The 544,203-nt window shown below is 32.0% G+C and overlaps 3 protein-coding genes, 5 long non-coding RNA genes and 1 pseudogene across 14 annotated transcripts; 4 read left to right on the forward strand and 5 right to left on the reverse strand.

Annotated features, from left to right (window-relative positions):
* The first annotated feature begins 30,924 nt into the window (after positions 1-30,924).
* LOC126735249 (uncharacterized) lies at positions 30,925-35,799 on the forward strand (annotated as a pseudogene).
* Positions 35,800-60,331: 24,532 nt separating this feature from the next.
* Positions 60,332-461,860, forward strand: LOC126734915 (uncharacterized). Of its 4 annotated transcripts, none has more exons than XM_050438755.1 (7): positions 60,332-60,502; positions 231,412-231,466; positions 280,519-280,725; positions 390,433-390,509; positions 421,772-421,876; positions 430,430-430,696; positions 461,353-461,860. In XM_050438755.1, the coding sequence occupies exons 3-7, from the start codon at positions 280,656-280,658 to the stop codon at positions 461,455-461,457; spliced, it is 624 nt and encodes a 207-aa protein (XP_050294712.1). In that variant the 5' UTR covers positions 60,332-60,502; positions 231,412-231,466; positions 280,519-280,655; the 3' UTR covers positions 461,458-461,860. The 4 variants fall into 4 exon arrangements, with proteins under 4 accessions (XP_050294712.1, XP_050294711.1, XP_050294710.1 ...); XM_050438754.1 differs by having other exon boundaries at positions 280,531-280,725; XM_050438753.1 differs by lacking the exons at positions 60,332-60,502; positions 231,412-231,466 and adding an exon at positions 262,963-263,194 and having other exon boundaries at positions 280,531-280,725.
* On the reverse strand, positions 258,454-269,717 carry LOC126734920 (uncharacterized). Its single transcript, XR_007660207.1, has 4 exons — positions 269,561-269,717; positions 259,016-259,097; positions 258,890-258,961; positions 258,454-258,586 (listed from the first exon to the last, which is right to left on the reverse strand). It is a non-coding gene; the product is annotated as an uncharacterized LOC126734920 (long non-coding RNA).
* Positions 265,548-268,564, reverse strand: LOC126734917 (uncharacterized). The gene is made up of 5 exons (XR_007660203.1): positions 268,306-268,564; positions 267,953-268,039; positions 267,751-267,867; positions 267,535-267,618; positions 265,548-267,462 (listed from the first exon to the last, which is right to left on the reverse strand). It is a non-coding gene; the product is annotated as an uncharacterized LOC126734917 (long non-coding RNA).
* Positions 271,863-272,687, forward strand: LOC126734918 (uncharacterized). The gene is made up of 2 exons (XR_007660204.1): positions 271,863-272,178; positions 272,253-272,687. It is a non-coding gene; the product is annotated as an uncharacterized LOC126734918 (long non-coding RNA).
* On the reverse strand, positions 402,388-406,879 carry LOC126734919 (uncharacterized). Its single transcript, XR_007660206.1, has 4 exons — positions 406,707-406,879; positions 406,279-406,408; positions 404,205-404,414; positions 402,388-404,137 (listed from the first exon to the last, which is right to left on the reverse strand). It is a non-coding gene; the product is annotated as an uncharacterized LOC126734919 (long non-coding RNA).
* Positions 404,735-406,041, forward strand: LOC126734921 (uncharacterized). Its single transcript, XR_007660208.1, has 2 exons — positions 404,735-405,219; positions 405,279-406,041. It is a non-coding gene; the product is annotated as an uncharacterized LOC126734921 (long non-coding RNA).
* Positions 461,861-481,645: 19,785 nt separating the features above from the next.
* LOC126735150 (uncharacterized) lies at positions 481,646-508,244 on the reverse strand. Of its 3 annotated transcripts, none has more exons than XM_050439088.1 (6): positions 508,112-508,244; positions 499,385-499,498; positions 499,251-499,327; positions 491,302-491,423; positions 490,960-491,054; positions 481,646-482,745 (listed from the first exon to the last, which is right to left on the reverse strand). In XM_050439088.1, the coding sequence occupies exons 2-6, from the start codon at positions 499,411-499,413 to the stop codon at positions 482,556-482,558; spliced, it is 513 nt and encodes a 170-aa protein (XP_050295045.1). In that variant the 5' UTR covers positions 499,414-499,498; positions 508,112-508,244; the 3' UTR covers positions 481,646-482,555. The 3 variants fall into 3 exon arrangements, with proteins under 3 accessions (XP_050295045.1, XP_050295043.1, XP_050295044.1); XM_050439086.1 differs by having other exon boundaries at positions 491,254-491,423; XM_050439087.1 differs by having other exon boundaries at positions 491,254-491,423; positions 508,115-508,213.
* An 18,605-nt stretch (positions 508,245-526,849) lies between these two features.
* LOC126735336 (SAP30-binding protein) lies at positions 526,850-539,444 on the reverse strand. Of its 2 annotated transcripts, XM_050439294.1 has the most exons (4): positions 538,982-539,443; positions 527,367-527,565; positions 527,033-527,308; positions 526,850-526,963 (listed from the first exon to the last, which is right to left on the reverse strand). In XM_050439294.1, the coding sequence occupies exons 1-4, from the start codon at positions 539,306-539,308 to the stop codon at positions 526,944-526,946; spliced, it is 822 nt and encodes a 273-aa protein (XP_050295251.1). In that variant the 5' UTR covers positions 539,309-539,443; the 3' UTR covers positions 526,850-526,943. The 2 variants fall into 2 exon arrangements, with proteins under 2 accessions (XP_050295251.1, XP_050295250.1); XM_050439293.1 differs by having other exon boundaries at positions 526,850-527,308; positions 538,982-539,444.
* Positions 539,445-544,203: the final 4,759 nt, after the last annotated feature.

The following is a 544,203-nucleotide window of genomic DNA, read 5'->3' on the forward strand; positions in this document are numbered from 1 at the left end:
CTTTAAGAGTTATTTCTAGAGAGTTAGATCAAAGTTCAGTTAGAATGGCGTATTTTGCCCTAATTGAGAGTAATTTGAGATATGGTCTTCCCTTTTGGGGTAGCTGCAGTGGTTATCTCTTTAAGTCTTTGTTTGTATTACAAAAGAGGGCAGTTCGAATTATGTACCATGTTGGATTAAGGGAATCATGTAGGCCTGTCTTTTTAAATAAAAAACTTATGACCTTGCTGTCTGTTTATTCTTAACAGTGTACGTTTAGTTTATATAAAATGTAGGCATTATTACACAAAGGCAATATAATACTCGTCAAGAACAACATGTACCTTTACCCATAGCAACAAATGCCCTTGTAAAGAAATCATTTATCTATGATGCAAAAAAAATTTATAACCATTTGCCCTCACAACTTAAAAGGATGTCAGTTTAAAAAACTTTTAATTAGTAGGGCTTATTACACCTTAGATGAATTTTTTAATGATCGACTCGCATGAGTAATGTTAAGATTTATGTACCCACCTTATCTTATTTTGTTTTGTTTTATTTTTTGTTTGTGTCAAGTGCTATATTTATATGTCAATTTTATGTTCATTTTTATTTCTACTCCAAATTTTGACCTATCTATATTATTTAATCATTTAATTTTAGCTTTGTTAATGAGATGTTAATCTTTCGATAACAAAGCATGTTTCGACTTTTGACTTTGACATCCAACGAGAAAATTTAAGACACCTAGAGGAATCTCGTGGTAATAAGGCCTGGACTCGTACGTGATATGGATATAATAACTGATCCTTTAAAATAGTCCATACCGTCATATAATTGACTTGTAGCTGCAGACCAATTTTTCTAGTACTGGTGTCAGGTTGTTCAACAGTTAAATTAAGTACTGCTTCTTCCAATTCTGGTGTTTAAATATTGCGCTAGTGACCACAATCATGCTTTCTTTGTTGAAAAGTTCCAGTTTTTCGTAGTCTTTGATGAAGGCAGGCAAATAATGAATGATGAGGCTTGCAATGAATTTCCGTTAGCAGGACCATAAACAAAATGCATATCGGTCATTTCTGCATTTGAATAATTTGCCATTTTGATGAAATGGAGCAAAATTGGACAAAAAAGCCAACCAACAATCATCACCAGACATTTAACAGGTTAATACAGATTAATAGGTTAATACATTATTTGAAAGGTTAAGTAAAAAACAAAAAAGGTTAAAAGGTAAAGTAAACAGTGGTGTACCATATTTTTCAATAAAAATATGTACTTTGAACCTTAAACGAACGTCACTGTACAAATAAAAAAAATTAATGAGCCTCAGAAAATGCCTGCTTGATGCCACTGCTTTCTTAAAAGCAACAGACAATAATTTACAGTCGGCTGATGGCAATGAGTTGATTATCCTGGCCCATCGAAATTATTTCAAGATTTTTGATAAATAAAGTCACCATCTATTACTGACAATACTGAATTTTCTATGTTTTGCATAGAAAATTCGTTGGTCTCGCTCGGTCTTTAAGCAGAGAATAATTGACAGACCGCACTTAGTCGATGAAGCTTTATGAAATGAATGTCCCTTCTACTGTGTACCATAAGGATCTATTTTTTTCCCACTTTCCTTTATCTTTATAAGTAAAAATCTGAAATACTCTTCAGTTCATCTATGTCTTACCACCCCAACCCACTTGCAAAGGCTTTAAGTGACCACTGTTTAAGTTTAAATGGTCAACTGATCAAATATAGTACTTGTACTTCATACCAAATACATTTCCAAATAGATGACGTATATATGTATTTGAGTAGGCACAATTGACATTTATTAATATATGTTTCACTAAGTAAACTGGCTTTCTTCTTGACAATTGTGTCCTATAACGGCAAAGCAATTCTTCTTAGGAAATTTTATTCACTGAATTTATTTTTCTCTAAAAATTCTGGATTATTCATTGCTGAGATACTGTCCCTCGCCATCTATTATAATAAACTATACTATACCCCCTAAACAATATGTTATGAAGCATGGACATTAATTTATCCTATTACTTATAAATACTTTTGTATACAAACTTTAAAATAAATTAATTAAACTGAAATTATTCACGCAGGCCTCGACGTTATGTTACGGTAAAATAACAAATTTAATTAATGAAATATAGCACCAATGAAATTTGAAAACAAAAAAAAGGTTAGTGTATTGTGAAAGCCGAGTGAAATATTGAATTTTCCGGCGGACAAAATATCGTATCGTATGCGTGTTTTGCTTAAATATATATTTTCCTTTGATGTATTTATTTGATTTTTTTTTATAATTTATGTGTTTGTGGTCGATAGTACAAAATATAAAATTGTTTTTGTCAGACAAATTTAATGTTGATGGTTAATTGCAAAGAAATAAATTAAAATGTTAATAAAATATTTTTATATGTACATATAAATTGAAATGTTTTCAGAAAAAACATAGCATAGCAAATTATTAATTGAATACCTAAAAATACGTTGTATTAAATAATTTTTTTAGTAAATATAAAAAATCAAGGTCTTAATTAGTTTTTGCCCAAATATAATGGAACTGTTGTTTGGAATATATTAACATATTTAATACTACCAATAATAATAATAATAATAATAATAAAAACTAATAAATATAAAGTAAGGCAAATGCAACAGGAGAAAGGAAACTGACAGACGGTGGCTTGATAGAGTTCATGCTAGAAGAAGATGCCTTCAAGTAACTAGGGTACCAACAGGCGAAGACAATCGATCACACAAGTATCAAAGAGAACCTCTTGAAGAAATATCGCTCCAGAATGAACAAAATCTACAAAACTGAACTTAATAGTAAACACCTTTTAAAAGCAATAAACAACTTGGCGATACCGGTTGTAATATACACATCCAATAACCGCATGGACAGACACGGATCTAGACAATGTCATCAGAAAAACAACTCTAAATAAAAATAGAAAGCACCATTCTAAGGCAAGTACGCTAAGGAAGATAATACCAGGAGGAGAAAGAAAAAGAGGCCTTAGTGACATCAAAAACTCACACAAAGGGCAAGTTAAACTCTTGAACGGGTACTTCCATAAAAGAAAACTAACCCCGCTCTTACTTAACAAGTAAACGAGTCGAAAATCAGGTATGAGGGAAAAGCAGCAGGAATTGCGAAGCAAAACCCTCTATGGAAGGCACTCTTATGACCTCTACCAACCACATGTCGACAAGATACCATCGAGCGCCTGATTAAGGAGTGGGGTAGAACTCTTTCTATAAACCTTACCGGAAATCATAGTTCGAGACAAAAGGAAGAAGGAGGCGGTTATTATAAATTTGGTAATACCAAACACTTATAACTGAATACGACTGCAGAGAAAAAGAAGAAATCCACCGATCTGGCAGATGAAATCAAGAGAGTATGGGGATTTGTTAAAAGTAACAATTCTGCCTTTTGCATCATTAATAACAGGAATCATACCCAAAGAACAGAACAGAAGCCTTGAGATTTTTGGACTACATAGTAACCTCTTTCATCTGCTCTAGAAAGTCGTGATTTTAAACATCACACGAATAATCAGAAGATACTTGAGTCAAGAATAGGCTTCGTCTTGCACCCGCACCTCGCTTTAAACACCAGAAAAACCTGAAAGTAACTGGAAATAATAATAAAAAAAATAATAATAACCCCCGTCTGGCGTGCGGGGCATAGAATACCCCCAGGTTATCTCCCACCTGTCGTAAAAGGTGACTTTGTGTAGCAGCTATCCGCCGTCCTAAACCTATATCCTGTCATTCACTATCATTCTCCACTTTCCCCTATACCTATCATCCTACCCATTCTCGAGGAGTAAACCTGGTATTTAAGAATCACCTGGCAGTAGGTCTAAAATGCAACTCTCTATGATGGTACAATCTTCGGAATAAACGGGTGAATCCGCATTGGACCATTAAAACCTCTTGTCGCGTTCAGGCTTCTGGCAGCGGGACCTGTTCGAAAAATGAACTACCGTCTCCCTCGGCTAGCGGCAGGCGCAGCGTGACGCCGAGTAGGGCTACTGCGAACCCCACCACTCCAGAGGAACACAGCAACAATTCTCTTTCACCAGATTTTAATGTTTCTGCGGCGACGAAAGTCAATTTGCCGTTGACCACAAAAGCTGAACTGCCTAGGAAGCGCATGAAATGGACTACAGAGATGAATTTTTTCATAATGCGCTCCTACTTTAAAATCACCAAAATGGAAACAGATCTGAACATCTATAGATTCGGTCTTTATCGTGCTTTTGTTGACAAGTACCCCGAACTACAACATCTTACGGAACAGCGCGTTGAATTGCGGTAGATTCGAGCGGAAGTGCTCCTTAAACTCCAGAACAATAAAAAACTTTCCCCGTAAACAGTAAATGCACTCGATGAGGACCACACTTGCGTACAGGAAAACAAATTCGAATATGACATCAACCCCATTAGAGACAATAACACCCAGATCGATATTATTCGAAACTACCAAAACTCAGAACAAGTAAGAACATTAATGATAATATTACAGCTGTAAATGCTCTTTTACGGGATGGAACACCAGGGACTGTCACAATCTAGAACGACTCCATTCACTTATGTACTGCGGAGCAGTGGCAGTGCTTCGCATTCATAATCAACCAGTTTACCCGTCTAAGAATAAGTGCAGTGGTAATAATAATAACAAAAGTTTAAAACCTTGGTGGCAGCGACGACTCGAGGGCGCGATTGATAATATTCGGGGAGAACTAGGTCGACTCACCGAGTTCCATAAGAGCACCCAGAATATCAACAGCATGTGCGTGAGTATATTGATCTGCTTAAGCAATAACTAAAGGTTAAAGCTAAGCGGTTATCCAGATACGTAAAATGCACCAAAAGAAAACAACAAAACGCCCTGTTTAACAACAATCAAAAAGTGTTCTATAGGAAATTAGGATCTCAAACTAACAACAACAGTCAAGCCATGCCAAGTAGAGAAAACCTTATGAACTATTGGTCATCATTGTAGTCAAATCCAAAAGAACACAAGAATGTTCCATGTATTGTATCAGAAATGGACAAGGTAAATACCCCACCGATGATGTTTGAGGAACTAACAGCCGAAGAAATTTCGCAGTAATTAAAATTACCAACAACTGGAAAGCACCAGGAGTTGGTAATATCCAGAATTTTTGGTACAAAAAATTTACCAGCATACATAATTGTCTGGCGCTTCAGTTCACACACATTCTTTACCATCCGGAAGACTCGCCAAGGTCTCTTACACTGGGTATGACAAATATGCTGCCTAAGAGTGAACAAACAGAAGATCCCACTCAATATAGACCAATTACATGCCTACCAACATTATATAAAATACTAACATCATGTTTAACTAACCGCATTTACAGGCATGTCGAACTTAGAAACATTTTAGCCAAAGACCAAAAGGGATGTAAGCGAGAGCACCGCGGGTGTAAAGAACAACTTATTGATTGATTCTGTAATTCTCAAGCAGGCTCAGACCAACCAAAGAAATATATGCACTGCCTTCGTAGATTACAAGAAGGGCTTTGACAGCGTGCCGCATTCTTGGCTTATTAAAATTTTAGAGATCTACAAAATTCACCCCACGATAGTTAAATTTCTTTCCACCATAATGAAAACCTGGCGGACAAACGTACACCTCAACTTGAATGGTAAGTATTTAACAACGGACGCAATATCTATTCGTAGAGAAATTTACCAGTGTGACTCTTTAAGTCCATTGTGGTTTTGCCTCGCAATGAACCCACTATCTACCATGTTAAATGACACCAAATATGGTTTTAAAATCACAGCTAAAAGAAACACCAATTGTGTTGTCTCGCATCTCCTCTACATGGATGATATAAAGCTTCACGCAGCAGAGCAACATTAAATGCGACAGCTGCTGGACATTACGCAAAAACTCTCCAGTGATATCCATATGGAATTTGGTTTTAATAAGTGCAAAACCTTAAACATCAAGAAGGGTGTCATTGTGGATGGAGACGTTAAGCTCCCAAACGGTAACATAATTCACGCAAGGTAATCTGATTCAGGTAATTAACACCTATGCAATGCCTGTATTGACTTCTTCATTTGGCATTCTCAAATGGACTAAAACGGATTTGGAAGAAATCCAAAGGCTCACACGCACCCTTATAACTAAACATAGCTGTCACCTCCAAAGTCGTCAATCCTCCAAATGTCGTTGATGAGAAGAGAGGGAGGTCAAGGTCAAGTCGATGTTCGCAATTTACATTCCCGACAAGTAAGTAATTTACGGGAGTTTTTCTACACCAAAGCTCGAACCTCCATAATACTGTTGCGAAGGCAGACAAGAACTATATGCCTCTTAACCTCGCCTCACCTGAACTAACATCTGAAGTAAAATTGGACACTACAAAGATGGAGGAATGGGCTCAAAAGAGAGAGTCAGATATACTATAAGTATCAACCCCAGAAGGTACTTGAGAAGGACAACTTTAAACTCTACTACGACAGGCCCATTATCACCGACAGACAGGTGATGAATAACAGGCCTGATATAGTGGTAGTGGATAAAGGAGTCAACTCGGTACTTCTAATAGACATCGCCATACCAAATAAAAACAACGTATTGAGTAAGTATCAGGAGAAGGTAAGTAAATATGCAGATCTAGCTTTTGAGATCCGACAAATGTGGCATGCAAACAAGGTTGAAATCGTTCCAGTAATATTATCATCTACAGGGATTTTGGGGTAATTAATTGGAGTAGGACAGACATAGAAAGGCTGCAAAGAAAAGTGAGGACCCTACTTACTAAAACGCACAACCACCACCCTCGAAGTGCCACTGAAAGAACAATGCTTCCCCGCCACCTTGGAGGGAGAGGATTAATAGATCTGGGTAAACAACTTAAAAAACAAATCACTAACTTAAGATCCTATTTTTACAGGCAAGGAGAAAATTCCACGCTGCATCGCACAATAAATCAAATAGACAATTTCACTCCTCTACAATTTAAGAGCGAGGAAGCGCATAGCTACCATCATACGGACCAGGAAAAACTCCGCATCTGAATGGAGAAGCCCCTTCATGGGCGGCATCCTAATGAGATCAGCCAAAATCATGTCGACACTGCTTCGTCGAACTATTGGTTGGTATCAGGCAAGATGTTTCCAGAAACCGAGGGCTTTCTACTCGCCATCCAAGATCAGGTTATACCAACAAGAAATTATCTCAAGCACATCGTCAGAGATCCGTCCGTACAAAACGACAAATGCCGGTATGGATGCCAAACATCAGAGAAAATCCAACACATAACAGGAGGATGTCAGGCCTTTGCATCGACAGAATACAAAGAACGGCACGACTTAGCTGGGAAAATTTTACATCAAGAGCTGGCAATAAAGTTGGAACTTATTACAACAGAGAAGGTTCCGTATAATAAATATACTCCAGAACCTGTAGTGGAAAATGACCGATATAAGTTATATTGGGACCGCAGTGTACTTACCGATCAACATGTAAGGCATAATAGACCAGATCTTATTTTAATAGATAAAATTTCCAAGAAAACAACTCTAATTGACGTAGCCATACCGAACAACAATCATCTCCAAGAAAAAAACACTGAGAAAATCGCCAAATACAGAGATCTAGAAATTCAAATCGGAAGGCAATGGAGAATGGATAATGTTCAGACCATCCCAATTGTTATATCGACAACGGATGTAATACCAAAGAGTCTACTCGAATACCTTAAACAACTAGGAACTGGCGAACATCTATATAAGCACATGCAAAAGGCAGTACTACTGGCAACTGCTCGCAGCACCAGAAAATTCCTAGGAGATAACTCTACATTTCAGGTCATAATAATAATAATAATAATAATATGAAATAAAGAATAAGATAAAAGATAAAAAATAAAGCAATTTTAATATTCAATTGAATAGCAAAAACCTCTCGAAGGATATTAGCATTTATATGCCTGCTCAGTACTGGAGGCAAAGCGATCATAACTGCCTCCAAAGGAAAACTAATATACTGCTTACTAAAATAAAGCACAAAAATCAGCACCCAAAGAGTGCTGTCTAAAGGACTTTGCTTCCATGATATGAGGATAAAAGGAGGTTCGCAGACTATGGGAAACAACTAGACCAACAAGTTACTAAGCTGAGAAATTATTTTTTATGAACAATCTGCTGAGTCACCTCTATATGCAGTCATATATCAAGTTAATACTCAATTTAAAAGAAAATGACATTTAAGTACATCACCTCTACACCAAGGAGGCATATTAACGATATCATGCAAGAAGATTTTGACAATGCCACGTCGAGCTATTGGCAGGTCTTAGGTTAAATGTTTCCTGAAAGCGAGGGTTCACTATTAGCTTTACAAGATCAAGTCATTCCTTCTCATATATAGCAAAAGATGCAAGTGTTAATAATAAAAGATATAGACATGGATGCCAAAGCTCTTAAACCATCCAGCATGTAATAGGAAGATGTAAAATATGTGCACCTACTGATTAGAAAGAGAGATATGAAGCTGTAGCGAAAATTATATACCATGAGCTGGCTTTAAAACCTTTTATCTTTCTCACCTGTATTCTTATCCTTTACATCCAACACTATCATTTATATCCAACATAGTGTTGGATATAAAGGATAAGAAGACCACGTTGATAGAAGTAGCTATCCCAAATACAAACAGTATGCTTTAAAAACATGCATAGATAATTTCTAAATAACTTTTCGATTTCAATAACTTCGAAGTTCATCTACAGCGACAATGGCAAATGTCGAGAGTTAAATCTGTACCAATCATATTGTCAACCACATGTTGTACTAAAGAATCCGATAAGTTAAATTTAAAAGCTAGGACTCAGCCAGCAGATGTATAGCTACAGGAACTGGTAATACTTTCAGCTAGGATTGTTTAAAAATGTTTGTGACCCAATACCGTACATTGTTCCTACAGCTAAGATAGTTTATGCAATTGAGTGGGAAGGTCTAGCTTAAAGCTACTCATATCTAAGCACGTATTGAAAAATAAAGAAAAAGAATAATAAGAATATAAACCTAGAAATATAATTAAATTTAAATAAGTTAAATATTACAAAACAGTAAATCTAAAGATAGCTAAGTGAAATTATGTCAGAAGATAAATCTTAAAAAAACAAAATAAATACCTAAAAAAAACATATAAAATATTGATTTTCGAAGTAAATAAAATATTTACGATCCTATTGATATGAGCAGTATCATAAAGTTTTGTTTAAGTCTGTTGACTAATGAGTATTGTTTTAAATGACTAGGACAATTTTATTTCAAATTTTAACCACCTAGAGTGAATATCTCTCTGAGACGCATAGTAAAATTTTTTAGGCGAAAGAAGAATCTAAGATAACTATTGTGGAACCGTTGTAAACTAACGCTGTTTTCGTATAGAAGAACAGGCCAGTAAAAAACAATACAGTAACTGATATAGGTTAAGGCAAGTCAATCACAAAGATCTTATTAGATCTGGGTGAAAAGAGTCCTTAATCTGCAAAAACTTTTTTCATTAATCTTTAAAACTTATTTTTAAAATACTAAATCCCTATTAAAAACACCACCCAGATTCATCCAGGACTCTGTGGCCAAAATTCTGCTACAACCAACGTTAACAATAAGAGAACGTGAGAGTCTAGCCGCAAACTTTCCAAAAATCAAAAGTTGTGATTTTATGGGATTTAATATTAAGCAGAGATATGAGGATATTTAGATATAATATCAAAAATTCTAATTAATGTGAATTTCCGCTAAATGAGTGTTCTGATATAAAAAACTGTAATAAAGCTGGAAATAGTCATCTGTATATTGGTGCAAACACATATGTTTTAGATAACTAGACAAATAAGCGGTATAAATGGAAAACAGTAAAGGGTCAAGAATGCTTCCCTGAGGAACGCCCCGTTCAATCTCGAGCGTATTAAGAGCGTTCTTGTGTGTTTTTAAAAGGAAATGGAAAAATACTAATAGGCCTGAAATTATACAAATCAGAAAGATTATTTATTTCAGAGATTGGCAAAATATTTGCAATTTTCCACGGTCCGAAAGACTTTTGCCAAGATACAGGTTAGTTAATGACAAAAGTTTATATTAGACTTAAGCTTTCAATAGTTTAATTTAATTATTTTAGTATTACATTCGAGAAATTTAATAATAATTATATACTAAGGCATTTCACTATATTTTTTAAATTTCCTATTTTAGTAACTCTATATTTATTAGCTTGTTGCAAACTAAATAAAATCCAGATTTCTAGTGAAATTTTAATAGGAATTCTCAGTTCCATTTCCACGCTCTGAAGTTACTAAACGTCCATGACAACGTTCATAGTAGTTTGGTAACTTCCTTAACTTTATTGCACCGTCCTGGAGAAAATACACGTTTCTAATGAAAGAGGAAGTAGGGGATTTAGCAACTATAATAAAATTAAAAGTAATTTAAACTATAAATGGATTTTAATGCTACTTTATTTTTTAGCTTTTAATTTAAATATATTATCTTATTTACCAAAATTCTTTACCTAATTGTACCTGAAAACTAAAGTTTGAATAATTAGTTTGAACGTCGGGCAAATTTCGGAAAATATTTTAAATATAAAATAGATTATACTTAGACACTTATATTACATCTAGGTAAATATATTTGATATTCTCTTTAAGTGTTTTGAATAACCAATCTTTATTTTTTCGTACTACACACAGCGTAAAATAACTTACATCCCCTGTATAACACCAAATCTAAAACCCTTATCAAAATTTTGTTTCTCTAGAAAAAAATTCTCATAAATTCTTGTCTGTTATCATAAACAAAAATTACCACAGAATTTTGTCACTTTCTTGAACTACACCATTTGAGGAAAATTATCAGTTTCATATAAATCTCAAAAATTATAATTCGTTTCCAATTGTTGAAAAATGCCTGGCCATCAAATTTCAGATTTTGAGAGAGCTAGAATAATAGCTCTAGAGCAACAGAACTAGTTCAAGTCATAGGATTTCAGCAAGGCTTGGCATTCCTAGGTTATCTGTTATCAGAATATTGAAACAACCTGGTGATCACATAAAGCTGGCCGCTTGACATGGGGCCGTATTCACAGGAACTGGTTTTTACTTTAATGGAAAAATGTCCTTTTTTCAGATGAGTCTCGATTTGTATTGACAAGTGCCAAGTTGACAAGCCGTTGTGTAAGGGTGGAAAGAGAGAGAATCAGGGCATGCAGCACGTTAGGCCCTTCCTCAAGAAGTGGTTCTTTACCTAAAAGGGACACTTATGTTTTGGGTAAGCATTATGCATAGTTATCGCACTCCACTTACTCATATATGAGAAACGCTGACGGGAAACACCTACCTAAAAAACCTTCGAGAGAAGAATTTGTAACCAATTTTATTTTAATGGATGACAACGCCCGTCCACATTGCACTAAAAGGTTCCAAAATGTGTTAGCTGAAGCCAATTTCCAGCGAATGACCAGCACAATTTCCAGACTTAAATCCGATTCAGCACCTGTGGGATATGCTATATGCTATACAAATTTCGGTGGGCGATTCTACATAAAAAAATAATGCAACAAACTTCTATACAAGTTTTTCGAAAACTCAAAATTAAGGAAGATACAGGGTGTTAAAAAAAATATACTTTTAGAATTATTGTTTTTTAGTGTACTGATTTTTGCCAAATTTTGCATGCATGTCACTAGTATTTCTTTGTATTCACCCTATTAATTTGACGATAGTCGTCAATGACAAAAGGCTTAAGCTGTCCTTTACCTTACAAAAATGACTAACTTTTTTGTTTTAATCTTTTTATAAATTTGGATGTCAAATTATAAAGTGCATCAAAATATATTTTAAAAAGATGTCTTGTTGCATTATCATAGAATTACCGGTTTCCGAGAAAATCGCCTTTAAACATTTACGTACGTTTAATTGGAAATTTTTATTTTCAAAATTAGCAAAGCAAGCCTTGAAACGAAATGCTTTAATTTTCATGGAAATAAGTTATGACATTGTATTATAAATTTTGACACATAATATTATCTGCAATTTTGATAAAATTAAAAAATCATTAAGATTGAAAATATGAACAATAATAATAATATTAATAATTTCTATTCCAACGCAGAACTACGCGACATGCATTATTATTATGGTGCACCTGGTGGAAATGCGGTACGAGCACAACGTTTGTACAGAGAACCATTTCCGAAAAGAAGAATACCACAATCGCAAATGTTTAGCACTATTCATCAGAGACTAGGAGAAGTTGAAGCATTTCAAATAAGTCGACATGATTTTATTAATTTGTCCATGAAAAACTCGAACTCAAAAAATGGAATTCCATGTTTTGAATGAGATTGGGGATAAACCTACTCTTATTTACTTCAAATTTGTTTTTTGTTTAAGAAAAAATAACCAAACAAATTTTAGGGAAAGATTTTAGAGAAGACAAAATTAACTTTATACATAGATATCAATATCTAAATAAATTTATCAATATATAAAAAAATAGTAATTTCATCTATCTACCTAATGTCTATATTTAAAAAACATAACTACATAGGTATTATACCTTTTTTCTGCCAAAACAAAAAAAAACATAAAATCCTGTTAATAAAACCATGGACAAAACTAGTTTTATATTTTTTATAGTCTATTAATAGATGAATATTTTCAGAAAAATATTTAGATTTAAAAATATAAAGATTTTTGTATTTCACGCATACTTTCACATTCAAGTTTTTATTGGGTTTATTTCTGTAAGATCCCTTATTCTACGTTTATGATGATGGTAGCCCCACGATGTGATGTTATGAAAGAATCGGTACTTACTTGTGACTTGTGAAAAGAATCACCTTTTTTCCATGATGCGGCAAAAACACACAAGTTTTTGCCATCCTAGCAATTAAAAAAAACACTAAAATGTGAACTTTTTCCTTTTTAAACCAAACATGAAAGAAAATACACAAATCCCGAATATAAACAAAAAGCTGTTTGACAGATAACACTACGCGTATTGCTCTGGGCGCTTAAGCTTCCGGTGTTGTCGCTTTAAATTTTTTAGAAGCAGTTTTTGGGAATGGGAATAATAATAATTTTGCTTTTTTTTTAAAGATCAATTCTATTTATAATTTTTATTTCAAATTTTTCTGTAAAAAACAACACAAAAAAAATTAACGTTAAAATGGTTAACGTCATAATGATTGTTAATACACTGAAAAAATAGATAATTTATTTGAATTGAATAAGAACTTTTATTAAGAACTTCGCGGCATTGGATAGGTCCAAGTGAATATTCTCTTAAAAAAATGTCGGTATTTTCTTCACAAAGGAACTTAAGATTACCTTAGATAAAAAAAATAATACCTTTATATGAAAATATTCTCTTAAAAAATTGACTGGCAAATTCCTAAATTCAGACCAACGTACTAGTAGTAACTAGAACTAAGTTCCTGTTCTTCATTTATCTAAAGAACTGATACTTTTACGTCAAGATAAAAGATTCTTAAACTGATTTATATTGTCTCTTCACCCAAGAACTTTTTTTCTTGGGGTAAGAATAGTTTTTTTGGCCTACAGCCAGGAGGTTCTTAAGCAGTCTGGTTAATTTTCTTGTATCAACTTCATGTGGAATTGGGCGACGCATTTGTGATCTTACTTGAGTTAAATAAGGTTTTTGGTTCAAGAGCGTAATTATTTTAGCTCATGAGTATATTCCATTGAAAAAAGCTTTTATTTTAAAATTCTTACACCCGTCGATTTTATTGTAGTTTAAAGTTGTCACATAAAATTTTGTATACAGGGTGCTCCGAAGATAGCTATTTCAGAATTAAATTATTTTTTGTTAATAAAACATCCTGTATGTGTTACATTTTTGGATTACAAATTCCTAAAGATAATTTTGTGTAAAATCCAAAAAGATAGCAACATATAGAATGTTGAAAAAAAATAAGGTGGTTCTGAAATACCTCTTCTTTGACCTCTCTGTATGAAAATGTCAATAGAAAAACTTTCAACAAAAAAAACAAAATGGGCAAGAGTTTCATTTAATTAATATTAAATTTATCCATTACCTCTAGAGAGCACAGCATATTAGATATTTAATGTTAAATAAATTCATAAATAAAATAGGTAAATTGTTTTATTGAACACGTAATTTATTTATAGATATTTCAAACGAAACAAAAACTTAATAAACAACTTAATAATTTTACTTTGCTTTTCATGTCCACAGCCTCAATAAACAGTAAATAATGTTGCACTTATTAATACACAAATAACATATAACATAAAAAATAAATACCTATTAAATATACATTTTAGGACGCTGCAGTACCTACTTAAAAAAAAACATATTTTCTATGTAATAAAAAAAAAAACAGCCATACCTTTTACTTAATCGGGGAAATGAAAATGCCACCGTTCCCAAAACTATGAGTATTATAAATATTTTTATCTTCAAAGGAGTATAAGTGTTTGATAAAAAGGTGGTCCCCTATAATTTTACTAACCTCTCAAGCTTGTACATGATGAGAAAACCCCACAGTATTTAGGTTTTCTAGTATAAAAAATATTTGCTTATTTTCATTTAATATTATATTCTTAATTTGAGCAAATTCACATTCAGCACACATTATTCAATTTCAAAATAACCCACTGATACTAAACTAAACTAATGGCTGATGGCGACACCGGCCGGAGGAGGATCAGGTTGATGCACCCCACGCGCTACTGATGGATCTCATTGGTCCGCTGAGAATTAAGTTTGTTGAGAAACTAAGGTCTTACTTCAAGACCCGATGACTTTTCGGCTGATTTTTTATGCAAGCGCGCAGATCTTGTATTTAATTTTAATACTCTTCTCTGGAAATACTTATATTTGGAGGCTATTCTTAAGAAACTCGATCTTTCACCAAGCTTTAAATAGATGAAGAGAATGGTCGACTAATGACAAGATCAACGATTTTCTTTTTGCAAGCTTAATGATTCTAGTTCAAGTAAATTACACTGGTTAGAAAAGATTATCTATCAAGTTCAACAAAGTTCTTGGTTGAAGGGAGCCACTTTTTTCTGTGTATATAGCTAAAAATTTTCTAGCATTGGAAATTTGTGTAGACTTGACAACAGAGAATCGGCAAATATGTATATATGTAAACAAAACACCCCTCTTGCCCCTGTGCACATGTTGGACTCAAACAAAGTTGTTACTCGTAGCGTCCAATCGCCATTTTTAATTTTACACTCTAATTTTCACGTTAAAAGATGAAACGATAAATTTATCAAAAGCAAGTTAAAATATAGAAGTAAGAGATGAACTGATCTCGAAAATAGCTTAATAATTCAATAAAGCTTATCCGTTTATACTTAATCTTAATTTGTCGCTAAAAAAAGCTAAAACCTAGATTTGGCTTTTCTAATTTTCACGTAATAACTATGCGATTGTGAAGTAAAAACGATGCGAGATCCTCCACAGTATAATCGGATTATCTTTATATCCGTAATATGAGCGGCTTCTGAATCTGGAATATAAATGGTCTCTTAATAACATTTTGTTTACATTTGGTATTGGATTACTGCTGCAGTGAAAAGCGGATTTATTTACCACCAAATTTTAAACATTATTATGCTTCTGCTTTACATCTATATTAATGTTAAATTCATAGTGACTAGATTTATTTAAATCTTTGTTGTTTTTGATTAACAATAACGAGAAAACCTTAGTAATAAGAGTAAGAATCTATTTATTTTTGTAGTGAATAAGTAATTATTCAATATTCAGTGTAGCTTACACACATTTTTACTTAGTAATTTCATATTCGTCTCAGACAAAAGGGCATATTTTAAGATTTTGAAACCAAACTCGTTTGCAATAAGTCCATAATAGTGTATAGCCAGGTGCAGAACTTGGGTTTCTTCAAGTTTATAACAAGCTTGAGAATGCTGACTGGTATTTGCAGTGAATGCTGAACTTTGTTGCAAATCTACTAATTCTGTGAAGAACTTTACTATTAAAATATTTGTGAACTAATCCATTCCTTTAAAATCAAAGTTGCCTTCTAGGAAAGGTTCACACAGAACAATCTATCAAATAATTAAATATTAATGTCCATAATAAGCGTTATCAGCTGGCTGCTCTTGTAGCAATAAATTGAGATGATCCAAATTTTATTTTAATTATATGATTAGAAATTATAAGAACTAATCTAGATTAAAAATGATTATGTCCCTATCCGCAAGAAGCAATTTGGAAGGTTTTTTTTGAATCTCCTTTTGAAACTTCCAAATTCTTTAAATGCAAATTCCCTTACTGATTGTTTTTTTACCGGAGACTACTGAAGAAGTTATATAACTTTTATATATCTTTCTCATAAAGTTTGTAGTTGATAGTTCTAAGACATTCCATACAGTGGAAATATTTATATGAATAAAAAATCTAAGAATTTTTTTTGTTAAAAATATTTTTTTTAAATATGTTTAAAACCACAAGAGACAGAAAAAACAAAAATGTAAACTAAAAGGTATTTATTAGCAAATCTAGATGCCTAAAGCTAATTTTAATAGATTTTTTTATTGTAATAGCTGTTGGTTGATCCCAACCATTTTAAAGAGTGAACTACAGGAACGAATCAAAAAAGGGTATATATAGCCCTATATATCAATAGTGCGTATTTTCTTCAAAATTTTTAAGGAAATACCTAACTAATCAATCAAGAAATATTTTAACTCAAATAATTTATTTTTGCAAAACCAGTTTGGTTTTTGTATTTTTTGGCGGGTTCCCATATTTTAGGAAGAATTGTGAATAGCGGTAACACTTCTTCTTCATTTTTGCCTTAATAGAAGCATTAATTGCAATTCGCACTATACTATTTCAGGAAAACCTAACTTCTACTCCTTTTACAGCATCAAAAGATATGCGTGGTATGTGAATGACAGAGCCCAAAATACACCTTTTAAATAAATCAAACGGACTTAGATAAAGATAGATGACATAACGATTTACTTTGTATATAGAAGAACGTTGATGATGCTATGGGCGATATGTATAATAGAGTGAAACCCTGATTTGTAATTGATAAATTATTGAAAAAGCACTGCACAAACACATACTACAAACTTTTCCTTATTACAGATATTTACGATGTTCTTGATTTCAAAATTGATTTTCAAAAATTCCAGAAATTGAAAACTTTTAGAGGTGCATATTATATAGTTTTCCTATAACTATCGTGCAAAATTAAAATTTGGCATTTTTAATAATTTTTTTACAGTAGAATTGATCTTCGAAAAACCTAGGAAATTGGCACCATTTTCCGGCCTATCTCACTGCATTTAGAAATCGAGGATATGCTAAATCCGTCAGAATGATCGAGAAACAACCTATAGCTCTCTCGCAATCGATTTCTCTTGATTGTTGTGACGTCATAAGTTAGTTCGAAACATTCGGCTTCAAGAATAATGCACGGAAACCACATTGTTGGAGTATTTCAGAAGGGTGTTATTTAGTTTTTTTTTTATAATTTATTTAACTAGATTTATTCTAAGGCAAAGCATGTTTCTAAAATAATTTTGGTAGTCACTCTCTTGGCAGTCCTAGGTGGAATCTTAGGTTCATATCCCAGCTATGACATGGTCGTTGGTGTATAAATTCTATTGTCTCTTTATGGCTAAAAATATTTAGACCAATCTATCTAATGAATGTTTTTTAATTCTCTCTTTCTTTTTGTAAGCGTTTTAATTTATATATTCTTTGTGTTTATAGGCCACCTACGGGAGGTATTGCTATGTTTCTGGACAAACTTGATTCTCTTTTATCCCAGTTGTCCCTACACTCTAAGGTTATATTGGCTAGTGACTTTAGTATCAACTACACTGATGAAACCTTGCCACGTACTTCTCTTTTAAGTATTTTAAATTCTTACGACTTGAAAATGCACGTTCTTTCTCCCACACGAATAACTTCTTCATCTGCAATGAGGCTTAAAACTAAGAAACGAAAACCATGGGTTACAAGAGGCCTTAGAATTTCAGCTAAAAACCTCCGTTTTTTGACTAAATTGTGCAAATATACCACAAATGAAAATATCCTTGTATATCATCAGAAATACCGTAGTCTGTACAGAAAGACAATTAAAGGAGCAAAATCTAATTATTATAGGGATCGCTTAAATATGTCATCAAATAGGCAAAGAGAGTGTTGGTCGATTATTAATGATTTTAGACATTGCCATAGAAAAGTATCTGAACCGGAGTTAAGACCTGACATTTTAAACGACTATTATTGTAATATACCTAATATCTTGCTCAAGGGCGTTCGTAGTAACATTTATCCCTTACACTATCTTCAACAAGTGTCAGTTGAGCATTCATTTTTCTTTCATCCTGTCGATCTTACCGAAGTAAAAAACGAAATCAAACGCCTAAAAAACCATAAATCATCTGGAGCTGATGGGATATCTTCGAGGTTGTTACTCTTTTTGCCTGATTCAGCCTTAAATGCTTTAGTTTCTGCCATAAACAATTCTTTACATATTGGCATTTTTCCTTCATGTTTTAAAGAGGCAGTGGTTATCCCTCTTCATAAGGGTGGAGATTTGGATCAGCCTTGTAATTTCCGTCCCATTTCTATTTTGTCGACCCTCTCTAAGATAGTTGAAAAACTTGCAAAAAGCAGAATTTTGTCCTGTTTACATCATAATGGCATTTTGTCTGCAAATCAGTTTGGATTTTAAGCCGGCAAAGGGACTCATGATGCTGTTTTTAGCTTTTTGGAGAGCGTCTATGTGTCCTTGAATTCTGGGGAGTCATGAAGTTCAGATCATGAAATACTGTTATCTAAGCTCAATAAATAAGGTTTTAGGGAGTCCTATCTATCAAATCGTACTCAGAAGGTTACAGTGTCTGGGCGTTTGTCTACTTCTAGATCCCTAAAATGCGGCGTTTCCCAGGGTTCAGTGTTGGGACCACTGTTATTTTTACTGTATGTGGATGACTTGAGTTCATTGAAACTGCAGGGCAAGGTGGTTCAGTTTGCTGATGATACCACCATACTATGGAGCTATGAAAATTCTGATTATATTAAGACTTGTATCCTTGAAGACCTTCAGATTTTATCAGGGTGGTGTACTTCCAACATGCTCGTGTTTAATGTAAGAAAGACGTCTATTATGGGGTTTAAGTGCGATGTTCAGGGTCTGATGTTTGACGAAAATTCCCTCTTGCAGAATAAAGAGTGCTGCAAGTTCCTAGGAATTACCATTGATGGTCGCCTTCGGTTTGAAGATCATATTTTACATTTAGCTGGAAAATTATCTTCTGGATGTTTTGCAGTAAGAATGGCAAAACAAGAGCTGGGAGGCACGTTCAGTGTACTTTTCACTTATTGAATCTCATATTCGGTATGGCTTGCCTTTTTGGGGTTTAACCAATAAGGGGCTACTTAACATTGTCTTTGGTATTCAAAAAAAAGCAGTTAGATACCTGTGTTCTGCTAAGTTAAGAGATTCTTGCAAACCCCTCTTCATTTCTGAAAAAATCCTAACTATTTTTTCACTCTTTATCTTAGAAACAACTGCTTTTATTCACAAAATTCTCAAACTACCCTCTGACACTGGCCATTTGACTCGTCGTGTAAATAATGTTCCCCTACCTATTCCTACGTCTTCCCTTACCAAAAACTTATTAATTTACATAAGTAAAAAAATTTACAATCATGTTCCTCTACGTGTTAGACATATATCGGATGTTAAGAAATTTAAAAGAGAATTAAAGTCGCTTTTATTGGCTAAGCCATATTATAACATGGATAACTTTTTTAATGATAGGTTTTAACCTTGGACATTTTTTATTTAGTTATCTTCAATTCAAGTATGTTTAAAAAGTTTTGTCTTCTTGTGTTTAAATTTGTTCATTGTTTTGTCAATTTTTGAAATTGTATTTTTGTTTTGTTTTTTTAGCTTGTAGGATGCTTATACACAAGATTATTCTTACGTAATATAGCACATTTTTTTCTTTCTTTCTTTCCTAATGTATCACACCATGGGGTAGCCATTTGACATACCAAAGTTTGGCGTAAATAAATAAAATATTCATTATTTCTAGACATTTTCGCTAACTATTTGCTTACACATTTACCGATTTTATTTTTTTTTTTGGTACCGTTGAATAGAGAATTTTACGCTCTTAAATTTACTATGATGTATCACACGATGGGGATTCCCATTTGACATATTAAAGTGAGGTGTGAGTAGGTGATTGACAGAACTTCAGTTAATGCATAATTAAACGTCTTCCTGTATATCTAATTTGACCTTTTTTTTTTTTTTTTTTTTTTTTTTTTTTTTTTTTTTTTTAGAAAGTTATTAAGGGTGGGTCGTTTTAAAATGACACTATATATTTTTTTTCTTTCTAGGTCTCGTTCACGTTTCACTTCAGAGTTTACATCAACCTGTTGATTGACTTATTGTGAATAGTGTGTGGTAGACTCATGTTGACTATTATAACTATCCACCTTAATACTTTGCTGCTCTGCACTTACCTATACAGGTATTTGGCTACTCTAGTATCTAAATCATCTAAATCTAGTCTATCCTTGCCAAATATTCGTTGCCTTCTGCAACAGAGTAGTTTACAAGCGCAGCTTATGTACTAGTGCAAGTAAGCATCATTTCTGGTTCTTTTTTAATAAAGACGACAGGTCAGATCTTTGTTGTCCATACCAATTCTATAAAAGTGTCCTTTAGACAATATAGATAATAGACAATAGAATTTTATTTCTTCTAAAGTAATACAATATAAACTTATAGCAATAGAGTATAGGCATTACAAAAAAAAATATCTCTAAACAAAAACAAAATAAAAAAATCTGCTGAATCATAAAGCACCGTTCACAAAAATTACAGTTATAAAATAAGTAGCGAGGCAGAATTATTTAATATAAAAAACTAATAACCTAAAACAGTAAATTAAAAAATTGGCTATAGTTATACCCTATATAAACTAATCACTAACCTAATTTTACAACATTCAATAATTACATAAACCAAAACCATATTATGCGTGTTATAAGAAAAATAAAATACTAATTATTGATTATAGAACCTTTAGTTAGGAGAAAAATAATACAACTTACGGACTAGCCCCAATAATCAGTTCCTAATACAAGAAAAAAGAACAAAATTACTCATTAATTATGAAGCTTCTAAGTCGGAGAATATTTAAAAAATATTGTACAACGGGTTTAACTTTTTAAGGTATTATATTGTTTAAAAAGCATATAAAGTTGTGCACACTAAATACACCCTCATCAGAAGAAATTAGACCCTGACGAAGAGGGGCGCAGGTTCAAAAAATATGTGCTAAAGTCTGTTTTACATTTGCGTTACATATCGTCAAGATCTATAGAGTAAGAGAATCCGTCAAAAGTAGCCTTAAAAAAACGGCAATTGGCAGTCTGGACTTGGCAAAGAAACTTTAAATACTTAAAAGAAATTCTCTTAAATTGTAAATAGGCTTTCGGACGTTTAAAAAACAGCTATAAAAGAGAGGAAATGCTGAAGCAGATGCAAGTTCAGGGTCTTTTTGAACGCAAACCTCTTCAAATGTATCCAACAACAAGACTTTATTCTTCTTTAGGTAGGTACTCGTTAATGACATAAATGGCATGCCAAAATCATTTTTTGAAAAAAATAAATTCTTTACTTGCTGAATCCAATTATAGGAAAGAGGAGGGTTTTCAAATTCCAGCGGTCTCTTATAGCAGATTTGTGGGTATCTGGAGGGTTTCATAGATAAAAGTTTGATTAGTCAATTAATAGCTAATTTAAAAATAGTTAAAGAAATGGGTGTTACGCCAAATTCTAGGCACACAATGCTGTCAGGTGTATTAGTAGGCAGATAAAACAACTTTTTGAAAAAACTGACCTGTACACGTTCCAAAACTTCAATGTGATGCAAACTCCAAATTGCAGCATTATTAAGTAAAACACTCAGAACAAGTGAATTATAGAGTGTCATCTTTGTCACCCAACTGGTATGGGTGGACTTGGCCATAATACCGCGAACAACTCCAATAGCTTGTTTACCTTTAAGTGCGGTGTCCTTCGCCATAACATTAAACAATGATGAAGAAGTAAAAGATGCCCCCAAGTAAACATACTTCTTTGTTATCTCCACTTTTTCGCCCTCATATTTAAAATCTTGATTAGCTCGACGGCCACCTCCCTTAGCAAAGATCATAATTATGGTTTTATTTAAATTGACAATAAGTCCGTTTTGATATGTGTATTCTTCAAGAGCCAGCAATTTTCGCTTTATATCGACTTCAGAGTAGGACAGGATAACTGCATTATCGCAGTACAGTAAAGCAAGGATATCAGAAATACTGTCAATATCAATACCATTGAGTCCCCGACCCCGAAAAATTAGTTCAAAGTCACTTAAAAATAGTGAAAATAAAAAACAAAAGGTCGTTTTAAGTGAGTCGTTTTAAGGCTATTTTAAAATCAATAAAAAGTGCATAAACTTTTCACCCTCTAAGACGCACCACCCTCTGGACTTTCGAAAGCCACTTTAATACTCAGGGATACAATTGTTCTCGTCTGACCATACCTCCAGTCTCCTTAAAATTATCGTTGTGAAAAGTTTCACAATACAATTGACAAGAGCGATAATTGTTGGGATCATTAGCGGGACCATTTTTATGGAGCATTGTCAAGTTAATGCCACCCCAATAATGCGGAACGGCGCGGTATTCCATTATTTTGTTAAAAAAGAAAATTAAATAAGTTATCCAGATGAAAGGTAAAGCCTTAAAAAAATCTTATGGAACACTGTCTTTGCCCGGAATTTTGCCATTCTTGCAACAGTTTAAAGCTTCGTGTACTTCATAAACTGAATTTTCTAGAAGTAGATGTGTAGCATCACATCAAAAAAGTTATACTATAATTCAATTATAGTATAACTTTTATTATCCCGGGGAGGGCCGGGGTGGAATAGCCCTCCGGTACGCTCTGCTTGTCGTAAAAGGCGAACGACGTCATAAAGAGCAACCCCTTTGGTGGTAGATGTTGTCTACTTGCATCGCCCGGTTCAATACGTAGCCGATCGATAGTTCTAGCTGGACACTTATCCCCGCTTCCTACCTCACAACAGAAGCCGAAATCATGCGAGGCGACGACCGCATCGCGATGGCAAAAATTCCGCTAACTACCAAACTATTTTGATACTCGCTTTGAGTTTTAAAAAGAATACAAATTCGGTATTTAAATTAGGTAGGTAAATTAACAATTTTATTTTAAACTTACTTTTTACAATCTTAATTTTATTTAGAATAATGCCTACCTCTTACTGCATTCCTGTTTAAGCTCAGAAAAAATTAAAATGGATTTACAATTTTTTTTTTGTTTTTTTTGATTATCTTCGGAATCATTAAAATTTTCGATTTTTTAAATAAGCAACAAAAATTTGGCGTAGATACCTACCTAATTTTGTTTTCGGCATTAACATTTTTACGAAAAAGTAATACAGCAATGCAAAAACTTTCCCATAGCAACCAAGATAACCCACAAAAGTGTCAAGAATAAGTTTTTGAAAATTTGTTTTTTTTTCAATAATCTTCAAAACCACATAAAATAATATTTTTTTATATGGCATATTCTTTTACAAGTAAATAATGTGCAACTTTGGGGTAAATTATCCATTTTCGTATTTTGAGGGTAGACGAATTTGAAACACCGTTTATGTATATTTTTCCAATAAAATAAATAATAAAAAAAAATATATTAACTTGTTAAATGTAAAATATTAGGTCCCGCGGTATCTCCACTTAGTCGTTCCACTACGTACGGCGTGCGCCACCAAATCTCGGCTTCAATTTTGACGTCACGAAACCAGTGTCACGGCTAGAACTCTCGATCGGCTACGTTCAATACCACTACATAGGACTTGGGCGGCGTGAAGTGGTTCCATGGAACTCACGTTTCGCCGCCATGTCGATGTGTCCGGTTTCCAAAGGGGAAATGGAGAAGAAAAATAAATGCATCTTGGCGCCCTCACAACCAAAACTTTCCGGAGGTAAACTCGCCTCCCATTCGGATTTCCGGGCGGAGGCTGGTCGGGGGGTTTATCAGGCGGATCTAAAAGCCTAAAAATCAATTTCTGCAACATCAGAGGCCTAAACACCAATATTAATGCAGTACACCAACACCTGCAATCAAGTAAGCCTCACATTCTGGCATTGGCAGAAACAAAGGTGAAACCTTCAACAACAAATGTTCACCTCATTTATCCTGGATACGATCTACACACTCGATTTCGACTAAACTTTGGATTGGCAGTATTTGTCAAGAACGATTTGAGTTGCCAGCGGGAGGAAACGCTTGAACCTGCGGACTTCGACGTCATGTGGTTCAAAATAATAGCCAGTGGTGCCACGAAATTTATCTGCTGTATCTACAGACCACCAAGCAACACCCAATATAGATGGCTCTTTTTGAACCTGGTTGATTGCATTAACCATCTGCAAATTGACTACCCAAGCGCACAAATCATCGCCATGGGTGATTTTACCGTTCACAATATCAACTGGCTGCGCTTCTGCAACAAGAACGACGATGAAGGACGAGAAGCTGAGCTATTTGCCACCATATGCGGGCTTACGCAGCTTGTGGAGGAACCTACCAGAATCCCCGATCGAGACGGCGAGTTCGCGAGTCTCTTAGATCTGGTCTTGGCTTCAGACCCTGACTCGTACACTGTATCAGTACATGCCCCCCTAGGAACATCGGATCACAAATTGATATTGTCTCTTGCCAGTTGGAGGTTAAAACGCAGGATCCTCCGATGCCGCGGAAGGTATGGCACTATAAATCAGCAGAGTGGAACCATCTTCGGGAATTTTATCGCTCATTCCCTTGGAAAGAGGTCTGCTTTAGAACAAATAACATCTCAGAATTTGCAAACCAAATTACAGAGACGATCTTGGCAGGAATGGAAGCTTATATCCCTTTTTCTACTAAATGCGGATCAAACAACAAGCAATGGTTCAACCTGAATTGCATAAAGGCAGTAAACACTAAAAACGCAGCATATCGCAAATGGCGTCAACATCCTTCCATCGAAGATTGGAGGAACTTTTTAGTCTCCAGAAATAGCTGCAAGCGAATTATTGATGAATGCAAAGAGAGTCACAACAACAGGATCAAAAACAAACTGCTAAACTGCCCAAATGGAACAAGATCTTTCTGGTCGGTATCGAAAACAGTTAGTCAAGGATTTGCTAAGTCGGCCTTGCCACCCCTAACAGCAGATGATGGTTCACGGTAACAGCAAGGGAAAAAGCCAACTTACTGGGTAAACTCTTCGCGTCCAATTCTACTCTGCACTCGCAAGACAAAACACCGCCATATTTGCCAAGGGTGAATTCATCGATGGGAGAAATTTCGTTTCCCCAACGAATTATAAAAAAAATTCTTAAAAGCGTAGACACCAACAAAGCTTCTGGACCCGATGGAATTACAGCCCTAATACTAAAACGTTGTGCAGACGAATTGACTCCTCCCTTATGTAGACTGTTCACGGCATCGTATAAACAGGGCCAATTTCCAACAAGCTGGAAAACTGCTCGAGTGCAAGCTGTACCCAAAAAGGGTAAGAAGACGATGCCCTTCAATTACCGCCCGATTGCACGAGTTCCAGTAATATCGAAGATTATAGAGAAAGCAGTCAACCAACAACTGTTAAGATATCTGGAATCATCTGGACTAATCAGCGATCATCAATACGGCTTCCGAAAGCTTAGATCCACTGGCGATCTTCTGGCTTACGTCACACACTTGTGGACGGAGGCCATGGAGAAGCACGGCGAGTCCCGCTCAGTCGCTCTTGACATTTCCAAGGCATTTAACAGAGTGTGGCATGAGGGACTACTAACCAAGCTCTCCTCAATCGGCATACAAAACTCATTATTGAATTGGATCAAAAGTTTTCTTGAACAACGAACAATCCAAGTAGCCGTCGATGGATACGATACCTCTCCGACAAATTTAACATTAGTGCTGGAGTCCCTTAAGGATGCATTCTATCCCCCACCCTATTCTTGATATATATCAACAATTTGCTAGGAACCACTGTCACTCCAATATACAGCTTTGCGGACGATAGCACACTTATTTTCACATTTAAGTCCGCCAAACCAACGACAGCCGCAAGTTCTCAGAATATTAGGCAGCAACAAGTAGCTTCAATCAACAACGATATTAGAGCAATCTTGGAGTGGGGCGGTAACAATCTGGTCAATTTTAACGCTAAAAAAACGCAGGCTGCAGTATTTACGATGAAGACTAACATTGGTGGCCCGGAGCTGGTTATGGCAAGGAAAACATTGCTAATGAAATCATCTTTACATCTTCTAGGAGTCGAGTTCACCAACAGTGTGTCCTGGCATGACCACGTTGCCGAGGTCGCCAGGGCGGCTTCCAAAAAACTCGGAGTGCTTTTCAAAACGAAAAAATTGTATACACCAGAACAGCTGATGACTCTTGATAAAGGTCATATACGCCCTTCCCTCGAGTATTGCTCGCATGTCTGGAGCTCTGCACCCAAGCATAGTTTAAACCTGCTGGATTCTATACAGAAGAGAGCTATTCGTCTTATCGACAAACCAGAACTGACAAAGAGTCTGGATAGTCTGGAGCACAGGTGGCTGATCTCTCTTTATTCTACCATTATTATCACAGTAAGTGCTCCTCTAAGCTGGCAGACCTGATTCCACCCAGGGCTGTTCCGGCAAGAAGGACGCGTCTAGCAGTTGCGGCTCATCAACATCGAGTCCACCTGCCTACCCCAAGGACGTCGCTGTATCGGGACTTATTCATCTGGAGAACATCTTCTTTGTGGAACGGGCTTCCACCTCACATATTTCCCGACGCATACAACCTACAGCGATTCAAGATAAACGCCCACAAATATCTTCGCGCAAGCACCACTCCAAGAGTGACATAGGACTTTCCTCTTGTGCTTGTGTTTACCATAAAAAAAAAAAATTGGGGCTTTTAACTGATAAATAGAAGATTTCTCATGTGCTAGTTGGTAGGTCGCAAAAGTTTTTATTTTGTTTAAACTGCCTGACTGCTTGCCAAAATTCATTGAAAGATTTTGTATTAGAAAGCATAGTAAATACTACTTTCATATTCCTATTTTTTCCTCTTAGTTCCGTATTTATAGTTTTTTTAGCCTCTGCGAACTGTGACCGAAAAGGCTCCGAAAAATTATTTGCTTTGCATAGTTTTAAAGCATTTTTAATTTTTTTTTTCTAGAGAAAAACAATCGTTGTCAAACCAAGGTTTAGCATTATGGTTTTTATTTAATTTGCTCGCACAATTAAGATTAGGTTGACTTACCATTCCGCATGTTTCTGCAGTCTCCCAAATTGCAGCTAAAAGGTTTTTATATGAAAGAGTTAGGTTAGGATTAAAAATTAGCCCTATTGGAACATCGCATTAAATTTTTATTATTACTTATAGCTTGGGAATCCTGCTTTAAAACGGGTGTAATTCTTGGGTTGGCAGCTACAGAATGTAGATTACTATTTATTTTAGTGTTAGGGGCGAAAAGTTTGATTAAAATTGTAAAGTGATCAGAGCACCTTAATTGCCATGCGTCCCGTTCGAAGCATAATTAATCTCAGTTTCTCCCTTCTTAACATTAGAAAAAGTTTTTCGGTTCAACTATCGCATTTTAGTTAACTAAATTTAGTATTGTTTCTTAACTGCTTACGCTTACGTACGCTTAACCCGCAATACAGGCTCTGAGCGAATAAAGGAACAAGGAGAATCTCTTTAAGTAAATTAATTTGCTTTATCATTTCCTGGTAAACCACTGTTTCAGTACTCTCATATGTTTTACATTTACAAGTAGGCAGTTTCTATACCCACTTAGCTTAAATGCCTTCAGAACTGCCTGGCTATCAGACATTAGTAGGTTCTACTTGTTATTGTAGACTCTCTTATTATTTTCTATCACACATTCGAATATTGCAAAGATTGATATAAGATTTCCTAATTGATTGAATTTTCTTCAAAAACTCTATCTTCCACGGCTTCATTTGATCCTTTTGTGTACCAGATCAGATTTACTATTATCTTCTTGGATACGCAACTTGGAAAAGTGAATCAATTTAAAAGTCATATCTGGAAATCATATGATCTGACATCATTTATGTTGTTTTGTCTTCACATATTGCGGGCTTTCTTTGATGTCCTGTCAAATCGGACTGACTATTGTTACATTTAATTCGCTGTTGTGTCAGTCTAGCTTCGACTTTAATAATTAAAAATGGCGGCACGTCAAGTAGGGCCTCCATAGATACCGTAGGCATAGTTTTCATAGCCTCTATTTTATTTAAACAAGCTAGTCTTTGTATTTTATTCAGCTTTTTATTTGCAGCAATTTGTGGAATCTTTCATTACCACATAATTGTAGTACTTACCTAGTGTAGTTCTAGCATACTATATAGAGTTTTAAACCCCATATTTGTCCATTATTGATCTATCCTGAGAATGATTTTCGAACTTAACTTGAACTTAACTTGAACTGAGAGCCCAGAGTTACTTCCAAGTATTTAATTTCTCACAGAAATTTCTATAGCTTGCAGTAAGACATCCTTAGCCATCTAATTTCTTTGGTAATAATCTCTTTGGTAAGTGGCACAATTGAAAATTTAAGAGAACTGAGTTGTAAATTTAAGTAAACTTGCCTTGGACTATTATAAGTAAGTTATCTGCCTATCCTATAGTACTGTATTTGACATCCTTTAGTTCTAAAAGCAACCCGTTTATTAAGATGTTCTACAGAAGAAAGCACAACACCTTGGGTGCATTCACGTTTTGCTTGGGCTTTTATTTTTTTCTTTAAGCAATACACTGCCTTTTAACCTGCTTTTGAATATTAAGTGAATCTACATGCTTATCTTTGTATGAACTTGTGTAGTTCTGGTTATAGTTTCTAAAGATGTTTTATCAATCACGCTCTCTATATCCAGAAAGAACTTCTGCAACACTGCAAGCTCATTGGCTTCTGAATAAAGAACAATCAATAATTGGTCCGAAGGATTTTGCCTGATCATTGTCTATTTTCCTAGGTTTGGACAGAGAGTGTTTTCATGGTTTTCTTAACGAATTAAGTTAATAATGCAGCTTTGTTTTTTAGCTAAATTCTAGCGCACTCTGGGATATTTGAAATGTTCTTATCTCTACTAAATTAAAAACCCACAAGGACGCACTAATTTGCATATGTTTTTTAAATGTAAAATTTTTTAATCTTTGTTACTCTCTTTTACGACTCCTGAAGGAAATAAAAAATTATCCCGTCGCTGCACCTCAACGCTGTGAATTTAAAACCAAATTACCCAGTTCAAATTGAAGGTTTTTTGCCATTTAAAGTCGGAAATGGAAATGTGAATACCTAATAAACTTTTACTAGAAAAGTGGGTTTTATATAGGGTATCATAGAGATATTATTAAAATTTGGTTTTTTTCAAAATAAAAAGTAACTATAAATAGTAAAACTTCAGTCCAGTTTTACATACAAATGAAATAATAAGGCTGGGAAACCATTTACAATTTAGTGTAAATTAGTTGAATAGAGCTAAAATTAAAAAAAAATAAAAGAAAGTTCTTTTAGCGTTCACGTTTTGCTCTATGTATAAAAACCAATTATAAATTGGAAATATAGATTTCAATTTATGACTACATTTTTTTGATTTATAAATATAAAATATTATTCTAACCTTAAAGTTAGAAGTCTTTAACAAACTTTTTAATATAAGTCGCCCTACTTTAAATATTTTCTTTTAACAGTGTTCGCTAATAGCCTATTCTGAAAATAGATTTTCTGGCTGTAAAATTGCATAATTTGAGTAGCTATGCTCCCCAATCGATCGGATATTGCAAGGCGTTTCCTTTAACAAATTACTCCTTGTAACTGTTTTCTAATTGATTCTCCTCCTTACCCTATATCTGTCTTCTAATCGAACAAGGGTGAGATTTTCGTCGTATAAATATCCAAAATTAATTTTCTTGGGTTTCAGGTTGTTTATGTCTTCGGTTCGTGACGTTTATGTCTGCACAACAATGATGGAGCTGCTGAGTTATTATCGTAGAGGGTTTAGTTGATCAACAATATTAGTTATGTAAATATTTTAAATATCTTAGGCTCAAGATGTAATAGGTCTCAGGATGAAATAACTATTTATTTCCAATTTTGGTCTTTTTTTGGTAATTATTCAGGTGTATCTTACTACATTTCTTAATAAAAAATGAGTAGGAAATGGGAAATCTAATGTCATCACTCAGGCGTTATAAATTTGTATTTGAATTTTGGTTGAAAGTTATTAATTATTTTATATAAAAGCACTATTCGAACTCCAATACAGTTCTAGCTTTGTTATATTTTATTCTTAATATAACAATATTTGAAGCGTATAGAAGCAAAACCAGACATTTGACATTTTCCAAAAAAAAATTTTAAAGATGGATTTTATATAGAAAAGTTGTTGACAATATGATTTTATCACCATCAGGTGCATAAGTAGACATTTTAAATCCTTTATTTATGATTTAAATCTAGCATTAGATGCAAAAGCAGACATTTATGTGAGCCCTCTAGGTGCAAAAGCAGACATTTGCTTTTTAGCCAATCAAAGCGTGACTTTGTCTAGTCACGTGAAGAACCTGCAAGCAGCGTGGCGCCATTATTTTTCTGAATTAATCAGTTTGAGGTAAAAGGTGGTACGACAAAGAGTATAATAAAATAATTTTGTAAGATTTTTCAAGCGAAAAAAAATTATTTAGTAAAAAAAGTACATGATGACATGGATAGTGACATTACTATTGAGCCTAGTCTAGCAGGCAAGGGCCGAAAAAGACTGGTTAATAAGCAGGAATGGAAAAGAGAAAAAACCCAAAATAAAAAGGTATGTTTACTTAAGAATTTTTTATTAGTGCATTCTATAGCGACAATTTTCGTTTTTAGATATTCACGAAAGCGCCTTCCTGAATTTCCGGCATGTGGTCATAAAACAAAAAAGCTTCTATGTTTGTCGCTTACTATGACCGAAATAAGAACATTTAATGAAAAGTTTTATCATGAGGCATCCAAATCATATCAAGATCTGTTTATATTGAAACACTGCGTAACGAATAAACCAAAAAGACCGGGTACCAAAATTAAAGAAAATGTTCGAAACAAACCAAGGACAGTCAGTGTGCAGTACAAAATTATCACTCCAAAAGGACAAATTTCTGTTTGTAAGACATTTGTGGCTATACTGTGTGTTGAAAAAAATCGAATTGAAAGAATACTGAAAGAATATCACGAGACAGGTGTTTTGCCAGTTGAAAGAAGGAGAGGAGACCGTGTTTCCAACAAATCAGCCCATAAAAAACAGGCCGTATATCATTTTATTGAATCCATAACTTGTTGTGAGACTCATTACGCGAGGAATAAAACAGTTATTAGAAGATGAACTGAACATAGTGAAATTGTGGAAGATGTGTAATTAAAAAGTGAACGAACAGTTAAAAGTCAAACAGTATTTTTTTAGACATATTTTTGTAAGAAAGTACAACGACGCTGCCAAGCCAGAACGGCATAAACGCCAAAATGTTCAGTTTTGAGTTAGATACACAATTGAATAGGATTTTTAATTCCGTATCGAACAGTTCAGTAGGCATAACCGCAAACAAACCTCAGTTGCCACAAATCCGGTTAAAAATTTTCACAACCGCCATTTGATCACGTCCCTTAGCAACCGATCGTCATAATCGCCAAGCGCCCGTAAGAATAACATGGTGTGAAGTTCGGACCAGTATTGATAGAAAGGTATGTATTTTTTAATATTTCTTTTTATATGTAACGTGATATCACTTACCAATGCGATATTTTAAATCTGTATAGACTTTTACAGCGTAAAAACAGAGTATTTCTTAAAAAACTAATGAGGTGTTTGTGCCAAAATCAACTATTTGAAATCTGTTTGGCACAAACGCCATCGCTCTATGTCATTCTTATGCAGATTTCTTTTTTAAAAATTACATTTATTTACAGCATTTTTAAATTTTTTTTATGGTAGCTTAGTACTTGTGCTCTTAACAATTATTTTTATATTAATGAACGTTTTAAATTATATTTTTAGTAGCTAAAAATGGCGATCGATTTTTGGCGTTTATGCCATTTTTTTTGTTACAGATGAGTACCAGAAGTAAAAAAATAATGCTGCTACTACAGAATAATAAAAGTAATATTAAGAGTATTACAGAAAATAATAAGACTGATGGTAATATTTGTGATAAAAATCCAGATGCTAATGATATAAATAGTATAATAGAGACTGAATATAATAAAGTGGTCGAGGCTGATACTGGTTTTGACTATACTCCTATGATCCCCTTGGAAGCTCATAGTATTTATGATGCTAATATTACAGAAGCTTTTAGCAATGATGTTATTTTTGAGGAACAGGCAAACGTTATAGTGGAAGAAGTACCCTTTTGTAACGATTCGTTTTTAAACTTTACATCCGCTAATTTTTTGTCTACAAGTCCCATTTATCACGATATGAAAAATATGACCGAGGAGCCCGATGAGAATACAAATCCAAATATTGAATGGGCAGATCAACCTAAAACTCAATCTGCCGATATGAGTGAAGATGAATCGAATACCGATAATGACTATGAATTAGATTCAGCCGATTCAAAGAGCGATGAATCTGAAGGTGGTAATGATAACGAAGATGGTGGAAGTACAGAAAAAAAAGGTGCCATGGGTAATGACGCTAAAATCGGTAAAAAGAAAAAACGGAAACTGATGAAAGACTCTGGAAAGGAATATATTAATATAAGCGGAGAAATAGTTGCTGCAAAAAAAATTAAGCCCAATCCATGTCTAAACAAGCAATGTGGAAATAACTGCAAATTATTCTCAGATGAGAACGTCAGGGAATATTTGATTTTTTTTGGGGCTTAAAAGACAGCAATAAGCAAAAATTGTATTTAAGTGAATGTGTGGTTGTTGGCGAAATAAAACGTAGGCGAAAATCAAAAAATCTGAAGCATCGTAAATTTACAAATGAATATTTTTTGAAAAAAAATGGGATCAGAAAGAAAGTTTGCAAGCAATTTTTAATGAATATAATAGCGATAACTGTTAGGCTATTAAGGACTGTTCTGGCAAATAAAAAGGAAACTAAATTTCCGGTTTCAGATAACAGAGGTCATCATAGATCATATAATAAAGTTTCTGATGAACAAATAGAAAAATTTAAGGAATTTATAAACTTCTTACCACTTGTTCCATCACATTACTGTAGAAGTTCAACTTCAAGAAAATATTTACCAGCCGATGTTTAAAGTTTTAACAATGTCTACAGAATGTATCAAAATACTGTTAAACATCAAAATAATAATTCACTTATATTAAAAAAAAAAACAAATTTATGCAACTTTTGAAAAAACATTTTAATATCGGCATACATGTACCCAAAAAAGACAAATGCTCAAAATGTGAAAAATACAAGAATTTACCTGACTAATTAAGAACAAGAAAATTATGACCAGCATTTGGCGGAAAAAGAAGCAGTTAAAAAAATATTTTTGCAGGAACAAATGCACGCTAATTAAGGTGAAGCGAACAATACTCTGGTGGCTAGTTTTGACCTTCAAAAAGTCTTGTCGACTCCCCATGGAGACAATTGGCTTTTCCAGAAAGTATGCTGTATACAACTTTACCGTCTATGAAACAGGTTCAAAAAAAGGTTATTGTTATTTATGGGGCGAAAAAGATGGTAAGCGCGGTAGTAATGAAATTTGCTCCAATTTATTACAATATTTAAAAGATGTTGATCAGACCAAAAAGTACAATAAAATTTCTTTATTTTGTGATAATTGCGCGGGACAAAATAAAAACAAAAGGACAAATTTATTTACCATGCTTCGGTACTTTTTAGACAGCGCAAATTGCATAAATGAGATTAATATTACTTACCTTGTTGTTGGGCATACGTACATGCCGGTTGACTCTATGCATGGTATTATTGAAAAAAGCATAAAAAATAAAATAGTTCAATCTTTCTCGGAATGGCCAACTATATTAAGAAATGCTAGGATAAACCCTGAGCCGTATATTGTCAAGCAGTTACATTTTTCAGATTTTTTTAGATTTCCGAACTTTAACCACAGAAAAAGGTATTAAAATTAAAATAAATTCTATAAAACGTGCTACGTTATTCAAAAATGATACAAGTATAAAAATTCAAACGTCTTTTTTGGATATACAAAGATAGAAACTGTAGATTTTAAACTTAAACATGACTCTACACCGCGACCAGCATATTCAGGTGAACAGTCAATTACTAAATTTAAATATGAAAATTTAAAAACTCTATGCCAAAAGTTTATTATTAAACCAGAGTACCACGCAGAGTATTTAACAGTAAAAGTACATAATACTCTTCCAGATAGGTTGGACCAAACAGATGTGGAGGATGAACTATTAATGATTTTGTTAAAAAAAAAAATTTTCTCATTTTTTTGAAATATTTTTCAAGTTTGTAGTTTCCTAAATTTTTTGTGTACTTTTTGGCTGTTTTTGTTAAAGCGCTAGGCTCAAGACATAATGTAAATGCGTATGTAGAAAATAAGTTTTATTGTTTGTTTAAGGATATTCTTGTTAAAGAAATTTGTTTTTTGTTTTAAAAATGTAGGTATATAGGTATAACTACACCTGTGATTTATTTTGTGTTTTGTTTTTAAGATTTTTTTAAAGAATTTTTAGAATTTATTTTTTTCTTTAGTTGTAAGGAATTAAATGTACTTTTATGACCTTTTTGTATTATTTTTTGAATAAAGGCTGTAAGAAAAATCAGTTCCAATTTTCCTTTATGTTGGCATAAGCGACTATATTTAAAATCATTATATTTTTCATTAATGGCATATCTCCATTTTAAGCGCCAGTTTAACTAACATTATTAGATTTGATTGTCATAAACGCCCGAGGTAAATTTGGCATATTCACCATTGTTTAAAGTCGATTAGGCATAAGCGCCATTTTTTTAGTCTTTTATCTATTTTAAATAATAATATGATAAGCTGACATTATAACATTGTTAAAACTAATAAAAAAAATCACTAATTATTTTGAGCTACTCAACATCTAAAAAGAACTGCTAGTAACCAAACTAATCAATTTTTGTTTTCTGAAAAACAAAGTAAATGTCGTTTATGCCATTCTGGCTTGGCAGCGTCGACAACATTGGCTTTAGATCACCAAAAGTTGATGTTTATTCCAAATGTCTACAATTTACGGAGAAAATTTAAAAAAATCACCGATCCACACGAAAAGGTAAAGGCAATAACAGAGCAGCGCGTACACAAACTACGCAGTAAAGCATTTTATGACTTGCTAAGAGATACAAATCCCAGAATTACAATATTTTCGTTTGACTGCCAGAAAAATTTACCGCTGCCGAAAATTCCAGACCAAGGTTGTTATTTTAGCATGCAGATAAACCTCTATAATTTTACTAAAGTAAGTGGACATTCAAAGTCCAGTCTTAACCCTCAAACAGTAAAATCATTCATATGGACAGAGAATGATCGTCAAAGAAGCTCCAATGAGATAGTTTCCGCCATTTTTAACACTCTTAAATATTTCAGTTTTAATCAAGAGATCGAGCAAGTACGTTTAGTAGCCGATGGTTGTGGGGGGCAAAATAAGAATACCACAATGGTTGCAATGCTGTTCTCCCCCCAATGTGAAATGTGTACAACTTATATTTCCCATTGTTGGTGATTCTTTTCTCCCCCCTGACCGAGTATTTGCTCAAATTTAAAGAAAGGTGAAAAATTTTTCCACTATTATTGATCCAGAAACCTACATCAATATTATAAAAGAATAGTCCACAGTATTAAAGATTACTCAGTTTTTGATTGGAAGACTAAAGTACAAAAAGTGGTTAAAACTCCTGCAATCTGGCATTTTCGGTTTCAACCATCGAAAAGACTAATATTTTTAAAAAATTAATTCGTTAATCTCTCAAATTAATTTGCAACAATTAAGGGTAGACAGAAGCTTAAATCCTGATAAAATCAAAAGCATATCTGCTTTATTAGCTAAGCACTATGAGGAAGATTGGGCGATTGACGAACACCTTAATTTTTTCAAACAGGCATTTGATTTTGAAAACCTTCATGATGTAGATCATCTAGAGGACCCTGAAGAGGAGATTATCTCTGATAATGAGGATGAAGATTTAAGAATTTATTTTTTGTTATTTTGTTTAATAAAAGCATTACCTTTAAAGTTCGTTTTTCTTTTATTGCAAAGGCTTATTATTTTTTGACACCATATATTTTTTTTTTAATTATAAATTTTATAATAAAAGTTTCTTTATTATTATATACCAATAAAGAAACTCTTTTTTTAAATTTTATTCTCTAGTCTCATTAAGAAAATAATCACAACAGTTATAAAAAATAAGATATAAAAGCAGATATTTGCTGGTCTAAGGTGCAAAACCAAATTTTTTATTAAGATATCTTTTTACTGATAAGCTATATTTTTATAAATGATACAATATGATTAGCTATCAAAATTCCAAATATTTTATTCAAAACCGAAAGTTAATTAGATAAAAATTATGATTTTGGCAGGTTTTCAACAAAATCGTTGTGCCTAAATATCGGATTTTAGAGTTGCTAGAGAAAATCTCTGCCGGTGTGTCAGGAGAACACCTTGGAGGAACAAAGGCCCTGGAAAAAGTGAAGGAAAGATTTAACTGGGTTGAAGGCAGATGTAAGGGATAGGTGCAGGAAATGCGTTACAAGTGCAGCAAGTAATAAGCCGCAGAGAAAGCATAATGCTTTGATGCATCAGTACAACGTGAAAAGTTCCTTTGAATATTGATGTTGCTGGTGCGTTTTCCAAATCAGAAGCAGGAAATAACTTCATCGTGGTCGTCATGGATCACTTCAGCAAATGGGTTCAGGCATATCTTGTACCAAACCAGAAATCCTCTACTATCGCCTTAATAAAAGAATAGATCTGCCGATTTGGTAGGCCTTTGGATAAACATTTAGACCAAGGACGAAATTTCGTCGCTAATTTAGTTGGCGAATATCAATCCAGGATACCTCAAGTAGTTGTTGGTCCTGCAACTCAGCTCCAGCATGAGTTACGTGCAGCACGAAATGTTCGGATATCATTAGAAGCTATAAGACACATCCTAAGGCAATCTAGAATAAGAGCCAGAGTAGCTGTCACTGCTTCCCGTCTCGCTAGGCAGCATCGGGTAGCATGGTTAGCTGTCGCAAGAGATCACCTAAATTGGAATATAAATTATTGGGTAATTTCTTTTTGAATAAGTCGAGATTTTGTTTAATCTCCTCATATCGACAAATACCTGTGTAGGTTTTGTCATATCGTTGTCTAGGGTCTGATAATTGGAGTTGGATTTCAAAAAGGCATTCGGATTACTGTTAAAGATTATTTAATGTAAATGTAAAATAAATTGATAACAAACTAGCGTCAGGAAAGAAAAATGTTTGACAACCTTTGGATTTACACTTCCACGACAAACAACCAAAATCTTACGACCGCAACAGCTAACACACGAAGATAGGTTTAATCCACGTCTTAAATATAAATAATTAAGGTCCCGCCTTGGCCTAAACTAAACGTAATTATAACAATAAAGCTCGCCTGACTTTGTTATATTACTCGTCGTTTAATACGCGATAAACCGTCTTTTATCTGTATTTTTTTAATTAGGCAGGTCTTGCCAAAAATGATTAATAGTCACCTCTTTCGTCGTCTGCTAGGCCAATACAATCAACTTAACTCGACTAACTTGACTCTTTCTTAAGTAAATTAGCTTAAAAATTAAAACTGATTCTACACCTGTTTAGAAACGAGATGACGAGCCTTATTTTCAGTCAACATCAATTCTTCAACGAATTTCGAAGCAGGATCTATTAGGCTTTGGGGAGGAATATCTTTAGGCGCCACACAAAATTAGTACTGCTTAAGAAAGGTTTGTTAACTGAGAATATACATTGAAAATTCTTCGAAACAACATGTTGTACCTTATTAGTAACGATTTTTTTCCTAAGACATAATAATGCACGCCGTCATGTAGCTAGAGTAATTACTAAAGAACTCAGGAGGCCGACATCAGAGTTTTCGGCTCGCCTGCATGTAGATTCGAATAAAATCTGTTAGAGTATGTTTGGGACCTGCCTTACAGAAGGATGAGATCTAGAAACGTCAATCCAGAAAATCTTAAAGACCTGCTAGGGTTAGTAACTGTAAATCGGAAAATTTTGGACTAACATTACTTGGGGACATTGATTATGAGGGGATGCCACAACGTTGTCATGATATGATACGTGCCAAAGCAGGTAACATACTTTACTAGATTTTTTTTAAACTCAAAAATAGTTTTCATATGATATTGTTATTTTCGATTTATACCCCAATTTATAAAGTTTAATAAATAGAAGCACTGTTTATGTGGTATCTTGTATTTTTTACTTAACAAACCAATATAAATTTATTAAACTACTGTCATCCGGTGTGGATGAAAAATATGACAAATTTTGAAATAACTTCTAAGCCTTTTGAACAATTCAACTGAAATTTGAAATTTGGATTTCTTCTTATCTCGTTGATCAAATGTCCTTTTTTTGGTTCTTATGCTAAATTGTTACATGATTTATTTTTAGTGTTTTTTATAAAGCATGATCCACAATATATAAGGTGAAGTCGATCCAAACAGGTAAAGAAATAAAAATAAATTCTTTCGTAAATCGTTATCGTTAGATTTACCAAAAACTGTTTATACAACAGTCTTATTGTATTTTTTTTCCCACTTCTCAAATAAAACGAATAGCGACCTCTCTCTTCCTTTGTGAGATTCGCTTTTCTTTAGATTTGGCCGTGTTCAATGACAGATAAATCGGGATTTGGGGAGAATATAAAGGCAGTATCCTTTTTTAAAGGAACTTGACGCATGGTGTTGATATTTGTCTCGTTTTTTAAAATTTCCTTGATCTTGGCCACATACAGGCGATCGCGCTTATTTATTTTAAATTTCAATAACAAAGTCACCCACGTTCAGACCATCAGCGGAGTGATCTGGCTCGCTTGTGCTGCACTTGCCGACTTTCTCGCAAATTTCTTCTTCCTCTAATCTCAAAGAGCCTGGATCTGAATCCTCGACATCATCAACTTCACGACCACTCTTGCTTTTTAACTTGTCAGATAACATAATTGGAGCCGATGTGACATTATTAGTGGTAATGCTTTTACCAGCCATGATATTAACGTTCTTGCCCCATTTTGGTGCTTGACTGGGTCCGCTTTTAAGTTCGTCAAGCCTTTCTATCAATATATCCCTCCATGCGCTTTTTATCGCCTTTGTATCTTTAGTTCTACATTTTATCTTATCCAAGACTGCGTTGGGATTAAAGGGTACTATACCACACGCCTTGAATCCCGCCATAGCGTTAATTGTACATCTATCTCATCATCTATATCATCTATGTCAGAAAGGACACTCCTGTTTGTCCGCAGTTTCTATATTTCTAAATTTTTCTTCCAACATGCTTTCAACAAGCGAAAATAAGTCACATCTAAGGGCTGTAGCATGTGCATGGAATTTGGTGAAAGGAGGATAAAACGAATATTATTCTTTGCGCACTCTTGAATCATACTTATTGTTATATGGTTTTCAAAATTATCACCAATAACAATTTTATCACCTTCCAACTGTTGGAAAGAAGGCAATACAACTAAGTAGAACCAGTTTTCGAAAAGAGTAGAATCAAACCAGCCGCTCTGGGATCGATTATACATGGCTCCTTCTATTCCACCCTCTTTCCAACCTTCGTAAACGTGTTTGGCTCTATACACTACGTAGGATGGAAAACGAGGTCTTTGACGGCACCGGGATCATCAACGAAGATGGTTTCGTCATAATTTATTACTAGACGGTTTATTATAGATTATTATTAGACGGTGGAATGATTTTAGAGATTCTCATAAATAATTGAAATACTCCGCAACCGATTCATAGCTTACTGCAACTCTTACACTCTCTTCGTGTTCTCCGCAAATGTTGTAAGTTCCGATGCCGATTCATGAAACAAAGGAACCATTCATGACCAGGCAAGTTATTATAGAACTGCTTCTTGTTTATTCCGCGCTTGTTCAAATGTTGCTGGACCACATGTCGAACATCTATGGATTTTAGCGAAAAACTTTACTCTGCACATAGCTAAAGACTATCAACAAGCACTCTTTCTACTTCATTTGTTAATGCTGGGTGTCCTTCATAGGTTCCAGAATCTTTATTACTTACGCGATAGTTCAAGTTGCAATTCAAGCAACGTGATAGTTCGTTGTATAGGGAATTTCAAATTCTTCAGACGCTTGTCTCACCGACATTATTTCGCCTTCACGGCTGCTACAGCTCTCTTTATATAAACGAGGCTATAATTTGTCTTTCCATAGGCTCCTCATTTTTGAGTATATGGGTGAGGCATCTGAAAGAAATAGTAAACATAATCTATCATACCTAACCTATAACCTTAAAATGTGCAAATCAACCTATAAAAGCATTGATCCATTTCTCTCAAAATGTGTTATCGACACGTAAAATTTTATTTTTAAATAAACAACTGGACAAATGTTTTTTATTTATACAGCCTATTCTTAAAAAATCATTACAGCGATCTAGATGGCGAGCAAAGTGTTTACTTTAAATCCTAAAGCTATGCACACAAACCAATATACTTATTTGGCAATAGCAGATTTATGGCGTTATTATATTTTATTTCTTCTTTCATTAAGTACTCACTTTCTATACTGGCACTTACTAAACGCAGCGTCTCGTTAGCAATGGAAATCGTAAGTCGAAAACACCTGTTTGACAATTGGTTTGAGGATGCGCGCATGATAAGAAACCTGTACTGGGATTCTAAAATTACGATTCGCCACGATTACTCGATATGACTGATTCTAAATAAAATTTTCAATCCTGAGTGTCTTGCGGATTGCCTAGTTTTTAACAATTTGTCGACGATACGCTTAGGTATATCGAATGCACCAGCCGATATAGCTTCTTCCTTATTTAATACGTGCATAATGTGTTAGCATCCCTTTTTAAACGTACTTGTTTCAATAATTGTTTACTAATAGTCATATCAGGCTTTCATTAGTATATCAAGAAGCTTTTTTAAACACAACAACTAATAGATCTAATTCGACCCTATTTTCCACAACCTTTTGATAATAATAGAGGCAGAGGAAGTAGCGTTACCCATAAATAGCCAGTTTTAGAATGTCAAGATTTTATGCCACAGATTGTTACCAAAAAAGTAATGGATAAGATTTTAAATTTGGAATTAGCGAAAATACTGCAAGTCGTTGGATCCATAAAATTACTGAAATTATTGACTATAATATAGGCATATATATAAATAAAAAAACACGGAGGCGAAAAAAATTTACAAAATAAATAAAAATTCTTAGTATTTATTAAATAGATAAGACAATTGACGCTTCCGTCTGTCAAGTATTAGGGAAAATAACGAATATATACCAAGAAATCTAAATCAAATCGAATAAAACGAGTTTAGCCGACGATTGAAATTTAGAATCACCCTTCTCGTCACGACACCGTATCGAGATCGAGTCGTGATTTTAGGATCCCATCTCTCTTTGATCCACTTCACGACGACTGATCCATTTCACCCCGGATGACAGTACCTTGAGACATGAAAGGCAATACGTAATTTTTTTTTCAATAGAGTTAAAAATCATAACCATGTAATACTTTCTGGGCGGAGTTCATCTGCAAAAAAATAAGTTTGGTCTCGAACTTATATTAAGATTGAGAATAGGTTACACGTATTTCGCCCCTTAAGACATCATCAGACCTGATTAACAGCTTCTAAAATTTACATTCCTAAAAAACAGCTTTAAGACGTGCACACTACGGATAGATTACTCTGGAGTTTATTTTAATATTTTCGGAGATAGAAACCAATAGCAACGAAAATGAGATATAGTGAATAAAATGACGAGTTTCATCCTTATCCCTTACTAATATAAATGAAGTACTAGCTTTAACTATACCACAAAATTTAATAAACATTATTTCAACTTCTCTAACAATACAAATATATCATTACAAATATATCATGCATCAAGAAAGACCCCTACACTAATGGGTTTCATCATCATATTTCAAATAAACCCTCCGACAACCGTTTAGAATTAAGGCTGAAACTTCTTGCTAAACTGCACTCTGCATATATAATAATGTAGACATCAGGCCATAAATTCATTTACAAAGTCAAAGATTGAAGTGGGAATTTTGAAACTAAAGCGCGCCGGGGGCGGATTTGCAGCAACGCATTGTTCCAAAGTGCGACAAGTAAGCCCATCTGTAACCATAGAGTTGCACTTTCCCTGTATATGTGTGTGTTAAACGTGATTACCTGCTATTCATCGAAGCCATTTTGGATTAACTTGCGGGACGAAACTGAAGCTGCGGTTTCCTCGATGGATTAGGCCCTTAACGGAACTAGTTTTTGTGATTAGAGGGATGCCTAGTTTAGTCATTCGTTTAAGTGTCCGGGTCGTTAAGTCTTACTTAGCTTGTTACATTATTTCCTTGCCAGGGTTAACTGGTAAATAGTGAATATTAAATGATAACATTAATATATCAGAATAATGGTTTTCCAGCAATGAATAAATGAGGTATGTAGAAAAAGGCGAAGAGATGGTATATTTGTATTTTTGGTAGTAATTTAGGCATCACGCTCTTAACACACAGAATCATGTTAAGGGTAAATAAGCGCCATTTCTCCATAATAATTAATAATCCTTAACTTAAAGAACTTTAGCTTTATAATTGTGTGCTTAAATATCTTATGAGACTTATAGCATAGAATAAAATATGGACCAAACACCCAAGGCCTACTCAAGATATAGTTAAACAAGAACACAGTAAAGGAACTTTAGGAGTTATTGTCCTACAATATCTTTAAAGGCGGATAATATTTCTAAAGTTTGGTGATTTCTTTTTTTCCTTATTTATTTTCATCTTGGCATAACCCTACAAGTACGAATCCTTTCATATTCTACATACAAGTATTACTTAAAAGCTAAATTTGGAAATAAGCAAAAGGATCCGGAGAATTCTGAAGACTTATCGGACTAATTAAAATATAATTTTTGTATTTTTGTTCGAACTGTTCTTTGTTTTTAATCAATATTTTTCATCTCTGGTGGATATAAGTACAAGGGAAAAAAGATTAATTTCAAAATATCACCAACAAAGTAAACAACAACACTTTGGTATAAAGTTCAGCCGATAGAGGGCATTTCTGTACTGCTATTAAAAGCCGTATGACAACGACCGCCTGTTTTTCAGTCGTGATTTAATCTTGAAACCGATAGGTGGATTTTGATGTAATAACATTGTCTTGAATGAATGAATGAAAGGGATAGTTAATAATAATGCTTGCATCTAATAAATTATAGTATAATATTAAAAACTTGAATATGTATATTAAATATAAAGGTCAATTAAATCAAGTTTAGGTTAATTAGAGAAACAGGTTAATAAGAGAAAAATAAAAATTTAACATAAAATAAAAATATGAATTTAAACAAACAAGAGCTGGCTGTTTAAAATCGTAAGTTCCAGGTATGAAGAACTGTATGCTTTTGAAAGAAAAGCTGCATGTAATAATAAGGAGTCTTTTCCAACAGGCAAGAAAAAATTGTAAAAAAAAATTAAGGTTTTTAATCTAGTATAACTAATTACCCGACACTTACCTGCATTTAGTCCTAGTTGCTTTTCAGCACACATACCTCTTAGGAAATAAGCAGTAAGCAGTCAATTCTACATATATTATAATAAGGCTTTAATCATCAGCAAAAGCCAGTCTATGTCACTTAAGTGAGATAATCACGTAATAATAAATAATGGTGGACATAATAATAATTAGATTTAAAGCCTTCATACGAAAAAAGTTGAGATCCTAACTGACTTAGTTTAATCAATAATACATAATGGTCTATCCAATCAAAGGGTTTTTGAAAGTCACTATGAATGATACAGGTTGGGCAACAAGAGAATTGGTATAGTGTGTTAGGCCAATGATGCACCAATTATTGCCGAATCAGAAAACGACTTACAGAGGCAGAGACAACAGTTCCAGTTCTTTCAAGTAGGCCTATATTGAGATTATATAATATCTTAGATAATTATATAATATCTTAGAATCCGCTCAGATGAAAGCTATATGTAAGCTTGTCGAAATAACAACACTGAGAAAAATAGTGGAAAACATAAGAGACGAGAGAGTAAGAAATACAGTTATCGAAGAACAATGCGAAAGACAGGATAATGTGAGTATCTACCAACTATAGTATAAAAGATACTTGGCAATCTATCTTTTAGGGAAATATGCAGAGGCACCTTCAGAATTAACACATCGACAGGACTCCAAGAAGTAGAAGAAGACAAAATATAATTGATATCAACCTGAGTATGAGCATCAATTTAGTCAAAATCACCTAATAAAGAATCCTTGCTTGACAATAGAGATGATACATTTGCCATAGTTAAATAGAGAATAATACAAAATATTTTTTTTTTAAATATTGCGAACTATTGAGACTGGCCTCTGATGTTAAAAATGGAGGTCAAGGTATCACCCAGAACACAAATACAATCCCGAACTTAAACACTAGCTCAGGATCTTCTAGTAGCTAAAATCACTTGGGAGGCGTTAATTCTGGCAATATCAAGATGAGGTAAATTACCGGAGGTTGGGGGTTATTTGACGTCAATAGACGCTATAAATGTTCCGCTAAAGAATTACGCAAAAGCGCTTATTTTTTTTACTTACTTTTTCAAATATTTTATGCATATTCTTAAATATCTGCACAAATGCCAGAGAATATTTAAAGAAATGTCTATATTGGAACATTATTTATTGCATGTATATTGTCTCTTGTTTTTATCATTAAGAAAGTTAAAATATTTGAGTAATGTGTTTGAATTTAAATAAGTAATTCCTAAGTTATGTCTAATTATGTATGCTGTAACTTAGAAGCTTTAAATTGCGTAGCTTTTCGGTTTCAAAGATCTTAAAATTTGCCTGTAATTTAGACCTTTTGAGAAATAAGGATCGCTCTAATAATAAATCATTGGTTAAGAAATGTGAAATAATCAATTCTACAGTTGTAGAGACGTTTGTTGATTAACCCACTCTCCGCGAGGGAAGCAGCTCTACAAGTGAGGAGCCTAGTATCAAAGATGGCAATCTTCATCATTTTGACTTTTGAGCAAAGCACAAAATTTTGCTATACTTTTATTCTTCCTGATATTAAAGCAAAAGGGCTTCATATAACAGAAAATGGCAAACTACGGCAAATTATAAAGAAAATTTAGCTAAATTCCTAACCATTTTAAGAAAAAATAGGAAAAACTGATGGAGAATGCCGTTTTTGATACCAAAACTAGTTGAAATGAAATGCTAAATCTTGTATAATATTTTGAAGAGATTTTACAAATAATTTAATTTAATTATAATTAAAGAAATCATATTATTATCAAAACGATGTAACTAGAAAACATTTTGAAACATGAATGAATGAATTATATCAAAATAGAAGGAACTTCTTCAATAAATTCACAGGCGGCTTCTTCACTTTCTTCATCAACTGTTAACGTAATATTATCTTCTCCTTCTTTAACTACTAGCTCCTCTTGTTCGATATCATTAGAGAGAACATCTTTATAAAATCTAAGCTTTTCCAGGGACCTCCAATTATTACCAAAGTGCTTAGTAAGTAGTTTATCGACATCTTTTAGTTTCAGCGAATTAACTTTTTGCAGACCACTTTCTATAATAACAGGGTCAATCATATTGTGCAGACATCCTTTCTTTAAAACACTTTTAAATGTTTGCAAATTATTTTTGTAATGTAATTCTCCTCTGATGGTAAAATTTTCAGTTTTACATTTTCGTAGGATGAACCGCTTGGTTTTTTTGAAAGAAAAATACCATGTACCGGTTGATCTTCAAATACTCGAGATTGTTTCTTTCCAATTGAAAACCTTACAATTTTGACCTAAGTGTGTGCGTTTTATGAAAACAATTCCAAATAGGTTGTTGGCTGTGTTAAAACTTCCAACTTTTCTACCTCTTTTCAATATTGCCAAAGACCCTATCAGCTGGCAAGAAGGAATGATCAACTACCGGAAAAATTACTTCTATGGTCTCAACATGTTTTGGCCCTTATGACGAAAGCCATTTGCAACACATACCGATAAGAGTAGTATTCTTGTTTTGGCCACTACAACCATCTGCTATTAATCTAACGGTGGTGACCTCAGGTTTAAAATCAATTTTTTTAAGCCTATCGAATACTGCTGAAGAAATTTCGTTGAAACCTTTGCTAAACTCGTTCTCCGTCCAATAATACGAAAAGACTTTTTTTGAGTTAGCTTCGATTTAGATGTCCCCTGGACTATTATAAAATTATACAAATAGAGTTGCCTAGAATAATACGCACTTTGATCAGGCACGTTTGGAAGCAGGTTTTTTTGGCAATAGAAAGATAGTGTTATTAAATCATCCCGTGACTCCTTAAGCAATTCAAAAAAGGCGTTAGCTTTTAGCTTGTGAATTTTTTCTCAGTAGCTATTTTTTTCCTCTTCGTCTATAGATCTTTTAATCTTTTCTGTTAGCTCAATACATACCGAGCAGACATCAGTGCACGGTGTAGTAAAGCTAAGGTTATACCTAGTATTAAAAATCATTCTGAAGTATGAGGGTTTTACTCTCTCGTCTGGAGAGCACTGAATATTATACATTAGGTACATTTTATGTATTGACAAATCGGATGAAAGATAGCGCCTACAAGAGGAAGAGCGGCAATAATGCGATTCAATGCTTCTAAAAGTATTAATAAATTTTTGGACGGATTCTTGTTTTCCTTTAAAATTTGCTGTTTTTCGGTCATCTCCTCTTTTTTCCGAAGAAGCTTCTTCTGTTTTTAGAAAAGACTTCATAGAAAAGATTTCACGTAGGTTAGTCGACGTTTCGTAATATTTAATATGTTTAAGAATGTTTTTTGGCACACTGGAATATCTTGTTTTGATATGTGACTACAAGGAAAATGTTAAACGATACTTAGTTAAAATAAATTGTTGAAAATTAAATTAGGTTGAAAAGTAAACACGTCATTCACACACACGAGAACAGGACTCTTTTTGGCTTTTGTAATTTCCATTTTCTCCAGAAGGTCAAGCTTCTTACCTTTAGGGCATTCATGAAGCATTTCAGCTCCCACCCCCGGAGAAAAATTATGAGTAGAGGCCAGCAAATGATTTGCAAACGCTGATTTGGTATCACTGACATTGGTATTTTTAAAATTTTTCAAAAAGCGCTACGTGTTCTTTAATGCGTGTAGAGATTTTTCTTCCAGACTGGCCAATGTATACTGCGTTGCAATCGTCACATTTTAAAGAGTAAACTCCCTATTTAGAAAGGATTGCTGCCTTATCCACTCTACTGACCAATTGGTTCTTTAAATTATTGACTGTCTTAAACGCGATTTTTACATTTAGAGATTTAAAGAATCTTACTAAATTTACGGAGATCTAAAGGTCAAATGATCTAAAGGATAAAAGGTCAAGGATCTAAAGGAACTTATTGAGTCGTTATTATGAGTAGAGAACGTGTAGCCCGTTAAGTTACATGTTGTGAGACCGTGACTTTGTGTTTTTCTTTGTTTTTCGTCAATTTAGTTTTGATACACCGTTCCTTACAAAGCATTTTACAGAAGTTGTTTTGGCTTCATGGTTAAAGTTTTTTGGACGGTGACGTTTAGGTAATTGAACTGTACAAAACTTTAAAATAAAAGCATCTTGGCAAATTTTGTCCTTAACGACATAAAAGGCGTCATAGAAACTCTTAATATTTTTCATTGTTAGAGATGTGTATTGATAGGCCTTCGTTTTGTGTCCGCAAGTCGGAAATTGTGGTAACTGTGATGAGGAGTATCTAAAAAGAAAAATTTTGAGAAAATTATTGCTTTTCAAATAAATAGACCTTATGAGATGAACGGTAAGCTTAAAACAACTATTTTTTTTTATATTTTTGATTTTGTTTCAATTTAATGGCGAAAACATGAACTGAATTAGTAGTTTTCCAACTCCTATTCAAATTTTGACAAGTCACATAACGTTATTCAAAAATTTTATACTGTCAAACAGCATTTAGAACAGATTATAATAAAAAATAATATGGACAGAGGAGTTCAAGAACATGCATAGTTTTAAGACAAGTTGTAACAAAACACATTTAGCTTCTTTAACTACATAAAAAAAATGCTCACCTTATTTTTTTCCTTTCAATTTGCTTCCAAGTGGACGGATTCCGAATTCGTTTACGAGCCTTCTTGTTTTCAACGGGAGCTGTATCCTTTTTCATTTTAAAATATAAACAATAAAACGTATAACACTTTAGAAAATTATCAAAACAAACTTCTAAGCACGGAAGTTCTAATTAAACTAAACAAAATTTAACGTCAAATGATATATCACAATATGGCCGCTACGAGGCCTCTTTTTATTGGTCAAAGTGGAGATAGCCGGCTTTGATACTTAACGACTTATGGAGATTGCCGCGTTTAATTCTTATGCCATAATTGCATGCTATTTTATATGCGGATAAAGCCGCTTTTGTTTCTCATGACCACCTTTTTTGTAGAGAGCTTTAAAAAACGAAGAGTTTGATGTAACTAACTAATTTTTGTTAAAAAGTGGAGATTGCCGAGTTTGATACTAGACCCCTCAAGTGTCGAATTTTAAATACCGTACACGTTACAGAACATATGCTTTTTATAAGAAACTAAATTGGTCTGTTTTGCTTCAATTAGTTTTTTTTAATTTATATTTGTTTTAATAGTTTTAGTAGTAGTAGATAGAGTAGATAGTAGTAGTAGAGTTTTAATAGTAGTAGAAGCAACTTTAATTAATAGTTTAAGTAAAGACTGTTATATGGCGCCACGGTAAAAATATAAAATGGGCATATATTAGTTGTTTGAAGGGTACCTTTTCAGATCTAGTGTTCTCAACTCATATTTTAAAAAATAAGTTTCAAATACAGCTACGGGTACTCATGAAGCAATGATAATTATACACTTTCTTTTTGTACGACTGTAGCATGTGATAATACTCGTACGAAAAGTATATCCTTAAATTTTGTGAACATATTTTCAATAATAATGCAAATTTTCTAGACATAAAAGGCAAATGAGTGCTTAATCCCGTAAGATCAATGTGATCAAGTTTTTCGTTTGAAGTGAAATATTCTTGGTCTATTTAAAGAAAATCATTAACTTAATTTCCAATAATCAGTTAAATTCTAAAAATGGTAAACGATAAACTAATAGAACAGCACAGAATTTGCGCCTACATTTTCCGCTACGAAATGCCGACAAAAATGCCTTCAAGATATGGATTTTCATCAACTACTTTATAGGTCGTTTGCTTTTAAGGACGCCATTATCCATTATGCTCTCGATTTCTTAGTGATAACGGCTCTGAATTACGACCTTGTTGAACTGCTTGTTTGCTCGGCTTTTATTTTACTTTAAGTGCGAATGGTTCCCGGTTAAGGCAATTTCAAAAATTATTTTGAAGTTATATAAAAAGGCCGCTGAAAAGGCCGTAGGTGTCGGAAAGTGGAAATGAGTTTCCCCAGGGCTTGTTCAATAAGCTGACTTGATTAGCAGCCTTTGATCCTGCTTAATAGTTAATTATCTCAACAACAACCTTAATCCACGTCACACGCCAACACAAAATTACATTTAAATCACTTGTCACTATGCGACCGCGGATTGAAACTTGTCTCGGCGTTTTTGAGTGTCTCCACTTCTTTTGTGTAAATGTCTTTTTGTTAAAGGTTAATTGGAATTTGGCTCGTGGGAGAAGCTATTTCGGGCTTTTCCCTTTATTGTTTTCTAATGTTTTAATGTATAATAATAGGGGACACTAGATACATTGAACAATTTTTATTAATTAATATTTAATTTTCTTTGTGTGAGCATAACAATTTAACTCAATGTATTCAAATTTAAAAGATTTTAATATAATTTCATAAAGCTTCTTTCATTTATCAAAGTCTTAGATTAGTAGTTATAAAAGTGGAAAGCAAACATGGTTTGGGCTTATAAGAAAGGGTAATCTCCATAGAAAAATCAACCATAACTATATAGGTTTCAATAATTATAAAATTTTGATCAGTTTAGAAAATAACCAATTTATTGCAAATGTATTTCAATGGCAAATATATGTATGAATATATCAGAACAGAATATAGACATTAATGGATAGATATATATATTTTGTTTTATAGCAGTAACTACTTATTAGAAATCAAGTTCATATTAAAGCATAATCTTGACTAGGTTGATATTGTTGGTACCTTGATATTGCATTGTGAGGTTGTATATAATAGAGATGTCTGATTTCTTTCGGTTGCCTTGGCCAATGTCGATCTGAAAATTAGAATGAGACTTTATTATGTGTGATGTCTGCAATAGTCAGTCGAGCAGAATTTGCTGCTCTTTCTTTTCACATAATTTTATTGTAGGAAAAGTGTAGTGAATCTTCAATTCAATAAAATAGTAAACAAAGTATCTGTCAAACCCAAATATTGATTTTCTTCTCAAGACCTTCTTAAGTTTTATTGTGGCTGGTACATACTTACAGTTCTGCCTATTTCATGCAGGAATTGTCTATATTTTCAGTAAGATTCCAAGGTTGACAGATGACTTAAACATGGTAAAATCTGGAGGGGATCCATTTCGACAGATTTGAGTTAATGGGTCATTTTTCAGCTGAGAGTTGAAGACTTCAGCTGGTCTCGCTTTGAGCGGATTTACAAAGGAAATACCTTATCTAGGTCTGATTTTTTTTTGTGAGTTAAATTAAAGTTTTGCCGAGGGCAGTTTTAAAGAAACAGAATAAAGAGTTTTTAAGGTTTCCTGTGTTATTTTGTCATAAAAATTCTAAAGAAAGGCCACATTCCAACCTAGGTAAGTTGCACATGGTACATGGTCAACTAATTCTTATAATTTTTCTTATAACCCATTTAATATTTGCATTTATTTTATTTTAATTTAAAGTTTATAAAGGCATCCAACTTTTTAAGCGAAACTTTAATAAAAAAAAATCATTTAGCACACCTCAACAGAAATTCCTCAGTTCAGTTTCTCACATGTAGTTTGTTTTTAGGCCTTTTTCTCTTTCTTCTTCTTTTGCTATTTGTCCCCTTATAACTACCATTTGGACTTTCTCATCTATTTGTTCAATTCATCACTGATAGTATGAATGATTTGATGGAATTTGATGGTCTGAGCCCCATCGAACACACTTGAGCTTCTTCTGGATATCCTGAAATCCATCACGGAGTATACTACTGGCTGAATCACTTTGTCCAACTACCACAGCAGACACTGTCCTTCCTGAGACACACCAGATGAGCCCCATGGCCGTCTAGTCATCAACCAGGGCGAGAACAAGGACCACAGGTATCACAGAATAATATAACCATTTAGAAGTGTAAAACAAAGGCCACACACATTATTTTCGCCATAGTTAGTACTAATTATAATAGTTAGTACTAGTAATAATAATTTATCGCATATATATTTACTAGTTTACTTTAATTTTTGAGACACCTTGTTGCTATAATTTTAGTTGGGAACTGAGTATATACGTATATGCGAGGTATAGTATAAGTTGTAGCATATTTATTTAACCATAAACCGCTGGTTGTTATTATTTAATTTATCTTTTATAAATTGCTTTTATAAACCTGAGTGAACATTAAAACTTATAAATATTTAGTAAGGTTTACCCACACCACTCTCGTGGGCTAGCTGAAGGTAATTTTAAACCCCGGATACCCACATTTTCCCAGAAGCCATCCTTAACTTAAACAAATAATTTAATAATAAACATCAACAATCATTCTAAAATTTTTTTTTCTGTAATAATTTGTTTATTCACAAGATTTTGTTAAAGTCCAGTTCAGAGATCATTTTAAATATGCGTAAAACCCCATGGTTCATACTATTTTTTATTTTTCTTTCGAAAATGTAAATTTTTAGAAAGAAAATAATATCACACGAAAATAATATCACAAGAAAATAATATAAAAAAATTGACCGCGGACTAAAATCCAAACATCTTAACAAAATATATTAAACAGTTCCAGCACTCACAGACTTGTCACCTCTTTTTAGCCAGTCTATTAAACAAAGATAAAATACCTACGTTCTGGCGATTCCTACTTTAGGCTGTGCAAGTGATTGCGTTTCTCTCTCTATCCCACGATTTTGAGAATTACGGGGCCGTACATAATAATTTTTTGGGCTGTTTTTATATTACTTTTGACGTGTTTTTAAAGAGATCTTTAAGGATGGGTCTATCGCTTTTAATAGTTGGGAGGGGGGTCATGTGAGGTTATTATTTGATGGGTTTTGCCGGTTTTGCTTTTTATACGTTTATGAATGTGGAGAATTTAGAATTTGGCCTGTATTCGTCTAAATTTTTTGCAGTTTTTACTGTAAGGAAGTGTGTTTTATTATTTGTGTTTGTGCATTTGTTTTGGTACTATACCTAAAGGCCTTAAAATGTTTCAACCCTAGGAAAATAGGCAGGAAAATTTGGCAAATGAAGAGGAAAGTGTTTGTGCGGGTTTATGGAGACCGTGGGTGCACAAGAAAGACAATAACATTTGTGATGAAAACAATAAGAGTGATCTGGACAGTGATTTAGACTTACATAGTTCTGATAGTTCATTTTCTAGTGTTGAGGAAGCACAATAAAGCAAGGGAAGTAGAAGCTGCAGGGGAAAATGAGGCAGTTTTAAAACGTAATTAAGTACAGACGCCAAACAAATTTATCTAAATATCTATAACAATCTAAGGAATGATCCTCAGTTCACAAATGATTGTAGTGCTTTGCAAAAAGCTGCGTTTTTAACAGGGGTTCTCTATAGTACAATAAGCCTGTAAAAAAAAGGGATTAAAACAGAATAAAAAGGAAAGATTATTTAAAAGAATTTTAAGGCCAGACCTGTGCAACTTTTCATGCTTGAGTGGCTGTGACTGAGGTCAGACGTCTAACAAAATAGTACGTGGGCGCATGTAGTCAAATTTTACGAATCAAATGTATAAATTCGTAAAAAAATGCTTAAAACATTTACTTATTTAATGGAATGATTAAATATCACTTAGAATATTACTTTATGACTCTTTTCACATAAAATTTTGTGATTTAAACATGCATGTCATGTGACAATATAAGCAACACTGGCATACGGACTATTCGCGGCACATTAAAGATTCTAATAGATCTCTGAACTGAACTATATTTCTATATTGCAGTATCGAAATAAATTATAATCTTTATCAAATGTAATATTTTAGTTTTGCAATAATTATTTACTTGATAAATAAAAATGTTAAATACTTTATTAATTTAAACTAAATTTTGCAACGGGGACATAATATGTCTTCAAAAGATTTTAAAATCAACAGCTCTTTGAATATTACAAACAAAACAAGATTCTTTTATAGTTTTAAGGCGATTTACTAAAATCACTCTTTAAAAAATCGACCCTTAAATCTTAATAAAAACTTCTTTCTCTCAAAACTGTGACAAAAACTTCAGCAAATGACTATAATGTTCAAAACAATTTTTGTACTAAATAGTAAATGGACTTCATTTTAAACATTTGTTAGAGAACAAAACAGATTTTATAATTTATGTCAAATAAAAAAAATATTTTAATTATTTTGAAAACGGTTAATCACATAAACTTGAAAGTTTGCAGATGTGTATAATTTAATATGTTTTATGCTTTTTAAAAATATGCAATAAAAATTGGCGATACTTGTTAAAAAAATCACCGTTGAGGTCATATCTTATCTTTGGAATATACTGTAAAACTTTGTTCTTAAAAAAAAAAGAGGGCAACTCAAAATACTAATCGACGGATCCAAGAATTTTTTTGAGATAAAAAAATTAGATATTTGAGATATAAAGACTCATACTGTATTTAAATTTACCGTAAGATAATCAACTCTCTACTCGCTATTTTAAAAACTATAGTTGCAGTAAATTGACAGTTAATCAAGAGTACAAGCAAAAGAGCAATGAAATAATTGATTTTTTTCGTAAAAAATAAATCGAATTTTTTAAACTTGTCCGAAACTATGGTTCAAATTTTGTTTACCTGAAATTAAAGAGAAAATTACATTTTTAGCTTCAAATAGCCCCTATGATTATAGAATGACAAAGAATTTCCTACGAAAATGCGTCCTGTCAATTTCCGGACTTTCGAATAACTGAAATCAGTTAAATTAAAAAATATGGCTTATTTAATTATTTAGAAGTGTCAATTAAGCAAAAACTACTAAAATTTGTCTACGGAAATGCAGCGATCATTAACAATTTTCCGACTTTAGAATAACTGAAATCAGTTACATGAATAGATGTTTTTGATTTATTTTTTAGATAGATATTTTTTAAAATATAAATATGTTAAAAACACTGCGGAAATGCATACATAAATCATTTGGTTGGGTTTTATATAATATTTATTTTCACTTAAATACAACCCAACCCAAAGTGTCTTCACATGTCTCACTCCCACCCAACTTAACTAAACCAAACCAACCCAACACTATCCAACCCAATCCAAAGTGGCTTCAGTATGTCCCACTCTCACTCAACCAAACCGAACCCACAAAAAAAGACTATACTAATAACAAAATTTAGGATTTTATTAACAAATTTTAGAAAAAACATAAAAACTAATTGACCTTCAATTATAAAAATACTAGCTGAATGCTCGCGTGAAAATAAAAGAAAAGTCGAAGAAGGCCTCCAATAATAGTAAATGCAACCCACAATACACAAAAATAAAATCCTAAGCCACGGCTCAATGATTGTACATGCAACCCACGATTGCCACGCCGTTTTTCTTGCGGTTAAGAAGCGCGATTAATATAATATAATTATTATAAAACCAAGACACAAATAATCTTAAAAATGATTCGTTAGATGCAGAGCGAGCAGTAAGACTCAGTCGAGTCACCTCTCGGGTATCAGTCTCGCATGGACCCGCCTTGTTGTTATGTCTACCAAAATATAAATAATATAGAGGCACTTTTTCAATCGTATTTATTAATCAGTTTTATACTGCTATGCGATATTTATCATATCGCTAACACCCCTTATCGGTGGAATTTCAAAAAGTTCGTTCGTATCCGGGGCCTACATTATAAAAAAACATTGTTGCAGTTATTTTTTTTTTCTTAAGTTAATGCCTGCGACTCGTTGGTGCGGGGAGTCTCCGTTCAAACTCCAAAGCCACGTCCCCTTAGTTCTCGAGGTCACGGGTAACCATTTTCCCATTTTTTACCCCTTATCGGTGGAATTTCGAAAAATCCGTTCTTATCCGGTGCCTACATTATAAAAGGAACCCGTTGACAAAATTTCACGTTTCTAGCTATTGTAGCTTGGGGTCTGCGATGATGAGTCAGTCAGTCAGGACAAACTCTTTTATATATATAGATTAATTATAAAGTAAACAGTCAAATTCTCATAAAAAAACTGAAACATATTAAGCGAAAAAAATAAACATCCAATAAACCAATTAAGTATTGTGTATATAATATTTTACCCTACTCTAAAATCTCCCTATTCCATCCTTATGACACTAAGGACTTCAACCATAGGATCTAAATTATTTTTTATAATACCTTCTCCAAAGATACTCGCATAATTTATCAACAAACTCATTTTCTGGTATATGTACCCCTCGTAAAAACTTTTTTGCTACACTCCGCTTGGACTCTATTCTTTGAGTATAAACATTACCTTCAGTTACAAACACCACACTATAATTTACTGAGTAATGTTGATAACCATAGTCCTTTAAAGGATTATAAGCCCTCCACTCATCAGTGTGAATAATAGACTCTACATTTACATGCACCAAAATAATTGAGGTAAATGTAGTGGTATCCCGTTTGTTATCAGGACATACAACTAGTCTTAGGTCGGCATCTAATTCTACATCTAAGTCAATAAAACATACATTAAAAACCCAAGCCTCATTAAAATAACTCCAGGACAATTATAATAATAATTCCAGGACCTCCAATGTTACTTAAACCAGCTTGCATTTGAGTAAATGAATTGGAGATTATTTCTCAGCAATATCTTATTCTTGCAGCAATTGTTGCAGTTGAAATTTTTTCTTGCAAATCCGATGCACCTACAGTAATTTTGGCGTAAGACTCCCCATGCGCAAATCCAAATAATACTCTAAAAATAAAATAATTAATAAAATTATCATTTTCAAATTACAAGAAATAAATTTGTTACCTAAATTCCTTTTCGGAAGATAGACGGCTCTCTTCAAACCATGTATTTTTTGCCACTGTGATTTTAGGTCGACAGGGAGTACTTTTAGTACATGCAAAGATTCCAAGTTCGGTATTGAGAAAATAACAATGAGAAAAATACCTCTAAAATTGTATGACCTTTTGTTTTTGTCCTACAATATGGAGAACGAGGTATCAAACCTCCATATTATCTCAAAATTATAGGCTTCTTATCTAGTTCTGGGTAATATACTTACATTTGCTTATTTGAATTTTAGGCATTGTATAATAATAATATTATAGTTAAATGGACTAAAGTAAAAATGGACAAGAGACTGAATAAAATTGACTGCACATTCCAAATTCAGTTTAAAATGCTATACGCAAAAAATGTATTTTAACACGTTCATGGACATTTTTGATTCTGGGTGGTTGCCGCAGGGACACTTATTTATTGTTTAGTTTTCTGCGGGATTAATGAATTTTAAGTTATAGGGCTAATATGTTGGAATAATTTTGAAATGAAAACACATATTTTTGTCAAAATTTTTAATGACGGTTATAACCGTAGACGAAAATAGAACAAAAACATAAAATATTCTTACATAAAAAATATTAAAAAAACTTAATAATACCTAAATAACAACGAAAAAAAAATAAAAAAAATTAAGTATTATTATGATAGCTTTCAAAGCACGTGGGACATAGAGCTGGTTTGTCAGTACATCCCTTACACCTGACAGAAGTTTCTTTTCGAATATTATTTTTCGAACATAGTCTACAACGTAGAAAATAGGTTTTTCTTTTAAATCCATCTGGTGCAGGGATTTTTTTGGGAAAATGTTGAAACATTTGTTGATTATTTAGTTGTTGTGATGGACCAGGTTCAGCAGTTTGAGCTCCACCAGTCCTCGGCCTTCCAACTCTAATAGTTTTAACTACATCAGAACCAGTATTAACGCCTGCAGGAAGTTGAAGTAGGGTAAATATTATATTATCCCGAAAAGTTAAGAAAGTTGCCTTAGGATGTATTTTTTTATACATGAAATAGGAATTCCAAACACACAGATCCAACAAATGGAATATAACTTTCTTGTACCATCGCACAGTCTTACGAGGTGAAGAATAATAGTGCACCATTTGATCACAACAGTCTATACCTGACATGTTGGCATTGTAATCGGCAATAGCTTTTGGTTTTACTTTTAATTGGCCGAATTTATTAGGAACCTTTGCTAGCTCAGGATTGTTGGCAGTCGATATAAATAGCACCTCCCTCTTATCCTTCCATTTTGAGACATACAGCTCTCCAGATCTTCTCCATATATGGTCTCCCTTTTTAAGTTTACAATCAATGACTTCTTTAGGATTGCCTTTCCTTGTTTTGCGAAGGGTTCCAGTGGTATGCGTCTGATGACGTAATAACTCTTGGGATAGCTCTACAGAATTATAATAATTATCCATGTAAACATGATGTCCAAGATCTAAATAAGGTTTCATTAATCTTTTAACAAGAAGGTGCGTTTTTTCCTCCAACCAGAGTCAGATTTGCCCTGATAAATCTCTAGATTTAATACGTAACCGTTGGAAGTCGTAAGTTCAAAAAATTTTATTCCATAGCGTGCTTTTTTGTTCGGAATGTATTGCAGAAAACTTAACCGGCCTCTAAATAATATGAGTGACTCATCTAAAGAAAGTTTTTCATGAGGTCTGTAGGATTTCTGGAATTTTTTTACTACCAAATCAACCATACCAGAAACTTTTTGCAACTTTTTTTTTCTAAATTCTTATCTGCATTTGGTCTTTTATAGCAACTAATATAAATCTAATATACATATAATACATCGTAGTAACTGCTCAAAGCGACGGCCAGACATACAATATGGAATTATTGGATGGTAGTATAAACAGTTGTTGCTGAATACATGTCTTACACTTGGTTCCTTTACTTGTGCCTGAAGTAAACATATTCCCAAAAACTTGTTAATTTCCGCCTTATCAGTTTCCCGAAATTTAAGCATACGTCTATTTCTAAGTGAAGGTCTATTAGATTTGCACAACTTATTTCCATAAATGTTGGTAGACGTTACTAACATATCAAAAATTTCATCAGAAAAAATGTCTTTGAAAATATCAAAAGGGGATGAATTTTCGTTTACGTTAACTGGGCCTGAGTTAGTACTATCAAAGCCAAACACACGAATAGGTTTAACATTTTCATACCACATACCTGTTGAATCAGCATCGTCTTCGCATTCTTCGACATTTAAATTTTCTTCAGCCTCGACTCCTCTCACTTCGTTTTTACTATCACTATCCTCTTCAGAACTTGGCATGTAGTTAGGGTCATTACTGAACTCCCCATCATCCCAAAAGTCCTCCGGTTCCGAATTTGACTCTTCAAGTAATTGCATGTTTCCGTTTTCATCATTACTTTCATCGGAGATCTCGTCATACAACCTTCCCAGATACTCCTGTTTTTTTTCCCAAGACATGACCTAAAATTAAAATTTATAACTCACTTAACCCATGATTAGCCTATCTTAAATAAAACAATCAAAAAATAATTAATAATATTCACCAAATATTTTTTTTAACACCAACACACAAATAATTAATTATGGAGATGCTTGCACAACGACAGTTTTTCGACGACTAACACAAATCAAATGCAATTTCGGACGGTCATGACCGTCACTACCATACAGGAACAGACGCGCAAAAAATTATACACGTGTTTAAATATACGCCTTCTATGGGACGTTTTTAATGTTTTGGCGGTATATGATAGGACACTTTCTCTAAGGACCCATAATACCACATGCACACTGTGACGGGTTAGGCCGTCATTTACTTATTAACAAGAATATGCATGACTGTTATAACCGTCATGTCCAAAACAAGGGCCAATAATATGACGGCTATAGCCGCATTGTCCACGAACGTGTAATACCTACATCACATTTATTAGAGTAAACTTTCGTTTAGCTGAAATCAGCTATTAACCAAAAATTGATGCATTTCAGCAAAGTGTTTTTGGCATATTTATATTGATGAAACTTATATGTATTTAATAAACATCTATTCATCTAACTGATTTCAGTTATTCTAATGTCGGAAAATTGTAAATGATCGATGCACTTCCGCAGAAAAAAATTGATATTTTTTGTTTAATGGACACTTTCAAATACTAAATAAACCACATTTCCATATGTAACTGATTTCAGTTATTCTAAAGTCGGAAAATAGAAAACGAATTTCCGCAGAAATTTTTTTTTAAAATTTTGTTTAAGGGACACTTCTAAATACTAAATAAACCAAAATTTCTTACATAACTGAATATAGCTAAACGAAAGTGAGCCGAAACTATCTTCTAGACTTCTAAAGGCTAAATAGTTTTTTTTAACTCTTTGAACGAAATTACACTACCTGTCAGGGATCGAGTTAAGATACTTTAAAAACTATTAACTTACATTATCTATGGGATGCTCTAAATATATAACAATATTCATTAATAAACGTTGAACCAATACCACAACAATTAGGCATACACCCTGCCCATCATCATCAGACCTCAACATATCCATCCAGACATCAAAATATCCAAACAATGCCGAGGCGGTGGCCGAACTTTCCCGACCGCAGCCGACATCAGCATCCAGGAGCCGGATTCTGAAATCCGCCAACGTCCGACGCCTGAAAGATGCAGTTTCAGTTGAAATTCCAGCGGCGTCAGAGGGGCTTTCCAGCATTCTGGATAAACAGCACGTGATTTCCAGTTCTTATATACGATACGTGATGAACTTTTATCGGTGTGGTGGGTTTTAATATTTTTGGCGAGTCTGTAGGTGAGGTCGGTCAGGAAGAATTGAATTTGTTTGAGATAGAGTGGGGTAAGTTTGAAAATTATATTTCGTATAATATTTAAGAATATTAGAATTAAGATATTATAAAACTACTTGACTAATAATAATAATAATAATAATAATAGTTTATTAATGGTGATAAGATACAACTATTTTTTTGTAGAAATATTTAACCATTGACAATATAAAAAAAGACTTGATGACATATATTCACATTTGTCAGAAATACTTAAAATAAAAAAATAAATAATGCAGACTCAAAGTTCTAATAATAAAAATTAAAAACATTACAAAGGTTGACTATGTAAAAATATTTTGATTTTATTTAAAAATTAATTTAAGGAAATGCTTTCCGGCAGTAAATTCACTTCCCTACACATTCTGGCCAGTGGCGAATTAAATGCATAGTTGGTTCTGAAATGTGACTCATGAAAAAGACAGTGAACGCAAAGCACCCTTTGAGGTACAGAGAATCCAACAACATCTAAAAGCTCTGGCGTGTCAGTCAAGGACCTTACAATTTTATAGAACAGAACGAGATCTAAATAAATACACCTAATTTTTAATGTTAATAACTTTATCTGCTCATTTATAAAATTTAATGGAAAATCAAGCGTTGAGGCAACAAAACGTTAAAAATATGTTTGAACCCAATTTTGCATTTGTATACCTCATAGCTTGAAGACCAGACCGAAGACGCATAGTCCAACACCGATCGTACAATGGAACAGTATACAGATTTCAAGCATTGTACACTATTAAAATCTGCAAAAATGCGTTGAACAAAACCAAGAAGCTTTATAGCACGGCCCGATATGTGATCAATGTGCAAGTCAAAACGAAGTCTTTGGTCAAAAATAGCACCAAGGTCTTTTATATAGTCCAAGTGGTTAAGTGTTGTATCAAAATTTGTAATCATACATAAGATTAGTTTTCTTTTTTGAAAAGCTAATTATAAAACATTTAGCAAGATTAAGTTGCATACAATTCAGATTACACCACCCAGCAAAATCATCCAGATCCCTCTGCAAAGCCACGCAGCTAGTGTAGTTTCAAAAACTTTAAAAATCTTTAAGCCATCGGCAAATAAAAGTAACTGGCTTGCAAATATACAATTCTTTATGTCATTTACAAAACCATTAAAAAGGTAAGGTGACAAATGAGCGCCTTGGAACACTGCAGAGGCAACATATATGTTAGAAGACTCGAACTCCCAAATATTCACCTTTTGAACACGATCGGAAAGATAACTACCAATCCATTGCAGAAGAGGTCCATGATCTCCCAAGCCCCCAAGTTTACCCAAAAGCAATTGATGATTCATCCTGTCAAAAGCCTTGGAGGAGTCCGTATATACGGCATCTACCTGACATCGTCTCTCCAAGGCCCCTAACAAGATCTGCTTATATTTATTTATTTCTTTATTTAAGTACAAGGCTCTCCTACAGATAGACTAAGCAATTCAATAACAGGAAAGCACAAAATATCTTATGAATTTAAATACAAGTAAGCGCTTTGCCAAATATTACATTTTCACCAAACCTAACAAACATACCAAGTAACATAAACCTAACTACCTTATTGAATAATATCTCTTATAAACAATAAAGAAGTATCTATACACATGAATAATGACAATAGGAAAAATAGGACAATATTTATCGTTCCTTGCGAAATTAGGTGGAATTTCTTAAGTATCGCTTAAATGAAGCCATAATGGAGAAAAATATATCATTATTCAAGTTAGTTTCTTGAAAATTATTAAAACTACGGCCGCATCTAAACAATGGAGAGTTAGAAAAATAGTTTGAAGAATATCTTGAGATGCTAAAGATCGATCTATTACGCAAAATATAAGAATTAACGTTAATACGAGTATATAAATTTTCCAGACAGAAAGAGCAGTCTATTAAATAATTTTATAAATCAAAATTGTTTTTACGACTCTCTAAGGGCTTCATACCATAAAACTTTAAGTTATTATAGTAAGTAAAAAAAATCTTTGTCTATTAAAGCGGAAATTTACTATATTTACAAACTTGCGTTGTACCCTTTCAATTTGGACAATATATTTGTGGTACATCGGATTCTAAGCTACTGTTGCATATTCTATAGTAGGTTTAACGAATGCATTGTATAATAATATTAATGATGTTTGATTACTAAAACTCTTTGTAATTCGAGATATAAAACCGAGAATTTGTAGAGCTTTATGAACAATGTTTTCTATATGAACGTCGAAGAGCAGTCTGGAATCCAACGTCACACCTAAATCGTTAATAAACTCTACATACTTCAAGATAGTGCCCCTGAGATAGACATCACATTTGTTTTGTATCTGAGATGGTTTTCACAATGATTTTCAATGACATTTTTCTGAATTAATAAATAATTTATTTAAGGTACGAAAATCTGGTAGCCTCTTAATTGTTGTAAAAATTTTTAGGTCATCTGCATATGCAAGATATTTACAGATAGAAAAACATTTACCAATGTCATTTAAAAAGATTGAGAACAAAATCGGTCCCAAATGAGAACCTTGCGGTACTCCTGAAGTTACGGTTGTACAAGAAGACTTTACTCAATTTACGACAACGTACTAACAGCGATTCGTTAGATAACTTTTAATAAGTTTTAGTAGGGCCCCGTGCATACAGAAATTCTCCAACTTTATATGAAAAGTGTAGGATGATGTACCTTATCAAAAGCCTTGAAAAAGTCGGTGTACATGGCACAAGTTTGAAAACCCCTCTCCATACTTTTGCTTGTACTCTGAATAAATGGTATTGAGTTGGTCATTACTCATCTTTTTTTGGAAAAAGCCTTATTGGTTAACATCAATAGCTTCTTTGACCTTAAAGAATAATTATTTTAACAGCAAAGATTCAAATAGTTTACCAAAGTGATTGAGTAGGGAAATAGGCCTGTAATCCCGTACGCGTAATTACTATCTATACTATTGTGCAGAGCCAGTTAGCTCTGTAAAAGAGTAGACTTAGTAATAGAGAAGAACGCAGTTTTAAGTATTTCTAACCATACTAGAGTGCAGCGCGAGGTAGATAGGTAGTAATTATTATACGCTTAGTGTGTGTACCCCTAAGTATACTCGACTACAGATCACGATTTATTTTTTGACGCGCGAAGACTTGCTGTGATTAATATTATTCTTTAGGTGCATATTTGGTGCCAGGATTGTACACATGTTTATCGGGGAATTTTTGTTTTTTGTCAAGGAGCCTTACCACTAGGCCAGACGGACTTGTGATAACATTTGCCGAAGCGCGTTTCAAATCATAAACGTAATCGTGACGTAATGAGTGACGTATTTGCGTACCTGGACCAAATTAGAATGCGGCACGCTAGCGTGCCTTTAGTCACTTCGTATTATAAACGTAAACATAACCTCTTATTAATCTAATTTTTTTTATACCGACTAGTGCAGCTGTGAGTGCTCTTGTTTATTTGTGTTGATGAATCAAGTTATTAGAATGGATAAATATCCAAATAATATTCAAAAAATCATAGACTGTGAGGATGTGGTTCTTAATAACAGTTATGAAAATGAAAATAATTATTCCTTAACTATACGAAGCAAAAAAAAAGTGATGAAGAGGAATTATCTGACAGTGAGTGGTGTAATAACAGGATTAATAAATTTAGTACCATAACCAGCACGAACTGGATTGTGAGATATACATTTCCTACCCTTCAAAAATACCAGTATAAGAAGGTATTTAAATGTCACCATAGCAGTTTCAATAAGGTGAACTGCAATAAAAGAAGTGAGAGCAGAGTTAGAAATAGAAACTCTAAGGCAACTATTTCATTTTTATTTAAAAAAATTAACAAAAATATCATAAAAAATGACGATTTGCGTAATTTTCATTGGAAGGGATTAAATATTGTTATAAGTGTAAGTGTTTTTTATTTTTTTTTTTCTACCGGGCATAAAATATTCACTTTACGCACGCTTTTTATTTCATAAAGTTGACCTTTTTAAATACAGTGCATAAATCTGACGTATTTTTGACAACAAGTAAAATAATAAGTTAAGTTTCTTCCTAATTTTAAACAATAAATTAACAACCATAGGCCCTGGAATAAAATATTTTTCTTTGTTGCCATAGAAACAAGGCATTTTCAATAGTAATTTTTGACGTGACGTCATATAATTTTTTTTTCAAATATTTCTTTAACAAAATTGCAGCATTAAAAATTCCGAAACCGTGCTTCCGAAAACTTTTTATTGATAAGTAAGATGAATTAATTATTATTTCAGATCAAATATAAACACACTCATCAGATACAAGTTGCTGAGGCATTTAGTTATTTGCGCCTAACAAATAAAATAAAACAAATATTCTGGACATATTTCAACGAAGGCATGACACCATCTTGTGCAAAATCCTACCATGAATTAACACTTCAAGAAACTGAAAATGAAGAAAAACTTGTGAAGGTTATTTCAAACCCTCAAATTAATCCTAATGAACGGCAAATTTATAACTTGCATGAAGAATAGCGGTAAGTTGCTTCCTATATTATGTATACTGGGTGTCCCACAATTATTAACATCACAGGCTATAACGTTTTTATTTTTGTAAAGATAAAAATTTAAAAAAAATGGGTTTTTAATAGTCATAGGACTACTACCCAAAATTATTTTTAAAAAACTAGTCCTGACAAATTCATTCCCTAAAAACCACTCCAACTTTTTTCAAATTGTTTGTAAATAATGGACATGTAAAAAGTGAGATTTAAAAAGCAGAAAGTGAAAGAAAAAACATAATATTTGTATTTGTATATACAGTTGCTTTTTTTCAATATGTTTCATTTTAGGAAAACAAATTTTGGTGGACGAGATAACCAAAGTATATTGACAATTATTAAAAAAAAAATTAGAAGCCTATGAAGATTTGGGAATAAAAGTCTATATAAATGAAGAACCATTGATAATTGTGTTACTCACCCCTATAATGGCCAGAGCTCATGAGAGAGAATTTACAAGTGAAATGGTTTTTATTGATAGTAGCGGTTCTTGCGATCAAATGAATTCCTGCGTGACCTTTGTCTTCGCTTCACATAAAATTGGGTCCATACCTATAATACTATTCCAAAACAACTATCATCAGATGACCGGAAAGACTTAGCTAAATTGGCTATGGGAGAGGACATTGATACAACTTTTTTTGAGAACATGATGGAAACCTCTTTTACTGACAATGAAATATCATGTTTCACTCAAGGTAACAGTTTACAACATGAAATAGAGGACCTTCCATCAAGTGCTATTGCTTTACAAATATCTTCAGTGATTGAATCTTAGAGTATCGATATGAAACGTGAAATTGCTATGCAAACGTTGAGTGATAATCTCCTGAATATTGTTCAAATAATGAAAAGCGAAAATACCTTGAAGCAACAAATATGATAATACGTTTGAACAAGTCATTGGAGAGGATTAAAACACCTGCAGAGGTAATGACTTTATTTTCAAAAATGAAGAACATTCGTCGACCAAAAACAATTAAAGTGCAACCTACTTCAATAAGTCGAAGGACTCAAAGACCAGGACTGACATCTGGATCTAGAAGAATACAAGATGAGAGGCCTGCTAAAAATGAAATTACTGTAAGAAAACGCAAACATGTTCGATCATTAAAGGATGTTATATCTGAAAATAGACAAAACGCAAAATCTTAATTACTTTTTTTAGTAAACATATTAAATACTTAATATGTTTACTAAAAAGCTTTAATTTCTTCCAACACCCATTCATTATTCAGAACTAGTGTCTGACATAAATATCATGCAATAAGAGTTAAATGTAAAGGCACCTTTAAAGTTTGTCGGTATGTTTTCGAGACACCCTGTACTTATATATTATACATATGATGTAAAAATGTAAATAAAGATTTTAAAATGTTTTAAGAATTGTGATTAAGTACATACACACAAAGACATACCTATTATAAAAAATATTTAAGTTTTTTATACATTATATGTTTAAATTTTTTTATATACTTTTTATAATTATGTCTTTAAGTACACATGCCGCGTCTTGTCGCCTTGCAATAATTGAAAAATAATCGGGATCTGTGGTCGAGTATATTTAGGAGTATGAAAATAATACATAATGCCAATTACACATTTACTATCTGTACTACGGCCCAGAGCTGGCTCGCGCTGCACTCTAGTATGGTTAGAAATCCTTAAAACTGCGTTCTTTGCTATTATTAAGTCAACTTTTTTACAGAGCTGACAGGCTCTGCACAATAGTAATTACGCATCCCGTACAGAAGTTTCTTCTCCAGACTTAAATACTGGCACAATTTGAGCTGTTTCCTAAATATTGGGAAAAATGCCGCTGGATAAAGATTGATTATACAAAATATGCAAAGGCTTCAAAAAAAATGAAGGAAATCTGATCCATAGATATAAATGCGGATTTAATGTCATTTTTGTCAATATTGTTAACTACAAAACATTCTTGACATTGAGTAGGCTTAATTAAAGTTGGTGTATCGGAAGGTTCAAATACTCCACTAAAATACTTAGAAAAAAGTTCACTAATGTCAACACAATTCGAAACTTCCTGATCATTAAATGTCATTTCTATTGGAAAGCTTTTAGTGTTTTTTTTTGGTGTGAAAAAATTACCAGAAATATTTAAGAATATTTAAGTCTTTGAGAATCTTTATTTCTGTTTTATAAATATAATCTTTATAATCATTGCGCATATTAATCTTTACTGTTTTGCGTAATTGTGAAAAGTTGTCGTAATCAGATTGTCTTCGGTACAGTTTCCACATTTTATGTGCCTTTAATTTATTTTTAATTATGTTGATTATGTGTTTAGAAAACCATAGAGGGTATTGTCCCTTATTGATCTTAATTCTAGGGATGTGGTTAATAACAATGTTATCTAAAACTGTATAAAAATATGCAAGGTTAATATTTACATCTTTAGATGAAAATTATTTGTCCCAATGGGTAGAAATAATAATTTCATAGTTTATATGCCAGCAAGTTGATAACATTAGAGGGACCAGGAATAAATCCATGTTGGGCTGTAAAAAATATTCTTAAAAGCCGGATAAATTTTCTAGTGAACAATATGTTCAAAAATTTTTCCAGATAAGATAGAGAACTTAGAAATACCCCTATAATTTTCCACATTTGTTTTGTCTCCACTCTTATGTATAGGAGTAATATGAGTTACCTTCCAGATATCAGGAAATACGTGTGGATAAAGATATATTAAATATTTTATATAAAATAGGACAATATTAGCATACATAGCAAACTAGATAAAATACACTAGCAATTAAAAAAAAATAGGTGAAATGCCATTCAGTCCAGCCCCCAACTTATTGTTCATATGCGATATTGCATTAAACACATCTATAGGGGTAATATGTAATGAGTCCGGATTAGTGGTTTTTAGCTACTTATAGGACCGCGCAGTACTGGGTGTATTGCAATAGACAGAGAAAAAATATATCCAAAAAGCTCTACAATATCTGAAGGATTTCTGGCAGATGAATCACCATAAAGTGAAGACTATTAAATGTAAAGATTTTTTTAATACTAGTAAATCTAACCATTTTGGCTTATTATTTTTTCTATAGGATTTTTAGCATTTTTTTTCACAAAAGTAGCATTGCCAAGTTGTGAGAGGTAATTGAAATATTTGGAAATACAGCAAATATATAAGATGCAAATAGAAAGGCTCATAGACCTACTGTTTAAAAAATTAATAAATGAACAAACATTAAAAATAAAAATAAAAAAATAGAGAAAAAACCTAAAAGAAAAAAAGAACAGGTTAATTGAAAATCCAGAATTAACAACATTTAGATGAATTTACCGAATTAATAAAATTCCTAATAAAACTATTAAAGAATTTGGAATCTATTCTAAAAAAATATTTTTGACTCTTAACAGAAAGCAGCTGGTAATAAAAATACTTATTAAATCATACTGAAAATAATTATGTTGAATGTGTGAAGAATGCCGTTTGATTCATAGAATAGAACACCAAAGGATGATTACTTCAGTCCAAAGGATGATTACTTAAAATTTCTGATTAAGTCTATGGAAACCTACTTGAAGAAGAAAAATGAATATCTGATGAAGACTATGATTAAAAGCTAAAGCAGACCTTAAAAAAAAACAAAAAAGAAGAAACATAAAAGTTCTTAAGAAAAAACTAGAATAATTTTCAAATAGTTAAATAAAAATTAAAACTAACTAGGTTAAAAGACATTGTAATTTATTAATTTAGTTATTTATTTGTATATTGTTCAACAGTAAAAACGAATTACAAAACAATATTTAATTTACGAGAGTAAAACTAATAAGAACTAAAATAACAAGAAAAGAGAAAAAATAAATATAAAATGCAAAATCAACATTATGCCTAAGCCAAAAATTGCCTAACAATAACACTCAGTTGCTTAAGAGTAGAGAAATGCACATCACACAAGTGAAAAATATTTTTAAAATTTGTGGTCTAAAAGCTCCGTTATAGAAAGTTATAAAGAGTCGCGAATGCATGCATGATATTCAAAGGTCTAACATCAATAATAAATAAAAAGAATCAATTTCGTTATGAAGGAGTCTGTAAATAAAATTAAGAGATATAAGTGATCTTTTGAAGTCCTGTGAATTAATGTTAAATTATCGTGACAAAATGGTATTATCAATTTCGCGGATAAACACCACTCTCTGTAAAATGCAAAAACTTGAGGAATCTTCTTTGGACACCTTCTGGGGCATCAATATGGAGCTGGTAGATAGAATAACATAACATCAGCAATACTCAAGCCTTGACCGGACCAATGAGTAAACCATTATTTTAAGGGATTTGATATTTGTAAATAATCTGCAATTTCTCATTACGCATCCTAAAACTTTATTTGCCAAAGATACACTGTGTGGAATAAAAATTGAGTATCAAAGATGACACGTAAGTCCCCTATACTTTTGCAACGCCCTAGATTTTCATGATCAATATTATAATTGTAAAACAGTGGTTCACTCTTTCGAGTAAATGTCATGACTTTAAAATTAAAATTCATAATTACACATCACTTTACTCATAAGTATTTAATTCTAGTTTGTTGGTTATACACTATTCATGCAGAATATTTAAATGTTCTTAGAGAAAAATATTATCACCATGATTGTTAGTTCTTTTGTACAAACTTAAGTTATCAGCAGAAAGCAAATATTACATGCCAAAACATGGCAAAGATCATTAGTGAAAGGCAAGAGCAACAGTGGTTCTATGTTTGACCCTTGGGGTACCCCACACGACGCCACATACAGGTTGGATTTAAAACCATTGTATGTCACAAATTATATCCGTGATGGATACTTAAATAATAGGATAAGAGATTTATTTTAGGCACAACCAAATGATCAATCCGATCAAAAGCTTTTGAGAAGTCCGTATACACCACATCAATCTATCCGGCATCATCAATTCTATCACTCAAAAACTGGGTCAGTTGAAGCAGATTTGACATTAAAGAACGCTGAGACGTAAAGCCATGCTACTGTGTAGCAATAAGTCGGTGAACCGGGAAAGATGAGGTTGTATAGGACACTGACAAATGTCCTTGCAAAGCTGCAAAAACAGAAATTGGCCTGTAGTTGGCAATGTCAGCAATCCTTCTCTTTTTAAATATTGTGCATACCTTAGTCAGCTTCCAACAGGAAGGAAAAGTGCAGGTCTTCAGAGACAAATTGAAGAAAAATCTAAGAAATTTATAGAAAATGGCGCTACAATCTCTAAGCAAGAAGCCGAGTATTTGATCATGGCTTGAGCTACACTTGTCCTTCAGTTTCTTAAGAGCATCCTCAATATCCAACTCAGAGAACTCTACAATATGTAAGGCGGAATTAGTTATTGTATAAACATCTTGATTAAATGACAGAAAATCATTATTATTGATAGCATATACACTTTGGAAATACGATGCAAACCCATTAACTATCTGCTCTGGGCTTTTATACCTTCCCGCACTGGCATGCATTTTACCCTATTCTTGAACAACCCTTTTTTTGTACATAGTAAAATAATGTGGTGATTGGTAGATATGGTGGCTTGAACATCAGTTGTGTAGGATTTGTCGCAAGTATCTATCTGAAATTTAACAAGCTTTCTGCACCTTTTAAATTTAGTAAGATGATAATTACTACTTGATCTTTTATAAGCCCGATAGTATTTTTCTTTAAGTTTAAGGTCGGAGGAATACCAGGATGGAAATTTCTTCTTCCAGGAAGTCATAAAGGCAGGTACTATGGCCAATCTACATAAAGGAAGCGAAAATTAGCTCTCCTAAATTTATAGGATTTGCATGAACTACTTTTTGCCAAATTATTGAGCTTCACCATGCTCAAATCAAAAACCGTTGACAGTGCAGAATGATGATTATCCTCAACCAATAGGGGCGTATTTTCATGAATTACTTGTCCTTGTATGTTAGAAAAGATAAGATCCAACCTATGTTTGTTAGCATTCAATACAGCGTTGAATTGTTTTAGGTCAGTAAAGTTTTCAAATGATTTAAACCTTTGAGCCCTGTTATCAGGTTAATCAGTATCAAAAGAGAGCATATTAAACACACCCATTACAGGAACATTTCTGTAACCATTAGGCATATGGGAAAACAAATCTATATATTTTTAAAAAATTAAGGTAGGAGTTTGGGATGGAATGTAAATAACAAAAATGTAAACTATAAAATGATCATTAAGGTAACACTTACAATTAATTAAGTTAGATATGGAAGAAAGGCTACTAACATCAATAATCTCGGTTCCAATAATGCACCACCACCTCTCAATAGACCATTTTCATCAAATTTTCGGTCACACCTGTATGTATTATAACTGTCAGGGAAAAGTTCACTGCTACTTACATCATCAGACAACAATGTTTCTACTAAACCGATGACATAAAACTCAGCAAGGCAAGCTTGAGGCTATAGGTAGTGTTACCAAGTTTGCTTCGGAGTCTACTAACCCCTACATACTTTGGCCAAAAAGAACTAGCGTACAAGATATCCTTTTTATCCATTGGAGCTACTACCAAAAAGTTTTTCAACCTATAATCTTTCGTAGGTATCTCCTTTACAAAGATGTCACTGCTTTCTAAATCCTGCTATTAATATTAAGCCAAATCTACCTATCGTCACCTTCAAAATATTTACCCTTGTCCCCTGTTCCCAAATTTTTCCTTTTCCTATTCCGCCCCTGGAATAATGTGAAGTTATTTTCCTTCTGGTTGTTACTTTTTGTTTTTTTTATTTTTTTTTGCAGAATTGCGTTTGCACCTCGTTGCTTTTGCCTCCCCTGTTTTAGCTACTGTAATAATGGTTAGGCATGCTCCTTTTTCTAAACTAATTATGTCAGCATAACTAAAATGGTTCTAGTTAAAGAAATTAATGATAACACTGTGAGTAATGAAAGAATTATTTTAATTCAAATAAGAAAAATAAGAGTTGAGAAACTGGCTTATAGTATCAAAATTGGATCTGCATAGATAATAGTAAGAAAAAAATATCATATGTTCCATATAAAAGACCAGAAACTTAACCAAAGGAGGATTAATAAAGATTTCTGATTAAGTTTATAAAGTCAAAGGTGAAGGGCCTGGAGCAATCAAGAGATGAGGGTTTTTAAGGGAATCTTAATAGTAAAAGAAGATAGTGTATACATTCACCTTTAAGCATTAGACAGCAAAGCATGTGAAAAGGTCAGCAGCAAAAATACAAGAAAGAAAATATGTCACTGATGAAAAAACGACAAAAAAAAAATTTATTACAAAATAAGAACTGAAAAACATTAAGAGGATAAAGGTTTATTGCTCTGAGATCATCTTAAGAAGAAACGAAGAGAATTAATGATTAATTTTAAAACAGAAATTATGATCAAGTAAATTAAAATAATTAGAAATGGAAGGTAGGAATGTTGCTTCCTATTTTAATTTAGAAATGTTAGCAGTAAGTGGAATTATTGCACTTTCAATCAATGAGGAAAACAAAAACTCTCAGTAAAGAAAAAGTTATTTTATTTTGAAAGAAAGGTTTTTTTACAAAAATGATTATAATATAAAAACTGAACCTGCAGCTCTAATCTATCCAAAATGAGAACTTATACATTTTTATATAAGAGAACAGAAAAAGATAAAATATTTATTTATATTAGATAAAGAAGTTCGTACAAATTATCAGTCGGAAATAAAGCAACAAGAAAAAATGTCATATGCTCGAAATAAAAGACCAGAAACTAAAGAAGGATTAATCAAGTTTTCTAACTAAGTTTATTAAGTTATTAATAAACTTAGTTATTAAGCCTGAAACTCGTTATTTTAAGCCTGATACATGGTTTAAAAAATTAAAAAGTTCTAAAGAAATCCTATCATTAAAAGAAAATGAAGGATTAATATCCATTTACACATTAGATAGAGAAAATCGTGAAAAGGAAAACGTAGTAAAAATATAAAAAACAAAAAAAATATTTTAAGCCCTTCATGAAAATTACCAAAAACTAGGATTAAAGGAAAATTGTTGAAGGTCTTTGAGTTTATGGAAGATAACCTGTAGAAAAAAAAAGAGGCAGAAAGTAAGAACACCTGATTAAGCCTTCATAGCCTTGGTTGATATATGGTTGATAAACTTAAAATCCAGTAATGTCATGGGGCATATGACTTATAAGAAAGGCTTATAAGTAGGACTAAAGGAAAAGTAATAAAAACCTTTAATTAAAGTCACAAAACACAAAAGATCTAAAAAAAAGAAAAAGAATTAATGACGACCTCTAAAACAGTTAAATAAAACTTAGTTTAACCAAATTTAAAGACGTAGAAATAGAATATTAGCATGCTTCAGTACAAGAAGATCGTTTTTATATTTGAAATGATTTATATTAAAGGATTTCTTTTTAATTGTTACAGAAGCATATGAAAAGGAAATAATAAAGTAGTTAGAAACATAATAGCAAAAAAATAAGATAAAAAGTGTCTATTTTTTACAACAACGGGCAAAAAATTCAAGAAATATTTAACACTAAAATCGAATAAAATTTTTGTTGCGGTTACAGTTGAAGGAATTGCGATACAAAACCAAAAAAGCATATATGTCATATATTGATCATTGATGAAAGAAAATGAATCGACTAATGAAAGAAAATATTATATAAATGAAATAACCACAAAAGTAGTATAAATATGAACGAAGAACCTAATAAAACCTAATAAATCAAATGAAAAAAAAATTAATGGACTAAAATACATAAAAAAGTCAATTTTTTATGTATTTAACACAATAGATATTTAGTTACATATATATGGTACCTAATATATACATGTATTATTGATCAGAATTAGTTAAGACAGTTATGCAAATAGACTTCAATGATATACGATAATTATGCTAATCTGTGTGCGGATATACTCAACGTCGAATTGCATATCACAATATAAATTATTCTTTTTTGCTTTAATTAATTTTAAAACTTACAGTGACTTACACAGTATAGTTAAAAAATATTTTAAAAACAATTTTTTCTTATTTCTTATAAATTTTTGTAAATATTTCCTATAAATTGCAGTATTATGTATTTTTATAAAATATAAAGGATGTCTTTGGAACTTTGTCATGAAAATATACATTCTCAGATAGCCCTACATCAATGTCCAGATATGTCCAGAATATCTCCTATATCGTTTAGACTTCTTTAAAAATAAACTACATGATAAAGTTTAGAGTGTAAACTTTATTAAAAAAAGTACTATAAAATTATAAACATAGATATTTCATTCTTAACTACAAAAAATAAATAAATTATAAAAAATAAATTCTGTTAATTATTTTTAAATTCGATTATTAATTAGCAATTCGAAACTGATTTTTTTTTAAACTTGTGATATAAATAGTGTGATGTGTATAATTATTTTTTTTTAAATATTTACAATTAAGATGACTTATTCCAAAATTCACATTTTGTTAATTTTTTTTTCTAAAACATTTAACTAATTTATTTTAATATTTTTATTTCAATTATTTTTTTTATATTTTAGTGAAGAATGTTTTAAAATTTATTAGTTTAAAACAGTTAAAAAAAATATTTTTCTAAATATTTTTGTAAGCTTAAATCACTTTTGGATATTTGAATTTATTAATTTTTAGCACATAATTTTATTCAATTTGGTTGTTTGACTTCTAAATTTTTACTTAAATCACCAAAGCCTTTGGTTTTTAATTGCCTATATAATTTACTAATTTTCAAATTTTATTTTCAAACCACTAACAAGAGAATAAGGAAGAAATATAGATAATAAAACAAAATTATTTTTAACTAAAAAACATAAATTTTTTATCTTCATATAAAGGATTCTAGAATAAAATAAAAAATTATAAAAAACAAACATTATTTCTCGGTTTTATATTAAAATTATTATTTAAATATAGTGACAAATATTAAATTTACTAATATAAAACTAATTAGTATATAAATACCTCAATAACGAATATATTATACCCACCTAATCCCCTTAGCGAATCTAATAAATCAATTTAAAGGCGCTTCCCTCAGTAAGTATTAGGTAAGTAATCCTTTGTACGCTGGAGCAGAATAAGCCACAACAGCTCTTATTAAGGTTTAATTAAAACTTAAATTCATTGAACAGTCGTTAGAGCTTACTCTTATTTGAATAAAAAAATTAAAATTATAAGTCAATTATTTTAAAAATATTTAAATTAAATATTAATATAAATACATATATCTTATTTTATATTTTAGTCTTGATAATATACAAGTAAAAGTAAATTTTAATACGGATTTAATTTCCTTGGGCCAAAAAAATAACTAGGAGGAAAAAAAAATAAAGACCCTTTAACATAACTAATTTTATTCTGCATGGGATCATTTTGACCTACCTTTATCCTTAATTAATAAGTAATTTAAAAAAAAATATTTAAAACAATTAAACCAAATAAAACGGCTAAGAGCTGACACAATAAGCATAATACATAACTCGTTAGATTTTTTGGGCTCTTAGATACATGATCTAATAAAATGAGATAAATAAGAGTAAATTAAGGGGCAAAACTCATCGCACAGTTCAGTAGAGTCATTAAGTCATATGTGAGTTGAATAATGTTCAAAGTATAAAAATGCTGACGAATTATCGCTATTCGCTTTTTTTCTTCTTATACTACAGCTTTGAATAGTTAAACATTGCTACAATTAAATCATTTACTTCTTAAGCCAGGTTACCCGGTGTCTGCCAATGTTCCGCTTTCCCCTGATCTTTACCTAGAATATTAGATAGAGAAGTGTGTATAACCTTTCACTATATGAGCCAGATACTGAAGATTTCTGTTTTTATAGTCTAATGATTTCATGTGTTTTTATAATGTTTCACGTGCACTAGTAATTTTACCGGTCCAGAGAATACGAGACATTCTACAATAACAACATATTTTAAGCGCTTGTAGTTTGTTCATGTGGGTTTTAGTGAGGGTCAACTCCATATAAAAATAATTTCTTAATTTTTATAAATATTGATCTGATTGTCTCTATCTTTGTCCTTACTTTTTATGTCGGCACGTTCCCACAAACTCAATCTCTAGATTTCCTTAAAAATAGTTTCGCAAAAGAGGTTAAAATATAGCAGCGGTGATAGGATCCAATCTTGTCTTACATCACGACGAACTTCCATTTCTTCTCTTGAATGATTGTCTGACATTCTATTAGCTCTTTGTCCCCAAAATAGATAAGTAATTATTTTGACATTCTTTAAGTCAACATTTTTACTAATGTTAACAAGCAGCTAATGTAACTTTATCAAAAGCTTTCTCGAGAGAACCCTTTTGGTTTAATATAATTTGTATATATTGGTATAATATAATCTCTTGGTTTGTATCGATACAGTACTGGAAAAGTATAGAACCCTGTTTGGTTAGCTGGATAGAGGCCATGCTCTCGAAACGTCGTGTATTTGCCCAGCTCAACAACGAGATTGTCGAAACGTTGCCGGCTAGGGGCTGTCCGCAGGGAGGAGTATTATCCCCTACCTTGTAGTGCCTTGTGGTCGACAGCCTGATAAATCTTTTAAACAAAGCTGGCCTATACACACAGGCCTACGCTGATGATCTGGTAATCCTTTGCCCAGAGAAAGACGCCGTCTGAATGCGGGGCCTTATGGATAAATGGTGCCTCTCGGGGGGTCTCAGGATTAACCCCAAAAAAGCAGAGCTCTTACTATTCACGAGGAGACGTAACTTCGGCACGCCCCCTGTTATATCTCTAGGTGGCGTGCAGCTGCATTACTCCAGGACAGTTCGATTCTGGGAATCAAGTTAGATCCCAAACTCTCCTGGCACGATCATGCAGACACGAGAATGAAGAAGGCCACCTGCGCGCTATGGGCCTGCAGGCGGGCTTTCGGCAATACCTGGGGTCTGTTTCCTAAGATCCTCCACTAAATCTACTCGCGCATTGTGAGACCTCTTCTCACATACGGGGCTATCGTTTGGTGGCCATGTACGGAGAAAGCTAAAATTCGTGCTCAATTGGACAGAGTCCAATGTCTTGCATGTCTTAGCATAATGGGTTTCATGCGGACAGCGCCAACTAGAGCGCTTGAGACTCTGCTGAGCCTTCCGCCTCTGGACCTCGTCGTGCAATTCGAGGCAATGAGGACTGCGTACAGGCTATACGTCCTCGGCGAACTACGTGCTGGCGAGACCGGTCACGCAAAAATTTGGTCACGGGCCATACAGGAATGTCCTCTCCTTCTGATGGGCAGTGACTGCATGGCTCCAGTGACTGTGGACTGCGAGGGATTTGTGACGCACATTGCAGGCAGAGAGGAGTGGCAGCATTCCAACAGACTCATTGCTAAATAGGGGAACCAGGTACACAGATGGCTCCTGAATGAATAATAGAGCTGGATCAGGGCTTTGTGGTGGGATCTCACATACTAGTAGGGCATACTCGCTGGGGGAGCACGCCACTGTCTTCCAGGCCGAAATATTCGCTGTATTAAAATGCGGACAGAAAATCCTAAGCTGCGGACACCGCAATACAGTCGTATCAATATGCTCGGACAGCAGAGCTGCCATTAAGGCTATCACGGCCGCAAAGGTAAGCTCCAAGCTTGTACTAGAGTGCATAAAAGTCCTGAAAAAACTGGTACAGGTTGGATGCAGGGTCCAGCCCGTCTGGAATCATGCAGTTAATAAGGAAGGTTAAGTAAGAAGGTTAATGGGGCCATGCAGGTAATAAGGAAGCGGACTCTCTTGCCAGACTGGGATCCGCGGATGTGCCGATGGGGCCGGAACCCATAGTTGGTATCGCCAAATGCGTTGCGGTCGCGTTAATGAAGGGTCTGCTGTACAAGTGGACCCACCGAAGATGGAGTCCCCTGGTATGAGACAGGCCAAAGCGCACATAGCTGGGCCCTCTGCCTGTCTCACCAAAAATCTACTACGCCTAAAAAGACGCGAAATTCGGCTAGTGACAGGTCTTTTAACGGGTCACTGGCACTTAAGAAGCCATCTCCATACTATCGGTATTGCAGACATCCCGGAATGCCGATGGTGCTGTGAGGAGGATGAAACCGTTGACCATGTAGTCGGGGAGTGCCCAGCACTCATGCGCGCCAGATTCAAATACTTGGGTAACACTTTCAGTGTACCGAGTGACTTTAAATCCTTCAGACCAGAGAGCCTTATCGGTTTCTCTAAGGCCGTTGGGCTCTGGTAACCCCCGGTGGGGCATGACGGGTCCATCAGGAGACCTACATGCACAACTGCTTTGGCAGCCCATTGTTTCGACAATTCAATTCAAGTATAAAAAAGAACACATCTTAAAACCTAAGATGAAATGAAAAAAACCAAGTCGTAGGCGCGGTTGAAGTGAGAAGTTGTTCACGAATCTTCCCTATTCCCTATAGATACACCCTAAGATAAGTATACACACCCTAAGATACGTGTCTCTCTTTTAGACGATGACTCTCACTCATAGCGACAATTTTATTTTAGGTCCAATTTAAGAGTCGAAATATTTAAGAGTTTCAAAATCAAATTTTAAACGAGGTCGGCGAAGTGAGAAGTTGCTCACTGCGCTGGTTAAATTATTTGTTGAGAATTCTTGACCAGCATCCGTCCGCATATAAAATATTGTTATCTTAATTTCACTTTTTTTGATTAACGAGAGATATACACTGGCCTGCAAAATTAACTGGACAACGAAAATTTGGTTCAAATTCAATCCTTTATAACTTTTTCAGTATTGCATTGATTTTGATATTTATTTTGCCGAATTATAGGCTGTTTTATTGTCATAATTTTTTCATATCGAAGATACAAAAATTTCCAACGGAATTGTTATTATACAGGGTTTAATAAAAATTCGAAACTTTTTAACACTCTGTGGAAAAAAATCACAACCGAATACTGATTCTTTTTGCTGCATTTTCAAGCCCAATTTTTTCGTAACAACTTGTTTTTTTATTCATTCCGATATCTGTATTCCTAAAGAAAAAACACTGGCCTTAAGGAAACTGCAATAAGGCTTTATTGGCAACAACATTTAAAAAAAAATATGGTTAACGGTGGTACTCTCATTCCTTCTGGGCTCGTCATATTAAATGGTATCGCTTACGCAGCAGCTCCTAAACACACTTTTAAAAATAACTTAAAAAACCCTTCAAAAAACTAAAAAATGTATAGCAAAATTAAATTTGCAATTTGTTGACAACAATCTTTTTACCATTTCATGGTCTCATGGAAACTTCTACATACTTCTTTTGTCATAACAGCCAGCTTTGCAAATTTTTTCAGAAACAAATTCTTGCTACCAAAGCATTATTATATTGTTTCTTTTTGAGCCAGTGCTTTCTCTTTAAAGATACAGATATCAGAATGAATCAAAAAACATGTTGTTAAGAAAAGATGGAGTATAAAAATGGAGTAAAAGGAATTGAATTTGAATCAAATTTTCGTTGTCCGGTTAATTTTGCGGGTAAATGTATGTAATAGTTTCAATAAAACCTTCTATTCTTTGCCACTTTCTTACATTTTTATTTGAATTAAAGCTTTTTTTTATCTAAAATTATAATTTTAACTAAATTTATCTAAAATAAATTAATTAAAAAAGTTTCTTTTCTAACATAAATAATGCCCTTACATATGAGCCTTTTAATGAGCTAAATTAAAAAAATATATATTTTATCCATTGCTTTTGTTTGTCTCCACCAAATAATAATAATTATTATTCCGCACCGCAGATACACAAAACCCGGCAATTTTCGAACTTTAAATAAATACGCACATACTGTTTTTTAAAATTCAATTCGGTTCTATTTATTATTGTTCATTGGTACACAAATTGCATTTAACCGCAGAATCATTATGACATAACGAGGGGTTGCAACTGGGTAGGCAAATAAACGTAAAATCCCCATATAAATATAGTTTGTTGTACGGGGGGCCAATTTATTTATTTTCAAACTGGTCCAGCCGATACGAAATTCAATTCAGCCGAATCGAAAATGAATTCGTCCAGATTTCGAAAGCGACGCGTTTGCGGTATACTGTAAATATTTGCCTAAAGTGTTTTTGCATCGATTCGGGTAAATATTTGTTGGTGAATTTTTTATACTTTTGAATCTGTATGGATGCTCTATTGGAATAATTGTGAATATGATAACAGAAAAACTATTTATATGCGTTTTTCAAGGCATAACATTTATTTAATATCAAAAGAAAAATAAGGGACGGGCTTTTTAAAAGCTTAAGTTATTTTCTTTAAAAGTTTGATGATTGTAACATACATTTTAGTTATTTTAAAGTTGTTATAATATAATTGTATCTGTATAATTAAAAACATTTAACTTACTTTATTTATTTATTTATTTTCATAATATTCCTATAAAAAAAAAATACAGCAATATTAAACGTATCCTAACCATAAAAAAATATAACAATTAATGTTAGTAAGTCAAGATTAGATAACTAATTTGTAACACGGTTATTCGAAAATAAAGAAGAAAATATATATATTAAATATACTTTGGTTCAAGTATTTATACCCATTTTTATAAATTTGAACTTAAATGCAAGCCATGTAAGTAAAATAGGCCAATTAAGTGAGTTTAAATTCTCTTAAAGCTTTAGACAGTCGATTTAATTTGAGATTCTGAAATAAAATTTTAAATATATATAATGAATTGCCAGAACTTTATGATTTTATAAATATAATTTATGAATAACATGAAAAAGGAAAAAGGTCCACATGTTAACCTTGTGGGACTTCCAATGTCACTAAATTTGTAAACTGAACCTTTCACTAAGGTAACTACTCTGATATAAACAAACTGAACCCTTTTACTTAGTAAGATAAACTCGAAGGCCTTGATAATATAATGAGTGATATAAAGTAAAATTTGTAGAAAAAGATTTACAATATTTGAATCCGTGGTGCTCGTCTCAAGCTCATCAAAAGTTTTTTTGCACTGGCAAGTTAAGTATTCATTTAATATTTTACGGATAGCGGACAACATAACCATCGGTCTATAATTGTTTACATTATCTCTGTCACCACTTTTATATACGGGAGTTATGTAGCTGTCCCACCATTTATCAGAAAAAGTTTGCAACCTCAAAGATAAATTAAATAGGGTTTGCAGAGATTTAGATAAACTGTATATACATATTTTTAGGACTGATGTAGGAACATTATCAGGTCCATAACTCAATTTATCTTTAAGACTGTTTATGGAATCAAATATTTCAGAAAGTTGAAATTGAAACAATGGATTATCAACAGTGTTTTTTACAGAAAAGTTGAAGTTATTGCAGTCAATTTTATCAGAACGATTTACACTTGAGAAGTGGCTCACAAACAAGTTGGCTATTGGCATGATTTTTGTTGAAAGAGTTTACATGGGTCCAAAACTATTTAGAATCAGTTTGAATCGCTTTATCCTTAAAAGAAATAATAGAGCATATAGATGATGGAATAAAAGCTTGCGCTGCATCCAAATGTTAGAGAACAAAGTATAATCAGCAGCTGAGTGACTATATTTGAACTTAGCATGAGTAGCTTTGTTTGACAAAACAAGTTTTTTGAATTCTGTTTACCAAGATGCCTTCATCAGGTGAGTAATCCCAAGTAGCCAATACATTGAAGTAAATTGAAGTATATGGAACCAAATACATGAAAGATTTTAGGCAAATAAAATTACTGGTACCTCTAGGTGGCTGTTTTGAGTGGGCGCCACGGCTAAATAGTGAACAAGTCCTCCGAGGAATTTGGTAGAATGTATGCCCCACCCGAAACACATGAGCCAGTACCATGGTCCACCTGGACAAAGAGATGCTTAATATTTAAGACTTCAGATTTGATTAGCTTAACTTTAAAATGGTTTCGCACTAGCATCAGGATTCCACCTCCACGAAGCTAAGAAGTTGTTCTTAGATTACGATTAAGTCCAAAAACATTGTAGGCAGAACTTGCTAATTGTTTATCAGAATAGTCGTGATGATGACCAGGAGTCTTCCAGAGTGATCACATTATAAGCGCATTGTAATATTGCGCTACGAAGTTGAACCAGGCATGCCACCCCAGTTCTGATCGGACGTCTCCGAACACTCTTATTTTATCACAGATATATGTGGGTAGTTTTAATTTAAAAATAAATACATACACACTAAACATAATCCTTTGCCTCACAGACATCATATCTAGCACACTTAACATATTAATAACAGGAGTGTATCGATTGTATTTTAGGATTAGTCTCATTGCTCTATTTTGAATTACTTCAAACTATTTCACTTTGTATTTAGGCAGGTTAAACAATAATGTGGAGCAAAACTGCAAATGGGGAACAGCAATGGCATTATATAGCAGGAGCTTTGTATGCATTGATAAGTTTTTTAAAACTCTATTAATAAACCCAACTTTCTTGGAAAATTTTCTCATGGCGTAATCTGCATGTCCGATAAATTTCAAATTTGCATCCAAAATTGTACCCAAATACTTTATTTCTTTTTCATAAAAAATACTCTCCCCACTTACACTGATATTCACATATTTATTTGATTATTTTTCGATTTTTTTGTATAAAGGCAAAATTTAGATTTACTTGTATTTAAACATAATTTGTTGACACAAAGCCAGCTGAAAATTTTGGTTGTCACTATTTATATCAGTTACCATCTGATCAATATTGTTTCCTATTATATAAATCATTGTGTCATCTTTAAATAACACAGTTTTGCATTTTTGTATAACTTTTACCATATCATTTATATATAATAAGAACAATAATGGACCCAAAAATGTTCCCTGCGGAACACCAAATACAACATTAACAACCTGAGAGAGACTATTCTCATAATTTTCACGTTGGATTATGCAAATAAGATTCAAACCAGTTCAAGACATCACCTCTAATTCCCTATTGATTTAATTTATATAGCAGAATTTCTCTGTCTATCGTTTCGAATGCTCGTTTAAAATCTAAGAATACCGCTAAAACATATTTATTATTATCAATGGCTCTGAGAAAATTATCACATATATTAACGACAACAGACTCACATGAGTGACACTCACGAAAACCAGACTGATTTTTAATAATTATCGAGTTTTTATTACAGTAATTTAGGAGTTGGTCTTTCATACATACCTCAAGGAGCTTTTCATAGACAGGTACCGTAATTATTGGTCAGAACTCATTATGGTTGATGGTATTTGGTACTTTGGGAACAGCAACAACAGTAGACAGTTTCCATGATTCCGGGAAGACTCCCATGATTCCGGGAAGACTCCATTTTTTAAAAAAGTGTATAATAGTAACAACATCCAAGACACGATCACCGACAGCACAAGATACATCACACAAGACTTGCTTAGATATACCATTTTCTCCACCTCCAACATTTTTTAATTTAAGAATTTCTTTAATTTTTTTCATTAATACTTAACCAAACTTGTTTACTAGGCTAAATAAATAGTTTACTAGGTTCAGGGGCTCTGATACCATTATTTATTACATTTGGTGACTGTGGGATGTTGGTGAAAATAATGTGTATACTTTCTATAAAATATTTATTAAATTCTTGTGCAATGCTTGCTTCACCGTTTGCTAACTAACTTCCCATTGAAATTGATTTGTTTGGTCAAAATATGCTTTTTACCTGGTAGTAGAGTTTTAAGATTTTTCCATAATTCTTTAGGATTATTGTTTTTGTTTTCGTCTATGCATTCTGCATAAAATGTTTCTTTTTCTACTCTAATTTTGTTTACAATAATATTTCTTTTACTTTTATACTCTTTCCAGGCACCCTTATTTCTGTCTAAAACGGCCCTTTTATATAAAGTATCTCTTTCTCGCATCGTCTGTTTAATGTCAGACGTTATCCATTTTTTATCCGCATATTTTTGATTCTGTATAATCTGAACCTTAGGGCACATTTGGTCTACAATAATCTCAATATCAATGAGTCAGCTAGTATATTTATGTCGGAGCTATTCTTGTTTCTATCAATAGCAAGAAGTTTTTCTTATAGTAGATGCGAGTCGTAGTTTCTAAACAATCTTTGATGTTTAACGGTTTTGATAGTCTGCTTGTTTTCCTGATTAAGAGATATAGACAAAATTGAGTGGTCACTAATTTTAGGTGTTAGATATACCCTGTGCGCCAGATTGGTGACTATAAAATCGATTAATGTCTGGTTCATAGGAGCTATTCTGGTAGGTGTTTCCACAATTTGTGTAAATTATATTTTTTATTTTGTTACTATAAAACGTATTTTTAAGAAGATCAAAGTTAAAATTCCCAACAATGATATTAATTCCACTGAAATTAATAGCTTCATCCAAATACTCGAAAAATCTAAAAAAATGGCTTCTTCTTTTTTAGGTGAATGATATAGCAGAGAATACAAATATTTCACGCCACACACAAAAAACTCCAAAGACATTAACCAGACAAAACTATTAACAGACAAAACATTTTTAATTTTATAACGTACATCAGATCTTACCAATGCCATCATTTCCCTTGTTCTACTTTTGTTACTAATAGATTGTTCCATTCTGTACCCATCAATGTCCAGCTCACATGGTTCAATTTCAGCTATAACGTGGGTCTCAATTAAAAGCAGGATCTTAGGTTTCCAGTCATTGACTAATAGGGTAATGTTATCCTTATTATTTAGACATCCCTGACAATTAAAGTAGACAGTGGTCGTGTTAAGGACAATATTTGAATTCAATTGCTACTTTATGTAATTATTTCTCTCAATATCTTCAATTTTTTTATATGACTCGAATTTACTAACATCCCAAGAGACATGGTTAATATTTAAACTAAGACCATACTTTTCATTAGACAACACACAATTAGCACATTTGATAATATTTGCCTTACATTTCTTTACATCATGATTACCGCAACACCTAGCACACACTATATTTTCTTTACAATCCTTAATAATATGAGCGTAGCGACAACATCTGAAGCACCTACGTATCCTATACTCATTAGACTGAACAACAGTTCCACCCAATATTCATCCTCTCCCTTTCTATAAATAGCCCGTAAGAACTGGCATCAACTTCAAAGATTATATTAAATTTTTTATTTACAATTTTTGACCTTCATACAATTTTAATTTTCCTGTTTGCAGACTCAGAAAAGTTGTTTTGACTTTCAATTTTTTTAATTAGCTCATTTTCTGAGAGGGGATATTCAACACCTTGGGTACCTCAACGCTAAATGAATCTCCTATCTTTTTCTGATTCTGATTCTGAATATTGGATATATCTTTCTCGCTACCACACTTCAAAATAATTCCTCCATTCCTTGTTGGTTTACCTAAAGATAAACCTACTCCAATATCTGTAGGGTTTACTTTTTTCGTAAGTCTTCCTTAATGTGCTGAACATTTTTTTGGGGAGCCTTCTGCTTGATGACCAATACCTTGTTATCGTTTTTGTTCTGTAAAATTGTAGCATATGATGTTGAATTACTCCCTGCTACTACAGTTTTTGATTTTTTTGTTTCTTTTAAACTGGCAATTTTTGATTTTAAATTACAATTTTCCACCAATCACAAGTCTACCTTTTCATTTAACTCCTTCGTTTTTTGAACTAAAAACCTCTTGTTCCCCTATATCATCTAAACCTTTTAAACTCTTTTAAACTGGCAATTTCTGATTTTAAATTACAATTTTCCACCAATAACAAGTCTACCTTTTCATTTAACTCCTTCGTTTTTTGAACTAAAAACCTCGTGTTCCCCTATATCATCTAAACGGCTTCTTTTTCTCGTTTTCTCAGTACTCTTGGCTATACCAAGTATACCATAACACCTTCAAATGGCAATTTACATTTCACACAGAAATCCATAGGATCGCCATCAAACACCGAACTACTACTCGCCATATTAATTTAATTTAATTTAAAAATCGATAATGAACTTACCATGTTTGGTTTTTTGATTGTATTTTTTTGGCAATAGTAGATATCCCTCTATCAAATTTCATAATTAAATCTGACTACCCTTTCTATTCACCTTCGGATACCTGCCTCACTTTTTATTTTCTGCTATATACTAGTACTTCTCGATTCCGGAAAAATATATACCATCAAATTATTGGCCTTTTTAGCTCAATCTTTAATTTCAAGCATTATTTTACATGCCACCTAAAAACTGTTGTAATTGTTGTTGCTTAATTGTATTAATTTCGTCCTTTAACGACTCGATTTCTTCTTCGAGCTGTGAGAATTTGTTGGTTAGTACAGGTTTTTTTTTTAACCAAAGTACACATTCAAAAAACAGTATGGTCCATTTCAGAGCAACTATAGATCTCTGTTTACTGTCACACAGACCTGGACATTTTTCTTCTAGGTGAAAAAATAGACGATAACTATCGCATATAGGAACCTTTTCAATCTGGTCATCATTAAAATGTTTTCCTCATTTGTTACAAGCCTTTAAACAACTCATTCAAAAAAAAAACAAAATATTCGTTGTGCTTAGCACAAAAAACTATTAGATTTTGACTACTTAGAAAAATAATTGTTCCTATTGTATTAAAAATTTACAAAAATAATTATAACAAAAATAAACATGTATTTTGAGGTTAGGTACAATTCTTCAATCTTTATTTTACACACACATAATGCTGGAAATTTTACTTGGACTTTCCTAACAGAGTTTAGCGAAACAAAGTGTTTTCCAGAACATGTGTTGACTCCTTGAATATCAAAATAGGTTACTATATCAGTTTTTTACATGCATTTACTAGTTTTACATTGTTAAATAGATTTTTAATTAATTAGAAAAAAACAAAAAAATTTACGATATATTTTCAAACATCCCACATTAAATACAACATAAACTAAGTAAATAGCTTAAGGTTAAAATAAGAAAACTCTCAGTCAAGTAATTAAAATATTCACCTAGTCAGGAACATCTGGGTCCATACGTAGTTTCTTTATAGTCTGAAGTTTTGAACTTTCTCAAGTTATATAAAAGAGCAACGTATTAGTTCTCAGATAATTCCAGGAGAACTAATAAGATAAAAAGATTTCAGCAGATAATTTTGAGGTGTATTGCTCCAACCCACTTTATTAGATTAGATTAAGAAAGAAGGTTGTAGTTGGTTAATAGGCAAAATTCGTAAACGAATTCTCTTATATAATAATATGTCATTATAACCTCTTCATTTTCTTGTATTTTCCAGCTCATAGCTTTTATTTGCCACTGGGGCTTTGGTCTTTGAGTCCGTGTTAAATTGACTTTATATCTGCTTCTATAAAGATGTTGCTTGGATCTAGTATGACCTCCATCGCCGGTATACGAGTAATTTATGTTAATTGTTTTAAAAAAACAAAAGACTTAAAAACTAAGATAATATAGTGTTAAAATACGATACTCTATAAATATTGGACGTCAGAATCTTGAAGTTTCGCCACAAATGAGTCGCTAATTTTTACAATACAAAATCTGAGTTAGAAAAAATAATGACAGGAATCCCAATAGCAAATCGGGGTCAATAATAGCAAAATGCATACGTAACTGGTATAAATATAATGCTAAATTCTATTTATAATAAAAAATTTAATAAAATAATATAAAATTAAAAGAATCAGCTAAATATCCATGTAGTAATTAAAATGCTTGGGTGACTATTAACATTAATAACTATCATGCAATAATAACCATCAAGACATAGCAACCAGATAAAGTTTTGCTGCCTTTATTTATTTACTAAATGGTTCTTAAATTTGAGGGATGGAAAGGAACAATGTTAATAATGAAAATTATTTTTTTTTTAAATAAACGTAATAACTTTTAATTTCAAAACATTTCTTGAGATATTTGGTACTAATTAAGTGTATATGTATACGTGAAGTGCGTTAAATACTTAAAAAAAATGCTTTTGTTTACTTTAAAAACTAGCCTTCAACGACACGTTTCGGTCCTGTTATGTCTCTTTATGCTAATTATAGCATTTCATTCTGGGGTTCCAAGTTGTAACAAATGCCCTTTCAAGTAATTAAAGGCAAGAGACTGAAGCATTTGCTGTTAAAATACAGTAGGATATACATAAATTTCTAAATCTAGCAATAAGTTCACGATATCCTGCTAAATTCTAACTACAAATACAGTTTAAGTATCTGTAGTCAGTCTGATTCAGCCTGAAGAGGCCGTAGCGCATTGCAAAAGAGTCCATGTAGTGGAGTAGGGTTTTCCATTCCAGACGTTTTATAGTTAACGTTTAATTTTTTAAAAGTTTTATTGTCGTAAGCTAACACAAAAATTGATAATTTGCCTGTTATGTTTATTATTTACAGTGAATATTATGCATAACTAAAATGGGTATGAATGAGACTTTTTGTATATGGCAACTTACACTATTTTACATTGTTTCTTCAGCTAAATTATTAACAGGTAAAAATACCAATGCTCTGTAAATGGGTATAAATACTACCATCTAAATCTTTATTTTAAGTGATTTATTAACTCATTCGTATGAGTATAAATAAATAAACCTTTATATAAAGTAATATGTATATTGTAAAAAAAATATGTTATTATATTTAAAGTATTATATACTCTTCAAAATTATACACAGTGTGTCCACCCTTCAGTGTCCTCACCCTTATAAAATGTTTGTTTTTTACCAGATTTTCAAAATAGTTATTAATTTAAGAAGTGGGTAAAATGATCCTTTTTTTATGAGTGGAAAACTTGCATGAGCCTTAGGCAAATGCGACAATTCTCATGAGTAAAAAAATGGTATTTTACATACGTGTAACATACAAAATTTTTTCTACTATCAAAGAAAACATAAAAATAAATCAAAAATATCAAATTACTTTACGCACTTAAACGCCTTTACGGAATCCAATTATTTAATAGAATGATAAATTATTAGTTAAGACATGTAAAATCTAGATTGCTAATTAACAAGGAAGTTTGACGAGTGCAGACTAAATTTTTAATGATATTTATTATTTTTAAGCTTATGCGCATTTATTGAACATTTATATGTAGGTTATTGTTGTAAGCTACCAAGCGCATAAAAGTGGCAAATCCATAAATTATGAAAACAATCAAAATTCTTTAATTAAGGTTACTTTGAGGGTGCCAACTAAGGTAATAGCTATACACCTAAATATCTTATTTTAAAGGCCCCAATAGCTAATACGACGAAACAATATTCACAAAAGCGGAGGGTATTAATTCAGTAAGTTTCTAGAACTTTTGATGTTTTGTGGAATCTTATTAAAGGATAGATGACTTGTCCCTTCATTTTCAATCAAGTCTCTTCAATTCTTCATCTATTGCATTTCTACACTGGCCAATATTATAAACTGCCAATAAAGTTAAAATGGTTGAATTTCTTCTTATGATGGACTTAATATGTTCTTAGCAGTTTGGTTTTTGAGAGTCATCGGTTTCAAATCGTTTCGCTATTATTTAACGAAGTGCGTTCAGGCTACTAAATTCAATGGTCATACTTAAGACAATCAATTGCTAAATGCACATTCATTGACTATTATTAATAACTATCATGCAATAATAAATTTCTAGACACATAAAACAAGTAAAATTTTGCTGCCTTCATTTACTTACTAAATGATTCTTAAATTAGAATTCTTGAATAATAAGCCATGAAACCAATTAAAAGTAAGCATACTGATAAGTCTATTACTTAGATAAATATTAATATTCTACAATACATTTAAAATTAGAAAAATTATCTTAAAAACATTGAACGTTAGAAGATTTGAGTTACACCAGTCTTTTATTGTTATTAAGTTAGCCCTCATATTGTCGTCTGGTTAAATGATATCTGAGTGATACCAGAGGATGGCAGTATCAGCTGCAAATAACGTAAATTTATCCGCAATTTGGAGTTGTGCCAGATTAATTATACAGATAAGTTACCGCAGTGTACCGAGTACAAAGCCCCAAGGGATACAAACATGCATGTTTAACTCTTTAAAAGTATTACCATTGAATTTAACAGCCTGAACGTATTTTGTTAAATAAAACCGAAACGACTGAAGAACAGTTCCCATGAAACCATACACGTCAAGTTTTTGAGTAACAGTGCCTTGTAACTCACTTACCCTAATACATTTGATAAATTAAAAAACACCGCTGCAGCAATTTTGCCAAAGTTTAGCTCATTATATAGGTATTCGGTAAAATTAAATATTGTATCCTTCAGAGTCACTGATTTTAGAAAAAAAACACTCCTGATAACTTAATAAGTAGTAAACCAACATAAAAGTGCAATAGATTTAAAATTAAAAGGATATTTAAAAAGTAGAACTTTTACTATTCTCAACATGGTAATATGTTAGGCAACATTAGAAGACATAAAGGCACAAATGACATGTTCATCGCCCCAACAATAATCCGTAAGGACATTCCAACTAGAAGAACTTTATTCTTCATATTCCCGAGTATGCATTTAAGCTCATCAAAAACAGCAAGGAATAAGTTTTGCGCCTAAGTGTTACAATGTGTTAAGTTCATTTTCCTTCTGAACATTTTTTCATGAAAATTGTTTTTGAAATTGTTGTTTTTTTAAATACTCATTTAGAGAATAGGAAATTTTATTTTTTACAACATTTATACGAAAGAGAGATTTAGAAGCGCATGTTTTTTCTTATTTTAATTACAAATTTTGTAAGAATCATTCGCAACGTATCTATTCTATTATATTCTACATAATTTGTGATTAATCTATGATATAAAGTATCTTAGAAAAATAGTGATTAAAATAGTACATTATCCCTAATAAAACATATTACACTTTTTGTTTTGTTTTGTTGTATTTCTTTTATTCATTTGCCATGAGTCAAATGAAAAAGTCATTTAATCGCATGTATGGATTAAGCAACCCACCGAAAAAAATTTATTGACTTTAAGTACCACTAAACTAGCCACCAAACCATAGTAGTGAGGTATTTACAAATTATTGTGTCGTATTTTTTCTGGATTTGCTAAGAAGCAATTGAAAGCAGAAAAAAAAAGAGATATCGACACTAAAAACTTATCTATCTTAAGAAAATATTACTTTATGCTGACTTTTAAAATAAGATATTTAGGTTAATTAAAGAAATTTAATTGCCTATAAAAGACGCGGATTTGTAAGTAGTTCATGGTCACAAAAAGAATAACGAACCCATTTAAGTTATGCATTTAAATGATAAATGATAATTAGATAATAATATGTTAATGCTAGATGTTTTATTAGACAAAGCTCAAAACCGTTTAGTCAATGCACATTCTAGGTTAAATTTCCTTTTAAAGCCAGTTTTATGGTAGCTTATAGCAATAACCAAAATATAAATTTTCAATGAACGCAAATCTATAAATTATAGATTGATATTTTGTATGCACATAAGCTTAAAATGAATAATTACCGTGACAAATTTAGTATTTACTCGTTAAACTTTCTTGTTAATTAGCACTCAGGGTTTTATATGGCTTAACATAAAGCTTTCATAAGTAGTATTATCATTTTATTAAATGATTGGTTGATGGTGGTGCTAATTCGTTCATAAACAATTTTATTATTTCACTAAAAATTGACGAATAATTCTATGTATGTTATAAGTCTCTAAGAACTTAATGTTTTTCAACTAATCGCCTTAAATTTAAAATTGAGGTTTATTTATATTATTATTATTTTCACCTGTTCACCTACACACCACACCTGAACAAATCCGTACCCGTTTTGGTTATGGTTATTAAAGAAATAATAAATATTTTGTCTTCGGTTACGATAATAAAAGTAAAAAAAAATTAAATATTACCTATAAAATGTCTAGAAAAAGAAACCGCAGAATTGCTTCTTCAGCAATGCGTTACGACTTCCTTAGGCCTCATCTAAATACCAAGACTTAAACTGAATTTATAGTAAGAATTCAACAGGTTATCGCGGATTGATAGCAGTATTTATAAAATTATTTTCAACCTGCTGCATTCTAGCAGGCGATGCTTCAGCTTCTGACTTCGAGTGGAACCCATTAAAGTTTTAGAGTTTCTTTCGAGTAAAATGCTGTAATGTAACTGAAGAGGCATAAGAGAGTCGAAACGCGTCGGCAAAGGCTGCTCATTGGAGTACTTAAAAGCAATTTTTTCTCTCTTTATATTTAACGCATTTCACGTATATACACATTATATTTAACGCATTTTACGTATATGCACTTTCCCTAATTGGTTAACCCATTATCTTAAGAAATGTTTCCAAACTAAAAGTAATTACTTTTGTCTCAAAAAAACTATAATTTTCATTCTTAACATTAGTAGAGGCTCAATTTAAAAGGCTTTAATAAACTCTTCAAAACAACTTAACTTAATTATAGGCTTAAAAGCTACTTTCTTACCTTTGATTATACTTGATTTCTGTATTTTATGTTTTGTATTTTTTGACTTGTAAAATTTTTTTATACACACCACTAATTTAATAAATACTGATTAAACTTGGTAATTAGCACTTTGGATTCTATGCAGCCTAGCATAAACCTTTAGTAATAAAATTATATGACTCTATTATATGATTGCTTTATAATGACACTAACCCATTTAATAAAACAAGTTTATTGTTTCACCAACAAATAATAACTGAATGATTATTCTTAGTAGTATTTTACAGTTAATTTGTGTTTCGTTTTTTGTTAATTTTTTGTTCAGACTAAAACTCAGATTTAATTTTCTACCGAAGATGCTAACATCGCATCGTTAGGAAAACACGTGTCGAGAGTGAAATAAATAGTTTTGTTTTATGGTAAAACTGTCTCGTGATTTGAGTATTTCACTTGACTTTGATAGGACTATTAAATGGCATATCCAGTATCCTCAGAAAATTATTATTTTGGCTCGTATATCAGATAGTATTATCGGCCAAATATTTATACCAGAAAATTTAAATGGCAAAATATATAGTAAAATGCTACAGAAGTCTATCGAACCACTAATACTGCGGGAATCAGAAAATCAGAGGGAGATATACAGAACTTTATTTTTAGAAGAACGCTTACTATAATTCCAACAGGATGAAACACCTCCTCATTATGTAGTTTCCGTTAAGCAATGGTTGCTACCAGTGGATTCTGCTGAATGGTCACCTAGATCCCCGGACTTAACACCTCTTGACTTCTTTTTGTGGGGCCAAATCATCTGTGGGTTTTAAAACGCAACCTGAGCCACTAGAGCAACTCCAGCATGGAATAGTTCAAGAATGCTGTGCTATATTTAGAGAAATATTTGTAAATGTACCTGAAGAATTTGAATGAAGGCATTATTATTGTCTTCAAAATAACGAAAATAATTTTGAATATTTAATTAAATATTATTAAAAATATAAAAATAGTGTTTTTGTTAATTGTTTTCCTTAATAAACATAGAAAATTTTTCTAAAATATGACTTATTATGGTATCAATGGAAACCGTTTTTCAAGGTGATGTATCAGTTGCCCCCTTTCCATTTAAGATTTTAATATTTGTTTTTGTTCCCCTTTTCTTTTTTAGAAATTGTTTTCAGCGTTTTTTATTCAGTTGTTCATTCCTCATATATGACCATTTTAAATTTTTAAATTTTTACCCTGTATAAGGCCTAAATACCAAAGAGGCTACACGGTGTATCTTCGTTGACCTTAAAAAGGCCAATTGATACTGTTTGCAGTGCAATTTAATAAAAAAAGCTTGAGCGTAATAGATAGATAGATAGATATAATAAGCAGTAAAGATAAGAAAGCTCACAAGTTCTATGCAAAAAGTTAGGAAAGCATTACGATTCTCTTCTTCTCGGACAATTATTTATTATTTACATAGATGGCACATATAAAAGGAAAGACCTGTAGGACTGCAAACGTAAAAATTTCTTAAACCTTAAAGCATGGTTTTACTTTATTATACTTACACATAACCTTACAAAAAACCGCTATCAAAATAGACATTCTTGAAAGGTTCTGCCTTATGTCCCCAATAATTCTTCTTATTTTAATGAAAACAATATTTTACGGTATATAGCTTAAAGGGATATATTTAATGTATGTATTTAAAATAAAAAAAATATATTTTTATTTATGAGTCACATAATTTTCTCTAAAAATACTATTTAAAACATCATTAATTTTTGTTAATTGATTAAACCAGTAAAAGGATCGGATTCTGAATACTTCTTTTGTTGCTACTCTTCAGAATTGGACAAACACAATATATTTTCCAATAGTCAGAAAATTATAGAGGACACTTGAGTTGGCTTGCATGCAGTTTTCTTTATCGTAAGGTTTAAAGTTTTTGGGAGTAATAATGAGGTCGTGTTTAAAAAAAAGTAAAAAATGCAATACTCATACCTACTTTTACCTCCATCTTAGTCTTAGATATTTTAAGAAATGGCAAAGAAATTATGTTTTTCTTGCGTAATTGTGCAAACTTTAGGAAAAAAATTAAATTTCCAAACCCCTATTTTTTCTCACACGCAGGAGTGAAAACTATGTCGTTACTTTTAATTTTAAAACTCTCGGGGGGCTGGGATCCAAACAACAGAGAGTACAGATCTAGAACTATTAGGAACACATTTTTGAGCCTTAAATACTTCTGCAGGTATTAAAACATCAAAGTTAATAAACGCTTGATACACGAGTTAATTACATCTAAACCAGAAAATAAGAAATAAATTTCAATATTATTCGCATATTGAATGACAATTTATTAATTAACTGTTAAAATCAATCTTTCAATCAATATTATATAAGGAAAATACAAGTGATGCTAAGGTTGACCTGGAAACTCTTTTCTGAACATGCAACCCAGGTAGCAAGGTGACGTCTAATGACGTTAAGCGACGTCATTTTTAGGTGGCATTTGAACCACAAACTTTTTGTAACTTACAATGACGCCTGGACCACGTCATTTAGTTTAAATAAATATGGACAGGAAATTTTTTTTTTTAATTTGTCAACAACATATTTTTTTTTAATTTTTATAATTTGTCCATAAATGTTTTGACTTTTTTTTACCGTAAAGTCGTTTAAGTGCGTAAAGTAATTTAATACTTTCCATTTTTTTATGTTTTCTTTGGTAGTAGAAAAAATTACGTATGTTACACATGTGTATAATCCTCTTTTTTTATTCATGGGAATCGTCGACAAGTTTCGCATTAAGCAAAAAAGGATCATTTTACATAATCTACTATTTTTTTAATATTCGAGAACTCTTCAAAGATCATTTTAAATTACCTAAAATAGTCCTAAAATGTTATTCAAACCACTTTTTCCATTCCGTTTAAGACGTCTTTTAGCCTTTTTAACACGTCTCTTCAGACGTCATTTTGGATGTCACATTTGTACGTCACTTTAAAGTCATAAAGACGTCAAAATAACTCATCATATAGACCAAAAAGTACGAAAAACAACACCTTCAAGACGTCATTTTGCTACCTGGGAAATAGTAAGAAACTTGTGAAACAATCCAGGAAATCCAGTACAAGGTAGTTTTGTTGTTAAATAGCATTGAATATCAAATACCTTGGAAAAGAAGTTTCAATACTGTTGGACGACATTCATTTATAAAAATACGGTCGCATATGTACAAAAGATCAGTAGTAGTGCTATGAGCAATTCGGAACCTGACTGCGTAAGTGGTCATATCTTAGTTAAAGATAAATTCAAAAAATTATAATAAAATTATGTTTTTGGTATGCAGCTATGCAAAATTACCAGAAATACACAATTTTTCATAAATATTCCAATAAATAGTGATAAAATCTCAGAACATTAAATTACTAAAATCAGTAAACAGCAACTTTGTTTAAGTTCAACATATCCGTAGGGGCAAGGGAGTCTTTTGTTTACACACATATTTACCGATTCTCTGTGGTCAAGTTTACACATATTTCCAAAAGTAACCTATTCTAATATATAACTTATTCTTAGAGTAAATTTAATTTTTAATTTTAAATGTTAAACCAAAAAAAATGTATTATTATTCTTCCAAAGACTCTTAAAAAACATGCCATGACAACACTGCAAGCATAAGCGAAATGTCATCTTGTCAAAGTTAAACAGCCTTGCGTTTACATTAGGCATTTGTGAGATTCTGTGTTTTTTAATTAGTTTGAACTGTTACGATAGTAAAAAACTTATGCTGTTTTTGCTGAAGCCTAGAACAGAGGCAATTAGAGCCGATCTTTTCACATGTAAATACCGTCATTTTTATAAGATCACATCATGGGGGAAACGTCTTCATAAACGTAGAATAGGGGATCTTCTTAGAAATACGCCTAAATTAAAATTTGAACGTGAATGTGTCTGTGAAATATAAAATACGAATAAGTAAATTAAGAATATAATTTTAAGTCTAAATATTTTTTTGAAAATACTTAAATATTCTATAATAAGTCCACAAAAAAAGAAAACTAGAGTTTTGTTTATTGTTTTACTAAGAGGACTTATTTCATGTTTTGTTGTTGTCTTGACAGAAAAATGGTGTAATACGTGTGTACCCCTATCCTAAGTTATTATGTATTTTGAATAAAGACGTTAGATTAATTTCCGATGTAGCAATACTGTCCCTTAACTAATCAAAAACAGTCCAGCAAGGCTTCAGGCTCTTTTTTAAAAAATTTAAAAAAAAGCTCGCACCCGTCAATTCTTGATTTTAGAAAAATTTTCATGCAGATATTCAGGTACATTATGGTTACAGTCTAGAGTTAGTAGCAAAACTGGTTCGGTGGCAAATTAAAAACGGAATGTTGAAAATGCAGTGAGAAATGAGGCAGTAGAAGTCGGTGTTCCGGTGAAGTTAGTACGAAGCCTACATTAAGGACCAGAAAACTTTCTCATGTAACGGGAGTCTCGCGGATCACTGTACAGCGAATTTTAAAACATAATAAATCGCATCCATCAATATAATAAAATTTAACTTCTTCAAGAATTAATTGAAGATGATAACAACCCCCGTTTACAGTCTTGCGAAATAATGTCCAAACTAATTTTAAATAATCCCAACTATCTTTGAAATGCTTGCTTCTCAGACAAATGTTAATTTTTTCTCAATAGCACTCTCAATCGTCATAATTGTTGGTCCGACACGAATCCAAGGATCTACCATGAGGTTTATACTCAACGCCCTCAAAAATTGAACGGTTGGGTTGGTATCTTTGGTAGTCACATAATTGGACCATTTTTTTTACCAGGAAATTTAAATGGAGATACGTACTTAAACCTTTTGGAGAATGTCGTTAACGCAGCACTGAATGAAATTATGGAAAACGACAAACGCTACCATGAAGAAAATGCAATATTTCAGCAAGACGGGGCTCTTCCCCATTATGCATTATCAATATGGCAGTTTCTGGATGAAACGTTTCCTGGTAGATGGATTGGGAGAAGGAGTGCTATCGAATGACCCGCGAGATGACCCGACAACACACCCCTTCCCAGTTAAAAAATAAGGGTAGATATCACCCCTGCTAAGGAGTTGAAGTTGTGGGGTTAAAAATTTAAACAAAAAATCGTTTTTCTAAATTTAGAAATTGCTGGGTGCCAGCGCTTTTGTTTTGTAAATCAAGAACCTCTAAAAACTAGCGCTAAAAGTATTAAACAAGGGTATTATTTCAAAATCTTTGACAAGCTGTCATACTGCCAAAACTCAAGTTAGTAATTTCAAACTTAGCAGTTGTGACTAGAATAAAAAGACCTTTAAAATAAGCTTGACCCTCACTCGTATTTAAGATTTTAAGGGTGGTTGCAACCCCCGCAAAGGGGTTGATGTTAAGGGGTTGAAACTATTAAAAAAAATTGTCCTCCTAAAATCAAAAATGGAGCATTTTTTAAAATTTTTTAAAAAAGGGCCCCAAACCTTGTTGGAGTGTTTTTGATGAGCCCTGTATGTTATCTGATGTGATATAAAATAAGTGATGTAAAACTCATATTTGTTTATCACAATAAACATATATAACATGTTAAAAATGTATATCTTAAAACATGAATTATTAAGAAATTTATTTGAGATTTAATTTTATATAAAAGAGCTTCTTATTAGGTAGGTACCTTTATTCAAATAAGGTGCATTAAAAAACACATAAATAGTTCATAAATGGTAATAATAGTAATATAATGGTATATATTACTTATATTTAAAACATATCCTGTTATCAAAAAATATTGTGAAAATTTTTTGACGTTGCTGGAAGTGATTTCTTGCGTCAAATTCCTTGCATCAACAATGGGCTTGAGCAGCGTTGCCATGTCATTATCTTTTTTTTTAAAATATAACATTTGCATTTATTTAACGTCTAATATCGACTTCGTTAAAGAATATCTTATCGAAGTTTATTTAAAAAAACAATATTTTATTGAGAAAGTACAATAGTATTATTTTGTGTCTGTCAAATTAAGTGACAAATTTTTATGATATAATAAAGTGTTTTTTCGCAATTTCTATACAAGCATGTGGCATCATTGCATCAGAGATGTTGCAAGCAAACAAAATGCCCTTAGTTCCACGGCTTGCTACTTCTAGGCTTTCAAAGTTCTAAGGATGAAATTAAACTTTTGAATTTTTATTTCTATATTTCCATCCCAGTGTCAGGGACCGTAAAGAATGTAATAAAGTATTCCGCATAAAATTGTACGAATGAGAAAAATATAATTTCCAGACGACTCAGACATTATTAGAGAAATAAAAGGGTGTTATAGGAAAAGGCGAAAAAAGTTTAATTTTAATTTTTCGTTCCAATCTCAGGTCTTAGTCTTTTTTGTCAGGTATTGTTATTTAACAGGTGCTTCTCGGCCTGTTAAAGTAGGATTGATAAATTATTTTATTTCTTGGCATATCCTAGATTGATATGATCTTTTCACTCTAATCAATTTACCAGGATCCAGCCATTTCTTCTTTGTCTATATGACTGTCACTCTATTTTAGCTTACATTGGGCAAACTCTTAATTTTATTATGCTTGCATCAAGACCTAGGAGTACCTCCTTTGCAGCATTAGCAAATATTTTTATTATGTTGTTTTCAAATAAACTTTAATAAGAAAATACATAAGAAATTCCGTATTCAAAGTCTTAATTTCAAATAAAAATCATTAAAATACATATAAACATTAGTGCTTTCATTAGAACATTGAAAGGCTAGAAATAGTATGTTGTGAAACTATGGGCAGGTTTGTTTGCTTGCAACATCTCTGATGCAATGATGCCAAATGCTTATATAGAAATGGAAAAAATTTTAAATTAAAAAACTTTATAGTATCATAAAAAATTTTAGTTATTTCCGAAGGCACAAAACAATACTACTGCTTTAATAGAATATCAAGCATTTTTTTAAATAAAATGATAAGATGCTCTATATCAAGGTCAAAAGTCAACTTTAAAAAAATGTAAATAAAGTATATTAGAGAAAACGGTAATGGCATCGCAACGCCGCTCGATTGCATTGTTGATGCCACCGATACTAGCACTCTCTACCAGTGACGTCGTTAACAAATATTTATTAATTATTATAGAGTTTGAGTATAAGTAATATTACCATTTGTGCGCTATTTATGTATTTTTTTAACGGACTTCATTAGAGGAAGGTCCTAATAAAAAGCATTTCGATGGAAATTAAATATTTTACTAATATTACAAATCTCTTAATAAATCATGTTTTAAGATACAAAGTTTTAACATTTTGCAAAATTTTATTGTAATGAACAAAACTCAGTTTTACATCACTTATTTTATATCAAATAATATATACTTCTATGGTGCTGACTTTTTCAAAGGGACAGTATTGCTTCAGCGAAAAGAGTTAGTAAACTACAAGGATGTTGAAATTGTGAAGAAGTTGCAGGTTTTTTACAAGTTATAAGATTTTTATTATGGGTATTTAGCCTGTACAATCGTTTTGAGACATTTAACACTGACCTATATACCTAATACCAATTATATCATATTAATTTATAATAAAAAACAAAGCTTATTTAAGAATAAAGACTATGTACAATAGATTAGATTAGATAGTTTATTAGTAGTAATATACAAACAAGTACTTTTAGAAGTCAAATAAAATATGTAGTGAAACTTATAAATTAGGGATTAAATATTAAAAAAAAATAAAGTTGCTATATAGTTGGTACATATACATATAAAAATATAAAATAGAAATATCAAAAGTTTAAAATTCAAATTGGCTATCATTAGAGGTAAAATTCAATTAAAATACACTTTCAAAACACATTAAAAGAACTAAGACAAATTAAAATTAGATTCAAAGTAAATAAATAAAAAAAAGCTTTTTCTAAAAGAAAACATTAATTTCGGTTTTATATTGGTTCAAATTTAAAACCTTTGCTCTAGCTGGTACACAGTTATAGAACTTTACACATAGGTAGGTATCTGGAGGTCCTTCTGTATCTCTCAATTCGGCAGAAATCAGGTACAAGATTGGTGTTGTTCCTTGTAGGATAATTATGGATGATTTCATGAGAATTATGTAGGTTCAAACTTTTATATTTTAGATCCCCAGGATATCGTTTTGATTTTACCCTAGAATAATATACAGGGTGGTGCGATTTTGACTGTTTTAACAGAAAACTCGTATTTTCCGAACATATAGAAAAAAATTGACTTATATGTCATGAGCTTAAATTTTGTAAAAAAAAACACTTTCTTAAAGTACTTTTTAATGATAAATATTCTTGTGTTATATATTTTTATACAGGATGTTTCATAAAGTTGATATTCCAAAAATTTTTTTTCTTATGAAACACCTTATTTTTTTATAAATACTTAAAGCCCTTGAAATCCTCTTTTCAAAAATTTATTACACCATATATCTCATTTTAGCTGTTTCCGATATTTCCGATATTACATTGTCATTTTTCCATTTTCCAAGTCTTTTAATTTTTCTAGAAGTAGGTTTTGGTAAGAAACAGCACATGTCATATGTGACAGCCAGATAGAAAATTGTTTATTTCTCCTGTCAGTAAAATATTTGAATTTGCTGTATTTAGAGCTATATAGTGCTCAAATATTTAGAGAATAATTAAAAAAAAAATGTATGAAAATTACGAAAAAGTTGACATGTTAAAGTGCTATTTTCTGTCTAATGAAAATTCCGAGGCAGCCAGTGAATTATATTCAAATACCTTTCCTGAACATCAACCAGATAAAAGAATATTTCCAGTGTTAAAATTAAATCTTGTGAAGCACGGAAGTTTTAAAAAGCCAAGGCCCAAAACTTATGCTGTTGATGTTGAAGTTGAAATTCAGGAACTTAATATAATAGGTGAGGTTTTAGATCATCCTAACAAGTCTGTTTTTGAAGGTGGTAGACAATGGTACAGTGAAAACATCTTGTCGAACTTGCATTGTCTTATTTATTTAATGTAACACGACGTTTCGGTTGGTAAGTATCTCCAACCGTTATCAAGTGTAAACTGAAACGTCGTGTTACATTAAACAAATAAGACAATGCAAGTTCGACAAGATGTTTTCATCCTAACAAGTCTCATCGAGCAGTAGCAGAGGAAATAGGTGTTGAGAATACCAGAGTTTTAAAAACTCTTAAAAAGCACAAATTTCAACCTCACAGGGTTAGAAAAGTTCATCACCTTCAGGATGGCGACTTTCAGAGAAGAATTGCATTTTGTGATTGGTATGTCAATAAGTGCAGATTGGACGAGAACTTTCATAATAACATTATTTGGACAGATGAAAGCCGAATAGATAATAATATATAAAATATTATATACTTCAGGAATATATAATAGGTATAATTCCTATTACTATACTACAGAAAACCCACATGTTGTAGTACGCGCGAACAGACGGGGACGGCTGGGCTTCAATATTTGGGTTGGAATTTTTCGAGGTAGATTTTTGGATCCTCATTTTTTTAACGAAATTTTGACTGCACAAGATTATGTAAATATTTTACAAACATATGTTGCACCATTTTTGGAAAATTTACCATTAGCGAAAGTTCGAAACACGTATTATCAGCAATACGGTTGTCCTTCGCACAACGCACGAATTATGACTGATTTTTTAAATCAGGAATTTCGGGATCATTGGATTTGTACTAGGGGACCTATATTGTGGCCTGCTAGGTCTTGCGACCTAACGCCGTTAGATTTTTTTTCATGGGGATTTAGTTTTTAAAGGATGAACTATCGAAACACGGGAAGAGTTGCAAGTAGCGACTAGGCAAACTTTTCGTGCTATTAAACCTCTTGAGCTTATAAACGCTTGTAAATCAGTTAGAAAAAGGTGTTTATTATGTATTCGAGAAGGAGGTGTTCAGTTTGAACACCTACTTTGAAAAAAATGGTTCTAGTTTGTAATATTAGCTTATAATTATTATTAAACTCTGTAAATATGCCTAGAAATTATTGTTAATTGCTTTATTTTTTTATAATATGTCGAAAAATATTAAGTTAATAATCTAAGTGAAGTAAATTTGTTCATAGCCTACCTCTATAAAAATTAAAAGACTTGGAAAATGGAAAAATGACAATGTAATATCGGAAATATCGGAAACAGCTAAAATGAGATATATGGTGTTATATATTTTTGAAAAGAGGATTTCAAGGGCTTTAAGAATTTATAAAAAAATAATATGTGTTCCATAAGAAAAAAAATTTTTGGAATATCAACTTTATGAAACACCCTGTATAAAAATATATAACATAAAAATATTTACCATTAAAAAGTACTTTGAGAAAGTGTTTTCAAAAGTCAATTATCTTTAATAGCAAAAAAGTTATGGCTAATTACCGAAATCGACCAAATTCAAGAAACGCCCCCTAGCGGCCAAACAGTTTGACATAGTAAAATTTTGATAACTTAAAATTTTTTTTTACAAAATTTGAGCTCATGACATCTAAGTCAATTTTTTTGTCTCTGTTCGTTTTCTGTTAAAACAGTCGAAATCGCACCACCCTGTAATACATAAAAATAATAGTATAAGGTACATAAAAATATAGTATTACCAAAGTTTAAAATGTGTTAATTTTTTAAATAATTATATATGAATGTTAATACATTATTATCTTTCTCCAAGCGTACCTCTGCATCTCTAAGTCTAAAAACAAAAATGAAAAGAAAAAATTAAAAAAGTGTATTATAATATTCCAATTGATCAATAAATTGTATAAAGAATCTTTAAAATATCATACATTTTTAAAATTAATTGCGAGTAATTAAACAAATATAACACAATAAAATACCTTTAAATAAAAAACTAATGATTATCACTTGTAAATAAGAACTGCCATACATGGCATAAAACTCCTATTTGTACTTAAAGAAAGAATTGAACAATAATTTTTAAATGTGATATATTCGTGTCTATTTCCAGTGTATTTTTACCTTTTCCTCATCTTTCCTTACCTCTTATTTATAAATATTAATATCTAAATAAATTTCAAAATTCTTTAAAGGCAATAAAAAATTAGTTCTTTTTCAAAAACAATTTCATCTATCTACCTAATGTCTATATTAAAAACACATAACTATATATAGATAGGTACATAGGTAAAGTCCAGTTCAGAGATCTATTAGAATCTTTGATATGTCGCAGATGCCGCACTAACTAGTCCGTGCGCCTACAAAGATAAAACACCTGCGTCCTGGCGATTCCTACTTTAGGCTGTGCAAGTGATTGTGTATCTCTCTCTATCCCACTGATTTTGAGAATTACGGGGCCGTATCCAAATAAATTCTTGGGCTGTTTTTGTATTACTTTCGACGTATTTTTGAAGAGATCTTTAAGGATGGGTCTATCACTTTAAAAGTTGGGAGGGGGGTCATGTGAGGTTATTATTATTTGATGGATTTTGCCGGTTTTACTTTTTACATGTTTATGAAAGTAGGGAATTTAGAATTTGGCCTGTATTCGTCTAAATTTTTTGCAGTTTTTACTGTGAGGAAGTGTGTTTTTTTTATTTGTGTTTGTGGATTTGCCTTGGTATTATACCTAAAGAGCTTAAAATGTTTCGACCCTAGGAAAATAGGCAGGAAAATTTGGCAAATGAAGAGGAAAGTGTTTGTGCGGGCTTATGGAGACCGTGGGTGCCCAAGAAAGACAATAGCATTTGCGATGAAAACAATAAGAATGATCTGGCAGGGATTTCGTTAGTAGTACTTACATAGTTCTGATAGTTTATTTTCTAGTGTTAAGGATAGTGTTTGAGGACACAATAGAGTATACTTATATAATGTAATGCTTTAGCATCCATATGCTGATGTGCGATATGAAGTTGGAATCCATAGCGGCAACAGAGAAATTGTTTCCTTCCTTAATGGAAGAAACTGCTAAAGAACAAAGGCAAAAATTTAGAAAATTGTATTAACTCTTTGGGCCAGATTCAAAAGTAGTGGTTAAATTTATAAAAGTATTTAGTATCCTCACTGTAGTTTTAGAATCCAGTATACTTAAAATGTAGTGTTTTGTATAAGATTTTTAGTTTTTAGTATAAGCATTTATTTTTGTTAATGATGTCATCTAATCTCTCCTAATATGCACAATAACTAAATATGAGGCAAACAAATTAATAAATATTACATTCAGGATGTAAAGTGTGTTTTTTTATAAGTAAAACTTATGTCTTTTAGACGCATAAGATATAGATAGCTAGATGATTTTTAATGTAAAAGCTTATTTTAAAACATATACTTCCACTTTTCTGACGACATAATTACATTTTATCAAAAGAAGTTGGTACTAAATATAGAAATGGGGGTTTTCATTAGTATATTATTATAATAATATATCATATTATAAATTAATTAAAAAAAAAACAATAATAAAAGACATTAAATATGGCAGCCAAAATCGCCGTAAATTTTGAAGACAAACCATTTTACCCTTTTGTGTCAAAAAGTAAATATTTAATGCCTTAATCCACATAATAAATGGGCCTAAGTAATTTATACCACCTATTCTCTCATCACTTGTTATAAACACCCCACTAATGGCGCTAAAAACTAAACTTATTAAACTAATTAAAATCAACTATCCTGAATTTCTAACTTTATAAAACTAAACCCAAAAATCTCGAATAAAAAAGTTTTAAATACAAATAAATTTTAAGGCCGGACCTGTGCAACTTTTCATACTTAAGTGGCTGTGACTGAGGTCAGACGTCTAACAAAATAGTACGTGAGCGCATGTAGTCAAATTTTACGAATCAAATGAATAAATTCTTAAGAAAATGCCTAAAACATTTATTTATTTAATGGAATGATTAAATATCGTTTAGAATATTACTTTATGACTCTTTCCACATAAAATTTTCCGATTTAAACATGCATGTCATGTGACAATATAAACAACACCGGCATACGGACTATTCGCGGTACATCAAAGATTCTAATAGATCTCTGAACTGAACTATATTATACCTTTTTTCTGCCAGAACAAAAAAAACATAAAATTCTGTTAATAAAACCATGAACCAAACTCTAGTTTCATATTTTTTATAGCCTATTAATAGATGAATATTTTCAAAAAAATATTTAGATTCAAAAATTTAACGATTTTTGTATTTTACGCATACTTTCACATTCAAGTTTTTATTAGGTTTATTTCTATAAGATCCCGTATTCTACGATAATGGTAGCCCCATGATGTGATGTTATGAAAGTATAGGTTAGTTACTTGTGAAAAGATCGACTTGAGTCGTCTTTTTATAATGATGGGGCACAAACGACACAAGTTTTTGCCATCCTAGTAATTAAAAAAAAAACACTAAAATGTGACCTTTCTCTTTTTTAAACCAAAAATGAAAGGAAATACACAAATCCCGAATATAAAAAAGCGAAAAAAAAACGTAGTGTCATCTGTCAATCAGATGACACTACGTGTATCGCTCAGACGCTTGAGCTTCCGGTGTTGTCGCTTCCAATTTTTTAAAAGCAGTTTTAGGAATAAGAATGTTAATAATTTTTAAAATAGGTTAATTCTATTTATACTTTTTATTTTAAATTTTCCTGTAAAATATAACACAAATAAGTTAAATTAACGTTAAAATGGTTGTTAATATATAGCTAAAAATTTCCTCCGCTGGAAATTTATGTAGACTTGACAACAGAGAATCTATGAATATGTATATAAACAAAACACCCCTCTTGCCCCTGTGCACATGTTGAACTCAACAATAGAATTAGTAACAAAGTTGCTGGTTACTAATTCTAGCCTTTCAATGTCCTAAGGTGCTTTCTTAAAGTTTTTTCTTTTGCAGAAAATTACAATTTTCTATTTATTAATATTATAAAATTTAAGAAATTTTTTTTTCATCTAATCTGCATGTTATAATTACCCATCTCGTTCATCATAAATGATCGCATTAAAAATTATACTGCATACATCCTCATATTTCCCTCGTTTAGGAGATGCTTTCAAAACACAAAAGACGGGCGTCATCTCTATGCTAATTTTCTTTGCGGGGTCGGCCCGCCTCAGCGCGAAACTTGTCCTATGGTTCTTTTATTTTTAAAGAGCCACGCATTCTTTATTGCACCCCCATCTCGCGGCATCATTGCGCGGAAAAGAGCTTTTTTCACGCGCGTGAAAAAACTTCATGCATCCAGATTACCCTAGAATGTCTAATAGGCGAACGGGGGAGCATAAAAGGGATAGTTAGTGGTCGTTAATATGCGAAAAAAAAACCGGGAATTATTTGAAACTGAAACATTTTAAAGCGCATATAGAAGGGGTGTGTGCTTAAATTAACCCTCGAATAAAAATACATACTTAGGTGTTTAATGTTGCCTTAATAGTTTTTGTGTATAAATGTGTTTTTGATGTAGGAAAAATAGCGAGTATCTTTCTGTAATATTTTCTTTTATTTAATATTATTATCTGACAATATACAGTGTACTCAATTGTTAAAATAGGATAAATATTAAGACAAATAAGCGTATTTTAATGAATATCGTCGCCTTAATGCAGAAGTATTGTAAGTCGCAAAAAGCAAATTTTACAGGAAAAGGTATTTTTTATTTTTTTCTTAAACTAAATTATATTTGTCAATGAAAGTCACGAATCTATATTAAAATTAAAGTAGATTAATGCTAATAACTTTTAGACTCTATGTTTATGAATAATCAAATTTATGGACTTACAATATTATATAACAATTTAGGTATTGTAAGTCCCATTTGTGGACTTACAATAGTTCTAAAATAAAAGCAAAATCTTTGGTAAACAAACCTTATATTTCTTTTATGTTTTATAACATATCATTTTATTTTTATATAAAAATAAATTATATAGGTATTTTAAGGATTCTATAACAATTCAAAATTTCCAAACAAAAACTAAGAAATTATATTAAATTAAATACACTGTTTAAAACTTACAACCTAATAGGAATCAGGATTTATAGGAGAAACCTTATAGGGACCTAAATAATACATTTTAGAATTAAACCTAAAAAATTAACATGACATGGAAATTTAACTAAGTATTTTAAAATAGGTTATTCACTGTCCTCATCGTTTTTATTAGATTGAGTTGTAAAGGGTAAAGCTTTAAAAAAATCAAGATACGGAGTAGTTATGACTCCTTTTTCGCAGAGATAGATTAAATGGTCGTACTTTTTCTTTTGAAGAGGAATTTTTTTATCATAGAGACATTTTAAGGTGTACATCACAAACCTGAATATTAACTTTTTTCCTTTCCTTTTCTAACAAATTTATTTTCTTAAAAGAACCGTCATACTGTATTTTAAAAAATTAAACATTTGAGACGTTTGGATCAAACATGACTATTTTAAACTTATTGGGATAAACTTTATCGTTATCCTCGTCTCTATTAAAATTAATAGCTGTTTTTGTTTTTATTTAAAGATCTTTTAAGCCATATACCCTATCTTGAGATAACTCATGGACGCATTATAATGGTAATTTTTTCTTAGCCGTTCTTACTAGTGTCAAAGAAAATAATAGTAAACTATAGAAAATCCATCCCGTGTAAATTTTTTGACCACCTAAAAGGATCCCCGCTTTTCGAGCGAGGATCCATCGGTGAAATTACGCGTTGAAATCTGGCCGATCGCTTGGCTGTGTTGCAAAATTTAATTTGGCGGCTGCAACTCGGCTAACACAATATTATTTTTGTTATTCGCTCTTGTGACGGACGTATCGATACAGGTTATCAACACCGGCAAAGCTCTCCGTCGATTTTTGACAAAACTTATTTACAAATAATTATGTTATTTTTTTTAAATTTTGTCACTGGTTCTGTAATACATAATGTCGGGCATTGTATGCCAATATTATGACTGTAGGCGAACTAGAAGAGAGAATCCTACGTTAAAGATGTTTAAATTTCCTTATAAAAATCCAAGTATTTGCGAACGTTGGATTTTAAATTGCGGTAAGTCCTAGAGTTCTATAAACATACTCAACCTTCACAGTGCCTTAGTAAGTAAGTACAGGGTGTTCTATTTAAGAGGAAAACGGCATATTTTTTGACTTTCCCGGTATATTTAAAAAATTGAAGATAGCCAATCGACGTATTTTAACTCGGAGAATTTGAAAATCGTAATAAGAAAACAATTCAACAAACAGATGTTACAACTCAAAATTCATTAAAAAACAAAAAAGACTGACGACATTGTTTTCTTATTACGATTTTCAAATTCTCTGAGTTAAAATACGTCGATTGGCTATCTTCAATTTTGTGAATATACGGAAAAAGTAAAAAATATGCCGTTTTTCCTCTTAAATGGAACACCTTGTACCTAAAGTTCGTTTCATGGGTCTTTAACTGTGGCTCCTAGAAGAGCCAGGTATAAATACGTGTATTTTTACGCAAAGTTACAGCTGAATACCTGTGAAATAAACATCACCTACAATCTATATCTATCTCAAGTTTTAATTGGGAACTATTCGGCAATGAAAATTACAGTTAACCAAAAACTATAATTTTCTGACTTTTAGGTAAATGAAAAATGTATAAGGTGGTAAAACTATGAAGTGATGTACAAAGTTAATTTTTGAATACTGAAAATTAAATTTAAAGAATAAAAATATATAATACCGGTTTAAATAGTCAAATTCCAAAACAATAATTACTTTGAGATAAAACCTTAAAAATAGTACCATAACAAATAATAATAGTTATTTATTAGAGTAAAATAGGCGTTTTAAATTTTTGATTCTACGTTAATTTTGATCTACGAAAAACATTCATGAATGAATGAATTGTATTTGATTAAGAATATTATTGCGCCTGTTAAAAATTTGACTTCAATTTATTTCAACACCCTGTACCAAATTTGGTACACTTATGTTTTAAGTGGTCCTGAACAATAATCCAGTACCATTTTTCAAAAATAAATATCGCTAATACTATTTCTCGATTTTTCGCACTTCAAACTTGAATACAGTAGGCCATGACCTGCTTTCTCTAAATGTCGAACTTGGCTCATAAGTGCCATTTTTGACCATCTATCCAACAAAAAAAAGTTTTTGAAAATTGAAAGAAACAAAAATTTTAGAGGGGTGGCTAACCTTTAAGTGGGACACACTGTATAGACATAATTTAATATAAGCTAATGAGCATTAACTTCCTGTATAACCGGAAGTGCCACCAGCATAAAAATATTTAAGTCGTATGCCCCCCATCCCTATCAACCCTATCAAATTGCGAGATTTTATAATTTCTTGTTTTCGAAAACAATTCTTTTGTAAATGGTTTTCGACTACGTTCATCCAGGGACACGCTGTATTAAAAATGTGCATATTTTAGTTGCAATTTTTTTGTCAACCGCTCATTTTTATAACTAGTTTGTGGATTTTTTAGGGAGAAAATTAAGAAAACAATACCCATTACTTGCATCAAAATTTATGTTTTTTTAAATCTGAAACACTCTGTATTCTCATATTTATGAAAAATCCTACAATTTGAGTTTAAACACTTAAATGTATCAATTGTATAGCTGTAAATAAAATAATTCGTATTTCTATTGTATTAGATTATATATACAGGGTGTACAGGTGTATTAGATTATATAGATTATATGTATGTGATGTACATATAAGTATAAGTATTAGAATAATTTTCTTTTTTTTTTCGTCTAAAAGTGTTAAATATTTGCGGATCCAAGATTTTAGTAATAAATGTTATAAAAATGTAAATATGTACTACCTACATGTATATAAAAATCCAATTTTAGAATAACTTAAGCAGGAAGTATAATATACATATACTTAGTACATATACATATATTATGTAACTACATACCTATATTATTAAAATTAGAAGTTTTTAAATTTTTGTTATAAAATATAGGCAATTATGCACCAAAATTCAACCCGGCATTTTGTCCTGTTTAATTAGCTTTAAACCATAACTTTAAGTTTTTTCATAAAAATAATATAGGTACTAGTAATGTTTCTTTGATTTTGTTATTTAAAATGTTTGTGAGAATTATTTTCTATTAAAACATATTCCTCCACTTTGTTCCTAATTAACTTCAAACGTCAACTTTAAAGATTAAGGCCTTATCAATAATAATTCTGCGATGCGGTACAAAGACAAATCAATTTAAAAAATGCCAAAAATTAAGTCTTTATAGATTTGGAATCATTTTATTTTTCTAGGCACGTGCATTTTTTTTAAATTTTAGCGTTTGAAATAATAATGGAGAAATTTTAATTTAAATGCGAACAAAACAAAAATGATGACTCAACAATTTTTCGCGATTTTTACAAATTTTTTCAATGCAATAATATGGTAGGTGTGAGATTTTATGTAGTTTTACAGAAGCAAATAATGCAGGCGACAAAACCTCACTATATATTAAGGCCCAAGCAATTTTATCTCAGTGTATCTAAATAAATAAAGTAAAAAACATAGTCACAAGTTTCCAATAATAAGTTAAATCAATATGTTAAGAATAAACTAAAAATTAATTAAAACATCCATTTTCCCAAGACTTAATTTTTGCGAATACCTCGTTCTGCCTTTATACGGCGCGGCGCGGCGCGAGAGAATTATTCACTAACAGATAAAATTTAAAATGTTATCAGTAATGGCAACGTCGCTTCAATTCTTACACGGTTAGCGCATAAAATATTCTTATTTAAGGAAGCATTGATGTCTCCTTGTCGGTTCACAGCTTGCCATTTACGTGGGTTATCTATTCGTTAGTATAATTATCTTTGCTAGTGTATACCATTGATCTAATGTAAATATTGGAATGTTTCTGGAGGCCCTTTTAATGACGCTGTGGACACTATCGCCTTCAGATTGCGTATGTCCAGGTTCAAGAAATGTATGGCGAATTGTTATAGAGTATTTCTTAATAATTTTCAATAAATAGTTATATTAAGCAAAAATAAATTTGTTTCGGTTTTGCCCGGCGCAATTGTCCGAATAATAGGAAAACTCTCTAGCTCCTTTTTTTACTTGACTTTCAACAAAGAGCAACAGACAGCTATCTATTTCAGATGAGCCCCTTTTACCAATTGACTCATACCACATATAACATTGACATTCTTTAGTGGCTAAGTTAAAGATTGTTAAATTATAGGTAGATAATTTAAGCCTATAAGAGGCCAAACCTACATTTGATTGGGGTACTAGCAGAACTTGTTGAAGGTCATAAACAGCCACACACAAAGATTTTTTTTTGAGAACCCATATCTTTGTCTTTTTCTTTTAACTCTCAAGCTATTTTTTTGTTTTTGTCGTGCAACAAATACTGCTCTTCCATTTTTGCTTTTTCCTCCACCGATGAGTTGTCATATTTGTGACAAGTATCGCACAAATCTTTTTTGGGTTAGAAAAATGAAAGGTTAAATTCCCTGTTAAATATTTCCCGGTAAATACTTTCAGAAGCTGGTTTAGTTTCCTTGTTCAGCGCCAACATGACCATTTTTTTTCCTCGAAATCCTTGTTTCTGTCCATTGAATCTAAAAGGGCAGGCAGAGTTAGTTTTAAGTATTTTTAGTAATAAAAACTGTTTCTGGATTTTTTAAAGATGTACACCTTATTAAACGTAAATAGTAAAAAGACGAATAAACGCAGACAAAAGTGCTGCTCAGATAAAGACGGCCGCCGAAAATCCGATCTAATTGAATAAACAAAATTAAAAATAATTACTTACCGGTCGAAAGGGTCTTGTAGCCGATATGTCTTCTGTTACAACTTTATAATAGGCCCTGTATTTAGTTAGTCTCAAAGTTTATCACCCCAATAAAACAAATTTGTTGAAACGATTACTACAATTCACATAAAAGTTAGGTTATAAACAGCTGATAACATGTTGCTCGTGTGTTTTAAGCACCACGAACTCAGAACACAGAAACTGCCATGTAAAAACATAACTAATTTGGACGCATCTAAATGCACACTGTACATTACGCGCTTAAAATTACCAAAAATCCTAAGCGAAAAAGGCGCATCTTTGAGAACCGTCATATTCACTTGGGAAATTGAGATACGTCGAATCGGAGTAGGATTTTGTATTCTTTTTTAAAACGCGTCTAATTTTGTTACCAATTTTTAGGTACTATGGAGTTAAAATGCGTCTTTTTCGCTTAGGAAATAGGTTAAACATTGATTTGGGGTCCTTAAGAACCATAATATAAAAATTGAAAAATTTTGGGATACGCCCTTTTGGCTTAGGATGGCAGTATAGTTGTATAGCGCACTGATTTGCATTACGATAAATAAATTAGCAACCCAATCTACGCACAACTATTAAACAAGATTTGTTGCACAAAATCAAACTATTCCCTCAATGATATCTAAAACAAATGTATTTATTTTTTCGAAAATAATATTGGGCTCTTTTTCTATTTAGAATTATATTAAATACTGTTCTAATTTAGCACTTAATTAATATGTATTTGAGAAAGGTTGGAAACTACAGACAAATTTTGTAACTTTGTGGATCTTAGCCTATTTTTGCTTCAGTGAAATAGTTAAGGACATTGTTCTAAGAAAACATTTTTATATTTAAATACAGATTCAAAAGTTTTGCATCACCTTAAATTTCCAAAAGTTTGTTTTTATTGGCAAAAATAGATCAGAAACTATTATTATTTGATTAGCTTTAATTAAGAAAACAATTAATTTTTTTTTTTAAATGTAGGCAAATTAATAGTTTTTCTTAATAAAGGTACCGGAAAACTTTTTAATACCGTATATTTATATCCGAAAGTTTTTCTTAAAATATACCAGGAGAATCCTTTTTTGTTGGAGAGTACAAAATAATAAGCCATATTAAAAATGGATAGAATTTTAAAATGTATTTTTGCTCGCGTGAAAAAACTTTATGCATCCAGAATACCCTAGAATTCATAAAAGGTAAACGAGGGAGCATAAAAGGGCTCGTTAGTGGTCGTTAATATGCAAAAAAAGGGAAATTATTGGAAACTGAAATGTTTTAATGCCCACATAAAAAGGCTGTTATGAGCTTTAAAATTAACTTTGGAATGAAAATACATCCTTATGTATCTAATGTATCCTAAATGGTGAACACACCAGTAGCATATAAATGTATTTTTAATGTATGCCAAAGAGTGGGTCTTTTGCTATTTACACCATTTACTTCTACAACATTACTCTGTAAATAAACAGGTAATATTGTGGCAGAGTATTTGTAAGCATTACAATGTCATATCTCAGAGACAAGAATATTTTAAGAAACAAATATAATACAAAAGTTAAAAAAAGCATTTTCCTTTATACATTTATATGCATAAGTTTGCAGCACTTTCGGGAGTTTTTGAATAATTAAGGAAAAAATACGTTTCTTGTTAAAAACATAAAATGAAAAGTTTTAATTTTTTTGTAAAAGTTGAAAAATAAATATAAAAGTATTGATTTTTTGAAAACTTTTATGATCTGATCTTGTTATCACGAAAACTTGTTATCATGAAGTGTATATATACAAAATAAAAGCATTTCCTGCTAATTAATTATTTATCATAAAAATGCAAGCTGGAGCAAGTTTCGTTTATTTTTGCGTTAAATTTAATTGTTTGAATTAATAAAAAATTAACTTTAAGTAAAGTTTAGTATGACGCATAACCTAAAAATGCTGCATTATATTTTTATTTTTCATTTTCAGCGTTATATTAAAATTATCTTTTTTTTTTAATTTCCGAAAGAGTGGCAGTTTACACAAGATATCGGCGAAAAACGATTAATAATATCTTATTTTTTCACTTTATTATTATTTATACCTCTTGTAATTTATTATGAATACAGGGTGTTTCAGAACTATGGGATCAAACTTCTAGGGGTTGTTCAGTGCAACAGAAGAATCCATTTGAGTATAGGAACCCATGTCCGGAAATGCGTCACTACGCCACTACGGCCCTAAGACGAGTTAAAATTTATAAAAAACATTAATTACCTAAATAGGATCTGCTGCATTTATTTGTACCTTTTGGCATACGGAGCAATAAACTGCAATGCACGAGCAGCATCGCGGTTGTATCATGAACGTTATCCCGAACGACAGCATCCTGGATACAAAAAGTTTATTGCGGTTCATCGGCGGCTCGCTGAGACAGGCATGTTTAAGACCAAGATGCATGATACTGGTGTTGCGCGAATCGTAACAACGGTCGAATTTGAAGAAGAGGTGCTTCAGCGAGTTGCCGATGAACCATCAAATAGCACATGTGACGTCGCTAAGAATATGAATACGAGTAACGCTTCTGTCTGGCGGGTACTACACGAGCAACAACTCCTTCCTTACCACTTCCAGAAAGTTCAAGGTATGACTGCAGCCGATTATTTTATTTTTAGATGGTATTTTTAATAGTAGGAATAGCCATGTTTGGAACGAAGAAAATCCTTATGCAATTTTTCCAAGAAAACATTAGAATCGTTGGTCTGTCAACGTATGGGCAGGCATTGTTGATGATTATTTAATTGGGCCATACCTTCTACCGGAACGGTTAACAGGACCTTTTTATCTGCGTTTTTTGGAGGAAGTTCTCTTAGAACTCCTTGAAAATGTTCCACTAAACGTTAGACAGCAAATGTGGTTTAAGCATGACGGAGCGCCGGCTCACTTTGCTGTACAAGTACGCGAGTATTTGGCTCAGAGGTTTGGGCACCATTGGATGGCCAGAGGTGGAGCAGTTTCTTGGCCTCCTAGGTCACCCGATTTAACGTCGCTCGTTTTTTTCTTGTGGGGACAAGTCTTGAGTCTACGAAACTCCAGTAGAATCAGAGCTAGACTTAATTGGACGAATAACAGCAGCATTTGAAATCATTCAAAACGAGGATCAAATTTTTAGTGTAATCCGCCGAAATCATGTGCGGCGTTTAAGTCGGTGTATTGAGGTTGGAGGAAGAAATTTTGAACATTTATTGTGATGGTATCATATACAAAAGGTAAAAATTAAGGCATCAGACCTTATTTAGGTAAGTAATATTTTTTCTAAATTTAAACGCGTCTTAGGGCCGTAGTGGCGTAGTGACACATTTCCGGACATGGGTTCCTATACTCAAATAGATTCTACTGTTGCATTGAACAACCCCTAGAAGTTTGATCCTATAGTTCTGAAACACTTTGTATATCCATTTTATTGGCATTTAAGAGGGAGGTCTACCTGCGTAAAACGGGGTTAGCTCCTGTACCAAGACAAAAAAAGTTAGAAAGCTCAAATTTTGTGTAGGGATTGTTTATTGGATTATCTAGACGGGATGCTATTTAAAATTTTGAAAATCAAAAAAAACAATGTTGAAAATTTTTATTTTTTATTAAAACAATGTAAAATTGACCATCCCCTGTTCCTTAAATCTAATAAAACATAACACACGAAATATATATGTTGTAAACATTTTTGGTTTCTTTTAAAACCTAACTCAAAAAATAATAATAATTTTGGCTAAAAATTGGGTCTCCATAGGATATTTAGGCAGATCTGGCAACACCGTTCTTGTTTCTTAGGACGCGCAATATTTGCCGGTCAGCTTTCATTGGTCGAAACGGTTTTGATAAACGGGTAGTGCTAAGTAGTCTTGATTTTATTCTAAGTGATATTCGCAATTATTATTTTCCTTTATTTTATTAGTGCATTGTGTTTTGTACTTTCGTGATTGTGTACTTTCGTCGTTGTTTAAAAATTTTCGTTATGGGTCGTAATAAACGAAACGTTGTGGATAAAAAACATTTAGGTTTAGCTACTTTTCGTAAAAGTAAAAAACGTATTTCAAAAAACGTCTGGTATAGTTTAGGTGAAGTGACTTGGTCAAGCTCCAAAATTGAGTATGTAATTAATCACTTTTGTTAATTCTTATATCTGCCGTATTTTAAAAAGAAGATCCTCATTATTTTTAACATATTTACAGATTTTACAATTTTTATATTTAGTTCATTTAGATTATTAATTATAGGACTATCATAAACAATTGATTTCAAATATCCCCAAATACAGAAGTCCATGGGGTTTAAGTCTGGACCACGCGTAGGCCAAAGCAAAGGTCCTCCACGGCCAATTTAACGTTCGGGATATTATTCGTCAAGATAATTGCGTACATGTCGAGAAAAATGCGCGAACATATATCTTACATAAAATATATGTTCATCTCTATGTTATCTCGTTGATGGTTTATCTCTGAGTACGAGTCTCCGTTCAAATTATTAAAATTAAATGCCATTTGTAGTTTCAAAAATTAGTACTGAAATGGGAATTAGAGAAAAAAACTTACATTTGCTATCATTGAAAATGGTTTCTTACATCTAAAAAGGAACCACAACTATTACTATCAAATCCAGGGACAGTTGCAAGTTACAAAAAGAAAATTCTGTTTCTTTGTAGTATAAAGCCCTCTTGGATTAATTGTATAGAAGGTAAATCATTGTATTAATAAGTTCTCATTCAACCGATAATCCGTAATTTTAACAGTATTAAAATTTAACTTTCGTTGAGGACATTTCAAAAAAATGTTATAAGATCAATAATATTGCGATAAAGGTATAATTTTAACTCTTACTTTAACTACATACTACATAATGTATTTCTTTTTTGAAAAATGTATTATGATTTTTAAAATATGAAACATTACCATTATTCATTATAGCTATGCCTTATAATTTTTAATAGTCGTTTTTCTTGAAGATTCCTCGTAATGAAGCATTTTAGAGAGTTAAAATGTTGCCCAAACTAAAATATTTTTATGAACATTACCTTTTACCGGAAGTTGATCCACTTTATCCAAAAGGAATACCACTTAGAGACAAAGCAGAAGAATCAAACATATTATTATAATACAATATAATCATTAGGTTTGTTCTAGCACAATATTTGGAATGGTTTGAAACTAGTTTAGTGTATATCCCAGTTGCGCGTGATTAGCCTGAAACCTCGTTGCAAACGGTTCCATTATGTAATATCTCACACATTCACCCATAGGGAGTATTATTCGTGTATGGTTTCTGTAATGGTAGCGCATTACGTTCTGTTGATGAATACCGACGTGGTTTTCCAAATCGAAGAATTCCTAATTGAAAAGTTTTTCAGGCAGTTTTTGCAAACGCTCAGGAAACAGGAATTTTCCAAGCATAAGAATTAATTCTGAACGAGAGGCGGATATGGCTGAAGAGAACCCGAGTGTTAGTACGAGGCGGATTACAAAATAACTTCGATTAGCATCACATGTAGACGTTTGGAAGACACTTAGGAAAAACGGTTTTAAGCCTATCCATATTCAACCGGTTCAACATCTTCAAGAAGGTGATTTTGGCTTAGGGGTTCAATTTTGTGAATGGATCCCACAAAATCGAGACCTACATAATTACATTTTATTTAGCGATGAAGCTTATTTTACCCGCAATGGAATTAATAACCGACACAATGAACATCGGTAGTCAGATGAAAATCCTCATGCCACGTTTGAACAAAACGGCCAACAATCTTACAAATAAACTTCAGAACCGATTATTTCTGAAACGGTCGAGAATCGGATTAGAACATATGAGTTAATTTATCTTATTTTGACCTTCTGAACATGTTCCCAAAATATTTCCTTTTCCTCCCGAAACACCCTGTATGTACATATGTAAGACTTTATAACATAAAAAGTAGTTAATAAACCTAACAAGAAGTAAGACCAGTTGACTTGCGTCCCTGGTAATCGAGATTCGATATATCAGGGAGAAGGGAACGGTGGAGTGGGTAATTATAGCAGCCAGTGTTGCTACTTTCAGCGAAAACTGCACCGGCCACGAAACTACTGTCGCGCTTCGAAACCGATTTTGTCACGTGGTGGACCGCACTCTTAATATTATACGTTAATAACACGTTTCTCTTACCCCGTGAACCCCAAATCTTAGGTCTATATAACGTGAAATTTTCTTCGTTTTCCGAATCCTCAGTCAAAAGTAGGGGCATTCATTTAAAATTTTAAAGTTAACGTCAAATTCACCGTCAAAAACATTCACAAGATCAAATTTGAGGTCATCGTTTAGTTTCTATTTCAATTCCATGTAACTTTTGTTTCTTAAACTTTTTTTCAAAAAAATTAATATTTTCAGAGATATTATTGACTGTTCGGATATTTAATATACATGACACTCTGATGTATATTAATGACATTAAAACATCTATTAAATAATAAGATTTTATTACACTTTACTTAAAATGACATCTGACTAAACTATCTAAGACCTACTAGGTGTTGTATAATTGTAAACCATTTCGAATCAAAATTCTTGAATTAGTGGCGTAGTTAGTGAAAGAAATTAAAAAGCATTTTACAATTATATGAAAAAATATCAATTAAAAAAAACTTTTTGTAATTTTGTTGAATTTACTTTTTACTATGTATTATGGTAGAAGTGCAGCACTGCCATATCTACCTTATTTTTTCTAGTATATGATTTGCCTTTTTACATTTATATTTTAGCCTTATTGTCAACGTCAAAGAAAACACTAACCTAACTCGCCCTGACTGTCGTTTAATTGTTTCCAAGGTAAAAACTGACTAAACAATTAAAACTGAATGAAATGTCACGAAGCACGTCCTTTTTAAGACCCGATGGAACAGTTTCGAAATATTTACAATTATCTTCATTGTTTTTGCTGAAAGAGACCAATAATTTTACTATAGCCTAAATAACCTAAATTGGAGCCAAAATGGGGCTCTCGAACAAGATGAACTACTTAAAAACTAAATACTATAGATAAAAATAATAAACCAAACGTAAGTAGAACCCTAAATAAACCCTACGAATTAACTTTAACTACAGAATACTAATAAAATAGTACAAAAACTAGGAGAAAAATTAACGTATTTACATTTTCATAATAATGTTTTACCATTTTTTTTTGAACAAATTTTGTAGACATGGATAAAATAGGGTTTCGGAATTTCAATTTCCGCATTACAATATTTTTTTCGGAATTAATTTAAATTTTATCTCAGACATTTTGAAGTAGTTTTAATATTACTCCTGATATTTGAATTAATTTTTTTTTACCTCAGTAAATTGGATCATAAAACATGCGATTAGGCAGACCTAAGGACTTTAAGTAGTACTGGTTGATTCTTCATACCTGAAACCTAATTAACTTATTAGTATCAAATTAATATGAAATTTATTAACTATGAAACTTATAATAATTTAATAAAAAAATTATGTTTGATACTAAGAGAACTTAGTCTGTTTAAGCAATTCTGTTAAAAGTTATTTTTCTAGATAATGCTAGGTCAATTTTGAAATGTGAACTTTAAAACCTCTGATTAAATTTATCCTAAAATTTTAACGTATACATTTCCAGATAAATTTGTATTCAAAATTTCCTGGAAAGTTTATTCGGAGTCATCTTATTAAATTTATTCACTCCAAAACTTCAATCTTTAGGTGCTAATTTCTTTCTAATAAACTTAAATTTGTGTAGGATCGAGACCAAAAAGACTCAATTTTTCCAAGTAGTTGTGTTAGAAGTTTCTTTTCTGCATATTGCTAGATCACCTTAGAAACTTTGAGCCATAAAACCTTTTAATAAATTAATCTTAAAAATTCATGTACGTTTCCAGATAAACTTGTATTCAGAATTATCTGGACACCCTATTAAAAATCATCTGATTTAATTCATCTAAGCTAAGACTCTAATTTTTTGATTTTCTATTTATCCTTCCTAGTCCCGGGAAAATAGTTTTCCTTTTCTGGAAAATCTGTGTTCATTAGGCATTTGCACCCATTCGTTATATTTGTTATATTTTGGGCGTAATTCTACAATTTATTGAAATCATGCTTTTAGGTTTTCTCCTATTGCTTGGTAACACTTATTATTTCTTTTAAAATATTGCATTATTTTTGAGCCATTAGGGAGTTATTTTCATTTCCTTTAGGATTTTATATTATTTTAAGTTTCTTTTTGCTGAAAGCTATTTTCAATTTTCGTGGATTGTAATATACTTTTGTTTTACAAGTAATAAATTGCCATATTTTGTATCTTTCAGGCCTCAAAGTAATTTTTAATTTTGTACCAGATATTTAATATCATTTTAAATTTTCATGACAATCGAAATATTTTCGTATTTCCTTTGGATGGTTGAGCTCTATTAAATATATGCAGGAATTTCTTATAATTTTCAGAACTTTTAAGACAACAACAACACTTGTTTTATTTGGAAATTCATAGTCACTATTTATATGTTTTATACTCTTAAAGTAACATTTATTTCAAGCAATTGAAGTCGTTTTAATATCTTGTCTAGTATTTGGAGTCGCAGTATCGAGAGCAATATAATCATGATGTATTTCTTCCAGGTATTTAAGATAATTTGTTATACTTTCTCCAGACTTTCGAAGTATTTTATTACCTCTTTCAGGCACATAATATAATTTCGTATTTCTTCTAGATCAGAAGTTTAAGTGATTTTAAGTTTCTTCCTCGTTCTCTTTTAAGCTGTTGAATATACGTGTTATCTTTCTAGAAGTTTGAAGTAATAAATGTATTTAGCAAATGCATGTAAGCATGAATTTACAGGGGGTAGGACGTTTAATATAACCGGAAATTTATTAGTAGATAGCTAGGTAAGTAGTTAAATATAATTTTACTTGAAAATACTTGATGAAAAAAGGACAAAATGCAAAGATATTAATAGATTCAGTAATACTAATAACAACACCAGAAACCTAAAATTCTAAACCCTAAAGATGTGCCAAGTACGTATTGGAACTTGTTCAGAAATATAAGTTTTCTTAATGAATCCATGTAAAGGGTTTACAATCCACCCTAAAATATATGAATTGAATGTTAAATTGCTGTCCCTTTATGGCCCTGCGATGTCCGCAAGCGGACCCCCCCAATCAACTGGACTGCCGTCGATTATATTATCTTTATTGATTGGGATGCTAATGGGTTTGCACTGTGGGGGGTTTGAAAACTGACCTTAGACGGCAGCCTTACTGGCTAATCACTTTTGATGTTCCATTAACGTTATACAAGGCTTATAGAATTTACATTTTATAGCAATATTTATAGTAACGTTTTTCGTTTGTATATTCGTAGTGACTTTACTTATATTTATTTATTTATTAACGGGTCAAGTCCAATACAAAATTATATTATAAGTAACTATAAACAAGGTCAAGTAACAAAAATCAAAATTAAATAAAAAATAAAGGATTTCAGGATCCATTGACAATCAACTTAGTCTATAGATGAATGCCAGATAAAAATCTCATGCTCTCAACTATGTAGCTCATTTCTTAGTTCTAATTTTTGAGGAATTAATGAACTTTTGACATAGTAAGTATGAAGGGAAGATGTATTGCGACATCGTATATGTAAAGTAATTTATTAAGTTAGATATAGACAATCCGTGGTTAAATATGACGGGGAATATGAGGGAATAATCTATAGAGAATGTTTAAATCTTTCTGGTTTTTTTGAGCTTATGGTTTCATAAATAAATACAAAAAAATATATATGGTTTCAAGATCAAGTAATAAGCAGAGAGTCTTATTATTTAATTTTTCATCATTGTAAAACCTGTCGTGAATATACTTGCACAATTTACGCTGTGGTTAGCAGGCAAGTTACACTAACTCAAGTGGGTTATGAAAAAAGCAAAGTATAAAGTTTTAATGGAGGTACTGTAATTAAAATTTCTGGTACTACGTTTAATAAATACCTAGTAACTTTAGAGATTTATTAATAATGTGGTTCATTTCTGCAGTAAAGTCTAAGTTGGAATCAAGTAGCAGTCCCAAATCTCTTATCTGTAGCGCACACTTTAAAGGAGTATTGTTGATATGATAAATAAAGTTATGTGACTGTTTTGCCTTAGAAAATTTAATGACTTTGCACATATAATTGGTGTATGTGTATGTGTGGCACTAAAGTGGCAGATAAATAAAGTCATCCTGAAGTATAAGTGCAGGGCATGGCACTCCCCTGAACAACAGGTCGTCAGCAAAAAGAAAATGGCTATGGTGTAAACAGAACTTAAAATAATCGATGAAAAAGTTAAACAGCAGAGGCTTCAGGTGTGACCTCTATGGCAATCCTTAGGAGACTGCTAATGGGAGGATCTGAAGGAGTCAACCCGCACAATTTGAGCTCTACTGGTAAGTTAGCTCCTCAGCCAGTCTAAAAGTGATACCAAAAGCAAGAAGCTTACTAAGTAAGATCTCATAATTCATGCTGTCAAATACCTAAGAGAAGTCGGTGTAAATAAAATTAATCTCCTTGCGGCCTTTTAAGGCACCTGACAGTATATCAACATACATGTGCAAGTTCGATTCTGCTGATGAATTCTGTTATCAAATGTTGAACAAATAATTTATGAATAATTTTAGAAGCCAAAGCAGAGGTATAGCATTTTCACAATCAACATTTTCCACGTCTTAGATATCACCAAATATAATAATAATAATAATAATAATAATAATAATAATAATAATAATAATAATAATAATAATAATAATAATAATAATAATAATAATAATATTAATAATAATAATAATAATAATTGTAATAATCATAATAATAAACAAAATTTATTATTTTTCATAACAGATTTACAATAATATATACGGAAAATAATAATAGAACATGAAAAATAAAAGATGCCATAAACTGTTTAGGCCCAAGTAAATACCTTAACAAATATAACAATGACGCTTTAAAGTAAAAAAAATAACTTATACAAAAATGATAAATAATATAATTTAAAAATGCAAGCAGCATGAAGCAAGCACATAGAGGGTGTTCATTTGAAAACTTTTCACCACGGATTTATCGAAAACCACTGTTTAAAAAAAACGCCGAAATACGTCAAAAGGTTTGTCAAGGGGGACAACTTTCTAACCTAAAATTACTTCCCCCTGGGAAAAATTTTAAATGGCAAGGGGTATCGAGTAATAGCTTGTTTAAAAGGTCTTTCGAATTCTTTAATTTCGACGTTTGATTTTTTTAAATTGGTTGATTCGTTTTCGATAAAATTAGAAAAATCTTTGTTTATTTTAGTTTGTTCAGATAGAAAACAAAAACATGAAAATATCAGTTTTTATTTCAATAGGTGTTCAAAATGTTGCCCGTTTTTGGCCAAACAATGATATAGGCGATATTCAAATTCCTGACGGACATTTTCAAAAACATGTTGTGGGATATCATGGCAGCTGTCGATGATGCGTTGATGAAGTTCATCCAAACTTTCAGGTTGGGGAGTAAACACAATAGATTTCAAATGACCCCATAGAAAAAAGTCTAAGGCGTTATATCAGGAGATCTAGCAGGCCATTCTATAGGCCCCCTTTGCCCTATCCATCCATCTTGCTGGAAATATATTTCAGACGACGAGTTTCAAGATAAATGTAACTAAGAGAAGCAAAATGTAATTTTCGACGATTGAACATATTTAACCATCCTATATCCTTAGGTTTATAAGATATATGATTTCGGTAACGAATTCCAAAAATAAGACGAAGGCATGCATTTTGCACTTTTTGAATTCTACGAGAGTCGACTTGATCTAAGCATGGTCCATACACGATATCACAATGGTTGAATTTGGATAACACTAAAGAATCACAAAGATGCTTTTTTAAGTCTTGACCTAAAACTATTCTTTGATTATAGATAAGTTTAAGTGCACTATATGCTTTCTTTATCACTTATATCCTCATGAAATATGCTCATGAAATCGAAGATCAGAATCAATAATAAGACCTAAGGATTTCGAAGTATTAGTTATTATAATAGGGGTGTCATTTATTTTGAGTTCCTCGCTTATTCTAGGTCTGTGGCTTTTATGTCCTCCAAATAATGTAACTTACGATTTTGTAGGGTTTATTTTTAAATAATGTTGTTTGGAAACTGTAGTCAGATGTTGGAGATCGGTATTAATATTTTGATTTGCAGATGTTATATTATTAGCGTTAAAGTGAATATAAAGCTGAGTATCGTCGGCGTACAAATGGTAATTACATAATTTTAAAAAGGCTTTAAATCAACAAGTATAAATTGTATAAAGAAGTGGTTCTAATATACTTCCTTGAGGGACACCCACAAATAGAGGTATAGTATTAGATTTGGAACTTTTCAAAACTGTTTGCTGTCGACGATTACTCAACAGAGAAGTAAAAAACTTAACTGCACAATTTGAAAACCTGATATACTGCAAGATAGACAAAAGAATTTCATGATTTATGAGGTCAAAATCCTTTGTATAGTCAAAATATAAGTACTAAATTTATCCTCATCCCACGCTTGAGAGATATCATCAGTTACGTCAGCCATAACTGCAGCACAGCTATATCCTTTTCGAAAGCCTGATTGTTTTAATGGCAAAATCTTATTTTCATTTAAAAAAACACGAACCTGTAAATCTACAATTTTTTCTAATACTTTAGAAAGTGTTGAAAGAATGCTTATTGAGCGCAGATCTTTCAATTCCTGAGCTTGCGATATTTTAGGCAAAAGTGTGACGTAAGCATGCTTCCACATATCTGGAAAATATGATTTAGTTATACATTCATTTATTATATGAAGTAAAAAAGAAATCATAAATGGACGACAAAATTGAATCATTGTAATATTAAGGTCGTCGCATCCGTATGCTTTGCTTTTTATCGATAAAATAATTCTCATTAATTATTCCTGTGTCACAATCCTCAAACTAAAAATATTTTGAGCATTATTTTTAAGATTATTTATATAAAAGTCAAGTAGACTTTGGTCTGGTTGTTAAGGATTAGTGCATGTCGATGAAAAAAAGTTATTTCTTTCGTTAACATTAGATAGATGCGTTGGAATGCATCTTTGCTTAATTTTTGTACCGTAGTTACCGCTAAATTTAGTTCTTAAAAAAGCCTCATATATGAATGAGAACCACATAACTCATGCCCCGAAGATTTGGAAAATGACATGTTTTTAGTGACTGATTATATATAAGATATAAAGATATAGAAAGGATAAAGCAAAAATTTTTAAGTAAAAAGGAATGTGTATTATCAGGACCAATTCCTTTGTGAGGGTCAAGACTCCTAACTCTGTGTAAACATCTAAGATTGAAATAGAAAAACTGCTTCAGAGAATTGAAATTACTTGTAAAGGGTATATTCATGGCTTGACCGGTATACACAGAGCGAAAATAATCAGCAAAAAGTTGAACAAAAATTAGATTAAAACTTGATTAGATGGAAACTTTCCACACACTTTATGAAGAATTAGTATGAGATCAGAATTTCAGGGGATTTTGATACAATCCTGCCTTAATGTCTTTAATATAGTCCCCATAACAAAGCCTCGATGAAATTTTACATCGTGTGCGCAAAAATATTGGTAAGCAAGAAGTCTAGTATCTTTTATTGGTTGTGATTAGCTTTTTTCTAAGTAATTTATAATTTAAGATCCTGTGAAAACCATCTGGGGAACTTTCGGCTGGCAATCTTTTATATAAATGTATCTATTATTAATTATATTATTTATTTATTATTTTCGTATAAACATATATAAAATATTATAAAGAATATTGTAAAAATATTTAGCATTTCCTTAATGGTTTTGTTGAATAAGAAGTTTTTTCCAGAGTACAGATCCAAGATGTTGATTTATGATGGCAGTCTGTTCTTTAAAGTCATAAGTAATCGCTAACATCTGGTTTGAAGAACTCACTTTTCGAATTATGCAGGATAACATTGTTTATATTTAAAATGTTATTGAGCTGAAGCAAGTTGTACAATGAACAAGTTTCAGACATGTGTATGATCTTCTTAATTTCAGCTAGTAGTTGACTATTGGATCAGTAGTTGAACAGAGATCATCAATGGTCCATATGACTATAGGAGTATTGAAGTCACCCAGAATGCAGATCTCTAGATTGGGAAATATATATATAATGTATATAATATATAATAGTGAACTAGGTGGTATATAAACACATTCTAGGAGCATCTGATGTTTTTTTCTTTTCGTATTTATACATAAACCTGTTTAATGTTGCCCAGAGATGAAGTAACACAGCTTGCTGTTGATGTATGAACCGCTATTAAGACGCGTCTAAGACGTTCAGCATTACTTATGGTAGCTCTCCGGTCATAGCGATATACATTGAAAGCGTGGAAAGCCAGCTCACCATGATAGAAACTATAATTTAAAGAAAAATATTTTTATATTAGTAAGGATGACTTAGTAAATCTAAGGTTTCATTAGGTTTTGTATGTAAACTCACACTAAATTATTTCAACAAGTCAAAAAAAAACATTAAATGTCTTCAAATGCCTAATCCATAACAGTAAAACTTATAAATATAAAAAAGGCTCTATACCTTTAGAAAATATAAAGAATAACTGTAAATAATGCTTAATGAGAAAAAGTGCTTACCACCCAAAAAAAAATATTAAAAAATCAGTAAAAACTATGGGCAGTCTGTTTGCTTGCAACACATCAGATGCAATGATGCCAAATGCTTATATGGAAATGGCAAAAAAACACTTCATAATATCATAAAAATCAGTCACTTATTTTGACAGGCACAAAACAATACTTATAGATTATATATATTACATACTAATAGATTATGCTTTAAATTCTAAACAATATTACTGTTTATAAACTCTTTTATAAACATCATAAACTCGCTTATTTACATAGCCTCGTTCAAAATAAGGATTTCTAATAGTTCCAAAAGGGCCTATATCGATAAATTTAAATTTGGCGCCAAGATTGGCAATTTGAAAAGTGTCTATCTACTCTTAAAAATTATTTTATGAGGTCCAAATATGTTTAAAATCACATAGCTACTTTTGGAACTGTGAAAATATATTTAAAGGAGTCATTCTATCGCCATATTTTAAATTCTCATTTTAATCTATCATTCCATAAGCCTCGAGAGGATCAATGTCCAACATGTACAGCGTATTAATCTGCTAATACGAAAATCAAAGTAAATTTGTTGCAAAACTATGAAGATCACATTAAAAATAAAGAAAGAGCCAGACAGGAAAAAAATTTGGATAAGGATGCAGCAAAGGAAAATCCTAAAGAAATACATTCCGCCAACTTTGATTTGCAACATGTATTGTATGTGCCAACAGATCCCACTAACCAAATTCTTTTTTACAAGACGAAGTTAGCCACATACAATTTCACTATTTTTAACTGTTGGCTGGAAAATGCTACATGTGATCTGAAGTAGGAGAAATAGCATCTTGTTTATTCCACCACCTCAAAAGTCTTTCCACATTCATTCAAAATGTAAGGCTCTTTAGTGACACATGTGGAGGCCAAAATAAAAATCAATTTGTTGCTGCTATGTTTGTTTATGCCGTACAAGTTTTACCGATAGAGGTCATTGACCAAAAGTGCCTGGTTTCAGGACACAGCCAAATGGAATGCGATTCAATGCACGCAAGAATTGAAATTGCATCCAAAAATGTCTCAGTTTATTTGCCGCATGAATGGGTAACCATTGCTCGGAATGCAAAAAAAAATGACCCTAAGTACGAAGTTTTTCAAAAAAAAGACATAGCTTTTGTTGACTGAAAAACCCTGGCAAAGCTAATTATGATCAACTGAAACAAGGATCAAGATGGGAATGTGGTTAATTGGCATCATATTAAGTGGATTAAGTATGAAAAGCATTCCTTTTTACAATGAAAATTAGAACAGATTTTGATGAAGATTTTCGCAGTATAATGATTCTTCCACACAGAGGAATATGAGTGACAGTTACTGCCATGGAAAAATGTCTCAAACACTTACACGAGGAAAAGAGGAAAATTTCAGCATTAAAGCTGAAACATTTAAAAGAAATTTGCAATTCTGGAAGTGTCCCAGATGACTGCCGGCTCTTTTTTACAAGTTTGCTAAGTAGTGACGAATCCATTGATGAGGATGAAACGGTGGTTCCAGATGTAAATGACCCCGAGGGCGAAGAGTTTTTCGTACAATAATGTTATTAATAATTATTTTTATCTTTCATTATTATGTTTAGAATTAGTTCTTTAAGTTTATAGCTTTTCGCATCACTACAACTTTGAGAAAGTATTATGTGCCAAATATGGCTATCTGCATTTTTCCTGTTTAAATTAGTTATTATTTATGTTTTTCGAAAATCTGGGTCATTATAATTTTTTTTTTATTTTATTCAAATAAAAAATATATAAATAAAAAGATGAGTTTTATTAAAATGTGTTTTTTTATAGATTTGATTTGATACAGCCAATTAAACTTTATTTTGTGTTTCATAAATATAAAACATTTTGTAGATAGCTACATATGGAAACACACCATCGATATGTAGATTTCATAATAGACGTAGAATAATAAAAAGTTTTATTATTCTATGTTTATGATGACGGTTGTCCCTTGATATGATGTTATGATAGTATCGGTATTTACTTGTGAAAAGATCGGCTTAAATCGCCTTTTTTCCCATAGTGTGGCACAAACGGCACAAGTTTTTACCAACAGTTTACGAAAACACTTAAATGCGACGTTTTTCCTTTTTCAACCAAAAACTAAAGAAAAAACGCAGAACTTTCCGAATTCCGAATGTAAACAAAAGCCGTTTGATAAGATGACATTTCGCAAGATGACATCAGTTTTTACTTGCGGTGTTGCCAATCCAATTATTTATTAGCGGTTTTATACATAAGAATGTTAATAATTTCTTTTCGCTATGAAGATGTTATTTTTTGCTTAGAATAAGATATATTTATTTCTACATTTTATTTTGAATCAAAAATCTAACAGCAATAAATTAAATAAATATTAATATATGCGTTGATATAAAGCTGAAAATTTCCTTTCGTAAATGTATAACTTGACAACAGAGAGTCGGTGAATATGTTTGTAAACAAAACTCTTCCCTTGCCCCTGTACACATGTTGAACTCAAACAAAGTTTTTGTTTGCTAACTCTAGCCTTTCAGTGTTACAAGACTTTAAATGCCAAGAAGAAAACGATTACTTAAAAAGTCTGAGAAATGTAAGAAATTACTATAGATTCCAAATAATATCAAACCATCGGTATACGGAATAAATTGGAAAATTGGCAAAGCAACGAACGTCCTAATGATGGCCCACGGCCGAAAGCGCTAGGCAGCAATTTTTGTTTTTGAGTATGCGCTGAATACATAAAGTGGCATCTTTTTTATTATTCGATATTTTAGATCTTTAAATTATCATACCTCTGGGTATACTACGATGAACTCTTGTATTTTTGACAAATTATTTCTCAGCAATGTTTTAAAAATCTGGTGTCTTTGATTTCAATATTTTCAAATAAATTTCCGAATTTTCATTTCATTGTGTTTTAATACCTTTGTTCACTAGACTATTTTGATATGTGGTGAATAATATTAATATCGTTAAATCCTAACAAAATACAAAGAAAAATTTATGTTTAAGAATTAAAATAAGTTCATTAAAAAATTATCTACTGACATTTTTCCAGAGAGATACATTTTAATTTTATTTGATTTTAGTCATTTATTATCATCACCAAACTTTAAAGTCACATCTATCAAAAAAGTCTGAATCAATTACAGCTTTATAAAGTTTTAGCTTGATATTTCTAAATTAAATTTAAAAAAATTCTAACTTTTAATTCGTTTATCTGATATTACTTAATCTGGTCCCTGTGCCTTGTAATTTTAATAAATACAGTGCATCCCAAAAGTTATGTCTAAATTCATTTAAAATTCAGAGGTGTGTTCGAAAAAAAAATGCTCGGACCCGTCGATTTTTATTTCAAGTTGCGCATTTTTGTACGTGAAGCTTGTATATACAGGATTGCTCAAAAATAAATTACGACCATCAACTTCATTTTTTTCAAATGAAAACACCTTTTTTCATTTCATCTTTGAATTTCGCGTGGAAATCTACGTGTGTTTCATGCATCATTTCCTATACCTAAAGTCAACAGTTATTGAAAAAAAGACGATTCATGTATAAATAAAAAAGAACAAAAATTAAGTTAAATGTTCAAAATGGTTGCCATTCACGGCTTGACAATATCCAAGGCAATTAATAAGTCTCGTTGCACATTTTCAATAATTTCCGGAGTTATGGCGCGCACTTCTCTGCGAACTCTCTCTTTCAAGTCGTCTAGATTATTTGGCCTATTAACAAATACCTTCGTCTTGAGGTATCTCCACAAAAAAAATCCATTGGTGTTAGGTTAGACGACCTAGCAGGCCATTCGATGGGTCCTCTCCTTCCCATCCACCGATTGGGAAAGGGTTTATCCAAAAATGTACACACAGTGGCAGCATAGTGCGGAGGAGCGCCATCTTGTTGGAAAATTAGTTCTTCGTCAGGATAGTCTGGGTTCAATGGATTTGGAAATAAAGTTAGTAATGCTGGAACTAAATCAAATTGGAGAAAATCGAGATACACTTGTCCTGTTAAAGTCTGTTCAAACAAAAATGGACCTATTACTCTTCCGCGCACTATTCCACACCACACATTTAGTTGTTGAGGGTACTGAGTGTTTACCTCCATCATCCAATGCGGATTTTCTGTTGCCCAATATGGACAATTTTGTCTGTTCAAACAGAACGTGGCTTCATCGGAAAAAAATATTATTTGTCACTAAATTATTACTTAGATTGCACATGTTTTGTAAGCGTTTACAAAACTTATTTCGCCTATCGAAATCGTCATCAAATCACTCTTGCACAGGAATAACTTTGTAGGGGTGATATTTGTGCTTTTTAACTATTCGGTGAACTATAAATTTCGCCATGTGTAATGTTGCCCCAATCTGCGACAGAGGAGTGCATGGATTTTCTTTCAAAGAAAGCAAAACGTCAAGTTGTTCATTTTCGTCTCGAGCAGGACGACCAGATTTCGGCAAATCTCTAACATGACCGAATTTTCTAAATTTAGCCTCTATTCTCACCACCTTTTGACATATCGGAGGACGATCAGGATGGATTTCATTGAATAATTGAGCAGCTTCTCGATGAGTACGTGTTCTATCACCAAACCCAACCGTGCACAGAATTTCTATGATTACCATCTATTATTTTGCTTTACAGAATTTCTATTTTCTCTCGTTCCGTTAACTTTACCATTACGAAAACCGCAACTTTGCTCGTACACTTGACAATATCTGTTTGGCGTACAACTGTCATACAGTTTCTATGAAAATACACGGTCACCAACCAACAATAAAAAAAAACACGAATGACTGGAATTTTGCTCTGTTTAAAAATTCTCAGAGATAAGGTGACTCATAAGGTGAACTTCAATAATACTGTTTGGTCGTCTTTTGTTCGATAACTGTTGACTTTACGTATAGGACATGATGCATGAAACATGCGTAGAATTCCACGCGAAATTCAAAAATGAAATAAAAAAAGTGCTTTCATTTGAAAAAATTAAGTTGATGGTCGTAATTTATTTTTGAGCAACCCTGTATATACATACTTCACGTACCAAAATGCGCAATTTGAAATAAAAGTCGACGGATCCGAGCGTTTTTTTTTCGAACACACCCCTGAATTTTAAATGAATTAAGACATAACTTTTGGGATGCACTGTATAGAATTCTAAAGATGAGCAGTTACAGTTAAAACTGCTTAAATCTTAACAAATGTGCCTTGGCTCTAGATCTGGGATATAAATATTATAAAAAAAGATATCTAATTTCATACTAATCTTCAATTTATATTCCGCGCTTAGTCAAAGTTGCTTCTAAGCTTTATTCTAAAGAGCTCGTTTGATAGTAAACATTATGTAAATTACACCTTACCATAATCAATATCTACGCTTACAGAATAATCATTGAAACGGTGGCGCTCTTTCCATTACAATAATGGAGGCGGCACGAAATCTTAATTGTCACAAAAGGGAAAGTCGGGCTTGGAAAGTCTTAAACTTTAAGCCTACGCCGAGTAGGACAAGAAACTCCGAAGTAATCGGCGCGGAAAGACAATGCTAAATTATATGTCCTATCGGAAAGCCTTGCTAAGCACTACTAAATTGTTTTTCTGCTACTTATGCTTTACTTAATGTGTAGTTGCTATTTTAAGAAATTAGAGAAATTTTGTGCTAAAATAGATGATATTGGTGTTTTTAAACGTTAAAAGTATGTTCTAGATTGATCGAGCATCGTAAGATAAATTAATATTGAAATAAAACTTAATAATTTCATTTCTCACAATTCAAATATATCTTCATATATACTCATAAATTCCAATATTCTTGGTTCTCTATTTATATTTCGGAATTACTTCATGTTTTGTTAACAAAGAAGTGGCGTAACATTTTTTTTATTATTTAGTTCAAAGCTTGCATGAACGCCATATGATGGCTATATATATACAAGTTGGATTGAATTTGTTCATTTAAAATTCAGGCGATTTTTTTGATGATGAATTCATGTGTACAGGGTAGACTAAAAATAAGCTACGATTATCAACTTAATTTTTTTAAATAGAAATACTCATTTTTTTATTTTATTTTTTAATTCTGTATAAAATTTTAGTATATTTTGTATACTATATCGTATACCTAACCTTAATATTTATTAAGAAATTTACGATTAAATTTTCGATAAATTACCATGAACTTTTGGAACAGTTTATAAAAAAAACAAAACAAAAAAATTAAAATAAATGTTCAAATTGTTGATCATTAACTTCCTGACAGTAACCAAATCGATATTCAAATTCTTGTAATTCTTTACTTATTGTTTGAGGCCGGATTTGTTGTATTTCGGCTCTAATTCTATTTTTAATTCTTCTAAACTTTCAGGTTTATCAAAATAAACTATAGATTTTAGATAACCCCATAGATAAAAATCCAATGAGGTTAAATCTGGCGACCTTGCTGGCTATTTAATAAAACTCCCCTTTCCAATTCATCTATTTGGGAAAATATTGGTAAGGTAATCTCGTACTGTTCGCGAATAGTGGGCCAGGGGCGCCATCCTATTAAAACTATATCGAATCTGCCGGTATAAATGGGTTTTTACCATTTAGATAAAGTGCAATTAAACTAGGTACTATAGGATTTTGAAGCAGCTCTAAATATTTTTCAGAGGTAAGTGCCCCTCAATAAAATAGGGAGCCACAATTCTTGCCCATACGTTTTACTTCTTGGAAAATTCTTTGCGACTTTCCATACTCCAGTGTGGTTTTTCTGGTGCCCAACGAAAAGGTTTCCTATTAACAGAACCATTTAAAAAAAAACTAGCCTCGTCGGCAAAAACAATCTTACTTAAAAATTGTAGGTTTGCATTACATTACGGATGTGATCATTTTTAATAAGCTCCTGAATTAAATAAATTTTATATGGATGCCATTTATTCCTATGCAAATATTTTAGAACACATGATTTACTAACCGACTGATCTGCAGCAACTTGTCGAGTTGATTTATATGGATTTTCTTGTAATTCGAGCAAAATATATAATTGTCTGTTTTCTGAAAGCGTGGACGATCCAGGTCATATTCATTATAGTCTCTAACATAACCAAAATCTTTAACCTTTTTTTTTTAATTTTGCTTACTACTGAACGTGTATTAGGCCTCTTCGGGTTTTTATTGGTAAACAGATCGCAACTTTGGTCTGAGTCTTGTCACCATATTCTACCATCATCAAAATTTCAATTCTTTGTTTTTCAGTTAAACGTGCCATACTTTTAAACTTTGCAACTGCACTTGGCACATACTGACATTTAAGTAAAGTAATATATACTGTTTCCATGCGATTAAATGGTGACAAGGTGTACAATCAAATATACTTGTTAAAAAAATATAAAAAAACATGTTTGAATATGCTCAAATGACCTAAACAATTGTAAATTTATTAATAATGTTAGTATTAGATATAAGAAATGGTCACAGATTTACAGAATATTAGAGTATTCTGTAAATCTGTGACATGGTATACAAAATATACTTAAAATTCTATGCAGAATTCAAAAATGGTATAAAAAATAGATGTTTCCATTTAAAAAATTTAAGTTGATCGTCGTTGCTTATTTTTGGTTTACCCTATATACATGAATTCATCATCAAAAAAATCAAACACTCCTGAATTTTAAATAAATTTGTTCACACTTGCGCGTCCTCACTGTATATACATGTATAGGAAAATAGATCTGAATATCATAGATATAATCTGAAACTGCGTATCAATTTTAATAAATATCTACAATGACTTAAAATTTATATTACATTAAGTATGGTGTATTATTTTTTGACTTACAGTGGGTCTCCTTACCTGAGGGAAGAGTTGGCTCAGATAGCTAGGTTCCGGGGAATCCCGGGGCATAGTTATCCAAAGGGTTGGATTTAAAACTATTTCTTAATTTAGGTATTTTTATTGTTGATAACGCCCCTCAGCTGAAAACCAATGGTCAAAGTTACACCCTGTACTACCCTTGGTCTTTTGTGGTAAGGCCCTTTGTACAGCCTAAGGCGACACAATACATTTGTCAAACAGACTAAGTGGTTTTCCTCGAGCTATCTGTCCCCCATCCCCGTGCGCCGCGCATAATCAAGAAGCCAGAAAGGCCTACTGGCCCTTTAATCAACGCAGCTGCGCAGGAACTACTTTATCTGAGAGGAGTTGGAGGTCCGCCGGACCAAGTCGACTAGACGGCGTGACAATATTACAGCCTGTAGAAAAAACGAATGCTGACATAACAATAAGAAATTCAAAAAGTAGGACAGTATATCACATTCAACCCATCAAATAAAAAAGGGAAGAATGCTACACAACAAAACTAATTAAAATTTTTAAAAGACCAATTATACTTTTTGTCTTGATACTGTCCTGAACCATGATTTTTTTAATACTAAGATTTTCTCTATTCGAGTTTCTTTTATGCAAATTCTATGTTTTTTAATCCTGTGAAAATTTGATCCTTCTTTAATACTGCTGATTACTATTATCATAAGTAATATTACTAGTATTGAAGTCGAAATTAGGTTTTTTTCAAATTATTTCATTAGTCCTTTGGGAAAAACAATAATTATTCACATTTCACTAATATTGAAGTTGATTCTCAATTCCCTTAGTTTTTCTTTCAAGTAATACTGTAGGGTGTTTCAATAAGAGCGCAAGATTTTACTGTTCAATAAAACATGGTTTTTTGTAACAAAATATAAAAATGAGTAATAATGTAGGAAATATATATTTAAAATTATATAAACAACTTTTTTTTGTAAATGGCCGCTTTGGCTTTGCTGATATATGCGCACCATTTTCACGAAATTTACATTAATATTTATTAGTTATTGTATATATGTTGTGGTATTTCATTAATATATTCCCTAATTTAGGCTTTTGATGCTTTTTGCGTTTTCGAAGAAAAACGGTCCAATTATTCCTCCAGACCATAATGCACAGAGTACAGTGACACGTTGTGGATGCATTGCTTTCTGATGAACCATTTGTGGATTTTCTAAGCCCCAAATACGACAGTTTTAACGAAGCCTATTAACGAAGCCATCGAGGTGAAAATGGGCCTCATCAGTGAAAGTGATTTTATTTGCAAAATTAGCAAGTTACTTAAGGATCCACTTTGTATCTTGTTCTATCTACCACTTGTATTTTCGTCTGCTGGCAGAACAATAACAAATGCATGATACGAGTTCGTATCTTGTACTTAACATCACTAATCAAACTTTGAAAGTACTTTCGAATTTTGTAGATGAATTGAGACATTATTTTAAGCGAATATTGGGCGCACTTTATAAATAGTGACAAATAAACTTTTACCATTTTGATAACAATTTTTGATCAGGACATGTTGTTCTACCATGTAATGCATCATATTTGCCTATTCCCATCTGTCAACTTTAGATCTATCACATAATAATCGTGTAACATTATGACTGTCAAATATGGAGCGCAATTCAAGTCTTGTAGTATCAATAGTAGGTAGCTTGGCAAGAAGGTCTAAAGTTCCTTTTAGTCTCATATTCTTGTATGCTGCCAGTCTTTCCAATGCGTCTCTGCACTCCTAGACTCGTGCTGGGCTGGCTTTGGATTTTTGGATTACTTTGTAGGCAGCTTGCCTATCAGAGCAGATACAAATCCCCTTGTTACCTTCCAATGCTTCCCGTTTTGTTTGTTATTTCAAGTATAGCAAACATTTTCGCTTGGAAAACTGTGGTGTGTTTCCCTAGAGGAAAGGAATTCCCTATATTTGTTTCAATTCTGTACACTTCCGCTTCACTGTGTACCAGGCCTGAAAACCATTTGGCTCCTTGATTTGTTTTGTTAGCCATTCTGTTCTTGTCAGCATTTTCCCCCGAAAGCCATTCTTTAACCTTAAAAAATCCTTTATAAGTACTTATTTTTTTAGGTCACAATTAAAAAGTAGTAAAACTATATTTTTTTTAATATTATTCCTGGTTTCTTTGGAAAATTACAATATTTCTTAAATTAATTCTTTATTTATTCTGAGTAGTTGATAGTGTTCTTATTTTTCCGGAAAATTACTATAACGATTTATGGAAAAAAAAATTGTAAGCAACTAAAAATTTTTTTTTCGTAGTCTTTTTAGTCATTTTTTATTTCCTTTAAGTAGTTAAAGTATTTTCTTTTAATTATGCATTTTATATTAATAATATTATTTCTTTGTAGTCTGGCAGTCATTTACTATTTTATTTCCTTTTAGGCATTTGAAATACATAATATATAATTATAATAACTAAAAATGTTACTTTGCTGTTTATTTTATCAAAAACATTCTATTTTCTTCGGACATATTTCTTATTTTTCCTGTGGCTTCTTCTAATATTTAAATTATTCTTTTTTTTTTCAATAATTCTAGTTAAAATTACGTTAGTTCTTGATTTTTCTTAACTACCGGATTAATTATTCTTTTATCAGCTTTTTGTTCCAGGCAAATTGCTTAATTTTGTTTTAGGAGATTGAAATAACTTATAATTCATTTACTATCTCCGTAGCTCTTATAACCCAGGGTAGACGTTGACTAATTCAACAATTCTAACAAAAGAGTTCTAAGATTTAATGCTATGCTGTCCCTCCACCGTAGTCGTGGTCTTCCTAATGATCTTCGACCCCTTTTACATCTTCCTGTTTTTTGATATGGCCGACCCATCTCAGTCTTTCGACTTTTATTGTTTTTTGAATGTCTGGGTGGTCATATTGTTCTTATATTTCCCTGTTTTTTTAACTACCGTACTGTTGTGTGGCTTTATTCCGTGTAGGTCCTTATATACCAGTAGAATTTTTTTTAACAATGAACTGATATATTTTTATTTTTATTTTAATTGTCCAACATATATTTTTGAATTTTATTATTTTCTCTAATGCAAAACAGCAGCGATTGAGACTTTCTATTCTGATGTTAATTTCCTTGTTTCTAACGGGATAGTGCAATCCAGATGTTTTAATTCATGAACTATTTCGAAGACTCTTGTATTGGTCTATCGTCACATTTTATCCTATCCAATCTCTACGCTGTATGACATATAATTGGTTTTACTCCATTTATTTTTAGGACTATGTTATCCGTTATAGATTCAATTTTTAGAACTTCTTCTTTAACATTCACAGTTTTGTTTCTAACGTTGTCTATGTCATCCGCAAAAGTCAATACAAGATAAGAGCCTCGATTTCTGAATAAAATAGTCTCCGTTTTTGCCTCCCTTACTACCCTCTCTAATGCTTTTATAAAAAGGTGGCATTAAATCGTGTGGAGAAATGGCACCTCCCTGTATTAGGTCATTGTTTAGAGTAAAAAAGGTTGAGAGCTTCCCTACGATCCGTACTGCACTTATGGAGCCTTCCATGAGTGCATGCTGATCTTTGTTAACGTGACAAGTTTATTCAGGATTCCTATTTCTACCATAGCATTCCATAGCTTCCTCCTTAGGATGTTGTCATAAGCTAGTCTAAAATCGATAAAGAGTTGATGTAGAACTTTATGGTTTCATAATTAATGGATTATGAAGATCTAATCTGAGGTTGATCGTTTTTTTCTAAACCCACATTGGCAATCATCTAGCTGATGCTCTACGTAGGAAGTCTTTCGAGTAGCAATAGGTACCAAACCTTTATATCCAGTATCTATTAGCAATATTCCACGATAGTTGGACCATTGCAATTTGTCAACTTTTTTGTATAGAGGCACGATGACGCTGCCTTTCCAACCACTTGGTATTTTCTCTTCCTCCCAAATCTGGCGTACGAGGGTATGGAATGTTTGAGAAAAGCTTTCCTCCGTATTTCAGATAATTGTCTCTGTTACCTTCTCAAAAGTTGGCTCTTCGACCAGTGGATCTGCGGTATAATAGGTAACCTTATCCCTCTCTTGGTGCGACTGTGCGATAAGTAATTGTTCGAAAAATTTTTCCATACCTCCATCACCTCGCTATTTGTTACCATTATTCCGTTAACTTAAGAAACATGTCAGTTCTTAGTCTAAAGCCTCCTTTAATGCTTCTAGCTTTGTGAAAAAATTTTCTAATTTGCTTATTTGTTCGACTTAGTTCCAGGTCTTTTAACATTTTTTGATTGTGTACTCGTTTTTTTTTACTCTAAATGTTTTTCGTGCTGTTCGTCCCTTTGGGTTTTGCAGTCGAACCAAGAGTTCCTCCTTTTAACCCTTTTCTTTTCCATTATCGTTTGCGTAATTGCAATTACTGACCTATTAATGTTTCTTTATGTTTTCTTAATATCTATCTGGATGTTGACTCAAGATGTGCTGTTAGACTCCTCTAGTATTCTCGTTTAATTCGTTATTATTTTTGCTATTATCTTTGAATGTTTCAGTATTCCATGTAGGGAGCTGGACTGTTTTGATACATTTTTGCTCGTACTTTAGCTCTAACCAAAAAATAGCCACTCTCTGCATCCATATCTCCGAGGCTTTTTACGTCGATTATACAAATATATTTATATAATGACAAATAGTACTTTATCATTATAGGTGAGATATTAATTATAAGCCGAATATTATTTCAATAATCGTACATAAATTGTTTTATTGTATTTTATAGCAGAAGTTGGATCCAACGCCATAAATTTGGAATTGGTTTTATCATACGAGAGGAATATGGAGGATCCATTGTGGAGTTTAAAGATGTTAATGAGCGAATTTAGAAAAAAAATATATATAATTAAGATAGCAATAATTATATAAACAACTTGAAATATGTATACTTACAAACGACTTTAATTCTTATCAACATTAAATGCATTTATACTAACCAGCAAGTGCCCTCCCTCCCTTAGTGAAGTTCTTCTTTTTCTTCTTCCTCAAATACAATGGACTCGCGTCGTATTTCGACGGCCGCCCAATATTGTTGTTTATGGACCTACAGTTTAACGTAGGTTCCGAACCACAATGTTTTGTTTTTATAAGACGAATACAAATAACCATGCCCATGCCGGGATTCGAACCCGAGACCACACGATTGCATCGTGAACGCTTTGCCCACGGTGCTACCGGGGTCGGCCCTTAGTGAAGTTCTGGATTTGGTTCTGGAAGAGCTAGCGACTATTATTATAGCCGTACAAATAATACTACGGCAGCTATACAAATAATTTAATTATTTATATATCCCATTACAAACACCTTAACAGGTACTAACATGTAAATGTTAAAAAAACACAAATAATATGCAAAAAGCTTATAAATCAACATACGTAAATCAAACAAAAAAGCAAGAAAATAAAGTAGCTACATATACTATCTAACTTATCTCCCTGTTCCTCTAATAACCTTATTTTTAAAACTACTACAAGACTCTCCCGTAAATAGATCATATGAACTATAGTGCGTATTATACAATTTTATTAGTTGGTCTGTTACCCCTTTAAATCCATAATTGGTACGGTGAGATCGTTCATAGAAAAGGATCCTTTGACGTGTAACCCTATTTGGGACTTTTAATAATTTCCTATTTAATAGATAAGAACTATCGATTTTAGCGTTAAGTATTTTAAACGAAAAATAGTTTTATAGAAAAACGAAAATAGTTTCGTAAGGGAACCTATGTTTATAAAGTAAAAATTTGCAAAACTTATTTTGAACTCTTTCTATACGATTAATATGTATGGTATAAAATGGTGACCAGACAATACAGTTGTATTCTAAAACACTACGAACTAAATTATTGTATAAACATTTTATAGTTCTATTATCACTGATTTGATCACAATGTCTCCTAATAAAACCTAGCATTCTAAAACCCTTCATCGTGATGTTATCAACATGAGCATTAAAAGTCAATTGATGGTCAAAAATAACGCCTAAATCATTAAAAGTGTCTACACTTTTCAGCAAATATCCGTCTAATGTATATGTAAAACTATAAGGAACTTTTTTCCGGTGAAAGGACATAGCTTCACATTTTTTAACATTAAGGTTCAAAAAATTTTCTACGCACCATTGATTAAAATTATTTAAATCTAGTTGCACTAAGGAACAGTCTTCATCATAGTCAACAGTTCGAAAAAATTTTAGATCGTCAGCATATAACAGACATTCACAGTGTTTAAAAACAGATACAGCTTCATTTATATATAAAAGGAACAAAATTGGCTCAAGATCCCTGAGGCACTCCAGAAATCTTTCGAATTTCCCTTGAAGTTGCTCCCCTTAGCTTGACTTGTTGAGTACAACTATTTAAATATGAATCGATCCACCTCAGATATGATCCATGTACTCCCAATGCTTCAAGTTTCTTTATCAACAGATCATGGCATACACTGTCGAATGCTTTTTGTAAATCGGTGTAAACAACATGAATATATTAGCCTTTTTTGATATTTTCACTTAAAAAATCCTGAAAATCCGCTAGGTTTGTCGCCGTTGATCTACTTTTGTAAAAGCCATGTTGTTTCGGAGAAATATAGGATTTGCAGGTGTTAAATATTTCATCAGTTAAAATTGATTTAAATATTTTGGAGAAAACTGAAAGCAAAGAAACGCCCCTATAATTTTTCAATCTCAGTTTTGCGTTCATTTTTAAAAATAGGGAATAGAACTGACAGCTTTTAATACGTGGGAAATAAAGATGTATCAAATGACCTCTGAAAAATTAACCGAAGAGGCTCAACCGACACAGATGAACAGTTTTTGATAAACACTGATTATGCCGGTGGAGATTCCATCAGGTCCTGATCCTTTATTGGCATCCGATAAGTTGAGTTTGTCCAGTATTTCTTCATTGGTAAAAATATGATGTGAAAGAACAGACACCAGATTTTCTGGAAGAGATGTAGTAACTTGTTAGAAAAATCCGAATAGCAGGATTCAAAATGGTCAGCAAAAGCCTCAGATACTTCCTCGGGAGTCTTCATAGTCATCCCCTTGTATTCCGTAGATTTTGGTATTCCTTTATCCTTACGCAGATTGTTAACATAGGACCAAAAATATATATTATATATTTGTATGTATATTCGTATCTTGCATTAATTAAGACATGGTTAATTTAATTTGGTTATTTGTTACTCCGTCGTTGGATATCCAACATTGATTAGAAAACATGTCTACAAGTCGGATTCCATTACCGTTGCAGTATAAAGTTCTTTCCAATTCATCATAGAATGTTTTTTTAATTATGTAATTTTTTTTCCAAATTCGCTTATTAACACGTTTAAACTGGACAATACATCCTCCATGTTCCTCTCATACGATAAAACCAACTCCAAATTTATGGCGTTGGATCCGACTTCTGCTATAAAATACAATAAAACAATTTATATACGATTATTAAAATATTATTTGGCTCATAAATATTATCTCACCTATAATGATGAAATACTATTTGTCATTCTTAAAGAGTATTAAAGTAGTTACTCTCTCTTTTTTAAATTCTTTCGATAGCCAACATAATTATTCAGTCTGGCCAGTTCATTGAAGTCATTCCTTTTTTATTCCACACAGTTAACGTTATTTCTAATTTTTCAGGAACATTGCTTTTCTGTTATACTATGCTGAATGTGTAGTTGTTACCTTGAAAAATTAGAGAAACTTTACTTCGTAAGAAAAATCAATAGCAAAACTAAACTGAATTATGGTTCTTCTTACACTCATCAGATTGCAATAATTTATGTGCTCTCTTTCTCTTCTCTTTCGGAAGTATTTGATTTATGATTCGAAAACTATTTTTAATTAAAAAATTTTACCAGACCAAAAATATAATTCTAGGGAATGTCGTGTTCCTAAGATTTTTTTTATTATATTTAACATTATTGGTGGTAAATCATTCTTGTTTTTTCACGCAGTTTAAATTATCAAGAAAGTCGAAATGAAATAAACCAGCGTAACAAAGATATCTTAGCTAAGCTTTCTTACGCTGAATACGTGGTTTCTTTTATTTCGACTTTTTCGATAGGTAATTACAGTGGACAACTGATGAACTCTATTAAATTAAATTATGTTTCTCAAAATTATTTCTTTATTCTTTTGGGAAGCTGAAATAATTGTTTAAGCCTTTCTTTATTTTCTTTACGAAAATAAATTTTGTTAAGAAAATTATTTTTGTTTCATGCATATTTATTTATTTTTTTATAGAGTCAAAATAACTATTAGTTTTTTCAAGATTATTATTATTATTATTACATATAATTCCTGTATTTTTCCTAGCTGAAATAACGTTATTTATTTATTCCTTTATGCCATTGAAATGACCATTTCAACCTTTTTTGCATTTATTATTTTCCTAAGCTCTTAAGCATCATTCTTTTTGTAGGCAGATTTCGTAGCTTTTCCTTTTTTTTTATAAATTTCTTTAAGTTTTTGATTTCATTGTCAAGACTTTCGTCTTTTCTTTTAGTCCTTTGAAATTGTTTTGAAAATTTGAAAAATAATTTTTTTTTGATTTTTCTTAAATTAGTCTAGACACTACTTAGAAAAATAATTAATTGCCATAATTTTTTGACAATAATGTAAAGGAACAACAAACAAACTTTTTTTTAAAAATGTGTATAAAATAAATGCTGACAAATCTTTAAATAGCAAAATTCTTTAGAAGATGTGGAAATAAAAATGCAAAATAAAAATATTCCTTAAATATATTTAATACATTTCTGATGTTTTATTTTAGACTTTAATGAAGTTTTTTTTTGTCTATCATTAAGATTATCAACGAGTAAGTAAAAGCAGTTGTTAAAAATTAACTCTTTTCGCGCCATAAAATCCGTAAAGACTCACAAAGACTTCATTGTGTGGACTTATCAGTGCGGCTTGTTTTAAAATAATATTCTTAGTAATAGCAGTAAGCATTTTTGTCAACGTTTAATTTTTGTAGTTTTAGTTTTGAGAAAGAAAGTTAAAGCAGTATTAAGTAGAAGTTCGATGAATAAACACTTAGTAACGACCCGGGTTGTTTTATTTACCGGTTTCCGCGGATCAGCGAAATATTTTCACAGCAGTCTCATATTAATGAAATTTCCAAACAAAAGTATTTATTGAAAATTCCTTTGTGTTACTTAATGAACAAAGCTTCTTTAAATCTGCTCATCTCATCTCTCTTCAACTAGCTGTCTCTAAAGGACATAATACTTAATTAAAACAAACAATACATAGTCGTAACACATTAAACAATCTTATGATTAAAGTAGCCCTTATTAGCATCCAAGACTAGGGAAATACAAAACCGGGCTCAAAATAATCTTAAGCCCTATTTTGCATCTTGCTATTAAAATCAAAACACCCTAGAACATTATGAAACCCCTAGCCAACACCTGCCAACAAATAACACACTCATTTCAAGAGGGGTGCCAAATAACGACTATTTACTGCCTACCTATTCTAAATTAAATTGTAGAAACGCATGGGCACGTCTGTATAGTAGGATTCACGATTTGTTGATATGATATAATTTAAGGACGTTCAGGCAATTTAATGAAATAAAAATCATATTATCATTATCTATTATCTAAGATCAACTAAATTAACTTCAATATTACTGCAAATAACATTGCCAAGTCAGATAAGGGATATTTAGATAAGATAAGGTCTGGTTCTTATAGCAACCTTATGACTGCGATTTACTAGTCTAACCTACTTAGTTTTCGTAATATTTAGTATTTTATAGGAAGCGAAGTTTTATGAAAAGATAGGGGTTTATCTAGTGTGACTTATTTATTCGTAGTTAGATACATAAGAATCGCTAAATGTCCAGATCATATCGCCAAGCGCTAAAAATTTTTTATAGTTATTGTGTTTTTTCATAGTGATATAGTTGAATTTATTAGTGGTGTTTTATACTAGTCTAAAGCCTATGATTTCCGTATCTTCTGGAGCTATAAATAAATTGGATTGTTCATAGATAGCTGTGAAAAACTGTGTAATTTAAATATACTAATTTAACTGCTCTACAATTCAAGTTCACTGGTGAAAATTCTTGTCCCATTGTCAACTAGAGAATCCTATTATAGAGCAACCTATTGTTCTTGTTTTTTTCCGATACGCGGTCGAAGTATTAAATTCCTTGGCAGATTAATATTGTGGTCCATTTTTAAGATATTGTACAAATTAGTGTACAGGGTGTTCCAATTCAGGTATTGTTCGTATTTGGTGACTCGTACTTGGAATACATTTTTCATTTAGACAGCATAATGGGTCAAGTAGAGCCAATGATCTGCTTTACATGTAAAGCCACATGTATTACTAAAGAGGAAAAGCACTAATTATTTGAATATCCTTGAGACAGCTGCTCCCGCTCATTTTGTAGGAATTGTTTGGAAATCAAGACTGTTACCGAGCTATGTATACCTTTTTACTTTAATCTCGTGCATGCATTTTGTAGTGCTCATCTTGCAAAGAGGAGAAATTCAACAAGCTTGAGCTAATTGACGATTTAACATCAGAGACTTCTCTGGTAGAAATTAAATATCTAAAAAAACTACTTAATGAAGAGGAAGAAAAGAATGAACTAATAAATCAGAACAACAGCAAACAAAGTCAATTTCTCATCCTGAAAAGGAATTCACGATGTTCAAACAATCTTCTGCAAACGTCATTAGTTCATGCGTGCCTCTAATTTGGTAGTTGATCCTGACAGTCTTAAGGGATTTAGACTTGACAAAAAATCAGGCAATAAATGCAAACCAATTAAAGTGGTTTGTAGTTCTGCTAATATTGCATCCATAATTATCCAAGACTCTAAAAAATCAAGGATTGTCTGCCTGTTGGGCATCGTTCTGTCTCAGATGACAAAACTGCGCAGCAATTGCAACTACACAGGGATATTAGGAAGCAACTAAAGCATGGTTGCACAGAATTATTAAGACTAGGGACCACTCTAGCAAGTCATGAACTGATGGCGGGCCAGCCGCCAGAAGTACAGATAAATAAAGAATTGATAATAATTTATTAAAATTGAAAAAGAATTTCTTAATTTGAAGCGTGGTACTACATAGTGCTTACAATCTTTTTTACATTTGGCTTAAATTTACTTGTAGCAACATGTAAAACTGCTTCCAACCTTCTAAACTCCAGCAAGTCTCCTTCGTTGAATTTCTTGCGTAAGTCTTGGTCGTTTTGAATATCGATAATTTATAACTGCATTGACTCTGGCGCATTTTTAACTGAAATTGTGAAAGGGTTGCTGAATATGTCCAACAGAGGATTCACTTTTTTAAACTCTGAAAATCTGTTTTGAAAAGATTGAATCAAAATATCTAGCTTTTCTACATAACTGAAATTAATCGTAGTTTTGTTGAGTTTTTCAGCCATTTTATATAATTCGGAAAATGATTGTAATTTCCAGACTTCAATTGTGATCTGCAAAGTATCAGTTTGCATTGAAAGAATGATACATGAGGGTAGAGCTGGGATATCAGTTGAGTTTTGTCTTGAAGCCAAAAGTGTGTTCAAGACATTCAAATGATTTGTTATGTCAACTAAAAAAGCCAAATCACAAAACCAGTTAGGATTTTTAAATTCTGGAACATCCCTTTGCTTTTCCGCCAGAAATATTCCAATTTCTTCTATTAAATTTAGAAATCGTTTCAATGTCAATCCACGACTTAGCCATCTTACTTTTGTATAATACAGTAAATCTCCGTATTCGCTTTCGATATCATCAAGGAATTGTTTGAATTGTTTGTGATTGAGTCCTCGTGATTTTATGAAATTTACAGTCGCAAGTATTACTTTTATGACATTTTGAAATTCAATTTTTTTAGAACAGAGGGCTTCTTGGTGTGTAATGCAGTGAAATTGCATGAGATCTTCAGCGTTTATTTTTTTTCTTGTAGATGCTTTTTCAGCAAAGTAACTAGCCCAGAATTGACACCAATCATCGAAGGAGCACCGTAAGTCGCAACTCCCCATAATTTTGATTCGAAGTCCAAATCAGTTTTTGAACACTCATCCAAATGTACATTGAGTATATCAACTCCTTTGGTTTGACCTTTTAACGAACACATTCCTAATAGCTCTTCTAAAACTTTAAAATCTTGAGTAACACCTCGTATGAATATGAAAAGTTGAGCTGTGGAACTAATATCAGTGGATCCATCGAGTGCTAATAACAAAAATTCAATGATCTTAATTTTTTCAATTAATTGTTCCGCAATATTACCTGACAAAGACATAATTAGTCTTTGGATAGTCATACGATTCAGTTGAATTTTCTGAAACTTTTTTGCTGCTTCTGGACACATTTTCTTTGCGGCAATTTCTAAGCATTCTTTTACAAAATCGCCATCATTAAAGGGGCGACTTCGCTTTGCTATCATTTGAGAAATTTCATAACTAACTTCTGCAGCTATTTCTGAATCTTGAATGGGTTTTGTAAACATAGCTTGCTGACCAATAAGCTCCCGTTTTAAAGACATTTTTTGCTTTCTTAATTCGCCTGTAAACTTGGTAAAAGAAGGATGCTGCGTTTTATCATGCCTTTTTACATTATATTTCTTTACAATCGCAACAGAATTCTTGGAAATTAAACAAGGGACTTTGTTATTCAACTATACAAAAAAGTATATCTCAGCCCAAATTTCTTGAAACTGCCGATTTTCATCTTTAACCTTACGTTTTTTATTGGGTCCTGGCTTCTCCATGTTGCATTCTAATTTTGGGGGGATTAACACAGCACCTAAAAGCAATTTCAGTACCTACTAAAATTACCCATCCTTTTTTAATTTATCAAAAATTATTGATTAAAAAGTATTCCTCAGAAATTTTAATATTTTAATACTGATTTTGTATCTGAAATAATGACGTAATTATTACAGTTAGAGAAATTCTAAAAAAATAGTAATTTATTTATTTTAATATTTAGCCAACATTAAAACTAAAATCGATTAAATAGGTAGAGAAACACTTATTAATAACAGAGTTTTACTTACAATTTCACAATTCAATTATACACGGTACTTGACGGGTTAACACGGTACCAGGAAATCTACGTTGATTGTGGATTAAAATATATGACACCGGCTAGTCGAATTAAAATCTACACTAGGAATATTGCCTCCCCAAAACACTATTAAACTGCACTTATTCTCAATCACTTATTACTTCGCTTTGTACTTTCGCGCATATTTCTTTCCGTTGACACTTCACACAAATTAAAACGGAACCGTCGGTCGCCGCGGTTAACGTGGGTTTTATACCGCGCATACGACTCTGGAAGCTTCGTGTAGCTACCTACGCGAGCAATCGGGAATTCGGGACTATCGCTATCTTGATTGCTCCCATCGCACTACAAAATTAAAGGCGGCAAGCGATGTTACTTGACTTAGCATTTTTGGGCGCTAGATTCAAATAGCGCGCGTGAGATTCAAATTACTTTTCGAACAAATTTTTTTTTTTGGTTTTATCTGGGATAGAATTTAATATTTTTCAAATACCCATGTTTTCTATAAATCGGTGTCGGAAGGAAAGTTTGACATTATTGCTACTTCTGAGACATGGTTGCAGGACGGAGTTCATGATATCGAATTATTCACCAGCCATTGAAACAACTTAAATGCCCTCGGTATTTCTCGTGAAGGTGGAGTGTTACTTGGTGTAAAAAATAATTTGACTTTAACCAGAATTGGTTTAAAAGAAGTTGAATCTGAAATACCCAATGTGAATGTAACCTGATGCAAAATTTTTATGGACTCTAATGCTATTTTTGTCGTTGGTGATATATTTGCAGGTACCAGCATAGGGTATTGATTGGAAATTAACGTTATTACATGATTTTTTGTAATTTTTTGCCTTGCATCAATATAACACTATCTCAAATACTCACAACAGAATCCTTGACCTGGTACTATTGAAAATTTATACTAGGGGTTTGCCACTAGTTCCTAAAGACTTATCATTATCTTATCATCCTGCTATTTCTAGTTCTGTAAGAGTTAACATCCAAAATCAAAGGAAGTTTGAGTCTAACTTTCAGAGTGTGGGCTATAACTTTCAAAAAGCCAATTTTCCATTGTTATATCAGCTTATTTTTGAGATCTAATGGGACTTCTTGCATGATATAGTTGATGTTAATGATGCTGTATCTAGCTCTACACTAAATTTAATACCGCTTTTGCGCAATCCGTCCCTCTATTTAAAAGGCGTAATAGCAAATACGATTATCCTAGTTGGTATACCTCTCAAATTGTAAAAGACCTATTGGAAAAATCTAGGCTACATAATAGATGGAAAAGGACAAAATCCATTGTTGATTACAATGTCTTTAAAATATTAAGGTCCACCAGTAAATCAAATATTAATTTAGCTTATAAAGATTATATAGCCAATACTGAGAACTGTATTAAAATAGACCCGAAAAAATTTTGGAAATTTATACAGGAAAGGCGAAGAATGTCTAGAATCCCAGGATAATATAATATACCTAACCCTGATGACATAGTTAATGCATTTGCCGACTTTTTTGGTAATGTTTTTAATCAACCTCTACCCTCCCCTAGTTTATTTAATGATGATGTCCTTTCTGAAAAGTCAGTCATTCAGTCAATGTTTAATCAGTCGTTTCTCTTTTTTGTTTGTCTAATTAAAATTACTGTTTGCTGCTCCAAAATGATATTAAGATTAATAGGCTTCCTCTCAATATTAAAAAGTGGAAGAAAATGTCCATTTCTTTCTAACTGTGATTATGTTCGTGATTTGGGTGTCACTATTGACAAGAAGCTTAATTTATTTATAAGCTAGCTTAATACACATAGCAATTACCGTACTAAATTACGCGACACTATCAGGTGTTATACTGTGACTTACAGTAGAGTGAGAGCTTGCCGAATCATATATATGACAGCTTTTCTCCGTCAAGTCCAATTGAGGAGTCAGAATCAGTTGATGCAGTTCTGTTCTGACGTCAGTTGTAGCTAAGTTAGCATTTTATGCATACCACATCATAGAGCCATAACCCTATGACATATCGTAGGTTTTATAATCTGTAAATAAAACCAGATGACCTGTTTCAGGTCCATTTTCCAATATTAACCGCGTATTCTTTGAGAATTTCAGAGTGCTCTCTTGATGCTTTTCCCAAATGTAAGTTTATAGTTTAGCGTTTTATCCATGGTGACCCTTAAGATGTTTTGTTTACCTCGTAAACGATATACGTAGTTTCATCGTTAAGGAAGAGCGGTCTGACTTCTCCTACTTTGCTTGTTTTGGTGCTTAAAAAGATGTTATCTTCATTGCCAAACTTATGCCAACCTATTTATGCAATTTCGACTGTAAATCATAGTATAATAATTAATTAGTTATTATTGGAGCACTAGGGGTCTAGAGAAATACCTCTCGAATAGTCTAAGTTATATCTTAATAATAAAAGTCAGCCTGTAAGGCTTGATATGATGATGTTATTTTGTAACTTGGCACTATAATGTGTGGTACCTCAAGGTTCAATTCTAAAGCTTATTTGATTTCTATTGTTTATAAATAATATCGTTAGTCTGGACATCAGCGGTAAGATCTGTTTCTTTGCAAACGATATAAGTTTTCCCTGAAGCAACCCTAATATTTCGGCGTTACATAGATCTGACCTATTTTATTATTCTATCCTTTAATGTTTCTAAAACAGTCTAAAGTATTGACATATACCTTGAAACCTTTTGTACTTCATAACATCAGTTTAGATAGGCTTATAAAGAGGCCACTCTAGATTTGTTTGTCCTTTTGGACTCACATCTTTTGACCCAATCATCTGACCCAATTTAAGCGTACTTCTAAACTACAAAACAGAACTGTTGGTTATTCGTTGGTTGTTGTTATTCGACTAAATAGTAGGGCTCTCTGTCAAGAATTTTTTTAGAAATTTAAAATATTAGCTATTCGGTCAGATATATTTAAAAGCTATATACTATCTTTTCACGCATTTTGCAAGGCTTTAAAATTACATTTACTGGAGAGAGCATTATATGCAGTGAACCAGTTTTTTTTTATATTAAAAGTTTTAAATATTATTTTATTTAAATTTTTAAATGTTTTCTATTTAATATTTTATGATTTAGGTTCTCTTTGTACTATAATCATATTTTATCCACGTATAAATTTTATTTTTTTGTACACAAATTTAAGGTATTTAATTAAGTGTTTTTATATTTTGAGTTTTTATTTATTTTCTGTATTGTGTTTTTATGTTATTTTTTATTATTTTACCAGCTTTGTTTACAAAGTATCTAAAAATTGCTTAGACAATAAAGCATAATTATTATACAATTTATACACGTAAAACCGCTATATAGAATAGTAATAACTGCAGGAGTGCTTATTCAGTATATAAAAGAAACAACTACAGAGCCTATAAAAATAAACCTTAAAAAAAATTAAACAACTAGTAACATAATATTTAATATTCAACATAAGACACGATTAAACAAACATTAACTTCAGTTTACTTTATTTTATTAATTTTCCAAAATATTTACATTACCATCATGTATTACAGCATTTCAGTTATTGTTGGCGAGCAAAGGAACACTTATGTATTTCTTACATATTAGATTGACTTTAGGGAGTAAACATTTTATTATATAAATAATAGTATATTATTCAACAATCAAAACATAATAGCCTTAATGTCATAATGATGAGAGTATAATATACTATATGCTTTATCCATGACTATCAGTATAAGTATATAAGATTTCCATTTAATCCTTTCAGCTTTTAAGTGAAAGTTTATAAGTTTGCGTTTATGTTAACGTTAAACATCCCTGACGGTATGGTTACGGACTATAAATAAATCCCTGTATCATAAATCCTGTTTTTAATAATAATGAATAGAAACAACTCTTCGAGTATTAAAAAGCGAAAAACAACTTACAGTTTACACAAGCATTAAATTTAAACTAAAAAAAATCCATTAAGGCATAGTTCAATGTGGTACTAAAGGCCTAAACTAAAGTGATGTCCGTTTACCCACTATGCAATAATAAAGATTTTTATTGAATCTATTCCTCGCCTTTTCAACCATGTCTTGAATTATTTATATAAATTCAGTCGTAATCTGCTCCCAAAGATCTTGAATGGAATCTGACTTCCTACAAGAAATGTTACTTGATACGTCCAAATACATCTCGCCCGTCAAGTTGCCCACAATAATTTGATTTCTGAAAATGCCAGTCTACTTATTTATTTTGTCGGCATTGCGAGGGAACATCATAAAACAAATGTGGATTTGAGTCACTCGAATATCGACAATTTGCATTGCTAAATAAACGTTCCAATATTTATTCACAAAATTTCAACCTTCTATAAAAATCGTCTCCTGGAAGCTTATGGACAAAGTTTTAAGGGTAAATTTTATTTTCTTTTAAAATTCTTTGTACCAGCCAGTCTATAAGCTACTTGTACTGCTACATATAGCTAGGTCTCCTGAAACTGGTATTTCTGTAGCTTCATTTGGTCGATTTTCTTGATGGCAATGACTGCAAATATTAGACACCAGTCCTGTTTCTTTAAATTTTCATATCGACTATTCTGCTTATCTAATTTTATATTTTTGTCTGTATATAACACATTAAATAACCGGGTAGTGACACTTTTAGTACTTCTATTTTGAAAATAAAGCTTTGTTGTTTCTACTTCTTGAATTAAATAAAATAAATAACTTTTTTAATTTTTATTACAAGTAGTTAGGTAACTTAAGAATTCAAACAACATCAAAGACAACATTTTTGTATGACATACGATGACACTGACTGATGCTAAATATTCTAGCTGATATTCATGATTATAGTTTTTTTGCAGCATAATCCATTATTTTCAGTATTAGGTTAAGTTAGACGAATTCCATTAATTACTATCTATTCTTGGAACCTTGTATTATATGGCCATAGATGAAAAGACCTCCCTTTTAAGATTAAAATTAACAGTCCGTGCGTTTTTCCCAAAATATACCTGAAGAGTTACAAACAGGGGTGCATCCTTTTCGTTGGGCACCTCTGTATATTAGCTGTATTAAGTGTAAATAGGTAGCATAATTAAGATAGAATTATAATTTATTAGAGATACTTGTAAATAAAATGTGTTGTAATGATCCCTGAGGTTTAAGGTTTGATCACTAGAGTCGCCACTTTTTTTCAAATTAATTTCTGTGATTTTTACGTCTTTACAAATTAATTTTTAACTCTTTAAAAATTAGATTTTTGTTAAAGATTAAACGACCATTTTTATATGAAGCCTTGTATTTATAAAAGCATATAAAAATACATATTCCATTATACTATTATTCTATTATTAGTTATTCGTAACCATCAAATAAATACACATTAATATAATATAAAATTGTTTTTATTTTATATTATTTATTTATTTTCTTTGAATTCTTTTTAGCCCTTAAAGCTCCAAAGAATTAATTGAAATTGAAAATAATTGAAAGTAAATAAAGTAGCAATAATAACGTATGAATATTGGATAGCTAATATTATATACTATGTTAACTTACGGATTATAAGCCACTTTTAAAACACTTTTAAAACTTTTAAATAATAAACCAATTTTAGAATAGTTTTAGATAAAGAAGCATTTATTAATATTTGGCATTTTTTTTATAATATAGTAAATAAATATCACACCATTACACATTTATGCTTTAGACACACTGCTTGGATAATGAAGAGAATATACTTTTTAATAAACAAATTTAATGCAAATCTACGATAATTACTTACATAATAATAATAATAATAATAATAATAATAATAATAATAATAATAATAATAATAAGACGTTTATTAGTCACCAAGAAATTACAGCATTTAAGCACAAAGAATAAAACTAATAGGTAGGTGTATTAACTTTTATAATATATCAAATATTACAAAATTCCACTAAATATTGAGTATTTCATTATTTACCAATAACAAAAAAAAAATCGAAGAATTTGTAGCAAAATAAAAAAGCTAATAATGCAAGGTGACCAACAGGCCATAATATGCAAATTTACAGAGATATCTCTTACACAAAAGGCTCCCTGAATTCTGTTGAGGCCAAAAAAAATGGGAGCATGGGAAGAGGATCAGGATATGAAAGAAAATATGAGGGGAAGGGAAGATGAGGAAAATTATATAACGATTTATGGCAACGTTCAAAGCCTTTCAGGAACAAAATCATGAACATTATTATACACAAAAACGTTAAAAAAAAATCACTCATACACATAATTAACCAAGGAGAAGCAGCTTAATGTTGACTTGAAGTTTTTTCTGTCAATGTAAAATCATTTATTTTAAACCTATTTATATAGTGTGCAATCAAGTATGAAAATGACTTTTTAAATAATTCCTTATTGTGCGCCGAAATAGTAAGTAAATTCTTTCTTCTAATATTTAGGTTATGTACATCCGTTCGGAATCAAATCTTTCTAAGCAAATATGATGGAGACTTCCACTTAAGTAATTTATAAAAAAAACAAGTAAGATGTAATAATGTAATAGGCATTAGGCACGAATTCTAAAGTTTTTGTATCTGATAGGCATCTGAGCAGTCAAGACAAGGACCATAAATAGTGTCGCAGAAATTAAAACGTGACAAAACCAATGCTTCACAAAGCATTTTTTTAATATTAGTACTTAAGTAATTCTTCTGCGAGTAAAAAGTTTTTAAAGCAGAGTATCCAATTTTAAGTTTAAGTGTAACATGCTCCCTAAATTTTAGTTTATGATCTATTAGGAGCCCCAGATTATTGGCTGAATTTTGAAATTGTATAACATCGTTATTATATCCTATGTATAACATCGTATATATTAAAGAAAAAAAACCCAAAAAAGGACCCCGGGTATATAAAAAAAATCAATTATAATCATAATTTTCACATTAAAAAAAAACAAAAAAAAGTAAGTAATTACTACAAGAAAAAAGACTCTTTGCAATAAAGAAACTTAACATGCCATAGTGAAAAGGTATACGTGACGAAAAAGGATAGAATATAGAGAAGGAATATAGAAGAATATATATATATATATATATATATATATATATATATATATATATATATATATATATATATATTAAATTATGAATGAAGATTAGCGTCCCTATCATCAAATTATATAAGATATTCTCAACTCACCAAAAGAAAAGATAATTTATATATTTGTCAGGTCACCCAGGTCAGTAATTCTATGAACTTGATCACCCTTTTTGACGTAAATATTACCGTTATAAACCCACGAATTTTTAAAAGTGAATTTTCTAATCGCATTTTCAAATAAATTTAAACGCACTTTGGTTAAGTCTTCTTTGATTTGTATTTGTTTGTTTTTAAGCGAAAGTCGCGATTTAAGTACCGAATAACGCCAAATTGCGATTTAAAAAAAAGATTTTGTTTTCGTACTTTTAGAATTTAGTTATAATTTATAACAAAATTAATACAAAATTTCAAGCTCTTACGAATGCAGACAGATCATTAAAAAAATAGTTTAGGTATGCTCCGAACAAAAAATAATGGATAATATTCATTAACTCAATAACACTTGGAGATATATACAATATAGGACAATATAGGATTAAAAATATTCAAAAGGCAACTACGAAGTAGTCCTTTTAGTAGTAGTCAATGGTCTGTTTTATGAAATTCTTTTGTAAAATCCCTTATATCATCAAGCTATTCCCTGCCATCTATAGCTCCAGCTGCTGCCTCCATTAAAATATAAAGCTTAGTCAATATGCGTGGTAAAAAATTGTGCTATTTCGTCGATTACTAGTGACTACAGAAAAGGAGATAGAACGTCTTCTTATTAGCAATTTTTACGTATTACCTTGTCTTCTATATAGCTTTAAATCATTGAATACTGAAGAATGCTGCAATAGCTACTTCCTTGTACCTTAGCGATCCTGCCTAGTAGACAAACTGGAATATGCATTGAAAGGTCGCAAAGTCAGTGCGCAGAACGATATTAGATTGATTACTCTAACTGATTTTGGGTCAGTTGTTATGCTCCTTGGCTTGGGTTCATAGATTACGTTAGTAATTTTCCAGCAAGTTGGTATAATCATGCTATGCTGGCTATAAAACGAGTTATGAGACTAAGCAGAAATGGGTACACTCTTTAAAAACTCGGGAAAACAATACAGCAAGAAAAACCCAATATACAAGGTGTAAATAAATAGATGCAAAAAAATTCAGGGACTGATTCTTGAGTACATTTTAAGAAAAAAAACTTTATATGAATATATGTCCTAAAAGTCCTAACTTTTGAGATACCGGGTGGTAAATATTGATGAAAAATATATGTTTTTTTACAATACCTGTGAAACCCCAGTAGATATTTCAGTAATATTTGGTATGCATTTTCGATGCATCAAAAGGCAATTTCTGAGGGTCACTTATTTTTTTTCTTTGTATCAGTGATGTTCGTGCAAGGTTTAAAGTAAATATTTTTGATAAAAAATATGGTACACCACTGTTTACTTAACCTTTTAACCTTGTTTTTTTTACCTAACCTTTCAAATAATGTAAAGTCGAAATTATACCTGTTTGTAGTTACGTCATCCAGGTGAGAAAAAACGTATGGCGTAGATATTTTTGCCAATCAATATTAGGTTAGAAACTTTACCATCGCCTTCAGAAATTAATAGTCTGCTATGTATTTTTATACATTCAAAAATTAACAAATGATTTATTTTAGCAGCATATTATTATATTTTTATATTCGTGTATATACTTTCATTCCCAAAAAATTTAAAAAAATCTTGTAGTATTTATTGCATTATTAACAAACCTAACAATTAACAAATATTATTAAAAACTATAAACTATGAAACAGATGAAATTATGAAGTTAGAGAGCCCTCACAAGGACAATAGTTTTTATTTAAAAAAAATCTAAAAAGATAACCAGATAATTTTTACCTTCACTGTTTTTCCTTGAATCCGTGTGCTTGGTGTCATCTTGCCAGCTACTATGAAATAATCCCTTGCTAAAAATCCACGTCTCGTCAATGAAAACTGGAGTAAAACCTTCCGGACCTACATTTCTATTTGATATACTCCCTTAAAAAATTGATTCTTTTAGGAACAATATTTGGCAAGTCCATCAAATATTTTCTGTTATTTGATTTTTTCCACTTGAAGCCTATACTATTGATCCATCTTCTTAAGGAGTCAATGGAAAACTCAAAATATTCAATTTCTGCCCTGAACTTTTCTCTTATTGTTGCCAATATTACATATTCTTTTCTGGCGTACATAGAATAAATTGTGTCCAGAATTCTATGTTTTAAATATGTTGAAATTTCCCCATTCTTCTTTATATTTGCGATCATTGTTGTGCTCAATTTTGTTGCATCTGCGGCTCGCTGTATCACATTCTCAATTTAAAGTGCAATTCCGTTTTGGACTTGTTCCTTTTCCAGTTGAAAAAAAGCCAATATATTTAAAATCATCAGCTGCGATTGTTCATTATACCTATAATATATTTTTTTAGGCATTATCTAACATTTTTCGAAATAACTTTCAAGAACAAGTTGACAAACCAATATTTTTGATTGACAGTGATGGATATTTCACATAACCTAGTGTATAAAAGATGAATAATCATCAGATAAAGTCCAGTGCAACGATATATTAGAATGGTCACCCGTCAAAACACCAGCATTCCACCTGCCAAACAATGTCATCCACCTTCTATTTACATTGTTTGAGAAGTAAAATGCTGGTGTTTTGACGGGTGACCATTCTAATATATCGTTGCACTGGACTTTACCAATTTTTTTTCAAAAGTTTGTTGTCGCCGCTTAAACAACCTGACACCAGTATTAGAAAAATTGGTCTGCAGGTACATGTCAATCATATGACGGTATGGACTATTTTAAAAGATCATTTATTATATCCATATCACGTATAACTCTATTATCACGAGATTTTTCTAGACGTGTTGAATTTTCTCATTAGATGTTAGAAGTCATTGAGCAAAACCCTCACTTTTTAAGGCAGATTATGTTTACCGACGACTCTAATTTTTCCAGAGAGGCAATCATTAACTACCATAATAACCACATTGGGGCAGATGAAAATCCTCATACCATAGTTGAAGCTGATCACCAACAACAATTTTCTTTAAATGTATGGGTTGGAATCATTGGAGACCACTTTATTGGCTCACATTTTTTACCACAGAAATTGAATGGGGAAACATACACTCGTTTTCTCCAAGACATACTTCCAGGACTTCTTGAGGCGGTACCCTTAGCTGTTAGAAGAGTAATGTGGTTTCTGCACGATGGGGCTCCTGCCAATTTTGATGATGGCTATCTCTCAGCATTCATGTTTCACTAATGATATTGAATCTGTCTTTTCTGCCATATCTTTTCAGATTTTTGCCGATGATATAAAAACGTGTACAGTCATTAAGTCACCTTTGGATTGTAGGTTGCTGCAAAATGATCTTAATGGCTTTTTTCTGTGGTGTGTTTAAAAATAGAATAATTTTGAATACCAATAAATGCAAAGTAATATAGTTCACTAGTAAAAAAGATCCATTTGATTTCAATTACCGATTGGATAATTTTCAGCTTATTAATCGTGTTGTTGATTCTAAATTTACTTTTTCTCAGCATATTACACGTCCAACAGAGCAATGCAATTTTTAAGTTTTGTTTTCCGTACCTTGCAGGGATCTGAGAATATTTCTGTATTGAAGGATGCTTACTGGGCACGAATTAGATAAATTTTAGAGTACGCATCCTACATTTGGCAGCCATTTTATATTATCTATGAGGATATGATAGAACGCGTCCAACGGAAGTTTTTGAGAAAAATTAGTGTTAAGTTAATAATTCCTTATGATTAGATACATTGTTCTCAAATTGATTCACTTTTAAAATAACTTTCTTGGATATATACATGTTCTTCTTGGATGCTCCTGATCTGTTTGCAGCTATTGGTTTTCAATTTCGCTTATTAATTCTAGAAATAAATTACTTTTTAATGTTAAGTTTTACAGAACTAACTACGGAATAAATGCTCTAATTTCTAGAATCTTTAATTGGGCAAATTTTGTGATAAAAAATAATAATATTGACCATTTTTATGGTTCATTTAATAGGTAGAGTTTTATACTGATTGCTGTTATACTTAATTTTATTTTTATTTTGCATTACCTTTAACTCTGTAATTTAACTGGTGTATCTGCTTTCTCTTTAGGTAGAACTTGGAATTTAGAACCTAGTTTATTAGTACGTCGTTATTTAAACGAAATATCTAAATTGTTGGATAGGCCGAGGCTGTCCTCAGTTTTGGCCACCTCTATCACCAGATATGAATCTACTAGATTTTACCACATGAAGTCATTTAAAACTTTGGTGTACAGGATTCCGGTGGATATTGATGACTTGAGAAATCGAATCATTAATTAATGTGCCGAAATTCAAAATTCTACCGGAATTTTTTATCGGATTCATCGACAAATGCGGCGACGTATAGACTCTTGCATAATGGAAGAGGGTGGTCATTTCCAAAATTTTTTATAATTATTTAATTTCTTTTTCTTTCATTTGGTACAAAACAAAAAGTAGAATGACATATAAATATTAATTATTAACACGTAATACATTTAGGTATATATATTTTATTTTTTTAATCGAATACGCAACCTCGCACAAAAAAAAGTCAGAAGATCAAATTTGCTTAGAAATAAATGATAATTACAAAAACAAAAAAAAATCAAAAAAACAGTGGCTTACCATATTTTTCATCGTTCATATAAAGTTTTTTTCTAAAAATTTACCCAAGAATTAGACCTTGAATTTTTTCTATATTCGTTTGGGAGATTTAAAGAATAAAATTGATTTGACGATGATACTGTTAGCAAAGTTCCAGTCTTACATCTGCGGTCATTTTAGCCCGATATAAAAGTTACTGAGCTGATCTTCTAGAGATTGAACATTTTCAGTTTTGTGTTCACATATGCTTTTACTGCTTTTTGATTTTACTACAAAATTTTCTAATGAACACTTTTATTTTTTTTTACTGCAAATCTGAAATTAAATATTAAATAACACGAAATAGAAACAGATTTAATATATTTAATCTGTGTAACTACAGTTACTTTAGCCATGAATCGGGGTATATACAGGATCCTTCGCTGGGCCTTTACAACCGCACGCACCAAATTAGTGTCTAAACAGGGTAACCCTGTGTAAACTGTAAATTAGGGGGTCGCATTTCTGAAATTAAATTAAATTCCCCGCATTGGCAGAGATATACACCTTAGGAGGTGATTATTTGGTGCCCGTCGACAACTGCTGGAGACCTGTAAATTAAAGAGAAATAAGCGAGGGGTACAAGTCATTTCCGCCCTATAATTAAATAGCAACTTATTTGTACTGTACAGGGAGGTATAGAAAGTTAAATTTTATTCAAATTAAGGAAGTTCACATATGCTTCCTGCATAACCAGACATGCCAACTATCAAAATATTTTAGTTCAGTCCTCCTATGATCGTGATGCCAAACTTTTAAAATTCTCCTATTTTTAGTTAATCTATAACCCATTGGTGCAGTCCCTGACAACTACCTTATATATTTACATACAGGGTGTTAGTAAATAAGTGCGACAAACTTTAAGGGGTGATTCTACATAGAAAAATAATGAGAGTTTGCTATATAAACGTATGTCCGCAAATGCTTCGTTTTCCGAGATACGGGGTGTTAAAGTTTTTCTTAAAAATTGATGATTTATTTATTGCTTTGAAACCGGTCGACATATGCAAATAAAATTTGGAGGGTTTTATGACGTAGTTATCGCGCATTTTTTGACATGCAATTAAGAATTTTTTATTTTCATTGGCGCGCATACGAGTAATTGTCTCAATTTTTTTAAAGAAAAAAATGGTACGACACTAAGATAATTTAAATTAAAAACAATTTTTGAGTTTCTCGTTCAATTTTTGACAAAAGACCTCTCTTACCTTTTTTTCGTATGTGACGCCGTTTTTATGCAAAAAAAACATCTTGACACGTATTTTTCATTTCTTTAATACATTATCAAGAACTATCTAACACAACAACATTAAACCAGAACAATAATAGAAAATACCAATACTACAATTGTAAATAGGCGCAAAGCTACAATAAGTGTTCAAAATGACCTCCCTCAGACGTTACACAAGATTCAACTCTTCGGCTTATTGATTCTCGTATTCGCGCAAATATTCCTAATGTATTTCTTATTATCTCACAGCCAGCTATAATTCGATTACTCAGGTCATCAACATTTTCGACGAGAGTGGAATGAATTAATGACTTAAGAAAACCCCAAAAGCAAAAATCTAGAGGATTTAAATCTGGTGATCGAGCAGACCAATGTTCTATACCTCCTGTTTATGAATGGACTGTATTTGATAATAACAAAAAATTAATGAATGGCAAAACCAAAAGACTTACCTCGATAAGCGTCGGTTTTGACTTTATAGGTTTTGGCCGGCCATTGTTAGTACGAACGTATAAATTAGTATCGTTCGCGGTGCTAGCACTATTGCAAGAGAGCTCGCTTTTGCTGCGAGTTCATACATCCGCATATACGCGGAAACTGCGCGTGTCCATGGAACTGCCATTTTGCACGTGCCAATTTTAAATTTAATTTAGTATTATGCAAGCTGTGTTTATCATTTTTAAGAAAGCTGCAAACCCATTTAAAAAATAACCCAAGAATATTCCCAGTATAATTCTTAGTCTAGCGTTAATATTTTAAGTCCCAAACATTACCGTCCACCAAAATACCCAATGCGTATTTTGCACACACAAAAAATAAAAAAATAAAAAATATTAAAGTATTCTATAACGAAAATTCTAAGACAAAATTAAATTATAAGGCCAATAAGCTTAAAATTATTGACCGGGTAATGGACAAATTTTCACCACTGGGCGCTGATATAAACCACGAGCCGTTTTAACTGTTACGACTCTACATATTCCATCAGAGCCCTGATGCAATTTTACCACTCTGGCAAATTCCCACTTTGAAGGGGGAAGTTGCTCATTTTTGATCAGTACAAGCATATCAATCTTTGGTGGATCAGAAGACGCATTTCATTTATATCTTTGAGACAAAGTATGTAAATATTCATTGCGCCACCTCTTCCAAAAGTCCTGGCACATACGCACCAATAGCTGCCAACGCGTCAATGTGTTTAAATTACAGTTAGTCAAATCAAAATCAGGAAGTGCCGTAATTGGCTCTAAAAGAAGAAAGTGACTTGGCGTAACGGCGTTAAGGTCGTTTGGGTCGGAACTTATAGGACTTAAGGGTCGTGAATTTAACATAGCTTCTATTTGTACTACCACAGTATTAAACTCTTCATATGTTAATATCTGATCGCCAATGACCCGAACCAAATGACTTTTCACAGATTTAATGCCAGATTTCGCTAAACCATTAAAGTGGGGGGCGGCTGGTGGATTGAAATGCCAGGAAATTTTTGAAAAAATTTGCCAGGAGAGTTTTGAAGGCGGATTGCATGATATCCTTGAGATATTTGCTGCTGGCCACAAAGTTAGTGCCGCAGTCACTGTATATATTTGCGACTTTTCCTCGCCGGGAAATCATTCGTCGTAAAGCAGCTAGAAATGACTCTGAAGACAAATCTGTTGTAATTTCAAGATGCAGGGCTTTCGTACAGCAGCAAACAAATAGACATAAATATGCCTTTAAAATTTTACAGCCTCTAGTCCGATTGGGAGTTATCTGAAAAGGCCCGCCCATATCCACGCAAACATGTGAAAAGCACTTTAACTGGTTGACACGAAATGTAGGGAGATCAGCCATTTGAGGCATATTTGACCTGGGATGTACTCTAAAACATCTTAAACATTTTCCAATTACGGAGCGAATTGCCCTCTTGGGATTTAAAATCCAGAAATTTTGAACAATAAGTGAATGAGTGGTTTGGAAACCTGGATGAAAATTTTCCACATGAGTTTCCAGAATAATTAACTCAGTAAGTCTTGCTTGACGTGGAAGTAGCATGGGATGCTTATAATTGTATGCCACATTAGCATGTTTAAGTCTACCTCCTACTCTTAAAATATCGGATTCATCCAAAAAAGGAGCTAATTTTCGTAACTGATTTGAAACCAATTTTTTATTTTTTAAGTTCAGAATATCCTCAAAAAGTACTCGATCTGAGTCTCTCTAACCAAGACCAAAACAGACTTATGTATTTCTTCTAAATCAAGACCATAATTTCTTTTATTTTTAGGATTTTTGCAATTGAAGATAAATCTCAAACAATAAGCAATTATTCTTTTAATTTTTCCAAAATTTGAAAATTTTGTTAGCAAATCTAATATTTCTGAAGAACTGCGTGTTGAAATAAGAACAAGTGGCCTGGATTCTTCATGACAATCACTAACATCAATTTCGCTACAAGAAACAACCCCAGACTGCAGCCACGAAGGTCCCGCCCACCATAAGGGATGGTTTAGCAACTCATTAGGCAATAAGCCTCTCGAAGCACAATCCGCTGGGTTTTCCTTAGTGGAAACATAATGCCAAATATTTTGAGATATCTTTGCTTGTATTTGTGTTACTCGGTTGCTGACAAAAGTCTTTCATCTATGCGGAGATGATTTTATCCATGCGATTACTGTTTTGGAATCACACCGACCATATACCTTGTCAAAGGCAACTTTAGACGAGTAACACTTAATAACTTCTGAAAGTAAATTAGCTAGAAGACCTGCGCCACAAAGCTCCAATCGTGGAACCGAAATTCTCTTTAAAGGAGAAATTTTTGACTTAGCACAAACCAATGAAACAACGGGTTCTTCATTACTACGTACCACTCGACAATAAACAACAGCTGCATATCCTTTTTTGCTTCCATCGCAAAATCCATGAAGCTCAAGAGACTCGAAATTATTTGAAATAATTCTGCGAGGAATTTTTATGGCCTGTAATAAGGATAATTCATTTTGAAATTGCACCCAGCGACTTTCGACATCTTTAGGCACAGGCTGATCCCAATCCATGCCCAATACCCATAAATACTGTATAAGATATTTGGCAAAAAATGATATAGGGGCTATAAAACCCAAAGGGTCAAAAATTCGTGCTAATTCAGATAAGATGCCTTTCTTTGTCGGCAAATTATTTTTCGGTATGCATGTGTAGAAAAATTTGTCTAAGGTAGGTAACCATGTCAGACCCAAAATTTTTATAACACAATCCGAATTGTCAAAAGAGAGAGGTTGCTGCTGACAATCAGACAAGGGTACTGCTTGAAGAATTGCCTGATGATTTGAGGCCCATTTTCGCAGTTCCAGCCCAGCTCGTCCCAATAATTGGATAAGATCCGATTGCAGGCGTAAAGCTGATTGAATGGAATGTGCGCCCGTTGCCAAATCATCTACAAAGGAGTCCGACTGTAAAACTTGTGAAGCAATAGGAAAGCTTGCCTTTTAATCTTTTGTTATTTGCACAATAGTACGCAAAGCGAGAAATGGTGACGAAGACACACCATAGGTAACCGTGTTTAAAATAAACTCTTGAATCGGGTCTTTTTGTGAAAATCGCCACAAGATTTTTTGATATCTTCTATGCTCTTCTTTGACTAAAATTTGGCGATAAATTTGTTTGATATCGCATGTAAATACTATTTCATGAAATCTAAAACTTAATAATAAAGAAAAGATATTTTTCTGAAGCTTAGGGCCAACCAAAAGAGCATCATTTAATGAAATCCCGTTTGCATCTTTAGCACTAGCATCGAATACTACTCTTAATTTAGTAGTGGCACTGTCTGGTTTAAAAATGCAAAAATGTGGAATAAAATACTCCTGGCCGTTTAAGCCCCTACTTTCAAGGAATCTAAAGACATATATCCAAGATCTAGATAATCTTTCATGAATTCCGAATAGGCAGCATATAAAGTAGGATTTTTTATTAATCGTTGCTCCAAGGAATAAAAGCGCCGAAGAGCAATTTCTTTTGATCCGACGAATTTAGGATCGGTTTGTTTAAAGGGCAATGAAACGACATATCTTCCCTTTGGGTCAGTAAATGTAGTATCACAATACAATTTTTCACATAAAATGTCTTCCGCTGAAGGCAAAACTTCAGCCGGAATTTCCTCAATTTCCCAAAATTTTCTAATGGTCTCATCCAAGAGTGACTGACAGATAGTAAGAAGAGTACGAATTCCTGTTGGCCGAACATCTGTTTTTCCCATGACAACCCAACCAAATATAGTGTTAAGAGCTACTGGCTTTCCGGGCCCTGCCTCAATTCGTCCCACATCCATAAGGAATGGAAATATATCCGCTCCAAGCAACATATCTACAGATCCGAGTTGGTTGAATTTGTCATCAGCCAATTTTAACGTCGTTAAGTAGGAAAAGTTTTGCAATGAAATGTATTGCTCAGGCAAGTGAGAACAAATTTTAGGTACGATCTTAACCTCAACATCAAATGTGACAGAAGATTTACCAATAGGCCCAATTGTACAACAAGCTACACCAGATGAACTTGTGGAAGTTTCACCTAATCCATAAATGGGAATCGGTGACCTTCTACGAGGTAAACCTAATCGCATGAGGCATTTATCTGTAATAAAACTGTCTTGACTTCCGCTATCCAGTAACACCCTGACAGTCTGAAAAATACCACGACTATCAAGAACTGCTACTTTAGCTGTTGACAAGAATACCAAGGAGGAAGAAGACGTTACACTAGTGAATGTTTTTACTTGAGGAAAGGCACTGTTCTCAGGAGTATCCTCCAGGGTACTGGGCATGGTTTGAGTTTCTGTTGAGGAGGTGGTAGCGGTGTTATGGGGTGGAGAATTATCATTAAAATGCAAAATAGAATTGTGTCTCTTTTTGCAAATGGAACATCCATTGGAAACTGGGCACTGACGTGCAGAATGGGAGCCAAAGCAATTTATGCAGGCATGTTTGTGTTTAATAAAGAAAAACCTTTGATTTGGAGTTTTCTTCAAAAAATATGAACACTGTTCCAAATTATGATCTTTTGCGCAACTAATACAGTTTTTCCGCTCAGAGGTATTACCCTGGAGAAAAAAGGTAGAAGGACCTGCCCTAGGGCCCTCATATGTAGGTTTATTTGGGCTAGAGGAATGTTTTGGCAAATTATTACCATATGACGGCTTGAATAATGGCTTTGTAGTTGGATTCGTAACTGTCAAAGCGACAGAGTCAAGTGCTAAACATTGTTTTTGTAGAAAAAAAGTTAATTCCTTATAAGAAGGAATATCTTGAGAAGGATCAGTCGGATTAAACTGCAATTCAAATCGTTTAACTGATTGAGAATCAATCTTTTTTTGTAATAAGTTAAAGATTATAAAATCCCAGTGGGGTACAGGAAATCCTAAACCTTCTAAAGCTTTTAAATTTTCATTAAAAATGTCCAACAAATGTCTCAAGGCTTGAGGATTCTCAGAAGTTACTTTAGGGGCATTTAATATTTCATTCCAGTAATGAGAACTTTGAAATCTTTTATTTTGATATCGTTGGTAAAGGGTATTATAGGCAATTTCATAATTAGAAGAATTAAGTGAAATAGTCTTTACAATAGTTAATGGTTCACCTGTCAGAGATGTAACTAGATATTGGAATTTTTCAATATTAGATAAATCTTGATTTCTATGTACTAAAACTTTAAACAAATCTATAAAAGAACTCCACTCTTTAAGATCGCCCTTAAAAATGGGCAAAGATAACTTGAGTAGTCGTATATTATTATTCGAATATTTTATTCCAGAAAAATTCAATGAACTCGGAGGATCTTCACGGGAAGGAGGAAAAATATTGATGTATAACGTACCAATTGAATGAAAAATTTCATCAAATGAAGATCTGATAGCCTCCTCCTCACGTAACATATGTTCAGATTCATCCAAGCCTGACAAAATCCCTACAATATTACTGTGTGCATGATTAAAGTCTTTATATAATATTTCTCTCGAAGAAAACCTTAATTTAAAGGAGCCTGCTTTAGTTTTATCATCAGGATCTGCTAAACATTCTTCGGCGAGTCTATATAATTCTTTAATTCTATTCATCTCAATATTACGCTGATTCTGCAGCTTTTTTATTTCTTTTTTAATTCTTTCTGCCATTACAAAAAATATAAATTTAAAAGTTCCACCAAAAATTTGCCAAGAAAAAACTTAAGTTAAAATTACTCTAAACTTTAAGTCGCTAGATCTGCGAAAATATTTAAGTTTTGCCAGTTTCCACCTTTATTACATCATTTAGACTAAGCCTGGATAACAAAATAACGTATGACACTTTAAGAAAAATAGAAGTTTCTAAGTACTCACTTATTCTATTTAATCCACAGGACATAGGTGTACGAGTATTTATATGTCTTTTATCCAAACAATAGCACTATGTTTACACTTGTTAAGTATAATTCTATACTTAATTACCCAATAAACACCAAAACGAAACACCTAATGTTATTTAACACTAATTTTAAATATATTTATTCAAAACCGTATTAGGTACACCATTGATATGCTCGTATTATTTACTTGAAAATAAATAACGCACCGAACAATCCCGATAATTATTAATAAGATATTTCTTGTCGTATCAGTTACCACGACATTTATTTACCAAAATTCCAAATTTATTTGTGGGCCATCTACATCAGAACTATTTTTAAAAAAGGTAAAAATATGCGTCCACTTTTCAAGGTTGGCCAACTTCTCCCGCAATGTGGAATTTTGGTAATATATTTATTGGTATAAGACCAATGTTAAATAATTATTTTTAAAAGACTAAATTTTCATTTTAAAAAATGTTAAAATGAGTTTTTTTTTTTTTTTGGATAAATGCAATTATAATGAATTGAATTTCCTAAAGTCTTTAATGACTAAATTTTACCATTAAATGTAAAAAATATATTAAATTATATTTTTTTTTTTTTACACAACTTGCATAAGACAAAGACCGGTAATCCGGCTTCAGAAGGTACCAAATGTTTATGAATGGACTGTATTTGATTATAACAAAAAATTAATGAATGGCAAAACCAAAAGACTTACCTCGATAAGCGTCGGTTTTGACTTTATAGGTTTTGGCCGGCCATTGTTAGTACGACCGTATAAATTAGTACCGTTCGCGGTGCTAGCACTATTGCAAGAGAGCTCGCTTTTGCTGCGAGTTCATACATCCGCATATACGCGGAAACTACGCGTGTCCATGGAACTGCCATTTTGCACGCGCCAATTTTAAATTTAATTTAGTATTATGCAAGCTGTGTTTATCATTTTTAAGAAAGCTGCAAACCCATTTAAAAAATAACCCAAGAATATTCCCAGTATAATTCTTAGTCTAGCGTTAATATTTTAAGTCCCAAACACCTCCCCTACCTATTCAACGATTTGGAAATACTTTATCTAAGTGATTACGTACATTGATACTTAAATTGGCTGGTGCAACATCATGCATGAACCATAAGTGTTGTAGAGGAATTTCTTCAAAAAACAGATAACTCTTCCCGTAGAAAATGATGGTAATATTCTCCTGTTAGGCGATGTGGGAGTAAATATGGGCCGATTAAATGATCGTCAATTAATCCAAGCCATACATTTACTGAAAACTGATGCTAAAATGAACCTCAAAGATTCCATGTGGATTTTCCTTAGTCCATAAGTGATTGTTGGAAATGGAAATTTCGTATGCAATGTCTTCCAAAAGCAGTCTCTTCAGTAAACAAAATACCATTTAAAAAATTAGGAATTTGAGTGATAACTGTTACATATACAACTATATATATATAATACTATACATATAACTGATAACTTATGATAACTCTTAAAACCCTTCAAATTTCATTTGCGGTCGAGATATACCGGTTTCAGAGCAATAAATAAATCGTCAATTCTTAAGAAAAATTTTAATACCCCGTATCTCGGAAAACGAAGCAATTGCGGATATACCTTTATATAGCAAGCTGTCATTATTTTTCCATGCCGAATCATCCCCTGAAGTTTTTCGCACTTATTTACTAACACCCTGTATAATAGTCCTATGGTTGGAACATTTAGTGTGATGCTCAAATTACGAGATAGTTTTACCACTAACCAGAACTTTTTATTTTTAATCTCGACACGTGTTTCGCTAACGATGCTAGCATCTTCGTTCATTCGTTTCATTCAATATGAAATTACGAAATAAAAAAAAAAATGCATTTTAAAATTTTAAAAATTTACACAAAAACTGCATTTCTCAAATATTTTATTGGATAGTTTGTTTCTTCACATTGCACAAACGTAACGGAAGGTAATTTAGCCACATCCAATTCTGATCGGATCGAAATTTAATTTTCCGCCCCTGACAGTGGCGAAAATGTGGCACTTTCCGCCCCCCGTGCGCCATGGTTAAGGTTCGTAATCCTTGATTCCGTGATTCGCCCTCGCGATTTCAATAAATCGGAACTTCAATCTCCATTTTTATCGGTGCTACCGCGAGATTAGGCGAGTCGCTCTTCGCGATTTTAAAAGTCAAATTTTAGGCTCGAGATTGACTTTAATATGCTTTTTGTCCAATTCAAATTGGAAATAAAAGAAGTCTGGTTGATTACTTAACTGTTCTTGCTTAGGGAGGTTTTCAATGGGTAATTGTAATGTAATAAAAGATTGGGAATTTCTGAAGTTTATCAAGTAATGGATTATTCCAATAATGCACTATATTTCTTAAGTGGTTCTCAAAAGAATTAGGACATTTGATTTTCCTAAAAGAACAGGATTATATTATAGATAAAAAAGATCGTTGCAGCATATCGTGCATTAGATTTGTTAAATTAAAGGTGGATTGCAAAAACTGTCTAATGATTACTTGTATCAATATATCAGTTCCTTCCTTATAGTGGAAATATAAAAACGATATGCCTTTAAGTCATAGCATACAAAATTCATTATTTTATGGTAATTTTTCATCTTTAACTCGTCAGAATAGCGTTAATTTATTTAAAGATTTTTTTAGACAGTTTTCTGTATATAACCAACAAGAAAATGATTTTATAATTTAAATATAAATATAAATCGTCCGGAAATTTCTAGATCTAAGATTTTAAATGACATTGTTAAACTTTCTAATAGGTTGTCTTTAGACCCAGATGGAGTCCCAAATTTGTTTCTTAAGGAATGTGTTTGTATGGTTCTTTTAGCATTGTTCTTTCTCTATAAGAAATCATTACAAACAAAGAAATCAAACTGTCTTTCCGAATGCTTGGAAGGACAGTTTCATTGTAATAAAATTTAAAAATGATAATAAAGAGAATAATGAAAATTATCTCAGTATATATATATTAATACCTAAATTATTTAATTGTCTGGTAAGTACATTTATAGCAGTGTAAAGATCATACCCAGCAACTTAGTCAATATTTATCTTATTCCGTTGTTATTGCCTCTACTCAGTCAGGCTTTCATATTGATTATATGAAAGCTTATGACAAAGGCAATGTCAGCTATCTTGTGTTTCTCGACTATAATAAAGCATTTGACGTTTTACACCATGATACTCTTTTAGAAAAACTGTGTTATTGAAATATACTGTGATTTGGATAGTGATTAGGCAATTAATAATAATAATACGTTTATTAGTTACCAAAATAATACATTATAAATTATATTTATTGTACATAAATGCTAAAACGAATTAATTTTTATGGTAACTAACAGGTAGTTAATTCAGACTTCCAGGAGCATTTAGTAAAATAGTGCCTGAATTCTGTTGAAGCCTAGGTATTGCCTAGTAAATACTAAAGATTACATACAGTTAATAATAAATTACATCACATAATCAACATTAAGTCGTAAAGATGAGCTTGAGGCAAAAGAAAAAACATCAATACCAAAAGGCTAAAGAAAAGATCTCTCCCACATTTAAAACTACCCTATAGACTCAAATGATTCATGCAGGTTGGTGTTGGAGATCATTCAACAAACAAACAAAAAATACATACCGAATCCGACATCAGGGCTGTTTTTGACTTAGAAAGTGCCGCTTCATTCTAAGCTTAAAAGTTCGGAGAAAGCAAACCGGCTAACCTTAAATTTATTTATATAATGAGCAATCGAATATGAAAAAGACTTCTTAAATAATTCTTTATTGTGCGATGGGATAGTTAGAAGATCCTTCCGTCCAATGTTAAGATTATGCACATCCGTACGAAATTTGAGTGTATGTAAGTCGCTTCGGTAGTGCTTACTCAACCAGTTTGCTTCAGTTAACTTATGAGGTATGTGGTATCTTCTCCTTACACCATAAATAAGCCTTAGACAACAGTTTTGAAGCTTCTAAATTCTGGCCGCATCAGAATAATATAGACATAGATGGAGGTCACAAAAGTTTAATGGTAATAAAACCAATGAATCACATAGCAGTTTTTTTAATTTTAGGGCTTAAAGAATGCCTGAGAGAAAATATAGACTTTAGAGCAGAATATCCATTTCTTAAGTTAAAAGTGACATGTTCTTAAAATCATAGTTTATTATCAATGATAAGGCCTAAATTTTTAGCAGATGTTTTAAATGATATAGTATTATTGTTTAAACGCAACATTTCCAAGATATATGTTCGGTGATTATCACTACAGAAAAGAATGGCAATTGATTTAGTAGGGTTAATTTATAAGAGCAGCTTTCAGGCCTCAAGATATAGCATATTTAGATATTCATTAATATTAATACATTGATTAGCCTTAACTACCTCAGAACTTTTGAACGAAAAGTAAATATGCATGTCATCTGCATAGCAATAATGTTTGCAGTGTGTTAGATTATTAGTGATTTGTAATGTATAAATGGTATATAATAACGGGCCCAAAACGCTACCTTGAGGCACTCCCAATGTGACAGCAAGTACAACAGATACTCTACCATCAAGTATAACCCTTTGCTTACGGTTAGATACAAAAAGATGCGACCAATGCTAAAGCCGAATTACCAAATCCGATATATTATAATATACCCAATAACTTCTCATGGTTTACCATGTCAAAAGCCTTTGTGAAGTCTAGGAGTGCCATAACTGCACCCTGATTATTATCAAGGGCCTTAAATATATCGTCAGTTACTTGTGATAGAGCAGTAGCTATACTAACTATACTACAAACTATAACCTATAACCTCTACGGAATCCAGATTGATTCTCGGGTAACAGATTAGTTTGGTTCAAATAATCCAATATTTGGCTTTCTACAATCTTCTACAGTACCTTTGAGAATACTGGAAGAATGGATATAGAACGAATTTGATTAAACTTCGTTGGATTTTTTATTTTAGGAAAAGGTATGACATTGGCTTCTTTTCATTGGTTCGGAAAATAGCTTTTTTCCAAACATAGATTTATAATTAGTAGAGTTAGTGGTTCAAGAATAGCAGGGCAACATAGCATTATTGACTTTATAAAAAACTATATAAGTGAAAAAAGTCGACAAGTAGTACATACATAGAGGTTCGAAATCTTCGCCAATCAAGAGTATCTTAGATTCTTAGTATATACTTCTGATTTCCTTATTTGTATCAAAAATTGTAGGTTGCATCAGTACTCGGATGATATGCAGTTTAACCATTTGTTACAGTTTGATAATATTGCTCATGCTCTTGAATTCATAAACTTAAAGCAACTTATTGACTTAAATAATATATTTTTAATTTCAACAGCTCATATCTCAACTTAAATACTTCAAAAACTAAAATGCTTATTTTTGGAAAAAAATAAAAAAGCCATTGAAACTAACCTCAACTTTAATATTGAGTTAAATAGGGATTTTTCTTGACCATTCATGGTAAGCCGAAAATTTAGGAATCTACCTTGATAATTATCTTCGTTTTGAGTATCATGTGCCACATCTGCTCCAGACATCTTTCGCCAAGTTGCGACTGCTATATATCTACAAAGAACACTTTACTAAGGATATAAAGCTTAGATTATTTAACTGCTTAGTACTTTATTGCTTATTTTATGGCAATATTATTTATTGGCCTGAGCTTACCGAAATTTGTAAACCAATTTTGCAAATCCTACAGAACTTTTGCTGACGGTATTACTTCTTTCGTAGACATTCTAATGACATAACACCCTTATTACGCGAACCTGGTTAGCTTAATTTAAAAGAAAAGTTTAAGCTGTATATGGCTGCAATGTTTTTTAAAATTTACAGCATAGGGTATCCAAGTTATACCATCAAAGATGTCACTGACCAAGCCTTTCAATGGACAAATAAACCGCTAATAATATTGTCGGAGGCATCTTTATAATTTAGTATTTCATAATTATTGGTAGTCTTAAATAAATATTAGCAATATCAAATACTCTATTTTATCATATTATTGCTCATCATAATAATTATTTGGATGATTATATATCGGCTTATTATCAAATTGATTTATTTGACCAGAATGAAGTGTAATGGGTATATCAATAATATTGTTAGGACTTATTTATACGTAGGTGCTGCAATTCACTTTTGATTATAAGCTCGATCGATAGATGAAGTTGCAATCGTTTATTATTTTTATTAAAATTATTGACATAATTGCGATTGTTATTGAGCTTGATACAGTGCTGGTCGGAATGGATAACTGGATAAACAGACCTTCGATTATTGAAAATATTTGGATATCCTTCGAACATACTGTTTTGAAATAAGTGTGTAACTGCAAAATATTTAATTTGCGTAAATTGTGCCTTAAATACAGTCATATCAGGATAAAAGTTAGGTTGTCTTCTCAAAGAAGATTATTCTAGCTTATGGGTTGTAACATTCGTCTCAAGAGTTCTGCTAAGGCTACATATTTTTAGATATTTTAATTCCCTGCGTTATTTTGAGTCTTTTTTAATTATACTTTTTTTTTAAATTATACCCCATACCTCTGCGTAATAATTTTTGCATGTTTTTTGTTAAAAACCACGGGTTTGTTTATTTCTCAACCATTTAAGTTTCTAAAAAAGATTTTAAACATCACACACAGAAACCATCTCGATTAAGTTTCCATAGACTGATTTAATTGGCATTATACAGAGTCGTTGAAAATTAAATTAATATCTTTCATTTACTAAAATGGCGAAAAGTTCATTTTAATAAATAGAATACCTCATATTGGAGAATATAAATACCTAGCCGCGATTTAGAAATAAATATTTATTTTCGTGAAATTTTCATTTTCTTTTTCTAAATTACTTAGTTAGGTATGAAAATGTCACAATAAAATCATAAACAATACTTTTTCTTTTATTGTTTTTGAAAAAATATATAGGGTTTTGAAAAAATATATTTCTGGAGAGGGTCTATTTTTTTTTCAGAATTTTACAAAAGGCCAATTTCTCAAAAATCAGAATAGAAATAAAGTTCTGAAAATTTCTGCACATATTCCAAGGATAATTTGACTATCCACCTAATTCAGTGTTTTGTAAAAAAATTAAAAAAATTAAGAGAAGAAAAATAATTTTGAAGGAATCGATTTTTTATTTTAAAAATTTAGAAAATATCCAACTCAAAAATCAGTAAAAATTAAATTTTAAAGATGTCTATTCAAATTCCTGAACCTCGTAACTTAAAAACTAATAGCAATAATATTCTGAACCAACAAAACCAATTTGATTGCATATCTCTTTTAGCATTTTTCAAAAATGTACAGGATTTTGAAAAAAAAATATTTTTGGAGAAGCTAATTTTTTTTTAATTTCATAAAATGCCCATATCTCAAAAACCAGTAGAAATAATATTATGAAAATGTCTACATATATTTCTTGTACAATTTGACTAAATAACATTTTTCAAAAAGTCGACAAGGTTTTGAGAAAAAGAATTATTTTTGGAAAGATCGACTTTTTTTCCAAAAATTTGAAAAAATATCCATATCTCAAAAACCAGTAAGAATAAAATTTTGAAAATTTGTACATGTATTTCTAAAATAATTTAATTTAGTGCATATTTTAGCTTTTTCACAAAAAATTTACAGATCTTAAAAAAAAATTAAAGGGGTCGATTTTATTTTTTCCAAAATTTTATAAAATGCCCATGAATCAAAAAACAAAGAAAAAAAAATTTAAGAATTTCTATACATATTCCTGAAATAATTTAAGTACACAATTTTTTTAGCGTTTTTTAAAAAATTAACAAGGCTTTTTTTTTTAAGAAAAAAGAATTTTGAGGTTGTTCTTTTTTTTTAATTTACAAAATCCCTATACCTCAAAAATCAGTGGCAATAAAATTCTGAAAATTTCTACACATATTTCTGGAATAATTGACTATACACCTGTTTCAATTTTTTTTTTAATCTACAGCAACAAAAAAAAATTTAGATGTAAAATTGACCTTTTTCAAAAATATTACAAAATGTCCATAATTCAAAAATAAATAAAAATAAAATTTTAAAACTTTCGATACATATTCTTGAAGTAATTTAACTGAACACCTATTTCAGGGTCATTTCAAAACTTTCCTATAATAATACTTTTTTTTACGTATACCTAACGAAGTAATTTGTAGTATAAATAAGAATGTTTTATTCATTGGTTGGAAATTTAGATACAATGATTATAACTAAAAATGTCATTTATTTTTACAAAATAAAAATGTTTAAAATTATCAAATTTTATGAAAATAACTATGTATTTTCAAAAGGCATATACTTACGTATAGGAATATGTTATATTGTAATCATGGTATTTTAACTGTTCATTACAATATAAAATAAAAGATAGAGGGTTCCATTTAAAAACATGGACTTTTCAGTTTTTTAGTAATAGAAAGAATTTAATTTAATTTTCGACGACCTTAATAATGCTGGTTGAATCAGGCTATGAGAAGTTAATTAAGATGGTCTTTTAAAGTGATGCTTAAAAGTTAAATTTTTTAGGAACCCATATAGATGAGAAGTAAAAAATTAGTTATTTCTTTTTAACCAAAAACACGCAAAATTTGTTTTTTTTTTCTTAAAAACCGCTAGAGATAGGTATAAGGAAGTATGATAATATATAAAAAATACTCAAAACAAAACGAGAAATCAAAATATTAAAAATTATATAGGGTGTTCCATTTAAAAAGGGAAATAGGGTGCTGAAAATATTTTAGACCGATAGAGCATGGTCCGTTACCATGCCTACCAAATTTTCAAAACAATTCTACGTTACATTTTCCATATACGACTAACGTATCATCGGGTGTCAATTACTCTGTATTCATTTTTCCTCTTCCATATTGTTTTCTTCAAATTAGGAAAAAAATAAAAATATATTTTCTAATATATGTTTGAAAATTCTCAATATATCAATATTCAAAAATACAATTATATATTATTTATAAGAAGTGGATAAATTAAATAGGAAAGTAAATAATATAACTCACATTATCATGACAATTTGCATTTTTTAAGGTTTCTTCTTAATATAGCTTACTTTTAGGGCTGCTTTAGTTTTTGACACCCTATACTGTATTTGTGGCTTGTTATTGAGAAAACTCCTTCGATTGCTCAATTGTTTTTTTTACAGCCGATACAGACATCTTGTCCCAACTGACCGACGATCTTGCTTTATTTTTCATTTCCTATCTCTTCCGTAAAATGCGAAGAAACTTATAAAAGATAAAGCAATTTTTCGAAATAAATGCTACTATCGACTGCGCCAGATTTATTTATTCTTAATACTAATTTTTCTTCAAAAAAACTATTTATTATACAAGGCTATTTTTCAGTATGCAAAAGTTGCTATAAGGTATTAGAAAAAGACTATTAGAAGGCCGTAGTATATCTTTTTTAAGTAAAAAAACTGGACAAAGCATTTTTTGCATTTAAAATTTAAAAATAATAAGACATATAAAAGCTTGGATCCTTAATATGAACAATGCCGCAGAAAATACTCCTAACATTATGTATCAAAAATTCAAAAATTTGTGATCTGAAAAAAAAATAAAATTCAAACTTTACTACCTTATTTTCCACCCTATAGTATGGTTAAATCTTAATATTTTTGCTTAAGGAAACTGTGATTTTTCCAGGTGTCATTGATTAGCGGGCACCTTGTATCATTCTAAATTAGTAATACTTTTTATAAAAGCATAATTTGTTAATAAGTACTTAAAATAAATGGCCTAAACTATTTGTTTCTTATTCCGAAAAATCCATTATAATCAAAAATTTGCTTAATTGATTCTACTTCACTACTTTAGAAAATTACAAAGCTTCTAAGAGATCCAATTAATAAGTTTGACGATAAAAAGTCTAATTACTTTAAGTCTTGTCTTCACACTTTTTAAGTCTTTTAATAAACTTTTTAGTTTCAAGTGGTTTAAAAGTTGTAAGATCTTGTTTTTTGCGTATTTTTAATTAAAACATTAAAAATAAATTATTGACATATTTTAATAGCTATTCATAGGGAAAAACTTTTACTTCAGATGGCCAAAAATATTTTTTTGGTAGAGTGGGTAGAAAATAAAATACAAAAATCTTTCTTTGTATAGATATTTACACATATAAGCACATAAATGACAATTTAAAAAACAGTCGCATAGAATTTTAAAAATCTGTGAGGTTACAATTTAATACTTCCAGTTATTTTTTTTCATATATCCTTATTTCAAATTAAATTTCCAGTATGCCCTATATATATACCTTATAAATAAAAAAATTAACTAGATATCGAATAGCATGCAATAGAAGCAAATAGTTATTTCCCAAATAGCACATATCCCGGGTAACAGAGGAAAAACGAAACATTTTATAACTTTTTTAAATTTTCAAGTTAAACAAATGAAAATAAAGAGCATATTTCCGGTTTTCTGGTTTAAACGGAAGTTATACTAACTTTTTAATTTTAAAAGAGACACTTGATATATGTATTATTACGTATATCAACGATAGCGCATTGCCTACTTTTTATTTTATAATCATAGAAATGTATTTAAAACCAGTATTTTTGGCATGGAATATTTATTTATTTTTTAAATAGCAAATTATTGGAAACAACCATTTTTGAAATTCAATTGATAAATAAGCTTATAAGAATAAAAAAAATAATAAATAATATTACAATATATTAAATATAATACAATATATTATATACCTGCAATGCATTAGTATGTATTACTCTATGTTTTCCTTTACAAAAATATTTATTAAAGTTATACTTTATACAAAAAAGATATAGAAATTTAACAAAAAAAAATCTGGTCTGGTGGATATTTTTAATTGGAAGTAAAGTATTTATTAGGTAATCAGCCTTTCTAGTCCCAACTATTCTAAATATTCTTCTTAGTCACTAACCTGACAAAGATATCATGATATAGTCGGCTCGTTTTACGCGGGTATACACGATCCGGCTTCAACGGATGCGGTAGAAACGCAGCGGTACCGCATTGGTACGACAACACATATTTTTAAATGGAAGGCGATACACGATGCGTAAAGGCTGTTTCACATCAAGATGACGCTCACGCTCCACTCATACGATGCTCAAGGTACGCTCAAAATTCGTGCGTGTTCACACTATGATCACTGATTTTTCCTAACAGAGGTGCATGGTAGTAAACTTTATTCGATAAAATTAATTTTTTTTGTTTTGTTTTTTTCTTGCTGTTACATGAAGATGAGCCAAAACCCAAAAGAAAAAGAAAATGGGTACATCCCTCCTTGCAGTACAGATCCACGCAAGGGGAATTTCATACACTATATCCGCAATTAGTTGATGACGAAACTAAGTTCTTTCAGTATTTTAGGATGTCAAAAGAGCGATTCGAAATGTTGCTTTCAATAATTGGTGGTAACCTCAAGAAACAGGATACTAAATTTCGGGCGGCAATCTCACCAAGAGAGAAACTAGCAGTTTGTTTAAGGTAAGTAGATATATTTTTCAATTTAAAAAAAAAATTGGTTTTAATATTTAAAACAGAAACATTTTGTAAATTCAATACTTGGCCATTTTCAATTCAAACCTTCCATCATTTAAATGAAAAATAGGCATGACCGTATTTTCAGTTTAAAATGTCCTTTATTTTAAAAGTTCTATATTATACTGAAATATATAAGAAAAAATTTATATTGTTCAGGAGAAAACTGAGAAAAGTAAGTGGAGCAACCAGAATTTGATGAACCAGGGTTGGGTGAAGTGATTGGTGTTGAGACATAACGATTGCTTGTATTTTCCAAATACACCAAGTCTGTTCCAGTTGTTGTATTTTGTACCTGAATACTATGAGAGCCATGCTGAGGTAAAGAGTGCCGAGATTGTGGCATTGGCATCAAATATTTGGCCTCCATCTGCGATACTGCATTAAATATTTGGCCCCTTATTTGATGCTGATCTATAGGAAGGAAGGTTTTCACAGTTTTCAACATTGATTCAAAAAAGAAATCCAAGGAATTTTTTTGTGGCGTTTTGTCCGCACTTTCTTTTTTTTTCAATTAAATATTTTATTACGGTTAAAGAAGCTGTCTCTTGTGGGTTCTTAGATCTAATAAATCTTGGTTTAGATTGTCTGTGGTCCAGAGATCGCTTGGAAGATCCCGGAATTGGTTGAGATTCCATACTTTGAGCTGATTGTTTTTCCAGTTCTCCGTTTTAAGTACTGTCTGTCTCTTTTTCACTTTCTTCAACGTTTTTCTCTTGTTCCTTTAAATCTACTGATGACAATCGCTCTTTGTCCTTCATGTAGGGCTCCAAAAATGACATAATATCTTCATATTTCCATTTTCGATACTTTAGAGCTGCTTGGCCACTTACAGTAGTATATTTCTGACGAACCTTGCGATGTTGACTTCGCAAACTCCCCCATCTCTGCTTGCATTCATCGGCTAAAAAAAGCATGCTTTAGAATATAGGTTAAACTTAAACAGCCATATTCGCGCCTTTAAAACCTTTCATTCTCTTAGTCAATCTTTGTTTGACATGTAAACAAAAATTGAAAACACAAATTTTTAGAAGCGCTTTTAATTAAAAGAGGTGTAAAAATGGTTGCTGAATATGTCTGTTTATTTTTCTATTTTTGTTTACATGTCAAATAAAGACAAATTGATTTTAAAAGCTCTTTTTAGCTAAACGAGGTTTAATAGAGATTAGGATGCCGTACGGCTGTAAAACTTTTTAATTTCTAATGTTTTAAGCTCTTTAAATAATACACGGGCTACTTGGAAAAATAAAATATGTTTTTATTTTCAGGTTTTTGGCCAGTGGTGATTCATTCAATCAGATGGTGACAATAGCGTTCAGTTATCGCCTGGGAACTTCTACAGTACAACAAAAAGTCCATGAAGTTTGCGATGTCATTATAAAAATTATGATGAAGGAGGTTATGTCAATACCAACCAAACAAGAATGGGAAAAAATTGCCCAAGAATTTTGGCAACAATGGCAGTTTCCCAATCGTATAGGAGCTTTGGATGGCAAACATGTTGTTTCCCACAATTCGAATTCCCTTTACTTCAATTATAAGAAGTCCTTTTCAATAGTTTTATTGGCACTTGTCGATGCGAATTATAGATTAATGGTTGTCGATGTCGGATCTTATGGACGAAGTAGTGATGGAGGGATCATCGCAAATTCAAATCTCGGAAAGCGCTTAGAAAGAAATACACTTGATATTCCGGATGATGCAAACCTACCAGGGACTCAGCAACTTGCCCCATACGTTATCGTTGGAGATCCGGTTTTTCCCTTAAAAAAGTTTTTAATGAGACCTTTTCCTGAAACTCATATTGAAAATCAAATTGAAAAACGTATTTTTAACTACCAATTATCTCGCGCCCGCAGGGTAGCTGAAAATGCATTCTCACCCAAAAATTCAGATTTTATGGCAGAAGATTGAAATTAACGCCTAAATATGCCGAAAAATTGATTTCAAGAACGTGTATCTTACACGTTAACGTCTTAACTTCATTCGTCATGGAACGGTTTCGACCATTTCAAACACTGATGAAGTTATATAAAACAACTTAAGACATTTATCTAGACAGGGAGGAAACTCAGCAGCCATAGCTTTTCAAACAAGAGAAATATTTACAAGATTTTTATCTCAGAGAAAGGCGCGGTCCCTTGGCAAAATGATATGATTTAAATGTCAAACGTAACATCTAACTTAATATCTTAAGATTGTTTATACATTTATTTCTAGATTAACAGAATAAATCTTTAGTATTTACCTGTTCTGTTTAATGCCTTCCAGTGGTAGTCAGTGGTAATGTGAACATGCCTATTTGCTTTCATTATATCAATTTTGAGCGTACCTGGAGCACCGTATGAGTGGAGCGTGAGTGTCGCTTTGGTGTGAAACATCCTTTAGTATTCTTAAATGTATCGCGATACACGTTCCGATTGTAACGTACGTTTTTAATCATTTTCACCCAAATTATTATACTAAATATCTTGTTTTAACACAGTTTAAACAAACTTTTTTAAATTAACAATTCGCCGCAATTTGTATGAAATTTGTTGTTTTTTTTTCTACACAACTTTCAAAATATAGATTCCTTCAATGTTTACGTTATACTGACTCTCGCAAAAAATCTTCTGCTTTAAGACTACAAACAATTCTAAGCAATAAAGACATTATTTCCCGATGAAAGTCTCGAAGCAAAAAAATTTTGGAAATTTTCTTAGTCCCTTCGTTTTCAACGCAGTGTGTATCGCGTATATCCCATGCGGTAGAAACACATCCGTTTCTACCGCATCCGTTAAAACCGGATAGGTCGCATTTTTGTAGTTAACTTAGCAGGCAGCTCATTCTTTATAGTTCCATGGTCTATTCTTTGCGCCTGCTTTATTCCTAGAGACTTGTTGGACTCTTCTTCGTCCATAGCATTAATTATCTGACCGTTTTCTATCTTAAAGTCACCTGCTTGAGCTTTATCCTGAATGATGTTTACAGTTTAACACTTATCTAGTCCAAAGCTCATTCCTATATCATGAGTTTTGGTGTTGCCGCAAGAATTTTTAAATTATCCATATAAACTAGCTGATTTTACCTAAATACCAATAAAAAAGGAATATATATATTAAAAGTATTTAAGTTAAGACTCTCAAAAATCAATCTTTTTAAACTCTATATTGATTTTGTAATTGTTTCTTTTAAGAAGTTTTATCCGCAATTCAATATCTAAATTTTAGCGTCAAGGTTTAAAGGTTTCAATGCTTTTAAAAAATTTTATAGACATTTTTTTGTCTTAACCAGCTACACTTTTAAGGTTTGTTCTTCGAAACTAATTCAATTTGCAACTAATGCATACATATCTCCAAACACTCTATTTTGATAAACTCACAATAGGTAAAAAACTATAATATCATAAAAAAAATTTTTAAAAACTACAATTTTGCAAGTTATACTTATATCTTTATTGACTGGAGTATTCTTATATGTGACCAAAAGTTGTCTCAATTTCTAAGTTTTATCTTTAAATTTTCTAGTATATAAACTTGTTTTATAAAAGTTTTATATGGATTGAACGAGCTATTTATATATCATGTTTTAGTGCATAAGACACGTTTTTATTTATAAGAGCATAGTTTTGGTAATTACATCGAAAGTAGGTTAAAATAAATACATGCAATTATATTTATTATACTTACCAAGATAGAATATTATATATATTATATAAGTCTTTTGTCTTTTAATAAAATTCGGAATATATAATAATATGTATATACAATATAGTCATAAGGTACCCATTTACTTACAACACTGATTCAACTATTTAACAGTAATTTAGATACGAATAATTATTAAATTATAAAATATAGATAAAAATTAATAGATGGTCAGCATTACCTTATAACTTGACACATGACACGTCGCGATGTTAATAATCACTTGGCCAGCCTTAGCCATTCATTATTACATATCAGGCTGTTATCTACGACATACTTAATTAAAAAAAAGAGAAATAGGTACCATTTGTTACGCCCTTAAGTTGAAGCAAACCAAGTTTTAATCAAGTTAAGCCTATCTTAAATTACAATAGCTACCGCTTAAATTTCTGATTCAAATTTTTTTATTCTCCCCAAAGGTCAAAATTAGAACAAGTTAAATATTAAAGCTGTTTAATTCAAGATATTTAACTATTAAATGGGGCTGAAGGTTATAATTAAAAAAAAATAAAAACTAGAAGATTTAAAATTATAATGAGCGCCACCAAATTTGTAGACAGAAAGCAATCATTTACAGGCTAATCGGTTAGTGTCACCTTCAAGTATTAAAGAAGCTCCTATGTAGAATAAATATCACAATCAAATTAGTTAAAATATTTGCTTTACATCATATTAACTCACATAGTACAAGTACCTCTTAATCATAAAAATAAGTATCAACTTACTTAATTTAAGCACACGGAATAAAACAAAACTCTTCAAGATAAGTAATCAACTAAGAAGAGATTTAAACGTAGTCAACAACATTAAATTTAAAACAAAATAAATTATAGGTAGGTAAAAAAAATAAATAAGTAAACAATAGGTGTCCTTTTACTATTAAAGTAAAGCTAGTGTTAGGCTGCTCTCAGGTGTAGAAACCTAGATCAGTTGCCACTACTCTTGTAGGTGGTTTCAGCCACTTCAGGGATAAGATGTTCCAAATCAGCTCATCACAATCAGAACAACACCCAACATAGTGGTCTAAAAGATCTAAAAAGAGTTCAAGTCATCAAACTAGCTAAGCTATCACAGAATTTTAAAAGATTAAAGTCTTACCCAAAGGGTAAATCGAAGTCTAGGATAAATCCAAAAAGGAAAGAAACTAGCACAAAACCAAAAACAGGAAACAAAAATAAAAAATCTAAAAGAAATATACTCTACTAAAATAAAATTAAATAGAAATCATGAGTCTTACCTCGCACACCATGAAAGGTCACCAAAAATGTGCCATTAATGAATATGACGCAGTGGGTTTGATCTTCAATAAATACCTGGAGGTTATTATAAAATACCCTTCCGGATGAAATTATAGATTTTAAACAAGAGTCCAACTATACCTAAATTTGAAATGTAATTTGACCATTTGAATAAAAGATAAAATTTCCAAAAATTCCAAAAACAACGGGCGGTCACTATTATAACCTTCAGTTAATTGAGAATGATCTAGAATTCTTTTCCATCAAAAAGAACTAAGAAAAAAACTAGTCTTTAGCGCAAAACTCGTATTGAATACTGAAGTTCAGAAATAACGCAAATGTCAAAATAAAATTCTCCTAAAGGAACATTTACAGGAGCAAAACAACAAAAAACAGCGCGTAACAACTGACAACGAGGATCTAGCGGTCGAGTGTAACTTCGACCGTCAATTCATAAAGTAAGCAACAAAAATGGCTGTTTATGATTATGTTTCATAAAAAAAACTCTTTGCAAAAAACCGCGATTTTCATGGAGAAAACAAGTAGGAACTCACTGTAATTGGATGGGAGCTAAAAGAGCACAGCCTACAGTAAGCTCTATGCATGCCATTTTCCCCATATTAAAAATAACATATTTGTAGCTATTTCTCAAGGACTTAACATTCGCCATCCATAATCCTTAAAAAGATTTTTTATAATGATTGCTCAGGCTTCTCCAGGCAGTGTGTATTTAAAGAGCAAGGTTAAAGAACCAACAAACCGAAAAGTTAGAAAGAACGACCAATTTAGCTCAAAGCGACCAAAACAATCTCTGAACACTAAGGAAAACAAAGTAAAATAAGGTAAGATTTAGACTTTGACAATAGCTTAGACTTAGTGGAACTACTGATACCAGAAAAAAGTGTGAAAACCATAATTAGACCTAAAGAAGTACAAAACAAAAGACAGGCACACAAAAATATATACAAGAAAAATTACCGATGCAAAAGTCAACATTTCTGGTACAGTACTTATTAAATATATTATCTATAAGAAATGATTTTACATTATTAATCTTGTCGTGATTTTATTATGATATAAAATATATAAGTATTAAATAAAACATACTAAATAGATAAATAAACCAAACCATAATAATGATCAAAAATGAGGCGCGAAATTAGGGGTTGGTTGAAATGTATAAATGTTATTACGTAAAGTTAGATTATTTGCTTTTAATGTTATAACAGCATTGTTTTTTTACTGTATTTGTTGAGAATATTTAATACATACCATATCGAGTTATAGTCTATGAACAAAAAAAAATTTTCTGCTTATGGGAAAGTATTAAAATGTTATCATATATTTCAAAAATTATTATTATTAAAAATAAGGTAATAAATATATTAGGATTTTATATGGATCTAATTAGGTTACCTTAATTGAACCGTGTGCTATCTTTTTATTCTTTATTCTTCAATCTACTTGGCATATGTTTTTATTGTCACACAAAAATAGTTAACTAATTTATGAAACTCTTATTACACACTTATAGCATAAATATTACGTTCGTACGTACTAAACTCAATAAATTAAGACTACTAGAAAGATTTATTTATATTGTATTTATTTCGATTTGAAAGTCACGGCAATATTCGAATTTCAGCTTAACTGGTGGATGCGTGATCTTTTTATATATTAGGTAGACTACTGGTCCGGAATATTCGCCAAGTTTTTACGTGTGTCTCGAGATGTCGCGAGGTGTGTTCGTTTATCCTAGTCGCACCTTTAGATCCAGGCAACATACGAGATGGTTTCCCAATGGCTGGTATTTTTGTGGTTTATTTCTTAAATCGTTACAATATTAAATACGTATATTTTATAACAATAAACATACGATCAAATATACAGTGCATCCGTAAAGTAGTGGATAAATTCAATAAAAATGAAATGGATCGTTTTTGCAAAAAAATGCCCGAACCCGTCGATTTTAATATTGACTGATTGATTGATTTAGGTTTTTTCTACGTGGAAATTAAATATACAGGGTGACTTAAAACTTTTACATTTGCAAGTGGTCTTTATTCTAGATAATATTCTTTGACGAAGCAACGTTTACTCTAATCGGCCATGTGAACAGACAGAATTGTCGATACTGGTGGACCGGAAACACCTCATTAGTTCACAGAACGTCATACACAACACTCTTAAAAAGTCAATGTGTGCTGAAGTATAGTGGAAAGAAGAGTTTTAGGACCTTCATTTTTTAATGACACTCTCACTGTTGAGAGGTATTTGGACTTTCTTCAAAATAATCTTATTCCCGCTCTGATAACGTATCCGGATTTGGAAGAATCCGACATGCACCAACGTGATCTTTTTTTCTGTAAGATGGAGGCCCGCCACATTATGCTTTATCCGTTCGCAATTATCGAGATAAAGTTTTCCCAAATCATTGAATAGAAAGACGAGGGTTCATTGAATGGCCACCTAGATCGCCAGATTTAACAACCCTCGATTACTTTTTATGAGGATAATTAACTTTAAGTTTATGTCACTAAACTAGCGAGTTTAGAAGATTTAAAAGAACACATACGGCAGGACATTAGAAATATTACTTCAGATGTCATTGACAACATTCAAAAAGAATTTTTAAATCGCCTTGATTATTGTCAGGTTGTTAACGGTGCTCAATTCAAACATTTAATTTAAATAGGTATTTCTTTAATTTTATATTTTATCATAATTTTTCGTTCAATATTGCTTATGTAACCACGATTCATTTGTACCATATCCTTTGTAGAAAAATGCGTTCTTTCTGATTCTGCATTAAAAAATGGTGGTTTCCATTTAAAAAACATATTGATGACGTCATATCTTTTTTTTAAGTTATATGTATATTTATTTTTTACGTAGACAAACCCTAAACCAAATACTAAAATCGATGGGTTCGGGCATTTTTTCAAAAACGGTCCATTTCATTTTTATTAAATTTATCCGCTACTTTAGGGATGCAGTGTATATAAATTACATCCTTTGGCGCATTTGCTTGGAAATAATAAAAGACTATAAGTTAATTGCTATTTGTCAATGAGTCATGCTATCTATTAATTTTACCCGTCATAGAAAAGTCATAAGTAAATATAATTATATATAAAACTCTAAGCGCAAGCAAGTGCTTCAATTCACTCACCAAAGCTTTTAAAATAACCTCTCTTTTAACTTATTACTACATGTAACAAAATGCGAAAAAATATTTTATTAACTATTCAGTATACCGATAATACAAAATTGTCATTGCTTCTTCCGATCGACATATTTTATTCAAATTTTATAACATTTTTACTCGGGAAAGTCTTTTGGAAAAACGAACTTTTTTATTATCTTATATCGTTCAAGTTGCATCTAACAAAGTTGCCGAGTTTTCAAACTATAATATCAGTTGTCGAGTGCAGATCTTTTGTAGAATTTTTGCAGTTTTCCAACCGAACAATCCCCGGGGAGTGTACATTTTAAAAATGTTGAATTTTAACGAACCCAAGAAATGTAAAATTTTAAAAGAAAAATGGAAATAAAGAAAAATACATTATGTGATTTTCTTGAATTGTCGAAATAAAATTCATAATAAATCAAATTCAATTATAGTAAAATTAATAAAAGAGTACCTTAATAACATTTTATCTAAATTTAAATTCATTAAGGTATAAATTAAATTTTAAAAGCATCCTCTTTGGGTTCGTTTAATTTGCATTTAAAGTTGCTTGTTATTTTATAGCTTGAATAGAAAAGGAGGGATTAAATTAGGTAAGGGAGCAGCTTTCAGCATAATGGCAGAAGTAAATGTATTTCTTGCATAGTTTATTTTAAAATGTATCCATGTAAAGGGTACTTTGGACAAAATCTTTTGAAGGTATTATGCCTGACTAATATGATCATGGCTAAACTTAAGAGCGAAAATGTTAATTAAGTGCCGCCAAAATCGTTGTTGAGTGATCGTTTAGAGAAACTTTAACATAATAATGGTACCTATGTTTATTATATTGTTACAGGTTTATGAAAGATTGTTTAAAAAAGAAGGGGTGAAAGAATGATTGACTTAGTTCATTAGCTTTGTGAACGAATAAAATACTTTCTTGTTCTGCTTACATTTTTGATATTTACTAATTATACAGGGTGTCCCAGCGAAAACAAAACAGAGCTATTTTCGGTATGAAAAAAAAATTTTTTTTCAAAAATCTCGGACACGTCGATTTTATTTTTGAGGGGGACAACTTTTCCTTACCAAGGCACCCTCATACCAGCAACCCCCTTCGAGGCGGTGGAATCACCCCTAAAATCCTAAATGGAAAGAGGGGTCGTATGATACCTTATTTTAAAGGTCTTTTAATTCTGAATACAACTGCCAAATTTGAAGTGGCTAAAATTATTTCTCTGGATAAAACAGCTTGTCAAAATTGCGGAAACAGCGAAAATGAAAAAGGTATTATGGACTCTTTTTTGGATAATATTTTTAAAAGAACAAGGAAATCCTATTTTCGAAGGGGTCACTTACTAATTAAGAGGCCACCTAATACCTGGAATCCTTTACGAGGGGTTGAAGGCACCCCTTAAATCTTAAACAGAAGGAGGGATCGTGTTATACCTTATGTTGAAAGGGTTTTCACTTTAAATTTAAATGGTGACTTCTGAGTGACTGATGGATTTCTTCTGGATATGAAAGCCAAATAAAATTCTGGAAAAAATGCTTTAAATAAACCTTTATGCCTGAAACCCTTTCTTACAATTTTTTTTATTGGATCATTAAAACATGATTAAAAATTTATTAGTATTGTTAATATTATTGTTATTACACCTTATCAGCATATCATAAACAAAATACCAAATATAATGCAAACACAAGTATCTGAAGAATTTATTTAGCTTGCTAAATATCATTGGTACTTTTTTCATAAAGCAGCATTTATTTAAATAGTTTTAAATTATTACCCAGTCTTTTACGTGTTGATAATGGTAACACTGTTAGCAATGGTTTATTCTACTGCAGAGAGGGTTGAGATGATAGAGTTTTTCTTTCGGCATAACAATTGTGACAATAGAACGGTACAAGAATTTAATGACTTTCATCCAGAAAAACGAGTCAACAGAAAATACGTTCTAAAAATAGTTGCTAAATTTAGGGAATCTGGCAGTGTCTTAAATAAAAAGCGTGAGGTTCAAAATGCTGTTGTTGTCAATGAAGCAATGCAAATAACTATCCTAGGTCAACTTCATGCCGAGCCAGGAATAAGTGTCAGAAAATCGGCGATGAGTACAGGAGTAAGCAAAAGTAGTGTTCATAGGATACTTAAGCATAATAAATTTCATGCTTACAAAATTCATCTGGTGCAAGAACTGAAAGAAGACGATTTTGACAGACGAGTGCAATTTTGTCAATCGCTTAGTGATATGATAACTGTTAATCCGCGTCTTATTTACAACATTTGCTTTTCAGATGAATGTACTTTTTTTCTTAATAGCAAAGTAAATCATCATAACTGCCGCTACTGGTCAAATGCAAATCCGGGCCAGTTTCGTAAGGTTCATACCCAGTTCCCTGAGAAGTTAAATGTTTGGGCGGGAATCTTGGGCGGCTCCATTGTTGGTCCGTTTTTTCTGCTCGAAAATCTGAATGGAGAAATGTACCGAGATCTCTTGGAAAATGCCGTATATCCAAGAATAGTAGAAATAATGGAAGGCGGAAATCATTCTGATGATGATCAAGTCGTTTTCCAACAAGACGGAGCGCCTCCACATTATGCTGCTGGTGTGAGGCAATATCTTGATGAGATCTTTCCTGATCGTTGGATTGGAAGGAGAGGACCTTTTATGGAGCCAGCAAGGTCACCCGATTTAACCCCATTAGATTTTTTTATGGGGGCATTTAAAAACAAAAGTTTACGCTACCCAACCAGACACCCTAGAAGACTTACGCCAGAGAATTATAAATGAGTGTCAGATGATAACACCTGAAGTTCTACAAAACGTCAGGCATCGTTTTGAGCAAAACCTGTATTCCTGCATGGAAGTAGGTGGGGCACAATTTGAACATTTAGTAAATTGACGTAATTGAAATAAACTTGTTTTATTTAAAAGACACAAAAGGAAAAGGGTTGGTATTTCTTATCTCTCCACTTTTACTGGCAGTAAAGATTGTATTTCTTGCTATTTTTATATCCACAAGATATCCATCAGTCACTCAGAAGTCACCATTTAAATTCAGAGTAAAAAGGCCTTCAAAATAAGAAATGACACGACCCCTTTTTCTATTTAAGATTTAAGGGGTGCTTTCAACCCCTCGTAAAGGGTTCCAGGTATTAGGGTGGCCTCCTAATTAATAAGTGACCCCTTTGAAATTAGGACTTCCTTATTCTTTTAAAAATATTATCCAAAACAGAGTTCTTTAAATACCTTTTTCATTTTCGCTGTTTCTACAATTTTGACAAGCTGTCATATCCGGATAAAAAATTTTAGCCACTTCAAATTTGGCAGTTATATTCAGAATTAAAAGACCCTTAAAATAAGGTATCACACGACCCCTCTTTCTATTTAAGATTTTAGGGGTGATCCCACCCCCTCGAAGAGGGTTACTGGTATGAGGGTGCCTTGGTAAGGAAAAGTTGTCCCCCTCAAAAATAAAATCGACGTGTTCGAGATTTTTGTGAAAAAAATTTTTTTTTCATACCAAAAATACCTCGGTTTCGTTTTCGCTAGGACACCTTGTATAGTCCTTTTGCTTAATAATAATCGTTCAAGCAATAATAATGCGTAACTTTAAGGGACTTAAGGAAATATAAATAAAACTTTTAATTATGTTTTCTAAGAGTATATAGAAAGATTAGCCGAACAAACATGTCAACATTTGCAGTAGAAAATTGAGATATGAAAAGTGATTTGTATTAATTTCTAATTTTTTAAGACTTTTATAGTATTTTTATCTTTAAGTAGCAAAAGAAAATATGACATACATACATAAATACATATTTAATTCATAATAAAAATAAAGTCAGATACATGATGCATTTTTATTTTCAGCCATATAAAAAAATTAATGTTACGATGCTTTTTAAGAACGAAATGTCGGATATGGAATTTATAAATTCCATTATGTACCAATAAAAAATTTTTATTAGTTTTTCGATGTCTTTCAAAACAAAGCCAGATGAAAATAAAATCGGTATTGTCAAATTTTCGTTTTTCCATAATGAAAAAAATTAAGAGACATGAAAGTGTTTAAGGGCATAATACGCTTCAAAGACCGCAACTCTTTCTTGATTTAACCGAAGCGTATCTCTAATAGATAACGAGATCCATGCTTAGAATCACAATCTTAGGTAATCTGTATATCTAAAGTTTAAGCAAAACAAGAGAAGAAACACTTCTTTTGAATATGCATGTCAATAAATTGGTAAAATATTATAATTACGTTTTTTATAAATTTCCAATTGATTCCCATCTGTAGTGTAAGTATTATATCATATTAAATTTGTACAAGTTTTAAACGTCTTAATCATTATAACATAAAGTAAGAAAAATAGTGATACTAATAACTAATAATTGATTTACATAAAAATTTAAAAAAATTAGTTTAAAATTTACACCTGGCAAAAGGATTCAAAAAATTTAGCCGTATGTTCGTTATATCGATAACTTAATTTAAATACTTAATTAAAACAGATTAGTTTGGAATAAATAATCATAATTTATTTCTTTGATGTTCTTATTTGACAAAATGTGAAAGTTTTGCCTTAAAAGTGATTTTCAAAAAAACAAACCATTTTAAAATTAAAACTTTTTTAAATATTATGGGAAAATTTTTATTTCCTGCAAGTGATTTCCATTATTTTTAAAATGTTTGGTTTTCTATAGAAAGTTTGTATTTTAGTTAGATTTTTAGTAGTTAGTTTTTTAATTTTTTTAAGTAAATTAAAGTCACAAAAACAGATTATATAGTATGTGAACAACTCTCTTATTTAAACAAATTTTATATTTTTATCATTTTCTTTTATTATAGCAAATTTTCTTTAAATCAGTAACTGTTGTTAGATCAAACTTTTCATAATATATACATATTGTATATATAATTCTGGTGAGATGTAATTAAAACATGTGACATTTATCAATAAATATATACAGGGTGTCCGGAAGCTAGATGCAATCCTTTAAGAGGGTTATAGCTAACTTAATTTCAAACATTTTAAGCTAAATATGTGTAGGTCGAAATTTGTTTATAAATTTTTTATGGCAATTTTTGCATTTTTCTCAAGAAATACCCAAATTTCACACTTAAACGGTAATAGAGCGCAAGTTACAATTAGTATCGGAGTTTCAAAGTTTATTTTGTTTTGTCTAATGTGTATTAATAAAAATACGATTAATTCCAAGCTTCTGTGTAAACTTATAGAAAAAATAGAGACATTAAAACGCCCTTTATTTTTAGATATCACTCATACCGATGCCTGGCCAATTCTCAGAATTATGGCCTTTTTTCTGCGGCAGGTCATGTAAACAAAAATTATTAGACTGAGACCTCTCATAAGCCTGCCAAGCATTAGAGCCCCGATTGTGGGGTTATTTTAGGTTTTAATGTTAAATAAAACACAATTTTGTTCAAACTATTTATTGTTCATGTTCAAAATGCAATCCATTATTTCTAATACAGGTACAAGCCCTTCTTGTTACTTCGGTGGTAGTTACTCTTATGGTCATATCTTCTTTCATCCTGTCAAATGCTTTACTTATTTTGCGAATCAACTCTTCTCTTGTTCTTATTTCGGTGGTGTATACAAACAAGCTCCTTTGCCCGGCCCCATATGAAAAAATCCAACGGAGTTAGGTCAGGCGATCGAGGAGGCCAAGGAAAGGTTCCGCCTCTATCGATCCAACCATCCGGAAAACAGTCGTCTAAGTAATTCCTGACAGCCAAGGACCAATGCGCTGGACAACCATCTTGCTGAAAGATTATTGGTCTTTCTCCTTCCAATAATACAGCTTCGTCTAGAAGAATGGGGATATCATTTTGTAAAAAATCTAAATAGCTGGCACCATTTAAATTCTCTGGTAGAAAATGTGGCTCAATAATAGTACTGCCTATTACTCCGGCCCACACATTGACCTAAAATCTGTTCTGAAATGATTTTTGTTTTTTCCAGTGCGGATTTGCATCTTTGGCAGCCCATTCGTAGAGGTTGTGGAAGTTGGTAATACCCTCCCTGGAAAAATTGGACTCGTCTGTCCACAAGATACTTCTTAAGAATAACGGGTCCTCGATGTCCATGTTCAATAAAAAGCGGCAGAACTGAATTCGTCTTGCAGGGTCTTCTTCTTGTCTGCCCTGCACCCCCGTACCATGAAACGGATACTGTCCATCTTTCTTCATGTTCGTCCACACCTTCCATCTAGAAAGGCCAAGGTCTTTAGCTACTTTTCTGACGCTTGCAGTAGGGTCTGCGGTAAAAGCTTCTAGTATTTGCTCCTCAATCTCTACATTATTATGGCCAGGGTTGACTCCACGTGCCGGATTATTCCCAATGCCAACTTCAGTAAGACGGCGAAAGGTGTTTTGAAACACCCTGAAGTTGGTAACCTCTGATCTGGATAACGTTCCTGGTACAAGCGTCGTGCCAAAGCTCCATTACCATTAGCGCGTTCATATGTAAAGACAATGTCAGCGTACTCTTGGTTGATAAATTAAATGGGCAGAAACTCGATTTAAAAAACAGTGGATGCAGTCAGTACGAAGTTGATCATCTTACAAAATTAGAGGCGAGAGTAAAACTAAGCAACAAGAGGCTAAAATCACACGTTTTTATTTATTAAGCGAGTACCAAACTTGTAACCCCCACCCCAAAGTACCTACTAGGTACCCCTTACCCTACAGTATCTACTATTAGGTACCTCTGCTTAATTTTGTTTTTATTACTATTTATTTACCTGAATATTTACCTGAATTGTCCCATAATAGAAAACCAATCCAAGTTTTGTTTACATGACCTGCCGCACAAAAGAGGCCATAATTCTGAGAATTGGCTAGGCATCGGCATAAGTGATATCTAAAAATAAAGGGCAGAAGCTAGGCATATTTTTAGAGAGGCTTGAACGACGAAAGCATTTTCATAACAAATATTTAAACATAAAACAAAGCATTTTTATTTTAACTCCATATTTATTTTTTACGTTTCAATATCTCTATTTTTTCTAATAAGTTTACACAGAAGCTTGATATTGATCGTATTTTTATAATTACACCTTAGACAAAACAAAATAAACTTTAAAACTTCGATACTAATTGTAACTTGCGCTCTATTACTGTTTATTTCTTGAGAAAAATGCAAAAATTGACATAATAAAAAATTTATAAACAAATTTCGACCTACACATATTTAGCTTAGAATGTTTGAAATTAAGTCAGCTATCACCCCCTTAAAGGATTGCATCTAGCTTCCGGACACCATGTATATTTTAATACAAATTAAATTAAATAAATTGCAAAAATTTTGAAAAGTTTTCTAAATATTATGGAAAAGCAAAAATAGACATATAATATAAATATACAGTAATTCATAAGGCAAGTAACTAATATATAATGTAATAACTACTGTGTTATTTTTAATATTACACTAGTCCAAGCCCTTTAAACCGAAAACATTAAATTATTATTAAATTTTAAAACAGATCCAGTTAAGTTATGCATCACTAATACTTGAATATTCATATATTCAGATTAGAAGCAAAACAAGGCAGAAACTCTTGAATTTATTTCCAAAAAGAAAATATTAAAAATTTATGGTTATTTGAAAGTAAGCCCAAGGATTATCGATTGGTCTTATAATAATTTTTTCCAATTTATTTCCATTTATAAAATATTATATTTAGTTACATTTTTATAAGCTTTAAATGGTTTAAATATTTCAACTTTATTTTAGAAAAATATTCATAAAAAATAAGTAATTTATATAAATTGCAAAAACTAAATTACTTAAAACATAGATTTAAAATAAAAATTAAAAAAATTCACGCCAAAAAATATCTGTTACTTAACAAAAGTTTTTTCTCAGTAGTAAAAACATATATTATAAAAATTATGTTTTTTTTTGGTTCTATGCTGTTATTCCTTCCTGAACCTATATTTTGTAACCTTTTTTTAAACTAATTTTTAATCTATTATTATATTTAAGGATGGGTTTTAAATCGACTTATAGCTTATAATAAATGTAGCAACAGTGCAAAAAAATAAATAATTATAATTTAATATTTTTAAAATGTTTGTAACGTAACCAAATATAAATATAATTTGTATTTCTAAATTCAGCAAAAAAGGCTTATTAATATTCTTCTTAATATACAAGGTGTTCTATTAAATATTTAATATATTTTTGAGGCATCATATTATAATATATTTTCTGACAATTTTTATTTTTAATTATTTTTCTGGATTCTATTTAGGGCCACTAAGCGCTATCTAAATATAGGGGTGACTTTGTACAATTATAATTAATAATTACTTTGAAGCTTTCTGTCTACTTATCATTATTTTCAACAAAAAACTTGAGCCCTTAAAATAGCATATGTATTAAATTTGTACAAAATTCAATTAAGTTATGCATCCTTATTTTAAACGAGTGTAAACAAATATTATAAAGTAAATTGTCTAATTATAAAAAAAGATATCAATATTTTAAATAAAATAGGGGCAAAATACTTCTCGTTTTGTATATGACAAAAAATAGTAGGAACATGTGGTTATGTAAAAGTGATTCCCAAAGAATTATTAGTAAGCTTGTTATTCTTGAAATTAATTTCCATTGTTTCAAGAATTTTTTATGTAATTTATAGACAGATTTTTTTAGTAAATTATGTACTAACAATAGAATTGTAACATTTATTTACATATTGTGTAAAGAACTGTGTTATTTCAAACATTTTATTTATATGTTATTTATTAAAGCGAAATCTCTTTAAAACGATGAATTTAGTCAGAACAAACGTATATTTTATTTATTGCATCAAATATACATACATATACTATAAATGTCTAATATATAAAGTAATAACTTTTATTTTTAATCATTTTTCTGGCTTCTATTTAGGGCTACTAGGCGGTTTCTAAATATATGTGTGACTTTGTACAATTATAATTAATAAAAACTTTAAAGCTTTCTATCTACCTGTCACTACTTTCAACAAAAAACTTAATCTCTTAAAATAGTTTATGTATAAGATTTGCAAAAAATCCAGTTAAGTTATGCATCCTTATTTTAAACGAGTGTAAACAAAGATTATGAAGTAAATTGCCTAATTATAAAAGCAGATTTCAACAATTTGAATAAAATAAGGACAGAATACTTCTCGAATATCTTCTCGAATACTCTATGACAAAAAATAGTAGGAAAATATGGTTATGCAAAAGTGATTCTCAAAGATTATTCTTAAAAGTAATTTCCATTGTTCTTTATGTGTTCCAAGGAGTTCTAAGTAATTTATAGATAGTTTTTTTTAGCAAATTATGTATTAATTATGTATTATGTATGAATTGTAATATTTGTTTACATATTGTGTAAAGAATTGTGTTATTTTAAAAATTTTATTTATATGTTATTTTATAAAGCAAATTCTCTTTAAAACTATGAATTTGGTTAATTAGCTATGTATAAGATTTGTACAAAACCCAATTAAGTTATGCATCCTTATTTTAAACAAGTGTAAACCAAGATTATGAAGTAAATTGCCTAATTATAAAAGCAGATATCAACAATTTGAATAAAACAAGGGCAGAATACTTCTCTTTTTGCATGTGGCAAAAAAATAGTTGGAAAATTTGTTTATGTAAAACTGATTCTCAAAGATTATTGGTAAACTTGTAGTTCTTGAAAGTGATTCCCATTATTCTTTATGTGTTTTTAGGATCTTTAAGTAATTTATAGACAGATTTTTAAAGCAAATTATGTATTACTAATAGAATTGTAACATTTGTGTACATATTGTATAAAGAACTGTGTTATTTCAAACATTTTTTTTATATGTTATTTAATAAAGCGAATTCTGTTAAACGATTTATTTGGTTAGACCAAACTTTTGTATATTTTATTTATTGCATCCAATATACACACGTATATTATACATGTCTAATATACAGGGTGATTTTGAAGTTGATACTTTTTTTTTTAACTGTGTATAGAACTCGGTAAAATAAACGTTTTTTTCAAAGAACTTTATTTAAAAAACCGAAAAATAAAAAAATTGCATTGTCAAAATGTTATAAAATGAGTCCAATACGGTCCTCTCTAATTTAAATAAGTTGTTCAAAGTTGTCACCATTAACTTCAACACAACGATTTGCTCGACGTAACCACTGTTCCGTAACGGCACGCAATAGAGAAATCGGTTTTTGTCTAACTGTTGCCGCAGTCTGCTCAATACGTGCTATTAGTTCTTCATGTGTGTCGATAGGCATCTTGAAAACTAAACTTTTCATATACCCCACAAAAAAAGTCACATGGATTTAGGTCTGGCGACCTTGGTGGATCACATGCAACTGGTCCGTTTCGGCCAATCCACCGATTTGGGTAACTTATATCCAAAAATTCGCTCACTTATCGTCTAAAATGGGCAGGTGCTCCATCCTTCAGGAGCCCCATAGCTTGCCTGATATTCAGTGGCACGTCTTCTAACAGAACAGGCAGATTATTTTGCAAAAAGTCCAAATAAACATCGCCCGTCAAACGGTCTGGTAAGATAATTGGTCCAACAAGTATCCCATTCACAATTCCTGCCCACACATTAGCAGAAAAGCGGTGTTGAAAATTGGTTCTGCGAATTGCATGGGGATTATCAACAGACCAAACATGCGTATTTCGAAAATTGTTAATTCCGTTTCGGGTGAATGTTGCCTCGTCCATGGCTAAAATTTTGTTCGAAAAATGATCATTTTCATGTTGTTGTAGGAATAATTCACTAAACTGAACTCTGCGGGGGAAGTCTTCAGGCAGTAGCGCTTGGACACGTTGAACATGAAAGGGATTAAATTGATTCTCGCGCAATGTTGTCCATACTTTTGTTTGAGTTAATCCAACCTGCCCTGCAACAACTCGAGAGTACTTGTTGTTGGATCTTCTTCGATAAGATTTAAAATTTGTTCTTTCCTATGAACATTTTCAGGTTTCCTTCCTCTTCTGCATGCCCTCCACGATGTTTTCGTAAATCACCAGTATCCCTAGCCCGTTGAATAAGATTTATGAAACCTCTGGGTGTAGGATAATTCCGCAAAGGAAAGCGGTCTGTGTATAATACCGAAGCAGCAGCAGCACTTTGAAGACACTCTCCATAAATAAGCAACATATTCACAAGTTCATTGTTTTCATAACGATGTGCCATTTTTAGGATTTGCAAATTTAAAATTACCAGAAACAATAAACCAAAAGTGTCTAAAACTAACTGATTGGTACAATGCGTGATCGAAAATACAAAAATTCGAGCAAAAACTAAACATAAACAGACGATGAAAAACAAACCCATATTGACTTTTTTTTATTCTGTATTGTTTTTGAGTGTATCGAAAAAAGTTATTTGAAAAAAATGTATATTTTACCGAGTTCTATACACAGTTAAAAAAAGTATCAACTTAAAAATCACCCTGTATAAAGTAATTAAGTAAGATCTCTATCAAAAGATCGCTTTCCTTTGGTTTTCATTTTGGTTTTCTCAGACTAATAAAATCTATTAAGTTTTTTGACTTTAGAGATGTTTTAAAAGTATTGTAATTATCTCAATATGCTTAAGAATTTTTATCTTAAATTTAAAGTTAAAACAACTCTAATATTCTTGCCCTAATAAATAAATACTTCTTACTCGATTAAATCCCAGCAAGCCATTTCCAAACAATGTTATGCTAATCTTTTTTGTCCCCCTATAGTACGTCGAAGCAATATATTGAGTTCTAAGAGATGAAACCTTCTTTCATAAACGTCTACATAGTAATCTGTCGGCGTCTACGATCGTATTTGTACGGAACGAAAACACTGGAAGCAACGGAGGCAGATACATAATCGGCTCCGGGCGCGAGTCTCATATTGGATCTGGGTCAGCTTATCTATATAAGATCCGAAAGCGTTTTGTTTGTTGTTTGCGGCTCGAACTTTTTGGCTAATAAGAATTTTAACCTCCGTGGAGGGACATGAGTTGTTTACCCTAGAATGTCTACGAGAAAGTTTTATATCATACCAATTGTTGTACTATATTGGATTTTAAGGGAAATATGTAATGTGATGGCAAAATTTTTTTAAATCTTATAATACATTATCTTGGCCAGTTAGTTGAAGTTCTAAGTTTAAGAACAAAAAGCTATCCAGAGACAGGTTTGATTTTTAAGGATTTAGTTTCATATATAGGCGGTCTTGATCTTTCATATCCATAAAAAGAAATCTAATGAAGTCAAATCAGCAGATCATGCTGGTCATTTAATCGATCTTCGCTCCCTATCTACCGGTTTGAAAATATTTGGTTGAGATATTGTCGGATAATTAATTCATAATAGGATGTGCTTCATATTGTTAAAATCTTATCATATTCGCTGGAACCAGAACCAACTTGATATCAAGGTTGGCACGATATTATTTTAAAGCACTTCTAAATAATTATCGTTATTCAAATTGCCATATATCTTATTTAGCTAATCCAAGTTACTCTAATGTTTGAATATTCGTTAAATACCTGAACATCGAACATTGGGACAATTTTGACTAAAAGTTTATATATTTTGCTGAAGCTCAGGCATAATATCCAACTTGATTTCATCAATAATTGTACTGGTAGTTGCAATTTTTACTTGCCTTATAAACTCGCGGTACTGCTTTTCGTATCTTACTTCTATAACCAATTATCTGTAAAATAGTTATTTTATACATTTCGGTTAAATAAACTATTTTATTGTTGTAAACTTATCAAAATTCACATATCAATTCTATTATAAGAATGATAACTATAATAATTTAAGAATAAACAGATAGCCATTATACTTATTTTTTTGACTTACAGACATCATATCTAAAACCCGTAACATGGATAAAACAGATGTATATCAATTACAACTTAAGATCAGTATCATTGCCCTATTCTGCATTTTTTTAAGTCGATCCATCTTATAGCGTGGCAAGTTATACAATTTTTCCCAATCCTTGTCAAGAAACCTACTTTTTTGACTATTTCTTTGTTACATGATCTGCATGCGCATGAAAGTTTAAGTTAGCGTCAAGAATTATGCCCAAGTATTTAATTTCTCTTTCATACGAAATGTTTTCCCCATCCACAGTATTCCTCCAATCGCCTACATTTAGAGAATCCACCCTACTTTTCCACCATACTTTTTACCAAAAATACAAAATTTCGATTTCTTTGCATTTAGACTCAATTTATTATCGCAAAGCCAGTTAAATAAATTATTTAGTTTAATGTTTGTGTCCTGCTACATCTAAAGGATATCTTTGCCTACTATATTTATTGTTGTATCATCAGCAAATAGCAATATTTTACACTTTTGAGTTACATGTACCATATCATTAATATATAACTAAAACAGTAAAGGACCTAAAACTGTTCCTTGTGGCACACCATATTTGATATTAATCCGATTGAATCCTATTGGACAAGTAAGACTGAAACCATTTCAAAACATTATTTCTTGATTCCAAATGCTCTAATTTTCTAATTAAAATGACTCTACTGAGTGTTTAAAATGCTCTTTTAAAATCTAAAAATACAGCTAAAACGAGACTACCAGAGTCTAGGGCTTTGAGAAAATTATTAACTGTACTTATAAGAACAGACTCACGTAAGTGATTCTCACGGAAGCCTGACTGGACCGGGACAATCAATTTATTGTTGTTACAGTGGTCAAAAAGTTGTTCTTTGACACAAACTTCTAGAAGCTTCTTATAAACTGGCATAGTATTAATAGGTCGAAATTATTTTTTATGATTTGTGTTTTGTACTTTGAGAACAGGAACAATAGTAGAAAACTTTCAGGATTTTGGAAAGATGCCAGTATTCAAAGAGGTATAAATAATATCCAAAAAAAGATCACCAACAGCATAAGTCACATCACTTTGAAATACCAGTTTCACCCCCACCAATTTTTTTTATGTCTTTGAGTATTTCCTTATTCTTGTGTTGGAAATCTTATTAACTTTTGTCATTATATTATTTGGTACCGGATTTCTTGTAAGTTAGTCAATTAGCCGCTTGAGGTATATTTTCAATAATATCTTCAATACTATTCACAAAATAATTTTCGGATCTCAATGCAAATTCAGCGTCGTGTATGCATGTAATATTATCAAAAAGTCTTTAATTCAGTAGATTTTGGTTCTTTCCGGGCAAAACGGTCTTCAAATTTCTCCAGAGTTCTTTGCTCCCCTGGCTCTTATACATGCCCTACATCGCCATCGCATTTCTACTGTCGTAAGACGAAGTCGCATCTCATTTCTGATAGTTTGAAAAGCGGCATCGATTCTTTGAATGGTCAAATGCGGAGATCGTGGATTATCGTAAATCTAATATACCCTGTATATTGTATAGTAAAAAGCTTTTAAAACAATGTAGGTATGAATTGTATTTTTATTTTTTTTTTAATTAGCTATTAGTTAAAAGTAGTCGTCCATTTTTTCCTAAAGCCATTACTTATTACCAAAAAAAGCGGATATGGATACTCCGTATTCTATTCGTAATGTGCATATTTTCAAATTGCTGTTTTTTAAGAATATAATTTTTAGAAGCTGCTGATCAGGTCTAGTCTTTAGTGGCAAACCACCTGTAATTGTGGTGATATTGGTATAAGTAAACAAATGTACGTATTTGATAAAAAATTTAAAAAAGCTCTCTGGCGTCTACATTAAAATAATTTGCTCTTTTTAACGATAATTCTAGCAATGAATCTATATACAAATAGTATTTTCAATACCGTTGAAGATAGGTGTAGGCATTACGATAGTTACATACGGTATATCTAGAACGTTCTAAGGAATCAAAAAATTGAGCAATATACAGAGGGTTGTATTGTAAATAAGAACACGCCTCTATTTATTTTAATGACACTAACATCCTATATTCCAATAGAGGACATCTTTTTTTCGAATTCTGTTTAAGCTATATCATCCAATTCCAGGGCTTCCATTATAGTTATCTATTTTATTGGATACACTTTTAAATAAATAATATATTTAGCGAATATTATGTGCATATTATATTATTATTCACGTATTTAGGTAAATTAACCCAAATATTCAAGGATACCCTTTGCTATTCAATTTATTCTCTTATTAAGCCCAATAATTTTTAAATGGAAATTTACTTGGGGTGTAATTGATTTTTTATACACTCAGGAGATAAGGTTTTACCTATCGATCCCTAAGCTCGTTTTTATTTCCGAAATCCTACCTGACTTTATTTTTTATTTATGAAAAGAAGGAATTTGATTGATTGATTTTCTTTATATGACAGGCGCGTCAGTAACGGGATCATTTTGTGCCCTAAAATTTTTCCCAGCTTAAATAGTACGTATAATATAGAAATGATTGGTGATATATTGATTTATATTTATTTCTTTATTCATTAGTGTCAACAAGTAAAGTACTCTCTTACAAGGTAAAAAATATAAAAGGCATTACAAATACACGTGATTATCGAAGTTTACTTTTTTGTAACTGAATTTAATTAATCTAAAAAAAAATCACTCAGTCGTGTTAATAAGTGTAGATACTTTTTTAAGAAACAATTAAATTTAAAAGAACCCGAAAATTGAGCCATTTGAGAGAAAACACCCAAAAAAGGTCTTCAAAGTTGTACCTTTCATCTGCCCATAAAGTGAAAAGAAGGAAACCGTTCAAGTTAAAACGTCTCTCAACCGACAAATGACAAGGCATATGTCTATCAAAGATAGTGGCTACAGCCAGTGATCGTGACGAGAATCAGTAAAAAGTATATCACAATGCTAAAACTTAAATAGACCTCGAACTTTTGTATTGAATATCATTAAGTATGGAACAGACGCAGAACTGGGTCAGTAGTACGGGTTAGGGTGAGAGTTTGGATATTGACATAATAATAGGACTGTAAAGGATTTCAATGTGAAAATAAATAATAAATAAATTTAGAAAAACCAGTCTTAAAAATAAAACACTCCAGAGTAAAATGCATTTTTAAATAGGTATTCCTTAACCTTGGCCTTATACAGTAGGAGGCAGATTCTTAACAGAAACAAACAATACATTAAAAAAATTTACTTTATCTTTGGCTTTGACAAGTGTGGCTTTTTCAAAGCAACGTTTCAAAAAGAAGAGCTGGTACGGTTCGCCCTGACACAGTAATAAAAGTACTAGATTAATACAAAGCTTACAAATACTTAGGAGTAAAAAAATACGATGGATTACAGCATAAGACAATGAAAAAGAAATTGAGTAAAGAATAGACCCGAAGAATCCGCTACATATTGAACTCTGAGCACTAAGCACAAGATAATGGCCATAAACAACTTAGTTGTACCCGTCATCCAGTACACTTATAGCATAATACGATGGACGCAAACAGAATTAACAAACTTGGACACGAAAACTAGAAAGCTAATAAATATGCACGGAGTCCTATATCCAAGATCAAACGTCAACCCTCGGAAGGACGATTGACGGGGTGTGATAAGCATTGAGGTCACAATACAAAAGAATGCCTCAACAAGTACCTTTAACCAAAAGAAGAAAGAAATAGTTATACCGGCATACATATGCAGACACTAAGGTATAAACAAATCTGGAAAACAGGGGTAACGAGCAAACACCCGGAACAAATAGAAGGCACTAGCACTAACTCAGTAGAGCTTAAAATAAGAAGTTTAAAAATAATGACAAAAGACGAATGAAACAAGAGCAGCTAATAAGATAATAAAATAGAAAAAAAAATACATGGGCAAATAGCAGTAGAAGCCGAAAAGGAGACAATAAATAGAACGCTAAATTAGAAATTGTTGACGACCATATTGTGTTTGTAAAAAGCGAAATAGAGGCGCTCATTACTCCTTCATTGTCTCGTCTTCCTGGTTGCATACTCTGCATAATCGGATTATGCTTAGTTACAATTTGAACAAATGGTCAAGGACCACCCAAGTAACAATTTCCAGTCACCTAAGTTGAGACTACTCTTATTTGCACTAGTTGCAACGTTGTTTTCAGTGCAAAATTTAGTTTGGTTTTGCAACGACGTTTATTTTCGACGTACAGCACCTGTATCGCAACTGTTGTAAAACTCTACTCTTTTTACAACGTATTTTTTTACTATAGATGTTAGCAGTACTAATTTACACTTAAAACAACGATGTGCACACATGTAGACTTTTTTTAATCAAAAACCCAGTAAAAACAACGTTAACTCATCGTTAGCGAGTGGATATTACATTGCCTGATCATCTGTGTTGAGCATTTTTCGCTGTAGAGGGAGCTTTTTGACATGTTAAGCGTTTTAGAAAGATGATGAAAAACAAAGGTAGAGAGAATAAGAGGAAGAAAAAATATTTAATTCAACATAACCTACTTAATCTATTTTTATTTTTATAATTCATTTTTTGCTTATAATAATTGGGATTTATTATTTTCGTTTTGCTTTAAAAAATGAAGAGATTCTCCATTCTCTCGCAGTTTATATTTTTCGAAGAGTTTGTAACAGTTAAAGTTTTTGTTTATTAATGTTTGTAAAAAACATCCTGCATACGCGCAACAAACTGCAAACAATAATTGAAATATAAAAATTTTAGTTTAGAACCATCCGTTCTTCCTCTTGCTTCAGGCCAACCAGGGACAACAACAACGGGCTTCTACCATTAAAAAAAATTACTTATTTTTTTTTCGAAATCCGCTATAAATCCAGGGCGCGCGTGTTATTTAGGGCTAAAATAATATCTTTTCACAGTAAACTATGTTTCGTTTATAAATTAAGTGCTTGTAAATCTTTCAAAACGGGTATCTTACCCGTATAATTCACTATATTAAACTACATACAAAACAAATATTAATAAGGACTGTTCATGACTGAAGATGGATTAAAAAGGTTGTATTTTTGGAGTAGTTGCTTGATCTATTAGTTTATTGTTAAAAAAGTAATTAATTTTTCTGTCATTATGACGTCCATCTGTCCAAAACTCAATGACTCTAAAAACGTTGCAAAAGCTTAACGGGTAGTCACTGCTTAACGCTGAGACAACTAAAAAAAATCTCTTTGAAATTGGTGTACAACGGGGTTGTCTCTACGGTTAAGACAACGTAACAATGCAACGTTGTGTTGGAAGTTGCAAGGTTGTCGCGTCGAAAAATTGCTAATTGGGCAGGGAGCTTACCTGGTGTAGTTTTCTCTTAGCCTCAGATAATTCCCGAATTTTCTCAGATTTCTAAGTAGTTGAGAGCTTCTGAGAGAAATTCCAGCCCTGGGTATCTTCTTACGGCTTTTTAAAAAGCGTATGAAAGTGTGTTTTATTAGCTCTTTGATATTTGTAATAGTCAGATCAAAAGGCTCTGGTCCTAGTAATAGTAGAAGAGCAGCGGTCTTTTGGCTAAAGAATCGGCCGTATATTTGCCCTTGCCGTGTTTAGATTCCTCTGTATCTGTGTAAATAGACACTGTTTTGTCAGTTACATTATTTTTGACTTGCTACTAGTGTTATGCCATATAATTCTGTCTGAAGAATATTTGGCAAAGTACCTAATGCTTGCATTATCTTTAAATAGAAGTTTTTGGAGTATATACCGCAGTCCTAACCTGTCAACTTTTTCAGTATATATTAGTAATACCTATCGTTTATATTATATCTCTCCTATTTATCGTACATAATTTACTCATTTAACTTTTTTGCTTACTTAGGATTGAGTGGCTTTATGAATTCATTTTGGTAGAATTTTGATCAAAAATCGATGCAAAAAATTATTGTTGTTCATTTGAGGGTCAAACTAATTGTAATTTATTCTTTAAGTATCATTTGAAGTAAGACGAATAGCATTAAAAAAACAAAGTTTAGATAGGAAGTTGTAATACAGATTTCAACTTGCTGACCTGATCCTATAATAGAAATATCTATAGACTGAAAAAACTTTAGCCAATAGATAAGAAAAAGACATTAAGGAAAATTCTTGCAGAGGAGAGAATGACTCAATAGCTACTTTTACAGCTAAAATAAATACAAAATAAAGATAGCAATAGATAGCAGCTAATAAAAAATTAAAAGTCATAATTTTCCTATAGAGCTCGGGATTACTAGATATTTATATTTAACTCCTATTCTTTATTTTCTCCTATTCCTAATAATTTGTTTAAACATAGGCGATATTACTGTAAGTGCCGTAACTTTTAATCTCGCTAAAACTACATCAAATGTATAGATTATTTATTTAAGACAACAACTAAATAGAAACAAGTTTTTATAATAATTTCATTTATTTCTTGGAATCTTTTATTATGTGATATCTTCTGATATGATTTGATTAACGCTCCATATATACCATTCATGCTTATCTCTTGAGAAAGTATGACTTACGGAGTCGAGATATTCACGAGTCGAGATACTCACTTGCCATATATTCCATTTTTCTTAATCTATTTACTAGTATTTAATTTTTATTTATTTATTATGTTCTTAAAAACTTGTCTCAAACAAAAATTCAAACTGCCAAGAACAAAAAAGGATAATAGCTACCAACAACCATTAAAAACCCAATTTAAAAAGTTTCGGGGCCATTTAAATTTTGATAAAATACTAGGCTTTTATCAGATATATTTTCAAGTTGTGAAAAGTTTAAAAAGCTTTTTAGACAATATTAGTGGGAAATCTCGTTCAACTTTTCTTTTTTAATCTACGAGATATTTGAAAAGTTTTCGCGGGGACCATAAAATACGAATTCCTAAAAATCAACTGCTTTTAAACCATTGGTTATTCTTGGGAGATGAATTTTATTTGAACTTTTGATTGATCTGACCTCCTTTGATTGAAAAGACTCGATTGCCAATCTGCTTAAATTTTACTCGAGCATTTTTAATTTAAATTATTTCTGCAGACTGATTTAAGATAAAATAAATATTTGATGAATATTTTTTTTTGTATTGATTTTAGTAAATAAATACCACCCTATTATTTTTCGTTATATTTTATTTTTTGGAATATCTCAATATGGTTTTGTTCGATGCTTGCAAAGATTCCCATAATATTTTATTTTTAAATTATTAAAATACGTAAATTCTATTATTCATCAGTAAAGTTTTAATTTTGATATTATGGTTTTAGTAAAAGGTTGTTTATTTCTTTTTGTTTATGAGTAATTTCAATTATTACCACATAAAACTTTGGCCTTTATAATTCGATTAATTTAGTAAGCCCCAAATATTACCTATTTACATCGCGAAATTAACTAATTATGATCGACTAATCAGTCGATCGAATCAGTCAACATAAAAATTATTAAAAATTCGTGCTCTTAATCTTTGTAGAGATTGTTTCAAGTCAAATATAATATTATATTGTGATAAATATATCGACACTTGCCCCTACATGTCTTTTGTGAACTACGGATCAGTGAGACTGGTCATGCTAAGATCCAGTCGCAGGCCCTACAGGAATCTTCTTTTCTTTTGATGGGGATATATAAAAATAAAATAAATCAATGTCTTTATTATACCAAAATATATAAACGCGAAGTCTAGCCTAAGGCTAATCAACTTAAGCTCTAATTACATGTACAAAAATATATACCAAATTACATAGATAGCAGTTATAGAAAGAAGATAATAGAAAACCCATAAAATCCATGAAAATTATCTTGAATTGGAAAATAAGCAATGACATAAAAGTAAAAAAGCAAAAAAAAATTACACATTTTCCCTTTAAATTAGTGGGCATCTGTAACGTGAGAAAATGCGACCTTGATTTTAGTTTAAAACTAGCAATGGCCATGCACTTAAGTGAATTCGGAAGTTCATTATACACCGAAACGGCATAAAAAAGAAAACATCTGTGCAATAAGGCAGAATGAAAACGAGGAGCCGATAATTTACTTATACATCTTAGATTGACGTCGTGCACATCTCGTCGAAAATTGAATTTCTTACGATGGTAGCCACAAACTAGATAAATGTCGGTATAATCATTGTAGACATTGTAAACAACGGCATAATTCATTACTTCATAAACAGCAACCTTTAATTCCAGTTGAAGATGGCCACCTTGTTTCAAGTGAAGAAACTACTCAAGGTCAAGTTGCCTTATATAATTCAACTAAGAGTCAAATCTTACTAGCCACAGTAGTGGTGCAAGTTTTCGATATTCATGGTAAAGGGCATTCATACAGAGCCCTCCTAGACAATGCTTCAATGTCTAATTTTGTATCGCGAGATTTTGTGGATAAATTAGGCATAACACAATACAAAATTAATTTCTCAATTCTAGGAATTGGGCATTCAGTGTCTAATATTAACAAATCATGTCGAGTCAAATTCAAGTCTTGTTATAACAACTTTAATGTTTCATTAGATTGTTTAGTCATTCCAGAAATCACGGGTGATTTATCTAACACATATTTCAATCCAGAATGTCTAGATATTCCAACTAACTATCATTTAGCATTGAATCACCTTGACTTACTTATTGGAGCTCCAGTATTTTGGGATATTATTTCTGCGGAACGCATTACTTTAGGCCCCAATAAGCCTATTCTGCAGAATAGCAAATTGGGTTGGTTGGTGTCAGGTCCCATGGGCATTCCTAACTCATCAAAGAATACCCTTTGTCATTTCTCAAAAACCTTAGATATTCAAAATTAGTTGCAAGAGTTTTGGGAAATTGAAGAGGTTTCAACCTCATCGCCAATCCTTTCAGAAGAAGAACTCTTAGCAGAGAAACATTTCATCGAAAATGTTGAGAGAGATTCAGATGGCAAATTCATTGTAGGAATTCCGCTAAAAAAGTCTTTAGAAGTCTTGGGAGATACAAAGGTTCAAGTAACACAAAATAGAGAGAAAATTACATAAAAATCCTAAGTTGAAGCAAATATATCATGAATTTATGTCCGAGTATCAAAGTTTAAATCATATGTCACCATTTATACCTTCTAATGATCAAATTTGTTATTTTTCTCCCCATCACGGTGTGCTACGTGAGAAAAGTCAAACTACCAAGCTCAGAGTCGTCTTCAATAGTTCGTTTCCAAACACTACTGGTTTATCATACAATTCAATTCAAATGGTTGGGCCAGTACTTCAGGACGATTTAGTTTCTATAATCTTAAGATCTCGACAGCATCAAATCGTTTTTTCAGCAGATGTTTGCAAGATGTATAGGCAAATACAGGTAAAGCAAGAGTTTCGCCCTTTACAATTAATTTTATGGCGAAGCGATCCAAACGATGATCTAAAGGATTTTGCTTTAAACACTGTCACAAATGGTATGGCTAGCACCCCTTTTTTAGCCACACGGTGTCTTAAGCAGTTAGCATTAGATCACATCTCATCACAGGCATCAAAAATCATAAGTAAAAATTTCTACGTTGATGATTTGCTCGCAGGAGCAGACTCAGTGAAAGATGCAACTCGGTTATGTCTCGAAATTTCCTCAATTTTAAAGTCAGCATGTTTTGACTTACAAAAATGGAAGTTTAACAACAAACATCTTTTATCAAACATTGCATATTGAAGTTGTACTCCTGATCATTTCTTCGGGTCTTCAGAAACAAACAAAACCTTGGGCATATTTTGGTCTTGTAATACAGATAACCTTTCATTTCATATCGATATTCCCCTAAAAGCTGGGCAATTCTCAAAACGACTTATTTTGTCCGAAGTGGCAAAGATTTTTGATCCCCTTGGTCTCCTAAGTCCAGTTGTCATTAAAGCGAAAATACTTCTACAGATTTTATGGACACTAAAACTTTCATGGGACGAACCAATTCCGGTTGACATAGCCAAGAAGTAGTTACATTTCAGATCGCAACTGTTTAATTTAAATAAATTACAAATTTCAAGATGTATTTCAGTAAAAAATCCAGTCACTATTCAACTCCATGGATTTTCGGATGCATCAAATAGTGCATATAGAGCATGTATCTATGTTCGAACTGTGAACGAATATAATAAAGTTCATGTTCAACTTCTTACATTTAAAACTAGGGTAGCGCTACTCAAGTCTTTAAGCATTCCAAGATTGGAATTATGTGGCACTTTACTTTTGGCACAATTGTATATCAAGGTCAAATATTCTTTAACTTTACAATTCAGTGAAGTCTATTTTTGGTGTGACTCGACTGTAGTCCTTGCGTGGTTAAAATGTTCACTTAACACTCTACAGGTTTTTGTGGGAAATCGCATTTCCACTATACAACAAATTAATCCAATTGACTTATGGAGATATCTCTCTACGGATCAGAACCCTGCAGACATTCTATCAAGAGGAATGCTACCCAACGATATTATTAATTCAGACATGTGGTTTCATGGTCCATTGTAGCTTCGTGAGCCATCTATCAATTGGCCCTTAGATATTCACATACACAAACCAATAGCTGTTACATAATTGCCAGATCTTCGCAAAACAACCCAAACATTTGTGGAAATCGAAAATCAAAATGTATTTCCTTTCCACAAATTTTCAACTTTCACTCGTATTACTCGAATTATGGCATTCTGCCTTAGGTTCATTTTTAATTGCCGAATTAAAAAATTCGATAGGCATTTTAGCCATTTGACAATATCTGAACTTCGAAATGCTAAAGACATGTTAGTCAAACTATCACAGCATGAGTCATTTTTTGATGACTATCAAGAACTGTTAAAATTTGGGGTAGTGTCAAATAAAAGTAGGCTGCTCAGTCTCACTCCTTTTACTAAAGAAGGAATTATCCGAGTTGGTGGAAGACTAAAAAACTCATCGTACTCATTTCATAAGAAACATCCAGCAGTGTTGTGTCCCAAGCATCACCTAACCAAGTTGATTCTTCAGCATTAACACAAAGTGCTTATACATTGCGGCTCTCAATTATTGCTTGCACACATCAGAGATAATTACTGGCCTATATCTGGTAAGAATTTAGCAAAGCGAATTATCAAAGAGTGCCTCATTTGTTTTCGTTTTAATCCCACTTCACCTAACCCTATCATGGGTAATCTTCCAAGTTCCCGAGTCAGTCCTCGAATTCCGTTCTCTGATGTTGGCATTGACTATGCTGGACCTTTTCAAATAAAGGATCGAAAGGGACGTGGTTGCAAGATAAGCAAATGTTATTTAGCACTCTTCATTTGTTCAACAACAAAAGCGATCTATTTGGAGCTGGTCACTGAGTTAAGCACGTGGGCCTTTCTTGAAGCTTTTCAGAGATACAACAACCAAGTACTACAACATACCAAGCAATCGATGCATAAAAACGGCCAACTGATGAAGATAAAGATTCTCTACACGCAACCATCCAAGAGTATACATGTGACAACGATACAGAGGTGACTTTATCTAAACAAAGAACATAAACAATGTTTCAGTAGTTCATAATAGGAAGTACTAAGGACTCGCATAATTTCTTGCGTACTTTGTAGTTAATGATACTTCTATTAGCGTACAATGGTTTGAGCGCAAAATAATTACGTCAGAAACGTGCATTTTGAATCTCAAGTCCTCCTCGAAAATAACACCAAGATTCTTAATGTTACCAACTATTTTTAACTGTGTTCTCCCCACAAATAGCTCTAGATTATCCAAGACAATTTTTTTTGAAGAGAAACGCTTTACAGAACACTTGCTAGGATTTAATTTCAAATTATTGCTCGACGAGAATGTTGAAATACATGACAAATCTTCATTTAGTCTACTACAATCCCCCAATACGTCATCAGCTTTAAAAGAATAATAAATTTGCGTATCATCCGCAAAACCCTGAATACTGCAATATTTTACAACCTTATACATGTCTGCTATGTACATTAGAAATAAGATAGGACCCAAGACGGATCCTTGTGGTGGACTGGGCTTAATTTTCTCTATCCAAAGCCTCAATGATTTCTTGAGTAACTTTTAACAAGGCAGATGTGGTGCTGTGCCGGAAACCAGACTGGCCCTGCGGGATTATGTTATTTGTGATAAAGAAATCATAAATCTGTGGCTGAATAAACCTTTACAAAACTTTCAAAATTACTGAAATAATGGATCTAGGACCAAGGTCACAATAGTCTTTTGGACTACTGACTTTAGCTAAAGGCATTATAACAGAAGTCCTCCAAACATCAGGAAAACAACCTCTTTCCAAACAGGAGTTTATAACGTAAGTCAAGTGAGGAGCAAGATGATGAATACAATGTTGGAACCTATTCGCTGAAATGCAGCCGCTACCACAGGCCGTAGATTTGAGATCTAAAACTATTTTTAAAATTTCTGCTACAGTGGCTAAGTGAAATTAGAATTGGAGATCAGGACTAAATGTATGATTAAGAAAATCTTCGACTGTCTCTGGGCAGTTATCTGAAGGACTATAAACTGATAAAAAATTATCGTTTATTTTGTCAGGATTTTGAAGGTTTACAGGTATAGAACTGTTAGAAGAATTTCTGAGACTAAGGTTTTTTATTGATTTTCATAGTTTTTTACTATTGCTGTTTTTTTGATGAAGTTCCAAATATGCTTTCTTTTCCCGCCTAATCATCCATACCACTGAATTTCGTAGTGGTTGTAGAATAGCCAATCGGGTACACTCTTAGACTGTTTAATTCTCGATAACTTTTTATTTTTTTCTTTTATAAAGTAAATAACGCTTTCGGTAATCCATGGAGTATAAGGTTTAGAAAGCCTTGACGTACTTAATGAGGCATGTTTCTCAAATAATGAACAAACGTTGCTGGACAAATACTCGACTTTTTCACCCAGACCATAAATATGGTAAATATTATCCCAATTTATTTCTTTCTATATATGATATCTACGATAGCAGACTAGGCTAGGACGGAGCTTTTGGTATGGCAGACAGAGTAGCAGAACTCTAATAGGCCTGTATTAGAACAGGAAGGTCATTTACTACACATACGGTCTAGAATGTGGAATCACCTAACCAAGTTGATTCTTCAGCATTAACACAAAGTGCTTATACATTGCGGCTCTCAATTATTGCTTGCACACATCAGAGATAATTACTGGCCTATATCTGGTAAGAATTTAGCAAAGCGAATTATCAAAGAGTGCCTCATTTGTTTTCGTTTTAATCCCACTTCACCTAACCCTATCATGGGTAATCTTCCAAGTTCCCGAGTCAGTCCTCGAATTCCGTTCTCTGATGTTGGCATTGACTATGCTGGACCTTTTCAAATAAAGGATCGAAAGGGACGTGGTTGCAAGATAAGCAAATGTTATTTAGCACTCTTCATTTGTTCAACAACAAAAGCGATCTATTTGGAGCTGGTCACTGAGTTAAGCACGTGGGCCTTTCTTGAAGCTTTTCAGAGATACAACAACCAAGTACTACAACATACCAAGCAATCGATGCATAAAAACGGCCAACTGATGAAGATAAAGATTCTCTACACGCAACCATCCAAGAGTATACATGTGACAACGATACAGAGGTGACTTTATCTAAACAAAGAACATAAACAATGTTTCAGTAGTTCATAATAGGAAGTACTAAGGACTCGCATAATTTCTTGCGTACTTTGTAGTTAATGATACTTCTATTAGCGTACAATGGTTTGAGCGCAAAATAATTACGTCAGAAACGTGCATTTTGAATCTCAAGTCCTCCTCGAAAATAACACCAAGATTCTTATTCATTTACTACACATACGGTCTAGAATGACCGATAGAAATGGTGCAGGTTTCTGTGGTGGCTTCAATCAGATTCATTTGCTTGGACAGCAGAGCCGCCATTAAAGCCTAGATGAACTGATGCAACAGGGCTGCATAGTTTAATTTTTTTCTGGATACCTCGGCATTAAAGTGCCAAACCTATAATGGACATAGTCAAAAGTCAAGCTGTTGCTTCGATAGAAGACCCTCCAGAAATGGATGAAAGAACCTGACATAAAACAAGCTAGATATAACATAAATAGCTAGACCATCTACCTCTCTCACTAGACAACTACTGAGCCTAAAGAGGTATGATTCTCTGTGTCCGATATTTCATTTGGACCCTTGCACTTAAGGCGTCATTTCTTCAACCTAGTTATTGCGGACAATCCAAAGTGCCATTGATGTTGGGAGGAGGAAGGCAACATCAATGGCACTTTGCAGAGCACGTCATCAAGAAGTACGCAGCACTCGTAGACACTATATGGGTTCAAATATATAAGCAGTATTTACGGTTTGCCTAGTGATATACAATTTGTAGACCACAGAGCCTCATTGGTTATTATACGGCGGCCACGACAGATCTCTTAGCTACCCATTGTTCCCCAACTTCTTAAAATCAACTTTATAAATTAAACAAACGTATAAAAAATATTTATTTTAATATTTTAATATTATCTTAACAATTATCTGAAAAACAAATACACAATAAAATAAGGTTAGACTACAACAATTAGATGGCAACTAATATTTAAAAAATAACATTTGTCGGATCGACGCGACGCGACGGTCCAAGTTAGCATCATTATATCCATTATCACAACGTTAGGCCATTAAACTACACTGACCATGTCGCAGAATATTAAGTAAGGTGATAGATTTAGGTTATTGAAAATTAAATGCGGCTAAAAATTAAAGATGTCATTGATCCAAAGTAAAATCAGTCTTTTCTTGGCTTTAGTATTGCTATTTTCTCCATTAGAAAGTTTGGGATTTCATTGTAAAATAGCTAAAGGAGTTGTTTAATTTTCTTGATTATAGAGTACTAAAATTAGTAACTTTATGCCAAGGGTGATTGATGTGTGTTCTGGAGTTTATTAAGGCGCTGCTTTTAATTTTAATTTGATACAGGGCTCAAAACTTAAAGAACTCTAATAGAATATTATTTATTTTTATTTTCTTATTTAATTGGTTAACAAGAGGTACAGGGTTAATAGAAATGTTAATTATTAATTTACGATGAATCTCTTTTCTTAAATTTGTTGCCTACTTTAGGTTATCATTATTCTAAAGAAATTTTATCTTGTTTAAATCGGAAATAAGATTTACTTGGGTAACTGCCTTTGTTCATGGGAATATATAATTAAGAGTCATCCACATATTGTTAAGAGGTAGCAGGTAGAAACAACATTTATAAAATTTTTGATTTAGGTATCATATGTGGCTTACGTGGTATAATTGGTGTAGTCCGCACTGACACCATTAATTCCTTAAGGTGACGATCCTGCTTTACCTTATAGTACCGTCATTAGTGTAGATCCACAAACAAAAAAGGCGCCAGTGGGGCGCCTGGGGAACTCCATAAAGCACACCAACAATATCTGATCTTTCCTTGTTGTGTATTATCTGCTGTCTGCAACCCGTTGCAACATAACATTTACATGATAGAATCCTAGTTTGTTCACCATGATCCGATGAAAAACACAATCGAGTGTCTTCGAGATATTACAAAACACTGCAGCGGCGTAATGCTCCTTCCGAAAGACACCAATCAGTTACTCTAACACATCGCGAGAGTTGTTGATGTGCTCATAGATCTTCGCAAGAGCAAAAATTAATGAGATGGGCCTGTAATTACCCAGATTAGACCTTAAACCCTTCCTAAAAAGAGGCACGGCTTTGGAAATCTTTAGATAAGATGAAAAGGATCTCAGCCCAATTGGCATTTTATCTGCTATGTCGAAAATAATTGAAAAACACAATTCCAATGAACTTGACCTATTTGTCCATAAAACTCTACCAGAATGCCAGTCAGGTTTTCGCTCAGGATATAGCACAAGCTCTTGTTTTGCAAAAATATTAAAGGATGTTCGCTCTAGTGAAAGCAGAAATCTTGCACATGCATGACACTACTCGAGTTTAGGCCTTTAACACGGTGAACCATGATTTGTTATTAGCGAAAATGGATTATTTTGACCTTTCAGTGAACACTGTACAATTAAAAAAAAAATATTTTAACAGTCGAGAGTGTCATTTCCGGAGGAGCGGACATCACGAGGTACTCCGAGTTTCAGGAGGTCTCTTGGGGGGATCAGACGGCCATCACTTCTAGTCTAGTCCAGTCTAGATTTTGAATTTGGATATTGTGATTTATTGTTTTTAGAGCCATACTAGTACAACTTCCCTGTTCTTCATACGAACGAATATCCGTTTTAACTGGACTTATAGTAGCGCTAAATCCTGAACGCAAATTTAATTGACATTTTGGAATTTTCCAATTATGAGCCTCTGCAAAATTACTTCATTCATTCAATTTCTCAATAATTTTTTCAACAAAAGGCAAAATTCTAATTTATTGTAGATCTGAATCCTGAGAAACACTTATTTTTGTCTTAATATTACGTCTTTTGAAAACTGTAGGGTAGGTCTTATCACCTATACCAGAATTTAAAAGATTAGCAAAGGATTTTTGTGACATTATTATTGTTGTGAAAACCTGTTAGCTTTAAGGACGTATTATCAGATATATTTAAGTGGCTTTGAAAAAACAGAAGATGCATTGTATAAATTATCAGATAAGAACTTCTTAGCACTTGTCAAATTGAGCAGTTCCACAGCATTCGTTGCTCTATTGCGTTGCTCTATTTTATTAAAAAATATTTTTTCTAATTAAGAAGAACGCTAAAGCTTGGTTTCTATCAAACAGACTGCTTCTGAAAGCAGACAAAAAATATCAGGTAACATTTTCTATGAGAGACCTTTCAAATATAGAAAATGAATGAGGTAAGCTTTTTGGGGGTGAATCTCGATCCAAGACTACACTGGGTTGAACATATTAACGCTTTTGCAGGAAAACTCAGAATAAGGAGCTTAGAAACATTTGTAATTATTAACACTTCACAATAGAATGTAGGAAAGAACTGTTTTGTCCAGAAGGTTCTATATTGAAAAATTTCAACCTTGCTTAAAAAAGGAATTTAATTAACAGCCAGAGATATTTGCTTATCATCGTCATATTGTCATTGACGAGTGGGATGCAGCTAGCGTATAATCCAGGATCAATGTTTTGACCCAGTATTTAAAAGATAGAATGTATAAACGTACTTCTAACGAGTATCCAAAACTTAAATCTTACTGAGCTCAATAGGATTCATTGGTTATAAAAGACAGAATACTACAATGAGTTTAGGAGCACTTCCATAGAAAAGAGAAGACATATCTGACTTCTGAAAAACGTTTTCCAGAAGTTCTTGATGCTGTTAATGGCGATGTTAGCGGTGGACATTTTGAAGATTCTACCAAAGGCCTAAAAACTCGAAGCAAAGGGAAAAATAATATAGGATTACTTCAGTAAGAAGACCGAGGTTTACCTGTTCAAACCCAGAACTAACTGCAGTAACTGAAATGCTGTTCCAGAGTTGGATATGTCGATTTAGTGTTCTTAGAGAGATATATTCATACGAAGACAAGAACTTTGATTCACAAGTATTCCAATAAGTATGGCAGTTTCTGGGAATCAATAGAAGTACTACTAAAAGACCTGCAAAAACCCGTCCAATCCCCTTTACCCTCTGTTTCGTCATCACATGCTTGTAGTAATTATAATTATTAATTTTAATTTTCTCTTAATCAATACTTAGTGATACTTTAACTTTAATTTAATTCTTTACTTGTATTTAATATTTATGCATTCAAAAATACGCGTTTTGCTAATAACTTATTTAACTTTACATAATTTGCCTTACATCTTTTCCTTTTTCCACCTTTTGTATATTCCTGAACTATACACATCTTTCCTTATATTGAATACGAATGCGAAAAGAGTGGGAGAAAAGGAGAAGGTTGTGCTAAGCTGTGAATTGAGTAGCAGCAATTCTGACATTGACCGAAAACCGATTTGATCGATAAGTGTCGACACTGTTTTACGCGCGTATTTTTCGGTACGTGACCTACCACACCCATCCCCAAAATATCCAGGGTAAGTTACTTTATTTACTAAGTTACTTTCTATTTACGTTTACGAATCAGCAGGTGAGAGGTTTAGATTACCGGTTAAATTCGAATATTGAGTCAGTGAAACCTATGACTTAAGGGTTTTACTTAATTCCCTCGGGATATACATATTTCGAAGGAGTTGACCCACCCTCAGTCTGATGACATAAAGGTAAATTATACCTGGGGATAGAACCTGGTTGTATAATCCATGGAGGATAAAAAGCCATTCTTCAAATGAATTGGAAAGCTCCATTTAATGCATTTACAAGAACAAATGAAGTGGTGTACCAAATCCAACGACGTCCAATAACGAAGGTGAAAATTGTGAACATCGTCCAGCTGGTCCCTTCTCATAACTCCAGGTTACTCTATCCTCGACCCTGACCCTATTGATTGATTAATAGTTCTTCTTATTTAATGGTCCCAATTTGGGATATTTTATTGTAAATCCTGGTACCTTAAATTTTCTACACTTTGTATACTTATTTCCTTTGACTGTCACTATTTTCTTAAAATGATTGGTCTCCATCAGCAGAAACAGTGTAAAAACTTCTAAGCATTTCCATATTATTTCATGGGTCTTTAAAAAGGACTGTATTTTGTGACTTTGTAATCAGTTTTGTTGTTTATTTTGGAAAAAATTAAACGACACAGAACGGGAGTCAGGTAAAAGTAATCTGACGTTGTCAATAAAAAAATGTGCTTCTGATCGAAAAGTGTGTTTCCGACAGGAGTTTCCATTCCAATATTAAAAATATACATATATATTTTAGAATTATGAATGCTATATTCTTTTCAATAGATAATGCTTTTTCATTGAATTTAATTGGAGGCAGTGTATAATAATAAAAAGCAGACATATAAGCAGACAAAAGGCAGACTATAATAAAAATATATAAAAATTCTTTAATAATTTATATTTAATAAAAAAATCTTTTTTTGGGTTTTAGGCGTGATAAAAGGGACTTACATTTACTATAATTAGAAAAATATTTCCCACTTCCCTGTTGTTTTCATCAAAAGTTCCAAATTAGTCGACTTGCTAAGCCACCTGCTTTCAAGCCCACGGTATATAAAACATTCAAGAAAATTAATAAACTTTTAAAATAAAACTACAAAACTCTCCAAGTTATGACTCAAAAGTAGCGTTGGTCCATTCCCATGAAACCGATGGGGTGGGGGCACGCCTTTCCTAATGTAAAACTTCTTTTGCAGTCTCATACATTATTCACCCGTTAATTCCCAACTTGTTCCAAAGTCTTAGAGAATAACTTTCAACTTGAGCAATTAATAATCGTGAATATTTTAAAGGGTAATCCCCGCAGTGGGCTCTAACTAACTGTAGCATCTATTTTAATAATATATTAGACCCTATTTGGTTTGGTCCCTATTCTGCTGACCGTATTGTGGTTCTATGAGTCTAACAGACTATATAGCAGTATTAAAATACATACATTTCTCCTTAAAGGGGAGGCAACTTAAGAGAAAGTTTGAAATACATTAACAATAAATGTTATCTACTTTCTGATGATGATGTTAAGTTATTAGCGTCGACTAGAAATTAGTTAGATGAAATAAATATTAAAAATAGTGAAAAACATTTCTGGCGATATAGTATTCACCTTTTAATTAGATAAATATCGCACTGTTAATATAGTTGGTAGTAAATTGTAATTGAGAAAATTAAAAAAAAAATTTAGAAATACAACAGATCTAATGAATATACCGAAATAGTCACCGAATTACTCAAAATAAATTACCAAGCAAATTGAACCAAGGAAACAAAATTCATCTAAGAAAAACTTGGATACTCCTAAAATAACGAACACAAATAATATGATAACTAGACCGTACTTCAGAGATGAACGAGTTAGTAATAATAGACCTGAATTCATTTTACTAGATAGAATTTAAAGGAAAAAAACTTTAATTGATATTGCTATTACAAATAATAATAACTTTAGAGAAAAACACAATGAAAAAATCTTCAAAACCTAGCTACGCTATCAACTCCAAACAAACCATTTAAAATTTTAATCTTTTATTAAGGGATCTTAATCTTGAGGTGATTTAGCTCTTTGTTCTTCGACTTACTCCTTTAGAAATAATTAGATCTCCTAGACTGTGCAAACTTGATATAACTTATACTATCATAAAATTGAAAAAAAATGAGAATTATTACCTAGATCTTAAGACTTATATGGCTTTTGAGTTGAACAAAGTTAAAAATAATTCGAAAAAAACTTGGTCAACATTAAATGATTGGAGTGTTCATTGCAAGCAGTCTTTTGACATACCCAATAATCTGACGAATGTCATTGCTATAAGTGATCACTTTGCCAACATATGTAATATGGCTATTCCTGTTGACACGGCTCTACTTTTCACTTTAAAGTAATATCTGAATATAATATTTACAAATCAATCATTATGATGGTATTGACGAAATAGGGTATGACATGTTGCTATTTAGCATTTACTATACTGCAGACATGTTAGCTAAGATTTTTAATCTTTGTTTGAAAACTTTCAACCAATCTTACATTCTACCAATCCTTGAAAATGCTAGAATTGTTAGTATCTGACATGATCAATGTGTTATCTCATGTCTATAGGTGGTTTTCGGCATATGTCAAGTTTCGGAAACAGGTTATGGAAGTGGATGGATTGCAATCAGATTGTCGATTGCTTCTTCATGGAGTTCCACGGGGTTCTATTGTTTGGTTCTCTTGCTCTATTCACCTTTAAGCTGATGACACTCAACGTCTGATTGCATGTAGACCTGAGGATGTGGGCCTGGGACTGAGTATTGTGAATAAAGAACTGGCAGATATTTCAGATTGATCATATGGCCATGGCTTGTTGCTCAATGCAAGGAAGTTTGTTTACTTGATAACTAGATCTGAGTTCATTAAACCCAAATATCATCTTTTTAATTTTTCCTGTCTTCACATAAATGAGGAAATTAATCCATCCGTGGAACAAGCTTAAAATTTGGGGCTTATTTTTGATGTTCACTGAAATTTCGAATCACATGTCTTGAAGAAATTGAGCTCTGTATATCTTAAACTAAAATTCCTATACCCATTTAAATACACTCTTTCCCAACATATTAAATAATTATTAGTTGAGTCTCTCATTTTAGCTCAGCTTGACTACAGTAATGATGTATACTACAATTTTCTTAAAGCAGCGTTAAGAAAAAAAAATCAACTGGGCAAAAATTCCTGCATGCGCTTTGTATATGGAGGATGAATGTTTGATCACATCACTCCTACATATGTAACACTTAAAATCCTAAATTATAAATTTCGTGTTGACCTTGATTTTGGCTTGTTTTTGCAACGCATTCTTAGGAATGGCTGTGAACCTATTGTTGATAGAGCGCCTGGTACCAAGAAGTACCCTACAAAATCTTAAATTTATTGATTATTGAACATAATCGGTCTCAAAGTCCTGTAGTTGGAACCTTTGGTGTGATGCTCAAATTACGAGACAGTTTTACCACTAACCAAAACTCTTTATTTTTAGGAGAAGATAAAACTGGAAACATTTTTAATCTTCTCCCGAAGATGCAAACATCGTTAGCGAAACACGTCAGAATCGAGAGTTAAAATTAAGAGTTTTGGTTAGTGGTAAAACTGTCTCGTAATTTGATAATCGGTCTCAATTTAAAAACCTTTACTGCTATGCTGTCCTGACTATGGTTTTATTATTGTGTATTTCTGTTGTTTTTACCTTTTATGTAATAGTACCAATACCAACAACTGATCATCCAGATGAAGAAGTCAAAACGTTTTAGGAAAACCTAAATATTGCAAGTCCAAATGCCCCACAAATCCAACATAGTAATTGCCGCAAGATCCGAAGCATATACATCATGATATTAGTAGTATATATATTTTTAGTATAGGTATATTAATAATTTTAGAAAACTCTGGGATGTTAAGGCCGGCGACATACTTGCGGCAAAGTCGCGCGGCGGCTCCTCACACCTTTTTTCTCCGGCGGCGATGTAGCGGCAAAGACGCTGCCATAATTGAAACATTTTGTTCTCAGTATTTTTCAGAATGGCGTACAGGCTGACTGCTGTCGAGTTAGTGTGTATTGTATACGCATTAAAAAAAAGAAGAAAGCCGCGAAGGTACTCGGTTCATCCATTAAATATGATGCGATTATTTTTAGGGCAATTTTATTGTCTAAGTACTCAGAAAAATTTTTCGATTATTATAGAATGTGGATGAAGTCGTTCGATGAATTAAATGAATTGCTAAGAGTTAGCCTGCAAAAATTAAAAACAAAGTTCTGTGAACCTATAAGTGTAGAAGAAAGACTCACAATAACTTTACGGTAAGAAACATTTATTTTTTATTATTTCAAAAAAAGGTAATTAAAAAAAGTGCAAAAGGTTGTTATATATCTAGGAGGTCACTATATTGAGACATCTGTGATTCAGTAGGAGATAAAGCTGACACGGATGTAGCAGGTGAGGGCTGTGGTGGCTAAATTGGTACTTGATTTGTGTAACGTGGTAGATTCAACGATTGGGAAACCCAAGAAGCAATTGAAGGATTGGGTGATATTTGGGACTGTTGCAATGGTTGGGAGTAGGAAGGGGGATATGAGTGAATATTTTGGGGTACAGTTAAACTTATTGATTGAATTTTTCGCATGGAGTTAAGAACTTCTAAACGGAATTCAGTTTTCTGATAGTCGGTGAACAGCTGGTAAAACAGTCGGTAAACAGCTGGCTTCTTCTTGTGGGGTACTTGGTGCTTAATTACGCTGCAACAATCCTATGAGTTGCTGTTCAAAAGTTTGTTTAGGACGTGATTTTGGGGTATAGGTAGTAGTTTTCTGCTGAATGACAACCTCACCACTTGCCTCATCCTCTTTATTAATATTTTCCGAATCATTGATATCATGTGTGCCTATGTCTGTTTCTGGAATGTTAGTGTCGGTGCAATAATATAAAAATACGACCAACTCAATCTTAAAAACACACATTCAAGCCATGGTTAACAAATATTACCTTCGATCCTTTAGTTCTGGTAAGAGAAACTGCATAATATCAGCGAAAATATATTTTCTTTCCTTTGATGCTGCTGAACCACTGGCAACGTCTTTTTGCACCTTGATGTCCTTGATAAATCGGTCTTTTAGGTTTTTCCACTTCTTTTGTAACTCCTTACCTGCAACAACAATATTTTAAATATGTTATTATGTATATACCTAAATCACATAATTTTTAGGTATTTGGCAACTGGATTACACTTTGCTGCTATGCAGCATACTTTTCAGATGGGCAGAAGTACCATAGCATCCATTGTGAAAGAAACTTGCACATTATTGTGGAATATACTGCACGATTGAAATGGAGGCGCCAAATAAGAAAAAATGGATAGCAATAGCAGAAGATTTTTATATCCGATCAAACTTCCCGAACTGTCTTGGAGCCGTGGATGGGAAACACATTCGTTTAATGGCCCCGCAGCACAGTGGCTCCCAGTATTTTAACTACAAAAAGTTCTTCTCTGTGGTATTAATGGCCATTGCTGATGCAAACTATTGCTTCGTTGCTGTAGATATTGGTGCATATGGCAAAGAAGGAGATAGTAATGTTTTTAAAAGATCTACATTGGGGAAAAGGCTCTATGGCAATGAACTTGATATTCCAGAATCTCGGTCATTACCTAATTCCAACGGTCCCGCACAACCATTAGTTTTTGTTGCTGATGAAGCTTTTGGTTTGCATACAAATTTATTGCGACCATACTGTAGACGAAATTTAGATGACAGAACACGAATTTTCAACTATAGACTTACCAGAGCTAGAAGATTCGTTGAATGTACTTTTGGCATTCTGGCCAATAAATGGAGAGTATTTCACAATGTTATTTTGGTTTACCCAGATTTTGCTGTACAAATTATAAAAGCAGCATGTGTACTTCATAATTTTGTTAGAAGACGCGATGGTTATCAGTTTCAAGACTCTTTATCGTGCAATTAAGATGATATTGCTGTAACGGGTACTGGTGGAAATAGGCAAACTGCTAAGAGATTTCTTTGCGAATTATTTTATCACACCTGAAGGAGCTGTTCAGTGGCAGCAACATATGATTTAATATTTAGTTATTGTATAAAATTTTTACCAATAAAACATGACACTTTAATACTAAAATGTTTTCACTTACCTTTCTCTGTTTTTTCTGCTGCATCCAAAGAATCCCAGTTAAGAAACATTTCGACGCAAATCTCCTGCCAACATTTTATTTTCTCATCCCTGTTATGATATTTTGCATCCGAGCTCTTCCACAAACATGGTCTCGCTTCCACTAAAGAAATGAGACACCTCTCTGTGTCGAACATTGCTTACTACTGAATTTCCAACCGTCTGTGTCTTTTAATTTCGCGGCAGTGCCGCAAGTATGAACACGTCGGTATAAAAGAATGCACTCCAATTTGCGACGACGTCGCTTCTCGCGGTATCGACGCATCATACTGCGACCAACTGGCGACGGCCATAGTCGCAAGTATGACTTTACTCATAACAATATACGTGTGACATATTTAGCGGCGTTACCGCTGCGACCATGCTGCGCGACTTTGCCGCAAGTATGTCGCCGGCCTAAGAGAAAGTTAAAAAAAATTAATTTAACATTACACCTGTATTATATTGTCTGCAAACGCATTATTACGGGGGAATCCCCGCCTCGGCTATTTCATTATACAGTCGGCGCACAGCAGCGACCTCTGTAGCCGTGTGAATCCCCGCGTTCGCATTCGGTAATTCCCAAAAGCTGAATTTATTTTGTAAAACCAAGAGCAAAGTCGGGGTTGTGTAGGGGTTTAACTTACAAAATTACAAGTGTTGAAAGAAGCTTTACTGTTTTATAACTTATTTAATATACCAAAAAAACAAGCATCCTATTTGGGTTAAATTTGAATGCATTAAAACCAAAACCAGTGAAAATTGGGCCAGGTAAAAGATATGCAAAAAAGAAATGCAAGGCATTCCCACACGAATGGAAAAACATATGGAACCATGTGAAGTGGCTGCGATATTGAGTTGGAGGTCCTCTTTTAGACACTGTGTACATACGAGGATGCAAAACAAGAGTGTAAAGAAAAATTAAAGGATCAGGTTGTGTGCATGTCGTTAGATAGTTGGAGCAATGTCTACAACGAGCCCCTTATAAGCTACAGTATTGTCAGGGCAAATGGCAAATTGATTTTAATCAATACTGTAGATGATAACTGAAATTTAATAAAAGCATCTTCAAACTAATGCAAAAATTAGTACCTCTATTGACATTATGCATGAATTAAATTGACATTATGCATGAAAATAAATTTACAGTATTGCAATTTTGGGTATTTAATTTAATAAGTGAATAAATATAATTTCTGATATATTAATATTAGGGATTACTTTAAAAAACAGAATAAACACTGTATTTTTTATTTCTTCATTAAGTATCTATTATCAATTTTCTTTTTTTTTTATGTCCAGTTATGGAAGTTTCCTATAATCGTTTTGAAGTTATTGAATAATTATACAATAATGGATTGAAAAAATGTTTATATGTTAATATTTTATAATAATAATAATAATAATAATAAGACTTTTATTAATCACCAGAAAAATAAAAAATTACAATTCTGTTATAAACCAAATGCATATCACATATGGAATCGTTCGTTCTTTACAAAGAGCACATTTAATGTGTATTGAAACAATTAAAAAATATCTATAGAACTTAAATTTTATACAAATACAAATAAAATTTCAGAAGGTGACTAATAGGCTATGTTTTCAGACTTCCAGGGAACAAGCCCTGCGAGATTTCCTGAATTATGTTGAGGCCTTATATAAATTTAATAATTATAAATTATAAATGACACTTATAAATAATAAACAAAAGCATTTTCCCAGTTAAAGAAAAAAAGAAGAAAGTTAATACAACACGAATAAAAAGCATACTGATGGGATAAGGAGAGAATAGGAAAAGGAACTAGAATTGGAGAAGGAAAAGGTTGGCACATATAAATTATTCGATTTTATAATTTAAAAATAAAAATAAAAAACAATTTTTTATTATAAATACTTAAGTGAGTAATTTGTTATTGATTTATTAGAATTAGTTTATTTTTCATTTTAAAAGTTTTTTCTGACATGGTAAAATTATTTATACAATATTTGTTAGTATAGTGTGCTATTAAATAAGAAAACGATCTCTTAAAAAATTCTTTGTTGTGTGAAGGAATAGTTAATAATTGTTTTCTTCTAATATTCAAGTTGTGCACGTCAGTCCAATATCTAACTTTTCGATGTAAATATGAAGGAATCCTTGACTTAAGAATTTTGAAAAAGAAGCAAATAAGATGCAACATTCTACGATTGTTTAACATATTTAACCACCCCGCAACCTTTAGCTTATGTGAAATATGTTCTCTCCTTCTTATGCAATATACAAACCTAAGACAGGAATTTTGAAGTTTTTGTATTCTATATGAGTCAGAAGAATCAAGGCAAGGGCCATAGATGGTGTCACAAAAATTTAATTGGGATAGTACCAATGTTTTACAAAGCATTTTTCTTATAGGCAAATTTAGGTAATCCCTTTGCGAAAAAATCATTTTTAGTGCGGAGTACCCACTTTTCATTTTAAGAGTGACATGATCCTTAAATCTTAGTTTGTAATCCATTAAAAGTCCAAGATTCTTAGCAGAATTTTTAAGTTATGTTGTCATTATTAATGTAAAGTTGCAAGTTATTTAAAATATTTGTTCGTTTATTATCACTACAAAAAAGAATGGCTGTGGACTTAGTGGGATTAACTTTTAAAAGTAATTTTTGCGTTTCTATAAATAAATTGTTAAGGTCTTCATTAATTTTTATATTAGCCTGCCAAACATCGGTATCTTTAAAAGAGAAATACAGGGTGCTTCAAAAAGTTGGTGCCAAACTTTACCAGCAGCTAGATCTTGCAAAAAGAAGTAAAAAGTTCCCATGAACGCAGGTGTGGAAATGATTCGTTTCGGAAATACAGGGTGTTGAAAGCAAAAAATGCCATTCTTTATTCAACTAAAAAGTACGTTACGTTACTACTTTTTTCATAATAAAAATTATTTTCATAATCTTCCGCAAGTTTCTAACAAAAACGACCTCTAGACTTTTTTCTGTCCGGAGAACGGTTTGTGTCAAAAAAAATAAAATCAATTTACCTGTATTGCTTAATCCCTAAAGATGCACAGGTCATGAAGGTAAATTAATTTTATTTTTTTTTGGCACAAACCGTTCTCCGGACAGAAAAAAGTGGTCGTTTTTGTTAGAAACTTGTGGAAGATTATGAAAATAATTTTTATTGTGAAAAAAGCAGTAGCGTAACGTATTTTTTAGTTGAATAAAAAATGGCATTTTCTGCTTTCAACACCATGTATTTCCGAAATGAATCATTTCCGGACCTACGTTCATGGGAACTTTTTTACTTCTTTTTGCAAGATCTAGCTGCTGGTAAAGTTTGGCACCACTTTTTTGAAACACCCTGTAGATCTGGGTGTCGTCCGCGTAGTTATGATGTTTACAATATGTTATCTTTGTTATCTGAGATGTGTAAAGTGTGTAGAGTAATGGGCCCAAAATGCTACCCTGCGGAACAGCGCTGACTACGTCTAGAAACCCCGATTCATTATCATTCAAAATCACCCGCTGTTTACGATCTGACAAAAAAGAAGATATTAAAGTTACAGCCGACTCACAAAATCCCACATAATGCAAAATTGATAAAAGTATCTGATGATTAACCATATTGAAAGCTTTAGTAAAATCTAGTAAAATTAATACGGTTGCTTGACTATTATCAAGGGCTCTAAATATATCATCAGACACTTGAGCCAATGCGGTGGCACAGCTATACCCTTTACGGAAGCCAGATTGATATTCAGGAATCAAATTATTATTCTTTCAAATCTGTTGCTCCATAGTTTTCCCAATTACTTTAGAAAAAATAGAAAGAACCGAGACTGATCGAAGATTGCCAAATTCAGTTGGATTTTTTATTTTTGGTATAGGAATAATATTGGTTTGCTTCCATTTTTTTGGAAAGTAGTTTTCCTCTAAACAAATATTTATTAAATGACATAATGGATTAATAATGGCAGGGCAACAAAGTAAGATAAGAGTTATGTTTAAGTTATCGACCCCAAATGCTTTGCTTTTTATAGTTTTTAAAATATTTACGATTAAGTCTTCAGTTATTAGGTTAAACTTAAATTCATTTGCGACAACTCTATGTTCTTTAAAATATTTAACATAATTAGCATCAACAATATTGTTATCATTATTGCCATTCGTAAAAAAAGTATTAAGTTCTTCAACATTCTGTAGAACTGAAAAATTGGAAGTTGTTTTTTATTTTTCTGTGAAACACCAATTTTTTTCAATTCTTGCCAAACTTCTTTATTTTTACAAGTACTAAACTTATATTCAAGGTAAGCTTTTTTCTCTGCTCTTATTGCGCTTGTTGTTACATTTCTATACTGCTTATAGATGCTCCAGTCCTCTTGCTCTTTAGTGATTCTAAATTTATTTAATGCCCTATTGCGAAGTCTTTGCATTAATCTAATATTAGCCGTAATCCATGGACTGTAAGGTTTATTTTTATTTTTAACTTTAATTAAGGGAGCATGCATATCCATAATATTATGTAATGACTCCGTGGAAAAGTCAACTTTGGAGTCTATATCTCTCATATCATACATAGTATGCCAGGGAATCAATTCGACTAAATCGGCCTGTAATTGCTCGTAATTTATATCATTTAAATTTCTATATACAAAATTAAAAGTCTGCGGTTCTGGAACCTCCAAATTGGCAGTACAATAAACAAGCATGTGATGAGACACACCCACATCCCTAACGCCGCAATCTTGGATAGACTCATGATTAGAGAAAATTAGGTCTATCAGAGACACCGTTATATCTGACACTCTTGTAGGATCAATGATCAATTGCTTCAAACCATAAACCTCAGTTATTTCAAGCAAAGGTAAGTTCAAATTCAGACCCGAAACATTAATGTTAAAATCTCCCAGCAAAAATATACAATCATAAACAGCATAAAAGTTCTCTAAAATATTATCTAAATTTGAGTAAAACAAATTAAGGTCACCTTTAGGAGGGCGATATATATTACCAATAAGAATCTTTTTATTATTTAGCTTTACTTCAATCCAAATTTGTTCTAAATACATATTCGACTCACTAATTATTATGCGAAATTCAAAAATATTTTTAATAAACACTGCGACGCCACCACCTCTGCCCAATCGATCCTGTCTGACAATACTATAGTTAGGTATATGTACAACTTCGTCGTTAATATCGGTATGTAACCATGTCTCCGAAACACCAATCACATCATAATGTAAATTATTTATATGATTTTGAAAAATAGGAAAATTATTTGGCAGAGATCTTGCAATGATATGCGCACAAAAAAAACATAACAAAAAAAAATTAACAATATAAAGTTTAGAGGGATAGCTTGGAAAGGGAAAAAGGAACAGAAAAAAAGGAAATTAATCAGTACCAAAAGTATGCTTTAAAAAAAAACAAAAAAGTCAATGCTATTAAACACTTACTCAATTCGAACTTATTATAACTAAGTTTAAAATCGCACATCGTTTTTATCAAACAAAAAATGAAGAATTATACAACACCAGCTATATATCGAATATATATTACGATATATACTCGATTATGAATACATATACTCGCATACTAAATAAAACAACTACAATCCCATACAGACCAGCAAAAATTCTCATCCAAAATCTACAAATTAACCCAATAACCAAAAGGCCTGCCAAAAGAAAATGGCATTAAGGTGTATATCCCAAACTTTGCCCTGCCAAACCTCTTTTAATCTTTAAGATCATTCATAGAAATTAATTAATTAAAAATAGCTCGATCTTACATTAAGCTTAGCATATAAGTTTAATTTACAGTTTCAAGTCATAGAAACTTGAACTCACCGATTAATTACTTCATAAATCACTGATATCCAGGATGCTCAACACTTGATCGTTCTTCTTGATATACACATTGCCGTTATGAATCCACGCACTTTTATAGGTATGTTTTTTCACAGCGGCCTGAAACAAATTAAGTCGCGATTTGGTCAAATCTTCCTTGCTTTGTATTTGCTTATTTTTAAGTAATCACGCGACTTAAGCACCGATACCCTAGCTTCGCTGCAAGAAAACCGAACTATCACTGCTTTTGGTTTACCGGTATGTTGTTTAGATGTGACACGAAAACATTTTTTTTATAGAATTACTTGGTATTTTTGTTTTGAGCTCGGTGTTAAATAGATTCAATACGGCATCTTTCAACGCTGTTGGGTTTTCACCTTCGACTGGTTGAAGCTCAAATATGCGCAGATTTTTATTGCGATACTGCTGCTCCTGGGGATCCAATGATGCTTCAAGACGCTTATTGACCTCCATAACCTTATTTAATTTTTCTTCCAATGACGAAATCCTGGCCTCTTGTTCTCGTTGCCGACGTTCGAGTTTTTTTTCAATAATTTTAACCACCTTTTCCGCTACTTCCTCTAGAAATTTCTCGTTAAACATAGCAGTTATAATGGCCTTAATCTCACGAACATCCGCGCTTGCCAAGCCCATGTTTATGCAAAAACAAACTCTCACAATATATCTACACAATCCTTCAAGGATTAACTTCACACACCAAATAGTAACTAATTCTCCACTTTTACTACTTTTTTTGGATAAATTTACGGAGCGACATTAAACTGTTGTTTACGCCAAAAGCGGTATCACGTTGGGCAATTATTATTATGTTGTTGTCTTTACTAAAAATAAGTCCGACTAATTTATAAATGCTTTTATTTATTTTAGTTTCATATAAAAGCTGATAATTTTTTTTACTAATAAAGAATTTTAGGGTTATATTAAGAAGCTTTTTAATGGATTGCAAAAAATCTTAATCCTATCAAAAGCTTTATACAAACTTAAATATTTTTAAAATACCAATGACAATGAAGTCAAATCGACCATACTGCAGTGGTTATCTAATCAAGCGGCAACATTCTTTGAGGACAGAATATAAGAGCTGGTCCTTCTATACGACAAGTTCCTCAATATTAGAAAATTATGTCGAAAAGTAAAGTAAAATATGAACTTTCATATATTTTTTTTTCAATGTCTATTTATTTTGTTCTTATTTAAAACTTATTTAAATTCATATCATAATTCATATCATTATGATATGAATTTTAAAAATACGCCTGGTACGTAAGTACGTAAGTGTAATGCATTTGCTCAAGAAAATAACATTTTCTTTTTTAATTTTATAAATTTTTAAATGACAATTATTTAATCAGTTAAATTGCTTTATAGTGATTTAATTATTAAACCTTATAGAAATTGACTATAAATTTATTATTCAAGCATAGTTAAATCAGATATGCATTTTTGTTTTCAAAAAACAATTGACTTCACATGAGAAATTGTAACATGATTGATTTACGAAACATCAAGGAAAACCAATAAAATATTTGTATTTATTTACCTGTATGTGATGATTAATTAAAAATCTCATTTAGTCATATTAAAGAGATTTAATATGCTTTTTAATTTTTTTACAGATTGATCCTCCAGCAACCCGTTGACTCTCTGATTCTTATTCCCTTAATTTGTAATGTAAGTAAGCCCTTCTATTTTATTGTATTATTTATCATATGCGAATAAAAGAATAGTCTTTACTTTAAACTAGACGATCAGGTTGAGAACTGGTATCATTAAAAAATTCCTAGCTTTTCCTCAATTTACTTTTTTACAACTTGGCTGCTTAATAGTGTTTTATTAATTAGTCCTTTATCATAAATCCGCGTGTACATTTTTTCATAAAATTTTAATTTATTGAGCAAAAAATACAGTGCATCCCAAAAGTTATGTCTAAATTCATTTAAAATTCAGGGGTGTGTTCGAAAAAAAAACGCTCGGACCTGTCGATTTTTATTTCAAGTTGCGCATTTTTGTAACTTATTATTCTGTGCAAAAAATTCTGAACGACAATAATATGTATCCCTTTAAATTTTTAAAAGTGCATCAGCTGAAACTGGATGATTACCAACGTCGCGTTCAATATTGTAAGACACTTCTGACACGCACTCAAGAGGATCCAAACTTTCTAAAAAAAATAATATGGACAGATAAAGCAAAGGTTCTACAGAAGGTATTTTTAATAGAAGAAATCAAAATTTTGGGCTAATCAAAATTCACATGTGGTTAAGGAAATGGAATTTCAAGAAAAAGTTAGTTTTAATATTTTTTTTGTTTACTAAAAACAATCAAATAGCTTTTTTTATTTACGACTGGTTATTAAACTCCCATAAATACCTTCAGATTTTGCGCTCAGTAGTAGAAGATTGTCTGGATAATTTAACATTAGAAGATTATCGCACTTGCTGAGGAGGAGGTGACACGTGAGTTATTTCAGAAATTCGATGACCGCTGGTTTAGGCGCTTGGGACCGTGTGATTGGCCTGCGGATCATTTGATCTTACATCACTTGATTTTTACTGTTGGGGTAATTTGAAGCAAATGGTATACAAAACACCGGAAACAGTAAACAGGAACTACGTCAACGACATATCAATTGTATTGGTCAACAAGATCCTTCTGAAATACAAGAAGCGACAACACATGCCGGACAACGCAGGATTTCGAAGTGCTTAGAAGTCAATGGCATCATTTTGAAATTTTTTTGTAAATTACTTATATTCTTAAGATAACTAATTAAATCATTCTTAAGTTATCAAACAAATTGTATAAAGTTATTTTGTATTCGCACAAATTTTATTCGCATAATAAATATATTCATCAAAATTTCATTTGTATAACTATTTCTCTCCATTTCAATTAATTCTTAGTTAACTATTTTAATGAAACACCCACGTGTATTACTATTATTGATCAACTAAATGTAACTGTCAAACGTCAATAGAATAGCATTGTTTGGTCATGACCGCGTAAGGCAAATATTGTCAAAATATTCCGATTTTTACAGAAACTTGTTTTTATTTCAGAAACCGAACTACTTAGATATAGAAATTCCATTCAATAGAAAACCTCATTAGAAAGGGAGTTCAATTTTCTTTTAGCTTATAATATACAGAATAAAACATACACTATAAAAATATGTAAAACAAACTTTTATAGTAAAGACTAATGTACAAAACTTCTGTAAATCACGCTCATAATTTCAATTTTCTGCGCATTCCGGTGCTGTTGTAATAAAAAATTATTTGGAGCTATGTTTTGGTCAAAAAATAAAGAAAATAATTAATTTCTTGAAAACCACTAAAAATAGGTATAGGAACACCTTATACAAAACAATCATGAAGCAACAGTTGATCAGGAAATAAAATAATACACAGAGTACTCTATTTAAAATAACAAAGTTGCTACTACTTTTTGGTATAAGGAGCAACGCTGCATCGCTAAAAGTAGTTTTAGTCGTTAGATCACTAGCTAAAACCCTTGATGCCAAATTTTCAAAAAAATCAAATCTATTTTCCGTTGTCCGTAGACGTCTAAGGTACCATCAAGGATCAGTAACCCTGTATATGTATACGTGTCATAAATCTGCACAGGACTCATGTAGGAGGACCCCTATTTGAAGATTTAAAGATCCTTATCTTGTATTGCTTGTTTATTGTTGAGTCTGCTTGCCTAATATATAAAAAATATAAGTGGTATGTTAAAAATAATGGCTCCTTGAAACATTATAATACCAGACAAAACTACAATATTCCAATGCCCATTTCGAAAAGTGAACTAACATGGAATTCCCTTGTATACTTAAGCATAAAAAATTTTAACCATCTTCTAAATTGATAAAAACTTCTAAAAATCCTCCTCGCTTTAAGCAGTCCTTAACGAAACTTCTTCAAAGCAAGTATTTTCATACCCTAACAAAGTTTTTCGAAGATAATTGAGAATAGGCCGATAGGATATAATTAGTTTTTAATAAAAATGTAAAGGTTAGAACTTGCGATGTTACTCATTTAAAAAATTTTTTAACTCGTTTCGTCTTGAATTTTAAATTCAATTTTGCGTAGTATATGTTCATACTAGTATGTTGAACCTGCTACTGTATTTTTTTTTAATTATGTGTGTTTATCTTTTAAGAAGCTTTATCAACAAATACCATGTATTTACGATAATCAAGCATGTTTTGAATTTAAATTTGAATCCTAAAATGATTATAATCTATTTATATTAAATCATTAAAATGCTGATCTAAGACACAATACCCAAATATCAAAGGTACATAACTATTACCATAATATTTCTCATAACTAATGCCAGGTAATCAACAAGGGGAAATTGAGAAATCGTCAATAAGTAAGATTATAGCGGTCGATCGAAGTCCCCATAATCCGAACCTTAATTTTCATATCCCGAGGGAAAACGGACGGAAATTTGAACGAACTACGGGCTGGTGGCAAGGGTTATTTATGCAAAGGGCATCCTGCAGGGCAAAGGCTATTACGATACTATCAGCCGCTCGTCCGTAGACAATCATCTATTATGTTTCGGTAGCAACCGATCTGATGACGTGATCAAGGGTTAATTTTACGCCCGGATATTGTTTACAGTCGATTTCATTTGATAGAAAAAAGGTTATATAGGAAAACTGTTTATCTTTCTGGTTTTTATTTTGTTAAACAGGTAAGCAAAAAATAAATGAAAAGAATCTTAATTAACTGAATCGCTTAAATGTTATCTAATGCTGAAAAAGAATACATGATTTTCTGTGAAGTGTTTGGTATGTCATTGTGGTTCATTTTTTAATTCCTTCTCTTCCTCTGCACATTAGAGACATTTGTTCCTCAACGTTGTATTGTTATTTCTATTTTGGAAGCGATTTCATATCATTATTTTATTTGGTGACTATTTCAACTAGTGTTCTGCAGCTCACTGATCTGGGCCCCCGTATGTAGTTCTGCAACTGGTTCATTGGACGTCATAATTTGGTTAATAGTATTTTGTTCACCGACGAGGCTATATTTTCTTAAAACAGTATCAATAATCTAAGGAATTTCTGTTCTAGGTAGCTTGAATGCAACAATCAAATAGCATTTCCAACACCGCTTTTCGGTTAATGTTTGATGGGGTTTGTTATGAGATCAGTTAATCGGCCCTTATGTGTTTGACGGTCATTTAACATCTGCAATTTACCGTCAGTTCTTATGAGAAGAACTGCTATGTTATTAGAAGATGTTCCGATTCAAAGAAGACAACAAATGTGGTTACTGCATGATGATATTCCGCCCCACAGTAGTAGAAATGTGACTTCTGAAATATTCAAATAACACTTTTCCTGGACGTTGAATTGGACGCAGGGCACAGTTTCCTGGCCTCCCTGCTTACCGGATTTGAATCCTTTGGATTATGACTTGTGGAGATATATGAAGTTTAGTATATCCGGAGAAACTACTTAGCTGAGTCTCGTAAAATTAATAATATCGCTAAAGTAATAACCACCATGCTATTGGGAAAGCTATCAGCCACATGATTAAAAAGGCTAGACTATGCATACAATATAAAGGTGGACGCTTTAAACAATTATTGTAAACAGTTATTTAACAGTACTATTAATTGTTTTGTTAAATACAATTCGGAATTATTGTAGTTTTCAGTACAATAACACTGTTAAATTTTAAAAAAATCATATCTCGGTAAGTAAACGTTTGCGGACCCATGTTCATAGGATATTTTCAATTTGAATCTATTTAAATAATACGAAGTGAAATGTTGTCCCTTACCTTGCGGGACACCCTGTATATATATTTTTTATAAGCATATCAAAATTGGAAAATTTTAGATTTAGGTTGCGTTAGTCAAAAGCTTCAATGTTGTTTTGTTTGATTTGTCTTAATTGTTTATTTTCACGCCACAATACATAAACTTTACTTTGTAGGTCCTCAATTATTCTACTCTGAGGCTTTAGTTTTCTTGCACTTGTTTCTCAACCCTTGCTAATACTCTACAAACTCTTGAAAACAATTTTTATTGAAAGTACTTATAATTACCCTCTTAATGTCTTTTAAATCTATAAAGGACATACCCATCATACTAGATGTCAGGAACTAAACACTTAAAAACACTTGTATGGGCAAATTAATCCACAAACCCTTGTATCGATATTGGAGAAGACGGTAAGAGATAAACTTTGGACATACTTTAGGCAACTAAATATTCTATAGGCACTAATTATTTATGTAAAAATATAGGAAATACTTCTCAGTTAGACGTCTCTACTTCCGCACCATCTGGCCTCATTCACAAAATTTAATGTTATGCCCTTGAGGATTGAGAGGAGGAGCTTATGTGCTTGACCTTGGGCTTTATCCTCATTTTATATTTGGAATACAATAGTATTTGATTCGGGCTGCTCTACGTAACAATGTAGCTTCTACAGAGTTGTACATCGGTTATTTTTTAATTGTGGAGTTGTTATTTATTTATCACATTTGATTTAAATTGATATTTGTAATATTTAGATGTGTAGTTTATACAAATTAATTTTTTTAATTTTATTATTTAAGTACTTTTATTAAGATAAATATACCGCCCTTGCCAACAAAGGCCTGGGGTGCAGAAACTAATTTGTTAATTTGCAATCACAATTTTAAAAGAAAACGATAAGATTTCTCCTTTCCTAACTACAGTTCGACCCAAATTGAAGGCAAAGATAAATCGAGTTGTGCGTCATATTAGCAGTATATAAGTGGCAAGCACAATTGAGAAATCGATGAAGCATTGTCAATAGATGCTTGTTAGTGCCTTGTTTATGAATTTCTGTTGCATCATATTGCATTTTTGACATCTAAGGAAGAAGATTTAAAAGCGTGTATGTTTTTTAGTACATGTAGTATCAACACTAATCATGGTATGAAATCATCTGCGTAACCATGTTACCTTTGTCTCTGTCATTTTTTTAAGACGAGAATAGCCTTAAGGTGCCATCCCATTTGATCCTATCAAGCATGTCTAGTTGGATCAAGGCTGTTTCATGATAATGCATTGATATTTTGGCACCCAAGGAAACAATTTTTCGGGCGTGTTACAGAGACGCTTTAGTAAGTGTACTCTCGACACTAATCAACAATGTGAAGTCATTTTCACAATCATGCACAATCTGTCTTTTTTTTCAAGACGAAGGAAGCCATAAAGAGGCATCCATATTTGCCCAACCAAGCAAAATAGTTTAACTGAACTTTAAAAAAAAAGTCCAAATTCGCTTAACTAGATTCACTTCTTCATTTCCGTAAAAATTTCCTCTTAAAAATCAGGTTGGCTTTTACTACTCATCATCCTTACAACCCTCAGGATAAGAACACATTGCTCTGATCCGATGCTACGCCACGCTACGCAATGCCATCTGATGCAACGTCAGAAGGATCTGGCACCGTATATCCTTAAGCACGGCGCTTACTGAATCGGCGTCAACCGTCTCGGCACGGTCGGTACAATCGGCCGGATTTGCTTCACATGTATTTAAATGAGGGCGCGCGCACTGAATCGGTTCGGTAGGTTCAGTCGGTTCGGTTTACTCCGGCGACGATCTCATATTGTGGGGAGGGCAACTTTTGCCGATTGCACCGAAAGCCTGCGACTATTTTAGCATTTTTTCGCATAGAGTGAGGAACTATCGACGAACTACGACACTATACAAAATCACCCTGAACATATTTTCATTCTAAAATATTTGAAAAACATTGCTTCGTCCCCCAGCAAATCATAAAATAGATGATGATATTCTCCAAAATTTCTTCTTTTCAAAAAATTATGCACCCAAAATCTCCTACGCTTTTCTACCGCTTCTACTTCAGATGAGGCTACTGTAATCATAACATCCTCTTCAGAATCTGAGGAACTGCTCATTTTTTTTAAAAACGCTTAAACAGGAGCTTAATCACAATACTTCTATTTGCTCGAATAGACGAACCACTTTTAAACGTCGTCGTGTCTTCGTTTTGCCGCGCTAGTTATCGACTGAACGGACCGAACGTGCCGAACCGACCGAGCCGATCCGATTCAGTGGGCACCCTCCTTTATAATATATACGAGCATACTCTTCTGACGCTATCCCACTCCACGCCACACAACGTCATCCGACGTGTTACGAATGTCCACTCGTTACATTTTCATCACATCGGATCATGTAGTGTACTATGATGTGTGGCGAGTGTGGACGTGGATAGCAGAGGGTTCACACAAAACAGTTGGAAAAATTGATGAAATTTTATTGAAAAAATGCGAGAGCATGAGTGCTTAAATAATATGAAAAGCAAGAACTATCGAGACCGAAGCGTTGAAAGAAATGGACATCACTGGTAAAAAAAAGGTTGTCTCACGACTTGGTTTTACCAAGGTATACTATTGCGATATAAAATATTCTGTAAATTTATCCCTTATATACATCGCTTGTTCTGCAAAATTTTGCCGCAACGGTGGCATGAAGACCAAATACGAGTCCGGTCTATTTAAATAATTATCTACCGGTTCAAAATCCTTTTTATCATACAACATATTATGCAAGCACACAGCTGCAAAAATTATACCCTGTGCTGTTTCTAATTGAACTTTGATGTATTTAAAAAACATGTCCGAAATTCCAAAATTATTTACTCTTCGTGCCCTTGAAAGGCGATAGTTGATTTTTTTTAGATTCATCGCCATCGAGATTTCTTCGACTATACGGACGTAGTAGGATTTCAACGGAAATCCTTCGTTGCGCATAATTACATATGGTAATTTTTCCTCGTCTCTTGTGATCTTTTCATTGGCAGTAAAATTCGCATATGCTCCTACGTCGATAGCTATAAATTTATAAAATGTTGTTATTTGTGATCCAAAAATATTTTATGGTAAATTACGAAATTGATCTTTGAATTCCCAAAACGACGTCAAATAAAAAGTGGGCAAGCGGCTACTAAAATCGCGAAATGGAAATATGATCGGGAAATGGAATTTTTCTTATCATATTTTAAAACACGTCAGACACATACAAATCTAGTTGAGCAACCTATTGAAGAATCCAGTAATGATGCAATTGACGAATCAAGAAAATAATGGAATCTCAAGAAGGTTATAACGCAACCGAGAACAATGATCGTTCTTTCCTTGGCTCATCTAAATCAAGTGTTACAAAAAATATTTCTAAGCATAGTTAGACGTCAAACCCATCTCAAGAACTAGTAAGGATTATAAGGGAAACTGCTGATTTTCGAAAATCTAGATATCTAAATGCACAAAAGTTAGTGCAAGATCTGCCTACCTTGTTAAGTTATTTGTCAGCCTGACAAGTTGGTCATCCTCAACTTCTACAGTATTTTTTCACTTTCTACGCCTTTTTTGCCAAATAATTATTATGTCCAACTACCGCCAGGTGAAAATAAATAGCCGGCTTATGATATTCCTATGCATTATACAAGATTTCAACTAGGGCCTTCTAATAGATATATAGATAGAACGTTGGGTGTCTTATGAAGTTTTTTTTCAATGTTAGTAATCCAAGTCAAATATCAATTTTATGTTTAAAACAATAAGGAAATGTAGTTTTTTAATTCAAAATTAAAAAACAGTTTTGCTTACCATAAGCATACTACCAGTCGTTCCTTGGTTGATATTGATTATCTAAACGTTGTGCTGATTTTTTTAATATGTATTTCAACCAATGAATGTAAATATTAAAACCGTGATTTATTCATTGGGAAATATATATGGAATCGTTCACTGTGATCATCTATTTCCAAAAGATTAATAAGAGTATGATACTCCTCATGAAGATATCTTTTAAAATTTATTGGATGAACCCAATATCTTCGATTCTTTTAATTGGCATTAAGTATCGTAATTGTCGCACAATGTAAATCTTCTTTCCATTCTTTCGAAAAACTAGTGCTCGCCATGACTTTCAATAAAGAACTAATAAAAATTTTCGAAATATACGTAATAATAATAATAATATTCTTTATTTAGGCTGATACATTTAATTTGCTAAATTTAGTAATATAAAAAATAAGCAAAACCTATATTAATACATAAATATTGTACATCACATAACGCGATTTCTAAATAAATGATTTTTAGCATTCTTTTTAAATAATCTTAGATTACTTGCGTTTTTGATTTCTAATAGAAGAGAGTTAAAAACTTGAAACCCTTCAAAAAACAATGATTTCTGCAATAAATTTGATCTAACTCTTGAAATATGATAATGATTTTTTGACCTTATATTATATTGTTGAAAGTTGGATCTTTTCTCTAAAAAATGTTGTAGATATGATGGCTTAAATCCATGCTCTATTTTATAAATTAAAACTAAATTTGAATATTTAACATTTTAATATTTAAAGCACCTGATTGATCGGTGTATATTTATTACAGTTTATTACAGAACAATTTGCATTACTTTATTTTGTTGAAGTTGTAGTTGATTTATATCTTCCTGAGCTTGTATCTTGCTATAAATATCTTGTATCTAGTCTTATATCTTGCTATAAAAGTAACGAGGAATAGTAATTGAAGTGCGGCAAAATAATTGATTGTATACTAACATTTTAGTCCATTGAAAGAAGCAGTTAGAAATTCTCCTAAAAAGCCCAACTTTCTTGGGAATCTTTTTACAAATATAATTAACATGCCCATGAAAATTTAATTGTTGATCTAAGAGTACTCCTAAATATTTTATTTTACTAACAAATTGAATTTTTGATTTATTAATTTAAATATTTAAACCTTGATTTAAAAATTTTTTTAAAATTTGTTTTGGTACCTATTACATACACTTTTTCTTTGATTCGTTTAATTTTAATTTTTTTTACAAAGCCATTGTTACAAAATATTCAATTCCGAATTTAAAATACTTGTAGCTTCTCTGTAATTTTTCCCTGAGACACAAATTATGGTATCGTCTGCAAATAAATTTACGAAAGAGTTTTGTAAAACAGTATAGATATCGTTTATATAAATAACGAACAACAGCGGTCCAAGAACACACCTTGTGGTACACCTATAATACTTTCTATTTTATTTGAAAACTTTTGTCATATACATACTCTATTATACCTCACCAAAGCTCTATTACACACCATAAGATAACAGTTTTTCAAAAAGAATATTACGATCTATTATCTCAAAACCATCTTGACGATCCACAAATACACTAATAACTAATTTGTTTTCGTTAATGTCTTTTCGCCATGTCCCACACACATACTGAAGAGCACATTCACAAGAGTGATTATTCCTAAACCCTGACCAATATATAACAGTTTATGTTGTTTAAAGTATCGTCTCAACTGCTGGCATATAATTGTCTCTATAATTTTATCAATGACAGGCAATAAATTTATTGGTCGAAAATCTGCATGAATCTTTAGATTCTTTTTTTTCTCAAGCTTTTTCTTTGGTATTGGAATCATTACACTAGTTTTTAAATCACTTGGAATTATTCCAGTTGATAGGCACGATTTAATTCAATGCAATAAAGGGTATCCAATGACACTAAATAAATCGTATACTAATTTCACACTAAGCACTAGTAAAACTATGATCTTTTATTTTTTAATCCAAAGTCTTTTTCAGTTGTGACAGATTGACATTTTTAAAATGCGAAATTTGTATGCGGAGAGTTAGTTATATTACAAGTCCATTTTATTGTTTCAATACTTGCAGAAATGTCTTGTAAGCTATCTAAATTAAATGAATTAAAGTTTTCCTCTACTGCTTGTGTATGTCCCAAAATCAACATCCATATAATCAACAGATTGTACTATTAAATGGAGTGGCAGCAGTGTGCACACATAGCGCATTTAATACATCACGACGGATGCCGTGGCATAGCATCGGATCAGAGAAATGTGTCCCTACCTTTCGAGTCATCTTAGACCACTATGATTTATTAGAAAGTTCGTCCAAAGAGATTTCCGAATCAACCTTGAATAGACCTGGACGAACTTCTCCGCATATCCAGAGGAGAAAATCTGCACAAACTGAACAAAAGTGTACTCATGAGTGTATAACGATTTAACCTCACCCAATTAACTACCAGTTATCCTCCTCTCCTCTTCTATAATTTTCGTCTGAATATACTCCTGATTAGACTGATTAATCCTTGATAGGGGTCAGAGGATCAGGTTATTAAATGAATTTTGATTAAAAACTGCTCTATTGGAAAGTTAGATTAATTATATTGCAGGTAAACGTTGTAAGACGTAAATATATATAGTATAACTAGGTGAGCTTTAGTATTGATCTTCTTTCCTACTCGTGTGTCAGAACCATACACGAAACTAAAACAAATAGCTCGCACTATCCAAACTAAATTCAGTCCGAGCCGGCACTTTATTTACCGGCCAACCTCACATAAATATCCAAAGGGGAAAAAAGGGTAGCAAATGTGTTTACTATGGATAACGGCAATTTGGTGCAAAAGTAAACTTTGGCCAGAGTCTCGCCTTGCTTCCGTCTAGAAATATACGAGCGGGAATTAGTCGGTTCGTGTTTTTCGGTACCTCCGACGCTATTTTCGCTAATAGTTTGCTATAATGTTTATTGGTTTAACTTGAATAAATTGCCACCTTGGGGCATGCAATGAATATTTAAAAGGGGATTTTGCATGTAACCTGAATTATTAAAACGTTTATCTATTAGAGTTATAGTTGGGTAGCTTTAAAATGATAAAATAACGTTGATTACCGCCATAGAATAGCATATGCAGAATAATTAGTCATTCTGCAAACGGGTAAATTTGAGCAATAGCTTTACGAACAAATGCAAGCACCTCTTCAAATTATAGAGCAATGGTGTACAGAATATTCCCTATCCATTAATCCCAAAAAAACTGAGATGGTGCCATTTATTCAAAATAGAAAAGTATGGAAAGGACCTCACAAAGTTATTCTTTGGAAATAAAGTAACTTGGTGTGATACTAGCAGACGATAGTAAACTAAATTGAAACTCTCTTATTACAAAAAGCTTGTAGAAGGCATATATATTTTACAAAAGTGTAGGCATAAATGTAAATCTTCACAGCTATCATGAGATCTATACTAACGTACGGCACTATTGTCTGGGGCGATAAAGTGAATCAGATTACAATTGGTCAAAAATTAGACCATGTTCATGAAAAAAGCTTACATTAACATAATAATGAAATACAAAAAAACTCATCCATTCTTCTCAAAGGGAGCAACATTCAAAATTGGCGAAACTAAGGAAAACACAAAGTCACGATCTCACAACATATAATAACAGGCTAGACGTGTTTTACTTTAGCTAAAGTATTATCAGGCCTTTAAAAACCATACACAACAAATATAAAATAAGGTTTTTTTTATTTTAAAGGCTGATGATGCTCAAGCACTACACGTGTAACCTGTTATAATATGTTATGATATCGTGAATTTTTGTTTTCTTTGTTTTTGTCAATAACGATAAGAAACACACTAACCAGGGCTTGAAAGTCATGCCACTATTGACGCTCCTGGACATATACAAGGTGATTCAAAATTGAGGGCAAAGTTTTCAAGGGCATATTTACCAGTCAAAAATAAGAATTTTTTTTCATATAAACGTATAACCTAACTTGCTTCGTTTTCTAGACACAGAGTGTAAAAGTTTTTTAATAAAATCGGTTTTTTATTAATTATTCAAATTCCTTTTAGCCGATTGAAATAAAAATTGGTAGGCTTATTTGTCATCACAAAGGCCCTCCTTTGGTGGGAATAAAATAAATTTATTAATTCCAGTGGCGTTTCAGGGGGCTACCTACTTGATACTTATAGGTAAAATTATGGTACGCCACCGCGCTTTTGACAATTTAATTTTTTTTTAGATTAAGCAAAGTCAATAATATAACTTTCTTGCCCCTTAAACCTTACTCGTATCTAGCTTTGAAAGAAATTAAAATCTGTGTCTGGCCCTATTAAAACAAATAATAAATTCGCATCGATTATTGAGATTCATTTAATTTCTTTTCAAAATTTAACTTAGCCTAAGTAACAGATACATACAAAAGCAGATTTGCAGATTTTTATAACAAATGATGGAAATGACGGCCTCCAGCGCCGATACAACCCTCCAGTCTTCGTCTCATGGATTGCCGAACGTGTTCAAAAATGTCGGGAGTGTTTCTGACTACCTCGAAGGCATGAACTCTCCATTGTTGTAGGATTTCAGTGGAAAGAACTGGTCCTGCATCATACACCAGGCTTCTAACATGGCCCTATAGAAAGAAATCTAGCGGGATACAGTCTGGGGACTGCGGTGGCCAAGCTTTTGGATCTGCTCGGCCGATCCAGCGTCTGAAGAATTTAAGGTCCAAATATTCGGGGACAGTTATTCGAAAATAGGAAGAGGCTCCATCGTACATTAAATAAATATTTTGGCGAATATTCAACGGCAAATCCTCCAATAAAAATCCAGGTAAATGATTCTGTAAAAAGCCCAGGTATGTATCACCATTTAAAGCTCAGGGAAAAATAAATGGACCAATTAAAAAGTCTGCAACAATCCCTGCCCAAACATTTAAACTGAACTGCTCTTGGTGGTTCGACTGTCGAATTTCGTGTGGATTTTCAATTTCCCAAATATGGATGTTATGATAATTGACGACTCTATTGCGCGATAATTGGGCTTCCTCCCTAAATAGGATGAGAGATAAAAAGTTCGGATCCCTGGCACAATTATTTAGAGTTCATCTTGCGAATTGTACCCGCTGGGGAAAATCTCATGGGAGCAAACCCTGCACGCGCTGGATATGGTATAGATAAAAACTATTTTCATGTAAAACCCTCCAAACTGTCGATTGACGAAGATTTAAATCCTGTGCAATTTGCCTCGTGCTTAACGCAGGATTCTCCTCAATAAGTTGTAGAATTTCCTTCCGTCATTACGTTGCAAACTTCACGCGGCCTACCAACATTCATTCTGGTAGTTTGGAATCTTCCAAATTCCCGGAGATGCTGATGAGCGTTGCTGAAAGTTCTGCAGTTGAGCAGCCGACGATGAGGAAATCTTAACGAGTGCATCCTACGAGCTTCAAGCGCGTTTCCATCAGCCAGACCATAAACAAAATGAAGGTCTGCAAGGTGCTCAAATGAAAATGCTTTATTTTCCATTATTAAAAGAAAAGAAAAATAATGAACAACCACCCGATTTAAATAAAATTATTTAAATCGGGTGAAAGGATTTTGAATAATTGATAAAAAACTGATTTTATTAAAAAACTTTTACATTCTATATCTAGAAAACGAAACAAGTTAGGGCATACATTTTTATGAAAAAAACTTCTTATTTTTGGGTGGTAAATACGCCCTTGAAATTTTTGCACTTAATTTTGAATCACCCGGTATATTAAGGGGGTTGTCCTACTCAAGCGCTTTTGCTTTATTCGAACGAACAGAAAAGCGAGGATAGGACTGCAAAGTAACAAACTCGCTCCCTTTACTGTGGGATCGTTTTGACTCCGCCTTGCCAATCCTTGCATTCAATTAACCCAACTAACATCTATTCGAACGGTTCCAAAATGAAGACCTCTATTTGAACACAATGTTATAATTGAGTACTACGCCAAGTGATTTTCAAACCGAAATATATGGCATAATCTTGACGGCAGAACAACTTATCAGTAGCAACATTACTAATAAAACGGTGATTACAGTAAACAGAGATAGGCAGTTCTTGAGCTGTCAAGACCATGCCTCATGTCAGACCTAATGCAACAATACCATCGCACTCTCGTGGAAACTTCTTTCAAAAACAAGTTGGATCATGGCTGCAATTGATGCAAGAAGCTTTTTAGCTACCTAGGGACAATCCGAAAATTGTCTCTTACTAAAGAGAAACTATGTCTTATAACACACATCCTTACTCATATTTGGAAGAGATTGGAGACGAATAGATTTCCGAGATAGATTAGAGTGAGTAACTTAAAGTATCTATCATGAGAATAGAGACACATAATTTTCTGAAAGAATCTGAATTAATTAAAAAAATCTAATTTAATAGAAATGTTTATGTGCATAAGAGTTACCGATCATCTGACAAATTTAGAAGACACCAATATAGAGGCAGAATGTTAACCGACTAATTGTTTTTATAGGAAGCAAAAATCGATTTAATGACCTCAAATAAATTAATATCACAAGAAGGGAAGTTTGGAAGAAATTAATGATCTCTTAAGATCCATAAACAATATATTTCTGTATATAAACAACTTATATTATATACAGAAATATAATATAAGTCATAATCCACCATTTTTAGATGACATAAGTTATCACAATTACGGATCCTAGGCGCAAAATCATCAGTCCCAGTCAGCATTACAGAAACCTACAATATCAAGTAAATCTCCTCCACAACCAGAGAAGCACGTGGACCATACCGCCTTCCACTATCCCACACAAACTGTTGGTGTTAAATAAACGGTAAAGTTGGCAAAGCATTAGAAAATGCATCGAACTCTGTTAAACTAGCCAGTAGCGAAAAATCCAGTATTTTTAAAAACAGATGAATTTCAGTATCATTTAAAGTCTATTAATATTGGGAGCCCAATATTGATTCTGCCTATTCTATATGGAATAGAATATTGATTATGATCTAAAGGTCTACGATAATTGTAATAGAGAGTTTCAAGCAAAATTTTAAAAAGAATACAAAACACCTCTCTCTGAACTAGATGGTACACAATAAAATAAGATTGTTTCAAGGAATAATGAGAAATCTACTACTATTTTTTATTTAAACATACAGTCTTTATGTAATAAGATAAAGTCGCTATGTTCTTATAAAACAATACGTACGATCTACGATTCTATGTTTTTTAGCGAGCACTGGGTAGAAGACTTTTCTTTTAATCCCATTAAAATTATGAATTATCATTTTCTACCAAATGTTTGTAGGTGTTACCTCCTTATTTGTTCGTGTGAATACCGAATATTATTATCAAGTATTTGTGGAAGAATGTGGACACGAACTACTATTTAATTGGAATAGTGGTTCGTTTTAAATCTTTGTTTTACATCTCAGATCAGATCTTTTGAGGAAGTTTTGAACTTTGTTACAACGACCTCTAATCGAACTTGAATATTGTCATTCTCGGTAATTTTAATATCAATTTTAGGAAGTCTCATCCTAACAAAGACTTTAGTGAGCTTTGTAGCTTAACTAGCTCACATGTTACTACTACCTTAGATTATACGAGAGTAACTTTAAAAACTCGAACTTGTTGATGAAAATGTTGATGAAGTTTGACTAGAACAAAATAAAATAATTCTTATATCTCAAAGGCATTTGAAAACAATTTGGAATACTTTAAAGCTTTTTAAATTAATTGAAGGAAGTTTAAGTTAAATAAAAGTCTTGGCGGGATTTAAATAAAGTTATTGATTAAAGGGATTTGGAAAAACTAGTTTATTGAGATAAAATAGAGGACGAAATATAGAGTATTTTCAATTACAATAAAGTAAAAGTGCAAAACATAAGAGCTTTTATCTCAGGAACTTGAGATAATTACAGTCATCCAATTCGCTGGAGGGAGACAAGAATATTTGTATCTCAAAGATCTTTGGAAATAATTTGAAAAATAATTGAACTTTTTTAAATTATTTATTTTTCATATTAAGAAATTTAAGTTTTTTAAATAGGAAAGTACAATTTCGCGTGACTTGAATGATTTGAGACCACCTAGGAGTCAAATAAAGTAATCCAATTTTCAAAAGCATTTGGTAATAATTTAAAGCACTTTAAGGCTCTACTTTAAAACTCTTCGAAGTAGTTTACGCCGCTTAAATGCGCGAATTACTTTTTTTGCTTAGAAGCATTTGGAAAAATTTAGATCAAAATAGACTGACCCTGCAATTTTCTACTCATAGGCAGTTTAAGATGATTAAAATAATCCAAGTTACTGGAAACAAGTTCTTATTTCTCAGAAGCATTTGGCACTAAATTAAAGCATTTTAAAGGTCTTCTTATTTATCGGCTCAATTCGCTTATACAGGGTGTTTGGCGGAGGGTTAGCCAAACTTGGTAAGTATATAGATAGGCTCAGATAGAATATATTTTCTTAATAAACTTGTACTCTAAAACTGTGGTTTTTTATATCATTGATTTTGTGTTATTTTCAGGATTTTCAAAAAATTATGCCTTTTGACATCTTTAATTTTTTTCAGCATATTTTTCACGTTTTTTTACATTTGTATTTAGTCTGTAATGTATCCTGAGTCTAAAAAAATCAATATCAAGTACAAATAATACCGAAATAATTCGTTTTGAGCTCAAAAAGGTAATACAAGTAGCAAAAAAAGTTATGTAAGGGATGTTCAGGTAGTTTTAAAAACATCTTCAGTTAATACTCTCAAAGGAAAATAAAGTAAAAAAAATATATTTTTTAACTGTTATGTATTTATTTCAAAATTACAAATTTTGTTGAAACTGCGCTCCCCTGGCTCTTATATATGCCCTACATCGCCGTCGCATTTCTACTGTCGTAAGGCGAAGTCGCATCTCTTCTCTGACGGTTAGAAAAGCGGCATTGATTCTTTGAATTAAGTAGTCTAGATTTTTCAATTTCCACCTCGTGCACGAGTTCTTTCGCACGGGGGGACGTGCGAAAGAACGTAAAAATCGAGAGGGGTTAAATCAGGGGATCGTGGAGGCCATATGATGGAACCTGCTCTTCCGATCCACGAATTGGGAAAAGGATTGTCCAGAAATTCTCTAACGGCGACCCGATAGTGCGCAGGACACTCGTCATTTTGGAAGACGATTGGCCCGTCTTCATTAAATATGGATATATCAGCCAATAATTGTGGGAGATCATTTTGTAAAAAATTTAAGTAATTGTCCCCGTTGAGGTTTTTCGGCAAGTAGTTTGGACCGATGAGATGTCTCCCAATCACACCTGCCCAAACATTAACACTGAATCTTGTTTGGAAAGACTTGGCTCTGGTCAAATGCGGATTTACGTTTTTGTTTTCCCAATAATTTAAATTATGTTTGTTAAATATCCCCGCACGTGTAAATGTTGATTCATCTGTCCATGAGATGCTTTTTAAAAAGTGTCCATTTTCAACGTCTGCGTGAAGCAGAAAGCGGCAAAATTGTACCCGTCGCTCATAGTCGGCTTGTAGAAGACCTAGAATAGAGTATCACGATGCCAGTAAAAATTGCGGATTTAAGTTGTTGATGTAGTATGAAATTATCTTACACTGGGGTGTAATGGAAAGGATGCCTTCCTTCTGCCTTGACAACTGACCATGCTTTCTATGTAGAAATGTTCAGATCTGTGGCTACTTTCCTTGTACTAGTGGTGGGATCCTCATCGAATGCGCGAATTACGTTTTCATCTGCAGCAACATCATACTGCCTCCGATTGATCCTCGGTTCTTGAAAAATTAGATTGCCTGTTTCCCTTAATCGACGAAAAGTGTTAGCAAAAGTGTTGTGGTGGGGCACACGCCTATTGGGGTATTGCTCCTCATAAATTCTTTGTGCTTCTCGCGTATTACCATTGGCTCTTCCATAAACAAAGACAATATTGGCGTATTCTTCAATAGTGTATGCAGCCATTGTGGCGATAATGATACGAAAATAACGAAAGTCACAAAAACAATATAAAAACTCAATTAACAGCAACAATATTATTAACAACAGTATTAACAATAACAATAACAACTACAGAAATGATATAATACTAAATTGGGTAACGACTTAGGTACGTAAGAAAGCTAAAAAGTTACACCACGACAAATGACAAATGTCAAATGACAACAACAATCAGTAGCACATATTGTTGTTATCACAACAACAATCCCATAGCATGTTCCACGATCCTCTCATTTGACCATTCGAAGAATCGATGCCGCTTTTCAAACTATCAGAAAAGAGATGCGGCTTCGTCTTACGACAGTGGAAATGCGACGGCGACGTAGGGCATGTATTAGAGCCAGGGGAGCGCAGTTTTAATAAAATTTGTAATTTTTTTACTTTATTGTCCTTTAAAGTCATGAATTGTGGCAAGTTAATCGGCTTTGTGTTACACATCGTATATTATTAATTGGAGATGTTTTTAAAACTACCAGAACATCTTGATAGATATTAGTTTTTTTTTTTGCGTCAAGTTAAAGTTACCTTTCATAACTTTTTTTGCTACTTGTATTAACTTTTTGAGCTCAAAACGAATTATTTCGGTATTATTTGTACTTGATATTGATTTTTTTAGATTCAGGATACATTACATACTAAATATAAATGTAAAACAAAACGTGAAAAATATGCTGCAAAAATTTAAAGATGTCAAAAGGCATAATTTTTTGAAAATCCTGAAAATAACACAAAAATCAATGATATAAAAAACCCGAGACTTTTAGAATACAAGTTTATTAAGAAAATATCTTCTATCTGAGCCTATATATATATGCCCACCAAGTTTGGCTAACCCTCCGCCAAACACCCTGTATAATAAAATTTTTGTTATGGCATTACTTAAAGTAGGTCTTAGAGGCATTTGGAGAAAATTTAAAGATACAAAAAATCGATAAGTCTCACATAAAAGTGCAGTGGTTACACGAACATAATTTATTTTAAAGGGTAAAAAAAATTTAGTTAAGGAAGACCGAAGCAAGTTTAGTTACCCTTTGACAGATTAACTCCACTGCAAGTATGGACTACTTCTTCGACAATTTATTTTGTTTAAAAGCATCTTATATTTATGCTATTCTAGAGTATTTATGCCAAATCCAGGTTCCTGTAATGGAATATTGGAATCTTATTCACTTTTTTTTTGACATTTTAAGAATCTTAAGGCAATATAAGTTTTTAAAAAGCTTTCGTTTAAAGGTCTTTGGGAATATTTTAAAATACCTTAGAGCAAAATAAAGCATTTAAAGTCCTAAAATAAAAAAAATAATTAGTTTACTCACTCGCATTTTAATGATAATTGTTTTTGGTGCGGTATTTCTGGAAAAATGAGATCGAAAATAAACACAGTGTAATTAAATGTTTCTAGCAGTCTTGAGACGAGGTGTTTCATATGTACTGTATAATAAATCAGTCTTATGCATCAAATGTTTTAAGTCAAACATAAGCAAATAATAAAACTCCTACAATACGTTTTTCATCTTTTCCTATGAATCAGATTTCAAATGAAATATGGATTATCTTTGTTATAAAAAAATGTTTTTTATTTTCAATTTTATTACTTAATACTAAAATAGTATTATCCTTATCATAAGAGATTCTTAATATATATTTGGTAAGTTTTAATCAGGTCTTTTAGCAGTTTTAGCCAGCTATTATCAAATCGTACTAATCTAAAGATGGTATCTATTAGTTAGGGGATGTTGATCTTTTAATAAAAGATTATTTAAAAAAATAACCTGTTGCTATTTTACTAATTACTTTGCTAATAATGTAAAAAAATGCTAACTAAACTGATTAAGATGAAAGTTAAAATTAGCAATGTTAAAAATTTTGATTATAATCTAAAAGGTGCAAAAACATAACCATGCATAAAATAAATAATATAGATTTCATATTGTTTCTCCCAAAACTAATGACCAAAGTATTTTATTAAATCAACGGTGTATTTACAAAGCATATAATTCAATCTACATTACAAAATAATGCATGTTCCCTCCAATTTAACTCGATGTAATAATTTATTTTAATAATTTATGTTTCATTTTCCGTTATGTTTATGTTTTGTTATGTTTCGTTTAGCAGCTCTAGAAAGTTCTTAATAGTAATATCTACATACTTATTTTACGTATTTTAAGTAAAATCGTAAAAAAAGTAGCAGAAAATTAATATTTTACTTAAAGACTAATAATATCAAAATAGTATTTGATACAATTAAATCATTAAAATCAATGTATTGTAGAAATAGAAAAGGTCTAATATGTAATAACGCCAATTAAAGAAAAAAATTTAAAAGTTGAACTAGTTTTCAAAGAGTCATTTTATATATTAAAATGTTTCTTTGAAAATATATAAAATTCTTTTTTTATTTTTACAAAAAAAAATATTAAAATTTCCAACAAGATTTAATTTGGCTAAAAGCACCAACGATGTGGAAGTTTAAGTAAAATTAAGAGCCGCAATTAGAACGAAAGATACAAAAATACAGCAAATTTTTTAATCTGCCAGCCGTCGAGTGTCTCTTGTATCTTTATAAGCGGAAAGAAGTTAAAATGCTTTAGTTTTAATTTAAATTAGGGAAAATTAAAGTTTTTTATTGAGCAATTTAGATGAAGTTACAACAAATTAAAATAATAAAATAATGCTGAAAGATAAAATTACTATTTCTATGAATATTATCTAACTTGCTAGGACAGAGGGCTTTAAAATTTGAGTAATAATGACAACTCTTTCTGGGTTCACATCTCTGAATTTTCCAATACAAGTTTCTATGGGTTAAGAAAACGTTGATTAGTACCACCCCAAGTCTTTGTCTTTTTAATATCCACAACGATAATATTTTGCTTATCTGTAGGGTTATCATGTGCTCAAAGATCAATATTTAGCAAGGTATTAATGTATTACCCCAAATGAGAAAGAGTGTTGGGCCTATTACAGAACCATGGGATATACTTAGGAATCAAAATAATTTATTTATCATTCATGATTTGTTTATCTGTCCTTTTTAGCAATTGACTACTCATGGAAGCCAGAATTATTAAGCTTCTACAGCAGTACTCTGTGACTGATACAACGGAATGATGTTGACAGATCCCAAAACACTGGTGCAAACCACTCATTGGATTATTGAATCAAATAGATTCCACATAAAGTGAAAGAGAGCCTCTGCAGAGTTTTTTTAATAATAAAATACCATTTTTGTTTATTATGTTAGAGTTAGTAAAGAAACAAAATGAAACGAATTCAATGAGATAGTTAGATTGGCTTTTTACGGCATATTATACATATTTAAGGCAAGAATGAAAATGTCTTTTAGTGGAGGAGGAACTTATGCCAACATTATCATTCTGGTTTTTAATTTTACTGAAACTACTTTAATTACTTAAAAAAACAAGAATGGTTTCGTACAGTATGTAGTTAAGAGGGTCATATTTAGTAGAGATAGCTTTAGTTGGGTTATCAGCCATTGGGAAATAGATCCAATGTAATTTTGTGAGATTCGTATTAAAAATTTGTCAAGCTGTTTGGTGTATTTTTTGACTTTTGTAATCTTGAGGACTTTTTTAGAATTGCTGTTTAACCCTCTTCATATAAGTACGCTTGTGACTTTTGAATCCGTGAGTATAAAGGAGGTTTATTCAACAGTCAATCTCTATTTACCTATATAAGAAATTGTTACTGCTCTATTTTTTCTATAAAGAAATTAAATTTGGCAACCTAATATAAGGTTTTTTATTGTTCTTATTTAAACGAAATAATAATTTTTTTGTGTTGAATCTACTACGCAAGTAATTAAATAAACCTAACCCTACCTTACCTGGTGACGAAGTTGGAGAGCGTTTTAAGAAATAGAAAGGATGGTCTTGATGCATTATTAGATATCAAAGCAAAACTTCCTACACTCCCTTTACAGTAATTTGCCGAAAACTCGAAATCAATGGCTCAGAACCCTGATGGATCCATAGCCCTGTCTGGTCTATGAATAGAGGCTATGCTCTCGCTATGTTCTGCCGAGCCGATAGTAAGGTTATTAAAACGATGGCGCCTAGAGGCTGGCCATAAAATAGAAAACTGACTCTAAGTCTGCGTTGTCTAGTAGTCGATGGTCTCCTCGCCGGAGCTATAGCTTTTCACAAGGAGACATAACTTTAGCATACCACCCATTGTATCTCTTGGAGACGTGCAGCTGAAATACTGTTCATCTGCCTTAACTATAACCGCGACGAAAGGGGCAAGAAGGCCATAAATACTGTAAAAAACCCATTTCGAACTTGGTCTCGAGGCATTTTCAGTGGCTCACACTATCAATTAAAAAAATATTGGAGATTTTACTTTTTTCCTCTTACTACCTGATTTTTTTATTTTTATAACCAAGAATAAAAGCGATTAATTTTAAAAATCGATATTAATGGACTTAGGAAATCCCATGTTCTTAACAAATTTAATTTTTTTCTTAACACGATTTGAAGTAAATTTTTTAAATGTTTTAAATTTTCATCATAAAATAAAGAAAATCAAATAAAACACAAGTAAAATTAAACACTACAATCTAACTTAAAAGACTTTATACATAATAAATAATATATGTACAATTATGCATACAGTGCATCCCTGAATTTTAAATGAATTTAGACATAACTTTTGGGATGTACAACCTTTAGATGTAGCTTTCTTTCGGCTCATGAAGGGCAACTAAAGAAAAATTGCTGCATCTGCTTTACAAGGCTGTCACAAAGTGACCCCTTGCATTCGGATCAAATTGTGTCAAGTATTTTGCTAATTATCTAGTGTTCCGACCACTATTTATAAACAAATATATTGTTATTTGGTTAATACAGGACGCATGTTTAATATAAATAAACATAAAAAAATTACCTTATGAAAAATTAACAGAAAATTCACAAAAAATGTGAAAATATGGTACAAATTCACCCCGTTTTACGGTTATTGTAAAGTTAGTAAGAGCGGTTTAGGGTTATATATGTGGTATTTTTTAATAACTTCTAAACCAGTTTTGGTGGAGAGGTGCTTAGGTTGCCGACTAGGCAGTGTTTAGACGCACCGAAATAATGCGGTATCCCTTGGATTAACCGGGATGCTGCTGTTTCTGGTAAAACCGTGTTCTTGTGTACTTGCTGACTAAATATGTTTTTGAATTAGGTTTGTGAACATTATTATTAATATTATATGTATTTTTATCTTTATTAATTTTTGGGGAAATTTTTTGTTTTTATATGTAGCTATTTATGCTAAATAGCTAAATAAAGATTATTATTATTATTATTATTATTATTATTATTATTATTATTATTATTATTATTATTATTATTATTATTATTATTATTATTATTATTATTATTATTATTATTATTATTATTATTATTATTATATTATTATTATTATTATTGACTTTCGGATTAGGAAAATGTAACTTAAACTCATTTTTTAAAAAAAGAATCTGCTGCTAAAGTATTTACCATTATTTATAGGACACCTTGTATAACCTAGAATACTCAATGTAGGGATACTAATTGTATTTTACAGTAATTTTAATATTTTATGAAGAAGGTAAATATCCGGTTCATTATAACAAAGATGAAAATAAACTCGAAGTCAAAGTCTTACGAATGTAGCGTCTATTAGTTAGGTTAATATAACCTATGTTATTATTATTAACCTAACTAATAATCGCGATATTTGTGAGACTTTGACTTCGAGTTTATTCTCCTCCTTATTACATATTATTGATGTCTCTTAGAAGAATAATGGATCTCTTAGTCGAATAATGAATGAATTTTTGAAACTCTGTTTATTCTTGCATTGCCACATTCTTACTGAAATAAATACCATAATTACCCAAAACCTCGAGTAAAAATTCCAAACCGATGATCTCGTATAAGCTACGAAAATTATTATTATTCCGTCTACGTTTTCCTTTATTCGTTTACTATTTCTTTTGGTTATTAAGTTCAGATTGAGTGTGTTAAGAGACCGGTTAATTAAAACGTTTTGTACCATTACCTAAATTATATTTATGCAGGCTATAATTAAAAAAAAAATATTAGACTTAACATACACGCAGATTTCGTATATTCTTTTCCCAGGTTAAAATAATCATTCGTGCGGTTAAATTGAGACTTTCTCGAGGTCACATTAAACGAATCAAGTTATTTTACTGTAAAAAAATCTTTAAATAGAAGTCATACAATTGCATAGTGTACTGATCTAAAAGACTATATTGAGCTCGTTACCAAACAGTTAAAAAATGCAAATTACCTATTTACCTATATCGACCCTATATACTTGAGAAATATGCGCTCTAATTGTATACAAACCTTTTAAAGATCCACTGTATATGGATATAATAAATAATCTTATATTTGTTACTTGCTACTAGTTATCATAATTTATCTTTCTTTAATTTCATTTAAAGTAGATACAACTAAAAGCCTACATTTCAACATGTTTCTGAAACTGAGTTTCTACAAATGAATATTTCTTGACTTCCAAAAGGTTTAATCAAAGGGCTGGAAACGTTTTCCACCCCTTAAAGATTATATGCGCTCTCTTAAGACCCTTTGAAGCCGCCCTTTAATCCTTAAACCGTATTATGTTTGAACAAGTAGGAGATACATATGACCTGCCAGTTAAAACTTGAGGTGGGTTATCCTATAAAATTATGATAGTTATGTGAATTGTTAAGCGAATTCCGGTTAGAATTAGTAAAGGCGGAAGTAAGGTAGGGAAGTAATAATATTTAATGAATAAGTGGTTAAAAAATTCTAACTTATTTATTAGTCACAAAATCTATTTTATCTTTTTTTTTTGCAAAGACAACATATAACGGCAACTTTACCTCAAACAAATACAATTAAAATTATATAATGTACAATATACCATACAAGTGGTCACCTTAAAGTTATACTGCGGTATGTGCATTAAATCTAATTTTTGAAAAAACGAAAAACAAATTACTATTTTTCATAAATCCTTTGGTGCTAAAGATAGATTTTTAAGACATTTAGATGAGTTAGGTTTCAATGCAACTTATTAGGACGCATAAACAAAACTTGAAAAAATAAAGTTTTGTGCTAAATTATTAGGCATGAAAAAGAAACATACCACTTTGACATATTAATAAAAAAAATTATTTCATAATTTTATGTAACTAAAAAAATAATCTTAACACTTAGTTTTTATGAAAGTAAAAACGAGATTCTTAGAAATACCTCTAATAAAGCAAACTTAAAACCAAAGAAAAATTATTTTGGAAATATTGCGGTATAAAAAGCTTGGTCATATTCGGGCATCCATCTATACATACTTTTAATAGCTTGTATTTTATTTTGGGGAATGGATTTGTTACAAGATATACGTAATAGAATGAGTAATAGAGTGGAAGTAATAGATTTTTTTAGAATCAGATCTATATAGTCGACTCTCACGAATACAAACTTTCTCCCAATTTGTCATTGCGTAATTAGTTTTATATTCGACTTCAAATTGAGATTTTGTGAATTTTAAGGCAACGACCTGGCTAAAAGGAACAGATTCGTAATTGTATAGAGAAGCAAATGCTTCATAATCCTTAGAATCAGCTTCCTTCAATTGTATAATTTTATACGGTTTCTTAGCATTCACTTTTAATAGATTCGCAACAAAGATAAAGGTGAATAATATTCAGTTTTTTTTAATACCCTTTCTATGCAACTATGTACCGAATTAATTTCTTAGTTGCATGAATGACCTGGAGTAGAGAGTTTCATGGTTATGGATATAATATGTGGATGCTCGTTTATGAAAATAGAAATTGCAGCTGACATTAGAGAGTTCCTATTTTGCGGAACGCAGCTATCACTCCATAAAACCAAAGTACTTAAACCTGGATTATCCGCAAAAACCGCCTCCAAAATTTTCATTTAAGCACTTGCCAAATCATTTCCAGATCTTCCCATGAGGCCTTCATGCCACAAGGAGCAGTATATTTGCTTGGAAGATGATAAAAGTGCAGTCAGGTTATAGACATTTAGTTTGCTTTTGTAATAAAAATTGCTTACTTCCGCATGAGGACAGCTCAGAACATTCTGCAAGTCAAAGAATAAAAATGTTGTATTTGTATCTCTGTCATTTTTCTTCTCGTTGCGACATGCATTTTTTTTAGAAGAAGTTTCTCGTAGCTAATTTTTTTCTTTTTTGTCAACGCATTATTTTGTATTTGCATTTTAACTTCCTCGCAGAGATCGCAACGGCCTTTTTTAGGCACGTGAAAATATAGATTATACTCATTGTAAAACACGTTTCGGTAAAACGATTCTTTTACTGGGTTTTTTCCTGATGATCTACAGACTTCTGTGTATGTACAGGTTGTACATTTTTTTTATGTTTAGAGAGGAATCTAAATATTTTCGTTTGGTGTTTGCTCGGCAGTAATGCGATTCTACGTTATGGAAAGATTCAATATACATTTTTACAAAACTTAGGTCATCTTCAGAAATTCTAAACTTAGTATGTTTGCCGTGGGCAGGATGCTCCGGTATATTTATAGCGTCTTTTTTTAAATGTGCTGTATACACTGGAGCTTGACTTATAGATAACGTGCCCAGGAAATATGTCTTAAAAACTTGAATGGTTTGTCCGCGAATCTCAAAATAATAGCTAAAAGTGTGCTTTCTTCTGCTGTTTTCATTTATTTTATTTTTTCGGTGGCGCTCAACATTGCATCGTTTTGTAGAAGCCAATAAAAACATTCTCTTTTCTTCTTAATTTAGAGTATAGTATCGATTAAAAATATTCTGCCTCTCATTTTCGGAAATCAGCACTTAAACATTTAAAAACACATTTATTTTGACAGTCCTTTGTAGTTTTAATCCGCTTTGCTGGACAACATGTTACATTTCCACGGATTTGGATTTCGCTGCCTTTTTCTTGATTGTCGTTGTAAGTCAGAACTAGAGCTATTTTTAGTCACAGTCTCAGCTGAAATGTGTTCAACGCCTTCAAATAATTCATAATCACTGGACTCTTCACTGCTGGAATTTGATGGTATGTAAGGCCCATCTTTGTCAGAGTCATAGTCCAAAATCTCTGGAAGTGCATTTCTAAAAATTAAATTAAAAGTTTAAAATTTAAATATAAATTTGAAACTTTACTTAAACTTTACCTACATATTACTTGAAATACATCTGAAGACGTGTAAAGTTATTAATAAATCAAAATAAAATATGGACTTAACCTCAGGTAAAAATATAATTCTAACCCTATATTTATCCTTTTTTTAAGTAAAAAACCTTAGTAAAATTGGTTGACTTCTTAGACACATACTAACTCAATTTAATTTACCGGTTTGTTAAAGTTTGTAACAATTAGTTTTCCAATATGTTAAAAAAAAATTTAAATCTTACCCTGCAATCATCTTGTTTGAAAAACCATAATTGTCCTGTTTATGCCTCCTGTTACTGTTCAAAAGTTTTCTTCTAAAAAGAAATAAGCGTATATAAAACAATATAGTTTTTTAAATTAAGCCTTACTTTAAATCTGCAAGTGCTTCATTTTTCGAATCATCAGACTCAACTTGATTATCAGTGTCCATTTTGTTATAAGAACTGTAATCTGTAAACAGGAACTGATAAAAATTAAGAAAGGCAGTTACGAAACTAACCTCACTTTTGCGTTTTAGTAATCTAGCGCTCGTAAAACCTTTTTTAACACACTTATAGTTGAATAAACACTTTAAGACATTTTTTATAAAATTTTAGTTTTATATAAGTATAAGTTTTATAAAAAAACACTAATTATAACTAATATTTTATCACTCATAATAGCACCATGTTGAGACGAATTTTCTCATATTAATAAGTAACATAATAATTGTATGAGCATGTTTACATTGAGTATTCAATGTCTGTGCTATAACAAAGTTGTATGTGTGACATACAATTTTATTATTGAGAAGCATTAAATATTATTAGGGTTAAGATAGTGTAAGTACCACATACCACTATGCAACCGTCCAAGCGTATTATTTCTTGCTTACAACTTTGTAATTTTGGTTGCATACCTCAACACTTGTGAGATACAACATTGTTATTCTACAGAAAGCTAGTTTAACCGACATACAACTTTGTAGCGCTAATATCTAAGAAATGAAAAAATGCGATATACAACAGTATAACTCTGAGGTCACGAAGTGACTGAATTAAAACCTCAATAGTGTGCGTATGGTTACGGTACTTGGCGAGTATATATAATGGCGAAGTAGCATACGCATTGTTCCATAGAAAATACTGATACCTATTTATTATTTAATTATATATATTTGTACCTATATTAATTTATTGAATAATTGGATGGCAGGGTCTTAAATTGATTAATTAGATTATTGCATTGGTAGAAATAGCAAAGCGATACATACCTTTATCCCCTTTGCTGATAGTACCATGGTTTCTTTTGCGGCTAGTAAGGATCTTTCAAGAATTCTAGGAGAACCATTCTATGAAACATTCTACTGACATTCAGGATAACAATTTACAAACTTGAAATGGCCTAAATTTAATATTAGGGCCTAAAAAACCTTAATAAAACCCGCTGAAACAGTTTTTAATATATATATATATATATATATATATATATATATATATATATATATATATATATTAAATATATATATATATATATATATATATATTAGAGATATATATATATATATATATATATATATCTATAATAAAACTGTTTGAGGAACAAAAAAAGGCATATTATCTCATCCCTAACAAAAAAAACAAGCAATTATTTTATTCAAAGGAAAGCAGCATTTGATACCCTTTCTAGCTATTTTCAATATTGGCAATTAAGGAGGGTTCATGCAAAAGCAGACATGTCCATTTTAAACACAAATTACTTTTTTCAGTATTTTGTAATCTTTGGTCTAAAAGAAGACATGTTCTGCAAATATCTAAATTCAAAAGTACGGAGTTCAAGCAAAACAAAACATAGCACAATGAACTGTAAAACTAAACAAAACAAGACAAATCCCATTTTATATTTTGCTTAGGTTTATGTTTTTTCTTCAAAACAAGTCAACAAGTCAATATATTCCCACAGGATTTAAATGAGTTTAATATTTTCTACATTACCGGGTTTATTAGTCAGGTGATTTATTTATTTGATCGTATAAGATTTGTTTATTTTCGTCAGAAAGCGATAAGTAACCGTATTTAGGCATGTGCGCGATTTAATTGGTATTATACCAGTTCTTTCGCTTTGAAACCATATAACAAAACTATTTACCTATTCTAAAAGGAGGGCGCAAATATAAAGGATTAGAAAGAATACCAATAGAAAACACAATTTCGTCGTCTTTAAACACTTTTAGAGAAGCAGTTTAGTAATGCGGACATTTAATGGCCGAACCTTCCAAAATTGAAAATTTTTATAAATATTTTAGAAGAAGGTTTGAGGAAGAGGGAATTTGAAGAAGAGGAAATCGAGGAAAATTGCAATGCTGATGAAGCATGTGAGAGTGTGAAAAATGACAATGAAGTATCTAAAAATAAGTTTTTTTTATCTGATGGAAGTTTGATAAATTAAAGAAAATAAAAAAATAATTTGTTTCATTAGCCCAACCCAACTAAGCCCCTATGTATTCAGACAAAACCAGATATATATGAGAAATTGTTATTTTTTAGTAAAAATTAAATTAAATTAAGTACGCTTTTGAAACTCTTATATCTTAATGCATGGGGTTACCGTTTCAGTAACGTTACATTAGTATGGTAAACACCTTCTTTATCCCCAAGTTAGAAAGAAGCCGTATTGGCCGTCCGTTTGTGGTTTTAGCAAGATAGAGCCACGGCACACACCGCCAGGGCATCCATGGCCGTTCTTCGTCCTTTGTTTGCCAACCATTTAATTTCAAGATTCGGTGACGTTTTATGACCGCCTCGGTCCCCGGACATTGGTGATTTATTTTTATGGGGGACCTCAAATCCCTAAGTTGTGAAAAACAAAATATTGTTCTTCACAACTGAAAATCTATTCGAGTATTATTAAATGATATATCTTTGTGTATGCTGGACTACCAATACATTTTTGCTAAAACTAATGATTTTATGATTATTTCAAAAACATCCTATTCCTCCGCCGCACCCTGTATAAGTAACTTACCTTTTTTAATTAAACTTTTGAAAACACAGTTTTTGGTCTTTTTCTCAAAAACGCAAAAAATGGACATGCCTTCTTTTGCATGAACACTCCTAAATAATTTAAATATAGGACCAAGAATTAACCCTTGGGTTGCCTATACTACCAGTCACATTTATGCAATTCTGACAGTGTCAACCAAAAGGCTGTTGTACACATATTTCTCCTGATGGATCCGTTATGTTTACCGAGGGTTCTTACAGCCCAATGAATAATTTAGCCTAAAAAAATCTATGTCATTGGACAAACTGGTGGTATTGCCCAGATATTTGAACTTAGCATAACATTGAGCGCCTCTGTCGAAGGAGTACGGAATCCCTACCTTAGCTCGTCATCCAGCCCAACGAATCAACGAGAGTCACAAGGAGGTCGCCAAGAGACCCCCTGATTTCTCCCTGGGATCGGTGGGATACGGCGACAATTCTGTTGCGTATTAACGAGAGAGCAGGGCAACCGCGAAGGGTTATGCCACGGTTTGAAAGACCCTTAGCATAGTACTCTCGGGAGTATATACTCCGATAATGTAGTTTGAAGTTTAGTTACGAGCATTATCTGAATACCCAGACACCTAGACAAGCTGAGCCAGCTATTATCCTTCGCCAATTCTTCTTGAGACAGGAATTGCTGTAGCAGAATTACAATCTCTTAAGAGTCTCTTGTCTCAGTGTTCGAACGGCACGTTCAATTTATAACACTAGAACTTTAATGTCGGTTCTGCTGTCCACATGTTGAGGCATGCTTTCCAGTGACCACATTTTCTGTCTGCATTTTAAAACATTCAATTTGAGTTTTCAAGTTTTTTTGGAGCCGTTTGTGTAACAGATAGTCCAGATTCCTTCCGCTACTCTCTGCCTGCTACTTGCGTCACGAACCTCTTATAGTCGATTGATTTCTGAGAGAGATCGGAGAATCCCTACAGCATCTACGGCCCACCGATTTTAAAATCAGGAATAATATGCCATAATACATCATATCAAACGCTTATCATATAAAATATTATATGTATACGTAAAATCACATGGAAGCTTTATTTATATGCAAAGTATTGAGGCTGATCTTTTGTTACCTTATTTTGGTAGTTGTTTTTTTTTTGCTAGAGAAAGCACATTTTAGGATAGTAAGTAAGATTAGTCTATACAAAGTAAAAAAATGCTTATGCTAAATAATAAAAATGGAAACTTTGAGAGCTCCTATCTGTGTTTTTAGTGATAGCAAACTAAGGAACTTCAGTTCAAGTAATATCATCATTCCAATTAAGTTATTTAGGTTATATAAACCTATCAAATCCAGTTTATTCTGTCAAACTTGTGAAATAAAATACGAAATAAAATTTAAGTGAAAATGAATATTACCCTAAACTTAGCGAGCACTCTCTGCTGGGAAATCGTCGCCAGAGAAAACATAAAACTGCCAACTTTCGAGACGACAATTTCATTCAAGATTTTGCTTGATTCTATATACGATTTGCGGCCTCAATATTTGGATACGAATATGCGACTGTACTGGAGGTATGCGCGAGATAGTTTTTTGGAAATCACCGATTATTTTTCTTTCGCTGCTTTTTTAAACTTAATGGTGGAACCGGAGCTTTTTTTGATGCTGGCAGATGCCGATAAGGTCTATCAAAATACAGAAGAGTATTTGCGTATTTTAGATCTGATGGACCTAAAGAAAGTTAAAGAGAAAGAAAGGAATAAGTATGAGTTAAGAAATGAAGGTAATTTATCATAAAACAAGAATTTAGTAGTACAAGAAGTATAGAAAGAATACTTTATTATTAGATGCTATTTTATTTTGATTAAATATTAGATATACAGAGTATTTCATAAATCAAATTTTAGTAGTTATTATAAAATATGGTTTGAAATACTATTGGGTTAAGGGATTAATAAAATAAAAGTCCAATCCTATTCAAACTTGCCAATGATTCGAAAAATAGATTTAAAAAGAACATTTAAACAGTGAAATAATTTTTTCACTGTGATAAATTATATTTTAGTAGGTATTGTATTATAACTAGAAATATTTCTTTAGACACGGTTGTAAATGTACAGCAAGTATTTGTCGGTCATCTGAGGTTATGCAGAGTTATGCTGAGGTTATGGAGAGCTGTTCATGATTGATGTTTCAAAATAAATTTTAACAATATAGAATGTAGTTTATAATTTTTTAATTGTATAGAAGTCCATATTTTGTAGGAGAATGAGTATATATAGGTTTCTAAATGGGGAAGTATTATTTCCAAAAAAAAAAAAGTGCATATAGATCATTTAGTTAAATGTATTATGCATTTCGGTTGTGTAAACAGCCATCATTTTAGATACTAAAATAAAATAAAGCTATAATATATAAGCTATATAATTTAAAACAATTATAATTATAAATTTAAAATTTATTAATTAAATTTATAATTTAAAACAATTTTAAAAGGGGCTCATTCGTTGTAACAATACAGGTTTAGAACTTACCAGAGCATCACAAAAAACATATACGTTAAATAAATAAAATTCATTATTATATATTATTATTATATATTATATATTATATATTATTCATTATTAATAATATTCAACATTACGTTAACGGTAAATTTAATATTTTGTTTAATACAAATGTTAAATTTTTTTAGATAAAAGAGTAAAAAATAATAAAGGTAAAAGTTATTTTCTAGTGCTAATTGAATTAAAAAAACGTAAACTGTCGAACTTAGTTTGGCCTCAATGGCCTATTATCTGGCCCTATTTATCTCAAAAGCCTCTAGCAAGTCCAATTTTAATCCTTTTTCGCAAACCGTTAGCGTATCGTTAATTTTATTGAGTTTTATTTGTTTAACGTATGTATATATTTTTTGTGATATTCTGGTAAATTCTAAGCCTGTATTGTTACAACGAATAAGCCCCTTTTAAAATTGTTTTAAATTACCTGTATTTCATTTTAGTATCTGATAATGGCTGTTTACACAGCCGAAATGCATAATACATTTAACTAAATGATCTGCATGTATTTTTTTTTTTTGAAGATAACGACTTTCCCATTTAGAAATCTATTTATTTTTTGTTGTAATAGGTGTTATATATGAAGGGGTTGATGGATAAAGGTGTTAACTGATAAAAAGTTAATTTTAGAGGAGAGCCAGGTAAAGTTTTTTGGTTGGAAGTTTTTCAAATGAAACTTTTAAGATAAAATTTTTACCGCAATCTATAGAATTTTTTACATCAATTTCTAGTTTATAACATGCATCTCATTTTTTTTTTTTTTTAAACTGATTTATTTTGAAAAAACTGTAATTAGCACCTTTATTCATTAAAAAAAAATAAACTGAAATTCTCATATTATGGATAAGGGAGCTAAGTAGCAGTAAGTTGGTAAACTATTATGATATAATCGTTTAAAACAACGATTTATTAAATACTTACACTTTATGGTAGAAGGTAGAGTCCACCAAAGCCAGGAAGGGGACAATGACAGTTGACGAGATGCGTGAAATAAAGCATCTGAAAGCAGTGTCGAGCGGATTTTTTTTGACAAAATACAAAAATATAATAAACACTTATGCCTACGCTCCTGAGTGAGTATAGGCTTGCCGGGCTCTCGATGCTTAGCAACGACGTTTACAGTTTTTGCACCTTTGGCGGCCGCCATTTATTGTACACTTCTGACTTTGGAACGACTCTATGCATTATGTATTAAAAAGTATAATACACAAAGTGAGTTTTTGAAAACATCTTTTCGGACTTAAAAACTGACGTTTGCACTTGATAACGGTTGGAGATACTTACCAACCGAAACGTCGTGTTACATTAAATAAATAAGACAATGCAAGTCCGACAAGATGTTTTCACTATACCATTGTCTACCACCTTCAAAAAACAGTGAGTTTTTATTAAGATAATAACTGCTTACAAATTAATATGTAACTACAAATCCAAGAATAAAAAACAGTAGTAGTTAGTAAGTAGTTAGGTAGTGCTCAAGTAGTTCTTCTTTTCTTATTCTTATTATCTTCAGGATTTTCCACTGTAATAAACTGTTCATAGAACCATCTATAACTTTCTGGAATATATGGCAGCTGAGTTATGAGGTTGTCCAACTTTTCTTTAGATATGTTGCCTGTTTTTTCTTACATGATGGGTAATTTTGGAATTGATGGCGTGAAATTGCGTTTTAAAATATTTACCTTCTTAAATAGTTCATCTGGATTATAAGAGGTTTTGTACATATAAAAACCAAACCTTTCGATTTTAATCCATTTAATGTCATCCCTGAAATGTATCTTTTCATTGTCTGTGTTTTTTTTCTATTAATCAACTGAAGCATGTTAGAAAGTTCTTTAGTATTTCCAAATTGATGCTGCATATCAAATACGGCAGCATTTTTTACGCTTGCTTCTTTTATAATATTGCGATATTGCTCTGGAGTAAATATAGTTTCATGCTTTCTAATTTTTTTGTCAATTCTACCAAAGTCTCGGTCTGGATCTAGGTACGAATGACCTACTTCAGGAAATTTGTGTTCAATAACACTAAATTTATTTTTTAATATTAAGTATTGATAGAAACAGATAATGTTAAAATTTTTATTTTGGCCACTGCATGAATCTGACCAAATATTGAGGTGGTCAATACCGTGCAAAAAATCGGAAGATACCTCAATCAAATAGTAGAGACAGCTTGTAATTTCACTGCTTCCCGTGCTTGCAATATTTTCTGTCCATGTTAACATAAATGGTCTTTCTTCTCTGGAAATTATCGCGTGTACTCCAGAGTTATAAAACCAGAGCTGCCTTAAATAAAATGCCTTTGAAGTCGTTAACTTCGGAAGAGGCATAGTTTGCAGAATATCTATGGTCATCTAGCACATGTTGCTATTTAAAAATGTGTTGCTCTTATCTTTTTTTTGAGCCTCAAACCCTGCTTTATAAAACATTTTATGTATTTCGTCACCTTCGCCAGAATCACATTTCGAACATGTGTCACTTTTTGGGTTCCCAAAACCTTTAAAAAAATTAAATTATGTAAGAAATATTTTTCTATACGTACTTTCTTTAACATGATGAGTCTTGGTCACACAACTTAACAACACGTGTCTTTATCAGCACAACTGGCAGTATATAGAGAAAACATCTTTTTTAATGTAAGTATTGGAGACAGGTATCTTCTATTAGGATTTTTGTTTCTTGAATAATGCGATTCATCGGAAGGAAATTTTTTTATATGATCTATAATATATTAGCGAACTTCATCAGTAATTTTATGGGGTCTGATGCTATGTTTTCCTTGCATATCAGGACTTGGAAGTGTTTTTCCAAGTTTCAGTTGTTTTTGCAGAAGTTCTATTTTTTTTCTTCCTATTTGAAAAAGTTGACAAAAAACAACTTTGCAAATAAATATCTGCTTTCCATCTATTGTGATAAAATATTTAAAGGAGCGCATTCTGCTTTTAGTTGTATTTATTTTTTTGCGTTTTATAGTGTGTGGTATGATACTTCTAAATAGGAAAGCATTTTTAGTATTTATATCCATGCCGTAGAATTTTTTAAATATTACACTGCATTTGCTTTGGCATTTGCATAGGTTTTCTCTTCTTACGCTTTTTGCGCAAATTTTATAACCTTTTTGGCCCATATATTTTTCGCCTTTACATCTGGCTATGGCAGCAGCCTTTCTTTTCCATTTTTCGGGATTTCTGCTCCTTCTTCTCGATTTCTTCTTAGAACGGTCGTCCTCTATTTCAGGACTGATAACTTCAACATTTTCACCTGTTTCTTCAACGTTAACTAAAAAAAAAACAAAAAATTATTACAGATACTATAGTCAACGTTAATATAATACAAGTAAAAAATACATACCACCTACAGTTTCCCCCAGGACGTCATCATCTGACGAATGTGAACTCTGCTGTTTTTTATTTTTGATTCGCTTTTTATTTTGAACTAAAAAAATATCAGAATTTATAAACATGCAAACCTATCATCAACCAAAAACAGTATCAAAACGCATACGAAAAAATTTAAATACTAGTTAAATGCAAAAAATTAGTAAAACCCTTAACACCATCAACCTACCTAGTGTAGTGAGTGGGAGATTATCATCTGAACTATCTGTCTCATAAGAACTATCACTGTCTGTGCTTGGCTTATATTCATCTGAGGAGCGTAAAAAATCTGCATTACTACCATTACCTAGAAAAGATATTATATTACCAAAACGTAATATATTTTTAGCTATGCTTTTAAGAAAGTACGAGTACAATAAAATTCTACTTACTTTTTGATCAAAAATAGTTAATCTCATCTTCTGATGAGCTAAGTGTCTCCGTAAGGGTATCTTCCTGAGTTGAGGGATAATCAGGAGCTAAAAATCAAATTCTACAGGAAAAACTGAAAAGAATCAAAATTTTGCGTATCTCAGCATAAACTAGTTTAAATTATATTATTGAATAGAAAAGATATTTTAATCAGAATAGTCTATTTATAGTCTTATTATGCCCCTAAAAAACAAGAGAAAAAAAGGCAATGTACATAACCTCATTCAACTTGGACATCCTAATATAATAAATACTTACTATAATTTACTTACTGTACTTACTGAATTATATTCATATATACTAATTTACTTACCGTGTGTATCTTCTAAAGGCCTCCCAATATCTTCAGTATAATTTTCAATTTCAATTTGGGATAGAGTTCCCACTCACATTTGAAACCCTCGCCGAACTGCAAAATGCTTTGTTATTATAAATTTGTTTTATTGACATTAATGCCAAATCGACGATATGCTTTCCTCGCGACATGCTGTGTACAAATAATATAAAAACTTATAAAAATATTGCACTCTTTCCTCTACGTAAAAACACATAAAATCTGACATCACTTTTTAGGTTAGGATCAATTTACAGTGAATAAAGGTGTTAAGTGACATGAATTTAAAGTTTTTTAGTGGATAAAGGTGTTAAATGATCTTAACACCTTTATTCACAGGAGATCATTCTTTTTGAGGCAGTTAACACCTTTATCCACTGGTTATCTCGAAAATAGTGAAAGTTGGCAGCACAGAAGTTCATAAAATAGGTGTGAAAGGACTTTATCAGCTCTATCCACTAAAAAAGTAGATTTTTCGAAAAATGTTACTTAACACCTTTATCCATCAACCCCTTCATATATGTTATATTCATAGATGCTTATCAATGAATATACACCTAATTTACGATTCATTGAAATCCATATTTTCTTATTTATGAATTCAATGTGGTTCGGATACTGAGTTTTTGATCTTCGTATTTTTAATATCATAAGACATTATTTTTAGGTATAGAGAATACTATTATAAGGAAGAGAGCATTTTGACCTAACTGTTATACCTCCTGTAGGTGCCACTACTAATAAATTGGTGTTATCAACATTTCATTATTATTCGAGACTTCAAACTCAAGTTATTAAAGTTAACATACAAAGTAAAGGTCCTGAAGTAAGAGTCCTGACCTTGATAGTACTGTGTAAGAAAACATGTGTGAGAAAAATAAGACTACCTATTCTGATAAATGACAACTATTTATATAAGATTCCGTAGAGGAAACCTATAGCTTATAATAAGACTACTTTTGCTTGTGAAGCAAAAAGGAATAATTTAGACTGTCAAATGCCTTCAACAATTCTAGAAAAGAGAAGAATTCAGAAATCGTTCATAAAACCCAGGAGAACACCATCTTTAAATTCCATGAATGTGATACATCAAGAAAGAAAACGAAATTAAGAGCTTCAAATTATCATAAATAATTTTGCGGCACATCTGTCACCTAATAAATCAATGTATAGGATAAAGATCTTATGCAAAAATTTTGCCTAAGTAAATCTATGTACAAAAGTGCTTACATACGTGCTATTTTATTTTTTGGACACACTGATTATTGTTGTCACTTGCGCGTTTTTTGCAATAAAAATGTTCTATACAGGGTACCTCAAATAGAAACTGTACATCCTGTATTTTATAACGTTTTACAATTCGATGATAATGACTCTAAATACTTTTTGTATAGCAAATCATGTGCCTAACGTCAATGGTTTGTCAAATATGACGTAAACCGGCCCAGACACGGTGAAGCAAAACTGTCACATTTGCATGAAGAGCCAATGCACGCGCGCAAATTTGATCGTGTGTATAACAAAACTGACATATCTGGCACGGCATGCGGCTCTCTAGCTGAGTTGTGACTCTCTAACTTAGTGAATACATAGACAGAAATAAAAAAGAAGATGCTTACCAGGTGCTGGTCAATGTTTGGAAGCAAATAAACCAAATGCAAGCACGGACGTCGTAAAAAAAAAGATTCATTCAATGAGAAGCTGCTTCCGTAAGGAATATAAAAAAGCTATGGACTCCAAAAGATCTGGCACAGGTAGTGAGAATATATATACTCCTACGTTATGGTACTGAGTTACTATTGTTCCTCAAAGATGAAGAAATCCCTAGGACTAACGTATAAACTGACGAACATGACTTCTTGACTAGGCTAGAGGTAAGTAAATAAAAAAAATAAATAACGGCGAGTAATCTGTAAGACGTAAGTAATATGAATTACTCCTAATGAAAATTATTTTTACCGAACGAAACTGACAGCGACAATGGAGATGAAACTGATATCCGAAGCCCTTCTACTACTCTAGATATGCCACCAGCTTCTTCATCTTCTGCCTCTGTGTCAACGAGGTCTTCTTCGGTTAAATCACGGGGAAAAAATAAAAGAAAAATGGACGATGACAGTATTCTGCAATTCGTGGGAGATAAACTTCAACATTCATGAACGGAAGATTGATATTGTCGGAAAAAACGTAGCAGAAAAATTACGAAAATTAGACCCCACCATGCGCATTTTTGCTGAAAAAATAATAAATGAGGCATAGCTGGGGACATTAAATAGAAATGCTTATCTCTTCATTCTTCAACCACCTCAACTTTCTTATCAAGGGAATACTCAGTCGAATCTGACCGAACTAACAGCCAGAGAATATTTTTCAAATTTTCCTAATAATAATAAGTTATTATTTTTAGATTACATAGACAAAATGTATTTGTAAGTCTTTAAATAAAAAAAAACACAAAAAAATATATTCTGTTTATATTTCATTTAGATGTACGGCCTTTACATGGTTGCATAAGAACATACTATTTATTATAAAAGTGGCTTATTTATTAGGCTTATATACTACGAGTATTATGCTTGGTACGTAATACGATCATGCTGCCAAGCTACAATGCCTTCATTATTAAAGCACCTTAAAAACTGTTTTTGAATGCTTTTAGCCTTCTGAGTTTCATGACGATTAGAACCAGGTAATTTTTAAGCCATCTAGTTCAGAATATTCACCTGTACCTAAAGAGATTGACGTACCTAAATATGAGTCAGATTTTGATCGCAATAAGTTATGGAGGATACAACATGCCAATACAACTTTTTCTACTTTTTGGAGTTTTAGATTAATTTCAGTATGAAAAATACGAAATCGTGAAGCAATTATTCCAAACGTACATTCTACAGTATTTCTGGCACGAGCAGTCGGTAATTAAATTTTTTTTTCGTTAATTTCATTCTTTTTGACCAAAAGGTTTTAAAAAATTAGGGCGTAAAGCAAAAGCTTCATCCCCGATAAAAACAAAAGGTAAACACGTCTCCGTACCAGATACCTGTCTTTCATCTGGTATGGCTAAACATTTATTGATTAACTTTTTAAAAAATTGTATGTTTTCTATAACACCACCATCCGAAATCCTGCCGTTGGTACCAATATTTACCAGTATGAACTCACAATTGCTACTTATAATGCTTAACAAAACCATGCTATAAAATCCTTTATAATTATAAAAAATGATCCACTTTTCGCCGGCGGTACAATCCTGCCATGCTTTCCATCTACTGAGCCAAGCAATGCGGAAACTGACATTTTTGTTGAAACGTATCCGCTACCTTCATCCACTCTGCTTCAGTTGTAGGAAACTGAAAGAATGAAATTTTCAATACATGTGCGTTCAATAATAATAAAATGTATCTTACCTTAAGATAATCCTTGCTAAGAACTTGACATATCGCTTTGCATACATCAGGGATAATTTTATCTAAATACTGAGGTGATATTAATGTAGAAAATTTTAAATTTTCTCATTTTTTCAGCCAGTCTTTCACCCATTTTGTTCTTTTTCGTTGTCTTTTCCTCTTTATCACTATTGCAACAACAGTAGCCATCATGTATACATCATTTCGCTGAATTACGCTCATATTCAAATTGATCACACCATCCACTGTTAAAACTGACACTGCACTGACAAGTAAATCTGAACCGTGTATTTCAAAAATCATTTCACATTTGCTCTTTTCTGAATTTATTCTAGTTTTATTGCAACTAATGTTCCAACCAATGCATCCCTTGCAATGAAAATTTTGGTTACAGGGTGTCTGAACTATGATGCCAACATTAGTTTTTTATTTGATTTCTTAGAAAGTAAGTAGACCTTATTATTTTCATAGTGGGGGACCTTCTCTGGTATAATTTCTTGATACAACTTTTCCTAACAGATAGACTGGATGAAAAGGACTGATTGAGTGGCTACCAGGGTCACCGGATATAGCCCGATTAGATTTTTTTATGGAGCTATTTGAAGTCCACAGTTTATGTGAATAGACCAAATAATGTTGATGATTTAAGGCGAAGAAATCGATAAGAAATTAAACTAATCGATCTGCAAGTAATTGAAAATGTGCAATTAGAAGATATTTACCAATTTCAAAAATGCATTGAAGTAAATGAACAACAAATTGAACATTAGTTGCAATGAATATTGTATAAATTTTTTATTTTTTAATGTCGTATGTTTCATTAGGCTATTACGTCAAATTTGACAAACCGCTTACTTTAGGCATGGTATGCTATATAAAAGTATTCAGAATATTTCCTAGAATTGTAAAATATCATGATATACAAGGAGTTTTATTAAAAAAAATTATTGCTGACGCTATAGTTTCTACTTGAGGTTTTCTGCATATCAAATGTTTATTCCGAAAACTAAGTGACAATGCTAATCGACGTGTTCGAAAAATAAAAGAACAAAAAACACCTGAATTTTAAATGAATTTATTTGTTTTCATCTTGAATGCATTGTATAATAAGCGTTACCGGTCATAAAAAACTAAATGTATTAGTTCTTTTCGATTATGCTAAGCGATGGATCCTAGGTATTGTCACATACTTGAACACGTGAAGAAGTTATTTACTTGGCTTCTACGGTAATCTTTGTATGTATTCTATTTTCCAGATGCTTTCCTAACTTGTCTTCATTATTATTACTGCGTTAATACCCAGATTTAGATATAATTCTATCTAGAGGAGGCCCAGCAAATTTCGACCCTGAAAATTAATTAGTGATGTCAAAAAAACACCAGATAATCCCATTCCCAAGTTATTATTAAACATCCTGAAATTAAACATCTAAATCAAATAACCCGATCACCCTTCTGTAAAAAAGCAGGAAATATATTTTAAACTATTTAAGACTATGTTGTGTGAAAGTTTTATGTTATCGCAACTTAAATCTTGTAATACAATTTATGGTATAGCTGTATTTTTCTAATAAAATAATATATTATAATTATATAATAATAAAATAAATCATTAAAAGCAAGGTTCCTAGTTGCTTGGTTAGGAATTGATTTGTTTAGTAATTATCAAAAAAAAAAGGCAGTTCCTCAGAAAGTAAAAAATTTAATTGTGGAATATTATTAACTAATCGTATTATTATTATTATTATTATTATTATTATTATTATTATTATTATTATTATTATTATTATTATTATTATTATTATTATTATTATTATTATTATTATTATTATTATTATTATTATTATTATTATTATTATTATTATTATTATTATTATTATTATTATTATTATTATTATTATTATTATTATTATCTTGGATCTTATCTAAATAGTGTATATTTTCAAGTGGATTGGGTAAAAAAGTGAGGACATTAGTGGTGGGTCAACTGACAATCTTGATACTATTTTTCAACTTAAGGCATGCCCAACCGAAACATAAAATTAACCTAAAATAGAATTTTTAATGAATTCCAAAATTCATCCTTTTTGGAAAATTCCATAGAGATTATTAAGTTTAGTCTTTAATAATGTTAGACTCTACAAATATTCCTATTTTAAATTATCGTAGGGTAAGGACGGAGGCGAATTTTTGAAATATCGCATCTTTAATATAAAATTATAATCTGTGCTGCTATTCAGAATAATCTTTTAAAAAGTTATCGAAAACAACAACAACATAATTAAATTAAAAACATTAAAAGTGATTAAGCTTATTATTTTAAATTGCAAAAAAAAATAGACTTTAATACAAAATCCAATAAGAATATGATTTTAATTTAAAAAAATGATGGTTTTTGGGTTAAAACGATGAAGTCATCAATCATTACAAAGTTAGCAAGAGAAAATTAAATAACACGCTATTGGAAAAACTCTTTTTCTTCTATTCACTAATTAAAATCATCCACACGTAGAAATAAAATTAGAATTATAAATTAGAAGATTACTAGAATTAGAAAGATTACATTTCTTTATTGTTTGGCTAAGGATTTACACAGTAGAGAAAAACAATCATAAATTAGACAAAAACTGTCAACACAACCCAACTACCATAACGATCACCACTGTCTAATGCGTCACCGTATCCTATTACATCACCGATATGAATAATACTTTTAACCAAAGATATAACTTCTTTTTGACGTCACATCTTATAGGAGGTTGGAAATCATTAAGGCAATTCTCAGCTTATTAATAGTTGTTTTAGATATTTGATTTGATGTTAATCTAAGCCAATCTTTTAAGTTCTTCAGGCAAAATGTGTTCTTTTTTCCTTGATTCCTTTTTTCTTTAATTTTTTCCTTTATTATGTTTTGGAGTAGCACATATTTCAGTCTTCTTTCAACTTACTCAAAGTATTAGAATTTTTTATGTTTATTATTATTTTATTCTCTTTTTGAATTCTTAGTAAAAAATCAACGTTAGACACATTTCCTTGGACAATTTCCTTTTTGGTCATTATCATAAATTTAGTTTTTTCAAGTTTATTTTCAAAAAATGCGCTTCACATGCGTCGCTAAATCTCTGTACAAACGTTTGAAAATCTTTGAGATTTTCTATTTTAACGATTATATAATTGCATTTAAAACTTGCTCATTAATTGTAACTTCTTCCTTCCTATTACTTAGCACCTTTCAAAAGATTTTTTTACTGTATAGATTTAATAGTGTGTGAGTGACAGCACTAAGTAATAATTGTGCTCTATTTTCATTATTGCAGATATTTCTTTTATAAACTATAAGGATGATATCTTTTTGAAATATCATGGCAGTCATAAATGTTATGCATTTAATGAGCATAATGTATCATCTCTTCTTGTATTTCATTAAATTATCACACACAGTAGCTTTGAACAAGTGCAAGAAATCCAGATTATATAACTGCCATGAAGGCAAATATAGCAGATATTGTAAATTTATAGATAAATCCATGTTTTCAAAAAGTTTGTCATTAAAAGATGACAAGTTTTGGTAGCTTAAAAAGTATTTAAATATTTACCCTCGGCTATCATAAGCGTCTTTTTTTAAAAAAGTTTCTTTTCAAATGAAGCTCATTATGGAGGAAATATTTATATGTCTATTATTATTGGCTACATATGGAAGGTAAAACTAAGAGCATTTTGGTTGAGAGTAAAGAGCATTGAGAGAAAGTTTACATAAGAATAGGAGATCTTCAATAAGGCCATTTAGCAATTTAAATAGATACATTTCAGTAAAATTGGATCTACGTCTCTTAAGTCACTCCATATTTTAAATATTACATAACTCAATTGACGAGGGATTATTATTGTAATATTTGTTTTCTCTAAAGAATATGTAACGCACCATTTTGTTTCGAGTACACTATAAGTCATATTTGTGACATTCATAGTATAGTATGGGTTCCAAATTATGCAGGCATACTCTATTAACTTCTTATGTAGATATAGTAGAGCTGCCTGAAACACGTGGGATTCTCACGAAGTCTTAGTATTCACAAATGTGAATGCAAAGACTTCATGTTTGTGGCATAGTTGTATCGTTAATAATGTAGGTAGAACACCTCGTGCAAGAGTCTGATACATCGGCTTTTATTTATCTTAATAGTTAATTGCACAAGTAAAATTTTATATGTATGTTTTTATTTTTTGTATGGTAAATAATAAATAATAATAAACTTTTATTTAATATAACGATGAAGTTAAACCAATAACAATTATTATTATCGATTATTAAAAAAATAAATTTATCATACTTAGAATTTAATTAAATCAACAGCAGTATCTAAAATATTTTCAATTTATTTTCCCATCAAGCCTATCTGGTTAAACATTAAACCTATTGTTAGTAAATTCGAGTCCAAAGAAATTGCAATAAATAATTGTAAATGTTTAACTCAGAAGATCGAAAATAGATCCGAAAAAAAGAGAGAACAGAACTCTTAATATCTTACTAAGTGTAGAAAAATAAAATAAAATAACTTTTTTAAAAATAATAGAGAATTTCATAAAAACATCAATTAATCAAATGTTCAAAGAACCCCCCATTAACAGCTAAACAATATCTTAACCGATCATAAAATTCATTTCTAATGTTGCTAAGTTGATATTGGAAAATTTTATTACATTCTAACGAAATAGCATTTTGTAACTGGTTTAGATTCTCAAATTTTACACTTTTATAAGTCACGCTTTTTAAATGACCCCACAAAAAGAAGTCATTTGGTGAAAGATCAGGTGACCTGGCTGGCCAAAGTATCCGGTACCGTGGACCAATAATATTGCCGTTAAAAGCATTTTCCAAGCACTCTCTAACCATACGGGCATTATGGGCCGGGCAACCATCCATTTGGTACCAGATTATTTGATCTTCCTAAACAACTTTTTCCAAGGCGGGTCCAATTTGATTTTAAAATAAGTCCAAATAGGTTTCAGCTGTTAAGTTATAGTCCATTAAAAATGGTCCAATGATATGGTGTCCGATAATTCTCACGAATACATGTTTTTTGGGAATATTGTGTCCGTATATGTTCATTTTCTTAGCTCTAATACCGGCAATTCTGAACATTTGGTTCATTGTTGAGGGTAAATGTACATTCATCGGTAAAACAAATATTTCTTAAAAAATTCCTATCATTATTTGCTCTTTCCATCATTTCAAAACAAAATGCCATTTTTCGTTTTTCATCTCCTTCCTGCAGCTCTTGATGTTTTTCGAATTTATACGAATAATATTTGTGTTTTTTTAAAGCGCGCAACACCATTGTATGATGTTTATTTACCTCTTGCCCAAGAACCCTTGTACTAACCATCTTGTTTTCCTCCACACTCAGTAGAATATTAAGATCTCTGTTCTCTCTTTCTTCGGCTTTATTTTTGATATCCTGAGTTGAACATTTACAATTATTTATTACGGTACCGTTGGACTCGAACTTATTGACAATACGTTTAATAGTTGAAATGGACGGAATGGCCTGGTGGGGAAATAAACTGAAAACATTTCAAATACTGCTCTAAAACTATTTCCCGCATAATGGTTATTTTACTTAATTATGGCTATTTTTTCGTCGATTGAATAATTCATACATAAGAGTGTTGTCTAAAAAATTTGTTGAAAAAAACACTTTAAGATTTTTTATTAAAAAATGCTTTCTATTCTGTGGAAGAGCTTGTGAGAGTTGTTTTTCGCTCATCATGATTCAGTAATATAATTGAGGGGGTCAGAAGCCAAGGGGTCCAAGTACCAAAACCTAAAAATTGAGAAATTTCAATTTTAAATATTTTTACTTATTAAAAAATCTAGAACCCTAAAATGCATGAGTTATGTATTGCAAATTTTTTGTTTTGCTTATACTTATAATTTAGGATGGATTTTGAAAATGTTTGGGCTTTATTTTATTCACAGGGCCATACTATGGTACACGGGTGTTGTAACAATTTTGAAAAAATGCTACATAATCATTTATTTTTGTAGATAGGTAACTCGATAGGTAATAAAAATTCTCAAATAAAAGAATAGACTTTAATAAAAATAGTTACAGAAGGTTTTGTATTAATATTAATCATCATCCGATTCAACCATGTCACCGAGAGTATAATCTTCATTGTTTCGCCCGTTTGTTTGATGGCCTGCATTTAACGTCTGTCCTGGATTCAACGACTTATAGAAATTATGGTGTGTTGGTGGTATGTGGATGGTAGAAGCTGCATCAAGTTATTGAATTTTGCTAATTTTATTTTTGGAGGATTGTCATATAGAGCAGGTAGAAGAATTTTTGAAGGTCTACCACGCAAGGCAGTTTTTTAGAAAGATTCATTTCTTCAAAAGGAAAATCACTATTATAAACTTCTTTATAAAAAAGTTTTATTGGATACTTTTTTTTGAAATGTAGCCATTGCATTTTACTTATTCCTGTAAGATTTGATTTCAGGATGCTGTCCATGGGAGATATAGATTTAAAATCCTCAGGCTGCATTTTTACTACAATAAATTTTCTACTGACTCCTGCTATAAATTTAACCCAATCATCTGGAGTTAAAACGTGAGTTAGCCGTCTCTTTGCTTTTTCAATAATGGCATAATCTTAATCGCATTCCATAAAGGAATGTCCCGAAACCAAAAAACGGTGGTCAACACTTTCGATATGTGTAAATTGCACAATATACATCCAAAATTTTATTATGTTCTTGTTCTTGTTTTGACCACCACAGTTATCACTGAATGTATCGATGTGGGTCACTGTTTTTGGCAAACTTTCAATTTACTTCAGCAAACATGACATGACTTCTTGAGAACCTTTCGACCCTTCACCTTCATGTCACATGTACATATTACCAATTCCGGATGATAAATCGTGGATTCCTAGATTGTAAGTCCATAGCTGGCGCAAATAATATACTTTGCTGCATGTCAAATGCGGAGTGGGTAAGGTTTTTTGTAGATCAAAACAAATAGCACGTTTTTCTAAACACTGTCTTGCTGACTCCTCGGCGGCGTTTTTAAAATTTTTGGCTGCTTCAGCTTGACGTAGATGATAATCATGTTCTCTGGCAACGCGGAAGCCCTCTTCAGATTCTGGATCACAAGAATTTTTCTAAGTAATGAACGTGTCACACTTTGTACATGTGTCTGAATATGGTCGGTGAAAAGCTAAGCTGAAATGGGTATTAAAAATGTCGCGGTATTTGCTCAGCTTTAATGGTCGGGCTTCTTTTTCGTGACAAAATTCTTTGTATAGCTTGTACATTTTTGTTACATTTAACTCGGGAGACAAATACTTGCGATTCGGATTGTCTTTTGTAGTATAATGACTCACAAATTTTGGGATTGAGTTTATATGCTGTTTTGCTTAAAGTTTAAAGACTCATCGTCTATTTTATTACTAGGGACATTTCTTCCCCTTTGATCCATTTGGACGACTCCAGACTCCTTCTTTTTCTTTGTGACGTTATAAAACCGTTTGCGGCTAATATCTAGAGTTCTCAGAAAAAACTCTTTGCATACACGTTTATTTTGAAGTTTATCACAGTGCTAATACTCTTTTGTCTGGTGATTTTTAGACGGTGCATTTTTGGAGTATTATTTTGTATGCATGATGCAATAAAGGTGCTCTGTAGATCCCAGCCATTAGTTTTGTTTCCAAGATTCCCATAATCAGTAAAAATGGTGTTTCTAACTTCCTCCGTAAAATTTTTTGTACACTTATATCTGCATGTATGGTCATAAGCCTTAACAGATTTTGCATGATGTAGTTCACCCTTGCGACCAACGTATTCCTGGCCACTGTTTCTTCGAATTTTTAAACAATTTCTTTTCCATGTCGCAGTTTTACGAACCCTTTTTCTGGACTTTCCATTCCCAGCTTCGTTCAAGTTTTGTACTTTAGCATCATCGCCACCACTGCTACTTGGAACATAATCTCCATCTATACCAGAGTTGTCGGAGAATGGCTCTGAAAAAGAGTCATTTTATTAAAATCTGTTGTAGGTATTTAAATAATAACGAAAAAAATGCAATTATTATAATTATGTTCTTATTTTTATATGAATTTGTAATGCTATAATGAAAAGAAAACTCGATTTGTATTATCATAACCTTAAAAAATTAATATCATAAAATATGTACATTAATTTTTATTTTAAATAGAAATTTTTCTTGCTATAATAACTACTTACCTCTTTCATCGTCTGATGTAAGCATTTTGAAATTAAAAATGCACTTCGATCACTATTTTTCACGATTTTAGTACGACAACTGACACTGACAAAATCGTTAGTGATCAAACTGAATATAACAGTTTCCTTGGCTGCAAATGGATCCAAGTATACTTGGACCCGTTTAGCTCTAAACAACTGTTAAGATATGGTAAGTAGTACATTTTCTTATTGATAGATGGAGCCATTAAGACTTGTTTTATGCTTGGATCTCTTTGCCACCAAGTAAATGTATATATTAAGTTTTGATTTCTGCACTTAACTCGATATTGAAAAAAACTCGACTTGGACCCCTTGGCTTCTGACCCCCTCAATTGTTTTTATATCTTTTTATCGATATCTTTAATATTTAACTTTAAGTAAACAAATTTATCTTGTTATTGCTAGGTCATTTACTCTTTTGTTGACATTGTTTCACGCTCTTACGGGCTTTTGTATTTTAAAAGGAATTTAATTATTATCATTATTTATTATTTATTTACTTATAAACAAACAGTTTTATTTTCAGCTGAAGAAATACAAAAAGAAATCGAACGATGCCAAGAATCGCTGGAGAACACTCCTCCGCCAGAAAATTCAGAATATGATCTGGGACAGGATGATAGAAGAATCCTTAAGTTTGCGTTGAGAAACATGCCGATAGGAAGATGTTACACCGCAGACATCTGTTCTGGATATAGTATCATCGATTGCGTCAGAAAAGGTACGAAAAAAATTAATCAAAATCCAATTATAAGAGAAAAACGAGCCAATTGTCATAAATTGTTTTCGCATTTTATGTCGGTTCCAATTAAGCCGGCAACAAATTTTTACAAATCGAACGTTTTAATTCCGGATAATCTGGTTACAATCGTTAACTCGTGTTTTATGAACAAGGGAAAAAAAATTTAATTTTGCTTGTAGTATTTTTTTATCAATTCATATTTAAAGTTTAACTAAAAACCTGAGTATGATATAGAAAATAAACAGTGACTTTTTCTCTTTAGGCGACCCTAAAAAATCCACTGTTAGTATTTCTTTCACGTTTCGTCCTTCACACGTGTCACAAAAAACCCTTAATAATATATCATCCCTCTTTTTTACCGGAAATATCCCTTAGGATCTGCCTTTTTCTTTGGTTATTTAAACCCTCTATCGATCTGCTATAATAATTATTATTTATATCCCTCGTAAATATCAAATTAACCATTTTTGAAATTAAAAAAAACTTTCTATGAGTTTCATTATCACCCGGTTGCTGACCTTTTAATTTCTATTTCTACATAGTTAAAAAAAATCGAGATAGAGCCTCCATTCATTCATTGCAAAAAGTGAAAAGAAGTTCAACAGGCGCTCCCATCGTCGGCGGCGCAAGATACGTCGGAGTTTCAAAAATATAAACCTTGACGGCTTTTCTCGTTAAGGGCGGTTTTTCTATAAAAAGTAATTTCAAGGCTCCAGGATTTAACCCTTGAGAATCCCCGCGAGCCCTAATGGACTTCTTGGCTTCCTTACCCTTATTATGAACGAGGAAGCTTCTTTTCATGTGTTTTTCTTTACAAAGTAGTTATTTATTATTTTCCGCTTTTTATTTTAGCGTTATAGTGATTATTAGGGTTTTGGAGTCTTTTTTTCTCAATTGCTAGGCTATGAGAGAAAATTCAGAAATTTAACAAGAAAACTTAATAAGCTCTGTTAACAAAATGTATGTAAATATACAGGGTGTCAGTTAAATACATGGGATTCTTTGAATGACTTTAATATGAAAAATTATAAAGGGTGTTTTCAAAGTTGAGTCATTTATTTTCGCTGTTTGTAGGATTTGTTGGAAATTTTTAAAACATGGATGCACTGGTGGCCCGCCGACAGCAAAAATAATACTCTCGTACATTCGTAAAATATTGAATTCTATCCCATATAAAACAAAAAAAAATATTCGAAGTTATTTGAATCTCACGCGCAGGTTATTTGAATCTAGCGCCCAAAAGTGCTAAGTCAAGTAACATCGCTTACCGCCTTTATATAAAGTTCAAAATAGTAGAGAAATCAACAATTTTCTAGCGCGATGTAAGCAAGCAAGATAGCCATAGTCCCGAATTCTCGATTGCTCGCGTAGGTAGGAACACGAAGCTTCCAGAGTCGTATGCGCGGTATAAAAGCCACGCTAAGCGCAGCGACCGACAGTTCAGTTTTAATTTGAGTAAAGTGTCAACAGAAAGAAATAAGCGCGAAAATACAAAGCGAAGTAAGAAGTGATTGAGAATAAGTGCGGCTTAATAGTGTTTTGGGAAGGCAATAGTTCTAGTGCAGATTTTAACATGACTAGCCGGTGTCATATATTTTGATCCACAATCAACGTAGATTTCCTGCTGTTGCAGCGTTAACCCGTCAAGTGCCGTGTATAATTGAATTGTGAAATCATAAGTAAAACTCTGTTATGAATAAGTGTTTCTCTACCTATTTAATCGATTTTAAATATTAAAATGAAACAAATAAATTACTATTTTTTTTTAGAATTTCTCAAACTGTAATAACTACGTCATTATTTCAGATATAAAATCTGTATTAAAATTTCTGAGGAATACTATTTAATCAATTATTTTTGATAAATTAAAAAAGGATGGGTAATTTAAGTAGGTACTCTAATTGTGCTGTGTTAATTCCCCCAAAATTAGAACGCAACATGGAGAAGCCAGGACCTAGTAAAAAAACGTAAGGTTAAAGATAAAAATCGGCAGTTTCAAGAAATTTGGACTGAGAAATACTTTTTTGTATGGTCGAATAACAAAGTCGCTTGTTGATTTTGCAAGAACTCTCTTGCGATTGTAAAGGAATATAACGTAAAAAGGCACTATAAAACGCAGAATCCTTCTTTTACCAAGTTTACAGGCAAATTAAGAAAGCAAAAATGTTGCCTTTAAAACGGGAGCTTATTGGTCAGCAAGCTATATTTACAAAACCCATTCAAAATTCAGAAACAGCTACAGAAGTTAGTTATGAATTTTTTCTAATGATAGCAAAGCAAAGTCGACCCTTCAATGATGGGGATTTTGTAAAAGAATGCTTAGAAATTGCCGCTAAGAAAATATGTCCAGAAACAGCAAAAAAGTTTGAGAAAATTCAACTGAATCATATGATTATCCAAATACTTATTATGTCTTTGTCAGGTAATATTGCGGAACAATTAATTGAAAAAACTAAGATCATTGAATTTTTTTCATTAGCACTCGACCAATCCACTGATATTAGTTCTGCAGCTCAACTTCTCATATTCATACGAGGTGTTACACTTAAGATTTTAAAGTCTTAGAAGAGTTATTAGGAATGTGTTCATTGAAATGTCAAACCAAAAGAGATCTACTTAATGTACTTTTGGATGAAGGTTCAAAAACTGATTTAGACTTATCAAAATTATCGGGAGTTGCGACTGACGGTACTCCCTCGATGATTGGTGTCAATTCCGGGCTAGTTACTTTGCTGAAAAAACATCTGCAAGAAAAAAAACATAAACGCTAAAGATCGCACGCAGTTTCACTGCATTATACACCAAGAAGCCCTATGTTCTAATAAAATTGAATTTCAAAATGTCATGAAAGTGGTACTTTCGACTGTAAATTTCATATAATCATGAGGACTCAATCACAGACAATTCAAACAATACAGAGGTAAGGTGGCTAAGTCGTGGATTGGTATTAAAACGATTTCTAAATTTAATAGAAGAAATTGGAACATTTCTGGCGGAAAAGCAAAGGGATGTTTCGGAACTTAAAAATCCTAATTGGTTGTGTGATTTGGCTTTTTTAGTTGACATTAGAAATCATTTGAATATCTTGAACACGGCTTTAAGGCAAAAATCAACTGATATTCCAGCTCTACGCTCATATATCATCCTTTCAATGCAAGCTGACACTTTTCAGATCACAATTGAACTCTGGAAATTACAATCATTTTCCGAATTATAAGAAAGTGGCTGAAAAATTCAACAAAAAATGCGATTAATTTCAGTTATGTAGAAAAGCTAGATATTTTGGCGATTTTCGGAGTTTCAAAAATTGAAACCTCTGTTGGACATATTCAGCAATCCTTTCACAATTTCAGTTGAAAATGCGCCAGAGTCAATGCAGTTAGAAATTATCGACATTCAAAACGACCCAGATTTACGCAACAAATCCAACGAAGGAGACTTGCTCAACTTTTACCACTGCATTGATAAAAACATGTACAGTTGCGCATAAATGCTCTGAAATGTGCCAGCTTATTTGGTTCTATTTATATATGTGAACAAACTTTTTCAATACTAAATAATATTAAAACAAAAAATCGAAACCGTTTTGCAAATGAAAGTTTGGAAGTAGTTTTACGTTATGCTAGAAGTAAATTTGCCAAATGTAAAAAAGATTGTTAGCACTAATGTAGTACCACGCTTCAAATTAAGAATTTTTCTTTCAATTTTAATAAATTATTATCAATTCTTTATTGTCTTTATTTACCTGTACTTCTGGCGCCTGGCCCGTCATCAGTTCATGATTTGCTCGAGTGGCCTCTAGTCTTAATAAGTCTTTGATCTAGCGATTTTTTCCCATCTTTTATTTTACTATAGCTGATTTTAGTATTCTCGTATAATAGATAATAAGAACTGCGATATTTAAATAGATTAGTGCCGCCAGGCATTATCATATAGTCGAATTTTCTCTAAACATGTATCGGCCCGACTTTTGTCAGTGATTTTGTTAATTGAATATCAAATTTAAAGGCAAATCTTGGTCAACAAGAGGTCATAATTGACAGTATTAAATGCTTTGAAAATTATGATATATCAGTATTTTAAATCTACTAGAAAAGGTACAAGCCAAAAATTACATTTGTTGCATCCAATGTCTTCTTCTATCATGCTTTGAAGCACACTTTTGACAAATAAACCTAAATCTTGTTTTATATATTATTATCATTGCATTGATATACGTTTGGTCATTAGAAAGTTGATAACACCAAACTTAAAGTTCGTAAATTTCCCAAGAATTTAGAAGTTACTGTGGATATTGATTTTAGATTTTACCAATATATTATTAACCCAATATGCTCCTTTAAAAATTGTAATCATCAATTTTTTACTTCCATTATAGCATAAATGCGAGTCACATGGTTTATTTAATTTAAACTACCGTGGTTACTGATCGAAGTCAAATTAAAAAAAAACACTCAAAATAGTTCATCCTTTTTATATAAAATCTTAAAATATGACCACATTTCACATTCAAAATTAGGTTTTGTGACAAAAATACCCACATTAAAATGGTCTAGAGGACAAGGAAAAAAAGTCATTTTATTTTAAATAAAAAAAATTAATTTCCGAGGAAAATTGTATTTATTAATTCTGGAACTTTCTTTTATATATATAATACCTTTTCACATTAAGTTATTGTTGGTATTAAATAAATACTTTAAACTTTTCAAGGTGTATTGAGTAATTGAAAGAACTCGTCCATTATCTCAAAGAGACCTACGTAACTAGAGAAAAAATGAAAACTCCAAGTCTCAGTCTCAAAATATCTTTTTAATTAATCAGGTAACATGTTTCGCTAATAAAGCATCATCAGACCTACAATAAACAGAAAAACACACGTAACTACAATAAAACCTTACACTAAAAGAAAATCAAATATTAAAAAATAGTTAAAATTACCTTATAGCTAAATGACCTGCTAAGTACTGACAAATAAAATTTAAATATGAGAATACCCACATATTTTGTAATAAAAACAATAACACATCACAAAAATTCAACAAAAAATATAAAAATATATAAAAAGGGGAAAAACGTGTAGTATTTGAACCCACGCTCTAAAATCTCGGTGAAACACCAGACCGTTAACCCTTGTTTATGAATATTAGAGTCAAAGGCATAAATGTGTATCGTGAGCAGAAACAAGAGGTTAGATAAGATTATTAGAGATAAGTCCTGGCTCAAAGGTGAAAACATCATTAACGCATGTCAGATTTGGACTCTTTTTGGCTTTGGTGATTTCCATTTTCTCCAAGAGATCCAACTTTCTACCCTTAGGGCACTCTTGAACAATGGAAACATTTTCAGGGACGGAAAATCTATGACAAATGCTGACTTAGTTTCTGTGGTGTTGGTGTCCCTGAACCTATTAACGAGGCTTAGGTGTTCCTGTACCCTTGTGGATACTCTCCTCCCTGATTGTCCCACATAAACAGCAGGGCAATCCTTACAATTAAGACAATATACACCCGATTTAGATAGAGGATCACTTTTATCCAACGTCGTTACTAGGTTCCTTCTTAGCGAGTTAGTCATTTTATAAGCTATGGAAAGACTAAAAGGCTTAAAAAAGTTGTTAAAATTATTATTGTTGATGATGTTGTTCGGTGGGTGGATGATGTGACAGGACAGTTTATATTTATTATAAAATTTGTAATATAATTTGTTCAAGCTGTAAAGTGAGAAATTATTGTTTACAGCAATTATTTTTATAATATTATGTTCTTTTTGAAAAGCTTTATCTTCACAGAGAGCTTTAAACATGGGAAGACGGATATGGATTAAGGAGAAAATAAAACAACATTACAAAATACTTAACCGAGTCAACTCTAAACTCAAGTACTTATATTTTACATTAACGTTAACGTTGTCCTTTGCGGAGTTTCTATCCTTGGATTCTAAATTGAGAGAAGATGTAGAAGATTTTGGTGCCAATACATACCGTAGGCTTAGTAAGAAATTGTACAACTTAAGAATTTCACAAAGACCAAAGAGTCCTGACCATGTAGAGCAGAAGCCGGGGCTGGGTAAGAGCAATAGTAACTTGTTTCATGAACGTTTTTTTAATTTATCTAAGGTTTCTTTTACCCCCGAGGAGGAAAATATCTTAAATTTAAATTTAAAATTTAATTTTTCGCAACAAATAAACCGAAACACTAGAGACGTCCTGGCAGTGGAGGCTGAAGATCATTCAGTCTGTTAATATTCCTAACAAAAACATTTTACGATCAAAAATAATTAATTTTCTTAACTCTGAGAGACATAACTCTGTCCCTAATAATTACAACAAACAACACCTTAATTATGTTCAAAACAAAATTGAAACGCATGATCTTCTAATTTCCAGAGCAGACAAAGGCTCTTGTTTGGTAGTCATGAATAGACTCGACCATAGTCGATAGATATTTCTATCGCCTGACGACTTCGTGGCTATTACTTAGTTTTTTCTTAAAACTTAAGAATTCTTTAGATCGATGTCTTATAACTCTGGAATACTTTAACACTACTAAATCTAACCTATACCCTATGAACCCACGTACTCCTGTGCTCTATGGCTTACCTAAGATTCATAAGGAGGGGAACCCGATAAGACCAGTAGTTTCCTTCGTAAACTCTCCTTGCTACAAATTATCCTCTTGGCTTAATAATACTTTTAGAGAAGTAACTGGTTTTCGGAACGAATTCTCCATTAAAAACCCAATTGAATTTGCCAATTATCTAAAGCAAATAGATGTTCCAAACAATGCTATTTTGCTTTCCTTAGATGTAAAGAACTTGTTCCCTAGCATACCCTCGTCAGATTGTTTAACATTGGTTGAGATCCTGCTAAACAATAACAGTACTTTGCCAAAACTGGTGCTAGATAATTTGATCCACCCTTTATCATTAGTTTTGGAACAAAATTTCTGCAAATTTAATGATCAATTCTTTAGGCAAAAATCTGGTCTCGCCATGGGTTCTTGTCTTTTACCATTTTTGAGCGAGGTCTTCATGAGTCACTTGGAGGAGAAAATCATGAAAAGTCGTTTTGCGGTCTTTTTGAGAGCTTATAAAAGGTACGTGGACGATGTGTGCGTGTTGTGGGTTGGCAACGAGAATGATTTATTGGATTTCTTGTCATTTATTAACTCCCTTCATAATCAGATCTCTTTTACGCTGGAAAGAGAGACAAACGGAAAATTACCCTTTTTAGATCATCTTTTATACCGAAATAATAACAGTATTTCTTTTGAAGTATATCGCAAACCTTCTGCAACAGATAATAGAATCCAATTTAACTTTAATTCCCCTTATCAACACAAATATGTAGCCTTTAATTCAATGTTCTACCGTTTATTTAAATTACCTCTGTCCAAAGACGCTTTTCAAAAAAAAAACAAAATATTATAAAAATAATTGCTGTAAACAATAATTTCTCACTTTACAGCTTGAACAAATTATATTACAAATTTTATAATAAATATAAACTGTCCTATCACATCGTCCACCCACCGAACAACATCACCAACAATAATAATTTTAGATGCCTTAGTTATTTCGGCGGCATTTCTCAACAACTTGCAACATTTTTTAAGCCTTTCAGCCTTTCCATAGCTTTCAAAATGACTAACTCGCTAAGAAAGAACCTAGTAACGACGTTGAATAAAAGTGATCCTCTATCTAAATTATAGTATATTGTCTTAATTGTAAGGATTGCCCTGCTGTTTATGTGGGGCAATCAGGGAGGAGAGTATCCACAAGGGTACAGGAACACCTAAGCCTCATTAATAAGTTCAGGGACACCAACACCACAGAAAGTAAGTCAGCATTTGCTAACCATTTATTATCAACGGGTCATAGTTTTTCCGTCCCTGAAAATGTTTCCATTGTTCACGAGTGCCCTAAGGGTAGAAAGTTGGATCTCTTGGAGAAAATGGAAATCACCAAAGCCAAAAAGAGTCCAAATTTGACATGCCTTAATGATGTTTTCACCTTTGAGCTAGGACTTATCTTTAATAATCTTATCTAACCTCTTGTTTCTGCTTACGATACACATATATGCCTTTGACTCTAATATTCATAAGCAGGGCTGGCCGAGTGGTAACGTCTGGTGTTTCACCGAGATCAACTTTAGAGCGTGGGTTCAAATACTACACCTGTCACGTTTTTCCCCTTTTTATATTTTTTGTTGAATTTTTGTGCCGTGTTATTGTTTTTATTACAAAATATGTGGGTATTTTTATATTTAAATTTTATTTGTCAGTACTTATCAGGTCATCTAGCTATAAGGTAATTTTAACAATTTTTTAATATTTGATTTTGTTTTAGTGTAAGGTTTTATTGTAGTTACGTGTGTTTTTCTGTTTATTGTAGGTCTGATGATGCTCTATTAGCGAAACATGTTACCTGATTAATTAAAAAGATATTTTGAGACTGAGACTTGGAGTTTTCATTTTTTCTCTGTATTGAGTAAAGTGTAGTGAGAATTTGTTTCAATGGTGCGTGCAAAATAGTCAGCATGTAAAGGCAAAATGTTAAGCCTGAAACACAGTGACGAACTCTTAATAGGATACATAATGATATGAACATCCGCGACAACCGACCGCTGTAAATTCTACTAAAAGCACTAAAGGAAGATATGGCAGAGATTTGAAGAGACTGATGATGTGAGAGGAAGAAATTAGATGAGTCCAATTAGAGCAATAGAACCTACACATAATAGGTTTATTCGCTTTCAGGTATTACGAAACCCCAATATTGCTACCAAATAGCTAGGAAATGAGCTTTAAAATATACATGGCTTTAGTATCGCTGCTCAGGCAATAGGGAATACTTTACATGAAAATAATATATACGTTGGATATTTAAAGATTCAGTACTATCCTGTGAAAATCGCGTAAAGAGATTAGGTTGGGTCGAAGGCCTTAAAAATTGGCAGCAGTGTGAGTGGCCATGTATTATTTTTATCGATAAATTAAGGTTTAATTTACATCCTTCTTCAAGCAAGCTAAGGGTTTGGCGAATATATGGCAACTCGAGGGCTTACAAATCATTCAGTAAAATAATTGATACCTAGGCGGAACCTAATGGTTGAGGCTGGAGTTTCTATGGGCTTTCGAACTAATCTGGTTTCCATTAGAGGTTCTATTATTCAACGACAATTTTTTTTTATTATGCACGAAATCTGGTCCGCATGTTCAAGAACTGTTAAAATGCCGCACTATCAAACTGCTTTTTTTTTAGTTTTTTTACTTGCAACAGTATTAAATTATTTAATTTCTTATCTTGTCGCATTAGATCTTAAATATTTGGAGACTCACGCAACACCTTACATTAAACAATGCTCGCTAATTATTATTGCATACAGATTGAAACACTCGGGTCATGGCTTTGATAAGATTAGAAACTGCAGTGTCGATAAATGTATTTATTGATTGTTGAATGTTAAATTATCGATTAGTGGTATTAAAAGACTTTAAATTATTCAAAAGTAAAAATAGGTGGATAAAAATGTATAAACTTTAATATAAATGCAAAAATGTAGAAGAGGTTTCTACTATAAAAAAAGGCTGTTATAGAAAATAAGGATAAAAATTAAGAAATAATATTGTCAACAAAATAAAAGTGTAACAGAAAAGATTTGACATGCATTGCATAGATTCGAAAAAAAAAATCTAAAAGAATTCAGAGAAAGAACTGGAGAAATTTAGAGACTCATTTGCCCGGAAAAACCAAAATATGTTTAATAAAATAAATTTTGATACTATAATTTGAACAAATTACACAAAAAATGAATAAATATTTTGTAAATAATTTTAAAGATATTATTGAAAATATTCTGCAAGCGGCTAGTGGGCTTACTGATTTTACAAGAACCCCTATAACAAGTAGTTTAATGACAATTTTTTATAAAATTTCAATAGCAAAAATGCTATGATTAAAGACCTAAAAAATGTGAGTGAAGAGGAGATGGTATTGAAACAAGACATGATTATTCTTATAATTATTATTACTAATTACTAATATTAACAATATTTTCAATAATATATCCTTATAGCTTACATATATTTAGGAATCGAAAGGCGTATTAACTACCATTTAAGCCACATAAAAGATTCTTTCAATATTCTAAAAAAAGTCAATGTCATGTTTTTGGACTTAACAGAATTTCCCTACGTTTTTGAAAGCTCTAGTAACTATGATGATATGAAAAGATAACTTCCTAGGTCGAAATGGAGTGTATCAATAACTCATGTTTATAGATCAATAATAAAAAGCAAATTAAGCAACCATAAAGCAATTTAATATTTGAAAATTTATTACTCTACATGTTCAATTCCGTTTTCTATAAGGATAAAAAGCAAGATTCAAAAGAACTGTTAAAATCTAAAATTAAATGGATGTTGGCAATTTCTTTGTCAAAATACATTACAGGATTGACGATTTCACGTTGAGTAAGTATTTCTATTATTATCTAGCTATTGAATTTATCTACCAAATGTAATTTTTTATTTTTCGTCTTTTGACTGTAGTCTTACAGAGTATTTTATTTTATCGTTTTAAAACTCTTCATTTATTTTTTTGAGTTATTAGAGATATTTTATAATTTACAATAGATTGTTAAGTTATTTTATGAGTAATTTTTTATCTATTTTGTAATTTCTTTTAGTCATATATCTTTAGTTCTAAATCTTTATCCACAGAGAAATCATTATTAAAAATAACTGCTTTTTACATTTATTGTCGCTTATTGATAAGTTATTATTAAAGCATCTAAAATTGTTACTAATTTTTAACAAATATATTATCGTGTAAAGCATAACTTAAATGGCTAGGGCTACCGTTTTGTTATAATATTTAATTTAAGAGAAAGGTAATGATTTTAACTAGGGCCCTAATTACATAGATTAAAATGAAGTATAATTAGTTATAAACATTTACCACATTCTCTTAAATTTGGTCACTTTTTTATAAGATACTTATTTGTAATTAATCCATTATATTACATCGAGCATTAAATTGTAATAAATAACGCACTTTTTAAAAATTGATCCAGGATATCAAAATATCATCATATTAAGCCTCATCTATTTGCATTTTTGAGGTCAATCAAGGTTATTACTTTTAAGGTAGAGTTTTTACTTACTTACTTTTACTATCTGCAATAAAGCGTTCTATTTTATTTAATCTTTGTTATGCAAACATCTCAATTTTAACATTTGCATTAACTTAAATATGTTAATTCTGGGGACGAGCAATTTCTTAAAAACGAGCCTTTTTAATTAAAAATTTTCTTGTAGTAGCAGGTTTTGAATAATTTATGAATAAGGGCAGTTGCCAGCACTTTGAATTGAAAAGCAAAGGGTTTTTGTATTTTTTTCTTTCATTTTTATTTGTTTTTACGGAATAAATTATAAAGTGAGTTTTTAAGAACGTGGGTTAGGGTAGGAGCTTTTAACTAAATTGCGTGTTTTGTGGCGAAAAAGTGAAGAAAAATATACAAATTAAAAGGTTCAAAAAATGGTTAATTTTCTTTGAGCGAATTTGTATTTAATTTTCTTAATTGCTGTAAAAATAATAATTTTTAAGCAATATATATAAACCTAAAATTATAAAGTTTTACTGATATGGTAATAGCTAAAAATAGGTCTTTACGGAATGTATAGAGGATGTATCATATAAATGTACTTTGTCTATAATATATGACTTGTCTATAATATATAATTTTTATATTTTTTTTCGATTACGATTATAATTATTAGAAATTCTATAATAGATTATTAACTTAAAAGGTTTTGACTGCTTTTTATAATTTTTTTTTAACTTAAGATAACATTTATTGTTCTATTACACATACTTAATCCTAAAAAGTTCATATATTATTCTAACGGCATATTTATGTGCTATCTTGTGTATTATATCCTGCATATTTATGCTGGAAAGCATAGATTGAAAATCCAAATAACTAATCATTTCCAAACCTTCCTGAAAATTCGATTTTATCTTGTAGCGAGCATCCAATATAAATTAAATAATTTTTTTGAGTTTTTTTTAAAAAACTCCTGACAGGAACGATTTACTATGATAAATTATAAATAACTAAGACCCCTAAAATTGTTGAATATGAAAATAAATCATGCTTTTCCTTGAAAATCCTGTCAAAAAATGTTACCTAAAATTAATTGCTTTTTAAAAGTAAATGAATCGATTATTATGAAATTAAAGAAATAAATTTTAAAAAAGAATCCAAATAAAAAAGTACAAAATGTTATTCAATAAATTTAAAACTTTTTAAGTCTTTGAGCAAACAGATCTGCATTTCAATTTTAATATAAGCGACACATAAATATATTTTAGATAAAAGCAGTTATGCTATGCGTAATATATAACTTCCATACTATATAGTTTTAATGGATTGTTGCAGTTTTTTAGTGATACAATTAACCCTTTCGCCCATGAATTTTCATTTTTTAAAAGAAAAATTTGATTTTTTGTAAATCAACTCTTTAATTTTTTTGAAAGTTTTTGACGTAAACAGTTTTTTTATTTTTTTGTTTGTTTTTAGTTTTTTTTATGTAAACATTTGTGTACATTGGTAGTCAAGATATAAAAGATAAATTAAAACAAAAAAATACTTTGTATGATATATTGCAAAACAGTTGCTTTTTTTTTGTAAGGCACAAACGTTACATTTTTGGCATAAAATTCTTGACCGTCTTTTACAGCCTGGTACTTTACATTTAGATGCAAAGTCTTTTTCATCAATGGATGGCAAATGGTCGAGTCTGTCCAAACGAACTTCGGCTACTGGTCTAATTTCTGGTCGTACTTTTAACGGTTTGTGCGTTGAAGGACCCGGACTATCAGCTGCTGGTCGCCCCCTTTTCCTAGTAGATGTTTTTCCTGCCAAGATTAAAACCTCAGCAACATAGGCTCTAAAGTGAAGCAAATCTAGGACATCATTCTTAGCCACACCGAAGTTAGCAGCTTTTTCTTTATATTCCAACCAGCCGTTTACGCATGCCATATCTATGAGCAAACATTCTCAGAGTCCACTTTTTAGACCTAATAAATGTCCGATACAAGGTAATAAGGAAATCCATCTTGTTAACACCCCCCATGTTAGAGTTGTATTTATTAATTACTTGTGGTCTTGAAACGTAAATATAGTCCTTCTCTTTTTTATCCCATCGCCGGTACTGGTCTTTATCACCAACTCCCATATAATTTGATGCCATTACAACTGGCCGGTTGTCGTACCATTTTGTCATTATGATTTCCCCATCTCCGCTAATAATTTCTTCGGCCTTTTATTTTCATATCCTTATCGGACGAAAATGGCGGATTTTTAAATCTTTCAGCTCTTGCTGTGCACGTTGTATATATTTGCCTATTTCTAAGGTACTGAAGTAAGTTATAATTTGAAAAATAGTTGTAAAAATATAACTGTACCCTAGGGTGTGAGATTCGTTCAGATAATTTTAGTCCCACTGCAGTACCCGAACCAAATACATTAAGTTGCTGTGGGTCAAGTTCAGTAGTAGATCCTTGATATATTATAAAATCATACAAGATGCCACTGCTGCCACATAGCGCAAAAATCTTAATTCCCCATGGTTTGGGTTTGTTTTTGACGTTCAAACTGCCTTTGAACGGAACCATTTGCTCGTTTACACACAATTTTGATTTCAATGGAAGGGAAAGGCATATAATGGACGCACCTTCCAAAATCTGTCACTGTTGTCCGGTTTTTCCGGTGAATATTCACGAAGTGAATATGTTGTCGCAATTTATAAAACCTGTTAACAGTCATATTATTGGAAATCAGTGCAATTTGTAATTTATAGGTCCCAGTATAACTTAATTCTTGGGTAATGTAGATTACCCATGATAATATGTATTCCTACAAACGTTTTTAGTTCTTCAACCGTCGTAGGAACAAAGCGGGTTTGTTGCTGAACAGCGTAAAGATTTGTATATTCTATCATGTGTTGGAAAATATCTGCAAAATTATTACAGAAGAAAAAACCGTGGGCTTTCTAGCTGAACTACTGGTTCTTCTTCTCTAACGTGCCACTCTATCGGTGAAGTGGTACACTGCACATTTTTTCGCCAGAATATATCCTTTTTCTTTAAAAGACCATTGTTTTCCAAAAACTTCTATATTGGATTTCTTCGACTTTTGCGGAGTTTTTGCCATTATGTTGGGAACAGGTTTACGTTCTGCTTGTTCCAGCTGCGCAGTCTCTTCACGTTGTTAAGTTACAGGTGTCCTGGGAACAGGTTCAGCCTCATCCTCCTCATCACTCATTGCTTGTTATTCTACAAGATAAAAAGTATATATGCTACGCACATTATATAATATACTAGTCCCAAGTAATATACCTTCAGGACTAAAATCAAAGCCATCATCTTCATTGAATTCGCCGTCACTAAGTACTTCAATGTCTGATAATCCGGCTTCTATTAAATCTAATAGTTCTTTATCTGTTAGCAGGCGATTTTGGCTCATTATAAACGAGGATTCTATAATATTTAACTATTTACTAATATAAAAAAGAAAAAAGTACGATTAAATTTACCTTGTAATTTTTCTTCTCTGATTCACAGTGTACACAAATGTGTACGTGTCTTCAAAGATAAAAAAATGTACTTCCGCGAAAGAAACTGAATGGATCACTATTAGCACTCACAATACCACCTTTTATTAATTTGTTTTTATTTTTTTTTTACTATTTTCACCACAAACAAAACACCACAATATCCTACCAGATAACCTTGCACGCGTTACTCAAATATTGCTCGCCAGCTGTTAAAATTACAGTAACAAACTTTTATTGAAAGCCCCTAGAGGGCGGCATCTATACTACATGTAAGATCCTAATGTACACAAATATTGACACTATAAGCAAAACAATAAATTCCTTTCTGAATTTATATAAGGATGATGATAAATTCATGTACACAAATGTGTACACAGTGAGCGAAAGGGTTAAATTGGTTTCGAAAAAGCAAATATTTTCTTATTTGGCTAATTTCTTTTAATTTTATATTTCACCTATTAAATGTACATTTATTTTTCAGTTTTTTCTGTTAATTTACAATATTTTAATTAAGAAATGCAATATTGATGAAAAAGGCAAGAAACTATTAGAATGTACACACAAAAAAACCGTTTAAATATTTTTATATTTAAATAGTTTAATATTACTTTAGCTTATACAATTCAATTTAATTCACTCACAGCCATTGACAAATCAGAAATATTAAAAATGAATTTAAATGATACTCTTTTATAATTTGAATACAAAAATTTTAATAATTATTTACTTATATCAAAGAGTTATAAATGCAGATTATCATGCTATTAGGGTGATAATTTAAAATTTTAAAAGAACATTTCTAATCTATTTTTTAAATCTATAGTTTTTTGTCTAATCAGGTAAATCCGTTGACATCCACAAAACTAAAAGGTCGTTGAGCTATATAATGTCGCTTAATTCTGTAGCGATTAAAATATCTAGTATCGTGGGCGTAATGTAATCATAAACAATAAATGGCTATTTTAGTTACGGTGGTTATCCAGATTTGACTATGACTATAATGACAGAATACGAATGATATTTTTGCTTCTTTTTCAAATTTAAATAAGAGTAAAGATTAAGAAAATCCTGTTATGCGACTTCTATACAGTGCGAACGGAAAGGTTAGAATAAATTCATTTAAAATTCAGGGGTATGTTCAAAAAAAAAAACGCTCGGACATGTCGATTTTTATTTTTAACTGCGGGTTTTCTTACTATAATTTTATGTATACAGGGTGGCCCAAAAATAAGTTACGGTCATCAACGTAATTTTTTTAAATGTAAACACCTATTTTTTATTTTAGATTTAGGTTCTACATCAAATTCTAAGTACATTTTATGTACCATGTTCTATACCTAAACTCGACCGTTGACGATTGAACACAATAAAAGGCTATTTTTGGAAGAGTTATTTATATCATATGTTTCAAATAAATATATATAATATAAATAAATATATAAATAAATATATTTTATAATAAATAAATATATTTATATCATATGTTTCAAATATAAATATATCATATGTTTAGTTTGGAATCTTTGAAGTGACTTTAATCACTAAAAAAGTTTTATTACTAATGAAACCCTTTGTTTTTTTTTCTGGGAAAAGATTTTTTTTTATTAGATTATAATACTAGAAAATATAATAATAAAATGTTGGCAAACAAAGTCTAATAAATTAATTAATAAAATACTTTTTTTAGTTTGTTCTTGTCATTTTATGTTTTCTGGTTTTTTTTATATTATTTGTTTAATAATAATGCTTAAAAATTTGTTAATTGAGAAAGAAGGTGTTTTTTACAATGTAATTTTGAATTAAGACAATAAAAATAATAAGAATAATATAATGAAAAATAACACATACATATTTTTTATATTGTTTTATTTAAATTTGCCTATCCATAAATATCAAGATTGAGAGTACTTAGTAGTGTCAGCATTCTTTCATTTTCAGTCTTTCAGTTCCCTAATCTACTCAGCAATTAAACACTTTTTGACAACTGAATTGCCTATATTAGGCAATTCAGTGTTGTTTACAGGGGGCTTGACTGTGATGTGACTTGTCAAATTGAATAAACTTTTATTAATAAATAACAGAACATTGTCAAATTAATTCAATGCGATCCTACAGTAGTAAATACCAATAACACTATTTATAAAAAAAAATTTAATAAATTCAATTAAAAATCTTTAATAAAATCCTTCAACTAAATTTAGTAAAAAAAGATAATTAATCTTACCGGATTCGCAGCTTCCAGTATTCATTTTAACTCTGTTAATAATATACCGCTATTTTAAGGTTGTATTGTCATATTGTTTTTGTTTATGTTTTATTTATTTTCCGATTTCCCACTGGCATAAAAAAGTGAGGTTATTTTTCTTGCTCTTCTTCTTTGAAATTGGACTCCACTTAACCCGTGTTTGATGTTCGCACAGACGGTTTCAAATCGATCAGAAGTTGTAATATTTTACGCATGAGCATCAAGAATGGTTTGGAAACAGTTTCAAACCTGTTGTTTTGAAACTTGCAGTGAGAACAAACCTACCGTGAGCAAGTGCTGGCAGGATAAAAATGTTGAAAGCTCCCGTCAGGCTTTTTTAGAAGGTTTATCGACTGGCTTGAAGTCTCCTTCTGGTAATGGCTACAGATTAATAATTACACATATTGGGAGCTATAAAGGATTTTTAAATGGCGGTCTGTTTGAATTCGAATCGAAGTCAACTAAGGATTACCACGAAGAAATGAACGCTGATGTATTTGAAGATTATTTTTCTGAAATGATCAAGTCAATTCCCGAAAATTCAATTATTGTTATGGACAATGCCAGCTATCATTCAAGATTAATAGAAAAATTACCATCATCCTACTGGCGAAAAGGGGAAATAAAAAACTGGCTTACCGAAAAAGAAATACCTTTTGGAGATGACGCGGTAAAAGTTGAGCTTCTGACAATAGTTACAGAAAATAAATCAAAATATAAAAGACATGTTATTGACGAAATGGCAAAACAACACAATATAACTGTACTTCGTTTGCCACCTTACCATTGTGAATTAAATCCTATAGAGTTAATTTGGGCTCAAGTAAAAGGATTTGTGGCTAGAAATAATAAAACCTTTAAATTGAAAGATGTGAGAGAACTTCTGAAAGCAGCAGTGGATAACGTTACCCAAGAAAACTGGAGCAATGCTGTGAATCATGCTATAAAAGAAGAAGAAAAGACGTGGACCCTCGATAATCTTCTAGAAGAAACTGTCGAACCCTTAATTATAACAGTGAGAATGTCTGACTCGGATGAAAGCGATGGGAGTAATGAAATGTGTGATTTATAAATTGATTTTTTTTGTATATTTCGTAAATATTTTTATTGTAATATATGTAAATATGGTTAATAGATTAAAAGATCTTATATTTATGTACCTTTCTTATAAATGACAAGATATGTTTGGAGAGTTGCATTTTTTATTGGTTGGTATTAAAAAAATTAAATTTTACAACAATTTTTTAAACATTTAAAAAACAATCAAATTGCGGTATTAATGAAATTTTTATATTTCATTTTATTTGCCATAGTTTTATAATGAGGCTTTTCCGCTTTTAAGAAATGTTTCTTGTTAATTTAATAAATATAGGTTATACCTACCAACCATACTTTTTCTAAAAATCTTTATCTAATAGATAATAGATAAAATCCAACATTATTTATAAATTTTTCATAACAGATAATTATTTAACTTAAAAATTAAAATCAATATCCATAGTCGGGCCGACACTGGTAACCCGTTTGTTATAAAAATGAACTCGAAACCATTGTTCCGAATTTTACGACCTATTGTATTTGAGACCATAAAGGACTTGTCCACTTAAAATTGGTAAAAACAGCCTGGCTTATCATTTTGTTACATGTAGGAAAATGGAAGACTCACCCTATATTTATGCTACTTTTGCATAAATAACGAGGCACTGTGCTCTCACCAAAAAGGAAATAGAGTATAAGTGCTATAAATTGTTGCAAGAGGCCTATGGGGAAAATTCTTTCTCTCGTGCGCGTGTTTTTGAGTGGTGTAAGGGCTTTAGTGAGGGCCGAGAGAGCACTGAAGATGACCAGCGCTCAGGTCGCCCTGTCACTGTTTCAACTCAGGAAACAGTGACCAAAATCAACCAAATTGTGCGTGCAGATCGTCGAATGAGCACCCGGATGATTGCCGAGGCTGTAAACGCCGAACGGTAGATTAGGTTAGAAAAATTTAGACGGGGAATCACGAAAAAACGGCCTGAGTTGTGGAAAAACAACTCGTGGATTTTGCACCAGGACAACGCATCTGCCCATAACGCGCTATCTGTGAAGCAGTATTTGGCCGGTAAGCGCACTTCAGTGCTCGAACACGCGCCGTATTCGCCAGATTTGGCCCCGTGCGACTATTTTTTGTTTCCGATGATAAAATCTGCTTTGAAAGGGACCCGATTTGAGTCGATGAAAGCGGTAAAGCAAAAAACGGCAAAGCTTCTAAAGACCCTCACCAAAGAAGACTTCCAGCACTGCTTCGATCAATGGAAAAAACGTATGGAAAGATGTGTGGCGAGGGGAGGGGAGTATATTGAAGAGGAGCATTCGAATGTATAATAATTTTTAAAATATAACCCTTTTGCGTATTTCGTCTCGTTATTTAATAGCCAAACCTCGTATAACATGCAGTTGCTTTTTTGCATCTTTAATAATATCTGTTCTAATATATTAGAAAAGAGGATTTATTTCTAAGTTCTTTCACCTGCAAATAGAATCTCAATAGTAAATTAAAGTTTAATTTGTTGACTGTAATTGATTGTATGACTTTGCATTTGGAGATTTTGAGATCCATGTTATTGGCGTGGTACCAAAGTGCAAGATTATTGAGGTCGTTCTGAAGTGCAAGCTCATTTATTTTTTTTCTTATGGGCGCCATAAGAAAAAAGCATTACATATTATTATATAAATATTGGCCTATTATATATTAAGTTTGATGTTTTATAATTTTTTAATTTTTTATCAGATTCTCACGATTTTGCCATCAGTTTTAGATACATTTGTTGTGATTTTTTAAAATCGTTTTGAAAAGTATAATTTTTCGATTAGGCTATATTATACAGGAGTAAAACAAACTGTTGTTTTTTCTCGTAATTTCAAAAGACCCTATAGGAAAATTAAGGTGGATAATTCTGTTTACATACTATTCCTTGTATCTTTGATGTATTCTAAATATTTCGATTTTTGATTCATTCCATTATCTTATTTCTGCTGCGAGCTGCAAATTTTTTATTAAAACGCTAATTTGAAGCTTATTTTTAGATAATTAATGTCAAGTTTTCGGTTAAAAATTATCGACGTTGGCTAAGGACGCAATTAATGTGACATAAAGTTTGACAGTGTCACTATTATAATTTGTTATGTGTCAATATGGTATTAACTTCAGCAGACGTGGGTAGAATTGTTGCGTTAATAGAGGATGGCCGAGAGATTTCCGCGGTCTACAGTTCGAGATGCCTGGAATAGGTATTTACAGACGGGAATTTTTACTAGACGGCAAGGCTCTGGCAGAAGGAGAATGACCACTGCAGCTGATGATCACTTTGTCACCATTAGTTCTTTAAGAGATCGAAGATCTACTGCTGTGTGTCTAAAAAATGACTTGCGAATACTTCATGGAGTAAGTGAAAGAACGATAGGTAGAAGATTAGCAGAAGCTGGACTTTATTCACGAAGGCCAGCAAGATGTCCACAATTAGTTCCTCGGCATCGACAACACCGACTGAGCTTTGCAAGATCGCATTTTGAGTGGACTCTAGAACAGTGGGCAAACGTACTATTCAGAGATGAATCCAGGGTTTGTTTAAGGCCGCCGGATAGTCGTAAGCAGGTATACAGACGTAGAAATGAAAGATATGCTGACTGCACCATTTCAGAACAAATCTCATATCGTGGCGGTTCAGTCATGATTTGGGCGGGTATTTCTACCGAAGCACGCACCAATCTTGTCTTTATTGAAAATGGAGCTCTAACCGCCCACCGTTACATTGAGGAAATCCTTCAAGAAGTTGTTGTCCCATTTGCTCCATTCATTGGGAACCAATTTACATTACTGCATGATAATACTAGACCTCACGTTGCACATGTAGTGAGCGAATATCTGGATGAAGTTGGACTCCCAAGATTGAAATGGCCCGCATGTAGCCCGGATTTCAACCCAATAGAACATCTTTGGGATCAACTTAAAAGAGCCGTTCGTCGTCGTCCTGTACAACCACAAACCTTGCAAGACTTACGACTAGCACTGATCGAAGAATATGAGGCTATTCCTCAAGAAAAAATAAGGAACCTTATTCATTCGATGCCGCGAAGACTGCAAGCTGTTATTGCTGCGAGAGGAGAAAATACACGCTATTAAAATTATTTTTTTTAATTAACTTTATGATATACCTAGTGTTTGTTTCTCCTAATAAAAATACGCTTCAAATCAGCGTTTTTATAAAAAATTTGCAGCTCGCAGCAGGAATGAGATAACGGAATGAATCAAAAATCGAAATGTTTAGAATACATCAAATATTACAAGGAACAGTATGTGAATAGAATTATCCACCTTAATTTTCCTACAGGGTCTTTTAAAATTACGAGAAAAAACAACAGTTTGTTTTACTCCTGTTACTAATATACCCTAATCGAAAAATGCTACTTTACAAAATGATTTTAAAAAATCACAACAAATGTATCTAAAAACTGATGGCAAAATCGTGAGAATCTGATAAAAAATAAAAAATTTATAAAACATCAAACTTGTGTTTTCAACAATATTTCAGGGTGGCGGAATTTTGTGCCGGCGAGTGTATATTATAGGTACAAGATGTTAGGACTCAGTTTAACATATTTACACTAAATTTCAATAACTGTTTCATATCCAAGAACAATGAATTAAATCAATAGTATTTTGAGCGATTAAATTTTATTACATATTTATTTAGTACCAATGTACCCAGAAACTTCAGAAATTAGATATGTATTAGACTTTAATGATTAGCTAATTTTTGTTTCTTATAATTTTTACGTTTTAGTTTACTACATATTAAAATATAATCCAAAATTATAATTAGTTTCATTATATCAAATACTACCAAAGACTTAGCTTGATAATGTTAGCTCGTTAAATTAGTAATGTGCCTTCCACCTAAGCATGCAATAAGAAAAATAAAGTACAGTTAGTATGTCTAAAATAAATCAAAATTAGTGTTAATAAGAATAAACCAAACATCTTACCACAAAACTTAACACACTGTGGCGGAAAAGCTAAAAGGCAACGACAAAAAAAACAGTGCTTAAATTAAACAAACCCAAACGTACAAAATCTAATGTGAAACTGTGTAAAGAGTAATAAAGAAAAAAAGTTTAACTTAATATGAATTTTGAAATAGAAAAAAAAATCAGTAAAATATCTACAAGTAATATTCAATTTCGTAATTTTTGGTGTTTTAATAAACTTGAAACAAAACTGTTATTTTTATACTGTTAGTTAAAATTAGTTGCTCCAGCTAATTTCCACTAATACACACACACAGCAAACAAGACGGCGCATAATACATTTCCAAAAACCCAAAAAAATTTGTTAAGAGACCGTTTTCAGGATCGAATAATTTCGCAAAATAGTTCTAGCAACTGGCCACCAAGATCGTGTGACTTAACGCTATTTCTGCTTCAAGTTGAATTTTATTAGATCGTAAGAATAGAGCACATATTTTGTTTTAAATTATTTTAATGATTTTATTGTTTTTATCTGATTGTTGATGACTCTGTCGGTTAATCTAAAATAAAACGCTTATTATATACAAATTAAAACAGATTTTTATTCTGCTTTATTTCGGCTACTGCAATTTCCGTCGGTGGCAATTACTGCCAATAAATTAAAAATTGTGACAAATAAGAGAATAGTGCAAGAGACCAGAAAAATATAAAGGATTGTAAGAGGTCTTAGTTTTAAAAAATAATTCTGGGTACACCAAAAAAAAGCAAATTGTAAAGATGGCAACCGATTTAATAAACTTCAAAACTCTGTATCTGGCGACGAACCATTTTAATACATTATTGAAAAAATGCTAAAAAAAATATTTGATTTCAAATTTGAAACAATTATAATAGAACATAAGAGAGAAAAAGCAAAATACAAAAAGAAATGAAAATTTGCGACCCTATATAATAAAAGATACGCGCTTTAGAGCATGCATTGGTTTTGTTATTTTGACGAGGAGTTTCACAGCAGCACTAGTCGTAACTTTGAATATCCTTCATCCGGGCTGCAGTTGGTGTCAATGAAATTTGCACTTCAGTCCATAAGGAATGATCTCATTTTCGGTCAATCCGAATGGTTAAAATAAATCAGGTCGCAAATCATCTTATAAATTGAACTTCAATTGAAGTAACAGGAACTAAATTAAAGCGCCTTTAGATACCTCTTTTCTTACTTTTTGTTTCTTAAATTAAATTTTTCTAATTCATAGAGCACTTACAAATTTTTTACTCTTTTCAATTTTACTGCTCTCTAAAAGATCTCATTAACACTGGTGTGCTTTATACCCTATTCGGCATCTTGTCTCTCCGACAAAATCGAGTTCTTTTTTAGCATTCCCTGAAAAGTGCAACTAATACCGCGCCAAAGTCGCAACTTCCCGCCGTATTTGTCCCATTCGGGCGGTAAAACTCCCGGAAATGAATTCAGTAGTGCGCGGCATTACTCCGGCTTTAGAATCTTGAAATTTGTCATTTCGTAGCCTTTAGAGAATACGTCACTTCAAGTTGATACGCTTTTGGTTCTGGTGCATAAATCCTGAGAACGTTTTTATGACTCTTGGGAAAAATCCAAATCGATTTTATTTTATTTATAGCCGGTTAACGTCATGTCTGTAGCATTACTGATGTACAATACAAGTGGTTTATTAACGCGATCTGATGATCTTTTAGAGACGTCCACTTTCGTTTATAATTTGTTTAGATATTTGTATTTTAATTTATTTTAGAGCGTAGTAAAATAATAAAACTCAAGTAACAAACAGATTTTTTTAAAAATGTAGTCATAGCCATTTAGGTTATGCATTGTAAGTTAAAACAATGTTTATTGCTTTTTTAAGTTACTTAATGGTATTTGGGAATTTTAATTTTAAATTTGTTGGAGTAATAGTAAATAAAGCGACGTTTTTAATATATATTTTAAATATTTTTCGTAATTGTCAAAAAACACATATATACATGTACAAAATATACACAAAAAGCAGAAATATACCTGTGTAATTTATCATAAATTTAACAAATACTAAATACCTAGGTAGAGACAATAAAAACAATAGGTTTTAAAGCAAGAATTACAAAGAAATTTGTCATTTTGTAGTACTTATTAATAAATAAAAATTCGACAGTTTAAATTAAGACTTTTTTTTTAAGGATCACGAACGGTGGAACTTTGCCAATAGAATCATCTGACCCAAAGCAGTAAAACGGGCTATCAATTCATTTCAGTCCTTTAAATCTTCTTTAGGACACGAGATATATCCAGTTCTTCAGACAGGTCTGGCTCATGTTATTATACTTTTTATTCTATCTCCTTGAAAATCACCGAGTTAATATCCAAGGCCAGGCGTATAGCAAACATAGCAAAAACAATTAGGCCAGTTAGTATGACGTAATTTTCGTTGAAAAGCATAAAAAATATTATAGCTGAGCATATAAAAAGGGAAGCCCTCACTCTACGACGTCTAAATGAACCTCGGCGTGCATACCAGGCAGGTCAATCAACAAACTTAGCTCTTAACAATCTTGTTTCCAGCAACAGTCGATTGTTAAAGATCTTGCAGCCTTCCTAAACATTCCGAGGGGGTATTCAACAATGCTCTGCGAAATTCTCTCTATAAACCGTGACTAAATTGAAGCAAAGCTGGGTGGCAGAAGAATAGGGCTTCACGAGAATACCTATAAGGAGGGATTCTTTCCCCTCTTGTGTGGTCCCGTCTTATCGATTGTCATCATTCAAAAATAAGAGGTAGACTTTCAATTATACACTAATTATCTAGTAATCCTACTCAAGGGAGATAATGAAGACATAATCTTTTTGATCGCCCAAGAGGTGCGAATAGGAAGAAATAACGACGGCTACCCTGGCAGTGCTACACGGCCTAACTTCCTTGCATTTCTACGTACAGAGAGAGGCCACATATAGGCTATATCATGCATCAAACCACAAGCCAAGTTCCCAACACCTGACACTAGAATGAAGCCAATAAGGTTTTCGAGCAAAATGTGTAACCAAAAATCTTTGCAAATGCCCTCTAATAGCATGCTAAGAAAGACAACATAACCAGATTCTTCACAGTTATCATTCGTAACCGGAAAACGTGGAAACATAGCAAAATATTGCTGGAAAAAGCCGACATTCATGTAACACTAACTGCTCCAACACTGATTAAGGGATCTGATATGGTACAAGCCAGGGTTAAAGCAATTCAATTTAGTAATTACCCTTGGCAAACTCGAGACGATATGTTAGATTACGCAAGGTGGCTGGCAGAACAGCACTAAAATACAAAAATATTAATATCAACTTAAAAAGTTCGCCAGCCTAAAAGTGCTAGAATCAACACGTGCACGTCTAGAGCGGTGTTAAACTGGAAATAAGCCAAGCCCTAAGTATGATAAAGAGAAATATTTAGATTTCTTATCAACCAAAGACAAGGTTACAGACCACATTTTGTCACTCAAAGAATTCTAACCTTAACATCTCTCTTTATTTTGGAAACGTTTTCTATAATTTTTAAGAATCGCGATCAGCTTCAGGGTCCTACCTATGTGTCTCATATGGAGACTGCGGACACTGGACTTGAAAGAAATAAAAAGCGACTAGAAGGGTCTGAAGCCAAGAAAGACCTTATAGGCTCAGCACAAGCGTTAGGCATTACATACTATACAGCAAAACTCAAAATCTGCACCAGAACGAAAGAAAAATCCAAACAATATTTAAACAGATTACTAGATCTTGCAAAAGTGGTAATACCGAATCTCACAAGAAGTTTAAAAGACACCATTAGGTAATTAAATAAGAAGCACTTGAACGCCCTAATGGGTGTGTATACTGGCCAGTTAAAACTAAGATATCACATATGATATATTGATATTAATTACAATGGAATTTAGATTGCTGAACATTGAAAAGTTGGAGACTCAACGTAAAAACTACGATATTGTCGCAACATACAAGTTTCTTAACAATGTAATACAGTCTCCTGAGTTGTTGTGTCAGCTTAAGTAAAATGTTCCTCCTACTACAGTGCTCAGACAGACTAGATTATTTGACCTTGAACAACATCGTACACTGTATGGTGAAAACTGCAATAAATAGAAGGATGATTAAATTAAATAGTGTCAGTATAGATTTGTTTTATTGTTCTCTGAGTTCACTTCAACGAATTTTAAAATCTGCTTAAGTGCAATATAATTTTATATCTTGACTTTGCTTAAAGTGTGTCTTCTTTTCTATTGTAGTTACTTTGTTTTAAATCATTGTTGTCCTTATATTTTATTTAATTTTATTGCTGTTACCTGTTATCTGTTTTTTATGCTAGATATTTAATGATACTACTAATACTTCAAGTGCAATATACATGGAGGACGAAGAAATTATCAAACATATTCTATGCAAATGCCCAGCACTAAACTAGGCAGATCATCCTTGGGACTGCTTTAGCTTAAGCAAGAGATACTAAAAACACTTGCCACAATCAACTTTAGATCCCCAAGACTTGCAAAGGCAGACTTGTTAAGCAAAATGTAAATATGTGTGAGCTATAATAGACCAATGAGTCGTAGTGGAGGGCTATCGGTCGACTATATACAATAAAGCTAACTTGATACTCTTTTGACTCTGGTGCATACATTTCGAGAGAACGCTTTCATGACTCTCGGAAGGAATCCAATCCTATCGCAAAATCAACAGCATTACTTATATGCAACAAAACTCATTCATTAACGCGATTTGGATTAGGAGCCATGTTGTACTTAACATTTTTTAACCCCTATTCATTAGTTCATTTAGGCACAACAAAAAAAAGGCAATTTTTACTTGGCTATCGACAACGGGTGGCCCAAATCCTCGTATTAAAAGCACTCGGCGAAGTCTAACAAATAGGGAATTTTTCCCTCAAATGTCACCGGGAGTAAATCCTATTCGCTTTTTCGCTTTTTTTTTTTCATTTGCCACTTTTGGTTCCCAGATTACGGGCTTTGAAAAGGGGATATTCCGGATCGTGTTAGAGCACAAAAGTTGCTAAAATTAGAGATTTGGATTTAACGAAACTTGCTGTAGCAGCAAGAGATTAATTAAATTATTTTTTTTCTTTGTCAAATAGAATATAAGCAATATTATTATACTAAAGGAGAAAAGTTGATTAGAGTATTTTTTGCCCCAGATATCCTTTAATAAAAAATATGCCATTACTTGCTATTAACTTCCTCTTTATCATGCTAAGCATTTCAATCTCCTACAAGCGGGTATAGTTTTACAATCTTTTCGTGTATATGTCATTGTGTCTATAGCAATATACAGGGTGTCAGGAAAGTTAACGGTAATACTGAAGGGGCTGATGAAGCAACTCATAAGCACCCAGAAAAACATAAAATGACCTTAGTAAAAAATCGATGGTTTTCGAGATATTGGCACTTTAGTGGAAGTCACCAAAATCCTACTCTTGGATCAGATTTTCGATTGTCAGGCCTTAAAAATAGATTTTTTTAGAATCTATTTTTAGCTATGCAACACTGAATAGCCATTTTACTGATCAAAGACAAACATTAAACTAAACGGCAACTGCTAACAAATTCTTCAAATAATTTTTTCTTAACCTGCTAATGGTTATGCAAATTGTTGCAATTTCTATTTTTACTTTCATTAAATAAAGACATAGTAAAATTTAAATCATTACATTTTGTCTGGAATGAACATTTACTGCTTTTTTTAAGAACTTAAACCTGTATTTCTTTTTTTTACACTTTATTGCCACAAAACATGCAATTTAGTTAAAAGCTTCTACCCCGACCCCCGCTTTTTAATTTCTTTCGTAAAAATAAATAAAACAAAAGAAAAAACCCTTCACTTTTAAATTCATTGCTTATAACCGCCTTAAATAAATTATTCAAAATCTGCTTCTGCAAGAAATTTTTTAATTAAAACGACTCGTTTTTAAGAAATTGCCAGTCATCAGAATTATCATATTTAAGCCTACTTCGACTGTTAAAATTGGGTTGTTTACATAACAAAGAAAGGGTAAAGTGAAACTGTCGGTTGGAAATAATTGAAGTCAAAGATATATTTAATTAAATAAGCAGTTTTAAGAAAATATATATCATTTATATACTATTAGCTAACATCTTTATTATAGTTAAATTATATAGTACAAAATTTAAAAAAAAAAAATAACAATATCATAAAAAGAATTTAATAAACAAGTAATCAAACCCATTTTAGTTATGCTTTACAAAATAACATTAAAATAACATTTTATGAATATCCTAGTAAATTTTTGTAAATTTTTCTATAAATGATAGGAAATATAATATTAGATATTTTTTAAACTATAATTGAAGCTTTAAAACCAGACAATATAAATACTACTTGTTATTACTTGTTACTTTTTAAAAAACTACAATCAGGGGATAAGGAATAAAAAGTTACATTTTGTAAATAAACTATGCAATTATATAATATAATAGAAATACTTGCTAAGATGCTTATTTTTGTAATGTATTCACTCAAAGAGAACCAATTTATATTTATTCTGTTGCATCATTCTTTCCGAATCCTAGGATTTAGGCTTTTAGAAAATAATATAGTAAACTTAACAAAATTTAACTTATTTATACATGACGGTTGTTCAAGAAAATTTGAAGATCAGCTTTTTATGAAAATCCAATAGCACGCCCACAATAATTTTCTTACCTTAAATCTTTTGTTTTTTTTTAATATAGCGATCTAAATTTAAAAAAAAACAAATATATATATATATATATATATATATATATATATATATATATATATATATATATATATATATATATATATATATATATATATATATATATATATATATATATATGTATAATATATATGTCTAACTGTTAAACTACAAAAAAATTACTGCTCCTAGCAACGCGACCCACGTCGCTAAAAACTCATTTTATAATTTAATTTATAAAAACAAATAAAACAAGGGAAAAAAGACTTGTCAATTCAGTGATGTTTTAAATAAATTATTTAAAACCTGCTACTACAAGAAAATTTTTAATTAAAGAGCTCGTTTTTAAGAAACTGCCAGTCATCTTATTTAAGTTTGCAAATGTTGAAATTGGCTTATTTGCATAACAGAAGAAATGATAAAGTAAAGCTAAAGGTTGGAAATAATTAAAGCCAAAAGAAATTTAGTTTAAGAGATAATATTTAATAAATAAAAATAACATAGTATAACGCCTCCATTAAATTATATGACAGGTAGTTTTAAATTAATCGAAAGAGTTTACTAAAAAAGTAATCATACCTCTTTAAGTTATACATTACAAAATAACATATAAGTAAATAGCAAAAGAATAACAAATATAGATAGTAGTCATTTTAAAGAATTTAATAATAACTTAGTAGGTTCTTCTATATTCGTATGTTGTTTTTAGAAATAAAAATCAAAATATTTTTATTAATTTGATTATTTCTAATATTAGGAACTTTAGAAAATACATTCTTAATTTATAAAATATTTTTTTTACTCGATAAGTTAAGTAGGCGAGTTTACTTGTTATCTTAGAAAAACGATTATGGACCAAAAATTAAAGTTCATCCAAATTTAAAGGAAATATAAATATAATCAATTTTTATTAAAAATATAAATATTAATGTATTGATGTATTGGAGGGACGTAAATCTCTACATTTTTCGCGAAACACACACATAATATTCATAAAAAATAAAATGTGTGGGCTAGCATATTAAAGAATCACATTATTGGGTCTCTCTTTTTAGGCCAAAATTTGACAGGGGACCTTTACTTAAACATGTTGAAAAATGCAATAGAACCACTGATCCTTAAGATAATTGAAGACAATCCTCATGAATTTGAGATGGAAACAGTTTTTCAATAAGGGTCACCGCCTCACTTTAGCAGAAATGTTTGAGAATATTTGACTAATACGTACCCTAATTTATGGATGGTCCTCGAGGGCCTACCGAGTAGCCAGCCAGGTCGCTCGATCTTACCTCTGGACTTTTTTTTATGCGGCTACGTCACCGAGCCAGAATCTTCGATCTATGTCAAAGCATAATTGATGCATGTCGCAATATTGATGTTGGCGCTTTCCAAAATGTTTCTGAAGAGTTCTCCAATAGATTATTTTACTATCTTGAAGTGATATAGTTACAATGATGTGTTACAAGTTTAATTATTTTAAATGAAACTTAAAATGCGAAAAATAAGATTTTAAAAGGCTGCCATTTTGGTATGGGTAGAAGTAATGACATAATCTTTTAGGACCATAAAGCATTCAGTGAGAGCTTTTAAACGATGTATCGCATGACCCCCCTCCCTATTTAATTTTATTTTCAAAAATGGCGTCCCGCCGCCATTTCTTACTAGACCTAAGTACTTGGTTTTAAAAGTCATCACAAAACTGCCTATGAAAAAATATTTCTTTAATTGTATAGTTCCTCCCCAACCATGAGATCAGAATAATAGAAGATAAGAAGAAAATCATTAATGTCGCAGAATTTTCCAGTCATAGATATATTGTTTTTTACCTTTAATAGGACATAGGAGGTAGTGCATCAGACAGGTATAAAAATTAATTATAATTAATTATAGTTAAATTATTAAAATAGGAAAAAACTCGAGTGACGATGTCATTGTAGGATAATATGGTCTTGAAAAGTGTAATGAAATAGAAAAAGTTAGGAAAAAAGAATATTAATAATTTTCTTATTCTTTTTTGTAAATATTGAATTATGCTGAAGAATTATGCGAATATATATTATGGTATAAAGTTATTATTACGTTTTATATAGATTTTTTAAAATATTACAAAACACTTGTCTAATTGTAAAACTAGCTCCCTTTATGCACTTAATTTTATTTATTGTTTCACTTTTTTACCACAAAACATACATTTTAGTTAAAAGCTTCTAGCAACCTCCAATCGTTAGCAACTCATTTATAATTAATTTCATGTAAATGAATAAAATAAACCAAAGCCCCTTTACTTTTGATTTTAATTCTGACTTAAATAAATTATATGGGTAAATATATATTAAGTACATATTAAAGAAGTATGTTTTTTTTTTAATTATTTTCACGTATACAATACTCACTTGAAGTTTGATGCATTTCTCCCGAATCACCCCGTATAAGATGTTACAGAACACTTAATTAATTGCAAAAATAAAAAGAAAAATATCTCCTTCTGAACCGCTGTAATTTATGTTTTTTTTTACACTTGATCGTCACAAAACCAGCAGTTTAGTTAAAACCTTATAATAAACCAACTCACGTTTTTAAAAACTCACATTTAATTAAAAAAAAAAAAAAACCTTCATCTTTGAATTCAATGATGATAGCCAGCCTAAATAAGCTATTCAAATCCTGCTATTACAAGACAATGTTTCATTTAAAAAGCTAATTTTAAAGAAATTGCCATTTATCAGAATTATTATATTTAAGCTTACTGCGAATGTTGAAATTGGCTTTTTTACATAAGAAAGCAAAGGAAAAACTGTTGGCTTCAAATAAAAACAGTCAAAAAGAAATTTAACTTAAAAGAAACCTTTTAATAAATAAAAATGTCTTTGTCTGTCTTTCTAATTTATTCGAAAGATTGTCATACCTTGGTCTTCTGGTTTATTTTTGCTTTAGACTTTGCAGCTTATGTAAGAAGAAAAAATGATAAATAGAGATTGTCTTGAATACTTTCGTTAGTATTGTTGACGGTTTTTTAGGAATAAGTAAAGAATACTAACAAATCATCTTTTTGTGAAAATTCAATAGCACGCAAATAACGATTATCATACCATAAATCTTTTGTATTTTTTTGTATAAATTTAAGTCACTAATCGATTTCTTTGCACAAAACAATTTTATTTTCTTATTATCTAAATAAGCTATACCTACCTAACATTTAAGTAGCTACTGTTAATTTTTCTAAATACCCATGATCTTGAAAAAAAAACATGAATTTCTTCTCTGCTTTTTTGGAATAGCCACATTTTTATATCGGAATGTTTTCTCATAAACAACATCTTTTAAGTCATTAGGCAAGGAATTAAAGAATCTTGGCACCAAATAGTTTTTGGATTTATGCCCTATCTCTTTTTTTATTAAAGGAACTACCATACAGTTTTTCTTAAACCTAGTATGTTGCTAATTTAATATTGGGTGTAGATCTATTTTTCGTTTATTTATAAGAATTAAATTAAAAAAAAAATTAAATATCAAATATTCTCGCTTCTCTGTATAGTAGTTCTGTTGAAAATAACTTTGATTTATCTAAAATAATCTTTAGAATCCATTCTGCCATACCGTTCCCCAACCTATAATATCATAATTTATATGAGAATGAATTTACGCATATTATAGGTCTTTAAGATGTGCAGGAGTTAAAAAAAGATTTCAAAAACGAAAAGCGTGATATCAAATATCTTATTTTGGATGTTATGTGATCTATTTGCTTATCCCAGCGTAAGTGCTTATCGATTATTATTCCCAGATATTTGATATTATCTACTTGTGCTATAATGTGTTTAGAAGTTTTTAAATACTGAAACTCAGGTAAGCCATCGGAGTACGATGCAAAGGGAATGTATTTTGTTTTGCTTTGTTCCAATGTTAATTTATTAATTAGAAACCAATTAAATATATTATTGAGATCCGATTCAGCCAACTTCGTTACATAAAACAAAGTTTTTTCAGTATAGAAAATTGCTCTATCCTCGGCAAAGCTAACAACCTGCCCTCTCCAATCGCCCATAAGTAAATTATTGATATAGATAGTAAATAAGAGTGACCCCAAACAGTACACTGGGGTACTCTACACGCAATAGGTTTAACATCACTCTTTACTTCGTCTAATTTGACGTATTGTACTCTACCCGTTAAATAGCTTTGAAACAAATTATATACGCTACCTCTAATACCAATTTAATTTTTTTAATAAAGTTTTATAGTAGACCGTATCAAACGCGTTTGCTAAATCAACAAAAACGCAAAGAGATCGTGTTGTTTTATGTAGTGCATCATATATTTATATATTTATTTTATAGACTTTCCCGCTCTAAAACCAAACTGATTATTGGAATTAATATTTTGTTTTTCTAAATATTCAGTCACTCTACGCTTAATTAGTTTTTCAAAAAATTTTGATATATTTGAAATATTGGAAATTGGCCTGTAATTAATTTACTTTTAGAACCGTCTTTATGTAATGGTTTAATTTTCCAAATCTTTAAAATATTAGGGAACTCACCAATTCTAAAGCTCATGTTTATTAGATAGCAAAGAACTTTTTTTATACTTTTCACTTCTTTTTCATTAGTTTCTTTTAAAAAGAATAGACTTATAGTTGGCCATTTGGCGTTTTCGTAAGAATTTTGAGGCTTATTTATTTGTTTGGCTAAATTTTCACCTACTTCACGAAAATAATTATTCAAACTAGCCGCAATTTCTTGCTCATCTATGATAACTTCATTATTAGGCATTTTCAATTGCCGTCTTTGTCCAGGGTCTATGACACAAAGCATTAACACATTTCCAAACAGGTTGAGATTTGTTTTTACATTTTGATATTTGATTTTGTGTAAATTGTCTAGGCACTTGAGTGTTTGTATCAGGAACATTTATTATTATAGCGGACCCCAAGTTCTCAATATCCTGAACTTTTATTAAGTAGAGCTCCTGTCTTCGACAAGCTCCCATAATTCCTAATATCACAGCAACCTAAAAAATTAGTACATTATATACATGTTTATGGTATTTTAAAGATCTAGAATATGTGGGTAAAAATATGTCTAAATACATGTATGTACCTTTGTAGCAAGATAAATATGATCTGAAGCATTATTTATAAAATGGTTGACTTCTTTTCCAGTTAATATCTTTGATTTTTTTCCTCGATAACCATCAGATTGTTTTTTCAAAAATGCTCGTAGCCTGACATATTTTGATATATCTGTATTGTGTTTAATGTTAATTGGGGTCCGGTAAAGTTAAAGGGACGTCTAAAAACCGATTTTTTTTTTGAAAATGTTTACATAGAATGTTGAGTTTGAATATTTTATTGATAAAAAAGTGAGGATGAAGTAAAAAAATGCAAAATTTTAAAAAGTATAAAGGATTTTCTACTTACGTATAATTCACAATTACACCCGGCTTAACTACACTCTATTTGCGACTAGGCATCACGTTGACCATTATATATACTATTAATTTAAATTTAAAGCCTTAAGTAACAAAATTCTGTAACTTAGAAGGATTTACATCACTTCTTTAGGTCATAAACACAAATTTCCACACGCAAATCAGGAATATCAAATTATCAAATATGTAAATACGGATTTATTCATAAATAAAAAAGACTATCAAATGCCACTTACGTCAACAAATATTATTTATTTGAGTGGCTACTGTACTAGTACGATTATCGTAATTTTCTGTCCTGTCTCATTATAGGTAAGTATTTGTTTATTTATATAATCATAAAATATGCACACGGGGGCGGTAGCCCTAATGCCTATAACTTATTCCTATTCCTAATGCCTATATCTTAAATTATGTTTTTTTTTTAAAAAATGTATACTTATTATATATTAAATTACATAAAATATCAAATAATTTAAATAAATAATACCTATTTTTTAACACCTGATAAATGTGTTTTGTTAATGTAATGTAAAATCTAACTATATTATGCCTTTATTATCTAAAATTGAGTCCACAGCCAACCCATCTAACTAAAAAATGTTCCAGACAAAACCAAAAAATACTACTGGGGACATAGTGAAGCCACTGCCATTTTTGTCAATAAGGTTGTTGTTTTATTTTTCTTGTATGTAAATTACAAAATATGTAATTAAAAGGGGTACAAAGCGATAAAAATGCTATAAATTTACAATAATAGCTCCCAAAAAGCTCCAAAATTGCCCCAATATATATATTTTTTAATTATAGCAAAATCAAGAGCTAAAAAACCTTATGCAAGCCGGCAATAATTACGTATTTAACGTATGAAGAACAACCTTCATAATTTCCAAAGCTTTGTATTTTTTCCGATCATCCTAACTTTTTTATCAATATTTTGACCACACTTAACATTCTATGTAAAAATAAAAAAAAAATCGGTTTTTAGACATCCCTTTAACTTTACCGGACCCGTTAATTGTTATTCTAATCATTGAATACACTTTCCATAGTGTTGAAGCTTTATTAGACTTAGCTAACTGACTAAAATAGGCGAGAATCACATTTTCGGAGAACGAATTAGCTCTTTTTAATTTTTGCCATTGCATGAAAGTGTCATATTGTTTAAGGTATAAATCTTTCGATTTTTCAGGCAACAAAAAGTTGAAGATAGGTTAGAATGTCAACGTTTCTAAGTTGGGTTTAGATGCACACGGAATTACGGTTCCATAGTAGCTTTAATTCGTTGAATGTATTAATCTTACTATAAAGTTCCGTGATCGCGGACTCGTGTAGATTTGTGTTTAGTCAATTCGAAGTATGACATGGCTTAAAATGACATAACGGTGTTAAAGTGACAACGGGAAAAATTATTAAGGGTTATGTTTTTAAATCTAGTCATCTTAATTCAAGATTATGAATGACTTTTAGGTGGTGCCACAAGTATTAATTTCGTAACAACTGCGAGAATGAACTTTCCCGCAATTGTTGCGAAATAAAGCTATTTCTTTACCAAAAACTATATCGAAATGTATCTATTTCGTAATAGTCATAGAAAAAATTAGTTTAAGTGGAAATTTATACTAAATTAACGTAAAATAGTAAGGCCTTCATTAATTGATATAAAAAATACAGATGTTAATCAGAAAGTAATAACGATGCAATCGAAAGGTTTTATTAAATGTATAATCACACCGATTTAAGTAATGCTTTATAAAATAACACATTAGTTAAGTACATAAAAATGATGAATAGGTAGTGATAATTTTATTGGGATTTTATATCAAAAGAGTGAACATAAAATCATAGTTTTTTAATAATTGTAACTAATGTTTGGACTTAAATAAATATATACTAATATATTCATGAGATAATTAAATTCGTAGCTAGAAAGTATCACAAAAAATTATAATTTTTTTAATGTATTTGGATAATGGAAATAAAAACATCAACTTAACTTTAATTTGTATCAGTGTTTTACTATTAAAGAAAATAATGTTTGGCATATAGAAAAATATTTCACTAAATTTTACAATATTGAATTGTTTTTGGATTTATGGCCATTAGGGATATTATTAAAGCATCATAATAAATTAACCTTTTATTAATTATCTTAAAATATGAACCGGTAGTGAAAATTCAAAAGCACGCCAAATATGATTTTATACCTAGAATCTTGTGCCTTATGATTTAAAGTTTTATTTCTATTTTTTTCTTATTTATAGTTATATATTTTCTTCAAAATTTCTTTTCTTAATTTTGAGTAAAAAAAATCTCAATCATTTTGTTATTATTAAATTATATTAAAGTGTTAGTAGACTGTTTTTTTACGTACAGTTCAGATACTAACTAAATAGATTCAATAATTTAATATTACGTTTTATATTAATTAAATAGAATATTGCAATAGCCTTATCTAATTTTAAAGCTATAAAGAAAAATAATTGCCTTCCAAGCACTTTATTTTCACTACACACAGACAATTTAGTTAAAAGCTATAGCAACTTGACCGATGTCTATAAGAACTCACTTTATAGTTCATTTTGCAAAAAAAAAAACAGGAAATAAAATATCAAAAATCTTATTATTTTTGAATTTAGCGCTTAAATAAACTATTCAAAACTTGGTACCACAAGAAACTATTTAATTAAAATGCTCGTTTTTAAGAAATTATTTTGATAAACAGAATTATATTATTGCAAATGTTGAAATCGGCTTGTTTGCGTAACAAAGAAATGATAAAGTAAAGCTGTAGGTTGAAAATATTAAATGTTAAAAAGAAATTTAGTTTGAGGGGGAATTTTAAATAAATAAAAAGGAAATAGTAGAAGGCCTTCATTAAGTTGTATAAAATTTACGTTTTTAATTCAAAAATAATAATAATTATGTAATCGAAAGAATTTAATCAAAAATAATCATACCCATTTAAGTTATGCTTTAAAAAATAACATATTACTAAATACTAAAAATATTATGATATTTTACATCGAAAGATGAATGTGTAGTGGTAATTTTAAATTTGAATAATATCTCTGTTTTAAAATTCTTTAATGAGGAAAAGTAGATACAAAATCATAATTTTTTATTAATTTTATAATTACTATTATCCAGAACTTGACAAAAAAGTTATGACATAATTAAATAACTAAAAATTCACAACTTCACTTCTTTTTTAATTGTTAAGTTTAAGCACCGAGCAAGAGTACGTTTTGTTAAACTATCGTAATTCATTTATCAGTGTCTATTTGTGTGAAATAAATGTTATTTAAAAAAATCAGTAATGTATCGCACGTGTTTTTTATGTGTTATTGGATTACCACTGATTGTTATGGTTTAAAATTGTTTTTTCTTTGTAGGTTTTTTTTGGATTTCATTTTATTTATTTTTCCACCTTTTCACCGCAAAATATGCAATTTAATTAGCAGCCCGATCTAGGTCGTTAAACACTCATTCTATAAATAATTTCCTAAAAACCAAAAAAAGGCCAAAGCCCCTTTACTTTTGAATTCAATTCTGGCTTAAGTAAATTACTTAGAACCTGCTACAAGAAAATGTTTAATTAAACTGGTTTTAAAAAAAATTACCAATTATCAGAATTATCATATTTATTCTTACTACAAATGTCTAAATTTATGTGTTTGCATAACAAAGGAAAGGAAAAGTAAAACTGTCGGTTGGAAATAATAAAGGAGGAATTAAGAACATATGGTTTTTTATTATTTTTACGTGTTCAATACATACTTGGAGTTTGGTCCTCCCGACTTAACTTGTATAAAATATTTCGAAACACTTGTTAAATTATAAAACTATACTCTATTTCAGAAGTGTATAGAACAATAAACTGGGGAATTCCGCTCTGTTTGGCTATATTTCGTGGTAGTTCATAGGCGCAGGTACTTATAATATTTATGAATTTAATTTTCACGGATTAAATGCCTTTATTTTGAAAGAGATTAAATACTAAATAAATACTTTTAATCCTTTTGTATAGGTATCTATCTTTTAACGCTTTGTAACATGCAAAAATGGGGTCAGGTAATATATACAGACTATAAATACTTTTAAATCATATTTTAAACGTTAGTAGTCACTGCTACGCTGTAGTGTAATCACAATATTATTATCCCAATATTTAAAAAATGGAGTTATTCAGTCCAACGAAAAGATGTACTAAAAATTCTCCACTATCGCTGAGTGAAAAAGTTATTATTTTAAATGTACATGATTGCATAAAACACGATTACCCTAGTTTTACTGTGCAAGAAATTGTTGAAAAATGTGCTCGAATGAGTGGAATTGGAAAGTCCACCATTTTCAAATTGTTGCGGGAAAGAAAAGTAGCAGGTCAAGTGGAATCTCCCAAGCAAAAGCCAGGACGACCTACAAAAGTCCTTGATGAAAATGCTAAATGTATAATTCGAAGAAAAGTTCACTCTTTTTATTTTAAAAAGGAAATACCCACCCTAGACAAAATTTTAATGGAGCTTGGCCGAGATGACAGTATTCCGTTGATAAGTAGAAGACTTTTATGGAAAACTTTAAAAAATATGGATTTTGCCTGGGAAAAGCATAACCGCAAAGCACTTTTACTGGAGAGCGACGAAATTGTTTGTTGGAGACGACAATACTTGAGAAGTATCAAGCAGTACCGCAGGGAGCAAAAGAAAGTTTTTTATCTTGATGAGACGTGGATTAACGAAGGTTATATAGTCCAAAAAATGTGGCAAGACAAAAATATAACCAGTGCTCGCCAAGCTTTCATAGAAGGCCTGTCTACGGGTATTAAAGTACCTTCGGGAAAAGGAAGAAGACTTATAATCACACATATTGGAAGCGAAGAGGGATTTTTAAAAGAAGGTCTGCTAACCTTTGAGTCGACTCGCACAAGAGATTACCATGAAGACATGAACTCAGACGTTTTCGAGGACTATTTTGGTGAAATGATAAAATTTCTTCCGGCTAATTCGGTGGTGGTTATGGATAACGCAAGCTATCATTCACGGCGAATAGAGAAGACGCCAACTTCAAGTTGGAGAAAGCAAGAAATTATCGATTGGCTGACTGCAAAAGGTATTGCGTTTGAAGCAAATTTGATAAAAAAAGAACTGCTGGCAATAGCAAACTTACACAAAACTCGTTTCATGAGATACGCCGTGGAAGATATAGCCGAAAAATATAATATAACTGTACTGCGCTTACCGCCATATCATTGCGAACTAAATCCTATAGAACTGATATGGGCGCAGGTAAAAGGATTTGTAGCAAGACAAAACACGACTTTTAAAATGAAAGATGTTAAGCTACTGTTTGATCAAGCCATTACGGAAGCGACACCAGAGAATTGGCGAAAAGCAGTCCAGCATGTAATTAAGCAAGAGGACAAAATGTGGGATCTTGACAACCTCATCGATCAGACAGTCGATCCTTTAATTATAATGTCAAGAGGTGATGACAGTTCGTCAGATGACGAAGAAGACTACAATCTATTATAATTTAAAATTGTTATACACTGTTCAAAAAGTGCCAGATCCAAAAGTGACATTTTCAACTGTTTTACTCTACATATTATGTTCAATAAATTTGTGAAAAAAATATATTATTCCATTTAAACAAAAGTAACTTTCTAAAATAAAATAGCATTTAAGTACATTAACTATAAGGTAAAAAACAAGTCCTAGTTGCACGCCTTTGGCGAACCGTTTTCAATGTTTATCAGTGGGTAACAATGGGCAAAACTCATAAATTGACCCAAAACCGGGTGGCACTACCTGCAATCAACGAAAAGAAAGAATTTTACATTGAAACTAATACCCAACTAAGGTAGTGGCATAAAATATTGGTGGATCACCAGGTACCACTTTTGCATACCTAATGAGGTTTTATTGCTCTACACACTTCTGAAATAGAGTATAAAAAAAAACAATATCTGCCTCTGAAGCGCTCTAATTTATGTGATTTTTTTTCTATATTTTTTCGTCACAAAACCAGCAATTTAGCTAAAAGCTTGTAATACAACCAACTCACGTTTTTAAAAAAACACTTTATAATTAACTTCGTAAAAACAAGTAAAACAACGAAAAAACCTTCCCTTTTAAATTCAGTGGTAGCAGCCAGCTTAAAAAAGCTATTCAAAAGCTGCAACTACAAGAATGTTTAATTTAAAATGCTAATATTTAAGAAATTGCTATTCATCAGAATTATCATATTTAAGCTTATTGCGAATGTTGTAATTGGCTTTTTTGAATGACGAAGGAAAGGAAAACTGTCGACTTGAGATACTAAGAGTCAAAAAGAAATTAAGTTTGAGAAGAAAACTTCTAATAAATAAAATTTATTTTTCATTTACACGCCATTATTAGTTAAAGTTTAATTAAAAATCTATGACTGTGAAAATATATTTATTTATATTTCTTCTATATTTAAATTTCTATTTGATTCGAAAGATTGTAATACATTGATCTTTTGGATTATTTTGCTCTATACTTTATAGCTTATGTTAGAGGAAAAAATAAGATTATCTTTAATACAATTTAATAGTTCATTAAAAATTTAATAATTTTACACGCATTTGTACTTTGCATCTTACTAGTTTATATATTTAAAATTCTCTCCATGAGTTAAATTGTATAAGAAATAAATTTTAAAAAAATTGGAAAAACATAACTATACAAAGTATCCCGCGAGGTAAGGGGCAAAATTTCACTACGTATTCCTTAGGTAAATTTGAGTCAAAAATGTCTTATGAACATGTGTCCGCAAATGCTTCCTCAACTTATTAGATATAATTTTTTTTAAATTAAATGGTGTTATTCTACTGAAAACTGCAATGTTATAATAGTTATCTCTAGTATGACGTTCATATTTAAAAATAGGTCTATTTTCAAATGCTTCTCTCATACGTCCATCAGCAGCTGCCCAAGATGTAATACTCGACAGTGCTGGTCACCACCAACTAGTGTTCGCAAAATATCGCGTCGAACTGGTTTTACCTAAGTCACTAGGAAGAACAACAAGAGTTTTAAAACCAGAACATAAGAGTTTTTATTACCGTTATTTATTTAGGCAAAAAAAATCAATTTTTGTTTAGTCTGTAGCATTCCTTCTGAATCCTGTGTATTGGTCTTAAAAAAAAGATATCGTAAACTGAAAATAATTTAGCTAATTAGACAGACTTCTTCAGAAATAATTAAAAAATTGTAATCAGCTTTTTGTGAAAAATTGAATAACACGCCCATTACAATTTTCACACAATAAATCTTTTGTATTTTTTTGTTTTAATAAAACTTGAAACCGTTGTAAATTTAAATAAACTATATTTGTATAATAAATAATTAAATTAAACTGAAGTAATAGTAAACTGTTTTTTATGTAAATTTCAGCTACGAGAGAAATAAATATAATGACTTAATATACGTTAAATATTAATTACATAGATTATTATAAAATACTTATCTAACTATGAAACTCCAAAGAAAATAACTGTTCTTCAGGCAATTTATTCCCTACTTTTTTACTAAAAAATATGGACTTTGGTTAAATTCTAGCAATTCGATCCACGTCGCTAAAAACTCACATTATAGTTAAGTTCATAAAAATAAATAAAATAACGGAAAAAACAATAAATCGTATGAGAAAGAAATTTTTAAAAAATTAAAAAAACATAACTTTACAAAGTATCCAATGAGGTAACGGACAAAATGTCACTACGTATTCCTTAGGTAAATTCGAGTCAAAAATGTCTTATGAACATGTGTCCGCAAATGCTTCCTCACCTTATAGGATATATTTTTTTTTTATTAAATAGTGTTATTCTGCCGAAAACTACAATGTTATAATAGTTATCTCTAGTATGACGTTCATATTTGAAAATAGGTTTATTTTCAAATGCTTCTCTCATACGTCCATCAGCAGCTGCCCAAGATGTGATAGTCGATAGTGCCGGTCACCACCAACTAGTGTTCGCAGAATATCGCGTCGAACTGGTTTTACCTAAGTCACTAGGAAGAACATTGCATAACTTTAGTTTGCACCCATTTCATCTGCAACCAGTTTAAGCTATGCAGCTCACTGTGTGTGAAATTTTACAATTTGCACGTAATAATCGTTCGTAATTTGGTTAATAACATTTTGTTCAGCGAGGAGGCTGGGCACATTTACCCGAGACGGTGTCAATAATTTAAGGAATTCCTATTCTTGGCAATTGGTTTTTCGGATATTGTTTGGTGTGCTTTGTTCAAAGAGCATTTAGTCAGTCAGTTATGTATTTGACGGTCATTTGCAATTTACCTGCAATTTACCTTCAGCTCTTACAAGAAGAAATACCTGTATTGTTAGAGGATGTTCTAATTTAACGAAGACAATAAATATGGTAACAGGATGACATGATGATATTTGTGTATGCAGATAAATCACATACCAGTACTGCTTCGGAAAATTAATAATATCGCCAACGACCTAAGAAAAAAACACCGTGTTATTGGTAAGGATATCAGCCATATTATTAAAAGGGCTAAACTATGCTTACAATGTGAAGGAAGACACTTTGAACAATTATTGTAGACAGTTATTTTCACAGTAGTCATATATTTTTTTATTAAATAAGATAATTTTTCGGCATTATTGTAGTTTTCGGCACAATAACACTATTAAATTTAAAAATCATATTTTGGTAAGGCAACATTTGCAGACCCATTGGACGTGAATTAACTTAAGAAATACATAGTGAAATTCTATTCCTTATCTCGCAGGACACCCTGTATAATAAAAAGAATTTTATAAAAAAATATTCATACCCATTTAAGTTATGCTTTACAAAATAATGTATTTGTTAATAATTTAATGGTGGCAATTTTAAGATCTTAATAATATTTTCTGTACATAAATATAAATTCTTTTTTAATAGTGTTTTTTTAATAAGATATAATAGATATAAATGCACATAATCTTTTAATAGTTATATTGTAAGTTTTAAAACCAGAACATAAGAGTTTTTATTACCGTTAATAATTTGGCCAAAGAAAATCAATTTTTGTTTAGTCTGTAGCATTTCTTCTGAATCCTGTGTATTAGTCTTAAAAAAAAAATATCGTACAATCGTAACAATTTAGCTAATTAGACAGACTTCTTCAGAAATAGTTAAAAAATTGTAATAAATCAGCTTTTTGTGACAAATTCAATAACACGCCCATTACGATGTTCACACAATAAATCTTTTGTATTTTTTTCTATCAATAAAACTTTGTAAATTTAAATAAACTATATTTGTTTAATATAAAATTAAATTAAACTAAACTGCTTTTTATGTAAATTTCAGCTACGAAAAAAATAAATATAATGACTTAATCTACGTTAAATATTAATTACATAGAATATTGTAAAATACTTATCTACTTATGAAACTCTAGAGAAAAATAACTGTCTTTCAGGCAATTTATTCTCTACTTTTTTACTAAAAAATATGCACTTTGGTTAAAAGCTTCTAACAATTCGATCCACGTCGCTAAAAACTCACATTGTAGTTTAGTTCATAAAAATAAATAAAACAACGGAAAAAACAATAAATCTTTTACTTTTAAATTTAGTGTTGGTTAAAATAAACTATTAAAAAATCTAGTACTATAAGAAATTTCGTATAACCCAAGGCCCAATTTTTTTTTTGAATTTCTATTTGAGTTTTGGTTAACATGTTTGTTTTGGCTCAAAAAAATTACCCAATGAGGACGCTGGGCTTATATAATATATGTAATCCCATATTGAAAAATAAAAAAAAAAACAAATAAGTAAATACAAAAACTTTATAAGTTACAAGATAAAACTAATGTACTGATAAAAAAATCAGAAGTGTTTATGAAACATGAATTAAAAAACTAATTTTTTTTATGAAAATTATTAAAACAATAAGGTACACAAAGACTGACATTACATTTCGAACAAAATGTGCGGGGTTTACTTTGGCATGTGATAAATTGACATCTCCTTTGCTTTTCTCTCTTGGCTACCAAGTGATTCTTTCTCCATCATATTTTACATTTTCTGTAACATTACTCCGAGATGTAATTGACAAACTCAAGGGACGACCAAGGCTCTCTTCTTTCATGACCAATATTTAGGTATGAATATGCCACATCCATCCTGAAGTCCTTTATGGATTTTTTTTCTTTTCCGGTATGGATTATGTTATAGAGAATTGAGCTATTTATGATCGACATGTCTATCACTCGAGTAAAAAGGCACCCATATAATGGCCAAAATATAATTTTTTGCCCCGTACTGATATGTGATGTTTTTCAACCAACCAATCATGGTGGTCCACCCCTCCTATATGCTTATTGTAGTTGGCAATCAAAAGAGGTTGTGCAACTGGAACACGACCACCTTCTTTTTTGTTCCACCTTTGTACAATAGCGGTTGGTAAAAGTGTATCAAAGTTGGTTGCCACCGAAACGCACCTGCTATCATTTCATTTAACTACAAGAATTTTTTGGCTACTGTCAAAGTGCCAGTCATAGGCCCCTCTCGGTTCCTTCTCGAGTTCTTTGGATGACTTGGTGGGACACTTGGATGATCGATTTTCCCTTATGGTTCCTGTGGCTCGGAAGCCTTTTTCTTTTAGGCTACATAAGAGGTTGTATAATAATAATGTGATAATAATGTGTCTTTCTTCTTGGATTTTTTACTGTTTCCAGCATACTTGTTACGACTCTTGTCCCTAGAAGAGTCTTGGGCTCTGCTGTTGATTTATTATCCTTGCCACAGTACAAAGCAAAGTTGTAGCAATACCCATTATCACTACAAAGCGCCCATAATTTGTATCCAAACCGTATAGGCTTTTCTTTGATAAATTGCTTTAGGCCATGGTGTCCAAAATATTTTACAATCATCTCATCAATCGATAGAAATGAATGGAAGACTCTCCATTGCTGAAATTTAGTATTTATTGCCCCAAATAATGGCCCTATTTTGAATGACTTATCGTCTTTTGTTATCAATTGCAAGGGAATTGTTAGCAAAGTGAAGACAAGATTTTATTTCTTTGTAGGCATTTCTGGAAAACGCATTTTTCACTAAAGGAACACCCAAATCTCTTTCAGACCAATAGTCTCTTTCACTTGGTAAGGCAGAAAAAAATAAAAACTCGATAAAAATTTTGAGGACGTCCGAAGTTACAAAAAAATCATGTTTATTTTTCTGTTGGGCGTATCTCATGGTCTCTGTTTGAAGAAGATTATTAAGATCGTCATCAAAAAACTTCTCAAATATTTATAGTGGTGTTAATTCCTGTAATTCTTCTTTTATTTTGTGGAAAGCTTCGGCACAACCTTCTTCTTCAATATTTTCATACATGGGTTCTTCCTTAGTCCATTTTGGTGTCCAGGATTTAGTGCTGCATGCAACCTTTTTCCTTTTTATGAAATTTGACAGCGGTATGACCATCTTCCAATTCCCAATCATTTTGTTCTTCTACCTGTATCTCCACAACCCCTGGGACGTCCTGGACATCAACCGCTTCTAAGTCACCATCGTCGATATCGTCTACGTCCGTGAATTCATCCACCTCGGGGGGTAATAGCGCAATATCAGCATCTATTTGGTGAGAATAGAGATATTCCACCACATCGTCTAAGTTCTTAAAACTATGTCTATTCATTTTTTACCAGTCTAAAAATAATTTAAAAAAATATGTAATAACCCAGGGTCCTCATTTGAGGACACAGAGATTTAGGTTGGGTTTTCGGCTAAAAAAATTCAACTAGAAATATCATAATATTTTTACATTATTTCTATATCTCTTTGGTTGTAAAACACACTAAAGAAAGTATCTTACCCCTACTACTAAAGGAAATATGACATATGGGCCTATAGCAGGTCTTTCTAGTCAAAATCTTTAAGAAACAACGTGATTTTCGCCGGACAAGTAAACACAAACACTATAAAAACATTATAGTAAATACCACCTGCAGAATATTGCGTAGGCATTGCTCTAATGCGTTAGACAGCCGTCAGCAATCGCCAACCTACTCGGGCGCTCTCATCCCCACTAATTTCCAGCGTCATCAAATGATGACGCTGGGCGCTAATGGGTTAAGAGAGAATTTGTTATAAATAATCACAAAATCGTAAAACGCCTTAAATTATATAAAAAATATTTAATCAGAAAGCAATTACGATGCAATCGAAGGATTTTATTAAAATATAATCATATCTACTTAAGTTATGCTTTACAAAATAACATATATAAGTCAAGTATATAAGAATAATGAATAAGTAGTGATAATTTTATTGAGATTTTGTATCAGAAGACTGAATATAAAATCTAATGTTTAGCCTTGAAATATATAGATATTTACGAGATTATCAAATAAATAGTTGTAAAGTATCACAGCTTTAAAAATTATTTAAAATTTAAAATTTTGTGGATATTCTTGCTTAATATAAAGTTATCATTTTTGTAATGTATTTGGATAAGGAAAATAGAAACATTAATTTCAGATTAATTTGTATCAGTCTTTTACTTCTATAGAAAACGATATTGAACATGTAGAAAGATATTTAATGAAATTCTATGATATTAAATTGATTTTGACTTTATGGTTCTTAAGAATATATTATTGAAGAATCATAATAAATTAACTATTTATGAATTATCTTAAAATAGGTATCAGTAAAAATCGAAGAGCATGCTAAATTACTAACCCGATTTTTTTTTATTTTTTTACGTCTAATTATTAACATTAAATATAAAGAAGATATACAATCAATTTTTATTAAAATTATAAGTTAAATATAAAACTGCTGTAAGTCTGAGTAAAAAAACTTTTAAATTTTTTTATGTTAATAATAAAATATTAGTAAACTGTTTTTTATATAAAATTTAGATAGTAAAGAATTATTGTTGAATAATTGAATAACTTCGTAATATGTTTTTATATTAATTTTTGTTTCTATATTAATTAAATAGAATATTACAAAATACTTATAAAATGCTAAAACTCTAAAGAGAAATAACTACCTTTCAAGCACTTTATTTTATATTTTCACCACAAAAGATGCAATTTAGTTAAAAGCTATAGCAACTCGACCGATGTCTAAAAACTCACTTTATAATTTATTTCGTAAAAACAAATAAAACAGGGAACAGAATAACAAAAATCCTTTTATTTTGAATTCAGCGCTGGCTTAAATAAATTATTCAAAACCTGCTACTACAAGAAAATTTTTAATTAAAGGGCTCGTTTTCAAGAAATTACTGGTCATCATATTTAAGCTTACTGCAAATGTTGGAATTGGCTTTTTTGCATAACAAAGAAATGATAAAGTAACGCTATGGGTTGGAAGTAATAATTGTCAAAAAGAAATTTGGTTTAAGAGAAAATTCTTAGTAAATAAAAATAAAATAGTATAACATTTAACTTTCATTAATTTGTTTAAAAATTAGTTTTTAGACAGGATACTAGGTAATATGTAATCAAAAGAATTACATAAAAAAATAAGCATAACCATTTAATCATGCTTCAACTAACATATTAGTAAATACTGATTATGATAATAAAATGATGAATAGATAGTCGTTATTTTAAATATTTAAATAAAAACTTGGTAAGTTCGATATTCGTATATTGTTTCTAAGTTTTTCAATGAGCAAAGGTAAATATAAAATAATAAATTTTTAATAATTCTATCATTAAGGTAAAATGAAAATCCTACAGTCTCCCTCCACTTATTTATTAAACATGATTCAGTTTTTTAAAATTCCCGACATGTTTCGGAAGCTGCGATGTACATCATCAGGGGATACTAAAAGAAAATAGTTTTGAACAAAGAAAAAATTGACAAGCAGACACAGAAAAATACTTAAAATTAATATAAGACACACACACAAAAGTTTGAAATTGGTATTAGTTATACAACCCAGGGTTTGATTTCATGTCAAAAAACTGATATTTATTTACATTCTATTGTCGATGAGGAATAGTATGCTAAAGAACATAGTGAACTTAAACCTAGGTGACATCTATGTTGAGAAGTCCTGAAAGTACCATAGTACCTAATGATGTGATACTACATTTTTTTTGGTAAAAGGAAGATGGTGCGGTTACCATAGTAGTTACTATGTTGTGAAGGAAAGCAATGGATCAGAACCATATAAAAGAAATTGTAAAGCGCAAGAACGATGGATTAAAAGACTATGAAGAGTTAAAACACAGTGAGTTGAATAAAAAGTAATGCCTCTAAAAAGTAAATTAATTTTGTGTGGCGACCTTAATATTGACTACTCTAGTGTGTGTGTTGCTCAAGTCTCTTTAGTCTATTTTCGATTCAATAGGTTTTTTAATGCATGTAAATTCACCAACCACAATAACTAAAAATAGTTCCAGCACCATTGACTATATCGTCTCATCTTTTACTCTAAACTTCGTTGATTGTACTGTTGTCAATTCAGGTTTTTCTGACTATGAAGCTGTATTGACCAGATTTAATATTGACAGTTTAAGCAAAAATAATTTTCGTAAATTAGGCCGTATTTTTGGTAAAAAAAATTGTTTGAAGTTTAAGAATCTATGCCAAACAGCTGACTGGGGTCTTATCTCTGATGATATCGATGGTGAGTTTTCTAGATTTGTAAAGACCTTGTCAAGTATTGCGAATAAGACCTTTCCTTATAGGCCCATCAAAATTAAGCATCATAAACCCTGGTCCACTAAAGGCTTACGTGTGTTTGCAAGGAACATGCGCTCTTTATCATACCTAAAAAAATTTTCGGACAGCATATTTTTTCATAAATATATAAGGCTATACAGGAAATTACATCGAAAAGCAATAAAAGCCGCAAAAGATATTTATTATAATAACAGGCTGGCTAATTCAGGTAACGTTAATAAAGAAATATGGTCTATTGTTAACGAATTAAGAAATAAGCCTTCTTCGACTAGCACTATCCCCTCTTCACCTGAGAATCTTAACGATTACTTTCATCATCCATTTTCATATCTCTCTAATGAAAACTTACATAGTTTCTTTTTTACCCCTGTACTAATAACAGAGCTTCAAAGTACAATAAGTGAAATAAGAAACAAATTATTATCTGGTACAGTTGGTCTTACTCTAAACATGTTCTCAAATCTACCTAATAACACCTTAAACCATCTGAGAAACCTAATTAACAAATCATTTCAAAATGGGGTCGTTCCTAACTGCCTTAAGACTGCAATAATTATTCTCTTGCATAAAGGAGATAAAGAGCAAGCTTCAAATTATCGTCCAATCACTCTCTTTCCAACATTATCGAAGATCATAGAAAGATTGGATAAAAAAAGGCTATTATCATTCCTGTTTAAATATAAAATACTAACTCCCTATCAATTTGGCTTCTTGAGTAATAAATACACTAATGATGCTATGTTCTCCCTTCTTAACACTGTTTACTCCAGTATAAACAATCATCATTCAACAGCAACTATTTTCTGTGATTTCTCCAAGGCTTTTGATTGCGTACACCATACTATCTTGATCAACAAATTACAGCACTATGGGTTTAGAGGAATGTCTCTCGAATGGTTTAAGTCCTATATTAGCTACAGAAGTCAGCTTGTAAAGGTTGATACGACCATGTCTTCTAGCAGACCAATAGAATGTGGGGTACCTCAAGGTTCAGTTCTGGACCCAATTCTGATTCTGCTGTTTATTAATGATATGACCCATCTTAACATTAGCGGCTAAGTCTGTTTCTTTGCCAATGATACTAGCTTTACATGGAGCAAGCCGGATGTTGCGGCACTTCATGCAACTTTTGCTGAAGACCTTTTCAACATTAAATCGTGGTGCGATTCGAATCTTCTCTGCTTAAATATCTCAAAAACTAAAGTCTTATCTTATAAAGGTACTATCCAACCCTTTTGTACTTTTGCTCTTTGTACTTCAGCTCTTTGAAGTGGGAAGTACATATCGATGTTTTATCTAAAAAATTAAGTTCAGCTTGTTTTGCCATCATAAGATCAGTTTCCAGGGAATTAAATCTTTCGCCATCAAGAACAGTGTAATATGCCCTTTTTGAGTCCCTTCTTCGTTACGCCCTTCCATTCTGGCGCACATTGAATTGAATTGAACTGTCGAACAGTGGGCTGCCAAGGCAGTTGTGCATATAGGTCTCCTGATGGACCCGTCATGCCCCACCGGGGTTTACCAGAGCCCAACGTCCTTAGAGAAACCAATAAGGCTCTCTGGTCTAAAGGACTTAAAGTCACTCGGTACACTGAAAGTGTTACCCAAGTATTTGAACCTGGCGCGCGTGAGTGCTGGACACTCCCCGACTACATGGTCAACGGTTTCATCCTCCTCACAGCACCATCGACATTCCGGGTTGTCCGCAATACCGATAGTATGGAGATGGCTTCTTAAGTGCCAGTGACTGGTTAAAAGACCTGTCACTAGCCGAATTTCGCGTCTTTTTAGGCGTAGTAGATTTTTGGTGAGACAGGCAGAGGGCCCACCTATGTGCGCTTTGGCCTGTCTCATACCAGGGGACTCAGTCCATCTTCGGTGGGTCCACTTGTCCAGCAGACCCTTTATTGATGCGACCGCAACGCATTTGGCGATACCAACTATGGGTTCCGGCCCCATCGGCACATTCGCGGATCCCAGTCTGGCAAGAGAGTCCGCTTCCTTATTACCTGCATGGCCTGCGTGGCCAGGTATCCAGACGAGCTGGACCCTGCAGCCAGCCTGTACTAGTTTTTTCAGGACTTTTATGCACTCTAGTACAAGCTTGGAGCTTACCTTTGCGGCCGTGATAGCCTTAATGGCAGCTTTGCTGTCCGAGCAAAAGTCTGGCGCACATGTGCAACTCAGTTTGAGCGCATTTTTAAACTACAAAAGAGAGAGGTTCGCTATTTTCTAGGACTCGATAGTCGAGCTCACTGCCAAGAAATGTTTAAAAGATTTAAAATATTAACGCTTCCATCTTTATTCATTCTTGAATCTATTTGCTTGGTTCGCAAGCATATATCACAAATTTCTAATAGACTAAAAATAGAATAAAAAGCTCTATTCTTTACGGAGCTAAAAAAATGCACAATCATCTGCCTTTGGAAATTAAATCATTGACATCTTTTCCTCGATTTCGCAAAGCTTTGAAATCATATTTACTGGAGAGAGCTTTATATGCAGTCGATGATTTTTTATTTAATATTAATGTTTGACTATCATGCACGCACTGGCTAATTAATAACTTTTTTACGATGTAGATAGCAATATTTTGTATTGCTAAATTTCTATAAAAATTTTTATGACTTTTTAAATATTGTATTAATGTTTTTGACTGTTTTTGTTACTTTTTTTTACTTTTTTATTTTACTTTCTTGTTACTATTTTTATTTACTCTCCTGTTTTCTTACTTTTTACATTTAGTATAAGAAATTTGACCAGGTACATTTATGTCTTTTGTACCCAGTTTTGTATATATTTATTTAGTACTCGCATTGTTGCTTTTTATGTATAGCTTTGTCTACAAAATTTTTTTAAATTTTTTGACAATATGCATATTTGACTTGATTTGATTTTGATGCGATTTGAATAAGTTAGTACGAGAATTATAATCATTAACACAGTAATGGAGGTTTTTTTGTGTAACTTTATTGATTTCTAGTATTTAATTTTAAGTTTTCTTCGGTGTCTGTTTGATTTTTTGTATCTTTGTTAAAAACTACTTCTTTTTAGTATTTTCTGATGATGACACCACTGTGTCCGAAACATGTCGGGAATTTAAAAAAACTGAATTATGTTTAATAAATAAGTGGAGGGAGTCAGCAGGATTTTCATTTTACCTTAATCTACAACTCCAATTTTGAATTACGCTAAAGCACTGGCAAACTATTTTTTTATGTAAAGTTTAACTAATAAAAAATAAACCCAATAACTTGATATTATGTTTTATATCAATTTTTAAAGAATACGTGTCTGATTGTTAAAGTATAAAGAAAAATAACTGCCTTTCAAGTACTTTATTTTATATGTTTTTTTACTTTTTCAGCACAAACCACGCAATTTAGTTAAAAGCTTCTAGCAATCTGACCCACGTCGTTAATAACTCACTTTATAATTTATTTCGTAAAAACAAATAAAACAAAAAAAAAACAAAACCATTTTACTTTTGAATTCAGTTCTGGCTTAAATAAATTATTTGAAACGTGCTCCAACAAAACAATTTTTAATTAAAAAGGCTCGTTTTTGAGAAATTGCCAATCATCCAAATTATTATATTTAAGAATATTGCTAATCTTGAAATTTGTTTGTTTACATAACAAACAAAAGATTAATTAAAGCCGTCGGTTGGAAATAATAAAGGGGGAATCAAAAGGGAATTTTTGATATATAAAAATAAAATAGTAAAAGGCCTTTATTAAATTGTATTTTTAACTGGACGGAAATTATCATGCAATCAAAAGAATAAATCTAATTTTTAATTTTTTTTCCTATTAGTAAATTGTTTTCAGTACGAAGCTTAAAAAACCACATTTTGTATAAATTTTATATAATACCACAGTAACATTTATTTAATTCTAAAAATACAAAGAAAATTAACCGTGTCTCAAGCACTTTAATTCTTACTTCTTTTTTCTACATTCTTTTGCCACGAAACCAGCAATTTAGTTAAAGGCTTAACTCACTTTATAATTAATTTTGTAAAAATAAGTACAACGGAAAAAAATTTTACTTTTGAATTCAATGGTAGCAACTAGCTTAAATAAGCTATTCCAAACCTGCTACTACAAAGAAATGTTTAACTTAAAAATCTTAGTTTTAAGAAATTTCTATTCATCAGAATCATCATATTTAGCCTTGTTGAAATTGGCGTTTTTCATAGCAAAGGAAAGTAAAAACTGTCAGCTTGAAATAATAAAAGTCAAAACGACATTTATCTTAAAAAGAAACGTCTAATAATAAAAATTATTTTTCATTTCTACATCATTATTAGTTAAAGTTTAGTTGAAAAGATATAACTGTAAAAATATATATAAGAGCTTCCATATTTAACTTTCCAATTGATCTGAAAGATTTTCGTACCTTGACCATCTAGATTACTTTACTTTAGAATTTGCAATTTAAGAAGAAAAAACATCTATTTTTAATTTAATAATCTTATACGACTTATTGGCATTTATAAAACATTACTAAGTTATATATTTAAATGTCAATTTAGTGTATTTATATTTATTTAGCTTTTTGCCAGAACTCCACATTAACTATAAAATAATGATAATAAAAAGAATTTAATAAAAAGATAATCGAGTCTATTTAGGTTATGATTTACAAATTGGCACGTTGAGTTGTTCTTTTTGCATTTGTACGTTAATTATTTTTTGTAGGTTGGCCAAAGACAAAAAAGATTTTAGTGCCTAAACCAGATGAAGTTTTGGAGCGTAAAATTAAAAAAGAGAAAGAAAAGCCCGAAAAGAAATCACACAAAGAAGATAAAAGTGTAAAAAGCGATAAAGGATCTAAGAAAACCAAGAAAAAATCTTAATAAATATTTATTGAAAAGTTGACATTGGTTATAATTTATTATATCTACAGATAGATATTCATGTTTTATTAATGAGGTTATTTACTGAGCAAGGGATTTATTGGACATCAACATCTGCATTCGACATAGTAAAGGTCAAAGAAGCTTTATTATAAAAAATTATGAAACTACTTAAATATACAGAATATCCCACGATGAACTGCAGTGACCGATTTTTCAAAAAGTATATCGTATATAATAAAAATATATAAAGTAAGTTAATTAAGAATAAAAATATTTGTGTGTTTTCATTTCTATATAAAACTAGAAACGTCTTTGTTTCTTTAAGTGGAAACTTTAAGTTTCTTAAGTGTGTTGCATTATTACTTATTTGAATTATTTTGGATTTTATGCAAAAAATGGATGGATACACAATATAAACTTATTTAAAACGAAAGCTTTTAAAATGAATTAGAGGCTGTCTGTATAAGAGTAAACGTTTTTAGTAGACTGTCATTTTTTTTTAAACTAAATAAATATAAAATGATCACAGTTAAACATTAAAAGTTACTTTAACAAAAAACTAAAAACGTAATTTGTTTACATTAAAATCCTTTTTTTTATTACAAAAATATCATTTCATTCTCCTATTTAATTCTATAAATACAATGAGATAAAAAAACGCTTCCCGCTAAGATAATTGCTTTTTAGGTTTTTTTGTCAAAGTCACTTTTGAGCCTAATTTTTGGCCAAAAGTATTCAAATATTAATACAGTTCTCTTTTTTCTAGAAATTCAACTTAAATTGCATCACAGCCATTTAAGTTATGCATCCAATAGGTCAACAACTATTCTTGATTATTTTTAGTTATCCTTTTTTAGGGTTCTTTAGGAAACACTATCAATTATGTACGTCAGTTACTTGACTTTTTTGATAAAAACAAAATATGTGAACCGAGTTCAACCAAAGTACAGGCCTAAACCCACACATAAGTTAACTTAAAACAGGCAAAACATTTAGCCAATAGCTGAATTATGTACTATTTCCGAACGAGAACAGCAAACAATATCATGTATATTCGTATTTACTATGTTCATGTTTAACGTCGAGGCCTTGACTAGACTAGACTATTAATAAAGCCTGGGGGTCTGTTTACGTATTGCCACAATGTCGCATTGTGATAAACTGCACACAAAATGCCAGATATACGACTATGCGGTCATAGTAAAGTTTTTGTTTGTGTTTGGAGAGAACAGAGAAGTGGGTTTCAGTTAAACTTTCGCGAGGATATGCTTGAAACAAGAGACTTTTTGATGTGTCAGCACGTTTGGCGGCAAAGGAGTTTAGGGAGAAAGGGCTGAGGTACTTTTATCTTTAAGATGTGCAATAGGAAATCATAGAAAATCATACGGTAAAAGGATTAATTAGTAATTAACGCCCTTTATAAAAATCAATAAATTTACTAGCCAAACGACCTTATTCGAAAAATGTTATATCAATTTTTGATGCTGTTATGTAGCAAAAAAGATTAAGAAGATTGTCTTCTTTGGGTCAAGGCAATTAGAAACCAAACAATAAGATATAATTATATATATAAAGGATTATCTCTGGTTTTTGTAAATATGAGAAGAGAGGGAGAGAAACTTATGCCTTGTATTTACGTGTATTATGCCTAAATAGGGAAAGTCTTAATTTGTAAGTGTATATACTTGACACTGGTGGGAGAGTTATTTAACTCAGTGTTGCTAATGTGTGTTTTATCCAAATATAAAAAATTTAAAAAAATCAGTTTGTATGAAAAGCTACAGAAGTTAGTGACAGAAAAAATTTAATAAGCAATTTGCTTAATACAACTTAGAATACAACTAATTATGAACATCTTGTTGATAGCGGCCTTGCTTTAGACACATTTTAAACGTGTTAGCAAGTTTATGCCTTGAATGGACAACTTGGAAAATTAGAAATCGGATGCTTAACAGAAATCAAGAGCTCGTAACTGCGATTAAAAAGCTGGAATACTTTAGCATCTTGAATCGAAAAAATAAATTAGAAAATTAAATCCACTGCTCAGACTAGTTTAAACCTTAACAAAATTAATAATCACGAATCTAATGTAGTAGATATTTCCTTGATTTAATCAGGCAATTTTCAAGTAACCATTGGTGGATTAACAAATTGCTTGGCTAACACTGAACCGCCTTAACCTTACCATACCAACCATTAACCTTGCCGGCCAATCATAGAGCTTCATCAGCTAATTACAAGATAGTTCAGGCATAGTTACAGAAGCAAAAGTTCCTGACAAAGATACTCGTGGATCGTCAGAACTCCATGTAATCCTTATTTACTATGGATAATGAGCTCGTCAAAGGAGCTAAAATGTCTAAGAATAGGATATTGAAAAACAATTAAAATAGATTATTAGACGTTTTAGCGGAAGAACCACAACAACACACCTCACGTTTCTCATGCGATAAAGTAGGCAATAAATTCCACGTCCAGCTGACCGGGTTAACGGGTTTGTTAAAATGAATTTAATGATTAGGAGTTAAGGGCCTCATACCCACTTATAAAAAAAAGATTTAGCATAAAGTTCAAGAGCATTTCATAAACTTGGTTTGCGATGATAAAGTCGCTACATTGACCGGTAAGGTGACAGTAATTTGATAGATGCTATTTGAGGCAACAAGAGAACATTAGTTTTAACTTAGCCAAGAATTACCTATAGATATAGGTGGTCAATAAAGGTCCAATAAACAAATTTTGTTAAATTTACTATCTTGCCTTTTGATACAGATCAACTTTTGATCAGATTCTTTACAGAGGCTTTATAACTTAATCTCGGTAACTATTTACATAAGAATGCACATGCGTTACGATTGGTGTAGAAAATCCATAATCGTTTGCTGCAATGAATGCAGGTGACATGAATGGTGACGAATCTTTCTTACAGGCTTCAGATCCTGTTGAGGAATAAATCGTCCGAATTTAAATGTACCTGTAAGAACTCCTAACCTGTGGTTTGAAACCATTAACACCATTAACCTTCTTGGGCCATAAGTATGTCAAGCTGGTCTATCTGGGAGAAGGCACCGTAATTATTGAAGGCCTTATATTCAAAGATAATACAAGATTTGATACTATGCTTAAACAGATTCAACGTTATGCTGAAATAATCTAGCTTAGAAAAAAGCATGACTTGGAAGAATTATTGGATATATTGATGAGCTCCTGAAGTTGTTCTGAGAGGTTGCAACCTAAATAAAAATTATGGAGAAACTCTCAGAAGAAGCTGATTAGAATTATGTGTAACTTAAGAAGCAGAAGGTTTTGAATCGTGACGTTTCTCCTTAAAAGGCGACGTATCATAAGCGATGTAGTTTGTTCAATTATTAGCGTAGAAGATTTCTTTCATTTAAACCTTAAAAATAAAATAATTAAACTCAAGTTTTCACAGTTATCATAGCTCATATTTATATATTATAAATCACATATATTATAAATATTGGAATCGGGCAACATGGCAATATTTTTTTGAATCCATGATGCGTAAATGGGTGTAGTTTTAAATTTTATTAACATATCTACAATTGAAAGTAGAATAGAAGAAAGTAGAAAGTAGAAAGTAGAAAGTATATCTACAATACAAAGTGGGATGAGCTATACAAAATGTGCGTTGCCAGATTCCTTGTTAATCAATTTTAAAATTTAAATTAGGCTTGTTCTAGCAGAAGTTTGACCAATACCCAAACGGTCCGGAATCTGCGCAGACGAAAGTACGCGTTCTAGCAAAACTAATCCGGGATTGTGACTGCCTGTCAGCTGTTCTAGCAACAACCAAGTTCAGTTTGGAAATTGGTTTCAAACCACTGAAAGTAGTTCGTTGAATTTCCTAGGGATTTCGGTTTGGGACATGCGCAAGGTATATGTCAAGACTCTGTTCTCTTTTTTTGTTTGTCATTTAAATAATCAATAAGAAATGTATATCCGATTTGGAGTTTGATCACGTTTCATTATGGAATATTTGAAATTTGATTTTTGCTGCTTTCAAAGTATTATGGCTGGTTTTAGAGTTAATTTACTACTGTATTTATTCAATATCTAAAGGTAGGTATATAAAAGGTTTAATAAAATTCTATGTAATTTTACATTATATATTGGGTATATAAATATATCCTAATTTTTATTATTAAGGGTTTTAAGAGAATCCAGAATGTCATCAGACTCTTCAAGTTCTGATTCAAATCATGGATTTAATTTAATGGATGTATCGAGTGATGATGAACTAGTAGATATTCTGTTCCAAGGCCACAGGAGACCAAAAAACGAAGGCTACCTCGAAGTTACTGTACCACTGTATAATAACCAGGAATTTGTTGAGCATTTTCGAGTTAACAGACAAGTGGCTCAGATATTGGCCATAGATTTGAAGAAAGTGAGTTTTTTAAGTCACAATCTGGTGGAAATGGCAAGCCTATAAACTAACATATTTTTTTTTGTGGTTTTCTGGTCATGAAGCTTCTTCAGTTAGAGATGTTGGAGATAGATTTGACATTACAATTAGCTGTATTTTTTATGTTTTTAAAAGGATGATAAATTTCCTAAGTAGAATGCCACCAAATGGCCATCTGATCTTAAAAAGACAACTATTGAACAACATTTCAGAGAAAATGGATTACCAGAGGCCATTGGGACTTATGGTTTGGGATTTATGGTACTCATATAATAATAATAATAATAATAATAATAATAATAATAATAATAATAATAATAACAATAATAAACCATTTTATTGTTCCAATTAATTATAACAATTTTGCAAATATAAAACAAATATATAAATGAATCAAATGGCCTTTATAGTCAGCTTCTCTCCAAAAGGAGAGGCTGTTAAAGCCATAGAAAAATTCTAAGCCGTACTTACATTTAGTTACCTAGCCTAAGCCTAATAAAACCCAATACAGTAATGAAAAGCTAGATGACTCGGTCGATTATATTAAGCGGTACAGAGATAGTACATGGTAAAACTATTAAGCTCTGGTCAGAAAAAAAATTAAAAAAAATTTTTATGTATATAATATTTTATTTTCTCTGAAATGCATATACACGCCCATAAAAACTTATTCACTGAGAAGCTGCTGTCTGATCCTTCTTTTGAAACAGGATAAAGATGTGTTAAAATGAGTAACTTGAAATTTATTTACGGTTGACGCTATGTTATAAGAGAGTCCTCTTTTAAAAAGTTCCTTATTGTGCTTGGGGATCGTAAGGATGTGCTTTCTACGTATATTTATATTATGAACATCAGTTCTGTAAACAATTTTCCTACTGAGAAAGATAGGACACTAAAATTTAATGATGTTATAAAACAGACAAGCCGAGTGTAGTACACGCCTATTGAACATTGACAACCAGCTAAGTTCTTTAAGCTTATGTGATACGTGTTTTCCACGTCTTATACCACATATAAAACGTATGCATGAGTTCACCTTTTGCACTCTTCGGGCCTGTGTTGTATCCAGAAAAGGACTATAAACACTATCCGCGAGGTTAAAGTGGGATAGTACGAGTGCGTCACATAATTCAATTTTGGTTTTCATTTCTAAGTAATGCCTATGAGCAAAAAGAGATTTAAGGGCGCAGTAGGATATTTGTGTTCGGTAAATTTAAGTTTAGTGTCACAAATTAAACCCAGGTTTTTAGTGGAATTTTTAAAAGAAATATTAGCGTTTTCGATACTTAGATCCAACTGACTCAAGATATTTTCACGTAGTTTATCATTACAAAATAATAAAGCCACCGATTTCAAGGGGTTCAACCTCAGCATGTGACCCGCGGACACCTCACAAAGCGCCCGAAGATCCATATTTATTCTAAGGTTAGCCTCTGTCGCATTTTCTGGCTTAAAAGAGTATAAAATTTGAGTGTCGTCGACATATATGTAAATGATAATCACAATGGCGAATAGAATTAATAAAATTAGACCTGTAAATTGTAAAAAGAAGGGGGCCCAAGACACTTCCCTGTAGGACACCTAAGTGTAAAGTCATTACCTCTGAGTACTTCCCATCAACTAATACGCTCTGTGTCTTATTACTTAGAAAAGATTGAATCATAGATTAAGATTAAGGGCATTAAACCGAAAACCAATATAAACCAAAATACTCAACAAAACATCATGCTTTAACAAGTCAAAAGCTCGTGAATAGTCTAAAAGTACCAGAACGCTCCCTTTGCTGTTATCCAATTCATCATTAATACGGTCTGTAATCTCAGCCAACGCAGTTGTACAACTATGTCCACAATAGCAATGGCCGACTTTCAAGCACTCAAAAATATTGATAATCGTAAACAATAATTAATTAAATGTTTAATATAAGGAATGATAAAGGGGTAGCACAATATTAAAATAGTACTGTTAATATCATCGCTTCCAGAAGCCTTACATTTCATCCCAAGCACAATATTGGAAATTGTATCCTCTGTTACCTCAGTGAAACAGAATTCCTGATTGACTTTTTTATTATTCTTGTAAAACTCTAAAAGGTCTTTGTTAGGAGAAGAGTTTGAATTTGTTGTGCTAACAAAATGTGAATTGATCTCGTTAGGTTTTTTTAAATGAGTCGGAAGTGAATTTATTTTTCTATTCACGCCATTATTTTTTTTTAATATTCAGCCCACTTTTGTCTAGAGTTACAACTTTGAAATTTTATATTTAGGTATGCTTTTTTTTCTGCGCGATATGCTGTTGTCGAAAAGGCGAAATCGATTTAGTGCATAATTTCTTAGTCTTTTTAATAATTTAGGATTATCAGTAAACCACGGACAGTACGGTTTAGAACCAACTTGTTTTATTATTTTAAGAGGTGTATGTTTATTATTTAAGGTAATTAATTTAGTGGAAATAAATATAAAGATTGATAAGCCTAAGAATGATCCAGACTCATATTTAATTACAAAGAATTTTTACTCCATCCAGGTCAGTTAAATAAGAAATACCTATTTATAGTTTTTACCGAGATTTACCACTTAAACCTCTAGCATTTTTTGAATAATATAATTTTGGAATATTAAGTCTGAAGATTCTATTTTTGACCTAAACAATTATTTTGTTCACTCAGCCTTTTAAAATTATTTTCAGATGCAAGTGGTTTGTGATCATGATTTATTGATAAGGGATATTTTTGTTGGATATCCTGGTTCTGTTCATCATAGCAGAGTTTTTAAACATTCTCCTCTATGTGCGGAATTGGTAGAGAGGTGTCAAGATTTTTATTTACTGGAAGACAGTGGCTATCCCTGTTTAAGAAATCTTTTACCTCCATATAAAGATAGAGAAAACTTTACAGCCATAGAGAGAAACGTTAATTTAAAGCTATTAACAAATCGATATATCATTGAGAATTGTTTAGGCTTTCTGAAGCAAAAATGGCGACAACTGTACCATATCAAATTAAGCAAAATTGATAATATAGTGAACTTTATTCGGGCCTGCTGTGTACTACACTATTTATCTCTAATGGGAAAAAAATTCATTGCCGAAGCTGAAATAAACATAGAACTACCTTTACCTCCCAACGATGCCGGACAAGATGACGATAATCAAGATACTAATGATTAATTAATGATAATAGGGATGCTGCTGACCACAGAAATTTTGTTGCTAGACAAGTTTTAAGGCAGCCTTGGCATTAAAAGAATGTGGGTGGTGAATGAGCAAACTTGGCATAGGTACCCCATGAAAATTATTTGTGTCAGCTTTATTATATAATGAAGATAATTTATTTACTGAAGGTCGCAAACTTCCTGGCTGTGGGTTTATAAAAGAAAATTATTGGAACTGTTGTATAGGAATTGGTGTTTGAGTATTTTCATGGTTAGAAACTGTTGTTGATGGTGAAATAAGAAATTTTTGGACGCCTACAAATAAAAATATTGGCTATTTAGAGAAAGTTCCTACAGCATAGTAGTAAAATTACCATTAACTTCAATGGTATGCATTTAAAAAAATAATATTTAATTCACTTATAATAAAATAATTACTTTTATTGAAAAATATTTAGATGGTTAAAATAAATAAAACAACACAAAACCTACCGATATACATCAAACTAGTTTCAAACCATCCCAAATTTCCGGCTAGAACATACCTATTGTATCATAGCTTTAAGCTGAAAGAAAAAACTAAGAAATCTTGTGCAAACAAACAAAAAATATTGTATGAGTTATGGTAAAAAAATATATATTTTTTTATTTTCCTATTTTTTAAATGTTATTTAAATAAAAGAATGATAAAAAATATTAAACCTCAGTCGGAATACTTTGAATATAAATCGTGACAATTCAGCGAAAAACTTTGAATATGTTTCAATATTCAGACGGAATTTTCCTGCCGCAAAAACTCCAATTTATTTGTCGTCAAAGCTGTTTATTTTTGTCATTATTCGTCGCACACCGTAATAGAAGATTTCCCAACCTCCCACATTTTCTGTCAATGGATTTTGCGATAAAGGGCAAAGGTTTTATGTATATTTGTATTTTCTTGCAATTTCGTATAGATTCTTTTTTATGTGCGTGGGTCGTTTCCTTGTGGTTTTATAACACATAACGAAAAAAATCAATTTTTTGTAGAACATATCGAAAACAAACCAATTTTTACCATACAAAAGCAAAAACTCAATATTAACCCAATTTTTAACGACGACAGTGTAGATATTACGATGCCCTCCATCAAAATTGAAATTGTAATTAATTTCGATGTACGTGTAACAATGTAACAATCAAAATTTCGCCGTAATATGATCGTAGGAACTGATGGGTTCAACTGAAATTACAGCGAGGCCAACATCATTTTGAATGTGTTTTGCAAACACGTACCCATTTAAACGAGGCTCGCTTCAATCTCGGAACAAATGAAAACAACCGTCATTAGTAAATTAAATGTTTGTAAGGGATTTGCGGAGTTTTTTTTTTAAACGGAAATGCTCCTAAAAGCTTGGAGCCGGAATGAGCTTCAAAAAGAATTGGTCCAATTATGATATTTAAAATGGAAGTTGACAAAAATAGGAGATTAAGAAAAAGGGGATTAGAGTGGAGGACAAGCTAATTAAAATTTAAAAAAAATTGTTTCAAAAGGAAAAATACATAAAACGAAACATTTTTTATAAAAACAAAAACCAATAGCTCCGCAGCATTCGCTAATTTAAGTTGAAGGATAAATGAGACATAAATCTTAAATTTTAATCTTAATCTTTAAAAATTTAAATGACCCCACAATAATCTATTGTAATAAAAAATATTGATAATAATCTACATATTTGTATTTTTTTTCTTTTCCTTTGTTTATCTTCTTACAGATAAACCAAATTGCCTTGAGTATCTCTGAGATGCGCAGATGAAAAAGTAACAGAGGCACTGTGAGAAGTTTTATAATAATTTTAAGTGGCTGTAATGTACGGGAACTCTGTCGTGCTGAAAAATGATGTTCGTTCTTGAATTCAAAGGAATATCCTCTATTGGCGCATTGTTCTGTAGAAAATTTAAATACCCGACTCCTGTAAGACGCTGTGATAATAGAACGGGTCCAAGCAACATTTTGTCAATAAATCAGCATTACACATTTATGGAGAATCGATGTTGGAAAATCGATTCAGCAGTAGATATATATCAAACCACCGATGCCAGTTTTTTTTATCAGTTTCTAATTCATCAGTGAATAGTATTGATGTAATCGATTGACGGTGAGCAAACCCAATGACAAAATTCCAGTCTACTAGTGAGATCATTGATTTCTAGGTGTTGTATCCGTTGTGCATGAAATGGATGCAAACCTTGCTCATATAATGTTTGCCATACCTTAACGAGAGAAATACCGATGCATTCATTCACGCGACATTCTTAACATTTTGACAGTTTGCGATGACCACACTGTAAATGCTTACTGATTAATGCAATTGTCACCTGTGACGACATTTGTCATTCACCGCCTATTGAATCACATGTGATCAACTTCTTTCTGCTACACTAAAACAACTTCAAATAGTATCTTAATAACTATTGAGATTAGGATACATCTTTATATAAAATTTGTTATTCAGAATTATGGATACTACAAAATATCCACCATTCCTCGTGAAACACCTTGTATATCTTCTTAATTTGCTACTAGAGTAAATATATAAATATTCAGACCACCCTGACATGCACGGTTATCTCACGAGACTTAGGGCAGATGCATTAATGCGTTACAAGATATTAAATAGGTGTCAGATTAGAGATAGATATTGGGTTATAAACCTAACCTCATCAATTAATCTAATGATCATTTATTGATTTAATGACGGCTCTTAGTTGACGAAACACATGTAATTTATAATTAACTAATATAAACGGAGACCAATGAAAATCGATGAAATTCTCAATGAAAGTTTGATGCAAATACCTTGAATATTGAAAAAACAAATATTAAAAGTTAGATTTCATTATACCGTTAGTCTTTTTAGTATTGGTACTAAATAATAACTGATAATACTCTTTGATTTATCAAAAGCATTTCTGTCATTCGCAAAAGTCCAGGTTTCTTTGGCAGACAGGTCTCCGAGGCTTCAGAACCCTCAGGGATCAGTACTCGCACCTCCCTTATTTTTTATTGAATCCCATGATCTACTTTATTACTATTCTATTGCAAAATCCTTACCAATAATCCTTTTAAAACCTTATTCATTAAATAAATCAACTAGTAACAAAAATTAAAATAATAAATTAGTAAAGACTTAAAAAATTATTTTCCTAAACGGTCCAATGTGATTTTAGATTAGCGCAGCAATCGTAGTAGTTTTTCTTAATTTTATAAAAGAGTTTAACAAGTTAATTCATGAAATTCTATTGTAATAAAATTCTATCTAAAATATATGGAATAAGAGTAACTGGATTGCAATGAGAAGTAGCCATTAAGAGGTTTGCTATATTTCTCATCATAACCATTGGACATAACTATAATTTTCTTGGGATCCATATTACTCCTATTCCTAATTTATACTCATATTCTAACAGAAAATAACATTCGTAGCCATAGTACGCTTTTTGCAGGTGACACAACTATTTTATAGAACTTTGCAGGTTTTAAGGCTTACACAGTCACATCGCTTATTTACACAAACTAAAACCTTACTTTGATAATAATGGCACTCACATTAGAGGATAAACCTGTTGCGTCATGGGAATTTTTACTGATTCCTAATTAAAATTATATTATTAAATTAAGAGTCTATTTTATATATATCTGTGGTTGTGGATTCTAATTTGGTGTATAGCATCATTTTGGTCATTCTTTAGTATGATCTCAGTTCAGGTGTACTATTGCGTACCAAAGCATCACCCACCGATAAGTACTGCTAGATTTATTAAAAGCGTTTGACGATGATAATCACTAAATTTTACTATAAAATATTGTATTATTATTCTTCGTCATCGAGAATTGCTATATCTGATTCCTAAACCATAAAATTACTGGTGTCAACGAATCAAAACTTTTTTTAATTCGCAAATTTTAGTACTCACGGGCCTACCATTTAATTTATAATGAACAGTACTTTATTCTCTTTTCATATGAAAATAGACGCAATTTTTCACAAAACAACTATGATATTCGGATGTACTAAGAAATAGTAAATATTTACTTAGAAATTGCGTTCCAATCAAAAGATAATGTTTTAAAAGTGAGGGAAAAATTTAAAGTTAGGAATAAAAGTATTTTTGCTTGTCTCAGTTTAAGACAATTAGGAAACTAGCTTTTTACGGTAGACCAGGGAGTAAAAATCAATTTGTGTCTAGTAACTCGTGCTTCATTAGTGTGGATTTATTAGTTTATGTTCTCATATTAAGAGCGCTAGAGCTAAGCACACAAATAAGCTATTTATTCCTGTTTATGATCTTTTACGTATAATTTCTTGAGTTTTCCTATTACCGTGCTCTGAGGTACCAAATCAGCAGAAACACGTGTCGTCAAGTCCAAACTTTTTTTCTACTTGCCTTACTTATAAAATATCTCGAAAATTCTCTCTTTTTATCACTAAAAGACATTCGTTAAGGTCATTAAATACGGCAATAAATAAAACCTAGTGTCAAAGGAAACTTTTTTTACAAGCAATAAATAATTCCGGAAGCCGGAGCCATAGAGTAAACCGTGAAAAAGTTACTCCGAAGCGACGCCACTTAAGATTATACCTGTTCGGCAGAAAGACTCTAAAGAGGTTTTTTTCCTGAGCCGTACGCGGATCCCATTATAAAGTTTCCTTTTTCAGCATAATCTACGAGGCGCGCCTCTATTCGCTACAGCAGATAAGAGAACGAGAATTTTTACCATTCATGTCCAATCACGTTTTACTTTTTGTGCCACAATACATATGCTTAAAGAAACAACAAAAAATATCGATTTTTGTCTGTTCTGGGAGCATCTATTAGCTAAAAACAAACCGAAGCTTTTCCATTATCGTCCGAACTCCCCCAATTTGTCACAGTGAAAGTCAATATAGACGGCAAATCTATCAAGTGCCAATAAAGTCAGTTAACCAGTGTGTCGTTGCCGTCTATACTAGCTCGATTAATTAATTTCCCATTGGAAAAACAACGGCGAAACTCTCCATTAACCCAGTCGCATTTTCTCTGGAGCTTTAGTTTTTGGGGAGATCTCGGATGACGGATACAGTGAGTTACGTTGGGCAGAGCGGTTGCAAAAACATTTTTTTAAGCTCATTTATCTTTTTGAAACAGGGTTATCGTTATTTAAATTTCATGCTGGATTTTAATGGATTGGGTCAAGGTTCAGTTAAAACATGATCTCAGGTTTTTGATAAATTAAAATGCGGTTTCAATGCAATTTCTTTATCAAATTTTAGTTATTTTGAAGCTCTAGTAATGAGTTACTTATTTTATTGGGTATTACGTGACTTGATACCGTTAGATATAATTAATTTAATTTAAGTTCAATAAGTTTTAAATACAATAATTTACTTGAGGTATAATAGATTTTTTTTATATACCTAGAAGCTGAGGTTTAATCTATTAATCTCTGAGCTCATTTCTTTTAAAAAGAAGACCTACTTTTTAAAAAATACCTGGTTTGAACCAACGTTTCGGTAGTTATATCTACTACCGTTATCAAGGTAATTAAAATAAAATTAAAATAAATTAAATTAAAAATTTAAACAAAATATACTTATCTTTCATCTATCTCTCGCTATATAATTCAAAGGTTACTTCTTTAAAATTAAAGGGGTGTGATCTTAATGTAATTTAATGATAGAACATATGAATATCAAATATTTTAAACTATTAATTCATTTTCTGTTCTACCTCTCTTTTTGAATGAATCCATGTATTATTAAAATCAACCGAACAAGTAGGTAAGAATTTATCTTCATTAAACATTATAAATGCACTTTTCTTTAGCTTACGTAATTTTGAAATTGGTTTCTTTGTTAAAATTGAGGAAGCATTCCAGTTTATTCTATGGTTACTATCGAATGCATGTTGTGTAATTTTGGGTTTTTGAAAATCATTGTTTTTTATGTATGATTTATGTTTATATTACATATATTATATTAATTATTTTTGGTAATAGAATTTTATATATTACATTTTTATTAAATTCATTTTCATTAAAAGGTTTAGTTTTTGTAAATAGATATTGTAATGTGTTTTGTGATTTAAAAATAGTTCTTATGTTAAATTTTTTAGTAATTCTTTTTATCTTATCAGAAAAATCTGGAATAAATGGTAAAATAAGATTTGTCGTAAAAACTGGTTGATTCAATTTTATACGTGGATTATCAATCTGTAAAGCAATTTTCCAAAAATTCTTTGGGATAATTATCTTGTATTAAGATATTGTTAATAAAATCTTTTTCAGTTGTTAAATATTGATTATTACAAATAATGTTTGCACGATCATATAAACTTTTTATCACTCCTCTTTTTACTATTATTGGATGATTAGAATTAAAATTAAGATATCTATTAGTATGAGTTGGTTTACGGTTAATTCTAGTTTCAAAATTTTGTTAATTTTTTTTAAGCTGATTATCAGCCTCCTTTTCAGGAGTAAATTTTATGGTAGATTCTTTGGAGTTAATCTAATTTAAAAAATCTTAAATTATAAGATCTATTTCATTATGGTGATATATTGAAAAAATATCATCAATATATCGCCACCATATTTTAGGTTTCTTATCAAATGTATTAATAATTTCAGATTCAAAATTTTCCATAAATATATTACTTAAAATTGGTGAAAGAGGAGAACCCATAGCCATACAAAGCTTTGTTGATAAAATTCATTATTGTATTGGAAATAAGCAGTTTTTACACAATAGGTTAAAAGTTTTAAAATTGTACTAATGCTTAGTGTTGTACGTTCTGCTAAATTATTATCATTCCTTCATTTATTTTTAACAATATTTAAAGTTTTGTCAACGGGAACATTAGTAAAAAGGCTCACAACATCAAAACTTACCAATAGATCACGAGGGTTAAAAGAAATTGTAGAAAGTTTTTCTAAAAAATATTGAGAATTTTTAATCTAATAATCAGAATTATTAGTGTATGGAGTTAAGATATTTAAAGGATATTTTGCAAGAGGGTGAGTAGGTGAGTTTATGCTACTAACTATAGGTCTTAAAGGAACATTTATTTTATGTATTTTTGGTAAACCATAAAAATGTGATGTTTTACTATTATGTGGAGTTAATTTAAATCTATCAATATCAGAAAATTGGTTTTTATGCTTTTTAAGTAAATTATTAATTTGTCTTTCAATTTTTCTGTGGGATCTTTAGATAATTTAGAATAATTACCATCATTAATTAATAAATTAAATTCATTTTCATAAGTGTTAATACTTAAAAGAACAGTAGCATTATCTTTATCGGCTGGAAGTATTTTAATAGTGTTATCGGATTTAAGTGTCTTTAAGGGTGTGTTGGTTTTAAGAGTGTGTCTTTAAGTGTCCTTAAGCCTAATTCTAAAGAGTTTAAATTTTGTTTAATTTTAATTGGTTTTTCAATTTCTATCTTTGTCCTAATTCTAAATTTATCTTGTTGATCCCTTGGTAAGTCTTTCGTTGCGTTTTCTATAGCTGAAATAATATTTAAGTTTTTTCGAGTAATCGAGTAATTAAGACCTTAAGAGAGAACAAGTTTTTCTGTATCAGATAAACTTCTATCTGACAAATTAATAACAGTTTTATTTATAAAATCGTTATTATTTTTGTTTAAAAGTTCTTCATTTATATTCTCATTATAAAGTAGATTTATTTTATTTATGTAAACTTGTTTGTGTTTTTAAAAATTATTTAAATAACCCTTATTTATACAGAAGCATATATGATTTAAATCATTTTGAGGAACTAAATGAAATAAGGTATTTCATTATTTAAATTAATTTTATTATATCTATGAAATTGAATTCTTTAACTTAATAACGCTTTACTTGCTCTTTCTAAGATTTTATGTGTTTTATTATTTTTGTATGATGTGTGTAATCTTGAAAATTTTGGTATTAAATTATTAATTTTACATTTATATAAAAATGTTATACTATTTTTACTGTGATATAGTTTAATATACATTTTTTCTAAATGTCTAAAAATATTCAAACAATTAGGTCCATACCTTTGATTTAAGTAAAATCTGTATTGTTGTGATAAATTCATAATGAATTCCTTATTTTATTTTATTAGTATATAAACTATTAACATATACAGTGACCGCCTAAAGTTCCGCATAAATTCGATAAAAATTAGAGACATGATTTTTTGAGAAAACGCTCGGACCCGTCGATTTTTATTTTAAGCTGCGCATTATTTCACTTAAATTTTTGTATACAGGGTGGAACAAAAAAAAAGATATGACGTCATCGGTCATTTTTTAAATGGAATGCTATTATTTTTATTGCATTTATGAAATATAGGCGAAATTCCAAGCAAGTTTCGTATAACACACCTTATCTCAAAACTCAACTGCTTCAGAAATATTTACATTTAACCAACAAGAAAGCAAGTAAGTACGTCTATTTACAAATTAAGATAAAATGAAGGATAAAATGTTATAAAATGTTTTAACTGTGAAAACTATTATTAATGTATTAAGTCTTCACTGTAATGTATTAACTGATCCCCATTTACTTCTTGGCAGAAAGCAAGACGGTTTACAGATCTATGTAAAACACTATCAATTATTTTGGGTGATATACGTCTAATTTCATATCTAATTCTATTTTTCAAATCTTCTACATTGTTTGGCTTCTCAATATAAACTTTACTTTTCAGGTACCCCCATAGAAAATAGTCGCGGGGATTTAGGTCTGGTGACCTGGCGGCCACTCTATTGGCCCTCTTCATCCTATCCATCTTCCTGGGAACACTGTATCCAAGTAATTACGGACATCTCGAAAGAAATATGGCGGTGCGCCGTCTTGCTGAAACCACAAATTATCTGTCGGAACAGCAAGGTCTTGCTCGTCTGGGTGTAGGGCAGCCAAAGCAGGGATAAGATCTTCTTGAAGAAAATTCAAACAGCGTTGTCCTGTTAAGTTTTCTTTGAAAAAGTATGGCCCTATTACTTTATTTTCCACGATACCAGCCCAAACATTAATAGATTTATGGTACTGTGTATGAGCCTCACTTGCCCAGTGTAAATTTGACACTGACTAGTACCGACAATTTTACCGATTTACGACACCGTTTAAACAAAAAGTTGCTTCATCTGAAAACAAAACTCGTAATACAAACTGACGGTTATTATTGCAAATGTTCATCATTTGCTCGCAAAATTGGTTTCTTCGATCAGGATCGTCCTCATTTAATTCGTGTATTAGTAATTATAAGAGTGATTTTCATTTGCTTTTAAGATGCGTCTTACTGACGTTATTAATTTTCGAACTGACAGTGACATTCGAAAATGCAACCATGAAAATAGAAACAATTGGCAGTGTTTATAACATTATTTTTATCCTCGATTTTACCTTAATTTGTAAAAAGACGTACTTATTTGTTTTCTTGTTATTTAAATGTAAATATCTCGGAAATAGTTGAGTTTTGAGATAAGGTGTGTTATACGAAACTTGCTTGGAATTTCGCCTATATTTTAAAAATGCAATAAAAAAAATACCATTCAATTTAAAAAAATGACCGATGACGTCATATCGTTTTTTTGTTCCATCCTGTATACAAAAATTTATGTGAAATAATGCGCATCTTAAAATAAAAATCGACGGGTCCGAGCCGTTTCTCAAAAAATCATGTCTCTAATTTTTATCGACTTGATGCGGAACTTTAGGCGGTCACTGTATAAAAAAGTATTTAAAGTATTGTCGAATTAGGAAGGAGTTTTGAAGGAGATATTATATAGCAAGAGATTTGAAAGATAAGTATATTTTGTTTATATTTTTAATTTAATTTAATTTTACTTTAATTACCTTGATAACGTAGATATAACTACCGAAACGTTGGTTCAAATAAGGCATTTTTTAAAAAGTAGTCTTCTCGTAGTTTTTATCGTTTTTTAAATTTAATATTCATACCAAAGAGGTAGGACATTAAAAACAAGAAACAAGCTCAGAGATTAATAGATTAAGCCTCAGCTTCTGGGTATATAAAAAAATCTATTATACCTCAAGTAAATTATTGTAATTTAAAACTTATTAAACTTAAATTAAATTAACTATATCGAACGGTATCATTATAGATTTGAGTTCCTATTTCTTTTAAATACGTGAATAAATCTATTTTCATCTTCTTTTCAATTTTTGAGCGTGTGAGATAGTAATTTCTAAATTGATTTTTGCTACAAGTGACGTAATACCAAATAAAATAAGTAACTCATTATGAATTCGTCACAACAATACATATTATTATGAAAATGTAAATACGTTAATTATTCTCCTAGTTTTTGTACAATTTTATTAGTATTCTGTAGTTAAGTTGATTCGTAGGCTTTCTTTAGGGTTCTACTTACATTTGGTTTATTATTTTTATCTATAGTATTTAGTTTTTAAGTAGTTCATCTTGTTCGAGAGCCCCATTTTGGCCCCAATTTAGGTTATATTATTGTAAATCCCTGTAGTTCTAATTTTCTAGAATTTGTATACTTGCTTGCTTTGACTGTCAGTATTCTCCTAAAATTATTGGTCTCTTTGGGCAAAAACAATGAAGATCATTCTAAATATTTTGAAACTGTTCCATCGGGTTTTAAAAAGGACGCGCTTCGTGACAATTCATTAAGTTTTAATTGTTTAGTCAGTTTTTACCTTGGAAACAATTAAACGACAGTCAAGGCGAGTTAGGTTAGTGTTTTTGACGTTGACAATAAAGATGTGTTCCCGAATTTCGTTACAATATTTTACTTAGCTCTAGTAATGTTAATTAATTTTTTTTTCATTAAATTTCCATCCTTCATATGGCTTCCTGGATATAAAGAAAACGTTTTGGCCATATCTGGCAGAATGTACACAATACCCATTTTCTGGAGGTCCTATGTTATATTATCACGCCATCTTGGTCTTCCAAATGGTCGTCTTCCTTCTGGTGCTCTGTCCCATATTAAGCAGATCTCATCTCTGGCTGTCTTCGTACGTGCCCTACCCATCTCAACCTTGTTGCCTGTATAAGGTTAATCAGTTCTCGCTGATTGTATATTTGTTGATACTTGATTGTATAATGGCTGATAGTTCAGCATTTGCTTTAACTCGGTAGTTCCTCGTATCCGGGTTTTTGGTGAGTATTTATTTTTGTTACATTTTTAAAGTTTTATGTATCCTTGGTAACATTTTGTTCCATCCTAGCTCTGCCTGGTCTTAAAACATGCATATATTTTGTTAGTTTCGTTGAAAAATTATTTTATGACGCTTATGCTCGCCTCGTCTTTAACATCGGTGTATGCTAGCCGCAGGTTTGGCCCACTAGCCTCGAATAGCTGAGGTTTGGTTGCCTTCTCTTACTAGATTCTCCCATGCGACATTAAAGAACATGGGTGATAGTTCGTTTCCCTGTTTTAAAACTGCTTACCTAAAACATATCTCAGAGGTTACAATATCACCAATCTTTAATCTGCACCCAGATCCTTCCACACAAGCTCTAGTTATTATAATCGGCTTAGGTGGGATGCCAAACTCAGCTATTGGATGCCATATTTTGACCTTTTTTACCCTGTCGTATGCTGGAAATCTATAAATATTTCATAGAATCAATCTTTTTGAGGTCTTGATTTAATTCCTAACTCTTCTTTAGCAGTTGTCCGTAAGCTCCCAATATACTTTTAGTGATCTTAGAAGAATTATGTACGATAAGACTTTATAGGCTACATTAATTAGTGCTATACCTCTGTAGTTTAAACAGGCCGTTCTATCGCCTTTTTTATGGATCGATATCATAATACTCTCTTTCCAGTCATCAAGGATATCTTCGCTTTTCTTATATAATATTAATAAGGTTTTGCAGCTGTGTTATGATTAGGTCTCCTTCAGGGGAGAGGGGTTGTTCCGTAGCCAGCAAATCCAGTACTTGGTCCTCTTTACCAGTTCCTCCATCGAGCAGTTGATGCAAGTAGTTTTTCCATGTTTGCAATATTTCCAATTTGTGAGTTATTAAATCGCAATGTTGTCCTAGGTCTGAATCCGGCTGTTGTAGAGCGTAATTTTTTTTGTAGAATGTTGTGTTATTCTTTTTCTCTTTTTCAAGTGCCATTAACTCCCTGCTTTGCCATTCTCTTTTTCCTTCTTAATAATTTCTTTTCTAGTGTTCTTAGTTACCTGAATCTCTCCCTGTTCTCATCTGTAGGAGTTGTTAGCATTTTGAGTCTAGCAGTATTTTTCTTCTCCATAGCATCTTTGCACACACCATTATTAAATACCATGTGATTTTGTGAATACCTTTATGTTCAAACGTAGTGAATTTTAGTAACATATTATTTGAAACTGCTAGATTTGCCACTTCTAGACCGTTGTCATTGAAAGCATGTCCACAGTGCTTGATGTCCAGTTTTAGCGTTGAATCTCCCAAGGTGAGTGTCATGTCTTGTTTGGGAAGTTGGGTTAGTTTCCTTTCCAAAATGATCTCATCATAAAACAGATCTTTTATACTGTTATCTTTATCTTCCGTTGGTGCATGCACCCACAGAAGTGAACAGTTGTAGAATGTGCTTTTTCATCCTATTATAGCACATTCTGTTGCCAAGTGGCTCAAACCTTAAAACTGAGTTCAGCAGAGAATTCTCGGGTACAAAACTTGTTCCAAAAGCATGGGAATTGTGGTCATTACTACTATAGAAAAGTACTGAATTCTCAACGTCAGTATGACCTCTCTTCAGGCCACCGAAATTTCAAATTGTCCAAGAAAATGTGGGAATTTCTTAATTTCGTGCCTTATTTGCTTTATTATAAATTTTACTAATGGTAATAAAGCTATTTTCTTATATTGTACCAAACAATCAGAAAAATGTTAATGGTTCTTCAGCATTTTAACGTAAGTATTAAAGTTCATCCGCAATAATACAAATATATGTTTAATAAATTATTAAATATTAGAGCCTAAGAAAAAGAATAACAACAAAGCCGTAAGTTTTCTTTCATTTTCATGACAGATGCGCCGTTATACGCTTGGCCCATTGTCGTCATTCTTTAAGCTGTCAAAACAAGTGTTTCCGCTTTTCTAACTCCGAAGCCAAATAGCAACAAAAACTAATAAAAAACGACGGGAAAGCGAACAATTCACTCTGCGAATGGGGACTTTTCTGTTAATTAGGAATAAAGGCAGCCAGTCGGGGCTTTGCATCGACGAGAACAAATGGAAACAATGGATCCGAATTCGTGACGAATAAAAGCAACAAAACATAGGAAGCTACGACGGTGGTTTATTTTATTAGGAGGTTACCAAAATTACTGATCATTGGAACGTGAATTGCAATTAATTACGATCGTAGGACATAAGTGCACGATTTAGAAAAAAAGGGTATATAAATATTGATTTAAAGACATTGATTTTATAAAATGACTAAATAATTTTGTTTAAATAATAATTACTTAAATAATTTGTAAAAGCAAAAAGAAATCTATATAAATTAAATAGATTGAAAAATTAAGTGAAAGTGTCATAAATGCATCTCATATATTGGTTGGAAAACGCGGAACGTTTTGCCTTAATGCCCTAAGGCATAGACTAAATATGAAATGTATGTTGCTATAGTTCAACATCAATTTACAGGAAAAACATACCTCATTTAAATGCAATGACACCCCTAAGAAACTACTTACGGAAATGTAAAAATTGGTAATATAAAATGTCCTTTGATATGTCATTATACCAATGACGTTTTTATTAACGTTTCTATGGTTCTTACTGAAAATATAATATTAGTGTGATAAACAAAAACCACTTCTAAGCCATGAAACTCGCTTCGAAATTGGAAAAATTCATAAATCTATCGTCCAATCAGTTACTAGCAGGCAAATTTCAGAACGCGCTGACAAAAATAAAAATGGATTTAAATTCGAAAACTCTAATAGAATTTTATTTTTTTTTTTTAAATTAGGTTTTTATAGTCTAAGATCCCACCATATTACGAGCTTCACCCATAACGTTACGGGATGAAACGTATGTTTTCATAAAATGTAGTATATTTTAAAATGTATTCCGCAAAGGTTGCCTGAGAAATATTTTTTTAAGCATTGCACTCAGCATATTAGCATTTTATGCATCCACTGGGCAGCCAAATGCCCGGAGGTGATTCGTAATAGTAATTTACACCTATCGAGTTACGCAATAAAACATTACATTAAGTTAAAGTTAATTTTATTGCAAACAATATGGCATAGGGTTGCTTGCGAAAAACCTTGCATAATCCCGGTTGCCGATTTTTAAAAGTTCAAATTCTCGCGTGGCTTAATGCGAGCGACAAATATACAGTGCTTTCATTTCAAAACGATCCACCCTTAATAACTTTCTTAAAAAAAAACACGTCAAATTAGATATTAAGGGGGACGTTCAATTATGCATTTACTGAAGTTCTGTCAATCACCTCCTCACCTCCAGCTAACCTCACTTTAATATGTCAAATGGGAACCCCCATCGTGTGATACATCATAGTAAGGAGCGTAAAATTCTCTATTCAACGGTACCAAAAAAAATGAAATCGGTAAATGTGTAAGCAAATAGTTAGCGAAAATGTCTAGAAATAATGAATATTTTATTTACGCCAAACTTTGGTATGTCAAATGGCTAACCCATGGTGTGATACATTATTTTAAAGGGCATTCATTATGCTATCAATATTTGTAAAAAAAAATAAAATTGATTGACCAAGAAGCAATTAAAGTGTAAATCGGTAGGGTAGAAAAACAAATTTAATTAGTTTAACAAATTTATTGTATTAAATGTTCAAAATGCGCGCCGTTATTAGCAAGACAAAAAAAAAGCCTATTTTCAAACTCCTTACGAACATTGGCAAGGGTCTGCCCGCTAATTTCTCTGCATTCTTGAAATATTCTATTTTTTAAATTCTCAATACTCTCAGGTGGGGTTTTATAAGCTTTGCTTTTTAAGAAGCCCTAAAGAAAAAAGTCTAGTGGGGTTAAGTCCAAAGACCGCGCAGGCCATTCGATTGCACCACGTCTGCCAATCCACTTTTCTCGAAAATTTTCATCAAGCCACTCTCGAACTACCAAAGTGTAGTGCGCGGGAGCTCCATCCTGCTGAAAATGTATATTATTTTCATTCAATAATATAGCACCATGTTGATCTACTTGATTTTCCATAGATTGGATGATGGAAGGGTATATTGCATTTTCTAAAAGGTTTAAATAAATTTCGCCAGTCGAATTTTCTTCCAAAAAAAATGGCCCGATTATTTCATTCCCATAAATTCCCGCCCAAACATTAATGTTTTGGAGATATTGGGTATGGCCTTCCCGAAAAACATGCGGATTTTCATTATCCCAGTATCTACAGTTATGTCTGTTCACCAGGCCATTTAAAAAAAGGTCGATTCGTCACTGAAGCAAATGTTCTTCAATAAATGGGGATCGTCGTCAATTCGCTGGCATATCACTTCACAAAATAGAATTCTCCTATCAAAATCATCTTCTCCGAGTTCATGAAGAATATGAATTTTATAAGGAAAGAACTTTTTTTTTTTTAACTTTATGTACGGAACCAGTGGAAATATTTGTTAGTTTTGCGGCCTTTGGTATAGACAAAGTTGGATCCATAGCAAATTGTCCTAGTACTTCAACTTGGCATGCTTCATCGACAACTCTATTTTCATATTTTTTCTTATTGCAAATCGATCCCGTCTCTTCAAATTTTCGTATCAATTCTAATACGTATTTATGGCTCACGTTTTTATCTTGATACCTTTCATTAAATGCTCTCGCGGTTCTGCGAGCACACCGATCTTGAGCTCCATAAAGGAAAATTATTTCTATTCTTTCGGCTAGCGTATACACCATTTTATTAACTCACTGTTTTAACTAAATTTGAAAAATTGCACGCGTCAAACTGACAGTTTTAACAATAATAAATAGCCTGCTTTTTAAATGCCTTAAAAATGTAAGCAAAAAATAATAAGTGAAATAAATACATATACAAAGTTATAAGACTGCAAAGATTTTTGCAAAAAATTTGAAGACACTCTTTTTTCTCGCAAATAACGGTACACATTCTTTACTTAAAAAAATAAATAATTTGCTTGAACTAAATGTACTGTTTGTTACCACACATTTTAACTTCTAAATTGCTTGTATTTTTTTTTGATGATCTATTATAAAAAATGTAAGAATTTTAAAATGATGTAGGTACCACACTAAAAGTATTCATTTAAAATACCAAAGTTTGGCGTAAATAAAATATTCATTATTTCTAGACATTTTCGCTAACTATTTGCTTACACATTTACCGATTTCATTTTTTTTTGGTACCGTTGAATAGAGAATTTTAAGCTGCTTACTATGATGTATCACACGATGGGGGTTCCCATTTGACATATTAAAGTGAGGTTAGCTGGAGGTGAGGAGGTGATTGACAGAACTTCAGTAAATGCATAATTAAACGTCCCCCTGTATATCTAATTTGACGTTTTTTTTTTTTTTTTTTTTTTTAAGAAAGTTATTAAGGGTGGATTGTTTTGAAATGAAAGCACTGTATATTTATATATATAATATATAATATACATATATTAAATTCATTCATAAATATATTAAAATTTACCCCTATTATCTTGCAAATTTTTATGAATATATCACGAATTTACATATTTTAGGCTAAAAGTGCTTATAGGCATGTTTGGGACCATTTTGAGGTGCGGTCCAAAGACATCATTTTATAAAGACCACTTCCAGGAAATATGATTTTTAGATTCTGTATAAAAATGTAATTTATTGAAACAACAACAATATTAGAATACAAAAATTCTGCAACTCATACACAGAGCATGCGCACTCGATAAACTAGTGGAATACAGCTGTAATGCTGTGTCTTTGTCTATCGCATTGGATATTATTCTCGGACCTCTCTATCGCTCGCATCAAGCCGCGCGAGAATTTGAACTTTTAAAAATCAGCAACCGGGATTATGCACAGGTTTTTCGCAACCAACCCTATGCCATATTGTTTGCAATAAAATTAACTTTAATTTAATGTAATGTTTTAATGCGTAACTCGATCCTCTACTATTAGGATGAATAAATTTATCCATTTGTAAAGATTTTAAAACTCTACTACTGGTCCGGGTAAATAAATAGATCGCTGGCCATGAAAATATACTGCGTTCTCGATATATTGGGTTGCTAGAGTATATCGACTTTTGAATATTAATTTAGGTAATGTTAAAAAAAGTGAGTTAAAATTATAAGCCTATATAATAATTTAAAAGTTTGGTAGTCCATGCGTGTCAAATTTGTCTATATTCAACCTAGTTTCTAAAATATTTTTCAGAATTTTCTTTCGCTTAGCCAAATTTTTCAGCACTACATTGGCGGCTTTAGTTTGTAAATATTAAAGAAATTGTAGGATCATATGTATTTCTATTTTTCCTCCAAATTAAAAGACATAGCACGAAAGGTTATAAAACGACATTTTATTTTTGACCCAAATAAGATAAAAAAATAATAAAAATAAGTAAAACTTATTGAGCGGCCTTGAAATCTGACAAGTAAATTTAAGAGCAGGGTTATTTGAATTATATTATCGCTATTCCTCATTTATCAAGCAAAATATATAAGCACAATTTAATGATATTTTTGATGCCGCGTTATCTAATTTTTTTGTCCTAATATTATAATTAATTTTGATAAATCATATAATAAATGTTAAATTTACTTTTTAAGCTCTTTTTCGTAAATACTTAAAGTTAAATACCCTAAAGACGGTATAAAATATGAATTTTAAGCACAGAACAAGCAAGGAATATTCTTAATATAATATCCATATAATGAAATAGTCTTACCTGATTTTTTAAATAACATTAGTCCGTCTTGTAAATTCAATACAAATGTGTTATAGTAATATTGTTACCCTAATATGTTATTATATAATACGAATATAAATACTTAACACCAATAAGTGTGATGCCATATTTGTCATATTGTTAAAGTTTTAGAAAGAATATTTTAACAACAAAGGATTAAGCATATTGAAAACAATACAATACTGCCAGACATGTAATCAGGAGTTCAAAAAGGTCCCAATTACTCTAGTTTTAAAGCACATTGCCGATGATATCTTAAAGTCGACTGATTTGGGGCAAGTTACTGTTTTAACCTTCCTGGATAACACTGAAGCTTTCAATACCATAAACTACGATCTTATTATATGTAGATTTTGAAACATATGCAGTCAAGTTTTTAAAAAAACCATCTATTGGGAAGAAATTAATGTATGAAAATTAAAACACTATCTAGTTCATTGCAAGTTGTTTCTGGCATATACCAAAGATCTGTTATCAGCCCCTTACTATATGCTAATTATTCTTCAAATCCTAATAAAGCACTAAGAAATAAATGTAGAATTGAAAGTATATAAACGATGATTTATAAAGTTTAAATTCTTTCATGTATTCCCGTTATTTAAATCCAAGTGAATCAAAGGTCTTTGGTTCCAAAAACGAACTACGTAGTATTAGAAATAAAATAAATAGATAATAAATTAAAAAAAAAATAATAGAAATATTAGATTGGGAATATTGGTTTGAAGGTAAGACGAAATAAAAAAAATCTTGGCCTTTTTTTTAATAATAATTTGAGTGCATTTAAAAAGCTTAAATGAAGCTGAAATTATTGTGTAGTAGAGACTTTATGTGATAGTCTTATGTTTAAGTATGGAGATGTCATATATGAAAATTATATGATTTGCATTTTTTTTTTAATTGTACATTATATACTTTGCATATATTTTAGTGGAGGTGTGCTGCTACAAAGTCGTGTCGCTCTAGGTAAATCTTTTTTGCATGGTGTGTTAATGCATTGTATGTCCGGGAAAGTCTACTTTTAAAGTTATTGCGGATTTTCTTTATTTTGACTCAAAAGTAGTTTATGACGAGTGTTTGTTCTTGACAAGCAGTGATGAGCGTCTCTGTAAGGCTTTTTACTTTTGCGGTCGTCAACCACTTCCAATATAGCGGTCTATATCCTGTCTCCTTTTTAGCTTCTACTTCTATTTGACCATGCTATTTTTCTCTTTCCATGTTGTTAGCTGCTCTTGTTTCATTCGTACTTTTATTCTATTTTGCATTATCATACTCTTCTTGTTGCAGGCTCTACGAAGTTAATATCTTCTATTTGTTTCATGTACCTGTATTTGCCCATTTAGCCCTGTTTTCCAGATTTTTTTGTTGTACCTGTGTACCATTCCTAAACTGTATTTTTCTTGTTTTAGTTGATTGTAATTGTTGAGGTCTTTTTTTGTGGTGTTGTGGCTTGCTTGAATGCCTATCATTCTCGGTCCACCGTCTTTCTGCGAGGTGACTATAAATCTCTGGTCGAAAGAATAAGGGCGCTATGCAAATTTATTTATTTTCAAGTTTTCATGTCCAATTTTTGTATTCTGCTTTTGTCCATATAATTTTGGATGACAGGTACAGCTATGGTGTTTATGGCTATAATCTTGTTTTGAGGGCTCTTCTGGTGTATTCCCTACTTAGTTTCTTTTTCATTGTGTTATGCTGTACTTCATCGCGTTCTTCTACTCCTAAGTATTGGTAAACTGCGTGTTGATCTAGTGGCTTTTATTGTTGTTTCAAGGTCAACTTCTACGTGTTCTGACTGATTTTATATCGATATCATTGCTAAACCGTTTCAAATTTCGGATTTATCATTCTTGTAGGCGTATCCTGCTGTGTATTCAGAAGAGTCATACCAGATCCCCTTGATAGATTCCACATCGTATTTTTATAGCTCAATAATCACGTTATCGTCTTTGGTCTTCACGTTCACATCGGTTTTTTTAGTTTTCTTTAATTTTGTTATGTATGACAGGAGTGTGGCATTGGCTCTGTGTATTTTTAACGTTCCTATTAGCATGCTGCAAATACCTATATCTATATCTAGATATCTATTTAGGGTAAGGATAGGCTTTTACCATTTTCTCAACTGTCTTTGTGTATCATCATGTTGGTAAACAGGCCATCCTTACATCTATAGGTTTTCTTCACGCAGTCTTTTTGTTAAATCGATTAGATTATTTTGTGATAATTGGTGTTATATTCTTACAGCTATATTCTTCACAAGCAACTTGTAGGTATTATTCAAATATTTAATAGGTCTTGTATCGTTACGCTAACTGGATCTTTTGGTCTTATTATCAGAAAAGTTTTTCTATTGGTTAGGCACTCTGGTTAAAATTTGCTTGTCGGTAACTAGTTCGTTGTATGCTTTCGTTAATAACATAATAAATTATTTAAATTTGATAGCTCTTTAGGTGTTTGCTAGTTACTTAACATATTACCGGGAATATACCATATTCCTGAGGTGATATGTTATCCTAAGACTTTTATAATTATGTGACCTGTATCGTATATTACCACTGGCTGAAGTTGTTTAGTTATATAAGACCCACTTTAGTAAGATTCATTAAATGCTTTTGAGACTCTACCTGTTACCCCTATCAATATTAGAATTATTAAGTTTTGATTTTCACATACGATTTATTTCAATAGGTAGGACCCAGTATTTAAAATATTTTAATTTTTTCGGCCTCTTTATCTATTAAATTGTCGTTCAGTATTGCAACATCGATAAGAAGGTAGGTTTTGTTAAAAAAGTCTTTAAAAATTATATTGGACTTATTTGCATCTATTTGGCAGTCTCTTCTAATTTGTTGATTCGATATAATTATTATATTTTTTTTTGTTGATTACTTCATGTTTATACTAATTATAGGATATTACGTTAATACAGTAATTATGGAATATTACGGTTAACGTTTATTTGATAATTTTATAATGGAGTAGATTAGCAACTTTGTCATGTCTGTTGATATATTCTCGTTTTGCCAGAAAAGAGCAAGCGAATATAATGTGAGAGACTGTTTTTTCCTATTCCCTTCATGTTCTACATTTAGGGTTGATATAATGGCAAAATATTTTTGGAGAAGTATTTCGTATTTATAGTTTGGTCTTGGGTCGCTACGATTAGGCTTTCTATTTCTCCCTTAACTAACGTTAATCGGGTGAACTACTTAAGAGTGTTTTCTTTATGAATCAGGGAGTTATTCGAGCTACTTGCAAGGAGCATAGGTTTACATTTCCAGTTGCCTTTTATTTGCTCCAATATCTTCTTTTTATATATCCATTTACGCGTTGGATTCGTGGCTGCTGTTATATGTATGACTAGCTCTTCTTGCGTATGTACCGCAATTTTACCAAACGACTTATTTTTAAGCAGCATATCCTCGTTTGTTTTTAAAAGATTTACGAATTTATTAGGTGCTCTCTATAGGTAACCAGCTGTGTTAAGAATAGAACCTTTGACGGTAGCTTCGATTTATTGTACTTCTTTTCGAGACATATAGACATAACGCTCGGTATCGACTCTTGGATGGTGCATACTATGGAGTGATAGAAATTTTCTCGTTTTCTGTCTATTGAATTTATTCCATCTATTCTCCAGTTGATCACTCCAAAACTATAGAGCAGGAAAGGAAATGCAAACATCTCTATGGCTCTATGCTTATTTCTGCGATTAAGGTGTGTGTTTTGCATAAGCCTTACCTCTTTATCAGCTATATCATCTCCTTCTTCTACTATAAAGAAAATTTCATATTATTATTACTATTACAGATTTCATGCCAAACGACAATCGCACTATCGCACTTCCCCCTGGGAAAATGGGGATCGTTAGTTATGCCAGATATCTCAGATATCAGAAGGATGAAGCTCTGAGGTAGACCTTTCCATGTTATCGGACTCTGTTTTTTGCCTTTATTAACAAATAACTATTATTTTTAACAAAAAACTTTTAAACTAGTTGATGTTATCTGCGTTTCCAATTAACTTTCTGACGATTCGAGATGTGGTTAATAGCGTCTACTTCTTTATGAGCTTATAGATGCTTTCTTTAAGGTTGAGCAGTTTCATGTTTTCGATCAGGCTCTTTAGTATTACTCCTGTTGTTGACAGAATAATTAGCACTGTCCGCACTTCTCTCATTTCCCATTTTCTTCGTTTCTGGTGGTCTAGTCACTTAACAATCTTTTCATTATGTTTCTCTCTTAGGTTGTTATTATTAGGAATAGCTACATGAATAAGGCTTGTCTTTATAGAAATGTTATCGATTAGTATAAGGTCAGGCCTATTGTTACTTACTCGTTGGGCTGTAAGTACAGTGCGATCCCAATACAATTTGTGTTGCTCATTTTCTGATTTGAACTAATTCCGGTTTATAGTTATAATATGGTATCTTGGCTGCTGATAAGAGGTTAGTTTTTCTGAGAGCTCTTGATGCAGTATTTTTGCAACTAAATCATGCGGTTCTTTATACTCTGTTGGTGCAAAAGTTTGACATCTACCGGTGACATGCTGAATAGACTCACATTCATACCTACATCTGTCACTTTGTACCGTCGAGTCACCTACGACAAACTTTAAACAATTTCTTGTTGGTATTACTTGATCTTGGATAACCACAAGTCAACCAGTGTCAACCAGTAGTTTGACGCCGCTATGTCGACATACCCTTGTTGATCCCGGTAAACATGCCTTCCATTTTGTAGTTTTCCCATTCAAGCTTGCATTTTTTCTTGTTCAGCGCTATGGTGTATGGGTATCTCAAGCTGCTGAAGTTTAAGTGGTGTTGAGTCATCTGATTCAAATAAGGCACGATGAATGTCTGATGTTTCAGCCTTTCTTAAAAAAGAGGATCGCAAGTTACTAATTTGCTAAGTCAGCTGCTTCCCTATGTCGGCCATTCCTCGTCCTCACCTATGTCTAGTTAGCGTAGTTCGTGCTCCTGCACTGCGAGGATGATGCTTATTGGCTTTCGTTAGAAATGTTCTAGCCTTTCTTTGCAAGTTCTTGATATCCCTAATATTATTATTATTATTATTATTATTTTTCTGTTTTAGCTCGCTGATAGCGGTGTTGTCAATTTCATCGGCCTGAAGGCAAGATGAATTTTGCTATGGCATGTATTCAGTATAACAGATTTCTGTATAGTGACAATCGTCCAGGAGGAAAGACCCAATGCGTTAAGGTTTTTGGACAGTGTTAAAGGGTCAATTCCAGTGGATGAAATAACTAGAGGGAGTATATATACATGAGTGATTGTTTTATCTCGTGAGCTAGATCTGCGTATTTAGCAAGTTTAGTGTGTGTCGTTTCTAGGACATTATTGGTATTTGGCACTACTATGTCATTTAGGAAGGTTTTCTTTTGGGCTTTGTTTATTAAGATTATATCTGGTCTGTTTGAAGTCAGCGTCCTATCGGTCAAAACAGTTCTATCCCAGTAGAGGCGAAAGTCATCATTTTCAAGTACAGTTTCTGGTTTGTACTGGTAATAGTGGCAAGTTTCGCCAATTAGATGATAAAATTTTGCCAGTTATTGATGAATAATTTTTGCCACACAATTATGTCGGTGCAGATATTCGGCAGCTGATAGAGATGTGCATCTTGATGTTATATGTTGAATTGTCTCCGGTATGCGCAGGCATTTTCTACATCGATCTTCGATTACTTTCTCATCTTTAGTAATGTACTTAAGGTAATTTCTTGTAGCAATCACTTGGGCTTGTATAGCCATCATAAAGCCTTTAGTTTCAGGATATAGATCTCCACGAGTCAACCAGTAGTTCGACGTTTCATAATCTTTTTTTTTGTTATGCTTTCCGTGTTTTGCCTTCTGCTTCCATGTATTAACTTTAATGGCTGTGTGCTCTGATCTTGTTACAGTAATGTGTTCTGCTATATCTGCACGGAGATTCAAGGGTGTGTATCCGTTATCCGCTAGCACCACTGCTCTATGAAGAGAAGAGGTTTCCCTCATAGTGAGGAAGTATCTCTGAAGATCTGCTACTTGTTTTTTGAAGAGAAAAGAAATATCAGCTAGTCCTCTGAGGTTTAGTTATTCTGCGAGCTCTTGATGCAGTATCTTTGCATCTAGATCATGTCGTTATTTATATTCCGTTGGTGCAAAAGTTTGACATCCACCAGTGACATGCTGAATAGACTCCGTTGTCACTTTGTACCGTCGGGTCACTTATGACAAACTTTAAATAATTTCTCATTGGTATTACTTGATCTTGGATAGCCACAAGAAACCTTCAGTTTCAGGGAAAAGCTGACCCGAAGTCAACCAGTGGTTCGACGCCGCTATGTCGACATACTCTTGTTGAACCTCGTGAACATGCCTTCCATGTAGTGGTTTTCCCATCCAAGTTTGCATTTTTTTCTTGCTCGGTGCGATGGTGTATAGGCAGATCAAGCTTATGTAGTTTAAGTGGTGTTGAGTCGTCTGCTTCACATACGGCACGATAATTGTGTAATGTTTCAGCCTTTCTTAAGAAAAAGGAATGCAAGTTACTCATTTGCTGAGTTAGCTGCTTCTCTATGTCGGTCATTCCTCTTCTTCCCATATGTCGAGGTAGCGTAGTTTGTTCTACGGCACTCCGCGGATGATGCTGATTGGCTTTCGTTAGCAGTGTTCTAGCTTTTCTTAGCACATTTTCGTCCATTTTACTCCAATCTATAATATCAAAAGTTAAAGTTTCTGCTGTTAAGACTTGTTTTAAGAAGTGGTCGCATTCTTGTAGTGAGCTCATTCTTTATAGTTCACTGGTCCTGCTTTATTCCTAGATATTTGTAGGATTCTTCTTCGTCCATAGCATTAATTATCTGACCGTTTTCTGTTTGAAAGTCACCTGGTTGTAGTTTACTTTTAATAATGTTTACAGTTCGGCACTTATCCAGTCCAAAGGTCATTCCTATAACGTCAGAGAGTTTTTCCACTATTTTAAGCATCTGATCTAGTTGATTTCATGTTGCTGCAAGAATTTTTAAGTCATTCATATAAAATAGATGGTTTACTCTTGTTAGTTCTCTATTATCCTTTTTTAGACCAAATCCGTACCTAGTTGAATTGAGTTGGCTGGATAGTGGGTTCATGGCAAGGCAGAATCAAAGCGGACTTATGGAATCTCCCTGAACTATACCCCTACGAATAGGAATCATATTAGTTCCAATGCAGTTACCATTAGGGACCCGCAGTTTTATTAATATTCGCCAAGATGCCATAGCGAATTCTAAAAAGGAAATTATGTCGTTATCTATTTTGTGCAATTTAAGTATATTAATAAGCCATTTATATGGAACTGCGTCAAAAGCTTTTCGATAGTCAATGTATGCTGCAAAGGTTTCTCCTGTTGTTACATGACTGATTGCAAACTACGGACTCGATAACATCTGAAACATCCTGTCTGTTGAGTCGCTATGATACTATTTTGGTCACAATGTCTGTAAATACGTTCTGTAATGCAAGATGTATTAGGTTTATAGAGTGTGGGTAAGCATGTTTTTGGCCAATATTTAACCGAATCTTGAGTGTTTTGGTAATCCTTAGACAAGAGATATGTAGTATCTTCTGTTAAAAAATTAGGCATATTCTGAGGATTCGGAAGTACGTCGTTTAGAAGGTCGATGAGTTGTTGATGTGTTGACCACAATTTCTTAATCCAGTAATTTTGGACGTGATCTGAGCATCACAATCCGTCACAATCCTCTGGCGTAATTTTCGTATTGTTTCGTATATTTTTTCCTACTAAAGTCGGGTTAGAAAGATTTTTTGGTATTCATTTTTGAGATACTCACCTTATTTAATTTTGAATAATCACTCATTTTAATAAAGGGTTTATGATAGGGTTAGTTATTCTAGTCTAACTTAAAGTGAATTTAATCTCATTAAAATATACCTACCCTCATCGTATTTTGCTTACAAATTTATTATTAGACTATAGTTTTATATAGTTCCCCGTATAATCATATTGTATTATTTTTATTGCTAATTTAATGAATTTTCTAACATTGCTTTCAAGAAAATTAATTCAGGAAAATTACGTTTTCATATCATAACACTCAAAATAAATCCCTAGTGTTAATGATCCTTAGAAATTCGTCAAGCCGTAAAGAAAATAGCCCTTTAAATTGAATAGCATCAGATAATACGGTGTTTGTGTTAGAATTTAAGAAAGTCCCATTTAAAGTTGCCGTTTGGGTCGGGGGGTTAAGCTCAGCTTCAGAATTTATGATAAACGGCCATAGTTAAAAGTTGAAACTGATGTTTGTTTTAGTTTAAATTGGGACGAAAGTTTGCTCGCCGGATTTAGGTTTATACCCCGTTCTAGTTTGTAAATAAACTTTCTTCTTTTAAACGATATTTTATTTTTAGACTAAACGGATATAAGCAAAATAAAATTCATATATGTACAGTTACTTAATTGGGTTTATGTAGTAGAGAAAGCTTATGCGAACTCGAAATAGGAAATTTAATAGACCTGTCTTGAACAACGTTATGCTGAATTTTAAAAGTAACTTTTTGCTATAAACATGAGACTGTTTACTGTGCTGGGGAATATATGTGTATGCCTACGGCAAGGAAATTATTCTTGCAATTTTTAATACGCAAAACAGTATTTCAATTAACTTGAAAAAAAAAACGTCAAAATCATCTTAAGACATATTTATTAATAATATCATCCTAGATATTTAAAGTACAGAGATTTCCTGATTAAAACAGAAGTGGGCTGAGACAATTTTCATAAAAATGCCAGACCACCACATTATTCTCTGCCATTGAGGAAAAGAAATACATTGAGGAACTAGCGGGAAATTAGTTTTTCATAAAACAATTATTAAACACAAACGTCTATATACTCTAGACTCGCTAAAATGGGAGCAGCTCATAGCAAGAACTAACGAACAGTAGGATATACAACCATAGTTTTTTATAAATATTAACGTACTTAACTTAAAAAAGACTATTGAAAGAAAAACACGAGATAAAAAAATAGCAAGAAGATTGTAAATAAATACAGTGAATAGCAAGCGATTTTAAAAAATAAGGAAGGAGACAAACGCAAATGTACATAATGAAAATTATGCCCAAAAAGGTAATAAGAAAGAGGCAGTACATTTAAAATTAAAAAAAAAAGACAAACAGATCAGGACGTAGATCTTTGAAATTACAAAAGAAAATGAGAAAAAGAGGAATATACATTATAATAACAATATACAAACTGCGAAACTGTGTCGGCAAAGTGACGTCAAGCCACCTTCAAAATATAATCTCTAACATTTCTCTAATGACACCTAAATATCTTCCAGGATCCACACCAAGGAGACGAAATATGGCGTATTTTACCTTCACTTGAACTCTATAATACTTCAACCGTCTTTGAATGGCTTACAGAAATTGTGTGATTTAACTAAGCCCTGAGAGTTTAAATTCAGTGTATGAAATAAAGAGTTGAAAAGTATCAATGACTGAATAGTAAGCAGCAGCCAAGAAGTTTGTAGATCTTTCAAAGAGATTTTGACTGTAATATTAAGCCATTGTTTTCTTTAACGATTGAATCATTCACCATTCTCTCACCCATTCGCTCCAATCCGTTTTAGATAATAAATTTCAATGAATAGTTTTATTCATAAAAATCTAGATGTCTTAAGAAAATTTAGTCTAACGATTAGTTAAAGTTTTTCAAGAAAAAAAAAGCGTCAGTGTTGACAAGAAAGACAGTTGTACTCCAGTTGAATCCTTTAAACTCAGTAATACTTTAATCAACTATAAAAGAGTCATAATAACTGCAAATGCCTGGTAGATAACCTGTAGAACTCGTATTTTTCATTTAAAAAACGTATTATTTGTTATTAAAATCGAACATGAATCTCTAAATTCTGCTGTTCCAGTAGTAAATACCTACAGTTTCCACAAAATTATAAAATATATTTGTAGTGAAACAACAAACAGAAATTATTAAGCGATGGAAAGCTTTGCTAGTATAAACCAGGATCAGAGTGCTGATCCAACACATTTTAGTTTAACACAAAGGCTGATGAAAATTATGTTCTTTGCAAGAATTCAGTAACTTCAAAAATCCCATTTCATACCTATGATCAAGTTCTCAAAAAGAAACTGAATTTGAAAAAGAAAATGGATAAGTTTCTCCAACTATAGCTGTGCGACTGCCCTTTGTGATGTAACCGATGACATTTTCAGATCCTTGGACGAAAGCACGTCGACAGTGTTGATTGTGTGATTACAGCAAGGCTTTCGACACGCTTAATCATGAGATCTTGTTGTTAATTCTTGGTTTTGTAGGATTTTATACTAAGGCAGTGGATGTCATAAAAAGCTTTGTCACTGATAGGAAAAAGAGGGTTTGTTTAGATGGCACATATTTTGAGGATGGTTCTATATTCTATTTAAACGTGTCAACTTGTTACGTATTTAAAATATTTAAAACATCATATTTACGCTGACGACACCCAGATAATTTTTTTCTTTGATCCTTCTAATCCTGAATATGCCAACCATTGTTTATAAGACCTAAAATTGCTGTATGACCAATCCTTATGGCATTGTTTGCAGCTAAATTCGAATAAGTCTGTCGCTATGTTATTTACTAAATACACTTTAAGACAAAACCTTCGCATTCAGTTGCATATCAATAATGAACCAATTTCATTTCAAAACATGAGTAGGAATCTTGGTGTATATATGTATATTGACTTGAAATTTTCTCACCATGTAACAAAAAAGTTACAAAAAGGTTTCAAAACAAGAAAAATGCTCTGCGATTCCCTGATTCTTTCACATCTGACTTTCTGTGATAGGTAATATTTATGGTCCTAGTCTTGATCATAGGGACAAAAAGCGTGTGCAAAAACTTCAAAATGCTTGTGTGATATACATATTTGGAATACGAAGACCACATGGGATATCACAAAAATTGAAGGACTTGCTGAATATGTCTCAAAGAAGAGAATTAAATTACACTGCGGTTTGCTATCGAAGCTTAAAAAATAAATGTTCTCCCTACCTAATAAATAGAGTTAAGTGCAGGGCTGTTACTAGCCGAGTCAATATAAGACATCGAAATTCTCTGGAGATCTCACGGCATCGCAAAGAAATTTTTAAACGCACAAGAATTTTTTTTCCTATAATATCGCAACTTGTGTGAATAAACATATACCGGACCTCTCGCCATTCATAAATGCTTTTCAAAATAATACAAGGAAAAGGCTTATAACTGCTTTATTCTAATATTGTGTTAAGGCCATACAACTTTATATTTTTGTATACCTATTGCTTATAGTCAACTAAATATTAAGTAGCAAGAGTTAGGTTTAGGTTTTACTATTATACAAATTTTATTATCTAGGTCTGAACTTGTATTACTTCTTAGATTTAGAAATTTGTATTACACCTATAACTTAAGGTTGTGACTTGTGTTTGTTGTGGGTTAGATTTTAGTTACCAGGCTGCAACAGCTCTTAACTTTCTATTTAGAAGCTGAAATTTGACTTTTAATTCATGTCCCTATTTTCGCTGACAGATGTACCGATATTTCCTTGAGGATTTATATACGTTTTTATTATTATTATTATTATTATTATTATTATTATTATTATTATTATTATTATTATTATTATTATTATTATTATTATTATTAGTATTATTATACAATCATAATACCGATCCAGATAAAGAAGGAGTAATTGAAAGAAAAACTTGGCTCAGTAATAAGCTCCCATCAACAAGTTTTCATGATATTACAGAGTATTGGTGAGAAGCTTTACCTAAAAAGATAATATGGTGTTTGCCTAATCAGCAGACTGTTTCAACATCTGCATCTCGTTAGAGGGAAAAACACTATGTACATCTTTCCAATGTTAAGTATGCATTTCCATGGATACCAATATATTTGTCAAAGTAGACAAATATACAGCACCTCTGTTATGTGATCTTAGTAAGGCTTTCCATTGCGTCAGCCAAAACCCAGCTCTTAACTTATAATTTTGCTGTCTACCTAGTAATGTCGATTTTAAAAAAATCGTGTATTTTAATTGGTTTGTTAAAAGTGAAAAGAGTGGGGGAAGGGGGTATGTCATCGGAAAAAGTAGTATACACCACAAAGTTTAATACGAGAAATAATACTGGTCTTAATTTGTGTTAAAGATTTACTAATTAGTAGATAGAATATATAACTGATAATAGTACTTCTCGCTCTTTAGATATAATAATAATAATAAAAATAATAATAATAATAATAATAATAATAATAATAATAATAATAATAATAATAATAATAATAATAATAATAATAATAATAATAATAATAATAAACTTATACACCGCTTTTATAGATTACCGTAAGGCTTTCGATACCGTTCCACACACTTGGCTGCTTAAGGTCCTTGAGATTTATAAAGTCGCTCCACCGCTTATCAATTTATTAAAACATATGATGGGTTTCTGGACCACACAGTTGAATCTTAACTACAAAAATGAAACTTTAGCGATTGAGCCTATTAAAATACAACAAGGCCTTTTCCAGGGAGATTCCCTCCCCTCTGGTTTTGTCTGGCTTTGAATCCCCTCTCCCATATGCTTAATCTAAGTCAACATTTACCGTTAAAAATAAAAGGGAAAACCTATATAATATTACACATCTAATATACATGGATGATATTAAAGTATATGCTGCGACATCAACGCATGTCAACTCTTTGCTGCGAACAATTGAAATATTTACCCACGACATTAAAATGAGTTTTGGTATCGAAAAATGCAAAACTCAAACAATTATCAAAGGTAAACACAACACCAACAACTTTGAATTACAAGATGGTAGTCTCATTCGGGCTATGGAGGAAAAGGAAACTTATAAGTACTTGAGCATACATCAATCAGCCCATATAGAGCACAAGAAAATGAAGCAGAACCTACAAAAGGAATATATCAATCGTCTTAAGTAAATTTTAAAAGGTAAACTGAATGGTAAGAACATGATTAAAGCGGTTAATACCTACGCTATCCCTGTCTTAACGTATTCTTTTGGAGTCATTAGGTGGACAAAGACTGGTATAGAGGAGATTGAGAGGAAAACCAGAACAACCCTTACGACGTTTCGAGCAAACCACCCTCAGTCAGCCATCGAAAGACTTACTCTTCCCAGATCCAAGGGTGGCAGAGGACTAACTGATATTTCTTTTCTCTTCAAAAAACAAGTAGCAGATCTTCAGAAATACTTCCTCACTATTAGGGATATCTCTTCTCTTCATAGAGCAGTGGTGCTAGCGAATAACGGATACACACCCTTGAATCTCCGTGTAGGTAAGCACAACACATTACTGTAACAAGATCAGAGCACACAGCCATAAAAGTTAACACATGGAAGCAGAAGGCAATACACGGAAAGCATCCCCACGAACTTAATGCCGAACATGTCGATTATGAAACGTCGAACTACTGGTTGACTCGTGGAGATCTATTTTCTCAAACTGAAGGCTTTATGATGGCTATACAAGACCAAGTGATTGCTACAAGAAATTACATTACTAAAAATGAGAAAGTAATCGACGATCGATGTAGAAAATGCCTGCGCGTACCGGAGACAATTCAACATAATTATAACATCAGGATGCACATCTCTATCAGCTGCCGAATATCTGCACTGACATAACTGTGTGGCTAAAATTATTCATCAAGAACTGGCAAAACTTCATCTAATTGGTGAAACTTGCCCCTATTACCAGTACAAACCAGAAACTGTACTTGAAAATGACGAATTTCGCCTCTACTGGGACAGAACTGTTTTGACCGATAGGACGCTGACTTCAAACAGACCAGATATAATCTTAATAAACAAATCCCAAAAGAAAACCTTTCTTATTGACATAGCAGTGCCAAATACGAATAATGTCCTAGAAACGACACGCACTAAACTTGCTAAATACGCAGATCTGGCTCACGAGATAAAACAATGGAGGCAAGATAATGTATATACACTCCCTCTAGTTATTTTATCCACTGGAATTGTCCCTTTAACACTATCCAAAAACCTTAACGCATTGGGTCTTTCCTCCTGGACGATTGTCACTATACAGAAATGTGTTATACTGAATACATGCAACATTATTCGAAAGTTCCTAAATCTGCCATAGCAAAATTCATCTTGCCTTCAGGCCGATGAAATTGACAACACCGCTAAAACAGAATAATATGGAAACTAAGTATGAAACTAATATTTAGCTTGTAAGCTCTTACTTTCTAACCTAACTTAACTTAAATTTTATAATACTCTAAATTTTAATTGCCTAAAATTCCAGAATACAACAATCATTCCAATAGGAAACTATATAAGTATACTGATTGTTATTACAATTTATAATCAATTACAAACCCTCAAAATTGAGCAACATATGACATTCTACATTTTTTGCGGTCATAAATTAATAAGAGAAACTCTATGATTATAACGCAGAGGACGACCGCGCACATCTACCCTAAATTCAAGCTTCTTAAATAAATAATCAGGTGTTTTAGATACGATTGTACATATCTAACCACTTTGCTCTGCGTAAAAAAGGTGTAATATATTCATGCCTACGGATTCCATAAATTAGACGTAAACATGAATTTTGAACTTTTTGAATACGTCTTGCTTCAAAATTATTAAGACATGGCCCATAAGCAACGTCACAATGGTTTAAGTGGCTTAGCACGAGAGAATCGCATAACAAAATGTTTATGTTCTTTTGCAGAAGATGACGACTAGAGTAAAGTAAGTTAAAATTTATGCGCTGATTAGCAACATCTAGTTCATTTGGAAAAAATGAATAATATGATCGAGTGTCATCCGCATAAAGGTGGTGGTTACAAAATTTAAGGTCATTAATAAAGTTGGATGTATAGATGGTATAGAGGTCCCAATATAGTTCCCTGAGGCACTTCAGTACTGACATGGAGATGGTCCGAAGACCTGTTAGTTAGATTATGATTTTATTAGCTCAATAGCTGACATACTAAATCCAATAAAATGAAGAATTGCTATAAGAACATGGTGATTTAACGTATGAAAAGCCTTACTATAGTCTAGCAAGACAAGAGCACTAATCTTTCCATCATCAATTGATTTGATAATATCATTCGTGACATCTGCTATAGCGGAGGAACACCCAAAACCCGGACGAAAACCAGATTGCTTGGGAGGAATAACATTAAATTTACAAGTAAATGACCTAATTTGTTTCTCAATTATTTTCTCGAAAATCTTTGATAGCGCAGGAAGAATGCTTATAGAATGAAGGTGAATCAGATCGGTAGGCTTAGGGACATTGGGCAAAGGAATTACGTAAACATGTTTCCAGCAATGTGGAAGCAGTTTCAATGCATACATTAATAATATGAGTAATGTAAGGAATGATATGAGTACAACATAGTTGAATCAAAACAGAGTTATTTAAATCACTCCCAACTGCCTTACTTTTAATATCAAACACTATTTTAGTTACGTCAGCCTCGGTCACCGGTTCAAAGGTAAGATTACTCGTAATACCTTCCTTAACATGGGTATTGTAGAACTGAATCAAGGTATTGTCTAAAGAGCATGTAGAGTTTGATTGATTAATAAAAAATAAATTTATTTGATTGAAATCTTTAGATAAAGCCGATGAAATGTTAATATTATTATTAGACTAAAGATTAGGTTTTTGCAGTTCAGCCCATTTTTTTTTAAGTGTTGAGCTGGAAAACTTATTTTTACGGTAAGATTTTTTTTCAGCTCTCATAGCACAAGTTGGGTAATTTCTTAATTCTTTATATTATGAATAATGCGCGGGCTGTTTAGATTTTCTGTACCGTCTCAGGGCATTATTGCGCAAAAACTTGATATTATCTGTTATCCTTGGCGAATTTTTGTATTATTTGTACGAAACGGTCTTATTGAAGCATGAATATCAAATAAGTTTAGGATAAGAGAATTAAAATACTTTAGCTTATCGTCGATGTTCGGAATGTAAGAAATTTCATCCCAAAGCCATATTAAAAGATCATGATTAAAAGCATTAAAATTTGTATTTTTTGGTGGTCTATATTTAAGGTTCAGATAGCGCATTTGGACTGGTTAACTGTAGATAAATAGAAAAAATTAAATCAATAAGAGATGCAGAGTAGTTAGTTATTCTGGTGGGTTCGTTGATCAACTGTTTTAATTCAAAAACTTCAGCAATATTTTCCGTTTTTTTTTGCACTATTGCTATCCTGCAACAAGTTTATATTAAAATATCTCAGGCAGATAATATTTTGATACTGCGAGAAATACTATTTTCAGAAAATTCCAAAAAGTCATCTACATTTCCATTTGGGGGCCTGTACATTACTCCTACTACATATAATACACCACAATAATTCAATTCCACCCACATAAATTCAACAAATGAATGAATTTTAAATTTTATGCCATCTCTAATTTACACCTCCGCCCCGGCGATAAGGTCGATCTTAAGAGATAAAAGTAAACTTATTGATAATAATGACACTTGCATTAAAATCTTCCGTAAGCCAGGTTTCTGATAATCCTACAATGTGAAAATCAGTGCTTAAAATGTAATCTTTCAAGTCAACAAAATTAGCCACAAGCGATCGAATATTAAGATGCGATATATTGAAAGACATTCTTAGAATTTTAAGAAATGTAACAGGGCCAAAAATTATACGCTAAGAAAAAATAATATACCCACTGCAAAAATAAAAGAATAGGAGGCAGGGGTCTGACACCAATGTTTAAAATATACCTATATCTGTGTATAAATAAGATAAATTTAACACAACACAAATTAAAAGCATTAACCTAATAGTGTAAAAAAAAATAAATATTTACAATATCGACGCGACAAAGATATACATAAGACTTACACACTATTTTTTTCGACTACTTTTTTCCGCCCTTCCTCCACTGGAGGTCGAGTTAGTTCTTCCAGTGTGTCTGGTAGTTCGCTGAATAATTGAAGTAGTTGACCCTGATTTTTATGTTCTATTCTTTTCCCTTTTTCTTTTGGCTTCCCGGTAACTTCTTTGGTAGACTCTTCTTCGCTTCTTGAATCGGACCTCGATGGAATCTCTTGAAGCAGTGCCTGGTGACTTGTAGATGTAGTTTTGCTCTGTCTATCTGGTGTAGCTGGAGCGCTATTACTAGGAAACAGTTGTTTTTTGTTTATCAAAAAATCTGTAGGTTTCCGCTGAAGCTTGTTTTAAATCAGTAACACTGAGCGTACAGCGTCAGTACATTGGCGTAAAAGTTTTTGCTTATTGCTATTTTAAAGTATTTAAAATAGCAATAAGCAAGAACAAGATTAAACAATTGGTACATATAAGCTGTAAAACTGCAGACCTTACTAAGCTCTAGTTTTCTTCGAAAAGATTTAGAACATAGACAGCAAGGACTTCAATTTGAAAACGTTCTATAAAATACTGGAATAGCATATTTCAGTCTTTTAATACTGCCATTTTTCTACGTGCTGGAGAATCTGCGATATAAAAAAATAAAGAACTTACGAGGAAGATGATTCTTGTAATTCTAAGGTTGAAATTAATCTGGTACTATGCTGCTGAGATCTTAAAAGGTCCCAAAATAATCCTAGATATGAATCCACCTTAATGATCATGAGGTTTATTTTAATAAATATTTTGTATAGTGATCAAGCCGAACTCCCCAAAAAAAGAGTTTTATTAAAAGTTTGTATACAACATTTTAAAAAATCATGTTGACTGCATGGGCATTCTTGGAAAAATTAAGTTTTGAACTTCAAGATCAAATGCAACCCTTGCTTTTACCTTTTTCCTCACAATAGCTCCCATCATCTAATTTTCATCGATCTATCTTTTATACCGCATATAATATAATAAATATTTCTCTAGTTTATAAAATATATTTCATTACAGGCAATAAATATTTTTTATTCATATTAATAAATTGTATGAGTATTTCATTGTTGGTCCGCTTATTTCCTATTTATTTTTGCCTTAATTAATATTTTAATAAACTTCTTTAAAAATAAATTTATTATTACATATAGTGTTACATTTATAAATTATTATTACATTTAATATTAAGTATTTTATCTTAGTTTAGTCTTTTAATTAAGTCCCACTAAACTTGTTGTATTATTGGATTAAATAAATAAATAAGTCACATATAATTCTAAAATAATTTTCTTCAAGCATAATCAAGCAATAAGAAATTTAAATTTAAAAATTTTGCCAATTATATTTTGTCCTTTTTCATAAAAAGTATACAGTATTAAAATCGCAAATCACGAATGTGTATTTTAAAGCTTAAAGTTCACATTGGGAATTGCTTCCTTCCTCTCGGAGATCCGGTTATTCCTATTTTTCGCTCCTAGGCGTTTTATAATGGCATTTTGATATTCGATTTTAAACCTGGCAGCAGTAAAGAATTTATGTATTCTGTCGGGTATTCTTTTTATTTATCTGCATTATTTTTAACTTTGGACGAAATAAATTCTGTAGACTTCCCAATTGCTTTTTTATTTCAGGATATAAACAGAGTTTGTCTCGAGTAGTAACTGAAAGTATAACATTCTATATATAAGGGTATAAAAGAAAATTAATATAAAGTTATAAATTAGAAAAAACTTATAAAATAACAATATCGAAATACGATTAGTACAACAGAAACTCCTTTAATATATGTTTTAGAATAATTTGTAAATGAAAAAAAATCAATGTCATAATCCAAGTTGCAATTATTGCCAATTCTTCGCATTCTCGAACATGGTGAGCTAGTAATATATCTAAAAGGTATAACATGGAATACATACAGGGTGTTTCCTAATTACGGTACGAAACTATACAGGCTGAATCGTTAGGTCGTTTTATGAAAAAAAGCTCCTATGAACGTATGTCGGGAGTTGCTTTGTTTCTGAGATACAGGGCGATGAAAGTTCAAAAAAATAACGGTATTTTAAAAATACTATAACTATCCTTAAACCGATTTGGTTGAAATTTGGTGCAGTTATTTGAAGTTATAAGACGCTTATTTAGCTGTAACCAGATTGAAATTATTAGGTCCAGTGGCGTGTCAGTGGGCACCACATGCTTATTGTTGAGAAAAAAACAAGGCCAATAATTAATTGTTTTGCAGCTTTTTATTTATTTTTGTATTTAAGCAACTAAAAATACAACTTTTTCGTATCTTATCTTATATCTTATCTTCATATCTGGCTTTGTTTTCGAGAAAAAAAATTTAAAGTGTCCTTCTCAACTCATTTGTCTTGTCTAAACTCATTCTAAAAATTATCCATGGACGACAACATGAAATAAAAAACAATTAATTCGATAAACAATTTCGACCTTAAAGTACATGAGCAAAATGTCCACCCTCCAATGCACGACTTTTTGGTCTCTTGTGTCTTGTTTACTATGATAATAAACATTCAACTTCTACGATTTTTATTATCAGATTTTTGAAATACAACAAAATAACAAATATATTGCTTCTTATGACAAATAATTGGCAAGTCCATTCAAGTACCTCCTTTGTACCTACCTGCTTTGGAGACCAGCTGACAGTGATAGAATTGCTATAAGTAAAATTCAGCTGTCAATTAGCAGTGATTCATTACTCCATCATGAATAATTTTACTAACCATGAAATGCACTTTATTTATGGATTAGCAAATGGAAATGCGGAAGAAGCACGAAGAATTTACCAGGACAGATATCCTAACAGAGTAATTCCATGTGCAAAAACATTTAGAAAACTACATGCAAGATTATGTGAAACTGGGAGTTTTATTAAAAATATGGGTGGTGGAAGACCAGAAACTATAACAACGCCTGAACTGGAAAAAGCTATACTTGATGCGATAGAAGAAGATCCTTCCAATAGTATCAGGAAGATTGCACTGCAGCTTGAAGTCAGTTCAAAAACCGTTTGGAAAGTTCTAAAAAGAAACCTCCTGCATCCATATCACATACAGCGTGTACAAGCTCTACTGCCTCGGGATTTTCATCCAAGATTAATGTTTTGCAGGTGGTTGATTCATACGACGGCACACAATAATAATTTCCTACCAAATATTTTATTTACGGACGAGGCAAATTTTTCAAGAGATGTTATTATGAACTTCCACAATGATCATTTTTGGGCCGACGAAAATCCCCACGTTATTAGAGAAACACATTTTCAGCAACAATTTTCGCTGAACGTTTGGATAGGAATTATTGGTGACTACCTAATTGGCCCATTTTTTTTACCGGTAAGATTAACAGGTGAATCCTACACGGATTTCTTGCAACACCATTTACCCACTTTATTAGAAGAAGTACCCCTACAAGTAAGAGTCAACATGTGGTTTATGCACGACGGGGCTCCAGCTCATTTTAGTGTTCTTGCTCGTCAGCATCTCGACGTCATCTACCCTAATTGCTGGATTGGACGTGCAGGACCTCAAAATTGGCCGGCTCGCAGTCCTGATATGAATCCCCTGGATTACTATTTATGGGGCCATCTGAAGGCTCTTGTTTATAAAACTCCTGTTCTAGATGTGAATGAATTGAGGAATCGGATAATTGTCAATTGCAATATCATAAGGATACTCCAGGTATTTGTGAGCGTGTCAGACACTCAATGACAAATCGTTTGCAGTCGTGTATTTTATCAGAAGGTGGGCATTTTGCTCATTTACTTTAAGGTCGAAATTGTTTATCGAATTAATTGGTTTTTATTTCATGTTGTCGTCCATGGATAATTTTTAGAATGAGTTAAAGATACTTAAAATTTTTTTTTCGAAAACAAAGCCAGATATGAAGATAATTTATGATATGAAAAAGTTGTATTTTTAGTTGCTTAAATACAAAAATAAATAAAAAGCTGCAAAACAATTATTGGCCTTGTTTTTTTCTCAACAATAAGCATGTGGTGCCCATTGACACGCCACTGGACCTAATAATTTCAATCTAGTTACAGCTAAATAAGCGTCTAATAACTTCAAATAACTGCACCAAATTTCAACCAAATCGGTTTAAGGATAGTTATAGTATTTTTAAAATACCATTATTTTTTTGAACCTTCATCGCCCTGTATCTCAGAAACAAATCAACTCCCGACATACGTTCATAGGAACTTTTTTTCATAAAACGACCTAACGATTCACCCTATATAGTTTCGTACCGTAGTTAGGAAACACCCTGTATATTAAGTCCTCTTATTTTTTTGATATTATGGTGCTGGGAAAATTATTTAGCAGCAATGGCAATGAATATCATATTGACGGATACTGAATGTTTTGTAACAATGCTAAATATAATAAAAACTATGGCGTAGTAATATTTATAAGTTTTTAACCTCATGTATAACATTAAACATTATCTACTATAAAAATCAAAAGTTATCATGACCAGTCTTATAATAAACAAAAATAATCACATTTTTTTATATTATATGCCTATATAGATTGCCTGACACACTAAGCAACTTTTTCTAGAAGATTTAGAATAATTTTTAATAAACAGCAAAATGCATGCTCAATCCGATATTTTATTAAGGTATATAAATATAAACATTCTTGAAAAAGAAATATTACCATAAACTCAGATCTTCCTTTACTCAATCATTTTGGTTTTGTATCCTCTATTAATACGCCAACTCGTAAAACTTCTGAAACAACCTCATACTCGGATCATAGTTTTATGAGAAATAAAGTAAATTAAGGAAGTCTAACAAATAATTCATACATTTCACAATTAGATTAAACTAATTTCTATTGAATTATGTTAAATTTGCACATGAAGTAAAGAGAAAATCATGGCATTATTAAAACAGGAACTGATTTTGTTAATATGCTAAGAGCACGGCTGGAATAATATATTAAAAAAAGTAACGTAATACAGGCTACTGGCGAATTCTACAAGATAGTAACTGATGTACTTCACAGAAGTGGTAATAAAACCACACTACTTAAACTTAAAAATTAAGAAAAGTCATTTATATTTAACCACACCCTGTTACATATTGTTAACTTGATTTTGAGTACTGGAAAAGCTCCGGATCAGTTCAAAATTTCCATTGTGACTCCAATTTTGAAATCTAGGGACAAGGCAGATATAAGTAACTACCACTCCATTAGTGTTTAAATAATTTGTCAAATATTTTTGAATTGTAAATATTTTAAAGAGAAACTGACACATTTTTTGACAACAAACAATATCCTCTCAAAAAAGCAATATGGATTTTTGGCGAGTTCTGAGACTGCTGTTACGCTGATTGACATTGCTAAACAAGTTACTTATAACATGAATAAAGGTAAAAAGTTTATCGCAGTATTCCTGGATTTAGCAAAGGCATTTGACACGGTACCCCATGATCAACTCTTTAATGTAGTGTTTCAGTATGCTATTAGGAGTTCTGTGTTAGATGCCTTTAAGAACTACCTAGATAAAACAAAAGAGTACACAACAGTTGGAGACGTAGTTAGTGATCCTCTAAATTTATATAGGAATAGGAAGTAGATTAGGTTCAATACTTCTTATCACCGGACAGGGTGTCCTGAAAGTAATGGGACATAGAACCAAAGTATATAGATTTTAAACTGTGATAGAACAGTCAAAGTATTATTTGATTTATCGTTTTTTTCTCATATGTCCTGAACCGAATGACATACTGACATGAAATTTAGAGCATACGAGTCTTTTAAAAAGTAAAATTAAATTTTGTATACAGTTTTCGTGTTTTCGGTAGAAGGCGCTGGTTGCGTTAGTTTTTACTTTTTTAAATCCCCTAACTTTGCAGCTCCATATTGGTTTAAAAAGTAGCAAAACAATTTCCTTTTTTAATATTACATAAAAAAATGTATTCCTCATTAAAGTCGCTAGGAGCAACCATTTTCAAAATAATCGCACTTCTAGATTTTTCTAATATGTAAATGACTTAAATTTACTAGATTTTTAGCAATCCTAATAAAATAAAATTAATATCTAAGATTATTGACATGTATATAAAATTAGAATAGTTACTAAATAAAAAAAAATATTACGACTTTTTTGTTAATTCTTATATTCAAAGTAAAAGTAATTTATTTATTTTTTTTATATTTTATTTTCAAACAAATATACCAAAAACAATAATAAATAAAGAAACATACAAATAATGCTACTATAACAACTGTTTAAAATGCCCTCCATTAACTTCAATGCATTTTGAAATACGTTTAACAAATTACTGCCGTATTTTAAAAACAAGATCCTCATTATTTTTTAACATGTTTTCAGAATTTACAATATTTACATTTAGTTCATTTAGATTATTTATAGAAGTATCATAAACAATTGATTTCAAATATATTCCCAAATACAGAAGGTTATGGTTTAAGTCTGGACTACGCGTAGGCTAAAGCAAAGGTCCTCCACGGCCAATCCAACGTTCGGGAAATTGTTGGTCAAGGTAATTGCGTACCTGTAGGGAAAAATGCGCTGGCATAAAATACATGTTCTGTCTAGCATTTAATGGTATATCTTCTAAAAGACGTCCAATTTCATTTCGTAAGAAATTTAAGTACGAGTCTCCGTTCAAATTAAGTGGTAGTTCATGGGGGCCTATTATATGGTTTCCAATAATACCACACCAAATTTTAACTTTAAATCCATGCTGGAAATGACGACTGATAACTGAATGGGGGTTTTCAGTATCCCACATATGAGCATTTCTAAATTTAAATACGCCGCGTCTAGTAAATGTAGCCTCGTGTGTGAATAACACTCTGCTAATAAGCATTGGATCTGCGTTTTGCATATTTTTACACTGACGACAAAACTGCATTCTGGCTGGCAAATCTGGTAGGATCAAACACTGAACTGGTATTAAGTGGTATGGATAGAGGCCTTCTTTCTGAAGTACTTTACCAAGACATGATTACATTCGTAGCTGCCGCAATTCGCCTAGTACTTAACCCGAGATTTTCTGCTACACGGACTAAAATTTCTTCTTCCTGGTCTTGGGAAATATTTTTTGGGCGGATCAAAACAGGCATTTTTGGCCGAAATGATCCAGTTTCTCCTAGTCGGCTATAAATTCTTTGGAACAATTTATGGTTTGCTTGTTATCTATCTGGAAATATTTCCTGATGCCTGCGTCTTGCCAATAAAATTTACTTGCGCGTAAACACAAAGCATATCACGCCAATCTCCATTTTGGTAAACAAATTATGCCTACGCATTACTTAAAATGATTAAACTTAAGAGAAATACTTTTTATTCGTTTTAAAAGTTGTATATGTTATTCAAAAAGTTTGACATAAATAATACAAACACTGTCTCCAACGCCAACTGCCAAAGATGCGATTTAAATAAAGTAGTAAATTATTATTATTTTAAACATTTTTTTAAAAAATAGTGATTATATCGAAAATAGTTGCTCCTAGCGACTTTAATAAGGTATACATTTTTTATGTAAAATTAAAAAAATAATTTATTTTGATACTTTTTAAACCGATATACGGGGCTGAAAAAAGTTAGGGGTTCTAAAAAAGTACAAACTAACACAACGAGCGCTGTCTACCGGAAATACAAAAACTTTATGCAAAATTTCATTTTTTTTTTTAAAGACTCGTATGTTTTATATTTCATTTCACTATGTCAATTGGTTCAGGACCTATGAGAAAAAAACGATAAATCAAATAATACTTTGACACCCTGTATAAAATCTTCAACAGATCTACAAACTGACAATGGTTTCTTAATATCATACGCGTACGACACAGCAGCATTTTTTCAGCTAAGACATAGGGCATTGTAAGAGAGAAAACAATAATGGGACTAATAAAGATTGCTTAGACAATTTTAAATTGACATTAACAAAAACGAATCAAATATCCGATCGCTTTCATTTTAATTACATACATATTAAAAATTTTAAATATGCAATTAAAGAGACTTAAACTTAAACTAAATATCTTGGGATTAGTGTTATATAATAAGTACTTAAATGGGAACAGCAGAGTTTGTATCTTACAAAAAATTTAAGAAAATTAATTTATTATTTTTATATATTGAGAGGCATTTGAAAGGCAACAAATTACTTATAGCATCGGTGTAGAAAGCCCTTGCCGAGTCAATAATATGGTATGATATGGTTTGGGGTGGTCTATATCAAAACTCTTTAAAATAGTTAAATATTGTTCAAAAGTATATACTTAAAGTGATAAATAACCAAGATAAACGATTTTCAACTGGACAACTGTATAATCATGAAATACTGAATTTTAGGGCACTATATATCTTAGAGGTTTGTTCTTTTAGTCATAAAAATAATATCTTGAAAAATTATGTAGATCATAGACAGAACACGCGGGATAAAATAAACAAATACAATCAAATACTACAAATTAACAAGAATGGAAGTCTTATATTTTTCAAATATTTTGCATCTAAAGCCCCGTCCAGACCGAATTTCCAACGCTAGCCAACGGCACATGTGAAGTAGCTTGGGACGCGTTTGTTTTGGTTTGTACGGTGGCGGCCAATTGAAACCAATGCTTCCCAATGGCAAAGTTGGCGTTGGCTTGCGTTCGGTAGTCGAGCGGTAACATAAAAGAGATGCCTGTTTGTGTCGAATTTGGTGTGGACGAGATTTGGATTATTTTCAAATTTCTGTCGTTCGAAAACATTTGTTCTGTGCGTGCGTATTCTGTGCATATTTTTGATATGGAGTGGACCGAACATTTGTGTTTAAAATTAATAGAAATTTATAGGGATAACCCTATTTTATGGGACCCTACAAATTTACAATTTAAATTGTCAAAAAAAAATAGACATTTGGCAAAACATAGCTAGTCAATTTAACTGCGACATCTCAGAAGTTAAGAAAAAAATTGAAAGTTTAATGACTTCTTACCGCCGAGAAGTTCGCCGTGAAAATATGACGTTTTCTGGAATGGGGACAGAAGATTTAAACCGTTCAAAATGGTTTGCATTCCAAGCTATGCAGTTTTTAAATAGCAAGTTTCGTCCAAGAAAAACTTAAAAGACTCAACTTGTAAGTATATATACCTACTTTATTATTTCTTAATTAATATAGGTACTAATTTTTAAAAATAGGCAGTTTTTCATGAATTTTGCAAAAGTTTTTGTGAATTTTGTGAATGTGAAACCTAAAATACAAAAAAACAACATATTAAAAATACATCGAAGTCACAACACAGTAGAGATATCTTTTCTATGCACAAACATTTTGCTAAGTTAAAGCACCGTTGGACGTAAAATATTCGGCAAACTCAGCTCGTATTTGTTCAGCACTTGTAGCCAATTTTCGAGCTACTTTTGGAATGGTCGTTAATCCAGTTTGACCATCGGATTGTTTTCGCCATAATCCTTCTATTATTTGTCCATTTATCTCGCTATCAAAACTTCCATTTGGACTATATACATGTTTCGAAGATTGATTTTTTCTCAAATAATTGTGCAAGTAAATGCATGGTATAACAATATTTTCTGCTTTATGTGGTTCTAACAACATTGGCTTCCTTAAAACCCGAAACACCGCAGATAATATACCGAATACGTTTTCAACAATTCTTCTCGCTCGAGAAAGTCTATAATTAAAAACTCGTTTGGAAGATCCATTTTGATGAGAGCCTGGGTATGGTTTTAAAATATTATCTTTTAAAGGGAAGGCTTCATCAGCAACGAAAACATACGGGATATGGTTGTGTCTTCCTGGTAAAACATCTGGATTTGGCAAATTAAGAGAATTTTCTTAGAGTTTTTTAAACAAAGTTGCATTTCTGAAAACACCTCCGTCGGAAATTCTTCTCTGACATCCATTATCGGCATATTGAAAGTTGTAATCACCATCGACAAGTGCAAAAAGGACAATGCTAAATGTTGATTTATAATTAAAATAATTACTTCCACTGCAAATTGGTGCTTGTATTTGTATATGCTTGCCATCCGTGGCACCAAGGCAATGGGGAAAATTCCAATTTTCTTCATATTGGCGAGCTACTTTAAGCCAATCCTCGGATGTTTCGGATAGCTGGAAAGAACGTTTTGATTTATTAAGGAAATAATAAAAGTAGCTAATAAAAAATAAAATAGAAAAAGAAAAAAGGTATAAAAATAAAAGTTTATAACTGCCGAATATTGTTATGTACGATGACAAACTATGCGGTTCCGGGTTCCGACTAACAAGCAGATCAGTTTAAAAATATGGGTTATAGCCGAGATTAATACAAACCAATTGCAATTATACAAAAAAATGTTTTGAAATCATAAACATAGGACCAATTATTAGACTACGTAATTATTTCTCAATTATTTGTTTACAGGAGACCAATTTGGCCGGAAACTTTGAATCAGAAGACACATCATCAAACATACAGCAAGAAAACAGTGAACTTGTACAGAAAGACGGAAAAAATATTGAAGAGACACAAGTTCAATCAAATAATAAAATAAGTAAATGTAAATTACTCACAAATATGAAACCAAAAAATGTGAGAAGCGAGGATCCTCGAATAGGCGAGACCTTCAACATCTTGAAAAATATTGAAGCAAAGAAAGCCAGAAGGAGAGAGAAGCTACTCGCTTACTTGCGTTGTAGGAACTTCTGTTTTTATACGGTGTTGTCATCCACCAGCGTCTGCGCCTTCGCTTCTTATTTTTTTTGTTTATTCTTTAGTAAATTATGTAAAACAAGAAATCCTGCACTTGCACACATTAAATCATCATCACTTTCGCTCGATGAAAAATTGAAAAACCACCACACAATCAAAAAAAATTTACAACCACCGAACCGCTACTAACGGTCTTCAATGCAACACTAAAAATTCGGTGTGGACGATGTTCTCAAATCCTTACCAACGCTTACCAATTTCAACGCCAATGACAGCACATGTGACGTTGGCGTTGGTTTACGTTGGAAACTCGGTCTGTACGCGGCTCAAGATCCATAATATTATTACACTAAGAATAAGAAGCATCAAAGAAAATAAATAATTTAAAATTGTTGTTGTTGTTGAAAACTTATAATTAATAAAAGTACTGTTTTAAGCAAGAACTTTTATGTGTTTCATTCTTGTTTTGGTTGATTTTCTGATTTAATTTTCTAATAAGTGTTTTTCCCTTCTCCATTGCCTTGTTGTTTTTTTTAGCATCTAAGTGCTATTTAAGTAAACTTAGCTGTAGCATTACTATAACTTTGTATTATTATTACTTTGAATCTACATTTAACAATTATAATAACATACATATTGCAATTATATTCAACACTAGCCATTCTTTGTATATTTTTTTGATATGTTTACATCAAATTTTCAGTTATTTAGATTTGAGCTTATCCAGGTGATCTACCCACTTCAACTACAAATAATTTATTTAACAAAATTGAGAAGTTAACTTTATTAAATGTTTGCTAAAATCACTAAAGACTTTGTCCATATGAATACGATTATCAAGATTTAATTTTAAGTATTCAGCATAAATTAGCAAGTTACTTTTAAAAGACCAACTGCTAAAAAAACTCGTGCTGTTCAAAAATAATATTTGTTTATCTAAATTGTAGAAATATTGTGAGTTTTGGTAAAATTGCAATGCTTATTTATAGTACCATAGTTATTTACTACATTTTTAATTTCATTCCTAAAAATATGTACAACATTTGACAGTTTTCTGGAAAAGAGCCGTTTAGAAGTTTTACAATATACACTTATAATATATATATATATACAGGGTGTCTCACGACGAATAGACGCGTTCGATATCTCGGAAACTAATTTTTCAAAAATTTTGAAAATGTGGTAACATGGCACAGTCGATGGGGGCTACACAACTAAAATATTTTGACAGTTGTGACGTTTCCGGTTATACCGGAAGTAGGTGTCAACTTCGTTATTTTAAATGGAACACCCTGTATATTTTTACATTTTTGGCTTTTACGTGAAATTCTAAGTATATTTTGTGTATAATGTTCTATACCTAAGTGTAACCGTTTTTGACATATTCTTAATTTCATGTGAAAAACTATGTTTATAAGCCCTAACATAATTACCGATTACTCCCTTTTAGTAGCCTTTATTTAATGGTTAGTCTTGGTTTTATTTTAGAGAAAGGACCACTTTAAAAGACTATTTTAATATTTAGCTAAAAAAAAGATACAGGGGGGTCAAAAACTAGCATTAAAAATTAAAATGAAAAAATCATTAAAAGTCAGTTTTTTTTAATGGAAACCCCCTATTTTTATAATTTTTTCATAAAGATAATTAAAAATAAGGTTAACTTTGTTTAAGGTTATCTAGTCCAAAAATTGATAGTTTCCGAAATATTGGCAGTTTAAATTTGGCCTAATATTAAAACCCGTATAGTAACACGGCTTAAGGATTGTTGATTAGTTGGGCATGACGGTTGTCATAGTAACCGCTAGAAGCGGCAGTAAGATAATGAATTATAACAGAAATGTACACTTTTTAATTAAATTACACTTTTACGAAGAAAACTTAAATAGCAGGTAACTTATAAATTTAATGCATATAATCCATACGGGTTTTAATATTAGGCCAAATTTAAACTGCCAATATTTCGGAAACTATCAATTTTTGGACTAGATAACCTTATACAAAGTTAACCTTATTTTTAATTATCTTTATGAAAAAATTATAAAAATAGGGGGTTTCCATTTAAAAAAATTGACTTTTAATGATTTTTTCATTTTAATTTTTAATGCTAGTTTTTGACCCCCCTGTATCTTTTTTTTAGCTAAATATTAAAATAGTCTTAAAAATAGTGTTTCACATGAAATTAAGAATATGTCAAAAACGGTTACACTTAGGTATAGAACATTATACACAAAATATACTTAGAATTTCACGTAAAAGCCAAAAATGTAAAAATATACAGGGTGTTCCGTTTAAAATAACGAAGTTGACACCTACTTCCGGTATAACCGGAAACGTCACAACTGTCAAAATATTTTAGTTGTGTAGCCCCCATCGACTGTGCCATGTTACCAAATTTTCAAAATTTTTGAAAAATTAGTTTCCGAGATATCGATCGCGTCTATTCGTCGTGAGACACCCTGTATATAATATATATGTTATATTCTTTGATACAAAATGCAGATATACCATCACGTTCAGAATCCTTTTTAGGAACTAAGTTTTACATACCCAATCGTAAAATAATTAAACTATTATTGGCAATAATATTATTTTTTTAAATTAAAATCACATCAATTACTCAAAAAATTACATATATCCAGGGAATTCAATATTATTTTATCACTAAATGTAATCATAGAGGAAATATTTAAGCTATTTTTTCATGGTAAAATAAGATTTTAACATTTGTTGGTTTGAAAAAATAAAATAAAAAAGCCGTGATAAACCTCTTTTCCAAATAACAGCACTTACAAAACCCGTATAGAAAAAGCACCCCTCTTACTCAATTTAAGAATTTCCTTTTTTTCCTCAATTTCCCCCTTTTGATGAGTTTTATTTGGAAACAGGTCCGACAAGGGTACAGTGAGGTTCGAAAATTAATTATTTTAATTTTTGTTACAGCTATGAAAGGCAGGATTATCAACTGCTCCCCGCATCAAGACATTTATTTTCTGGAAACGCACAATGCGAAAAATGAGGTAAGATTTACCATTATTTTACTAAAAGATTATTATTTTAAAATTACGAAAAAGTTATATGTTTAATAAGGTTATATTCCTTTGTTATTGAGAATTTTTTTTCTCTATTTAGCTAGATACAACTAATTTCTTCGAGATACTATAGTTAGTTATGGATTTATTTCGTAACCTGTTGTCTTTATATCATTTTGTCAAAGTAAGAATTATAAAATTTAAAAGTGGTTTATTACATTTAAGAGAAGCGAGCGTCTGTACATAGAGCGTCAAAGAGACTTCGGTACCCGATTACCAAATATTTTCTAGACGTCTTGTATAAACTGAAGCTTTGAGATTATTCATAAACTACGTCAGGCGATTTTTGTTAAAATAAACGTAGCCCCTCTCCCTTGTGATACAGTAGAACATTCGAAAACTTTCCCTCCCTCCCCACCCGTCAATGATCACCAGCTAAACGCTATTATTTTTCACAATCTACGAAAAAAAAATAAAAATTAACTACAAATAAGTTTCTGAAATTGAATAAAATGGTTAAGAAAAGAAAGTTGAAAAAGAACTACAAATAAAAGTTGAATTCTGTTTTTTAAATGAACATTTTCTATGTAATTTATTTGTTACGTGACATTTTCGGAAGGTCTTATCCCCATTGTGACATATGTTGAGGATTTGCCAAATTCGGATGGAAGCCGCACGTATTTTATGGATAAAAAATTAACTCTTAATAAAAACAGCAATAAAGTAGACAGACGACGTATTCGAAAACAAGAAATCGAAGAAGATGTTCTAAAAGCAATAGAAGAGCATCTAGAAACCATCTTTCGAAAAATTTTCCTGATGGTTAGTATTAGCCATCCAGTTGTTTGGCATATTCTGAGCACTTTAGCCTGATTTTCTCGTATATGATATTCGAATTATTTACGATTATGAACGGAGGCAACAGCGTTTTTTCCTTTAGGTATTATTTTTTTGCAGATCCTAATAGTTTACTTTGATTGAGAGGTTTTATTTCTAGTTTTGTTATTAATTTTCACTATCTACAGGCAGAAGAAAATCTTCATGGAATTATAAAAATTAATTTTCAGGAGGAGTTTTCGGAGTTGCTTGAGCATTTTACCATCCAATTAATTTTTTTATTTTTTTTTTGTATATTCAGAAAGCTCACTTTAAATCTATTATATTAAAAATTTTTGGACAAAAATAAATAAGGATGAATAAACTTTTTAACAAAAAAATGGAAATTTATGTTGTATGTATATAAACGACTATTTGCGTATTCTCGTCTATATTTACTTATAGACACAAATAAGAAAAATGTACTATAATATTGTCACATGCTAATCACTTTGATATTGATCTAAAATATTTTTATGTTCAATTAATCAAATATGCCTTATTGTAAAAAAATTTAAGAAATTTTGTAGACAAAGCTATACATAAAAAGCAAAGTACACAAATATAGAAACCAAAATACAAGTACTAAATAAATATATACGAAACTGGGTACAAAAGACATAAATGTACCTGGTCATATTTCTTATACTAAATGTAAAAAGTAAGAAAATAGGAAAGTAAATAAAAATAGTAACAAGAAAGTAAAATAAAAAAAGTAAAAAAAGTAACAAAAACATTAATACAATGTTTAAAAAGTCATAAAAAATTTTATAGAAATTTAGCAATACAAAAAATTGCTATTCTACATCGTAAAAAAATTACATGATACTCAAAAATTAATATTAAAAAAAAGTAATCTACTGCATATAAAGCTCTCTCCAGTAAATATGATTTCAAAGCATTGCGAAATCGAAGAAAAGATGTCAAAGATTTAATTTCCAAAGGCAGATGATTGTACATTTTTTAGCTCCGTAAAGTTATGCCTACATTATATGAATAAAAGATAACAGAAAAAAACCTTTTTAACATCGTTGACCAAATTATCGTGTTTAATTTTGGAACGTTGACATTAATAATTAATCGTGACATTGTTAACATAACCTCTTTAGGAGAATCTAGCTAATAAATACATCATTGGTTGCCAGATTGTGAAGCTATTTTTTTAGATTTCATTTCTTAGATATTATTTTAGTATATAAAGGTTTCAGGCCAGGGGTCTATTTTGGTTCAAGTTTTATTTCGCTCTCGATTTTCTTATACAAGTACTTTATAGTAACTTGTTTTATCATTTCACACTATTTATATTAGATATTACCTAGATATATTAGACAATCAAATTGAGATTGAAATTTTGTTGCATGAGCGTTAGGGGAATAAGACATTCAAATTGAATTGTTGTTGAATGAGACCTAGGCGAATATCTCAATTGTATGCTGAATAGAGTAGCGGTTGATTGGGGCTGGATCGAGTTGAATTAGGTTAGGTTTTATTTCTTTATTTTTACAAATTATAATCGCTACACTTGCCGAGGACTTTGAAAGAAATGAGGACCTAATTCATAACCAGTATAGGTTCCGGAAAGAGAGATGCACAATAGACGCGTAATAGAAAATTGTACAGATACTGCGGGAAAATAGACAAGAAATAGAGACTATCATAGGTGCAGACGTAAAAAATGCAATAAACTAGGAAATAATAACACAGGTCTACAGGAAAATTGATGTTTTTGAATCAACTCTTCTTAACTAATTTTGACCTTCTAAATCCGAAACTGACCTTAGTTTTGTCCTATCACATCCTTATTTTTCACAAACTGATATCTTAATAAAATTCCTTATTTTATAAGAAAATAGTATATGTATATAAAATTCTGCAAAAAGTTTTTTAGCATAAATATGACAAAAACCAATATTTGAAAAACATTTGATTAAAATACTGAATTGTGGCAACATTGTAATATTTGCTAACTGGCGTAAAAACAAAAATCGTAAAAACCAGTCATTGTTTAACAGTTCGAGTGAGTGTTTTGCCGTGCTCCGTAATCGCTGTGTTTTTTTTGAGCCATGGAAAGGAGACACTGTATTAATAAAGCAGATTATTTTGGTTATATTTGTGGTAGTTTTGTGGTTACAAAACAGAAACAGAATATAACCTCATTTGTGCGTAATGCGTATTATGCCTACTTTGGAGTGAAACTAGGAGATCAAGACAAATCTTGGGCACCACACATTGTATGTAGGGTTTGTGTAGAAGCTACACGTTCACTGCCGGAGCTATATGTGCATGTTTTGCCCAGCAGGCCATATGGATTTTTTGAAATTTTGTCCTACAGGCCAATGTTGTCAATAAATATAGTACTGCATAACTAAAGAAATTCTAGCGAAAATGTTGAAAAATATCCCATAGAGCCTTCAAAAGTTGTTGTTTTCCCTCAGGGTCCTATAGACCGAGTCGGCGCAAACGAATCTCGACATCGATTTGGGACCCTCGGTCTGATACCGCGGTCCGTCTTGACTTGCGCTGACTTGTTTGTGTTTTTTATTGTTCGTGAATTAGTTTGTTTGCCCGCTCCGTTCACTGTGCATGTTGTTGTAATATTTACGAGTTTATATTATGTTTTGTTTTATTCGGAAGAATAAGGTCTTATAAAAGAAAGAGATCAATAACTAATGCTGAGTTAGAGGCTATAGCTACAAATATTGACTTGTCTGCTAAAGAATCGGATTTTGATTCAGGTAAAATTGTTTTTTTTTTCATACTTTAGAGTTACTAGAACAGCTTTTTCTTGCAGATGATTCGATAAATGATCCTGATTTTGACAGTAATGCTTGTACTTCCGATTCTGAATCTGAAAAAGAAATTTACGTCGATTCTTCGAAAGCAAACCTGCGTCCAATCGGAAGTTTGCCGTCATCCATCCACGCTGAACTAGAGACTGGGGCTCAGGCATCAAGTTTTCAACTAACGACATACACGACTAGAGTGTTACAATCAACATCTTCCGCTGAATTAGAAATTGATGGAGGGGGATACCAATCAGATGCCGAATCCCTAACACAACATGACGTATCCATGCCAGATAAGATTGGTGATGATATATGGACATTGCCAATGGGGAACCAGCCCAATCTTATCCGGTTTGCTGAGAATGAAGGTGTAATTTCTGAATTTGCTGCCTTGATGCATCAATCAAATCCAGAAGACTTTTATTTCTCACTGATCGATGACGATTTTTTCGCATATGTAGCGGATGAAACAAATTTGTATGCGACCCAAACAATATGTATAAGAAATGATACATCCAGGCAATCACGATTACATGACTGGACGCCAACAGATAAGTTTGAAATAAAACGATTCTTTCGTCTTGTTTCCTACATGGGTATTGTGAAAATGCCAAGTATTTCATGTTACTGGAGCAAAGAAAAAATGTTCAAAATTGCAATTCCCACAGAATGCATGAGCCGTAATCGTTTTGAACTTCTTCTCCGTATGGTTCATTTTTCAAACAATGAAGATAACAGTAATAACGATCGGTTACATAAAGTACAACTAGTATTGAACAAGGTACAGAAAAATATTCAGAGTTTATACAACCCTTCAGAAACTGTTTGTATAGATGAATCTTTAATTCCATTTAGAGAAAGACTTGTAATGAAGCAGTATATAAAAAACAAGGGCCACCGATACGGAATCAAGTTGTTTAAGTTATGTAGCAATGACGGTTTTACATACAGCATGCAAATATATGCAGGGAAAAATTTGAAACTAACCAAAACTACACCTACAAATGTGGTAATGAACCTATGTCAGCCAATTTTAAACTGCGGCCGAACTGCTGTCACCGACAACTGGTTCACTAATGTGGAGCTGGCTTCTAAACTATTAGAGAAGCAAACACACCTTCTAGGTACACTTAGAAAAAACCATAAGAGTTTACCTAAGGAAGTCAAAAAACTGAAGATTGGTGAACACGTCATTAGAGAAAATGCACAAGGCATATCTGTTCTAAAATGGCGTGACAAGCGCGATGTCCTTTTATTGTCCACAAAACATTCAGACTCCATGGTACTCACGCAAAATCGCATGGGTAATTTCAAACATAAGCCACAAATGGTTGTAGAATACAAAGCTGGAAAATCTGCCGTTGACTTGTCTGATCAAATGACAGCATATCAATCACCACTAAGGAAATCGTTGAAGTGGTACCGCAAATTAGCGTTTGAAATAATTTTGAATACTGCTTTAGTAAATATACAAACAGGTGACGAAAGAAAATATGCCAATTGTTGACTTTCGCAAACGGATAACCTACAAGTTATGTGAATCCTTTCTTGCTCATAATGTTGAATCTGATACACAAAGAATCCGAAAATGACATGAAATTGGAACTCTCCCGTACAACAAGAGGCGACCATGTACCAAATGTTACGAAAAGGTAAAGTCAGAAAGTGGATGGAAGCTCGCAAAAAACCTAAAAAAAGTGAGAACCTATTGCCAATCTTGTCCTAATGAACCAAATTTATGTTTAGAATGCTTTAACATAGTTCACAGGATTTAGTCAGTCTTTAATCTGTTGTACAATTTTTCTTTAACGCTTTCGAATTTCTAGAGAATATGATTTTTTTTAGTTTCGATGTTTTTCGATTTTGATCTTTTTAACTTGTTCCTTCTTTATCCAAAATATATTTTTGTTGACAACTATTTAAGTGATTTTATAATGCAGTTTTTTACGAAATATGCCAATAAAATAATTTGTATATAAAAAAAAACATAAGTTAATATTAAAATATATTTATTAGACAAAAAAAAACGTAAACTGGTATGTGCGAACCTTTCCCACAGGCCGGCTCGGTCTATTTTCATGCCTACTTCCATAAGAGAAAAGACCGGCGGCGCTTGAGAGCGTGTGCATGAACGAGCTCGGTCTATATCATTCTCTATCTCATTCTATCTCGGTCTATAAGACCAATTTTTTTTAGTTGGAACACTTTTTTCTCGATCTCATAGACCGTGGTGGCAGTGAACGTGTTTAGGAATTGGATAAACGGTACAAAAAAGTCATTGAGTTTCGGGGTTCCTATAATGTGGCGTGAGCCAAAAAACCATACTGATGATTGCTACTTTTGTTCCTTCGATTTAAAAGGTTTTAATGGCAAGAATAAAAAGGTTGGTTCTGGTGTACCCATACCTGTTCCACCTAAGGAAATTGAAAATGTGTTAACATCTGTTTCGGAGCAGTCTGTAGTTGCCTCCACTGACGTCGACTTCACTTCTGAAACCGAACGAAGGTGAGAATTTAATGAAATGGAATTAAATGATTTAGTAAGAGATCTTAATCTTCCCAAAGATGCCTCAGAACTTCTAGCCAGACTTCGTGACAAAAATTTGCTGGCTCTAGGAAAATTAACCAGTTTCTGCAGAAATCGAGAAAAAGATCTAAGCCCATATTTTGTTCAAGAAGGATTCTTAGTATATTGTAACAATATACCTGAAGTAGTTATAAAGCTAGGAGCTACCTCTTACGAAAAGGAAGAATGGAGACTTTTTATTGACTCCAGTAAAAGAAATCTAAAAGTTATTTTGTTACACATTGGTAATATGCTAGCCTCTGTTCATGCTTCTCTTGTAAAAAATAAAATTTCGAGAACATAACTGGACGCTAAAAAGATCAGAGGGTGAAGAATAAGAAAAATATCGTTTATTTAGCATAATAGCTACATACAAAAAACTGGTATCAAAAAAGTATACAAAATATACAAAATATAAAATACTTAAGGCTGCAAAGAGAAAAAAATACAAAACACTTGAGAAGCACGAAAAACTAAACATTAAAAAGTGATAAAAACTAACCTAGATTAAAAATGGTAAAGATAAAAAAGTTTAAAATTATAAATACAATTCCAAATTAAAATTAATTGCTAATATAAAGTGGTAAATGTAAAATTGTAAATATAAAATAGTAAAGATAAAATTGTGAGCTTAAAATGAAAGTTAAAATTTTACATATACAACGGCTACAAAATATTACAACAACACTGACGAATAAAATAGATTTCACAATATTTCGACATTTATTCAAAAGAATACTCTCAGGTGCCGCTTGAACTGGTTCAAATTATCACAACTTTTGTCATTGGGTAGCTTATTAAACTTAAAGGAGAGGTGAGATTGCAAGAAAAAATATCGCTTTCTAGATTTCGGCTAGTGTTAAGCATCTAAATAGATAACCTACATTTTAAAGTTGTAGATGAGTAATAAAGCATTTTCTTAGAAAACTCTAAAATAAGTCAAAAGGAAGCCCTTCTTTCTTTTTGCACGGTATTTAAAAGAAGCCTATAATAAATTTAGTAATTTATTAAATATATATATATCTGTATCTTACTTAATACAATTTCTATTTTCTACCGGTTTATCGGATTTTGATGTCACTTTTTATAAATATATTTCAATAAAGAAAAACCACAACGCCGTTTTCTGGCTAAGCCAGATTTCAGTTGGAAATAAATGGTTTGGCGGTTTTATAGTTAAAAGGTCCCCATTTGTTTCGACTCGTCTTGCCCCTTGTCTATTTATTTAGATTTATGGTAGTTTGAGTTTCAAAAACTGCCCGTGTTCGAACAGCGGAATTTTTGAGGTCGTTATTTAATTTATACTTACCGTAATCTGTTCGGTATTTTATTTATACTTTTTCAATATTAGTAAAATTTGCTATGTCACCAGTAAGAAAAAACATAATATAGGAATGTACAGGATATTCTTAAAGAGGAAACACGACTTTTTTTACATTCCCTGTATTTTACAAGAAAAGGAATCATACCAGGTTAATTTGGCATGCAGTTCGGGTCACTTAGTATGACTGTCTTTTTTTATGGCGAATGCTTAGCCTAGAAACCGTTCACAGAAAAATTTAATCAATTAAGACTTTTTCGCAAAATTCCGCTTCAGCCTTTAAAAAGAAAAAAAATCGCTTTCAATTTGTGCCTCAAACTATAATTCGCAACAGTGATTTTGTTTTAATTTTTTGGACAAACAAGGCCACACTTCCTACCTCGTAATTATATATTTATACACATCACTGGACTGCAAGAAATCCCAGTATATTTTGAGCCTCAAGAATTTCAAGGAAGAAGTTCTATTCATGTTTTGTGTGGTATAAAGAATAATGAAATTGTGGGTCCGATAGTTTCTACTGAACCTCTAGCTGGTCGATGGTAGAACAATTTTTCTTTAAAATTAAATTAAAAACTTCCGAAAAAAACTACATAGAAACATAGAAATATAGAAATTGAATTTGGATTAATAATATTTAATAGGCAGAAATCGCGCCATTGCTTGTCCAGCCAATAGTCCCAATCTTTTTGTTTGCAACTTTTTGTAACTTATAACACAGCATTAATATTTGTAGTGTTTACCGTGATAAATAATTTAGAGAAAAATGTTTCCTTATATGTCATAATTAGGCAGTGCTAAATAAATTTCCTTGCTGTATTTTTTTATTAAACAGATAAAATCTTTTGGGGCAACGATAACTCATAAAAAGTTGAAGATAGGTACACTTATTAAAAACAAACTAAAATTGACCATAGAATTCAATGTAATAAGAAATAGGGTCTTCTATTTAAAAAACGTAATATTAATGACGTTATTGTTTTCTTTTTTATGCAATTATTTTTTACTGCGATTTGTACGAGCTGAAATACTATGAGTTATATACCATCTTTCCTCTTAAATGAAATACCCTGTATAAAAATAGCGTTAACAAACTTTGGGTGTGAGTCTCTGAAGTTACAAAAGATCTTTTACAACATCTTATTTACTTATTAAGAATATTGCAGAACTAGGGTAATTAAAGTTTTCAAATTGAACAGTTATTCTCCTTGAAGGATCTTTACTTGTAAAGTTACTTATACATTTGTCTTACCTTAAACACCAAATCAGGATAAAAGACGCCTTGTTTTCATTGGTTTAATATTATACGACTAATATTAAGTGCTATAAATAAAAATAAAAGAGAGCATTTATTTTGCATAACTTGGATAAATTATGCTTAAATGTAATTATGATTTTACCTTTAAAAATTATGTTAAAAATTTTCTTTTGATTGTCTAGAAATGAAATGAAGGGATTGGAATTCTTTAGCGTTTAGATAGGCTTTAAAAATCTAATCGTTCATCAACATCTTTGATGGTGTATCCTTATCTAAATTATTATTTAATAAAAGGATGGTTTAGTCGGGATATTCCGTGAGTCAGGATACAGAAAAATGATTTATGAGGTAAAACCTATTAATTTTGTCTTTTTAAGCACAGTGTAAGCGATTTAGATTGTAAACAACGAAGGATGAAATCTTATCCACTGATTTTATTTAATCTTTTAAATGCTAGATCAAGTAATGAAATTCCACTATGAGAAAAAAAATTGCACTATACTTTTTCCCAGTCAAAAACTTCAGGTCTTTGTGACCTGATATTACTTTTGTACAATGAGTATTTGTTGAATTCAGGCCAAAAATTATAAGAACGTTTTATTTTTAATAACCATTTCCTGATATTAAGACGTCTTTTGTTCTATACGAGAAGTTAGAAGACCGTTAAGGAATTCTGCTAAACACTCGATTAATCAATACCATTTGAAATAAATTTTAAAATGTTATTTTTAAGATTTTAAAGAAATCTCTTTGAAAAAAGGCAAATATTTTTGGTACAAGGCAAATAAGTTTAATATTTTTAAAAAAGAACGAACCAATTTCTGAAAATCTTAGTATAGTCGAGGAATTTTTCTTAAATACCATTAAGTTAATAAATTCGACATTATTAGAAAAGCTCAAGTTTTTATAATACTTTTAGTGATCTAGATCTTCTTATTAAACATTTCATATTGATAAGACTTTAACTTATTCTATAAGCCTTTGTACAAAAAATAACGCAAAGGACAATACAAAACAAGAAAACACCTCCATAACATAGTAAAAAGAATCCCAAAAAAAACTGTCTCCTGTTTTTCTATTTTTTTTCGTTTTTCTTCTAGAGACAATGTTTCGACAAACAAGTACAGAGACTCCTTCTTTGTACGTCTTGAATTAGATCGGTATTTTAAAATTGAATTCCCCTATGCGATAGAGGTTTTAACAAACTTGGGATAAAGGGAATTCGATGCTTTGTGAGAGTAACAAATGGAAACTTGTATAAGCGAAATAAAAAAAATAAAAAAACTTTTTGTACTATTTTGTGCAAAAATAGAGTCGTTTACGTTGTAAAAAGATGCTACAAATACGAGAAGGGCAAACCGAATAGTACATGGCTTAAGTTTAAAAGATACTAAGGTAATCGTTGTGCATTGTTTCGAATAATAGGAAAGTTTGGCTTCCATATGCCCGTGCTTACACGAAAAGTTTACCGAATTTAAAAGATTAGGTTTAGCGCTTTAGGGCTTTCATCGTTTCCAGAACTAACTTTTAGAACTTTATTGTTTTTAACTATTCTGAGGATATAAGAACTGTTTTTAATATGGCGAAGTATTTAGTTTAATTTCAAAACTCTATACTAATTACTATAGTATTTAGGGATCTCTTTTAAGTAATGAGACACATAAGAATAATAATATAGAATATAAAATAATATCAAGCACTAAGGAGAAAAATAATGACATTACATCATGGGAGACCCTCGTATTATCACATATTTTTTTCTGACTTATGGTTCATACTTACTCAGGTAGGAAAGTTTGGCAAGACCGCAAATTGATTTTTATGAGCTCGAGAAAGTTGTCTTAGGTAAGTCAAACAAGTATTCCGCCTAGTAAAAGCAGTTATAGACAAAACGCAATAATTACAAAATAAAACAATTCGGTTAGAACAAAAACAATGTTACTCAGCGAGGATTTTCCAACCTATAGACTAGATGCTTAGTAATAAGTTGGTCCAGAATTTTTTGAATGGCAGATTGCTGGCAGATTTCCAACTCCTGTGACTTTGTCCATTACTTTTGTCTGCATCTCCTATTTGAATATTTTGGAAGGTTCACCTATTAAAACTTAAATAAAATAGTAAATTCAACGATAAAAATATAGGACGCAATAAATATAATGAACAAGGAAAACCCAACGAGGTAACATACTAGATGAAAAAAAAAATCTGTTAAGTCATACTGACGTGGGCGTCAAAATGAGTCTTAGAACATTAAAAAACTAGAATCGGTAAAGTTTAAACAAGTTTGTTTAAGTTCAACATGTGCCCAGGAGCAAGAGAGTGTTTATTTTACTAAAATATTCTCCGATTCTCTGTTGTCAAGCTTACATACATTTTCAAAAGAGGAAATTTTTAGCTATATATTAACACAATTTGTGTTGGATTTTGAATTAAAAATAAGATGGAGAAGTAGATAGAGCAAGAGTAGAAGTAGAGAAGTTAGAGAAGAGAAGAGCAGAGTAGAAGTAGAGCAAGAATAACATCTTCAAACCAAAAAAAAATTATTAACATTTTTATTAACTTTAAATATTGACTTTTTTATTAATTCTCTTATCATATTTTATTTAAAAAGAAAAGCTTAGTATTTTTTAAAGGAGCACAGTAGTATTGTTTTCGCCTGTCAAAATAATTGACAAATTTTTATGATATTATACAGTGTTTTTTTGCCGTTTATACATAAGCATTTGGCATCATTGCATCAGAGATGTTGCAAGCAAACAAGCTGCTCATAGTTCCACGGCAATGCTAATTCTAGCTTTTCAATGTTTTCAATGAGGGAGCGCATGTGTTACTCAGATCTTGTCTACCTGAGGAACTCAACATCTAAGTCACCAAACTGACGCATATTGCTCATAAATCTTTAAACTTTAAGAATGCGTTTCGTCGGTGCAATGCCACACCCACGAATGTGCAAAATGAGCGTTAGCAGATTATCTTACTTTTAAACTTTCAATTAATTTCAAAGAAATAATATTAATAATAAATATAATAATTTCAATGAAATAATAATGTAGTAAAACACTTAAATCATATTTTAGAATAATTTAGTTTTCATCTGAATCTTCGCTTTCGTTTGGCTCCGGTAAATTGTCTCTTATATTTTTATCAGCATTTATGGAATTATAAAAGTTATGATAGTTCTTTGGAATGGTTAAGTCATTGCACATTTTCTGAAGATCTTTATATTTGGCAATCACAATTGGCAACTGCTTATCATAGGCTTTCTTCAAGTCAACGTTTTTGGGTCGTCCACGGCTTTACATGCTGTCTACTTGTTGAAATTCATCTCCAAAATTTTTTTTATGGTTTTAATGTATAAAAAAAAACTTGTTGCCAGGAAATTTGGTTCAATTTATAATTTTGTATTCCAAAAGACTTGAAATTAAAGACGTCATCAAACACCATGAATCTGACTTCAAAAGGCTGTGGTGGAGCACTTCTTATCCCTATTCCTATCTGAGCCCAACCTTCGGGTGAATAAACAGGAGCATATTTTGATTTTTGTTCGATTTTCGAGTGGAGTGAATCACACTCCATCTCGGTCTGTCCTGTTTCAAAAAACTTGTGATCAATAGTCTTTAAATTGGTATGATCCGTAAGAAGTTTCAAGCACATAGCAGCAAAATGTGAATTTTTTTGTTGGCCGCCACACCCGTCCGACATCATTCGAACTTCAGTAATGTTTTGTTGATTGATTATGTAATTATAAATACACGAGGATATCTCGTTTGACCCCCTTTTTCCTTGGGTTTCATCCCAAAGGTAACAGATTCCGTCCTGATTTCCTAAATTGTAGACAGTCAGGTTGAGAACCGCCAATTTTCGTAGGTAAAATATTTGTCCTGTTGGACCTTTTGGAGTCGTTAGCACTGCCTCAAGGTCAAAGTTGAATGATAGTACCTCTGAATTATTTTTTGCAATTTCTTTGTCTTCATCTCGAGTCTCACGAGCTAATTTTTTTCTTAGCGTGTGTTCGCAATGAACCTCTTCATGTGCCTTTTTTTCCTCCTCTGTCATATTCGTATATTTTAAGCACTTTTTACACTGGTCCTTTTTGGGTTTATGAAACTCCAAGTTATAACTTTTAAACAGTCGTCGATATTTTTCGAAAAAAACTGGATGGACATTTAATTCTGAGCACTTTGATTTGTACAATTTGTGCATAATAGAGACGTTTAGTGAAGAATCCTTTTGGTACTAAAGGCTCTACAATAATGGGACTCCACGGCTGTAAATGAAAGAATGTGCTTACGAATCAGCAGTTTATAATCATGTTTTAATTTATTTTGTGGGACACGTTTTCCACGATTTTCTTTTTCAACTATGCCGCTGGAAGAAAGCTTTGCCACAGCTCCGCGCATAAATGCATCTGTAACATTGAGTGTAGCCACAAAAGAAGCCCGGCATACTTGTCTTTTTTCCCCATTGACGGTAAAAGAGTAATTCATGGTAAACGTTCTTCTTGAATTTTCAATGTTTCTAGTCACTCTCTTTTTCTTTTGTTTATCAATATGACTATTTAAGAAAACTCGCTGATCATCAACCGAAATCATTTGAGGGAATTCATTGTAAATTTTGAGTCGATTTTCTTCGTTGATAAAAGTATCACATTGGTGGTTTGCTTTACCAAAACATAGGGATGGTAACATGGGACGTGCTGGTCTCTCTTTATTTCTAGAACAGACATAAGACTCTCCTTTTAACCTTTTTTGTTTCTTTATGTTTTTCTTCCAATCGTTTATGCTTTTCTTCTTCCTCTTAGGGCACTCACCTTATAAAAAAGAAAAATAGCTTTAGAATATTTGTATGTTTGCGTCACACCATTCTAAATAACTTACTTAATATATTTTCTTTAATTTCATTTTGATCCTATGATTTAGATGTATCGCTAGAGCTCGAACAAGAAGAGTAGGAAGAACTGCTAGAAGTTAATTCCTCTTCGGGATTATAGTTATCTGATGAAAAGTCCGAAAGGTTACTCGAAGCTAGTTCGCTATCCAACGTGGGTTCCCTACTGGAGGTGCCCGAAATATCTACTAAAGATTGTGCTAAAACAATAGTATATTGTATACCTAGTAGGAAAAGCTTAACATTCCCGGGCGATCGTAAAAATTGCCAGTCGAGGCGCAAGCCGAGACTGGGAATACGGAGTCCGGGAATGTGGCTTTTCCTACGAGGTCTACATACAATTTTTCCGAAAATCGGGAATCATTAAAATTACGGTAAATTATTACTAATCATGTTAAAAATTTCAAATCGACATTATTATTTTTCCCTTAAATAAAAGAAGCCATGAAACATTGTTTCGTAAATATGGAAACGAAGTACATAATTTTAAATTGTCAAACTTGACGAGTGAAAAGTTTATTTGTGGCGTATTTCCAAAGTGTTGATTTTTTAACGTTTTAAAAAGCCAAAGTAACGTGTAAAATGATGAGTGATGATGAGTGTTCCATTTCTGGAACCTCCCCAGAACTCACGGAGGCAGTGAATGCTGCATCATTGGAATTGTTACCAGTAAAATCTAGAAATAAGTATAACTATGCATACAACCGCTTCATGGACTACCGTACGAATAAAAATGTAACTTCTTTCTCGGAAAATGTTGTAATGGCATACTTCTTGGAGCTTAGTTCCAAGATGAAATCTTCAACTTTATAGGCCAATTATTCAATGCTGAAGGCAACCCTTGCAATTAGACATGATGTGGATATATCTAAATATTCAAAACTTCGGGCATTCCTGAAACGTCAAGCACATACCTCTAAGCCAAAAAAATCCAAGATTTTTACTAAAGAAGAAATAAACAAATTTATTCAGGAAGCGTTAGATAAGAAATATTTAATGATTAAGGTAACTTACAAAACTTCAAATTATATTTGGATTCTTTACATGCTTATTTATTGTTGTAGGTAGCTGTAATATTTGGAATTTCCGGAGCTTGCAGAATGGACGAGCTGGTTAAAATAACTGTACAAGATATACAAGACCTACTATCTAAACTTTTAGTTACCATACCGGATTCAAAAACTAATACATCAAGATCATTTATAGTAAACGAAATGTACTTAAATCCATACCGCAAGTATGTCTCTTTAAGACCAAGAGACATGAATACCACTCGGTTTTTTTTTAAGTACCAAAATAAAAAAGGTTGTAGACAAGTAGTAGGAATTCACCAATTTAGAAACATGCCTAAAATAGTGGCCAGTTATTTGAATTTGCCAAACTCAAAAGAATATACCGGCCGCTGTTTTCGCCGGTCTTCTGCCACAATGCTTGTTGATTCTGGTGGAGATATTACTAGTTTAAAGAGACTGGCTGAATGAAAATCAACAAACGTCCCTGAAGGATATATAGAAGAGTCTCTTACTAATAAGGAAGAAGTGGCAAATAAAATTTTCACAGCAGAAAAAAATCAAGAAAGTAAATCAAATATTTCTAATACTGCAGTATCGCCTAATATTAGTTATTGTCATACAAATAAAATTATTAGTTTGGAAAATATTCGACAAAATAATGCTATTAGTTCCCAAGTTCTTCCAGTTTTCCATACTTGTACTAATTGTCAAATAACAGTAAATATAATAAATAATAAGTAATAATTTTAAAATATAATATAATGTTAACCTTGTTTGTGCTGAAAGTTTTAAAAATAAAATTGTTTAGGAAAAACCCTGTTCGCATTTATGTTCTAAAGTTTACTGTATGGAAATAACATTTCCTTACAGTACAGAAATGAATATTTCCTTACTGTTATTTTCGGTTGCCAGGCAACAATCAAGTTGGAGGAAATATTGACTTTTTCTTTCAAATATGTTGTCAAAAATGTTATTATTTCTTATCGATTTTCGGAAAATTTCTTTGTTGTATTTATCAGTAATGTAAAATTTTATGATAAAAAAGCAGTACCTTCTAGATGGTTCCCTAAAACCGTTGGACGCAGTATTCTTTCATTATTTGGTATAGAAGCAAAAACGTTTGATGTTCCGGGTCCATTTTTTTGTTTGTTGTCGCATTCGTCATTACTTTTCTTTGGAATCTAACAGAAAAAACCTACATTAGTAAAATGAATCTGGAATTTCAAATACTGAAAAAAATATCAAACTTTATATTTAAACTAGTTGCCAAAGGGACATCTAAAGTGCAGTACCTCGCATATTTTTTTTTTTAATTTTGCAGAAAACGCAAAAAAACTATTTTTTTATGCAATTTCCCCCGAAAAATTTTAGCTTTCGCGTTTACTGCATTTTTTTTAAATAATAATAAATAATAAAAATGCTGATTTCTATCACTAAAATAATATTTCCATAATGGCATATTAACATCTAAGTACCTACCTCCTGTTCATCTTCTTCTGGTGAATCCAGACGTGGCTGTCTCAAGTTTTTAAATATTTTAGCTGTGTGGGCGTTTATTTTTACACACAAAACTGGTAAATGTTTAGTAGAAACGAGAAAACGAATGTAAAACAAATGCAAAATTTACACCGCCACAAACACGAATTGGTACATTCGCGATGCACGCGAGTTGCAAGTGTGCGATACAGACTGACTTTCGTGAAAGCGCACATCTCCCCACCATCTCCTAACCTTGAATCACATTCGTGGTTGTGCCAGAATAAAGGAATGACTGGGATATTATTAGTGGTGTACTTAGGTGAAAAACAAAAATTTTGCACATTCGTGGGTGTGGCATTGCACCGACTGTTTGATGTTTCACTTGTATTATTATAACATTTATCATGAAATTTCAGAAACTTAAAAGGCATATAAGCATAACATGCTTTTTAGGTATCTGGAAAACGTAAGATAATTAATCATCAATAAGAGCCTTTATATCTTTTAAATTTAAAGGATATCCCTTAGTCCTATAAATAGGTACTGAATACTAATTAGACTTCTAGTGAGATCCAATACGATTAATAAATAGAACTTAGGAATATTATTAACTCCATTTCACTGTGATCTCACCGAGAAGCAAAGGTTTCTGAGTCCCATTACAGACTCAAGGAATTTCTCGCTACTTTAATTGCTCGGGTAAAATTTTTAGCAAACAAGAAAATGCAAAGTTTTGTAAGGAACTATACCATTCAACAAATTTATCCGATATAGCTTTAGGCCATCACTCTGACTTAAGGCTGTTCCTCACATCATTTATGAATTGCTTGCAAAGTAAAACTCTATTAATACTATTATCTATCCATAACTAAAAAACTGTCTAAATTATCTAAATATGAGTTCCTAATACTCATAACTTAGCCAGCAGCAAGAAGTGACTCACATGGTCAAATGCCTCGGAATAATTCTATTTAACCAAAAAGTTCGTTTAGGGCAAAAAATACAAAAAAAAACAATACTACTCGCCAGCGATTTTAATTCTCATAAACAATGCTAGCTGTTACATAGTAGCGCTTTATTGGCAGGACATTAATAACTTGTTTGTGGGTCACTTTTCAACAGATTTTAATTTTGAAAATATGATTTTTTCCTTCGATTAGCGTTGATTATTACTGGATGGGTAAATTTTTTATAGCAACATGAATTTAGTAAGTGTTGCTCAAGGGTTCTCACATATCAGAAGGGATATTAGATTGATTCCATTTATACTGACTTCTCTAAGGTATTTAGTAAAGTAATTCTGGCAAACTTTTAGGATAACTGTAATTTTTCCTGAGGATGGGAGGCATTATAGTGAATGTGAAGAATTTTTATCAAGAGATGGGAGTTCTGCCTCCAAGAGATTGCTGTCCTTTGTTGTTGAGCTTATTTATTAAATATTGTAAAAATTTTGTTTATGAATATGGTGGTACCGCTTTAAGTGGATACTCGGTACAAAATATCGTCTTAATATTCCAATAGATTTTCTTCACAAATTATCTAAAATGTTGTTAGTCATTATAGAAATAGTTATATACCTAACTTCTATATTTTTTTGGGCTAAACTAGACTCAAAGTTTAATAATCGCCTTTCATAAAACTCTTAACAAAAGAACTAATTTTTTTCTACGTTAAGCTATCAGTTTCTAAAAGTGTAATATCACCGTTATTTGAGAGCCTCTACCAAAAAATAGTTGGAAAATTATATTGTCTGAAATATAAGTTATTTTCGAAAAGTTTTCCGGAATGAAATTGAGGCATTAAAACTTTGTGGGAACTTTATTTTCGTTTATACGCCAACTTTTAAAAGAGGCAGAATTGGCAAGGGTGTTGTTTTTCTTTTCGAATCATTTTTCTTTTTTTTTTCCAAAGGTCAAATTTTCGTTTACTTGTCTAGAAATTAGATTTTGATCAAACCTATGTAAAGGATTTAATGCTATATAAGAAATTTAGTAAAACTTAAACCCTTTTTGAGTGGTATATATTCTATATATATCAGTAAAGAAGATATTAGACAAATATAGTTAAATTTTGGCTACGTTTACAAATGAATTTTTATATATTTTATTTTCTGTAAACATAATTATTTATTTTAGAAACAATAGCAACAACCAATAAAAATTATTTTGTTTCCTGTTTTTTTGGAATTGGAATTTGTCATTGCCACATTTATTAATGTAAAATGTATTTAACAGTCTATAAAAAATATGAAGCTACTTGTTATCTACTAATACATTAAGCTTCTTTTTTTTGATAATTGTTAAGGTATAAAATGCACATTTATGTGTTACTCGATATATATTAGCTTATTAATTTTAATTCAAATTCTTATTCTCGAAAATACCTACTTAATCAATTCATATCATGTACTACTTAACATAACTTTAGTAGTTATACTACCCACTAAAACTTAAACTATACATGGATAATTAAACATCCCTAATACTATATTATAGTTCAGCTATTTCCACGCTATCTAAAATGGTTCGGTTATAGATTTGTAATTAAATATACACTTATAAAAAATGGAAACATTAATAAGTTTACAAACAAAATTAATTAGCTGCACTCATTGCAGAAGTTTTTCTTAACTTTTTTTCAATTATTTTAGGAAGAAGGTTTCGAGTATATGTGTTAGATATTAAGATATACTAGAAATTTTAAATTTATGATTTTAAAATTGGCTCGAGTGCTTAAATTTCCTCTAGCTCTTGATCTAGTATTATAAGAGTAATCTACACTGAGTTTGATGTGAATATATAAACAAATTGTAGTGATATAGATATTGTAGTGATATATAGTTATTGTAGTGATACAGTCTCTGCATTGATTTGATTTGTAGTATAGTGGGCAGCCGGGGCCTGATATGCACATAGGTCTCCTGTGTGCTTCACCGAGAGATACCAGAGGCCAATAGCCTTGGAAAAAGCAAACAGGCTCTCTAGTTTAAAGGAAGTCGCTGGGTACGCTGTAGGTGTTACTCAAGAACTTAAACCTAGCGCGCGTGAGTGCCGGGCACTTTCCCATAACGTAGTCTGCAGTTTCGTCTTCCTACCAACATCACTGCTATTTTGGGTTGTCCGCAATACCGATATTGTGGAGATGACACCTTAAAAGCCAGTGTCCGGTTAAAAGATCCGTCACTAGCCGAACCGAGGCAGACAAAGGGCGTCTGTGTGTCTTAGCTTGTCTTATGTCAGGTGCTTCCGTCGGTTTTCGGACAGCCACTTGTACAGCAAACTCTTCATTAATGCAGCTGTTACGCGTTTAGAAATACCGATTATGAGTTCAGGCCCCACCGGCTGTTTCGCAGATCCTAGTCTAGCAAAAGAGTCTGCTTCATTTTCAGTATGGCCTGAGTGTCAGGCACCCAAACAAGCTAAACCCGGCAGCCCACCTTTATCAGTTACTTTAGGACCTATATTTATTCCAGTATGAGCTTGGAGCTCACCTTTTCGACCGTAATAGTTTTAATGGCAGCCTTGCTATCTGAGCAGATTAATATGACTGTGTTGTAGCGTCCGCAGTTTAGGATTTCCTCAATAAAGCAACAACTTTAGCCTGGAAGACATGATACTATCATCAGCGAGTGCTTCCCCAGCGACTATGTTCTGCTGGTATATGGGCCCCGCCACAAAGCTCTGCTACAGCTCTATTGCTTATTTTGGAGCCATCTGTATACAAGATAGTCCCCTTATTTAGCAGTGTAGGCCGGCTGGAGTACTGGCACTCTTCTTTGCCTGCGATGTGGATCATAAAATCCTTGTAATGCACAGTATCAGGTACCATACAGTCACTGCCAGATTTTTGCATGACCAGTCTCACTAGCCCGTAGTTCACAAAAGAATGTAGACAATGCGCAATACTAATTGCCTTAAATTGCACTACCAGGTCAAATGGCGGAAGGCTCAACAGAGTCTCTAGCTAATCTATCTTTTGCTTTCTCTGTATATGGCCACCAAATGATAGCCCCGTACATGAGAAGAGGTTTGATAATAAGTAAATAGATTCAGTGAAGGAAGTTGGGGGACAGACCCCAGGTATTGCCGAAAGCTCTTCTGCAGGCCCATAGCGCGCCAGATTTTTGTAGGCTGGCGTATTCCGCCAAGCATGTTCCTCCAGGTCAAATAGGATGTGCCGATAGTCCGATATTGAGACCTTAAGGAACACCTTCCCTGAGCCAAAAAGAGTGTTTCAAATTCACAATGTTGGGTGCACAGATCCTGAGGTCGATAACTGATTGGCCTGTATTGCAGTAGAAAGTAGGAACACTGTTGGTTGAGTAGTTCTAGGCCGTCATGAAAATTGGAAGCCTATGAGAACTGGGAGACTCAAGTCCACGCAATATTTGACCACTGTAGTAAGACCGGGGGAGGTGAATCAATTTTTATGGGAAAGTAGACAAAGCAGACTACCTGATCTTTTCCCAAACCGATTAACAGTTTGACGGCTACTAAGTCTTTTGTGCCGAGAACTGTGAGGAGAAAACACCGCACATTTAGGATATGGCTCGTGGATTTTTGTATATTTGTGCATGGTATTGCCAGTTAAACCTAAGCCTTTAACAGAACTCTGATGGTAAGTCTCGCGGTCCTGTATTAAGGCAACGTTGATATTAAGTTCTCTAAATCTTTTGCACAGAACAGCAGTAGACGCTCTTCTGTACTATAGATTGGCCTGTAAGAATTTTATGGGCATAGTGCACTACAAATATAACTCGAGCTTACCACCTTACTAGTAGGGGGGTGTTCGCCACTAGTAGGGGATGCGGAATTGGGTAACCAGCATGCCTACTTCTTAGATTTGGGAGGGCAATTATTAGTTGATCGCTCTACTTCCTCGGAAACTGCGGTGGTTGGAGTTTTGGCGAAGGAAGCTTCAGTTTTGTCGGCATTAGAGCTTCAGGACAACCGTCGATGTCGCCGCCTTCGTTCCCAGAGGCCCTCGTGATACTACAAAACAGCAAGCCTTCTCTCCCTTATCGTTTAGGCCGATCTTTCATCGAGCCTCACCACCAACCTGAGGTTTTGAGCCTGTTGCGCTCCCACACCCTCCATTGAAAGCATGCAAGCTCAGGGTTTTGAAGCTCCAAAAACCTCAGGGTGTCTTGATCAGTGTTATGCCTAAAGCCTGGGAGCTAAAGAATCGCCCGATAATTACGTGGCCTTATTTCTCTTTGGTGAAAGTCCCAGGTGTTCGTTCAGAGAAAGGAGTGGGATCCAAGGCCGCCACAAGAGCCGAGCTCAGGAAACCCATGGCTTCCTTGGCAGCCCTAGCCTTCCTCCTCCTTCCCTTCTATGCACTGTTTAGGTTTTTACGTTTTAGCTAGGCGCTGTCGAGAGCTCCAACCAGATTTTCCATAATGGAGGATAAGTATACCGGGTTTCTTGCTAAGGCAGAGCTTCCGGGTGCAAGGATATTTGTGAGCCCTCTAGAGAAAGGGCCTGCAAAAAGATCAGAGCTCTTAGTAAAGGCGGATTGAGAGGGGAAAAAAGGTCCATGTTATTCCCACGAGCATATGGGAAATAGTAGTTTACCTAAGCAGAGCGGTATACGTGGGTAAGGCTGTATATTCTGGAAGATATTCAGCCGTAGTCCGATATTCTGGAGGGAAAGTTAGCGACCGTGTGTTATGCGCCATGGCAATCCATCCCTCGATACGTTGTCTGCATCTCTTGGATTGAACTGAAGGAGAGAAGAGGAAAGGCGGACAAACAGAGGCACTAAGAAAGTAGTACAGCAAGCCGAAGGCGACAGTCAGAGAACAAAAACAAGGAAAGCAGAAACACCCCTAAGAATAGCAGTAGAAAGGTGTAATTTTTGTCCGACAATCACAAGCGTTTTTATCGAGGTCCAGATCCATAGGATTTAGTTTTAACAGGGTTACCACGTGTAGGATGTAGGCATGGCCTACATACTCTCGATCATTGTCGAGAGTATTCTGTAGTCTTGATAGTTCTGACTCTGGAGGTGCAAAGCTAATAAGGTCTCCATGCAGGTTTATCAAATTACCCCAGAGGTGTGCTGCGGTGCATTCAATCTTACGTTTATTAGAGCCCAGACCACCCTCTACAACCATAGTCTATAGTTCTCTTATAGTAAGTCAGCTAGATTGTGTGTACATATATGGTAATCTAAGTTTTTCAAATCTTTTCTGTATAACTTAGGATACATGGCTCTAGAATCTTAGATCTGAATCGATAAAACTACCCAAATTCTTGCAATTTTCTGTTCAGCATAACGGTATGCTATTTAGAGGTAATGAAAACCCCTGATCATTACACTTACTACGGTTTATTTTCTATTAATAAGATAATTTTGAAAGAATAATAGAGAAGCATCCCCAAGACCATACTATTTTAACTTAATTATCAACAGTTGATGTGCAATAGTATCGAACTCCTTACTAAAATCTCGAAGAATAAGGCAAGTGGATCCCAAGCCTTAAAAATGTCATCAGCGAAAGTGAGATTATAGTTATGCTATGAGTCCCTAATATTATTTCTTTCAAGAAAAGAGTTATTCCGCTACCTTGCTAAGAATGTTAGAGAGTACTGGTAGGATAGAAAATCGTTTGGTACTGGACACTCTTGGGATCGGAACCACATAATCACCTTTTAAGCCCTCAGGAAATGTACCTGTAGTAAGAAATAATTAGTTAGAAAGAAAGCATTTGTTCGTACAGCCTTGTTCCTTACATTCATCATAAGTTGAAAGTTTTCTGTGAGCCAAGGAACTGAACGCTTTGTTATTTTAACGCTTTGATATGGAACATGTATATCAAATAGTTAAATTACTACCCAGTTTATCTAATTATTACTCAATTTATCTGAAAAGTAATCCATTTCGAATACTTTCGTTTCATCAACAAAGGAATCATCACTACATACCAATACATCCATTAAAGTATTAGAACGGTCGTTAATACGAGTTGGACCTTTAACCTATTGAGCTAAGTAGTATTTCTTTGAAATATTTATAAAGGAATTTGAAGTAGAAATGAACGAACCTAACAAGTTGATATTTAGGTCATCTCCAAAATAAACCAAATCAAATTAGGGTAAAATCTCCACCTATATATCCTTCAACACCTTCGTACTACGGACCACGTTAGTACCAGGTGGTCGATCCAACAACCCAAGAGACAACTTCTTGACACCTTGCTGATTCTAATATACTTTTTGAATTAGTATAACCCCTTATTAAATCCTTAATATTATAAAAGTAAACCGATATGCTATCAAATTACATCTACAATAAAAAAAGACTTCATATAGGTATAAATAAAAAGAACTACCGTTATATCTTTAAAGCGCCATTCTTGTTTGACATCTATAAAAATAAATTCATACAATAAATTAGATTCAGTCTTTTCATGCGCTTAATTCTGTAGAATAAACGTAAAGCGGCCGAGATTGTAGCATTGAGATCAGGAGGGTCGCCTTGAAGCGGACTGCTTTAAAATCAAATAGAGCCTGAACGAACCTTAAAAAGATAAACTGTTAGCACGAGCTGAGGAGCCGAAATTAAATTTACACGGGCAGGGGATTAGACGGAAGTCTCAATAAACAAACTGCAACTTGACTTTGCTTTACGGAAAACCAGTCGAGCGAGAAATGTCAACAAAGCATGTAAATTGGTGTCAAGCATGTTTTTGAGTTTTTTTTTTTATATACACAATAAGACACAAATTTTAAGTAATTGTATATCCTTATTTTCCTTAAAAGATCTCAATAAGAGTATCTTGATCAGATTTAGAAAAAAATCCATTGCGCATACATAAACTTTTCCTTGACTCTGAACTTACTCGGTCCGATCTAATAAATTATGTCCTTAGGTGGATCTCCTTTCCTTAGGATTGATTCATTCCTTGCTTAACTACGGTATTTTCGCTTGGGGTAACTTTGCTAGAGCTAATGAAGTTATAATTCATCAGAAGAATGTTATTCGCACAATGCTCTTTAAACCTAGAATGTCGTGTTGCAAGAGATTGCTTTCTGAGCTGAATATAATATTGACATTTCCTTTTTATTTTAAATAGTGTAAATTTTACTAAGTCTGATTTTCACCTTCTATATCATTATAGTTTAAGAAATAATTTTAATATTAATATTCCACCCCATAGATTAAGCTGTGGGGCAAATAGTCATCTAGTACTGTCCATTAAACACTACGATAAATACCCGACAAGAGTCCCCGAAAGTTTGAAAACTTGAATGAATTTAAATTAGAAGTAAAAAGTTGCTTTTTACTCAATTCGAGAAAATTTGAACATTGATTTGTAATGAGATATGAAATTGTTGGTAGGCTAATAAGATTATATGTGTTAGTTCCTTTATATTTTTAATTTTGTTTGTTATATTTAGAAGTTTCATTTCTTGTGTTTTATTTAAGTTATTTGTAATTTTATATATATATATGGAAAATAAATATATTTATGTATATTATATTGTGAATAGTGAAAAGCGGGGATAACGCATGTAAAGTTTGACACTTAAAGCTATTAGTTGGGCATCTAGGGCCGTATTTTCGAAACCATGCGAGAATCTTCAAATGCGAACAAAGTCGAGCGGCAAAATTCGCACACGAATTAAAAAGTGCATTTTTGAACAGCATTCGAAATTTCATTCGCCTACGAGCATGAAATGTAGTGGCAACCTAGCAAAGTCGGGTGCTATTGGCCCGTTTGGCGTGAGGCCATGCCAAACGGGATGAAGACGATGAAATTTTTTTTAACCTAACCTAAAATTTAAGTTTAAAAACATCAGGGAATTTTGAGGTTTTTTTCATGGCGTTTCTTGGGTTTTTCGAATTGACTTTTTTTTAAGATGGATTCAAAAAATAAAAAATATTGCGGTTTTGTGTCGAGTGAGCAAAAAAAAGAACTAATTTCATTTATGGAAGAGCACCCGGAATTAAAGTCAGGCAAATTCACCCAAGATTTGCTAAAATTGCACAAGCCTTGTGGATAAAAGTAGCGGACAGATTACACAGTCTCTGGAGCACATAAAGAGCACATCAATTCCATTGTAATAGGCTTGCTTAATCTGTATAATTTATCAAGTTGAGTATCTGAATACATTTTAAATGGGTCAAGAAGAGTATTGCCATGCATTGCCATAGTTTCTTCCAATGCGTCGACGATGTTTCTTTGCACAAGGTTGTTTAATCTTGCCATTTGACTATTGTTATATTTTTTTTCAATAAACACCAAAAAAACACGAAAATACTTAACCAACTCACACAAATTAAAAAAAAAACAAAGCTAGTTTAAAATCAAAATAAGACAAGTGGCAGAATCAAATTGAAAATCGCACACGAACTTTGAAATTCGAATGGTATATACCCGAAAAATATATGTCGAATGGTTTTAAAAATACGGCCCCTGATATATATTTCGACTCGTAAACGGTAAAGACTAATTACGGAAAAAAAAAAACTAAAATAGATTTACCCGCTCAGAACAAAAAAGCTCCATTTATTTTTGAAAAAAACAGAAAAAAAGATTCGATTTACGGTAGGTAATAAAGAATGCAAAGATCAAATATGCCAGGATTACATATTATTGTGAGCATTATTTTGCTTTCCTTCCTAGGTTAGTAACCTACTATTCGTTTTTGGATTCGAATAAAATAGTTATGATCGTAATTGTGATTTTCAAAATATATTGACCCTTAAATACTCAAGTAATAGAATTTTTCTATTCTTTAGCCAGAAAACCTTGTTTTTTTTTATTTATGTTAGGCCCCCATTATAGTCGTCTCACTTCATTTTAAAGTTCCGTGAATGATTAATAATCAAATCTATTTAGATTATAGAACATATTAGTTGGTTGGATATAATTTAGCATTATCTCTCTTAGAGTAACTTTCAATAATATATTATATTTATTTTTGGTAAATATTTTAAGTGTTTATACCTGCTATTATAGCAGATATATGTATGATTCGATTTTATAAAATTTATTGATTCTTTATTAGAAAAATATTTTTGCTTGCTTTTTTTGGAACTATTAGAAATAAAATTTTAAAAAAAACTTAATAGAAAAGAAAAAGTGAAAGTTAATATAGTGTATGACCAGTGACTACCCCTGTTATTAATAACAGCTCAACATCTGTATGGCATGCTCCTAATTAAATTGTGAATATCGTTTTTCTTAAACGAACCCACTGCACTATATCTCTGGAGATGTATGGAGGATAAGCGAATACTCTGGACAGTATTCTGCCGAGTATATAAGGAGCCGCGTCGCCACTGGGAGACTAGCTGACAGTTGACTTCAGTCCAGTTTGGAATATTGGTGCGATATCTAAATAAGAAATAAATAGTAGTAAATAAATACGGTGTAAATAAATATTTCTAGTAGTCGTAAGTGATCGTGTTTAGTAGAGTAAGTGTGTAAATAAATCAGTTGACTATTTTTGTGCATCGGTTATTTTAATTCACACCTTAACAAATGCTACAAAAGGATTTATATCGGAGGATTGCGCAAGCCATGGCAATAGCTAAATATTCTTGCTTCAAGCAATTTCTAGCGGTTCTTGCAAAATGCGGACGTGCATCATTTCGACGACAAGCACAACATTTTCACCCATTTTTTCTATCGCGTGGATGACCAGTGGTTTCCACAATTTGGTGCCGATATTCGTCTACTATTAAAAAATTAGGAACTAGATTAGTCCGAAAATATATGGAACTCCCAGCTTAAAACATCAAAGTTCCGCCTTGATTCTTGTCAATTTTTTAGAATGGTTTGAAAGCGAGATGTATTACTAGGTGTTCATCACACCCTTAGCCTTTTGGAATCAGAAAGTTAACCAAGCCTTGATTCACCGTAAAAAAAACGCATGCCCATTCACGGTCTTGCCAATTGTAAGATTCTTCGACCCATGCTAATCTACTTGCGTGATTTCCACGGGATTATTACGGGAGTTCTAGCGGGACATCTGTTTTCATGTAACCTATTTTTTATTATTTAAGCAGTGACCCTAACGCCATGAACGTTTGAAGTTCACTTCTTAGCTGGTTGGCAGTAATTTTGGGCTTTTGTTGAAGGTGAATAAACCTATCATGTATAGATTCTGATGTCTTGTTGAACCTATACAGTGCTTTCATTTCAAAACGATCCACCCTTAATAACTTTCTTAAAAAAGAAGTAGATCAACATGGTGCTATATTATTGAATGAAAATAATATACATTTTCAGCAAGATGGAGCTCCCGCGCACTACACTTTGGTAGTTCGAGAGTGGCGTGGTGCAATCGAATGGCCTGCGCGGTCTCCGGACCTAACCCCACTAGATTTTTTTCTTTGGGGCTACTTAAAAAGCAAAATTTATAAAACCCCACCTGAGAGTATTGAGAATTTAAAAAATATAATATTTCAAGAATGCAGAGAAATTAGCGGGCAGACCCTTGCCAATGTTCGTAAGGAGTTTGAAAATAGGCTTTTTTATTGTCTTGCTAATAAAGGCGCGCATTTTGAACATTTAATAAAATAAATTTTTTAAACTAATTAAATTTGTTTTTCCACCCTACCGATTTACACTTTAATTGCTTCTTGGTCAATCAATTTTATTTTTTTTTACAACCATTGATAGCATAATGAATGCCCTTTAAAATAATGTATCACACCATGGGGTAGCCATTTGACATACCAAAGTTTGGCGTAAATAAAATATTCATTATTTCTAGACATTTTCGCTAACTATTTGCTTACACATTTACCGATTTCATTTTTTTTGTACCGTTGAATAGAGAATTTTAGGCTGCTTACTATGATGTATCACACGATGGGGGTTCCCATTTGACATATTAAAGTGAGGTTAGCTGGAGGTAAGGAGGTGATTGACAGAACTTCAGTAAATGCATAATTAAACGTCCCCCTATATATCTAATTTGACGTGTTTTTTTTTTTTTTTTTTTTTTTTTTTTTTAAGAAAGTTATTAAGTGTGGATCGTTTTGAAATGAAAGCATATAAGCTGTATATCTTTTTCTCACTGCACCAGTCTCTCAAATCTCTACCACAATCTTCCCATAGAGCTCTTGTTGGAATTTACAGCTTCTGCGACGTCGCGAATGTTCATACCATAAGCTCGTAAGTATGTTTCACGATCAAAATGCGGCTTTTGCGTAGTGCAGCAAAAATTGTACTGAATGCATCTTTCAGTTTACCATTTAAACTAGTTATTTAATATCAACAAAAGTAACTTGATGAATGCGATAAGGTATGGACAAAAGAAAATCCAGCAAAAACTAAAGACAATTTATCTTAAAACAAAATTTTTTTGTCTAAGAATAAAATGACTTTTTTCCTTGTGCCTTAGACTTTTTTGATATACAGGTTGGGGAATCTATCACACATAAAGAGATGCTTAAAGGCAGTATGGCAATGCGCACGCACGCATTTTATGAGCTCTGCTACTCGCCTGCGATGTCGTTATTTTTCAGTACGTCGTTAATAAGCGTCTGACTTTGATGAGGGTTACTGTAGATTACTTTAATAAAATATCGCAAAATATTATGCAAAAGTTTAGAAATTTCTTAAATATTTTTCTGATGCAAGCATTACATACATCAGTCTACAACCCACATAGAATAGTTATCTCAAAAATTTTTTTATGCTGTGTATTGCTTAATGAAAATTGATGCATTATTCCAATTAAAATAAAATATAAACTCTGATAAAAGTACATTAAAAAAGTTAAACACTATACAAAAATAAAAACAAAACTCTTAAAAATGAGACTAACAGACCTTATTCTTTGACTACAGACTCAAACAGACCTCCTTCTTTGACTAAACGCCAACTTAATCTATCATAAAAACCATTTCGTACTTAAAAATACATGAATTTGTGAAATGGAATTGTTACATTCGATTTTTTTCGCAACTCCTTTAAATTTGTAGTAGAAACGTATCATCCATTTTTTCTCTAAGAGACCAAACGAAAACAAAACAAAGGTAAAAACACAAAGTCACGATCTCATCAAATCCATATAATTTTTTAAAAGCTACACGTGTTTCGCTCCTATCGAGCATCATCAGGCCTAGACCTACACAGATCACATTACAACTAACAACGTCGTTGTTTACAACTAACAACTTTGTTTTGTTTAAATTTGTAGGCTTACTAAATTCGTATTTGTAAATGGTCTCCTTAAGATAACCCCAAAAATCAAAGTCATTTGGGGACCAATTTGGAAATCTAGGAGGCCATTTAATATTGCCAGTCCCCTTAGAAAAAAAAATTCTTTGAACATCGCCGTATTATGAGTAGGACAGCTATCTCGTTGAAATAAGAACGATTCCAGGTCTAAAGTTGAACAGCAGGAAGAACTTAATTTTGCACGAACTTAAGGTATTTTTAGGCGTTTGGAGTAGCATTAATAAAAAATTGCCCTATAATATTATCCCCCAAAATAGCATAACGTTTAATTCTTGAGGAAACTGAGTACCGAATTTAAAATTTTTATGCTTATTTTTCACTGAGAATAATATCGAACATTGGAAGTATTGTGTTTCCCATGTAAAGAAAAATAGTTTTGTCTGAAAATAGAATATTTCATACAAAAATTGTCATTTTAATTTAATTTTTTCATCATGGTTTCACAAAATTTTATCCTTCGCCACTAGTCTTCGGGAAATATTTTTTGAGTTTTGGAATATTTGAAACATTTATTTCCATATTTTTTTCCAAATAATGTTCATGGAGTTTTATGGTTCATACCCAGTTCCTCACCAAACTTCTTGATCTATTTTCAAATGTAACAGAAAACAAATCCCTATATTCTTCTGCCGAATTGCCTCCACAGAATCAATTAATAGTTTGAACTCTCTCGAAAGGATAATAAACAGCCATAATAAGTTCAGAAAAAAATATTAGCGCTTTAAAATTCAACAGTGCAGCGTCCCTTTGTAACAATTTGTAATCTTCAATTCGCCGACCTGTATATATTTTTAAACATTAACAAATTAATATATTTACATTTAGTTGTATTACCACTTTCAATAGACGCCCCATAGAGAACATAGTCATGATCCATTCTTCATATACCGTCAAAATTATAAATAAGTATAAGTATATATGTATAAGCTCATACACTTTATATTTTAGAAGTGAGGTTAACTTTTAAGTACGGGTTTTTTTCCAGGAATTTTTGTGTTTGTGGTTGTCTCTTTTATATTGTTTTTGGTAAGGTTTTTTTTTTTAATTTGTTTAATGCACTATTATGGTATTCATATCTAAACAATAAAAGGTTTTCTGAAACATTCATAGGTTAAAGGAAATTAAAACAATAATCTAAATAATTGTCCAAATTTTGATAAAATAACTGTTTGACCATAGCCAAATTTAAGAGCTTTTAAAACATTAAAATTGACGAATTAATGTAAACCGTATATACCAGTTTGGTGGACCCATAACCGGGTCTCACCAAAACAGAAGAACTTTTTTGCTGGCCTTGTTTATATTTAGTTTAGTTTATACTAAGTAACAAACGTGGTCTAAATTAGGAAACTGCGATTTAAAAAATATACCTTGTTCTACTCAAGGCGTTGTAATTGTAAAGAGCTGATTGATTTTCTTGTTCAATATCTGGGCAGTGACTTTAAAAACTCATCGCATCTGAGTAAAAAAGTTTAAAAAAGGTTCTAAATTAGAAATAAAAACTGAATTTAACCACATAAATAAGTAATCTTACATGAAACGATCAAGCAAAAGTAATAAGTTGTAATATGTTAAGTTTGACATTACACTTAAAAGATTAAATAAACAAGATGTTACATTTCATAATTACTCTTTTACATTTTCATCTTACTATTCTGATCTAATATTCTTATGTGTTCTATAAAAATATTGACTAAATATAAATGTTAATAAAGAAACCAAATTTCACAGTACTAAATTATGCTTGAGTATAATTTTAATATTCGGTCTATTTACTGAGTTACTGCAAACTCGTAAAAACTTAACCAAACATAATAATTAATACAGAAATTATTAACTACTGATTATGTTGTTGCAGGAAAGCAATTTGGAAAATCTATTCGTCTCGCCCGCGGGCAGAGAAATGCTGAAGTATACGAAGCCGGGTGCAAAATTGAAGCAGAAAATTAATCCAAACTTGGAGGTAAGTCTAGCAGAAATTTGACCGCTTTATAATTTAATAGAAGTATAACTATTTGCATTATAATTTTCGGTTTAAAACTGCTTAACCACAGATGCAAATTTAATTACTATTTGGGTTAAACTAAGTTGTTGCCGTTTGGAATACGAGAATAATCTTTTAATTTTTGAGTCGCCATTGTGTAACTTATGTATTGCTTTAATTATTTGTCATTGCTTTAAATTTCTTTTATTTTAGTAATATTAATTGTGTACGTACTGTACGTACATCTTAAAATTCAATATGGCGTATATAAGAAAATAACCAATTATAAATAGAGTAGTAAGCAATTTCTTATAATTTTTTTCAAATTTATGAAAGTCTTTAATGAGAGCGATTTTTCTTTATTTGCACTGATGCTCTATGATATACATACAGTGTGGTTACTTTAACTGAAATAAATTCAGTTAAAACTAATCAAATTTTATCTCGCAAAATTCCTGAGACCCGTCGATTTTTGTTTATTTTTTTTCACATTTCAAGATAGTTTTTGTATTTTTTCACCCCCCTGTAGGTGAAAAAATACAAATTAACCCAAACTTTTTTTTTCAAATGGAAAGCCACTTTTTTTAAACTCTCATTGAAAAGAGCCCTTTTTCCTGATTAAATTTCCCTATTTACTTTTGTGATTATCTAAAGGAGAAATACGAAAAAAAATAAAAACCATTAAATTATTAAAAGTCTCGAAATATTTTGTGTTGGTAAATTTTTGGCGTGTTTGTTTATTTTATTGGTATCGAGACATTTCCTGACATTGTTGTCGTGTCACGTTAATGTGAATTTCAACCAGTTGTTAAATAAGTTAACTTATATTGAAAAAATGCCTTATTTATCCGAATCCCACAAGATTGAAATCTTAATGATGATTGGTTATGGGGACAGAAGTCGTACTCAGCTAGAGGTTGTCCACTTATTCAGGCAGAAATATCCAGATTTGCCACCTATTAACCAAGGTACGGTTAGTAAAATCGAAAGCAGATTTCGAGAAGTTGGGCACGTGAGGGATGTTTCAAGACAAAGGTCTTCTAAAATCGATGAAAACACCCAATTAAATGTATTGTTAGCGATGGAAGAAAATCCGGTAACTGCAGCCAGAAGAGGAGCTCGCGAAAACTCTATTCATCATAAATCTGTGCTAAAAATTTTAAAAAGTGCAAACAAACGACCTTATAAAATGCAACTCGTTCAAGAGTTATTGGAAGACGATCCAGATCGCAGAGTTCAGTTCTGTGAATTAATGATGAACGCCATTGACGAAAATCGCATATCTTCGGAGTGGATCCTTTTTTCTGATGAGGCTACATTCACCCTAAATGGCCATGTGAATAAGCAGAACTGTCGCTACTGGTCTGACGAGAACCCACACTGGGTAAGGGAAACTAATACACAATATCCCCAGAAAACTAATGTTTGGGCTGGCATAATTGGCAGGCAAGTTATAGGGCCCATATTCTTCAATGATACTTAAACTGGGGAAAGATATCTAGAATTTCTTGAACATGAACTAGTTCCAGTCTTACGTGCCTTATATCCGAGTCAGTTCGATCCAGGTTTGTATGATGAAAGAATCTGGATGCAACAAGATGGTGCTTCCCCACATTATGCCCGTAATGTACGCTAGTATTTAGATGACAATTTTCCAAAGAGATGGATTGGTAGAAGGGGTGCAATCCAGTGGCCGGCCCGTTCTCCCGATCTCACCCCACTTGATTTTTTTCTGTGGGTACATTTGAAAAGTCAAATTTATATGAGCAAACCAGGAAACCTAGACGAACTCAAAGAACGTATTATCCGACAAATATCTCCAGAAGTGTTAGAAAATGTCAGAAACGAATTTTATTATCGTCTTGGGCTTTGCCAACAAGTAAATGGTGCTCATTTTGAGCATCTTATACATTAAACGCAACTTTTAATAATTTAATGGTTTTTATTTTTTTTTTCGTATTTCTCCTTTAAATAATCACAAAAGTAAATAGGGCAATTTAATCAATAAAAAGGGCTCTTTTCAATGAGAGTTTAAAAAAAGTGGCTTTCCATTTGAAAAAAAAAAGTTGGGGTTAATTTGGACCCCCCCTGTAAGTGAAAAAATACAAAAACTTTCTTGAAATGTGAAAAAAAAAATAAACAAAAATTGACGAGTCTCAGGAATTTTGCGAGATAAATTCTGATTAGTTTTAACTGAATTTATTCTAGTTAAAGTCACCACACTGTATATGTGCAGTGCATTTACGATGAAAGGAACAAATTCATTTAACATTCAGGTATTTTTTCTTCTTTTGTTTTTTGTACACACACACATCGATTAGTATATACCTGCGCGTTTTTTAAAATAAAATTTTTTTATACATAGTGTCTCAAGTAGAAACTATGGCATCAATATTAATTTTTTTAAATAGATCACCCTATACACTATGACGTCTTACAATTCTATGATATACACTAAATACTTTTTGTATAGTAAGCCATATGCCTAGATTCAATGGTTTGGCAAATATGAAGTAATAGAGCAACGAAACATATGAAATTAAAACATACAAATTTATTCTAGATTTATTGCAAATAATGTTTAACTAGTTGTTCATTTGATTAATTGTGTCCTTTGCAATGAAAATTTTGGTTACAGGGCGTCTCAAGTAGAAACTATGACTTATCATTTTCGAACAGTTTCAAATCTTAGAACCTACTGGATAAGGTTTTGTCATGCGTTTGTGAGTATAATAATTAAATATAATAATAAGAGGCTGACATACACTCCTCACTTTATCATAGCCGTTCGACAATTTCTTGATGCAACTTTTCCTAACAGCTTGGACGATGAATTGGACGAAGAGGACCGATTGAGTGGCCACCAAGGTCACCGGATATAACCCCATTACATTTTTTCTTATGGACATTGAAGTAAATGGCCAACAAGTTGAACATCAGTGGCAATAAATATTGTATATATTTTTTTTATTGTGGTATATTTCATTAGTCTATTACGTCAAATTTGACAAACTGCTAACTATGTGGTATGCTATACAAAAAGTATTCAGAATATGTCGTTGAATAATTGTAAAATGTCATATACAGGTGGTTCCATTTAAAAAAAATGGTGTTGACGCCATAGTTTCTACTTAGGGTATCCTGTATAGAAAATTTTTATTGCTAAAAACGCGCAAGTGACAGTGCTAATCGACGTGTCCGGAAAATAAAAGACGAAAAAAATACTTGAATTTTAAATGAATTTGTTCCTTTCATGAGGAGTGCACTGTATATTATTAACTTTATTATATAAATCTCCATCAAAAGTTCTAAATTCATCCTGGGGATGTATGTATGTTATGTAGAACATCCGAGAATATTGAATATGCAGATATTTATAATAATAAAAATTCATATTTTTTTATCTACTACATTAAAAATAATTATTTTTAAATTAAAATAGAACATATCAACATTCTAAGTCAGTAGCATTTATTTTACTTTCGCTGGCGTTTGAGTTATATTTATAATTTTTAATATTATTACAACATTTACAACCACCTCACCATATTAGGAATTGCATAAAAAAATTCATATTTTAAATTTTTAAAATTACTTATGATTTTTGCGGAAATATGTGAGCAAAAACTTAACAATTTGACAACGCTGTTGATAAAGTGTAAGACACATCTCTTTGTACAACGATGTCACATTTAGAAAAGTATTCATGAATATTTTACGTTAAAATAAATAATCTCTATGTATGTAGCATAATATATTTAACTAATCTTTAAATTAGATTCATCATATTTGCTGCAATTTTAGCATGTTAATATTTTTTTAATAAGTAAATTAAGTAAACTTTTAGGAATAATTGATAAATCGGCCAACAATGCTTGTAATTTATGAGCCACGTCTACAGACTAAACGTTGTCATTTGTATCCATATACCAAGTGTCCAAGTTTATATAAACGCTATCAGTATAGCTATCTCTAAATGCGTCCAGAGAGGTTTACTAACTTACTAAGAACAACCCTTTTTCTGCAAAGATTTATATCCTCTTAGACAGCCATCTGCTCTAAGAGCGCTTGCATTCTGCAAAATTAACTGCTGGCTAGTACGAGATTGTCGACTTGCAGCAGAACAACTAGCAAACAGGAATAGACTCACCCTAATGTGGGTACCGGAATATGAAAATGTGGGAAGCAACGAAGTTGCCTTCTTGCCAGAGATGAAGCGCTGACTGCGAGTGTGAGCCTGAACCATTCTGTGGCATCAGTAGTGGATATTTAATAGAAGAACTGGAAGTCTGGGAAAAAGGCAGAAGGAGACATATGACGATAAATATGTCTCCTATAGACAAATAAACTAATAAAATAAATATACTATAAATAAACTAATATTTTATCAAAATAAAGTAGAAACACCAGAGCACCTATTCTGCCAGTGACTCAGATACCCTGAAAATATGTTTATTGAATGATCTTGAGAAAACTCAATTTCCGGAATATTCTATCATTTGAAAGGGCGATATAATTTTCCGGGTTACACAGAAGAAAGGCATAAGGTAAGGTGGGGCAACTGTGAACGAAAAATTTTATAGTTAAGTTTTATTTTACTAAGAAAATTGCCTCATTTAAATTAAGATGATTATTCACTTTTGTCGTATAATTGTTATTATTAACCAATGAATTGATACTATTTAGATAACAAAAATACAATATCTACCAAATTTGTATGTACATATTTTTTACAAGTAGGTACATGTTACGCACTTGCCCCACTGATCTGGGGCAAGAGCAGAATGTGCCTTTAATTTTGCTAATAATATTAAGTGAAGAATCCTATCATCAGAAATCCTACACATATGTAATTTTTTTTCCATACGCAATAAAATACATACAAAACAATTTCAAATATTTTTAGTGAAAAATTATTTATTTAATGTAAAAAACATGAGTAAAATTAATGAATCGTGTTATTGTTTAACAAAAATAATGAAATAATCAAAAAAAAAAAAATACTTCTATGCTTCAAATACTTCAGGAGTTGTCTCAAAAAATACTTTTCGTAATTGGCCGTTATTGTTATTTTTGGAACAGGTAGTTTTTTTTCCGATGTCCGACAGTAGTATGGTGCAGACATCGTTGGGCTTCAAAATAAAATTACACTTATTTGTAAGTCTTTTTAAGCCTGTTACTTCTGCCTCGTCATCGTTAATCAGTTGTTTTACCAGACAAACATATTTGAAAATTTTTTTTCCATGAAAATTTACTAACACAAAATCCCCAATTTGTATTTTGATACATGCAAGTTCGTCAGGAGGTTCGTTTTTATCAAACTCATCCAAATCACTATTGCTTAGCTCGTCAAATTCAACAATTCTATTTTTGCATGTAAGTTCGTCAGTAGATTCGCTTTTATCAAACTCATCCAAATCACTTTTGCTTAGCTCATCAAATTCAACAATTCTATTTTCGCTTGAATCACTGTGCCAAGAAATATTGTCATCTTCAGAACTACTTTCAGTTTTTCTTTTATTATTTTTTTTATGTTTTTTAGTTTTATTTTCTGGTTTGCTTTTTTTTTGGTGTTTTTGAACTTAAAATGTTGTCAACATCGGCTCTTGTTATTACCTCTGCCCCTAAGCATACACGTTTTCTTTTCTTAAGTTATGTTCACGTTTGGTTGACCTCAATAACAACTCTTCAAATGAAACATCCGGGATCTTGTGTGTTTCTTGAAAGTTGGCTGTTCTTCATCGGTGATTGAATTTTCATGATTTTTTGCTGATATGCTAGGCATAGTTAAGTCAGGATCATCAAATCTAACCACGTTACGGGTTTTTTGCCAACGCTGGAAAACTATTGGATCAGATGAATCTTGCTGAATAACATTACTATTTACCGGAACTATTCCCGCTTTAGTAAAATCACTCACTAATATTTCGAGCCTGGTTTCTTCCCATATTTCCCCTATCATCTTCGAAAACATACTTTTCGTTACAGCAGCCCCCACATTTTTTCTCTGCCATTCAACAAGTTTAGTATCCCAACGGGTCTTAAGTGATTTAAATACACACAAATCTAACGGCTGGAGTAGGTGACTGGTGTGAGATGCAAGTTTAAGTATCGTAATATGGTTTTCAATAGCTATATTTATGACATCTGGTCCAACATGACTAGCGTGTCCATCATAAATTACTAATACTGGTCGTTCTGGACCAATAACCTTTAGAAAACTGATTTTCAAATAGTTTTTAAATACAGTTGTCTCCATCCACCCTTTAGGAGTAGCAGTGTAAGTAGTATCTAAAAATTCCGTACCCGTGGAGCAGTCCACTGCTCCCAAACATGTTTACATTTAAAGATAATAAGTGCAGGCGCTTTTTCACCACTTGCGCTGCAGCACATTAGAACAGTTGTATTTTGTTTTCCAGGCCCACTAATGGTTCTTGTCGATGGAGCTCCCCTCTGTCCGACAATTTTTGTTTTTGAAGGATCTGTACAAAAACTGCTTTCATTCAATTCATTTCAAGTTCCAAATCTGTGATGGGCGCTCTTGCAAACCAAGTTCATTTATTGTTTTTTCAAATAAATCAAAATAGTCGTAGATTAGGAATAGCTCAAGATTTTTTTTCTGGCAAATTCAACACTCTGGGTTTTTTTAATAGAGAGGTTATGCCTACGCTTGAAATTAAGAAACCAGTCTTCTCCTGGTTTACCATCTTTAAACTGTGTTTTAATGTTATTTTCTTTGACGAAATCTGCTACAAGCTGCAACACTTCTTTCCTAGATAGGCCGAAACCCCATTTTTCCATGGTGCGAAGACCATTTGCAAGTTTTTCTTCTTCATGTTGAGGAATGTCTTGAGTTCTTCCATAGCAGGAACTTTTTTGTCCTCTTCTGCCTTTAAGATGATCATGAAGAGTACTTCTTGGAATTTTGTACACTTTGGTAGCTCGGTATAAAGTTATTTGGCCTGATTTTATTGCCGACAATGCAATTTTTAAACTCTCTTTCGTATATCCTTACTTTTACGTTACTTTTCCGAATGTAATTTCTCACCATGGTGGAACTAAAATTAAAAAGAAAGGTATGTGAAACTTGGGGCAAGTGCACGTTTTTATCCACACTAGCCCCGATTTTAAAAATGCTTGGGGCAAGAGCGGTATATCAAAAAAAAACTGTCAAAAAAGTAATTATTTAAAAAAATATTATGTTGAATATAAACTATTGTACCTAACATACTTACTTACCAGAAATAATATAATAATATTAACGGATTCGGTAAATATAAATGGATTAATTTTCGCCCGTGACCTTGCTCGAGAAGTTGCAAAAGTGAGTGAGAAGTTGCATGTGACACTCGCACACCTATAATATCAGTGAAACAGAATAAATCAGCTCGCTGTTGTTTAAGATTGTCGTCACAAGTATTAAAGATATCAAATAATAGATGGCAGCACATCTTTCAAAAGTAATAGGTTTTCAGGGTCAACTTCTGCACTTGCCCCGGTAACGCACTTGCCCCACCTTACCTTACTCACAAGTCGAGGCTAGTCGACTTGTAAAAGAGCAAGCACCAAGCTGTTGCCACTCCTCTAAAGTAAACGGTGCGATATGTTCCTATGTACCAAATATTTTAATATAGATATAAAAATCGTAATAAGGGAAAGAATTATATGGTAGTGTGTCATTTCTGCCAATATTTTTGAATGGTTCAAAATTCTTTCAACGTTTTCCCTGACAAAAAAGTATAAAGAAAAATTAAGAATTTGGGTAGCAATACTTGAAATCTACGAACCACGCCTACACACTAATCCATGGTCCAATGTTCTATGAAATTTTTTTCTCATTCAAGAAACAAATATTAAGAAATATTGAAAAGCTGAGAATAATGCTTGTGATTTACAAGCTACACCCCCAACGTTGCCAAATATTTTGATACATCAAGTGCCCTAATTATTTATAAAAAGTGTGATAATGAAAATAATTTTATTGTAGTACGTAGTCTTTGGTTATTCTCGGCATATTTTTAAGTTGTTCAAAGTTGTATCAATGTCTTATCTTGTAAAAAAGACGGTAAATGTAATAAGCAAAATTGAGACTTTGGGCAACATTACATATAATTTACAACCTCTAGATGTTGTTTTATGTTGAACATAATATAGTAATACGCAGCCTCTCTCAATTCAAGATATATGTCGTGCTTTATGGCTTTAAATTTCCATAAATAAGTTCATCCAAAAGTGGCGAGGAAAAGAATAAATATAGTACTACCGTAAAGAATTGGAAATTTCGTTAGGATCAGTATTATTAATGAAGTTCTTTGATATGTAGATAAACTTCAGTTTTTCACTTTTATAGCAGATTAAGTCTCTGATATAAGAGGAGAGACAAGACAATAATACAAATTTTAAAAAGATAAGAATGTCTGTCCTACATCTAACACCTAAATGCAATTAAAACATATTTTTCTATATTATATATCTCACAACAACAAAATTTCTCCTAAGCAGACAAAACCTTTTTTTTTTCCTTTTTTTTAGTTTCTAACCACCATTCACAACCCAGCCAAAGTAAGCCAGAGACAATCAAGAGAGCTTCAGTGTACCAACAAACCACCAACAATAGCAACAAAGTGCGAAATTGCAGGAGAATGTTCGACTTCCAACGTTGTGGTACCATCAACGTCAACGTCAACTGTAAACGATGTTACTAATACAAAAAGCAGCTTGGATCTGTATGAAGAGGCTGCGGCTATTTTAGGACTAAGTTGCTCGCAAACTGATGACTGCAGGTGTATAGAATGTCAGGTAAGGACTTGAGTTATCTTAAATTAATTTTATAGTTATATTTTTAAAGAATGAACCAACACTACTACAAGAACAGCGGAATACCGATCAGTTTCCTTAACCTCCACTACACTTAACTGCACTTTTCCCCATCACATTGACTATGAGATAGATATCTGATACGGTCATTGCCTTTGGAAGATAGTTATGCCAGAATATTAATTCAATTTTTTCACTCAGAAAAAAAGATATTGGTGCGGAACAGAATTATGTGGAACAGAAAGGGTCAATTGATTAAAATTGATCACTTTATCATTAAAGTTATTACAATATATATCATAGTATTACGATATATTATCAAGTCAAAAGGTTATGTATGATAAATGTTTGATTTGTTTTTTTTGAAAAGTCGTTTAATAATTTCGAATGTGACCACAGGTTCAATTTGATTAAAAGAATAATTTTCGACTAAATCATGCAAAATACATTTACAGCATAGTTGACACATACCTTACATGAGCGTTTCGCGTAGTAAGGGGCCTTCAGCATTTTACTAATAATGTTTACTTTCCACAACCAAATTTACTATTTTGCAATTCAGATATTGCAAAAATGCGTACGTTACATTCGAAGGAAAAGCCAGCAAGAGAGTTCTCAAATAATAGGCAAACTGGTTCCACTCTCAATCTCCATTCTCCACCAGGGCTGAAGGCAAGCGCAATATGCACTATAGACCTGTATGGTTTATAATTTGGAAAAACAGCCCGCGAATAGTCAATGCTGATACAGGTGGAAATAGTAACCATTCATAAACGGACTCGCCAGATGTAAATGACGTCTAAGGATTTCCCTTTTCCCAACATCTCTTCCTGCAGAGAATATTGGTTTTAGCCTAATGGATATTGTGGTTCTTTGATCAAGCATGCTCTGCTATTCATCACTTCCTTCGTTCTTACTTTCAAGGGACATTGTAGTCTCTTACTGTTCAGATTTGGTTTTTAATACTGCACCTCTGATTGTATTCCCCTATTTAAAACCAATCTTAATCCTGGTCTTATCCCGTACTCCTCTTATATCTTGATCTCCTCCAGATTGGCCTGGAGATAGTTCCAAAGTTCTGCTGCAAATCCTTACTTATGTTTGCTACTCATTGATACTAGTGGATGGTGTTTTGGTACAGCGTTTTTCTGATTCCCACTTTGATAGATTTGGGATAATTGTACTCATAATGGATACTGTCCAATGTATTCGTGATTATCAAGATTTTCTCAATTTGAATGAATGGGCAACAAGCAACAGAACTTTTCATAAAAATGAAAAAATCCGTTGTAAAAAACTAAATTCTTTAAGCCAAACAATCCTTCCACTTTTAAACTTTTTAATAAAATACAATGTTATTTTCTTTAATAGTTTTTCCGGCAGTCACACTTTTTCCCCAAGAAAATAACAGTTTCCAATAGAAAAAGTTTGACACAATTAAATCAATAAGTTTGAAAACGTCATCTTTAACTAAAAAAACTTCAAAAGGCAAACAATAATCGATAGCGTTTTATTTTTGTCCAACTTCAACCCAGATATACAGACATCGAGACGCTGCTGCCCCATAACGGGGATGACAGTGAAAAATAGGGATCCATTAATCCAGGACCGCTCTCTGGATACAGTCAGTCGAACCTACGCCGAGACCGAATTTATTTGAATTTGCATTTGATTAACGGACTGTATATCTTCCGAAACATTTGCATAGGGTCGCTAAAAATAGCCGTTTTTTTTTCTGTTTCCCAGTTTTCTTTGAATCGTCTTAACAGTGTAAGGATCTTGATTTGCATATTTTTTATGCCGTTAAAATGATAAAAAGCAATATTCTGTAAAATTCGTAATACTTTTTTTTGTTGCTCTTCTAAAATGAACCAAAATAATATGAAAACTACATACTCATAACGGTGTATTCCTTTGCAAAAATATTTGAAAAAATGTAACCTTATCTCAATAAAACGGTGCTTACATAAAGAATAATTTGCAGTTCCTGAAATAGCAAACCATGTGTGTTTTTCTAGATGTTTCTCACGGTTTGTCGAAATTCTATTACAAAAATTCAAACATGATGGTCTTACAGGAAATACTTTTAGATTAGTGCATAGCTTGAAAATCGTGTCTTGAAAACAAGACTTAGTATATTAAATCCAAAAATAAATCCTCATTGGGATTATATATTGAACTTTTAGTTTACTTTAATAATTACAAGTTGTGAATAAAATTTAAAAAAAAAATGAAAAGGGAATACAAAAACACGACTTACATTTATAAAATATTTATTTAACAAATAAAAACCCTATTTTCAGAAGATAAGTGGGTACCTAATCCTATTACAAATAAATACGCAGAAAAACTTAAATTATATTAACTTTATTCGTGTTCAAGTGAGTCGTAAAATAAATGATAGTCTTGCTCTATTGTTACCTTTAATTCTTGAAGGTGCTCAAACTTGGTCTTTTTTATTTTTAACTTATTTTGGTATAAACTTGGAATATCTTCCATGGGGATACATTGTACATTATTTTGATTTAATCTGACCGGTAATGTTTCAAAAGTATGAGTATGTTGCAGCTTAAATTCAATTGACCCTTCAGGGCTATATTTTAATGCTCTAATATCGCGAAATTCGGGATCCCCTTTTTATGACCAGGGCGGGGTTTGCTAATGAACTTTAGACCAGAGAAATCTTTAAAATAATCATGGTGCAAATATTGCACCTCGTAAGGTTTTGGTAATTTTCTCGCAGATTTTGCATAAAAAACATAGTCTTCAGGTACGTTTATAATCCTACCAGATAATTTTCTTTCAATAGATGAGTGCATAGAATCACACTCCATTTGTGTATGACCTTTCTCTAAATATATCTGAATGATGCAGACATCATTCTGAACTGCAAGATTTAAAAGTGCATTAGCCAAAATAACGTTGCGATTCTGTGCACCGCACCCATCACTATAAAGAATTATGTTTTTTTTATTATTTGCATCAAGAGAAGGACAAACCTTTGTATTTAAAAAATTGCAAATAATTGAAGCAAAACAATTTGCTTTGATCTCACCTTCCCCTTCATGCCATATAAAGCAAAATCCGTCCTTTGAATGCAAGTCAAAATAGTAAAGTTATGAACAATTAACTTTGTTCTATAATATAAAATAGAAACATTCGACTTGGGACTGAGTAGCACTGATTGCAGATCCATTGTAAAAACCCTATCACACGATTCTTTGTCCTTTTCTTTTTCAGCGCGAGCTTCTTCCTTTTTTGTAATATGCAGGTTATAGATTTCGTCAGAAGTGTTCTTTGTTTCATAACTTACACATACATCACACTGATCCTTCTTCGGAGAAAACAGGGATAATTTCATTTCCTCAAATATATATTTGAACAATGTCATACTGGCAGGCTGAATGTTCTTATCTTTACACCAAAAGTCCTTGTATGTATTATAAAGCTCCGATTTGTTTTTCCATTGAGGTTGCAAATAAAATTTGTCACTTGATTTGCGACAATAATGTGACTCTAATTTGGGTAGTGATTCTAAAAATTGTTTAATTGACAATTTCTTCTCAATACTTCTTCTGAGAAGTTCAGTAGGTTCTTCGGCATCTTTTTTTCGGTTTTGTATTATATGGCTGTCATTATTGTTCTTCTCTGGAGAGCATATCTTTCCGAACCCAAGAAGTAATAGTTCTTAGAGATATTCCTAAGGTATTACAGAACATGGTTTTACAAGCTCTAACCCTATCGTTACTTGGTTTTGTATTAAAAAAATAACTGCAGGATGTACTTCTTCGGCTTTCATTTTCATTTTTTCTGTGTCTTGCTCTTTTCGTCTCTGTTGCGGTCGTTCTTCCTAATACGTAAACTTGTTTTTCTCTCCACGAAAAATTCCAGAATTTTTTATATATGCCGTTTCGTTCCTCTTCTTTAATTTTATAGCATTCAAAACCATTTTTTCATCCTTTTGAGCAGGTACAACGATCTTTAATTTTTCTTCCACTTTTATTCACCACAAATTTATTGTCTTTTCGTCCCAAATACTTTTCTCCCTTTTCTCTTTTCTTCTTGTTGCTATTATACTCCCACTCGTTACTGTTGCTGAGTCTGTTTGGCCTACGTTTTCGTTTTTTATTTGTTACCTTGATGCTACTACCTTCACTTTCTGATGTGACTTCATTATTTTGGAAATTTTCTTCGGGCCCAATTTCAGATTCAACCAATTCCTGATCTGAACTTTCAATATCAATATTTTCTTGTCCTTGATCCGATTGTAAACTTAAAATATTACTATGATTATTGTTATTACCACTTGAAGCTTCATTTCCAAAATGTTCCGCTCCTTGTTTTTGGATTAACGTTACGTTATTTAAGCAATCTATGTCTATTAGTGCATTCAAATCTTCGGTGGTATTAAGATTTATAAGTTTCGTAACAAAATCTTCATTAGATAGGTTGGGATCAATATTCTCATCATTTATGGCTACTTTAGCTTGAAAGCACTCGTTTTCTAAATTCTTTATGGCAAGGGATAGTTCGGCATTATCGTGGTTTTTAGCATTATCAAACTCGACATTTTCAGGTTCATCACTTACGCTACTAGAATTTTTGGCTTGATTTTCGTTAAGAACTCTGCTTAAAATTTTAAAGCTTCTTGAAGTTCGATTAATTCTAAAAAAGATAAAGAAACTTATGAAATTCTAGATTTTAAAGCACAAAAAAAACTATACTATCTGTTATAATCAGTCTTTAGTTAATACAGAGGAGTTGTGTACTAATTATAAACACAGTCCCAGTATCGCTGATAAAACAGTTAAATGATTTTGTGTTGAATTACTGTTCTAAAATAGTTAAACCATAATTTTACAACCAAATATCCTTTATTGTAATTTTAACCCAATTTTTAACAGTACCTACTAAATCACAATTTTAATTTTTATAGACAAGCTTAAAATCTTATTAATCATTAATAATATTAAGCACAAAGCTTAAAAAGCAAATTAAATTATTAAGGTACATGAATAGCAATAATTACAATGACAATGATTTAAGTTTTGATATTAGTTCAATTTTTGGGTAAATTTAATCTAATAGTTTAGGACTTTTACGATAAGAGCTATAATAATTTATTATATGAAATATGCGTAACTCCAATTTAATTTAATATGAAAAATGTCTAACTCCTCGCAAAAGTATACAGCATAAAACTAATAAGTTAACATAAGATAAAACTGAATTTAAATATTATTTTACATTTCTGTACTTACCTAAATTCTGTAGGAAAACAGTTTATTAATTATTTCTTAAAATGATTAAGTTATTTAAAAACAAACTGCGGAAACAACAAACACTGCAATCCACACGTCGATATAGCACGAAACGCACGGACTTACGCAAAATTCAAACTAAAATAAAAACCGCTCGACTTAGGCACATTTCATTTGCTGCTGTGGCGGCTCCATCTATGAACGAAAACTCAATCTAATTACACCAAATTGTAGTTAATAAAATAATTCATTAGATGACGCCCAAATCTCAATTTCTGGAAAGTGTGGACTTACTTACGCAATTTTCATATGACGGTGACGTAATGGGTTTTTTCACAGCCCACAATGTCAATTACTGAAATGTCATTCGACATTATCGATCTTTTAAGTAATAAGTATGATTTGTTATTGTTTCTGTTTTCATCCTATATCCATAAGGGATGCCGATAAGGGAAAAGTTTTCTTATAGATTTTTGAAGTAATTTTAGGTATCAATAAGACGGCGAATTTTATGATGGATCCTCCTAATTTTATCTTATATTTTTCCTAGTGTGTATATATATATATAATACTATATAATAATACTATATATATATTTATTCCCTTCTGTGGAATCACTGGGAATTTCCCAATTTCGGGGCGTAAATAAGCGTGGATAAACTATATGACCTTATAAACTTAATGATCGTTTTAAACCTAAAAAAAGTAGTTAACAAATTATAGTTCACTCAAAGATATACCGTTGATCTTTTGACCGCAATAAAACCCTAATTATCTGTTGTAACCAGGTAATTTAAGTAAGTTATTTTTTTGTGGACTTTTATGGATTAACATTTTCTAATAAAATACTATTCTTTATTTAATTAGTAAGTTTCATTTAGAATCACTTTCAAGCCGACCCTATTCCCTTTATCACTTCTTAAAAACGTTGGTCCTTGCACAATGGGGCTTAATGGTCTAATATGAGAATATGAGAATTCGTTGATTTTCAAATCTGCTACAAAAACATCCCCACAACAAAGATAAATACATCTTTATTTCAATGTACTAAAAAGAGACGAAAGTAATAGCAAGACCATACAACCTCTTTCTATATTTCTATTCCGAAGGTTGCCGATGATAACCCAAACTCTACCTGATCGAAGCCAGTTGAGATTGAATAGGGTTTAGACTTTTTTTCTATAGTAGAGAGAAATTTTCTTTCTATCGAGTTAGAGAGTTCGCTCGCAGGTGCAATGGAACCACTACCCATTTTACTACCTTAAAAGGCAAAGCCAAACAGTACAGTATGGCTACAGTGTTAATATAATATTAACTGATCCTTGAAAGATTTTGCACATATGGTAGATAGTACTCCTTCAGAATAGCTCATATAGAGATATCAAGAATCGCAGCGTACCGACATCGATCAAGGGAAGGCCTTTTACTGGAAAGACTCACAACGGACTTTCAGGCGAAACTGTTTACCATTCAAGAGGTATCGGCCGTGCACCAGTCGGTCCGGAACCTTATGTTGGACAGAGCAAAAGGTAAAAGGCACATTTCACGTATCTTAGTCAATTGGGCATGGGAAGAAACTAGGAAGGCTGAACCCTGTTCATGGTCTAGTTGCCGACAAATTTAAGGAACTGCTGTCAACTCCAACAAAACCGAAGGAAGGCTGCTGTCTCGGCAGAGGGAAACGATAGCACAGATAGGTATGTTTTCCAGCACACTGTGTCCTAGTTGCAGTGTGGCCAAGGAAACTACTTATCATTTCATAAGGGAATGCGACAGATAGCCCAGGCTACAGAATGAAATTATGGGATCTCTACACCTGCAATGTAATGAAATCATAAAGGAGGGCGGCAAGCAGTGACTATGGGGAAAGAGACTTTCGGACTTATCACTAAACTTTGGTACGCCGAAGCTACTAATACTTCTACTACTTTATTGGGCTTGAATGAAGTGTGTTATAATAATTACTTGTCTATACCTTAGTCTCTGATTGCTAGGAAGAATCTGTTGTCCAAACAAAATTTTAACATATCGAAACTAACTCCATAAGAATTTTAAATTTCGTTTATAAAGCGACAGAAAAAATAGTAAATAAACGATTTAACTTCTATATCGATTCCTTAAATATTTTAATATGTAAGCAGCTTAGGCGGGGATATAGTACAGTTAGTTTAGATAATCAGCTTTGTCAGATTTGAACAACTCATTTGTTTTTCTGCTATGGTTACTGGACTACTTACAGGCATTTGACTCTCTGACTCAGTGACAAATTTTGCTGGCCAAACTGAAAGTCTATGGATTTCCTCAAAATGCAGTCAAATGGTTTGACGCGTACTTGGCTGGTCGAGAAGCAGGTGAATGTAGATGTCAATGATAAACACTTGTTATCCAAAACTCTATGTCGACAGTTTAGTAGGTCAATTTTGGAACCTTTGCTATAGTAACATTAGTCACAGCTGACTTATCCTACAAATCTTTCAATTTCATATCATCTTTATATCGACGATTGCCGAATCTACTTATCATTTCCCTCTCTTCTTTAGTCTTCATCCTTTATCACTATTAACGAAAATTTAAGAAAATAAAAATGAACTAGTTCGGATTTTCATATAATTAATGTGAAATATATTCAAATTTTCCGATTCCATAGATAAATCGAATAGATAAATTTTTTATTCTTTGTATTCTGAACTGACGAAATCGAGAACTGAAAGAATTACAGTTTTACTCAACATTTTTTTTATAAGCAACACTAAAACAATCTCAAAGATATGAAAGCTTCTGATTAAAAATTAAACCTAAATGATCACTGTTAAAAATGTTGATCCGCACGTCACTGATAATCAGTCGCAAACACTCTCCTCCATCAGCTCGCAATTTTTGTGTTACCAAAGACCATTGCTACAGATTAATGTAAAATGATCAGCAACTAACACCGCAATAATCACCATTCATTTCTTTAACTGTCTTTTTCGAAATTGTCAACAGGAAAGGAAATGCAAAACTAGGAGTTATCTTTAAATATGATTTGAAATTCACGAAATTCTGGACATGCACCACGTGATTTTAAAATTTATAATGAAAATAAATGATGAATATTTTTAAACGTTTTTCTGAACCTCAAGCATATCAATTTAGTACAATGTCCATCGTCAAGAGCTCGAAATATGTCATTTGTTATATGCGAATACTATATGCAACTAAATCCACTTGGAAACCCTGATTAAGTACAATATTTTATTTAAATGTGTATTCAGCTATTCGGCCACTATTTTTTCAAAAAATACTGATGGCTCTAAGATCAGAAAGTTCTTTTGGATCTCTGTTTTAAGGAATTGGTAATTAAATTACGAATATGTTTTTAAATTTTAGGAAATTGTGATCTTAGTGGTGTTAATAATTTTTATGAGATGAGGATGTATATAGGAGCAGCAAAATCTAATAAGGAGGTACTTGTAAACCGTCAGAACCAGAGGATCTATATCTCATTTTAACAAGGAATCCTTGTTGAGAGCCTCCAAATGAGATCTGAAATTATGCTAAGGGGACATTTATTCATATTATATTATTTTGATAGTAAATGATAGTTTAAGGTTTATTATTATTTGTAAAATATTAATAAAAAAATTATTTATAGAATTTGGGCACCAAAAACAAGAAAAATATTATTTTTGCGTTTTTAATTGCTAAAGTTTTTAACTCATTCCATACATTCTTATTGCTTTTATTCTTCTCTGGATGACCTTCTATATTTATAGCACTGGGTTCGAATTTCCAAATACAATTAAAATAAACAAAAGACCAACAATATCCAAGAAGAATATTAAATAACATTTGCATAAAGAAAATTAATCTAAAAGAGATTAAAATCATATAAGCCTAATACATTTAGCTTCTATGCATATATCTTTTTATTCAATCTCAAACATTATTTAAAAATAATATTTTCATTTAATTAATCTGGAAAATTAACCTAACCCCAGGCAAGCCAATTTCTTCCCATTTAGCGGCAATTTTTCCTGCCTTAAATTATTACCCTCGTTAGCCAGCATAATGGTTGCGAATATTTTTTCGCCTTAATCGAGTTTTGTGCCCTTTCTCCGATACAAAGAGGGGAACAATTGTATAATGAGGAGCCATCTATAAATGTATTTGACTACATTATTAGTTCGATATATAATAAATGTGAATTATCAATCACAGGTGAATAATAATTTTAGATCTATATATAAAACATTCAACTCCTCAATATAAAATAACTTTTTTCTGGATACAATCCATCCAGTTTGAATAAAAAGAAAATTCTATATTATATAGAATGATACGCGGCCTTTGATTTAAGTAAAGAAATATACGGGTGGCCCATCGAAAACGTACCGCAAGGCATTACAGAGTGCGAAAAAATTTTTTGGCAAAATCCAAAAATACGTCAAGTATGTTTGTTAGGGGGACAACTTTTGACATAAAAACCTTTTCAAAAACCTCAACCTCCTAAGCGGGGGTGACATCCTTTAATTTTGTTCAAATGGGACGGGCGGTCAAGTGGTACCTCTTGACATTCCCTATACAACGCTGCTTAGTTTTTAAAAATCGAGTCACTCGTTCAAGAAATATGGGCCTTGAAAATTAAACAATAATCTGTGACGAAAAATGCAAAAAGCGATTAAATTCTTACCATGTTAATCAAGTAAATACTCGAAGTGCTGTCCGCCAACGTTCATACAATGATACAAATTATCTTCAAACTATTGCCGAACGTTTAGAAGCATTTGCGGTGTCACTTCGCCACATACGTTAATAATTCTTCTTCGCAACTCTTCTAATGTAGCAGGTGGAGTTTTGTGAACTACAGATTTTATGTGCCCCACAAGAAAAAATCTAAAGGACCTAAGTCGGGTGACCGAGGTGGCCACTTAATTGCGCCCCTTCATCCTATTCAGCGTTCGGAAATCTGTCATTTAAATAGTTGCGTACATTTAGTAAGAAATGTGGAGGAGCTTCGTCTTGTTGGAAAATCAATTCCTGTTCATTGTATGCACGGTCTCTTCTTTGATATTTGTTAAAGCTGGGTCGATGGCATTTTGTAACAAATCTAAGTACATAAATTTCCAGGGAGGAAAAAAGGGCCCAAAATAGAATTTTCAAAAATACCAGCCTATACATTTAACTTCTGAGGGTGTTCTGTGTGTGTTTCGTGGACAATCCTTGGATTGCTGTAAGCCCAATAACGCCAATTGTGGCGAATCACTAAACGATTTAGGAAGAAAGAACACTCGTCCGATAAACACACATTAAATATGAAATTATCATTGTTTAACGCTCGCTCACTCATAACTTCGCAAAACTGCCAGCGACGATTAAAGTCGTCTTCATTCAATTCTTGCACTAAGCCAATTTTATAGGGATAGAACTGGTATTTCTTCAATACCCTTTGGACACTTATTCGAGACACACCCGTTGCAATGGCCAATTTTCTTGTACTTAGCGTACTATCCTTGCAACTTCCCCCAATACTGCAATCTCCAGAGCTTTATGAAACCCTGCATTTTCAATATTGCTCTTCCTGTTATCAACTGAACCTGTTTTGCGAAACTTTGCAACCAATTGCCGAAGAATTTTCCCAGAGAGATGTTTCCCAGGATGCTGTTGATTAAATAAATCCGCGACCCGATTTCCACACTCATTGTTTTTTAAAAAAAAGCTTAATAATCTCTACTCTTTCTGCAATTGAGTACACCGTAACTGATAATAAATTTAAGGGTTCAACAACTTTTAAATACTTTAACCACAAAACAGGTATCTAGCAAGACTACTTGGCCTAATTTAAACGTGAAGAAAGAAACCAGATATTTTTATTCCAGTTCATTTAAAAGACAAAAAAGACTATGTTCTTTCTAGGTTCAGTCTCACTCTCTCAATAAATTTTAATGATATCGTCACATATTATTGTTCAACTTTCAAGGGCCCATATTTCTTGAACGAGTGAATCGATTTTTAAAAACTAGGCAGCGTTGTATAGGGAATGGCAAGGCCTTTTTAAGGAAGTATCACTTGACCCCCGTCCCATTTCAAAAAAATGAGGGGATGTCACCTCCGCTTAGGAGGTTGAGTTTTTTGAAATGGTTTTTATGTCAAAAGTTGTCCCCCTGACAAACATACTTGACGTATTTTTGGATTTTGCCGAAAAGTTTTTTCCCACCCTGTAATGTCTCGCGGTACGTTTTTGATAGGCCATCCTGTATAATGTAATTAGGCCACATCTAATTTCCAATCTAAGTGAATGTAACAGAAAACCTGTAAAAATGTAAAAGGTTCAAAGCTCGATCAGTAACTTTAGCTTTATGTTTATTGAATGAAAAATATTCTTTCGATACCTACGTTTTTTCTTGCAACATTTTAACAAAATTATCATTTTATTACTATAAAATTACTTTATTACTAAAAAAAAACAGAAAAATACTTTTCTCGGATTTTTGTCAGAAGAAAATCATATAGAGAATTCGTACTTAACATTATAAGGAGTTCCAGGGTTTATTCCTTGACAATGCGTCAAGTCGAAGTCCATTTGCAGATTATCTGGAATAATTTTATATGCTGGAGCCTAAGATAGCTTCATATAAGAAAATAAATGTCAGATCTGGTGATTACGCTGGCCATTACACGGCGGCATCCAATCCACCTATTTGGATACATTTTCCGTAAACATTTTCCAATATTTCTAAAATAATGAATAGACTCCATCCTGTTAAGACATAAGGTTCAATTGAGATTTTAATGGGTTTAGAGTAATGTTCTCTTGAAGTATTAGAAAATATCAGGACGGCAAGAAGGGCAAGAAAATATCATATATGTCAGCTACTTCTTTAGCAATTTGCTGGAGAACTACCATCTTGCATTTTAAAATCTTGGGAAATATTGAATACATTTTACCATTTCTTAGTACTATTAGGAATAAGAATTGAAGTTGTCTTACATTATCATCTGCAAGCAATCGATATAGTGACTGTCCATATTATCCTCAATGTCAATAATGAACACTGAATACCAATGGAAAAAAATTGGTGCACTACTGAAAGGAATATAATCACAAAATTTAAAACCATAGTATTCATTGCTGGATAATTAGCAAGTACTGCAATATAAGTATGTAAATAACTATTGCTTCACTTAATATAAAAAAATCATAAGCAAATCTAAGATTAATGCCATTGATGCCCTTGCTATAGCTTTCTCCGGACATTTAATAAGAAGCATGTGACAAATTGTTAATAGAACTATCAAATAATCTGATGATTTCCATATGTAGGTCCTAAATCTAATATTAATTTTTTGGAGAATCTTAAAAAACGTTAGCTTTCAAGCATTTTTAAATTTAAGGAAATACCTTTTAATAGAGTTACAGAAATTATGAATTGAATCCAATAGTAAAACCTCATCCAAACGTGAATTAAAGATTGGTACACCTCAGGATTCTGTTCTTCGTTCTTTAATTTTGTATAAATTAATGTATTTTTAGGTATCTTGTTGGAACCTACACTCTTTTTACAAATGATACCATATTTCAATTAAATCTTGTACAGTTGGGATTTTTTTATTGCATAAAGGTATAAAAGACCGTTGAAAAGTAATTTGTTTTAAATCTTCAATCAAACTTATAAAAAATGATAATAAAGTAACGTTGTTTCCAGGGCCGTTCCGACCCGGGGATGCGGGGCACCCGGGCGGCAGGTCAGAGGGGACGCCGCCCCAAAAATAACTAAATAAATATTTTTAAAATTTAATAATTTGTTTCAAAAACTATTATACACATATTGTTTTAAAATATTATACATATGTAAATATTATTAATTAATAATTAATGTATTAAAGTTACTTTATAACATTCTAAATATTATTAGTTATATTTCCGATTCAAATTTAATAGGTATACCTAGATATACGCTTCAGTCCGCTTCAGGTCGCAACGAGTTGGAAAAAATATGTCGCGACGAAGATTTTTCAGGAAAATACTTGTCTGTGGTCAAGGCATATAAATGCGTGCAGTGCGTGCACTTGTTTCATTTTAAATTTTAAGCGTGTAGCCTATAGTCGTGTAAATCGCAACGTTATTAAAAGCTTTTGTTTAATATTGTGGTAAAACAGAGAGTAAAAATTAAAAAGGTAAGTATCTCTACACATACGTTAATTTGATTACATATTTTTTGAGCTGTCATATAAAATTTAAATATCGTTTTTATATTTTTGAAATATATAGGATGTTTGGAAAATGGGTAGCCAAACGGAAATGGTGGATGATTGAACCTACTGCCTATTTATAATGCATAATATGTTTTTATTTTTCCTGAAATTTAAGAGTTTTTTTTTCCTTTTTTTAGATACCTATTACTCCTATTAGAAATCTCCCAATTTTTTTACTCTTGAGATTTTTTAAATTTTTTTTAGCACAATTAATTTTATTTTAAAAAGTAATGTTGACCTATTTAGAGTCAAATAATATAATAACTAAAAAAAAATAATTAATTTTGAACTTGAGGAAAAAATTATATGCGTTATGAATAGCCAGTAGTCGCACTCATCTACTAATTTCGTTTGGCTACTCACCTTTCAAATATTAGTTATTTAATTAATAAAAAAGTTGCATTTAATCTTAATATTTATTTTTTTTTTATTTGAAACGTTTAAAATATATCTCTTTATTTATTCAGGCAAAATATAGGATAACTTGGATTTATTTTAATTTTGGATTTGTTTTATTATAGATGTCTGATAATCGAAAAAAGCTTTCTGGAGCACAGTATAGAAAACGAAAGTGTGAAAAAGAAGAATTAACTAAAAAGGCTTGCAGTTAACTCCAAGCGTTTTTAATCCCAACAAGATCACATGACAAACCATCAAGTTCCCAAGGCCAAGATGAAAATGTGATGGAGACTATATGTATAATGGTCAATAGCGGAGAAGAGAAGGAGAACTCATCCAATACCAAAACTATAGTGGAAGGTGATGTTTTATTAGCAGAACAAGGATCTGAAGTAAGCTTTGAAAATATTAATGTCTATAGCCAGGATCTTGGCTATTGGCCAAATGTTTTATTGGATAAAATTAAATTAACTCTGATAGAGTTAGGGCCTACGCAACTAACGGAGGCTGATATGACGTTTCCTTTAAATAAAGACAATAGAGGATTCTCATCTATTTATTATAAAAAAAAAAATGTATAATGGAGAAATAATTCCGAGGGTTTGGCTAGTATATTCTAAATCAAAAGATTGTGTATATTGTTTTCCTTGCAAAATATTTAAAACTTTTTCTGGTGGTAGTGGTTTGGGTGAGGGTTATAACGATTGGAGACATTTAAGTCAACTTATAGAAAGACATGAAAAGTCAAAGGGGCATATTTGTAATACAAAATCTGTGATAACTGATTCACTAAACGAGAAATTAATAAACATGGAAAAAGATAGATGGGTTTCTGTTTTGAAAATTATAATTTATGTTGTCAAGTTTTTAGCCGGTCAAAATTTGAATTTTAGAGGTGAAAATAACAAGATATACGAGCAACAAAACGGAAACTTTTTAAAATTAATCGATACAATTGCCAATTTTAATGAAACAATATGCGATCACATTAACAGGATTAAAAGAACTTTATCAAATATGCCTCATTATTTAGGTGTTCATATTCAAAATTAATTAATTTTCCTTCTAGAAGAGCAAATAAGACATGACATTATATCTATGTTAAATGCTAGTAAATATTTTTCAATTATTTTGGATACGACTCCTGACGTGAGTCATCAAGACCAACTAACTATTGTAATAAGGTTTGTTTTATTAAATAATACATCAAAGCAAATCGAAATTAGAGAGCATTTTTTGGGATTCATTTCAATATCAGATTCGACAGGACAAGGCTTGACTAATGTTTTATTGGATTTTTTGGAGACTCACAACATTTGTTTAGGCGATTTAAGGGGTCAGGGATATGATAATGGAGCGAATATGAAGGGTCGCAATAATGGTTTACAAAAAAAATTATTGAATTGAACGCTAGAGCTTTTTACGTGCCTTGTGCAGCCCATAGCTTAAATTTAGTTGTTAATGACGCTGCAAAAGCATTTTTAGAAATTACAAGTTTCTTTGCTATTGTGCAGGAAGTTTACGTTTTTTTCTCCGCATCAACTAAACGTTGGCAAGTTTTAAAAGATGAAATCCCAACGTTAACACTAAAACCTCTTTCTAGTACTAGATGGGAAAGCAGAATAGATGCTCTGAAAGTTCTTAGACATAATTTAGGAAAAATATATGACGCTTTATTTGCACTTTACTATTTAATTTATTTGTTCCATTATTATATGGTATAATGTGTTAACAAAAATTAATATTGCAAGTAAAGTGATGCAGGAATCCGATGTTGCTCTACCTAATATTATTTTAATCTTAAAACAGACTTAGATCAGATGAAGGTTTCACTGATATTTTAGAGGAGGCCAAAAAAGTTGCCGAAGATATTGATTGCGACCCTTCGTTTCCTCCGGTTAATATTTTTAGACCCCGAACAAAAAAGCGTTTATTTGACTATGAGTGTGTAGACGAGGCCCCTAAAAATCCAGTTGATCAGTTTAAAATGAATTTTTATTTTGTTATATTAGATACTACATTATTAAAATTGGAAGAAAGATTCGAGCAAACGAAGCAACATGATACGTTGTTTCATTTTCTTAACAACCTACATAGCTTTCTCCAAACAGAAAAATCAATTAGGTTTGCAAAATGTGAAGCTCCTGAGAAAATTTTATATGATCTATCAAAAAATTAAAAAGATATTTTAGCTCAAGATTTATCTGATGAAATTGATAATGTTGCACCCTATATTTCCCCTGAAATGAATGCCTTAAATGTTCTTACCTACCTATTTGTAAATAACCTCATCTATGTTTTTCCCAATTTAGTAATTTCCATTAGAATTTTCTTAAGATTACCTAGTAGTCACAGTAGCTAGTTGAGAAAGAAGCTTTTCTAAACTCAAAATAATAAAAAATTATTTACGATCCACAATGGGTCAAGAGAGGCTTTCTGACTTATCAATAATTAGTATAATTGCAGAAAATATAGATGTGTCTAACATTGTTAAAACATTTTCAATAAAAAAGCGAGAAAAGCAAACTTTGTATAATCATTGGATATGTTAGCTACCTGCCCCTTTATGTTTACATATACATATTATAAAGTGCGTGTTGCGTATGTAAATAATATGTATGTATGTATTTAATTACAACTTATTTGTAAATACATTACATTACAAATAAATTGTAAATAAAATTATGATTTAATATAAAATAAAGTGTTTATGTTTCTAAAATGTTGTTTTTTTTAACGTTAAATTATTTTAAGTTATTTATTTACAAATGTTTATCAAAGGCCGGATTCGGTGGGGTAAAGGAGGGGCGGCAAAATTTTTTTCACACCCGGGCGGCAGATACCTTAGGAACGGCCCTGGTTGTTTCTATCACATTGGGCAAATCCCAGAAAAATACTATTTGCAGACAATTCAAACGCTAATTCAGTAACGGATACGGAAAAAAGGAGAACATTCTCATATTTATATTCCCGTTTCCGTTTAAGGTTTCATAAAATATAGTAATTAAGTATTATTATCTCACTATATAACTATAATAGGAAGAAACAAATTACAAACGATCCAGACTGTAATTTAGAAATTCAATTATATAAAAAATGATGATAGAAAAAAGTTAAAAAGTTTAATTTTCATATTCATATTCCCTTTTCAGTCTAAGGTAAGATAGAAGATTAGAATTAAATTATTGCCTGTATCACATTGGGTAAACTTAGTAGTTTACCCAAAAAATTAAGTAGGTTAATCAAAGTTTTGAATCATGTATTTAAATTACGGAGCTGGCTATAGGGTTATATGACTGAACCTTGAAAATGCTTAACACACTACGCCTTTATATTTTCGGAAATCAATATTTAGCAATATTAATATCTAAAGTAATTTATTCACACGAACTTGATGTTAATTCTTGTTTATTTTTATTAAAATTCTGTGAATAATTTTAAATATGTATAAGTTTCAACATAAATAAAAAATTTAAGTTGAAATAAACATTTACTTGAATGCCTGAAATTAAATTATACACGGTTGAAACATAAAAAAGAATCAATGCTATACGACATTCCAATCTATTGAAAGCCTTTAACAAGTCTTTAAGTATTACATACACCTAACTTCTATTATTTTTTTGCAGCAGGGTTATAGAAACCATAAAATGTTAGTTACTCTATATTTCTGTGCAAACTCCACGATATTTTTCTAACATTAAATGCTTTAAATTCATTATATTCTCGAGAGCGTTTAATAAATTAGAGAATTGATACTCTCGCTCAATGATTCTTAATATTTAACCTCTTCATCCTTGAATAAAGAACACATTTTTTAAGTCTTTTTGTCTGTCTGGAGGCGGTATTTCCATCAGAGAAAAATTAAAAATTAACAGAAGTAGGTCAGACAAAATTAACGGTAACATTAGATCAGGACCTGATGTTTTCATTTATTAAAACCATTTTACGCCTGCTCATCTGAAGTTTTTAATTAAAATTTTTTCAATGTCCTCTACCATGTGCCACTGCTTAAAAACACTAAATTATGAAAAATCTAAGAAGGCATTTTAATTATTCTGAACTTCCATAATGGAAAATTTTAATCACTTGTAGTAGATGTGATTGATTCTCTTCTGTATCTAATTTATTAATCGTTGTAATTTTTTCGGACAGCAAAATAGAATGCTGTCTGTTTTTTACTGCTTGGAATAAATTCTATAATAAATAAATGGAAGCGTATTCGGAAAAAAGCTCGGACACGATAATTGAGATTATAAATTGCGCATTTTTTACAATTATTTTTTTTATACAGGGTGTGCCATGTAGGCGGGGCTAATACCAACTTTCTTATTTTAAATGGAACACTCTATATGTTATTACATTTTTGGATTCTGCATAAAGTTCTAAACATTTTAATGTATCACATGCCATACCTTTATTCAAATTTTTTTAAGTTTTGATTTTTTATTTTATTTTTTTTTTGAATTCAAAAAATATGCGTTTCAGTAAACAGTTTTTTTTTCGTAATGTATTTTATGAATGTTCTATAAAAATCTGGCATTTTTAAAGTTTCGACTTTTTATAAATTTTGGCATTGCTACAAGACGTGCCTTTACTGTCGGATAATCAGATTTATGTTTCTTTTATTTTTTTACGAAATGGGCTATTTAAGTGAAAAACACAAGATTAAATTTGAAATATGATTGAAATATTAATGATGATTGGGTACGGAGATAAAACAAGAAACCAAAATGAAGTTTTGCAATTATTCGGACAGAAGTATCCTGATTTACTATCCATATCTCAAACTACTATAAGCAAGATGGATAAACAGTTTCGAGAAAATGGCCCCGTAAGAACAATAAGTAGTTCTCATCGATCTGCGCTTAAGAAGACATCAAAATTAATGTGTTAATAGTCATTAAAGAAAATCCTAATATTCCCACTAGGCAGGTTGCGCGCAAATTGGAAGTGAACCAGTCTTCAGTAGTAAGGGTTCTGGAAGAAGAAAAATTTTATCCCTATAAACTAACAATTCTCCAGGAACTCAATGAGGAGCATGCAGATAGAAGAATTCAATTTATGGAATTCATGCAAAATAATAATCTTATTACAGAAAACATTTTTTCACACATCTTTTCCGATGAGTCGATATTTATGCTGAACGGAGAAGTGAATCGTCAAAATTGCCGTTATTGGGCACAAGAAAATCCATGTTGGATGAGGCAAGGCCACACTCAACACCCAGAAAAAGTAAATTTTTGGGCAAGAATTCTAGGTCAGCAAGTTAAACGCCCAATTTTCTTCAAAGAAAATTTAAAATAAAGCAAGGTACTTACAGTTTTTACAAAAAGAACTAATTCCAAATCTAGCTATTCTATTCTCTGATCCAATAGAAGCTGATATGCCGAATAGAAACATCTCGTTTCAGCAAGATGGTGCGCCCCTCCATTTTGCAAGACCTGTTCAAAACTATCTGGATACTATTTTTCTAGGCAGATGGATTGGCAGAAGAGGACCTTTTGAATGGCCACCAAGATCGCCCGATTTGACTCCGCTGGATTTTTTCCTATGGGGATATTTGAAATCCAAAGTTTATGTGACCAAGCCGGCAAATATTGAAGAGTTGAAAACTAGAATAATGCAAGAGTGTCGAAACATCTTTTCATTTTAGGGTGTCCCATTTAAAATAACAAAGTTGGTATTAGCCCCGCCTACATGGCACACCTTGTATAAAAACTTTTTATTGTAAAAATCAATTGACGTGTCTGAGCGTTTTTCCCCATTTATTTCTTATCGAATTTATTCCAAGTTACAGACTCGCACTGTATATATAAAGTCATATGCACTCTATGATAGCGTTATTATTCATGATTTGGTACCATTTCACTGCAAATAGAACATTTCCCTCTGAAGGATTGAGATAAGAGACCTATATTATCCTTACTGAATATCTGCCAGACGAGCCAAATTAATAGTTCGCTACCTAAAGACAAATAATTGCTAAATTTAGAACGAAAACTAAAAAAAATAGAAAACAATGTTAAATCAAATCTTACTTCCTGAGTGCTGCCAGCAGCATCACATTACTTAAAACCATAAGTATTTCAGGCATTTTCATATTAAAGGAAGTGATTTTAAATACAGTTAGACACATTAATCAGCTTAAAAATAAGAACTTCAGAGATGTCGTTCTTAAGGCGGTTAAAGCAAATAACGATCTTCATTCTTCTGACTATATTCTGCTTGAAAAAATTAAAATTCTTTTTCGGAATGCATGAGAAGCTTTTATAGTTTCTCCAATAAAAATATATCTGGATGAGTAACTGCATACATAACTTCTTTCAGGCTAAATGGTTTGTTTTCTCGAGTGCGGTAATTTGTTTCATGAAAATCGATAAAAACAAAAACATAGTATTGGATATACTTAACTTGATAGCATATGTTTCTAATGCCTTTAATGAGTAATGCTAGTAGTACTTAGTTTTATTGAATAATCTTGTCCTACGATCTTTAAAACTTTCGATTATGTTGGCCACTGATTCGAATCCTTTCAAAATTACAATTTACCAGACTCTGCAATTCAATGAAGCAATCTCATCCAAAGGTGAATTAAATATTCGTGTGCGTTAGAATTCTATTCTTAGTTCTATACATTGTTAATTTATGTAAATGATTTGTCTTTTTTGGACTCTATGGTCGATTTATGATTGTAGGGATTTTGCCTCATGAAATTTCCATTTTTATATTTATATAAAGGTAATAAAATTATACTGGCTCTATCATATTGAGTAAATTTTGTTGTCTTTTTTAGCTTTTGTATCGGTCTGGAGCCGTTTGTTCCATCAAACAAAAATTAACAGCTGTAGGTCAGAAAAATGATTTGTCTTTTTTGGACTCTATGGTCGATTTATGATTGTAGGGATTTTGCCTCATGAAATTTCCATTTTTATATTTATATAAAGGTAATAAAATTATACTGGCTCTATCATATTGAGTAAATTTTGTTGTCTTTTTTAGCTTTTGTATCGGTCTGGAGCCGTTTGTTCCATCAAACAAAAATTAACAGCTGTAGGTCAGATGTCAGATTAAAGGAAGCATTAGATCAGGAGTTAATGTTTTCATTTATTAGACTTATATTTGCGCCTGCTTGTCTAAATTGTTTAAATGTATGAACATCCCTTACCTTGTTCCACTGCTTGGAAAACAATTCTATATTACACAAAATCTAAGAGGTTCTTTTTAACATCATATGTAATAGAGGTATCTTTTATCTCTAGATTTACTTATCTCATTTTTTTAACAGCTAAATGTATATAAAGTGAGATGCGTTATTAATCATGATTTGCATAATATATTTTAACCTTTTAAAGAAAAGGCATAAATTATGCCTCGTTACTATTTATTTTAAGGCCATATCCTTGTTATGTTCAGTTGGCCAATCTTCTACTTTAAATCGTCTATGCTATCTGCTTTTATGAATGAATGGTCTGCATATCTGATATTATTGTCAAACATTTCATTTCATTTGATTAAAGATATTTATCTTTTTTTACGGAATAAACTGGCACAAAAGAGCAAACGCTGATATCCGTGTATCACGAGTAGCGCTAGAGCTACGAAAGGGGTCTGTGGATATTTTTCATAAGTTCTAATGTTTAGGAAAGACGTGCCTTGGAAATTAAGTCCACAGGCTTGCGCTTCTCCATAAACAGGAGTCCCGATATAGCAACGTTCTAGACGTCTGCAGCTGCACTCGATATTCATGAGTTGCATCTGTCTATCGAGTAGATCTTACGTGTATACCTCTAAGTGGAATGATATGGGCCAGTTCGGAGGAGCATTTACCGTGATGATATCGCTAACACAGAGTCAGATCTGCCACCTTCCTTCTATGCGCCAAACTGTCCTGAGCAGCCTGACCCTTAACTACGGTAAACTCACTGTATGAACAGGGCAGATCCACGGGGGGGAAACTGGTGGAGAATTCCTCCCCAAAAGTCCTTGCAATAGGTGCAAAAAATTGTTAAAAGCTGAACCTTTTTCATACCTATATTTTTCTCATCGCAGTATTACTTCAAGTAACAGTTGAGCTTCATTATATTTTGAATTCTTCTTTACGCTGAATCAAGACCTTGCGCAGAACTAAAATGTAAAAAAGATTGAATGGATTGGCTCTTCTAAATATCAATTATGATATCGGAGTAACTGATGGAAAGAATTTCTAAAATCAGCAGACATCGCTTTAATTTTAATGTATAATATTGCTGTTAATATGCATAAAATAAAAGATTATTTTCAATTGACACTTTATTACCAATAAATGCATTTTATTTCTTAAGTTCCTCCACCTAAAATTTTACTCTGAACCCGCCCATGTGTGTGAATGCACTCACTTCACTCTAAAACTAGTTGAACAGTTGCTTTATTTACTTAGCGATTGCCGGGACTAAATCAATCAGACGGTAATTGATGGGCATCTTTTTTTTCTTGTAAGAATATCAGTTGAATCCACGCAAGTCTCCAGTCTCCAAAAAGGAGACCTCTTCTATATGAAAGAGAAAATAGTTTGCCCAATGGTAGTATCAGCACGGCCGCACGTTTTTTTAATGCTATTGGCGGTATTCTATCAGAGCCAGTGGGCTTGTTAGTGTTCTTTGAGAACTTTTTCAAGATATCTGCGACAGAAGACTATTTCTGGCATCGTAGTAGGTGATGTTTGATGTCACCTTATGAGTCTACAGTAGAGTTTGATGCGAATATCTGACCCAGCAAGTCTGTCTTTTTCATTGAAGTCATTGCACCATCTTTCCTAATCATGATGGAATTTGTGACCTACAGAAATCTTGACCAACTGTATTTGCTACAGACCAGAATGGTCTTGATCCATTTGAGCAATTTAGAAGTTTATTCTTCACTCTCTCATTATATTTTTTATTGTAGATATCGCTCATCTGCTTGCACGCATTTCTCAAGGCATTAAAGTTGACACGATTTGCAAGGCTTGGGTCTTGGCCCCATTTGCGATAAGCATCATTTTTGTTGTTGACTGCCTTGGTGTGAACTTTTATTGAACCACAGTCTACTATCTAAAGAGCTCTTCCAGGTTTTCGGAATATAAGCTTCCATACCTGTCAACATCGCCTCTGAAAACTCGCTCGCTCAAGCTAAAGGATCGTTGGTCCTGAAACAGACATCATTCCAAAACAGTTTCCCACGAAGAGAGGAACTCTTTTAAATGTCTCCAGTTGGCGGATCTAAAATGCCAAACTCTACGCGGCATAAGCGAAGCCTGAGTTTTCATTTATAGTTTATAAGTTGCGGTTAATAATTTCTGATCTGAGGTGCCTAGTGGTGCATGTTTGATGGCATGAGAAACAGATTCATTAAGCTAGTAAAGTCTCCCTGTTAATCCGTTAGGCTGCGACTAATCGCAAACTCTTCTGCTTGCCGGTCCTCATCATCAATCCTGTTAGAGTATATCAACTAGTTGGCCTTGTGGACATTACAGTTTCCCGCAATAACAATTTCTGCACTTAAATGGTTTGCTTGCAGATCGTCGATTTTATCAGCAAGTCGGTGAAAAGCCCTCTGTAGCGTGTCATCACATTGTGGTATGTAGAGAAAGCAGAAATACTTTGTTAATCTTCGGGTTGTTATTTTAAACAACATAAAATTAAGCCCTGGAGTTTTCAGAGTTTCTTTCCGCTGACAATATATATCGCTTTTAATGATCTATGACAGATTCCTTAATTTTTAAAACTTTATCAAATAATTTTGCAAGTCATAAAGCAAGTTTTCTTAACTCCATATTATTCTTAATAAGTCTTTTTTTTTCCCTAAAATATTTTTTATGGTCCACAGCATTACTTCAGAATTATACCTTTCAATAATTCTGAATTTATCAAATTCGGAGACAAGTTTTCTTTATTCGTATTTCACTTCAAAAGCCAATTTCATATATTCTTTTTAGTAGTATTCTCTTAGTCCATAATCTTCCTAGAATTTTTTCCAATGTTTTCTTTATGTGTAGCTTGATTTTTTGAGTCTTTTCACGTAGAATCTTTTTATGTCATTTTTGTAATACTTAATTTCTCTTTAAATTCAGTTAACCTCTCCATCATCTTTATCAAGAGTGACGGCTTATCTGTATTATATTGATTGCTTCGTTTCGAGCCTTTAATATCATAATTTTCCTGTATAGTGATTAAATTGTCATCGTAAAATGGCAATATTAATCATAATTTGAGCATTTGCATAATGCACTTTATGCCTGCTAACCATTACAAATCATGCGTTGTTGCTATTTCTCTTGAGTCCATATTTATTACTGGTGATGTTCAGTTGAATACTCATTCGCTTTAAATCATCCATATTATCAGCTTTTATAACTATAAAACTCTGATAGTACCAATGAATATTTCATTTAATTTAATTAAGGATAAATATCTTTCATGGAGGATTATTTACTTTGAAAAGCTTTGTTAAATTCTTCTCAATATCTAACCGCCAGGTTCCCTTGTCCTGTAGAAGTCATTTGGGTATTATTTTCTTTATAGTAGTATTATCCTAAAAAAGTTTTCTTATCTATTGTTTCAATACAGTCCTTTCTTCTTTCTCATCCAAAAATGAATCTGCTAGTACCTTAATTTTGTGGAAATTTTTAGGTAAAATATTCAAAAATATTATAGAAAATTAGCTATTGGCTGAATTATTCTATAAAATCTTCTGCTGATATAAACTTTCTACGTAAACTTTTAAAGGCATCATAAAAAATCAGCTTTTTTGTTATTGGTGGAGTTTGCTTGTTCCAACATACCTCAGAGCTTTACTACTCTGAGTGAAGACCCTCTTGATTATTATAAGGGATTTGACTGTATCACATTTGCGTGGTTCACCCTATAGCCTTTGGAAAATAATAAATAGTGCCGGTATTATTAATACTTTATTTTAAAACACTTCATAGAGTTTACATTAAAAACATTTGTTTTAACGGAATCTTACTATACACAAAATATAACTAAAAACCCGGGAGATACAGCACACTTTTTGCGTATCGGGTGATGAAAAATCGAGAGAGTGAGAGAGCGCGCGAACAAAACTAGCCAGGCACAGTCTTTCTCCTTTTTTCTTAGGATTCACCATTTATATGTCACAATTGACTCTGTGCTTTTCACATTTAGGCGATTAAAAGTCAACAATCCATCAAAGTCTTTTAAGGTACATATTCACCGGTTGTCCTGAGTAGCAACACGTTTTAAGGTATATATTAACTGCTTTTGCTGAGTTGCAACAGTTATTTTTCTAAATTTTGTCTCCTTATTTGACAGAATTAAACGAGAAGATCTAAACTAGGTAGACTTATTACTAGTATGGAAAGCCATAAAAAAATTGCATTTTTGGTAAATATTTTTGATAAGTCTTTATTTTCAAAAGATTTAAGTTTTACTCCTCTTTTTGTATTTTCTTGGATCACTGTTTTTAATCATGAATTTCATTAGTTATTGGTGATTCTGTGAGATGCAGTCAATAAATGACTGCATCTCACGCTTGTCTAAAATATTTTCGTTTTACATAATCTGTATGTTCTCCATGTGAATTATAACTTTGATCATGTTTTTCTATTTTTTTTGCTTTCCTTATCGAAGTATATATTTATTTGAATTTTATTTCAAATATTAACACTAATTGTTTCATGTTACTTAACAATTATTTGATTATTTAATTACCCTCATTCATTAATTGCGGCATTCTCTTCCTCTTCAGCATCAACTTTTTCGTGAATCTTACAATACCCCGGTTCGCTATTAATAGTTCTGTTGATCTATTATGATTTCAAGATATATTCACTTATACAGGGTGTTTCAGAACTATGGAATCAAACTTCTGGGGGTTGTTCAGTGCAAATTTATAAAAAAAATTAATTACCTAAATACGATCTGCTGCATTTATTTTTACCTTTTGTACATGATACCATAACAATTGTTTAAAATCAACGCTTATCAATGTCAATTCTCAATGTCATGTTTAAAAATTTTATAGCTTACAATTTTTAAACATTTATTGGTAATGGAAAACTTTACCAATCAAGAATTGGCGGATATCCATTTGGCATACGGAGCAACAAACTGCAATGCACGAGCAGCATCGCGGTTGTATCATGAACGTTATCCCGAACGACAGCATCCTGGATACAAAAAGTTTATTGCGGTTCATCGGCGGCTCGCTGAAACAGGCATGTTTAAGGCCAAGATGCATGATACTGGTGTTGCTCGAACCGTAAGAACGGTCGAATTTGAAGAAGAGGTACTTCAGCAAGTTGCCGATGAACCATCAAATAGCACACGTGACGTCGCTAAAAATATGAATACGAGTAACGCTTCTGTCTGGCGGGTACTTCACGAGCAACAACTCCATCCTTACCACTTCCAGAAAGTTCAAGGTATGACTGCAGCCGATTATCATCCTAGAATTCAATTTTGTCGATGGCTTCCGGATCACAGCTTTGCACAACCAAATTTTTTACGATATGTTTTGTGGACCGACGAAGCCTCTTTCACAAGAGACGGTATTTTTAATAGTAGGAATAGCCATGTTTGGGATGAAGAAAATCCTTATGCAATTTTTCCAAGAAAACATCAGAATCGTTGGTCTGTCAACGTATGGGCAGGCATTGTTGATGATTATTTAATTGCGCCATACCTTCTACCGGAACGGTTAACAGGACCTATTTATCTGCGTTTCTTGGAGGAAGTTCTCCCAGAACTCCTTGAAAATGTTCCACTAAACGTTAGACAGCAAATGAGGTTTCAGCATGATGGAGGGTCGGCTCATTTTGCTGTACAAGTACGCGAGTATTTGGCTCAGCGATTTGGGCACCATTGGATTGCCAGAGGTGGAGCAGTTTCTTGGCCTCCTAGGTCACCCGATTTAACGTCGCTCGATTTTTTCTTGTGGGGACATGTAAAGTCTTTAGTCTACGAAACTCCAGTAGAATCGGAGCTAGACTTAATTGGACGAATAACAGCAGCATTTGAAATCATTCGAAACGAGGTTCAAATTTTTAGTGTAGTCCGCCGAAATCATGTGCGGCGTTTAAATCGGTGTATTGAGGCTGGAGGAAGACATTTTGAACAATTATTGTTGTGATGGTATCATATACAAAAGGTAAAAATAAATGCATCAGATCCTATTTAGGTAATTAATTTTTTTTTTTTAATTTAAACGCGTCTTAGGGCCGTAGTGGCATAGTCACACATTTCCGGACATGGGTTCCTATACTCAAATGTATTCTACTGTTGCACTGAACAACCCCTAGAAGTTTGATCCCATAGTTCTGAAACAACCTGTATATGTAGAAATCCTTCGTATTCCCTTTCTAGTCAATATAATATGCCATATATTTTTATTATTAACTTTAGCATCAAGTTGTTTTGTGGATCAGTTACTATATAAATTGATTCAATGGATACTAAAGCAAGATGAGACAGTGTAGCTATTTGCATAATATGTATTCTCTACTATATTTATTCCCATTTTTGCATCAGTAATTAAGTCCTGTACATAATTAGATACAGGACTCGATTTAAGCAGCTGGTTTATCATGATCTATTTCCATTGCATCCAGTTACTTTACTCAATTAATTTCTTTTGTAGTATGCAGTTAGAGGTTGTGTCACTATTTTTAGAATTTTCAATAATATTTAAATAGAGATAATTTTGTTTGTGATTCCTTGCTTAAGCTATGGAACATTACTAAAGAAAATCATTTTCTTATTTGTTTTAATGTTCTGTTTAAGGTCTGATTATTCTGTTTTTCGCTAAATTCCATTTATTTGTTTATTACCTTTATCAAGATTAGGGAAAGTACCCATATCTGATAAATTCATGTTTAGTGAAGTTGATTCAAGCTTTTTTTATTAACAGAGTTTGGCCTAAATAATAATTTAAATTGCTGAAAGCCTTTCCTCTCATTCTATCACCAGTGCCAAAGAGTATTATATATTAGTATAGAAGTCCATACTGAGCAGAGGAGTGAACTATAAAGGTTACGAAAGGTTGTCGTTCTCTCAATTTTTTTTGGGATTTATTTTATATAGTTGTGTATCTGATGATGAGCTATTATAAGAGCCGAAATGCATAATACGTTGAGTTAAAGATGTTTTGCATTTTATTGTGGGGATTAGTATTAGTACTATTTAGTATTATACATATTTTAATTTTTATTGTCCATTAATATATTCTCCAAATTCATATGTCAATTTTACTGGGGGATCGTTAGAACGCTAGTATTTCGAGGCTGGGGGCTGGGGTTCTAACTTAGGAACATAGTTACAAACATCATTACCTGATGATTTGGATCAGAAATCATGGTTTCAAGTAAAATTTATCTAAACTGAACTTAGTTATGTATGTAAACATATTGAAGGGTGCCTTGGAGAGAGTTACTCCGTCGCATAAACAGCGACTTCCCCAAGGTATTTTACAGGATGAAACTTAGTGTTGGATTGGATAAAGAGCTAGCTCACTGGTATAACTTAAATTGGTCGAGTTAACTTCTTTTCCCAATAACTTTTACACAGGGGTCTCTCCGGGGTACTTTTCTATTAAACTTTTTTAAATAACTTTTTCAACAATCAATGACATCAAACACTCTTTTTAACCACAGTGATTTTCTCCTTGTTTCTGATGACCTTAAGCTGCTCAGGAAAAAATACCACAACATTACCCTGGTAAATGTCTTGCACTTCAAAATAGTTTCACTTTTGGTACCAGACTAATGATACGAATCTAACATTTCCAAATATTAAGCTATTAGGTTTTACCGAAGAAAACATTTAACTGATTCTATCTATCATCAGATTAGAGACAGATTAAGGCTGCTTCTATATTACAATTTTAGAGTATAGTGCACATATCAATTAAATTACAAAGGTATATGAAATTGCTTTCAATAAACAGTACAAAAAATTATTTTGCTTTTATCGGAACACAGCTAGAGTATGTATATTCTGCCTGGTCGCCGAACTATATATATTTCACAATGGATACATGTATTATAGTTTTTGTAATATTCGAGAATTTTATTATGAAAATATCTGTACTGTACTTGACCATCAAGTCATTACCAGATCGAAGAAGAAAAGGCTTAAAACTTCTCTATAGATTGGTTTATTCAACGATAGGATGTCCTTCTTTCCCTCGCATATTCCGGCCCATATCACTTATTTATCCTTTTTCACTAGCCTGTACAGATCTTTCTATTATGGTATTTAGTTCTTCTGAGTCTAGTGTATTCTTCCCAAATCTTTTTTGCTCTCCACGGCAAGCGCATGTTATGCATCGAATAGTTTCTGGTTCTTTTGCAAAGACTAGAGGTCAGGTCTCAGTTTTATACACCAATTCTATTAAGGTGTCCCTTTATTACTAAGTATAACTTAGTCTGTCCCTTTGCAACGTTAGAAGGTCTCTGGCAACTTTTTCGTTTATGGAAAATTTCAAAAAGACGTTGTCCCTATTTGAAATGTCGCATTTTTATCTAGTGAATTTGATGTTGCCACTTTCCCAGGTTCATATTTCTATGCGTTTGCCTCTCGTTTAATAAAGACACTGGCAGATCCTCTTCTAGCAAGTTCATCATCTTTCTAATGTCCTGGTAACCTGCTGTACTCTCTCTGGTACCCATACAAATTAACATTATTTACGGTTTCCCAGCTTAAATAGTTCCAGTAGCCCAGTTCATCCCTACCAGCTTCCATGTAGGGATCCATCGAACTAACTAACCCAGAGGTTAGCAAGTACTCTCTGGTCTACCTAGTTGTTAGATATTATTAGGATCTTCTCATAATTGTAATTGTCTTCTATTACTTTCTCTCGCACATTCGAGTATTGTAAAGAATTCTATTTGAAATGCCTATTCAAGATTTTCTAATGGATGCAATATCTCTTGTTTTAATTTTTGTCTAAAAATTCTAGCTCTCGTGCCTTCGTCAGTCTTTGATCCGTCTATGAATCTAATCAGATCTCCACGAAACCGACGGCTATATCTGCTGTAGTCCCAGTCTGGTTTGGCTTTGAACAATCTTTTTATCTCACTTCACAAATCTCCTTGCATGTACAATCACGCACTACTCTCTCTGTCTAAAAAAAAGTATGTCATAAATTCATTCATATCTTGAATCATAGATCCAAAACTGGGTAATGATCCTGGAATCTTTGACTGGCCTTTGCTTATAGAGGAATACTTACTGTAATAGAGAGTTCATATATTTGCAAGTTTTCTAGTTGTATTTCCTTTGATTTTGCTTAACTACTAATTAGTCTTAACTATTTATTTTTAATTTTCGTATAAATTACTTGAGTTCGTATTGGATTTGACCCATTGATAATTAACTAAATTTTCCTGTCTATTGCAGGCATGATAACAAATACTAAATATGGATATTCAACAACTTCAGTATACAAAATTATTTGTCTCAGATATAGTCTTTGATGGATTATAAAGGTTTGATTAGTGACGTTTACAATTGTTTACTTAGTGAGATATTGTGAAATGAAAAAGCACCAAATATAATATATAAAAAAATATTTGACTAAAATTACAATCTAAACCTCAATAGTTTTCTTCGAAATTAATAAATTTAGCAAAAATACAAAATTTTTTCAAGATAAATCTGTATATTTAAAAAACGCCATTTTAACTAAATACTTCCATAAAGGTTATCTGGATATTTCAAGCTAACAAAATCTCGTATTTTTCAGTGTCATTACTTCGATTTTGAAGAGGAAATTGATTTTCCTACCTCGGGAAATGACTACGGGAAACTCATCGGCGTCGAACACACCTCGAGTTGTTCCATACAATAGCGCACATCAGAAGTTGGATAAAATCTTTTAGTTTATCTATTTTATAGGAAATGGTTTTTGTATATTTTTTTTTTCATTTGACATTAAATGGTTTTATATAGGATGTGTTATGGACTAGAAAAGTAATTTTTTAACGTGATGAATTATTACTGTTATTAGTTTCAAGATGTTTTCAAATAAATTACTACGTATTTTAATGCTCACACAATTTTATATTACTAATCAAAATATGTAATTTTCGTCTTAGATATAGCAGGCTCTTTGTTATTTTTTTTTTAATTATATAATTTATTACAAAATCTTTTTTTAAGCTATTATTCGATTTTGCCAAGTTTCAAATGTGCCAAATATATTTATGTGTAAGTATTATAAAATATGAATTAACAAAAAAAAAAACTAATTATAAAAACGTTGAGTAATTTAGAAACTAATATTGTATTTTAATTTAATAATACAATTAAAACTTTTAAATATTATATACTTTCCTTTCATATAAAAAATTAATAAAAAATTCTAGACTTTTAAATGTGCTCTGTAAAAACTATATTATTACTAAAAAACTGTAAAAAAAACTAATTATTTCATGTACAGCGACTCTAAATAACATATTTTATCTTTTTCAAAATAAAAATTGTTATGCTCAATGATATAATAGACTTATAATATGTGAATGTAAATACGAAAATAAAATTAATATATTCTATGCTCAAATAATGTAAATTTGTGTTTTTTATTCTGTGGCCAACTTTTCACTCTCTTGCCTACCGAACATGCAAATTTATGCCTAAAAGCATGTATGTTAACTCGTAAATAAATTACAGCCTAATGTTTATCAAAACCAGTTGGGCGCATCAACAATAACTGATATATTTAACTTTTAAAATGCATATAAAATGTTTTTTTAATAAATCATCACTTATCAAACAAACTTTATATGGAAAATTATTTTAATCGTATTACATTTGTTAGTTCTTATTATATTCCAGATAAACTAACATCAAAAGTATTTATTTCTAACTAACTCGGATTCAACGACCTTAATTCATATATTGAAGCATGACTCTTAGATGGCGCCAAAGGTACATGAATCGTACGGTATATGAATAGTACGTTTAGTACTACTGAAATAGACAGTACGTTTTATAGGTTAGGTGTATTCGAGAACGTACCATGTGACAGAGACAGATATTGTCGGACTAGCAAGGTCACACGAACTTAATAAATGTACCTGGACTGCTAATGCATATGCCCACGATACCCAAAAATGACCACTGCCTGGTGGCCCCCATTTTTATAGTGGTTGTGTCCTTTTGATGTTGGTCACTCTCAACATTTTCAGTGTTGCCAACAAAAAATATATTAAATAGCGGTAATGAAGTTGACGACGCTGACGTTTAACGTGTGATCTGTCATGAACATTGTTTTATACCATCATTGGGATTCTAAAATCACGACTCGATCTCGATACGATCACGACTTTCAATTCGATCGCGACTCAGTCGTGGCGAGAAGGGTGATTCTAAATTTCAATCGTTGGCTAAACTCGTTTTATTCGATTTGATTTAGGATTTGATCTAGGTTTCTTGGTATATGTTGATTATTTTCCCTAATATTTGACAGATAGAAACGTCTTTTCTATTGATAAACACTAAGAATTTAATTTTGTTAATTTTTTTCGCCTTCATGTTTTTTTTCTTTAAATATATGGCTATATTATTTCTTTAAAAAAATAAAAAAATTTTGTTTAAAACCACCACTATCCATTGGAAAATCATAATTGAATTCATGGAAAATCCCAAAAACATGTTGTGTTGATCCACTTTTGGTTTTAAGATGGCAACATGTGGGCAATTAATAGGACCTAGAACTTTGACCAGGGAAATTGGATCTCTCTATAAATGTTAATTTATTAATTTCTCTAATCTCTTATATTTGAAAAATTAACGGATCGGTCAGCAAGGTAATTGTTAATAATTTCAGTAATTTTATGGATCCAACGACTTGTAGTAGTTTCGCTAATTCCAAATTTAAAATCTTGTCCAATACTTCTTTGGTAACAATCTGTGGCATAAAATCTTGATATACTAAAACTGCCCATTCAATGGTAACTCTAATTCCTCTGCCTCTATTATTAACAGAAGGTTGTTAAAAATAGGGTCGAATTAAATCTATTAGTTGCTGTATTTAAGAAAGTTTCTTGATATAGATACTAATAAAAACCTGGTATCATTGGTAATATATACAGGGTACGGCAAAATGATCTCCCACAGTTTGATTTTTAATAAAAACGCCAATGTAAATGCTATTTATATTTTATTTTTATTAACTAAAAATATATAGCCATTTTGTTTTTATTAAGTTTTGAAAATTACACAGTCCAAGTGGCGACCATTTCTTTCGACACACATTCGAAGCTGTTTTCTGAAATTTTCCATTACTCGAGCAGTAATTTCAGGCGATATTCCTGTAATTTCTTGGCATATTTCTGCTTTCAATTCGTCAATGGTTCGGGGATGATGTTGAAAAACCTTCTCTTTCAGGTAGCCCCAAAGGAAAAAGTCGCATGGGGCAAGATCGGGTGAACGCGCAAGCCACCCAACGTCTCCACGTAACGAGATTACGCGTCCTGGAAACATTTTCCTTAACAGGTCCATTGTCCTTCTTGCCTATGAGCTGTAGCCCCATCCTGTTGAAACCACACATCCGGATATTCAAGTTCCCTAGGTTTTGGTTCCAAAAAATTACTGCCGCGGATTTTCTGGTGCCCAGTAGCGAAAATTCTGCTTGTTCACACAGCCAGACAAATGGAAATGAGCCTCGTCACTCGTTATTAAAAGCGCATTTTGTGGGACGTTCTGAAGAATATCATTGGAACATTCTCGCCGATTTTCCCAGTACCGTTCACTAAGTTCTTGCACAAACATCATTTTGTATGGGTGGAACTTCAGATCGGTGTGCAAAATTCTTCTCACAGAACGATCTGACAAACGCAAAGCAGAGGCATGTTTAACAGCTGAACGTCTAGGAGGTCGTTCAACTGCTTCTCTTACAGCTGCAATGTTTTCAGGTGTCCGAACACTTCTGGGTCTACCAGTTGATTTTCTTTTTAAGGCTGAACCTGTAGCTCTAAAATTTGAAACCCACAACAGTATTGTTTTGCGATCTGGAACTGGATCATGTCTACCAAGCGCGAAGTGAGTACGAAAATTTCTTTGTGTCGTAATCACAGATTCGTTACTTTTGAAAAATGTTTCGAAAACGAAGGCACGATGCTCGCCCGTCCAGTTCATGGCGACAACAGAAATGGCAAGGCGCGCGCAGTAGAAATGTGCGGATAGTATCTACTCGATACTTTAATATCTGATACATGCGAAGATTCGAAGTAATCGAATCCTTCGACCCCAACTACTCGTTACTCGAATACTTTTTTAAATCCCAAATTTCCATGTCACCGGTGGCTGCTTATGCGTACCAAATATATGTTATAAGTAAAACATGCCAATATTGTTAATAAAATGAAATAAACCGCTGCCGATCGGCCCAACAATAATTAATCAATAATACCTATTTATATTTACTCGGCGTTGTCGCCAGTCGCCACGCACTTGCTTGATACTTCGATACTCGATACTTGTTCTAGGTGAAAGTATTTGAATTCGTCCGTCGTGCCCGATTACTTGATTACTTTTTGTTAGCATAAGTATTAAAGTATCATTTTGTAATATCTTACTAAAACTTGATAACCCTCTATTATACTCAAAAAATATAACAAACGCCAAAGCAAGCCCTAAATTTAATATAGGTATTCATATCAAATGTTAATATTCGCCTGTATATTCACTAACAAGTAGACAAGTAGTAATGATTACTTTATAACGAATACATAGTATCTGATACTTTGATATAAAGTATCAGTATCTACTCGATACTTTTAAAAGTAATCGTACGCTAAGCTGGCTCCTTCTTTAGTGATTCGGGCTCAGTGGTGGCGCAAAATGTGGGAGATAATTTTGCTGGACCCTGATAATAACTAAAAATGCCTGGTATGACTATTGGTAAACAATAAATAAAACAAATACGTTTAAAAAAGGATGCTGTCACATTATGCACCTATTAAAAAAGGAAGAAGCTATATCGTCTGGTGTATACGATATACCCAAGCGTGTCGTCGACAAATCGTTAAAAAATAGGCAATCCGCAAAACACTTACGACTGAAAATTTTATTTAGAATCAGTCATATCAAGTAATCGTGTCAAATCGTAATTTTAGGATACCAGCACTGGGATTCTAAAATCACGACTCGACACGATTACTCGATATGACTGATTCTAAATAAAATTTTCAATCGTGAGTGTCTTGCGGATTGCCTAGTCTTTAACGATTTGTGGACGACACGCTTGGATATATCGTATACACCAGACGATATAGCTTCTTCCTTTTTTAATACGTGCATAATGTAGCAGCATCCTTTTTTAAACATATTTGTTTCATTTATTGTTTACCAATAGTCATACCAGGCATTTTTAGTTATTATATATATTATCTATGATACCAGGTTTTCATTAGTATATCAAGAAGCTTTCTTAAACACAACAACTAATAGATTTAATTTGACCCTATTTACCACAACCTTCTGTTAATAATAGAGGCAGAGGAAATAGAGTTACCATTGAATGGGCAGTTTTAGTACATATATCAAGATTTTATGCCACATATTATTACCAAAGAAGCATTGGACAAGATTTTAAATTTGAAATTAGCGAAACTATTACAAGTCATTGGATCCATAAAATTACTGAAATAATTGACAATCACCTTGCTGACCGATTCATAAATTTTTCAAATATAAGAGATTAGAGAAACTATTAAATTAACATTTATAGAGAGATCCAATTTTCCTGGTGTTCTAGGTCCTATTGATTGCACACATGTTGCCATATTAAAACGTTTAAACATACCAAAAGTGGATGAACACAACAAGCTTTTGTGATTTTCCATGAATTCAATTATGATTTTCCAATGGATAGTGATGGTTTTAAACGAAAATTTTTTATTGTAAAGAAATAATATAGGCATATATTTAAATAAAAAAACACGAAGGCGAAAAAAATTAACAAAATAAATGAATACTCTTGTGTTTATCAATAGAAAATACAATTGACGCTTCCATCTGCCAAATATTAGGGAAAATAAATATATCCCAAGAAACCTAAATCAAATCGAATAAAACGAGTTTAGCCGACGATTGAAATTTAGAATCATCCTTGTCGTCACGACTGGGTCGCGATCGAATTCGAAGTCGTGATCGTATCGAGATCGAGTCGTGATTTTAGAATCCCAGCCCAGTACTGGGCTTGTGTTAATAATAGAGGCAGAGGAATTAAAGTTACCATTGAATGGGCTCTTTTGGTATGTTAAGATTTTATGCCACAGATTGTTACCAAAGAAGCATTCGACAAGATAAATATTTAAATTTGGAATTAGCGAAACTACAAGTCGTTGGATCCATAAAATTACTGAAATTATTGACAATCACCTTGCTGACCAATTCATTAATTTTTCAAATATAAGAGATGAGATTCAAATTAATAAATTAACATTTATAGAGAGATCCAATTTTTCTTGTGTTATAGGTAGGTCCTATTGATTGCACCCATGTTGCCATAAATGCCATATTAAAACCAAAAGTGGACGAACACAACAAGTTTTTGTGATTTTCCATGAATTCAATCATTATTTTCCTATGGGTAGCGGTGGTTTTAAACGACTTTTTTTTACTTTAAAGAAATAATATGGGCATATATTTAAATAAAAACACACGGAGGCGAAAAAAATTAACAAAATAAATATAAATTCTCAGTGCTTACCAATAGAAAAGACAATTGACGTTTTCATCTGTCAAATATTAGGGAAAATAACAAATATATACCAAGAAACCTAAATCAAATCGAATAAAACGAGTTTAGCCGACGATTGAAATTTAGAATCACCTTTCTCGTCGCGATCGAATTCGAAGTCGTGATCGTATCGAGATCGAGTCCCATATGAATGTTATTTAGAATCCCAGCCCTGATTCTAAATAACATTCTCAATCCGCTATACTCTTGTAAGTATAGCGGATTGCCTAGTTTTGGCGATTTGTTAGAGACTAGTTTTTGGCGATTTGTAAACCATGCTTCCTCCTTATTTAATACGTGGATAATGTTTCACCATCCTTATTTAAACGTATTTGGTTCACTGTTCTCAAAACCGAATTATTCTAAATTGTCTGACTTTGTTCTTTATGATAGAATAATATATAGAGTTGTTTATTTTTACTATATATACCGTCATAAAATCATCTATATTTGGATTTTTATAGATGGTTGTACCCATTAATGTGGAAACAATGTATATAGAAGGAAAGTAAATTTTTGTCTTTGTCTCATTTTAGGTAAGGATTACTTTCTTTCATAAATTTTAACGAAATTCTTAAAGGAATTAATCACAGATCTAACGCAACTATCTTTAATTCTTAACTAAATGTAACTTTCTATTTTGTATTTGTATGCATAACAAAAACTTTAATTGTTTTGTTTCCCTACAATTGGCAGAACTGAAATTTGTTAGAGTGACCAACATCGAAACAACACAATCACGCAAAACGGCGGCCCCCTAGTAGTGGTCATTTACTTTTCATTGAATTGGCAGTCCAGCTATATTTATTAGGTTCGTGCAAGGTCCCTTCAGAATTCCGAAAGAAGTAAAAGAATGAGTATTCTTGCACTGTTTACGAAATGAAGCTATTTCTTTAAGGTAAAGAACCCATTCAAACAAGTTTCTACTTTCACTGCGCCACCTAACAGTCATCTTGTTTAAGGTATCTGGAGCCGACAAAATTAACCTTTTAAACAACTCTGAATTTGAAAAAAAAATAGAAACAAAACAAAATTTATAATCATAGAAAAAGTATAGTCTGAAACACGTATATAATTTTGCTTAATCCACACTTGTTATGGTATCTACTATTCCAGGACTTTTTCCATCCTTTTCCTTTCAGATATGATATGGAAAATAAAAACAATGGACCAAAGTATCCTTATCTAATTGGTTCTTGTTATCGTGGTACGCTTTGATGCGTTTGTATACGTACCAATTTCCGCTCATGGTATTTTTTCTTTTTCAAGAAGCAGTTTCCGTTTTTGGAAATCTAAAAATTGTCATATTGTGTAATGGTTTCTTATTTTTGCTTACTGTTTTTGCAGAAGTACTATTTTACAATGGGCTTGACTATAGTATAGTTTTGCGATGCCTTCACAACAAGTTATGGTTCTAAATAAATATCTTAAATATATTTTTTGTTGACCGTTTAAATATTCATATAGTTGTAGATTTGTTTAAATTGTTCTGTTATGAACCTTCCTTGAACTTTCTGATTGCCACTTTTTTCAAATGCATTTATGATCTGCTTATTTTGATCGTGCAACCATTTCTTTGTTTCTCCGAGAGTTCAATTTTTTTTTCTGAAGATTGCGTTGGTTAATATTACTAAATCCAAGAACCAAAACCTATTTTGAAGACATTAACTTTGATTTTATCTTTATACATTAAATGTGGTTAAAACTCCAGATAGACCTGCTAAGCAAAAAAGATGGTCAAACCTTAATTCAATTCTACTTACCCTTCGAATAACTATCCTAGTTTCCGCATCAAAAATTACCAAACCTCAAAGAAAGCGATCTGCCTACCTACCATTCATAAGGTTTTACGTAGCGAAGTAGGACCTTCTCACAAACTAAGATTCGACTAATAATATTTTTATCATACAACAGCTTCGTTCGATGAGTTTCGACCAACTAGAGCATAATCTGAAGTATCTTTCCAGCCCTTTCGAGATTCTTGCGTTTTGGTATTTCTTCAGTATACGATTTATATGGTATTTATTCAGTATGGTATTTATTCTTCACGAGCCACCTAAGAAAAAAGCTCCCTCATTCAGTAGGCAGACTAGTGTAATGATGTCGTCGTGGGAAAATGGCCATTGCCACTACTTTATTCACAATTATTTTAACTTAAATTTTTAGATTTTGCTTAACCATATAATATCATAAAAATGCAGGTTATCTCCTGGTCTACCTATAATAAATGCCTTGTTATCCGTAAACTATTCTAAATCTTTACATTTTAGATAAACTATGCGTCCCACGGTTTCAGCTCTTGATGAGTGACTACTTAAAATCACGGAAATTGAAAAAAAAGAATATTATCCATAGTAGGTTTGTAAGGATAGGATTGGTCAAGTCATTTATAAATTATAATTACAAAAGCAGATCCAAAAAATAGTCTTAAATAACTTATTAATAGGAATTCGGGTTAGAATATTAATTTATTTCAAGCAAGTGTTTTATAATAGCAATAAATCCATGATACTAATTTAGCTTCATAAAAGATATGTTCATTTGATGGAAACTGTTGACAGGATTGTTTTACAATTATGATGACTTTTTTTGTCAGCTAAGAAATTTTTTAATATAAAAACCGGTAGTTCTTAAACTCCCGGTAGTGTGATATTGCGTGCTCGGTTACCTACTAAAACTGCCCCGGTGGTGCCTGGATGGTTCTTCGAACTACGGTCTGCTCTGTTGCAGTCCTATTTTGCCTCATAGATTTACTCCCATATGTTAAGTCGTGATGGTGTAGTTCATATCGTCTTTAGCGAAGACTGTCGCCCTAGTCTGCTTCAATGCTTCGCGGAAGCATAATATGTGAAGAGTGGTTTCTCACAACCGCTGCATAGTAGTATACCTACGTTCTCGAGTCTATTTAGGTGTTTCCTGCAGAATGCATAGCCTGTGAGCAGCCTTTAGCAGTTGTTACCTGTAGTGACCCAGTATTTCTCACCCTTCCTGAAAGCCTGCCCAAAAGTTGTTTGGAGAGTTCCAGTTGTTCCCAGTAGTTCTTATGCTCAAGTTCCGACCAGTGTCTGATATCCCTTATCTTAAGCCACACAAAATTGATCGTAAAGAGCACAACGACTTTCTATAAACATTTCCGAGATAACGTCAAAATAGTACCTATACATATATTCTATAAGAAGAATTAGATAGATTAAACAAAATCCTCCACGAAGAAGGAAATAGAATTTTAAATTTTGCACATTTTCTAGACTATATGTTTTGTACAGCTGTTAATTTAGGTTTGTCTTATATTTTTAATTCATATCTGTTTGAATAATTGACGTTTTCAGCTTCAGATACCTTAGTTCATGTTGTTCATTCATGACTGCTAGATGGCATCACAGTATTGTTGCCACCAGCGATATGCTATTTGGCGTTTCACTTGTCAAAGGTGCCACTAAGATTGTGCCAGCGGCACCTTTGATGATTTGTTTGCCTCTTCCAATCCAGTAGCCTTAATGTATGTTTTAAAGCATGACTTTTAGGTGGCGCCATAGGTACCTATGCTGAAACAAGAATGAATATTACGAAATGAAGCTATTCTTATATCAAAAACTCACACAAAACATTATTTCAGTCTTTTTCGACCATCGTTAGGGTTGCCAAACCTCATTTCGGAGGACTTCCTGCACTTAACTTGACCGCGTGTCCTGCGAACGATCACATTCTAGTTTGTTTTTCCCAACTTTTGTTTTCACAAAAAAGAACTGATAATTGTTTTAATGTTAAGCCATAGCTTGAATTAAAATGAATTTTGCACATTTTGACTGTCAAAGTTTTTTTCATGATTTCAAGGTAATAAAATATTAATAATAATGCTAGCAGAACTCCAAATAATTTTCACTTTGAAAAATAACTATATGTATTTTTATATTTTCTTTGCCTATGTGATTTTTTTTTCTAAGAATTTTAAATTTTTTTCAAATAAATAAGTATTTAATCAAACTTTGTATATGTATTTGGTATCAAATACTAATAGACTGAGATCCCAGGCTCCCAGACGTTACTTATTTTTTCCCGCTTAAAATTTTCTAAATATGTACAGTAATATATGTCTAAGGACACATGTATACCTGCTAGCTTGGGTACGAGGCCCTTTTACAGGTAACAGGTAAGAAAGGGACGTAAAAATATTTTTCGACGAGTTTCCTTACTTAAATTATTCCTGCTGGTTTTTGGATATGTTTTACAAAGTAGTGTAAAATTCATTATCCAATATTGCCAGACACTTCCTGTTGGCGGTAACTTCCGCCAGACGCTTTAAAGTTGCACTAAAATTATTTGTATCTTACTTATTTTCTTACTTTTAATTTTTATATATGACATTCAGGACTATTTTAATAACTTTTGTATGCAGCCAGACCAACCCCATGGGCCAATCATCCCCCAGACTTATTTACAACGTGCAGTGCGTGAACATAATAAAATTATTTGCAGTGTTCAATAAAATATCATGGCTGAATTATTAAAATGTGTTTTTTTGTGCTAAAACTGATGTGAATTTAATATTATTTACTGACGAAACATTAAAAAAGTGTAAACAAATTTTAAAATGTAGGAAGGAACATAACCTTAAATATAAGGATGTTATTTTGCCAGATAAATTATTTGAAAGTTGTTACCACAGACAATGTTTCAAATCATTCACTGGCTTAATGAAAAAATATTACTCGTCAAAATCGAAAACTATAGCTGAATTTAATGCTTCAACAAGTAACTCGTTAGATGCTACAGCAGAGAATTTATGTACAACATCTTCATCGATACCCATTTAGCTACACAGTGTATTGAATCACATTCATCTTTTTCACAACCTTCGACTTCAACATCTACTTTACCAGAATTTTCAAGTTTTTTATCTGCAATATCTGATCCCATTACAATATCTGAGCCAACTATTGTACTAATTGAGTTACAAGAATCAGTTAATGACAAAAAATTACTGTTAGATGATGTAAATTCAACCTCAGAAGGTAATGTTTCGATTGAACGTGAAGTGAATCTTGATCAAAAAATGCCATCTGTATAATTTGTGATAATAGACCACAAAAAAAAAATCAAAAAGATTAGCACTACTTCGCTTTGATAAAAACTATTTTTTTAATAAAGTAAAAGAAGAAACTGGAGATTTAAATGAGTTAATTAACAAACTAAATAATTATCCACATTCTAATGTTAGTTATCATAAAATTTATAAATTGGATTTTTTTAATAAAATGTCACTTACTAAAAAAAAAATAAAAGTACTTGGCATGATGTACGGGAGCAACATAAAATTGGTTTTGATGATATATGTGCTTTTGTCAGAGAGAATGTTATCAGTAAAGTACGATGCTATTTTTTAACCTATTTTCATAAGTATTATATGCAGTTGCTTGAAGAAGGTGATGATGAATATGCAGCAGGAGAGACTTTTAGAGAGAATTTTACACCATATGTATTAGAAATGAAAATAGTTAAAGAATTCGGTAAAGAAAAAAAATATCTGTCTCTGCAAATGAAAAAAATACTAACTCCAAAAAGTGTACTAAGCATTAATGAAGAATCTGTGAAACATATAAAAGATGAAAACATTCTATCAAAAGCTGCTTTACTGTTAAGAAAATCAACGATGCAAATTGAGAAACGAAATTACCTAAAAGAATATTAGCAAAAGATTTACTAACAGGAGAAACATCAGTGCCTGAAAATTTATTAGAATTTTATTCTACTTTATTAGCAGGGAACAGTCGAAAGCAAAAAGAAAATCCAAAATGCATTCTTCGCGTTAAATCTTTTTGTGAAGATGTTATATACAGTGTACATCATGGAAAGGTTAAAATGTCAAAATATATTATTCTAGGAATAGTTTTAAAAAGCTTGACCCGCAGTCGAAAAATTGTGGACATTATCCACATATATGGGCACTGTATTAACTATTCAGTAATTGAAGAGCTAGAAACAGAAGCTACGTACACTTCAATTAAAAAATCAAATTTGTGCCCTGAAACAATAAAAAGATCTCCACATCTCTGCACTGGTGTTGCTTACGATAATTTCGATCGGTTCGTGGAAACAAAAAGTGGCAAGGATACGCTTCATGATACTGTCCGGATCATATATCAAAATGTTGATCTGGATATTCCCGACGAATTAAATATATCTTCTGTCAATGGTGAAGAAGACTTGAACCCGAAGAAAAGGAGACGTAGAATTTTTGAGGAAGAAGAAGTTTCATATCCAAAAAAAACGAAGATGATGGATGTTCTCCAATCGTCAGTCCACAAAGCTGAATATGTACAACTTGTTAATCTGCCAATGTACAATTCAATTGATACGATTTGGATGTTTAGCCATGTTGTACAGTTACCAAATATCTTAAATATCTCTAACAATGCTACAGCGAATATTAGATGTCAATAAAATACGAATAAAACATATTTTTATACTGATTATTTTTGTACTTAATCTTGCAAAAAAACCAATAAAATATAATTTGATTAAATTAATTACTATTAAAAAAACTTTATTTTAATTTAATTTAAACCTTTTGACTTGGATAATTTCTTGGCCAAGAATGAGACAATCAGGACAAAAATTGAGCAACTGAGGCTCATACACAGTACCGTAAATCTATTAATGTTTGGGCTGGTAACGTGAAAAATAAAGTAATAGGGCCATACTTTTTCGAAGAAAACTTAACAGGACAACGCTATGTGAATTTTCTTCAAGAAGATCTTATCCCTGCTTTGGCTGCCCTATAGCCAGACGAACAAAACCAGACATTGTTCCCAGGAAGATGGATAGGGCGAAGAAGGCCAAGAGGGGTCGGCCAGGTCACCAGACCTAAATCCCTGCGACTATTTTCTATGGGGGAACCTGCAAAGTAGAGTTTATATTGAGAAGCCAAACAACGTAGAAGATTTGAAAAATAGAATTAGATATGAAATTAGACGTATATCATCCGAAATAATTGATAGTGGTTTACATGAGTCTGTAAACCGTCTTGCTTTCTGCCAAAAAGTAAATGGGGATCAGTTTGAACACTTGATACATTAATAAGAGTTTTCACAGCTTATAACATTTTATCCTCCATTTTATCTTAATTTGTAAATAGACGTACTTACTTGCTTTCTTGTTGGTTAAATGTAAATATTTCTGAAACAGTTGAGTTTTGAGATAAGGTGTATTATACGAAACTTGCTTGGAATTTCGCCTATATTTCATAAATGCAATAAAAAATATAGCATTCCATTTAAAAAAATGACCGATGACGTCATATCTTTTTTTTGTTCCACCCTGTATACAAAAATGTATGTGAAATAATGCGCAACTTAAAATAAAAATCGACGGGTCCGAGCGTTTTCTCAAAAAATCTTTTCTCTAATTTTTATCGAATTTATGCGGAACTTTAGGCGGTCACTGTATATTACTGTACATATTCTGAAAATTTCGAGCGGAAGAAAATAAGTAACGTCTGGGGGGCCTGGGATCTTGGACTATAAAGGAAATATGTTTTCTTAGTCCCGCATTTGTAACATTCTTCTCTTGAAAATGTACATGACAAGTACGAGTTCAAAATACGATCCTATTCCATTCTAGGTCCCAGTTCATAAAATATATTGTACCATTAGGAGGACTGGGAATCACAAGGAAAAAAGGAAACACAAATCTCATATTTCGACTCTAGTTCACTCAATATTTATTTTTGTATAGGGTTCCACAAATAGATATACATATCACACGTTTAAGGAGTTCTCAGTAACATACAAAATATAGGTGCTTTTAGGATAATTTTTTTTATCATTTTTGGTGCGTTTTCTTGATAGATATACATTTTCTTAAATTTATTAGATTTCACTTTACCCTACCGATGGTATACAAACATACGTTAGAAAACAGTTTCGCGATTTGCAACAGAAAAGTGATTTTATTATTCAATCTTGGTTTCCAATTAAAATCTAATAATAAGTTTAAAGTTAAATTCCCTACGAATATGATATTAGAAGACAATATACATATAAAATTAGTGCCACTCTGTACATGTTGAAACGTCAATGTTTCTACGAAATTGCAATATATTATGCAATACATAAGTGTCTTTTATGTTTATGCAAAGAACTTTCGTTTTTTGAGACATCTTCGTGTATTTTTTGCATATAGGGTGAATATACTACTTTAATGAAACAATGTTTTTATTGTTTTCAAATATATCTTTTTTTGAGGTTGCTCAGTGACAAAATTGATTTTTCCTAAATATTTCAAATTTTATTTTAAATCAATCCATTGAAAAGAGACCAACACTTAAATTTTACCAACATTTAAAAATTAATGTATTTTCTTTTGTTATTTCTTTTAAATACTGTTGCGCATATTGTATTAAATATTTAGTTATTTTATATTAGGTCTCAGACTTCCATGCTCTTTTTCTCAAATTTTAATTTTTGTTAATTTTCTCTTACGCTTATAAATAAAGAAAAGTGGTATAGGATAAGTATCTACCTCAAAATTATTTTAAATTATTTCCACTTTTCACATAAGAGCTTTTACCAGCAATTTGAAAAAAATTGTATTTGTCAACCACAAATTCAGAGAAAAGATGTTCTCAAACAAATGATATTCAGTCAATATTCCAGTTAAACAATATAGGAACATTAAAATTGCTGATGCATACCATTACCTGGAATGTTCACAGATTTAGTTAGTAGTATTAATTTTTTTTCTATTATCAGTTTTGACTCGGTTTTAATAAGTATTTTTATAGTATATGATTAATTTAACCATGACATATAGATTAGGCTTGAAACTTGACTCATACTATGTTCATCGTTGAACCTTTGTAACGAAAAAATTAATAATAAAAAATAGCTAAGTAAAATTTTGATGATGACTATTTTAATACTGAAACTTTAAAGTTTTTTTTGTTTAACAAGCTAAATTTGTATTATTTCGTAACTTATATAAAATTTCGCAGATCCAATATTATTTATCATGAGGACACGTTTTGTAAAAAAAAATATTACAGAAAAATCTGAAAACATGAATGAGACAGACTATACAATTATAAAAGAAATCAGAAAATATATTTTGAAAGATATACAAGCAAAGGAGGACGAATAACTCTGTGATGAATCTCTGAAATCCAAATTACGAAAAAGTGGTAGTCGCCCTTAATATGCTCTTTGATAAGTCAAGCATGTGTGGCATGACTTAAAAAGTTGTTCGAATGAATCCGAGGAAATGAAAGAATCAATGATGTCTGTGTGTCTGATCTTGATGACTGTGTTAAAGAAATGATGGCAGCATTATTTCTTGAAAGTTTTGATTCAAAGTTTTAATGATGGCATGTCACAGAGATGAAAAGATGCTATAGAGTGTGAACTGAGTACAATCAACAAGAATGAAACTTGGGAAATAGTCAAAAAAGACCTCAGAAAAAAAGGATTTCAAAGTGAAAGACTCGAGATGGGTGTTTCGTGAAAACACCAAAATGGTAGAACATCTATTAAAAAGCTCTATTAGGTGCCAGAGGATATCAACAAGAAAAAATGCAATGATATATGTGTATTTGCCAGTAGGAAGAATGATGTTCATTCGAATATTCTTGAGTGTACAGAAAGATATATGCATAATAAACAATTAGATTTTAAATGTCTTAATGATAAATACTGTTGAATCTATGGAACTCTACAATTTATAACAAAATCAAGTTAAACTATTGATAGTAACCATCAAAAGCATGCTTAGACTTTAAAGATGCTTTTGAGACAACCTTGTACATAAGGTCAATATATACAAGGTTGCAAATACTTTTGCGATTGATTGAATTTAATTGAGATGTGCAGCACTTGCTTAGCTTAGAATATTGCTAAAATTCGAATTAATGTACTGATTTGACCTTGTCAAGGTAACACACCACATTTTTATAAATCATAATAGGCAAAGAAATTTCTACCCTTTCCAAAACCAATATCAAAAGTCGGTTTCCATAAAAAAAAACTGACTTTGACCTTTATTCAATTCACCCTAAAGTCAAATCCAATGGAACCAAAAGATAAACCCCATTGTCATTAAAACAATTTTCATCTAAACCATTGTTTAACAGGTATTAAGGCAAATCGAGGTCGATAGATTAAAATGGGTCACTCTGTATATATACCTATAATGTACGGTACAGATTATTTAAAGGTAAGACTATTTATTATTATTAATTTAATATATTATGCTTTTTAATGTGTTTAATTACTTTTCTTAATTCAGTAGACATTCCTGTAATATCCCAACAATGTGAAGGTGTAAGTAGAGCGTAATGCTGATTCATATTCCAACAGTATATCAGTTGAAATATTCATTATGTCTGCAAAAATATTAATTTACATATTCCGAAATAAATAATATATTTGAGGAGCAACTTTTCAAAACGCATTTTATCCAAGTTGGACAAAAATGAGCTTAAAGCGGATTTGCAAATTAATTATTGTGTTCTACAATCCTGTAAAAATGAAACGTTTCAAACGGCATTATGTCACTGTGTAATCGACGTGCAAAGTATAGGGTTCACATCAAAATGCATTTTGTCCACAGATGTAGTCGAATCAAAACGCATTATGTTATTTCGCCACTAAAAGGCGCTGTCTCGAACAAAACAGCTGATATAATTATAAAGCTAGTGTTGTGTTAGTTTTGTTTGTTATAACCTGCAATTCAGTAAGTTTCTGCAGTGGAACAGGTGTATATTGTCCAGTTACATTCTTTAAATAAAATATTTAGGAACTAGAAAGTGTAGGTGCTAAAGTGCGTTATAATGGGAAACCTCGATAACAGTGGTATTGTGGGCAACTATAATGAAGGGTTAAGGAAAAGGCAACGACAAAAGACAAAAAGGGAAATGGATTATGAGAAGAGGTAAGTATTGATTATTTGTTACAATAAAAAATATTCACACCTATACTTATTTTTTATAGATATCAAGACCCTGACCCTTTGTTGCTTAATTTTCAACCACCCTGTCTCCACAGAGATGGAAAATTTTACTGTCTCAGTATTTCAAGAAGCATCCTAGCAAAAGCGAAGAGAAAAGTTTTTTATAAACCAGACAGAAAGGAGCAAGATAAAAGACTGTCCTTTTTAATGGATGTTGCTCAACCAAAACGCAGCCGAGTTCGTGGTGAGGTGAGAAAAAACAAGTCACATCGCGCTGCAGTTAAATATTTCTTGATATCTACAGAAAAACAAAGACTACCTGTATGCTCCAAGAGGAGGGGATCATAAAATTTTCTGCAAAAAGAAAGCAAGTGTACGAGTTTATTTCAAATTTGCGAGGTTGCGAAATGCACGAAATAAAAGCCGCCGACTTTACTTGCATTCATCTTTGAACATAAATCGACTTTTTCACCTTTATTATACTACCGTTAAAGACGAGTTGAAAGTAAAAAAAGACGTTTTTCGTAGAAATTTTTGCGACAAAGTTTAATCTAGGGTTTGGCTCTCCCGCTTCCAATACCTGTAGCTATTGCGCTAGACTTAAAAGTGAAATTCAGTCTTGTGAAACAAAACTCTTTTCAAACATCGTAATTCATAAAAAGAGAGCTAAAGCTTTCCATACCTTGATGAAGCAAATCCCAGAAGCGAGCATAACGTACGTGTTTGACTTGCAACAAGTGCAAGCAATTCCCAAAGTCCGTATTGGTGAGGCTTTCTATTCCAGACAAATTTCATTTTACTCTTTTTGTGTGACTGATGTTGCAACTAAAAACCCACATTTTTATGTCTGGAACGAGACACAAGCTGCAAGAGGTGCTCAAGAAATTTCTTCAGCTTTGATAGACTCTACTACTAGAAGATACGGTAACGCAAATTAGGCTTTTTGCGGACGGCTGCGCAGGCCAAAACAAAAACCAACACGTCATCCATGCCTTAACATACTGGCTACATAAAAAGCCCCCAAGAAACATAAAACAGATAGTAATATATTTCCCAGTTCGCGGCCACTCCTATTTACCTGCTGACAGGGTATTCGGTCGAGTTGAGAAACATCTACGAAAAACTGAAGATGTGTTGAGCCCCATAGCTTATATCAAAATTTACCAACAATACGGAATTGTCAGGGTTTTAGGCGAAGACTGGTTCCTTAAAAACTACAAAGTCTCAGAGAAATACTAAAAAAAATGATGGAATTAGTGACATGAAAAGAATATTTTTACAAAAAATTATAAAAAACAGCTATGTTGATATTAAGATAAAACTTGAGCCCACCTATATGTTTAACGACGCTTCGAAGCACCCAATGGCAATAATAAACCGAGGCCAAACTTTGATAAGGGATATGCAGGATCGCTGTAATATACCACTGGTAAATAACATCAAAGAAGAAAAGAAAACTGATGAGCGAAAGCTGCTTTGTGCAAGATTTGGACAAGAATGGGAATTTAAAGTCCCGCTTTCTTCGCTCTTGTTTTTTGATCATTCCTTAAACACCACGACGGAACCAGAAGCTGAAATTCCAGATCTTGCAGATGATGTAGGTGAAGAAATTCCCATGTGCGACTTCCTCGAAGAAGACCCTAACCAGGAACAAGTTTGATTTTTTTTTAAGTGGACTTTGTATGTTATTAACATTAGTATTATTTTGTAAGTTTGCATTTTTCGAAGAAAATTAACAAAAAAAACATATTCCTGGTACTTAGTTGACATTTTATCCTTAAAGTCGAATAATTTCACTACCAACACCAGTTTTTTGTAAAACGAATAAATTGGAACAAACAGCATTATGTCCAATTTTGAACGAAACAAAACGAATTTTATACGAATCATTGTTACGAATCAACACGCATTGAGTCCAAACATTTTATCGATTTTTCCAGATTTTCTAATAAATATTGATTTAACTGAGATAACTTAATGGGTTTTTATGTTAATTTCTATCAAAACAACTCCATGTTGTAAAACTATATAGCAGGGTTTAAAAGAAAATTGTTTTTCGTCAATACCCAAAAAAGTATTTTTTGGACAAAATGCGATTTGAAAAGTTGCTCCTCATTTGTTTATAATAATATTTGATGAAATATTTACTATTAGGTAATTTTTTAAATATGCATTTAAATTTTTTCTTAATTTGTAACAAATTTGAATATCTAAATTTGATTTTTTTTGAATAAATTTCAAGTAGAAACTTTTAAAATTTTAGTTTTTGATGGTAATAATAAATTTAAAGAATTGCAGGATATTAATTAAATTAAAAAAAAAAGAATAAGTAAGAAAGTTATCCAAAAAATATGAATTTTGCGATGTTATTATTATTTTAATGACAGCTTTTTTTCTAGGATATTCCAAAAATGCTTTAACATATAAATTTTTCTTTTTGTACATTTAGGTAAGAAAATATGGTCGCCCTGGTCTAGAAGACTTTGAACCTTTTGAATAATTTTAAATTTTTATAATAAATTATTTTCTTTAAAATTTTATGCTTTTTGTTGTGTTTTATTATTTTTGTTAATTCAATAGACATTCCTGGAATATCTCAACAATGTGTCCTGATGATGTAAATAGAGATAAATTTTATAATATATTATTTGAAAAGTTGAAAATATCACATATTAAACCTGTGACACCAGAAGCAGGTCTGCACTAAGAAAGTGAGCGTGATGATGACTATTTCAAAATCGAAACTTTTCCCCGTTATAACTTAACAGATACATTATTAGGTAATACAGAACAACTTATTAGTTAATAACTCAAAAATAAAGCATCGTATGAAATACTGTAATAAAAGTCGAAAAACTTATACAGAGAGTAGGATTTATTACATTTTGAGACATCCAGAAAAAGTTGCACTAAGAATGTCATTTGTCATAAAAAATTGTTATTTTAAATGTTATGTTTTTTGTTGTTCTTTAATTATTATCCTAATTCATATATAACCAAGTGTTAATTGAAATACCCCTGGGATATCTAAATAAAATATTTATACATATGCCGAAATATTTTTTTTATTGTTTGTGATTTTTTAAATATGAATTTTTAGGAACTTTGGAATTTTTTTATCAATGGAAAATTAGGTCTTCTAAAGATATGTGTGGTTATTTTGTTTTTTATTTAATTTAAAATTTAATTAGACAATGACTTTAACAAAATAAAGAAAACGACGCAAGTATTGAAAAATTAAATTTAAATGGAAACGGTAAAAATATTTTAAAAAATATGAGTAAGAATGTAATTTAAAAGTATACATTTTAAAATATTTTTATAGTAATTATATATATTATGGAGAAAAATTATTTTAATAGAAAATTCAGACTGAATATATCCTAGAAATGTAACTCAAAAAAATGTAATCACATTTCTGAAATATCTTTGTGTTATTAATGTTTTGTGACAGTTATTCCTTTTTTAAATATTTACTTTTTTTGTATTCTTTATTAGAAGGTTGCAAATTTGAGATTATTATACTAAATTATTTAAAATGCTGAAAATATCCATACCATAATTATTTAGACTTTCCAGAAAAGCAGGTCTGGACTAAGAAATCCGTATCACAGTGTGACTATTTCAATACCAAAAATGTGGAATACTGTATGTGAGTTATATCTTATTTCCGTTCTTGGTCGTTCATAACATAAGAAATATCGCAATATAAAAACCTTTTAACTTTACACAGTTTCCTTATATTCCAAAAACTAAGAGAAATTTGACAACAATATTCGAATACTGTTTCATTAAAGCAGTAGTCACCCTGTATAACGATTTAAAAAATTAAGAAAATTCACTACAGTTAATAGGCCACAAAGTAAATTTATTTTGATTTTACAAAAGTTACCACAATTACTTAAAAAAAAAAGTATTTTTTTAGATAATAAATACAAATTAACAAAAAATTTAAATAATCTTTCAGTCATTTTAAAATTACTTACAATATTAATATTTACCGAGCCTGGGGACAGGCTCGTCCTCTTGTAAAATTTGAGATCCTTATGAAAGCGTTTTTCAATACGTTTTTTACAATTTTAATTTTAATTACTTCGCTAAATCTAAACACCAATAATGCTAAAATCGATTAGTTTTTTCTTTTAAATATTTATAACAAAATAACTATTAGAAGTCTTGAATACGGTACAATAAAGGCATCCATCAGTTTTTTTTGTCGTCCCATATTAAATGAAATCTGAAAATCGTTAAAAAACCATTTACAAAATATTACAGGCAGCACCTTGCATAACTTCGTGAAGGAAAACCGGGGTTCCGGCCCCCAAGCCTCCGTCAGTTTTTTCCTGTTCGTTTTGTTCGTATTCGCAGTCGAAGTAGTGGCTTTGGCAGTCGTAACATCTGCATTGATCGGACATTTTGCAGGTGATTCCAAATTGTTTTGCTACGGCCCTGTAAAGAAAATTATATTAATTTATTCACGTAAAAATTTATATAAAAATTCGAAATTATAACCGTCAAATTTAAGAAGCTTAGCTCTTTAGACCTCGAAAACCCTAAGCCTGAATCCATATGAATACGTAATTACGGATCCGTTGGGGTCACTTGATGGCTTTCAGCCAATGAGAAGCCCAAAAGGTTTCACGTTCCTACGTGAAGGGAAGCACGGATAGAAGTTGATTAATTTCAATTTTATTTGGTTTTTTGCGCCCGTTCAATCTGTAATTTGTAGGTAAGTCCTTTGTTTCGAAACTAATTTTTTAACTATTATTTTATTACCATTATTACTATTATTTTATTACTAATAGTTATTATTTTGTACCATTCTCTTTAGAATTTCGAGTTTGGCTTCAGCCTCGCCTTCCACATTTTTGAAATGTGGCTATTGTGGCTTTTTATTTAATAGTCAGTGTCAAAATTATCTGGAACACCAATGTTTCCAAGTCCATATGAAGCAAAAGGAGGACCAAGGTATTACCTTTGAGCTTTGCGTCAATAGGCTAATATTTTAACTTCGTGGATATTTGTTTATTATTGATTGTTATTTTATCTTTTTGCCAATTTTTTAGTTAGTGTCATTCTATTGTATGTTGTAGCTTTTACTAGTTAAACTTTCTCTTTGTTTATTTAAACTTTTGTTTTATTTGTTGATTTATTTTGTAGTATCAACAGGCGATGGCAAAGATTTAAGCAAAAAACATAGGAAATTAGGTGACGAAATGTTGATTTCATTTATTTATGGCAGAAAACCTCGATGGGACCCGAGAACCCCTTTACAATCCAGGCATAAAAATAAGTTGAAGCAAAGCAGGAGGTTTCTCAATTGTTCGGAGATAATTGACCAAAAAAGTTTTAAGGATGTAAATATTTATTAAGTAATTCTTTTTTGATTTTAGAGATTTTACACTATCCTGTAGGGAACTTAAAAAACGGCAGAGACAACTACAAGGTGATTGCACACGGACCAAAAAAAATAATGCATACATTCCTAGTGGGTCTGAAAGACAATTAACAACCAGGCTTTCATTGAAATATTATGAAGTTATAAAGTTTCTGAAGGAAATTGATGAAAACTTGATGTAAGTTTATGTAATAATTTAATTATTTCATGTATGTTATATTAAACAATAATCATAAAATTAAAAAAAAATACTTAGGAATTTCCTTATACAGATAAGGTATATTAAAAAATAGGTAACATAATATTTGAATATTCCCACTCTAAACTTTTACTTTCCCTGGCGTTGCTACTTATATAGGGCAATATTACTATTACCTAATAAATAAAAATATTTTTTCAATTAAGATTATTAATATTAAGATTTTTTAATATAAGATTGTTAAATACGTTTATATTCAAAGAATTTCTTTTAAAACTTTTTAACTATTATTTACTTTTGAAGCATTCTTTAAACGTATTTTATAATATTTTAGGAACTTCCATATCTGGAGATCCGTATGAAGGTCCAAAAGACTATTTTAAAATGCCTTCAACCTATAGGCCTGATAAAGTTAATGGGTTTTTAGTGCTGATGGCAGAGGGTTTAAGGAGGCTGCCACTTAAGAATAGAAACAGACCGCAAATTATTTTTTTGCAAAAGCTTGAGAAGAAGGAAGAAAGATTAAAAGAAATGTGTAATATTACATAATTTTTTTCGCCATTTCTTTTAAACAAATATTTATTTATAACACATAGGTATTTTTGTTTGGTGTAGGTATAGGTGTCTTATAACAATTATTAGAACAAAAAATATATAAAATATAGGAAATTTTTACAGATATTAAATAGATTTTAAAGATAAAAAAATATTTTCCAATTTTTGCCATTGCCAAGAAACTGCAGCTCTGTTCTCAAAATATTCTGATAGTCTGTCTCTAAGATTTGTAGTATTTCTTGTTTAGACATTGCTGCTTGTTCTACCTACATCAGTAAAGCCTGTTGAAGGTTTCAAATTATTCACAGCTATTCACATCTGGCTGTGAATACTTGCAATCTCTGGATAGCAACGAAAATTTCCTCTTCACTACAAAATAATGTAAGCAAACTGATGCTTCCACTATTTTTCTCGTTTTAACTTCAGATGCAATAATTGGTTTGGCAAAAATTCTCCAACGTCCTCTCAGAACACCAAAAGCGCATTCAACTATACGCCTTGCTCTGCTAAATTGAAAACCTTCTTGGTTCTATTTAGATTACCACTACGAGGGTAAGGCCTCATCATGTAATCTGTTAGAGCAAAAGCTTCATATCCAACTAAGACCAAAGGAAAAACTAGATGTTTATCCTTGCTCAGTCGACATTCCAACTCCAATTGCACTTTTGCGAAAAATTCCACTGTCACTGTGTTTTCCTGATACACCAATGTCCATCATTGTGAAATGCAGATTGGCATCGTTATTTTGTTACAATTATAGTCAGAAGATCCACTATTTTCAAATTAGTGTATCTACAGGATCTACCTATAGTTTATCCAAAATTAAATCTGTTGCCGGTTTTAATGTGACCACCAGCAAATTACATGATGTCACGCTTGGTCTCATTAATGACGTACGATGAATTTAATTTTGGATAAACTATACATGCTTATCAATAAAATAAAACTAACGCGGATTATTACCTGTTTTCCATTAATAGCTCCTATACAGTGAGGAAAATCCCCAAAACCCCACTACCATTGCCTTCCAGTCTTGCTCCGTGGGCTTTTTAAAAATTTTACCGCTAAGGTATTCCCAAAGAGCTTCACATGTTTCAGAGACAATTTTTGATACTGTCTGTGGTGCAACCTTGAAACCATAGGCTACAGAGGCTATATCTCCTGAAGCCACGTACCTTAGTGGTAGAGGCAATCTGATTTTTGGCTCAATTGGCTTTCTGACTAAGTGTTGCTTCGTAATTTTATGTTTTAACGGACTCTCTAATTTTTTCGGTAAATATTGACCGGGTCCGTATTTTTCTAACTGCAACTTGTTTTACGGCAGCCTTTTCTGTAGCCAAATAACAAAGATACATTTTTGCCAGTGGGCTGCTCGCTGCCACACAGAGACCTTTTTTAACTGGTTTGTTAAATGTCACAAAATTAAAAGACAACTTTTAGCCTTCATTTTTTTTCACTTCTCTCAAGGAAACTACGCACTTTAGAACAAAAATGCATAAAACATCGATAATAGAAATGACTTAAATCCAAATATTTAAAAAAAAAATTAAAAATAGAATTATCAAGACCTTAACACCAAAAAGACGACTACAAATATAACGTCATTTTACGGATAGGCTTGTCTCTAGTGGATGGACTAAAAGTCACGGATAGGCTTGACAGCTTCACGTATCCGTAATTACGTACCAATGTGAATTCAGGCTGAGAGATAATAAGTTGGTTAAATATTATTAATGATCAAAAAAATATGGAAACCAAAATAAAGATTTACATAAAAAAATCGACATCAAAGATTTTAAATTCAGACCTAAACACATAATAATAAGCCTCGAAAGTCTGAACACTATTAGACGCATCAAATAAAAATTGCAAACTCCTTCTAGTAACTTGTAGTCAATTAGAACTCTGAATAAATAACACATTCTATAACCATAAGATCTAACAAAAGATAACGGAATCATCTCTAGAGATAAACAGTCTAATATAGACTTGTATCCTTCATGTATCTTTAAAAGTACTTCTGATGTTCCACAGGGCTCCAATCTGGGATCACTCTTGTTTTTGGATGCTGTCAACGGTTTGGCGGTGATTACAAGTGTTTCCTTCAGATTCAATCAGAGAATGATTGTCAGGCGTTGCAACATGAATTTTTTCGATGTTGCGAGCTGGTACGAATTAATTAGCTTCAGAACAAATATCAGTAAGTTAGCTTGTATGTAATTCACCCTAAATAGTAATCCCATAATTTTTAATTACACCTTTAATGTTGAACTTCAAAGAGTACTTCAGCAAATGTCCCTAGGAGTAATTTTTGACCCGACTTTTTCCTTTTCTAAACAAATTTTATCTAAAGTAGAAAATGCCCAACAAATTTATGATTTATTGTTAGAACCCCCAAGGAGCTGTTTTAAAGTGAGTCTCCATTTTTTTGATAGCTTAGTTTTGCCAATCTTGGAATATGGGTCCATTATTTGGTCCCCTTAGTACAGTATCTGAGTGGCAATGGTTAAAGGCGTTTAAAGGAAGTTTTTACAGTGCATGTATTTTAGGAAATTTGGTATATCCTCAAAACGGCTGTGATAATGATTATTTGTTGCAAGTTTTTAATCGACTGTCTCTGAGTAAGAGAAGAATTAGATTATTTTTGTGCACTCTCTTTAAAATACTGATAAACAAAATAGATTGTCCAAGGATTAAGATTGTTCTCAGTTTATTTAGATTGTACTAAATAAACTGAAACAGAACTGAACTGATCAGTGATCTGTTGGGTATTTGTTATTGAATTTTATTAGTGTGAGTAATTTCTGCGTTATTATGCGCATTGTGTATTTGCGCATTTCTGTATTTTCTTTTATTATTTATTTCAGAACTTTTCACGGTATATTAACTTAGTATCTGTAAGTCGCCCTGTAGCTGTTGATACTTGTAACAAATAAACAAATAAATAAGATACAAAAGTACAGTCAGGCACCTCAACCACAAAGGAAGTACAGATATCGATAGATATCAGTCCGATACTCTTCAACCTAGTAATTGACCGCGTCATAAACCAGGTGAACAATATAGGACAAGGTTACAGAATGGGACAAGCTGAATTTAAAATATTGTGCTAAGGAGGCGGTGGGGTTTTCATGGCAGAAAATTAATACAACCTGCAGCGAATGGTATTCGCGTTAAACCAGGTAGCAAGGAAACATAACATGAGCATCTCTATATCGAAAACCAAATTTATGACCAGGAGCAAGGAACCGATACGATGCAAGCTGGCTTTAAGCGATTAACTAATCGAATAAGTGATCAGCTTTGAATACCTAGGGATAATAGCGTCCGCAAGCATCCAAAATACATATGATGAGGTGAAAACACAAGTAAATAAAGCAGCAAGACATGTCAATAACTAACAATTACAGGATCTCCAGAACAGCATTGAGGCCCATGATGGTCCTACGAGCGATCGCAGGCATCACACTGAATGACAGATAGTGAAACAATGAGATCCGGGAGCGATGCGATAGGATGTCAGTTGTTGTTGGTTTTAGATGGTCACGAGGAAGAAGAGTAGAGTGGAGAGAGCGTGTCGACAGGATGGATAATGATAGATTCGCCAAGGCAGCATACAAGGAGAAACCCAACACGACCAGACCCTTAGGAAGACCACCAAAGAGATGGGCTTACTCCTGATTTCATTGTCACAGTCCTATATAAAATTCTATCAAGAGGAACAAAAAGACCTTTATTGCTAATACATAACATCCTAGTTGAACGTGGCTTAGGTATTTTTTGCTCCAGCATGTTACGTTCTAAAGTCCCGTTGAGAGCTGTGCTTTTACAGAAAAAAAAGAAGGAAATAAACTACATTTACTGCACTGCATGCTTCAATTTGGTGGTAGTGTTCTTTTAGATGTGGTGATGGCTCGTTCTCTTAGTTCTTTTGATAGCTAGAACCTTTCCAGTGATGACTGTGCGTGATCTGATTTTCTGAATTCTTTTCTAGTTTTTATATTCTTTATTCTTCTAGTTCCATATTGTTTGTTATTTTGTATTTGACTATTATATTTATTTATATTTAACCTATATTTCTTGTTTGTATGCATATCAGAAGATATTCATATATGTATGCCACTTCCATTCCTTGTATACCTACTTATTTTGCAATCCATCTCTTTTATTTCATTGCAATAATCCTGCACTTTTCTGATTCAAACTTATTTGTATGGCTGATCTAAAATCCATGGTGACTAATTCCTAAAGGATGTGCTCGAAATATTCTCCTCTTACTATTTATACAACACTACAATACGCAAATACGAAGTCTTAAGATCTATGGTGTTGGATCAGTTGTTAGCTTTACCATTGATGTGTCGGTTCGAAGGTTTTTGAGTTGGCAGGAGTGTTTTTTAAGATCTGGAATACTTTGTCCTCCTAGTTTTCATTGCTGATAGAATCTTTCTAGTGCTGACTAAATAGTCTTCTGAATTATTTCCTAATTTTTGTTTACCTCTTCTAACTGAGTTGTTGGTTGTTTTCTCTTTCAAGTAATTATTAGTGGGCAAAATCATAACTGGTATAAGAAAATCACTTTTTACAGGACTTTTTTTCCAGCTAGCCATAGCAACAGTTTCTTATACATATGATCTTGTACATCTGGACATATGTCCAAATGTACCAGACTGCTGTCGAAACGATTATGCTCTCTGAGATCGATCTACTCTCAAAATGATTTTTAAGACACTATACAGGTTCGCCTATCTTTAGTCTTTTGTGCGGAAATTAATGTACGACTAGACTGTATGGGACATGAACGTGTTGGTTATATTTATAGCTTTGATGGAGTTTGAGCAAAACTGAACGTAGAGAAGTCCGAGACTTGAGAAAGGACTGGCGCGATGTACGATGGTCCTATTGATTCCCAATTGTATCGCGTGCCCTTTTCACTAAGCAAAAATATATTTCTCCTCTCAACGGCCAACGCAAGTAGAGAATCGGAGAAGCATAGCGGTCTTTATTTAAATTAAGAATTTTCCTAATATCCACTAAAGCTCTTTATCCCTTTTTGGAATCTTTTGGTTCTTTATCGAGTAATTTGCTTATTTCTAAATGATGTGGGTGAGATACAATAGATCCAATATTGGCTAAATTATTAGTGTTGATTTAAATTGCTAATGATAAAAATTTTGAATCTTATTTTAGCCTGGACTTGTATAGCTTATTATTTTTTCTATGGCTTTTTTGACTTCTATTCGAAATATCATTTAATCATGATACGTTTAATGCTTTCTTGGTTTTCCTTTCCTTCTATAATCTCTTTAATTTTTTAAAATTTGCCAGTAATTTGTAATTAAGACCCTGTTAACGTAGAAATTTCTGATGTTATTTATTATTTTATAGCATTTTATATTTATTTTTTATATTGTGTTACAGCAAAACTCTGGATGATACATCCTATATCTTCCCTGAGGCTTTTATTCTATTTTGTCATGGAGTTTATTTGGTTGTTTTTACGTTGTTTAATATTTTCTGTTGCCCTTATTTCTTATCTATTACCAATTAAGGTATTAGTAGAGCTCTCTAAGTAAATTAGACTGAGCAGATATTCTAGAGATATTTCTGGTGTGATTTTATTAGCAAAAATCTCATCTTTTCCAGCAATGTGATTGCTTACCTTTTAAACTCTGCCACGAGGGCGTAATTGCTATGCCCGAGATTAAAAAAGCGTTTTTGGTTGAAAGACCTTGTTAAAGGTATAGAAAAAATATTTATATATTATATCTGACTAGTAGAATGTGTGTCGTCAGCAAGCCTATGCGACACAACACACGCTCTTTGTGACATGTTTATATCAATGTTACATCTAAAAATCTTTGGTTCGAAGTGGGGAAAGTGTTTTTATGAATACTTTTCCAACTGATGTATTAAAACAGAAATGGTTTTCTGCAATCGATTGACTGAACTGGCAACGCCGATATTCTTCCTTAGTTTTTAAATTGTTTTGAATGCAAATTAATAGTTATGAATATTATTTAAATGTCACTATATTGAAACCCTTTCATAGTAACAATAAGAGAATTAGGAAGTTTATTGCAAGTCTGTCTTCTTACAGGGCCTCTACACTTTCCTTTTTGTAAATTTTTCTCAAACCATAGAAAATAAAAAAGGTCTTTACACTTTTTAAAAGTAATTTCAGGATATCTACTTAAAAAGGCTTACGTAAGCTTCTAAGTCCATCTGTTACAACTAAACTGCTAACCAAATGTCATTTCAAAATGGTCAACTAGAGGATTTTAACAAAACTACCTTTTTTATTCAAGAACATTGGGGATAAAGTACAGTAAGTGTTTGTGAGTAGAAACTATAAAGACTATTTTATAATTTCGTATTACTTTAAAATTTAGCAATCATAGAAGTAACATTTCGTTGCCATTTATGAATTAAATTATTTGTCTACTAACTTTATTGCCTTTCATTCAGGTTTTGCAATGAATCTTTGGATACTAAATGCTATTGAACTTACTTATAAAATTCTTTACTCGATTTGTGCATGATTTCTTGTGCTTTTGGTGGGGTCGTCGGCGACTGCCTGTTACTTTCTTGCTGCTTCAGTCGATTCTGTAAAACATTCACAATTTTCAAAACATCAAAACTCAAATATAACCGAGAAATTAGCAAAAAGCTTAAAAAGAAATGTCTAACTAGCTAAAAATCGACAATTTGGTTTCGAGGCAATATTTAACAATAAGCACTTTTGATAAGTTTTAAGCGTCTGCTCTATTGGCATGAAAGCGCACATGGTTTAAACATTGCCCACCTCCTCTAAAACGAACTCATACGAAGGGGGAGGACTCGACGGTATTACCTCACTCCCTCCTCCTTCCACTCCACCTCCTTCTTCGTCTGTAGGATTTTGCGAGGCGGTCGAGTATGTGTTGGTTGAACTGATATCGGCGTTATAACCATCTTCAGTTACACTGTCCATACCTGAAAAACAAACAAAAGACATTTCACGTACTCTAATTAATTCCATATTTTATTTATTTGTTGGATAGAAATTATTTAGATTAGATAGAATAAAAGAGAAAACGAAAAATGATAAAACTCATTTTTTTTTGTTTTCGCTTTTATTAATACCAGTTATTTGGCAATAACTCAGAAACGAATAAAGATATAGATATGTTTTCGCCAAAATGTAGATTTTATAATTTATAAGGTAAAGCATACCGATTCATGTCAAATTTTAAATAAATTTTAAGAAATTTCTAATAACAGTGAACAGCGCCATAACTATGTTATGTAACTGCAAAGATGCGCTTGACACCTTGTCAAAAAAATAAACATTAAAGTTGGTTAAAAGTGTACAAGATAGAGTAAGGGCGACAAATATGGAATACTTCTTTTAAAACTGCAAAATTATAAGAACTTTTTTATTTTTTTAACACAAAAATATTGAAAGTAATTTAAAAAAATGTTATATTAAGCTATTATAACTTGTATTTGTAAAAAATAAAAACGTTTCAAAAATCGTAATAAAAAAACTTAAATTCCCTTTTTTAAAAATAGGGTCACAAATATGGAATACTTAGAAAACTAAATTAAATACTAATTCTATTGGCAGAAATCGCAAATATAAATGCCAGATACATATGAGGTATATTGCAAATGATACCATGAGTTGCAGGATTTGCACTGTATCCACTGTTTCTCGGATTTTTTGCTTTCCAAAAACTTTCCACTACAAAACAAGCACTCTGGATTATCAGAAACATCCGGAACTTTTTCGCCAGTACATAATGAATCATTTGAGTCATCATCTGCCACAAAGTCTTCTGCTTGATTTTTCTGAACTGTATCCCAAATTTTTTGTCTAACGCTTAGCTTGACTTCTTGATGAGATGGCTGTTGACGTGCTGGGAGTATCGGAATCAGTCAAGCTTGTTTTACTCTGCCCAATTTGTTTTTTAACTTGAAGTTTTGATGTAGTTGAAACAGATGCTTTTTACGGATGATTCCAATTCTGTTTTGTAAGGTGACGCAGTTATTACAGCAGCTTTCCCTGCTTTTCGTCCTTGGTTGCTGGTTTTTTTACAAATGATTGGGACAGGCGAGACCATCTCAGGAGTTACAATATTTGTTGGTGGCGTTAGATTTTCAGTATCTTGAGGTGCTGGATGAGAGACAACAGCATTAACTTCATCTTTTTCGATAGTTTCGGAGGCAAGAAAGTCAGATTCATGAAAGACATTTGGATTAAGGGGAAAAATTCCGGTGGCTTTAAAACCATTACCAGCAATCTCACCACGCCGAACTCTTAAATAAGCCTTGCCGAAAATTTCCATCACATCAAATGCAGTTACTGGTCTGGCATTTTGGATAGTAAAAAATGACTGAACGGTTTCTTTGGAAAAGCCCTTGGCTCTAGCAAAAGATGTGCCTGTAGGTCTTCTAAATGACAATGTATCTGAGTGCCGTCTCATAAACAGCCTAAGCCAGCCTTTTCCAGCTGTTTCTTGCCAAAAGGATTTGGAAGATTATTTTTAACAGCAAGCTGATATGCCATATTCCTTATGTCGTTTCTGGTTAAACCAAAATACTTACTTTCCATATGAAGTAAGTACCTTATAAGTTCATCTTCTACTTCTTTTGTAAGCACTGTTGGTCGACCTAGTTTTGTTTCAGCAGAGATATCTGGATCTTCGTTTTTCTGACAGTGTCTAAAAAGGGTTGTTCTGGCAACCTTGTAAGTTTTGGCTGCCTGCAGGTACCCCATTTTCTGTTCTTTAACAGCACAAATTGCTTGTATCATATCACTGTTTTCGTAACATTTTCTTTTTCGACTACCTTTTGACGACATACTGAAATAAAAAAAAATCACATAGTTCTATTTCATCATATAAAAATTGAGGTTTCTAACGCAGAGTACAAGCACAAGATAGGTTTACAATGGCCTCTCTTCTGTTTATTACTTTTTTTTTGCTTTTTTAGTTACAATAATTGTTATTGATATATTATTTAGTATAAAAGCAAAATTAGAAATGCTTCTTGACAAAATATCACTATTCTAGTATTCTTAATGGGATACTAATATGGAATACTATTCCATATTTGTGGCTCAAAAAATTCCATATTAGTGACCCCCATAACCTAATCTTATAATATTCTAAAAAAATATTTCTATGTTAAAAAACAAACTTACCTAAAAACTATTGTAAACTATGATGTTTGAACTGTTACAAATGCACAACAGTTTGAATAAAAAATAAGTATTTTATCGCTAACACACGGAAACAGCAAGATCTGCAAAACTTTTATGATGCCGCACAAAAAGACTGTCCATGGTGAGCCAATAAAACAAACTAGAGACGGACCGATCAAAAAACAAAACCTTAGATGAATGCACTTCGACACTTTCAACGTGCAATTAATAGAGGGTGCTTGCTACTTTTTCTGCTTTACAACTATTCCATATTACTGACATATTCCATATTTGTCGCTCTTACTAGCAATTTAAATATAACAACATTCATTTGTTGATTTGTTGTTGACCCCTATTATTGATCCAATAAAAATTGGTCTTGGAAAATTTAGTCAGGTTTCCAATAGCGCTTTTAAACTTATATCTTAATTTAGTAAATGTGGTCAAATTTTAAATATGTAATTTTATTTTGAGAGTTGCGCCCTCTTACGGTAACTTTGCAAAGCTAAAAATATTTTTGGACGATTCTTCGTTGCCATTTTTGTTATGATTTTTTTTTTGGAGATATAGATAGTGTACACCCTTAACTGAACATCCTGTATATAATGGATATGACTCTTACACTTACACCCTCACACTAAATTTGTATATTACCTATATTATTTGTATTAATAATGTTTAAAAAATTAAAGAAACAAATCTTATCTTCAAATTTTAAAAAACTAAGTTTAACATGAGAAATATGGGACTAAAAATATTAAGCCCTATTTTGTTCTCCTTCCTAAACTATACATTTACAATTACTGAGAAAAAAAGATTACTAAGTTTTCTCTACAGTTCTCACTAATAACTCGAAGACATTTAAAGGATAATTGAAAAACGTTCTATATAAGTACCATAATGAGAATACAGGCTATTCTGGAACGCTTTATTTATTTATTTATTAATGAAAATCTCCAATTTTATAAAAAATAAATAACGTGAAATTAATGATATCCAACAAGATGGCTTAATAGCTATAAAGCTATACAAATACAAAGCAACAAAAAACAGTTATTCCAACATCGAAATTAATAATTACTTAACCTAAACTGATTAAAAGCCATGAATATGTTTACTAACTTTAATAGCTTATTGGATCATTGAATCCATAATTAGTACTATAATAATGCACCATAAACAGGTTCGAATTACGGGTCTCTTGAATTAGAGCATGGCAGTTCAGAAGACCCGGTAGTCTACATGATAAAATGTCTCAATTAGCAAATTTGTGTTAAAATAAACTGACTAGCATATCTTCTAAATTGCAGTATTTCCCAGCAAGTTACAGCTAATGACACAATTCAATTCACAAAAATCAAATCCAATGCTGAATGCTATTAGCCTATTAAACTTATTTCCAGCAACTTAACGTGACGTTAGTAATTAAAGAAGCACACAAAAGAAGCATACTCTAAACATGGTCGAACATAAGAATAATATAACTGCTTAAAGACCCATAAGAACTTTGCAAATCGAGTAGCCCGTATGGCCAACTAACAATTGCATACAGTGTGGTGACTTTAACTGGAATAAATTCAGTTAAAACTAATTAAAATTTATCTCGCAAAATTCCTGAGACCCGTTGATTTTTGTTTATTTTTTTTCACATTTCAAGATAGTTTTTCTATTTTTTCACCTACAGGGGGGGGGGGGGTCCAAATTAAGCCCAACTTTTTTTTTCAAATGGAAAGCCACTTTTTTAAAACTCTCATTGAAAAGAGCCCTTTTTCTTGATTAAATTGCCCTATTTACTTTTGTGATTATCTAAAGGAGAAATACGAATAAAAACCATTAAATTATTAAAAATTGCGTCTAATGTATAAGATGCTCAAAATGAGCACCATTTACTTGTTGGCAAAGCCCAAGACGATAATAAAAATCGTTTCTGACATTTTCTAATACTTCTGGAGATATTTGTCGGATTTCTTGGCTAATACGTTCTTTGAGTTCGTCTAGGTTTCCTGGTTTGCTCATATAAATTTGACTTTTCAAATGTCCCCACAGAAAAAAATCAAGTGGGGTGAGATCGGGACAACGTGCCGGCCACTCGATTGCACCCCTTCTACCAATCTATCTGTTTGGAAAATTGTCATCTAAATACTGGCGTACATTACGGGCATAATGTGGGGGAGCACCATCTTGTTGCATCCAGATTCTTTCATCATACAAATCTGGATCGAACTGACTCGGATATAAGGCACGTAAGACTGGAACTAGTTCATGTTCAAGAAATTCTATATATCTTTCCCCAGTTAAAGTATCATTAAAGAATATGGGCCCTATAACTTGCCTGCCAATTATGCCAGCCCAAACATTAGTTTTCTGGGGATATTGTGTATTAGTTTCCCTTACCCAGTGTGGGTTCTCATCAGACCAGTAGCGACAGTTCTGCTTATTAACATGGCCATTTATCTATGAATCCTTTTTTCTGTGAATGTAGCCTCATCAGAAAAAAGGATCCACTCCGAAGATATGCGATTTTCGTCAATGGCGTTCATCATTAATTCACAGAACTGAACTCTGCGATCTGGATCGTCTTCCAATAACTCTTGAACGGGTTGCATTTTATAAGGTCATTTGTTTGCACTTTTTAAAATTTTTAGAACAGATTTATGATAAATAGAATTTTCGCGAGCTACTCTTCTGGCTGCAGTTACCGGTTTTTCTTCCATCGCTAACAATACATTTAATTAGGTTTTTTCATCGATTTTAGAGGACCTTTGTCTTGAAACATCCCTCACGTGCCCAACTTCTCGAAATCTGCTTTCGATTTTACTAACCGTACCTTGGTTAATAAGTGGCAAATCTGGATATTTCTGCCTGAATAAGTGGACAACCTCTAGCTGAGTACGACTTCTGTCCCTATAACCAATCATCATTAAGATTTCAATCTTGTGGGATTCGGATAAATAAGGCATTTTTTCAATATAAGTTAACTTATTTATCAACTGGTTGAAATTTACTTTAACAGTGACACTACAACAATGTCAGGAAATGTCTCGATACCAATAAAATAAACAAACACGCCAAAAAATTACCAATACAAAATATTTCGAGACTTTTAATAATTTAATGATTTTTTTTTCGTATTTCTCCTTTAGATAATCACAAAAGTAAATAGGGCAATTTAATCAGGAAAAAGGGCTCTTTTCAATGAGAGTTTAAAAAAAGTGGCTTTCCATTTGAAAAAAAAAGTTTGGGTTAATTTGGACCCCCCCCCTGTAGGTGAAAAAATACAAAAACTATCTTGAAACGTGAAAAAAAATAAACAAAAATCGACGGGTCTCAGGAATTTTGCGAGATAAAATTTGATTAGTTTTAACTGAATTTATTCCAGTTAAAGTCACCACACTGTATAGCAAAATGCTCTTGCACACTTGAAGTTAAACAACATTGTAGCACATTATTTTGAGGAAATCCTGTTGTCTTGTTCAAGTGCTTTCAGAACTCTCCTGGTCTAGTTTTGATGAAAGTTCATTGCCATCAGCAAGCTCTTGCACAAACGTCGTGCATTAAGTAATTTTCATCAAGATAGTTTCTATTGGCTATTGATGAAACTGTTGATTTAAAAAAAAAGGTATTAATTTAAAGTTTTAGTTAAATGTTATTAGTCAAATTAACTCTTTATATATAAAAAAAAGAAAAAGTAATCATAAGAAGAGTTGAAAAGTCACGTATAAGTAGTAGCAGTTTTCTCTGTTGATCTCAGAGATTTAAAATAATTGCAAACTATAAAATTTGCTATTGACTACTGTCTGTAGAAGATAGAAAAGGAAAAAAAAGTGAATGTTTATCTATTTAGTCAGGAAGAAACAAAGATCGTATCTGAAAATATGTTTTCCTTGTTGGCAAAAGGCAAATAGAAAACTAAAGTAAAATGCAAAAGAAAAAATATATAAGGGATTACAAACAGGAGCGAAATTACGTGTTATCTGCATGCTACCTTTTCTTCTTTAAAACTACACACAAGTTGCTTATGCTTCCTTAGTGTAGATGCCGTATTTTTATTCTAAAAGCGGCAATACTAAATAGAGCTGAATTAACAGATTAGTGTGATACCTGCTTTTCGTGATACCTTATGTTTTTTGTCTCTCCTCTCTTTTTCTTTAGTTTTCTGATTGCCCTACCCTAAAGAAGCCAATAACACGTGCGAGTATGGATCTCCTTTATTTCTTCCTTTATTATTAAACGTTCCGTGCTAATTTCCCATCTCGAAAAGTACAAATGGTGAGATGTCTCTATCTTGAATAAACCTCCTTATATATTTTTGACAATAATTCCTACAGCTATTACCCTAATCGTTCTTCGGATAACTTAAGCAATAACGCATTTTTATAAAACTTAAATTGTCAAATATGTAATAGATGACATTATGCAAACTTACCCCTACACAAAATATAAAATATCTTAAAAACCGCTTTACTGTATAGAGCATTATACATAAAATATGCTTAGATTTGCACGTAGAATGTATAATAATGTAAGTTATAATTTGATATTATACCGTGGCAGACTGGTCAGTACCTAAAAATTTGAAGTTGATACTCTATATACAGACTTTTCTAAGGCATTTAACCGGGTTAATCATAGTATTTTTTAACAAAAACTCAAGGAAGACATTGCTCCCCAATTGTTTTGTTTATAAACAACGTTTTTGATTGCTTTCAAAGTAGCAAATTTTCAATATAAAAAGATTTAAGAGTTGCCAATATAATGAGTAGCCTAGTTGATTAACAACATTTGCAGCATAACCCAGATAGACTTACCAGCTATTGTATTAAAAATAACTTTAGTCTTAGTGTGTTAAGATGTTGCATTTACAAAGGTAAATGTAAAAAAAATCAATAATTCCCACGAAATAAACGATGAATCTTTCAGATATGTCCTAAACATTAAAGACTTAGGAGGCGTTTTTCAAGATAATCTAACCTTTGTAATTCACATAAATTCTGTTTCTGTTAATTCTTCAACTGTTAGATTTCATATTGAGGCATTGTAGTCATTTTTTAGTTGAGTGTGTTTATTACTACTGTGTATTATTACTGTTTTGTGGTTCTATTTAAACTTCAATATGCATCAATAGTATGGTCTCCTGATCAGGCAATGCATAGCATAACTATCGAAAGGCTTCATTTAACATACATGTTTTGAGATTTTGTGCATTTGAATTGGGTAAAACAATACTTGATCATGATTATTCTGGTATTTTTAATAAACTTAATTTAACTACTCTAAAAGATGCAATCTTGTAGGCTTAATATTTATATGTAACTTAGTTAATGCTGCGTTGAATTGTAGCGATTTGTAAACTTGTATTAATATAGAAATACCAACTAGAAATAGAACAGATAACTTTGTAACATTTATCCTTCCTTTTCGTCGTCAAATTATGGCTAAAACACTCGCATTGATCGCTACTGTGGGTTGATTTATGAGTATCATTTGAAGATATTTGACATTTCCTTATTGTCGTTTATTAGAAAATTATTTAAAAATTTGATTTAATCTAATTGTGACCTAACCTATGGGATTACTTGTTTTGTTTTTACTTTATTTTTTTTACCTATACCTACCATCCTCTTTCAGTAAAGGATCACAAGATTCTTTGTTGGGGCTGTTCATAGCATTTTGTTCCTTGTCAGCTGAACAACTATAACAAATCAAAAATGTAATATCCACTCGCCATATAAATCCCGATTATCCATACCTTCGATTTAAAGTGTTTGACTTTGACATCCTGCTGAATTTGATTTTAAAAGGCGCCAGTTTGTCTGTGCGTTTGATATGGGGTCAGTTCAGATCGATGTAGATATTCACATTACTAAAAAAATATTCATCGTTAATAAACTTATAAATCTCAAGAAACCTAAAATCTTTTCTACGAGATTTTCTTAAAAATTTTTCTCATTTGATAAATTAATTATCTCTAGCGTCAGCAAAAAAGAACAGTAACGAAAAGACATCCCGGTGGAGAAGAAATTGATTTTCCGTCCTCCAATTAGTGCCAGAAGGCTCTAATTAAATGGTCCCATTAGCGATCAAGCATCAACGAGACGACATGAAAGCTATTAAAATTTTCGATAAAATTGATGATAATGGGATTGATTCTTAAATTAAATTTGTAGACTAAAAGTTTAAAGAATTAAAGTTCTTATATTATTATTTAAAATTTTTATAGTTACTGATAAATGAACCCACTAAATACAGGAATATTGATATAATTGGTGACTAACCTGACTTTGGTAAAGTGTTCATTAACAGATATACATCTAAATAATATTCCAATAAGGTATTAAAGATGATTAAAAATGTTTAGGAATATTAATTGACACAAAATTAAAATTTAAAAATCACATACAGGTCCTATCTGTATGTTACACTATCAGTTGGCATGGTTCGTAATTTACACAACAAAATGGTCTAGGGGACGAAGGTATTAAAAGATCATTAAATGAAAATTTAGAAAATATCTAAATTAAAAACATCTGAATTAATTTTGGAAACACTGCTGAACATGAATATATTAAAAATACAGAAATTCATCATAGTATACTGGGGATTATTAAATGTAGGCAAGTATGACAGTGTAAAGAAGTAAAATAAAGCGAAATAACAACATTTAAAGACGAGTTAATAGAAACAAAAATTCTTGTTAACAGAGTTTATGATCCCCTTTTCTTAATAACAGCTCCACATCTGTTTGGCATGCATCTAATTATATTATCAATGCAGTTTTGCTCAATTTGTGGCCATTGCTCTTGCATACAGTTTAGCAACTAAGGGAAGAGTTGCTAAACTGTATGCAAGAGCTGTCTGGGCAACACTATTCCTTAACTCGAAAAATTCATCCATTATCCCAAAGATGCTGGTCATACACTTTTATAAAAGGTAAAAACACGAAATCTACAGCATCACAAATACATTTAATAAAATTACGAAGGTTACATGTTTCGCTCGACTAGAGCATTATCAGACCTAAACAATAATTAAAATTATGTAACCCGAAAAAATGAAAATTCAACAAAAAATTACCAAAACATACACAAAACACCTGACATATAAGTAAACAAAGCTTACAATAAAGTGGCACTATCTATGTACAAAATCTATGTACCTCTCTGCTCGACAGGATTTATGTCAGGGGATAATGCAGGCCAGTAATGTCTGATAAATTGTACTACTCTAAAAAGATTCTAGCGAACTTGGAATGTATACAAACATATGCATAAAAACATTTTGATTGAACAAATTCTGTAGTGCGTGGATCAAGAATGAGTTTCGGATTTTGATAACATTAAAGTTCTAACGGGGTGTGGCGTAAAGATTGTTTTTATATAATCTATTCCTCATTGTTTGAGCTGACACTAACACCATGAATATTTTGAAGCTCACTTCTTAACTGGTTGGTAGCAATATGGGAGTTTCGTAATACCTAAAGACAAATAAACTTGTCATGTATACGATCTATTGCTCTTGTTGAACCAGTATGTCTTTCTCTCTTATCAGTAATCTCTTCAAATCTGCCACAACCTTTCTATAGTGCTCTTGGTGGAATATACAGCTTCTGTGACGTCGCTTGATGATTGAGATGTTTGTACGTCCTGTATCATATCAACAGTTCGCAACTGTGCTTCACGATCAAGATGTTGCCTTTGCATATTGACTATGCTATGTTGCACGAACAATTAAAACAAATTCACACTATATTGGCAAAAAACGTTGTACTGATTACATTACTCAGTTTACCAAATACACTCTGAAGAATTTAATCTATTTATGTAATATTAGCAAGAATAACTTAATGTGATGAATATGGTAAAATATGTTCAAAGGAATTGCCAATAAATAGCAAACACCATTTATCTTGGAACGAACATTTGCCTGTCTAAAAATAAAACGGCTTTATTGCCTTATCTCCCAGATAATTTTAATGTGGATATTTGAATATTCTTGCTTAATTCGCAAGCATGTATCAGAAATTCTATCTTACATATATTCTTAGAAACGGAAGCATAGTCTTTATCTTACAACCTCACGGTCCGACTTAGTTAAGACCTAGAGCTTACAGAATGTTAATAAAATATGTAGACAAACTTTAACCATCGAATCCTTGGTCAATTGCAATAGCTCTGTTTTCGAGCACGATCACTAAAGAAATGCAAATAACGTTCCAAGTACGTCCAGAATAATGAAACGCATTTATTGAATAGATGGTATAACTTATGATCGATATTACATGTTTAACAAGTTGCTTAGGCTCAATATGAAAGTGGATGAAAATAGTCATATCCTGTATTTTTGGAACAAATATACAACAACAATAGAAAATATGGAAATGTTTAAACAACTATTATGACTTTCTCTTGACGAACGGTTATGACGAACCCTCCTGAAAATACCGGGCGTATTTCGTATTCGATTCGATAATACTGACGCTTAAGTCCTCCACGTTTTCTACAGGGGTCTTGTATACTAATGATATTAAATGTCGGCCATAGCTGTGATCCTCCTCTTCCAATTCATCGATTTGGGTGATCCCAGATGATAGGAATTCTGGCGCAACGACACTGAAATTTGGTGGAGCAGCGTCATGCACGTACCACATGCGACGTCGTTCTCTAAGAGGAATTTGCTCCTTTAATACAGGTAACTCATTTTCCAAAAATCGTCAGTACTCTTAGAAGCTAACTCTGGGGGAAAGGAAATGGTGCCGGTCAAGTGGTCACTAATAATTCGAATCCAAATATTTGTCGAAAAGTCGTATTGCGTATTATTTTCAATTACAGCATGGGGATTTTCTTCAGACCATACATAATTATTACGAAAATGTATTATTGCTGTTCACGAAAAACATGCATCATCCGTGAATATTATTCGATTAAAAAAAAATTATTTAATGTTACTTTTTCACGTAACCAGTTGCAAAAATCAACTCTTAGAGAAATCTCGAGGCGAAAGGTCGTGTACCACCTTGTATGTGACAATTTTTCGTATACTTGTTGTAGGGTCTTCTTCGATTGCATTAAGCACAGCTTTCTAGTTTTGGATGGTTTTTATACTTGCGAGTCTTCCTACAATCTGTGTGGATCTCTTGAAACTGCCCGCTTCACATAGTTGAGCATGTTCATAAAAGTTTGTACATTAGGCAGCAGGCATTGTGAAAGTCGTTCACCATACAATTGTCGTACCCGTCAAGCGTTAGCCCGAACAATTTTCTTAAGCCCTCTACAGTGATAAAACCCTAAAGACAGTGTCTGAAAATCATGTTTTTTTTTAAATGACTTTAACTAATCTCACAACTCCGTTATAAGAATAGTCATCTTCTTTAACTTCAATATAAGTTCATTTAAATTTATGGTAAAATATCTCTATGAAATAATTCAATTCAAATATGTTTTTATTTACTCATTTAATTGTTTTCTTGAATAACAAAGTTTCAAGCCTTATTTTTTCTGTCGGCAAACTTTGTTGCTTTTCTAGCCCAATTCTTTTTAATATTTGCACATTGTCAGAACTTTTTTTTACTTAGCTGTACATTCCAGCGTTTTGTCAAAACTCTTTGTTATTTTGGTATATTTCCTATAAGAATTTGAATGTAGGAATGAAATATTGATTTCCTAATCGATCTTAATCATCATAACATCGCGAACAGCATTATTTCACATGATAAAATCAGCACTCAATTAATCACTATAATCTATACATTTTCTGAAAGAGATGGGGTTCTTCCTGGAGTTGTTGTACTGCCCTGTCTCATTGGCACTGGCATGGGTAAATTGGAGGCTGAAGAATGGTTTTCTGGCAGAAGATGCTCTAATATCTTGCCAAAATTAATAATATCTAAACCTCAATTATCATTTATCATTATGTTTTATTCTTCGCTTCCTTTTTCTCTGTATATGTTCTCTTTGTTTTGTTTTAATTAATAATAACCTATATTTGTTATTATTATTAGTATTATAACATACGAGTACAACAGTTTATTGTGGTCATACTATTGTGAGTAGGTTAGAGTCATCAGTATAATTTACATAAGCCACTCTTACGGCAGCATTATGTAATTCATTGATGTACCATACAAAGATCAAGAACCCAAGCACACTGCCCTGTGGTACCCGGCACCTCGAAAGTCATAGAATTGAAGTTTACGCAGCAATACTCCATTGTACACACAATCAAAAGCTATTGTTACATCACAGAACTGTCGTACTACATCCCCATGGTTCAGATTCTGATAAAGCTGTTTAAGAAACAAGAAAAGGGGATCGTAAGTGCTTCTTGAATTCTGAAATCCTGAACTTATTGAAGGATAGAACGTTGTGTTTATTCAGAAACTTTAACATTAGACGCACGCAATAATTTTTGATATGGTGAAAAGAAAAAAAGTCGAGCGAAAGCTATATCGTGATTCCCTTGATAAGAGGTAAGGTATCATTAGCACGTTTAGAATAACTGAAAAATTACCTCAAAGAAAGGACTGATTTCGAAAGTCTTCGAGATCCTCTAGGAGCTGCATCAGGAAGTAACAGCAACAATTTTACTGAAATCTTTTAATGTTCAGAAATAATTCTAACATTGTTTCTATTGAGAATCAAAGGATAATTATCCTTAATAGATGTGAGGAAGGACATACTCACTTTGCAGCCTCTGCAAATAGGCAGGCATATCAACAAAGTATTGGCTCTCAACAGCCTTATTGCTAACATCAGCAGATCGCTGAAAGGCAAAGTAGTTATTGCAACCTTCTTGGATACACAGAGGGAGCATTTAAAATGTGTACTAAAAAAGCCCGTTTGGAGCTCTTTGGATACTGACACTCAAGTGGCAACTAGTCACTAGTCACCGGGGTAGATGGCACTTTTGTAGCTCTGTTTTCAAGAGAAAATGCTAGCCTCTAATGGTCCCCCATGGTGCACCATTCACACACATTCACGTGTGTGAATGGTGCACTTTGGAGAGGATATCTATAAACCCGGTACCATTGTACCATTTACTAGGAAAACTGATGAACATCCCCAGTCTTTGGATATACTGCATCGAATTGTTTCCAGAAAAAAGGTGAAATATCTGGGTCTCATCTTGGATAGAAAACTCACCTGGGAACCGCACCTGGAATCAGTACTGAAAAAGGCCACGAGGACCTTTGGACAGCAAGACAACTTCTCGGTAGATCTTGGAATCTGAGCTCCAAAATTATCTATTGGATATACAGGGTATTACAAAATTCGATGCACATATTTTAACAGCGTATTGTTGGAGTTAAAATAAGACTTTTGGCCTATAAATATGTATCCTAAGATTCACCCCCTCAGAGCTACAGCACGCGCATATTGCTTGAAGAAAATCGATTACTTGGAACACTAACTATAGTTATACGTCAAATCCTTTGGAAAATTACAAGTTTTAATTTTTTTGGGTCTTTTTGATATTTTCCGTCCCAAAAAAGGGGTAAACCCAATTTTAGAAAAGGACTTAGGGGGCTTAACTTTTTGATGGCCCCTTTCTTATTTTTCTAATAAGAAAATTTAAAAATGTATAACACCATCTAATTGGCCATGAAAAAATCTAAAGTTATCACCTTTTTACATTTTTTGATAAAATTAATTTGATTTGACACAAAATAAAACAGTCACAGCCCTTTCGTTTATCAGCGATTTTCTCAAAAACGATTAATTATATCGAAAAAATGCACGAGACAAAAATTTTACATTAAACTCCCTTAAATCCTCCACTAAAACTGGATTTACACTATGAATACGGAAATTAAAAAGAGCACCCAAAAAAGCCAACATGCAAATTTTCACAAGAATTGATGCATAATTTTAGTTACAGTTCCAAATATTCCATTTTCTTCAAGCAATTTGCGTGGGCTGCAGCTCTGAGGGGGTGCATTTTAGAACACATGTTTATAGGAAAAAAAGTCTTACGTTAACTCCAACAATACGCTCTTGCATCGAAATTTGTTTGTAATCCATCATCATCATACTGTATGAAGCTTTAGTATGGTGAAGAAAAACCGAACAGAGGACAGCCATATCAAGATTGTGCAGGCTACAGAGAATCGCATGTCTATGCGTCGCAGGGTGCCATGAATTTACTCTTTTAAACCTTATACGGGTACGGCCCAATATGGCTATGCAAGAATAGGCAACCACGAGGGTAATCTTCATCTACAGGAAAGAAGACCTTAAGACGGACAACCTTACTTTTCATCTTTCAATCCTGACCCGGTAACCTGTTTCGATAGAAAATACAGGAAAATCCTCTTCCCTAAAATTGAAGAATGAAAATGGAAACTCAAGGTGGTTATGGGTAGGATCGCAATTGTGGAAATCCTATCCGGAAGAGTACAAAGGGAATACGGGTTAAGATTTTCCCGGATAGCTAATCGGTTCTTAGGGCACTGAGCGGCTGTACATACAGGTCCAGGTATACGACTAGAATGCCACAGCAGGCTCAATGACCTCGGAATCAGATCACTGTGATCTGGGTACCAGAGATGGCGGATATATACGCAAAAAAAGTGCTGAGGGAAACTTTAGTGGACCCAACCCATCTTTTGGATTCAACAAAGGTTTTCTTAACGGGAAGATCGCGAAATGTACATCATCCAGGATGCTGCGACATTGGAATTATACCAATGGGTTGGTTCACTCCAAAAAGTTGCTGAGCTTCAACGCTGGGAACGCAGATTTAGCTCTGACCATGAATAGGATGCTGGTAGGGGGCGCTCACAGGCCACTATACCTTCAACAGCGATCTATATAGAATGGATTATCCCACACAGACATCTGCAGATTCTGTAATGCAGTAGAGGAGTCGATGGAACACTTGATTGCAAATTGTAGAGCACTGGGCCACAGGAATATACACTGCTGACGCTCCCACTAAAGGAGCTGATCCTGTTCGCGAACGTATTTAATAGATAGGGATAGGAGAAGCACAATAGATCAGCAATGGGCGCAGTGCAAAAGGCCATTCTGGGACAGACCTCATCCCCTTATCGCACTACATTATATAACATTACCATTTTTACCGACTCAAATATTCAATATCATGTATACGTAAACTCTAATGGTGAAAGTAAAAATTATAGATATTTTATTTTAAGAAAAAGTTTTTTTTACATCTTGCATACACGCCACTGATTAAAAGTTTTAATATATTGAAGCTTAAAATTTAAGACGCTTAGGACAGAAGATGTAGTTAAACTTTGTCTTAAAATCAATTAATGATTCAGCTCATATATAAGTATTACAAATTTATTCTCAAATATCCTGTATATATCAGTATTATTCTAGGTAATACGAATTAAAGGCATTTATTTGTATATACTCTGGGAGGGTCAAAAAATAACTTTAAGCATAATATTTTTTAGTATGTTTATTATATGGTAAAAAAGAAATTTGAATAATCTTTACCAATTTAGGGATTTCAGTTTTAGGACTTTAAAAAAAAATATTTTTTTTTATTTAATAAAGATTTCAGAAAATTTAATTTTTTAGCCAATTTGTAAATAAAAAAAAAACTTCTGTAATAATTTAAAGTTTTCAATTTATTTCAACTTAGTTAAAAAACCAAAAAGTAACAGGATTTTGTTAAATTTTTCAAAATTTTATACAGAGCGCAAATAATCAGTTTGACATACGTTTTAAAATGTTTCGCCATTTAAAACAGTCTCAAACCTTTCATCAAATATGAATTTCGAAAAATTTATTATTTTCTAACTAACTAGAAGCTTTCTATGAAAAAAATTAAATTTTACTTTCATTTTTTTAATGAGTATCTACTGCTAATATGATTATAAATTAAATCGTATTTAACAAATCATATGGCAGTAGTTTAACATGATTTCCTAGCAAATAAACAACAAAGAAAAATTTCTCAAAAACAGACTAAAACAAAAGAAAGTAAATCTTTCATTAATTTCTTTAATTTTATATTAATGGCATTAATGGAATACTTAAACCAAAAAGAAAAAACTTTTTTTTTATATTTTACATATTTTAAAATGGGATAATTACATAAGTTTGTGTACTCTTTAAAGAATATTCTTATAATCAATTATTTTTTAAAACGGGGGTGCTACAAAATTATGATAAAGTACATTACTCAAATAAAAAGTTGATAATCTCCAGTCAACTCTATAAATAACTGAAAAGCCTGAAAACAATATTATATAACAAAACATTTTCCATATTTTCCTTAGAGCATAATATCTATTAAATTGTCCAGCGTTAACAGTAAAAACAAAGTTAAATAGTCACCCCAAAAGGCATATATATAACACAACACCCTAAAGACCCATTTTGACTTAAAATATGTATTTACGCTTCAAACTTTCACGCTTTCTGAGGTAATGAGGGCAAATATCTTCCCTATAACGCTTACTGCAAAGTTACCTTTTAATTTACATATATAAGGCCAGACTTACCACCTAAGAGTCTATGAACTTTGTACGACTTCTTAAAAACACTATATACGTAAACAATCTGATTCGATTGTAAAAAAACACGTAAACATTGGGAAAACTCAGGACTTCGCATACACCTTAATCTAGATAGTTGAGGATATCGACGAGGAGGGCGCTCGCTTTTGGGTTGGAAAGCGCACGATCCAAATGGAGAGTTTCCCTTGTGGATGGAAAATCCACACGGCACTTGAAGCGATTTTGTTTTAAATCGATTTTAGAAGTTTAGATGATAGGAGATAGGAACTATTTGTACGTCGATATGATAAATATTGTTGATTTAGATGATATCAATAAAGTTGAATTTAGCTGGATAAGCTTTGATATCATAAGAATAAAAACAAAATTGTCAATGGCATGCATTATCCAAATATTTGTTTTTATACCATAGTCAATTTAGTGCAAGAACAGAAAGCTTAGAATGAAATGAAGAAAATTGCTTATAATACGGTTTTTTATTGTTTCGCGTTAATAGAATATTATGGAAAAGCGTTCTATATGGAAAATTTAATTGTTAAACTGCTATCCTATTATTAATAACGAGAAATGTTTAGAAATATCGCCTTTAATTGTGCAAAATTTTAGGTAAAAATTTCTCTTTTTATAACAAAAATTTATATTTACAGTCAGATTTGAGCCTAGAAAATTTAAAAATAAGAAGAAAATGTTAATAATTTTTTTTAGAAAATAAGATGATATACAATACAATACAATACAATATAATATATTAATTCAATTTTACAAAATTTCAATCATTCAATAGCAAATAGACAGCAATACAATAGTCTATATTGGTACAATATCCCATTAACAAAATTACCTTAATATTATTGTAGCGTCTATCACGGAATGGAACATTTCACTAGACCGTTAGCTTGGCCTGTATCGAAATTTCCCATCCCTCGACCTGTGTGGCAGTTTTCTGCTATCAAGTATAAATAATTAAAATGAAACCATATCATAACATTAAAATAATCTATATAATACATGCTAATATGCCCTAAATAGTTAATTCCATCTATATACAAAAGAAATAATTCTTATAAAGAGAAGCGCAAGAGAGGAGACAAGGAGACAAAACAACCCGGAATGAAGCAGCAGAAACAAGAGAAGCATTGGAAGAAGAGTCCTTCTGTTCTTCTAATATTATTTTTATAGTGTAATACACATTTATCTACTACGTTTCGTTCTTTTTTTTTACATTAATCTTTTAAAGTGTTCGTAATGGTAAATGACGAAGTTTTTTTATCTAAAAATTTAAACCTTTTCTATGCTTATTTACTTCGACTTTAGACCTTAGGCCTGTGGGCAGAAGCTTAAGAAATTTGGGAAGTAGAAACAGCATATTTCTTTGCAAGTGTGATTTGCTGAAAAAGTGCGATTGCAAATTCTTGTTTGTTTTAGAACGATGGTCTAGTTCCCTAAAAATATCTTTAACCTTTCTGTAGTAACAAAGACATGCACTCACAAACAATCCTCTTAAATTTAGTACATTTAGTTCCGAATAAAGGTTGATTGTAGGATATTGATTGCTTTTGCTTAGGATAATCTTAAGTATTTTATTTTGGCATACTTTTAACATTCGCATGGCATTATCATTCAGACCACCCCAAATTACTAAGCAATATCTTAAAATTGATTCTACTAGTGAAGTATATACTATTTTTAGTGTTTTCTTATCTAAAATATTACGAAGCTGATAAAATTTATAATAAAGTTTTCTAAGTTTTTTGGACGTTTTAAAAGCATGTTCATTCCAGCGTAGATACTGGTCAATGTATAAACCTAGGTATTTAATTTTACTAATTTTTTGTATGCAAGGACAAGAACAGTTGTTATTTAATAAATTACAAGTTGGGTTGTGAATTTTAATATTACTTTTTTTAGGTTGATCACTAGTTGTCAAAGAGAAAGCTATAAATTTGGTCTTTGTTATATTTAGGGTGATTTTGTTTTCATTTATCCAGTTTTGAATTACATAAAGGCCTTGCTCTGCTTTCGAGTATACACCATCCCAGCTGTTGTCTGTGAATGTGACTGCAGTATCATCGGCGTAACAAATAACCGAACTATCTTGTAGTCATTTTCCCAAATCATTAATATAGATCAAGAATAAAATTGGACCCAGGACTGTCTTTTGAGGAACTCCAGTATTTACAACCATATCACTACTTAGGATATCATTACATCGCACTCTTTGCACTCGATTTTCCAAGTAGAATCTAAAAAGCTCCAGAGTTTGACCCCTTACTCCAACATTTTCTAATTTATTTAACAGCAAGGTGTGGGAGACTGTATCGAAAGCCTTTGCAAAGTCCATATATACTGTAAGACATTTCTTATTTTCTTGCATATCTGACATAATTTTTTTAAACCAAAAAAATATTGCATCATTGGTGCTTTTATTAGATCTAAAACCAAATTGTGCATTAAAAATTAAATTTTGTGATTCAAAAAATGAAATTAGGCGAGTCTTGACACATTTTTCCCATATTTTTGATAAGTTACTTAGTAGAGATATGGGCCTGTAGTTTATCATTTGATATGGATCGCCGTTTTTAAAAATTGGAATTACTATTGCATTTTTCCACTCTATAGGGATCTTAGATGTCTTAAAGGTTAAGTTAATTATATGTGCTAAAGGATCTAAAATATATACATGAATTGTTTTAATTAATCTAACAGTTATACCATCCTCGCCAGGAGATGAATCTGTTTTTAAGGAGTTAATGTGCATTATAAGTTCTTTTTTATTTACTGGTTCTAAAAAGAGAGTTTTATCTATATTATTTTTATTGTCGTTATTGCGTTGATTTTTTAAAATAATGTTATTTGCCATTGTTTCTCCAATTTTTGAAAAGAAGTTATTAAAAAGATTAGAGGTTTGTTCTTTATTTTTTACAATATTGCCGGTTTCATCTTTAATTGTTATCACCCCTTTTTCATTCTTTTTATTTGTTGTTTCGCTAATAATTTTCCACACCTTTTTGTAATTTTTGCCTGCATCCTGTATTTGAGTTTTATAATACTGAAATTTAGTTTTTTGAATTAATTTATGTAAAAAGTTTCGGTATTTTTTATACTGTTTCTCTCTCTCGATGGTAAAATTTTTTAACAATTGTTGTTTTAAAGCATCTCGATGTTTGATAGAGTTAATTAATCCCGAGGAAATCCAAGGTTTGAGCCTTTTAAATTTTTCTTTGACAGTGAAATTGGTTGTGCATTTTTTTATATGGTTTTCCAGAGTAAACATAAATTTTTCATAGGCCTGCTGAGCATTGTCCAAGGTGATAGAGTCTGCCCACTTCTCTTAAGACAGTTGCAATTTTAGTTTTTCATAGTTTATTTTTTTTATATTTTGTTGTGCTGGTTTATTTACTGTCTTACCTAATTTTATATTAGAAGTTAAACCTATCAAGTAATGATCAGTAATATCAGTTTGAAATATAAATGGAGTTGGTTTATATATTAATTGTTTGTCGTAACGCAAAAATATGTGTCGTTTAAAAAAACATCTAAATTAGTTGAGGGAGGTATATAACAACAAGTCATGCAAACATCAACACTATCCATTTTCATGCATACTTGTATACATCTTGTTTCAGAAAAAGATATTATGTTTGTTAAATATTTAATATTATTTTTAATGTATACAACTAGGCCATCATTCTTATTAAATTGGGAATTATTATAGATTAAATCAAAATTGGGTAGATTAAAAAGACTTACTTCATCCTCCTCCAAACAAAAGGTCTCCGATAAAACTAAAATGTCGATATTTTCAGGCTTAATTGACTCAATTAATAACGCCAGTTCATCAAAATTCTTTCTCAAGCTTCTGACATTTAAGTGAATTATTCTTAACTTGTCCTCACCCTTAATGAACTCTTTTACCTCTCCAGCCGTCCCCAAATATGGTGTCTCATACCCTTCGCTCTCCTCTATCGCTCCCAAAAAATTTAACATAAAAAATTACCTAGAAATAAGATAATAATAATTATATATGGTATGATGTATATGTTTTAATATTCCTGAAGTGTTTTGGTATTCCTACTAGACCATAATCCCAAACGACCCCCAATATTCGTAGAATATGTACTCTACATATTGTTGATAGAAAAGTATCTGAAAATTTGGAGATTATTACATAAATATGTCAAATAATGTAAATCCAAAAGCAACATTTCAAAAATATGTTTAGGAAGATTTTTTATACTTTATATATGTATAAATTCCTCCACTGCATGCTATTCTTGCACTGACATTTTGCATAAATGCTTTTCAAAACGGAAAATTCTGAGTGAAAATCTCCAAGATATGTCGTATTCTCTGGAATGTTTCTTAATGTACTTGTACGATGTACGAAGATATGCCATTTAAATATCCAGAAACATACTTCTGCTTGAACTTTTAATTTTCTTAGCCAAGTTTCATTATTTTTGAGAATATTTTTGACATAATTAGAATATTCATAGAGGGTTTTGGTTAAAAGACAACTATTTCTTTCCCAATAAATTCATTTAAAAAAATCTTGTTAGTATTTCTAAAACTTCACAAATTAGAGCAAATTTTATCATTAAAAAGTCACCAAATTTGCGTTGAAAAGAGGTTTGGGAACGCATAGAGCTACAAAATTTTTATTCATTAGCAATATTTTTAATCATAACTTAAAAGTTACTTGTTAACTTCATTTTACAATAATAGAGAACCGTTTCTGAAAATAAATTTAAGCGTAAATCATTATTCGAGGTTAAGAGTTTACGCAGTTGTGGTTTGGGCAGTTTTCTTCGCTAATTTTCCGAGCAAACCTTCAATATTTTTGAGAATGTTTCTACGAAATAATTAGAATATTCCTAAAAAGACTTAAGCCAAAGAAAGAGCATTTCTTACTTATAATTTCATATAAAAAAGTTTTTTGTACTTCAAAAAATATTGTAATAGCTTTATCAAGATTTTTTGGCAAATTGGATAATTATTTAACTGTCATAAATTAATAGGTCGAGGGTATATTTTTCATATCACATTTTTTTTATTACTGTCTGTATCTTCTTGAAATTGTATTTTTCTTATATAATTTGGTAAATTAGATACGATAAATAATCTAGACAAACGAAATTTTATATCATAGATAAAGATAAGCACGTGTAGGTCAACAAAATTGGAAGAATACTGATTTTTTCATTTTTTTTTCGATATAGTTTTTGTACGTCTTCCAGACTCTTAACGTTATTTTTTATATATTCTAGGCAATTGATATCTCACTCTACTCTCTTCATTTGAAATAAGGATTCATGATTTCAGGAATTTATAATGATTTTGTATGTCATTCTAGAATTCGTCGGAATTTAATTTTTATTTAATTTTTTATTTCTGTAAATAAGCATTGTAAATAATTTTTCTTTAATGTTTCATTATTTTGCATTTTCATCATTTTTTACTTTGCATTTCATTATTTTAAAGATATATTTGTTTTTCTCACCCAGGCATTTGATTTGGTTTTTTTATTCCCTTTATATTATTGTCTACATCTTCAAGGGCTTGAGAATAAATTTTCAGGTTTTTCCGCATTTGAAGTAATTTTTTTATTTAGGTCTAAGCATTTTCCAGCGATCTGAAATAATTGTTCATGTTTTCAGGCGCTTTCTCAGAATCATTTTGTATATCTTTTGAAATACACAAACTGAAGAAAAACCTTATCAGAATATAATACAAATGAAACAACATTACCCCCTGACCATTGATAGAGAATGTTTCTGAATAATTTAACTTGCTGACACAGATCATTCACTGAATATTCCTAGATATTCCAGAACTATCTACTTCTACATTCACCGAATGTTTATGAAATATATATTGTGTTTTAGAATTATTCTCAAAACCTTTTTCGTATTCATCTCTATTATACCCTAATTACTTATAACTAACTATCTTTACTATCTTAATAACAAAATAGCATTTGAAAGAATTTAAAAAAAAACTTTTTTTGGGACGTCTCGATAGTACATTCCTCGGATATCAGCGTGCATTAAATATAAATTCGAAAAGAAAGTGAATTATTTAAATAAAATTATTTAAGAATACAAATATAGAAAATTTCTTATTTAAAAGTATTTAATTTATTGTCCTATTAAAAAGATGTTCTTGTTCATTTTGAAAAAGAAACTTTCCTTTCTGCCTCTAAAGAAAGCATCGATTGTAAAATATGTTATACAATATATATATTATTTTGTGGATTTATTAAAAATTAAACAAAATGATAAATAAAGAAAAAAATGCATAAATTCAGCTTTTTTATAAAAATTTTTGAACAACGTCCAAGAGGAAAGACAATTTCAGGTTACTTGAGGATAACTTTACTTTTAATGTTCAGATTAATTTGACTTTTATTTTTAAAGTTTCTTCGCAATGTTTTTCAGCTTTTGTTATAAAACATAAAATTTGTATTTTTTTTTTGGTCTTTGGTCTGATAATCATGTCCAAGAGGAAATTTCGGGTAACTTGATTTATCACTTTCATTCTAGTCCTCATATGGGCTTGAATTTTCATGTAGAGGTGTCTTTGGATTGTTCAAAAGCTTCCATTGAAAAAAGCATGAAACTCTATAAATTAGAAGCTGTATTATCCAAGTTTTTAAAAATCATATTCAAGAGAAAAGATAATATTCGGTAACTCTAGTTATAACTAAGTATTGATATCTTAGATATCTGGGATAGGTGAATCTTCCGCCAAATCCAGATGCAAGTGCGATGTCGTTTGGCATTAACATGGGCAATACTCAGGGACTACTAAAAATCATAAAAAAAATAAACAAAATTTTGGAAAAAAAAATAATTGAAGATTCCTTCTCTTCGGTGTACCGAGAAACGATCCAAGTCCACAAGAATTAGGTTTGAACGCGCTATAACAAGAATACAACATTACTAAGCACCTTAATATTTGACCGTTGTAGCTTACCTTCATTCCGAAGTAGCGCGTCATGTTTGGCACGGACATTATAGTAGATAGTAGACGTTGGTATTGATAGTTACTTTTGCTGAAAAAGAAATGACCTTATTATTAGTAGAAAATATAACTTCATCGCTGTCACTTACCATATCTGCATCATCTACAGTCCTATTATTAGCATGATAAGGCAAATTAGTGTAGTAGATTTGTGACGTTTCATCTACAAACTTCTTAAGTTCCTGCAGTTGGTCATATTTCAACTTGGGAATAGGAATGAGGTCATTGTAAAGTTTGTCCGGTGTTGCAGCCGCTATGCCTGGCCTTGGGGGTATTAGAACAAAACTTGACATAGCTCCATTGTAACTTTCTCGCATTTGAATTGTTCGTGGATGTTGATGGCTTATTATAAGTTCTTTTATTGACCTTGTAGGAAATGGAAAGGTTTTTTTTATATTAAGGGGTTAAAAATTTTGTCCATGCATGGAAAATGTCTGTGGTACACTCAATAACATTAAATGGCATTGGTTTAACCCTAGCACTTTTAAAAACCTCGACCCATTGGGATGGAACTTCAACTCTTGTTTTCTGTTTGATGAGAGCAAAGTCTTTATCGCACTCTAAGTACAAGTGCCCCCGAATTGGAAATGTAGTTTTGATTTTATCAAACCTACCTTCTTTATGAACCATATGATGTAAGAGGCGTATAATGGTGTAATTCTTATTTTGGCCTGCGCTGTCGCAAAATATTTCCAAACATCTAACAGTTTGTCCAAGAATATTATGGAAAAAATCATGTAATAAAGACGCGACTACATCAGCACCTTTCTTGGCAATAGTCTCAGGGTATGTATAAAAAACAGCCTCATTGGTTGAGAGCTTATGAATATTAAAACTGACAAAAATCAATTGCCTTTTGTAGTATACATCATTGGTAGTGATGTTGGGTGTAGGAAGATTTTTGGAAAAGTGCATGGTTATAGCTTCAATTGACTCATTTTTTCTGGATTGTATTTTAGCGTGTCGCTTTCTAGTATAGAAAGTAGCTGCTTTAAGTTTATGCAATTTATTTTCCAAACCTTCAATTTCATTTTGTAATTCCAACTGTGCCTCGTTTTCGATAGTGTTCTTTAGTTTCTCTTGTAGTGACTTCATTTTAACTATGGGATTACGTTATATGGGGGGATTTTATGTGGTTACGCACATTTTTGATTAACTGAGAGCTCAATCGGTGAGGGCGATTCTGATGTTTCCCCCTCATATCAGCAAAACAATAACCGCCTTTCTTTAGGTAGTCTTTCATAGTCATAATACGGCGATTGGTAATCCCGTGTAACGATATAAGCTTTTTGACATACCTCAATTTCTTCCATCATGCTGCCCTCGCAATCTAGTTTAATTCTTATTTTAAACGTATACGATTTATCTCTAAGCCTTGCTATGTTCTCGTTTTGTCTAGGTCTTCTTCTACTAACATTCTTAATCCCGATTAATCCGCGTAAATGGCTGTTTTGACTATTTCTATTTTCTAAGCTATTAAAGTTTTGAATGATTTTTCGTCTTTTTTCAGCGAATATAACCTCAAAACAACGAAATCTTTTGCAGGCACATGCATAACCCGCCTCATAAGTATGATTTCTCAAAAATTTTGCCGCATCACTTACACGTCCAAGCTTTAGTCTTTTTTTACTTTATTTTTTACCTTCTTTTTTCAAAACACTTACAGATATATCACTACTATTACTTTTTTGACCGACATTTCAAGATAGCAAAACAAACAATACACAACGCCAACAACCTATTAGGACGATACAACAATAACGACTAAAATGCTAACGAATATTACCATCTACCCAGCTACATTAGTACCAGGGAAAGGGTATAAAAGTAGCGAATAATCAAAAATTTTACAATTTTGGTTTTTCCCATGTGGTCTTCATATACATATTACATTTATTTTTTGCTTTTTTTTATTTCGAAGTTATATTCTTTTTACAAGTAAATCACCTGCGCACACGTCTCTAACCTAGGTACCATTATTGAATAATAATAGGCAAAACTCATAAATTGATCCAAAACCAGGTGACACTATCTACATTTGATGAAAGGAAATTTTCCAATGAAATAAATGCCAAACTATGAAAGTGGCATAAAGTAATGGTGGGTTACCCTGTAATCTTTTTGCATATAGTTCCCTCCACCAATAATTTATTTTGCGGTTTCTTTTAACATCAAAGTTGCCGCTGGGACATACACCGCAAAATAGAGTATACCATGACAAATCATTCGCAGATAGTTTTATTAATCTAAATATTACTGAAACGTAGTAAAATAGCATTGAATAATTTGTAAAGCGGTTTGGGGGTATACTGTTAATTCCCAAAATAGCCCGGCCCTTGATGGCTAGGCTTGTTTTTTGAAAAATTTGTACTTTTGTAATCAATGCCACCATTGCAATAATCAATAGAAATGTATATCTTCTGAAAATTTGTCAATACAAAATTGCCATTATATTATCACAAGGTTTTAAAAAAGGTTTTATGATTTTATATATGATATAAGTACTAAATAGACAATTTAACAATTTTATTAAAATCTTTCTTCTTATCGCAATATCTCAGAGCAAACAACTTTTAAAAAATTTTAATATGTCTAAGTTACGTAAAATTAGGTGAAAAAGAATTTATACCGCTCTTTGTGACATAGTTCTTATAATAACAATTATAAATTAAAAATAACATTTTCGAGATATTCCGCAAAATAAGGTTAAAAAGGGTATCTAAATTAAATAGGTACCCGCATCACTGTTTTAAACAGTTAATTCATTCTAATAAATTAATTTTTAACGTTGTGTTAAAACCGGCAATAAGAATAGTTAAATATGGACAGATATACTAATAAATTAAGAGCGATGTATTGAAAAACCAGTGATGGAATATTTTCTCGGCCTTGACAAGAAAAACCCAATATTGATCTTTAAACCCGAATCGAACTATATATTTATATATCCCTAAAGAAAAAGTACCAACAAGCTTCCAAATAGAGCAGCTTCGGTACTAGTCGTTTATTTCTTCCTTGTACTTGTACGTAAAGTAGAATAAGTATCTTGCATTTAAATTTTAATTTTGGAAATAAACGTTATTTATATTATTAAGAAAATAGGTAGTTACACCCTAAAATTAGGTAGTTTTGTGTTGTTGGAAATTAACCCAATAGCTTAAGCACCCTTAAGCATCAAGCCCTCAAAAGTATTTTGCACGAATCAAAATTATATTAATTTTGCTCTTTTTAGAGATAAACTTACCATCATTCAATTTTGGAGACTAATGCGTAAAACCCTCTATTTTCTGTTATATAGTTATTTCGTTTATTTAGCTTTTTGCAGCATTAATTTTTTCCCAAAACTAATATTAATACAATAAATTATAGTAAGTATATGTATATTAAATATTATTACAATATAAGGACAATATACCTTAATTTTAATTTCTTTAAAGCCAGCATTTTGAGAGGATCAAAAGAGTGATACGACCTGTTGAAATACGTAGACTTTAATAATAAAGCTATGAGATTCTCAAGACAATTTAAATAAAAAGATACACTGGTCAGCAAAATTACACGGACAACGAAAATTCGGTTCAAATTTAATCCTTAATAACTTTTTGAGTATTTCATCGATTTTGATAATTTTTTGCCGAATTTTGGGGCCATTTTATTGTTATAATTTTTTTTATATCGAAGCTACAAGAAATTTTAACGGATTTGTTATTATACAGGGGTTAATTAAAAGTCAAATTTTACTCTAAACTTTTAAAAACCCTGTGGGAAAAAAATCACAACCAATGATTCTTTTTGCTGTATTTTCAAGCCTCATCTTTTCTTAATAACTTGTTTTTGTATTCATTCCAATATCTGTATTCTTAAAGAAGAACACTGGGTTAACAGAAACAATGCAATAATGCCTTATTAGCAATAATGTTTTTTCAAACAATATGGATAACGGCTGTATTATGATTTATAATTTTTTTCTAAAATCGGGTATTCTCACACATTCACTCAAACGATAATATTAATTTATACATGAATTATTTAATCTACCGTAATATAATGCAATTTTCATGACAAAAACTTTTAAAATCGGCGCGCAAACTTTTGTTGCGCGCCCGTTGTAATCCATCGGGCGCGCTCTGTTAAGATCGCAATGTGAAGACTGATGTGTCGCGGCGCTGTGAGAACAAGCAACACCCACTCAAAGACAGTGTAGAGGTCAACCTCTTTTATCTATGGTAGAGGCACAGCTTAACTACAAAACAGCTCCACAACTTTCTTATGATAAAAGGTTTGCGTTGATCTAGTCGCGGAGCGTTTATGTCCCGCCTCTTGGGGTAAAAGACTTCTTTGGCGTCGATCGGGTTGTCGGTTTTACCATTATTCGTTCAGTAGCAGTAGCGTGCGCTGATATTCTTATGTATTTTTGTTCGTTTTCTTTGATTTGATGATTTGCAGACGCTTTGTTACTTTGATTGCGAAATGAGTGATAGAAAATCGGGACACGTGTGTGCAGTGTCAAACTGTTCTATTAAAGGGCACAACTCAAAAAAGAAATTCTATCGTTTTCCCAAGGATCCTAATCGGTAAGTAAAGCCAACCTACCAATTATTATACCTTAGAGCCGTTTTAAGCCGAAAATTATCACAAAAATGTCGGAAAATAATTTTATAAAGTACGTACAGAATATTCTATTAAGAAGGAATGGGCGAAAAAATTAGGCGTGAAAATATACGTAAAATGGAAAACCTTTAGGCCCAAATCCTGACCCCAGTTTTTGATAGAGTTTAATAAATTCTTTTTTGTTGGAATATTCAAACATCCAAGAATTAAATTTTAATGATTTAAAATAATTTCTTTTAATAAAAATATGTTTCAGAGGATTTTTAAGAAATTGCAGTGCGTTAACCTGCTTAATTCAGGTGCAGAAAATTGTGAGGCAGATGCTGATCAAACGCTTTTAAAGCTTCCTGACTTTAAAGACGATTTTGTACCTAAGGATGAGGAGGTTGAAAAGGGAAATAATTCAAAAATTGTAATAAATAGCATGGTTTACTCAAAAGATGAGCTATTGCAAAAGAATTTTATTAGGTACATATGCGGATACCTTTTAAAACAAACTTTGCGGATCCACTCTTGTGATACTTGCATTTTATACAGTAAAGAACACACTGAATTGGATGACTCTTCATTTTATTGTTTTTTAAAAGCATACGAAAATGCCAACAAAGATACATTTGGAAATCTGCAAATGCCAAATAATAAATTTGTCGAGCTAATTTGCAGAATTGAAATGATATTTCAAGAGAATTTTGAAAAATTAGCTACAACAACAAGTATTTGTAGTACACTTTTAATTTTAAGCGATGTAAATATCTTGTCTTGTAAATATTTCCCAACAGAATTTGTACTAAGATTGTATTTAAGAGTAAGAATTTATTACACATTAAAAACAATAAACGGCAATTTAAAAAAAAATAAACAAAAATAAGCTAATAATATGGAGAAACCTTTAAAATACATACAATTAAATGGAAAAACCCACTACCATATCAGTGTAAATAGCGATTAGGTTTAGGTAGTAAAATTTTTATTTATGAGCAAAACCCACTCTTATATTATTGTAAATATTGGTTATTAAATATTTAAAATTTAAACCTAATCACTATTAAATAAATAGTGATTAGGTTTAAATTTTAAATATTTCTATAACAATTAAGCTTATTGTTTTCTTAAAAAAGATAGAGACATCTGTAAAGATCTTTAGGTATGATTTAAAATAGGCAATAAAATGTATTAAAACTCTAAACTACGTAATTTTATTATGTACCTAACCTTATTCACACCTTTTTTTTAATTAAATTCATTTGCGATATTGATTTAATCGAACATCGATATTACTGTTCTATTATTATGATCATTAATCATTCGGAAATAAAAGCAATCAAATATCTCGTTTATCCAGGTAAAACATTTATTTCCTACCTATTGGATAGCTAATTTCATTGTGATATCTGTATTAGATAGTCTAGTATTAAAATAAAGCTCAAAAATTACCTACTACGGTACTGTCGGGCCGAAACGAAACATTTTGCTCAATAATAAAAAACCTTTTAATCAGGCCCTGACTCTTACCCTAAGCGAAAGAAAGACAATACCATTCCATCTCGCTTGCTTGCCGACTGCCAGATCAGAGAGACCGCTCGAAGTTGTGGAGCTGTTCCGTAGTTAAGCTGTGGTAGAGGTGTTATTGGAACAAGCCGGGAGCCGGGTCTGGCCGGGTAGTCTGTTGCTAGAAGTAATTGAGTGTGTACGTGTTTTTTTGCTGGGGTAATTTTGAGACGACTGTTACTCTCTGACTTTACCCTGACGGGTAAAAATAAGACGTTAACCTGTATAACAATTTTAGGTATACCTACATAAGGAGCAAGCCAGAATGCGTAGGAATTACGTTCCAAAGGCAAAACCCTATACAGACGACGATCTGAAACAGGAGCTTACCTTAGTAAAGGAAGGTAAGTTGTCTATTCGAACGACAGCAAAAAAATTTCGCATTGATAAATCAAAATTATTTCGGGCTATTCACGAAAAAAATGTTTCAAAACGTTGCCGAAAACAAGAGCTATCCGATGAACAAGAAAGAGATTTGACAGAAAAAATTAAAATTATGGCTAAATGGGGATTCGCCTTATCCAAACAAGATATTCAGTTAGTTGTGCAAACATATGTTAATGAAAATGCTATAAAAACCACATTTAAGGAAGGCAAACCTGGTGACGATTGGTTTCGTTCGTTCTGTAAAAGAAATCGACTGAGCCAGAAGAAAATGGAACAACTAGAAAAGTGTAGGAGAACAGCTACCGGCGACCCTTTTATAATATATTTCTTCTATGATCGCCTGGTTGAAACAATCCAACAACTTGGTTTGCAAGACAAGCCTGCACACATATTTAACTTGGATGAAACAGGGTTTAATATGGATCCAGGTAGAATAAAAGGAGTTGCAGCATTGGGCCAAAAAGTTCATAGAAGGATCTGGCAAAGAAAATATTGCAACCATGGCGTGCATTTCTGCTAGCGGCGTATTATTACTGCCGTTAATTATATATCAAGGGCAAAACCTGTGGAGCACATGGAAGGGATCAAACGATTTGGAAGGAACCTGCTATGCTGTCTTTGATAAAGGCTGGATGACAACTGCGGTCTTTAATAGTTGGTTTTCCAAATTTTGTTCAATGGTTTCCGAAAGGCCGCTGTTACTTATAATGGATGGTCACGTCTCACATCTGGATAGGGGAACCATTGAACTTGCCATACAAAATAATATCACATTGTTTAAATTACCACCTCATGCTACAGATATGTTGCAACCGTTGGATAAGTGTTGCTTTGGACCTCTGAAGCTAAAATGGAACCAAAAGCTTACAGAGTGGCAGAGATTAAATCAGAGACGTCTCACCAAAAGCGAATTTGCTGATTTGATCTGCGAGTTATGGAATGAAGGTATTACAGAGGCTATAATAAAAAAGTCGTTTGAATCGACTGGCATATATCCTTGCTCTAGGGAAAAATATCCAGTCAACCGTCTTAATAAAATTAAATTGCAAAAATACAATGAAAGTGTTCAAAACCCCAATCCATTAGATGTGTTTGAATTAAACCAAGAAAAGGAAAATGATGAGGTTGTAGCAAACAATGTAAACAATAGCGAATAGAAAATAATTGAAAAAGAAACAACAAACGAGACTAATGACACTAAAACATTTTAAGATAATAATGTTGAGCCACAACCGTCTTCGTCCACTTCATTCGAGAATATTTTGCTAAATAAGATAAACAAAACAAATCCTGAAATAAAGCGAAGGAGAAAAGTTAATTCCAGTTGTGCTGTTTTAACTAGCGCCGAATATTTAGATAGTATTAGGGAAAAAGAAGTGTCACAAAAGAAGAAAAAAGTGACAAAAGTGGCCGAGTCCTCTTCAGATGATGAAAGTGTAACTTACCAAGAAGAAAGCGACATTGAAAATATGACGTTAGACGAACTCATAGAAGAGGAAGAAAAAAATTATGCAGCCGAGGAATTTATTACAAATAGTGACATAAATATTGGCGACTCTATGTTTTGATTAAGTTTTCTACCAAAAAAAAAAATAATGCATTACGTTGCGCTAGTAGAATCTATTGGGGATGACGAATTTTCTGTGTCTTATTTGCGTCAAAAGGGGGAAAAATTAATATTTCCTCAAATACCTGAAAAATATGAAGTACCAAAGGATGACGTAGTAATGAAACTACCTCCTCCAATAACCCATGGAGGTACTGCCAGAGTTTCACAGAAATTTGTGTTTTCTATCGCTATAAATAAATATAATGTTAACCAAATCGTTTAACTATAACTACATGCAGAGTGTTTGGAGTTTTTTAATTTGTTTAGGTAATATTTTTGATGTACCTATCTAGAATTTATTTTCAGTTTTTTTATTTTTATTTTATTTTCAGACTGCGACTTGAGTTTGATTGAACTGTTTTTAATTGTTTAGGTAATATTTTTGATGTACCTATCTAGAATTTATTTTCAGTTTTTTTATTTTTATTTTATTTTCAAACTGCGACTTGAGTTTGATTGAACTGTTTTTACATATTTATGTATTTCTTATTAAAGGTTTTTAGTATGAGGTAAAAATGACCCAAAAAAATCGTTTTTTTTTTTCAAAAAAAAATTTTTCCAGTTTTTATTGCATTTTTTAAATAAATCTGAGAAAAATCGTACAAAATGTTGTTTCATTTTTCAACCAGGGTATCTCATAATTGCCCCATATCACAGACAACATCATAAATGCCTGAAATTGCCATGTATCATTTTTACCCACCCCCTGTCTCATTTTTGCACAAAATGGCAGGTAAATATGAGACAGCAGTTTTATTTTTTTTCTTAACACCCATAACGATTTCCTTGAATTTGTCATTTCTATGTTATTCAGCATCGAAATCTACATAGTATGATCATTTTTTGAACATTTATTTCAAAAAGGAAATGGTTTAAAAATTAAAAGTTTTATAAAATGTCTCATTTTTACACCACTTGACCCTAATGAGGTCTATACGGGCTTCCAATGAAATACCACCCCACACCATTATCCCTCCGCCACCAAATTGCAGTCTAGGACAGATACAACATTGATAGTATTTTTCTCGGGGCCTTCTCCATACTCTTTGATGTCCGTCAGACAATCTCGTCAAACGAGAATGAATATTTCATAAAGCGAGGCTCGTCTGTAAAAGTAACATTTCGCCATTCCCCCATTTTCCAATCTGCATGAACTGGAGCAAACTCTGGGCGCAGCCTTCGATGACCTGCATCTAATAGGGAGGACCTGTATCAGGTACATGAGATGTTAAATTCTGATCCGCTAAGCTTCTTGTACGGGTGAAACCTAGGTACCGTGAACATCTGCCAATTTTCTTACCGAAGTTGAAGCAGAGGCTGTTTGCTCTCGAAGATGAAGAAATCGATTCTCAATTGCGTTTGTGGCCCTTTATCTTCTCTATCCAGGTCTACTTGAATAAGAACCAGTTTGTTTGAACCTTTATATCTTATCGGATACCGTACTGCGTGGATGGCCAAGCCTTTCTGCAATATATCTAATCGGACGACCATCGTCTCGTAGAGCAACGGCTTGTGCCACTTCTTCTGGGCTCATCATTTATAAACGTATCGCTTACGCTTATATATACTTAAAACAAGTTGTTAAGAAAATATGGAGCTTGAAATGCGGCAAAAAGAATTATTATTCGGTTCTGAATTTTTTCCACGTGTTTCCACATCTGAGTGTTTAAAAGTTTAAAGTAAAATTCTTTTTATTAACCCCCGTATAACAACAAATCAGTTGGAAATGTTTGTAGCTTCGATATGAAAAAATGATGACAATAAAATAGCCTAAAACTCGGCAAAAAATTATCAAAATCAATGCAATACTGAAAAAGTTATTAAGGATTGAATTTGAACCAAATTTTCGTTGTTCGGTTAATTTTGCGGTCCAGTGTCGATAAAAAGAATTGTAGGAACATTTTCAAACATCTGAATTAAATACACACATCGGAAAAGTCTAAGGATATTTTTATACATTGACCTTTTTTTTGAATTGTTCTGGATAAATAATAGCCGAATTGTAGTAATTAAGACTCTTTTACTATACTAAAAAAATAACCAAAATTACAAAAATTAAAGAACTGCCTATAACTAAAATTTAAAAAAAAAGTCTACAATTTCTTTAAAATTTTATTGTTTTGTATAATGAAAAAAAAATGTTTTTTAAATTGGATACAAAAAAAAATCTTTATAAAAAACGCAAATTAGTACAAAGTATGACCTCCACTCTGGTTTATGACGGCTCGACATCTATTGTTCATAGAGAAAATAACGTTGTCAATGTTTTGTTGGGGTAAGTTTGCCCATTCCGCTATCAGTCGCTCCCGGAAACGAAAGGCAGTGTAAATGTCACCCATCTGTGGAGTCATTCTTCGTTGGAGCATATCCCATACATGCTCAATTGGATTAAGGTCTGGAGATTGTGCTGGCCATGGCAATACATCAATCCCCTCGTTCTCCAACCAGTCTCTCACTACGCGTGCGACATGTGGACGCGCATTATCATGCATTAGGTGGAAGTATCGGCCAACAGCGCCAGCAAACGGACGAACAACAGGTTTAAGAATGGTATCGATGTACTGCTGAGCTGTAAGGAAGCGATCTGGAAAAACGAGGTCGGTTCTACCGCCCATCATTATTCCTGCCCATTCCATAATTGTACCCCCTCTGTATGTATACACTTCCTGGATATGTCTTAACCGTTCTGCATTTCCAGATCGTCTCCATACCCTCACTCGACGTGAATCTGGATGAAATCCAAATCTGGATTCGTCGGTGAATAAAACTGTAGCCCAATGTTCATTCCAGTTTTGATATTCTTGGCACCATTCTTATCTCGCAGCGCGCTTGCCTCTCGAAAGAGGTGGACATCTAAGTGGCCATCGATTGTGGAGGTTGGCTTCATGGAGACGATTTCTTATAGTATCACGGCCTACGGTAATATTGTGTGCTCTCTGCAAGTTGATAACCAATTCAGGAGCTGTAATGTTAAGTTGCCTTCTAGCAGTTAAAACTAAAAATCTATGTTGAGCAGCTGTCGTAGCGCGGTTACGTCCTGGATGTTGTTCAGCTGGATTTCCAGTTTCACAAAGAAAGAGGCTACAATCTGTACCATGAACGAAATCGAGACTACCAGAATATTTGTTGCAATATAAAAACCATGTTTTTTTTCTGTTTTGGGAAAAAATTCCTAAAATATTTGTTATCAGTGTTAAGATTCTGTTTGTCTCACAGAAATCTACAGGATGAGCCAATCTTCAAATTTGATTTAATCACCAAAAAAAAATTTTTTGTTATAATTTTATTATTTTATAAAAATATCCTTAGACTTTTCCGATGTGTGTATTTAAATATCTACGCATATATATCATTAGTTGGCATTTCTCAATCAGTTTTTTTAGTTCATATTTTAAAAATATCATAATGCATATTTCATACTACAACTTTTGCATACATTTTCTTAGGATATCTTGTATCACTCCTACAGTGCTTTTTTTTTCTTCTGGCCAAATATTAATAATTATTAGATAAAAAACTTAAATTAAGTATCAATTAAAAACCCGTTTTAAACAAATATATCCTTTAATACCTAAAACCTAAAACATTTTTACAAAAAAAAAACAATAGAGCTACAATAAAGTAGCATCTTCTCCTGCCTCATCGACCCTCACTCCCATCTGAAACACACAAATTAGTACCAAAGCAAATCTACTTTTTCAAGTTGCCAAAAGCAGAAATAACCGTACTTTTAGTTCCAGTTGCTGAAGTCGTTAAGGTAGGAGGAGCCACTAGTCCCGGTTGGTTTATCTTTACAGCGCCGCCACCGGGCATGTCCCATTTTGATTTTCTTTTATTTTTCTCATCTTCTAAGGACTTTTTGGCAACTGCAGTAAATTCTATTTTACCTTTTCGTTCTTTCTCCCGTCGATCCATGTCTGCCTTTTGAACCTTTGCTAGTTCTTCATAATAAGATTCTTTGGTCCATTTTAAAGGGTCATATATGCTTGGTGGATAATTGGTACCTACAACAAAATCAGTAATGTAATTTTTAAGAGATGTGAGTGTCAAAAGCTAGCCTACCTAATTCATTCAGTCCACAAAATTGTATAAGTTTCTCATATATACTGGGATTTCTGAAGTCTTTTCTTTTTTGTATTACAGCATTCATATCCATTTGTTGTGTCTGCATTTTTTCATATAATTTATTAATTTTATCCTGAAGTTCTGCTGAACAGCTTCCTGGGGGTTCTGGAGGAATTAGTAGTTCATCATCATCAAGCTAAAAAAAATTTTAATTTGATTTTTAACCTGGATTGACAGCTATTGACTTATAAGTTTCATATACGTATAAATCCTATATATCAGAGATATGTGAAAGAAATTTAAATCCAACAGCTACAATATAATTAAAGATAACAAAAATATACCAAGGTTTGCCCTTCTCCTTGAAAAAGTGGATAGGCCTCGATATAGCCGATTTTCAGAGAAGAATTGGTAAACTCTTGTGGCTGAAAACTTTGACAGGTAAGTGTGATGTATTGTTTCCCCACCACTTATAATTATGATCTAAGCAAACAGTCACTGAAATAAATTGGTTATGAGCCATTAAAGAGTGGATGTTGTTAATGTTTTTTTTTCCTTTTTGACTACAAAATGAAGTCGAATTTTTTGATACTCCAGAGGTTCTCTCTCTTTCAGTGAGATATGAGGTCAGCCAAAAAAGTAATCTAGGAGTGCTACCAAAACTGAACAGCTTTAATAATAAAAATCAAAAAAATCACTGTTTGCTTAGGGTTCTACAGAATTTATACAGAAAATAATGAAAATCAGATCTTAGCTTAGGTATATATTAAAATGCCAGAGGTGAACAGATAGGAATAACATATTCTTGACGTCCATCTTTTAAAATCTGGAAATATATCATAATATCATCATTTTCATTATAGGTTCTATAAAACTTTTTAAACATGCGGATTTCAATCTTGTCAACAATAACTTATTAGATTATAACTGAGAAACCATCATGTCAGATTCTGTTTTAGATATCACTGGTGTTAAGTTTTATTCAGTACTATATAACTATTTTAATCAGTACAGTACTTATTAAAACAGTTATACAGTTGAACATTATCATAAGTGGTTCTAACATTATCCCCAGTGATTCTCAAAGAAATAAAAAAACATTATAACTCAGAAAAAAATGTGCATAAATTGTATAAGCAGAGTGGTTCTCCTTCTGCTTATATAAACTTTAATGTCTTGAGGTTGGAAGCTAGGAATCTGATCAAGGAATGTTACAATATCTATCTTACAAGAGCAGAAAATTCTATTATCAATGACAGTAAATATTTCTGTAAGTTTGTTAATTCTCAGTCTAATAATGGTAACACAAATATATTACTGCAATGTCAGTAAGAAGAGAATTTTATGTCTGTTTTGCATTTTATATTATATCTCATAACAATCTAATAAATAGGATTTCTGCATCTGTTAACAGGTATGCAGATGGTCTTGATTTCTTTTGCAGTAATTTTAAAAAATTTAAGAAATGTGCACATGATGTTATCTTCAGTGGCGTATCCAGGGGGGGCAAAGGGGGCAATTGCCCCCCCCCGAAAAGCTAGGGAGGAAAAACATAAAAAACATATATTGAGTTCTGCTAATAACGCAACATATTTAAGTAGTACAATACAAAACGCAATAATAAATGCATGTAATACAAATATTTTACAAAAAATAATAGCAGAAGTAAAATCTGCAAAATATTATGCAATCTTGGCAGATGAGACAACTGATATTGCCAAAATAGAGCAGTTTGTTCTTTGCGTTCGGTACGTATGCGATAATTTATCTATTAAAGAGTCCTTTCTTCAATTTATTCCGGTAACTTCAACCACTGGGCATAATTTAACAAAAACAATTATCGAAAATTTGACAAACTGGGGTTTAGATTTAAATAATCTTAAAGGCCAGGGTTACGATGGAGCAGCGGCAATGAGTGATCAGTTTTCGTGGGGTACAGGCTATTATAAGAAAGGAATATCCTACAGCTTTATATGTTCATTGCGTCTCACACTCCCTTAACCTTGCTATATCCGATGCATGTTCTGTCCAGGCTGTACGAAATTGCATGGGTGTTATTGAAAATGCTTACAATTTTTTTAATACTCCCAAACGTATATTTTAACTAAAAAAGTAAATGAAATGCTGGATAATGAGAGATCAAGACGAGACAGATTAAAACAACTTTGTGCTACTAGATGGGTTCAAAGACAAGATTCAGTAAGCGTAATGAGAGAGCTTTTAAATTCTGTGGTATTGGCTTTAGAAGAAATAGCTGAGTGGCCGGACAAAGAAACGTCTACTTGTAGCAAGTTGTTACTAAACACCTTAAGTACATCAGAATTCCTCATTACTCTTTATGTAATTGAACATGTTTTTGCATTTACCACTCCGTTATCAAAGTTGCTACAATCAGTTAATATTGATTTAGGCAAAGCAATATTACTGGCTGAAGATTGCTTAAAAGAGCTTAAAGATTTACGTCATAAAGCAGATAATAGTTTTGCAACTATTTTTGCAGAGGCAAAAAAATATATAAACAATTTATTTGGTTTAGAAATAACAAAACCACGCAGACAAAAAAATAGGGCAAATTTTGAAACTAACACAACTGAAGAATATTTCAGAATATCAATATTTATTCCGTTTTTAGATTGCGTCTTATTACAATTAGAAGAGAGATTTGTTAAACATAAAGATATATTACAATCATTTAACTGTCTGATTTCATCAGTAAATAAGAAACTTGATAATCAACTTCAAAGTCTTAAGTATTTGGTAAATTTTTATAAAAATGATTTAGAAAATTGTTCATTTACTATGGTTTCTGCTGAACTCAAACTTTGGTATAGAAAATTTGAAGCCTGTGCACCAGAAAAATATCCGAGCTCCGCTCTCGATGCCCTAGTAATGTGTGATTAGGATATATTTTCCAATATATTTATACTGTTAAAGATTTTTTGTACTTTACCTGTAAGCACAGCAACCCCTGAAAGAAAACTTTCTACACTTAAATTGTTAAAAACTTACTTACGAAATACAATAAGTGAAGACAGATTAAATGGTTTAACTCTTCTGTATGTATATCCAGAAATCTCAGTTAGTGCCGAGGAAGTACTTAACGAAATGCAGCTTAAATCGAGGAAACTTGATATTGTTATTTAGTTTTATTTGGCTTTTTTTGGTGTTTTATATAGATACCTAATTGAGTTTTGATCTTGTTTAGTTTTTTTAGGAGTCAATTTGTTTTTGTTACTTTAGAATAATTTTTTGTTTGCCTTGTGTCTGTTTTACTATCCATATATTATATTAGTATCTTTTATTTTTCTTTATTTTTGGAGCTTTTAAATTAATAAAAGCATTTCAAAAACATGGTAATTATTTCTCCCTTCCTGATGAATAATACCATATCTCCGATAATAGGCCAACAAAATTAAGTAACATACACATACATACATATGTAAGTATATTGTATATTAAATGGTGACAAACCATGTTGCCCCCCCCAGGAATGAATCCTGGATACGCCACTGGTTATCTTAGGTTAGTTATCTATTTCTAGATACTTAATAGTTAATAATATTATAATATTATGTATACCTATCCGGTATTATCTTGAAATGTTTATGTAAACCTTATATATAGTAATAAATAAATAAAGCAATTTCTTTGAAATACATGATCTCATCCTCAAAACTAAAAATCCAATAGGTCACATTTATTTACTGTCACAGAGAAAAATAGACAAACCTTGATCAGCTGTTTTGGTCATACATAGAACCACACTTGTGCAGTTTTGATTTTTCATAATTTAATACATAAAAACTAAATGTGGTTGTTGAACCTTTATAAGTTGTTGATTATGCATTATAGTTTTAGGGGCTCGGCGGCGAGTTGGTTTTGTTCATATCTAAAGGGTTGTCGTCAGAGAGTGTGTGTGGAGTCGGAGTATTCTGAATATCAATCTGTTGCCTGGGGAGTACCTCAGGGGTCGGTACTGGGACCAATACTTTTTTTCCTATATATTAATGACCTCATCCGACTTAATATCCAGGAAAAATTCACGCTCTTTGCTGACGACACCACCATTCTCTGGCATAGGTATGATACCGACTCTTTGAGAATAGCCATGTTGGCTGATCTTCAACTTATATATAATAATAATAAGCCTTTATTTCCAACAGGCAACTTGCCCAATAACAGGAAACAGTTGCCAAACAATGAAAAATATAGTTAAAAAAAAACACACACAAACAAACCTAGAAGAATGAAAAGAAAAGAAAAAGAGTAAAGTAAAGTCACATTCTCAAAAGTTATCCAAAAAATTAGAACAAATAATTATTAATATGATATAAAAACCCAATTATAAAAGTTTAACAAGATAATCACACATTCAACAAAATTAAATTAAATTAACTGCAATATACCTACTAACTATAACTTAAACACATGGGCCCTAATCCCGAGAGTAATGATCCACCAAGATATTGATAATCACATGAAACGGAGAGAAATTTATATCGCACATGTGACAGAGCCGATTAAATATAGCGCATATTGGATATAGTGGCGATTTCAACAGGATGTTAGTATGAGGTCTTAGCAGAAAGAGTGTTAGGGGATGTCTAGCATCAAGCCTAGGCACCATGAAACGTATACCAGAAAGAAGTACAGGACTATCAATGAACCCATTCAGTAACCTATGCAGGAATTTTACAGAGAAGATCATTCTTCTGAGATGTAATGGATGTAGATTGAAGTGTTCCAATAGTTGCCGATGATCAAACCCTCTTACCGGATATATGCCATCCTGCCTGAAGGCCAAAAACTTAGCAAATCTACTCTGAACAGATTCAAGAAGACCAACATGATTCTGATAGAGCGGGTTCCATATAATGCAGCCAAACTCCAGTTTTGATCTCACAAAGCAACAGAAAAGCAGTTTTAATGTAGATTCCAAAGTAAAACTCTGAGAACTTCTAATTATGAACCCAAGCCTTCTCAGGGCTGACTTGACTATGTTATTGAAGTGTGGAACGAATGTAAATTTAGAGTCAAAGGTTATACCAAGATCAGTAATTTGCTCTAATCTACTCAAAATAGTATCATTAATAAAGTAATTAAAATTTAAGGGTGTTTTTGATCTAGAGTAACTGACCACACTACACTTAGCCGCATTCAAGCCTAACCTGTTAACAGCGCACCATACCTCCAATGTATTTAGACAGTTCTGAAGAAAAACACAATCCTCCAAACCATATACATTTAAATATAGCTTCAAATCATCGGCAAAAGCCAGCCTATGACAAGTGAGTGACTCAATCAAGTCATTTATAAAAAAACTAAACAGGAGCGGACCCAGGTTCGAGCCCTGTGGCACACCCGACGTTACGTTAAAAAGTTTCGATTTAAAGCCCTCATATTCAACATATTGAGATCTACCAATCAAGTAGAAATGAAATAAATTAAATAATCTCCCTGAAAAACCATACTGAGTTAATTTATGCAGCAAAATATAGTGATCTATCCGATCGAAGGCTTTTTGGAAGTCGGTATAAATAACATCGACTTGAGTATTAACATCAAGTGATTCACAGATGTGGCTAGACAGACAGGATAAGTTAGTAACACAAGATCGCCCGCTAAAAAATCCATGCTGGTCTACAGAGATGAGTTCTTTTGCGTGACTAAATAGCGACTGATTCAGGATAATTTCGAAAATTTTTGAGAAGTTACAGAGTAATGAGATTGGCCTGTAGTTCACGATTTGATCAGAGTCCTCAGCTTTTAAAATAGGTATTATTTTAGCAGTCTTCCAAATTTCAGGGATTTGTTCTGTTGACAGTATTAAGTTGAAAATGTAGGTCAGCGGATCAGCCAGGACACCAATGCAATCTTTAACCAAAAAGCTAGGCACACCGTCTACACCAGATGTTACTTTATTTTTGAGTTTTTTACTGGCCAAAATAATCTGGGAAGCATCAACGTTGGAAATGTCAAAGTGGGGCACATTATCAGACGTCGACGAATGGTTAATGAAATTTGATTGTATAAATGCCTCACCAAAGAACAGTGCAAAAGCATCAACTATGTCTTGTGGGTCTTTAATTACCACGTCATCGGGTAGCTTGATCATACCAGGAATCCTGGTGCCAGCCTTCTTAGAACCAATAAAATTCCAAAAGCTAGATGGGTCCAAAGAAATATTCCTTTCTGATATATACAACTTATATTCATTGCGTATTTGTAGTCTGATAAGGCGTCTAAGAGAATGGAATTTATTTTGAAAGAATGGAGAATTGTACATTTTAAAGTCCTTGAAAGCCTTTTCTTTCCTATAAATGTTCCTAATCAATTCTCGAGAATAATAATTTGGAAATCTTCTTAATATATGAGTGGTTCAGGGCAAATTTACTATCATTAAATCCAGAGAAGACCAAACTAATTTGTTTTACAAATAACCATAGTCTTGATAATATTCTTATTGCTAACCGCCCTGTCCCGCCTTATTCTAACAATAAGTTTTTGGGTCTGGTGATTGACAAGGAACTTAAGTTTGAGGACCATATTCGGAGTTTCAGCAATAGGGTTTCTGCGGGTTGTGTTGCTGTTAGGGTGGGTGGCCCGGGAGCTTACCATGGGGATTGGGAGAGCCGTGTACTTTTCCCTGATTGAGTCTCATCTCAGGTATGGTGTCTGCTTTTGGGGTAGTGCAAGCAAATCTTCTACAGATGTTGTTTGTTCTACAGAAACGTGCTGTGCGTTATATATGCGGGATATCACCTAGGGAATCATGCCGACCATATTTTATCAGGGAGGGCATTCTTACAATCTACTGCCTATACATACAGGAGGTGCCTTATTTTCTCCTATCAATATAGGTTTGTCCTACAGAATCCACGATATGTCACCCGCCAGCGGAATAATTTGCGGCTTCCCATTCCAACATCTCCCTTGGTAAAGAGATCAATTTTTTATGAAGGTATAAAAATCTTTAACCACCTACCAGAGGACATTAGAGGGGCAAAATCTCTCATCAAATTTAAGTTTCTCTTGAGGAGATTTCTGAGTGGTCGAGCTTATTACTCTGTGGCTGAATATTTCAATGACAATCAGATTTTAATTAATTAAGGGAGACCTAGCTATTTTCCTAACCTGTTTGTTTTAAATGTTTTTCTTTTTTTTATCCCTAAATCTTGAACTGTACTTAGTTAAGAAAAGTTAGATATAGTTGATTTTATTAATTAAAGAAAAAAAAAAAAAAAGGAAAAATGTAAATTTTAACTGTTTAACTTTGATTCGTCATTGTAACTTGTATTTTTAAATATGATTTTAACCTTGTAACTCTGTCTCTTTAGGATTAGGTGAAGCTTTGTTTATAACAATATTTTGTTCAAACAATAATGCGTTTTGGCTAAGCTGTGCAAGTTTACAACTAATGCAAACATTATCCTTTATCATCAGAAATATCGTAGTCTATACAGAAAGACGATAAAAGCAGCTAAGGTTAAATATTATAGTGACCGCTTGAATATGTCCTCAAATAGGCAGAGAGAATGTTGGTCAATTATAAATGACTTCAGGCATTCTCACAAGAAAGTTTCAGAACCAGAAGTAAGACCAAATAGTTTAAATGATTATTACTGTAATATTCCTCATTTATTGCTCAAGGATGTGAATACTAATATTGATCCTTTGCATTATATTCAACAAGTGTCAGTTCAAAATTCTTTTTTCTTTTATCCTGTTAGCCTTACTGATGTTAGAGATGCAATTAAAAGCTTAAAAAACCATAAATCAGCTGGAGCTGATGGAATATCATCAAAATTACTACTCCTTTTGCCTGACTCAGCATTGAATGCCTTAGCTTCTGCCATAAACAATTCCTTTCATAATGGCATCTTTCCAGCATGTTTGAAGGAGGCAGTGGTTATCCCTCTTTATAAGGGTGGAGATGTGAGTGAGCCTTGTAATTTTCGTCCAATTTCTATATTATCTACCCTCTCCAAGATAGTTGAAAAACTTGCAAAAATCAGAATTTTATCTTTTTTGCAACATAATTGCATTTTATCTGCAAATCAGTTTGGATTTCAAACGGGAAAAGGAACTCATGATGCTGTTTTCGGCTTTTTGGAGAGTGTCTATGTGTCCTTAAATTCTGGAGAGTCCGCGGCGGCAGTGTTTTGCGATTTATCCAAGGCATTTGATTGTGTAGATCATGGAATACTGCTGTCTAAGCTCAATAATTATGGCTTTAGAGGTGTGGCATTGCAATGGCTGGAATCCTATCTGTCTAATCGTACCCAAAGAGTTACAGTATCTGGATGTTTATCCGATTCCAGATCCCTTAAAACTGGAGTACCTCAGGGTTCAGTGTTAGGACCACTATTATTTTTGCTCTATGTAAATGATTTGGGTTCATTAAAACTGCAGGGCAAAGTGGTTCAGTTTGCTGATGATACCACCATTTTATGGAATCATAGAGATTCTGATAATGTTAGAGCCCAGGTTTTTAAGGATCTTAAGATTTTATCGGAGTGGTGTGCTGCAAACAGGCTTGTATTTAATGTGGGAAAAACCTTTATTATGGGATTTAAGTGGCGTTCAGTGTACTTTTCTCTTATTGAGTCCCACCTTCGTTATGGCTTGCCTTTTTGGGGTTTAAGCAACAAGGGATTATTAAACATAATTTTTGTGATTCAAAAAAAGGCAGTTAGATACCTATGTTCCGTTGGGTTAAGAGATTCTTGTAAACCTCTCTTTATATCTCAAAAAATCCTAACTCTTTTTTCTCTTTTTATCTTAGAAACAGCTACTCTTATTCATAAATGTCCTAAACCTCCCTCTAACACTGGGCATATGACTCGCCAGGTTAACGATTTTCCCTTACCAATCCCTACATCCTCCCTCACGAAGAACTCACCTATATACCTCAGCAAAAAAATTTACAACCATGTTCCTCTATGTATCAGACAAATTTTAGAAGTTAAGAGATTCAAAAAGGAATTAAAATCACTTTTATTATCCAGGGCATATTATAGCCTTGACGATTTTTTTAATGATACCTTTTAACCTGTGCTCTGACATCATTTTAGTGTTTTAGTTTTGTTTCCTGTTAAATAATGTAATTTACTTCTAAATTCTGTTTTATTGACAGCTTTACTTATTTTTTAATGAAATTTATCAAAAAGATGCTTTTTTTTCTTAAATTTTATGGTAAAGTGTTTTAGAAGTTATGTTTGTTTGAAATTTAAAGTGAATTTGGAATCTTTTAGTTTTTAGGATGCTTGTACACAAGATTTTGTTGTCTTTACGTAAGATATAGCACATTTTCTTTCTTCTTTCTTTCTTTCATATTTGAATTTGAATTTGACAGTAAGAAAACAACAGGGTACCTATAAATGGGTGTTTGGCAGAGCTGTGTTAACTTTTATGAGTCAAAAACTATACTCTATTTCAGAAGTGTGTAGAGCAATAAAACCTCATTAGGTATGCAAAAGTGGTACCTGGTGATCCACCAATATGTTATGCCACTACCTTAGTTGGGTATTAGTTTCAATGTAAAATTCTTTCTTTTCGTTGATTGCAGGTAGTGCCACCCGGTTTTGGGTCAATTTATGAGTTTTGCCCATTGTTACCCACTGATAAACATTGAAAACGGTTCGCCAAAGGCGTGCAACTGGGACTTGTTTTTTACCTTATAATTAATGTACTTAAATGCTATTTTATTTTAGAAAGTTACTTTTGTTTAAATGGAATAATATATTTTTTTCACAAATGTATTGAACATAATATGTAGAGTAAAACAGTTGAAAATGTCACTTTTGGATTTGGCACTTTTTGAACAGTGTATAACAATTTTAAATTATAATAGATTGTAGTCTTCTTCGTCATCTGACGAACTGTCATCACCTCTTGACATTATAATTAAAGGATCGACTGTCTGATCGATGAGGTTGTCAAGATCCCACATTTTGTCCTCTTGCTTAATTACATGCTGGACTGCTTTTCGCCAATTCTCTGGTGTCGCTTCCGTAATGGCTTGATCAAACAGTAGCTTAACATCTTTCATTTTAAAAGTCGTGTTTTGTCTTGCTACAAATCCTTTTACCTGCGCCCATATCAGTTCTATAGGATTTAGTTCGCAATGATATGGCGGTAAGCGCAGTACAGTTATATTATATTTTTCGGCTATATCTTCCACGGTGTATTTCATGAAACGAGTTTTGTGTAAGTTTGCTATTGCCAGCAGTTCTTTTTTTATCAAATTTGCTTCAAACGCAATACCTTTTGCAGTCAGCCAATCGATAATTTCTTGCTTCCTCCAACTTGAAGTTGGCGTCTTCTCTATTCGCCGTAAATGATAGCTTGCGTTATCCATAACCACCACCGAATTAGCCAGAAGAAATTTTATCATTTCACCAAAATAGTCCTCGAAAACGTCTGAGTTCATGTCTTCATGGTAATCTCCTGTGCGAGTCGACTCAAAGGTTAGCAGACCTTCTTTTAAAAATCCCTCTTCGCTTCCAATATGTGTGATTATAAGTCTTTTTCCTTTTCCCGAAGGTACTTTAATACCCGTAGACAGGCCTTCTATGAAAGCTTGGCGAGCACTGGTTATATTTTTGTCTTGCCACATTTTTTGGACTATATAACCTTCGTTAATCCACGTCTCATCAAGATAAAAAACTTTCTTTTGCTCCCTGCGGTACTGCTTGATACTTCTCAAGTATTGTCGTCTCCAACAAACAATTTCGTCGCTCTCCAGTAAAAGTGCTTTGTGGTTATGCTTTTCCCAGGCAAAATCCATATTTTTTAAAGTTTTCCATAAAAGTTTTCTACTTATCAACGGAATACTGTCATCTCGGCCAAGCTCCATTAAAATTTTGTCTAGGGTGGGTATTTCCTTTTTAAAATAAAAAGAGTGAACTTTTCTTCGAATTATACATTTTGCATTTTCATCAAGGACTTTTGTAGGTCGTCCTGGCTTTTGCTTGGGAGATTCCACTTGACCTGCTACTTTTCTTTCCCGCAACAATTTGAAAATGGTGGACTTTCCAATTCCACTCATTCGAGAACATTTTTCAACAATTTCTTGCACAGTAAAACTAGGGTAATCGTGTTTTATGCAATCATGTACATTTAAAATAATAACTTTTTCACTCAGCGATAGTGGAGAATTTTTAGTACATCTTTTCGTTGGACTGAATACCTCCATTTTTTAAATATTGGGATAATAATATTGTGATTACACTACAGCGTAGCAGTGACTACTAACGTTTAAAATATGATTTAAAAGTATTTATAGTCTGTATATATTACCTGACCCCATTTTTGCATGTTACAAAGCGTTAAAAGATAGGTACCTATACAAAAGGATTAAAAGTATTTATTTAGTATTTAATCTCTTTCAAAATAAAGGCATTTAATCCGTGAAAATTAAATTCATAAATATTATAAGTACCTGCGCCTATGAACTACCACGAAATGTAGCCAAACAGAACGGAATTCCCCAGTTTATTGCTCTATACACTTCTGAAATAGAGTATAGCCACAGAGAACTGATTTTTATATTAAATATAGGTCATGTCCAGATAATTCTACAAATTTTAATATAAGTAATATAAACTTACGTCCATTGGTACTTCTTGACTCTTATCAGATTCATTAACATAAATTATTTGCTGGGGAATATCATCTTCCACCTCATTCTCATCCTCAGAGGCGATAGTGTCATCATGGTAGGATACCAATTTGGTGAGCCTTGAGGCAACTGTAACGCTACTAGTAGGACTCGTTGGCCTCGACGAATTCACGCTTCTGTTATCAGAATTATTGGACGGGGGTGACTTGGAGCTGCTTTTTTCGGGACTTTCTTCATTTGGATGCTTTTCATCAGCATCTTCGCCCTCGGAGTCTGTATAAGTCGCCGTCAACGAGGCAAGAGCTGAGGTAGACATTGTTATTGAAAACGTGAGTTTGTTATTTAAAATACAATAAACATTAAGGTCACTGGAATCAAAACATCAACATTGAACTTTCTAACACAGAACACAAAAATGTATAGCTTTCTATCAACTGACAGAAAAAAGTGAAACTGTCAACTTCGATGTCATTAATTATGTCATGCGTCAAAATGAGGGAAAGCCTGCAAACAGCAAATATTAAATTTGAAATTCGGTTCAAGAAAATTAGACGTAAGGAGACTGATCTGTATGCTAAACGTGTGTACCCAGAAATTAACGAAAACTAGTTTCAGAAAGTTGCCACCTCAGCGCTGCTGGTCAGAAGTATACCTGACTCTGATTGGCTGGATCCACCTGTTGATAATGTTATTGTTTTTGAAACTGTAATATTAACTGTTTCTTGTTATTAGGTATATTAACAATTATTGAGATAATTGTTAATCATAATAACGTATGATACGTGTACGAGTGTTTGCGGTTTCCAGCTGCCTAATGCTAAATAGGCAGCTGGAAATAATAATTGTAAATATCAATTTTGGCAATGTGTTGTTTACTCCAAAACTATAACTCTGATCTTTTATTACATAAAAAAAGTAAAGTTATGCCGGAAAAAGGAATGCACAAAATATGTTTCTTTTGTAAATTTTTGGATGGAATACCAAGAAAATTGAGTTAAGTATTATTTTCTGAAAATGGAAAATTAATATTCTTATTCCTGAAGGTTGTCAAGAAGTATAACCGAAGCTCCAGAGAACTGCATAGCAGACACAGAACATCATCATTTCCCCATAGCTTTAAGTAATTCTTTGATACATGACAAAATTAATAGAAAACAAAATATTTTATTGTCTAGGACTAGGACTAGATTTATTTTAGGATTTGATTAGCGTTTTATCATTCAATAAAACAAAATTCATCAATCAATCATTCTTCGAAAGGACGTCAATATCAAGACACTCTGGAAGGTACTAAACCTTTTTTTACAGAAAGTCCAAGACCTCCATCTTTTCTTTTCTTTTCTTAAAAACTTATACTCGGGTATGTTAAATAAGCTACTATCCAAATCCGTATTTAACCAGGATTTCGAGATACAAAATATATCGTAAGGGTGCTGAAACAGGTAGTAGGTAAATTCCTTAAAAGTCGAGCTCAGTGACCGAACGTTAAGATGTCCAAGTAGAAAATTGTTCTGACAAAAACACAGGTTCTGACCTGTAGAGCCTCTCAGGACACCGACCTTAGCGTCTTGTATAGAACTTGTATTCATTTAGCCATTATCATACGCAAAGTTCAACGGCAACTAAAGAACTAGAAGGAACCAATTTATAGCAAGCGAGGATGTATTTTGGCATATTTTAAAGTTCATCTGGAAAACTCAACTAGAGATTTAGTGTGAGCTTAGTAACAATATGGCGGGTCTTAAAGAAACACAATTCTTATTGCCTGGCGATAACGAGAGAGGACTTGCTTTTTGCCTCTGGTTACATAATGCATATGAAGCAAATGATAATATTTTAAACTATATAACTTGGAGCGGCGAAGCTAATTTTTCAAACAAAGGTATGTTTTACTATAAAAATATACACAACTGGTCCCAAGAAAATCTTTTCCTTGCTGATCCCAGAAACCATTAAAATCAATTTTGTATAAACGTTTGCTGCGGCATAACAGGAAGCCAAATAATAGGAGTACATTTTATGATGGCCCTCTGACCGGAAGGAGATATGTTGCCCTCATAATATCTGAAGCGCTGGAAGATTATTTAAATAATGTTAACTTAAAGAGAGGGCAACAAATCTCAGCATCAGCATCAGCCAACAGGATGGAGCAGCTCCCTATCAACTAAATGATGTAAGAATATTACTTATTATTACCTAGGTCACCAGACTCAACCCCTCTCGACTTTTATTTTTGTTATATTGTTATGTGATTTGAAATAAAGAGAAGTGTGTAGAAAAAAACAGAACCGTTTATGAACTTCAAACACATGTAAGGCAAATAATTGGATCAATAGATGGAAGATCAATCTTAAAAGCTACAAGACGTATGCTTAAGTGTGTTCAGAAATAAACTGAATAAGATGGCGATATTTCTGCTAATTTATCGTAAATTAAAGAGGTTTACTTGATGTTATTTTAATATTTCGAGCCAACTTGCTTAAATTTGGTTATATTATTAATATCGCTATAAATTTGTTATTTTTAGGTTTAGGCTATTAGTTTATTTTAGTCAAGTGCAGTCATAATTAAGAGTTGATTTTTTACCATGCCATTAAGAGATTTAACACCCGAGGAAGCCAACAGAGCAGTTGGAATGATTGAAGCGAGGCTACGGAAAAGCTCATGTTGCTCTTTGTGAGTTCAGAACATCACAAAGTGTTATAAGCGGACTGTGGAATCGTTTTAGAGAAACAGGACAAGTCTCGAGGAGGCGTCGAGAAGGTTGTAGAAGGTGCAGTATTCTGCAACAAGTTCGTTACATAACCCTCAGTATAAGAAGAAACACAATTGTTTCTTCAACACAATTACGACGTTAGCTTAAACTGTTAAATATAACATAGGGGGCACAATTTCTGTAAGAATAGTGAGAAATCGTCTGCACAAGAGTGGCGTTTAAGAGTCTGGAGAGGTTAGCAAACACCTCGACATCGCAGCTTTGTCTAAGAAGTGCATCCCTTTAGAGGCGGTACTGTTATGGCTTGGGGAGGAATCGCTCTGAAACTTCGAACACCTCTCTATACCGTGCGGCTCTTAATGACCCCTCTTCCCCTCGAGGCTTACCTCTTGGTGGCCACTCGGTAAGCCCTCGACGACCAATCCACCGATTAAGCTAAGTATTAGTCAAATATTCTCTAACATTTCTGCTAAAGTAAGGCGGTGCCCCATCTTGTTGAAAAAATGTTTTCAACTCAAATTCATGAGGATTGTTTTCAATAATCTCAAGGATCAGTGGTTCAACTGCTTTTTCCAACATGTTTAAGAAAAGGTCCCCTGTCAAATTTTGATCTAAAAAGAGAGGTCCAACAATGTGATTTTCTAATATGGCAGCCCACATATTTATTTTTTTTCTGGGTATTGTGTGTGTGTTGGGGATTTACGTTGCTTCAATAACGGACATTTTGTCTATAAACACTACCATTCAAAAAAAAGTACATTCATCACTAAAACAAATGTTCTTCACATAAGCAGGCTGGCGTCCTATTCTCTCGGTTATTAATTCGCAGAATTCCATACGACGATCAGGATCATCTTTTGCCAATTGATGCACCATTTGAATTTTATACGGATGAAATTTACGTTTTTTAAGTACCCGTTTCACAGTAGCAGAAAATACATTACACGTGTCAACACTGTGGAAGTAGACTGTTGTGGATCTCTTACCATAGCTGTTACATCTGAACATGTGTAGTAGAGAAAATAAAAATGCGAAAAATAAGATTTCGAAAGGCTGCCATTTTGCTATAGGTAGAAGTAATGACTTAATATTTTAGGACCATAAAGCATTCAGTGGGAGCTTTCAAACGATGTATCACATGACCCTCTTTCTATTTATTATTTTATTTTTCAAAATGGCGTCCCACCGCCAAGAAGAGAGAAGAGAGGGGCAATTAAGAGCCGCACTGTATATGCCAAAACAATATGACAGGAATGCTTTATGCTTCTGACATCATAAGGGATATCGTCGAACCGATAAGGCAAGCAGTCGGAAAAAATTTTGTTTTTTTTTATGATAATGCATCCCCGCATCGCACTCTAGAAGTATGGGCATTTCGCATCTTAGTCTACCACCACTTTCTCCAGACCTAAACCCAATTGAGCATGCCTGGGATATGCTCCAAAGAGCTCTTGATAACCATCAACCCCCGCCTAAAAACAGACAGTAAGAATATGACCCCAATTATAGGAAAAAATTGGCTTAGCTTGAAAAATACAGCTTGAGAAGTTGGTTCTTAGCATGCCAAGATGCATTAATGAAGTTCTGGAGGTTCACGGAAGTCACACACATTTTTTTTTTACATGATTCAGCATTTTTTATTTTGAATAATATAATAAATTTCTGGAATATACGTTTTGCCATTTTTAATTAAATTTGTTATTTAATTTAGCAACACTGTGACCTTTGTACCCATAAAAGTTTTAAGATTTTTTAACAGTTTATAATAAAAAAAAATTACTATATAACCTAATTTTTTCCGGCAGTGTATTTAAAACCGCCATATTACTTACCTTTAACCTAAAAACTTTGTAGCAATCGGCTAACCGTTTGGCAATTTCTCAAATTTTGCGAACAAGGAATTTAGAGGAGGAATTATCCTAGATATGTTAGCAAACCTAGGATAATTTCCTTGTTTGCGGGAAATATTTTTCATGAAAATTAGAAATTTCAAAAAGGAAATAGCAGATGCTAACATAGAGTGTAGGTCAGTCAGTCTACCACTGTTGTCAGCCTCAGTCAATGTTCCAAAATAATTGTTCACATGAACAGCAAAACTGTGCGTTAAATATATTTATTCTGTTAGGGCTAACGAAGAGAACAAAAGTCCAATAATTGTAATGTAACCAATTTGAAGCATCGTGGGTAATAACTTATTGAAATAAAAGAAATGTAGTACATCATTTTTGTTTTATTCTGGATAAATTATAACATATTTGAATTCAATTTATATACAATTTGTCTTGTTATAACTAAAAAAACGATACATTAAGCCTACAAAAAATAAAACCACTTTAATTTTACTCCTCGATATATTTTTTTTAATTTAAATTCAAAACGCCCGATTTATTTATGAGTGATAAACAAACTAAGATAAATAAGAAAATCTGGTTCTCGCTTGTTTATATAAAGTACTATTTACAAACATAATAAAAAAATATTGTTATATACAGGAA

Source organism: Anthonomus grandis, chromosome 4 (assembly GCF_022605725.1).
Source record: "Anthonomus grandis grandis chromosome 4, icAntGran1.3, whole genome shotgun sequence".
NCBI classification, from domain to species: Eukaryota; Metazoa; Arthropoda; class Insecta; order Coleoptera; family Curculionidae; genus Anthonomus; species Anthonomus grandis.

What these genes read in the sequence shown, in the direction of transcription:
- LOC126734915 (XM_050438752.1), top strand. Translation starts at nt 263,028, where the DNA reads ATGAATATTACCCTAAACTTAGCGAGCACTCTCTGCTGGGAAATCGTC. An exon ending in CATCGATTGCGTCAGAAAAG is followed by an intron (nt 280,726 to 390,432) that starts GTACGAAAAAAA and finishes TTTTTGTTACAG; the next exon opens with CTATGAAAGGCAGGATTATC. An exon ending in CGCACAATGCGAAAAATGAG is followed by an intron (nt 390,510 to 421,771) that starts GTAAGATTTACC and finishes ATGTTGTTGCAG; the next exon opens with GAAAGCAATTTGGAAAATCT.
- LOC126735150 (XM_050439086.1), bottom strand. Translation starts at nt 499,413, where the DNA reads ATGTCAAAGTCAAACACTTTAAATCGAAG. An exon ending in TCCTTTACTGAAAGAGGATG is followed by an intron (nt 491,424 to 499,250) that starts GTAGGTATAGGT and finishes TTTGTTTTTCAG; the next exon opens with GTATGGACAGTGTAACTGAA. An exon ending in ATGAGTTCGTTTTAGAGGAG is followed by an intron (nt 491,055 to 491,253) that starts GTGGGCAATGTT and finishes AATGTTTTACAG; the next exon opens with AATCGACTGAAGCAGCAAGA.
- LOC126735336 (XM_050439293.1), bottom strand. Translation starts at nt 539,308, where the DNA reads ATGTCTACCTCAGCTCTTGCCTCGTTGACGGCGACTTATACAGACTCC. An exon ending in GTCAAGAAGTACCAATGGAC is followed by an intron (nt 527,566 to 538,981) that starts GTAAGTTTATAT and finishes AATTTTTTTTAG; the next exon opens with CTTGATGATGATGAACTACT. An exon ending in TTGTGGACTGAATGAATTAG is followed by an intron (nt 527,309 to 527,366) that starts GTAGGCTAGCTT and finishes ATTTTGTTGTAG; the next exon opens with GTACCAATTATCCACCAAGC.